Raw genomic sequence first — 498,292 nt, 5'->3', positions numbered from 1 at the left:
CCTAAGGAGCAGTGGAAAGGGAGAGGAATGTGGATTGGTAGGAGTACCCTGAGAGAAAACACAATATTTTGTAAATTAACCAAGAATGTTTATGACTTTAAAAACAGAGAGGGAGAGAGTGTGTGTGTATTTGTCTGTCTGTATGTAAACATTCCTGGTGAAATCCGACAGATATCTCACCATACCCGACTGAAAGCACCTGTACCCAACTGTTTATCAGAAAATACATTTATTAGAGGGTGTAACACCCCAAACACCCCCCAGAAGCTACGCCCCTTGTTGGTGTTAACATCAGTCACTCTCCTTGACATGTATTAGCATGGTGTGTATTCAGTTTAACTTGTGTACTCCTGGTTAAGTGCATCCACTTAGCATTGGGTCTGCCAGGCCTCCTAATTAACATGAGAGTTTACTTTGCATTCTTAGAGTCTACAGAACAAAATAGTTTTTTTCTTTGTGCGCAGTTTGACACATGGCTTCTGCTTCTTGCTATTTTCGCTCATAGTGCTGTATAATCGATGGAGGGAGAGAGAAGCTCTGATCCATTCAGCTTCCAGCCAAAGGTTAGTAATCAAAGAGGGAGTGAATCACTTGTACCTGTAATCCCAGGGTCAGGTGTGGTATCCGATATTAAAGCCCTCAGTCACGTACAGGCGCGAGGGCGGTATATCTTGGTTCTCCGCCTCTAGAAACGTGAAAGCATCTTCATTGGGTGTTATTAATAAATGCTTTCCTGCACCTGGAGGTTGGACCGCTTTTCACTCAATCAAAAAGAACCCCCTATCAAAAGTGGAATTCTTAATTCAGATAAAACACATAGATAAACACATAGATAAACTCAAAAAAGACCTCACTCAAAATATATCAACTCCCGTTCAATCAGGAGAGAATAAAGAGAACGCCTTTGAGGCATACAAATGAATTCAGTGATCTATATAGGTATCTCTCAAATTGAGTTTGATGACGAAGATATGTGAACAGCAATGTAGGCACATTGTGCCATTAGTGGTGTATATGACTCCAGACGAATGGGTTATTTGCAGGAGGGAGAGTGTAATACCGTAGCTGTATTCATTTGTTATACAGAGGGTGACTGTGGAGTTTTTTGGACCCAGAAACTGTACACAAATGTGGGGTAGTTTAAAAAGTGCTTTAGCAAAAAAACGTTTCCCTGTTTCCTTTTTTGAAGGTTGTAAGCTGGAGTAATGTGATGCTCTGAAAGGACAAGCTGTAAATATCCTTATGAAATGCTGATATACAGTGTAGATAATTGGAGAAATATATGTGATGTAAATAACAAGGGCATATTGTATAAGGAGATTAAATTGAGCCGTAACACATGTGAGCATGTACAAAACGAATCATAGAATTATGAGTTGTGCTAGTAGAATGTCATTGTAAAGTTCATGTATAGTAGAATCATTTTAAGGTTTTTAAATGAATATGCCTCTTCACTCCGCATACCATTATCCCGCATGTTGTCACAACGCGGTCGTAACAACCATTACCCCACAAGTCGTTACAATGACTTGCGCAGGGGGGGCACTGGATGTTGGAATAGTAAAATTTACTATTCCAACTCCAGTCTGTGCGGACAGTAGGGAAGGTGTTGGATTTCTCCCCCCTCCGCAAGTCGTTGTAACGACTTGCGGAGTAATGGTATGCGTTGTCACAACCCGGTCGTTCTTACGACCACGTTGTGACAGCATTCAGGGTCACGGATGCAGGGTAAAGGTAGTTTACATTTTTAAATACATATTTCTTTATACACTTGTTTGTATAGGGTATAACAATCAAATATACCACAAACAAAAGTGAACATAATGACTATCTTGATAAAGATGGAATAACCAGATACCCATCGAAACACGTCGACGCATTTCTATACATTATCCCGAGGACAAGTTGGACCTGTAGATACAAAATAAAGTATATGTATCCAGGCTAATCTTGCTAAAATTATTCCCAGGGAATTGTTGAGTTAAAAGACAAAGCATACTGTCTATCATTGTTCGTCCTCCCTAATTTTTTAGGGTTCTCTGTGGTAAAAGTGTCATAAGATGTTATGTTATGTCCTGATTTGATGACTTGTATTGTTTTTAATTATGCTGAAATGATGCATTGTGTTTTATTATAGGTGTTTTTATAATATTTGTGTTTTAATAATATTCACATGTACTAAAGAAATAAATTGACTCGTTTGCACTGCATGCTATAGTAGTATCATTGTTTGAGTGTTTCAGGGATTTTGAGTGAGATCTTTTTTGAGTTTATCTATGTGTTTTATATGAATTAAGAATTCTACTATTGATAGGGGGTTCTTGTTGATTGAGTGAATCAAGGGACAATTTGTTTTTTGTACTGATAGTACTGTACTCCCTTGGTTGCTGACAAGGGCTATCTCTCTGTTTAAACACAACACTTTAGCAGTAGTGACCAGGAAAAGGGTTGAGGAAGTGAGGTGAGAGAGGGAAAACGTGAGTTAAAATTGCTTTGGTCTTCCTCCTGAAACAAACTTTATTCGGAAGGAGTGGTGGCAAGGTTACAACAAGTTGGCGCTTCTATAGAAATGTTAGTATTCTATAGCACCATGCTGTTCTAGTGAAGGTCAACAGTCGACATGTTTCAGCCCCATGTTTTTTGCCCAGGAGGGGACAGAGGGCTTTCTTCAGGACCTACGAGAGAATATTGAGTCACAAAAACTATAAGTACCCATTGAAGGTGGTTTATTGACTCACCCTTCCTCTTGGTCACAGGTCAATGGTACCTGCAACTGACAAAAGTAAACAAAACACAGACTTTCAGATGTATTTTGCAACAAAACAATTAGTTGTAGGATAAAGTGGTGTTAAGTCAGGTGGGAGAAGACAAAGGGACTATCTTTGGCAGAAATCACACAATGGCGATATAGCAAAAAAAATAGAAGATGCGGTACCAGAACAGATAACACTGACAAAGCGAGAGGAAGTTCATTTCTACAATGCGATAGAAGGTGAGTACTGACACACATCAAAGTGCATGAACAATCGCTGTACAGCGTGGAGACATTGACATATTAATGCTGACAAGCTGGCTTGAGAGGCTCCTTCTAGCTAATTATTCTGTGCACATTACTCATGCAGAGTCCCTCACGCGCAGGGTGGTTCTATTAAAACTCCTGGCAGCGTGATGGCGAAATGCGCCCTAGTCTGCTAATTAGCTAAGTTTAACAGCTGGGTGCCCGTCGAAAGTGTAGTCCGAGAAACAAATGTGCATTTAGTGGTATTTACTGTGTGATAAAATGAGGCTCAAGGCTTCGTAAGAGAGTGAAAGAGTAAAGAAATACACAGTTGTATGACCTCAACGCACTGTTTAGTTGTCGGACAAAATGGCCCGTTAGCAGCAAATGTGTGATTATGTAACCCTCTGAGATGGGGCGCGCCGGTGTGTACATGGAGGGCGGCTGCGTATGGTGAGGCCTTCCACGCACCTTAGTGTTGCCGATGTACCAGGGGCGTAACACAGGCCCCCGCAGCCCCTTCAGTGCGGGGGGCCCCCCAAGCTCCAGCCCCCTCAGCACAGCACGCGGGCTGCAGAACTCCTGATTGAGCCCGGAGGGGGCCCCTCCACGTGTCTTGCAGGGAGGCCCCCTCGAGTTTCGTTACGCCAGTGCGATGTGCGGCTTCCTCTGGGGACCGCGGGCGAAGAGTCCTGCAGGCCGGGACTAAGGAGGGAAGCTCGCAGGGTCACTGGAATTATGCAGCTCTGCAGCGCAGCGTTCTCTGCATGAGGATGGATTTGCTGCATTTGCCACATAAACCATCATCTCCCGCATAATTGGCGGACATTTAAGAAAAAAATATTTTCTAGCTGTAATGGATCAAAAGTTACTAAAAACCTGGTGATAGGTGTCCTCCACAGTGGAAAGCCCTGCATAAAGGTTGACGGGGCACCTTTTAGTAGCTTATTGCTGTATTTCGGTTTTAAACTGGTATTCAGGTGAAACCACTGCCTAGACTGTGTTACCATGTGGAAATTTGACAAAATATTGAAGCAAAACTCTCACAAAACTTGACGCATTACACCGTATAAACTGGCTTTTCATGATTTATAATTTAGTTAAACCTTCAGCTTCATGTGGCCCTCCTGTGCCACATAATTCCAATGCCACGCTTACAGGAAACCTACCACTGCTGTATTTTCAGTTATTCAACATCAGGTAGGATGGCAAACAGGCAGCAAAAGAATATAGTGCCACATGGGAATAGGGACTTTCCAAGGGCTCGATTCACAAAACTAACGCAAGACAAAATCCTAAACTTACTACCATTTTGGTATTCACAGAAGGCACTTACTCATTTCGGTATTCACAGAAGTTAGGAGTCCTAACTTTAGGACTCCCAAATGCCTTCTGTGAATACCGAAAGTCTTAAAATTTGGATTTCTCTCAGTTTAGTGGTAGTAAAGTTAGGACTCCTAACTTTAGGACTCCTAAACTGAGAAGAATCCTAATTTTAAGACTTTCAGTATTCACAGAAGGCACATAGTGTCCGGGAACCACCAGACAAGGCGATCAAGTCACCCACTGAAGGCGTTCTCCTCCTCCCTACGACCGAATGCAGCAAGTGCCAGTGCACTCACAGGGGCATAGACGTCAAAGGGAGGCTTGAGGAAAGGTGAGTGAGGAGGCAGACACCCTGGCCTCAGTCACTTTCAGCAGCTGCACTTCCTCTATGTGTTGCACAGTGAGGGGTGTGGCGCTAAAAGTACCAAGGAGCGCCCCCAAAACCCCAGAGAATACCAGCCTCCAGCACTCACAGCAACCTCCCCTGTTTCGTTAAGTGTCAGGGTTCTTGCAGGAGTGCTCACACCAACTTGCAGCATGAGTACTTGACTGTGCTTGCAAGAGTGGGCGCAAGGGCGCTGCTCTAGGCACTTACACTACTTGTAGCACAAGATGCCCTACCAGTCAGTACTTCGCAGCACACTTCATCGGGAAGCTTGGGGCAACCTGCACTTGCAGCGGTGGCACTTAGAGCAGTTTTCACTGCTGCTTTTACGGTACTTGTGTCAGCCGAACTCCTGTTGTGGCACCTGCAGCTGCCCTCTTACACTGTGTAGAGCCCCCACACCCACCCCCAACACAACCCTTCAGGGGTCCTACACCATGGGAGCGTGCAAGCTGGATAACCTTGTAAAACACGTGTGGTGCGTGCTGAGTGAAACAATCCCAAGATAACGAGGTTACTGTGTACCGTTCGCACTGGGATTAAGAGTGCCGATAGAATGGTTTAAACATGAGCAGCGATGATTCGCGTCCAAATTAGCTGATGAGGATCCTGTATGTTCGTCATATAACCTGCATGGCCAGACACACGTAATCACTCATTATGATTACGTCTGCCGAGGATCGTGTAAACAAACCTCCGTGCACTTATTTTGACGTGCACTCACACAAAAGACACTCTTTGTGTTTAACCCCTTCAGTGCCCATGACGAGCTGGACTCGTCATGGGCCGCGGTGGCGCTGTGCCTATGACGAGTCCAGCTCGTCATAGACCCCGCCTGCTAATGCAACGGCCGGCACAGGGCGGGGAAAGGGGCGGGCACTGAAGGGGTTAAGGAGCGAGATTTATTTTTATTGTTTTAACATCTCTGTTTGTAAGAGGGTGACATTTCACATGCCATGCACATTCTGTCGGGTGGGGGGGCACAGCTCATTTGTACGGCCATAAAGACCCCGTAAAAAAGCGCTGCGCACCCTTCTCATGGCCCTCCGTGACTCTCATGTGAGATGCATATTAGTGATAACTAATTGGTGGACGATGGTAGGTGGTGGGCCGGGCCGCTTGGGGGGGGGGCCTTCATTGTTCTTTGCCGGGGGGCGTCCCCCCACTTATTTTACCAGTGCTCGATAACTGGAGCAAATGGAGCCACACATTAACTCTTTGGCCTCTCTGGGGCGAGATCGGAGCTCATTCAGAACGCTGGTCACGAGCTGGCTTCTCTGATGCAATCGATTCTAAGGGGTGAGCGAGGGGAGGCAATGAGTCTGATGGTGCAAGCCACCTTTCGTGACGTCACTTCCTGTCGTGACGTCAGCGTCCCCCCACTTCTTTTTTTAGGACTTGTGCCCTGTGTACCCCGCACCTCGCGCTCACTGCCATATATCCCTCTGTATCCCGCTCCTCACACTCACTGCCTGATCGCTCACTTTACCCTGCCATTCATCTTCTATGGGTTCTCTCCCCTTCCACTCGTTCTACCTCTGTTCACCCCTTACTTCTTTTAGTACCTTACTCCTTTCTCAATACCTCTACTTCTTTTCCTCTTCAGTAACATCTGTGGCACATCTCTGCACTTCCTTTAGATCAACGCACCCCTCTACCTCACCTGTCTACCTCAGTCTTTATTATTCCCTCTTCCTCAGCTGTCTCTACCTGTCTCTGACACACCTCTCCTTCTCTCTACCTGGCCCTCTCACGTTCTACGACTGCGTTATTCTCCCCTCTCCATCTTTGATTTACCTGTGTCTGCTCCTGAATCTTTTTCTTCTACACCTCACTTCTTTGTCTACCCTTCACCCCTCGCTACCCTTCTGTTTGCCTCACTACAGTCTTTACCCGAGCCACCTTTCAGTGCCTCTTCCCATTTCGCCTCAATCCCTCACAGCACTCTGCTAACATGCATCTGTTTCTCCCCTCACCACCATGCTTGGCTCTACCCCTCCTTACCTTTCTAACCAGCCTAACTTTCTACCTTCCTGGTATTCCTGGTAGTGAACCTTTCATTTCACGCCTCCGGTTGTATTACCTACACATTCAAATTGAGTAGGTCATTGCTGTGCTCCCAACCCAACATCGAGACCCAGTCCCCTAGCCTCCCAACATGCCCAGATATAACAACAAGCATTGGCATAGCTAATAGGTCTCACCTTTGGGACCTGCTGCATAACTAAATACTTATAAGGTCCCAAAGACGAGACCTATTGGCTATGCCAATGCTTGTTTTTCTCAGCTTGGCCTGAGCATTATCCGATCCTGATTGTCTGCCATTTTAGCCCCGCCCCTATTGCTCAACATTAGCCACGCCCCTTTATTTGCCAGTTTAGCCCCCCCGGAAAAATTTCTGCGGACGCCCATGGCGTCCCCCCACTTATTTTTACCAGTGCTCAATAACTGGAGCAAATGGAGCCACACATTAACTCTTTGGCCTCTCTGGGGCGAGATCGGAGCTCATTCAGAACGCTGGTCACGAGCTGGCTTCTCTGATGCAATCGCATCTAAGGGGTGAGCGAGGGGAGGCAATGAGTCTGATGGTGCAAGCCACCTTTCGTGACGTCACTTCCTGTCGTGACGTCAGCGTCCCCCCACTTCTTTTTTTAGGACTTGTGCCCTGTGTACCCCGCACCTCGCGCTCACTGCCACATATGCCTCTGTATCCCACTCCTCACACTCACTGCCTGATCGCTCACTTTACCCTGCCATTCATCTTCTATGTGTTCTCTCCCCTTCCACTCGTTCTACCTCTGTTCACCCCTTACTTCTTTTAGTACCTTACTCCTTTCTCAATACCTCTACTTCTTTTCCTCTTCAGTAACATCTGTGGCACATCTCTGCACTTCCTTTATATCAACGCACCCCTCTACCTCACCTGTCTACCTCAGTCTTTATTATTCCCTCTTCCTCAGCTGTCTCTACCTGTCTCTGACACACCTCTCCTTCTCTCTACCTGGCCCTCTCACGTTCTACGACTGCGTTATTCTCCCCGCTCCATCTTTGATTTACCTGTGTCTGCTCCTGAATCTTTTTCTTCTACACCTCACTTCTTTGTCTACCCTTCACCCCTCGCTACCCTTCTGTTTGCCTCACTACAGTCTTTACCCGACCCACCTTCCAGTGCCTCTTCCCATTTCGCCTCAATCCCTCACAGCACTCTGCTAGCATGCATCTGTTTCTCCCCTCACCACCATGCCTGCCTCTACCCCTCCTTACCTTTCTAACCAGCCTAACTTTCTACCTTCCTGTTATTCCTGGTAGTGAACCTTTCATTTCACGCCTCCGGTTGTATTACCTACACATTCAAATTGAGTAGGTCATTGCTGTGCTCCCAACCCGACATCGAGACCCAGTCCCCTAGCCTCCCAACATGCCCATATATAACAACAAGCATTGGCATAGCCAATAGGTCTCACCTTTGGGACCTGCTGCATAACTAAATACTTATAAGGTCCCAAAGACGAGACCTATTGGCTATGCCAATGCTTGTTTTTCTCAGCTTGGCCTGAGCATTATCCGATCCTGATTGTCTGCCATTTTAGCCCCGCCCCTATTGCTCAACATTAGCCACGCCCCTTTATTTGCCAGGTTAGCCCCCCCCTGGAAAAATTTCTGCGGACGCCCATGGTCCCATCCCCAGTGCACTGCAACTCATGGGCACTTCTGTTTGCATGTTGGCTGTCCTCTGGACTTTCTCAGGCTCCCTCCAAGCTGCTCAGCAGTTGACTCTTTTATGCATGTGTTTTCTGTTTCCATTGCACTGGTGTCTATTCGTAAAGGGAGTGGGCAGGTCCGTCGTACGCAGAGCCAACATGGGTGTGTGACTGCTATTTGAGCGCCCCTGCCCGTGGTTCTGTACTGTGAATGTGCAACTGCATGTGTCTCTATGGCTGTGTGGGTCTCCTTAGTGGGGTGTTGGTGGCCCCTGAAGGGTGATGGACACCTACGTATGTGTCCTGGTTCGCATTCCATAGGTTCAGCCCCCACCCACACCTGTTGGGCCACCTCCTTTTGACGCACAGGAACATGGCATTGGGGTGCGATGTGTGGGTGGGTGAAGTGTTGTGAGCCAGCTGTGCTTGTGGGTGCTTCCTCCTGTGTGGTCGGTTGCAGGCTGGGTGTTCTCCTCTGAGTAGCTTGGCTGTCCTGGTCCTGGTAGGGGGTTGCGTGTGATATCCATGTGCTGTTGTAGGGCGTCGGTGTCGACGGTGTGGTGGTTCTCTCCGGCATCACTGATGTGTTGTATTCTGTGCTCTGCTGAAGGTGTTGTGTGCGCCTCTGATGTGAAGGGGAGGTGCGTATTGACTTTGCGTTGACATATATGTTGGCGCATTGTGCAGGTTTGCATGCAGACTGTATGGCAATGTACATTGTGACTGTTTGGCGGGTGCTGGATTGTTTTGCGGGACAGTGTACATTTGGTCTACATGATGGATGGATATCGTATGCGTACATTTCCATTTCACAGTTTCTGGTTCCGTCAGATGTAGTAGGCTTGTTTCTGTGCATGTGTAGAGCCAGTTGTGTCCTCTGTTCTGCAGTGTCTGCTATGCGCGTTGTTCCTTGTTGTCAATGTGTGTGTGCTGTTCATGCTACGTGAGTGTGCTGCAGTGTGCCAAGGGGATCGGGCCCATGGACCTGGGTGATTGTGGGTGTGCAGTGTGCTACACCTCGTTGTGCATTTATGCCATTGTGCCCACTCCCCCTGTCCCCCCCACTCCCTGTTGGTTGCACTCCCTGTTGATGTTGTGTCAGCTTCTCTCGAGCTGTGTCCATACTCCCTAATCCTTGCACCATCTCCACACTGATGACTGTGGCCTGGGTTTCCTTCAGCTCCTCCGGTGACGCTGGACTTGCCACCTCCTGTCGCCGTTGCTGCCTTCCTGTTGGCAGCGGGTTTGTGCCTGGTTTAGGTAGTCAAGTCATGCCGGCGCATATTGGCCTCCTGAATTGGCCTCATTGGCACTGCGACTGCAATCCAGGTGGTCTGCTGGTGGGTCAGTTGCTGGTAGTGTTCTGTCACCTCCGTGACGCTGGTATTGTTTTCCTGTGATCTGCACCCCGTCTTCCTCTTCCTCTTCTCCTTGGCCTTTCCCGACCCCGTTGTTTCTTGCTGGTAGTCTGTGGGGTTTGTGGGGTTCGAGTTGGCCCCTGCGCTGTGTCAGGGTGCATCCATGTTGCTACGTGCTTTGGATTGTTTTTGGTGTATTTTTTCTGTGGTTTTTATGGTGCATTGTTCCGACAGACGCGTCGGATTTGCAGGCCTGTGGCTGGTTTTTGCTACTTTTTGTACCGCGTTTGGCCTCATCGCATGATTTTTTGCGTTCGCGTATCGCATTTATGCGACATGGCATTGATTTTCACGCGGAGATTTGGCGGGTTATCTGGTGACTATTGCATGGTACTGCCTTGTTGTGAATTCCATGTTGGCACAGGGTTATTTTCCCGCGATAGGCTGCGATATTGAAAGTTGCGTTACGCTAGTCTTGCGGTAGTTATCACACGTTCTTGTGAATATCCCCCTGAGACCGATGACTCAAGTGTGTGCAGCCATCGGCTCCCAGAGTATCGTCTGCACTGGTAGCGTCTCTGTGAACAGTAACAGCAGCTCCCTTCCAGCACCAGCGCTGCGTTGAAGCAGACCACTCTTGAAAGCACAGCTCACACGTGCTGTTCCACACCCTCACCCTTTCTAAAGATCTCAATCACACTTTCTTCTATTGCACGTTCAAAGGACGCCCACAGCCCTACAATGCTGGGAGCAAAGGCTGCTCCTACTTACTCATCGGTGGGAGCAGAACCTCTACTGCTCGCTTGATCATGACACACAGGTTCTACGTCATGGCTGTACATGCCCGTTTCCTTCCCCTTATGGACAATGCACCGATGTGTTGGTCCTTTCTAAGCCTCACATTGACAAACACAAACATGACTCAGTGGCGGCCATCTTACTCCTCCCTTCCTGATGCTCAGGAGGCCAGTGGAGTGGAGGTCACCTCCCATGATGGAGAATACTCTGAGGAACAGGAGGCTCCGTCAGGGATGTGTGAGCATCCCTGTTGCATGAAGTGTGAGGCGGTGGGTAAGCCCAGGAGGGGGTCCCTTACTGTCTGTGCCACGAGATCCATGCTATGCCTCAGGGATGAGCAGCTTGGGTGGACTGTTCCTCTGACAGGCAGGGTCTGTCTTGTGTTGCATCAGGCGGCCACTGTCTAGTGTGGTGCAGTGAATGAAAAACGATGGCTTGGAATGCTGCTGTTTCCTGTTTATGGCCACATGGCTACAGAGCCTTTAAGTTGTTGTCTGTGTAGGCCTGTGCCTTAGTTTAAGAGAGTGCCTTTGTATGTTTTGCCTGTATGTGCTATAGGTGCCTATGTGTGAACGAACATGGATCTGCGTGCCTTTTGTAATGTATGTATGGGTGCCTTTTGTTCATGGGTGCAGATGTGTCTGTTGGCCCAGGTACATGGGCACCTGTACATGTGTGCACAGGAGTACCTTCATTATTAAGCACAATATGGTATTGGTTATACCTTGCCAATATGTATGAGTGGGAGGCTGCATGTCTGTGGGTTTGGGTGCCTGTATGGTGTGCTAAAGTGTGTGTATGAGCGTGCATTATCCATGCTTGAATCTGTGCCTCATGTTGTGTGTCCATGTATGATCTACAAACGCCATGCATGTTGGCCAAACATTTTGCAGGATGGGCGTGCTTGATTGGCAGGTTAGTCAACAATTTTGGGAAAGGCATTGTGTGAGGTTCTTCACTATAGGTCTCTGCAGTGCTCCCACACGTTCCATGAAATACAGACTCAGAGGTTTTTAGCTCAGGTTTATTTCCAGCTGGCATCTCTTGCCCTGGGAGAGAAAGTTCACTTTGGTTTCAAACTTTCAGCAGGTGGTCCCAAAGAATTCTGTGCCAGCATATTTGTGGCTGTAGCTGCCAATCAAAAACACCTTTTCAAATGTTAAAAATAAATTGCAACTCAACAATAGTGGCTAATATAATACCCTGGCGCTATATACCAGTGCAACTTAAAAGCAATGCATTAACAGGTTCAAATATAAAGCAACTTAACTGTACTTTGCAAACCTTAGAAGTATGACAAGTCGAATACTGCAGACTGGGAACCATTCTGTGATCCGGCGGCTTCAATCAGATCTCTAGAAGGGTTGCTCTATGTATCAGCTCTCTCTTTATATGTATCTATCATACGCACAGCGCTCTGATACCCTTGGGTCATGTTCGCGCTTTACAAAACACCAAAAATAAATAAAACAAAATAAATGTTATCGTATCTATGTTATTGCTTCATAAGATAGGTCTTTTGTAGCCTTTTGATATGTGAACTTATTCAGCACCAAAGTGTCATATAGCCAGTTGCTTGGCATACACCGAGTACTGCATTGTTTCAGGTTACGGGTAGGGCAACATTCGTTCACCAAATGAAAACACTGTGGTTTTGCCATAACCACATATCATTGCGTAAGGTCAGTCAGACATCATGTCCACCATGATGACTGTATGGAACGCACTTTGGGATTCCACCATACACCATTAAATGCTTCTAGGAAAGTGGGGTCCATAGATACAGTAACCACTGGGGTTTGCTCAGCACCAGGAGACGTTTCCTGTTGTACTTGCCTCAATAAATCATGGCGGCCATGATGGATTGGGAGTCACTGAGACTCCTGCACTCTGTTCAATGACTTGACCTGGAGGCCATTACAGATTGAATTATAGATTGAGAGAAGATGTTAAGAACTGGAGGAATCATCAAGCTGCAAGATGATTATATTCTAGATTGAAAGAGTTTCAGCTCTACCACGCCCCGCCGGAAGCAGTGTACTCAGGATTCATTGCTTAGGTCTCTATTCACAATAAAACATGGTAGCCGCATGAGGTGCAACCGCAGAAGCCAGTACTGAGCACTAGTCTTTTCCTTCCACCTTGAACAACAATCCTTTAAGGGCAGCAAGTAAAGCTTTTGTCACTGCATCGCCTATAACTCAATGGATACACCATGGCTCAGTGGGTTGAACAGTCGTTTGAAGGCAGCAGGAAGTAACGTCACTGCAGCTCCTAGATGGCAGCGGAACAAAACCTATGTGACTGCAATGGTTGGAACTCCTTTGGCAGCACCAGGAAGTGATGTATGTCTGTAGCCTAGATGTATGCAGGTTTCAGCTGGTTGAGTGTTTTAATAAATTATTTGACAATCACAGGAAGTGACATCAATGTGGCTCGTGGACAAAAGTGGAATCAATGCGGCTCCAAGGGATGAAGCACCCATTCAAGCCAGAAGGAACCGATGTGGTGCTGGTTTTGAGGTGAAGGCTGCTTTTGTGGGGGTCAAAGTGTTGACCAGTGCCTCAGAGGCGGTAGCAAGTGCTGCCACTGTAGTTCCTAAGTAACAGCTGTTTGAAGGGTCGACAAGTTGCCTTAGGACTGAACACCTCTGTAACTAGTAGGTGAGCAAGGGCCACACTGTTAAGAGTGATAAGTGATCCGGTTGATTCTGTTGGAAGAATTGTCCGGGTGGCTCCTACACACAAAAAAAACCAACCGCACACGGATGAATAGTCCACTGGACCGTGGCGGTGACGTCACTGTGGCTGCTCATAGGTCTCAGCGCATGCAGCGTGCAGGAAGGTATGCCTCAGTTGCTTCTGAGTGAAGATTTCCATGAGCCCACGAAGATAAGCAATCCCCCGGTGGTCGTAGGAAGTGATGTCATATAGACGCCTGGTCGGTTTAACAATTCCTTGAGGAATACAATAAATGACTTCACAGTGGCCCCGAGTTGGGGGCTGCATATCCCATTGAAGAATATAACAAATTATATCACAGTAGCTCCTCCCTGAGGAAAGAAGGGGGTAACAATCCTTGGAGGCTGCAGGAAGTGATGTCACAGTGGCTCGTTGAAGTGTTTTAAAAAAAACCTTAGACAGTGCACGAAATGTCACATTATGCTCCTCAAAGGGTATAAAAATGCCGTGGACAGTTCCTCCTCGAAGGGTTTAACAATCTCTTGAAGACACCATTAAGTAAAGTCAAAGTGGCTCCTCAGACTGTCAGTCCCTTGACAGCTGCAGGAAGTGATGTCACGTCCCATTCGAGGCGGCGGTAGCATGAAGTGACGTCACCGTGCCTGTCAGATTAAGGTCGCCCCCTTGTGGCTGGTGGGTCGGTAGGCCCGTTTTTCCTGGAGCTGCTTGCACAGAGCTGCTTTCTCCATTTCCAGCTGAGCTATACGTTCGCTCTTCTCCGTCACTTCCTGCCCGTGGGAACAAAGAGAAGAGGGAGAGGCGGATGGGTTAGAGAAGGCCTTCTGCAGACAGTACGATCACATGAATGACAATCAACGGTCAGGGTAACATCAGGTGTACAAAATCAAAATACCGAAAACAAAACACGCCATCATAATCCCATATACTTAGCAGTGAGTTGTATTTATGGTTGTGTAAAATGCCTCTGTTGCATGGTCACCCTCATTGTTTGTGGACTCATGCTGCTGGTTTTTAAACTCTCCACACAGAAGAACAGCTGTCCAGTCTTCAGCGGATGCGATCTGACCAATAAAAGATGTTAAGATTGGGCAATCCCCGATTGGAAGATTTACCTTTCCAATAAGTCCTTAGTATATGGTGCAGGAAATTCACCCATGACCAGGAAGTTAAATGTCACCTGTGGACTGCAGCACATATTGTGCCATTCATAAGGCCTACCAGGGAAACATGGTGTCAGGCCGACACATGTAGAAGGACTGCGGCAGCTTTTAAACATTCAGACAGACCTGTCACAGTAACCTTCTGACCAGAGAGGAACCTACTGCTAAGTATTAAATAAGTCACCAACAAGTAGACCTTGCAGCCCACATGGTAGAGTGCCCAAGTATTTAAAAGTGGGACTTGTAAGTATGCAAGGTTGACATGTTCCTACAACGACTAGTCCACAATGTATACGTGCTGTGGCTTTTTCTATGAGAAAAGCAAAAGTACTGTTAACTAACCATTTTTGTAATTTTGGTTTAGAAAAATCTACAAAGTCCTCTCAACCACTGTTTTTAATATTTAGTATGAATCCAAACCCATGGAAAATTTGGATTTTTGATCAATACACAGGAAAAGTGACACAGGAAGAGCTTGGAAAGGGCATCAACCAACAACTTACCGAACATCTGGAGAGCAACAACCTGCTGGACACCTCCCAAATCGGCTTCAGCACCAAACACAGAACCAAGACTGCCCTGATCACAGCCACAAACGACTCCAGGACCCTCCTCGATTGGGGAGAGACAACGGCTTTGACCCTCCTCGACCTCTCAGCAGCTTTCGATAGTTTATCCCACAACACCCTTACCAAGAGACTCTGGCACATTGGGATCCAGGGAGATGTCCTCAAATGGATCGCATCCTTTCTCACAAGACGAACCCAGAGAATCGGCCTTCTACCCTTCACTTCAGAACCCAAGGGCATCATCTGCGGCGTCCCACAAGGCTCATCCCTCAGCCCCACCCAGTTCAACACCCTGACGAACATCATCATAACCTACGGGCTTAACATCATATTCTACACAGACTGCACCCATATCACCCGCTCGCTCTCAGAAGACAGCTCGACCGCTAGGAACAACGTCCACAGCCGCATGACGAGCCTCGCCGACTGGATGAAGCCCAACTGCCTGAAGCTCAGCATGGACAAGACAGAGGTGCTGATTTTTGGGAATAATATTTCCCTGAGGAGCAACACCTGGTTGCCTTCTAAACTCTGACCTACACCGACAGACCACTCCTGCAACCTCGGCATCATCCTGGACAGCAAACTCAACATGAAATGCCAGATCAACGCAGTCACCTCTGCCTGCTTCCACAGCCTTCACATGCTCTAAAAGCTCTTCAGATGTCTCCCCGTCAACACCAGGAAAGCCGTCACTCAAGCCCTGGTCTCCTGTTGGCTGGACTACGGCAACGTAGTATACACATGATTCACCATCCAACTCCTAAAGACATTTCAGATGATACAGAACTCGCCTGCCAGACTCATCCTCGACATCCTCAAACGGACCCACATCACCCCCCATCTCAGGAACCTCCACTGGCACCACATAAGAAAAGATGCCAATTCAAGATTCTGATACACGCCTACAAGGCCCTACATGACCAAGGACCAGCATACATCAACCACTGCCTGAACGTCCATCAACCCTCCAGACACCTGCGCTCCACCTCCCTCACCCTCGCTCACGTGCCCCACATCTGCTGAAGCAACTGTGGAGAACGTTCCTTCTCTTACCTTGCCACCAAGTCCTGGAACGACCTTACTCTGTACCTCCGAGCACCATCCTCTCTCCCTGAATTCAGAAAGGGACCCAAGACCTGGCTTTTCATATGTCACATCATGTCAGATCACATGATCTTTTGGGAGTGGTATAGGTCTATAGCAAATCGTAGTGTGGTCATAAATATTAAGCTTGCCTCAGCTTGCTTACAAGCTCTTGTGTGTGAACGGTGGGAAGGACAAAAATAGGTTTAGTATTTTGCAGGATATTCACAGCAAAGATCCAGACTCAGCAAGAGTACCTGTCGGAAAATGGGCCTCTCTGAAGGCTAACCCCAAACTTCTGGCCTTCCTTGTCCTCTTTTCCTGACTTTCTTTTTTTTGTCTTTAGGACTCTGAGCACTTTACCACGGCTGACTAGTGCTAAAGTGCATGCGTTTCCCCCCTAAATATGGTAACATTGGTGTATTCACAATTGACTTATTTAGTTTACTTGTAAGTCCCTTCTAAACTGATATGCCATCGACCCAGGGCCAGTAACCTAAACCACTAGTGGGCTTGCAGCACTGATTGTGCCACCCACACAAGTAGCCTTTCAAACTTGTCTCAGGCCTGCCCTTGCAGGGCCTGTGTGTGCAGTTGATTGCCACTTCGACTTGGCATTTAAAACTACTAGCCAAGCCTTTGACTCCCCTTTCATTACACATAAGTCACCCTTGAAACAGGCCCTTGATTGCCCTTTGGGCAGGGTGCTGTGTAAGTAAAAGGTAGGACATGTTCTGTTAAGTTTTGCATGTCCTAGTAGTGACGTTTTTCACTACTGTGAGGCATAGGTTAGTATTAGGAATTCCTTAAAATACTCTAAAGCTGTGATTCCTGATCAGAAAGGAGTAGCTGCATCACGTTTTATATCATTGGGATGTTAATGATAAACCCTCGTTAATGGTAATGTTCGATTTAAGATAACTATTTTAGAAATGCCAATTTTAGAAAGTAGGCATTTCTCTACTATTACTGCTCTGTGTGCCTGCAGTCTGTCTCCATTAAACGTCTGGGTTGGGTGACAGCTACAATTTGTGCATTGCCTGCAGCCACAATCACAGAAAAAGTAGATGTGACAGAGGACTCATCTGCATTCTGATAGCTCTTCCTGGGCAGGAAGAGAGGGGGGGGCTGACATTTAGACATGAATAGGCTGATTACCCCCTACTGATGGTCTGGAGCAGGTCTGGGAAGAAAGGCCTGTGAGCATTTCAAAGACCCTTCTTTGAAGTCACCCCCACTTCAAAGGCACAACTGGGTATAAGTATGGGGTCTCTGACCCTACCAAGACAGACACTACTGAACTTGTAACTGAAGCTCTGCCACAAAGGGAAACAACCTTTACAACGCAGTCATTACATCGCACTAACTTTCCATAGCAGTCATTACATCGCAACATCCTTTACAACGCATGTCACGACAACGCAGCCATTACATCGCATGTCACTGCAACGCATGTCATTACAACGCATGTCACTACAACGCAGGCATTACATCGCAAGTCATTACAATGCATACCATTACAATGCATAGTACCCTTACACTATCCAACACTTACCCTACTGTTGCACTCACTGGAATTAGAATAGTAATTTTTACCCCTACACTATCCAACACTTACCCTACTGTTGCACCCCCTGGAGTTAGAACAGTAATTTTCACCCCTACACTATCCAACACTTACCCCATTGTTTCACTCACTGGAGTTAGAATTGTAATTATTACCCCTACACTATCCAACACTTACCCTACTGTTGCACTCACTGGAGTTAGAATAGTAATTTTTACCCCTACACTTTCCAGCATTTACCCTACTGTTGCATTCACTGGAGTTAGAGCAGTAATTATTACCCCTATACTATCCAACACTTACCTTAAATGCGATGTAATGGTATGCATTGTAATGGTATGCATTGTAAAGGTATAATGCGATGTAATGGAATGCGTTGTAAAGGTAGTTTCTGAAAATGCGATGTAATGGAATGCGATGTAAAAGAATGCGTTGTAAAGGATGTTGCGATGTAAAAACTCGGTGGTAGAGGCATGCATTGTAAATGTATGCGTTGTAACGTCATACATTCGCCACAAGAACTGCTGTTCTACTTAAAGGGCTCAACTGGACTGCTGATCTGGAAGGCCTGTTTTTCTGTTTGTTGCTCTGCTGGTTCCTGCTCTCTGACTTCGCTGAAGGTGTGCTGGACTCTGCCTTTTCTCCAAGTGTGCTCCAAGGGCTAATGGCTTGCTTCCTGTTGCTTGAGACTCAGGCATAGCCAAGTCTCTACCCTTGCTCCTGTGCCTGGTTCACTGGAAGATACTTGCAATATAGACATCGACGCAGCTCCTGCCTGCGTATAGCAGAACTGGTGCATCAACCTGGTTGCAGGAGTAAAATGTGAGCTTTGCTCTCAGAAACAATGCAGCGCCTTGAGAACCCGAGGCATGAGAACCGTACCTCGCCGTTGCAGCAGTTTGGAGAGATCGACACATCCTTCGACTGCATGGACAAACCAGGAGCATTACTCTACTGAACCAATGCATCTCAGCCCAGCATCTCGCCTTCGGAACTGACGCATCACCATCCCTGCTTGGAAAAGAATCAACGCATCCTCGACATCCAGGATCGACATCAACACATCTCCGGACACATCTCGCTGTTACGACAAGGAAAGGTACTTCATTCACAAGGCCTGCGTGGGTCCTGTAGCTGGCAGGCATTCCATAGTGGTTGGCTCAAACTTTGACTTTGCCCCAGTCCAGCGTAACCTCAAATAACCGCTAAAGTGCTATTTGCTTCAAAGTGCTATTTTTCACTTATTCTTTTGAAATATAATTTCTCAACTTCTATACATTTGTCATATTGGTCTCGTTAGTTTCAGAATATAATAATCTATTTTTCTGTGGTGTATTCATTGTGCGATTGTGTGTGTGTGTGTTGCACAAATACTTTACACATTGCCTCTTTAGATACGCCTGCCTGCTCTGTGCCAAGCTCTGCTCTCTTTTAGTGAGTACTTGGCTTACCCTGACTGCAGTGGTGGTTCCTGCCTGTCCTGGGTGCACACCTCAGTCAATCGGGACTCCCAGTTCTAACAGTGCCACACTGAAACAACAGGCAGGCAGAGCGGGCTGCAGGACCCCTTCACCAGCCCACATGTTCTCATCGTCTAGCGCTCCCTCAGCCTCTGGTCCAGTTCCTCTCTGGCTCAATGTCAATCCTAGCATGCTCACTGACATTGTTTGTAATCATTGAGGTCGAGGAGTTTCGTTCTGAGTTTGAGTGTCAGAGTCTGGTGATGAATGTGGTTGTGTGATGTGGAGGAGGTGGAAGGGAGTCTATCTCTCAGTAGCAGAAGTCACTGCAGGGTCCATCGCTGCAGGGCTAGCAGGAACACGTAGAGTACGACATGGCTGAGATCCTGGGGTGTCTCACAAGCAGCAGCCTGTGGCTATGGTGTATGACCAGGCCACTTCATACTTAATGGAAATCCTGTATAAGATCCAACAGTGTGAAGAAAAGCCATATTTCCTTAACGTATAGAGCTTTTGTGTGATCACCCTAAGAAACAATATTCAATGTCTTGCCAAAAATTAACGCACTACCACCACTAAAGCATTTCCACATTGTTAAAAACATACAATCAACAGCCTCAAAGACATATCTTTCCATCGTCATTACATTAACCATTCCCAGGAAAAAGTGAACAGCTGGAAGGCTTTGACTGATTCCTCACCAAACAAAACATCACCTCGTCCATCACTGTGACATGGCCATCCCAGAAACGCGTATGGTAAGGTTGCATACCAATCTACGGTACAAGGGCGTCCCAGAAACGCGTATGGTAAGGTTGCATACCACTCTATTAAAGCTCAACTTTCCACGGTGCACAATGTCATTTTCCCGCTATTACCTCTACTACTGCCTGGCCCAAAGCACCAGTAAATTAATAACTTTCTGCATCTACTGATATCCTTCCGGTCCTATAATCTTTTATAGAATTTGAAATTTATTTTCAATAACTCACAGGCACCACAATGCTCATGGTGAACATGTCAAGGTTTTGAACTTACTGATTTAGCAGGTATACTTCTCATGTGATCTCCCACCCAATGCTATTTCAAAGCTATATCTTGTTCTTAACCAGTCACATCCTACAACCCTCCAGACATACCTTCCCCCAGGTACCTCATCGGAATTTCAGGTATACCTTCCTCCCGGCCAATGACATCGCATTGGACTACAACTATGCCCTCCTCTCATTGAAGAGATTCTCATCAGACTCAGGATAGGTACTCCTCCCAGACACCAACATTTCTTCCTGAAAGCTAATATAATCCCACACAGCTGTGAGTTTTCTCCAACCTAGTATCTTGTGGGAACATCTTCTCAAAGCCCTGGTATACCCGCTTTCTCCCATCTAGTCACATTTTAGGCTCCCAATCATGCTATTTGACTGATGGTGCAGCCACTGTACCTTCATGAGCATGTGGTTCCGCTCCCACAGAGTGCCCAGTGTCTCTGGATGGACGCGTGTCCCTGCCGACGCAGGAGTGCTGAAGCCATTGACCAGGGGATGGTGTGAAGGGTCTTCAACCTGCAAGAGGAATACTCAAAGTTCATACATGGTAAGACAATGTGGTCACTTAAACAACCCAAACCTAAAATACAACATATCCTTCTATCAGGCACAGGTGAACACAAATTGGGCAGTGTTTAATTTGAGCCGGTGGTTGTAGGTGGGGCCCACTGGCATTGAGTTTTGGGGACCAACACTTATTTTCCTCAACCAACTGTTTCAGAGTAAGAAAGAGAAAAACACAAAATGGAGAAAGATGGGAAAGACAGAAAAGCAGTGACAAAGCCAGAGAGCAGGGATGAAAAAGGACCTGCATAGCTGAAATAAAAAGGCATGGTGTGTCTGGTGGGGGAGGAAAGAGGCAAGACGCGGAATCAAGGCTGTTGAGGCTGATGATGTCCTGGGGGGTTTTCACACCCCTTAATGGACATCACTTGCATGCAGCCTCAAAAGATGAGCAGGAAATCAACTTTTTTTGCAGTGGTTTACAGCTCGCCTTGCCTGCCGCCATGTGATTTCAGCTCCTCACCAGGTGACCAGGTGAAAGGAGCCGAAATCGTGTGACACACAGTGGCACCGTGTGAGTTGGCATGTCTGAAACTTACATGTGTGAGGAGGATGTCCACACAGAAAAGAGAGGAGAGGTGGAGATTTACACTCGTAGGTTTGTGAATAGCCATACAAATTTCAGTTAATGAACAGGACCCTACAGTTTGTGGCCAGAGAAGGGTTATATTGGAACAGCTGAAACTAGGCAGGGGTTAAAAAGGGCTGCTTAAGTTTCATCCTTGGCCTACGTGAGCTCAATCCAGGGGTGACAGTGGTGGGGTCACCTTCTGTTCCACAGAAGGGAAAGCATAGGGGCAGGTTGGGATTTCAGGCTGCTGCTGACTGGCATGCTGCCAAATCGATGATGGAGAGCTTAGAATCACTATTTCTCCAAAGTGCAGCATGAGCTCGTTACAGCCTCCTGCTGCCGCTGGGCCAGGAAAAGCACAACAAAATGGACACTGCCTCTACTGGCAATGAGTAGAGCTGATCTTCACTCCTGAGCCCTGTGTCGCAGATGCAACGGGGCATCTTCACAGACATCGCCTCTTCTCTTTTACCGGACGTTAAATGAAGGTTTCAGTGGAAACTGTGATTCTGAGCCCTGAAGAACAACAAACCTTCAACCCTGCCTTAGAGTATTTAAATTTTGTTTAGGACTCACCTAGGCAGCGCTTGCGCTGTCTCTTCGAGACATGCTGTATTCAGGATATGGGCACTCAGCTCCGCCCATGTTCCACCCATCTTTTTAATTGGCTCCTGTTACTGTCTTTTGTAAATGGTGGCTTTTGATTGGTCAATAAGCTTAGTAGTCCCTCCTTAGTAACGCCTTTTCTTTTCCTGTAACCTCTCATGAGGACATGCCCTGTTACACATGTTTTTACTCGAGATCTGTTGTTTGCTGTTTGTGAGCACTAGTTTCTTTTTGAAGCACACTGGCATGCCCTGTTGGAGCTTCAATAATGGAGGCCGTGCTACTTTTTTGTAGCACAGCTTGCCCAAATCCTTTTTTTTTTAGTTACATTTTATTTATGCAGTGCGGCAAGCCAAGCTTGATATTCATGGTGGCTGCATGCCTGTCTTTTTTTTATTCTTTCATATCCCATGCCGCGTTTAAACTTCAATGATGGTAGCTGCGCACTTCCTTATAGAACGGCTCACCCAAATCCTCTTTTTTTAAATAATATTTTATCCAGCGCATATGCCAGCCGCGCAACATTCTTATAGTGCACCAGCAAAATCCTTTTTTTTAATGTAAAGGTTTTTATAAAATGCGGCAAGCTTGTGCATTTTTGACGGCACAGCGCTGATTTCTGAGGGAGTCGGTTCTGTCATTAGTCTCCCATGACTGTTCAGATTTGCGGCTTCACCCCTTCCCACTCGCTTAACCCATGTCGACCTTGTGCCTCCCGTTGTTGCCAGTATGCTTGGTTTATCTTTGATACAGCCCAGACACTGCTGCTTTCCTTCCCTGGTACTTCCACTTCAGACTGTGTGGCTCCTCAGCGTATGCATAAGGTAAGGTAAGATTGTGCTGCTACTGCCTGTGCTGTACTAGTTATGAGCTGGATTCTTTTAGTCCGGCTTCTGTTCACGAGCTGTTCTGGAGATTAAAGCCAACACTATACAGAGTATTGTATTATTGTGTTGTTATTGTGTTTACTGTAAGCACTTAGTGGCCTGAAGTCTCGCCAAAATCTTTTTAAAAAAAAATGAAATTAACCTATATTTGTTTATAAAGTGCGGCACACCAAGATTGTTGTGCATTTTTATCGGCACAATTCTCTTTTTGGAGCGCGCCTGTTCCGTCTTACGTCTACCAACACCCTTCTGCTTTGCAGTTTAACCACTCCCCCCACCACCTCCCTAATTGCTTTACCTATGTCGGCCACGTAACATGTAAATGCTTGTTTTTCAGGAGATGTCTGGCCCACCTCTTTCCAGCTTATTTACTTTCCCCCTTTTCCGTTTTTTCTCCACGGGGTTTCAGGCTCCTTGTGGCATGTTTCACCCTTCACACCTCCCCAATCCTCTTCCTTGGGATGGGGACGGTGTTTCGCTGCGCCTTGTTTGGCTCGTGACGCCCCTGGATCTGAAAGTGTACTTTCAAATGTTCTGTTCAAATGTTTCGGGAGCACGTAAGCTGACAAAAAAAAAAAAAACATTTGCAATGCAATAGGTTTCACATTTGCGAGAGTTTGAGCCATATGCATTGTAAATGACAACGTCTTTCATTTATGTGTTTTGAAAACCTGCAAGCGGTGCGTAAACACGCACTTTGTACTTGTTGTAGTTGTTGCTTACGAGAAGCAAGGCTGCCAGTAATTGCGCCATTTTTACTGCCAGCGTTCCTTTTTGCGGGCAAGGACTATAAGTACAGAGGAGCAGATTTTACAAGAAACTGACGCATCTGTAGAGATGCGTCAGCCTGCGATACCCTTGCGGCACCATGGATGCACCGTATTTACAATATGGCGCACCATGGTGCAAGAATTGACAGATGCGTCAGAAATTCTGACGCATCTGTTGCCCCAAAGGTCACGCATTGCTGAAGTCGTGTCGCAAGCACAACGCAATTCCAGCAATGCATGTTGAGGCCTATACTCATTGTACTGCGTCACTCCTTACGCCGTAAGGTTTTGACGCAGGGGCGTCCTAGAAGTGGCACAGTGAAATCTTATAGATTTCACCGCATCACTTTTACGAGGCTTTCCTGTGTGGAGACGCCCACCCTGCATACATTACACTTGATGCAGGTATAATGTGACGCAGGGCTTTACAAGGTGACATATCTCCCTAGATGTGTCATGTAGTAAATTGGCCTCATTGTTTATGCCGCTGTTGCGTAACAAAATTGACGCAGCGATGGTGCAAAAGTATTGCAAGGGGCTTGTAAATCTGCCTCTAAGTGCGGCTTTATGCACCACTTGCAGGTCTTCAGAACATAAATAAAAGGCATTGTCATTTACAATGCCAATAGCGAATGCAAGACCTACTGCATTGCAAATGCTTGTTTAAATTGGCAACTGAGTTTCCTGTCTGCCCTTATGTTCATGCGGTAGGTTTCAGTGTGGAATTTAAAAGTAAACCTCACTGTTTCCCTTCCTACATGTCGCCGGAGGCCAGATATTCTTAATCCCTTGACAACAGTGAAGACTGTGAAACTTTCATAAAGTTTCTAGACGCGCCTGGGGGAGGGCAGGGCCAGGACTCGTCCTTGACTGGAAAGAGTTACTGAAATGTGTCTTTATTTAGGAAACTGGATCATAGACGCCATTTGACTGCCGGGCATACTCACCACCGCTATAAGGAAGACTTTCGGGATTAATTTGGCCGGAGTCTACTATTACTTCACCCTTACTGTGGGACCGTCTACTAATATTATAATACATTTGGATCCTTTCGCTTACAATATTTTGCCCTGATGAAGTTCCTTTAAAAGGAACGAAAAGCGTTGGCTGTTGTCCTGTCATCTGTTATACAAAAGAAGAATAAAAGATACTGAAAAGACTACATCTAACAGAGTGTGACTTCATTCTTAGTGCTCCGTCCATTTTCTTCAATCTACATTTTGGGATTCCAGTGAGACCCAACTGCAGCGGGTCTCGGCGGTTGACTTTTATTAAGTGGGTATTGTGAATCAGGTGCTGAACCTGTGGTCAGCCTCAGCCAGGAGTATCTTTGTGCAATAGAAGCCAAGTATGCTCGCCCTGTGCCCCTGGACATGTTCTGTCTCACTGGCTCGTTCGTCTTCCGTCTTCAGTGTGGGTGGCGCGATCTCACCCACCGTACAGTGAATATGTTCGTCCTTCAGATTGGGTGATCATTCAGACAAAGGTCTTTCTCAAGAAGGACTCACGCTCTGCCAAAGTTGCTTCTTAAAAACATCAATGAAGATGTTAATTATCCTGGTGATTATTGTGTTATTATTAAATTGTCGTGTCTTTTTATTTTAATGAAAGCCCCAGCAGTCCATTCACTGATAAGTATTATTTCTCCATATTATGTTGATCACTTTTTCCAAATAGTGCAGTATTGAGGCTGTGCCCTGCAGCAGGCCGGTCATGGCATTCACATGTTGGATGACTGCGGCGTCTGTCTGCATGCACGGTTGGATGTCTTGGCAGCCCCGCAGAAGGCGGTCATACTGCATTTCACATGTTGAATGGCTGCGGCATCTGTCTGCATGCATGGTTAGATCTCTTGGCGGCCCGCAGCAGGCGGTCACAGCCTTTACGTGTTGGATAGCAGGGATATATGTCTGCATGCCTGGTTGGATCTGTTGGCGGCCCCGCAGCAGGCAGGCATGGCCTTTACACATTGGATAACAGTGAAATCTATCTGCATGCACAATTGGGTCTCTTGGCGGCCCCGCAGCAGGCGGTCATGGCCTTCACGCATTGGATAGCAGGGATATCTGTCTGCATGCACAGTTGGATCTGTTGGCAGACTTGCAGCAGGCAGGTCATGGCATTCATTCGTTGGATAGCAGTGATATCTCTTTGCGTGCATGGTTGGATCTCTTGCCAGCCCCGCAGCAGGCAGATCATGGCCTTCACGCGTTGGATAGCAGTGATATTTGTCTGCATTTATGGTTGGATCTCTTGGCAGGCTTTCAGCAGACCAGTCATGGCCTTCACGTGTTGGATAGCAGGGATATCTGTCTGCATTTACGGTTGGATCTCTTGGCAGCCTTGCAGCAGACCAGTAATGGCCTTCACGCATTGGATAGCAGGGATATCTGTCTGCATGCACAGTTGGATCTGTTGGCAGACTTGCAGCAGGCAGGTCATGGCATTCATTCGTTGGATAGCAGTGATATCTCTTTGCGTGCATGGTTGGATCTCTTGCCAGCCCCGCAGCAGGCAGATCATGGCCTTCACGCGTTGGATAGCAGTGATATTTGTCTGCATTTATGGTTGGATCTCTTGGCAGGCTTTCAGCAGACCAGTCATGGCCTTCACGTGTTGGATAGCAGGGATATCTGTCTGCATTTACGGTTGGATCTCTTGGCAGCCTTGCAGCAGACCAGTAATGGCCTTCACGCATTGGATAGCAGGGATATCTGTCTGCATGCACAGTTGGATCTGTTGGCAGACTTGCAGCAGGCAGGTCATGGCATTCATTCGTTGGATAGCAGTGATATCTCTTTGCGTGCATGGTTGGATCTCTTGGCAGCCTTGCAGCAGACCAGTCATGGCCTTCACGTGTTGGATAGCAAGGATATCTGTCTGCATTTACGGTTGGATCTCTTGGCAGCCTTGCAGCAGACCATTCATGGCCTTCACGTGTTGGATAGCAGTGATATCTGTCTGCATGCACGATTGGATCTCTTGGCAGCCTTGCAGCAGACCAGTCATGGCCTTCACGTGTTGGATAGCAGTGATATCTGTCTGCATGCACGGTTGGATCTCTTGGCAGCCTTGCAGCAGACCAGTCATGGCCTTCATGTGTTGGATAGCAGTGATATCTGTCTGCATGCACGATTGGATCTCTTGGCAGCCTTGCAGCAGATCAGTCATGGCCTTCACGTGTTGGATAGCAGTGATATCTGTCTGCATGCACGGTTGGATCTCTTGGCAGCCTTGCAGCAGACCAGTCATGGCCTTCACGTGTTGGATAGCAGTGATATCTGTCTGCATGCACGATTGGATCTCTTGGCAGCCTTGCAGCAGATCAGTCATGGCCTTCATGTGTTGGATAGCAGTGATATCTGTCTGCATGCACGGTTGGATCTCTTGGCAGCCTTGCAGCAGACCAGTCATGGCCTTCACGTGTTGGATAGCAGTGATATCTGTCTGCATGCACGGTTGGATCTCTTGGCAGCCTTGCAGCAGACCAGTCATGGCCTTCATGTGTTGGATAGCAGTGATATCTGTCTGCATGCACGATTGGATCTCTTGGCAGCCTTGCAGCAGATCAGTCATGGCCTTCACGTGTTGGATAGCAGTGATATCTGTCTGCATGCACGGTTGGATCTCTTGGCAGCCTTGCAGCAGACCAGTCATGGCCTTCACGTGTTGGATAGCAGTGATATCTGTCTGCATGCACGATTGGATCTCTTGGCAGCCTTGCAGCAGATCAGTCATGGCCTTCATGTGTTGGATAGCAGTGATATCTGTCTGCATGCACGGTTGGATCTCTTGGCAGCCTTGCAGCAGACCAGTCATGGCCTTCATGTGTTGGATAGCAGTGATATCTGTCTGCATGCACGGTTGGATCTCTTGGCAGCCCCGCAGCAGGCAACAGGAATGTAAGCAGATGAATTGACAGCTCGACAGCTTTCACAATTCGTCTGTTTAAATTTCTGGCCTGTGCTTCACACAGGTGAAAGTGCACAAGGCGATGCACAGCGGAGGCCAGAAGATGGACTGCGCATGTGCGGAGGAACGCTCTTCATTTCAGCTCCCGACTCACATTCACAAACCATTAGACATACTGCGCATGCCTAGTGTATTGCAGCATGTCTGAAGATAGCCTCCTGCTTGGGCGGTGACGTGTTTTTGACACAGTCGCATCATGCCCTGTCAAATGCCAGGATACAGCCGAGTAAACAAGGGTCAGCCGCCCCCAGTCGTATCCAGTCTTCTGATTTGGCAGTATCAGCACGTGATCTCGAACCAATGTAAGTAGAATGGTTGCTATGTGGTTTATCTCTGAGCTTGCTTGCATATCTTCCGCGGACCGTGGGGATTGCTTAGTATGAGGTAAAACATTCCTTTAGTACTCAGGTGAATGTAACTCATTGATTAATGTGCTGCTGCTCCGTGGCATGTGAGATACTGAGGCCACAGAATCAAGGGATGGCAGTTGTCATCGCCGCAAGGCACTTAAGCACTGATTATGAGGTGAGCGGAAATACCGGGTGGAATGAGCGCTGTTCAATTAAGAGTACGATACCGCCTGTGCCCACCCGACCCTCTACCAAGACTGGTGGAGAGATGCTGCCCCCTCCCTCAATCACCTTCCTGCCGCCGCTTGGGGTCACTGCACATATATCCGCTTGTGTCATAATCAGGACTTATTGTGTTAATCTTGTGAATGCTCATGCAAGGCACCATAACATTTTTACTGTGCCTTGCATGAGCATGGAACCTACATTATATTATCATACAAAATCTCTATATTGATGCAATTGCTACACTTTCCCAATTACTTTATTAACATTCTTGCTTTCTGAAATGTCCTTGAAAATGCACCATTTGGACACTATTTTTTCAAAATTTTCTCGGGGGAAAATGCCACCAACCCCCCCTTCATACGTTCGAGCTTGCTCGCTATGCTCGCTCGCCACAGTGCGCTGCCCACAACTTTTACGCCGCACCACTTTCAAATGTCACCAGCCGCCACAGCACTCCAGAAGACTTCTGCACCTGCAAACACGGGTCACAGCGGTCCTTGGACATCTACATTGGCGGCCTTTTATTATTATTACATTTATATTGCGCGCGAATCATCCCCCGAGGGATCTCTCGGCGCCTGTGGAGACAGGCCTCGATGGCCCCGGCAGCTCAGTTAAATAGCCAGGTCTTTAAATGCTTCTTAAAGATGGTTAGATCTGTGCAGGAGCGCAGATCTTGAGGCAACAGATTCCAATGCTTGGGTGCCAGATCGGATAAAGCACGCCCACCCATCTTCACTTTCCTGATTCTTGGCATTTGGAGGAGTTTTTGGCCGCTAGATCTTAGGCAACGGACCGGAGAGTACCAAACCAGCTTATTTGTAAGATATGCCGGCCCCTGTCCGACCCGTACCTTGAAGGCTAGGCAGAGAAGTTTAAAAAGAGCCCTCTTTCTGATCAGCAGCCAATGTAAATCTCTCAAAAGCGGGGCAGATGGCGTGAGTGGCGGTTTATTCAGAGCAAAGCGTGCCGCCGTGTTTTGTACGACTTGTAGCCTTGACAATAGATCCTCCCTCACTCCCACTAGGAGAGCATTCCCATAATCCAGTCTACTGACTAGCAATGACTGGATCAGAACCCTTCTAGCAGAGAGAGGGACCCACGGGAAAATCTTCTTTAGAGTGCGCATCAGGCCAAAACATTTCCCTGTTAAAGTTTTAACATGTTGTTCCATGGATAGATTGTTATCTATAGTCACACCCAGGTTTTTTGCCCATTTTTTAGGGGAGGGGGGAGAGCCTAATGCTTCTGGCCACCATTCATCCGTCCATAGTTCCTCTGCCCTACCAAACAGTAAAATCTCCGTCTTGTTGGAATTAAGTTGGAGATAGTTGTCTTTCATCCAGCTGGAGATTTTGATCATGCAGCTCTTAAATCTCTCTCTGGTAAGCAAGTGGTCCTTTTCTATGGGGATTAACACCTGAGTGTCGTCCGCATAGGAGATGGTTTGGAAACCACAGGATTCTATAGTGGCAGCCAACGAGGCCACATAGATGTTAAACAATGTGGGGCTCAAAATAGAACCCTGCGGCACCCCCTTCTCCACCACTGCGGTCTGAGAGGCAAAAGTGTCTATCTGTACACACTGGGATCTGTCTGATAAGAAACTCCGCACCCACTCCCAGGCCCCTCCAGCGACACCTATCTCCCGCAGTCTATTCAAAAGAATTCTGTGGGAGATGGTGTCAAAGGCCGCCGACAGATCAAGTAGGACCAGCACAGTCAGAGTCCCCCCATCCAGTAGGAGCCTGATGGTATCTGTTACCTCTACCAGCGCGGCCTCCGTGCTATAGCCGGCATGGAAGCCCGACTGGGAGGGATCTAACAGGCAGTGCTGATCCAAATGATCCGACAGTTGGCGGTTTATCAGCGTCTCCATGATTTTGGAGCATCCTGGGAGGAGCGAGATGGGTCTATAATTCTGCAGATCGGCACAGTCCAACGATGGTTTCTTATGCAGAGGTTTAATAAAAGCCTTCTTCCAACTGGCCGGAAAAGAGGATGTCGCTAGTGACAGATTACAGACTTCCGTTATTGGGTTTACAAACTCTGTGGCTAAGTCCGACAGCACATACGGGGGGGCTATATCAGACGGAGAGCCTGACTTCAAGCCTTTCAATAATGGTAACACCTGTTCCCTGGTGATGGTTGCAAACGCCTCCAATCTCACCGGCGAAGAACTCACAGTGTTCTGACTTTCTTCCCAGTTTTCTGGTAATGGCTCAAAGGAGTCATAAATACGGTCTATTTTATTTTTAAAATGACTCGCTAGCTTATCGCAGAATTCCTGAGTGGAAGGACAAGAGGAGTTGGTTACACTAGGGGCTGTAAATTCCTTTAAGATCCTAAACAGTTCTTTAGAGGACCCCTTTGCCCCCTCTATGCGGGCGGCCAGAAAAGTTCTTCTTGCCGAATTGCAATTATTAAGATACCTCCTATGGGTAATGTTATATGCCAGTCTATCTGTATCCGTTTTTGTTTTCCTCCACTTTCTTTCTTTTTCCCTGCATGCAGCCTTCTCAGTCTTTAGGGTGTCCGAATACCAAGGGGCTGGGCATTTTTTATTGTGTATTATGATTGATTTGATTTCTGAATTTTATTTTGTTTGAGCCTCTCTGCATCGCCCACCAGGCCTCATGGCACTAGATCGCCCTTCTTTCAGCACAGTCATGCCTACAGGTGAATTCATAGCTTTATAAAACACCCAAATACAAACACATTTCAAATACAAATCCCTGCTGCCAAGGACGGGCCTAGCAATCCATCCTTCTCTCAGAAACTCGTGCATTTCCGGTACTTCATTCCCTCTGCAGAGGCCAAGCTTTAGAAGCTAATTCCACTAACCAGTAAAGGCCTGGCTGCCCCTGGACCCGTGACCAACAGCCACTAATACCTCTCTGCAAGGGGGACCATCGGCAGCGCTTTAAGGGAGCCAGGTCCATCCGGGTTTCCGATCCAGAAGTGATTAAAACCACACACTGAAACGGGTCCCTATCGGGCCCTATGACATTGTCCTTAATCTCACTGTTAAAACACTGATGCATTTCTGAACAATGGGGCAAATTTACAAGCCCCTTACGCCAGATTTGCGCCGCCGTTGCATCACTTTTGTGACGCAGCCGCGGCGCAAAGCCAGCGCCATGCTGTGGGCTATTTACAACGTGACGCATCTAGGGAGATGCGTCACGTATTAAAGCCCTGCGCCACATGTGGGCGTTCCGGCGCAGGAACGTCTCCGAAAAGGGGCTGAGTGAAATCTACAAGATTTCACTCAGTCACTTTTACGGCCATGCTGCATCAAAACCCTGCGCCTGCTTGAAGCAGGCGTAAGGATTGACACAGCATGTTAGGGATAGGGGCACCCCGAGCCTTGCTGGAGCTGCGTCGCGCTTGCGACGCAACTCCAGCAATGTGCCGCCTTTCCGTGGGGGGATGTGACACGCATCTGCCCATCCGTGCGCCACGGTGCAGCGCATCAGTGGTGGCGCACGGGTTTGGCAGATGCGTCGCAACTCTTCTGGCGCATCCCTGCTGATTAGCAGAGATGCACCAGTAGTAGTAAATCTGCCCCAAAGAATGTAAAAAACGTGAAGGTAATTCACGTCAGCGATTAAGTTCCAGTTTATATTTCACATGTTTCATTTAATGTTGCATTCCCTAAAAGTGATAGTTATTCCCTGGATGCTTTTTGTTTTCCTATGTAGCATATCATATTACTCTTGTATAGTGCTTTGTCACAAACAGCTGGCGATCATGGACAAAGTCAATAGTCCTGGTAGGTTTTGGGTGTATGCCATTTGTTGTGTTATTTATTTATGTATTTATTTATTTAGAAAGTTTTATAGAGCGCGAACAAGATCCTTGCGGATATCAGAGCGCTTTACATAACAGCTGGATGTAAGTAGAACAATACAAAATATGCAGGTAAACAATAATAACAAAAAAGCATAGATGGTGCACATAAAGTAGGAGGATTACAGATTGGTGCTGTCTATTATAACGGGAAACAGGAGAACTCGGGTCTGAGGAGAGAGAGCTCATGTAAATTTAGCCATGAGAAACGCTTTGCCTTCTTTTTTGAAAGCGGCGTAGGAGGCGTTCCGTCTGGTTGCGGGGGGCAGAGCGTTCCAAATTCTGGGCGCCATCCCCGAGAAGGATCGATTATAAGTTTTCTTTTTGTTGAACCTTTGGGGTTTCAGTAAAAGATTTTCAGCACTCCTGGAGGACCTTAAACCCCCAGAGATTGTCAGTTTCTGCGCGAGGTAGCTGGGAGAGCTGTGGTGTAAAGCTTTATGGGTCATGCACGCCACTTTTAGGTGGATTCTAGCTTCAAAAGGAAGCCAGTTCAGGGATTTTAAGTCCGGGGTAATGTGTGCAGTTCTTTTCGAGCCAGTGATGAGTCTAGCTGCAGCGTTGATCGACGCTCTTAAGGGTGCTGTTGCAGCTTTTGGGAGGCCACACAGGGAAACACTTCCGTAATCAACACAAGGGATAACTAGTGCTTGTACTGCTAACTTGAGGTCCTCTACTGGCAGGAAGGGTTTCAGTTTCCTTAGGATACTTATCTGGAAGTTAGCTCTCTTAGGGGTGTTACTGATGTGTTTTTGCATCATGAGGTTGTTGTCTAGAGTGATCCCCAAGGATTTTGCTGAGTCCACGATAGTTGGTTGTATGTTGAACGCGGTGAGCTGTTTGATCAAGTCATGCATTAAAGGGATCTTGGCCGGTGGAGCTATGAGGAGGAATTCTGTTTTTGATGCGTTCAGTTTGAGATGGTTTTCTGATAACCAAGACTGGGTGATCGTGAGTGTGGAGTTGAGCATATTAATGTCTTCGATGGAATTGATCTTAAGGTATAGTTGTGTGTCGTCCGCATACATATGAAATTGCACATTGGATGATTGCAGGATTTCAGTGAGAGGTTCCATGAACAAGTTGAATAGGGATGGTGAAAGTGCGGACCCTTGCGGCACCCCCAGAGATACAGGAGAGGAATTGGAGAGCGCGTTGTTAACCTTGAATTTTTGGGTACGGTTATGCAGGAAGGATGCAAACCATTCTAGCACTGTGCCAGACAGACCCATCCTATGCTCCAGGAGATCTAATAGTTTCTGGTGTTTGACCGTATCAAAGGCTAATGAGAGGTCTAGTAAGATGAGTAAGCAAGCACCATTCTGGTCAAGGATTTGTAGCGCATCATCAAGAATGTGTGTCATGGCCGATTCAGTGCTGTGACCCGCTCTGAAGCCTGATTGGTGTTTATTTAGTAGGTTGAAGTGATTTATGTGAGTGGTCAGTTGTCGGAGAACACATTTTTCCAACAATTTGGCCAAGGTGGGGCTATTGGAAATGGGGCGGTAGTTGTTAAGGTCGGTAGGGTCAGCAGTGGGCTTCTTTAGAATAGGTGAGACTTGGCCTACTTTGAGGGAGTCCGGGATACAGCCTTGTTGGAGTGAGCTGTTAATGATTTTGGTCCAGAGTGGAAGAAGCCAAGGGGAGAGGGCTTTGACTGCATTGGCCGGGAGAGGGTCAGTGAAGTGATTGGCCGGTTTCAGGTTGTTGAGAATCTTGCCTAGGGTGTCTTCAGTGTACGTCTCAAAGGAAGACCAGGCTGCCTCGTTTTTAAGGCAGGCCTTGGGGGGGGGAATGACATGTGATGGGTGTAGGTAAGGGGGTGGTTACCGTATGAGGGGCAGTGTGTAGTGCTCTGTCATTAAGGAGATCCTTTCTGATGTTGTCAGTCTTCAGATTGAAGAAAGTGGAGAATTCTTGACAATTAGGATGTGGGCGAGCTAGGTCTCGAGCCCGTTGGGGAGCTTCCTTGGATTGATTTTTGACCAGCTCGAAGAGTTTTTTTGGCCGGTTCTTAGCTTGGTCTAATTGGTGGCTGAAGAAGTAGGCTTTAGTGCGCTTAATTTTTTTGTAGTAAGCATTTCTCTTTTTCCTAAGGAGATTGAGGTGGAGAGCCGATGGGACTGCTCTCCAATTGCGTTCAGCGGACCTGAGGGCTCGTCTGTCCTCATTAAGTAGAGCGTTGAACCAGGGCTTGGAATCTTTAATGGGAGCTCTCTTAAGTTGCAGGGGGGCTGCCTCATTAATTATCGAGGTCATGGCGTTGAGATAGTGATTTGTAAAGATATCCCAGCGTGATTGTTGGGCCATCTGAAGCTCACAGCCCCCCAATCTTACTGACCAAGCTACGCCGCTGGCAACACCCTTATTTACACAGCCCACGCCCCTTTGAGCAACCCCCCTTTTTTCATCTCATTTAAAGCCTTCACCATTGGTGTTAACACTTCTCTGCATCACTTGATGCCTATGAGCGCCTAGAAGTCTGCAGTGACCCCACAGGCACACCCCTTCGAACTTCCCCCTCAGCACCAATGCTTCCCACAGAGGCCACACTATAAGCGTACACATTACTAAGCATGTATAGTTAATTCGTAAAACGATTATCTCACCTCTTAGAATGCACTTCGACAGGGGTATGAAGCGCTATATAAATGCAACAGCACAACACAGTACCTGCACAGGGCTGGAGAACAGGTTACTAAGGCTGAGGTTCACTTCCTGGATCCGGGCCAACAAGACGCAGCCATAGTTGGAGTAGTGATCAGCAAGGAAGTCCTAGGGGTGGAGAAAGTGAGGAGAAAACACTGTTACCATTCACCCAAAAATTGAGTTACTTCTATTATTAATAGTGGCATCAAGGGAGATATAAATTGGCAATAATTTTATGGGATTAGAAGAGAGGTCAGTTACTGGTGGCATAAAAGTACACGTCTTGCACTCCTTATAGTAATCAAACCTGGGAGGCAACTCTTGATCGCGTCAAAAATGTTCAACTCCCTAAGGGGGCTCTACATATTCACACACATGTTCTGTGTTTTACTGCCCTGAAGTCTTCTTCTACTTTAAGCAGTAGCAGGGCACAAGTAGGACGCACAGGTAGGCGGTGCCTACCCACTATTTTCACAAGGTGGACGCCGTCCCCCTTGCCAAGAAGTTGGATCACCGTGAAATATGCGGAACTCGTCCCGGTGTAATTTTCAGACCCCGGGACACATTCAGCAGCTCATGCACGTTGTTTGCTTTCCATTCCAAGCAGAAACGTGCAGTGGGTGGAGGGCTTTCATATTTTAGATCCCAGCTGGGCCCAAAACAAAGGCTGAATTTAAAGGACCATCAGCCCTACTTTTGTTCCAGTATGGTCCTGGCTGGGAGTTATCTAAGCCTCACACCTAGGTGCCAATGCAATAACTGGGAAACACATGCGCACAGCTTGGTATCACTTTATGGGTTCTTAAGAAAAGCTAGGATTTGGATGCAAGCCTTTGACTTCGTTCAACCCCTGCATACAAGAGATATGCATGCACTATAAGAATGCCAAATGCATGGTCTGTACGAGCATTTCCACAAATAATTTAATTCGTTTTTTAGGACGAGCCTAGGCAGCACGCATGAGCTGTCTGCAAGAGCTGCTGTAATCACTATACAGAGTATAATCCCGCCTGCTACTAGCCATTGGTTCACTCCTGCGTGGCTCATCTTTGATTATTGGTTTGTGCACCCGATACATCACTTCTGTTTTTCGATCAGGAGCACCGTCCAACTACAGTTTCTTTACACAATAGGTGTCTATTGTGATGGTTTGGTGGCTACTTGTTTGTGCTGCACGCGGCACGCTCTCTTTGAGTATGGTGGCCGCTCCTTTCTTTTATTCTACACAGCACCACAAACTCACGGGATTACTGCCAGAGGAATCACCAGCCTGTGTGTTACTATACTCGATCTACGCTACCACGGGCACCACGGAACCCAACAGCAAAGTCTCAAGATCAGCGCGAGGTTCCCCACAGCTGACCAACCCATCACCTCCGGTTATTGAAAACGCATAGCAGTTGCCAAGTCTGAGCTGCCAGCCTGTGTACAACCCAATCAGCCAAACAGTCCCCCAAGCCATCATAGAGCCCACCAGCAGGATCACCGGACCAGTGCCCAAATTCACCCACAATGTCTACGTGCCAGAAGGTAGCCCCTTTAAACAGTTCTGCATTATTACTGATAATTATTGCATCGTGCAGTAAAAAGATCAAATTAATATGCAAGAGTAAATATTTAGAAATATTGGTATACACACTTATAAAAATCTATTCAAGCAACAATAAAAATAGTCTAGGCCATGATTATAACTATGTCATCTAGGCAGTGTTGCAGCTGTGTCTCTGTTCCCAGTGGTAATTCCTCATTCTAAGTCCTTTAGCCGGTGCTGCAGCTGCTTATCTGGTCCCAATGGTAATTCCTCATTCTTAGTCCTCTAGGCAGCGCTGGTAGCTGCTTCTGTGGTCCGTCAGTAATTCCTCATTCTTAGTCCTGTAGGCAGCGCTGCAGCTGCGTCTCTGTTCCCAGTGGTAATTCCTCATTCTTAGTCTGCTAGACAGTGCTGAAGCTGCTTCACTGGTCCCAGTGGTAATTCCCCATTATTATTCATGTAGGCAGTGCTGCAGCTGCGTTTCTGTTCTATATTGACTAGAAGTCGGAAGAAATCTCCCTTGGGGTCAAGGAGTGACTCCCCTGCTTGGCAGGCACTAAAGAAGCAACTGTCTGGTCTGCAATTCTGAAGCTCCCGCCGGATGCCGAAGTCTCTGCATCACCAGAGGTGGATTTCCTGACTTCGCCGAGGCTACCCTGAGCCCACAGAAAAGCTGAGGCCCGTGGCTATCGTGGGTGACAAGGAACCGTGACCCCTGGGCCGCGCATACTATTGCTGGTACATCGACTTCTTGTTTTTTCCTGAAGTTTTACTTTGGGCTCCGAGTAGCCCCAACCTTGAGCACTGACTGCTCCAAAGATCTCTGGCCCCCACTCCACGAGTGACCCATGGGCCGGGTTCCAGTGCGACCGCTCGAGGATCCGTCGCAATCGCTAGCCCGTTCTTCTCTTTCCACGACACTTGCCGTTGCCAAGGCTTGTTGGGTCCATTCTGGTCGCCGAGACTGCAGCACTCGACAGACTTCGTGGGACAGCTCGAATCCGGCTCGTGGACTTCGTCGACGCCTCCTGGACCTCGTGGCTGAAGAGTCAAGACATCAACTCGTCCCACTTTGATGTTTATACAATACATGCCCTTTCGAGTTAGCACCCATCAAGAGAAACATTTACAAGGAAGAGGAATGAAGTTCTATTACTCTCATGCAAGGCGGAACATCGTAGTTCACTCAGCAAGTTTATTTTTGGTGTCAGAAAAACGCGAATAACATTGGACTAATCACATGTTCTAGAGACTGCCAGAATTCTTTTAATGCTTAGAGTTGCACTAAATATGTGTCATAACAGAGTACCTGTACCTGTTTGTTTAAATGCATCATGGGAACCGTATTTTTTTCTCAGGGAAACCCGGGAGTTCTTGAAGTGGCACAGGTGTTAATTAAGTGGAAATGCGGAGGAGGGCTTCTGGAGAGGAGGGGCTAAAATGTGTTTAAATACTCGAGGGTAGAAGGGAAAGTAGAAATCACATTTTAAAAAAGGAGGGAGGAGGACGCTTTGCTTCCCAGCAGGTAAGATTAGATGAGTTATGCTATCTTAGACAAAGAAATGCTGTCTTTGAAAAAGAATGGATGTTTACATTGCAGACCGAGAGTAAAGGGAAGCATAACGAAAGATTTAGAAGGGGGATGCTTAGTAAGTTAATGAGCAGATGGTGAACGTAAGAAGTCGGGGTTAAAGCAAGGTAATTTATGACTCAGTGAGAGGATGCTATTTTAACCATGAAAGAGCGGGGTTTCAACAAGGAATAATATGCACTTCAGCCAAATTAACCTTTGAGATTAAGAAAAAAGCGCAACTTTAAGCATGATATACTGTTGTATTAGTCAGTTTATATTAGTAATGAGAAAATTAAAACGTGTGTAATTGTCATTTACAGTTTTCCCTGACGAAGGGCCCTTGAGGCCCGAAATGCATTGGATTTTGAATAAACTGCTATGAATGAATTTGCCTCCAGTCGTGTTCTTGAAGAGAGGTTCGGATGGCCCGGCAGGAACATCAGAAATATGTAAAATGGCTTAACGCTTGCATGAAGATCTAAACCATTCCAAAAGGGAATACATGGAGTATTTATGGAAAATTAACGTTTTGAACAATGGATAAGATGAATATGAGATGAATGATTTATTGCAAATGCAGTTTTGGCTGTGCCAGTGGATTTGGGCAGAAGGTTGTCCCGAAAATGTTGTTGAAGAGTCAAGACACCCATCAACTCACCTGAAGCACCCGACATCTGTGGGCATTGGTCCATCCTGCCCTCGGTCACTGGCAAGTGACCCAGACTCTGTCCCCTCTGCTTTCAGGTTCCTGCCTTCCTAGATCCAGGCTTGGATCTCTTCGGACACTTCTCCTCTTCACGGCAGCAGCAGTTCTTCGCCAGCTTCCATTGTAATCGACGACGCGACCCGACACCAAAAGACACCTATGCACCCGGCTTCCCTGGGTGAGGTAACTCGAGTACTCCGGTGCTCCCGTGGGTGCTAGCCCTAGAACTTCTTAAGTCCAAAAGGGTTTGGTCCTGACTCGATTCTAAGTGTCCCTAATCTTTAAATTTCCAACTGCGACATTGCCCATAGAAGATAACGGGAACCCGCGGTTGTGTTTACACACTGCACACGGCCCCCGTGGGCCCCCTGTGTCACTACCTTGGGTAGTTCCTTGGGGTCCCATCGATTCTACAGGCTCTAGGCCTTGTGTCTAGTTCAGTCGTGGTTCTTATATCACTTTATTGGTATATGGTTTGGTACGCCCCTAGGGCCCAAACGTGTATTTGTGCTATTACTGTAAATTGCTAACTTGTAACTTAAGTACTTCGAACGCCAGCCTCATAAAGAGACTAGAGGGGTGTGTTTTATCTTAAATACATATATTTTAAATATATACCTGGTGTGGTTTTCCTTTCATTTGATCATTCAAGAGATTATAGACTGGTAAAACAAGCTGCTTTACACTCCTTCAAGACTTAGGCTGAAGGCTGCTCTCCATAGCTACGAATAGGATAGCTTTCATATAAAGGTTGTCTTTAACCAATCACCATAAGGGGTTGTTTGGACTGATACAAGGTGCCCACTAGAACTAGTGGACAGCATATATCAGGCCACCTTCTCACATTGGTGTGCAGAGTGCGGGATTCCAGCTTGCTATTGTTTTAGCAGATAATCTCAATTGAATTGATCAACTGAAAACCACTAAAGGTACCTGAGGTACATATAATATCAAGTTTAGCTAAAGTAAGTTCTACTGAATTTAGAGTTGTGTGTTAAGGGATAGCACACCCTTTCTACAACTCAAGAGAGTTTAGTAGGCCACACTAGTGTAGGTAGTGCAATAAACCACACCTCACTAGTAATGTCTAATCACCCAGGAACCAGTGGGTCCCTACCAGGAACCAGTGAGCTCCTTCCCTACAAATATGAGGATCTCTCCTTTGCTCAGCTAAGTGCCTTATGTTCCATTAGGAAGCTGAAGACAGGCAAAAGTCCAACCACCCAGCATCTTATAAAGATACTTAAGCTGGATGATATCTCAGGGCCTAGTGGGCCTAATGGGGTAGGCAGTGTGGGTGGGGCAGCAGGTGAGGAGGATGACAACAATGCTAACTTCTTTATTCCTCCAGGAAGAGTTGAAAGTAGGGCCAGAAGGGATAGATCTCTGTCAAGGGGATCTGTCCAGTCTAACTCCTCTGTAGGGACCTCTGTCTCTCTCTTCTCACAGAGGGAGGGAAACCTCCCAGGAGGGGAGAGAGAGACTGCTGAAGTATGAGCAAGACAAGTTCAACCTCAGAAAGCAGCAGATGGCCTTAGATAGGGAAGCCCTGGAGCTCTACAGAGCTAGAAAAAAGGAGGGACTAGAGTCTCTTGGTGGCAGCAATTTCCCTAGAGATAGGGAGAGGTCACATGACCATAGAAACCTAAGTAAGATTGTCCCTCCCTACCAGAGTGGGGATGACATCCACAAGTGGATAACTGCCTTGGAGAGGGCCTGTAAAGTACAGAAGGTCCCTCAAGGTCAGTGGGCAGCAATCCTATGGCTCTCCTTTGCAGACAAAGGTAGAGACAAGCTCAACACTGTAAGAGAAGAGGATGCTGATGATTACCAGGTCTTGAAAAGTGCTCTGATAGATGGGTTTGGCCTAACCACTAAACAATACAGGTTACAGTTCAGAGACACCCAAAATCAGGACTGGGTTGGCTTTGTTGACTGTGCTGCTAAGGCTCTGGAAGGTTGGATATTGGGCAGTAAAGTGTGTGACTTCATAGGATTGTATAATCTGATAATGAGGGAGCAGATTCTTAATAACTGTCAAAATCAGCTGTTGCACCAGTACCTGATAGACTCTGATCTGCCCTCTCCCCAAGAATTGGGAAAGAAGGCAGACAAATGTGTCAGAACCAGGGTGAGGCAGAAGGTACAGAACCAAGGTGGTGACCCAAAGAAGCAAAACAATAAAAACTCTGACAAGGGTGGGACAAGGGTAAAGACCAGAAGTCTTCTCAAGGGCCCCAAAAATCTTCTTCTAATGGGGAGTCACAGTCAAACAAGGGAAAAGGCCAAAAGAAACCTTGGTGCAAAATCTGTAAACAGAAAACTCACTGGATCAGTGACTACACCAAGTCCAAAGAATCTACTCCAGCCACCATGCCCCTAAGGCAACTGTCACCCCTAGTACAGCTACAATAGGTGGTAGCAATGTTCAGAATAAGGGTGTAGTAGGGTTGACCCTGGGTTCTGAGCTGGACTCTGGCCTAGTCAGAGTACCAACTCAGGCTGTGCTTGTCAGTGATGGGGGCATGGATATGTCCCCCTGTGTGAGTCCCAGTAATCTGGGCAAATACAGACAACAGCCTTTGATTAATGGAGTAGAAGCTTGGGCATTCAGGAACACAGGAGCAAGTGTCACAATGGTGACAAAAGATCTTGTGGATCCTGGGCAGATTATACTTGGTGAAATGTGCCAAGTGACCAATGCTAGCAATGTCAGAACAGACCATTCTCTGGCAGTTGTTAACTTCTCCTGGGGAGGGGTAACTGGCCTAAAGAAGTTTGTGGTGAGTGCAGATCTACCAGTACAGTGCTTGCTTGGCAATGATCTAGAGACTTCAGCTTGGGCATAAGTGGAGCTCAGGACACATGCAGAAATGTTAGGGATCCCTGCACATGTCTTTGCTGTGACTAGGTCACAAGCCAAAATGTCTAAAGCTGGACAGGCACTGGATTCTGGAAAAATGGACCAGGTGCCTCACAAGAGGAGGAGCAGTAGGGTTAAGGCTGAGCCTTCCCACCTGTCTCAGGATGCTGATCAGTCTCCTCAGGGAGATGATCTTGAGCCTGAAGAAGGAACTGTCCCAGAGGAGCTTGAACCTGACCAGGTTGAGTTCTTGGGGACAGGGGGCCCTTCCAGGACTGATCTGAGCCAGGAGCAGAAAACCTGCCCCTCTCTTGAGCCTCTCAGAAAGCAAGCTGCTGATGAGGCTGCTAGGAATGCTAGTGGCACCCATAAAGTTTATTGGGATGATGGACTCCTTTACTCAGAGAGTAGAGACCCCAAGCCTGGTGCATCCAGGAGGTTAGTTATACCTCTGAAATTTAGGGGCTTCCTATTGACACTAGCCCATGAAGTGAGTACCAAACAAGGATGGCCTCAACTTCTTCAGAGCCCACACCACAGCAAAGGCCTCCCGTTCAATGGCTGACCAACGTTTCTCTCTGGGGGTCAGCCTTCTGCTTATGAAAGCTACTGGCTGTTCCTGACCTTCACCATTCAACTGTGACAGTACAGCCCCTACCCCCAACTCAGATGCATCTGTTTGCACAATGAACTTTTTGGAGTAATCAGGACTTTGCAAAATGGGAGCAGTGCACATGGCCTGCTTCAGGACCTCAAATGCCTTTTGACAGCTAACTGTACACTGAAACGTTTTGAGCATTTTCTTAGAGGTTAAGTCATTCAGGGGTGTCACTATTGATCCATACACCTTGACAAATCTTCTGCAATACCCAGTTAGGCCTAAGAAGGCTCTCACCTGAGTCTGGGTAATGGGAGCAACCCAGTCCATTATGGTCTGGATTTTGCTCTGCAATGGTTGAACCTGGCCTCCACCTACAAGGTGGCTCAGGTACACAACCTGACCCTGCCCTATCTGGCACTTAGTAGCCTTGATAGTTAGGCCTGCTTTTTGCAGGGCCTCCAAAACATTCCTCAGGTGGACCAGGTGATCCTCCCAGGTGGAGCTAAAAACAGCAATATCATCAAGATATGCTGCACTGTAGTCTTCCACGCCTGTAAGGACTTGATTCACCAACCTTTGGAAAGTGGCAGGTGCATTCCTCAAACCAAAGGGCATTACCACAGATTGATAGTGCCCACTAGGGGTAGAAAATGCTCTCTTTGGCATTGCATCATCAGCTAGTCTGATTTGCCAGTAGCCAGCTGTCAAGTCAAATATGCTTAGAAACTTGGCTGAGGCCAACGTATCTATTAGCTCATCTGCCCTGGGAATGGGATGGGCATCAGTCCTAGTGACTGCATTGAGACCCCTGTAATCCACACAAAACCTCATCTCTCTCTTGCCATCTCTGGTATGAGGTTTAGGTACCAGGACTACTGGACTAGCCCAAGGGCTATCTAAGGGTTGAATGACTCCCAAATCCAACATCTTTTGGTCTTCTGTCCTTATACAGTCCCTGACATGACCAGGTTGCCTGTAGTTCTTATTCTTCACAGGCAGACTGTCCCCAGTGTCCACTATAGGAGTGCACCAGGTGGTCTGACTTGGAGGCAGAGAAAACATATGTCTAAACTGGCTGAGACGTTTTCTGCAGCCAGTTTGTTGCTGGACAGTGAGGCTGCCTGCCAAGGCTACATAATCTAATGATCCATGATCAGGGTTCTGAGAGAGCAGGTCAGGGAGTGGGTCACTCTCTTCCTCCTGTCCCTCATCTGTAGCCATGAGCAAGCCCATGTCTGCCCTGTCAACATATGGTTTTAGCCTGTTGACATGAAGTACCCTACGGGGACTCCTAGGGGTTCCAAGGTCTACCAAGTAGGTGACCTCCCCTTTCTGTTCAACCATTGTATGGGGCCACTCCATTTGTTCAGGAGCGCTGTTGGGGCCACAGGCTCCAACACCCACACTTTCTGCCCTGGCTGGTAAACAGTCAGCACAGTCTTTTGGTAATGCCAGGCCGTTTGCAATTCCTGGCTAGCCTCAAGGTTTTTAGTTGCCTTTTTCATGTATTCCGCAATCCTGGAGCGGTGACCAAGTACATAGTCCACTATGTCCTGTTTAGGGGGTTTGAGAGGTAATTACCATCCTCCTTCACCAGACACAAAGGACCCCTAACAGGATGGCCAAACAAAAGTTATGGGACAGCTCGAATTCAGCTCCTGGTCATCCTCGATGCCTCCTGGTCCTCGTGGCTGGAGAGTCAAGCTTCACCTTCTTCACCTGAAACACTCGGCATGGATGGGCATTCGCCTATCGTGCCCCTGGTCACTGGCTAGTGACCCAGACTCTGTCCCCTCTGTTTTCAGGTTCTTCTCGACTTCAATCCAGGCTTGGATCTCTTCGGACACTTCACATCTTCCTGGCAGCAGCACTTCTTCGACAGCTCCCATTGAAAACAATGATGCGACCCGACACCATTTGACACCTATGCACCCGGCTTCCCTGGGTGAGGTAACTAAAGTACTCCAGTGCTCCCATGGGTGTTGACCCTAGAACTTCCTAAGTCCTAAAGAGTTTGGTCTTAGTCCACTTCTAAGTGTCCCTAATCTTTAAAAATGTAACCGCAACTTTCCCCATAGAAGCTAACGGGAGCTCGCGGCTGTGTTCTCACACTGCTCACGGTCCCCTGTGTCACTACATTGGGTGTTTCCTTGGGGTCCCAGCGATTCTACAGGCTCTAAGCCTAGTGTCTAGTTAAGTTGTGGTTCTTATACCACTATTTTAGTATATGGTATGGCTGGCCCCTAGGGCCTGACATGTATTTGTGCTATTTTACTGTACTATTTGAAGTGTAACTTATATGTTTGGACCTCTAACCTCGTAAAGAGACTAGTAATAAATACATATATTTTATATATATACCTGGTGTGGTCGCCTTTCTTTTAGCCACTCAAGAGATTATAGACTGGTAAAACAAGCTGCTTTACATTCCTTCAAGACTTAGCCTGAAGGCTGCTCTCCATAGCTACCACTAGGATAGCTTTCAATAAAGGTTGTCTTTAACCTATCATCAATAAGGGGTTGTTTGGACTGGTGCAAGGTGCCCACTATAATTAGGAAGGTATTTGAACCCTCTGAGATTAGTATTGCCTCTGATAAGGGTGGAATGAATTACGTTGTTCCTTGGGTTTCTCTAGGCTGACCACCTTAAGGGTGTCCATTTCGGTTTTTATGCAGGCCATTTTATCAGCCGTGTGTCTATCAAATAGAGTAGAACCAGAGAAAGGCAAATTTATGATACGTTGCTGTGACTCCTGTTTTAAAGATGCGAGTCGGAGCCAAGCATACATACAGAGGGCCACATCATGGCAGTATTCATGAGCTGCTAGAATCAGCTGCTGCACTTATTATCTGGTTTGATACCATCAAGCCCTCGTTTACTACTTCCAGAAAATCCTCCCGCTTGTCTTTGGTCAGATCTTCCGCAAACTTCTGGACCGATTCCCACAACCTATCCTAGCGTCAGAGAAGAGCAGCTGCACTTGCTGTTTTCAGGGAAGTGGCCCACCGAATCCAACTTCTTGCTCTCCTTATCTGGTGGAACTGAGGAGACAGGAGTAGTAGCATGGTGTTTCTTTGCTGCTAACATTACTATGGAGTTTGGGCGAGGGCCTGATCACAGGAAGAGTGCATCCTGCTCGGGTGACCTGTACTTTTTTAACAGTCTCGATGGAGTTGACTTGGCTGATGCAGGAGTCAAGAAGAGTTCTATAGCTGGTTCCAAGAGGCCTGGCACTAGAGAAAGGAGTGGTCTGGACACTGTACGTTGTTGGAGCGTCACAAAGATCACTGATGTGGATGAAGTAGGCACCGACATCTGGATGTTCAATTTTGCTGCTCCTCTCACGAACACCTCATGAAAGGTGTGAATGAGATCTAACAGGGAGACTCCGGGTGGTGAAGAGTCTGTTATGGTAGGCGAGTAGTGTCCTCTAGAGGTGGAGAACGAATACCAGGAACGATGGTGAGATCCTGACCGTGATCTGGGTCAGTGTGACTGATGGCGATGATTTATGTTTTGCTAACTTTATCTGTATTTATCCATATTTATTATGGCTTTTTTGGAAAAAATTAAGCTGAAATTAGTATATTTCCACATTTATTTAACCGATAAATATGCACTCATGCTGGAATCCCTGCCTGGTTTCAGTGATAAGAACACCCGCAGAAGATAAATCGATGTACTGATATGAAAATATGCACATTTCAGTATCAATCTTGTGCACATCTACTGCTGTTAAAGCCTCTTTACTAAAATTCTTTTCTTTTTTAACTCCCATAGTTAGGTTGTCTGTTTGTATTTATCTGTAAAAATCAGTAAAAACAGAAAACAGGGGGCCTTAATTATGCCGTAGAGTCATTCCTATCTCTTGAGATTCCATTTCGTACTAGATGCTACACGGGTGGCCTACAGTAATATTTCTGTATGGGCACATTGCTGTAGCGGAGATTATTGTTTTATTTTTACAGCTGCTCTTCTTGTTGGGTTTTTATGGTTTTCCTGCTTTTTTTCTGTCCCTCTCCAGTTATTCTCACCTGTTTTGCAATGATTTGCCTATAACCAGGGCTTTAAGTTGCCTGGGTCCGGCCCATGCTCAGCTCCGGCATTTCTAAAAAGCAGGTGCTGAGTCGGGTCGCTATCGGGCTCTCCATTTTTGCCCTCACCCTCAGGGTGGAAAACAAATCTTAACTCTGCGGCAGTGCCACCCTTCGCTGCCTTTAATGTAACTCAAAAGAGACTTGTTATAGTTCTTTCACAGTCTCATCATGTTAGAACTGAAGCATTATTAATATTATATACAACGAAACCATAGTTGTTGTTTATTTATCTTATGCAACTAACAACCATTGACAAAGCCAACAGTCCTGACTTGTAGGTGTAATGTTAATATATTGTATATCTGGATGCAATGACAGAAACAGCAAAATACCAGTCGGGCGGCACACTATGCTAAGCACAGATTTTTAGTTTACCTGTTTTAAGCCACGCCCTTAATTACATCGCCCACATACCTTTGCGGGACCCCCTGCCCAGTTTTTTAATCCCTCTTAAAGCCCTGCCTATAACTATAATGCTTATATATCGGATGACGCAGGGCTGTGTCTGGTATGCTCTCACCACCGAAAGCTGTAACCACACAGGCGTTGCTATATGTCACGTGATGGACTTGTGCTGTTTATGCGGGAAGTCTGGGGACTCTGTGCTTATGTGATTTTTATACTGCACTTTGTATCCTGTCTCCTGTTTGCCAAACCTTAAAAAACATAACAATCTTACTCGACGTAAAGCATTTCAGCGCCTTGTCAGGAGTAATAAGTGCTACATAATTACAATAAATGTGTTCATGTAGCTTTTTTTCCTCATACTGCATTTGTTTTACCTGATCCATTTTAATCCTGGAGGGAAAGTTACAGTGCTAATAATAGCAAATTTCCTCTTTTTCATTCGAGACAAAAATCAGTAAATGGTGGTAAATAACAATTTAAACACAAGGAAATATCAGAATTTCTACAGCACGGGGATCCATCTCGTATGTGTGCTACAGAAGTGACAACTGGCGCTGCGGCACCCTCCCTTGTCAGAGCGAGACTTTCAGCCGCTGTATGCAGTGACGAACAGAGCAGCAGCACCCTCCCTTGTCAGAGCGAGACTCTCAGCCGCTGTATGCAGTGACAACCAGCGCTGCAGCACCCTCCCTTGTCAGAGCGAGACTTTCAGCCGCTGTATGCAGTGACAACCAGCGCTGCAGCACCCTCCCTTGTCAGAGCGAGACTTTCAGCCGCTGTATGCAGTGACAACCAGCGCTGCGGCTGCAGCACCCTCCCTTGTCAGAGCGAGACTCTCAGCCGCTGTATGCAGTGACAACCAGCGCTGCAGCACCCTCCCTTGTCAGAGCGAGACTTTCAGCCGCTGTATGCAGTGGCGAACAGACCAGCAGCACCCTCCCTTGTCAGAGCGAGACTCTCAGCCGCTGTATGCAGTGACAACCAGCGCTGCAGCACCCTCCCTTGTCAGAGCGAGACTTTCAGCCGCTGTATGCAGTGACAACCAGCGCTGCAGCACCCTCCCTTGTCAGAGCGAGACTTTCAGCCGCTGTATGCAGTGACAACCAGCGCTGCGGCTGCAGCACCCTCCCTTGTCAGAGCGAGACTCTCAGCCGCTGTATGCAGTGACAACCAGCGCTGCAGCACCCTCCCTTGTCAGAGCGAGACTTTCAGCCGCTGTATGCAGTGATAACCAGCGCTGAGGCTGCAGCACCCTCCCTTGTCAGAGCAAGACTTTCAGCCACTGTATGCAGTGACGAACAGAGCAGCAGCACCCTCCCTTGTCAGACTGAGACTTTCAGCCGCTGTATGCAGTGACAACCAGCGCTGCAGCACCCTCCCTTGTCAGACTGAGGCTTTCAGCCGCTGTATGCAGTGACGAACAGAGCAACAGCACCCTCCCTTGTCAGAGCGAGACTTTCAGCTGCAGTATGCAGTGACAACCAGCGCTGCGGCTGCAGCACCCTCCCTTGTCAGAGTGAGACTTTCAGCCGCTGTATGCAGTGACGAACAGACCAGCAGCACCCTCCCTTGTCAGAGCGAGACTTTCAGCCTCTGTATGCAGTGACAGCCAGCGCTGCAGCACCCTCCCTTGTCAGAGCGAGACTTTCAGCTGCAGTATGCAGTGACAACCAGCGCTGCGGCTGCAGCACCCTCCCTTGTCAGAGTGAGACTTTTAGCCGCTGTATGCATTGACGAACAGAGCAGCAGCACCATCCCTTGTCAGAGCAAGACTTTCAGCCGCTGCATGCAGTGACAACCAGCGCTGCGGCTGCAGCACCCTCCCTTGTCAGAGCGAGACTCTCAGCCGCTGTATGCAGTGACAACCAGCGCTGCAGCACCCTCCCTTGTCAGAGCGAGACTTTCAGACGCTGTATGCAGTGACGAACAGAGCAACAGCACCCTCCCTTGTCAGAGCGAGACTTTCAGCCGCTGTATGCAGTGATAACCAGCGCTGAGGCTGCAGCACCCTCCCTTGTCAGAGCAAGACTTTCAGCCACTGTATGCAGTGACGAACAGAGCAGCAGCACCCTCCCTTGTCAGACTGAGACTTTCAGCCGCTGTATGCAGTGACAACCAGCGCTGCGGCTGCAGCACCCTCCCTTGTCAGAGTGAGACTTTCAGCCGCTGTATGCAGTGACGAACAGAGCAGCAGCACCCTCCCTTGTCAGACTGAGACTTTCAGCCGCTGTATGCAGTGACAACCAGCGCTGCAGCACCCTCCCTTGTCAGACTGAGGCTTTCAGCCGCTGTATGCAGGGACGAACAGACCAGCAGCACCCTCCCTTGTCAGAGTGAGACTCACAGCCGCTGTATGCAGTGACGAACAGAGCAACAGCACCCTCCCTTGTCAGAGCGAGACTTTCAGCTGCAGTATGCAGTGACAACCAGCGCTGCGGCTGCAGCACCCTCCCTTGTCAGAGTGAGACTTTCAGCCGCTGTATGCAGTGACGAACAGACCAGCAGCACCCTCCCTTGTCAGAGCGAGACTTTCAGCCTCTGTATGCAGTGACAACCAGCGCTGCAGCACCCTCCCTTGTCAGAGCGAGACTTTCAGCTGCAGTATGCAGTGACAACCAGCGCTGCGGCTGCAGCACCCTCCCTTGTCAGAGTGAGACTTTTAGCCGCTGTATGCATTGACGAACAGAGCAGCAGCACCATCCCTTGTGAGAGCAAGACTTTCAGCCGCTGCATGCAGTGACAACCAGCGCTGCGGCTGCAGCACCCTCCCTTGTCAGAGCGAGACTCTCAGCCGCTGTATGCAGTGACAACCAGCGCTGCAGCACCCTCCCTTGTCAGAGCGAGACTTTCAGCTGCAGTATGCAGTGACAACCAGCGCTGTGGCTGCAGCACCCTCTCTTGTCAGAGTGAGACTTTTAGCCGCTGTATGCAGTGACAACCAGCGCTGCGGCTGCAGCACCCTCCCTTGTCAGAGTGAGACTTACAGAGCAGCAGCACCATCCCTTGTCAGAGCGAGACTTTCAGCCACTGTATGCAGTGACGAACAAAGCAGCAGCACCCTCCCTTGTCAGACTGAGACTTTCAGCCGCTGTATGCAGTGACAACCAGCGCTGCAGCTGCAGCACCCTCCCTTGTCAGAGCGAGACTTTCAGCCGCTGTATGCAGTGATAACCAGCGCTGAGGCTGCAGCACCCTCCCTTGTCAGAGCAAGACTTTCAGCCACTGTATGCAGTGACGAACAGAGCAGCAGCACCCTCCCTTGTCAGACTGAGACTTTCAGCCGCTGTATGCAGTGACAACCAGCGCTGCAGCACCCTCCCTTGTCAGACTGAGGCTTTCAGCCGCTGTATGCAGTGACGAACAGAGCAACAGCACCCTCCCTTGTCAGAGCGAGACTTTCAGCTGCAGTATGCAGTGACAACCAGCGCTGCGGCTGCAGCACCCTCCCTTGTCAGAGTGAGACTTTCAGCCGCTGTATGCAGTGACGAACAGACCAGCAGCACCCTCCCTTGTCAGAGCGAGACTTTCAGCCTCTGTATGCAGTGACAACCAGCGCTGCAGCACCCTCCCTTGTCAGAGCGAGACTTTCAGCTGCAGTATGCAGTGACAACCAGCGCTGCGGCTGCAGCACCCTCCCTTGTCAGAGTGAGACTTTTAGCCGCTGTATGCATTGACGAACAGAGCAGCAGCACCATCCCTTGTCAGAGCAAGACTTTCAGCCGCTGCATGCAGTGACAACCAGCGCTGCGGCTGCAGCACCCTCCCTTGTCAGAGCGAGACTCTCAGCCGCTGTATGCAGTGACAACCAGCGCTGCAGCACCCTCCCTTGTCAGAGCGAGACTTTCAGACGCTGTATGCAGTGACGAACAGAGCAACAGCACCCTCCCTTGTCAGAGCGAGACTTTCAGCCGCTGTATGCAGTGATAACCAGCGCTGAGGCTGCAGCACCCTCCCTTGTCAGAGCAAGACTTTCAGCCACTGTATGCAGTGACGAACAGAGCAGCAGCACCCTCCCTTGTCAGACTGAGACTTTCAGCCGCTGTATGCAGTGACGAACAGAGCAGCAGCACCCTTCCTTGTCAGACTGAGACTTTCAGCCGCTGTATGCAGTGACAACCAGCGCTGCAGCACCCTCCCTTGTCAGACTGAGGCTTTCAGCCGCTGTATGCAGTGACGAACAGACCAGCAGCACCCTCCCTTGTCAGAGTGAGACTCACAGCCGCTGTATGCAGTGACGAACAGAGCAACAGCACCCTCCCTTGTCAGAGCGAGACTTTCAGCTGCAGTATGCAGTGACAACCAGCGCTGCGGCTGCAGCACCCTCCCTTGTCAGAGTGAGACTTTCAGCCGCTGTATGCAGTGACGAACAGACCAGCAGCACCCTCCCTTGTCAGAGCGAGACTTTCAGCCTCTGTATGCAGTGACAACCAGCGCTGCAGCACCCTCCCTTGTCAGAGCGAGACTTTCAGCTGCAGTATGCAGTGACAACCAGCGCTGCGGCTGCAGCACCCTCCCTTGTCAGAGTGAGACTTTTAGCCGCTGTATGCATTGACGAACAGAGCAGCAGCACCATCCCTTGTCAGAGCAAGACTTTCAGCCGCTGCATGCAGTGACAACCAGCGCTGCGGCTGCAGCACCCTCCCTTGTCAGAGCGAGACTCTCAGCCGCTGTATGCAGTGACAACCAGCGCTGCAGCACCCTCCCATGTCAGAGCGAGACTTTCAGCCGCTGTATTCAGTTACAACCAGCGCTGCAGCTGCAGCACCCTCCCTTGTCAGAGCGTGACTTTCAGCCGCTGTATGCAGTGACGAACAGAGCAGCAGCACCCTCCCTTGTCAGAGCGAGACTTTCAGCCGCTGTATTCAGTGACAACCAGCGCTGCGGCTGCAGCACCCTTCCTTGTCAGAGTGAGACTTTCAGCCGCTGTATGCAGTGACGAACAGAGCAGCAGCACCCTCCCTTGTCAGAGCGAGACTTTCAGCTGCAGTATGCAGTGACAACCAGCGCTGCGGCTGCAGCACCCTCTCTTGTCAGAGTGAGACTTTTAGCCGCTGTATGCAGTGACAACCAGCGCTGCGGCTGCAGCACCCTCCCTTGTCAGAGTGAGACTTACAGAGCAGCAGCACCATCCCTTGTCAGAGCGAGATTTTCAGCCACTGTATGCAGTGACGATCAAAGCAGCAGCACCCTCCCTTGTCAGACTGAGACTTTCAGCCGCTGTATGCAGTGACAACCAGCGCTGCAGCTGCAGCACCCTCCCTTGTCAGAGCGAGACTTTCAGCCGCTGTATGCAGTGATAACCAGCGCTGAGGCTGCAGCACCCTCCCTTGTCAGAGCAAGACTTTCAGCCACTGTATGCAGTGACGAACAGAGCAGCAGCACCCTCCCTTGTCAGACTGAGACTTTCAGCCGCTGTATGCAGTGACAACCAGCGCTGCAGCACCCTCCCTTGTCAGACTGAGGCTTTCAGCCGCTGTATGCAGTGACGAACAGAGCAACAGCACCCTCCCTTGTCAGAGCGAGACTTTCAGCTGCAGTATGCAGTGACAACCAGCGCTGCGGCTGCAGCACCCTCCCTTGTCAGAGTGAGACTTTCAGCCGCTGTATGCAGTGACGAACAGACCAGCAGCACCCTCCCTTGTCAGAGCGAGACTTTCAGCCTCTGTATGCAGTGACAACCAGCGCTGCAGCACCCTCCCTTGTCAGAGCGAGACTTTCAGCTGCAGTATGCAGTGACAACCAGCGCTGCGGCTGCAGCACCCTCCCTTGTCAGAGTGAGACTTTTAGCCGCTGTATGCATTGACGAACAGAGCAGCAGCACCATCCCTTGTCAGAGCAAGACTTTCAGCCGCTGCATGCAGTGACAACCAGCGCTGCGGCTGCAGCACCCTCCCTTGTCAGAGCGAGGCTCTCAGCCGCTGTATGCAGTGACAACCAGCGCTGCAGCACCCTCCCATGTCAGAGCGAGACTTTCAGCCGCTGTATTCAGTTACAACCAGCGCTGCAGCTGCAGCACCCTCCCTTGTCAGAGCGTGACTTTCAGCCGCTGTATGCAGTGACGAACAGAGCAGCAGCACCCTCCCTTGTCAGAGCGAGACTTTCAGCCGCTGTATTCAGTGACAACCAGCGCTGCGGCTGCAGCACCCTTCCTTGTCAGAGTGAGACTTTCAGCCGCTGTATGCAGTGACGAACAGAGCAGCAGCACCCTCCCTTGTCAGAGCGAAACTCACAGCCGCTGTATGCAGTGACGAACAGAGCAATAGCACCCTCCCTTGTCAGAGCGCGACTTTCAGCCACTGTATGCAGTGACGAACAGAGCAGCAGCACCCTCCCTTGTCAGACTGAGACTTTCAGCCGCTGTATGCAGTGATAACCAGCGCTGCAGCACCCTCCCTTGTCAGAGCGAGACTTTCAGCCGCTGTATGCAGTGATAACCAGCGCTGAGGCTGCAGCACCCTCCCTTGTCAGAGCGAGACTTTTAGCCGCTGTATGCAGTTACGAACAAAGCAGCAGCACCCTCCTTGTCAGAGCGCGACTTTCAGACGCTGTATGCAGTGACGAACAGAGCAGCAGCACCCTCCCTTGTCAGAGCGAGAATTTTAGCCGCTGTATGCAGTTACGAACAAAGCAGCAGCACCCTCCCTTGTCAGAGCGAGACTTTCAGCCGCTGTATGCAGTGACAACCAGCGCTGCAGCACCCTCCCTTGTCAGACTGAGACTTTCAGCCGCTGTATGCAGTGACGAACAGAGCAGTAGCAACCTGCCTTGCTCGACGGTGGCATCCTACTGGGCAGTGTCGGCGGACATTTTAGGAAGGGGTGGACGGGGCACACACCACACATACACACTCACTCACACGCATGCATTCACGTGCGCACACACACACATCCATTCACAACACTCATTACCAAATATATAAGTACGCACCAAACATTAATTTTAAAGGTAAGGCAGCAGTCCCAACCACGTCACAGAGTGGGATGGAGTCTGCCGACCCCACCTCATTCTGTGACGAGGTGTCGCTAGGGTGACCAACTGTCTGTAAATTTCACGGATTGTCCGTAATTTGGACCTCACGTCTGTTGTCCACGAGGATCCCTTTAATGGACGCCTTTTGTCCATACTTATGGACATTACAGGGAGCAGCACTCTTCCCCAGCCAGAAGCCTCAGCCCCCTGATAGGGCCACCTTGCACTCATCCTAGGAGCACAAGAGCAGCCCCACCTCACCCATTGTCATTCTGTATGTCGGCTAATTGCCACATACAGAATGACAATGGAGCAGTCTGGGCTGTTAATGCATGTGGTGGCCTCCTCCTGCAGCAGTCTAGGGCAAGGCATTCTGTTGGATGGATAAAAGGTAAAACGCCCATGCTGCAACTTGGGAATACAGGGCCATATGTAAGAAAAACGGATTCTGCGATTCTCAAATAGCGATTTATAGCGAATCGCATTTTGAAAATCGCAATACCCGATGTAGATAAAATATCGCAAAAATGTTGTGATTCTCAAAACTTCGCAGAATATCAATGCGAATACCTAAATAGCGATTCCTTAATAGCGAAATCGCAATTAAGGAATCACAAATTAGAGAATCTGCAATTCAGGTGCAGGATGATGACATCATAACCAGGAAGTGTGACTGCCCATGCTGCAACTGATTGCCAGAAGCTGAGTGAGAGGCTGTGAGGAGAGGTGGAGAATTGTGCTCTGCAACTGAGAGAAGGTGAAATGGAGTCCCAGGGGGCAGAGAAGCAGCAGGAGGAAAATGTCAGAAAGAGGAAACAGATATTCAGTGAGAGGGCGCTGGAGGTCCTCATCCAGGAAATGGCCATCAGTCATGAGCTCTTGTTTGGTTAAAATCCCTACGGGTGCCAGAGGCACGCAAAAGGAAGATATGGAATGACATAGAGGAGAAAGTCAATGCCATAGGCGTGACCCACTGCACTGTTGAAGACCTCAGAAAAAGGTGGTACGACATGCATCAAAGATCCAAGAAGAAGGTGGCAACAAGATTGGTCGTGGTAAAAAGGACTGGTGGTGGGACGTCCACTGCAAGTGATTCTACACCCCTGGAGGAGTTGGTGGAGGGCACCCTTCAGCCCGAGAGTGTGAGTGGCATGACTGACCTGGACAGCTCCAAACACGCACACCAGACAAGGTAAGATGCATGCCATAACCCCCCTGATACATCCCCAACCCACTCACACACTCAGGAAACACCCAGAAACCAAACATGATTGCAACTCCAGCACATGTTAACAAGCACACCCAACAATGCATTATGGGAGATGTAGTCACATGCACCAAAACCTGGAGCAGTGAGTCACAGCAAGGTGGAATAGGGCTGAGTCATCCAGGAAAGGCAAAAAACAGACAGATAGTACTCATGTAACTCAAAATTTGTTAACTGTATTGCATTACCAATGCGAGGCAGGACACAAAATTAATATGTGCATTTACATTCACAGCACCACCTGAAACACAGGAATCCATTGCAGGAGGGGAGGACACATCTACAAATGAGGACGAGGCAGGGCAGGAGGAGCTGGGTGAAGTCAGACCAGCAATCCCTGTGCCAGGCAGAACGCGCCTCAAAGTGCCACCACTACCACTGCTGAAGGCAGGGCCAACAGACATAGCAGGAGAGGCACAGCCAGTCCAGAGCCAGCATGCAGGTCAGCACACATCACAGTTCCCTGTCCATCCGAGTGAAGGGAGTGGGTCGAGACGCAGGGCATGGCCGTCCATCAGCACTGCTTCTGTCAGCGAAGACACTGTGTTCTCCGTCTTGAAGGCAGCGTGCTCAAAGTCCAGCGCCTGCAAGCGAAGGCATTGAAGTCAATCCAGCGCCAGTTATCAGCACACAATCACAATATGACTGAGATGAGGGATGGTGTAATGGGCATGACAGGTGCACTGGAAGGACTGTGCAGAGAGATAAGGAGAGACCAGGCAGCCAAGCGCAGGGAGAGACAGTGTCTCCACAGCCGGCTGGACTTGTACACCAAAGCTGTGAACCGCCTGTCGACTGCCATGTCCCTGCTGGCACGTCGGTGTGTCAGTATGCAGCATGAGATGGCCCACTGCTGCCAGCACGTGGCCAGGGGCCTGGTGCAGGTCACACATGCCGTGGACCAGATGTGGGCATCTGCCACAGGTGGCAAAGGACCTCTGAGCACTTTGGATACTGATAACCAGTCCAGCAGGAGCAGTATCACTCCACCAATTCCACCAGACAGACGCCGGAGTGCGCGGCATGGGAGATTAGCTGATGACTCCATGGAAGGCAGTGGGCAGCCTGAGCGAGGGGCAACGGGCTATGCCCGTAGGAGGTTAAGTGACTTCAGGGGCATATGGCAATGTGTGAAGCAACACATTGCATCTTGACTGATTGGATGACGGACATCCTTGCACTGTGGCACGAACATGTGCAAGCAGTTGTAATAAAGTCAGGTTGTGTGACAGATATATTCCTGCACCCAAGGAAATAAATACCACAGTTTAGCACCAATCTGTAGCATTGTGTCCTCATTACTCCCCTAGAAATAGTTCTGTGTGATCTCATCTCGCCTCTGGTGCCCGGCAGCTGCCCCAGCTCCACTTGCTGTTCTGCGACGTGGAGCTGGTCCCTCCTCATCTGATGGCTCTGAATCTGTGAGCTCCTCTGGGGGGCCTTTCTTGGTAGCGAGGTTGTGTAACATGGCACAGGCAACCACGATTTAGCAGCATGTCTCGGGGCTGTACTGTACTGCTCCTCCACTCTTATGGAGGCAGCGGAAATGGCTCTTAAGAATTCCGAATGTTCTCTCAATGGTACAGCGTGTGGCTCTGTCGGCGCTGTTATACCTCTGCTCCCCTGCAGTGACTGGATTCAGGTACGGAGTCAGGATGTAGTCATGTACAGCATACGCATTGTCACCTGCAGGGTGACGAGAATTATGTTACACACTGTCCAGACACTCCTGGCCTTTACTGATTGTGTGTTTGGAAGCCATGCATTTACCTAGCAGGTAGCCCTCTCCAAACTTGCCAGCTGTGAGTCGGCGGTTTATTCCACTGTGGCGGAACATGAATGAGTTGTGTGTGCTGCCTGGGTATTTCGCAACTATGTCAGCGATGATAAGTTTGGCGTTGCACACTACCTGTATGTTCAGGGAATGATAGGACTTGCGGTTCCTGAACACATACCCATTTTGTGAGGGTGGGGATAGTACGACATGGGTCCCATCTACGCAGCCGATTACGTGGAGGAATTGGGCTATCTGGTAGAATTCCTGTTTGGTCTGATCTAGTGCCTGTTGTGTGCTGGGGAATTGGATGTGGTGATGCAGCCTCTGTACCATTGCATCAAGGAAAGCGTGGAAGAAGCGCGACAGTGCACTCTGTGAGACCCATCACCCCCTGAAAACTCCCTGATGCCAGTAAGTGCAGTGAGCACAGGACCTGTATATGGGTGGGAATGGAGCGGGCCCTGCGTGTGGGGTGTTCTACTATGGGTTTGAGCTCCTTTATGAAGTCCAAGATGCTGTCTGCGTCCAGTCTGTAGTTCACATGAATCTCCTCCTCTGTCTGCTGGAACAGGGTAATGCACGCTCTGAAGATCCTTTCCTGGCGTCTCCTTCTCTGTGCAGCAGCTCTGATTCGTAGCCCCCTGGCTATCACATACAGCCCAGCCATTGTGGAACCCCCTGTAGCATTGTGGGCCTGTTTTTATGGGTTGCACCTGGTTACCACCTGCTCTGAGCTGGTGGTAATTGCGATGAGCAAAATTGCGGTGAGCATAATTGCGAATTTCGCAAAAACCCAATTTGCGATTTTTTCATGCATTTCGTTTTGCGAATTCGCTATTTGCGAGCAGGTTATTAGCAAATATCGCAAATAACGTGCCGCAGATTGCAAGTTTGCATATTTATTTGCAGAATCCTTGACTCGCAAAATTGGTAATCACTAAATTTGCGATTCCCATATTTGCGCAATGGATCCCCTTCTTACATGGGGACACTCTGTTTTGCGATCGTAAAGACTGTTTTTTGCGATTAGCAGTGTTTGCGTTCGCAAAACAGCTTCATACATATGGCCCATAGTTCTTTCACGGTCTCATCATTTCAGAACAAACACATTTTCAATATTATGTTCTAAAAGCCATGGTTACTGCTTTTTTCTTTTAAGCAACTAACAACCATTTGCAAAGCCAATAGTCCTGGCTTTTTGTTGGTGTAATGATACTTGCTGTATTATATATCTGGATGCAAAGACAGAAACAACATAATACCAGTATGTCTAAGCACAGATTTTTAGCCTAGGTGTTTTAAGCCACGCCCTTAATTAGATCGTACACCCTCTTTGGAGAGACCCCCCAGTTTTTTTTACCCCACTTAAAGCCCTGGAAACAACACCATGTCACAGTCACCTCACATCCTGGCACTGTGCATCATGCACGACTCATGACTTCTAAGTTTTCAGATTGCCTATGTGCAGGGGAATAATGAACCCTCTGCACCCCGCCCCACCCCTTGCTTTAGGGACTACAGTGAGGGGAAATTCTTGATGGGCCTCTGCTGTCTGCAACTCTGCAGACAAAGGCTCAGCTCATAATGTGAAAAGGTGGGTGAGTAAATAAGTGAAGGAATGTGTGAATGGCTGGATGGATTAGTGAAAGGATGAATGAAAGGGTGAATGGATATATAATGAAAGGAAGGATGGATGGATGAGTGAGTGAGTGGAATGATGGATGAGAGAAAAGGTAAATAGATGGATGTACGGGTGGAAGGGTAGATGGATGGGAAAAAGGGTGGATGGGTGAGTGAAAGGATGGATGGATGAGTGAAAGGGTAGATGATGGGCGAGTGAATGGGTGGATGGATGAGTGAAAGGATGGATGGATGGATGAATTTATAAGTGAAAGGGTGAATGGATGGATGAGTGAAAGGGTGGATGCAAGGACTGATGAGTGAGTGAAAGGGGTAGATGGAAAAAAGGATGGATAGATGAGTGAAGAAGTGAAGGGGTGAATGGACAAGAGAACGGATGGATGAGTGAAAGGGTGGATGAGTAATAGGGTCAATGGATGGATTGATGAATGGATGAGTAGATGGGTGGGTGGGTGGAAGGATGGATGGATACATGAAAGGGAGGATGAATGACTGAAAAGGTGAATGGGTGGAAGGATAAGTGACTGGGTGGATGGATGAGTAAGTGAAAGGATAGCTGAATGGGCAAAAGGGTAAATGGCTGGATGTATGAGTGAATAGATGGATGGGTGGAAGAGTGGATGGATGGGTGGGTGAAAGCGTCTTTTCCCGCAGTTTTTTCCCCGGGTTTTCCCCCGCTGCTGAGCCCCTGCGGCCCCGCCCCCTTCACTCCCAGTGGCCGCCCCGCTCCCACCTCCCAGCTGCTCCTCCCTCCCTCTGCCCTCATATGGAGGCCGCAAAGCGGCCGCGCAGCTGCCGCCCGCAGCAGGTGCGCCGCTGGCGCGCCGAAGGCGTGCCTAAGGCAAGCCCGTCTGTGCCCGTCCGCACCTGGACCGCACCCAGCGCCAGAACCCCTGGACCCCGCACCCCTCGCAACGCCAGACTGCACTACGACGCAAGCACCCTCCACGCACTCAACACCAGACGAGACCACCCCTGCTACCCGGCCACCCCGAAACGCACCCAGGGGTCATTCACCTGCCGGAACTGCAGATTCACCAGCATCCAACCCTCCACACCACCAGCCAGAGAACCCAACCACCTCCGTTGCATCCTCCTCAACACCCGCTCCACTCGCAAGCACGCCATCGAACTCTGGGACCTCCTAGACTCCACCGCCCCTGACGTCGCCTTCCTGACGGAGACCTGGCTGAACGCCACCTCAGCACCAGACATCGCCATAGCCATCCCACAGGGCTACAAGATCTCCCGCAGAGACTGCACCAACGGAGTGGGAGGAGGAATCACCATCATCCACAAAGACTTCATCAAAATCTCAACGAACACCGATGACACCCTCACCACCGCCGAGCACATGCACTTCCAGATCCACACCGACCCCAACATCACCCTCAGAGGAACTCTCATCTACAGACCTCCCGGACCCCGCCCACAGTTCAGTGACACCATCGCCGACCTCATCAGCACCCACGCCCTCGCTTCCACGGACTACATCCTCCTCGGGGACCTGAACTTCCACCTCGAGAACAACAACGATGCCAATTCCACCGCCCTGATCGACAACCTCGCCAACCTCGGACTCAAACAGCTCATAACGACACCTACTCACGCCGCTGGACACACGCTCGACCCCATCTTCTCCGCAAGCCCCCACGTCTCCTTCAACCACACCACTGAACCACACTGGAATGACCACAGATGCATCCACTTTACCTTCAGAAAACCCACCACACACCACCGCACCCAACAGCTACCACGCCGCTGCTGGGGCAAGGTCACCGAGGACCAACTGACTACCGCCCTCGCCCTGAGACCACCCACCGACCCCACCGACCAAGACACCACCGCGACCAACCTCACACAGTGGATCAACGACTGCGCCAACACCCTCGACCCTCTCAAGACCTCTACAACCCACCACACCAACAAGAAAGCCGCCTGGTTCACCCGAGGACCTCCGGATCTCCAAGCATACCTGTTGGAAGCTGGAGAAGAAATGGCTCCACGACCGAACACCAGACAACCACACAACCCTCAAGAGCGCCACCCGCAGACACCACCAACTCATCAGGACCGCCAAGAAGACCGCCTTCAAGGACCGCCTAGACAACAAAGCACACAACACCAAAGAGCTCTTCAGCATCGTGAAAGAACTCTCCAACCCCGGCTCCAACACCAACGACATCCCGCCATCTCAAGACCTGTGCAACTCCCTGGCCACCTTCTTCCACCGCAAGATCACCGACATCCACAACAGCTTCAACTCCGACCCCCCCGCACCCATCACCGAGTCCACCACCCCTGCGACTACCACTCGCACCAGTCGCCTGACCATCTGGTCCAGCGTCAGCGACGAAGACACCATCAAAACCATGAACTCCATCCACTCCGGATCCCCATCGGACCCCTGCCCTCACCACGTCTTCAACAAAGCCAGCGCAACCATCGCGCCCCGTCTCCGGAAAACAATCAACTGTTCCTTCGAGACAGCAACCTTCCCAGAAAGCTGGAAGCACGCCGAGATCAACGCCCTTCTGAAGAAGCCCAAGGCGGACCCCAAGGACCTCAAGAACTTCCGGCCCATCTCCCTGCTCCCTTTCCCGGCAAAAGTGACCGAGAAGATTGTCAACAAACAGCTGACCCGCTACCTCGAAGTTAACAACATCCTGGACCCTTCCCAATCCGGTTTTCGCAGCAACCACAGCACCGAGACCGCCCTCATCGCCGCCACTGACGATATCCGGACCCTGATGGACAAAGGAGAAACAGCCGCCCTCATCCTCCTGGACCTATCAGCAGCCTTTGACACGGTCTGCCACCACACCCTATCAGCACGCCTCCATGACGCCGGTATCCAAGAGAAGGCCCTGGCCTGGACCACATCCTTCCTCTCCGGCAGAACCCAGAGCGTCCGCCTCCCACCCTTCCGCTCCAAAACCACCGAGATCATCTGTGGCGTCCCACAGGGATCCTCCCTCAGCCCGACGCTGTTCAATATCTACATGGCCCTCTCGCCCACGTCGCACGACAACACAACCTCAACATCATCTCCTATGCCAACGACACCCAGCTGATCATATCCCTCAACGAAGATCCCCACACCGGCAAAGCTAACCTCCACAGAGGAATGAAGGCCGTAGCCGACTGGATGAAGGACAGCAGACTGAAGCTGAACTCCGACAAGACAGAGGTCCTCATTCTCGGACCCACCCCATCAGCCTGGGACAACTCTTGGTGGCCCACGTCACTAGGCAAAGCCCCGGAACCCACGGACCACGCACGCAACCTGGGGGTCATCCTCGACTCCACTCTCTCCATGACCAGGCAAGTCAACGCCGTCTCCGCGTCCTCCTTCAACACCCTCCGTATGCTCCGCAGGATCTTCAAATGGATCCCCCTCGACACGAGAAAAAACGTTACCCTGGCCCTCATCACCAACAGACTCGACTACGGGAATGCCCTCTACTCAGGAACTACAAACAAGCTCCTGAAACGACTCCAACGCATCCAGAACGCCTCGGCCCGACTCATCCTCGACGTCCCCCGCCGCAGCCACATCACACTCCACCTGAGAGGCCTGCACTGGATCCCAGTCAACAAAAGGATCACCTTCAAGCTCCTGATCCACGCACACAAAGCACTGCACAACACCGGACCCACCTACCTCAACAACCGACTCTGCTTCCACACCCCCACCCGAAGCCTCCGCTCAGCCAACCTCGCCCTCGCCACAGTCCCTCGCATCCGAAAAAGCACCGGCGGCGGCAGATCCTTCTCCTACCTCGCCGCCAAGACCTGGAACACTCTCCCCACCATCCTACGACAGACCCAGGACCTGCTGGCCTTCAGAAGACTCCTCAAGACCTGGCTCTTCGACCAGTAGCCCCCCCCATCCCCCCAGCACCTTGAGACCCTCTCGGGTATGTAGCGCGCTTTACAGATGCAGTGATTGATTGATTGATTGATTGAAAGGGTGGATGGATGAATAATGGATGGATGAGTGAAATGGTGGATGGAGGGATGGATGAGTGAAATGATGGATGGAAGGAGACATAGTGGATAGGTTTGCAAATGGTTGAATATATTTGGATATAGATGGGCTCACAGATGGAAGGACAGAATGAATGGTGAAAGACTGAATGATATATAAAAGAATGATTACACCTTGTAGCATCCATTATCGTAAGTACCATTTCCTATACATTGACATTCACGTTTATATGAGTCATTGTCTCTATATAATGTGTGTGTGATGTAACGCACTCCGACACCCTGCCGTTCATACTTGGGATGAGTAACGCTATAAAAGAAATTAAATACACATGAGAGATGGTCTATGTGAAGATGAGGGGCACCATTGGAGGGTGGTAGCAAGGCCAGACTGGCCAGACCAGGCATCGGGTGTTTCCCTGGGAGACAGGAGGGGGGGGGGTTTGTTACTGGGGGCCGGCACTGCAAAGTTCCTTGTATAGCCAGTAGTTTTCAATCAACAATAAAAGCGGCCTCACTTATATTCAGGTGTGGGTCACCATTGTCTGGTGGCGCAATGCACTTGCTGGAGCGAGATGTGAGTTTTGAATCGTCTAAGGTAGCAAGCTGTGGGCATACTGAAAATCTGTGAAGTGCACAATTGTCTCAATCTAAAATAAACCTATTTTGACTTGTACTTAAGTGGTTGTCCATTTACTTACTTATATACTATTGCTCGACCTCCTCTGATGTGTCTGTAGAACTTACCTTTTGTCCCGAAGATTTGTCCTGAATTTTAACCTCTTGTCCTGAAATTTCTAAACTCAACATCCTGAATTTGCACCCATGCCAGTTGGTCACCCTAGGTGTTACTGATTGACCCTGAGCCGTGGGCACTTTAGGGCTCAAAACTGAAGCGCATAGGTCCGAGGCAATCAGTGACGCTCACCCTCGTCATGAGGGGGAGGGCCTTGAGGAGGGCACAAACCAGCAGGATTTGTGACATCTTCAACCCAGCAAAGTCCAGCTCAGGCAGCCAGGAGCCTGCGAGCATGTCTAACTCCTCGCTGCCTGCCTGTGTCTGTCAGGCTGACCTTTGCTCAGCCTGACAGACGCTCTTCTTGAGGGGCAAACGGTGAGGGGCGTGGCCCCTCAGCTGCTATGGATGGGCCGCGGCTGCTGCTGGGATAAAATGGCGAACAGAGCAGGAGCACCGCACCTTCTTGCCGACGTTGGTCCCCAGGCTCCTCTGCCTGTGCTGCGACTCGAGGAGGCGCTGGTGGTACCAGCCCCGGGCCTTCTCCACAAGGTCCAACCCGTGCAGTAAGGAATCCCGTTCCAGTTCCAGCTCTTTCATCCGTCTCAGCTGCAGAGAGAAGAGAAAAGGAGGAGTCAGGAGGACACAAAGCTGCTCGACAGGTTCCAGCAGCTCACGATGGAGGTGCATCAGCAGAACTGTATTTACATTCCTAAGCTGGAAGGGCGTGGATGCTACTCTGCAGGTCAGGACTGAGGTGCATCGGCAACACTGCGAGTACCAAAGCTGGAGCAGTAGGACGTGCTAATCTACAGGTCAACATTAAGGTGCATTGTAAGAGCTGTGTTTGAGTACCAGGGATGGAACAGTGTGGGGTGCTACCCTACAGGTCAAGATTAAGGTGTATTTTAAGAGCTGTGTTTGAGTACCAATCCTGGAATAACAGGGGACGCTACTCTGAAGGTCAGGACTGAGGTGCATCGTAAGAGCTGTATTTGAGGACCAATGCTGGAATAACAGGGGACGCTACCCTACAGGTCAAGATTGAGGTGCATCGTAAGAGCTGTGTTTGAGGACCAATGCTGGAATAACAGGGGACGCTACTCTGCAGGTCAGGACTGAGGTGCATCATAAGAGCTGTGTTTGAGTACCAATGCTGGAATAACAGGGGACGCTACTCTGCAGGTCAGGACTGAGGCGCATCGTAAGAGCTGTGTTTGAGTACCAATCCTGAAATAACAGGGGATGCTACTCTGCAGGTCAGGACGGAGGTGCATCATAAGAGCTGTATTTGAGTACCAATGCTGGAATAACAGGGGACGCTACTCTGCAGGTCAGGACTGAGGCGCATCGTAAGAGCTGTGTTTGAGTACCAATGCAGGAACAGTAGGGGGTGCTACCCTACAGGTCAAGATTGAGGTGCATCGTAAGAGCTGTATTTGAGTACTGGTGCTGGAAAATGAGGGGATGCTACTCCGCAGGTCAGGACTGAGGTGCATCAGCAGAACTGTAAGTGGGTACCAGTGCTGGAACAGCAGGGAATGCTACTCTGCAGGTCAGGACTGAGGTGCATCGTAAGAGCTGTATTTGAGTACCAATGCTGGAATAACAGGGGACGCTACTCTGCAGGTCAAGACTGAGGTGCATCGTAAGAGCTGTGTTTGAGTACCAATGCTGGAATAACAGGGGACGCTACTCTGCAGGTCAGGACTGAGGCGCATCATAAGAGCTGTATTTGAGTACCAATGCTGGAATAACAGGGGACGCTACTCTGCAGGTCAGGACTGAGGTGCATCGTAAGAGCTGTATTTGAGTACCAGTGCTGGAACAGCAGGGAATGCTACTCTGCAGGTCAGGACTGAGGTGCATCGTAAGAGCTGTGTTTGAGTACCAATGCTGGAATAACAGGGGACGCTACTCTGCAGGTCAGGACTGAGGCGCATCATAAGAGCTGTATTTGAGTACCAATGCTGGAATAACAGGGGATGCTACTCTGCAGGTCAGGACTGAGGTGCATCGTAAGAGCTGTATTTGAGTACCAATGCTGGAATAACAGGGGACGCTACTCTGCAGTTCAGGACTGAGGTGCATCGTAAGAGCTGTGTTTGAGTACCAATGCTGGAATAACAGGGGACGCTACTCTGCAGGTCAGGACTGAGGTGCATCGTAAGAGCTGTATTTGAGTACCAATGCTGGAATAACAGGGAATGCTCTTCTGCAGGTCAGGACTGAGGTGCATCGTAAGAGCTGTATTTGAGTACCAATGCTGGAATAACAGGGGACGCTACTCTGCAGGTCAGGACTGAGGTGCATCGTAAGAGCTGTGTTTGAGTTCCAATGCTGGAATAACAGGGGACGCTACTCTGCAGGTCAGGACTGAGGTGCATCGTAAGAGCTGTATTTGAGTACCAATGCTGGAATAACAGGGGACGCTACTCTGCAGGTCAGGACTGAGGTGCATCGTAAGAGCTGTATTTGAGTACCAATGCTGGAATAACAGGGGACGCTACTCTGCAGGTCAGGACTGAGGTGCATCGTAAGAGCTGTGTTTGAGTACCAATGCTGGAATAACAGGGGACGCTACTCTGCAGGTCAGGACTGAGGTGCATCGTAAGAGCTGTATTTGAGTACCAATGCTGGAATAACAGGGAATGCTCTTCTGCAGGTCAGGACTGAGGTGCATCGTAAGAGCTGTATTTGAGTACCAATGCTGGAATAACAGGGGACGCTACTCTGCAGGTCAGGACTGAGGCGCATCATAAGAGCTGTATTTGAGTACCAATGCTGGAATAACAGGGGATGCTACTCTGCAGGTCAGGACTGAGGTGCATCGTAAGAGCTGTATTTGAGTACCAATGCTGGAATAACAGGGGACGCTACTCTGCAGGTCAGGACTGAGGTGCATCGTAAGAGCTGTATTTGAGTACCAGTGCTGGAACAGCAGGGAATGCTACTCTGCAGGTCAGGACTGAGGTGCATCGTAAGAGCTGTGTTTGAGTACCAATGCTGGAATAACAGGGGATGCTACTCTGCAGGTCAGGACTGAGGTGCATCGTAAGAGCTGTATTTGAGTACCAGTGCTGGAACAGCAGGGAATGCTACTCTGCAGGTCAGGACTGAGGTGCATCGTAAGAGCTGTATTTGAGTACCAATGCTGGAATAACAGGGGACGCTACTCTGCAGGTCAGGACGGAGGTGCATCGTAAGAGCTGTATTTGAGTACCAATGCTGGAATAACAGGGGACGCTACTCTGCAGGTCAGGACTGAGGTGCATCGTAAGAGCTGTGTTTGAGGACCAATGCTGGAATAACAGGGGATGCTACTCTGCAGGTCAGGACTGAGGTGCATCGTAAGAGCTGTGTTTGAGTACCAATGCAGGAACAGTAGGGGGTGCTACCCTACAGGTCAAGATTGAGGTGCATCGTAAGAGCTGTATTTGAGTACCAGTGCTGGAACAGCAGGGAATGCTACTCTGCAGGTCAGGACTGAGGTGCATCGTAAGAGCTGTGTTTGAGTACCAATGCTGGAATAACAGGGGACGCTACTCTGCAGGTCAGGACTGAGGTGCATCGTAAGAGCTGTGTTTGAGTACCAATGCTGGAATAACAGGGGATGCTACTCTGCAGGTCAGGACTGAGGTGCATCGTAAGAGCTGTATTTGAGTACCAATGCTGGAATAACAGGGGACGCTACTCTGCAGGTCAGGACTGAGGTGCATCGTAAGAGCTGTGTTTGAGTACCAATGCTGGAATAACAGGGGATGCTACTCTGCAGGTCAGGACTGAGGTGCATCGTAAGAGCTGTATTTGAGTACCAATGCTGGAATAACAGGGGACGCTACTCTGCAGGTCAGGACTGAGGTGCATCGTAAGAGCTGTGTTTGAGTACCAATGCTGGAATAACAGGGGATGCTACTCTGCAGGCCAGGACTGAGGTGCATCGTAAGAGCTGTATTTGAGTACCAATGCTGGAACAGCAGGGAATGCTACTCTGCAGGTCAGGACTGAGGTGCCTCAGCAGACCGCCGTGTCGGTACCAGTGCTGAAATAGCAGGGGTGCTGCTAGCTAAGGTGGCACGCTGGCAGAGGTGTATGCGTGTGTAGGTTCTGGTGTTAGTATAGGTTCTGACTGAGGTGCACTGCCCGCGTGGAATGTTATTAATCATGCAATGGCAGGAAGTGCTGCAGGGCAGGACTGAGGTACTTTGGCAGTTCTGAGTCATCTGTCCCACTGCTGGAGGAGGGCAGGCAGCTGCAAGCGGTTGTGACTGAAGAGCACTGGCAGAGCTCACACAGGCACCACTCTTAGACATGCAGAGCGGCTGCGGTTCAAGATTGAGGCGCATCAACAGAGCTGCGTGTGTGGCTCAGCCATGCAGAAGTAGAACACTGCAGGTCATCAGGACAGGGCTGTGTTGGGACTTCTGTGCTGTATTATCAGGGAATATAGCCGGTGGCTAGCTAGGTTGGCATGGGCCCTAGGGCAAGCAAAGTAACAGGGCGTCCTCACTAGGTTGTCATGGGCCCTAGGGCAAGCCAAGTAACAGGGCGTCCTCACTAGGTTGACATCTCAGTGTGTCAGCTGCCCCCAACTCCCCTCAACCTCCTTTGACGAAGTCTACATCTGCCATTCAAAGCTCACTAGCAGCCCCTGCACTGCATTTCTGCAAGTCCAAACTATCACCATAAAAAGCATTACCGAAGCCAAGAGGTTTGGCCCTTGTAAAGTGCATGCAGACAAAGACATAACATGCGTAGACCCCCACACTCACACTGCTGTCCTAATGTCCGCAGAGCCCTCGTGCTGTACTCACACAGGCCTCACTCTGCACTCCCACAGGCACAACATTCAACTTGTAGCCCACTCACCAAAGACAATATTAATCCTGCATTCAAACAGGCACGTCCCTCACAATGCATTCACAAAACATAGTGGCTATCCTGCACTCACACAAGTACACCGCTCACCAAGAAGGACAGATGATGGCATAGGATGCACAGGTTAAGTAATAGGACACACAGGTTGAGTCATAGGACGCACAGGTTAAATATCTGATGCACTGGCCTGCTTGTGTATTTAAAAACACTTGAAGTAAGCTACACTGAAACGTGAATGCCAGCTGAGGTTATCTGATCTCCCATCAGCCACAGCTGGACCAGCACTGCACTCCAGGTGAGTCTGATATTTGTGGACCTATGGGGAAGAGTCTTGGTATTAAAAAAAAAGCCCCACTTCCCTTCTAAAATCAAGGAGGTGGTTTTCTTTGTAGTGCAAGCATATGCTATGATAAAAAAGAAAGAACCAAACAAAATAAATATAAAAACATGCCAACTAAATGTGCACAGCATGTGCTTCAATAAAACAAATTAAAAAGTAGAGGTTTGCACTGGTCTGCAATCATGGATTACTAAAACATGATAGAGTAGGCAGAATAACATTTCAAGATGGTGGCATGGTTTTGAAGCTTGCACCAGTGATGCCTGGAGCTCCACATAGGAAAGTTGGGGTCCAGTGGCAGAGGCAGCGGGGCTGCTGGAACCCTCATTACTCAATTAGCACTAGTCTGCATTTACAAGTGGATGAACTGGGGGTAACATCTCCTGAGGTCACACTCCTCTGGATGCGGAGTAACATGGAGTAAGCAGGCAAAATACTGTCACTAAGACTACCTGATATCCAAAGACCAGCGATTGCCTGCTAGGCAGAGCCAAACATCGGCAACAAAGCCAAAGGCTGAAGAGGGCTGAACTACTGCTGGATTGTACACATGCTATTCTGATGGGCTGAACTAGTATGAGCATGCCACTCTTGTCTGATGACTGACTGAAGTGGGCTTACCTAACGCCCATTTTCGCTATTCAATTTTATGTATTATTTTTGAGTTAACCTAAGGCTGGGGAGACAGCGAATCCAGTCTTTAGGCCAGACCTAAAACAAAGAGAAATAGATGAAGCAGAGGGGAGCGGAGGCACAGGGAGACCTCTCCTCACATAATACACCACACTGGACATGAGCACCACAATCTTGCTGAAACACATGGAACAAGTGTGATTCTGCAGGGCTAGAGCAAGCTTCCTGTAAAGACATGGCCCAATTGCTGTATTGCAGTGCCACACAGTCCAAGCTTCCCTGAAAGACAAGGAACAACTGTGGCACTGCAGTGCTAGCCAGTTCAAGCTTCCTTCAAAGACTTTGAACAAGTATTCTACTCTAGGGCCAGTCAGTGTCAGCTTCCTCCAAAGACAGAGAATACATGTGGTGCTGCTGTGCCAGCCAGTGCAAGCTTCATTCAGTGTCACAGAATTGCTGTAGTACTGCAGGGCCAGGGCAGGACTCCTTCAAAGAAATGGAACAAGTGATATTCAGGGCCAATGCAAGCTTCCTCCAAAGGCCCGGAACAAGTGTACAAGTGTGGTATTGTAAGGCCACTACAAGCGTCCTTCAAAGACACAGATCAAATGTGGCCCCGGGCAGCACCATTTAACGCCTCCCTTAGATAAAACAAACAAGTAGCATTTCATATTTGGTACAAGTGTAAGGAACAGCACAGGGTCGTATGAGTGCACGCTTGACTCACAAGCGCAGCAAGATTTCTACATACAAAAGAGGTACAGTACCAACCAGGAGCACATGCTTCCCTCACAACCATAGAACACATACCGATCTGGTCCGAAACAAGAGAAGCTTCCCGGACATGCGCTGACCATGGACAGCATCTACAGCAGCAGCCCAAGCCTGTATGTAAACATACTCACAAAGGCCCAGATGTATAAATATTAACAACGCAGCCAGACTGCTTGCTGCGCTGCACTGTATCAAACGGAGAGGGCATGAATGCGCCATATTTACCATTCCTGCTCTCTCACTGCGCCGGCGCACTACGTGATGCCTAGTGGCAACAGAGGCACTCTAGCGCCATGGTGCATGGGTGCCCGCATTGCAGGCGGGATTGTTTTTGTGCAGCAACAATCCTTATAAGCTTTTTCTTCTTTCTAAGGGTGCTGCAAAGGTGGCCTTGCATGCCTAGGTAAGTCTGGCTCAAGGACTGCATTGGCCTGGCGCCACCCTGCGTAACTCAAGGGCAACGCAATCCTTTGAAAAATCTGGGCCAAAATGCACAGCATTTGGCAGCAGTGTACGTTCCGGTTACATGCAGCACATGTAGGAGATGGCCATCAGCAGTACAAGCTAAGATATCCTCACACACAGCACACGTATCGCACTGGCAGCAGCACCGGCACGGAGCACCCAGAGTAAAGCACAGAGGCAGGCGAGCCACTGAAGGCGCGAGCCACCGAAGGCGCGAGCCACTGAAGGCGTGAAGGCGCGAGCCACTGAAGGCGCGAGCCACTGAAGGCGCGAGCCAGCGGCCTGGCTCTGGTTCAGCCTGAGGCCCTCTTGTGCTCTTTATGCTAAAATGTGCTGAGCTTTCGCATGGCGTATCCCTGCTAACCCCACGCACCAAGAATGAACGACAAAGCATTAAACTTCGATGGCAAATTGGAGCGAGAAAGGGATATCAATTTAGCGGATGAATTACAGTGTAAAACCAGAAAATCTGGGATCAATCCTGGCTTGGCCCCTTGACTAACTTTTGTGATTCTAGGCAAAATAATGTATTGTGCGTCCTACTTTGTCAATATTACATATGAGAAAACTTTGAAATTTATGAGGATATGTGCTGTACAAACATCTCTATTGTTTGATTTAATGGCCTATAATGTCGCATTGAATAAAATGGGAATATAACCCTCATCCCAAGCACAGGGCGCACATGACGACTGACGGGCCTTTGAGTTCACTAATGGTATTGTCATCTGGGTGAGGGTTGGAGCCATGAATGTTTCTAAGTTCATGTTTAATCACTTTTAATAAACAACTCTCAATGCAGTAATATAATCTGACGTCCTAAAATGATACGCTTGTCAAAGAATTATACTTTTTTTTTTATTTTGAAGACACTGTACCATATTTTTCAATAACATTTGTTGTCCAAATTCCATGCTGAATGTTCCCTTGGTTCAGCTCGTGCCTGGGCTCTTGATTGTCCCTGTTCATTTGTTGGTTCGCCCATCTCTACTACAGTACTGTATACAACAGTTAATTGAATTCCACTTCTCATTATCTCGCTCTGGGGAGCAAAATCTTGCTTTTCGAGATTCTGGCTGGTTCCCAAGGTTTCAGAAATATATCTTTTTATATGTCTGGTTTTATTAAGGAAGAGTTGTGCATTAGGGACCCCAAGAAGATGTTTAAAATTAGATGAGCATTTGTTTTAGCATACAATTAAATAAACCATGCTCAAATCATACATTTTCCCAGTTCCAGCACTCTGTCCTAGGTCTGTGTTCTTTTACTAACTGCCATCGTCTGCTCTCCTAAACGTAGTGATTACTGTGACTGCCTTGTCTTCAGAAGCCACCCAGAAGCATGCGTATAACGTACAAGTTACTTACCTTCAGTAACATAATATCTCGTAGAGACACAGTCTAGCCGCAGATTCCTTAACTTGTGAATTCTCTCCAGGGGTCAAACTGGATCTGGACATTTTTCAGCAGTACCTTTGCACGCTGGGGGGACGGAGCCGTATGTCTCAGCCGCGACGTCAGCGGTGCCATATAAGTCCCCTCCGGCACACAGACGTAAGTTTCTTCTCAGAGACCTTCCGTGTCAGAACGCGGAGCCACTATAGAAACTATTTGTAGAAACAGTGTGCCAAAAAGATAAAAAATCTTTGAAACATTAATAAAGAATAAACATCAAATGATATCTTAATACCAGACATGGATTTGAAATAAAATCCCCAAAACAATCAACGTAGCACAGCGCTACGTGAAACCCTGCACCCTGGTGAATAACCAGCATGCAAGGGAATTAAAAATCTTATACTCTACAGACCATTCATCAATGGTAATGAATTGCATTGTAATAGCAAAACAAAACCAATAAAAACAACACCAAGCTGTATGTTAAACCACACTATTACGTAACATAGCGACAGAGCTACTACAAAGTATGATGATACTAGACAAAGACTTTCAAAAAAAAAATCAAATGAATCAACACTGCTCACTGGTGTTTAAACCACTGTAAAGAGAAAACACCCCCACTCTACCGATCACCAACCAATGGAAGTGAGTGGTAAAGCAACATCTAAACAAAACCTGTATAGCCAGACCAAGGAGTTTTTTTGAGATTCACCCTTAGTTGAGACAGTGATTACCGGTATATAAAACCAGTACTGAAAAAGGGTATAACTCTTACCTCATAGGTCATTCGCAGAGTAGGGAGGATGGGCAGGGCATTAAGGAATCTGCGGCTAGAATGCGTCTCTACCAGATATTACGTTGCCTAAGGTAAATAACTTGCACATCTGATAAAAACATCTAGCCATAGATTCCTTAACTTGTGAATTAAATACCATAGCTATACCCCCTGGAGGAGGGCCTGCGGACTAACCCTACGCAAAATCTCAAAGAGAACCAGCCGGTCGCAAGTAGAAACCGACCACAAACACGTAGGGATAGCAAAACAAGAGCTTGACTCTTAATGGAATCCATCATCACTGTCACAGAACACATAAATAATAAACAACCCTAAGGCCTGAAGGAATCGGGCCGTGATCAAAAAGGGGGTAGCCCCCTAAACAACCATCTGACAGTTATCAGACATTATCATCTATCCCCCAAGGGGAAAGAGTACTCGTTGACCAAAAGGGCCAAGTGCAAGACAAAAGCCATGCAATTTGCATTTTTCACGAGAGAAATATCAGAAAAAGAACTGTCCCGTTAAAATCCAAAAAGACTCTCAGAACTAATTCCCATTAAACCAAGATGAATGAACATCAAAAGAAAGGTGAAAAATAATACCTCCATGGTAGAAAGAATTTTGTTTGAACAAAATGACCACTCGAAGATTACATATGCACTGTAAAGAAGCTAAAATTACACCAAACAGAATTGCCAGTTGTATGAAATGTTTCTGCAAAAATGTATAAATGGATAAAAAATGTGTCACCAGAGACTCAGAGTGGCCCGACAACTCAAGAAATTTCGCTTGCCGGATTGCAAGGATCTACAAAAGTTGCCCCCGCATGGCCTTCAGTGCCATGGTCCGGCAGTCTGAACATGATTTTGAGCTGTGGACACACTCGAGGCACCAAGGCAAACGAGAAAAGCGAAGCAACCACATCTCACATTAAAAACTCTTTTTCTCTCTTTTTTTCTTTAAATATCGAAGACCAAATATTTGTAACAAATATCCACACAGTCATGTATACTCTGCAAACCTAATAGCTAAAGAGAACTGAAAAAAAACAGTCCAAAAGTGCTTTACAATATTATTAAAAATGGAATCGCACCTATTAGTACAGCGAAACATTAATAAGAAGCCATACATAAAATGAATCCTTGTTAGCAACAACCACATACAACGAAACTTGTGATACAAAACAAACTTTGATCGTAAATCCGACAAGTATATATATATATATATATATATATATATATATATATATTCACTGAAAAAACCATAGGTTTCAGGGGCGTTATAGTTAGCTGGTCTTTTCACTCGTACCCATTGAAATTCCCCCGTTATAGTTATTTCAGCTAACTATAACTCGCGCGCCCGCAATGCACTGCTGATGACGTCACATATTACATCACTCATGACATGGTCAGTGACATCACTCATGACATCACTGATGATGTCTCAAATGACATCACTGATGACATCATCCAGTGACTGTGTGTTTTTCTGAAAATTACATATGTTTTATATATGTATATCTCAAGGTGGATGGAAGAATAAATGGGTATATAAGTGTCTAAATGGATGATTTGTTTTTGAAAAATTGATTGTATAACTGACTGATTAAGTGTATCTTAGTGAATACATGGCTTAGTGAGTAATTTTAAATATGTAAATATCTGTATCAGTCTCTCACTTTGTGTATAAGTGGCTGCATGGGTTGGTGAGTAGCTACATGAGTGTCTATATAGGTTATTAGTTGTTTTTTTGAGTATGAGTATGAGTGTCTGAGTGTCTATATGGTTCAGTGGGGGGTATTACGTAGTGCGTAGGTGCATGAATGAGTGACTCACTGTTTGTATGTGTTGAAGACAGCATGTGTGCAGGACTGTATGGGTGGATGAGTGTGTGCATGGGTGTGTTAGTGAGTGAATGACTGTCTCAATAGTGTCTTTATGAGTAACTACATATGTTTTAAACTAATATATGTGACTATTGGTGTATATAAGTGAGTATATGTGAGAGTGAGAGATTGAAAGAGTTCCTGTATGAATAAGTATGTGTTTCTATAAGTGATTGTTTAAAAGACTAAGTATGTGTAAGTTTCTGTAGAAGTAAGTGTGGTGGTGTGTGTATAACTGTATATGCAAGTAAATGGATGTTTGATTCTTTATTAGCATGAGTAACTATGTGTGTGAGTAACTCTATGGATGAGTGGCGTTGTGTAACAGGATGTATAGGTGTATGAGTACATATGATGAGTGAGTACCTGTATGAGTGACTGTATAGGACTGTTGGTGAATGAGTGGATGTGTATGTGGATCTTAGAATTACTGAATAGGTTGTTGTAACTGGTATTGGTATGTCCATTGTTTTGAAAATTTTAGTTTCTATTTTTGAATGTGTGTACCAAAGGTTATATTAGGGGGAGAGGAGGTCTGCCACTCTATCACAAGGATGATGTCATCAGTGATGTCATCAGTGATGTCATTTGAGATGTCATCAGTGATGTCACTGACCATGTCATGAGTGATGTAATATGTGACGTCATCAGCAGTGCATTGCGGGCGCGCGAGTTATAGTTAGCTGAACTAACTATAACGGGGGAATTTCAATGGTTTTGTACGAGTGAAAAGTCCAGCTAACTATAACACCCCTGAATCCTATGGTTTTTTCAGTGAATTTCTTTGCTTTTTTAAATGCCAATTCCTAACTATAACGTGCCTGAAACCTATGATTTTTTCAGTGAATTTCAAAGGTTTTTTTAAATGCTAATTTCTAACTATGCCTACAGAGATAGGAAATGTGAAGAAAGAAGAAAAAACACACAGAAAGAAAAAAAGAAATGCAGAAAGAAGCAACAGAAGTCCTCAAAGACGAAGAAAAGTGCAGGAAGAAGGATAACGTGCAGAAAGAACAAACAGAAGAGCAGAAAGAAGCCTTGTTGCAAAATCATCATGTACCCTCAACTTTTTCAGACGGATACTGGTGGTAACTGAGTCTGACTAACCAGTCCTAGAGCCAGTGCTATGTTAAAAGACACTCAGAATACAGTGAAAACACCTACATATACTAGGGAACACTATGCGTTGGGGTTCCCCTGTGATTAGCATGACCTCCTCTGTAAACCCCTAGTATATAATAGGCAGGGGATTAAAACTACCTCTTAAAACACACCACAGGGCGTGTTTGCACACGTCACCTTAGGCCCCGTCCCCTCCCTTCCCCACTGTGTAAACACGCCCTGTGGCTGTTTTAAGTTGGGAGATTAAGTCCCCTTGAATCCTGAGGGTCCCTAGGGTCCAACTAGACCACTAGGTACCTCCAGTAAGCGCCACAGAGCTGCGTTGCAGAGAGGTGTAAAAAGTGGCACGGCCTGGACCTCCTCTCTGCAACGCAGCTCAGTGGCGCTTACTGGAAGCACCTGGTGGGCTAGTTAGCCCCTAGGGGCCCTCAGGATTGAAGGGGAATTATTTCCCCAACTTAAAACGCGCCATAGGGCATGTTTGCACACGTCACCTCAGGCCCCGTCCCCTCCCTTCACCACTGTGTAAACGCGCCCTGTGGCCGTTCTAAGTTGAGATATTAAGTCCCCTTGAATCCTAAGGGTCCCTAGGGTCAAACTAGCCCACTAGGTACCTCCAGTAAGCGCCACAGAGCTGCGTTGCATAGAGGTGTAAAAAGGGGCGTGGCCTCAGAACACCTGTCTGCAACGCAGCTCCCTGGCGCATACTGGAGATACCTGTTGGGCTAGTTGGCCCTCAGGGACCCTCAGTATTGAAAGGGAATTAATTCCCCAACTTACAACTGGCTAGGGGGGACGTTTACAGAGTGCTGCAAGGAGGGGGCGTGGCCTCCGGCGCGATGCCGGTCTTTTATTTATTTTATTTTTTTAAGAAGGAGGACTGTGTGGCCCCATCCCCCAGGTCCTGCACCCTAATCTTTTTTGTTGAAAAAAATAAATTTGGAAGGGGGCTGCATGGCCCCCCTCTCAAGGCCTTAATCAGCCCCGGGGGACCCCAACCCCCGGGTCATGTCCTTTTTTATTGTTTTATTCTTTAGGAGGGGGGTTGCGTTGCCCCCCTCCTCAGGCCACTTATGGACCCGGGGACCCCATCCCCCGGGGACGGCCATAGTTTTTTATTATTTTAAAAAATATATATATTTATAGAAACACCTAGGACATGCTGGACAAACCGTATGTACCTATCACCATGACGATTTGCGTGATATTCATTAAAAGGCGACTATGCATACAATGAATCCACGTGGAATGTATTTACACCGCTAGTGAAGCTCTGACGTGTCTAATCCCGGCACCCCCGCCGGTGGGTACTCTCCAAGTAGACACCCTTGTCGTTTATTTATACAAACATGGGTAGCTATTGACGGGCACATTTAATACACACGCACACCAAGCCATTCAAAGGGGATTCGACAAAAATTAGACCAAACTATGCAAGAAACCCCCCTCACGGTTAATAAAAAACACACATCCACCGCCGGATGTGTAATACTTTTTATTTTACTCTCTGGAAAGGAGACGAACCTCACTTGAGAGTCACAGCGTGCTCCTGGTTGAGCCCAATGCTGTGTTACACCCACCAGTGCCCGCCGAGTCCCACACACCTCTGTGTTGTATTCCACCAGCTAGTGCGTATGCTATGACACTCTCTAGCCCATGTGCACTGTAACACCACCCCGTGAATATGTCATGCCAAACTTGCCTTCGCACGGGTTATATTGCCCCATCTAATGTGCCTTCCTCGATGCCTATGTTATAACGTACAGCGCTATGCCATACATATTACAATCTGGGATCCATATCTTTGTCACAGTGCATATGCAACGTTACACTCCCCAGCACATAATTTATATTACAACTTTAGAGACTAGTTAGGTTACACAACACTGCCCTGTGCATATTACACTCCAAGCCGCATATCGCATAGCACGCGCTAGTATCTGTGCTATCTCGCGTTCTCCAATTAATCTGTCATTGCGCACAATGTATTGCATATTATATTTCACGCCCTGGTTCATCTTATATCACACTTTTTGGTGCATAGTTTATACCATATACTATATCTAGTTTTCATTTTCAATCGTGCTCTCAGGACTATGTTCTATATAACACTGCGTCCACCTACCCTTTTCACGGGCATTACATTTTGCGATGGGGGTGGAGGGTCAGGGGGTGTTTCTGCCAAGTGAGCCCGGAGTCACAGTCACAAACGTCCTCTTCTTCCTGAATAAAAGTGAGATTATGCTGCATACTTGTTCATATTTTAAGTAGTTCGCACAGACACACATTTTAAAAACAATAAAGTTCCTAATACCCACCTTCTCTGAACAGTTAGCTTGCTGCCCCATCCACCTCCTCCCTATCCTCTGTTGTCTGAATCCATGGACTAGCCTCCTCCCTCCTGCCATGCATGGTCTGATGTGCTGCCACTGCCCTCCATTTAGCACGATGTACCAGTCCACTCCTCCTGCCCTCCATTGCCCAATTATATGGCCCATCATTGACCTCCTGCTTAGCCTCTGTGCTTAGCTTGCTGCCCCTATTCTCCTTCCCCCTGCCCTCCGATGTCTTTGTGCATGCCCCTGCTCCATCCTTTTTGCCCATCATGTACCATGGACCTGCCACTCCTATCTACTCTGAGTGTTCTGTTGAGCTGCCACTCCCCTCCCACCTGCCTAGCATTGTCAGATGACTGTAAATTGTCCCTGCCACCTCCACCCTGCCTCTCCACATGCCATGCCCCTATCCCCTTCCTCCTGTCCTCCATGGTCCATTTTACTGCCACACCCTTCTGCCCTCCCTGGTCTGTTGTGCTGCAACTGCTCCTCCTGCCTGCTCCGTGCGGTCTGTTGTGAGGCACCTTCCCCTGAACTCTCTTGTCTGTGCCCAGGTCCTGACCCTCCCTTCTATCCTCCATGGTCCTTTGTGCATGCTCCTGCACCCTCCTCCTTGGCCATCATAGCCATTGTGCTGCCACTAACCCTCCTGCTTGCCATGCATGGTCTTATGTGCTGCCATGGCCCCTCCCACCTTCCCTGTGTGGCCAGCTAGCTGCCCCTGACCCCCTCCCACCTTCCCTCCATGGTCTGTGTGTATGCCATCATAGTCTCACTGTTGCTCTCCATGGTGTGTCTTGTTTCTAGTGCCCATCCTGCCTGACTTCCATGGTCATCTTGCTGCTCCTGCCCTGCCCCCTTGCCCCCAGCCCTCTGTTTCCATGTGCAGACCCCTATTCCCTCCCTCCTGGCTTGTCTGTTCCATTGTAATGCCCCTGATCCGTCCCTCCTGCCCTTTATAGTCTGTTATACTGCAGCTTTCTCTCCTGTCTGTCCATTATGGCCAGCTAGCTACCATTGCCTCTTTCCCCTCTGTTCTCTGTTGTCCATGTGCATGGTCCTGTCCCCTCCCTATTGCTTTCTATAGATTGTTGTGCTGCACTCCCGTCCCGCATGCCCTGTGTGGTGTAATGTGCTGCTGCAAACCCTGATGCCTGCCCTGTAGGGTCAGTTTGGTGCACCTCTCCATGTCCCTCCTGTCCTCTGTTATCCGAGTCCATGTCCCTACCCCAATTCCTCCTGCCTACCATGATCCAATGTACCATACTTGCGAACATTTTGAACTTGGTAAGAGGGAGATTTTGAAAAAAAACTGGGGTATTGATTATCCCCTTTGAGTTACATTGAAAAAGAGGAGATTGTAGACAGGAGGCAGATCAAATAAAGCCCATTTGAGCTTAAAAACATTGGACGTTTCCTGGCTGAAACGGGTCTGTTGGCATGTATGGATGTACTACCACTGCCTCTTCCTTCTGCCCACAATGGTCTATTATATTGCCACAGCCTCTCTTGCCAGTCCTGTATTGTTGGTTTGTTGCCCCTGCCCCCCTTTCCATTGCCCTCCATAGTCTGTTGTGCTGCCACTGCCCTTCCTGCCTGCCCAGTGTGGTCAAATTGTTGCCTCTGCACTCTCCTACCTGCCTTCAATTTTCAGAGTCCGTGCCCCTGGCCTCTGCCTCTCAACAGTATCCCAATGAACAACTAGATTGCTAACATTCTATATTTATTACAAAAGTGTGGAACGCCTGACGTCATCTTGATGTAATCAAAACTGTAATACCTAGAGCTTTTCCTTTAGAAATTACATATATGAGAGGGTCTTATTTGCATCAAAATTATGGTTAGTGCTCTAAAAAATTAAAATGAGGACATATTTTCTGAGTTTTCAAATAGCGACAAAGAACTTTTAAATGATTTGTAATCTTTATGTTTTTTTATCCAGTTGACCACTTGATTAAATGTTGCACTTAGGGAAGAGGATGTGGTGTTACTTCCAGAGCTGCAGACTTTGCAACTGGGGAACCAGGTTGGAGTTTCTGCTTCAGCTCAACATTCTGTGATTCTGGTCAAATCACTTAATCTCCCCATGTCTACAACCAAAATGAATTTGATCTTGTGTGATGTAACCAATGCTCATGTAAAGCACTCCAATACCTGACAAGTCTGCACTATATAAAACTGCAAATACACAAAAAATAAGTGTTTTGCACACTTCTGTCATTGGGCTACATGTGGGCTACATCTGGGTGATATTTGTGCTGCATTTGGGCTCTTTTGTCTCTGGTGGCCATCTTGGGAGATTTATTTGTTATGAAGTTTCCTAATTTCCTTATTTACTGCAGTCTCCTCAGTAGGAAATACTTTGAGTTTTTTACTTTGGTTCCATCAAGAAGGCATTCAGATGTGTCACACATTTGCCATAAATTCTAAATGTTAGCACTCTAGTTACTCATTAGATCACTGTAGTAAAGCTACTGCTCACCACGGAAGTCTGCTGCTGGTATTAAAAGTGCATGTTTCAGTCTGCATATCAGAATTTTTTAATGAAATAGAAGAGGATTTGAGAAGTCACTCAAAATGTGCCCTCATTTTTCTTTCTTCAGCACTAATCATAATTTCTATGACAAAATGAACCCCCTCATTGTGTTCCTTTTTAAATTAAATGTTTTAAGTGTTACCAGTTCATTCCAATAAAGATGGCTTCAGGTGTGCCATACTTTTGTCATAAGTAAGACAGTAAGCGCTCTAGTTGTTCTTAAGAACACTCTGGGACATTCTATCATTGGGCTATACTTGGGCTACATCTGGGTGATATTTGGGCTACATTTGGGCTCTTTTGTCTCTGGTGGCCATCTTGGGAGATTTATTTGTTATGAAGTTTCCTAATTTCCTCATTTACTGCAGTCTCCTCAGTAGGAAATGCTTTCAGTTTTTTACTTTGGTTCCATCAAGAAGGCATTCAGATGTGTCACACATTTGCCATAAATTCTGAATGTTAGCACTCTAGTTGCTCATTAGATCACTGCAGTAAAGCTTCTGCTTACCAGGGAAGTCTGCTGCTGGTATTCAAAGTGCATGTTTCAGTCTGCATGTCAGAATTTTTTTATGAAATAGAAGAGGATTTGAGAAGTCAAAATGTGCCCTAATTTTTCTTTCTGCAGCACTAATCATAATTTCTATGGGAAAATGAACCCCCTCATTTTGTTCCTTTGTAAATTAAATGTTTTAAGTGTTACCACTTTATTCCAATCAAGATGGCTTCAGGTGTGCCATACTTTTGTCATAAGTAAGACTGTTAGCGCTCTAGTTGTTCGTTAGAACACTCTGGGACATTCTGTCATTGGGCTATACTTGGGCTACATCTGGGTGATATTTGGGCTACACTTGGGCTCTTTTGTCTCTGGTGGCCATCTTGGGAGATTTATTTGTTATGAAGTTTCCTAATTTCCTCATTTACTATAGTCTCCTCAGTAGGAAATACTTTCAGTTTTTCACTTTGATTCCATCAAGAAGGCATTCAGATGTGTCACACATTTGCCATAAATTCAGAATGTTAGCACTCTAGTTGCTCATTATATCACTGTAGTAAAGCTACTGCTTACCAGGGAAGTCTGCTGCTGGTATTGAAAGAGCACGTTTCAGTCTGCATGTTAGATTTTTTTAATGAAATAGAAGTCACTCAAAATGTGCCCTAATTTTTCTTTCTGCAGCACTAATCATACTTTCTAAGGCAAAATGAACCCCCTCATTTTGTTTCTTTTTAAATTAGATGTTTTAAGATTTACCACTTTATTCCAATCAAGATAGCTTCAGGTGTGCAATACGTTTGTCATAAGTAGGACTGTTAGCGCTCTAGTTGTTCTTTAGAACACTCTGGGAAGCTGCAGTAGAACACAAAGGAATCCACTGACAGTCTCTGCCCTTGTTGGATGTACATGTTTTACTGAGAATGTCAGACTTCATTCTCACATGACTGAGAAAGATAATGTGAATGCACAGAAAATATGCTCTCAGTTTAGCTTATGGATCACCTTCCAAACCTCTGAGGGAAAACGATGAGAAAATGGTTTTCTCTCAAACATGATTCATGATATCACAGCAGAAGGCTTTTTCACATGGTAAAATCACCTTAGAACACACCACAATTCCTAAAATGAGTATGGTACCATCAACAAATGATTTATAATGTAACTAAAGTCTTAAAACCTTCTATTAACTGCAATGCTTTTTAATGAGGTGCTATCATGTATATTGATCCCAAGATGGCTGCCAACACCTCTTGGATGAAGTACTGCCAGCCAATCAGATCTCACGATGAGATGTGTGGTTAGGCTACGCCCAGATATATCTATCTTTTTAACTCTAATTTTCTTAGGAACTACTGAACGGTTTTACACCATTTAAGCAAAAGGTATGAGTCTGAACTGAGGACTACCTCTTTGCCAAATTTGGTGTAATTCCGTTCAGCAGTTCGGGCTGTAGCTGCGTCAACAGGTCCTATGGGAAAATGCATGGGGAAAATGCGTTTTGGGACCCCCTTTTTTCTCAGTCCCCGCTTGACGAATCACCGTGAAATTTTCTGGATAGGAGCGGACCGGAGCTGGCCAAAAGTTTGGAAAATTTCGCGAAGATTCGTCAATCGGCGCCAACGTTATTCCAAATAGAATGTTGCGGATTTCCTATGGAAAATAGGTCCCAACTATAACTAGCTACTGGCGACTGCCAGTAGGTAATATGTATATATATATATATATATATATATATATATATATATATATATATATATATATATATATATATATATATATATATATATATATATATATATATATATATATATATATATATATATATATATATATATTTTTTTTTTTTTTTCACCAAGAAGAAAAGATACTCGCACTCCAGGAGAACAGTTCAAAAGCTTCTTTACTTCCAATTCTTAAAAAAACAGCCTAAACACCATCAGGTTTCCTTAGCTAACCAACGCGTTTTGACCACTCTGGTCTTGATCACGGTCCTAACTATAACTAGCTACTGGTGACTGCCAGTAGGTAATATGTATATATATATATATATATTCACTGAAAAAAACCATAGGTTTCAGGGACGTTATAGTTAGTTGGAATTTGACTCATATAAAACCAGCGAGTTATAGTTAGCTCAACTAACTATAACGGGCGAATTTCTCTGGTTTTATATGAGTCAAATGTCCAACTAACTATAACGTCCCTGAAACCTATGGTTTTTTCAGTGAATTTCTAAGGTTTTTAAATGCTAATTCCTAACTATAAAGTCTGTAAAACCTATGGTTTTTTCAGTGAATTTCAAAAGTTTTTTAAATGTTAATTTCATATTTTAATATTTATAAAACCTATATTTTTTCTATTTTTTTTGTAATATTTTGGAACTCTATTATTCTTTTTTTATTAATTAAAAAAATATGTAATGTTATATATCTTCAAAAAAAAGTATCTATATCTTTTTTTTCGTTTTCTTTTTTTTAGAAAAGTGAAGTCCCGTACGGTAGTGTACCAAGCTCCATGAGCACGCAAATCCTATCCGCCATATTGCTAAACTTGTAAAGGATGCGCATTTCGTATCCGACGGGTTTGTGGCACCATGTTCCGCGTAACATCATATACGTATGTGGTCGTGCCAGCTGCTACTTTGGTATGCGACGGGTACGCAGTACCAAGCCGTGCCTTACGTCATGTACGTATGGGGTCGCGCCCACTGCGCGTTGCGTATTCGACGAGTGCACGCTGCCAGGCCCTGTGTTATGTCATAGACGAATGGTGTCGCGCCGGGTACGCCATTCCCTCATTTTTTTTTTGTCTCAAAACTATATCTAAATAACTTTAAAGTGTATATGAGAACAAGCAATAATCTAAAATATTTTAAACATTTATATATTTCTAACTGTAATAAACTTATATTATGGTAAATATATTTCCTCAAAATCACGTCGGGTGCGGACTCCTTACGCGATTGCCATGTGACCTTAAAGAAAAGCATTTGATTGGTTCATAACATTTCCCATTGTAACAGTTGGAGGACCCCACCCATTTTAGTAATTCTCTCTACAGCGTTTGATGAGAGACTCCTCTTCTGCTTTGAGAGCTTTTTTGAAAACCTTTTGATATGTACACATATCTGACACTACACACAACATGCAACCATCATCTTCATCAATATTCATGCTCTGTAAAGTAGCCTTCCACCTGTGATAGCCATGCATCTAAAAGCTACATAACAGAAGTTTTCCCCACTGCCAGAGGTAACATGGTTGCATACGCTGTCCACAGCACAATGTAATGTGGTACGGCCCAGGGGCAGTATCATGCATAGATAACAGATAGATAGTGGAAGTGGGTATGGGTACGTGCGCTCACACACAGAGATTCAATAATAAAATGGTCAATAGTTTGTGCTGCAATAAGGTAGGGACACTAGATGTGAAATAATACAGAAAAGATTCTATCGTAAAAGAACCATAACTTGTGGTATACTGAGATACAGGCAGCAGATCTGAAATAATACACAAAAAGATTGTATCATAAAGGGTCCATCAGGTCCAGTGCACTCAGATAGCCACATCAAAAGCATTCAGCATGTGCACAGCCAGCGATGATGCGTGCTACGGGCGGGCCGTACTAGGAACAATGTCATTTACCTACAGGACTGCCTCATCTGCAATAGCGACTCGTTCTGAATTGTAAACACTGCTGTCTGCAGTGAAGGCCAGAGAGTGGTCAGCAAGGGCCCACAGCCACGTGCTGTTGACTAGAGCTGCCCAGTTTGTCATACGAGAAGCAACAAAAACCGTGTGCGGACCCTGCGATGATGCGTATGCGTGATGCGGACAGAGCGCACTGGCGCAATGTCTTTTGCCTACAGGACTGCGTCATCTACAATAGCGACTCGATCTGAATTGTGAACACTGCTGTCTGCAGTGTAAATTGAAGGCAGTAGTGAGCACAGTCATCCATGAATACTTTTTCTCACTTCATCTTCACAAAATACAACAACATGAATTACAAAAAACTCTGCAATAAATAAATCAAAACTATTCGAATTGCGATCTCTGCTGTCCACTGTGTACACTGTTATTCAGTGTTCTTTACCCCTACCAAGAAGAATTTGGTCATTGTACTAGATCTATAAGTCATCTAAAAAAAGTTCTTCAAGCAAGTATACTAAAAGGATATTGTGTATATTTCAACAGACGCTGTAGTTAGTTGCCTACTGGATTCTGTAATTAAACAATCACCACTCAATCTGAATTGTGAGCCCTGCTGACCGCAGTGTAGGCCAGAGGCAGTGGTCATTAACGCCTCACAGCTACAGCAGTTGGATTCGAAAGCACAGAGTTGGTTGCACCTGATTGGAGGGGGTACACACAAATCATCACAGACTTTAACTTCTGACATCCTTAATCACAGAGTCAACACCCCGTTTCACTGTTCCAACCTGCTGTAATCATGTGCAGTAGTTAGCTACGGAAGCACAGAGTTTGATGCACCTCAACGGAGGGAGTTCTGTGAAAAACAAGCAGCAGGTAATATCGGACATCGTCCATTTTGGGATCAAGACACCGTTCCACTGTTGGGACCTAGAGTTGGTTGCACCTGGTCGAAGGGAGTACCTTCATCTCCACTTTCAGATGCAGTTTTAACATCGTACGTTGTGGGATCAAGACCCCATTTCACTGTTCGGACCTGCTGTACCGCGGTGTACTCCAGCAACTGTAGTCAGCCAACCCAATAATCATGTGCACCAATTACCTACGGAAGCACATAGTCTGATGCACCTCCACGGAGGGAGTTCTGTAAAAAACAACCAGCAGCAGGCAATATCGGACATCGTCCATTCTGGGATCAAGACACCGTTCCACTATCGGGACCTAGATTTGCTTGCACCTGGTCGAAGGGAGTACCTTCATCTCCACTCTCAGATGCAGTTCTAAGATCGTCCATTGTGGGATCAAGACACCGTTCCACTGTTCGGACCTGCTGTACCGCGGTGTACTCCAGCGACTGCAGTCAGCCAAGCCCAATGACCATGTGCAGCAATTAGCTATGGAAGCACAGAGTCTGATGCACCTCAACGGAGGAAGTTCTGTGAAAACCAAGCAGCAGGTAATATCGGACATCGTCCATTCTGGGATCAAGACACCGTTCCACTGTTGGGACCTAGAGTTGGTTACAGCTGGTCGAAGGGAGTACCTTCATCTGCACTCTCAGATGCAGTTCTAATATCGTCCATTGTGAGATCAAGACACCGTTCCACTGTTGATACCTGTTGGACTGCTGTGTTAGTAGTATACAGAGCACTGAACGGTGCTGGGCCTCAGGCTGGGTGCTGTCTGCCTGTGTCGCGGTAGACAGCATTGATCTCAGGAGCCTTCCCAGCCTGCAGACCTCGGCCCAAAAGATTTCGCCGGCATGTGGTGGGCCCTCTTTTACATACGGCGGTGTCGAAAGTTGAACTGTGGGGCATATGTGCATGTCAGCGGCTATGACGCTTTCTGGGTACCAGCAGGCTGAGAGCATTATTCCCGCAGCCATCTTTGCTCATGGCATCAGCCTCGTGGCGGTGTAAGCTGAGCAGACCTGACAGACATGTTCGCCATTCCAGAAGAGAACCACACACAGAGAAACGTGCCTTTTATTCATACCCCTACGCTAGCTTTCCGTACGCCGAACCAGCCCACCATGCTAAAGATTTGGGGGGGGTGAGGGGGCATGTACGGGCTATGTTTTCGTAATATTCCCTACTGACTGTACTATCATGGTTGCGTCCACTGTCCACTTCACTCAATAGACCATCAGTGTATGTTGACATGTACATGTCTGTGCTCTGCATACTCAAGTCTGTCCGGCACATCCCCACAACACTTTGCATTGTATACTTTTATAATCGAGAATCACTTGCCACCTTCGCACATACTTTGCTCCCATCTCTCCGCACATTCTGCATTGTGTGGCAGAGGTACTATGTTTGGTTTGTGTACATGGCTAGCCACGGTTCCCACAGTACGTAGTGTTGTTGTGTCTGCTAGGTGTACATGCTGTTTGTCATGTTGTATGTGATTATATAAGGTAGCGCGTTTATTTGCAAGCAGTGGCTTCTCCCATTTACATATCGCTGTGTTAAAGAGGATATGAGAACTTTCTCACAGGTGAAAAGTGGGACCACAATGGCAGTCATTCATTACTATGCAAGAATGTCCAACTGCACGACGCTTCTAACCTTACAGCACCCAATCTTGCGTGCTTTCTTAAAAGCATGCCAACTCCCACAATCAGACCAACATTCACACAGCTTTCTAACAGCAGTTATCTGCTTCTTAACAACATGGACTGCTACGCAATGTGAGCTGGCATACTGTATGTCCTTACTGTTTCAAACCGGATAACTTCCTGTGGCAATCTCTATTCCCAACCACACTAAGTAACTCCCAAAGTTCATCTAGTGTCCCTACCTTACTGCAGCACAAACTATTGACCATTTTATTATTGAATGTCTGTGTGTGATCCAATGATTACTGTTGTAGTTGATGCTAGCAGCAACAATTCCCTGAGGGCTGGTTTACACTCTCCCCACACGCATTCAGCACAGACGTCACTCAATATGTGACCCTGGTGATAAAAATGAGTCGAGCGCACGTGCCCGTACCCACTTCCACTATGTATTTGTGTCCGTGTGCTCATTATCTATGCATGATACTGCCCCTGGGCCGTTCCACATTACATTGTGCTGTAGGTCATAGTCGCCCCAGCTCCAGGATAAATTGGGAGACACAGGGTCGACTCTTGTACGACGTCCTTCATTAAAGAACGGGAGGACCCAGCAGAGACCACGTCATGATGCGGTGAAGCCGAAGGCCGCCTCGGCTTCGATCTCTTACGCCAGGATTTTCACAACATGGGTGCGCGACGCTCACAGGAACAGGTCCTTGACCGGCCTGGTCAGGAACCTCAGAGAGGTAAGGAGACTGACATCACCTGGACTCCAACCGGGAGAGCCGCGCCTTCAACAGCTTCATTCGTCTTTCCAGCAAGGCGTTAGGCTTCAGACATTTACAGGTGCCGCACTCCTCTGAGTCACGGTGCTCTCCTAGGCACCACAAGGAGATGGGATGGGAATCCATAGACGACATCTGTCGAACACAAGTCTTGCACAACTTAAACCCCAAAGGCATAGGCTCACTGTTCGTGACGCAAAAAGGTGTCGAAGTAGGCCAAAAATACAAGCAGCCTGAGAGCCGCTTCTCCGCATCCGCACTGCTGCGTGGAAAAGAAGAAACTGACATCCACGCCCCGCAGGGGGCTTATATAGCAGCGCTGATGTCACATCCATAGACGACGTCATTCCGGAGCCGTGCGGCGCCGCCCCTCTGCGCGCAGAGGTACTGCTGAAAAATTTCCAGATCCAGTCTGATACCTGGGTAGGATTCACAAGTTAAGGAATCTGCGGCGAGATGTCTCTTTCAGATTTCTTCTTTAACCTCTTCTGGCGTCAGGCTGGTGTAAAGGGATGGTGTTGCATTTAGGAGTAAATATATTAATCAAGCATGGTGTGGTAGTCATTGTCATTTACAGACGGCACATTTTCTATTAAAATGTCCTCTAAATTCGCACTGACATACAATTTTACTGACAAACTTATATAGCATACAAACAAAAATGTGTGCATATTGGGTTTCAACAAACTTGCCATTTGCACATCGCCAAGTAAAAATTCTTGATTTTGTTTTGACTCTATTAAAATCTTTGTTTCGAATCAGAAAATAATGTGCTCCATTTGTGTTTTTCAGTTTATTTGTTTTCAAATATGTGTACAGTTCATTTATAGGTTTTTAGGTCTCGCTTAGACAGCGCTTGCGCTGTCTCTCAGAGACAGGCAGTATACACTTTAGTGTGGAAGCTTCGTTTAAGCTCCGCCCACTCTCCACCCATCATTTTTATTGGCTTAAGTCAGTGAATGCAGCCTTCCAATTGGCTTAAGGCTTGTTAGTCCCGCCTCATGACGATTATGTCATCATTTGTATCCTTCCAAGGCTACTGGCCCCTTTACTCTCCGCACTGTGTTCTGGCCGGCGCCTAATCTGTCATGATCTGGGGGCCGACGGAGCTGTTCCGAGGAGAGGACTCCAACTCCCAGCGGCCCCTGCGGCCTCCCGACGGAAGAGACGTCACGGCACCCCGGTCAAGCATAAAAGACGCGGCAACCCGAGGGGCGGTGCCAATGATTCCCGTCCGCCCTTGCGGATCCTAACGGCCCCGAACTCGCTCCCGCTTCGTCCAGCCTTCTGCCTTCCGTCCAGCCTGCGCCTCGGCGTGTGTTTTCCCGCAACTGATAGCGCGACGACTCAGAGGAGGTAAGCAGGCGGCGTCTCCTCGATTCACCGCCACAACCAGCGGGACCCTCCCTGGCCCTTACTGATCCCGGTGTTCCGAGCCGGCACAGGAGACCAGTTCTTCCGGTGCGCCACTGCCATCACCTCAGGCGCCAACGGCACTTCTTGACTTCCCGGCGCTCCTCCGCCTCAAGGATTCCCAGGCGTGAGTGGCAGCGCCGTCTACTTCACAGACCTCCGGGCGCTCCTCCGCCTCAAGGATTCCCAGGCGTGAGTGGCAGCGCCGTCTACTTTCACAGACCTCCGGGCGCTCTTCCGCCTCAAGGATTCCTAGGCGGGAGGGGCAGCGCCCCCAGCACCTTCCACGTCAAAACAAACAGCGAAGGCTTCGGCGCTCCTCCGGCGCTCCTCAGCCCCCGGAGTTCCAGGGCGTGAGTAGTAGCGCCTGAGTCTGCGGAACGCCTTGAGCCTGTCCCTTCGCCTCCCCGTGAAGGAACGGGGAGCGCGTCCCGTCCGTGAGGCAACGGATAGGGACCCGAAGAGAGCTGCCACATTGGACTCCGTACACTCCCAAGAAACCCCTCCGGAGTCCCCGAGGGGACCCTAGCCCATCGTCCGCTGTGGGAAGGAAGGAACCCCAGGTAGGGGAAGAAGCTAGTAGGGAGGGTGAAAAGGGGTGTAGGAGAGAGGGGCCGGTGTATAAGTTCGTCTTCTTGTTTCTTTCAGGTTCTCCCTCCGCTGTTCCTTCCCGACCTTCCCTCGCCCACCTCTCTCCTCGTCCGAGGGTATAATACGTACACCGGGCAGGGGTCGGATGGGCGGGGGGCCCATACATCGCACCGACGTAATCCTGAGGAGAGGCATCACTGGGACTACGACATAATCACAACGGTGCGCACGTGATGACGTGCTCTTTTCCTGGTTTTTTACCTCGAGGCAAGCGTGTGATGAGTGGATGCGTGTGTGTGTGCACGAGGCTGCAGGAGTGGACGGATGGCGGATTTCACGATCGCCAGGCAACCCGGGATGTTTTTCTTTTCCGCTGCCCGAGGGTCAGATACCCGAGCCGGGAACCGTGACGTCAGCCAGGAATGAGGGAGATAGGTGGGGAGATGGCAGTAAGCAGGGAACCCGGTTCGAGTCTCGCATCGGCTCGCCATCTTGAAATCCTGGGCAAATCATTTAATATCCCCATGCCTAAAAATACACAAAAATGAATTTGTTCTTGTGTGATGTAAGCAACTAGTGCTCATATAAATCACTTCGCATGCTTCCAGGTCGAGTTCGCGCTACATAGCCTAGTCCTTCCTTTAACCAATAACATTTCTCTTCCCAGAACGAGGCTTGGAACGCACTTCTCCTCCCGTGAGACGTTTCTGCCAGCTAGGTTAGAAAACCCCTGCCCACACAATTTAATCTGCGCTAAAATGAAAAAAATAGTAAAATAATCCCACTGTAAAATGTGCTCCGTCACGCCACATAATGACTTTCGTGCTGCATCGTTTAGTAAATGCTGAAGCACAATTTGCTGCTCCATTGCTGCCTCATTGTAGTGCCTTGAACAGCCTACGGGAGTAAAGAGCGTCTTGCATCGCTACCCTTGGCGATGTGTGCAATGCAGTGTACAGTTGTGTGTGTCCTTCTATCTCGAGCCCGCTGCTCCTAAAGTGTGCCCAGCCTCGGGTGTCACCCTCGTTCTCTCATCTAACTTCTTCTTAGTGCCTACAAAGAGGCTGGGAATTTCACATAAGAACGAGTCACTCGTAAAATACACGAAACAAATATTTAATAACTAGATTATTCAGGCGCTGGCGCATGGTTTACAAAGACCACCCCACACCGGACACTAACAGACTCCTTTGTGCATAGCGTCAATTTGGAAATAATCACCAGCTAGAAAGGCAGCTCCCCCATACCTCACACTGTCCCACCAAGGACGGATTTCACCCTTGGGGACTTGCTATTGGTCCGTGCATGATTATAAAGAGAGGCTGTATCCAAAGCCCACACCAGTGCCCTGGTGTCAGCAGTAGCACACTGAAGCTGGGCTGTGTGGGCGCTGGGCAGTCTCCGAGGTCCTTCATACAACTGCTGGCACTGAGGAGCAGGGCACGAGGATGCTTCAATAAAGTAGGAGCCAATCAGAAGAGATCCCGTGCACTTGAGTAACGTCCGTGAGTTTGCCCAGCCTGTAACAGCCGCTCGAGGTAGGCGACTTTATATGGGTTAAAGGGGGCCGTGCCGAAAGGGTTCCAGGGAGGTCTCTTTGAATTTTGTGCAACTCACTTGATTTTTGTATATATTTATGTAGCAACAGCAGTATTACATCAATAGATGCTGGACAGAGCAGCAGTCACATGGTACCCACAAGTACTAATGGTTGGGGTGTGTGTAAGGCGTGCCATGGTCACTTACGAGAGTTTACCTCCGCCTATGAAGGGAAGAAGTGCAACTGCAAACATGCCCTGCTTCAGAGAAGGTGTCTCATCTCCCTCCCTCTGATTACTAATTGCAAATATGCTTGAAGTAAAACATATATAGTGCACCCAACTCACACTTCAAATCCTGGTTTCTGCCCTGTTGGTATTCCTTTTCTGTTCAGAGCCCCCTTCGGAACATTGGCTATTGCGCTGGCCCTTACCCTTCAGTATGGAACCAGTCTTATGAGAGTTGCTGTCTCCCTTTAGATTACAGCCATGCTGTTAGCTGAGGTTGCCGTTCAGCAGGGGATAGCAATTCTAACAAGAAGAAATGTAATGAACTGAACTGAAAAATGGGCTTCCTGTATGGCAAAAATGTATCCCTCACGAGCGACAGTGTTGTCCCAAATGTCTTAACAATACTTAACAGTATCGTGATGAATAAAGAAATCTCTAGAGGGTCAAACTTGAGTTCATAAAGGTCTATGCGAAATGCAAGTGCAGCATGCATATTATCAAGATCTCAACGTGACTTCTAACGCGATAAAAAGTTCATCACATTTCTTCTTTTTAGATGGCTCATATAGAGCATGTTTCCAAATTGTCTGCAACCAGTGCATTCTGTGATACCTCTCTTATGCTATGTTATGCTATGTGGGATTTGTATAGCTCTCTAATCACCCGTGTGTGTATCCATCTGCTATAATTTCTCATCTTGGATAAAGTGCCGACTTCTGATCTTGTCTGTCCCTTCCTATATGCATGCATAGCCTCTGCCCCCTTTTGTCTCTCTCTCTCTCTCTCTCTCTCTCTCTCTCTCTCTCTCTCTCTCTCTCTCTCTCTCTCTTTCCCTATTGCTTTCTCTATGTCACACACTCTCTCACTATCTCTATTTATCTTTCATTATTGCTTTCTCTATGTCACACACTTTCTCACTTACACACAAACGCGCACCCTTCTTTCTCCTTTCTTCTCTGTCTCTCCATTGTCTCGGTTTTCACTTACACACACACATTCGCAGAGTTTATTTCTCTCCATATATTCCCATACCAGGTGTGTCACGCAGTTTGGTGCTTACTTTCCATCCATATTAAACAATAGTTAATGTTTCAGCACCCAGGCTAATATGCTGCGTTATTAAATATATATAAGGTCCTAAAGACGAGACCGATGCATTGCAAATGCTTGTTAAATGTTGTTGTGTGTTAGAGGAAAATAACATCCTACAGCCTTTCCTTACAAACCAGCAAGATTTTCAAGTAGTTCACTTTACAAAATCCTCACACTTTCCAGTAAGTGAGAGAAAAGTAAACCCGAGTCTGCGTGGGACTGACCTTTGTCAGAAGAATACATTGACATTGACCCCTGTCTCTGAACGCACAGCAACAGGGACAAAACATACAATTGAAATTCATCTTTAATGCTCGGTTCACCTTCGGAATGAAAGCATTGCTGTTGAGGGGCCCTCTCGAGGCCTCCTCCTACCTCTGGGCCCCGGTGCATTGCACCGGCTGCACCACTGCTAGTAGTGCTCCCAAAAACAGCAGACTGGGCTGCATTAGTAGGGGATGCTCCTGCGTGTCAAGAACGAGGTGCACTGGTGGAGCGGTGTGTGAGTGTCAGTGTTGCATTATGGGAGTGCTGATTGTTGGAAAGGCGTTCGCCGGAGGGGGGTTCGATGCCCGTCTTGCCCACCCCTTTGACCCACCTCTCCCACGTAGGCCGAACTAGGCGCACACACCCTGATATACACTACGAACAGAGTGACACCACACGTATTCTTTGTAGGACGATAGGTTCTTTTATCGATGATTTTCAAGGGATCTTTATGATCCAAGATGCAAGTAGTACAGCAGTGGCACAAAGTACCACAACTCGGTCGTGGGGAATGGGGGTAGCGGGACAGTCTTTCAAGATAGTGTCTCTGCGAAATACCCTGCGGATAGCTCACAATCCTCGAGCTGGAGGGTGTCGAGTCTCTGGGCGATCTCTTACCGAGTCGTCCTCAAGGGGGAGCGCCGCGAGTCTCTCAGCAGGCACAGGTGGTCGGAGTTCGGGAGCCGCGATTCCGTCAGCAAGGCTCAGATGGTTCAATAGCTGGGGGCCGCGAGTCACTCAGCAGGCCTAGGTGGTTCAGTGCTCGGGAGCCGCGACCTCGTCAGCAGGGCTCCGATGGTTCAATAGCTGGGGGCCGCGAGTCACTCAGCAGGCCCAGGTGGTTCAGTGCTCGGGAGCCGCGACCTCGTCAGCAGGGCTCCGATGGTTCAATAGCAAGAGGCCGCGAGTCACTCAGCAGGCCCAGGTGATTTCAGCGTTCAGGAGCCGCGACAGCGTCAGCAGGCTCGGATGGTTCCAGGTCTTCTTTTTCTTCGTTTCTCCGGCACCCCTTGTTATACTTCACTTGTTCTTTGAAGTCCGGGGTCCTCGCAGAGGGGGGACTGGGGCGACGGAGGGGGTTCGGCGGGATTTCCTGCCGCTCACTTCTTTGGTCTTTTCAGGTGGGTCTGGGAGGGACCCCAGACGCTCGGCAGGGGAGGCGCCTGCTCCCCAGGGGCCTGGTGGCCGATCGAGTCTTCCCGGGGAAGGCGACCCGAGGTGTGACTGGGCTGGCGCCTTTGGGTCTGGCTCGAGGGTTCCCGCTCCCTCAGTCGGACATGCGTGGTAGGGTGTCGAGTCTGTCAGGGCTCTGGCCGGCCCTCGGATCTGGGTGGCTGGGGCGGCCGGAGTCGGAGATGTCGTGTCTTGAGGGTGGTTGCAGGTTGGCTGGATGATTGGGAGGGCAACGCCGTGAGGCCGGTCTCACACGCGTCCCCCCCAGCTGAAAGGCGTGGAGAACTACCCATCCACTGGGGGATTCTCCTCGCCGAAGCGGAAGAACCGGGACAGGCTGTCGGCGTTGGCATGATCCGCCCCGGGGCGATGTTCGACAGTGAAATCCATCCCTTGGAGAGAGATGGACCATCGTAGTAGCTTGGGGTTCTCCCCCCTCATCTGCATTAGCCACCGCAAGGGCCGGTGGTCCGTCTGTACTCGGAAATGGGTTCCGAACAAGTAGGGCCGTAGTTTCTTGAGGGCCCAGACTACGGCAAAGGTCTCTCGTTCTATAGTACTCCAACGCTGCTCTCGCGGCAGCAGCCTTCGGCTGATGAAGGCTATGGGCTGATCGATGCCCTTGTCGTCGAACTGCGAGAGGACGGCCCCGATGCCGTGTTCGGATGCGTCGGTCTGGACCACAAACTCTTGGGAGTAGTCGGGGGCCTTGAGTACGGGGGCGGTGCACATGGCGGTTTTCAAGGCGTCGAACGCCTGCTGGCACGGGGTGGTCCACTGCACCTTCTTCGGAAGCTTTTTGGAGGTCAACTCAGTGAGGGGCCCCGCGATACTACCATAGTTTTTAATGAACCTCCGGTAGTACCCTGTAAGGCCCAGGAAGGCCCGGACCTCTGTCTGCGTGGTGGGGGGCTCCCAGGACTTGATGGCGTTGATCTTCGGTTGGAGGGGGGCGACCTGGCCGCTGCCCACCTGATGCCCCAGGTAGACCACGGAGCCTTGCCCGAGCTGGCATTTGCTGGCTTTCACTGTTAGGCCGGCTTGGCGCAGGGCCATGAGTACTTGGCGGAGGTGCTGGAGATGCTCGTGCCATTGAGAGCTGAATACGGCGATGTCGTCAAGGTATGCTGCACTGAACTCCTCGAGTCCGGCCAGGACCTTGTTCACCAACCGCTGGAACGTGGCCGGGGCGTTCTTCATCCCGAACGGCATGACCCTGAAGCGGTAGTGGCCATCTGGTGTGGAGAAGGCAGAGCGTTCTTTCGCTCCCTCCGTGAGAGCAATCTGCCAGTATCCGCAGGTCAGGTCGAAAGTGCTGAGGAACCGGGCGGCCCCCAGGCGGTCGATGAGCTCGTCGGCGCGGGGGATAGGGTGAGCGTCTGCTCGGGTGACCGCATTGAGCCCCCGGTAGTCCACACAGAATCTTAGTTCGGGGGCGACCCCCGGGGAAGCCGCCTTCGGGACCAGGACCACCGGGCTGGCCCAGGGGCTGTCGGAGGGTTCGATTACTCCAAGGGTGAGCATCTTCTGTACCTCGGTCTTGATGCAGGTGCGGACCCGGTCAGGCACCCGGTAGGCTCGGTGTCTCACAGGCGGGCTGTCGCCGGTGTCCACGTCGTGGACACACCAGTCGGTGACCCTTGGAATGAGGGAGAAGAGGTCTGCGAATTGTCTGAGCAGCTGGCGGCAGTCGTCGGACTGTTGGGGAGTGAGGGTGGTTGAAAGTCTTACTCCCTCCACGGAGCCATCCAGGTCTTTAGCGCACAGGGGGTCGGGCAGGGGTTCGGTGTCTTCTTCCGCCCCATCATCGGTGGCCAGTAGCAAACTTAATTCCGTTCTCACAAAGTGGGGCTTGAGACGGTTCACGTGGAGGACCCGGAGGGGGTTCCGTGGGGACTGTACATCGACCAGGTACGTGACCTGGCTCTTCCGCTCGATCACCTTGAAGGGACCAGTCCATTTGTCTTGTAGGGCGCAGGGCTTCACCGGGGCCATGACCCAAACCTGCTGGCCCGGCTGGAACTCGACAAGGGTTGCGTTCTGGTCATACCAGCGCTTCATTTCTTCTTGGCTGGCCTCGAGGTTAGCCTCTGCGAGTTCTCTGAACTTCCTCGTCTGGTTGCGGAGCGCCAGGATGTAGCGGAACACATCAGGGGGTGTCCCCCGGGGGCTTGTCTCCCAGCCCTCTTTGACCAGGCTCAGGGGCCCTCGGACGGGATGTCCGTATAGCAGTTCGAAGGGGCTGAACCCCAGAGACTTTTGGGGAACTTCTCGGTATGCGAACAGGAGGCAAGGGAGGAGGACGTCCCATTTCCGGCGCAGGGGCTCTTCGAGGCCCAGGATCATTCCCTTTAGGGTTCGGTTGAAGCGTTCCACTAGGCCGTTGCCCAGGGGGTGGTAGGGGGTCGTGAACTTATACGTGACTCCGCACTGCTGCCACAGGGACTTCATGTAGCGGGATATAAAGTTAGTGCCGCGATCACTCACAACCTCGCGGGGAAATCCGACACGGGAGAAGATCCCCATGAGAGCTCGGCCCACCACGGGAGCCGTCACGGTGCGGAGGGGGATGGCCTCGGGGTAGCGGGTGGCATGGTCCACCAGGACAAGGATGAATCTGTGGCCCTGGGCGGTCTTCGGATCCAGGGGTCCCACGATGTCGATGCCGACCCGCTCGAACGGGGTACTCACAACGGGGAACGGTTGTAAGGGAGCTTTGCGTTTTCCGCCACTCTTCCCACTGCCCTGGCACGTGAGGCAGGATTTGCAGTGTACTTCTACATTCGCTCGCATCTTGGGCCAATAGAAGTGGGTAACCAATCGCTGATATGTCTTGTCTTGGCCTAGGTGTCCTGCCAAGGGTACATCGTGGGCCAGGCCCAGGAGGAGGCTCCGGAAACGCAGGGGTACCACCAGTACCCGGGCTGCGCCTAGCTCGGCGGACTTTTGCTCGCTGTATAGGAGGCCATTGTCCCAATAGATCCAATGGGTTCCAGTTCGGTCACCGGCGGCCTGGGCTTCGGCTTGTTGTCTGAGTCCCACGAGGGAGGGGCAAGTGGCCTGTTCCTGGCAGAACTCTTCCCGGGAGGGCCCCCCCTCACAGCGCCACTGGCCCATCTCGGGCAGTTCTCCGAGCTCAGTCAGGGCCTCCGGGGCGGAAGGTTCTGGCCCTTCTCCCGGGTTAGTGTCTTCTTCTCCCTCCGAAGGAGGGTTGTCCGCTTCTGGTAGAGTGTCCCGGCTCTCGGGGATAGTGTTCGGTAGGAGGGCCTCACTGCCCTCGGAGAGAGGCAATCGCGCGGTCATGGAGCGCGTGGTGGCGCAGACCCATTCTGGTAGGCCCATCATCTCCAGATGGGCTCTTCGTTCTACTTGCCCCCACGGGGAACTCTCCAGGTCGTTGCCCAGGAGGCAGTCTACGGGCTGTGATGTCCGGACCGCTACCTTCAGTTCCCCGGAGACCCCTCCCCACTCAAAGGGCACCAGCGCCATCTGGCAGAGGCTCTCAGAATTGTCGGAGGATACGACCGGACAGAGGGCACCGGTTAGGATCTGGTCTTCTGAAATTAGGCTGCGGTGGACCGCGGTGACACTCGCCCCGGTGTCGCGGAGGCCCTCGACTCGGTGGCCGTTGATGGTCACCTGCTGTCGGTATTTCTTTGAGTTGGCGGGCAAGGGTGTCCCGGGGACCATTTCTCGATCACCAAGGGAGACCAGGGCCATGGCCGCCGGTTCCCATTCTTTGGAGTCCTCCATCTCTTCCCCCAGAGCCACGGAGGCCATCTGCCGGGCCGGGGGGTTGGTCGTTGTGGTTCGCTGATACTGGGGACACTGGGGGTCATTGGCGTAGTGTCCGGGCCGTTGGCAGCGGAAGCAGGTGATCCTAGCTCGTGGACCTAGCCATCCTGTGACTCCGGTGCTTGCTGGAGACGGGGCTGAACCCGCCGCTGGTGGGGCTGGTTGAGGACCCCCCGGGGAAGTCTCTTGGTCGGCCGTGGTTCCCTCCGCCCCTCTGGCGGGGGGGGCCATGACTGTGGCGGCCGTAGTCCCCCACCGGGCCTCGGGTGGCTCGGGTATTCACCCAACGATCAGCCTCAGCGGCCAGCTTCCGAGGGTCGGTGAGTTTACTGTCCAGGAGATGCTGGCGCAGTTCTACAAAGCAATTGGCCGCTAAATGTTCCCAGGCAATCAGATCAAACAGTTCTTCGAAGGTGGAGACCTTGCTGCCCTTGATCCACCCGTCCAAGGCTCGGCTGTAAAAGTTCACGTATTCTACCCACGTGGTGCCCGGTATCTTCTTACAATCTCGGAACCGTTGTCGGTACATTTCGGGGGTGAGTCCATACCGGCCCACGAGAGCTTCCTTCATGTGGCTGTAGGAGTTCATGACCGTGGAGGTCAGATCTAGCAGGATGTCACTTCCTTCGCTTAAGAACCGGCCCCATAGACCAGCCCCCCAATCCTTCTGCGGGACTCGGTGAGAGGTCATGGCGACTTCGTAGGCCTTAAACCACTGCTGGATATCGTCGTTCTTGTAATACTCTTTTACCACATCCTTGGGGATGTGGACTTTGGTTTCCCCGATGGGAGCGGGCGGTGGATTCCCGGGTGGCTGTGACTTTTCGTTTTTAGCCCGCCACTCGATCTCCTTCAGGCTGCGTTCATGTTCTAGCTGGAGCTTCTTTTCGTCGTGCTCTCTTTGGCGTCTCTTCTCTTCGAGTTCCCCTTGTAGCCGTAACTGCTCGACGGCCAGCTTTTTCTCTGCTAGTTTTATTTCTCCCTCGATTTTTAGTTTTGCCAGTTCAAGTTCGTGGTTGCGGCTTCTCTCTCGGTCCGCTAGCTCCTCGGGGGACAGGTTCCCCTCTGGCCCGTTGTTTCTCGCCGGGATGCTTTGTGGTTCATGGGCAGAGTCTCCTTCCGTTTGGGTCGGGGGCGCCCCCGTCTCGACCCAGGTTTTCAATACCTTCTGGAAGTCTTCCTTTGTGCTTAATCCGGTGGTAGCGATGCCAAGGTCTTTGCAAAACTGTTTTAATTCTCTATGTGTGTAATAGTCCAATTGATCCTCTCGGAACGGTGAGCTTATTTCGGTACCTGCGGCACCCAGGGAGGTTTCACCTTCCATCTCTGTTTGGTAGTGTGTCAGTCGTTTACTGCACGCTCTCTTTCGGTGTCGGCTCGGATCCCGTCGTCTGTGTAGGAGAGTAGGATCTGCACTTGTGTTGCCCCCACTTTTTTTTCTGATGTATACACTGGTTTCTGGCTATAGTCTGGCTGGGTCCCTGCTAATCAGGGCCCCAGTCTACCTGATCTCTCTAAACAACTTGATGTGCATACTAGATGCACTAGTGATTGGATACTGTGGTACCTTGTGAGCCCCTAGTATATGGTACCTTAGGTACTTAGGGCATTGGTACTTCACAGGCCTACCAGGGGCTGCAGCATGTATTATGCCACCCCTGGGAAGCATTCTCAATCTGACACCACAGGCCTGCTACTGCAGCCTGTGTGAGGTAGTGTTAGCACTCCTCACTGAGGTATAGGTTTCTATATCTCACCATACACACACATATGAACCTATCAGTCACCCCTATGGTAGGCCCTATCAATCCCAAGGGCAGGGTGCGTGGTTTACTATGTGAGGGGGTGCTTCTGCCTGAGCAGGACCCCTCTGCAGCTGGCAGAGTCTATTCTCTGCTGCTGTTTGTGGATGCGGTTAAACCATATACTCTTAAGTGCATTATAACCTCCCGGTTAATGCTAACTTTGGAATGACTGCATCAAAACATGTCGTGTTTGGTGTCAAACGTTTTGGAATCATACCCCCACACCAGTAACTGGTGTGGGAGTATGATCCCACCCTACTAGAGGGGACGACTGTACCAAACGGTAGAAATCTTCTAAAGCCCTGGCATCACAAAATGGATGCCACCAGCACAGACACCGGGCTGCCCTCCTGCTGCTGACCGAAACCCGCAGTGGAGGGAGCTCAACAAAAGGTTTCCTGTCACAGGGAGGTGTCACAACCTTCCAGACAGGATTTAGTGTATTGGAGCTGGGTGGGTGCACTCTTAGAGTGCCTTTGAAGTCCTGCACTGGGGGAGCAGTAGGCTCCTCTGTGCATATGCCAGCTCAAACCGGTTCAGGGGCCTCTGCCCCTGTCCTGGCGCGAAACTGGACAAAGGGGAGTGGGTGTAACCACCCCTACCCTGGCCCTCCTAGAGGAGTGGCCATAGAGCTAGTCCCTCCCATCTTTACAGTATAAGATACCAAATATTGCCAATGCAATTCAGATTACACCTGGACGATGCTCTACGAAGAAGAATCCGGTCCCTTCAACGTTCTACTACCTTTAGAAGACCGAAGGATCTCCCTTGGAGCCAAGGAGTGGCTCCCCTGCTTTGCAGGCACCTTAAGGACTGAACAACGGTTGCAAACTTTACCGCTCCCGCTGGAGCCCGAAGTCCCTGCGTCCCCTGAAGTCGATTTCCTGACCTCTCTACGGCCATTTTGAGTCCCCAGCGAAGCTGTGGCGTCTGGACCCCACGAGTGACGAGGAACGACAATACCAGGGAACCGTGCACTGATTTCGAGTGCAAGCCCTGAACGATAAACTACAAACCTGTGCTTTGGACCACTTAATGTCCAAGTCCCGAGCAGGTACTGAACCAAAGATCAGCAGCCTACCCCGTCCCGAGTGACCGTGGGCTGTTGCTGAAGTTTTCCTGCAAAGGCGTCTTCGCGGTTGCTTGCCCATTGGCTAGTAGCCCTCCTGAAGACATCCTCAACTATTCCAAGGGCTGGCCTGGTTGCTCTGGGCCTACCCTCACTTACCATCGCTGGGTAAGTCCCTCGGACCTTGCTGGTCTGAGCCATCCACCATCTTCATTCCACCCGAGACTTGCAGTTGCCAAGGGTTGTTGGCTCCAATCCGAGTACCGACACCGCCAACAGCTGCAGACGTCGGGGGACCTTCCAACTCCAGCTGCTGATCATCATCGATCCCTCCTGGACGACGTGGGCGAAGAGATAAAACACCATCAGCGACGAAAGCGACGCGACAGTTGTGGTCATCTATCCTGAAGGCCACCGGTCACTGGCAAGTGACTCTGAACTCTGTCCCCTCAATTTCCAGGTCGCCTGCAACTCCAATCCATCGTTGGAACCGAACGGACACCTCTCTCGACGACACAAGCAGCAAGAACACCTCGATTCCCATTGAAATCAGCATCGCGACCCGACACCAAAGGACACCTGTGCACCCGGACTCCCTGGGTGAGGTAACTCTGGCATTACAGTGCCCAAGTGTGCATTGGCTATCGAAATACTTACCCTGTAAGTTGTGTGCTTGTTGTCCACTCAGAAGTGCCCTAGAACTTTAAAATACAAATCGCGACATTTTTGCATTGAAGTCTATGAGAAACTCGCGTGCGTGTTTAGACACTGCACGCGCCTCCTGTGGGCTGATTACTTACCTGAAAACACTACAGCAGTGAAGCCCCAGCGATTCCCAAGGCCCTAGGCCTCTTCATTTTGCTTGTCGAATTTGTTATACCATTTACTTAGTATATGGTCTGGTACGCCCCTAGGGTTACAGTGATTTATGTGCTTAATTTATTGAGAAATGTTGATCTTTTGAATGTCTACCTGGGACTAATCTCATAAAGAGATTAGTAGAGTATATTTAGTAATAAATACATATATATTTCATATATATACCTGTGTGGTGTCTTTTCATTTGGTAATTCAAGAGATTATAAGGTAAAACAAGCTGCTTTACATTCCTCAGAGACTTAGCCTGAAGGCTGCTCTCCACAGCTACCACTAGGATAGCTTTCTTTTAAAAGGTTGTCTTTAAACCTATCTACCAAGAGTCGAATTGGACTGGTGCAAGGTGGCCACTAGAACTAGTGACCAGCATATGCCAGGCCAACTTCTCACAGTCTGCCACCAAATGTTGGAAAGGCGTTCGCCGGAGGGGGGTTCGATGCCCGTCTTGCCCACCCCTTTGACCCACCTCTCCCACGTAGGCCGAACTAGGCGCGCACACCCTGATATACACTACGAACAGAGTGACACCACACGTATTCTTTGTAGGACGATAGGTTCTTTTATCGATGATTTTCAAGGGATCTTTATGATCCAATATGCAAGTAGTACAGCAGTGGCACAAAGTACCACAACTCGGTCGTGGGGAATGGGGGTAGCGGGACAGTCTTTCAAGATAGTGTCTCTGCGAAATACCCTGCGGATAGCTCACAATCCTCGAGCTGGAGGGTGTTGAGTCTCTGGGCGATCTCTTACCGAGTCGTCCTCAAGGGGGAGCGCCGCGAGTCTCTCAGCAGGCACAGGTGGTCGGAGTTCGGGAGCCGCGATTCCGTCAGCAAGGCTCAGATGGTTCAATAGCTGGGGGCCGCGAGTCACTCAGCAGGCCCAGGTGGTTCAGTGCTCGGGAGCCGCGACCTCGTCAGCAGGGCTCCGATGGTTCAATAGCTGGGGGCCGCGAGTCACTCAGCAGGCCCAGGTGGTTCAGTGCTCGGGAGCCGCGACCTCGTCAGCAGGGCTACGATGGTTCAATAGCAAGAGGCCGCGAGTCACTCAGCAGGCCCAGGTGATTTCAGCGTTCAGGAGCCGCGACAGCGTCAGCAGGCTCGGATGGTTCCAGGTTGTTAGACGGACCGGGAGGGTCGGCCGAGGACAAGGGGAGAGGTCTCCGGGGAGAGCCGTCTCCAGCGATCGTACAGACGAATAACTTCCCCCCCACAGATGTACACCACACAAGGATAAGGTTTAACGTTCTTTATAAGCGATCTCTTAGGTACGATGGAATGGTACAAGGAGGTCTGGACTCAGGGGTCCCCTCGATTCTAGTCTCTTGGTTGGGAAAGGGGGTAGCGGGACAGTCTGGTTACCAATCTGGTAGATGCGATGATGGATAGCTCACAATCCTCGAGCTCGGTGTTCTAGCCGGACGGGCCGCGGCAGCGCCAGCAGGTCCCGGTGAAGGTGGTCGTTACACGGTCCGCGGCAGCACCAGCAGGTCCCGGTGAAGGTGGTCGTTACACGGTCCGCGGCAGCGCCAGCAGGTCCCGACAAAGGTGGTGGTTCCAACGGTCCGCGGCAGCGCCAGCAGGTCCCGACAAGGTGGTAGTTGCAACGGTCCGCGGCAGCGCCAGCAGGTCCCGACGAGGATGGAGGATGTAGAAGGCCGCGGCAGCGCCAGCAGGCAGGACGATAGTTCACAAGGCAGGGCTACGGCAGCGCCAGTAGTCCGTCAAGGATGAGTTCTTCTCGGTGTCTCTCGACTCCAGGATACAACTGCCTTCCTGCTCTGGAGCTGCCCCAGTTATAGGTCTGGCGCCCTTTGATGTCCGGACCCTCGCACTTGGAGGTCGGGAGGTCCGGGATGAGGGAGTCCAGACACCCAGCAGGGGGGTGGAGCCAGTGCCCGGGGGAGCTGGAGGGCGATCGGCACCTGGCGGGGGAGAGCCATCGACACTTCTTTCTCCCATCGACCTGCCAAGTGGTCCGTTCACCTCCTGGGTGGATGGTGGTGCCGGGATGTCGGGGCCTGGCCAGGCCCAGGGTTAGGGTCGAGCTGAGGCCATGCGGCCTCGTGGTGCCGTGTCCAAGATGGCGGCCGGTCCGGCCGAGGGAGCCGGTAGTGGTTCGGCCCCATGATACAGAGATGTCCGGGGGCAGGAGTTCCGTCTGGAGACGGTGTGAGAAGTTGGCCTGATGTATGATGTCACTAGTTCTAGTGTACACCTTATATCAGTCCAAATACCCTTATGGTGATTGGTTGTAAAGTCAACCTTATAGACCAGCTATCCTAGTGGTAGCATGGACAAGAGCAGTCTTAGGCTAAACTCTGAATGGCACGTGAAGCCAGCTGTGATACCATATATAATCCCTTGAATACCAAATGAAAGGACACCACAACAGATATATATATAAAATAAAGTGTATTTATTCTAAGCAAACCCTCAGCACTCTTTATGAGATTAGAGGTAAGTACAACACAGTCTTATTTATGCATACATTAAGTCACACAGGTAAGTAATACAGTTAGGCCCTAGGGGCCACGCAAACCATATACTAAGTAAGTGGTATAAGAACCACTGTCACGGAAATAGAATAGGCCTAGGCCTAGGGAATCGCTGGGGCTACACTACACTAGCGTTAGTTAGGAAGTGGGAGGCCCACGGGATTCGTGTGCAGAGTGGAAACACTCACGCGTAATGCGTAAAAGTCAATAGCAATAGTACTGTTTAGAAAACGGTAGATTTAGGACACTTCCGGAGTAGCTAGGAAGTTGAGACTTGAAAACTAGACACTAGGATCGTCACTATCCTGATGAGCACCGGAGTACCCAAGTTACCTAGCCCACAGGCTGCGGGTGCATAGGGGTGAAGATGCGTCGTTTTCGTCGTCGACTCCTATGGATGCCTGAAGAAAGATGCTGACAGGCAGTCAGTGAAGAGTGTCCGGTGGATCCCAAGGCTGGGATCAAGAAGAGAAGAAACCTGCAAGCAGAAGGGACAGAGTCAAGGTCACTAGCCAGTGACCACGTGGAACCAGGAAGGAACCAGGCGATGTCGTGAAGATTGCAGGTGAAGGTGAAGCTTGTCGCTGCAGCCAGGAGGACCAGGAAGCGTCGAGGACGACCAGGACCAGGAGGCGAGCTGTCCCACGAAGGCTCTTGCTGTCGGCGGCGTCGAAGTTGGACTAGGACTCACCAAGCCTTGGCAAGCGGAACCCACGAAGAACGAAGGACTTGCTTCTGGTGCAGACCAGGAAGGTCTGGGGTGCTTCTTCTTTGCAGAGAAGCGGGAGCCAGTCTGGAGGAGCCAAACCAGCGCAGAAGATTTCAGGGTGCGTCGTCACAAAGGCCACTAGCCAGCAGGCAAGCAACCGGACAGATGCGGCAAGCAGGAAAATGCTGAAGGGCCCCACGCAGGACTCGTGGAGTGTGGGGGGCTGATCTTCGGTGCAGATGGTGCTTGGGGTTGGGGCTTCTCAATCCCCGGTGCACAACTTCGAGGGTACCTCAGAAGCTGCGCTTTAAGTTACTAGCCACTTTTTCCAGGTAGTCGGTCCCACGTCGCTCGTCGCCTCCACGGATCTCAGCTCTGCTGTAGATGTGGATCAGGGTCGGAGAAGTCTGGAAGTCAAGGCTCTGGTCAGGCTCTGCAGTCGGTTCCTCGTAGAACGTGGGCAAAGCAAAGGGTAGTCTCTTGATGGTGCCTGTTTGCACAGGGTAGCCACTCCTTGGCTACAAGGGAGATTCTTCAGTCTTCTTCTTTCGTCGAATGTCGAAGGTCCAGAGTTTCTGTTCAGTTTTGCAGGTTCAGGATAATCTAAAGTCTTGAGGCCCAACTCCCACTCTTATACTAATCTGGGGGGCTGGGATACCTGCTAGGTCACGCCTTATGGGTGGGACCTGGGAGGGGGTGGTTACACCCACTTCCCTTTGTCCAGTTTCGCGCCAGAGCTGGGGCTGGAGTGAACTGGACTATGCAAGGAACACCTTGTGTGCCCCAGGCATGTCTCATTCCTTTCAGCCCACCCTGCCCCAATACACTAAAGGCTGTCTGGGGAGGTGCTAGCACCTCCCCAAGCAGGAAACCTATTGTCCAAGCCTCCCTTGCCAGGATCACTCCCAGCAGCAGGGGGTCAGACTCGTGTCTGTGGCAGCAGCATCCATTTTGTGATGCTGAGGCTTTGGTTAGAGTTAAACAGCAAAGTAGGATTTTAACATGTCTCTCCCTCTAGAAGGGAGGAATAATATCCTCATCACCAGAAATGGTATGGGGGTATTATTCCAAAGTGTTAGACACCTTACACGACATGTTTTGATAAAGCCAAACCATAGTTACCATAACCGTTTAAGATTATAAGGCACTTTAAGAGTATATGGTAGGCTATATCATAGAACAGCTATAAGGACATGGTTCCGAAAGCTGCAGACAGGCTCAGCTTATGCTAGAGCACCATCTCGCATGTTACCAAGCACTCTGCCTCCAGGATTGTTAAGGCCTGCCATAGGAGTGACTGATAGGTACACATGTGTCTATATATAAGGGTAGATATAGGCATACTATATCTAAGCAAGGGGTGATTACACAACCTTGCCCCAGCTGAGTGATCAGCCAGTTGTGTCTGATTGGAAGGCCAGACCAGGGGTGGCATAATACATGCTGCAGCCCCTGGGAGGCCTAGGGTACACCTATGCCCTGGGTACCTAGGGTACACTGTACAGGGTCCAATAAGGTGATCCTTACCAATTGGGAATGTACCTAGGGTACATGGAGTCCATTTTAAAGAGAGAGCAGACAGCCTGAGACCCTGAATGGCAGGATCTCAGGCCAACTAAGTCGAAAAACCAGCTAGACACTAGGAAAAAAGTTGGGGGTAACCATAGTCAGATATCCACCTTCCTACACACACCCCCCCCCAAACGAAAGGAGATAAGGCTGGCCTTGACAAGGTAAGCCTCTATTGCCTGAGTGGCCATATAAGGAAGAACCAGCACTGGCATGGTTACCCCCTGTCTCATGGTCCACTAAGCAATCCCTCATCCTAAAGATATCATAGGGTCTCCACCATAGGGAATCTCTACCTTTGGTGTGTCTTTGCAAAGTAAAAGGCTGGTGTTGAGATGGAGTACTGAAGTGAGTGTCCTCAAAGTGAGGCCTCAGCTTCCTCCAATCATCCTCCACCATGGATGCCTTTCTTTCTCTAACTGAGTTGCACTGTGCTCTCAGGGTCAGCCTCTGGCTACCTAAAGCTGGAGGCTGGGTCCCTTTTGTGGGCTTACTGGAGGGACAGGTCAGGTTTGGGGCCCTAAGGTCCCATGTTTGCCTGTGCCCAACAGAATCCCTCTGGGGGAGGTCCCTAACTACCTGTGAAGGGGATCCCTCAGGAATGTTTTTACCCATCACCTGGCTAGGGCTACTAGCCAGGCAATCCTCATTCTTTTGATGGGGGGGTTCTTGTGGACAGGGGCCCTCTTGGGGTCCACTGGCCTCCCTGACCTCTGCAGCCCTGGGCTGACTGAGGCAGGGTAGAGAGGGGCAGGCTACCTGCACCAGACTGGGTCCCACCTTGGAAGGGGCCACTGACATCAGAGGCCCTGCCAGGCCAGGCCTGGCTACCTCTGGGGCAGTTCCTTCACAAGGGGTGAGGTCAGATCCCTGAGGAGGCTGACCTTTTCCTAATGTCTGGGGAGAGGGAGACTTTTCTTCCTCCCCACTACTCTCTGTTTGTGTGGAGTGATCCATAGTTTCAGGCTTCACTACACCTATATCAGTCTGAGTATGGGCTGAGACCATTACAGCCTTGCCAACCTTTTCAGGAAGGCACTCAGTTTGGGTTTGAGCTGTGACTGTCACAGCTCTGCCAATTTCTACAGGGAAGTCTGTCTGTGCCTGGGCTGTGGCTACCACTGCCCTTCCAACCTTTTCAGGGAGGAAATCTGCTTGGACAGGGGTTGTGACTGGCACAACCCCACTACCCTTTTGGGAAAGGCCTACCATTTTGGAATGGGTGTCTTGTTCAACTCCAGCCCAAGCTGAGAGTTCTAAGTCATTCCCCAGTAAGCAGTCCACAGGTAAGGTTGGAGACACTGCCACCCTTTTAGGGCCAGTGACACCTCCCCAGCTGAGACATACCTCTGCCATGGGATGACTGTTGTGTTTGCCATCAATGTTAGTCACCTGGTATGAGAAACCAGGCAAAAGCTGCTCAGAGGGAACTAGCCTATGGGCCACCATAGTGATGCTAGCTCCAGTGTCTCTGTAGGCCTCAGCTTTTCTACCATTGATGTAGGGTTCCTGTCTGTACCTACCCAAAGTGTTGGGACAGGCAGTGAAGTTGGCAAACCCCATGCCACCATCACAGACAAGAGTAGCTGTTGTAGGGGAATTGGCTAAGCCAGGATCCCCCTGCGTTCCCCAAGAGAACCCAACCAATTTTTTGGGGGCACTCCCACCACCTGGGGGATTACTGCTGACAGTAATAGGTGGTGTGACAGGAGTAGTTGGAGGAACAGTTTTGTTTTTAGCCTGTGGGCAACTGCTGTCAGTTTTCCAATGCCCAGGTGTTTTACACACATGGCAGTAAGGCTTTTTAACTGTGGTAGAGGAGGGAGCTTGGAACCCACCACCCTGTGTGGAGTTTTGGGGCTCTGAGGAAGATTTCTCTTTTGTTTTATCCCCACCCTTCTCTTGAGGCTTGGTGGTATCTTTCTTTTGGTCACCACCCTGATTTTTAGGCCTAATCCTGGTCCTGACCCATTTATCTGCCCTCTTTCCCAATTCTTGGGGAGAGGTCAAATCTGAGTCTACCAGGTGTTGATGGAGAAGCTGGTTCTGACAATTACTAAGGATCTGCTCCCTCATAATCAAGTTGTACAATCCTGTATAGTCCTGCACCTTGCTGCCATTTAACCAACCTTCCAAAGCCTTAGTGGCACAATCCACAAAATCAGACCAGTCCTGTGTCTGTGTCTTCTGGGTGTCTCTGAACAACAACCTATATTGCTCAGTGGTTAAGCCAAACCCATCTATCAGAGCACTCTTCAGGACTTTGTAATTGTTTGCATCCTCATCACTGACTGTGAGGAGCTTGTCTCTACCTTTGTCAGAAAAGGAGAGCCACAAGATAGCTGCCCACTGACTCTGGGGTACCTGCTGTACTTTGCAGGCCCTCTCCAAAGCAGTCATCCACTTGTGGATGTCATCCCCATTCTGATATGGGGGGACTATCTTGCTTAGGTTTCTATGATCATAAGACCTATCCCTATCTCTAGGAATGTTGCTGCCACCAGTGGGTTCTAACCCACTTAACTTTTGTTCTCTAGCCAGAGCAAGCTTCTCTTTGGCAAGGGCAAGTTCTTCCCTCTGAATCCTCAGATTAGCTTCCCTCATTCTGGCTTCATGCTCCTTTCTCTCATGGGAAGTCATTCCCCTGTGAGAGGAAGCATTAGAGATGTTAGAGACATGGGAGTGGATGGATTCCCTTGAAGGGGATCTGTCCCTCCTGCTTCTCTGTGAAAGCCTACTTGTGGGTCTGTATGGGGGTACCCCATGCAAACTCCCATGTAAACTTAGGTTAGCCTGGCTAAGTCTTCCTACTTGGCCCTGGCTGTCTACCTCTTCCTCTGAAGTCCCATCTGACTCATCTGTGGTGGGTAGACCCTTATCTACAGCTATGGCACCATCCCTGGCAGCTCTTTCAGCATCATAGGCCTCCAGAAGCTCCACTAGCTGTCTAAGGGTAGGGTTGGAACCCTGTTTTATTCCTCTGGAGGTACACAAATGTCTCATCTCCTGGAATGTTAAGGTATCATACCTAGAGGGGGTCTTCTGCAGACCTGCCCCTCCTGAGAGAGCATCTACTTGATCTCCTCCCAGAGGCATGATCTAGTGAGGGTGTGGTGTGTGCACCTACCTACACTAGTTGTTTCTACTAAACCTCTCTAGTAGTTGTAGTCAGGGTGTGTTACTCCCTTCAACCTACAACTACAAAGTCCAGTAGGACTTAAGTATTATAATCTATGTTATATGTACCTAGACAATATCTGTGTGATCTTTCAATTTAGTATCTCAAGATTACAATGGTATTACAACAGCAAGCTCAGATCCCAACCGCTGCTCACCAATGTGAGAAGTTGGCCTGATGTATGATGTCACTAGTTCTAGTGTACACCTTATATCAGTCCAAATACCCTTATGGTGATTGGTTGTAAAGTCAACCTTATAGACCAGCTATCCTAGTGGTAGCATGGACAAGAGCAGTCTTAGGCTAAACTCTGAATGGCATGTGAAGCCAGCTGTGATACCATATATAATCCCTTGAATACCAAATGAAAGGACACCACAACAGATATATATATAAAATAAAGTGTATTTATTCTAAGCAAACCCTCAGCACTCTTTATGAGATTAGAGGTAAGTACAACACAGACTTGTTTATGCATACATTAAGTCACACAGGTAAGTAATACAGTTAGGCCCTAGGGGCCACGCAAACCATATACTAAGTAAGTGGTATAAGAACCACTGTCACGGAAATAGAATAGGCCTAGGCCTAGGGAATCGCTGGGGCTACACTACACTAGCGTTAGTTAGGAAGTGGGAGGCCCACGGGATTCGTGTGCAGAGTGGAAACACTCACGCGTAATGCGTAAAAGTCAATAGCAATAGTACTGTTTAGAAAACGGTAGATTTAGGACACTTCCGGAGTAGCTAGGAAGTTGAGACTTGAAAACTAGACACTAGGATAGTCACTATCCTGATGAGCACCGGAGTACCCAAGTTACCTAGCCCACAGGCTGCGGGTGCATAGGGGTGAAGATGCGTCGTTTTCGTCGTCGACTCCTATGGATGCCTGAAGAAAGATGCTGACAGGCAGTCAGTGAAGAGTGTCCGGTGGATCCCAAGGCTGGGATCAAGAAGAGAAGAAACCTGCAAGCAGAAGGGACAGAGTCAAGGTCACTAGCCAGTGACCACGTGGAACCAGGAAGGAACCAGGCGATGTCGTGAAGATTGCAGGTGAAGGTGAAGCTTGTCGCTGCAGCCAGGAGGACCAGGAAGCGTCGAGGACGACCAGGACCAGGAGGCGAGCTGTCCCACGAAGGCTCTTGCTGTCGGCGGCGTCGAAGTTGGACTAGGACTCACCAAGCCTTGGCAAGCGGAACCCACGAAGAACGAAGGACTTGCTTCTGGTGCAGACCAGGAAGGTCTGGGGTGCTTCTTCTTTGCAGAGAAGCGGGAGCCAGTCTGGAGGAGCCAAACCAGCGCAGAAGATTTCAGGGTGCGTCGTCACAAAGGCCACTAGCCAGCGGGCAAGCAACCGGACAGACGCGGCAAGCAGGAAAATGCTGAAGGGCCCCACGCAGGACTCGTGGAGTGTGGGGGGCTGATCTTCGGTGCAGATGGTGCTTGGGGTTGGGGCTTCTCAATCCCCGGTGCACAACTTCGAGGGTACCTCAGAAGCTGCGCTTTAAGTTACTAGCCACTTTTTCCAGGTAGCCGGTCCCACGTCGCTCGTCGCCTCCACGGATCTCAGCTCTGCTGTAGATGTGGATCAGGGTCGGAGAAGTCTGGAAGTCAAGGCTCTGGTCAGGCTCTGCAGTCGGTTCCTCGTAGAACGTGGGCAAAGCAAAGGGTAGTCTCTTGATGGTGCCTGTTTGCACAGGGTAGCCACTCCTTGGCTACAAGGGAGATTCTTCAGTCTTCTTCTTTCGTCGAATGTCGAAGGTCCAGAGTTTCTGTTCAGTTTTGCAGGTTCAGGATAATCTAAAGTCTTGAGGCCCAACTCCCACTCTTATACTAATCTGGGGGGCTGGGATACCTGCTAGGTCACGCCTTATGGGTGGGACCTGGGCGGGGGTGGTTACACCCACTTCCCTTTGTCCAGTTTCGCGCCAGAGCTGGGGCTGGAGTGAACTGGACTATGCAAGGAACACCTTGTGTGCCCCAGGCATGTCTCATTCCTTTCAGCCCACCCTGCCCCAATACACTAAAGGCTGTCTGGGGAGGTGCTAGCACCTCCCCAAGCAGGAAACCTATTGTCCAAGCCTCCCTTGCCAGGATCACTCCCAGCAGCAGGGGGTCAGACTCGTGTCTGTGGCAGCAGCATCCATTTTGTGATGCTGAGGCTTTGGTTAGAGTTAAACAGCAAAGTAGGATTTTAACATGTCTCTCCCTCTAGAAGGGAGGAATAATATCCTCATCACCAGAAATGGTATGGGGGTATTATTCCAAAGTGTTAGACACCTTACACGACATGTTTTGATAAAGCCAAACCATAGTTACCATAACCGTTTAAGATTATAAAGCACTTTAAGAGTATATGGTAGGCTATATCATAGAACAGCTATAAGGACATGGTTCCGAAAGCTGCAGACAGGCTCAGCTCATGCTAGAGCACCATCTCACATGTTACCAATCACTCTGCCTCCAGGATTGTTAAGGCCTGCCATAGGAGTGACTGATAGGTACACATGTGTCTATATATAAGGGTAGATATAGGCATACTATATCTAAGCAAGGGGTGATTACACGACCTTGCCCCAGCTGAGTGATCAGCCAGTTGTGTCTGATTGGAAGGCCAGACCAGGGGTGGCATAATACATGCTGCAGCCCCTGGGAGGCCTAGGGTACACCTATGCCCTGGGTACCTAGGGTACACTGTACAGGGTCCAATAAGGTGATCCTTACCAATTGGGAATGTACCTAGGGTACATGGAGTCCATTTTAAAGAGAGAGCAGACAGCCTGAGACCCTGAATGGCAGGATCTCAGGCCAACTAAGTCGAAAAACCAGCTAGACACTAGGCAAAAAGTTGGGGGTAACCATAGTCAGATATCCACCTTCCTACAGACGGGGTGTGGGTTGTTTCTGTGGGTAACACCTGGAGGGCCGGGGCTTGGGCCCTGTCATGCGGGGAGGGAGCAAGCCCTTCATGTGGCCTGTCCAACACAGGTCTTCTTTTTCTTCGTTTCTCCGGCACCCCTTGTTATACTCCGCTTGTTCTTTGAAGTCCGGGGTCCTCGCAGAGGGGGGACTGGGGCGACGGAGGGGGTTCGGCGGGATTTCCTGCTGCTCACTTCTTTGGTCTTTTCAGGTGGGTCTGGGAGGGACCCCAGACGCTCGGCAGGGGAGGCGCCTGCTCCCCAGGGGCCTGGTGGCCGATCGAGTCTTCCCGGGGAAGGCGACCCGAGGTGTGACTGGGCTGGCGCCTTTGGGTCTGGCTCGAGGGTTCCCGCTCCCTCGGTCAGACTTGCGTGGTAGGGTGTCGAGTCTGTCAGGGCTCTGGCCGGCCCTCGGATCTGGGTGGCTGGGGCGGCCGGAGTCGGAGATGTCGTGTCTTGAGGGTGGTTGCAGGTTGGCTGGATGATTGGGAGGGCAACGCCATGAGGCCGGTCTCACACTGATGCTGGTCAGGACTGAGGTGCACTGGTGGAGCGGTGTGTGAGTTGCAGTGTTGCATTGGGGGGTGCTGCTGCTTGTCAGGTCTGAGGTGCATTGGTGGAGCGGTGTGTGAGTTTTTTTAGTGTTGCATTGGGGGGTGCTGATGCTGGTCAGGACTGAGGTGCACTGGTGGAGCGGTGTGTGGGTTCAGTGTTGCATTGGGGGTGCTGCTGCTTGTGAGGACTGAGGTGCGCTGGTGGAGCGGTGTGTGGGTTCAGTGTTGCATTAAGGGGTGCTGCTGCTTGTGAGGACTCAGGTGCACTGGTGGAGCGGTGTGTGGGTTCAGTGTTGCATTAAGGGGAGCTGCTGCTCGTGAGAACTGTGGTGCACTGGTGGAGCGGTGTGTGGGTTCAGTGTTGCATTATGGGAATGCTGCTGCTTGTGAGGACTGAGGTGCACTGGCGGAGCGGTGTGTGAGTTCAGGGTTGCATTGGGGGTGCTGCTGCTTGTCAGGACTGAGGTGCACTGGCGGAGCGGTGTGTGAGTTCAGTGTTGCATTGGGGGGCACTGATGCTGATCAGACTGAGGTGCACTGGTGGAGCGGTGTGTGAGTTTCAGAGTTACATTAAGGGTTGCTGATGCTGGTCAGGACTGAGGTGCGCTGGTGGAGCGGTGTGTGAGTTCAGTGTTGCATTGGGGGGCGCTGATGCTGATCAGACTGAGGTGCACTGGTGGAGCGGTGAGTGAGTTTCAGAGTTACATTAAGGGTTGCTGATGCTGGTCAGGACTCAGGTGCACTGGTGGAGTGGTGTGTGAGTGTCAGTGTTGCATTGGGGGTGCTGCTGCTCGTGAGGTCCAAGGTGCACTGGTGGAGCGGTGTGTGAGTTCAGTGTTTCATTGGGGGTGCTGCTGCTTGTCAAGACTGAGGTGCACTGGTGGAGGGATGTGTGAGTTCAGTGTTGCATTATGGGGGTGCTGATGCTGGTCAGGACTGAGGTGCACTGGTGGAGCTGTGTGGGTTCAGTGTTGCATTAAGGGGTGCTGCTGCTTGTGAGGACTGAGGTGCACTGGTGGATCGGTGAGTGAGTGTCAGTGTTGCATTATGGGAGTGCTGATGCTGGTCAGGACTGAGGTGCACTGGTGGAGCGGTGTGTGAGTTCAGTGTTTCATTGGGGGTGCTGCTACTTGTCAGGACTGAGGTGCACTGGTGGAGCGGTGTGGGTTCAGTGTTGCATTGGGGGTGCTGATGCTGGTCACGACTGAGGTGCACTGGTGGAGCAGTGTGTGGGTCAGTATTGCATTATGGGGGTGCTGATGCTGGTCAGGACAGAGGTGCACTGGTGGAGCGGTGAGTGAGTGTCAGTGTTGCATTATGGGAGTGCTGATGCTGGTCAGGACTGAGGTGCACTGGTGGAGCGGTGTGTGAGTTCAGTGTTTCATTGGGGGGTGCTGCTGCTTGTCAGGACTGAGGTGCACTGGTGGAGCGGTGTGTGGGTTCAGTGCTGCATTAAGGGGCGCTGCTGCTTGTCAGGACTGAGGTGCGCTGGTGGAGCGGTGTGTGAGTTTCAGTGTTGCATTAAGGGATGCTCCTGCGTGTCAAGAAGGAGGTGCACTGGTGGAGCGGTGTGTGAGTGTCAGTGTTGCATTATGGGAGCGCTGATGCTGGTCAGGACTGAGGTGCACTGGTGGAGCGGTGTGTGAGTTCAGTGTTTCATTGGGGGGTGCTGCTGCTTGTCAGGACTGAGGTGCACTGGTGGAGCGGTGTGTGGGTTCAGTGTTGCATTGGGGGGTGCTGATGCTGGTCAGGACTGAGGTGCACTGGTGGAGCAGTGTGTGGGTTCAGTGTTGCATTATGGGGGTGCTGATGCTGGTCAGGTCAGAGGTGCACTGGTGGAGCGGTGAGTGAGTGTCAGTGTTGCATTATGGGAGTGCTGATGCTGGTCAGGACTGAGGTGCACTGGTGGAGCGGTGTGTGAGTTCAGTGTTTCATTCGGGGGTGCTGCTGCTTGTCAGGACTGAGGTGCGCTGGTGGAGCGGTGTGTGGGTTCAGTGCTGCATTAAGGGGTGCTGCTGCTTGTGAGGACTCAGGTGCACTGGTGGAGCGGTGTGTGGGTTCAGCGTTGCATTAAGGGTTGCTGCTGCTTGTCAGGACTGAGGTGCACTGGTGGAGCGGTGTTTGGGTTCAGTGTTGCATTGGGGGTGCTGCTGCTTGTCAGGACTGAGGTGCACTGGTGGAGCGGTGTGTGGGTTCAGTATTGCATTAAGGGGTGCTGCTGCTTGTGACGACTGGGGTGCACTGACGGAGCGGTGTGTGGGTTCAGTGTTGCATTGGGGGTGCTGCTGCTTGTCAGGACTGAGGTGCGCTGGTGGAGCGGTGTGTGGGTTCAGTATTGCATTAAGGGGTGCTGCTGCTTGTGACGACTGGGGTGCACTGACGGAGCGGTGTGTGGGTTCAGTGTTGCATTGGGGGTGCTGCTGCTTGTCAGGACTGAGGTGCGCTGGTGGAGCGGTGTGTGGGTTCAGTGCTGCATTAAGGGGTGCTGCTGCTTGTCAGGACTGAGGTGCACTGGTGGAGCGGTGTATGAGTTTCAGTGTTACATCAAGGGTTGCTGCTGCTTGTAAGGTCTGAGGTGCACTGGTGGAGCGGTGTGTGGGTTCAGTGTTGCATTAAGGGGTGCTGCTGCTTGTGAGGACTGTGGTGCACTGGTGGAGCGGTGTGTGGGTTCAGTGTTGCATTAAGGGGTGCTGCTGCTTGTGAGGACTCAGGTGCACTGGTGGAGCGGTGTGTGGGTTCAGCGTTGCATTAAGGGTTGCTGCTGCTTGTCAGGACTGAGGTGCACTGGTGGAGCGGTGTTTGGGTTCAGTGTTGCATTGGGGGTGCTGCTGCTTGTCAGGACTGAGGTGCACTGGTGGAGCGGTGTTTGGGTTCAGTGTTGCATTGGGGGTGCTGATGCTTGTCAGGACTAAGGTGCACTGGTGGAGCGGTGTTTGGGTTCAGTGTTGCATTGGGGGTGCTGCTGCTTGTCAGGACTGAGGTGCACTGGTGGGGCAGTGTTGGACAGGCCACATGAAGGGCTTGCTCCCTCCCCGCATGACAGGGCCCGAGCCCCGGCCCTCCAGGTGTTACCCACGGAAACAACCCGCACCCCGTCTCCAGACTGGACTCCTGCCCCCGGACATCTCCGTATCATGGGGCCGAACCACTACCGGCTCCCTCGCCCGGCCCGGCCGCCATCTTGGACACTGCACCACGAGGCCGCGTGGCCTCAGCTCGACCCTAACCCTGGGCCTGGCCAGGCCCCGACATCCCGGCACCACCATCCACCCAGGAGGTGAACGGACCACTTGGCAGGTCGATGGGAGAAAGAAGTGTCGATGGCTCTCCCCCGCCAGGTGCCGATCGCCCCCCAACTCCCCCGGGCGCTGGCTCCACCCCCCTGCTGGATGTCTGGACTCCCTCATCCCGGACCTCCCGACCTCCAAGTGCGAGGGTCCGGACATCAAAGGGCGCCAGACCTATAACTGGGGCAGCTCCAGAGCAGGAAGGCAGTTGTATCCTGGAGTCGAGAGACACCGAGAAGAACTCATCCTTGACGGACTACCGGCGCTGCCGTAGCCCTGCCTTGTGAACTATCATCCTGCCTGCTGGCGCTGCCGCGGCCTTCTGCATCCTCCATCCTCGTCGGGACCTGCTGGCGCTGCCGCGGACCGTTGTAACTACCACCTTCGTTGGGACCTGCTGGCGCTGCCGCGGACCGTTGTAACTACCACCTTCATTGGGACCTGCTGGCGCTGCCGCGGACCGTTGTAACCACCACCTTCATCGGGACCTGCTGGCGCTGCCGCGGACCGTGTAACGACCACCTTCACCGGGACCTGCTGGCGCTGCCGCGGCCCGTCCAGCTAGAACACCGAGCTCGAGGATTGTGAGCTATCCATCATATCATCGCATCCACCAGATTGGTAACAAGACTGTCCCGCTACCCCGTTTCCCAACCAAGAGACTAGAATCGAGGGGACCCCTGAGTCCTGACCTCCTTGTACCATCCTATCGTACCTAAAGATTGCTTATAAGGAACGTTAAACCTTATCTTTGTGTGGTGTACATCTGTGGGGGGGGAAGTTACTCGTCTGTACGATCGCTGGAGACGGCTCTCCCCGGAGACCTCTCCCCTTGTCCTCGGCCGACCCTCCCGGTCCGTCTAACATTGGTGGCCAGCGGCGCGATCCGAATCAACGCGTAATCGTACAGAGAGTAGCTCACCCCACGACGAAACCACAATGTCAACCAAAGAGAGCGGATCCACCGAGAAATTCCAGATGGTGAAATTGGAAGAGTACAGCCATCGTGAATTGAAACAATTCTGCATTGAACTAGGCATTGCTACCACCGGCCTGAGTACCAAAGACGATTTCAAGCACGCCATTGAGTCGTGGGCAGAAACCGGGGCCGCGAGATCCCCGGACCAAAACATTGCAGCATCAGAGAGGAACACCACGGCTCCCGAGGAGCGAAGAACGGGTCTCTCGCAGGAAGAGATCCAAGAGAGAGAAAAAAGCAGACTACATGAGCTAGAAATGGCACGGCTCAAAATGGACGGTGAACTAAAATTAGCCGAACAAAAACTGAACCTAGAACATCTGCGGCTCCGAGAGGAACGGGAGGAAAAACAGAGGCAGAGAGAGCTCGAAGAAAAGAGATTAGCGTACGAACACGAGCGCAAACTGGCAGAAATAGACCTACGGAAGCAGAACAAAGAACTGGAGGTGCCCGAACGACCGCGCACCCCGGGAGCGACAGAAAAGAAAGTCCACATCCCCAAGGATGTCGTTCGAGAGTATGTCCGAGAGGACGACATACAACAGTGGTTCAAGGCCTACGAGATCGCCATGACCTCCCACCGGATCGATCGAAGTGACTGGGGAGCCGGTCTATGGGGGAGGTTCGTCAATGAAGGCCGCGATGCCCTGTTACAGCTCCCAGACCATCTGATGTCATCCTATGACCACATGAAGGCTGCCCTCCTCACCCGATATGGGCTCACACCCGAAATGTACCGCCAGAGGTTCCGAGACTGCACCCGGATCCCGGGTACAACTTGGGTGGAATATGTCAACTATTTCAGCCGAGCCTTCGAGGGTTGGATCAAGGGAAGCCACGTAACGACCTACGAGCAACTTTTTAATCTCATGGTGTGGGAGCACCTCTCTAACAACTGCTTCGTCGAGCTCAGGCAGCACCTCCTCGACAGCAAATTGACTGACCCACGGCAACTCGCCGCCGAAGCTGACCGGTGGGAAAGCACCCGAGTGGGCCGGAGAGGGCCGCACGAACAGAACCGGAACAACCAAGGTCAGCACCGTCCCCGAGGAGGAGGAGGAGGCCAGGGACGAGGAAGAGACACCGTCCCGGCCGCTCCCGCTGCCAGCACCCCGCCCCCGGCCAGCCGGGGCAACCCCCCGATGCGGCCGGGGTTCCGAGCAATGTCACGTGTCACCGACGCCAGCGGGTCGGCCACTACGCCAATGACCCGAACTGTCCACAGAACCAAACTCCGAGACCCCGCCAGGTAGCTGCCGCCGCCCTGGGGGGAGAACAAATCTCCGAAGAACAGGAAGAATACGAGCAGGAACAACAAGAGTGGGAACCGGCCGCCATGGTTCTAGCGTGCCTAGGGGGAAGAGACATGGTCCCGCGGGCTCCCCTACCCGCCAACACCAGAAAATATAGTCAGTGGGTGAACATTAATGGACGCCGGGCCGAAGCACTACGTGACACGGGGGCCAGTGTGACGGCCGTCCGCTGTCACCTGGTAAAACCAGAGCAGATCCTGCCGAACATTCTCTGCCCCGTCCGTTCAGCCGACAATTCGGAGAGTCTATGTCGGATGGCCTGCGTCCCCTTCGAATGGGGAGGAGTCTCCGGCATGTTGAAGGTGACGGTCCGAGATGATGCCCCCGTGGACTGTCTCCTGGGGAATGATCTTGAGAGTTCCCCGTGGGCCGCCGTAGAAAGAAAAGAGCACCTGGGGATGTTGGGCCTCCCGGACTGGGCGTGCGTAACCACCCGGTCCATGGCCGCCCGTGCCATCCCCCGACCAGAAGAACCAGAATGGCCAGAACCTCCTCCCCCGATCGCTCCAGTAGAGGACACCGACCATACCGACCCCCCAGAGCAAACCCCCGAAGGGCTCGCTCAGCCCCAGGACCCTCCCAACCTGGCTCAGTGGCGTCAAGAAGGGGGGCCCACCCAGGAACAGTTCCGTCAAGAACAAAAGACCTGTCCCTCCCTCGAGGGACTCCGCCAGCAAGCCCTCGCCCAGAGCGCAGGGGACACCACCGGAGCCCATTGGATCTATTGGGACAACGACCTATTGTACAGTGAACAGAGAATCGCGGAGTTAGGGGCCAGTCGAGTGCTGGTGGTGCCCCTCCGTTTTAGAGACTTCCTGTTAAATTTGGCCCACGATGTCCCTCTGGCTGGACACCTGGGCCAGGAAAAAACCTACAGTCGCCTGGTGACCCACTTTTTCTGGCCGAAGATGAGAAACGACGTCCTCAACCACTGCCGGTCCTGCCCCACGTGCCAGACCAGTGGGAAGAGCGGCCGCAAACTCAAAGCACCTCTGCAACCCTTCCCAGTTGTCACCACCCCGTTCGAGAGGGTGGGAATAGACATTGTGGGGCTCCTGGACCCCCGTACAGCACAAGGACATCGGTTCATCCTGGTACTGGTGGACCACGCCACCCGCTACCCCGAGGCTGTGCCCCTGCGAACTGTAACAGCCCCGGTGGTCGGCCGGGCCTTAATGGGGATCTTCTCCCGGGTGGGCTTCCCCCGAGAAGTCGTCAGCGACAGAGGCACAAACTTTATTTCGAAGTATATGAAGTCCCTCTGGCAACAGTGCGGGGTCACCTACCGGTTCACGACCCCCTATCACCCTCAAGGAAACGGACTAGTCGAGCGGTTCAACCGCACGCTCAAGGGAATGATTGGGGGATTGGAAGAGCCCCTCCGTCGCCAGTGGGATGTACTACTTCCGTGCCTCCTCTTCTCCTATCGAGAAGTTCCCCAGAAGTCCCTCAGCTTTAGCCCTTTCGAACTCTTGTACGGGCACCCTGTGCGAGGGCCCCTCAGCCTAGTCAAAGAAGGTTGGGAGATGGCCCCCCTAAAGACCCCTCCAGACGTCTTCAAGTACCTCCTGACCCTACGCAATCAGACCAGGCGATTCAGAGAAATGGCGAAAGCGAACCTTGAGGCCAGTCAGGGGGACATGAAAAAATGGTACGATCAAAATGCCTCCTCCATCGAATTCGAACCTGGCCAACAAGTGTGGGTGATGTCCCCCACCGAACCATGTGCCTTACAGGACAAGTGGACGGGGCCCTTCAAAGTGGTCGAACGCAAGAGCCCCGTAACCTATCTCATCGATATGGAATCTCCCCGGAACCCCCTCTGGGTCCTCCACGCCAACAGACTCAAACCCCACTTTGTGCGCTCGGAGCTCAGCCTCCTGATGGCTACAGACAGTGGAGCGGAAGAAGACTCCGAGCCTCTCCCTGATCTCCTGAAGACTCATGAGAAAGATGGTTCCGTGGACGGGGTCCGGCTCTCCGATGCCCTCACCCCGGAACAGCGCCAAGGCTGCCGGGACCTCCTGCTGCAGTTTGCTACCTTGTTTTCCATCACTCCAGGGGTCACCCCCTGGTGCTTGCACGACGTGGACACTGGGGACAGTCCCCCTATCAGACACCGGGCGTACCGCGTACCAGATCGGGTACGGGCCTGCATCCAAGAGGAGGTATTAAAGATGCTCACGCTCGGGGTCATCGAGCCCTCGGACAGCCCCTGGGCCAGCCCGGTCGTGCTGGTCCCCAAAGCTGCTGCCCCCGGCACCACTCCTGAGCTCCGATTCTGCGTCGACTATCGGGGCTTGAATGCTGTCACCAGAACCGACGCTCATCCCATCCCCCGAGCGGATGAACTGATCGACCGCATGGGGGCTGCCCGCTACCTCAGCATCTTTGACCTGACAGCGGGCTACTGGCAGATCGGTCTCACACCCCGGGCCCAAGAACGATCCGCCTTTTCTACCCCCGATGGCCACTACCACTTCAAAGTCATGCCCTTCGGCATGAAGAATGCCCCAGCTACCTTTCAGCGACTGGTGACCCAGGTCTTGGCGGGGCTCGAGGAGTTCAGCGCCGCCTACCTGGACGATATCGCTGTGTACAGCCGCCACTGGTCCGACCACCTACACCACCTCCGAGAGGTCCTGCAGGCCCTCCAACGGGCCGGCCTCACAATCAAGGACAGCAAGTGCCAAATTGGTCAGGGGTCCGTGACCTATCTCGGACACCAGGTGGGAAGCGGTCTGGTGGCCCCTCTGCAACTCAAAATCGCTGCCATCCAGTCCTGGCAGCCTCCAGTCACGCAGACCGAGGTCCGAGCCTTCTTGGGGCTCACCGGCTACTACCGGCGGTTCGTGAGGGACTATGGCAGCATTGTGGGGCCCCTCACGGGACTCACATCCAAAAACCACCCGAAGAAGGTCAACGGGACCCCAGACTGTCAAGCGGCCTTCGAGAAGCTGAAAGCCGCCATGTGCACTGCACCTGTGCTCCAGGCCCCCGACTACAGTCGGGAATTCATCGTACAAACAGATGCCTCCGACCATGGCATCGGGGCGGTCCTCTCCCAGCTGAACTCCGAGGGACTTGACCAACCGGTGGCCTTCATCAGCAGACGCCTCCTGGCCCGAGAACAGCGCTGGAGCACCATCGAGAGGGAGGCCTTCGCAGTGGTGTGGGCCCTCAAAAAGCTCCGGCCCTATCTCTTCGGTACCCACTTCCGGGTGCAAACAGATCATCGACCCCTGCAGTGGCTAATGCAGATGCGGGGGGAAAACCCCAAACTATTGCGTTGGTCCATCTCCCTGCAGGGGATGGACTTCACTGTGGAACATCGACCGGGCCAAGACCACGCCAACGCAGATGGCCTGTCACGCTTTTTCCGCCTCGACGAGGAGAGTCCCCAAGAGGATGGGTGACTCTCCCCGCCTTCAGCTGGGGGGGACGCATGTTGGACAGGCCACATGAAGGGCTTGCTCCCTCCCCGCATGACAGGGCCCGAGCCCCGGCCCTCCAGGTGTTACCCACGGAAACAACCCGCACCCCGTCTCCGGACTGGACTCCTGCCCCCGGACATCTCTGTATCATGGGGCCGAACCACTACCGGCTCCCTCGCCTGGCCCGGCCACCATCTTGGACACTGCACCACGAGGCCGCGTGGCCTCAGCTCGACCCTAACCCTGGGCCTGGCCAGGCCCCGACATCCCGGCACCACCATCCACCCAGGAGGTGAACGGACCACTTGGCAGGTCGATGGGAGAAAGAAGTGTCGATGGCTCTCCCCCGCCAGGTGCCGATCGCCCCCCAACCCCCCCGGGCGCTGGCTCCACCCCCCTGCTGGGTGTCTGGACTCCCTCATCCCGGACCTCCTGACCTCCAAGTGCGAGGGTCCGGACATCAAAGGGCGCCAGACCTATAACTGGGGCAGCTCCAGAGCAGGAAGGCAGTTGTATCCTGGAGTCGAGAGACACCGAGAAGAACTCATCCTTGACGGACTACCGGCGCTGCCGTAGCCCTGCCTTGTGAACTATCATCCTGCCTGCTGGCGCTGCCGCGGCCTTCTGCATCCTCCATCCTCGTCGGGACCTGCTGGCGCTGCCGCGGACCGTTGTAACTACCACCTTCGTTGGGACCTGCTGGCGCTGCCGCGGACCGTTGTAACTACCACCTTCATTGGGACCTGCTGGCGCTGCCGCGGACCGTTGTAACCACCACCTTCATCGGGACCTGCTGGCGCTGCCGCAGACCGTGTAACGACCACCTTCACCGGGACCTGCTGGCGCTGCCGCGGCCCGTCCAGCTAGAACACCGAGATCGAGGATTGTGAGCTATCCATCATATCATCGCATCCACCAGATTGGTAACAAGACTGTCCCGCTACCCCCTTTCCCAACCAAGAGACTAGAATCGAGGGGACCCCTGAGTCCTGACCTCCTTGTACCATCCTATCGTACCTAAAGATTGCTTATAAAGAACGTTAAACCTTATCTTTGTGTGGTGTACATCTGTGGGGGGGAAGTTACTCGTCTGTACGATCGCTGGAGACGGCTCTCCCCGGAGACCTCTCCCCTTGTCCTCGGCTGACCCTCCCGGTCCGTCTAACAGGCAGGGTGTGGGTTTAGTGTTGCATTAAGGGGTGCTGTTGCTCGTGAGGACAGTGGTGCACTGATGGAGCGATGTGTGAGTGTCAGTGTTGCATTGGGGTTGCTGATGCTGGTCAGGACTTAGGTGCACTGGTGGAGCGGTGTGAGTTCAGTGTTGCATTGGGGGGTGCTGCTGCTTGTCAGGACTGAGGTGCACTGGTGGAGCGGTGTGTGGGTTCACTGTTGCATTAAGGGGTGCTGCTGCTCGTGAGGACTGAGGTGCACTAGTGGAGTGGTGTGTGAGTTCAGGGTTTCATTGGGGGTGCTGCTGCTTGTCAGGTCTGAGGTGCACTGGTGGAGCGGTGTGTGAGTTTCAGTGTTGCATTAAGGGATGCTCCTGCGTGTCAAGAAGGAGGTGCACTGGCGGAGCGTGTGTGAGTTCATTGTTGCATTGGGGGTGCTGCTGCTTGGCAGGACTGAGGTGCACTGGTGGAGCGGTGTGAGTTCAGTGTTGCATTATGGGGGTTGTTGGACTTGGCCCTTCTGGCAGGTTCACCCCTAAACTTTTTGCTTTTACTGGTGACCTGTTGGTAGTGATTTTTGGTTTCTGCGCACTTTACCTCTGTGTCCCAGGGTAAAGTGCGTGCGTGTAGTGAGGTTGGCCTGCCCTCCCATAGGAATGCATGGGGGAATGTATGTGTCCCTGGTGGTTCCTGATGCGTGGGGAGTGCAGGGCCGAGTTTGGTATGTGCAGACTCGTGTGATTAAATGCTGCGCAATGATGTGTGCGGTGTCCATGTACCTAGTGTGGAAGTGCCACTTCTAGAAGTGGGCACTTCTGTGTGCAGTGTGAAATGTGTGCCTTGTCTGGCGATTGGCTGGCTGAGGTCATGTGATGGGCTAGGGAATCCCCAGAATCAGGATGAGTCACCCAGGGGTGAACATAGGACCTGAATAGGGCTGGGCTTTCCCCACACAATGCTGGCTCCGCCCCCTGTGGTGCGACTGATGACCCTAGCCTGCTCTGTGAATAGGGAGAGGGGCTGAGCAAAACAAAGTGCTCAAGAACCAGTTGCATCTGGTTCGCCCCTCCGCTGCACCTTGAGACAAAGGTGAACCTGTGTATAAGAAGGGGCTGTGACCCCATGAAAGTTGTTCTTTGCTGATCCTAACTGGGGGGGGCCTGCTGCTGCTGCTGGGCGCCAGGAGAGACCACCACTGGGGACTCCCTCCCTGCTGGAGGGCCCTGTGAGCTGGCCCCTGGGCCCAGTCTTTGCCCCCCTACATCTGAAGACTTTGTTTCTGGACCTTCCCCATCCTAGCGCCTTGAAAGCGCTTCCTTTGTGGTGCGGAGCGCTGTGCTTTTGCCCCAGGAGGACTGCTGGGGGCCTGCAGCGTGAAGCTGCATCGTGGGAGAGCCTTCCCCGCCGCCTGTCGGCTTATTGAAATCACGAGCGGGAGCCCACCCCGCATCGGCACCTTGGAAGCGGGTGCCCACCCCGCCTCCTGCCGCTTCATTGTACTTCCAGTGGGTGCCCACCCCGTGCTATATTTTTAATTTTAAGCGGGAGCCTACCCCGTTACTAACTTTAGTTTTCTGAAGGCGGGAGCCTACCCCGCATCGCTGCCTTCCCGAGAAAGGAAATCCGGAAGTCTCGCCCACGTCATCTCCCTGCCGCGCTGGGATTGGTCCAGTGGGAGGAAGTGTTGCCCACGTGACCAGGGGCTCGACGGAGGAAGCCGTGCTGTGAGTGGAGGAGGCGCGAGCCACCTCCTCCCTCTTCCCCCGAAGCCGTGCTCTGATTGAAGGAAGCGGACGGGAGCCTACCCCGCGCTTCCCTGAGGGAAGAAGAGAGAGCGAGTCTGCGAGCAGCAGCATCGCTGCTGCCCGGCCGGAGTGATGCCGGTCCTGGAGAAGAGAAAGGACGACGCCGCAGAGAGCCGGTAAGTGGGGGAGGGTCCGGCCGGTCTCTCCTCTGCCCCGCACGGGCTGTGCCTGACTCAGAGCCCGGTTGAGGCTCCAACCCCGGGGGCAGTATTGGTTTCGAGTCCCCCGAGCGGGACTCCCACATTACGGGGGCATTTAATCTTGCTGAGTCCTAGCAAGGGACTCCAACGACGGGGGTACACTGTTTTAGAGCCTTGGAGGCTCCAACGACGGGGCACATTGTTTGTTTAGAGCCCACGAGGCTCCAACGTTGCCCCAGGGCATAGGTGTATTCCCGAGCCCACGAGGCTCCCACGCTGTTTTGGGGGCATTGTTCTGTAAGAGCCCAGAGAGGCTCCCACGTGTGACACGTTGGTTTTAAAGGCACCGTGGTGCCCAAGTTCCTTTCCCCAGCTGCCCAGCACTTAGTGGGCAGCTGCAACGTTTAGGCTGTGTCCTTTACGGTTTGGCTTGCGCAGCCTGCGCAGTCTAGCCCTGACTCTGCTGGACAAAGGGCGTTTGAGCCCCTGTAAGGCCAAGTGGGCCTGGGGACAGTTTTCTGGTGTTGTACCCTCACCTAGGGTACCTGGTTATGTGTACCTGTGTACTTTTGCGCAATGTGCTTTCCTTGATGCTATGTTTATTTCTAGCTGTACCTATGCGTAGGAGAGGGTTTTTCCTGGTATAGGTTATGCTGATGTGTTCATGATTCCCTGCGTAATAATTTCCTAAGGTGGTTAGGGTTGCGTAGCTGGTACTTACCTGTTACCAGTGGTTACTGGTTGTGCGCTACATTTTCTAATTGGTGCTACAGTGATTATATGTGCTATGTTCTAAAGTGATATTTCTACAACGTGCTAGTTCCAAAAGTGCTTATTCCTGACAGTGGTCCTTGAGGCCCTGTCCCATGTAAATAACTCCACTGTAAATTCTGCCTGTGCCTGTTGGCACATTGTAAAGTGTGTGTTTTTATCTAATGTGTTTTGGTATAATACAAAGGCTATTTTATATAATACCTTGTGTGGAGTTTCCTTTGTGGTGGGCCTTGGGTGTTGTTGCTGGGTGCGCGCGCAAACGCTTTACACATTGCCTCCGGGATAAGCCTGACTGCTCGTGCCAAGCTACCAAGGGGGTGAGCAGGGGTTATCTTTGGCGTGTAACTCCCCAGCCCTGACTAGAGTGGTGGTTTCTGCCTGGCTTTGGCGCAAGCCCTAGCCAACCAGAAATCCCATTTCTAACAGGGGTGCTGATGCTGATCAGACTGAGGTGCGCTGGTGGAGCGGTGTGTGAGTTTCAGTGTTACATTAAGGGTTGCAGCTGCTTGTCAGGACTGAGGTGCACTGGTGGAGTGGTGTGTGGGTTCCGTGTTGCATTAAGGGGTGCTGCTGGTTGTCAGGACTGAGGTGCACTGGTTGGGCGGTGTGTGAATTTCAGTGGTGCATTGGGGGGTGCTGCTGCTTGTCAGGTCTGAGGTGCATTGGTGGAGCGGTGTGTGAGTTTTAGTGTTGTATTGGGGGTGCTGCTGCTTGTCAGGTCTGAGGTGCATTGGTGGAGCGGTGTGAGTTCAGTGTTGCATTGGGGTGCTGCTGCTCGGGAGGACTGAGGTGCACTGGTGGAGCGGTGTGAGTTCAGTGTTGCATTGGGGGTGCTGCTGCTCGGGAGGACTGAGGTGCACTGGTGGAGCGGTGTGAGTTCAGTGTTGCATTGGGGTGCTGCTGCTTGTGAGGACTCAGGTGCACTGGTGGAGTGGTGTGTGGGTTCAGTGTTGCATTATGGGAGTGCTGCTGCTCATGAGGACTGTGGTGCACTGGTGGAGCGGTGTGTGAGTTCAGTGTTGCATTGGGGGTGCTGCTGCTTGTCAGGACTGAGGTGCACTGGCGGTGCGGTGTGTGAGTTCAGTGTTGCATTGGGGGGTGCTGATGCTGATCAGACTGAGGTGCACTGGTGGAGTGGTGTGTCAGTGTTGCATTGGGGGTGCTGCTGCTCGTGAGGTCCGAGGTGCACTGGTGGAGCGGTGTGTGAGTTCAGTGTTTCATTGGGGGGTGCTGCTGCTTGTCAGGACTGAGGTGCACCGGTGGAGCGATGTGTGAGTTCAGTGTTGCATTATGGGGGTGCTGATGCTGGTCAGGACTGAGGTGCACTGGTGGAGCTGTGTGGGTTCAGTGTTGCATTAAGGGGTGCTGCTGCTTGTGAGGACTGAGGTGGACTGGTGGAGCAGTGAGTGAGTGTCAGTGTTGCATTATGGGAGTGCTGATGCTGGTCAGGACTGAGGTGCACTGGTGGAGTGGTGTCTGAGTTCAGTGTTTCATTGGGGGGTGCTGCTGCTTGTCAGGACTGAGGTGCACTGGTGGAGCGGTGTGTGGGTTCAGTGCTGCATTAAGGGGTGCTGCAGCTTGTCAGGACTGAGGTGCGCTGGTGGAGCGGTGTATGAGTTTCAGTGTTACATCAAGGGTTGCTGCTGCTTGTCAGGTCTGAGGTGCACTGGTGGACCGGTGTGTGAGTTCAGTGTTGCATTAAGGGGTGCTGCTGCTTGTGAGGACTGTGGTGCACTGGTGGAGCGGTGTGTGGTTTCAGTGTTTCATTGGGGGGTGCTGATGCTGGTCAGGACTGAGGTGCACTGGTGGAGCGGTGTGTGAGTTCAGTGCTGCATTGGGGGTGTTGCTGCTAGTCAGGACTGAGGTGCGCTGGCGGATCGGTGTGTGGGTTCAGTGTTACATTGGGGGGTTGTTGGACAGGCCTCACAGACGGCTTGCTCCCTCCCCGCTCGACGGGGCCCGAACCCCGGCCCACCTGGCATATCCCCGCAACAAGCACCTGTACCCCGTCTCCCGACGGACCCTCTGCCCTCGGACCCCTACTCATCACGGGGTCCGGCCCCACCGGCTTCCCGGCCGGGTCAAGCCGCCATCTTGGGCCCTGCACCACGTGGCCGCATGGCCTCCCCTCGACCCTAACCCCGGGCCTGGCCGGCCCCGACATCCCGGCACCACCATCCACCCAGGAGGTGAGCGGACCACTTGGCAGGTCAATGGGAGAACGAAGTGTCAAGGGCTCTCCCCCGCCAGGTGCCGATCGCTCCCAGCTCCCCCAGGCACTGGCTCCACCCCCTGCTGGGTGTCTGGACACCTTCATCCCGGACCCTCCGACCTCCAAGTGCGAGGGTCCGGACATCAAAGGGCACCAGCCCTATAACTGAGGCAGCTCCGGAGCAGGAAGGCAGTTGTATCCTGGAGTCGAGAGACACCGAGTGAACTCAACCCTGACGGTCTACTGGCGCTGCCGTAGCCCGCTCTTGTGAACCATCGCCCTGCCTGCTGGCGCTGCCGCGGCCTTCTGCAACCTTCACCTTCCTGGGACCTGCTGGCGCTGCCGCGGCCCGTTGTAACGACCATCCTCACCGGGACCTGCTGGCGCTGCCGCGGACCGTATATCTTCCGGGGACCTGCTGGCGCTGCCGCGGCCCGTTGTATCGACCATCCACACCGGGACCTGCTGGCGCTGCCGCGGCCCGTACCACCTAACCACCAAGCTCGAGGATTGTGAGCTCATCATCACCTCATCCGAACTACCTGATTGGTAAATAGACTGTCCCGCTACCCCCTTCCCTACCTTGTGAGACTCTAATCGAGGGGACCCCTGAGTCCAGACCTCCTTGTACCATTTAACCGTACCTTAAATAAGTGCTTATAAAGAACACTGAACCTTATCCGTGTGTGGTATCTGTCTGTGGGGGGGAAGTTACTTGTCTGTACGATCGCTGGAGACGGCTCTCCCCGGAGACCTCTCCTCCTGACCCCGGCCGACCCTCCCGGTCCATCTACCTTTTCTAACATTGGTGGCCAGCGGCGCGATCCGAATCAACGCGTAATCGTACAGATAGTAGCTCACCCCACGACAAAGCACGATGACGACCAAAGATAGCAGCTCCACCGAGAAGTTCCAAATGGAGAAATTAGAAGAATACAACCACCGCGAACTGAGACAATTTTGCATAGAACTTGGCATTGCTACCACCGGCCTGAGTACCAAGGATGATCTAAAGCGCGCTCTTGAGTCATGGACAGAAACTGGGGTCACAGGACCCTCCGACCAAAACAGCGTCACACCAGACCAAAACAGCATCACACCAGAGGGGAACGCCACGGCTCCCGAGGAGCGGGGAACGGGCCTCTCACAGGAGGAGATACGAGAAAGAGACAGAGTCAGATTACACGAATTAGAGATGGCACGACTCAAGATGGATGGGGAACTTAAGTTAGCTGAACAGAAAATCAACCTCGAGCATATGCGGCTTCGAGAGGAACGAGAAGAAAAGCAGAGACAAAGAGAGCTGGAAGAGAAAAAAATAACGCTCGAGCACGAGCGCCGACTGGCGGAAATAGAACTGCGCAAACAGAATAAGGAACTGGGGGTGCCTGAGCGACCACACACCCCAGGGCCTATTGAGAAAAAAGTTCACATCCCCAAGGATGTGGTCCGCGAGTATGTCCGAGAAGACGACATACAACAATGGTTTAAAGCCTATGAGATCGCAATGACCTCCCACCGGATCGACCGGAGTGATTGGGGAGCTGGACTTTGGGGGAGATTCATCAACGAGGGTCGCGATGCCCTGCTGCAGCTCCCCGATCACCAAATGTCGTCCTACGACCACATGAAGGCTGCCCTCCTCACCCGCTACGGCCTCACGCCCGAGATGTACCGCCAGAGGTTCAGAGATTGCACCCGGATCCCAGGGACAACTTGGGTGGAATACGTGAACTATTTCAGCCGGGCCTTCGAGGGTTGGATCAAGGGAAATCAGGTCACCACCTACGAACAACTCTTCAACCTTATGGTATGGGAGCACCTATCAAACAACTGTTTCGTCGAGCTCAGGCAGCACCTACTCGACAGTAAGCTGACTGACCCCCGGCAGCTCGCCGCCGAAGCCGACCGGTGGGAAAGCACCCGAGTGGGCCGGAAAGGGCCACACGACCAGAACAGAAGCAACCAAGGCCAGCACCGTCCTCGGGGAGGAGGAGGGGGCCAGGGGCGAGGGAGAGACGCCTTACCGGCAACACCCGTGGCCAGCACCCCACCTCCGGCCGGCCGGGGCAACCCCCCGTTGCGGCCTGGGTACCGAGCCAACGTCACGTGCCACCGGTGCCAGCGACTAGGCCACTACGCCAACGATCCGAACTGCCCGCTAAACCAACCACCCAAGCCCCGCCAGGTAGCTGCCGCTGCCCTGGGGGAAGAGCAATCATCAGAGGGACCCGAGGAGTATGAGCCGGACCAGCAAGGGTGGGAACCGGCCGCCATGGTCCTGGCATGCTTAGGGGGAAGGGACATGGTTCCGCGGGCTCCCCTACCCGCCAACACCAGAAAATATGGTCAGTGGGTGACCATTAATGGACAGAGAGCCGAGGCCTTGCGTGACACCGGCGCCAGTGTGACGGCCGTCCGCTGTCACCTGGTGAAGCCCGAGCAGATCCTGCCGAACATTCTCTGCCCCGTCCGCTCGGCAGATAACTCTGAGAGCATGTGTAAGATGGCCTGCGTCCCGTTTGAATGGGGAGGGGTCTCCGGCCTACTGAAGGTGACGGTCCGGGACGATGCCCCCGTGGACTGCCTCCTGGGGAATGACCTCGAGAGTTCCCCGTGGGCCACCGTCGAGAGAAGAGAGCACTTGGGGATGCTGGGCCTCCCGGACTGGGCCTGCATAACCACCCGATCCATGGCCGCCCGTGCCGCCCCCCGATCAGAAGAAACCGAATGGCCAGCACCTCCGCCCCCGGTTGCCCCCGCAGAGGACAACGGCGAGTCCGACCTCCCGGACCCGACTACCGAGGAAGACGCGCAACACCAGGACCTTCCGGATCTGGCTCAGTGGCGGCAAGAAGGGGGGCCCACCCAAGAACAGTTCCGCCAGGAACAGAAGACCTGTCCCTCCCTCGAGGGACTCCGCCAACAAGCCAGCACCCAAACCGCCGGGGACACCACAGGAACCCACTGGGTCTACTGGGATAACGACCTGCTCTACAGCGAGCAAAGAATCGCCGAGCTGGGGGCCGGTCGAGTTCTGGTGGTACCGCTCCGCTTCCGAGACTTTCTGCTCGACCTAGCCCACGATGTCCCCCTGGCTGGACACCTGGGCCAGGACAAAACGTACAGTCGCCTGGTGACCCACTTTTTTTGGCCGAAAATGAGGAATGACGTCCTGAACCACTGCCGATCGTGCCCCACATGCCAAGCCAGCGGGAAGAGTGGCCGGAAGCTGAAGGCCCCTCTACAACCCTTCCCGGTGGTCACCACCCCGTTCGAGAGGGTGGGGATAGACATTGTGGGACCTCTGGACCCCCGCACGGCACAAGGACACAGGTTCATCTTGGTACTAGTGGACCATGCCACCCGCTACCCCGAGGCGGTGCCTCTACGGACAGTGACCGCTCCAGTGGTTGGCCGGGCCCTGATGGGGATCTTCTCCCGGGTAGGCTTCCCCCGAGAAGTCGTCAGCGACCGAGGCACGAATTTCATATCAAAGTACATGAAGTCCCTCTGGCAACAATGCGGGGTCACCTACAGATTCACGACCCCCTATCACCCCCAAGGGAACGGACTAGTGGAGCGTTTTAACCGCACTCTCAAAGGGATGATTGGGGGATTGGAAGAACCTCTCCGTCGCCAGTGGGATGTACTGCTCCCGTGCCTCCTCTTCGCCTACCGGGAAGTGCCCCAGAAGTCCCTGGGTTTTAGCCCCTTTGAACTCCTATACGGACACCCTGTGCGAGGGCCCCTCAGCCTAGTCAAGGAAGGTTGGGAGATGGCCCCCCTAGCGACCCCTCCAGACGTCTTCAAATACATCCTGGCCTTACGAAACCAGACCCGGCGCTTCAGGGAGATGGCCAAGGCGAACCTCGAGGCCAGCCAGGAGGACATGAAGAGGTGGTATGATCACAATGCCTCCTCCGTTGAATTCGAGCCTGGGCAGCAAGTATGGGTGATGTCCCCCACCGAACCATGTGCCCTGCAAGATAAGTGGACGGGGCCCTTCAAAGTGGTCGAGCGCAAAAGCCCCGTCACTTACCTCATCGACATGGGGTCCTCCCGGAACCCCCTTCGGGTCCTCCACACCAACCGGCTCAAACCGCACTTTGTGCGCTCCGAACTAAGCCTCTTGATGGCTACAGACAGTGGCACAGAAGAAGACTCCGAGCCCCTCCCGGACCTCCTGAAGACTCAGGAGAAGGACGGCTCCGTGGACGGGGTCCGGCTCTCGGACGCCCTCACTTCAGAGCAACGCCAGGACTGCCGGAACCTCCTGCTGCAGTTCGCTGCCCTGTTCTCCCTCACCCCCGGGGTCACCCCCTGGTGTTTGCACGACGTAGACACCGGGGACAGTCCCCCTGTCCGGCACCGGGCCTACCGCGTACCAGATCGGGTACGGGCCTGCATACAGGAGGAAGTGGCCAAGATGCTCACGATCGGGGTCATCGAGCCCTCGGACAGTCCCTGGGCCAGTCCGGTCGTATTAGTTCCCAAGGCCGCTGCCCCCGGCTCCGCCCCTGAACTGAGATTCTGCGTCGACTACCGGGGCTTGAACGCTGTCACCCGGACCGACGCTCATCCCATCCCCCGAGCAGACGAGCTGATCGACCGGCTGGGGGCCGCCCGCTACCTTAGTATCTTCGACCTAACGGCGGGCTACTGGCAGATCGGCCTCACACCCAGGGCTCAGGAACGGTCAGCCTTCTCTACCCCCGATGGCCACTATCAATTTAAGGTCATGCCCTTTGGCATGAAGAATGCCCCCACCACGTTCCAACGCCTTGTGAACCAGGTCTTGGCAGGGCTTGAAGAATTCAGCGCTGCCTACCTGGACGATATCGCTGTATACAGCCGCCACTGGTCCGACCACCTCCGTCACCTCCAAGAGGTCCTGCAAGCCCTCCAGCGGGCCGGCCTCACCATTAAGGCCGGCAAGTGCCAGCTTGGCCAAGGGTCTGTGACCTACCTTGGGCACCAAGTGGGGAGCGGGCTGGTGGCCCCACTACAACTTAAGATTGCTGCCATCCAGTCCTGGCAGCCCCCCGTCACCCAGACCGAGGTCCGAGCCTTCTTGGGGCTCACCGGCTACTACCGGCGGTTCGTGAAGGACTACGGCAGCATCGTGGGGCCCCTCACGGGTCTCACATCCAAGAACCAGCCGAAGCGGGTCAACTGGACTCCTGATTGTCAAGCGGCCTTCGAGGAGCTGAAGGCCGCCCTGTGCACCGCCCCGGTGCTCCAGGCCCCCGATTACAGTCGGGAATTTGTGGTGCAGACCGACGCCTCCGACCACGGCATCGGGGCCGTCCTCTCTCAGCTGAACCCCGAAGGTCATGACCAGCCGGTGGCCTTCATCAGCCGACGTCTCCTGGCCCGAGAACAGCGTTGGAGCACCATCGAGAGGGAGGCATTTGCAGTAGTGTGGGCCCTCAAAAAGCTCCGACCCTATCTCTTCGGTACCCACTTCCGGGTACAAACCGACCATCGACCCCTGCAATGGCTGATGCAGATGCGGGGGGAGAACCCAAAACTCTTGCGCTGGTCCATTTCCCTGCAGGGAATGGACTTCACCGTGGAGCACCGACCAGGCCAAGACCACGCCAACGCAGATGGCCTGTCCCGCCTTTTCCGCCTCGACGAAGAGAGTCCCCAAGGAGATGGGTGACTCTCCCCGCCTTCAGCTGGGGGGGACGCATGTTGGACAGGCCTCACAGACGGCTTGCTCCCTCCCCGCTCGACGGGGCCCGAACCCCGGCCCACCTGGCATATCCCCGCAACAAGCACCTGTACCCCGTCTCCCGACGGACCCTCTGCCCTCGGACCCCTACTCATCACGGGGTCCGGCCGCACCGGCTTCCCGGCCGGGTCAAGCCGCCATCTTGGGCCCTGCACCACGTGGCCGCATGGCCTCCCCTCGACCCTAACCCCGGGCCTGGCCGGCCCCGACATCCCGGCACCACCATCCACCCAGGAGGTGAGCGGACCACTTGGCAGGTCAATGGGAGAACGAAGTGTCAAGGGCTCTCCCCCGCCAGGTGCCGATCGCTCCCAGCTCCCCCAGGCACTGGCTCCACCCCCTGCTGGGTGTCTGGACACCTTCATCCCGGACCCTCCGACCTCCAAGTGCGAGGGTCCGGACATCAAAGGGCACCAGCCCTATAACTGAGGCAGCTCCGGAGCAGGAAGGCAGTTGTATCCTGGAGTCGAGAGACACCGAGTGAACTCAACCCTGACGGTCTACTGGCGCTGCCGTAGCCCGCTCTTGTGAACCATCGCCCTGCCTGCTGGCGCTGCCGCGGCCTTCTGCAACCTTCACCTTCCTGGGACCTGCTGGCGCTGCCGCGGCCCGTTGTAACGACCATCCTCACCGGGACCTGCTGGCGCTGCCGCGGACCGTATATCTTCCGGGGACCTGCTGGCGCTGCCGCGGCCCGTTGTATCGACCATCCACACCGGGACCTGCTGGCGCTGCCGCGGCCCGTACCACCTAACCACCAAGCTCGAGGATTGTGAGCTCATCATCACCTCATCCGAACTACCTGATTGGTAAATAGACTGTCCCGCTACCCCCTTCCCTACCTTGTGAGACTCTAATCGAGGGGACCCCTGAGTCCAGACCTCCTTGTACCATTTAACCGTACCTTAAATAAGTGCTTATAAAGAACACTGAACCTTATCCGTGTGTGGTATCTGTCTGTGGGGGGGAAGTTACTTGTCTGTACGATCGCTGGAGACGGCTCTCCCCGGAGACCTCTCCTCCTGACCCCGGCCGACCCTCCCGGTCCATCTACCTTTTCTAACAGGGGTGCTGCTGCTTGTGATGACTGGGGTGCACTGGTGGAGCACTGTGTGGGTTCAGTGTTGCATTAAGGGGTGCTGCTGCTTGTCAGGACTGAGGTGCACTGGTGGAGCGGTGAGTGAGTGTCAGTGTTGCATTATGGGGGTGCTGATGCTGGTCAGGACTGAGGTAAGCTGGTGGAGCGGTGAGTGAGTTCAGTGTTGCATTGGGGGTGCAGCTGCTAGTCAGGACTGAGGTGCACTGGTGGAGCGGTGTTTGGGTTCAGTGTTGCATTGGGGGGTGCTGCTGCTTGTCAGGACTGAGGTGCACTGGTGGAGCGGTGTTTGGGTTCAGTGTTGCATTGGGGGTGCTGCTGCTTGTCAGGACTGAGGTGCACTGGTGGGGCAGGGTGTGGGTTCAGTGTTGCATTAAGGGGTGCTGCTGCTCGTGAGGACTGAGGTGCACTGGTGGAGCGGTGTGAGTTCAGGGTTTCATTGGGGGTGCTGCTGCTTGTCAGGTCTGAGGTGCATTGGTGAAATGGTTTGTGAGTTACAGTGTTGCATTAAGGGATGCTCCTGCATGTCAAGAATGAGGTGCACTGGTGGAGCGGTGTGAGTTCAGTGTTGCATTGGGGGTGCTACTGCTTGGCAGGACTGAGGTGCACTGGTGGAGCGGTGTGAGTTCTGTGTTTGTTGGACAGGCCACACAGAGGGCTTGCTCCCCCCCCGCACGACAGGGCCCGAGCTCCGGCCCACCCGGCATACCCCCGTGACAAGCCCCTGTACTCCGTCTCCCGACGGACCCTCTGCCCGCGGACCCCTACTCATCACGGGGTCCAGCCCCACCGGCTTCCCCGGCCGGGTCAAGCCGCCATCTTGGGCCCTGCACCACGCGGCCGCGTGGCCTCACCTCGACCCTAACCCCGGGCCTGGCCGGCCCCGACATTCCGGCACCACCATCCACCCAGGAGGTGAGCGGACCACTTGGCAGGTCAATGGGGGAACGAAGCGTCAAGAGCTCTTCCCCCCGCCAGGTGCCGATCGCCTCCAGCTCCCCCAGGCGCTGGCTCCACCCCCTGCTGGGTGTCTGGACACCTTCATCCCGGACCCTCCGACCTCCAAGTGCGAGGGTCCGGACATCAAAGGGCACCAGCCCTATAACTAAGACAGCTCCGGAGCAGGAAGGCAGTTGTATCCTGGAGTCGAGAGACACCGAGTGAACTCAACCCTGACGGTCTACTGGCGCTGCCGTAGCCCGCTCTTGTGAACCATCGTCCTGCCTGCTGGCGCTGCCGCGGCCTTCTGCTACCTTCATCTTCCTGGGTCCTGCTGGCGCTGCCGCGGCCCGTTGTAACGACCATCCTCACCGGGACCTGCTGGCGCTGCCGCGGACCGTCATCTTCCTGGGACCTGCTGGCGCTGCCGCGGCCCGTTGTAACGACCATCTTCCTGGGACCTGCTGGCGCTGCCGCGGCCCGTTGTAACGACCATCTTCACCGGGACCTGCTGGCGCTGCCGCGGACCGTCATCTTCCTGGGACCTGCTGGCGCTGCCGCGGCCCGTTGTAACAACCATCCTTACCGGGACCTGCTGGCGCTGCCGCGGACCGTACCACCTAAACACCAAGCTCGAGGATTGTGAGCTCATCATCATCTCATCCGAACTACCTGATTGGTAAATAGACTGACCCGCTACCCCCTTCCCTACCTTACGAGACTCTAATCGAGGGGACCCCGGCGTCCAGACCTCCCTGTACCATTCCACCGTATCATAACTAAGTACCTATAAAGAACACTGAACCTTATCCGTGTGTGATTCCTGTCTGTGGGGGGGAAGTTACTTGTCTGTACGATCGCTGGAGACGGCTCTCCCCGGAGACCTCTCCCCCTGACCCCGGCCGGCCCTCCCGGTCCGTCTACCTTTTCTAACATTGGTGGCCAGCGGCGCGATCCGAATCAACGCGTAAGCGTACAGAGAGTAGCTCACCCCACGACAAAAACACGATGTCGACCAAAGATAGCAGCTCCACCGAGAAATTCCAAATGGAGAAATTAGAAGAATACAACCACCGCGAACTGAGACAATTTTGCATAGAACTTGGCATTGCTACCACCGGCCTGAGTACCAAGGATGATCTAAAGCGCGCTCTGGAGTCATGGACAGAAACGGGGGTCACAGGACCCGCCGACCAAAGCAGCGTCACCCCAGACCAAACCAGCATCACACCAGAGGGGAACGCCACGGCTCCCGAGGAGCGGGGAACGGGCCTTCCGCAAGAGGAGATCCGAGAAAGAGACAGAGTCAGATTACACGAGTTGGAGATGGCACGACTCAAGATGGATGGGGAACTCAAGTTAGCTGAACAGAAACTTAACCTCGAGCATATGCGGCTTCGAGAGGAACGAGAAGAAAAGCAGAGACAGAGAGAGCTGGAAGAGAAAAAAATAACGCTCGAGCACGAGCGCCGACTAGCGGAAATAGAACTGCGCAAACAGAATAAGGAACTGGGGGTGCCTGAGCGACCACACACCCCGGGGCCAAGTGAGAAAAAAGTTCACATCCCCAAGGATGTTGTCCGCGAATATGTCCGAGAAGACGACATACAACAGTGGTTTAAAGCCTATGAGATCGCAATGACCTCCCACCGAATCGACCGGAGTGATTGGGGAGCCGGACTTTGGGGGAGATTTATCAACGAGGGTCGCGATGCCCTGCTGCAGCTCCCCGATCACCAAATGTCGTCCTACGACCACATGAAGGCTGCCCTCCTCACCCGCTACGGCCTCTCGCCCGAGATGTACCGCCAGAGGTTCAGAGATTGCACCAGGATCCCAGGTACAACGTGGGTAGAATACGTGAACTATTTCAGCCGGGCATTCGAAGGGTGGATCAAGGGAAGTCAGGTCACCACTTACGAACAACTCTTCAACCTTATGGTATGGGAGCACCTGTCAAACAACTGTTTCGTCGAGCTCCGGCAGCACCTACTCGACAGTAAGCTGACCGACCCCCGGCAGCTCGCCGCCGAAGCTGACCGGTGGGAAAGCACCCGAGTGGGCCGGAGAGGGCCCCACGACCAGAACAGAGGCAACCAAGGCCAGCACCGTCCTCGGGGAGGAGGAGGGGGCCAGGGGCGAGGGAGAGACGCCTTACCAACAACACCCGTGGCCAGCACCCCGCCCCCGGCCGGCCGGGGCAACCCCCCGTTGCGGCCTGGGTACCGAGCCAACGTCACGTGCCACCGGTGCCAGCGACTAGGCCACTACGCCAATGACCCGAACTGCCCGCTAAATCAAACACCCAAGCCCCGCCAGGTAGCGGCCGCTGCCCTAGGGGAAGAGCAATCCTCGGAGGGACCCGAAGAGTACGAGCCGGCCCAGCAAGGGTGGGAACCGGCCGCCATGGTCCTGGCATGCCTAGGGGGAAGAGACATGGTTCCGCGGGCTTCCCTACCCGCCAACACCAGAAAATACGGTCAGTGGGTGACCATTAATGGACAGAGAGCCGAGGCCTTGCGTGACACCGGCGCCAGCGTGACGGCCGTCCGCTGTCATCTGGTGAAGCCCGAGCAGATCCTGCCGAACATTCTCTGCCCCGTCCGCTCGGCGGATAACTCTGAGAGTATGTGTAAGATGGCCTGCGTCCCGTTTGAATGGGGAGGGGTCTCCGGCCTACTGAAGGTGACGGTCCGGGACGATGCCCCCGTGGACTGCCTCCTGGGGAATGACCTCGAGAGTTCCCCGTGGGCCACCGTCGAGAAAAGAGAGCACCTGGGGATGCTGGGCCTCCCGGACTGGGCCTGCATAACCACCCGATCCATGGCCGCCCGGGCCACCCCCCGATCAGAAGAAACCGAATGGCCGGCACCTCCGCCCCCGGTTGCCCCCGTCGAGGACAACAGCGAGGCCGACCTCCCGGACCCGACTATCGAAGCAGACGCACAACACCAGGACCTTCCGGATCTGGCTCAGTGGCGTCAAGAGGGGGGGCCCACCCAAGAACAGTTCCACCAGGAACAAAAGACCTGTCCCTCCCTCGAGGGACTCCGCCAACAAGCCGATACCCAAAACGCAGGGGACACCACCGGAACCCACTGGGTCTACTGGGACAACGACCTGCTCTACAGCGAGCAAAGAATCGCCGAGCTGGGGGCCGGTCGAGTTCTGGTGGTACCGCTCCGCTTCCGAGACTTTCTGCTCAACCTGGCCCACGATGTCCCCCTGGCTGGACACCTGGGCCAGGACAAAACATACAGTCGCCTGGTGACCCACTTTTTCTGGCCAAAAATGAGGAATGACGTCCTGAACCACTGCCGATCTTGCCCCACGTGCCAAGCCAGCGGGAAGAGTGGTCGGAAGCTGAAGGCCCCTCTGCAACCCTTCCCGGTGGTCACCACCCCGTTCGAGAGGGTGGGGATAGACATTGTGGGGCCTCTGGACCCCCGCACGGCACAAGGACACAGGTTCATCTTGGTACTAGTGGACCATGCCACCCGCTACCCCGAGGCGGTGCCCCTACGGACAGTGACAGCTCCGGTGGTTGGCCGGGCCCTGATGGGGATCTTCTCCAGGGTAGGCTTCCCCCGAGAAGTCGTCAGCGACCGAGGTACGAATTTCATATCTAAATACATGAAGTCCCTCTGGCAACAATGCGGGGTCACCTACAGATTCACGACCCCCTATCACCCCCAAGGGAACGGACTAGTGGAGCGTTTTAACCGCACTCTCAAGGGGATGATTGGGGGATTGGAAGAGCCTCTCCGTCGCCAGTGGGATGTGCTGCTCCCGTGCCTCCTCTTCACCTACCGAGAAGTCCCCCAGAAGTCCCTCGGCTTTAGCCCTTTCGAACTCTTGTACGGGCACCCTGTGCGAGGGCCCCTCAGCCTAGTCAAGGAAGGTTGGGAGATGGCCCCCTTAACGACCCCTCCCGACGTCTTCAAATACATCCTGGCCCTACGAAACCAGACCCGGCGCTTCAGGGAGATGGCCAAGGCGAACCTCGAGGCCAGTCAGGAGGACATGAAAAGGTGGTATGATCACAATGCCTCCTCCGTTGAGTTCGGGCCTGGGCAGCAAGTATGGGTGATGTCCCCCACCGAACCATGTGCCCTGCAAGACAAGTGGACGGGGCCCTTCAAAGTGGTCGAGCGTAAAAGCCCCGTCACTTACCTCATCGACATGGGGTCCACCCGGAACCCCCTGCGGGTCCTCCACACCAACCGGCTCAAACCACACTTTGTGCGCTCCGAACTAAGCCTCCTGATGGCGACCGACAGTGGTACAGAAGAAGACTCCGAGCCCCTCCCGGATCTCTTAAAGACTCAGGAGAAGGACGGCTCCGTGGATGGGGTCCGGCTCTCCGACGCCCTCACTTCGGAGCAACGCCAGGACTGCCGGGACCTCCTGCTGCAGTTCGCTGCCCTGTTCTCCCTCACCCCCGGGGTCACCCCTTGGTGTTTGCACGACGTAGACACCGGGGACAGTCCCCCTGTCCGGCACCGGGCCTACCGCGTACCAGATCGGGTACGGGCCTGCATACAGGAGGAAGTGGCCAAGATGCTCACGATCGGGGTCATCGAGCCCTCGGACAGTCCCTGGGCCAGTCCGGTTGTATTAGTTCCCAAGGCCGCTGCCCCCGGCACCGCCCCTGAACTGAGATTCTGCGTCGACTACCGGGGCTTGAACGCTGTCACCCGGACCGACGCTCATCCCATCCCCCGAGCAGACGAGCTGATCGACCGGCTGGGGGCCGCCCGCTACCTTAGTATCTTCGACCTAACGGCGGGCTACTGGCAGATCGGCCTCACACCCAGGGCTCAGGAACGGTCAGCCTTCTCCACCCCCGATGGCCACTATCAATTTAAGGTCATGCCCTTTGGCATGAAGAATGCCCCCGCCACATTCCAACGTCTTGTGAACCAGGTCTTGGCAGGGCTCGAAGAATTCAGCGCTGCCTACCTGGACGATATCGCTGTATACAGCCGCCACTGGTCCGACCACCTCCGTCACCTCCAAGAGGTCCTCCAAGCCCTCCAGCGGGCCGGCCTCACCATTAAAGCCGGCAAGTGCCAAATTGGCCAAGGGTCTGTGACCTACCTTGGGCACCAAGTGGGAAGCGGGCTGGTGGCCCCACTACAACTTAAGATTGCTGCCATCCAGTCCTGGCAGCCCCCCGTCACCCAGACCGAGGTCCGAGCCTTCTTGGGGCTCACCGGCTACTACCGGCGGTTCGTGAAGGACTACGGCAGCATCGTGGGGCCCCTCACGGGACTCACATCCAAGAATCAACCGAAGCGGGTCCACTGGACTCCTGATTGTCAAGCGGCCTTCGAGGAGCTGAAGGCCGCCCTGTGCACCGCCCCGGTGCTCCAGGCCCCCGATTACAGTCGGGAATTTGTAGTGCAGACCGACGCCTCCGACCACGGCATCGGGGCCGTCCTCTCTCAGCTGAACCCCGAAGGTCATGACCAGCCGGTGGCCTTCATCAGTCGACGTCTCCTGGCCCGAGAACAGCGTTGGAGCACAATCGAGAGGGAGGCATTTGCAGTAGTGTGGGCCCTCAAAAAGCTCCGACCCTATCTCTTCGGTACCCACTTCCGGGTACCAACCGACCATCGACCCCTGCAATGGCTGATGCAGATGCGGGGGGAGAACCCAAAACTCTTGCGCTGGTCCATTTCCCTGCAGGGAATGGACTTCACCGTGGAGCACCGGCCAGGCCAAGACCACGCCAACGCGGACGGCCTGTCCCGCTTTTTCCGCCTCGACGAAGAGAGTCCCCAAGGAGATGGGTGACTCTCCCCGCCTTCAGCTGGGGGGGACGCATGTTGGACAGGCCACACAGAGGGCTTGCTCCCCCCCCGCACGACAGGGCCCGAGCTCCGGCCCACCCGGCATACCCCCGTGACAAGCCCCTGTACTCCGTCTCCCGACGGACCCTCTGCCCGCGGACCCCTACTCATCACGGGGTCCAGCCCCACCGGCTTCCCCGGCCGGGTCAAGCCGCCATCTTGGGCCCTGCACCACGCGGCCGCGTGGCCTCACCTCGACCCTAACCCCGGGCCTGGCCGGCCCCGACATTCCGGCACCACCATCCACCCAGGAGGTGAGCGGACCACTTGGCAGGTCAATGGGGGAACGAAGCGTCAAGAGCTCTTCCCCCCGCCAGGTGCCGATCGCCTCCAGCTCCCCCAGGCGCTGGCTCCACCCCCTGCTGGGTCTCTGGACACCTTCATCCCGGACCCTCCGACCTCCAAGTGCGAGGGTCCGGACATCAAAGGGCACCAGCCCTATAACTAAGACAGCTCCGGAGCAGGAAGGCAGTTGTATCCTGGAGTCGAGAGACACCGAGTGAACTCAACCCTGACGGTCTACTGGCGCTGCCGTAGCCCGCTCTTGTGAACCATCGTCCTGCCTGCTGGCGCTGCCGCGGCCTTCTGCTACCTTCATCTTCCTGGGTCCTGCTGGCGCTGCCGCGGCCCGTTGTAACGACCATCCTCACCGGGACCTGCTGGCGCTGCCGCGGACCGTCATCTTCCTGGGACCTGCTGGCGCTGCCGCGGCCCGTTGTAACGACCATCTTCCTGGGACCTGCTGGCGCTGCCGCGGCCCGTTGTAACGACCATCTTCACCGGGACCTGCTGGCGCTGCCGCGGACCGTCATCTTCCTGGGACCTGCTGGCGCTGCCGCGGCCCGTTGTAACAACCATCCTTACCGGGACCTGCTGGCGCTGCCGCGGACCGTACCACCTAAACACCAAGCTCGAGGATTGTGAGCTCATCATCATCTCATCCGAACTACCTGATTGGTAAATAGACTGACCCGCTACCCCCTTCCCTACCTTACGAGACTCTAATCGAGGGGACCCCGGCGTCCAGACCTCCCTGTACCATTCCACCGTATCATAACTAAGTACCTATAAAGAACACTGAACCTTATCCGTGTGTGATTCCTGTCTGTGGGGGGGAAGTTACTTGTCTGTACGATCGCTGGAGACGGCTCTCCCCGGAGACCTCTCCCCCTGACCCCGGCCGGCCCTCCCGGTCCGTCTACCTTTTCTAACAGTGTTGCATTATGGTGCTGATGCTGATCAGACTTAGGTGCACTGGTGGAGCGGTGTGTGAGTTTCAGAGTTACATTAAGGGTTACTGATGCTTGTCAGGTCTGAGGTGCACTGGTGGAGCGGTGTGTGGGTTCAGTGTTGCATTGGGGGTGCTGCTGCTTGTGAGGACTCGGGTGCACTGGTGGAGCAGTGTGTGGGTTCAGTGTTACATTAAGGGTTGCTGATGCTTGTGAGGTCTGAGGTGCACTGGTGGAGCGGTGTGTGGGTTCAGTGTTGCATTAAGGGGTGCTGCTGCTCGTGAGGTCCGAGGTGCACTGGTGGAGCGGTGTGTGGGTTCAGTGTTGCATTAAGGGTTGCTGCTGCTTGTGAGGACTGAGTTGCACTGGTGGAGCGGTGTGTGGGTTCAGTGTTGCATTAGGGGTGCTGTTGCTCGTGAGGACTGTGGTGCACTGATGGAGCGGTGTGTGAGTGTCAGTGTTGCATTGTGGGGTGCTGCTGCTTGTCAGGACTGAGGTGCGCTGGCAGAGCGGTGTGTGGGTTCAGTGTTGCATTGGGGGTGCTGCTGTTTGTTAGGACTGAGGTGCGCTGGTGGAGCGGTGTGTGGGTTCAGTGTTGCATTAAGGGGTGCTGCTGCTTGTGAAGACTGGGGTGCACTGGTGGAGCGCTGTGTGGGTTCAGTGTTGCATTAAGGGGTGCTGCTGCTTGTCAGGACTGAGGTGCACTGGTGGAGCGGTGAGTGAGTGTCAGCGTTGCATTATGGGGGTTGTTGGACAGGCCTCACAGACGGCTCGCGCCCTCCCCGCTCGACAAGGCCAGGACTCCGGGCCACCTGGCATAACCCCGCGACCAGCACCTGTACCCTGTCCCCCGACGGACCCTCTGCCCTCGGACCCCTACTCATCACGGGGTCCAGCCCCACCGGCTTTCCCGGCCAGGTCAAGCCGCCATCTTGGACCCTGTACCACGCGGCCGCCTGGCCTCCCCTCGACCCTAACCCCGGGCCTGGCCGGCCCCGACATCCCGGCACCACTATCCACCCAGGAGGTGAGCGGATCACTTGGCAGGTCAATGGGAGACCGAAGTGTCAAGGGCTCTCCCCCGCCAGGTGCCGATCGCTCCCAGCTCCCCCGGGCACTGGCTCCACCCCCTGCTGGGTGTCTGGACACCTTCATCCCGGACCCTCCGACCTCCAAGTGCGAGGGTCCGGACATCAAAGGGCACCAGCCCTATAACTGAGGCAGCTCCGGAGCAGGAAGGCAGTTGTATCCTGGAGTCGAGAGACACCGAGTGAACTCAACCCTGACGGTCTACTGGCGCTGCCGTAGCCCGCTCTTGTGAACCATCGTCCTGCCTGCTGGCGCTGCCGCGGCCTTCTGCAACCTTCATCTTCCGGGGACCTGCTGGCGCTGCCGCGGCCCGTTGTACCGACCATCCTCACCGGGACCTGCTGGCGCTGCCGCGGCCCTCTGCAACCTTCATCTTCCTGGGACCTGCTGGCGCTGCCGCGGCCCGTTGTACCGACCATCCTCACCGGGACCTGCTGGCGCTGCCGCGGCCCTCTGCAACCTTCATCTTCCTGGGACCTGCTGGCGCTGCCGCGGCCCGTTGTAACGACCATCCTCACCGGGACCTGCTGGCGCTGCCGCGGACCGTTCATCTTCCAGGGACCTGCTGGCGCTGCCGCGGCCCACACCACCTAACCACCAAGCTCGAGGATTGTGAGCTCATCACCATCTCATCCGAATTACCTGATTGGTAAATAGACTGTCCCGCTACCCCCTTCCCTACCTTACGAGACTCTAATCGAGGGGACCCCTGAGTCCAGACCTCCTTGTACCATTTTACCGTACCTTAAATAAGTGCCTATAAAGATCACTGAACCTTATCCGTGTGTGATATCTGTCTGTGGGGGGGGAAGTTACTTGTCTGTACGATCGCTGGAGACGGCTCTCCCCGGAGACCTCTCCTCCTGACCCCGGCCGACCCTCCCGGTCCATCTACCTTTTCTAACATTGGTGGCCAGCGGCGCGATCCGAATCAACGCGTAATCGTACAGAGAGTAGCTCACCCCACGACAAAGCACGATGTCGACCAAAGATAGCAGCTCCACCGAGAAGTTCCAAATGGAGAAACTAGAGGAGTACAACCACCGCGAACTGAGACAATTTTGCATAGAACTTGGCATTGCTACCACTGGCCTGAGTACCAAGGATGACCTAAAGCACGCCCTTGAGTCGTGGACAGAAACGGGGGTCGCAAGACCCTCCGACCAAAACAGTGTTACACCAGAGGGGAACGGCACGACTCCCGAGGAACGGGGAACGGGCCTCTCACCGGAGGAGATACGAGAAAGAGACAGAGTCAGACTGCACGAATTAGAGATGGCACGACTCAAGATGGATGGGGAGCTCAAGTTAGCTGAACAGAAACTCAACCTCGAGCATATGCGGATTCGAGAGGAGCGAGAAGAAAAACAGAGACAGAGAGAGATGGAAGAGAAAAAGATAACGCTCGAGCACGAGCGCCAATTGGCAGAGATAGAACTGCGCAAACAGCATAAGGACTTGGGGGTGCCTGAAAGACCACACACCCCGGGACCAACTGAGAAAAAAGTTCACATCCCCAAGGATGTGGTCCGCGAGTATGTCCGAGAAGACGACATACAACAATGGTTTAAGGCCTATGAGATCGCAATGACCTCCCACCGGATCGACCGGAGTGATTGGGGAGCCGGACTTTGGGGGAGATTTATCAACGAGGGTCGCGATGCCCTGCTGCAGCTCCCCGATCACCAAATGTCGTCCTACGACCACATGAAGGCTGCCCTCCTCAACCGCTACGGCCTCACGCCCGAGATGTACCGCCAGAGGTTCAGGGATTGCACCCGGATCCCAGGTACCACTTGGGTGGAATACGTGAACTATTTCAGCCGGGCCTTCGAGGGTTGGATCAAGGGAAGTCAGGTCACCACCTACGAACAGCTCTTCAACCTCATGGTATGGGAACACCTGTCAAACAACTGCTTCGTCGAGCTCCGGCAGCACCTACTCGACAGTAAGCTGACTGACCCCCGGCAGCTCGCCGCCGAAGCTGACCGGTGGGAGAGCACCCGAGTGGGCCGGAAAGGGCCACACGACCAGAACAGAAGCAACCAAGGCCAGCACCGTCCTCGGGGAGGAGGAGGAGGCCAGGGGCGGGGGAGAGACGCCTTGCCAGCAACAACCGTGGCCAGCACCCCGCCGCCGGCCGGCCGGGGCAACCCCCCGTTGCGGCCTGGGTACCGAGCCAACGTCACGTGCCACAGATGCCAGCGACTAGGCCACTACGCCAACGATCCGAACTGCCCGCTGAACCAAACGCCCAAACCCCGCCAGGTAGCTGCCGCTGCCCTGGGGGAGGAGCAGTCGTGGGAGGGTCCCGAGGAGTGTGAGCCGGACCAGCAAGGGTGGGAACCGGCCGCCATGGTCCTGGCATGCTTAGGGGGAAGAGACATGGTTCCGCGGGCTCCCCTACCCGCCAACACCAGGAAATACGGTCAGTGGGTGACCATTAATGGACAGAGAGCTGAGGCCTTGCGCGACACCGGCGCCAGCGTGACGGCCGTCCGCTGTCACCTGGTGAAGCCCGAGCAGATCTTGCCGAACATTCTCTGCCCCGTCCGCTCGGCAGATAACTCTGAAAGCATGTGCAAGATGGCCTGCGTCCCGTTTGAAAGGGGAGGGGTCTCCGGCCTACTGAAAGTGACGGTCCGGGACGATGCCCCCGTGGACTGCCTCCTGGGGAATGACCTCGAGAGTTCCCCGTGGGCCACCGTCGAGAGAAGAGAGCACTTGGGGATGCTGGGCCTCCCGGACTGGGCCTGCATGACCACCCGATCCATGGCCGGCCGGGCCGCCCCCCGATCAGAAGAAACCGAATGGCCGGCACCTCCGCCCCCGGTTGCCCCCGTAGAGGACAACGGCGAGGCCGACCTCCCAGACCCGGCCCCCGAAGAAAGCGCGCAACCCCAGGACCTTCCGGATCTGGCTCAGTGGCGGCAAGAAGGGGGGCCCACCCAAGAACAGTTCCGCCAGGAGCAAAAGACCTGTCCCTCCCTCGAGGGACTTCGCCAACAAGCCAGCACCCAAGCCGCCGGGGACACCACCGGAACCCACTGGGTCTACTGGGATAACGACCTGCTCTACAGCGAGCAAAGAATCGCCGAGCTGGGGGCCAGTCGAGTTCTGGTGGTACCGCTCCGCTTCCGAGACTTTCTACTCAACCTAGCCCACGATGTCCCCCTGGCCGGGCACCTGGGCCAAGATAAAACGTACAGTCGACTGGTGACCCACTTTTTCTGGCCAAAAATGAGGAATGACGTCCTGAACCACTGCCGATCGTGCCCCACATGCCAAGCAAGCGGGAAGAGTGGCCGGAAGCTTAAGGCTCCTCTACAACCCTTCCCGGTGGTCACCACCCCGTTCGAGAGGGTGGGGATAGACATTGTGGGGCCGCTGGACCCTCGCACGGCACAAGGACACAGGTTCATCTTGGTACTAGTGGACCATGCCACCCGCTATCCCGAGGCGGTGCCCCTACGGACCGTGACCGCTCCAGTGGTTGGCCGGGCCCTGATGGGGATCTTCTCCCGGGTAGGCTTCCCCCGAGAAGTCGTCAGCGACCGAGGTACGAACTTCATATCGAAGTACATGAAGTCCCTCTGGCAACAATGCGGGGTCACATACAGATTCACGACCCCCTATCACCCCCAAGGAAACGGACTAGTGGAACGGTTCAACCGCACTCTCAAAGGGATGATTGGGGGATTGGAAGAGCCTCTCCGTCGCCAGTGGGATGTACTGCTCCCGTGCCTCCTCTTCGCCTACCGAGAAGTACCCCAGAAGTCCCTCGGCTTTAGCCCCTTTGAACTCCTATACGGACACCCTGTGCGAGGGCCCCTCAGCCTCGTGAAGGAGGGCTGGGAGTTGGCCCCCCTAACGACCCCTCCAGACGTCTTCAAATACCTCCTGGCCTTACGAAACCAGACCCGGCGCTTCAGGGAGATTGCCAAGGCGAACCTCGAGGCCAGCCAGGAAGACATGAAGAGGTGGTATGACCACAATGCCTCCTCCGTGGAATTCGAGCCGGGGCAGCAAGTATGGGTAATGTTCCCCACCGAACCGTGTGCCCTGCAAGATAAGTGGGCGGGGCCCTTCAAAGTGGTCGAGCGCAAAAGCCCCGTCACTTATCTCATCGACCTGGGGACCTCCCGGAACCCCCTTCGGGTCCTCCACACCAACCGGCTCAAACCGCACTTTGTGCGCTCCGAACTAAGCCTCTTGATGGCTACGGACAGTGGCACCGAAGAAGACTCCGAACCCCTCCCGGATCTCCTGAAGACTCAAGAGAAGGACGGGTCCGTGGATGGGGTCCGGCTCTCTGACGCCCTCACTACGGAGCAACGACAGGACTGCCGGGACCTCCTGCTGCAGTACGCTGCCCTGTTCTCCCTCACCCCCGGGGTCACCCCCTGGTGTTTGCACGACGTAGACACCGGGGACAGTCCCCCTGTCCGGCACCGGGCCTACCGCGTACCAGATCGGGTACGGGCCTGCATACAGGAGGAAGTAGCCAAGATGCTCACGATCGGGGTCATCGAGCCCTCGGACAGTCCCTGGGCCAGCCCGGTCGTACTAGTCCCCAAAGCCGCTGCCCCCGGCACCGCACCTGAACTGAGATTCTGCGTCGACTACCGGGGCTTGAACGCTGTCACCCGGACCGACGCTCATCCCATCCCCCGAGCAGACGAGCTGATCGACCGGCTGGGGGCCGCCCGCTACCTTAGTATCTTCGACCTAACGGCGGGCTACTGGCAAATCGGCCTCACACCCAGGGCTCAGGAACGATCGGCCTTCTCCACCCCCGATGGCCACTATCAATTTAAGGTCATGCCCTTTGGCATGAAGAATGCCCCCGCCACGTTCCAACGCCTTGTGAACCAGGTCTTGGCGGGGCTTGAAGAATTCAGCGCTGCCTACCTGGACGATATCGCTGTGTACAGCCGCCACTGGTCCGACCACCTCCGTCACCTCCAAGAGGTCCTACAAGCCCTCCAGCGGGCCGGCCTCACCATTAAGGCCGGCAAGTGCCAGATTGGCCAAGGGTCTGTGACCTACCTTGGGCACCAAGTGGGGAGCGGGCTGGTGGCCCCCCTACAACTTAAGATTGCTGCCATCCAGTCCTGGCAGCCCCCCGTCACCCAGACCGAGGTCCGAGCCTTCTTGGGGCTCACCGGCTACTACCGGCGGTTCGTGAAGGAATACGGCAGCATCGTGGGGCCCCTCACGGGTCTCACATCCAAGAACCAGCCAAAGCGGGTCAATTGGACTCCTGACTGTCAAGCGGCCTTCGAGGAGCTGAAGGCCGCCCTGTGCACCGCCCCGGTGCTCCAGGCCCCCGATTACAGTCGGGAGTTTGTGGTGCAGACCGACGCCTCCGACCACGGCATCGGAGCCGTCCTCTCTCAGTTGAACCCCGAAGGTCAGGACCAGCCGGTGGCCTTCATCAGTCGACGTCTCCTGGCCCGAGAACAGCGTTGGAGCACCATCGAGAGGGAAGCCTTCGCAGTGGTGTGGGCCCTCAAAAAGCTCCGGCCCTATCTCTTCGGTACCCACTTCCGGGTACAGACCGACCATCGACCCCTGCAATGGCTGATGCAGATGCGGGGGGAGAACCCAAAACTCTTGCGCTGGTCCATTTCCCTGCAGGGAATGGACTTCACTGTGGAGCACCGACCGGGCCGAGACCACGCCAACGCGGATGGCCTGTCCCGCTTTTTCCGCCTCGACGAAGAGAGTCCCCAAGGGGATGGGTGACTCTCCCCGCCTTCAGCTGGGGGGGACGCATGTTGGACAGGCCTCACAGACGGCTCGCGCCCTCCCCGCTCGACAAGGCCAGGACTCCGGGCCACCTGGCATAACCCCGCGACCAGCACCTGTACCCTGTCCCCCGACGGACCCTCTGCCCTCGGACCCCTACTCATCACGGGGTCCAGCCCCACCGGCTTTCCCGGCCAGGTCAAGCCGCCATCTTGGACCCTGTACCACGCGGCCGCCTGGCCTCCCCTCGACCCTAACCCCGGGCCTGGCCGGCCCCGACATCCCGGCACCACTATCCACCCAGGAGGTGAGCGGATCACTTGGCAGGTCAATGGGAGACCGAAGTGTCAAGGGCTCTCCCCCGCCAGGTGCCGATCGCTCCCAGCTCCCCCGGGCACTGGCTCCACCCCCTGCTGGGTGTCTGGACACCTTCATCCCGGACCCTCCGACCTCCAAGTGCGAGGGTCCGGACATCAAAGGGCACCAGCCCTATAACTGAGGCAGCTCCGGAGCAGGAAGGCAGTTGTATCCTGGAGTCGAGAGACACCGAGTGAACTCAACCCTGACGGTCTACTGGCGCTGCCGTAGCCCGCTCTTGTGAACCATCGTCCTGCCTGCTGGCGCTGCCGCGGCCTTCTGCAACCTTCATCTTCCGGGGACCTGCTGGCGCTGCCGCGGCCCGTTGTACCGACCATCCTCACCGGGACCTGCTGGCGCTGCCGCGGCCCTCTGCAACCTTCATCTTCCTGGGACCTGCTGGCGCTGCCGCGGCCCGTTGTACCGACCATCCTCACCGGGACCTGCTGGCGCTGCCGCGGCCCTCTGCAACCTTCATCTTCCTGGGACCTGCTGGCGCTGCCGCGGCCCGTTGTAACGACCATCCTCACCGGGACCTGCTGGCGCTGCCGCGGACCGTTCATCTTCCAGGGACCTGCTGGCGCTGCCGCGGCCCACACCACCTAACCACCAAGCTCGAGGATTGTGAGCTCATCACCATCTCATCCGAATTACCTGATTGGTAAATAGACTGTCCCGCTACCCCCTTCCCTACCTTACGAGACTCTAATCGAGGGGACCCCTGAGTCCAGACCTCCTTGTACCATTTTACCGTACCTTAAATAAGTGCCTATAAAGATCACTGAACCTTATCCGTGTGTGATATCTGTCTGTGGGGGGGGAAGTTACTTGTCTGTACGATCGCTGGAGACGGCTCTCCCCGGAGACCTCTCCTCCTGACCCCGGCCGACCCTCCCGGTCCATCTACCTTTTCTAACAGGGGTGCTGATGCTGGTCAGGACTGAGGTGAGCTGGTGGAGCGGTGAGTGAGTTCAGTGTTGCATTGGGGGGTGCAGCTGCTAGTCAGGACTAAGGTGCACTGGTGGAGCGGTGTGGGGGTTCAGTGTTGCATTAAGGGGTGCTGCTGCTTGTGAGGACTCAGGTGCACTGGTGGAGTGGTGTGTGGGTTCAGTGTTGCATTGGGGAGTGCTGCTGCTTGTCAGGACTGAGGTGCACTGGTGGAGCGGTGTTTGGGTTCAGTGTTGCATTGGGGGGTGCTGCTGCTTGTCAGGACTGAGGTGCACTGGTGGAGCGGTGTTTGGGTTCAGGTTTGCATTGGGGGTGCTGCTGCTTGTCAGGACTAAGGTGCACTGGTGGAGCGGTGTGTGGGTTCAGTGTTGCATTAAGGGGTGCTGTTGCTCGTGAGGACTGTGGTGCACTGATGGAGCGGTGTGTGAGTGTCAATGTTGCATTGGGGTTGGTGATGCTGGTCAGGACTGAGGTGCACTGGTGGAGCGGTGTGTGAGTTCAGCGTTGCATTGGGGGTGCTGCTGCTTGTGAGGACTGAGTTGCGCTGGCGGAGCTGTGTGTGGGTTCAGTGTTGCATTGGGGATGCTGCTGCTTGTGAGGACTGAGGTGCGCTGGTGGAGCGGTATGTGAGTTTCAGTGTTACATCAAGGGTTGCTGATGCTGGTCAGGACTGAGGTGCACTGGTGGAGCGGTGTGTGGGTTCACTGTTGCATTAAGCGGTGCTGCTGCTTGTCAGGACTGAGATGCGCTGACTGAGCCGTGAGTGCGTTCAGTGTTGCATTATGGGGGTGCTGATGCTGGTCAGGACTGAGGTGCACTGGTGGAGCGGTGTGTGGGTTCAGTGTTGCATTGGGGGGTGCTGCTGCTTGTCATGTCTGAGGTGCACTGGTGGAGCGGTGTGTGAGTTTCACTGTTGCATTGGGGGTGCTCCTGCGTGTCAAGAAGAAGGTGCACTGACAGAGCGGTGTGTGAGTTTCAGTGTTGCATTATCGGGATGATTGTGCTGGTCAGGACTGAGGTGCACTGGTGGAGCAGTGTGTTGGTTCAGTATTGTATTGGGGGTGCTGCTGCTTGTCAGGACTGAGGTGCACTGGTGGAGCGGTGTGTGAGTTCACTGTTGCATTAAGGGGTGCTGCTGCTTGTCAGGACTGAGGTGCACTGGTGGAGCGGTGTGTGGGTTCACTGTTGCATTAATGGGTGCTGCTGCTTGTCAGGACTGAGGTGCACTGGTGGAGCGGTGTGTGAGTTCACTGTTGCATTATGGGGTGCTGCTGCTTGTCAGGACTGAGGTGCACTGGCGGAGCAGTGTGTGGGTTCACTGTTGCAATAAGGGGTGCTGCTGCTTGTCGGGACTGAGGTGCACTAGTGGAGCAGTGTATGAGTTTCAGTGTTGCATTATGGGGGTGCTGATGCTGGGCAGGACTGATGTGCGCTGCTGGAGCGGTGTGTGGGTTCAGTGTTGCATTGGGGGTTGTTGGAAAGGGCGTTCTCCGGGGGCTTCGGAATACGTTCCTGACCACCCGTTGACCCACCTCTCCCAGAGTTAGGCCGAGCACTGGCAGGGAGGCCCTTCCGGTAAGGGTCTCGTTCCTAGGATCGTACACACTGAACTTACACTCTCTGACAGAGGGACACCACACAGTAGTTCTTAGTATACTTTATCGAATAGGTCAAGGGATCTTTATGATCCGTGATACAGCCGTTGGGTCAATGCTGCGAGCGATGGGGGTATTGGGGTAGCAGGACAGTCTTTAAGTTCAGTGTCTCTGCAGAGTATCCTTGTTGGACAGGCCACACGAAGGGCTTGCTCCCTCCCCGCACGACGGGGCCCGAGCTCCGGCCCACCAGGTATAACCCACGAAAAGCACCCGTACCCCGTCTCCCGACGGATCTTCTGCCCTCGGACCTCTACTCATCACGAGGCCCAGCCCCACCGGCTTCCCCGGCCGGTTCAAGCCGCCATCTTGGGCCCTGCACCACGAGGCCGCGTGGCCTCACCCCGACCCTAACCCCGGGCCTGACCGGCCCCGACATCCCGGCACCACCATCCACCCAGGAGGTGAGCGGACCACTTGGCAGGTCAATGGGAGGACGCAGTGTCAAGAGCTCTTCCCCCGCCAGGTGTCGATCGCCCCCAGCTCCCCCAGGCGCTGGCTCCACCCCCTGCTGGGTGTCTGGACACCTTCATCCCGGGCCCTCCGACCTCCAAGTGCGAGGGTCCGGACATCAAAGAGCGCCTGCCCTATAACTGGGGCAACTCCGGAGCAGGAAGGCAGTTGTATCCTGGAGTCGAGAGACACCGAGAGAACTCAGCCTTGACGGACTACTGGCGCTGCCGTAGCCCACTCTTGTGAACCATCGTCCTGCCTGCTGGCGCTGCCGCGGCCTTCTACAACATCCATCCTCGTCGGGACCTGCTGGCGCTGCCGCGGCCCGTTGTAACGACCATCCTCGTCGGGACCTGCTGGCGCTGCCGCGGCCCGTTGTAACGACCACCCTCACCGGGACCTGCTGGCGCCGCCGCGGACCGTACATCGACCATCGTTCCGGGACCTGCTGGCGCTGCCGCGGCCCGCACCAACTAAGCTCGAGGATTGTGAGCTAATCATCATCTCATCCAAACTACCTGACTGGTAGACAGACTGTCCCGCTACCCCTTACCCTGCTTTGAGAGACTTGAATCGAGGGGACCCCGGAGTCCAGACCTCCTTGTACCATTCGACCGTACCATAAGAAGTGCTTATAAAGAACACTGAACCTTATCCTTGTGTGGTATCTGTCTGTGGGGGGGGGGAAGTTACTTATCTGTACGATCGCTGGAGACGGCTCTCCCCGGAGACCTCTCCTCCTGACCCCGGCCGACCCTCCAGGTCCGTCTATCCTTTCTAACATTGGTGGCCAGCGGCGCGATCCGAATCAACGCGTAATCGTACAGAGAGTAGCTCACCCCACGACAACAACACGATGTCAGCCAAAGATAGCAACTCCACCGAGAAATTCCAAATGGAGAAATTAGAAGAATACAACCACCGCGAACTGAGACAATTCTGCATAGAACTTGGCATTGCTACCACCGGCCTGAGTACCAAAGAGGATCTAAAGCACGCACTAGAGTCGTGGGCAGAAACTGGGGTCGCCGGACCCTCCGACCAAAGCAGCATCACACCAGAGGGGAACGCCACGGCTCCCGAGGAGCGGGGAACGGGCCTCTCGCAGGAGGAGATCCGAGAAAGAGAAAGAACCAGATTGCACGAGTTGGAAATGGCACGACTCAAGATGGATGGGGAACTCAAGTTAGCTGAACAGAAACTCAACCTCGAGCACATGCGGCTCCGAGATGAACGAGAAGAGAAGCAGAGACAGAGAGAGCTGGAGGAGAAAAAAATAACGCTCGAGCACGAGCGCAAACTGGCGGAAATAGAACTTCGGAAACAGAATAAAGAACTGGGGGTGCCTGAGCGACCACACACCCCGGGGCCAATCGAGAAAAAAGTCCACATCCCCAAGGATGTTGTCCGCGAGTATGTCCGAGAAGACGACATACAACAGTGGTTTAAAGCCTACGAGATCGCCATGACCTCCCACCGGATCGACCGGAGTGATTGGGGAGCCGGACTCTGGGGGAGGTTTATCAACGAGGGGCGCGATGCCCTACTGCAGCTCCCAGATCACCAAATGTCGTCCTACGACCACATGAAGGCTGCCCTCCTCACCCGCTACGGCCTCACACCCGAGATGTACCGCCAGAGGTTCAGAGATTGCACCCGGATCCCAGGTACAACTTGGGTAGAATACGTGAACTATTTCAGCCGTGCCTTCGAGGGTTGGATAAAGGGGAGCCAGGTCACCACCTACGAACAACTCTTTAACCTGATGGTATGGGAGCACCTGTCAAACAACTGCTTCGTCGAGCTCAGGCAACACCTCCTCGACAGTAAGCTGACTGACCCCCGGCAGCTCGCCGCCGAAGCTGACCGATGGGAAAGCACCCGAGTGGGCCGGAGGGGGCCACACGAACAGAACAGAAACAACCAAGGCCAGCACCGTCCTCGGGGAGGAGGAGGGGGCCAGGGGCGAGGGAGAGACGCCTTGCCCGCAACACCCGTGGCCAGCACCCCGGCTCCGGCCGGTCGGGGCAACCCCCCGTGGCGTCCTGGGGTCCGAGCCAACGTCACGTGCCACCGATGCCAGCGAGTCGGCCACTACGCCAATGACCCGAGCTGCCCGCAGAACCAAACACCCAAGCCCCGCCAGGTAGCTGCCGCCGCCCTGGGGGAAGAGCGATCATTGGAGGAACCAGAGGAGTATGAGCCGGCCCAGCAAGAGTGGGAACCGGCCGCCATGGTCCTGGCGTGCTTAGGGGGAAGAGACATGGTCCCGCGGGCTCCCCTACCCGCTAACACCAGGAAATATGGGCAGTGGGTGACCATTAATGGACAGCGAGCCGAGGCCTTGCGTGACACAGGCGCCAGTGTGACGGCCGTCCGCTGTCACCTGGTGAGGCCCGAGCAGATCCTGCCGAACATTCTCTGCCCCGTCCGCTCGGCAGACAACTCTGAAAGTCTGTGCCAAATGGCCTGCGTTCCATTCGAATGGGGAGGGGTCTCCGGCCTGTTGAAGGTGACGGTCCGGGACGATGCCCCCGTGGACTGCCTCCTGGGAAATGACCTCGAGAGTTCCCCGTGGGCCACCGTTGAGAGAAGAGAGCACCTGGGGATGCTGGGCCTCCCGGACTGGGCCTGCATAACCACCCGGTCCATGGCCGCCCGTGCCGTCCCTCGATCAGAAGAACCAGAATGGCCAGCACCTCCGCCCCCAGTCGCCCCAGTAGAAGACACCGACGAGGCCAGCCTCCCAGACCCGACGGCCGAAGGGGACGCGCAACCCCAGGACCTTCCTGACCTGGCTCAGTGGCGTCAAGAGGGGGGGCCCACCCAAGCACAGTTCCGCCAGGAACAAAAGACCTGTCCCTCCCTCGAGGGACTCCGCCAACAAGCCAGCGCCCAGAACGCAGGGGACTCCACCGGAACTCACTGGGTCTACTGGGATAACGACCTGCTATACAGCGAGCAAAGAATCGCCGAGCTGGGGGCCGGTCGAGTACTGGTGGTACCTCTCCGCTTCAGAGACTTTCTGCTCAACCTGGCCCACGATGTCCCCCTGGCTGGACACCTGGGCCAAGATAAAACGTACAACCGCCTAGTGACCCACTTTTTCTGGCCGAAGATGAGGAATGACATCCTGAACCACTGCCGATCTTGCCCCACATGCCAAGCCAGCGGGAAGAGTGGTCGGAAGCTGAAAGCCCCTCTGCAACCCTTCCCTGTGGTCACCACCCCGTTCGAGAGGGTGGGGATAGACATCGTGGGGCCTCTGGACCCCCGCACGGCACAAGGACACAGGTTCATCTTAGTACTGGTGGACCATGCCACCCGCTACCCCGAGGCGGTGCCCCTACGGACCGTGACAGCTCCGGTGGTTGGCCGGGCCCTAATGGGGATCTTCTCCCGGGTAGGCTTCCCCCGAGAAGTCGTCAGCGACCGAGGCACGAACTTTATATCCAAATACATGAAGTCCCTCTGGCAACAATGCGGGGTCACCTACAGATTCACGACCCCCTATCACCCCCAAGGGAACGGACTAGTGGAGCGTTTTAACCGCACCCTCAAGGGGATGATTGGGGGATTGGAAGAGCCCCTCCGTCGCCAGTGGGATGTACTACTCCCGTGCCTCCTCTTCGCCTACCGCGAAGTTCCCCAGAAGTCCCTCGGTTTTAGCCCTTTCGAACTCCTGTACGGGCACCCTGTGCGAGGGCCCCTCAGCCTAGTAAAAGAAGGTTGGGAGATGGCCCCCCTAAAGACCCCTCCAGACGTCTTCAAATACCTCCTGGCCCTACGCAATCAGACCCCGCGCTTCAGAGAGATGGCCAAGGCGAACCTCGAGGCCAGCCAGGAGGACATGAAGAGGTGGTATGATCACAATGCCTCCTCCGTTGAGTTCGAGCCTGGACAACAAGTATGGGTGATGTCCCCCACCGAACCATGTGCCTTGCAGGATAAGTGGACGGGGCCCTTCAAAGTGGTCGAGCGCAAAAGCCCCGTCACTTACCTCATCGACCTGGGGACCTCCCGGAACCCCCTTCGGGTCCTCCACACCAACCGACTCAAACCACACTTTGTGCGCTCAGAACTCAGCCTCCTGATGGCTACGGACAGTGGGGCAGAGGAAGACTCCGAACCCCTCCCGGATCTTCTGAAGACTCAGGAGAATGACGGCTCCGTGGACGGGGTCCGGCTCTCTGACACCCTCACTTCGGAGCAACGCCAGGGCTGCCGGAACCTCCTACTGCAGTTCGCTACCCTGTTCTCCCTCACCCCCGGGGTCACCCCTTGGTGTTCGCACGACGTGGACACCGGGGACAGTCCCCCTGTCCGACACCGGGCCTACCGCGTACCAGATCGGGTACGGGCCTGCATACAGGAGGAGGTGGCCAAGATGCTCACAATCGGGGTCATCGAGCCCTCGGACAGTCCCTGGGCCAGTCCGGTTGTATTGGTCCCCAAAGCCGCTGCCCCCGGCACCGCACCTGAACTGAGATTCTGCGTCGACTACCGGGGCTTGAACGCTGTCACCCGGACCGACGCTCATCCGATCCCCCGAGCAGACGAGCTGATCGACCGGCTGGGGGCCGCCCGCTACCTCAGTATCTTCGACCTAACAGCGGGCTACTGGCAGATCGGCCTCACACCCAGGGCTCAGGAACGGTCAGCCTTCTCTACCCCCGATGGCCACTACCAATTCAAGGTCATGCCCTTCGGCATGAAGAATGCCCCCGCCACGTTTCAACGCCTCGTGAACCAGGTCTTGGCGGGGCTCGAAGAGTTCGGCGCTGCCTACCTGGACGATATCGCTGTGTACAGCCACCACTGGCCCGACCACCTCCGTCACCTCCAAGAGGTCCTACGGGCCCTCCAGCGGGCCGGCCTCACAATTAAGGCCGGCAAGTGCCAAATTGGCCAAGGGTCTGTGACCTACCTTGGGCACCAAGTGGGAAGCGGGCTGGTGGCCCCGCTACAACTTAAGATTGCTGCCATCCAGTCCTGGCAGCCCCCCGTCACCCAGACCGAGGTCCGAGCCTTCTTGGGGATCACCGGCTACTACCGGCGGTTCGTGAAAGACTACGGCAGCATCGTGGGGCCCCTCACGGGTCTCACGTCCAAGAACCAGCCGAAGCGGATTAACTGGACCCCCGATTGTCAAGCGGCCTTCGAGAAGCTGAAGGCCGCTCTATGCACCGCCCCTGTGCTCCAGGCCCCCGATTACAGTCGGGAATTCATGGTACAGACCGACGCCTCCGACCACGGCATCGGAGCCGTCCTTTCTCAGTTAAACCCCGAAGGTCATGACCAGCCGGTGGCCTTCATCAGTCGACGTCTCCTGGCCCGAGAACAGCGCTGGAGCACCATCGAGAGGGAGGCCTTCGCAGTGGTGTGGGCCCTCAAAAAGCTCCGGCCCTATCTCTTCGGTACCCACTTCCGGGTACAAACCGACCATCGACCCCTGCAGTGGCTGATGCAGATGCGGGGGGAGAACCCAAAGCTCTTGCGCTGGTCCATTTCCCTGCAGGGAATGGACTTCACTGTGGAGCACCGACCAGGCCAAGACCACGCCAACGCGGATGGCCTGTCCCGCTTTTTCCGCCTCGACGAAGAGAGTCCCCAAGGAGATGGGTGACTCTCCCCGTCTTCAGCTGGGGGGGACGCATGTTGGACAGGCCACACGAAGGGCTTGCTCCCTCCCCGCACGACAGGGCCCGAGCTCCGGCCCACCAGGTATAACCCACGAAAAGCACCCGTACCCCGTCTCCCGACGGATCTTCTGCCCTCGGACCTCTACTCATCACGAGGCCCAGCCCCACCGGCTTCCCCGGCCGGTTCAAGCCGCCATCTTGGGCCCTGCACCACGAGGCCGCGTGGCCTCACCCCGACCCTAACCCCGGGCCTGACCGGCCCCGACATCCCGGCACCACCATCCACCCAGGAGGTGAGCGGACCACTTGGCAGGTCAATGGGAGGACGCAGTGTCAAGAGCTCTTCCCCCGCCAGGTGTCGATCGCCCCCAGCTCCCCCAGGCGCTGGCTCCACCCCCTGCTGGGTGTCTGGACACCTTCATCCCGGGCCCTCCGACCTCCAAGTGCGAGGGTCCGGACATCAAAGAGCGCCTGCCCTATAACTGGGGCAACTCCGGAGCAGGAAGGCAGTTGTATCCTGGAGTCGAGAGACACCGAGAGAACTCAGCCTTGACGGACTACTGGCGCTGCCGTAGCCCACTCTTGTGAACCATCGTCCTGCCTGCTGGCGCTGCCGCGGCCTTCTACAACATCCATCCTCGTCGGGACCTGCTGGCGCTGCCGCGGCCCGTTGTAACGACCATCCTCGTCGGGACCTGCTGGCGCTGCCGCGGCCCGTTGTAACGACCACCCTCACCGGGACCTGCTGGCGCCGCCGCGGACCGTACATCGACCATCGTTCCGGGACCTGCTGGCGCTGCCGCGGCCCGCACCAACTAAGCTCGAGGATTGTGAGCTAATCATCATCTCATCCAAACTACCTGACTGGTAGACAGACTGTCCCGCTACCCCTTGCCCTGCTTTGAGAGACTTGAATCGAGGGGACCCCGGAGTCCAGACCTCCTTGTACCATTCGACCGTACCATAAGAAGTGCTTATAAAGAACACTGAACCTTATCCTTGTGTGGTATCTGTCTGTGGGGGGGGGGAAGTTACTTATCTGTACGATCGCTGGAGACGGCTCTCCCCGGAGACCTCTCCTCCTGACCCCGGCCGACCCTCCAGGTCCGTCTATCCTTTCTAACAATCCTACGCACAGCTCTCAATCCTCGAGCCGGGGGATTTGGGTCCACTCGGCAACCTCCGCCGATCTTTCTGGGCAGGAGTGCCGCGAGTCTCTCAGCAGGCGTAGGTGGTTTCGGGTTCTTGGGAGCCGCGACGTCGTCAGCAGGGCTCAGATGGTTCAGAGTTTGGGGAGCCGCGACAGCGTCAGCAGGGCTCAGATGGTTCAGAGTTCGGGGAGCCGCGACAGCGTCAGCAGGGCTCAGATGGTTCAGAGTTTGGGGAGCCGCGACAGCGTCAGCAGGGCTCAGAGGGTTTCAGTGGTCGGGGAGCCGCGACAGCGTCAGCAGGGCTCAGATGGTTCAGAGTTCGGGGAGCCGCGACAGCGTCAGCAGGGCTCAGAGGGTTTCAGTGGTCGGGGAGCCGCGACAGCGTCAGCAGGGCTCAGATGGTTCAGAGTTCGGGGAGCCGCAACAGCGTCAGCAGGGCTCATGTAGGTCCAGGTCTTTCTGCCTCCTGTCCCTTCAGCACCCCTTGTTATACTCCCCCTCCTCTTTGAAGTTCGGAGTCCTCGCGGAGAGGGGTCTTGGTGCCTGGGGGCAGTGTGTCGGGATTTGCGGCCGCTCGGCCCTTTGATCTATTCAGGTTAGTCTGGGAGGGACTCCAGACGCCCAGCATGCGAGGCGCCCGCTCACCGGGGGCCTGGTGGTCGATCGAAACCCTCCTTGGGGAGGAGATCAGAGGTGTGACCGAGACTGGTCTTGCTTGGGGGTTCCCCGCTCCCTCAGCCGGGCATGCGTGGTAGTGTTGTGAGTTCGGCCGGCCATTGGGTTTGTTGGGTCATGGTGGCCGGAAGTCTGTGACAGCGGGGATCAGGTGCGGTTGCAGGGTTGTTTGCTGGTCGGGAGGGCCCACGCCACAAGGCCGGTCTCACACGTGCCCCCCCCAGCTGAAAGGCGGGGAGAACTACCCATCCACTTGGGGGTTTTCCCCGCAAAGGCGGAAGAATCGGGACAGGCCGTCAGCGTTGGCGTGGTCCGTCCTGGGGCGATGCTCCCCTGGAGGGAGATGGACCATCGTAGCAGCTTGGGGTTTTCTCTTCTCATTTGCATCAGCCACCGTAGGGGTCGATGATCCGTCTGAACTCGGAAGTGGGTTCCGAACAAGTAGGGCCGCAGTTTTTTGAGGGCCCAGACTACTGCGAAGGTCTCTCTTTCAATGGTGCTCCACCATTGTTCCCGAGGTAGTAACCTTCGGCTGATGAAGGCAATGGGCTGATCTATGCCCTTGTCGTTGGACTGCCCCGATGCCATGTTCCGAAGCGTCCGTCTGGACCACAAACTCCTGAGAGTAGTCGGGGGCTTTGAGTACCGGAGCAGTACATATAGCGGCTTTCAAGGCGTCGAACGCTTTTTGGCACGGGGGAGTCCACTGTATTTTCTTCGGGTGCTTTTTGGAGGTTAACTCTGTGAGGGGGCCGGCGAGGCTGCCATAGTTCTTAATAAACCTCCGGTAGTAACCGGTGAGGCCCAGGAAGGCCCGGACTTCCGTTTGGGTCGTGGGAGGTTCCCAGGACAAGATGGCGTCGATCTTCGGCTGGAGGGGGGTGACCTGCCCGCTCCCCACCTTGTGGAAATGTGGATTTTCCTGATCAGTTATGTCCCCTATCTTGGACCCCAACGGTTCTATGTGCATGTCACAAGTACATGTATGATCCCTCCAGTTCCAGTTTCCAAAACGCAAACATATGTGCGTCCACCGTCAACATGTTCTCTGTCAGATCCGCCATCAATGGGCTGGATATTCGATTCCTAAGTATGACAGGCCACCGACTTTATATGGCTAAGTTACTCCATTTTTACAGTTCAGGCAAGTAGGCCCGATTCTGTCCTCAAAGCCTTTCCCTGCTCTCTGTCTCTGACAGCTTCAGCTTGAGCTCGCATCTGTATCCATGAACTTTGTCCTACTCCCTGTGCAGCTAACGGTGCCTGCCTCGGCCAGTTTTGCCTGCCTGCCAAGAAGCTGTATTTCACCTTCGAATTATCTACTTTGCTCTTCAGCCGATGCATTCCTGTCTAGTGATTTAGGTAAACATTTCCTTTAGCTCACAAGCAAAGGACTCGGCCTTTCCGTCCTCCTGCAAGTAATTCATAGCCCTGTTGCCATGGAAAGTTTTCTGTCCCTCGCATCTCATATAGACACTTAGACGCTTGTACACGCACACAGTCAGTATAGAATAGATTCCTGTCCGAGAGTCTTTCCTTGTGGATAACATAGTTCTCTAAACATAGGATGTTAGATATGATTTGGGATTAGGTTGACTTGACCCCCCAGACTTCCCGTCTCCACATGTAGAGCTAAAAGTCAAGTCCCCTTCACCCCCTAGTTGCACGTCAATCACACGTCATGCTGCTGCGCACGCATCTATGTTAAGTATTATCTTATAGATCCACCTATGCATGATAATCAGAGCCAATCATGTTTCTTTCTGCTCCTTATTACGCCTAGTTTCGATTACGTACCACTATGTCATTTCTCTTATCAATTGTTACGCCTTTTGCATTCGTTTCATTGTAATGTATGACCTATAAAAGTTACTTCTTGTCAATAAAGTATTGTACTTCACTTCCTGAACCCTCGTGGTGACGGAACCTGAAGGCCGCCACTCGAGTCGGCCATTTTGGAATAAAGCCCATTCAGAAAATCTCTTATACCACGGATTCTGCCTCTTGTTATTCTGAGCTATTTTACTTTATTTTAGATTCCGTATGAAATTCAGTCAAGGTAAAAAGAATATTTACCACATAATGGCGCCCGAATAGGGACACTTTCTCATCTCACGCGCCGGCGGTGCGTTGCAGGCCCGGTCTCCTGCCACAGCTGGACGGACCATAAACGCGTACCAGCAGGATTTCCTGTAAGCTCCCTCCGGTCAAGCGGGGGCGACTGAGGCTGCGATCAACCCAGACGAGGCGGTGAGAAGTGCGAAGTATCCCGACCAGAGCCTAGCTGAGAGAGCAAGATCCGAGGTATACAGAGGCCCACCAGGTTTTCGAAATCCCGATGTCCAGAGGGTCCGCTGTCCGCAGTCATCGAGTCCCGTCCATTCTCTGAGGCCTTCCGTTTCAAGGAGCTACTCGGTGAGTACCGTCGCCAGGGAGGCGTGTTGACGCGCACATAGGTTGTGCCGGTCAAGACGGATTTGGGTACACAAATCCGGTCTGCACTGTTTAGCAGTGTATATGTACTGTTTAGCAGTATATCAAGTATTCCGAAGTATTCAGTTATTGTCAAGAATTCAGCTTGGTGATTAGTTATGCAGACTGTCATCATTGTCGGTCATTTTTAAATGTTTAATGTTTAATGTTTAAAGTGTTCAAATGTCTTGCATATTGTGGTATGAATGATTGTTCATTGTTCACCGTTCATTATTGTGTTTGTCGTATTAAGTGAATTCAAGAGTAAGTATCAGATCAGTTGTCAAGATGCCGCTCTTCTCGAAGTTAAGACAGATCACTACCAGAAAAGGGGTGCTTGAAGAAGCAGTTCCTATTCCTCCTAGGGACACTCCAGGGCATTTTATGTATCACAAACATGGCTTAGATGCCATATTGTTTCTTGATCTATGGGTAGATTATACCAAGGGATTGCCGGAAAGTCAAAGGTGGCCCGCAGCGGGAACCTGGGATGCAGAGTGCATCATGAAAGTGGAGGAAGAGTTATGGAAAAGAAAAGTCAGACAGTCACAGAAAGACGCTGTTGAGTTATGGCGTAAAGAATCTCATAGACGTACAGAAAAAGCACGTAGACAAGAAGAGAGGAGTAAAGAGAGTTCAAAGGAAGTTCAAGAAAATATATTAATTGAGGAAGGTATCCGAGTGAAATCAGAACAAGTGGATAGACAAAGAAACGCTCTTATGAGTGGTATGTATCCCCTCCTAGCCGAAGGACTACCTAAGGCTGTTCCAGAGATGCCAAAAGACTTGCCGCCCCCATTATTTCCAATTAAGGTACATCCAAAAGGGCATCCCAGAACCGCAGAAGATGTTTTTCTTTCCTCATATCTAGATGACGCAGCTCCCGAGTATGCTAACCCCACACCACATAGACCGTCTGGCGGAGGGGTTCAACGTCAGGATCAGGTATCTGTCCCCGTGCAACAGCAAGTCCCGACACGAGCTCCGGCAAGCACATCTGTTTCCGCATCTGTCCCCGCAATCGATTCTACAGTGGTATCGACACCTATAGTTGCTGTATCACGTTCGACGAATCCATTCACACCTGACGCCCCTGAAGGGGCCACGGGAGGTGCAAGCAATACTTTTACGCCACCTAGAATAAATAAACTTGTTTTTCAAGAATCAGCGCATTCACGTACACCCAAATTCGTAAGTGAACGTACGCTTAAGGAACTCCTTATAGATTGTAGATATGACCCGGTGGTCGGTAAAGAGGACGAAATGGTCCTGGCATCATTACGTATCAGACGAGCCGCAGAGTATTTAGCGAGGTTACCAGGAATGATTACGCATCTAGATAAAATATATCATTTTGTCCAAACAGGGCGAGACCCAGAATGTATTAACAGAGCTATGGAATTCCAGAAAGTAGAGATACAGGGGGAACTGTTACGTTTCCTCATAAACTGTGTGATCAGAAATCAAGACCGTCCGGGGGTAGACCCGAATACAATGCTTATTCTTACAAGATGGAGCCAGAATATATCAGAAGGGAGACACGATAAGAAAAACTGTATAATAACCATGTGCCGAAAAATCCGTAGAGAAATAGAACGTATTCACGAAGAAAGATTGGAAACAGACGAGTTCGAGCAAGATGAAGTATCCGAATCAGGGAATTCCGCAAGACAGTCAGAAACCATAGCCTACGTAGGCAGAGGAAGATCCTGTGATAATACTAGATGCTTTTCCGATCCCACACACTCTGTATGTCCAAATAATAGCAGAACGTATCCGACGCCTGTAATAAATTTAAAGTCTCCTGAACATTTGTTCCAAGCCGCAGATAAACTACTACGAGAACGAAGGGGTTACCACCTCCTCGATTCCATGGATGAGCAAGAATTAGCCAGATCAGCCGTTCACTGGATTGACAGTCCTGAAAAATACGGTGATGAGACCGTAGCACACACGTTTTTTAACCTTAGTGCAGATGAACAACGTTTAGCTGGAATCTATATGATTCAGCAACTCCTTATACTATATAAGAGCCAACATGCTGACCCTGGTCCTTTACCTGATATATTAACGGAACTACTCACGAACAGGTGGAGAGGTTCAAGTAACAAGTTAATTAAAGAAATATTAGTGTCACGTAAACAGTATGTCCTTTTTGTAAAGCCGGATTCTTTCTCGCTGCACCGCAGAGAAAGAACACCGTATTATATGGATAGACAAAATCCCTTACGAGAAGTGCACCCAATAAAAGGCGAAGACAATCAGTTTCACCGTGTATTTGTATACACACCCATATCAAAAATTGAATTGTTAGAAATGAAGAAAGTAGTACCAAGTCATGACAAAGACCCAGCGGGTTTCCACCGAGAAATTAAGGACATGTTACTGATGGGAGAGTATACCTATCCTGATATTATGACGATATTAAAGGTGCTATTACCTGCTGGCATTTATGAAAAACTGAAAGAAAAAGAGTGGGAAGTGGGAGACCAAAAGATAGATTGGACAGCATTAGAAACGGAAGAAAAGGCCCGAGCTGCAGGTTCAGGGCTCGGGGATAAAGTCAAAGCATTACCAGGTTTACTAGTACAAGTACTGCCACGTTTATTAACTACGAAAAAGGAAGATTGGGGTGCAATCACGGCCTGTAAACAAAAGCATGATGAAGACACAAGTGATTATTATGCCCGATTTGAAAAATGTTTTGGAATAAATAGTGGTATAAAAACAAGTAGTGAGTCGTATCCACACTTATTTGTGACAAAATTAGTAGAAAATGCATTACCTCCAGTAAAGAATAGAATATTGAAATTCGAGAGTACCTGGCAAAGTAACACTCCGTCACAAATGCTACAAATGTTACAGTATCATCACAATAGAATTAGAGATGAACAAGAACACGAACAAAGACGTATGAAAGATACAAAAATGAAAATGCTAGTGTCTCAGACAGTACCGGCTGAAGGACATAAAAAGGGTATGACACAGTCCGATTCAACAGGACCGGTAAAAGGAACATGCAATTATTGCAAAAAGCCAGGTCATTACGTACACGATTGTCCAGTTTTAAAACATAATATCGCCATAGGTAAAACACAAGAAAGATCACGGCCACTCAGACAAGATCAGAATGAACAAGGAGCTATGCCGCATCCCCAGGCCATGCCAGCCGCACAACAGCCAATACAGTTTGTGCCAGCTGCACCACCGTTGCCTGCTACTGCCACACAAACCACAACACGACAAATGTATCAGACTGCACAGTATGAATATCCTGAGTATCAGCGTTACGCATGAACAAGCCTAGAGAGGGAAGTTGACTTACCGCTTATCGAGATTCCTGTAGATCAAGAAGGACCTTATGTACATAGTAAATTATTAGGTCAAGATAGAAAATTCTTACTCGATACAGGGGCAAGTCGAACAACTATAAAACGTAGTGAAGTTCCAGGGGCACCCCTCTCAGGCTCTCAAAATGTTTCCCTTGGTTTTTCAGGAAAACCTATTGTTAATGAAGTATCGCAGCCTCTTCCACTTACGATAGGACCTTTGACACGAACTACAGATTTATTGCTTACTAAATCATGCCCAGAAAATCTGTTAGGAATTAAAACTCTGAAAGCCCTAGGAGCCATAATATGTTGTTCTCCGGGAGGAATAAGGTTGTTTTTACGTGATTTTAAAGGTCACTATGTGTCTAGAGACATGGATCCCCGACTACAGACTTTACCAGCGCATCTATGGGCACAAGGCCCTACTGATGTTGGTTACATGAACATTACACCATACCGAGTTACACTCAAGGCAGGAGTGGTATTACCACGAATGCGACAATACAAGTTACCGCAAGATGCTGTAGTGGCTTTGCTGAAAATCATTGATGAGTTAATTGCCCAAGGAGTAGTTGTAGAAACAGACTCCAATATATGTAATTCGCCGATAATTCCGATTCTTAAACGAACTGACCCTACTGCTCCGCCAGTATACCGATTGGTTATTGATTTGCGTGAACTAAACAAGTGCATTGTGCCACAATTTCCTGTGGTCCCCGATATATCATCATTATTGACAGCAATTGATTCCGAAGCAACATTCTTTACTGTAATTGATCTCAAGAATGCCTTTTTCAGCGTCCCAATAGATCCGGAAAGCCAATATTTGTTCGGATTCAGTTTAAATGGGCGCAGCTTTAAATTCTCACGCGCTCCCCAAGGATTCACAGAAAGCCCCAGCATCTACAGCCAAGCACTGAAACGAGAACTTGACAGTATCCACATGCCAGTCAACACTGCACTGCTTCAATATGTCGATGATCTGCTGATCACCGCGAGAAGCGAACCTGAATGTGAAAAGGCTTCTCTGGCAGTTTTACATTTTCTAGCCGACAAGGGGCACAAGGTGTCTCCTTCTAAGCTGCAATTCTGTGTCCAGCGAGTTATTTATCTTGGTCACTCGCTGTCCAAGGAGGGAAGGCAGCTTACACCAGATCGCATCCAGTTAATTGCTAACATGTCAATACCCCAGACACAAAAGGAGGTGCGGGCTTTCATAGGCCTCACTTCATATTGTAGGCAGTGGATCCCTCAGTACGCATTTCTAGCAAAACCACTCATTCAGTTAACCACACAGGAGGCAGCCACATCGACTGTTCTCCCTTGGACTCAGGAACATACACAAGCTTTTGAAAGCCTAAAGGAAGCTTTATGCCAAGCACCTGTTTTAGCAACACCATGTTATAGCAAACATTTTACACTCTTTGTTACAGAACGTGAAGGTACTGCCTTGTCAGTACTCACTCAGGATCAAGCAGGATCACGCAAGCCATGTGCTTATTTTTCCAGTACATTAGATCCCGTAGCTCAGGCTTTGCCCGCGTGCCTGAAATCAGTGGCGGCAACAGCTTTAGCAATCAGACAAAGCGATGCCATAGTGTTAGGACATCCATTGACAGTACAAGTACCACATGCAGTAGAAGTTCTTGTGAACCGAACACAAACACAACACTTGACCATAGCAAGACTTACCGGTTATGAACTGACATTGTTTCAGCCACACATAGAGATCCGACGGTGTAATACATTGAATCCTGCTACACTTTTACCTGTAATTGGAACAGACCCACTAGCTCATGATTGTGTTGAAATTATTGAAATAAAGACGAAACCTAGACAAGACTTGACAGACGTTCCATTGTTAGATCCAGACCTGACGTTGTATGTAGACGGATCGTGCATGAGAACAAGTACAGGAGATTTAGTGGCCGCGTATGCAGTCACAACAGACACTGAAGTTATTGAGACAAACTGTATAGATACTTTGTCAGCTCAAGCAGCAGAACTTATTGCTCTAACACAAGCCTGTATTCAAGCTACAAACAAGAAAGTTAATGTATACACTGACTCACGTTATGCATTCGGAGTTGTACACGACTTCGGCGTGCTGTGGCGAGAGAGAGGTTATTTAACCTCCCATGGTGCCCACATTCAGCACGGACCCCTCATTCATGCCTTGTTAGACGCAATACATCTACCCACTGCTATATCGATTATGAAATGTAAAGCACACACGAAGGTTACTGATATCATTTCTCAAGGCAATGATTTAGCTGACAGAACAGCTAAACAGACTGCTCAGAATCGCACATTAGACATGACAAAGCCAATAGTTCAGACACCAACACAATGTATGACAATTAAGGATCCCGCACTTGACGTAATTGATATACAGACACATGCTACTGCAGAAGAATTAAAGAAATGGACTGAACTAGGAGGGATCCAGACAGATCAGGGATGGATGACGAAGGAGAAATCTGTATGGTTTCTTCCTGACTCCATGGTCCAAGCCATTATAGCTACAATTCACAGCCCAGCGCATTTAGGAGAGAAAGCTATGCTAGATAGCATTCAACACATTTGGTTCAATAAACATTTACGAGCAGCAGCTAAACAAAAAGTCCGTACCTGTATGATATGTTGTCAGTTCAACCCAGGAAAAAGTGTTCCCGTAGAACAGGGTGGATTCCAGACTCCTAATCATCCTTTTGAAGTGCTCCAAATGGATTATATCCAGATGGAACGATGTCGAGGATTCAAATATGTTCTTGTAGTTGTCTGCGCTCTCTCCCGATGGACTGAGGCGTACCCAGTATCAGATTACACGGCCCCGACTACTGCCAAACAGTTAGTTCGAGAATTCTTCCCACGGTACGGTTTACCACGTGTTGTATATTCAGATAACGGCCAGCCTTTCTCATCCGAATTAATGAAACATGTCTCACTTTTGTTGGGATATCAGTGGAAATTCCACTGTGTCCGACACCCCGAGGCAGCAGGTCTCGTGGAACGACATAATCAAATTTTGAAAATCAGATTGTCTAAAATATGTAAGGAGAAAGGTGTTGACTGGATAGTAGCCTTACCAGTTGCACTATTTTACATAAGAATGGTAGCACACTCTCGAACAGGGCTATCCCCGTATGAGGTGATCTTCGGAAGGCCACCAAATATGTGGGGGACGCCTATACCACGTAAAATAACTGATGTTAATTGTAATATGCTGACAGATTACTTGGCTTCCTTGATGTCTGCACTACAATCTTGTCGTTCACAGGTAGCTGCAGCTTTTCCTGACAACACTGAGGTGAAACCCCATGACGTTGCTCCGGGAGATCTGGTGCTTGTGAGAAATTTTGATCGGAAGACCCAGTTGGAGCCCAGGTGGAAAGCACCGAAGCTAGTCCTGCTGACCACAAGAACAGCCGTGAAAGTTGAGGGCCGCAAGGGATGGATACATTCCAGCCACATTAAGAAATTTCATGGACTATCCTCGGATATGGACACTGTGCCCTGCACTCCCTCACAGACTGATTCAAAACTTCCCTTTGTTGAACAGAATGACTCTCAGTGCTATAAATTAAAGCTTAGGCCCAAACAGTCGAGCAATTTGATTGTTTAAGTCCTCTCCAAGGTGAAGCGGTTGAATTGTCTCCGACATGTATCCCTTGGACCTGAGTAGAGAAAATACCCGAGAAATGTTGAAACGACAGGCGTATTGTAAATCACTGCGTAGCTACTGTATGAGGACATTATTAATTCTGTTTTTATTGAGTGTTTTAATAATTATTACGAGTGTGATTTTGCACATATATCATCCTATTTCTAGACATGTTTATAGTGTTGCGGCTGAACATTCTTTTAGTGACCTACCGCCACATGAATTATCTTATAGACTTGCGCTGCGCAATAACACCTTCATTAGTATGTTACATCATTCCCATCAGACTAGTAATGCCACCAATTGTTGGGTGTGTGGCCGACTCCCTCCCTATCAGAATAACAAAGGAGTTCTGCCTTTCTTTCCACATCCGTTCACACACAATGGCTCCTGTGGGGCATGGTTTAGTTTACTAAATTCCATAGACCCAGACACAGCCGTTTATCAACAACATTGGATATGGGGAAATCTGAATCTAGTTTTATTCAAAGTCTGTCATCCTAATAAGGAGGGTCGCCCCAGTAGAACAGGAACTGATCTAGAAAATGAAGTGTATAAATTAGGTAATTTTACACCTAATCTTATGATTCTGAATGTCAAATCCGAAGTTGAACTAATTCTGCCCACTATGTCAGTATTTCCAGTTAAGGGTGAATTATGTGTAAGAAAAGTTGGTTCCATACATGTGGGCCACAGCCAATGCATTACTACAGTAGAATATAGTGATCAAGGTAAATCTTCATTTAGAGCTTCTCGCCATTCTTACTTTATATGTGGTCAGACGGCATATATGCGTCTGCCTCTAGATTGGGATGGTACCTGTTACATAGCATTCCTTCTGCCACCTGTTTTCCTAGCTCCCCCTGATTATTATCGGAATGTTCATTTAGTACACAATAGAGAGCGAAGAGATCTCCCAGTTGTCGATTATACTGAGACGGCATGGGACAAGTATGTAGATTTCAATAAAGGTATCTTTCCCTATATAGGTACAATATCAAATAGTAAGCTGATACGTAGACTAACCAAGACTCTCGAAGCTGTAGTAAACGAGACTATAGCTGCCCTAGGCAATCTGACAGAGGAACAATCAGTGATGAGAATTGTTGTTCTCCAGAATCGTCTTGTCCTTGACGTCATCCTGGCCGATAGGGGCGGAGCTTGCAGGGTCATCGGATCCAGCTGCTGCATATTCATACCAGAAAATTCGCCATCTGTATATAAAGCTATAACACGCCTTCATAAGATTGTGAGCCAGATACACGAGAATCCAGGCACTTGGACGTGGTCCGGGTGGTTTTGGAGTGTGATATCAGCCTGGGGATGGAGAGTTCTATCCTTCCTAGGTATTGGCCTTCTTATGCTCTTCAGTTGTTGTTTATGCCTGCAATGTGGACCAGCGATTTGTGGTCTGTGTGCCACATCATGCATTCCATATCAAGGTTCTCGTTCAAAATGCCGGAAGAAGAAGGAAGAAGAAATGATGCTCCATGAGCAAATCGATGGAATGATGAAGATTGATATCTCTTGAAGGGCAAGTAGGGGACAAGGAGGGAATGTGGAAATGTGGATTTTCCTGATCAGTTATGTCCCCTATCTTGGACCCCAACGGTTCTATGTGCATGTCACAAGTACATGTATGATCCCTCCAGTTCCAGTTTCCAAAACGCAAACATATGTGCGTCCACCGTCAACATGTTCTCTGTCAGATCCGCCATCAATGGGCTGGATATTCGATTCCTAAGTATGACAGGCCACCGACTTTATATGGCTAAGTTACTCCATTTTTACAGTTCAGGCAAGTAGGCCCGATTCTGTCCTCAAAGCCTTTCCCTGCTCTCTGTCTCTGACAGCTTCAGCTTGAGCTCGCATCTGTATCCATGAACTTTGTCCTACTCCCTGTGCAGCTAACGGTGCCTGCCTCGGCCAGTTTTGCCTGCCTGCCAAGAAGCTGTATTTCACCTTCGAATTATCTACTTTGCTCTTCAGCCGATGCATTCCTGTCTAGTGATTTAGGTAAACATTTCCTTTAGCTCACAAGCAAAGGACTCGGCCTTTCCGTCCTCCTGCAAGTAATTCATAGCCCTGTTGCCATGGAAAGTTTTCTGTCCCTCGCATCTCATATAGACACTTAGACGCTTGTACACGCACACAGTCAGTATAGAATAGATTCCTGTCCGAGAGTCTTTCCTTGTGGATAACATAGTTCTCTAAACATAGGATGTTAGATATGATTTGGGATTAGGTTGACTTGACCCCCCAGACTTCCCGTCTCCACATGTAGAGCTAAAAGTCAAGTCCCCTTCACCCCCTAGTTGCACGTCAATCACACGTCATGCTGCTGCGCACGCATCTATGTTAAGTATTATCTTATAGATCCACCTATGCATGATAATCAGAGCCAATCATGTTTCTTTCTGCTCCTTATTACGCCTAGTTTCGATTACGTACCACTATGTCATTTCTCTTATCAATTGTTACGCCTTTTGCATTCGTTTCATTGTAATGTATGACCTATAAAAGTTACTTCTTGTCAATAAAGTATTGTACTTCACTTCCTGAACCCTCGTGGTGACGGAACCTGAAGGCCGCCACTCGAGTCGGCCATTTTGGAATAAAGCCCATTCAGAAAATCTCTTATACCACGGATTCTGCCTCTTGTTATTCTGAGCTATTTTACTTTATTTTTGATTCCGTATGAAATTCAGTCAAGGTAAAAAGAATATTTACCACAACCTGGTGCCCCAGATAGATTACTGAGCCTTGTCCAATCTGACATTTGCTGGCTTTGATGGTTAGGCGGCCTGGCGCAGGGCCAGCAGTACTTGTCGGAGGTGCTGGAGGTGTTCGGTCCATTGGGAGCTGAATACTGCTATGTCGTCTAGGTACGCTGCGCTGAACCCCTCTAGTCCGACCAGGACCCTGTTCACCAGTCGCTGGAAGGTGGCCGGGGCATTCTTCATTCCAAACGGCATGACCCTGAAGCGGTAGTGCCCATCCGGGGTGGAGAAGGCGGAGCGCTCCTTGGCTCCCTCAGTGAGCGCAATCTGCCAGTATCCGCAGGTTAGGTCGAAGGTGCTGAGGTAGCGAGCGGCCCCGAGGCGGTCGATGAGCTCGTCTGCGCGGGGGATCGGGTGAGCATCGCTCGGGTGACCGCATTGAGTCCCCGGTAGTCCACACAGAATCTCAGCTCGGGGGCGACACCAGGGGCGGCTGCTTTCGGAACCAGGACTACCAGGCTGGCCCAGGGGCTGTCGGAGGGTTCAATCACCCCTACGGCCAACATCTTGGTTACTTCGGTCTGGATGCAGGTCCGGACCCGGTCAGGGACTCGGTAGGCTCGGTGTCTCAACGGTGGGCTGTCGCCGGTGTCTACGTCGTGGACACACCAGTCGGTGACCCTAGGGGTGAGGGAGAATAGGTCTGTGAATTGTCTCAATAGCTGGCGGCAGTCGTCGGACTGTTGGGGGGTGAGGTTGGATGACAGTCTCACCCCCTCTATGGAGCCATCTTTCTCTTTAGCACAAAGGGGATCCGGAAGGGGCTCTGTGTCTTCTTCCGTCCCATCATCGGTGGCCAGAAGCAAACTCAACTCCGTCCTCACGATGTGGGGTTTGAGGCGGTTTACGTGGAGGACCCGGAGGGGGTTCCGAGGAGACTGAACATCCACCAGATACGTGACTTGACTCTTCCGCTCGACCACCTTGAAGGGTCCAGTCCATCTGTCTTGGAGGGCGCAGGGTTTCACCGGGGCCATTACCCAGACCTGTTGGCCCGGCTGAAACTCGACCAGCGTGGCATTCTGGTCATACCAGTGCTTCATCTCTTCTTGGCTAGCCTCGAGGTTTGCCTCGGCGAGCTCCAGGAACTTCCGGGTCTGGTTGCGGAGCGTCAGGATATAACGGAATACATCGGGAGAGGTTCCTCGGGGAGCCGTTTCCCAGCCTTCTTTGACCAGGCTCAGGGGTCCCCGGACGGGGTGTCCGTAGAGTAATTCGAACGGGCTGAACCCCAGAGATTTTTGGGGAAACTCCCGGTAGGCGAACAGGAGGCAAGGGAGGAGGACATCCCATCTCCGGTGAAGGGGTTCTTCGAGGCCCATGATCATCCCTTTCAGGGTCCGGTTAAATCGTTCGACTAGGCCATTGCCTTGGGGGTGGTAGGGGGTGGTGAATTTGTACGACACCCCGCATTGTTGCCATAGGGACCTCATGTACTTGGAGATAAAGTTTGTGCCATGATCACTCACAACTTCGCGAGGGAACCCCACGCGGGAGAAGATCCCCATCAAGGCCCGGCCCACCACGGGGGCCGTCACGGTGCGGAGGGGAATGGCCTCTGGGTAGCGGGTGGCATGGTCCACCAGGACGAGGATGAACCGGTGGCCCTGGGCGGTCCTGGGATCCAGGGGTCCCACGATGTCAATCCCTACCCGCTGAAAAGGGGTACTAACAACGGGGAAGGGTTGTAGCGGAGCCTTGCGCTTCCCACCACTTTTTCCGCTGGCCTGGCACGTGAGACATGACTTGCAGTGGGCCTCTACATTCGCTCGCATCTTGGGCCAATAGAAGTGGGTCACCAATCGATGATAGGTTTTGTCTTGGCCTAAGTGTCCTGCCAGGGGTACATCATGGGCTAGGCCTAGGAGGAAACTTCGGAAGCGCAGGGGTACCACCAGTACCCGGGCTGATCCCAGCTCGGCCGACTTCTGTTCGCTGTACAGGAGGCCGTTTTCCCAATATACCCAGTGGGTTCCGGACTGGTCGCCTGCTGCCTGGGCTTCGGCCTGCTGTCGGGGTCCAATGAGGGATGGGCAGGTGGCTTGTTCCCTGCAGAATTCTTCTCGGGAGGGACCTCCCTCGCAGTGCCAGTGAGCCATCTCGGGTAGGTCCCCGAGCTCGGTTGGTTGTTCGGGGTCTGGATGCACTGACCCATTATTGAGAACGGGTTCTTCTTCCGGCAGAGGGTCGTCGGGTTCGGGTAGCGCGTCCCGGTCCTCGGGGACGGCGACTGGGTTCAGGGGTAAGGCTTCAACTCCCTCGGGGGACGGCGAGCGGGCCGCCATGGAGCGCGTGGTGGCGCATACCCACTCGGGTAGGCCCATCATCTCCAGATGGGCTCTTCTTTCCACTTGTCCCCACAGGGAGCTCTCGAGGTCGTTGCCCAGGAGGCAGTCTACTGGTTGGGAGGTTCGGACTGCCACTCTTAATTTACCGGTGACTCCCCCCCACTCGAAGGGTACCAAGGCCATTCGGCAGAGGCTCTCGGAGTTGTACGAAGATATGACGGGACAGAAGGCGTCGGGCAGGATCTGGTCTTCGGATACCAGGTGGCAGTGGACCACCGTGACACTCGCCCCGGTGTCGCGGAGGGCCTCCACTCGGTGGCCGTTGACCGTCACCTGTTGTCGGTATTTCTCCGTGTTGGCGGGTAGGGGTGTTCTGGGAACCATCTCTCGGTCACCGAGGGAGACCAGGGCCATGGCCGCCGGTTCCCACTCTTCGGAGTCTTCCACCTCTTCTCCTAGGGCTACGGAGGCCATTTGTCGTGCTGGAGGGGCCGTCGCTGCGGGTCGTTGGTACATGGGACACTGGGGGTCACTGGCATAGTGTCCGGTCTGTTGGCAGCGGAAACAGGTGATCTTGACTCGGGGTCCCTGCCTCCCCGGGGGCCCTGTGCTGGCCGGCGGCGGGGCCGGAAAGTTCGGGGGTTGGCCTCTGGGGGGACTGTGCTGGGAACCCGTCGGGAATTCCCTTGGTCGGCCTTGGTTCCCTCCGCCCCTCTGGTGGGGGGGTCCCTGGCTGTGGCGATCGTAGTCCACCACGGGACCCCGGGAGGCCCGGGTGTTCACCCATCAGTCAGCTTCGACCGCCAGTTTCCGAGGGTCAGTGAGTTTGCTGTCCAGGAGGTGCTGGCGTAACTCCACAAAGCAATTTGTGGACAAGTGTTCCCATGCTATTAGGTCGAACAGTTCCTCAAAGGTGGAGACCTTGCTGCCCTTGATCCACCCGTCCAAGGCCCGGCTGTAAAAGTTCACGTACTCCACCCACGTAGTACCGGGTATCTTTTTGCAGTCTCGAAACCGTTGCCGGTACATCTCGGGGGTGAGTCCATATCTGGCTAGTAGGGCCTCTTTCATGTGGCTGTAGGAATTCAGCACCGTGGAAGGTAGGTCCAGCAGGGTATCTCTCCCCTCGCTCAGGAACCGACCCCACAAGCCAGTCCCCAATCCTTCTGCGGAACTCGGTGGGAGGTCATGGCGACTTCGTAGGCCTTGAACCACTGCTGGATGTCGTCGTTTTTAGGTCTCGCTGAGCCAAAGGCTCGAAGAGACATTTTATATGTGGGATTTTCAAAGTGCTACCCACAGTCTTTTGGCTGGCCTAAACCTTGAGTGCACGATCACATGCACGTGCACAGCTGCTCCTCTGCTCATTGCATTCCCCCCTCCCTTCTCACCCAGCCCTTTGATGCTCTGCTCGATTACTTTCACCGCTTTGACCCTTGCATTCCTCCCTCCCTTCTCACCCAGCCCTTTGATGCTCTGCTCGCATCTCCCTCCTCCCTGGGCGTGAAGGGAGACAGAGCCATCCTGCTTGGTTAATGGCTTTGCATTCCCATGTGTTCCCGTAGTAAACATGCCCGAGGCGCCAGCCGAGCACAAGGCTCACGGAGACATTCTCTTTACCCTCGTTAGTCCCTGTATCTCTATTTCCTTCAGAAGCTCCTGCTTTTCCTACCTTTCTGCCCAGCGATTTGCTTATCGCTTTATTCACTGACCCTGCATCCTGTGGTGCCATCGGGTGGATAGTAGCGCTTTCCAAAAACACGAAACAAAATAAAACAAGTCAAGAGATTTCCTGTCTTTGAACCGCGTATTTCCCTATCTAACGACTAGGACATGTGAAGAGAATTAAAAACACTCAGTGACTCCAGGGACAATAAAGAAATGCGTTTTTTCTGTCTAAAGAAGAGAAGCTCTGCGGAGGCCGTCCTTTCAGGCGCTACAGGCATGTCCTGTCAAGGATGAGTACTCTACGGACTGTTTTAGGCGCCTCTACAACGCATACACCTTACTGCTCGAGGCGAGCGGATTCGTAATGCTAGGCGGGAGCAAAGAGGTGCTTATGTTTGTCTCCCATCACTCACTTACTCACTTTCTATCTCCCTGGGTCTTTTCTCTCTCTCTTCCACCCCTCGCTTTATCCTACTGACATTCACTACTTCTCCCTTTACTTCTCTTCGCTCCTTACCTTCTGTGTTCCTCCACCAACTTTACAACAACCCCACCCACTCTGCACAGCCCCGCCTGTCTCCACCTCCCTTCCCTCCACTCTGCCCCCTATTTCTCTCCTTCCAGGTCTCCTCGTTTCCCTCGGCCCCTTCCCACATTTTGGGAATAAATCTTGCTGGTTGTTCTGCCGCGGGATGTGATGGGATTGCGTTTCCTCGGACAGCGCCGCGCCGAGTCCTCGGCCACTTCAGATTGCTTTAGACAAAACAAGAGGGGGTAAAAGAAACTACCAGTGTGTGTACATATGACTATCGAGAGAGGGATCCATGTTTGTTATCCGTTGCTTATTTGTGCGTGTCTTCTATTTATATTGTAAATAGAATAAATAAAAAAGTTAGTACGGTATGAGGAGAAGCTTAATAAATCTATTTTGCAGAATACCATTCGCATATATAGAAAATTACCGGTTTTACCAGTAAGAACGTGCACAAGTAACTACGGTTCGTGTGCCTCACCATCCATTCCCCATGCTGACGGAATAGTTGCTAAAGATTATGTATGTGCTACAGATGTCACTCTGCCTTATTACAATAACTTCCTTTTTATATAGCGCTTGCTACAGTTTTGTCTTTTCATAGCACGCAAATAAAATGCATTCATATTACAGGACACAATACCACTACATATATCGATTTCCGATGGATTTAAGGTGAGTGAGGCCTGTCGGAATAAAACGCATTCTGCTCTGATTCTTCGGGTATGGGGGTATTAAAGTAAAAACACATCGATCGGACTCCGATCCCTCGGATCTTATGTTGTAACACTATAAACCTTCTTTCGTACGGGGACATATTTTGAAGATTTTGTGCGAGTGCGCCAAGAGGCCCTCTCTGCTGTGAGCGGCTCTAGAAATAAAGGATAACAATACATAGTTGGTTGGTAAACTTGACTCGAATTGTCTGATAGTACAGCCCCTCCCAGCATGTCACCCCACAGTCACATGCTAAGCTTAGGCCCCCTTCATCTTTCCATCAGTTGCTGAAATATATTGAGTCAAATCAATAACATTTGGAGATGGCGCTATAAGGCACCCTGAAGCGGCACGGGCGGCAGATAGTGCTTTCTAACATTGCTTATACATACCTGATATTTCTGCCGTATTCAGGACCAACACACTCACTGCGTGCACACAGACCCAACACACTCATTGCCCTCACACTGACCCAACACACTCACTGCGTGCACACAGACCCAACACACTCACTGCCAGCACACAGACCCAACACACTCACTGCTCACACACAGATCCAACACACTCACTTCTCGCACACAGATCCAACACACTCACTGCTCGCACACAGACCCAACACACTCACTGCTCGCACAAAGACCCAACACACTCACTGCTCGCACACAGACCCAACACACTCACTGCTCGCATGCAGACCCAACACACTCACTGCTCGTACACAGATCCAACACACTCACTGCTCGCACACAGACCCAACACACTCACTGCTCGCACACAGATCCAACACACTCACTGCTCGCACACAGACCCAACACACTCACTGCCCGCACACAGACCCAACACACTCACTGCTCGCACACAGGGGGTCAAGACCTGCTCTCCTTGAGGTGCGAACACCCATTGATTCTACTCTGCCATGTATTTTATGTCAAGTCATGGGACCCCTGGCGAAGGGAAGCCCGTGGAATATGCAGATCAGTGAACGGAGAGGTATGCTTCCGTTGAGCACCCCGCCTGAACCCGCACCCTCAAGGCACTTCTTAGTCCGCGTCAACAAAACAACAACCGCCGATATGAATTTCTTTTATCCGCTTGCCTCGTCTCCGCTCCTGGCTTCGGGGTGGAAGTAGGTACCCCCACGTCCCCCTCTAATCTGCAGGTGTAGATATGAGCCCTAGATCCAGTGTACGAGTTCGGGCAAATGTCTGTCCCCACCCAAGAAGACCTCTGCAAGGGGGGGTGCTCTTCTAAGCGTATTGTTGTTTAATTTGTGAAACAGCGACTGCGCCTTCCCCTTCTACACCCTCTCCACCCCTACAAGAAATACAAGCATTGGCATAGCCATTAGGCCTCGCTTTTGGGACCTTATAAGTGTTTAGTTATGCAGCACAATATCCTTGGGTGCAACAACATCAACTGTTGCATGGCTAAACACTTATAAGGTCCCAAAGGCGAGACCTATTGGCTATGCCAATGCTTGTTGTAGTATTCCTTCACCACATCCTTGGGGATGTGGACCTTTGGTTCCACGGCGGAGGAGGTCGGTTGGTTTCCCGTGGTTCTAGACTCCTCGCTGCGTTCGTGTTCTAGTTGAAGTTTCCTTTCTTCGTGTTCTCGCTGGCGTTTCTTTCCCTCGAGATCCCCTTGTGAGCGTAATTGTTCTACGGCTAACTTCTTTTCGGCCAATTTTAGCTCTCCCTCTATTTTTAGTTTGGGTAGTTCTAGTTCGTGGTTGCGGCCCCTCTCTCGGTCCGCTAGCTCTTCCGGGGATAGGCCCCCCTCTGGGGCAGGGCTCCTTACCGGGATGCTTCGTGGTTCGGTTGGTGGTTCTTTTTCTTGGCCGTCCCCTTCGGTCTGGGGCAGGGAGGCTCCTGCCTCGACCCAGGTTTTCAATGCTTCCTGGAAATCTTCTTTCGTGCTTAACCCGGTGGTAGCGATTCCAAGGTCTTTGCAGAACTGTTTTAGTTCTCGATGCGTATAATATTCCAACCGGTCCTCTCGGAACGTCGGGCTTGTGTTGGTTCCTGCGGTACTCATGGTGATTTCTCCTTCCATCTCCTTTCGGTAGCGCGTCAGCCGTTTACTGTACGATCTCTAGGTGTCGGCTCGGATCCCGTCGCCTGCCACCAAATGTTGGAAAGGGCGTTCTCCGGGGGCTTCGGAATACGTTCCTGACCACCCGTTGACCCACCTCTCCCAGAGTTAGGCCGAGCATTGGCGGGGACGCCCTTCCGGTAAGGGTCTCGTTCCTAGGATCGTACACGCTGAACTTACACTCTCTGACAGAGGGACACCACACAGTAGTTCTTAGTATACTTTATCGAATAGGTCAAGGGATCTTTATGATCCGTGATACAGCCGTTGGGTCAATGCTGCAAGCGATGGGGGTATTGGGGTAGCGGGACAGTCTTTAAGTTCAGTGTCTCTACAGAGTATCCTACGCACAGCTCTCAATCCTCGAGCCGGGGGATTTGGGTCCACTCGGCAACCTTCGCCGATCTTTCTGGGCAGGAGTGCCGCGAGTCTCTCAGCAGGCGTAGGTGGTTTCGGGTTCTTGGGAGCCGCGACGTCGTCAGCAGGGCTCAGATGGTTCAGAGTTCGGGGAGCCGCGACAGCGTCAGCAGGGCTCAGATGGTTCAGAGTTCAGGGATCCGCGACAGCGTCAGCAGGGCTCAGAGGGTTTCAGTGGTCGGGGAGCCGCGACAGCGTCAGCAGGGCTCAGATGGTTTCAGTGGTCGGGGAGCCGCAACAGCGTCAGCAGGGCTCAGATGGTTCAGAGTTCGGGGAGCCACGACAGCATCAGCAGGGCTCATGTAGGTCCAGGTCTTTCTGCCTCCCGTCCCTTCAGCACCCCTTGTTATACTCCCCCTCCTCTTTGAAGTCCGGAGTCCTCGCGGAGAGGGGTCTTGGTGCCTGGGGGCGGTGTGTCGGGATTTCCGGCCGCTCGCCCCTTTGATCTATTCAGGTTAGTCTGGGAGGGAGTCCAGACGCCCAGCATGCGAGGCTCCCGCTCACCGGGGGCCTGGTGGTCGATTGGGGAGGAGATCAGAGGTGTGACCGAGACGGCGTCTCCTGGTCTTGCTTGGGGGTTCCCCGCTCCCTCGGCCGGGCATGCGTGGTAGTGTTGTGAGATCGGCCGGCCGCTGGTCGGGAGGGCCCACGCCACGAGGCCGGTCTCACAGGGGTGCTGCTGCTTGTGAGGACTGAGGTGCGCTGGTGGAGCGGTGTGTGGGTTCAGAATTGCATTAAGCGGTGCTGCTGCTTGTGACGACTGGGGTGCACTGACGGAGCGGTGTGTGGGTTCAGTGTTGCATTGGGGGGTGCTGATGCTGGTCAGGACTGAGGTGCACTGGTGGAGCAGTGTGTGGGTTCAGTGTTGCATTATGGGGGTGCTGATGCTGGTCAGGACAGAGGTGCACTGGTGGAGCGGTGTGTGAGTTCAGTGTTTCATTATGGGGGTGCTGATGCTGGTCAGGACAGAGGTGCACTGGTGGAGCGGTGTGTGAGTTCAGTGTTTCATTATGGGGGTGCTGATGCTGGTCAGGACTGACGTGCGCTGCTGGAGCGGTGTGTGAGTGTCAATGTTACATTGCGGGTCTGCTGCTTGGGGTTCAGCCCCACATCCCCGCCCTGCGCTCGAGGCAGTACTGAGAAGCACTGGCGGAGCTGCCCCTCCCATCTGTTTTTTAGGATTTCCTCACACCCGCTGCTCACATTCCGCACCCCCCAAGCCCTCCCCCCCCTCACCCCCCCCCCCCCCCCCCCCGCTCCACTGGTGACCTCACCCCATGGGACTGCTGAGTAGACAGGCGCGTGCCCGCATTGTCCGTCCGTCTGCACAGACTATCCCCACTCAAAGCAGCTGCAGTGCCCTACCCCACAACCTATGCTCGAATGGATGTCAGGGCTGGGAAGAGAGCGAGTTAAGGATATCTCGGTGGGTTCATGTGCCTGCCGCGGCAGAGGTGATGTGTAACCTGCAGGCTCTGAAATCTGGGCGTGTAAAGACGTGTCCAGCTCTCAGAGACAGCTCGAACGCTTCACACTCACTCTTCCCTCCATGTTCCAATATCTTTAGCATTGATCGTGGGCAGGCGTTACTACAAAACCAACGGTACTAGTACATGTCAATGATGAGAAGACAGGTTACGCTCGCTACAGCAGCGGGTGCAGTGATGCACTGAGCTATCTCACTGGAAGAAGAGCGGGCGATCTACAGGTTCCCTGCGTGCAGCACGTGCATTAGCCCAAAGGTCTCTTTTAAAAGGGGCGGGGCTAGACAAATAGGTGACACGCACATCTCGGCAGCAGGTACATGACCCCCGGATCTGCCTCCGCAGCCCAGACTCACCCAGAAGAAGAAGTTGAGGGCCTCCCAGCTGTGCAGGCCGCTCCCCAGCGGGAGGATGAGGATGGTGTAGCCTGGCCGCACGGCCATGGGGGCGTCCGGGGGTGCAGCCGGCCCCGGGGTGCCGTCAGCATGGCGCTGGGTGTGTGACTGAACGGGAGAGGAGGGCGGTGCGAGGGAGACGCCTGCCTCCGCCTCTATGCAACCAAGCAGCAGGGCCGAGGGTGGGTGTGTGGAGGGGAGGGAGGGATGCGATGCACGTGCAGGGAAGGTGCGGTCAGAGGGGGGCAGGCAGCCGGGCTTCCTAACCCGTGCTTCTGCTGTGTCCCCGGGCAGAGGGTGGCCTGTATCTCCCTGCTAGACCGGATAATGAGAATTAATGCATGCATGCATGAATGAATGAGCGAGGTATTTATTTAATGATAGCGCGCTGTTTCGCCATTGGGCATCTTGGCGCTAGCATTCCAAGGAGGCACCAAGCCCTGTCACAGTAGACACCCTCCCAAGGTAAAACTCTCCACTCTCAGCCCTGGGCAGTCAGTCCGCTGTCTCATCTCCAGCCAGAGACCGCTGTCCAGATGGCGAATGCAGAATAAATCCCAGGGGCAGCTTGGCCGTCGCGGTCAGGAATGAAGAATTATTTATTCATAATTGCTAGCCGCTGTCTGCCAGCTGGGGGCGATGAGGAGCAGGCGCGCAACACCCATTGGGCTCACCGGGCTTCAGCCCCCCCCGTCGTATGTGTCAGCCCGGCTGAGACAGCCTCGCGGGCTGGCGTCCGTCTAATTGCAGCCGCACCAGAGTACTTCACGGGTCTTTAAAAGACCATTTACTCGTTAATGAGGCTTTTGTTGTGTTTTCGCCCCTTCTTACAGCCACTCTGCCTATGGCTGGAAGACTTAGCCCCCCCCGAAATCTTTTTCAGCCCCCCCCGAAATTTGGCTCTAGTTGCCCGCCTGATGAGGAGTGTCTATGTGACCCCCCCCCCCCCCTGCAGGGATGGCCGTGGGCTCTCCCAGTGATGACTGGGGCTCTCCCCACTACTGCCAGCTGTGGTGATGAGGAGTGGGCTATGTGACACTCCCCACCCCCATGCAGGGATGGCCGGGGGCTCTCCCAGGGATGACTGGGGCTCTCCCCACTTCTGCCAGCTGTGGTGATGAGGAGTGGGCCATGTGACACCCCCCATGCAGGGATGGCCGGGGGATTTTCCAGGGATGGCCAGGGCTCTCCCCACTTCTACCAGCTGGGGTGAAGAGGAGTGGGCTATGTGACACTCCCCCCATGCAGGGATGGCCAGGGGCTCTCCCAGGGATGACTGGGGCTCTCCTCACTACTGCCAGCTGGGGTGAAGAGGAGTGGGCTATGTGACACTCCCCCCATGCAGGGATGGCTGGGGGCTGTCCCAGCGACGGCCGGGGGCTCTCCCAGGGATGACTGGGGCTCTCCACACGTCTGCCAGCTGGGGTGATGAGGAGTGGGCTATGTGACACTCCCCCATGCAGGGATGACCGGGGGCTCTCCCAGGGATGGCCGGGGCTCTCCCCACTTCTGCCAGCTGTGGTGATGAGGGGTGGGCTATGTGACACTCCCCCATGCAGGGATGGCTGGGGTCTCTCCCAGGGATGGCCGGGGCTCTCCCAGGGATGGCCGGGGCTCTCCCCACTTCTGCCAGCTGTGGTGATGAGGAGTGAGCTATGTGACACTCCCCCCATGCAGGGATGGCCGTGGGCTCTCTCAGGGATGACTGGGGCTCTCCCCACTTCTGCCAGCTGTGGTGATGAGGGGTGGGCTATGTGACACTCCCCCCATGCAGGGATGGCCGTGGGCTCTCTCAGGGATGACTGGGGCTCTCCCCACTTCTGCCAGCTGTGGTGATGAGGGGTGGGCTATGTGACACTCCCCCCCATGCAGGGATGGCCGGGGGCTCTCCCAGGGATGGCCGGGGCTCTCCCCACTTCTGCCAGCAGTGGTGATGAGGAGTGGGCTATGTGACACTCCCCCCATGCAGGGATGGCCGTGGGCTCTCTCAGGGATGACTGAGGCTCTCCCCACTACTGCCAGCTGTGGTGATGAGGAGTGGGCTATGTGACACTCCCCACCCCCATGCAGGGATGGCCGGGGGCTCTCCCAGGGATGACTGGGGCTCTCCCCACTTCTGCCAGCTGTGGTGATGAGGAGTGGGCCATGTGACACCCCCCATGCAGGGATGGCCGGGGGATTTTCCAGGGATGGCCGGGGCTCTCCCCACTTCTACCAGCTGGGGTGAAGAGGAGTGGGCTATGTGACACTCCCCCCATGCAGGGATGGCCAGGGGCTCTCCCAGGGATGACTGGGGCTCTCCTCACTACTGCCAGCTGGGGTGAAGAGGAGTGGGCTATGTGACACTCCCCCCATGCAGGGATGGCTGGGGGCTGTCCCAGCGACGGCCGGGGGCTCTCCCAGGGATGACTGGGGCTCTCCACACGTCTGCCAGCTGTGGTGATGAGGGGTGGGCTATGTGACACTCCCCCATGCAGGGATGGCTGGGGTCTCTCCCAGGGATGGCCGGGGCTCTCCCAGGGATGGCCGGGGCTCTCCCCACTTCTGCCAGCTGTGGTGATGAGGAGTGAGCTATGTGACACTCCCCCCATGCAGGGATGGCCGTGGGCTCTCTCAGGGATGACTGGGGCTCTCCCCACTTCTGCCAGCTGTGGTGATGAGGGGTGGGCTATGTGACACTCCCCCCATGCAGGGATGGCCGTGGGCTCTCTCAGGGATGACTGGGGCTCTCCCCACTTCTGCCAGCTGTGGTGATGAGGGGTGGGCTATGTGACACTCCCCCCCATGCAGGGATGGCCGGGGGCTCTCCCAGGGATGGCCGGGGCTCTCCCCACTTCTGCCAGCAGTGGTGATGAGGAGTGGGCTATGTGACACTCCCCCCATGCAGGGATGGCCGTGGGCTCTCTCAGGGATGACTGGGGCTCTCCCCACTACTGCCAGCTGTGGTGATGAGGAGTGGGCTATGTGACACTCCCCACCCCCATGCAGGGATGGCCGGGGGCTCTCCCAGGGATGACTGGGGCTCTCCCCACTTCTGCCAGCTGTGGTGATGAGGAGTGGGCCATGTGACACCCCCCATGCAGGGATGGCCGGGGGATTTTCCAGGGATGGCCGGGGCTCTCCCATCTTCTACCAGCTGTGGTGATGAGGAGTGCGCCATGTGACCCCCCCCCCATGCAGGGATGGCCAGGGGCTCTCCCAGGGATGACTGGGGCTCTCCTCACTACTGCCAGCTGGGGTGAAGAGGAGTGGGCTATGTGACACTCCCCCCATGCAGGGATGGCTGGGGGCTGTCCCAGCGACGGCCGGGGGCTCTCCCAGGGATGACTGGGGCTCTCCACACGTCTGCCAGCTGGGGTGATGAGGAGTGGGCTATGTGACACTCCCCCATGCAGGGATGACCGGGGGCTCTCCCAGGGATGGCCGGGGCTCTCCCCACTTCTGCCAGCTGTGGTGATGAGGAGTGAGCTATGTGACACTCCCCCATGCAGGGATGGCTGGGGTCTCTCCCAGGGATGGCCGGGGCTCTCCCAGGGATGGCCGGGGCTCTCCCCACTTCTGCCAGCTGTGGTGATGAGGAGTGAGCTATGTGACACTCCCCCCATGCAGGGATGGCCGTGGGCTCTCTCAGGGATGACTGGGGCTCTCCCCACTTCTGCCAGCTGTGGTGATGAGGGGTGGGCTATGTGACACTCCCCCCATGCAGGGATGGCCGTGGGCTCTCTCAGGGATGACTGGGGCTCTCCCCACTTCTGCCAGCTGTGGTGATGAGGGGTGGGCTATGTGACACTCCCCCCCATGCAGGGATGGCCGGGGGCTCTCCCAGGGATGGCCGGGGCTCTCCCCACTTCTGCCAGCAGTGGTGATGAGGAGTGGGCTATGTGACACTCCCCCCATGCAGGGATGGCCGTGGGCTCTCCCAGGGATGACTGGGGCTCTCCCCACTTCTGCCAGCTGTGGTGATGAGGGGTGGGCTATGTGACACTCCCCCCCATGCAGGGATGGCCGGGGGCTCTCCCAGGGATGGCCGGGGCTCTCCCCACTTCTGCCAGCTGTGGTGATGAGGGGTGGGCTATGTGACACTCCCCCATGCAGGGATGGCCGGGGGCTCTCCCAGGGATGGCCGGGGCTCTCCCGGGGATGGGCGGGGCTCTCCCCACTTCTGCCAGCTGTGGTGATAAGGAGTGGGCTATGTGACACTCCCCCATGCAGGGATGGCCGGGGGCTCTCCCAGGGATGGCCGGGGGCTCTCCCAGGGATGACTGGGGCTCTCCCCACTTCTGCCAGCTGTGGTGATAAGGAGTGGCTATGTGGCACTCCCCCATGCAGGGATGGCCGGGGGCTCTCCCAGGGATGACTGGGGCTCTCCCCACTTCTGCCAGCTGTGGTGATGAGGGGTGGGCTATGTGACACTCCCCCATGCATGGATGGCCGGGGGCTCTCCCAGGGATGACTGGGGCTCTCCCCACTTCTGCCAGCTGTGGTGATGAGGAGTGGGCCATGTGACACTACCCCCATGCAGGGATGGCCGGGGTCTCTCCCAGGGATGGCCGGGGCTCTCCCCACTTCTGCCAGTTGTGGTGATAAGGAGTGGCTATGTGGCACTCCCCCCATGCAGGGATGGCCAGGGGCTCTCCCAGGGATGGCCGGGGGCTCTTCCAGGGATGGCCGGGGCTCTTCCCCCTTCTGCCAGCTGTGGTGATGAGGAGTGGGCCATGTGACACTCCCCCATGCAGGGATGGCCGGGGGCTCTCCCAGGGATGACTGGGGCTCTCCTGGGGATGGCCGAGGGCTCTCCCAGGGATGACTGGGGCTCTCCCCACTTCTGCCAGCTGTGGTGATGAGGGGTGGGCTATGTGACACTACCCCCATGCAGGGATGGCCGGGGTCTCTCCCAGGGATGGCCGGGGCTCTCCCAGGGATGGCCGGGGCTCTCCCCACTTCTGCCAGCTGGGGTGATGAGGAGTGAGCCATGTGACACTCCCCCATGCAGGGATGGCCGGGGCTCTCCCCACTTCTGCCAGCTGTGGCGATGAGGGGTGGGCTATGTGACACTCCCCCATGCAGGGATGGCCGGGGGCTCTCCCGGGGATGGCCGGGGCTCTCCCCACTTCTGCCAGCTGTGGTGATGAGGGGTGGGCTATGTGACACTCCCCCATGCAGGGATGGCCGGGGGCTCTCCCAGGGATGGCCGGGGGCTCTCCCAGGGATGACTGGGGCTCTCCCCACTTCTGCCAGCTGTGGTGATGAGGAGTGGGCCATGTGACACTCCCCCCATGCAGGGATGGCCGGGGGCTTTTCCAGGGATGACCAGGGCTCTCCCCACTTCTGCCAGCTGGGGTGATGAGGAGTGGCCTCTTTGACTTGTGGGGTTTGCCGATACTCCCCAAGGAACGAACAAATGGCCCGCTCTAGGGCAGGGAACTGGCACTGTCTATGCGCAGTGCTTTAAATGGGCCGGTACTCACCGGTACTGAGTACCGACACTTTTCCGTTTTCTCCCCCTGAGTACTGGAACTTATTTTCGGGCAAGGAGAGTACCGGTCCTCCATGAAGCAGCAGGGCTCAGGCCCCGAACTACGGGTACGTGCAACATAGATGGTGCGTGTTGAGGTGCTGCTCTGGCTGGCAGCAGCCTGTGTATTTCTGCGCTGGGGGGCTCCTGCAGTGATAGGTTCTCAACCAGCGAGCAAGCCCGTTGGCATCATAGGGCTTCACACCCCCCCTCCTCCCCCATCCCCCCTCCACTGTCGGGCTGAGACAGCTTCCTGGCGCGCAAACAACCGCACCGAGTACTTCACAGGTCTTTAAAAGACCAATTGCTTTTTAATGGGGCTTTGTTGTTTCTCACCCCTTCTTAGAGCCCCTGCATCTCTGCTGCCTATTGCTGAAAGAATTACCCCCCCCCCCTGAAATTTGACTCTAGTTGCGGCTCTGGTTCTCATTGGCATTGCAACAAGAATGAGGACATGGTCAGAGGTGCCGAGAGTGGAACTAAAGAACCAGGGGGCATATTATCAAGACAGGCGATAAAATTATCGCCGCTTTAGCGGCAGAAAACTGCCGCTAAAACGGCGATAATGGGCTTGATAATATGCCGCAGAGAATTCCAATTGGAGCTCAGGGTAGACGCCCTTCACATCTAACCTGGGCTTCAATTGGAATTCTCTAGTGCATATTATCAAGCCCATTATCGCCGTTTTAGCGGCAGTTTTCTGCTATAATTGTATCGCCTGGCTTGATAATATGCCCCCAGGGTCGAATCCCAACGTCCGCTCATCATCCTGTGGTTCTGGACAACTCCCTTAACCAGGGGTCTTAAAGGAAGCTTAAATGCAGATGTTCTGATTGTATGTAAATCCCTTAAATGCCCATGGCCCAAATTTGCGCAATATCAAACTGCCAAAAAGGAGGCTCTGCACGTAGACATAGAAGCTGATTGTGATAAGTTGGCCTGGTATATGATGTTCACTAGTTAAAGTGACCACCTTGTACCATGCCAAGCAACCCTTATGGTGTGGTTGTAAGTCAACCTTTTCGGACTAGCTGCCCTAGTGGTAGCGTAGGCTAAGCAGTCTTTGAGGGTAAACTCGTTCAAGCGTGTTAAGCAAGCTGTTTTACCATATGTAACCCCCCTTTATACCAATGAAAGGACACCACACAGATATATATTCAAAATATATATGTATTTATTTCTCAAAGTAACCCCTAGTCTCTTTATGAGCACAGGAGCACAAATCGTCAAACAAGATTACAGTAGAATACACAGAAGTTGCACTTTATATGGATAGGCCCTGGTGGCCACTCGAACCATATACTAAAATAGTGGTATAAGTACCACGAACAGAAAAGGGAAAAGGCCTAGGGCCTCTAGAATCGCTGGGCCTACAAGGAGCTAACTTCAGTTAGTGACCAGGAGGTCCACAGGTGGCGTGTGCAGAGCAAATAGTCACACGCGTGCTCCCATAGGTTTCAATGGGTGCGTAAAAGTTCAAAAGTTACTGCTAGAAGGGTCTTCTGGATGGACTACGGACTTAAGACTTTAAACACAGACACTAGAGATGTTTCTCTACACTTGGGCACCGGGGCACCAGCTTTACCTCACCCACAGGAAGCGGGTGCATAGGTCTCCAAGTGCGTCGGGTTTCGTCTATCTGTTCAATGGAGCCTGATGACAAAGATGCTGCAGGCGGTCGGTCCAGAAGAGATGCGGTGGATCCAAGGGGGGATCGGAGTTGTAGAAGACCTGAAAGCAGACGGGACAGTGTTCACAGTCACTAGCCAGTGACCGGCGTGACACCAGGTAGGTACCAGGCGATGTCGGATGCAAACAGGTGAAGAGTTGTAGCTTGTCTCCGCAGCCACGCGGTCCCTGAAGGTCGACGACGTCCAGGAGTCGGGTCACGAGCTGTCCCACGCAGGCTCTCACTGTCGGCGGTGTCGGCGACTCGAAGGAAGCAAACAAGCCTTGGAAAAAGCAGAAGTCGTGAAGAATGAAGAAAGCTGATTACTCTGACCATCAAGGTCAGAGGGGCTGCTCCTTTGGAGGTAAGCAGGAGCCAGTCTGGGGCAACCAGACCAGCGTCGTAGTTTTCAAGGTTCGTTGCCAAAATGGCCACTAGCCAACGGGCCAGGGACCGGGCAGGCGCGTCGAGATACAAAGTGCAGAGGGGCCCCACGCAGATCGTGGAGATGCTTGAGGGCTCACCTTTGGTGCAGATGCTGCTCGGGTGTTGGGCTTCTCAGGACCCAAAGCACAACTTGGAGGGAGCCTCTGTTGTCGCGCTTGCAGCTTGTCGTGGGTCTTTCAAGATGGCTGGCTCCACGTGTCTCGGTGCCTCCACGGGTTCCTTCTTTTCAGGGACTGTGGATCGGGCGGTGAGAGGTCTGGAGGTCCAGGTCTTGTCGGGCTCTGGGCTCGGGCTCCGGCAGGAGGCGGCGGCAAAGCAGACATCGAGTAGCTGGTTGGTGCTTGCGTTAGCAAGATGGTCACTCCCTGACCATAGGGGAGATTTCCTTCTGTCCTCTGTGCAGCAGAGCGTCGAAGTTCCCGTCTTCTTCTTTGTAGTAAGTTGATTCCAGGTTGTCTGAAGTCTTAGGACACAGCTCCTACCTTTAAGCGGATTCTAGGGGCCGGACTACCTGCTAGGTCCCTCCCTAAGGGTGGGACCAGGAAGGGGGGTGGTTACACCCCCAATCCTTTGTCCAGCTCGCCCCAGGTCTGGGGCTGGTGTGCCCCAAGACCGGTTTGAACTGGCATATGCACCGAGGCTCCTTGTGAGCCTCAGGCATGTCTGATTCCATTCAAGCCCTACCTGACCAATACACAAAATCCTGTCTGGGGTGGTGCACGCACCTCTCCTGGCAGGAAACCCTTTGTCCACGTCTCCCAAGCTGGAAGGACTCCCAGCAGCAGGAGGGCAGACTTGTGTCTGTGGTGGCAGCATCCATGTTGTGGAGCTGAGGCTACGTCTGATTTTACCCGGGTTTCAGGTACTGTACATGTCGTGTCCCTCTAGAAGGGTGGAATGCTAACCCTGTCGCCAGAACTGGCGAGGGGTTAGTATTCCAATTCGTATGACACCTTACTCGACATGTTTTGATAAAGCCAAACCAAAGATAGCATTTAACCGCGAGGTTCATAATGCACTTAAGAGTATATGGTATGGCGATATCTGGAAACGGTAGAAGGAAGTTGTTCCGACCACTGCAGACAGGCTCAGCTCATGCCAGAGCACCATCTCACATGGAACCAAGCACTCTGCCTTCAGGATTGTTAAGGCCTGCCATAGGAGTGACTTATAGGTTAACATGTGTCCCATTTAAGGTTAGATATAGGTATTGTTAGAAGGCGACCTCAGAGGAGCCCGGAGGGGGGCCCTGACTATCCTGAGACCAACCCTCGGGGTATCGTAGCCGGGCACTGGCGGGAGACTCCTCAGGGGAGGAATCTCGTATCTAGGATCGTACACTCGACACCACACGACAAAGAGACGCCACACCGTGAGTTCTTAAGAACAAATCTTTATCACATCGGAGTCGTAGGATCTTTATGATCAGCAAGGCAAATATATACAAGTAGAGCACGGGCTCACAGAGTCTCGGGGAGGGTAGGAGGTAGCGGGACAGTCTTTGGGGATATGGATCAAATGCAGGGGCGTACCCGGCGCACAGCTCACAATCCTTGAGCTGGGGGATACGCTTGTCGTCGTCGGGGTCCGGTGGGCCCGGGAGAGTCTGTGGGAGCCGCGAGTCACTCAGCAGGGCTCAAGCACAAGTTCGGAGGTCTTACGATCTTCAGGGAGCCGCGAGTCACTCAGCAGGGCTCAAGCACAAGTTCGAAGGTCTTACGATCTTCAGGGAGCCGCGAGTCACTCAGCAGGGCTCAAGCACAAGTTCGGAGGCCTTACGAACTTCAGGGAGCCGCGAGTCACTCAGCAGGGCTCAGGTGTTTCCAAAGGCGAATCTGCCGGATAGTCCCAGAGCACCCCTTGTTATAGGTCGACCCCTCTTTGATGTCCGGAGTCTGTGCAGGCAGGGGTCTTGTCACCTGGGGGTCGCTTGTCGGGGTTTCCTGCCAGTGTCTTTTGATCCTTTCAGGGCCGGGTTGGGAGGAGTCCCAGACACCCAGCAGGTGTGGAGCCAGCCCTCGGGGAGGCCGGAGGGCCGATCGAAACCCACCTTCCCAGGGGAGCTCAGAGGTGCGATGGAAACTGCTCCTCCCTCTCTCATCCCAATGGGAGCGTGATATCCTCCAGCCGGAGTGGCGCCTCTAGGCCAGGGTCGCGCTGGGGCCGGGCGGCCATCTTGGTGCATGAAGTGGGCACGCGGGCCCGGTGTGGCCGAAAGGAGGAAGGCCACGGACGGGGAAGTCCGGGTCGGGTGTGTGTGTGTTCTGGTGGGAAGGATCGGCTAGGCCGTGTGCTCGGGGGCTGCATGAGGTGCATGGGTCAGGATATGTGGTGCGGGTACAGGGATGGCCATGCCACGAGGCCGGGTCTAACAGGTATACTACACCTAAGTAAGAGGTGGTTACACCAACTTACCCCAGCTGAGTGATCAGCCAGTTGTGTCAAATTGCTAGGCCAGACCAGTGGTGGCACAATACATGCTTCAGCCCCTGGTGGCCTTAGATACACCAATGCCCTGGGTACCTAGTGTACACTGGTACAGGGGCTCACAGGGTGATCTAATTCCAATTGGTTATGCACCTATAGTGCATAGTGTCAATTTAGTAGAGAGAACAGCAGGCTGGGGGTCTGATTAGCAGGCCCACAGCCTCAATATGTCAAAAACCAGTGAAGCAAAAAGCAAAAATTTGGGGTGACCATAGGATAGCAGACCCTACTCTCATACACTGATGCTTGCCATGTCTCTTATGTAAGGAGGCAGTTTGATTTTGTGCGACTTTGGCCCATGTGCGTTCGAGCGCTCTACATGACAATCAGAGCATTTGCGTTCAAGCTTACGTATGTGCCTATTATTAAATTCCTGGCTCACAGACACGCCCCCAGACACGCCCCTAGACACGCCCATAAATACCTACCCAGTCTAATTAGTGAGTACCGACACTTCTAATTACCCAATTTAAGCACTGTCTTTGAGGAGGACTTGATGAAATATTCGCATACACCTCTCCACTGCCCCATTGGCATGTGGTCACCAGAGTGTCACTTTTCGATGTGTGATGATTCGAGGTACTCTCAGGGCTTTAAGTGGGATGAAAAAAATAGGGGGTCTCTCAAAGGGGCCTGGCCAGTGTAATTAAGGGCGTGGCTTAAAACACGTAAACTAAAAATCTGTGCTTAGCATAGTGCGCCGCCCCACTTGTATTTTGCTGTTTCTGTCATTGCATCCAGATATATGATACAACAATTAACATCATACCTACAAGTCATGACTATTGGCTTTGTCAATGGTTGTTAGTTGCATAAGATAAATAAGCATCAACTATGGCTTGTATATAATATTGAAAAAGCTTCCACTTAAAGCCCTTGTGACACCAAGACAATGTTGCTGATCCTGAGTTTCACAAAGAGAAGGCAAATCCAGAGAGTAAATAACTCTCTTTAAGGGATTTTCCTTCCCCTACAAGGCTCACCTGGCATGAAGTCATGCCATAACTTCACCACTAGTGAGAAGTGAGCAGTGTGAGCACGTGGACATCAATGTGCCTGCTGTCACTGCAGTGTGAAAAAAACGGACCACCAGTGCCAGGGCACAAAAGAGAGCCCGATAGAGACCCGCTTCGAGACCGCCCTTAAAAAACTGCCGGTGCTCAGACCCATTGAGACCCGGCCCACTTAAAGCCCTGGGTACTCTTCCGTTTCCTGACTTTGACATTTCCGCAGTTTGTAGAGTAAACCATGGATGGGCATCATTTTTTCCAAATTTCGATAAGACTTCATTAGCTGTTTGGGTCACCACCAGTTCTACCTCGGGGCATTTGGACTCGTCATCGATAAAGACCACCATATGCCATCTGTCCGACAGGCTGCTTAAGTCCAGACCAGCACATTGCCATGGTTGCCGCGGGCCCCATTCCATGAGGACCAGGGCGGCGGGTCAGGTGCACGATCTGAGAAGCTGCTCGTCCAGTTTAGGGATCCACACCTCGGTGCAAAAGGGGTTCTTTGTCTCTCTCAATCCCTGGTGCACTGCATGAGTTGGCTGAATGACGCGGGTAGTCAGGCTGCAGTCAGGCTGCTGGGGTCCACCAGTTGATGATATGTTCTCGAAGGAGGCAACCCCCTGGATCAGCTGCCAGCTTGTGCTGGACATAGTACAAGGTGTCCAGGCTCATCAGGGCCTACGGGGTTCGTTGGGGTCAGTCAGACTTGAGAAATTCCCGCTCTGCTCTCTCAATCGCTTGGGGGATCATTTGAAAGCAATCATCACTTCGGGTGGTTTCTTGGATGGTGCCCAAAGTGCATTGGGGTGAAATGGCAGAGGCCGGAAGCATTCAAGGTGCTGAACTTATTTCTCCATTTCTTGGACATCCACTTCTTCCTTGCTTGTGGCAAGTCTAGAATATCTTGATAAGTCAGGATTGTCGGACTCTGGTGTGTACACCACATGGAATGAATGCTCCTGTAACTGTAGTATCCTTTTTTATGAACCAAACAAAAGAAGCTCTGTTAGGATGTGTGAGAAATTGGCCTGGTATATACTGTCCACTAGTTCTAATGGGCATCCTGTACCAGTCCAAACAACCCCTTATTGATGATAGGTTAAAGACAACTTTATATGAAAGCTATCCTAGTGGTAGCTATGGAGAGCAGCCTTCAGGCTAAGTCTTGAAGGAATGTAAAGCAGCTTGTTTTACCAGTCTATAATCTCTTGAATGATCAAATGAAAGGACAGCCACACCAGGTATATATTTAAAATATATGTATTTAAGATAAAACACACCACTCTAGTCTCTTTATGAGGCTGGAGTTCGAAGTACTTAATTTACAAGTTAGCAATCAACAGTAATAGCACAAATACACATTTGGGCCCAAGGTGCGTACCAAACCATATACCAAAAAAATGGTATAAGAACCACGACTGAACTAGACACGACGCCTAGAGCCTGTAGAATTGCTGGGACCCCAAGGAACCACCCAAAGTAGTGACACAGGGGACCCACGGGGGCCATGTGCACTGTGAGAACACAGCCGCGGGTTCCCGTTAGCTTCTATGGGCAATGTCGCGGTTGGAAATTTAAGGATTAGAGACACTTAGAATCGAGTCAGGACCAAACCCTTTCAGGCTTACGAAGTTCTAGGGCTAGCACCCACGGGAGCACCGAAGGTGAATGGTGGTACCAGTATGATGACACCTTGTGTGAGAAGGTGGCCTGATATATGCTGTCCACTAGTTCTAGTGGGCACCTTGTATCAGTTCAAACAATCCCTTATTGATACTAGGTTAAAGACAATCTTTATTGAAAGCTATCCTAGTGGTAGTTATGGAGCGCAGCCTTCAGGCTAAGTCTTGAAGGAATGTAAAGCAGCTTGTTTTACCAGTCTATAATCTCCTGAATGATCAAATGAAAGGACAACCACACCAGGTATATATATCCAATATATGTAATTATTAATTAACACACCCTGCTAGTCTCTTTATGAGGCTAGAGGTCAAAACACATAAGTTACACATCAAATATTTCAGTAAAATATCACAAATACACATTAGGCCTTAGGGGTGAGCCAAACCATATACTAAAATAGTGGTATAGGAACCACGACTTAACTAGACACAAGACCTAGAGCCTGTAGAATCGCTGGGACCCCAAGGAATCACCCAAGGTAGTGACACACAGGACCCACAGGGGTCGTGTGCAGTGTGAGAACACAGCCGCAAGCTCCCGTTAGCTTCTATGGGGAAAGTCGCGGTTAGATTTTTAAAGATTTTTAAAGATTAGGGACACTTAGAGCTGTGCTAGGACCAAACCCTGAACCGGTTTGAGCTGGACTATGCACAGGGACACCAAATGTGCCCCCAGTGCAGGACTTCAAAGCACTCTGAGAGTGCTCCCACCCGGTATAAAGATAGAATATCGACGGGAAAATATCGACTAGCAATAATATCGTGGTAAGAATATCGACTGTGAAAAATATCGTAATAGAAAATATCTTTGTTAAAAATATCGTTTCTTGAGAATGACAAAAATATCGTCAAGAAAAAATATTGATGAACAGAATATCGTTGATCAAAATGTCGTTTCATATAATATCGACAGAAAAATATAAGTTGTTATAAAATTTATAACAAAATATGTATTATGTTTTTAAAAAACTTACAAAACTCCTACTAGTAATAATATGTGTTAAAAAATATTTTCTACAAAAGAATTGTTAAAATTTTAGTAGCGGGTTATTGGTATTATAGGGGATAAGGGTGGGTAGTAATTTAAAATTTGGTTTTTACAAAATTTCTAAAATATAAAATGAGTAGAAAATAATTAAGAAATCGAAATTTTAATTAGAAATTTCGATTTGTTCACGAAATTAAATTTGTAATTAAATTTTAAAATTACAAAAAAATTTTTAGGAGCGGGTTATTGGTATTATAGGGTATAAGGGTGGGTAGTAATTTAAAATTTGGTTTTTACAAAATTTCTAAACTATAAAAATATTAGAAAATAAATAAGAAATCGAAATTTTAATTAGAAATTTCGATTTGTTCACGAAATTAAATTTGTAATTAAATTTTAAAATTCCCCCAAAAAATTTTAGGAGCGGGTTATTGGTATTATAGGGGATAAGGGTGGGTAGTAATTTAAAATTTGGTTTTTACAAAATTGCTAAAATATAAAAATATTAGAAAATAATTAAGAAATCCAAATTTTAATTAGAAATTTCGAATTGTTCACCAAATTAAATTTGTAATTAAATTTTAAACTTCCAACAAAAAATTGTAGGAGCGGGTTTTTGGTATTGTAGGGGATTAGGGTGGGTAGTAATTTAAAAATGTCGTTTTTTAAAAGTGTAGAAAATATTAATAAATTAGAAATTTATCATGAAATCAAAATTTAACTTCGAAATTTAAAATTTTACATGAAATTTATTTTGTTATATTAATAAAAAATATTAAATTAATATTGAATAAGCGTTATTTTGGTATTATAGGGTAATAGGGTATAAAAAATAATTTAGATAGAAAAATTTATATTGTTTACTAACCTGCACATTTCCTGACTTATGTTGGATTGGAGTTAGAATAGTAATTTTTTATGGTTTACTATCCAGCACTTTCCCTGACTTATGTTGGATTGGAGTTAGAATAGTAATTTATTATGGTTTACTATCCAGCACTCTCTCTGACTTATGTTGGATTGGAGTTTGAATAGTAATTTATTATGGTTTACTATCCAGCACTTTCCCTGAGTTATGTTATGTTTGGAGTTAGAATAGTAATTTATTATGGTTTACTATCCAGCACTTTCCCTGACTTATGTTATGTTTGGAGTTAGAATAGTAATTTATTATGGTTTACTATCCAGCACTTTCCCTGACTTATGTTGGATTGGAGTTTGAATAGTAATTTATTATGGTTTACTATCCAGCACTCTCTCTGACTTATGTTGGATTGGAGTTTGAATAGTAATTTATTATGGTTTACTATCCAGCACTTTCCCTGAGTTATGTTATGTTTGGAGTTAGAATAGTAATTTATTACGGTTTACTATCCAGCAGTTTCCCTGACTTATGTTATGTTTGGAGTTAGAATAGTAATTTATTATGGTTTACTATCCAGCAGTTTCCCTGACTTATGTTATGTTTGGAGTTAGAATAGTAATTTATTATGGTTTACTATCCAGCACTTTCCCTGACTTATGTTGGATTGGATTTAGAATAGTAAATTATTATGGTTTACAATCCAGCACTTTCCCTGATTTATGTTGGATTGGAGTTAGAATAGTAATTTATTATGGTTTACTATTCAGCACTATCCCTGACTTATGTTATGTTTGGAGTTAGAATAGTAATTTATTATGGTTTACTATCCAGCACTTTCCCTGACTTATGTTGGATTGGAGTTAGAATAGTAATTTATTATGGTTTACTATCCAGCACTTTCCCTGAGTTATGTTATGTTTGGAGTTAGAATAGTAATTTATTATGGTTTACTATCCAGCATTTTCTCTGACTTATGTTGGATTGGAGTTAGAATAGTAAATTATTATGGTTTACAATCCAGCACTTTCCCTGACTTATGTTGGATTGGAATTAGATTAGTAAATTATTATGGTTTACAATCCAGCACTTTCCTTGACTTATGTTTTGTTTGGAGTTAGAATAGTTAATTATAATGGTTTACTATCCACCATTTACCCTGACTTACGTAGGATTGGAGTTAGAATAGTTAATTATTATGGTTTATTATCCAGCATTATCTATTTACTATTTTTAATAAGAATAATATATGTCATGTTGTAATATTCATTTCAACAATATAAATTAAAAACATTTTTATAACATTTTTACATACATATGACAAGTTTCTAAATTAAGAAATAACAATTTTTAGATTTTTTTTTTATTTATATTTTAATTTGTTACTGCAAAGATTTTGAACATTTTATAAAACATTTAACATAATTTTTGTTAACAAATTATATTGCAGTTTTGTACATAAATACAGTTTCAATTATGCATACTTTAGTATATTAAATTTTTATATTTTTAATAAAAATTTAATATATTACATATTTTTTATGACATTGATTTTATCACGATATGTACATAACATAAATTTACATTTTTTAACATCTGAGAAAAATATTTAACAATGAAAAACATATTTTAATATACAATAAACAATTAATATATAATTCTATTGAACATATTAATGTATATTTTACAATATTCATTTGTTTTTTAAGAATAAAAAGTAAATTATTACTAAACATGGTAAATTTATATTTAAAGGATGGATTTAGCTATTAGGTCTAAGTATGCTAGACCTTCTATACTTGGGTACAGTCTAGTTTTTTGCTGGAGATATTCGTACATATTTAATGTTTGTTTACTTAGTTTAGGGCCAATTTTAGAAAGGGATTGCTCTATTCTGAGTTCTTGGTAGCTTTGTTCTTTTTTAATGCTTTGGATTAGTTTGTGAAGTGTTGGTTGACTTCTACCTAAAGTGGCTTGGAAGGCATTATGCCATCCTTCAACTGCGTTGTTAGTTTTAGCTTTCTGTGCTATTGTACTAGCATACACATTCCACCATGGAATTTGAAATTTAGGTTGTCTACGTTGGCCTGAACGATGTAATCTTCCAACCCAGGTATCTTCAAAATAGTCCAAGAAGGGAGTTAGTATTTTCTCATTGGTGCGGTAGAAAGGGCTGTCAATTAATAAATTGTAGTAGTTAGCTACTTCTGTTGTTGGTACATATGCCAATGCAATCAACTTTTTTATTTGATAAGCAAAGTGACTGTTTGTACAATATTCAATGCTTAAGGTAGATTTTTGTAAGTGCCTCCATATACTTTGGTTGTAGTTATAATAACAACCTTGTATTGAGGTATGGGGATATATCTTAAGGATAGCTTGAATCATGGCTATTTCAAAGTCAATTATAATTCTTTGAGGATAGTAATTATCTGTTAATTCTTTGATCTTTGTTAAAAGTTCAACGTAGGTAGTATTTGTTTTGTTTGGCAGCAGAGTATAAACTAGAGGGATATTTGTATCTTGGTTTTCCCCATGGATGGTGTAAAGTTGATAGAATGGTTTGGGACAAACTTTAAAAGTCCCGTCCATCATCCATGTTTCACATGATTTAAGTTTTTGCAAATTACTATTAGTAGCAAAAAGTAAAACTCGTTTGTCATGACTCTGGTTGTCGTACATTAGGAATTTATCCTCATTATGTGTAATGGTATATTCAGGATATATTTTTATATCCTTAAAACTTTCTGGCGTTGGTGGAGTTGGATCTGAAGCACGTTTAGTTTTTGAAATTAATCTTTTTAAGTTGGGAATAGAAGGTAGCTGTCCTGTCACATGTTCTGGCACTTTGCTTAAAACATTTTTCAAAATACTAGTGCTTGTTTCTTGTGATCCTTTACTAGCATCTTTCAATGTTTCCAGTGCTTCTCTAACTTCCACTTCTGTTACATTTGGTGGGTGGTTATGCTCACGTACATTTACCACATTGTTATCAACAGTTGTTGCTCTACCATAGCATGCACTTGAGTAATATTTGCTACATTTCCAATGGGTCTCATTCGCTTTTACTCTTTCTTGGGTGTAGGTGTAACCCATGTAGTTCAGCATTAGTTTCCCTTTTTGTGAAGTAATGAAAGTAGCTCCAGTTGCCATGTCTAAGGTAGATCTGTGGAAAATATATATATGTATTTTTAAGAACATTGAAGACGATTTACAGAGATGTGTATAAGAGCAGGAAAAAGCGTGAACATATACTTACTATGTGGCTTCACTGGTAATTCTTTTATTCGTATTTCTCTTTCTGAATTTTCTTCTTTTTAAGTTCTGTAGTAGTGTTAAAGAATAATTGAAAGACATGATTTAGTGTTATAGGTGTTTGATTTTACTTTCAGAATTGTTATACATACAGTGACTATACTTACTTGATGTAGTAGAAGATGTTGGTAGTGTAGTTGTAGATAGGTAAATAATTTTGTAGAGTCTGTGGAAAAAATAATCATTGGGTTACTTATAGTATTTGGATGATAGTAGCTGTTAACATATGAAGTAAATAGTACATTTACTTAGCAAGTTTAAATAATTTTTATCAGCTATCTAAGTAGACATGGATAAGGTAGTTTATAAATGTTTTTACATCTAATTTTTTGGTCGTTGTTGATAAGTTCAACATGTTTTGTTTTCACTCTAAAGAAGAACAGTTTTTAAATTAGGGAGTTTATCTACTTTTTGCTAAGTTCGAATGAAAAAAGCAATGGGATTTTACTTACTTGAAGTGTAGTATGACGTTTTGTAGTTGTAGTCGTAGGTTTGTATTCTCTTCTCTCAGCAAGGTAACCGTTTTTCTCCAAGTTTGCGCCAAAAATGGTAAATTACGTTAAGTGTATAATTGTTTTTATATTAGTGAGTTAATTAATGGTCGCTTTTGATTGGTTCAATTAGTGAAATTTCAAAATCATTGGTCGAGAACGTAATTTCGAATTAGAAAACCGTTATTTTCGTAAGAGTTTGTTGCATCACTATTTGTTTGTTAAAGTACATTGTAAAAAGGTTTATATGTGTTTTTTTGTTTGATATGTAAATAGTTTATATGTAGAAAATAATGAAATGTGTTTCACATTTAGGCCATCGGGGTGTATGATAGTATCAGTAAATGTAATTTTTTTTAACATATATTATATATTTTTATATCAATAAGTATTAGGAAAACTAAATAATTATATGTGTGAATAGTTTTGTAAAGTAAAATAGTAAAAACAAGTGAGTAAAATAAAAGAATCGTGCATATCGAGTTGGTAAAAAAAAGACGATATTTTTTGTATATTTCTATAAGTAGATAGGTCGTCGATGTTAGTGTAGTCGATATAAATGTCTAAGGTAATGATATTTAAAATAAAGTCGATAATGTAGTAGTCGATATTTATGTTGTAGATATTAGTGTGAACGATATTAGGGTTGTCGATAAAAAAAAATCGATATTTGTGTGAATTCTTGTTTAAGTATAGGATGACGATATTAATGTAAGCGATATTTTAGTGACGATATTTATTTCTGACGATATTTATGTTAACGATATTCCATCATGGAACCCTCCCACCCAGCCCCAATACACATCAGCCTGTCTGGGAGGTGGTTACACCTCCCTGTGACAGGAAACCTATTGTCCAGGCCTCCCCTGCTGGAGTTTCGGTCCGCAGCAGGAGGCCAGACCTGTGTCTGTGGCTGCAGCATCCATTTTGTGAAGCGAGGGCTCTGTTAAGTTGGCACCGGGTATACCAATGCTGTCATGTCTCCCCCTCTAGAAGGCTGGGATCATACTCCCATACCAGGTACTGGTGTGGTGGTATGATTCCGAGGTGTTTTGACACCAAACACGACCTATTTCCGTGCAGCCAGTCCAAAGCATTAACCGTTTGGTTATAATGCACTTAAGAGTATATGGTCAGGCTGCACTACTGACAACCCTGGAGGGTGGATTCCGAAGGCAGCAGAGGGGCTCAGCTCATGCCTGGGCATCCTCTCACATATAACCAAGCACCCTGCCTTCAGGATTGATAAGGCCTGCCATAGGGGTGAGTGATAGATTTCTATGTGCAGCGATAGGAGAGATATAGTGAACCTATATCTCAGTAAGGGGTGCATGCACCACCTTACCCAGGCTTCAGTAGCAGACCTGTGGTGTCATTTTGGAGGGCTTTCCAGGGGTTGCATAATACATGCTTCAGCCCCTGGTAGGCCTCTGGGGTACCTATGCCCTGGGTACATAGTATACATATACTAGGGACTCACAAGTGTACCCCAGGATCCAAACTGGAGTGGACCTAAAGTACATGGAATCAATTTAGAGAGGAAGCAGCTAGGCTGGGGTCCTGGATAGCAGGGCCCCAACCAGACAAAAGTCTAAAAACAGTGAAACACCAGCAAAAGGTGGGGTAGCCATAAGAGGCAGATCTTACTCTCCTACAAGCGGATACCACCATGGTCTATTTGGACCCAGCAAAGGCCACTGACTGATCAGTAGATGCTGTGTTGTCTCAGCGAAAACCCTGTGGGGAATAGGCCACAGTAACCTATACCAGCAGATCTCTCTCTCCCCTACAGAACATAGGTACTCCCAAATCAAGAGGGAAACCATAGCCATCCATTGGGAGTGCTGCCACTTTCAATGTCAAGGATCATCTTCCAAGCTTGTGCCCATTCCCCACAGGGCTTCCACGGAGACAACACAACTCCTTAACCTGTAGGGCTAGCGTCCACCAATACCCTGGCTGTGTTAAAATAGACCACGGTGGTATCCTCTGACAGAACTTCTTTTGCTAAGTGGAATGCTTCCTCTTGTGCCATGCCCCACACCCATGATGCTGAAGAATTGGTGAGCTCCCTCAGTGTATGGGTGAGGTGACATCTCTAATAAAACGACCACAGTAGTTCACCATGCCGAGGAAGCTCCTTACCTTAGATACAGTGAACGGCGGAGGAGTTTCTTTTATGTCCTCACTGTGGCTGGATCCAGAACCACACATTCACAGAATGTGTAGTCAAAGGAACTGATTTCAGCTTTCATAAATTCACACTTTTCTTGGTGGAGTGTAAGCCCACAACTCTGGAATCTCTTCAACACAGTATGGAGCCGGACATGATGTTCATCTACCGAGGCGGTGTGTACTAGGATGTAATTGTCACACTGAACACGCCTGGCTGGCCGGATAGTACTTCCTGTATCACATTCTGAAAAACCTCGGCAGCACTTGAAATGCTAAAGTTAAGTCTTTTGTATCGAAAAAGGCACAGTTGTGTGGAGAAAGTTGTGATGCACTGTGATTTAGGGTCAAAGTTTATTAAGTGGTAGCTTGACCATAAATCCATCTTCGAGAACCACCTTCCCCACCGAGCTCACTAACAATATCATCAACGGTTGGCGTGAGGTGTCTTTTCCTTTTTATTCCTTCATTTGAGAGCCGCATGTCCACACATATCCTCACCACCCTGGGCTGCTTAGGTCTTCTTGTGATGACTATGGGAGACATACACGGGGTGTGGCCGTCCACCTTTTCAATAACGTCAGCATCCTCAGGATTCCTGAGCTCTTCCTCTACCTTAGGCCGCATGTGGTGTCACAGGCTTCACTGATTTGTCAATGTGTAGGGTAACAGTCCTATCATTCAGCTGCCCAATGCCCTTGAAGAGGTCCTGAAAACCTTCCAGGACCTCTTCCCCCACCCAAGAAGACCTCTGCAAGGGGGGGTGCTCTTCTAAGCGTATTGTTGTTTAATTTGTGAAACAGCGACTGCGCCTTCCCCTTCTACACCCTCTCCACCCCTACAAGAAATACAAGCATTGGCATAGCCATTAGGCCTCGCTTTTGGGACCTTATAAGTGTTTAGTTATGCAGCACAATATCCTTGGGTGCAACAACATCAACTGTTGCATGGCTAAACACTTATAAGGTCCCAAAGGCGAGACCTATTGGCTATGCCAATGCTTGTTGTAGTATTCCTTCACCACATCCTTGGGGATGTGGACCTTTGGTTCCACGGCGGAGGAGGTCGGTTGGTTTCCCGTGGTTCTAGACTCCTCGCTGCGTTCGTGTTCTAGTTGAAGTTTCCTTTCTTCGTGTTCTCGCTGGCGTTTCTTTCCCTCGAGATCCCCTTGTAAGCGTAATTGTTCTACGGCTAACTTCTTTTCGGCCAATTTTAGCTCTCCCTCTATTTTTAGTTTGGGTAGTTCTAGTTCGTGGTTGCGGCTCCTCTCTCGGTCCGCTAGCTCTTCCGGGGATAGGCCCCCCTCTGGGGCAGGGCTCCTTACCGGGATGCTTCGTGGTTCGGTTGGTGGTTCTTTTTCTTGGCCGTCCCCTTCGGTCTGGGGCAGGGAGGCTCCTGCCTCGACCCAGGTTTTCAATGCTTCCTGGAAATCTTCTTTCGTGCTTAACCCGGTGGTAGCGATTCCAAGGTCTTTGCAGAACTGTTTTAGTTCTCGATGCGTATAATATTCCAACCGGTCCTCTCGGAACGTCGGGCTTGTGTTGGTTCCTGCGGTACTCATGGTGATTTCTCCTTCCATCTCCTTTCGGTAGCGCGTCAGCCGTTTACTGTACGATCTCTAGGTGTCGGCTCGGATCCCGTCGCCTGCCACCAAATGTTGGAAAGGGCGTTCTCCGGGGGCTTCGGAATACGTTCCTGACCACCCGTTGACCCACCTCTCCCAGAGTTAGGCCGAGCATTGGCGGGGACGCCCTTCCGGTAAGGGTCTCGTTCCTAGGATCGTACACGCTGAACTTACACTCTCTGACAGAGGGACACCACACAGTAGTTCTTAGTATACTTTATCGAATAGGTCAAGGGATCTTTATGATCCGTGATACAGCCGTTGGGTCAATGCTGCAAGCGATGGGGGTATTGGGGTAGCGGGACAGTCTTTAAGTTCAGTGTCTCTACAGAGTATCCTACGCACAGCTCTCAATCCTCGAGCCGGGGGATTTGGGTCCACTCGGCAACCTTCGCCGATCTTTCTGGGCAGGAGTGCCGCGAGTCTCTCAGCAGGCGTAGGTGGTTTCGGGTTCTTGGGAGCCGCGACGTCGTCAGCAGGGCTCAGATGGTTCAGAGTTCGGGGAGCCGCGACAGCGTCAGCAGCGCTCAGATGGTTCAGAGTTCGGGGAGCCGCGACAGCGTCAGCAGGGCTCAGAGGGTTTCAGTGGTCGGGGAGCCGCGACAGCGTCAGCAGGGCTCAGATGGTTTCAGTGGTCGGGGAGCCGCAACAGCGTCAGCAGGGCTCAGATGGTTCAGAGTTCGGGGAGCCACGACAGCATCAGCAGGGCTCATGTAGGTCCAGGTCTTTCTGCCTCCCGTCCCTTCAGCACCCCTTGTTATACTCCCCCTCCTCTTTGAAGTCCGGAGTCCTCGCGGAGAGGGGTCTTGGTGCCTGGGGGCGGTGTGTCGGGATTTCCGGCCGCTCGCCCCTTTGATCTATTCAGGTTAGTCTGGGAGGGAGTCCAGACGCCCAGCATGCGAGGCTCCCGCTCACCGGGGGCCTGGTGGTCGATTGGGGAGGAGATCAGAGGTGTGACCGAGACGGCGTCTCCTGGTCTTGCTTGGGGGTTCCCTGCTCCCTCGGCCGGGCATGCGTGGTAGTGTTGTGAGATCGGCCGGCCGCTGGTCACACCCGCTGCTCACATTCCGCACCCCCCAAGCCCTCCCCCCCCTCACCCCCCCCCCCCCCGCTCCACTGGTGACCTCACCCCATGGGACTGCTGAGTAGACAGGCGCGTGCCCGCATTGTCCGTCCGTCTGCACAGACTATCCCCACTCAAAGCAGCTGCAGTGCCCTACCCCACAACCTATGCTCGAATGGATGTCAGGGCTGGGAAGAGAGCGAGTTAAGGATATCTCGGTGGGTTCATGTGCCTGCCGCGGCAGAGGTGATGTGTAACCTGCAGGCTCTGAAATCTGGGCGTGTAAAGACGTGTCCAGCTCTCAGAGACAGCTCGAACGCTTCACACTCACTCTTCCCTCCATGTTCCAATATCTTTAGCATTGATCGTGGGCAGGCGTTACTACAAAACCAACGGTACTAGTACATGTCAATGATGAGAAGACAGGTTACGCTCGCTACAGCAGCGGGTGCAGTGATGCACTGAGCTATCTCACTGGAAGAAGAGCGGGCGATCTACAGGTTCCCTGCGTGCAGCACGTGCATTAGCCCAAAGGTCTCTTTTAAAAGGGGCGGGGCTAGACAAATAGGTGACACGCACATCTCGGCAGCAGGTACATGACCCCCGGATCTGCCTCCGCAGCCCAGACTCACCCAGAAGAAGAAGTTGAGGGCCTCCCAGCTGTGCAGGCCGCTCCCCAGCGGGAGGATGAGGATGGTGTAGCCTGGCCGCACGGCCATGGGGGCGTCCGGGGGTGCAGCCGGCCCCGGGGTGCCGTCAGCATGGCGCTGGGTGTGTGACTGAACGGGAGAGGAGGGCGGTGCGAGGGAGACGCCTGCCTCCGCCTCTATGCAACCAAGCAGCAGGGCCGAGGGTGGGTGTGTGGAGGGGAGGGAGGGATGCGATGCACGTGCAGGGAAGGTGCGGTCAGAGGGGGGCAGGCAGCCGGGCTTCCTAACCCGTGCTTCTGCTGTGTCCCCGGGCAGAGGGTGGCCTGTATCTCCCTGCTAGACCGGATAATGAGAATTAATGCATGCATGAATGAATGAGCGAGGTATTTATTTAATGATAGCGCGCTGTTTCGCCATTGGGCATCTTGGCGCTAGCATTCCAAGGAGGCACCAAGCCCTGTCACAGTAGACACCCTCCCAAGGTAAAACTCTCCACTCTCAGCCCTGGGCAGTCAGTCCGCTGTCTCATCTCCAGCCAGAGACCGCTGTCCAGATGGCGAATGCAGAATAAATCCCAGGGGCAGCTTGGCCGTCGCGGTCAGGAATGAAGAATTATTTATTCATAATTGCTAGCCGCTGTCTGTCAGCTGGGGGCGATGAGGAGCAGGCGCGCAACACCCATTGGGCTCACCGGGCTTCAGCCCCCCCCGTCGTATGTGTCAGCCCGGCTGAGACAGCCTCGCGGGCTGGCGTCCGTCTAATTGCAGCCGCACCAGAGTACTTCACGGGTCTTTAAAAGACCATTTACTCGTTAATGAGGCTTTTGTTGTGTTTTCGCCCCTTCTTACAGCCACTCTGCCTATGGCTGGAAGACTTAGCCCCCCCCGAAATCTTTTTCAGCCCCCCCCGAAATTTGGCTCTAGTTGCCCGCCTGATGAGGAGTGTCTATGTGACCCCCCCCCCCCCCCCCCCCTGCAGGGATGGCCGTGGGCTCTCCCAGTGATGACTGGGGCTCTCCCCACTACTGCCAGCTGTGGTGATGAGGAGTGGGCTATGTGACACTCCCCACCCCCATGCAGGGATGGCCGGGGGCTCTCCCAGGGATGACTGGGGCTCTCCCCACTTCTGCCAGCTGTGGTGATGAGGAGTGGGCCATGTGACACCCCCCATGCAGGGATGGCCGGGGGATTTTCCAGGGATGGCCGGGGCTCTCCCCACTTCTACCAGCTGGGGTGAAGAGGAGTGGGCTATGTGACACTCCCCCCATGCAGGGATGGCCAGGGGCTCTCCCAGGGATGACTGGGGCTCTCCTCACTACTGCCAGCTGGGGTGAAGAGGAGTGGGCTATGTGACACTCCCCCCATGCAGGGATGGCTGGGGGCTGTCCCAGCGACGGCCGGGGGCTCTCCCAGGGATGACTGGGGCTCTCCACACGTCTGCCAGCTGGGGTGATGAGGAGTGGGCTATGTGACACTCCCCCATGCAGGGATGACCGGGGGCTCTCCCAGGGATGGCCGGGGCTCTCCCCACTTCTGCCAGCTGTGGTGATGAGGGGTGGGCTATGTGACACTCCCCCATGCAGGGATGGCTGGGGTCTCTCCCAGGGATGGCCGGGGCTCTCCCAGGGATGGCCGGGGCTCTCCCCACTTCTGCCAGCTGTGGTGATGAGGAGTGAGCTATGTGACACTCCCCCCATGCAGGGATGGCCGTGGGCTCTCTCAGGGATGACTGGGGCTCTCCCCACTTCTGCCAGCTGTGGTGATGAGGGGTGGGCTATGTGACACTCCCCCCATGCAGGGATGGCCGTGGGCTCTCTCAGGGATGACTGGGGCTCTCCCCACTTCTGCCAGCTGTGGTGATGAGGGGTGGGCTATGTGACACTCCCCCCCATGCAGGGATGGCCGGGGGCTCTCCCAGGGATGGCCGGGGCTCTCCCCACTTCTGCCAGCAGTGGTGATGAGGAGTGGGCTATGTGACACTCCCCCCATGCAGGGATGGCCGTGGGCTCTCTCAGGGATGACTGGGGCTCTCCCCACTACTGCCAGCTGTGGTGATGAGGAGTGGGCTATGTGACACTCCCCACCCCCATGCAGGGATGGCCGGGGGCTCTCCCAGGGATGACTGGGGCTCTCCCCACTTCTGCCAGCTGTGGTGATGAGGAGTGGGCCATGTGACACTCCCCACCCCCATGCAGGGATGGCCGGGGGCTCTCCCAGGGATGACTGGGGCTCTCCCCACTTCTGCCAGCTGTGGTGATGAGGAGTGGGCCATGTGACACCCCCATGCAGGGATGGCCGGGGGATTTTCCAGGGATGGCCGGGGCTCTCCCCACTTCTACCAGCTGGGGTGAAGAGGAGTGGGCTATGTGACACTCCCCCCATGCAGGGATGGCCAGGGGCTCTCCCAGGGATGACTGGGGCTCTCCTCACTACTGCCAGCTGGGGTGAAGAGGAGTGGGCTATGTGACACTCCCCCCATGCAGGGATGGCTGGGGGCTGTCCCAGCGACGGCCGGGGGCTCTCCCAGGGATGACTGGGGCTCTCCACACGTCTGCCAGCTGGGGTGATGAGGAGTGGGCTATGTGACACTCCCCCATGCAGGGATGACCGGGGGCTCTCCCAGGGATGGCCGGGGCTCTCCCCACTTCTGCCAGCTGTGGTGATGAGGGGTGGGCTATGTGACACTCCCCCATGCAGGGATGGCTGGGGTCTCTCCCAGGGATGGCCGGGGCTCTCCCAGGGATGGCCGGGGCTCTCCCCACTTCTGCCAGCTGTGGTGATGAGGAGTGAGCTATGTGACACTCCCCCCATGCAGGGATGGCCGTGGGCTCTCTCAGGGATGACTGGGGCTCTCCCCACTTCTGCCAGCTGTGGTGATGAGGGGTGGGCTATGTGACACTCCCCCCATGCAGGGATGGCCGTGGGCTCTCTCAGGGATGACTGGGGCTCTCCCCACTTCTGCCAGCTGTGGTGATGAGGGGTGGGCTATGTGACACTCCCCCCCATGCAGGGATGGCCGGGGGCTCTCCCAGGGATGGCCGGGGCTCTCCCCACTTCTGCCAGCAGTGGTGATGAGGAGTGGGCTATGTGACACTCCCCCCATGCAGGGATGGCCGTGGGCTCTCTCAGGGATGACTGGGGCTCTCCCCACTACTGCCAGCTGTGGTGATGAGGAGTGGGCTATGTGACACTCCCCACCCCCATGCAGGGATGGCCGGGGGCTCTCCCAGGGATGACTGGGGCTCTCCCCACTTCTGCCAGCTGTGGTGATGAGGAGTGGGCCATGTGACACCCCCCATGCAGGGATGGCCGGGGGATTTTCCAGGGATGGCCGGGGCTCTCCCCACTTCTACCAGCTGTGGTGATGAGGAGTGCGCCATGTGACCCCCCCCCCCCCATGCAGGGATGGCCAGGGGCTCTCCCAGGGATGACTGGGGCTCTCCTCACTACTGCCAGCTGGGGTGAAGAGGAGTGGGCTATGTGACACTCCCCCCATGCAGGGATGGCTGGGGGCTGTCCCAGCGACGGCCGGGGGCTCTCCCAGGGATGACTGGGGCTCTCCACACGTCTGCCAGCTGGGGTGATGAGGAGTGGGCTATGTGACACTCCCCCATGCAGGGATGACCGGGGGCTCTCCCAGGGATGGCCGGGGCTCTCCCCACTTCTGCCAGCTGTGGTGATGAGGGGTGGGCTATGTGACACTCCCCCATGCAGGGATGGCTGGGGTCTCTCCCAGGGATGGCCGGGGCTCTCCCAGGGATGGCCGGGGCTCTCCCCACTTCTGCCAGCTGTGGTGATGAGGAGTGAGCTATGTGACACTCCCCCCATGCAGGGATGGCTGTGGGCTCTCTCAGGGATGACTGGGGCTCTCCCCACTTCTGCCAGCTGTGGTGATGAGGGGTGGGCTATGTGACACTCCCCCCATGCAGGGATGGCCGTGGGCTCTCTCAGGGATGACTGGGGCTCTCCCCACTTCTGCCAGCTGTGGTGATGAGGGGTGGGCTATGTGACACTCCCCCCCATGCAGGGATGGCCGGGGGCTCTCCCAGGGATGGCCGGGGCTCTCCCCACTTCTGCCAGCAGTGGTGATGAGGAGTGGGCTATGTGACACTCCCCCCATGCAGGGATGGCCGTGGGCTCTCCCAGGGATGACTGGGGCTCTCCCAACTTCTGCCAGCTGTGGTGATGAGGGGTGGGCTATGTGACACTCCCCCCCCATGCAGGGATGGCCGGGGGCTCTCCCAGGGATGGCCGGGGCTCTCCCCACTTCTGCCAGCTGTGGTGATGAGGGGTGGGCTATGTGACACTCCCCCATGCAGGGATGGCCGGGGGCTCTCCCAGGGATGGCCGGGGCTCTCCCGGGGATGGGCGGGGCTCTCCCCACTTCTGCCAGCTGTGGTGATAAGGAGTGGGCTATGTGACACTCCCCCATGCAGGGATGGCCGGGGGCTCTCCCAGGGATGGCCGGGGGCTCTCCCAGGGATGACTGGGGCTCTCCCCACTTCTGCCAGCTGTGGTGATAAGGAGTGGCTATGTGACACTCCCCCATGCATGGATGGCCGGGGGCTCTCCCAGGGATGACTGGGGCTCTCCCCACTTCTGCCAGCTGTGGTGATGAGGAGTGGGCCATGTGACACTACCCCCATGCAGGGATGGCCGGGGTCTCTCCCAGGGATGGCCGGGGCTCTCCCCACTTCTGCCAGTTGTGGTGATAAGGAGTGGCTATGTGGCACTCCCCCCATGCAGGGATGGCCAGGGGCTCTCCCAGGGATGGCCGGGGGCTCTTCCAGGGATGGCCGGGGCTCTCCCCCCTTCTGCCAGCTGTGGTGATGAGGAGTGGGCCATGTGACACTCCCCCATGCAGGGATGGCCGGGGGCTCTCCCAGGGATGACTGGGGCTCTCCCGGGGATGGCCGAGGGCTCTCCCAGGGATGACTGGGGCTCTCCCCACTTCTGCCAGCTGTGGTGATGAGGGGTGGGCTATGTGACACTACCCCCATGCAGGGATGGCCGGGGTCTCTCCCAGGGATGGCCGGGGCTCTCCCAGGGATGGCCGGGGCTCTCCCCACTTCTGCCAGCTGGGGTGATGAGGAGTGAGCCATGTGACACTCCCCCATGCAGGGATGGCCGGGGCTCTCCCCACTTCTGCCAGCTGTGGCGATGAGGGGTGGGCTATGTGACACTCCCCCATGCAGGGATGGCCGGGGGCTCTCCCAGGGATGGCCGGGGGCTCTCCCGGGGATGGCCGGGGCTCTCCCCACTTCTGCCAGCTGTGGTGATGAGGGGTGGGCTATGTGACACTCCCCCATGCAGGGATGGCCGGGGGCTCTCCCAGGGATGGCCGGGGGCTCTCCCAGGGATGACTGGGGCTCTCCCCACTTCTGCCAGCTGTGGTGATGATGTGGAAATGTGGATTTTCCTGATCAGTTATGTCCCCTATCTTGGACCCCAACGGTTCTATATGCATGTTACAAGTACATGTATGTTCCCTCCAGTTCCAGTTTCTAAGACGCAAACATATGTGTGTCTACCGTCAACATGTTCTCTGTCAGATCCGCCATCAATGGGCTGGATATTTGGTTCCTAAGTATGAAAGGCCACCGACTTTATATGGCTAAGTTACTTCATTTTTACAGTTCAGGCAAGTAGGCCCGATTCTGTCCTCAAGCCTTTCCCTGCTTTCTGTCTCTGACAGCTTCAGCTTAAGCTCGCATCTGTATCCATGAACTTTGTCCTACTCCCTGTGCAGCTAACGGTGCCTGCCTCGGCCAGTTTTCGCCTGTCTGCCAAGAAGTTGTATTTCACCTTCGAATTATCTATTTTGCTCTCCAGCCGATGCATTCCTGTCCAGTGATTTAGGTAAACATTTCCTTTAGCTCACAAGCAAGGGACTCAGCCTTTCCGTCCTCCTGCAAGTGATTCATAGCCCTGTTGCCATGGAAAGTTTTCTGCCCCTCGCATCTCATATAGACACTTAGACGCTTGTACACGCACGCAGTCAGTATAGAATAGATTCTGTCCGAGAGTCTCTTCCTTGTGGATAACATAGTTCTTTAAACATAGGATGTTAGATATGATTTGGGATTAGGTTGACTTGACCCCCAGACTTCTCGTCTCCACATGTAGAGCTAAATGTCAAGTCCCCTTCACCCCCTAGTTGCACGTCAATTACACGTCATGCTGCCGCGCGCGCATCTATGCCAAGTATTATCTTATAGATCCACCTATGTCTGATAATTCTAACCAATCATGTTTCTTTTATTCCTTATTACGCCTAGTTTCGATTATGTCACTGTTTTGTCACTTTTCTTATCAAATGTTACGCCTTCTACATTCGTTTCATTGTAATGTACTTATTATAAAAATACATGTCTGTTAATAAATTATTGTACTTCACTTCCTGAACCCTCGTGGTGACGGAACCTGAGGGCCGCGACTCGAGTCGGCCATTTTGAATGGAATAAAGCCCATTAGAAAACCTCTTATACCACGGATTCTGCCTCTTGTTATTTTGAGCTATTTACTTTATTTTAAGATTCCGTATGAAATTCAGTCCGGTAATATTTATTTTATTTACCACATAATGGCGCCCGAATAGGGACACTTTCTCATCTCACGCGCCGGCGGTGCGTTGCAGGCCCGGTCTCCTGCCACAGCTGGACGGACCATAAACGCGTACCAGCAGGATTTCCTGTAAGCTCCCTCCGGTCAAGCGGGGGCGACTGAGGCTGCGATCAACCCAGACGAGGCGGTGAGAAGTGCGAAGTATCCCGACCAGAGCCTAGCTGAGAGAGCAAGATCCGAGGTATACAGAGGCCCACCAGGTTTTCCGAAATCCCGACGTCCAGAGGGTCCGATGTCCGCAGTTATCGAGTCCTGTCCATTCTCTGAGGCCTTCCGTTTCAAGGAGCTACTCGGTGAGTACCATCGCCGGGGAGGCGTGTTGACGCGCACATAGGTTGTGCCGGTCAAGACGGATTTGGGTACACAAATCCGGTCTGCACTGTTTAGCAGTGTATATGTACTGTTTAGCAGTATATCAAGTATTCCGAAGTATTCAGTTATTGTCAAGAATTCATATCAAGTATTCCGAAGTATTCAGTTATTGTCAAGAATTCAGCGTGGTGATTAGTTAGGCAGACTGTCATCATTGTCGATCATTGTTATAATGTTTAATGTTTAATGTTTAAAGTATTCAGAAATGTCTTGCATATTGTGGTATGAATGATTGTTCATTGTTCACTGTTCATTATTGTGTTTCTCGTATTAAGCAAGTTCAAGAGTAAGTATCAGATCAGTTGTCAATATGCCGTTCTTCTCGAAGTTAAGACAGATTACTACCAGAAAAGGGGTGCTTGAAGAAGCAGTTCCTATTCCTCCTAGAGACACTCCAGGACATTTCATGTACCATAAGCATGGCTTAGATGCCATATTGTTTCTTGATCTATGGGTAGATTATACCAAAGGATTACCGGAAAGTCAAAGGTGGCCCATAGCGGGAACCTGGGATGCAGAGTGCATCATGAAAGTGGAGGAAGAGTTATGGAAAAGAAAGGTCAGACAGTCACAGAAAGACGCTGTTGAGTTATGGCGTAAAGAATCTCATAGACGAACAGAAAAAGCACGTAGACAAGAAGAGAGGAGTAAAGAAAGTTCAAATAAAGTTCAAGAAAATCTATTAATTGAGGAAGGTATCCGAGTGAAATCAGAACAAGTGAATAGACAAAGAAATGCTCTTATGAATGGTATGTATCCCCTTCTAACCGAAGGACTACCTAAGGCTGTTACGGAGGTGCCAAAAGACTTGCCACCCCCATTATTTCCAATTAAGGTACATCCAAAGGGGCATCCCAGAACCGCAGAAGATGTTTTTCTTTCCTCATATCTAGACGATGCAGCCCCCGAGTATGCTAACGCCACACCACATAGACCGTCTGGCGGAGGGGTTCAACGTCAGGATCAGGTATCTGTCCCCGTGCAACAGCAAGTTCCGACACAAGCGTCGGCAAGCACATCTGTTTCCGCATCTGTCTCCGCAGTCGACTCTACAGGGGTATCGACACCCATAGTTGCTGTGTCACGTTCAACGAATCCTTTCACACCCGACGCCCCAGATAGGGCCACGGGAGGTGCTAGCAGAACTTTCACACCACCTAGAATAAATAAACTTGTCTTTCAAGAGTCAACACATTCACGTACACCAAAATTCGTAAATGAACGTACGCTTAAGGAACTCCTTGTAAATTGTAGATATGACCCCGTGGTCGGTAAAGAGGACGAAATGGTCCTGGCATCATTACGTATCAGGCGAGCCGCAGAGTATTTAGCAAAGTTACCAGGGATGACTACGCATCTAGATAACATATATCATTTTGTTCAAACAGGACGAGATCCAGGATGTATTAACAGAGCTATGGAATTCCAGAAAGTAGAAATACAGGGGGAACTGTTACGTTTCCTCATAAACTGTGTAATCAGAAATCAAGATCGTCCGGGGGTAGACCCGAATGCAATGCTTATTCTTACAAGATGGAGTCAGAATATATCAGAAGGGAGACACGATAAGCAAAATTGTATAATAGCCATGTGCCGAAAAATCCGTAAAGAAATAGAGCGTATTCATGAAGAAAGATTGGGAACAGACGAGTTTGAGCAAGATGAAGTGTCCGAATCAGGGAATTCCGCAAGACAGTCAGAGACCATAGCCTATGTAGGCAAAGGAAGATACTGTGAAAATACTAGATGTTTTTCTGATCCCATACACTCTGTATGTCCAAATAATAGCAGAACGTATCCGACGCCTGTAATAAATCTGAAATCTCCTGAATATTCGTTTCAAGCCGCAGATAAAATACTACGAGAACGAAGAGGTTACCACCTCCTCGATTCCATGGATGAGCAAGAATTAGCCAGATCAGCCGTTCACTGGATTGTTAGTCCTGAAAAATACGGTGATGAGACCGTAGCACACACGTTTCTCAACCTCAGTACAGATGAACAACGTTTAGCTGGAATCTATATGATTCAGCAACTCCTCATATTATATAAGAGCCAACATGCTGACCCTGGTCCTTTACCTGATATATTAACGGAACTACTCACGAACAGATGGAGAGGTTCTAGTAACAAGCTAATTAAAGAGATATTAGTGTCACGTAAACAGTATGTCCTTTTTGTAAGTCCAGATTCTCTCTCCTTGCCCCCCAGAGAAAGAGCACCGTACTACATGGATAGACAAAATCCTTTACGGGAAGTGCACCCAATAAAAGGCGAAGACAATGAGTTTCACCGTGTATTTGTTTATACACCCATATCAAAAATGGAATTATTAGAAATGAAGAAAGTAGTACCTAGTCATGACAAAGACCCAGCGGGTTTCCACCGAGAAATTAAAGACATGTTACTGATGGGAGAGTACACCTTTCCTGATATTATGACGATATTAAAGGTGCTTTTGCCTGCTGGCATTTATGAAAAACTGAAAGAAAAAGAGTGGGAAGTGGGAGACCAAAAGATAGACTGGACAGCATTAGCAGAGGAAGAAAGGGGCCGAGCTGCAGGTTCGGGGCTCGGGGATAAAGTTAAACTATTACCAGGTTTACTAGTACAGGTACTGCCACGTTTATTAACTACAAAAAAGGAAGATTGGGGTGCAATCACAGCCTGTAAACAAAAGCAAGATGAAGACACAAGCGATTATTATGCTCGATTTGAAAAATGTTTTGGTATAAATAGTGGTATAAAAGCAAGTAGTGACTCATATCCACATTTATTTGTGACAAAATTAGTGGAAAATGCATTGCCTCCAGTGAAGAATAGAATATTGAAATTCGAGAGTACCTGGCAAAGTAACACTCCGTCGCAAATGCTACAAATGTTACAGTATCATCACAATAGAATTAGGGATGAACAAGAACACGAGCATAAACGCATGAAGGATACAAAAATGAAAATGCTAGTTTCTCAGACAGTACCAGCAGATGGTCACAAAAAGGGTGTGACCCATTCTGGTGATTCTGCAGTTCCTGTAAAAGGAACCTGCAATTACTGTAAACAACTAGGCCATTATGTACACGATTGTCAAGTCCTGAAACGTAATATAGCTACAGGTATTGCAAAGGAGAGACCACGATTAGTTAGACAAGATCAGAATGAACAAGGAGCTATGCAGCATGGACAGTCCATGCCAGTTCAGCAACAGTCCATGCCAGCCTCACAGCAACCCATACAGTTTGTGCCAGCTGCACCACCGTTGCCTGCTACTGCCACACAAACCACAACACGACAAATGTATCAGACTGCACAGTATGAATACCCTGAGTATCAGCGTTACGCATGAACCAGCCTAGAGAGGGAAGTTGACTTACCGCTTATCGAGATTCCGGTAGATCAAGAAGGACCTTATGTACATAGTGAATTATTAGGTCAAGATAGAAAATTCTTACTCGATACAGGGGCAAGTCGAACAACCATAAAACGTAGTGAAGTTCCAGGGGCACCCCTCTCAGGCTCTCAAAATGTTTCCCTTGGTTTTTCGGGAAAACCTATTGTTAATGAAGTATCACAGCCTCTACCACTTACGATAGGACCTTTGACACGAACTACAGATTTATTGCTTACTAAATCATGCCCAGAAAATCTGTTAGGAATTAAAACTCTGAAAGCACTGGGAGCCATAATATGTTGTTCTCCGGAAGGAGTAAGGTTGTTTTTGCGTGATTTTAAAGGTCACTATGTGTCTAGAGACATGGATCCCCGACTACAGATTTTACCAGTACATCTATGGGCACAAGGCCCTACGGATGTTGGCTGCATGAACATTACACCCTATCGAGTTACATTGAAAGCAGGAGTGGTACTACCACGAATGCGACAATACAAGTTACCGCATGATGCTGTAGTGGCTTTGTTGAAAATCATTGATGAGCTAATTGCCCAGGGAGTAGTTGTAGAAACAGACTCCAATGTATGTAATTCACCGATAATTCCGATTCTTAAACGAACTGATCCTACTGCTCCGCCAGTATACCGATTGGTTATTGATTTGCGTGAACTAAACAAGTGTATTGTACCACAATTCCCTGTGGTCCCTGATATATCATCATTGTTGACAGCAATTGATTCCGAAGCAACATTCTTTACTGTAATTGATCTCAAGAATGCCTTTTTCAGCGTCCCAATAGATCCGGAAAGCCAATACTTGTTCGGATTCAGTTTAAATGGGCGCAGCTTTAAATTCTCACGCGCTCCTCAAGGATTTACAGAAAGCCCCAGCATCTACAGCCAAGCACTGAAACGAGAACTTGACAGTATCCACATGCCAGTCAATACTGCACTGCTTCAATATGTCGATGATCTGCTGATCACCGCGAGAAGCGAGCCAGAATGTGAAAAAGCTTCTCTGACAGTTTTACATTTCCTAGCCGACAAGGGGCACAAGGTGTCCCCTTCTAAGCTGCAATTCTGTGTTCAGCGAGTTATTTATCTTGGTCACTCGCTGTCCAAGGAGGGAAGGCAGCTTACACCAGATCGCATCCAGTTAATTGCTAACATGTCAATACCCCAGACACAAAAGGAGGTGCGGGCTTTCATAGGCCTCACTTCATATTGTAGGCAGTGGATCCCTCAGTACGCATTTCTAGCAAAACCACTCATTCAGTTAACCACACAGGAGGCAGCCACATCGACTGTTCTCCCTTGGACTCAGGAACATACACAAGCTTTTGAAAGTCTAAAGGAAGCTTTATGTCAAGCACCTGTTTTAGCAACACCATGTTATAGCAAACCTTTTACACTCTTTGTTACAGAACGCGAAGGTACTGCCTTGTCAGTACTCACTCAGGATCAAGCAGGATCATGCAAGCCATGTGCTTATTTTTCCAGTACATTAGATCCCGTAGCTCAGGCTTTGCCTGCGTGCCTGAAATCAGTGGCAGCGACAGCTTTAGCAATCAGACAAAGCGATGCCATAGTATTAGGACACCCATTGACAGTTCAAGTACCACATGCAGTAGAGGTTCTTGTGAACCGAACACAAACACAACACTTGACCATAGCAAGACTTACCGGTTATGAACTGACATTGTTTCAACCACACATAGAGATCCGACGGTGTAATACATTGAATCCTGCTACACTATTACCTGTAATTGGAACAGACCCACTAGCTCATGATTGTGTTGAAATCATTGACATAAAGACGAAACCTAGACAAGACTTGACAGACGTTCCATTGTTAGATCCAGACCTGACGTTGTATGTAGACGGATCATGCATGAGAGCAAGTACAGGAGATTTAGTGGCCGCGTATGCAGTCACAACAGACACTGAAGTTATTGAGACACATTGTATAGATACTCTGTCAGCCCAAGCAGCAGAACTTATTGCTCTAACGCAAGCCTGTATTCAAGCCACAAATAAGAAAGTTAATGTATACACTGACTCACGTTATGCATTCGGAGTTGTACACGACTTCGGCGTGCTATGGCGAGAGAGAGGTTATTTAACGTCCCATGGTGCCCACATTCAGCACGGACCCCTCATTCATGCTTTGTTAGACGCAATACATCTACCCACTGCTATATCGATTATGAAATGTAAAGCACACACGAAGGTTACTGATACCATTTCTCAAGGCAATGATTTAGCTGACAGAACAGCTAAACAGACTGCTCAGAATCGCACATTAGACATGACAAAGCCAATAGTTCAGACACCAACACAGTGTATGACAATTAAGGATCCCGCACTTGACGTAATTGACATACAGACACATGCCACAGCAGAAGAAATAAAGAAGTGGACTGAACTAGGAGGGATCCAGACAGATCAAGGGTGGATGACGAAGGAGAAATCTGTATGGTTTCTCCCTGATTCCATGGTTCAAGCCATTATAGCTACAGTTCACAGTCCAGCACATTTAGGAGAGAAGGCTATGCTAGACAGCATTCAGCACATTTGGTTCAACAAACATTTACGAGCAGCAGCTAAACAAAAAGTTCGTACCTGTATGATATGTTGTCAGTTTAATCCAGGAAAGAGTGTTCCCGTAGAGCAGGGTGGATTTCAGCCTCCTGACCATCCTTTTGAAGTCCTCCAGATGGATTATATTCAGATGGAACGTTGTCGAGGATTCAAATATGTCCTCGTAGTTGTCTGCGCTCTCTCCCGTTGGACAGAGGCGTATCCCGTATCAGATTACACTGCCCCGACTACTGCCAAGCAGCTAGTTCGAGAATTCTTCCCACGGTACGGTTTACCACGTGTTGTATATTCAGATAATGGTCAGCCTTTCTCATCCGAATTAATGAAACATGTCTCACTCTTGTTGGGATATCAGTGGAAATTCCACTGTGTCCGACACCCCGAGGCAGCAGGTCTCGTAGAAAGACATAACCAGACACTGAAAATCAGACTGTCCAAAATATGTAGAGAGAAAGGTGTCGACTGGATAGTAGCATTACCAGTTGCACTCTTTTACATGAGAATGGTAGCACACTCTAGAACAGGGCTATCCCCGTATGAGGTGATCTTTGGTAGACCACCGAATATGTGGGGGACGCCTATACCACGTAAAATAACTGATGTTGACTGTAACATGCTGACAGATTACTTGGCTTCCTTGATGTCTGCACTACAATCTTCTCGTTCACAGGTAGCTGCAGCCTTTCCCGACAACACTGAGGCGAAACCCCATGACGTTGTTCCGGGTAATCTTGTCTTTGTGAGAAACTTCGACAGGAAAAGTCAATTGGAGCCCAGGTGGAAAGCACCCAAGTTGGTCCTGTTGACCACAAGAACAGCCGTGAAGATCGAGGGACGAAAAGGGTGGATTCATTCAAGTCACGTCAAAAAATTTCATGGACTTCCTCCTGACACAGACAGTACTGCCCGTGTGTCTTCCCCCATTGACTCAAAGCTACCTTTGGCTGAGGCCAGTAGCACCGAACTCTATAAACAGAAACTCAGGTCCAGATCTAAACTGTCGGACGATTTGATTGTTTAAGTCCTCTCCAAGGTGAAGCGGTTGAATCTGTCCCGACATGTACCCCTTAGGTCTGAATCACGTAGAGTCCAGAATCATAATGAAACGACATGCTTATTGTAAATTACTGCGTAACCACTGTATTGTGACTTTATTAATTTTGTCTTCCTTGAGTTTTTTAATAGTTACTGCAAGTATATTGTTGCATATGTATTATCCTGTTTCTAAACGTGTTTTCAATATAACTGATGAACATTCTTTTAGTGACCTACCGCCACATGAATTATCCTATAGACTTGCGCTGCGCAATAACACCTTCATTAGTATGTTACATCATTCCCATCAGACTAGTAATGCGACCAATTGTTGGGTGTGTGGCCGACTTCCTCCCTATCAGAATAACAAAGGAGTTCTGCCTTTCTTTCCACATCCATTCACACACAATGGCTCCTGTGGAGCATGGTTTAGTTTATTAAATTCCATAGACCCAGACACAGCAGTTTATCAACAACATTGGATATGGGGAAATCTGAATCTAGTTTTATTCAAAGTCTGTCACCCTAATAAGGAGGGTCACCCCAGTAGAACAGGAACTGATTTAGAAAATGAAGTGTATAAATTAGGTAATTTTACGCCTAATCTTATGATTCTGAATGTCAAATCCGAAGTTGAACTAATTCTGCCCACTATGTCTGTATTTCCAGTAAAGGGTGAATTATGTGTAAGAAAAGTTGGTTCCATACATATGGGCCATAGCCAATGCGTTACTACAGTAGAATATAGTGATCAAGGTAAATCTTCATTTAGAGCTTCTCGCCATTCTTACTTCATATGTGGTCAGACGGCATATATGCGTCTGCCTCTAGATTGGGATGGTACTTGTTACATAGCATTCCTTTTGCCACCTGTTTTCCTAGCTCCCCCTGATTATTATCGAAATGTTCATTTAGTACACAATAGAGAGCAAAGAGATCTCCCAGTTGTCGATTATACTGAGACGGCATGGGACAAGTATGTAGATTTCAATAAAGGTATCTTTCCCTATATAGGTACAATATCAAATAGTAAGCTGATACGCAGACTCACCAAGACTCTTGAAGCTGTAGTAAACGAGACTATAGCCGCCCTAGGCAATCTGACAGAGGAACAATCAGTGATGAGAATTGTTGTTCTCCAGAATCGTCTTGTCCTTGACGTCATCCTGGCCGATAGGGGCGGAGCTTGCAGGGTCATCGGATCCAGCTGCTGTATATTCATACCAGAAAATTCGCCATCTGTATATAAAGCTATAACACGCCTTCATAAGATTGTAAGCCAGATACACGAGAATCCAGGCACTTGGACATGGTCCGGGTGGTTTTGGAGTGTGATATCAGCCTGGGGATGGAGAGTTCTATCCTTCCTAGGTATTGGCCTTCTTATGCTCTTCAGTTGTTGTTTATGCCTACAATGTGGACCAGCGATTTGTGGTCTGTGTGCCACATCATGCATTCCACATCACAGGTCCCGTTCAGAATGCCGGAAGGAAGAAGAAATGATGCTCCATGAGCAAATCGATGGAATGATGAAGATTGATGTCTCGTGAAGGGCAAGAAGGGGACAAGGAGGGAATGTGGAAATGTGGATTTTCCTGATCAGTTATGTCCCCTATCTTGGACCCCAACGGTTCTATATGCATGTTACAAGTACATGTATGTTCCCTCCAGTTCCAGTTTCTAAGACGCAAACATATGTGTGTCTACCGTCAACATGTTCTCTGTCAGATCCGCCATCAATGGGCTGGATATTTGGTTCCTAAGTATGAAAGGCCACCGACTTTATATGGCTAAGTTACTTCATTTTTACAGTTCAGGCAAGTAGGCCCGATTCTGTCCTCAAGCCTTTCCCTGCTTTCTGTCTCTGACAGCTTCAGCTTAAGCTCGCATCTGTATCCATGAACTTTGTCCTACTCCCTGTGCAGCTAACGGTGCCTGCCTCGGCCAGTTTTCGCCTGTCTGCCAAGAAGTTGTATTTCACCTTCGAATTATCTATTTTGCTCTCCAGCTGATGCATTCCTGTCCAGTGATTTAGGTAAACATTTCCTTTAGCTCACAAGCAAGGGACTCAGCCTTTCCGTCCTCCTGCAAGTGATTCATAGCCCTGTTGCCATGGAAAGTTTTCTGCCCCTCGCATCTCATATAGACACTTAGACGCTTGTACACGCACGCAGTCAGTATAGAATAGATTCTGTCCGAGAGTCTCTTCCTTGTGGATAACATAGTTCTTTAAACATAGGATGTTAGATATGATTTGGGATTAGGTTGACTTGACCCCCAGACTTCTCGTCTCCACATGTAGAGCTAAATGTCAAGTCCCCTTCACCCCCTAGTTGCACGTCAATTACACGTCATGCTGCCGCGCGCGCATCTATGCCAAGTATTATCTTATAGATCCACCTATGTCTGATAATTCTAACCAATCATGTTTCTTTTATTCCTTATTACGCCTAGTTTCGATTATGTCACTGTTTTGTCACTTTTCTTATCAAATGTTACGCCTTCTACATTCGTTTCATTGTAATGTACTTATTATAAAAATACATGTCTGTTAATAAATTATTGTACTTTACTTCCTGAACCCTCGTGGTGACGGAACCTGAGGGCCGCGACTCGAGTCGGCCATTTTGAATGGAATAAAGCCCATTAGAAAACCTCTTATACCACGGATTCTGCCTCTTGTTATTTTGAGCTATTTACTTTATTTTAAGATTCCGTATGAAATTCAGTCCGGTAATATTTATTTTATTTACCACAATGAGGAGTGGGCCATGTGACACTCCCCCCATGCAGGGATGGCCGGGGGCTTTTCCAGGGATGACCAGGGCTCTCCCCACTTCTGCCAGCTGGGGTGATGAGGAGTGGCCTCTTTGACTTGTGGGGTTTGCCGATACTCCCCAAGGAACGAACAAATGGCCCGCTCTAGGGCAGGGAACTGGCACTGTCTATGCGCAGTGCTTTAAATGGGCCGGTACTCACCGGTACTGAGTACCGACACTTTTCCGTTTTCTCCCCCTGAGTACTGGAACTTATTTTCGGGCAAGGAGAGTACCGGTCCTCCATGAAGCAGCAGGGCTCAGGCCCCGAACTACGGGTACGTGCAACATAGATGGTGCGTGTTGAGGTGCTGCTCTGGCTGGCAGCAGCCTGTGTATTTCTGCGCTGGGGGGCTCCTGCAGTGATAGGTTCTCAACCAGCGAGCAAGCCCGTTGGCATCATAGGGCTTCACACCCCCCCTCCTCCCCCATCCCCCCTCCACTGTCGGGCTGAGACAGCTTCCTGGCGCGCAAACAACCGCACCGAGTACTTCACAGGTCTTTAAAAGACCAATTGCTTTTTAATGGGGCTTTGTTGTTTCTCACCCCTTCTTAGAGCCCCTGCATCTCTGCTGCCTATTGCTGAAAGAATTACCCCCCCCCCCTGAAATTTGACTCTAGTTGCGGCTCTGGTTCTCATTGGCATTGCAACAAGAATGAGGACATGGTCAGAGGTGCCGAGAGTGGAACTAAAGAACCAGGGGGCATATTATCAAGACAGGCGATAAAATTATCGCCGCTTTAGCGGCAGAAAACTGCCGCTAAAACGGCGATAATGGGCTTGATAATATGCCGCAGAGAATTCCAATTGGAGCTCAGGGTAGACGCCCTTCACATCTAACCTGGGCTTCAATTGGAATTCTCTAGTGCATATTATCAAGCCCATTATCGCCGTTTTAGCGGCAGTTTTCTGCTATAATTGTATCGCCTGGCTTGATAATATGCCCCCAGGGTCGAATCCCAACGTCCGCTCATCATCCTGTGGTTCTGGACAACTCCCTTAACCAGGGGTCTTAAAGGAAGCTTAAATGCAGATCTTCTGATTGTATGTAAATCCCTTAAATGCCCATGGCCCAAATTCGCGCAATATCAAACTGCCAAAAAGGAGGCTCTGCACGTAGACATAGAAGCTGATTGTGAGAAGTTGGCCTGGTATATGATGTTCACTAGTTAAAGTGACCACCTTGTACCATGCCAAGCAACCCTTATGGTGTGGTTGTAAGTCAACCTTTTCGGACTAGCTGCCCTAGTGGTAGCGTAGGCTAAGCAGTCTTTGAGGGTAAACTCGTTCAAGCGTGTTAAGCAAGCTGTTTTACCATATGTAACCCCCCTTTATACCAATGAAAGGACACCACACAGATATATATTCAAAATATATATGTATTTATTTCTCAAAGTAACCCCTAGTCTCTTTATGAGCACAGGAGCACAAATCGTCAAACAAGATTACAGTAGAATACACAGAAGTTGCACTTTATATGGATAGGCCCTGGTGGCCACTCGAACCATATACTAAAATAGTGGTATAAGTACCACGAACAGAAAAGGGAAAAGGCCTAGGGCCTCTAGAATCGCTGGGCCTACAAGGAGCTAACTTCAGTTAGTGACCAGGAGGTCCACGGGTGGCGTGTGCAGAGCAAATAGTCACACGCGTGCTCCCATAGGTTTCAATGGGTGCGTAAAAGTTCAAAAGTTACTGCTAGAAGGGTCTTCTGGATGGACTACGGACTTAAGACTTTAAACACAGACACTAGAGATGTTTCTCTACACTTGGGCACCGGGGCACCAGCTTTACCTCACCCACAGGAAGCGGGTGCATAGGTCTCCAAGTGCGTCGGGTTTCGTCTATCTGTTCAATGGAGCCTGATGACAAAGATGCTGCAGGCGGTCGGTCCAGAAGAGATGCGGTGGATCCAAGGGGGGATCGGAGTTGTAGAAGACCTGAAAGCAGACGGGACAGTGTTCACAGTCACTAGCCAGTGACCGGCGTGACACCAGGTAGGTACCAGGCGATGTCGGATGCAAACAGGTGAAGAGTTGTAGCTTGTCTCCGCAGCCACGCGGTCCCTGAAGGTCGACGACGTCCAGGAGTTGGGTCACGAGCTGTCCCACGCAGGCTCTCACTGTCGGCGGTGTCGGCGACTCGAAGGAAGCAAACAAGCCTTGGAAAAAGCAGAAGTCGTGAAGAATGAAGAAAGCTGATTACTCTGACCATCAAGGTCAGAGGGGCTGCTCCTTTGGAGGTAAGCAGGAGCCAGTCTGGGGCAACCAGACCAGCGTCGTAGTTTTCAAGGTTCGTTGCCAAAATGGCCACTAGCCAACGGGCCAGGGACCGGGCAGGCGCGTCGAGATACAAAGTGCAGAGGGGCCCCACGCAGATCGTGGAGATGCTTGAGGGCTCACCTTTGGTGCAGATGCTGCTCGGGTGTTGGGCTTCTCAGGACCCAAAGCACAACTTGGAGGGAGCCTCTGTTGTCGCGCTTGCAGCTTGTCGTGGGTCTTTCAAGATGGCTGGCTCCACGTGTCTCGGTGCCTCCACGGGTTCCTTCTTTTCAGGGACTGTGGATCGGGCGGTGAGAGGTCTGGAGGTCCAGGTCTTGTCGGGCTCTGGGCTCGGGCTCCGGCAGGAGGCGGCGGCAAAGCAGACATCGAGTAGCTGGTTGGTGCTTGCGTTAGCAAGATGGTCACTCCCTGACCATAGGGGAGATTTCCTTCTGTCCTCTGTGCAGCAGAGCGTCGAAGTTCCCGTCTTCTTCTTTGTAGTAAGTTGATTCCAGGTTGTCTGAAGTCTTAGGACACAGCTCCTACCTTTAAGCGGATTCTAGGGGCCGGACTACCTGCTAGGTCCCTCCCTAAGGGTGGGACCAGGAAGGGGGGTGGTTACACCCCCAATCCTTTGTCCAGCTCGCCCCAGGTCTGGGGCTGGTGTGCCCCAAGACCGGTTTGAACTGGCATATGCACCGAGGCTCCTTGTGAGCCTCAGGCATGTCTGATTCCATTCAAGCCCTACCTGACCAATACACAAAATCCTGTCTGGGGTGGTGCACGCACCTCTCCTGGCAGGAAACCCTTTGTCCACGTCTCCCAAGCTGGAAGGACTCCCAGCAGCAGGAGGGCAGACTTGTGTCTGTGGTGGCAGCATCCATGTTGTGGAGCTGAGGCTACGTCTGATTTTACCCGGGTTTCAGGTACTGTACATGTCGTGTCCCTCTAGAAGGGTGGAATGCTAACCCTGTCGCCAGAACTGGCGAGGGGTTAGTATTCCAATTCGTATGACACCTTACTCGACATGTTTTGATAAAGCCAAACCAAAGATAGCATTTAACCGCGAGGTTCATAATGCACTTAAGAGTATATGGTATGGCGATATCTGGAAACGGTAGAAGGAAGTTGTTCCGACCACTGCAGACAGGCTCAGCTCATGCCAGAGCACCATCTCACATGGAACCAAGCACTCTGCCTTCAGGATTGTTAAGGCCTGCCATAGGAGTGACTTATAGGTTAACATGTGTCCCATTTAAGGTTAGATATAGGTATTGTTAGAAGGCGACCTCAGAGGAGCCCGGAGGGGGGCCCTGACTATCCTGAGACCAACCCTCGGGGTATCGTAGCCGGGCACTGGCGGGAGACTCCTCAGGGGAGGAATCTCGTATCTAGGATCGTACACTCGACACCACACTGTGGAAATGTGGATTTTCCTGATCAGTTATGTCCCCTATCTTGGACCCCAACGGTTCTATATGCATGTTACAAGTACATGTATGTTCCCTCCAGTTCCAGTTTCTAAGACGCAAACATATGTGTGTCTACCGTCAACATGTTCTCTGTCAGATCCGCCATCAATGGGCTGGATATTCGATTCCTAAGTATGAAAGGCCACCGACTTTATATGGCTAAGTTACTTCATTTTTACAGTTCAGGCGAGTAGGCCCGATTCTGTCCTCAAGCCTTTCCCTGCTCTCTGTCTCTGACAGCTTCAGCTTGAGCTCGCATCTGTATCCATGAACTTTGTCCTACTCCCTGTGCAGCTAACGGTGCCTGCCTCGGCCAGTTTTCGCCTGTCTGCCAAGAAGTTGTATTTCACCTTCGAATTATCTATTTTGCTCTCCAGCCGATGCATTCCTGTCCAGTGATTTAGGTAAACATTTCCTTTAGCTCACAAGCAAAGGACTCAGCCTTTCCGTCCTCCTGCAAGTGATTCATAGCCCTGTTGCCATGGAAAGTTTTCTGCCCCTCGCATCTCATATAGACACTTAGACGCTTGTACACGCACACAGTCAGTATAGAATAGATTCTGTCCGAGAGTCTCTTCCCTTGTGGATAACACAGTTCTTTAAACATAGGATGTTAGATATGATTTGGGATTAGGATGACTTGACCCCAGACTTCTCGTCTCCACATGTAGAGCTAAATGTCAAGTCCCCTTCACCCCCTAGTTGCACGTCAATTACACGTCATGCTGCCGCGCGCGCATCTATGCCAAGTATTATCTTATAGATCCACCTATGTCTGATAATTCTAACCAATCATGTTTCTTTTATTCCTTATTACGCCTAGTTTCGATTATGTCACTGTCACGTCATTTTTCTTATCAAATGTTACGCCTTCTACATTCGTTTCATTGTAATGTACTTATTATAAAAATACATGTCTGTTAATGAATTATTGTACTTCACTTCCTGAACCTTCGTGGTGACGGAACCTGAGGGCCGCGACTCGAGTCGGCCATTTTGAATGGAATAAAGCCCATTAGAAACCTCTTATACCACGGATTCTGCCTCTTGTTATTTTGAGCTATTTTACTTTATTTTAAGATTCCGCATGAAATTCAGTCCGGTAATATTTATTTTATTTACCACATAATGGCGCCCGAACAGGGACACTTTCTCATCTCACGCGCCGGCGGTGCGTTGCAGGCCCGGTCTCCTGCCACAGCTGGACGGACCATAAACGCGTACCAGCAGGATTTCCTGTAAGCTCCCTCCGGTCAAGCGGGGGCGACTGAGGCTGCGATCAACCCAGACGAGGCGGTGAGAAGTGCGAAGTATCCCGACCAGAGCCTAGCTGAGAGAGCAAGATCCGAGGTATACAGAGGCCCACCAGGTTTTCCGAAATTCCGACGTCCAGAGGGTCCGATGTCCGCAGTTATCGAGTCCTGTCCATTCTCTGAGGCCTTCCGTTTCAAGGAGCTACTCGGTGAGTACCATCGCCGGGGAGGCATGTTGACGCGCACATAGGTTGTGCCGGTCAAGACGGATTTGGGTACACAAATCCGGTCTGCACTGTTTTGCAGTGTATATGTACTGTTTAGCAGTATATCAAGTATTCCGAAGTATTCAGTTATTGTCAAGAATTCAGCGTGGTGATTAGTTAGGCAGACTGTCATCATTGTCGATCATTGTTATAATGTTTAATGTTTAATGTTTAAAGTATTCAGAAAATGTCTTGCATATTGTGGTATGAATGACTGTTCATTGTTCACTGTTCATTATTGTGTTTCTCGTATTAAGCAAGTTCAAGAGTAAGTACCAGATCAGTTGTCAATATGCCGCTCTTCTCGAAGTTAAGACAGATTACTACCAGAAAAGGGGTGCTTGAAGAAGCAGTTCCTATTCCTCCTAGAGACACTCCAGGACATTTCATGTACCATAAACATGGCTTAGATGCCATATTGTTTCTTGATCTATGGGTAGATTATACCAAAGGATTACCGGAAAGTCAAAGGTGGCCCATAGCGGGAACCTGGGATGCAGAGTGCATCATGAAAGTGGAGGAAGAGTTATGGAAAAGAAAGGTCAGACAGTCACAGAAAGACGCTGTTGAGTTATGGCGTAAAGAATCTCATAGACGAACAGAAAAAGCACGTAGACAAGAAGAGAGGAGTAAAGAGAGTTCAAATAAAGTTCAAGAAAATCTATTAATTGAGGAAGGTATCCGAGTGAAATCAGAACAAGTGAATAGACAAAGAAATGCTCTTATGAATGGTATGTATCCCCTTCTAGCCGAAGGACTACCTAAGGCTGTTACGGAGGTGCCAAAAGACTTGCCACCCCCATTATTTCCAATTAAGGTACATCCAAAGGGGCATCCCAGAACCGCAGAAGATGTTTTTCTTTCCTCATATCTAGACGATGCAGCTCCCGAGTATGCTAACGCTGCACCACATAGACCGTCTGGCGGAGGGGTTCAACGTCAGGATCAGGTATCTGTCCCCGTGCAACAGCAAGTTCCGACGCAAGCTTCGGCAAGCACATCTGTTTCCGCATCTGTCTCCGCAGTCGACTCTACAGGGGTATCGACACCCATAGTTGCTGTGTCACGTTCAACGAACCCTTTCACACCCGACGCCCCAGATGGGGCCACGGGAGGTGCTAGCAGTACCTTTACACCACCTAGAATAAATAAACTTGTTTTTCAAGAGTCAGCACATTCACGTACACCTAAGTTCGTAAATGAACGTACGCTTAAGGAACTCCTTGTAAATTGTAGATATGACCCAGTGGTTGGTAAAGAGGACGAAATGGTCCTGGCATCATTACGTATCAGGCGAGCCGCAGAGTATTTAGCAAGGTTACCAGGGATGACTACGCATCTAGATAACATATATCATTTTGTTCAAACAGGACGAGATCCAGGATGTATTAACAGAGCTATGGAATTCCAGAAAGTAGAAATACAAGGGGAACTGTTACGTTTCCTCATAAACTGTGTGATCAGAAATCAAGATCGTCCGGGGGTAGACCGGAATGCAATGCTTATTCTTACAAGATGGAGTCAGAATATATCAGAAGGGAGACACGATAAGCAAAATTGTATAATAGCCATGTGCCGGAAAATACGTAAAGAAATAGAGCGTATTCATGAAGAGAGATTGGGAACAGACGAGTTTGAGCAAGACGAAGTGTCCGAATCAGGGAATTCTGCAAGACAGTCAGAGACCATAGCCTATGTAGGCAGAGGAAGATCTTGTGAAAATACTAGATGTTTTTCTGATCCAATACACTCTGTATGTCCAAATAATAGCAGAACGTATCCGACGCCTGTAATAAATCTGAAATCTCCTGAACATTCGTTTCAAGCCGCAGATAAAATACTACGAGAACGAAGAGGTTACCACCTCCTCGATTCCATGGATGAGCAAGAATTAGCCAGATCAGCCGTTCACTGGATTGTTAGTCCTGAAAAATACGGTGATGAGACCGTAGCACACACGTTTTTTAACCTCAGTACAGATGAACAACGTTTGGCTGGAATATATATGATTCAGCAACTCCTCATATTATATAAGAGCCAACATGCTGACCCTGGTCCTTTACCTGATATATTAACGGAACTACTCACGTACAGATGGAGAGGTTCTAGTAACAAGCTAATTAAAGAGATATTAGTGTCACGTAAACAGTACGTCCTTTTTGTAAATCCAGATTCGCTCTCCTTGCCCCCCAGAGAAAGAGCACCGTACTACATGGATAGACAAAATCCTTTACGGGAAGTGCACCCAATAAAAGGCGAAGACAATGAGTTTCACCGTGTATTTGTTTACACACCCATATCAAAAATGGAATTATTAGAAATGAAGAAAGTAGTACCTAGTCATGACAAAGACCCAGCGGGTTTCCACCGAGAAATTAAAGACATGTTACTGATGGGAGAGTACACCTTTCCTGATATTATGACGATATTAAAGGTGCTTTTGCCTGCTGGCATATATGAAAAACTGAAAGAAAAAGAGTGGGAAGTGGGAGACCAAAAGATAGACTGGACAGCATTAGCAGAGGAAGAAAGGGGCCGAGCTGCAGGTTCAGGGCTCGGGGATAAAGTTAAACTATTACCAGGTTTACTAGTACAGGTACTGCCACGTTTATTAACTACAAAGAAGGAAGATTGGGGTGCAATCACAGCCTGTAAACAAAAGCAAGATGAAGACACAAGCGATTATTATGCTCGATTTGAAAAATGTTTTGGTATAAATAGTGGTATAAAAGCAAGTAGTGATTCATATCCACATTTATTTGTGACAAAATTAGTGGAAAATGCATTGCCTCCAGTGAAGAATAGAATATTGAAATTCGAGAGTACCTGGCAAAGTAACACTCCGTCGCAAATGCTACAAATGTTACAGTATCATCATAATAGAATTAGGGATGAACAAGAACACGAGCATAGACGCATGAAGGATACAAAAATGAAAATGCTAGTTTCTCAGACAGTACCAGCAGATGGTCACAAAAAGGGTGTGACACATTCTGGTGATTCTGCAGTTCCTGTAAAAGGAACCTGCAATTACTGTAAACAACTAGGCCATTATGTACATGATTGTCAAGTCCTGAAACGTAATATAGCTACAGGTATTGCAAAAGAGAGACCACGATTAGTTAGACAAGATCAGAATGAAAAAGGAGCTATGCAGCATGGACAGTCCGTGCCAGTTCAGCAACAGTCTATGCCAGCCTCACAGCAACCCATACAGTTTGTGCCGGCTGCACCACCGTTGCCTGCTACTGCCACACAAACCACAACACAACAAATGTATCAGACTGCACAGTATGAATACCCTGAGTATCAGCGTTACGCATGAACCAGCCTAGAGAGGGAAGTTGACTTACCGCTTATCGAGATTCCGGTAGATCAAGAAGGACCTTATGTACATAGTGAATTATTAGGTCAAGATAGAAAATTCTTACTCGATACAGGGGCAAGTCGAACAACCATAAAACGTAGTGAAGTTCCAGGGGCACCCCTCTCAGGCTCTCAAAATGTTTCCCTTGGTTTTTCAGGAAAACCTATTGTTAATGAAGTATCACAGCCTCTACCACTTACGATAGGACCTTTGACACGAACTACAGATTTATTGCTTACTAAATCATGCCCAGAAAATTTGTTAGGAATTAAAACTCTGAAAGCACTAGGAGCCATAATATGTTGTTCTCCGGAAGGAGTAAGGTTGTTTTTGCGTGATTTTAAAGGTCACTATGTGTCTAGAGACATGGATCCCCGACTACAGACTTTACCAGTACATCTATGGGCACAAGGCCCTACGGATGTTGGCTGCATGAACATTACACCCTATCGAGTTACATTGAAAGCAGGAGTGGTACTACCCCGAATGCGACAATACAAGTTACCGCATGATGCTGTAGTGGCTTTGTTGAAAATCATTGATGAGCTAATTGCCCAGGGAGTAGTTGTAGAAACAGACTCCAATGTATGTAATTCACCGATAATTCCGATTCTTAAACGAACTGATCCTACTGCTCCACCAGTGTACCGATTGGTTATTGATTTGCGTGAACTAAACAAGTGTATTGTGCCACAATTCCCTGTGGTCCCTGATATATCATCATTGTTGACAGCAATTGATTCCGAAGCAACATTTTTTACTGTAATTGATCTCAAGAATGCCTTTTTCAGCGTCCCAATAGATCCGGAAAGCCAATACTTGTTCGGATTCAGTTTAAATGGGCGCAGCTTTAAATTCTCACGCGCTCCTCAAGGATTTACAGAAAGCCCCAGCATCTACAGCCAAGCACTGAAACGAGAACTTGACAGTATCCACATGCCAGTCAATACTGCACTGCTTCAATATGTCGATGATCTGCTGATCACCGCGAGAAGCGAGCCAGAATGTGAAAAAGCTTCCCTGACAGTTTTACATTTCCTAGCCGACAAGGGGCACAAGGTGTCCCCTTCTAAGCTGCAATTCTGTGTTCAGCGAGTTATTTATCTTGGTCACTCGCTGTCCAAGGAGGGAAGGCAGCTTACACCAGATCGCATCCAGTTAATTGCTAACATGTCAATACCCCAGACACAAAAGGAAGTGCGGGCTTTCATAGGCCTCACTTCATATTGTAGGCAGTGGATCCCTCAGTACGCATTTCTAGCAAAACCACTCATTCAGTTAACCACACAGGAGGCAGCCACATCGACTGTTCTCCCTTGGACTCAGGAACATACACAAGCTTTTGAAAGCCTAAAGGAAGCTTTATGTCAAGCACCTGTTTTAGCAACACCATGTTATAGCAAACCTTTTACACTCTTTGTTACAGAACGCGAAGGTACTGCCTTGTCAGTACTCACTCAGGATCAAGCAGGATCACGCAAGCCATGTGCTTATTTTTCCAGTACATTAGATCCCGTAGCTCAGGCTTTGCCTGCATGCCTGAAATCAGTGGCAGCGACAGCTTTAGCAATCAGACAAAGCGATGCCATAGTATTAGGACACCCATTGACAGTACAAGTACCACATGCAGTAGAGGTTCTTGTGAACCGAACACAAACACAACACTTGACCATAGCAAGACTTACCGGTTATGAACTGACATTGTTTCAACCACACATAGAGATCCGACGGTGTAATACATTGAATCCTGCTACACTATTACCTGTAATTGGAACAGACCCACTAGCTCATGATTGTGTTGAAATCATTGAAATAAAGACGAAACCTAGACAAGACTTGACAGACGTTCCATTGTTAGATCCAGACCTGACGTTGTATGTAGACGGATCATGCATGAGAGCAAGTACAGGAGATTTAGTGGCCGCGTATGCAGTCACAACAGACACTGAAGTTATTGAGACACATTGTATAGATATTCTGTCAGCCCAAGCAGCAGAACTTATTGCTCTAACGCAAGCCTGTATTCAAGCCACAAATAAGAAAGTTAATGTATACACTGACTCACGTTATGCATTCGGAGTTGTACACGACTTCGGCGTGCTGTGGCGAGAGAGAGGTTATCTAACGTCCCATGGTGCCCACATTCAGCACGGACCCCTCATTCATGCCTTGTTAGACGCAATACATCTACCCACTGCTATATCGATTATGAAATGTAAAGCACACACGAAGGTTACTGATACCATTTCTCAAGGCAATGATTTAGCTGACCGAACAGCTAAACAGACTGCTCAGAATCGCACATTAGACATGACAAAGCCAATAGTTCAGACCCCAACACAGTGTATGACAATTAAGGATCCCACACTTGACGTAATTGACATACAGACACATGCCACAGCAGAAGAAATAAAGAAGTGGACTGAACTAGGAGGGATCCAGACAGATCAAGGATGGATGACGAAGGAGAAATCTGTATGGTTTCTCCCTGATTCCATGGTTCAAGCCATTATAGCTACAGTTCACAGTCCAGCACATTTAGGAGAGAAGGCTATGCTAGACAGCATTCAGCACATTTGGTTCAACAAACATTTACGAGCAGCAGCTAAACAAAAAGTTCGTACCTGTATGATATGTTGCCAGTTTAATCCAGGAAAGAGTGTTCCCGTAGAGCAGGGTGGATTTCAGCCTCCTGACCATCCTTTTGAAGTCCTCCAGATGGATTATATTCAGATGGAACGTTGTCGAGGATTCAAATATGTCCTCGTAGTTGTCTGCGCTCTCTCCCGTTGGACAGAGGCGTATCCCGTATCAGATTACACTGCCCCGACTACTGCCAAGCAGCTAGTTCGAGAATTCTTCCCACGGTACGGTTTACCACGTGTTGTATATTCAGATAACGGTCAGCCTTTCTCATCCGAATTAATGAAACATGTCTCACTCTTGTTGGGATATCAGTGGAAATTCCACTGTGTCCGACATCCCGAGGCAGCAGGTCTCGTAGAAAGACATAACCAGACACTGAAAATCAGACTGTCCAAAATATGTAGAGAGAAAGGTGTCGACTGGATAGTAGCATTACCAGTTGCACTCTTTTACATGAGAATGGTAGCACACTCTAGAACAGGGCTATCCCCGTATGAGGTGATCTTTGGTAGACCACCGAATATGTGGGGGACGCCTATACCACGTAAAATAACTGATGTTGACTGTAATATGCTGACAGATTACCTGGCTTCCTTGATGTCTGCACTACAATCTTCTCGTTCACAGGTAGCTGCAGCCTTTCCCGACAACACTGAGGCGAAACCCCATGACGTTGTTCCGGGTAATCTTGTCTTTGTGAGAAACTTCGACAGGAAAAGTCAATTGGAGCCCAGGTGGAAAGCACCCAAGTTGGTCCTGTTGACCACAAGAACAGCCGTGAAGATCGAGGGACGAAAAGGGTGGATTCATTCCAGTCACGTCAAAAAATTTCATGGACTACCTTCAGATATAGACACTGTGCCCTGCACTCCCTCACAGACTGATTCAAAACTTCCTTTTGTTGAACAGAATGACTCTCAGTGCTATAAACAGAAACTCAGGTCCAGATCTAAACTGTCGGACGATTTGATTGTTTAAGTCCTCTCCAAGGTGAAGCGGTTGAATCTGTCCCGACATGTACCCCTTAGGTCTGAATCACGTAGAGTCCAGAATCATAATGAAACGACATGCTTATTGTAAATTACTGCGTAACCACTGTATTGTGACTTTATTAATTTTGTTTTTATTGAGTTTTTAATAGTTACTGCAAGTATATTGTTGCATATGTATTACCCTGTTTCTAAACGTGTTTTCAATATAACTGATGAACATTCTTTTAGTGACCTACCGCCACATGAATTATCTTATAGACTTGCGCTGCGCAATAACACATTCATTAGTATGTTACATCATTCCCATCAGACTAGTAATGCGACCAATTGTTGGGTGTGTGGCCGACTCCCTCCCTATCAGAATAACAAAGGAGTTCTACCTTTCTTTCCACATCCATTCACACACAATGGCTCCTGTGGAGCATGGTTTAGTTTATTAAATTCCATAGACCCAGACACAGCAGTTTATCAACAACATTGGATATGGGGAAATCTGAATCTAGTTTTATTCAAAGTCTGTCACCCTAATAAGGAGGGTCACCCCAGTAGAACAGGAACTGATTTAGAAAATGAAGTGTATAAATTAGGTAATTTTACGCCTAATCTTATGATTTTGAATGTCAAATCCGAAGTCGAACTAATTCTGCCCACTATGTCAGTATTTCCAGTTAAGGGTGAATTATGTGTAAGAAAAGTTGGTTCCATACATATGGGCCATAGCCAATGCGTTACTACAGTAGAATATAGTGATCAAGGTAAATCTTCATTTAGAGCTTCTCGCCATTCCTACTTCATATGTGGTCAGACTGCATATATGCGTCTACCTCTAGATTGGGATGGTACCTGTTACATCGCATTCCTTTTGCCACCTGTTTTCCTAGCTCCCCCTGATTATTATCGAAATTTTCATTTAGTACACAATAGAGAGCGGAGAGATCTCCCAGTTGTCGATTATACTGAGACAGCATGGGACAAGTATGTAGATTTCAATAAAGGTATCTTTCCCTATATAGGTACTATATCAAATAGTAAGCTGATACGCAGACTCACCAAGACTCTTGAAGCTGTAGTAAACGAAACTATAGCCGCCCTAGGCAATCTGACAGAGGAACAATCAGTGATGAGAATTGTTGTTCTCCAGAATCGTCTTGTCCTTGACGTCATCCTGGCCGATAGGGGCGGAGCTTGTAGGGTCATCGGATCCAGCTGCTGTATATTCATACCAGAAAATTCGCCATCCGTATATAAAGCTATAACACGCCTTCATAAGATTGTAAGCCAGATACACGAGAATCCAGGCACTTGGACGTGGTCCGGGTGGTTTTGGAGTGTGATATCAGCCTGGGGATGGAGAGTTCTATCCTTCCTAGGTATTGGCCTTCTTATGCTCTTCAGTTGTTGTTTATGCCTACAATGTGGACCAGCGATTTGTGGTCTGTGTGCCACATCATGCATTCCATATCAAGGTTTTCGTTCAAGATCCCGGAAGAAGAAAGAAGAAGAAATGATGCTCCATGAGCAAATCGAAGGAATGATGAAGATTGATGTCTCGTGAAGGGCAAGAAGGGGACAAGGAGGGAATGTGGAAATGTGGATTTTCCTGATCAGTTATGTCCCCTATCTTGGACCCCAACGGTTCTATATGCATGTTACAAGTACATGTATGTTCCCTCCAGTTCCAGTTTCTAAGACGCAAACATATGTGTGTCTACCGTCAACATGTTCTCTGTCAGATCCGCCATCAATGGGCTGGATATTCGATTCCTAAGTATGAAAGGCCACCGACTTTATATGGCTAAGTTACTTCATTTTTACAGTTCAGGCGAGTAGGCCCGATTCTGTCCTCAAGCCTTTCCCTGCTCTCTGTCTCTGACAGCTTCAGCTTGAGCTCGCATCTGTATCCATGAACTTTGTCCTACTCCCTGTGCAGCTAACGGTGCCTGCCTCGGCCAGTTTTCGCCTGTCTGCCAAGAAGTTGTATTTCACCTTCGAATTATCTATTTTGCTCTCCAGCCGATGCATTCCTGTCCAGTGATTTAGGTAAACATTTCCTTTAGCTCACAAGCAAAGGACTCAGCCTTTCCGTCCTCCTGCAAGTGATTCATAGCCCTGTTGCCATGGAAAGTTTTCTGCCCCTCGCATCTCATATAGACACTTAGACGCTTGTACACGCACACAGTCAGTATAGAATAGATTCTGTCCGAGAGTCTCTTCCCTTGTGGATAACACAGTTCTTTAAACATAGGATGTTAGATATGATTTGGGATTAGGATGACTTGACCCCAGACTTCTCGTCTCCACATGTAGAGCTAAATGTCAAGTCCCCTTCACCCCCTAGTTGCACGTCAATTACACGTCATGCTGCCGCGCGCGCATCTATGCCAAGTATTATCTTATAGATCCACCTATGTCTGATAATTCTAACCAATCATGTTTCTTTTATTCCTTATTACGCCTAGTTTCGATTATGTCACTGTCACGTCATTTTTCTTATCAAATGTTACGCCTTCTACATTCGTTTCATTGTAATGTACTTATTATAAAAATACATGTCTGTTAATGAATTATTGTACTTCACTTCCTGAACCTTCGTGGTGACGGAACCTGAGGGCCGCGACTCGAGTCGGCCATTTTGAATGGAATAAAGCCCATTAGAAACCTCTTATACCACGGATTCTGCCTCTTGTTATTTTGAGCTATTTTACTTTATTTTAAGATTCCGCATGAAATTCAGTCCGGTAATATTTATTTTATTTACCACAACACGACAAAGAGACGCCACACCGTGAGTTCTTAAGAACAAATCTTTATCACATCGGAGTCGTAGGATCTTTATGATCAGCAAGGCAAATATATACAAGTAGAGCACGGGCTCACAGAGTCTCGGGGAGGGTAGGAGGTAGCGGGACAGTCTTTGGGGATATGGATCAAATGCAGGGGCGTACCCGGCGCACAGCTCACAATCCTCGAGCTGGGGGATACGCTTGTCGTCATCGGGGTCCGGTGGGCCCGGGAGAGTCTGTGGGAGCCGCGAGTCACTCAGCAGGGCTCAAGCACAAGTTCGGAGGTCTTACGATCTTCAGGGAGCCGCGAGTCACTCAGCAGGGCTCAAGCACAAGTTCGAAGGTCTTACGATCTTCAGGGAGCCGCGAGTCACTCAGCAGGGCTCAAGCACAAGTTCGGAGGCCTTACGAACTTCAGGGAGCCGCGAGTCACTCAGCAGGGCTCAGGTGTTTCCAAAGGCGAATCTGCCGGATAGTCCCAGAGCACCCCTTGTTATAGGTCGACCCCTCTTTGATGTCCGGAGTCTGTGCAGGCAGGGGTCTTGTCACCTGGGGGTCGCTTGTCGGGGTTTCCTGCCAGTGTCTTTTGATCCTTTCAGGGCCGGGTTGGGAGGAGTCCCAGACACCCAGCAGGTGTGGAGCCAGCCCTCGGGGAGGCCGGAGGGCCGATCGAAACCCACCTTCCCAGGGGAGCTCAGAGGTGCGATGGAAACTGCTCCTCCCTCTCTCATCCCAATGGGAGCGTGATATCCTCCAGCCGGAGTGGCGCCTCTAGGCCAGGGTCGCGCTGGGGCCGGGCGGCCATCTTGGTGCATGAAGTGGGCACGCGGGCCCGGTGTGGCCGAAAGGAGGAAGGCCACGGACGGGGAAGTCCGGGTCGGGTGTGTGTGTGTTCTGGTGGGAAGGATCGGCTAGGCTGTGTGCTCGGGGGCTGCATGAGGTGCATGGGTCAGGATATGTGGTGCGGGTACAGGGATGGCCATGCCACGAGGCCGGGTCTAACAGGTATACTACACCTAAGTAAGAGGTGGTTACACCAACTTACCCCAGCTGAGTGATCAGCCAGTTGTGTCAAATTGCTAGGCCAGACCAGTGGTGGCACAATACATGCTTCAGCCCCTGGTGGCCTTAGATACACCAATGCCCTGGGTACCTAGTGTACACTGGTACAGGGGCTCACAGGGTGATCTAATTCCAATTGGTTATGCACCTATAGTGCATAGTGTCAATTTAGTAGAGAGAACAGCAGGCTGGGGGTCTGATTAGCAGGCCCACAGCCTCAATATGTCAAAAACCAGTGAAGCAAAAAGCAAAAATTTGGGGTGACCATAGGATAGCAGACCCTACTCTCCTACACTGATGCTTGCCATGTCTCTTATGTAAGGAGGCAGTTTGATTTTGTGCGACTTTGGCCCATGTGCGTTCGAGCGCTCTACATGACAATCAGAGCATTTGCGTTCAAGCTTACGTATGTGCCTATTATTAAATTCCTGGCTCACAGACACGCCCCCAGACACGCCCCTAGACACGCCCATAAATACCTACCCAGTCTAATTAGTGAGTACCGACACTTCTAATTACCCAATTTAAGCACTGTCTTTGAGGAGGACTTGATGAAATATTCGCATACACCTCTCCACCGCCCCATTGGCATGTGGTCACCAGAGTGTCACTTTTCGATGTGTGATGATTCGAGGTACTCTCAGGGCTTTAAGTGGGATGAAAAAAATAGGGGGTCTCTCAAAGGGGCCTGGCCAGTGTAATTAAGGGCGTGGCTTAAAACACGTAAACTAAAAATCTGTGCTTAGCATAGTGCGCCGCCCCACTTGTATTTTGCTGTTTCTGTCATTGCATCCAGATATATGATACAACAATTAACATCATACCTACAAGTCATGACTATTGGCTTTGTCAATGGTTGTTAGTTGCATAAGATAAATAAGCATCAACTATGGCTTGTATATAATATTGAAAAAGCTTCCACTTAAAGCCCTTGTGACACCAAGACAATGTTGCTGATCCTGAGTTTCACAAAGAGAAGGCAAATCCAGAGAGTAAATAACTCTCTTTAAGGGATTTTCCTTCCCCTACAAGGCTCACCTGGCATGAAGTCATGCCATAACTTCACCACTAGTGAGAAGTGAGCAGTGTGAGCACGTGGACATCAATGTGCCTGCTGTCACTGCAGTGTGAAAAAAACGGACCACCAGTGCCAGGGCACAAAAGAGAGCCCGATAGAGACCCGCTTCGAGACCGCCCTTAAAAAACTGCCGGTGCTCAGACCCATTGAGACCCGGCCCACTTAAAGCCCTGGGTACTCTTCCGTTTCCTGACTTTGACATTTCCGCAGTTTGTAGAGTAAACCATGGATGGGCATCATTTTTTCCAAATTTCGATAAGACTTCATTAGCTGTTTGGGTCACCACCAGTTCTACCTCGGGGCATTTGGACTCGTCATCGATAAAGACCACCATATGCCATCTGTCCGACAGGCTGCTTAAGTCCAGACCAGCACATTGCCATGGTTGCCGCGGGCCCCATTCCATGAGGACCAGGGCGGCGGGTCAGGTGCACGATCTGAGAAGCTGCTCGTCCAGTTTAGGGATCCACACCTCGGTGCAAAAGGGGTTCTTTGTCTCTCTCAATCCCTGGTGCACTGCATGAGTTGGCTGAATGACGCGGGTAGTCAGGCTGCAGTCAGGCTGCTGGGGTCCACCAGTTGATGATATGTTCTCGAAGGAGGCAACCCCCTGGATCAGCTGCCAGCTTGTGCTGGACATAGTACAAGGTGTCCAGGCTCATCAGGGCCTACGGGGTTCGTTGGGGTCAGTCAGACTTGAGAAATTCCCGCTCTGCTCTCTCAATCGCTTGGGGGATCATTTGAAAGCAATCATCACTTCGGGTGGTTTCTTGGATGGTGCCCAAAGTGCATTGGGGTGAAATGGCAGAGGCCGGAAGCATTCAAGGTGCTGAACTTATTTCTCCATTTCTTGGACATCCACTTCTTCCTTGCTTGTGGCAAGTCTAGAATATCTTGATAAGTCAGGATTGTCGGACTCTGGTGTGTACACCACATGGAATGAATGCTCCTGTAACTGTAGTATCCTTTTTTATGAACCAAACAAAAGAAGCTCTGTTAGGATGTGTGAGAAATTGGCCTGGTATATACTGTCCACTAGTTCTAATGGGCATCCTGTACCAGTCCAAACAACCCCTTATTGATGATAGGTTAAAGACAACTTTATATGAAAGCTATCCTAGTGGTAGCTATGGAGAGCAGCCTTCAGGCTAAGTCTTGAAGGAATGTAAAGCAGCTTGTTTTACCAGTCTATAATCTCTTGAATGATCAAATGAAAGGACAGCCACACCACCGACCTAAAAATTGGTCAAGCCCTGGTCACCATCACTGGCCAAACCTTGCCCAATTCACGTTTTTATTGGTTTTTGATTTGCCAAGAATAAACTTGTCATTGGTTAAAATCATTCACCTTTTAATCTCACTTCCCTTCACAACCAGAAACCCGCTCCGCTGTAACACAGGCGTCGCAGCACACCAGAGAGGCATTCGGCCTCTCTGGTGGGAACCCGATGATGAAGCATGTCACCAACTAGGTTGGTGAGTGAGGGTTCTTTTAACAAATATTTTTGGTTTTTGCCCGTGCCTCTTTCTCTTTTTTGCTCCCTTCGTCACTCTTTTGTTGTTTAATTGATTTAATCTGGGGGAACAAGAGTGATAGTCCCTCACCCTCTCTTTGTTTTTGAGATATTTTGCAGCGCACAGCTGCGAGGGTCAACTCCCTTTCTACTTGCCTTACTTTAGCAACTCTATTTATAGCAGCATGGATAACCTTGGCCTCTCTTACTCGAATGAAGAGGTGGATGCCCTTTTGGCAGACCCCTCACTTTTTTCTGACCCCTCGATCGCCCAAACAATCTCACAAACCACAGAGTGGGATAAATTGAGCGAACAAAAAAGAGGGCGAATACGTACCATTCTCCATGGCACAATTCTCACTGAGTACTTAAGAAACAACATAGCACCCAAAGGTCTGTTGGTTACAAACGCCCCTCGCATTTTTCTGGATGATGCACAATTCAGAAAAGAATGGGCACAGATCGCCTGGCACTGTACCAGGGATTGGTTAGTGCTTATAATAAAAACAGCACTAAGGCTCTCGGAGGCTATTATGGTAGAGATCCAACTTACGGAAACCCACTTCAGAACTACTTTAACTGGCTACAAAAAACGACTGGACGAACTGAACAAAGAGATTAATGAATACAAGGACTCTCTCACGCAGTCTAAAGCACAAAAATTCCAGAAGGATTTAACAAGATGGTCCTACACAAAGGCTTACCCATACACCAGCCCAGACTACACCCCACCTTCAAAAAATGACTACAATACGGACAGTTCTTTTGATGGTTCGACAACTAGTGATTCTAGTGGTGATAGCTATAAAGCACGCCAACGGGGAAGAGGAAGGAATAGGCGACAATATAACAACCAGACCTGGCATCCCTTCCAGCAATCATCTTTCCAACCCCCACCATTCCACCCTATGATGGGTTGGAACCCTGGTTTCCTACCACATCCCCAATACCAACAGAATCAATACCGCCCCCCTTTTTTAGAGAGGGGCAGAAGAGGCCGCGGACGGAGAAGAGGACAAACCCAAGTCCAATGGCAACAGAACGAAACAGTGGGAGACAACACGCGGAGCAAAGCACCACTAGCAGGCCCCAGCAACCAAAGAGTTTGATTACGAATCTCTCCTCAGTGGTACTGACACCAGATGAGACATCAGTCTTGGAAAAGGGACTAGGTTTTGTACCTACAGCCCGCTTCGACAAATTCAAACTGAAATGTGAACTTTCGAGTTTCTTCAGGAAACTGAAACTAAAGAGTTTCTTTGAAAAACAGCCTCTGGATAACACTCAGCCGCTACAAAGTGATACAGGGTTGAAGGTAAAATCCACCTTCACCCCGCCTCCTTATGCTATTCCACCGGAGATTACAGCTTTTGAACAGGCGGTATCCAACGATATTGATGCCTTTGTAGAACCGAATCGCTTCAAGAACATGAAAACTGGTGAATTCCAAGCCTTACATTCTTTACAAGCCAATCCAAACATCGTGATAAAATCGGCTGATAAAGGAGGCGGAGTAGTAATACAAGACACTACTGCCTATGACTCGGAGTGCAGACGCCTCCTCAATGACCCTATCAGCTATACTCCTCTTGCTACTGATCCTACCGATGAACTCCGCGATACTATTCACCAACTGGTAGAAAACGCGGAAACACAGGGTTTTATCACCAAACAAGAAGCAACTTACCTCACTACCAGTGAGGGAATTATACCTTACTTTTACACTCTCCCTAAAACCCACAAGAACAGGATACCTCCTCCCGGACGTCCCATAGTATCTGGGATTGGCTCTCTTTTGGAACCTTTGTCACGTTATTGCGACTTTTTCCTGAAACCATTGATACAGGCTACTAGCACCTACCTGAAAGACACGAAAAGTCTACTGGCTCTCCTCCAAGAAATCACTCTTCCGGATGGAGTAATTTTTCTGGTAACTATGGACATTGAAAGCCTATACACCTGTATTCCCCAGGATGACACCATCAATGTAATCAGAAGTACCCTTGATCCCAGCCCGTGGAATTATACAACTCCGCGCGATTTTGTGATCGCATGTGCCACACTTGCATTAAAAAGAAATTTCTTCGAATACAAGGGCAATCTGTTTTTACAATCATCGGGCACATCGATGGGCAGCACTTTTGCGCCTTCGGTAGCAGGACTGTATGTATTTGATTTTGAGAGCAAATTCATCCTTACGCCACAAAACCCCTTTTCGTCCAATATTTTCTTTTGGAAAAGATATATTGATGACGTCTTGATCATCTGGCAGGGATCTGAGGATTCCCTCCTTGATTTCTACAACTGGGTGAACGAATGCGATCCTCACCTAAATTTCACACATTCTCACAATAAAGAGGAAATGATCTTCTTGGATGTGGTAATCAACAGGGTGGGCGATACTCTGCATACTAAAACCCACCACAAACCAACTGCTAAAAACAATTTACTGCATTTTACCAGCTACCACCCTCGTCCATTGAGGGAAAACCTGCCGTTTGGGCAATACCTCCGGCTCCGTCGTAACTGCAGCGAGGTCTTAATGTACAAAAAACAAGCCAAAGACCTCACTGCCAAATTGAAAGATCGTGGATACCCTACTAAAATACTGGCAAAAAGTAACAAACGAGCTCGCAACCAGAACAGAGAAGCTCTTCTGGAAGTTTACGAGAAAGGTGATCAGGACACTACACCTCTCACCTGCGTCACAACTTACAACGCAGCTTCCAACGCAGTGAGCAAATCCATAAAGAAAAATTGGCATATACTGACAAGTAATAAACATGACTGGGAGAAGCCATTATTCTCTTACAAGAGAGCAAGAAGTATTAAGGACTCCCTTGTACATACCCGTCCGAAAGTTCAAGAAAGAAATCAAGATCAATCCATTACCAGTACATGGGGCCTTGCGCCCATTGTGGGCCACTACCCCTGTGGGTCATGCAGTGTTTGCCATTTGACTTCCCCATCTAAATACCTTCTACTGGAACAAGGCAAACAATGGATACAGAGAATGCACACCAATTGCAACTCTACCGATGTGGTCTACATGATCACTTGCCCATGTGGACTGAGGTACGTCGGAATGACGAGCAGAAAGATAAAACAGCGAATTTGCGAACATCGCAGCACCATCCGATGTCGCAAACTGAGCACTAAATTGGCGGAACATTACCTACAGTTGAACCATACTACAAATGACATGAGATGGACAATCATCGAGAAACTCAGGCCTGGAGCAAACAACCAACAACTGCTATTTGAAAAAGAACAACGCTGGGTTTACCGTTTATCTACTCATCTCCAAGGACTGAATGATAATATTCCATGGGGTTCCATACTGAAAAACTGACATCAACTCCTTAGTAGCCTCCGTGGAGTTCTTTAATGCACACACTGCATTCTGTGTGTTGTGTCAGCATAGTTGACCAACTCCTCCAATTATGCTGCCCGTAGCTTTTGCGCATAATGCGATACATACCGACTTGGGTATTTTAACATCTAGATAAGAGTGCTTATCTGCATCATAGATACATGCACATTACAATTCTCAACCGGGGTGCAGACTTCGATATCATATGCTTCGAATGGCAGCATATGACAGATCAAACGCATCTACTCAAAAGAACCTCCTACTCTTGGGGTGAGCCAATAGGATTCCAACATTTACACTGGTCATGACCCTATTCTTGGGGAGAGCCAATAGGATTCCAACGTTTACACTGGTCATGACCCGCCCCTCCTTCAACACTAATCACGGGGACGCAACCAATGGGAAGGCTCTTTTCCGGATTCTTCCGCCCCATTGGACCACACGTACTTAGAAACGATCACGTGATCAGAACCAGGAAGTATTTACTTCCGTGTTCTCCGCTCCATTACCAAGATCCGGGCCGAGGAGGACTGATCGAGGTTGATCGCGGGAGTGTGCGAGCATGGAAGTAAGTTGATGAACCGCTAAAAACTCCGCAGCAGGTCCCTTCCCATTTCCATTCCAAAAGCAGATGATAACAGTTACGATCTGCTTTCTTTGTCTCGCCAGATACTATAGCTCACTACCCCCCTCCCGGACCCATGATGCTAGTAACACCAACAGCATAAGTAAGAGGGCTATTTGGGTTTTTTCATGCAGCTATTTTTAATGTGAAACATGCTTTGGAGCAACGGCGCCTGGCAAACACCACAGACGCTTGTTTTTAGCATGCCTGTCACTTCACGAGTTCGCTATATGTTTGACATTCACTCCGGCCAACTAGCCACTACGATTGCACTTTGCCAATAGTGCAGACATCACTAAGTAATCGTAATTAGACACTAAACAGTGCTTTTTAGTCTTGTGAATACCAGTCCACACTTTCACAAGTTAAGATAATACGAATAATCACTCGTACTGCGGTCTTGTTAGCTAATATTGCTACCAAGAGACCAACCCCCGCTGTACAGCACGGCTCCATAAAATGTTTGTTCACTCAAGCACGTTTTTTACAGCAATGAAACAAATGTTGTGTCTTTGTATGTTTCTTTATATGTGGTTTGTCTGTCCTATTTCTTTTTCAGACATACTGAGCCCCGGATAATAGGAGGCTCCCGGGTAAAACCGTGAGTTTTACCTTTTGATCTCCACAGGTTAGGGTGCGCCTTAGAGTGTGCATACCGCCGTGGAGACTCCCTTGGTCCTGATGAAAGCTTAGCCGATTAGGCACTGTAAGCAGAAACATGTCGACCTAAAAATTGGTCAAGCCCTGGTCACCATCACTGGCCAAACCTTGCCCAATTCACGTTTTTATTGGTTTTTGATTTGCCAAGAATAAACTTGTCATTGGTTAAAATCATTCACCTTTTAATCTCACTTCCCTTCACAACCAGAAACCCGCTCCGCTGTAACACAGGCGTCGCAGCACACCAGAGAGGCATTCGGCCTCTCTGGTGGGAACCCGATGATGAAGCATGTCACCAACTAGGTTGGTGAGTGAGGGTTCTTTTAACAAATATTTTTGGTTTTTGCCCGTGCCTCTTTCTCTTTTTTGCTCCCTTCGTCACTCTTTTGTTGTTTAATTGATTTAATCTGGGGGAACAAGAGTGATAGTCCCTCACCCTCTCTTTGTTTTTGAGATATTTTGCAGCGCACAGCTGCGAGGGTCAACTCCCTTTCTACTTGCCTTACTTTAGCAACTCTATTTATAGCAGCATGGATAACCTTGGCCTCTCTTACTCGAATGAAGAGGTGGATGCCCTTTTGGCAGACCCCTCACTTTTTTCTGACCCCTCGATCGCCCAAACAATCTCACAAACCACAGAGTGGGATAAATTGAGCGAACAAAAAAGAGGGCGAATACGTACCATTCTCCATGGCACAATTCTCACTGAGTACTTAAGAAACAACATAGCACCCAAAGGTCTGTTGGTTACAAACGCCCCTCGCATTTTTCTGGATGATGCACAATTCAGAAAAGAATGGGCACAGATCGCCTGGCACTGTACCAGGGATTGGTTAGTGCTTATAATAAAAACAGCACTAAGGCTCTCGGAGGCTATTATGGTAGAGATCCAACTTACGGAAACCCACTTCAGAACTACTTTAACTGGCTACAAAAAACGACTGGACGAACTGAACAAAGAGATTAATGAATACAAGGACTCTCTCACGCAGTCTAAAGCACAAAAATTCCAGAAGGATTTAACAAGATGGTCCTACACAAAGGCTTACCCATACACCAGCCCAGACTACACCCCACCTTCAAAAAATGACTACAATACGGACAGTTCTTTTGATGGTTCGACAACTAGTGATTCTAGTGGTGATAGCTATAAAGCACGCCAACGGGGAAGAGGAAGGAATAGGCGACAATATAACAACCAGACCTGGCATCCCTTCCAGCAATCATCTTTCCAACCCCCACCATTCCACCCTATGATGGGTTGGAACCCTGGTTTCCTACCACATCCCCAATACCAACAGAATCAATACCGCCCCCCTTTTTTAGAGAGGGGCAGAAGAGGCCGCGGACGGAGAAGAGGACAAACCCAAGTCCAATGGCAACAGAACGAAACAGTGGGAGACAACACGCGGAGCAAAGCACCACTAGCAGGCCCCAGCAACCAAAGAGTTTGATTACGAATCTCTCCTCAGTGGTACTGACACCAGATGAGACATCAGTCTTGGAAAAGGGACTAGGTTTTGTACCTACAGCCCGCTTCGACAAATTCAAACTGAAATGTGAACTTTCGAGTTTCTTCAGGAAACTGAAACTAAAGAGTTTCTTTGAAAAACAGCCTCTGGATAACACTCAGCCGCTACAAAGTGATACAGGGTTGAAGGTAAAATCCACCTTCACCCCGCCTCCTTATGCTATTCCACCGGAGATTACAGCTTTTGAACAGGCGGTATCCAACGATATTGATGCCTTTGTAGAACCGAATCGCTTCAAGAACATGAAAACTGGTGAATTCCAAGCCTTACATTCTTTACAAGCCAATCCAAACATCGTGATAAAATCGGCTGATAAAGGAGGCGGAGTAGTAATACAAGACACTACTGCCTATGACTCGGAGTGCAGACGCCTCCTCAATGACCCTATCAGCTATACTCCTCTTGCTACTGATCCTACCGATGAACTCCGCGATACTATTCACCAACTGGTAGAAAACGCGGAAACACAGGGTTTTATCACCAAACAAGAAGCAACTTACCTCACTACCAGTGAGGGAATTATACCTTACTTTTACACTCTCCCTAAAACCCACAAGAACAGGATACCTCCTCCCGGACGTCCCATAGTATCTGGGATTGGCTCTCTTTTGGAACCTTTGTCACGTTATTGCGACTTTTTCCTGAAACCATTGATACAGGCTACTAGCACCTACCTGAAAGACACGAAAAGTCTACTGGCTCTCCTCCAAGAAATCACTCTTCCGGATGGAGTAATTTTTCTGGTAACTATGGACATTGAAAGCCTATACACCTGTATTCCCCAGGATGACACCATCAATGTAATCAGAAGTACCCTTGATTCCAGCCCGTGGAATTATACAACTCCGCGCGATTTTGTGATCGCATGTGCCACACTTGCATTAAAAAGAAATTTCTTCGAATACAAGGGCAATCTGTTTTTACAATCATCGGGCACATCGATGGGCAGCACTTTTGCGCCTTCGGTAGCAGGACTGTATGTATTTGATTTTGAGAGCAAATTCATCCTTACGCCACAAAACCCCTTTTCGTCCAATATTTTCTTTTGGAAAAGATATATTGATGACGTCTTGATCATCTGGCAGGGATCTGAGGATTCCCTCCTTGATTTCTACAACTGGGTGAACGAATGCGATCCTCACCTAAATTTCACACATTCTCACAATAAAGAGGAAATGATCTTCTTGGATGTGGTAATCAACAGGGTGGGCGATACTCTGCATACTAAAACCCACCACAAACCAACTGCTAAAAACAATTTACTGCATTTTACCAGCTACCACCCTCGTCCATTGAGGGAAAACCTGCCGTTTGGGCAATACCTCCGGCTCCGTCGTAACTGCAGCGAGGTCTTAATGTACAAAAAACAAGCCAAAGACCTCACTGCCAAATTGAAAGATCGTGGATACCCTACTAAAATACTGGCAAAAAGTAACAAACGAGCTCGCAACCAGAACAGAGAAGCTCTTCTGGAAGTTTACGAGAAAGGTGATCAGGACACTACACCTCTCACCTGCGTCACAACTTACAACGCAGCTTCCAACGCAGTGAGCAAATCCATAAAGAAAAATTGGCATATACTGACAAGTAATAAACATGACTGGGAGAAGCCATTATTCTCTTACAAGAGAGCAAGAAGTATTAAGGACTCCCTTGTACATACCCGTCCGAAAGTTCAAGAAAGAAATCAAGATCAATCCATTACCAGTACATGGGGCCTTGCGCCCATTGTGGGCCACTACCCCTGTGGGTCATGCAGTGTTTGCCATTTGACTTCCCCATCTAAATACCTTCTACTGGAACAAGGCAAACAATGGATACAGAGAATGCACACCAATTGCAACTCTACCGATGTGGTCTACATGATCACTTGCCCATGTGGACTGAGGTACGTCGGAATGACGAGCAGAAAGATAAAACAGCGAATTTGCGAACATCGCAGCACCATCCGATGTCGCAAACTGAGCACTAAATTGGCGGAACATTACCTACAGTTGAACCATACTACAAATGACATGAGATGGACAATCATCGAGAAACTCAGGCCTGGAGCAAACAACCAACAACTGCTATTTGAAAAAGAACAACGCTGGGTTTACCGTTTATCTACTCATCTCCAAGGACTGAATGATAATATTCCATGGGGTTCCATACTGAAAAACTGACATCAACTCCTTAGTAGCCTCCGTGGAGTTCTTTAATGCACACACTGCATTCTGTGTGTTGTGTCAGCATAGTTGACCAACTCCTCCAATTATGCTGCCCGTAGCTTTTGCGCATAATGCGATACATACCGACTTGGGTATTTTAACATCTAGATAAGAGTGCTTATCTGCATCATAGATACATGCACATTACAATTCTCAACCGGGGTGCAGACTTCGATATCATATGCTTCGAATGGCAGCATATGACAGATCAAACGCATCTACTCAAAAGAACCTCCTACTCTTGGGGTGAGCCAATAGGATTCCAACATTTACACTGGTCATGACCCTATTCTTGGGGAGAGCCAATAGGATTCCAACGTTTACACTGGTCATGACCCGCCCCTCCTTCAACACTAATCACGGGGACGCAACCAATGGGAAGGCTCTTTTCCGGATTCTTCCGCCCCATTGGACCACACGTACTTAGAAACGATCACGTGATCAGAACCAGGAAGTATTTACTTCCGTGTTCTCCGCTCCATTACCAAGATCCGGGCCGAGGAGGACTGATCGAGGTTGATCGCGGGAGTGTGCGAGCATGGAAGTAAGTTGATGAACCGCTAAAAACTCCGCAGCAGGTCCCTTCCCATTTCCATTCCAAAAGCAGATGATAACAGTTACGATCTGCTTTCTTTGTCTCGCCAGATACTATAGCTCACTACCCCCCTCCCGGACCCATGATGCTAGTAACACCAACAGCATAAGTAAGAGGGCTATTTGGGTTTTTTCATGCAGCTATTTTTAATGTGAAACATGCTTTGGAGCAACGGCGCCTGGCAAACACCACAGACGCTTGTTTTTAGCATGCCTGTCACTTCACGAGTTCGCTATATGTTTGACATTCACTCCGGCCAACTAGCCACTACGATTGCACTTTGCCAATAGTGCAGACATCACTAAGTAATCGTAATTAGACACTAAACAGTGCTTTTTAGTCTTGTGAATACCAGTCCACACTTTCACAAGTTAAGATAATACGAATAATCACTCGTACTGCGGTCTTGTTAGCTAATATTGCTACCAAGAGACCAACCCCCGCTGTACAGCACGGCTCCATAAAATGTTTGTTCACTCAAGCACGTTTTTTACAGCAATGAAACAAATGTTGTGTCTTTGTATGTTTCTTTATATGTGGTTTGTCTGTCCTATTTCTTTTTCAGACATACTGAGCCCCGGATAATAGGAGGCTCCCGGGTAAAACCGTGAGTTTTACCTTTTGATCTCCACAGGTTAGGGTGCGCCTTAGAGTGTGCATACCGCCGTGGAGACTCCCTTGGTCCTGATGAAAGCTTAGCCGATTAGGCACTGTAAGCAGAAACATGTCGACCTAAAAATTGGTCAAGCCCTGGTCACCATCACTGGCCAAACCTTGCCCAATTCACGTTTTTATTGGTTTTTGATTTGCCAAGAATAAACTTGTCATTGGTTAAAATCATTCACCTTTTAATCTCACTTCCCTTCACAACCAGAAACCCGCTCCGCTGTAACACAGGCGTCGCAGCACACCAGAGAGGCATTCGGCCTCTCTGGTGGGAACCCGATGATGAAGCATGTCACCAACTAGGTTGGTGAGTGAGGGTTCTTTTAACAAATATTTTTGGTTTTTGCCCGTGCCTCTTTCTCTTTTTTGCTCCCTTCGTCACTCTTTTGTTGTTTAATTGATTTAATCTGGGGGAACAAGAGTGATAGTCCCTCACCCTCTCTTTGTTTTTGAGATATTTTGCAGCGCACAGCTGCGAGGGTCAACTCCCTTTCTACTTGCCTTACTTTAGCAACTCTATTTATAGCAGCATGGATAACCTTGGCCTCTCTTACTCGAATGAAGAGGTGGATGCCCTTTTGGCAGACCCCTCACTTTTTTCTGACCCCTCGATCGCCCAAACAATCTCACAAACCACAGAGTGGGATAAATTGAGCGAACAAAAAAGAGGGCGAATACGTACCATTCTCCATGGCACAATTCTCACTGAGTACTTAAGAAACAACATAGCACCCAAAGGTCTGTTGGTTACAAACGCCCCTCGCATTTTTCTGGATGATGCACAATTCAGAAAAGAATGGGCACAGATCGCCTGGCACTGTACCAGGGATTGGTTAGTGCTTATAATAAAAACAGCACTAAGGCTCTCGGAGGCTATTATGGTAGAGATCCAACTTACGGAAACCCACTTCAGAACTACTTTAACTGGCTACAAAAAACGACTGGACGAACTGAACAAAGAGATTAATGAATACAAGGACTCTCTCACGCAGTCTAAAGCACAAAAATTCCAGAAGGATTTAACAAGATGGTCCTACACAAAGGCTTACCCATACACCAGCCCAGACTACACCCCACCTTCAAAAAATGACTACAATACGGACAGTTCTTTTGATGGTTCGACAACTAGTGATTCTAGTGGTGATAGCTATAAAGCACGCCAACGGGGAAGAGGAAGGAATAGGCGACAATATAACAACCAGACCTGGCATCCCTTCCAGCAATCATCTTTCCAACCCCCACCATTCCACCCTATGATGGGTTGGAACCCTGGTTTCCTACCACATCCCCAATACCAACAGAATCAATACCGCCCCCCTTTTTTAGAGAGGGGCAGAAGAGGCCGCGGACGGAGAAGAGGACAAACCCAAGTCCAATGGCAACAGAACGAAACAGTGGGAGACAACACGCGGAGCAAAGCACCACTAGCAGGCCCCAGCAACCAAAGAGTTTGATTACGAATCTCTCCTCAGTGGTACTGACACCAGATGAGACATCAGTCTTGGAAAAGGGACTAGGTTTTGTACCTACAGCCCGCTTCGACAAATTCAAACTGAAATGTGAACTTTCGAGTTTCTTCAGGAAACTGAAACTAAAGAGTTTCTTTGAAAAACAGCCTCTGGATAACACTCAGCCGCTACAAAGTGATACAGGGTTGAAGGTAAAATCCACCTTCACCCCGCCTCCTTATGCTATTCCACCGGAGATTACAGCTTTTGAACAGGCGGTATCCAACGATATTGATGCCTTTGTAGAACCGAATCGCTTCAAGAACATGAAAACTGGTGAATTCCAAGCCTTACATTCTTTACAAGCCAATCCAAACATCGTGATAAAATCGGCTGATAAAGGAGGCGGAGTAGTAATACAAGACACTACTGCCTATGACTCGGAGTGCAGACGCCTCCTCAATGACCCTATCAGCTATACTCCTCTTGCTACTGATCCTACCGATGAACTCCGCGATACTATTCACCAACTGGTAGAAAACGCGGAAACACAGGGTTTTATCACCAAACAAGAAGCAACTTACCTCACTACCAGTGAGGGAATTATACCTTACTTTTACACTCTCCCTAAAACCCACAAGAACAGGATACCTCCTCCCGGACGTCCCATAGTATCTGGGATTGGCTCTCTTTTGGAACCTTTGTCACGTTATTGCGACTTTTTCCTGAAACCATTGATACAGGCTACTAGCACCTACCTGAAAGACACGAAAAGTCTACTGGCTCTCCTCCAAGAAATCACTCTTCCGGATGGAGTAATTTTTCTGGTAACTATGGACATTGAAAGCCTATACACCTGTATTCCCCAGGATGACACCATCAATGTAATCAGAAGTACCCTTGATTCCAGCCCGTGGAATTATACAACTCCGCGCGATTTTGTGATCGCATGTGCCACACTTGCATTAAAAAGAAATTTCTTCGAATACAAGGGCAATCTGTTTTTACAATCATCGGGCACATCGATGGGCAGCACTTTTGCGCCTTCGGTAGCAGGACTGTATGTATTTGATTTTGAGAGCAAATTCATCCTTACGCCACAAAACCCCTTTTCGTCCAATATTTTCTTTTGGAAAAGATATATTGATGACGTCTTGATCATCTGGCAGGGATCTGAGGATTCCCTCCTTGATTTCTACAACTGGGTGAACGAATGCGATCCTCACCTAAATTTCACACATTCTCACAATAAAGAGGAAATGATCTTCTTGGATGTGGTAATCAACAGGGTGGGCGATACTCTGCATACTAAAACCCACCACAAACCAACTGCTAAAAACAATTTACTGCATTTTACCAGCTACCACCCTCGTCCATTGAGGGAAAACCTGCCGTTTGGGCAATACCTCCGGCTCCGTCGTAACTGCAGCGAGGTCTTAATGTACAAAAAACAAGCCAAAGACCTCACTGCCAAATTGAAAGATCGTGGATACCCTACTAAAATACTGGCAAAAAGTAACAAACGAGCTCGCAACCAGAACAGAGAAGCTCTTCTGGAAGTTTACGAGAAAGGTGATCAGGACACTACACCTCTCACCTGCGTCACAACTTACAACGCAGCTTCCAACGCAGTGAGCAAATCCATAAAGAAAAATTGGCATATACTGACAAGTAATAAACATGACTGGGAGAAGCCATTATTCTCTTACAAGAGAGCAAGAAGTATTAAGGACTCCCTTGTACATACCCGTCCGAAAGTTCAAGAAAGAAATCAAGATCAATCCATTACCAGTACATGGGGCCTTGCGCCCATTGTGGGCCACTACCCCTGTGGGTCATGCAGTGTTTGCCATTTGACTTCCCCATCTAAATACCTTCTACTGGAACAAGGCAAACAATGGATACAGAGAATGCACACCAATTGCAACTCTACCGATGTGGTCTACATGATCACTTGCCCATGTGGACTGAGGTACGTCGGAATGACGAGCAGAAAGATAAAACAGCGAATTTGCGAACATCGCAGCACCATCCGATGTCGCAAACTGAGCACTAAATTGGCGGAACATTACCTACAGTTGAACCATACTACAAATGACATGAGATGGACAATCATCGAGAAACTCAGGCCTGGAGCAAACAACCAACAACTGCTATTTGAAAAAGAACAACGCTGGGTTTACCGTTTATCTACTCATCTCCAAGGACTGAATGATAATATTCCATGGGGTTCCATACTGAAAAACTGACATCAACTCCTTAGTAGCCTCCGTGGAGTTCTTTAATGCACACACTGCATTCTGTGTGTTGTGTCAGCATAGTTGACCAACTCCTCCAATTATGCTGCCCGTAGCTTTTGCGCATAATGCGATACATACCGACTTGGGTATTTTAACATCTAGATAAGAGTGCTTATCTGCATCATAGATACATGCACATTACAATTCTCAACCGGGGTGCAGACTTCGATATCATATGCTTCGAATGGCAGCATATGACAGATCAAACGCATCTACTCAAAAGAACCTCCTACTCTTGGGGTGAGCCAATAGGATTCCAACATTTACACTGGTCATGACCCTATTCTTGGGGAGAGCCAATAGGATTCCAACGTTTACACTGGTCATGACCCGCCCCTCCTTCAACACTAATCACGGGGACGCAACCAATGGGAAGGCTCTTTTCCGGATTCTTCCGCCCCATTGGACCACACGTACTTAGAAACGATCACGTGATCAGAACCAGGAAGTATTTACTTCCGTGTTCTCCGCTCCATTACCAAGATCCGGGCCGAGGAGGACTGATCGAGGTTGATCGCGGGAGTGTGCGAGCATGGAAGTAAGTTGATGAACCGCTAAAAACTCCGCAGCAGGTCCCTTCCCATTTCCATTCCAAAAGCAGATGATAACAGTTACGATCTGCTTTCTTTGTCTCGCCAGATACTATAGCTCACTACCCCCCTCCCGGACCCATGATGCTAGTAACACCAACAGCATAAGTAAGAGGGCTATTTGGGTTTTTTCATGCAGCTATTTTTAATGTGAAACATGCTTTGGAGCAACGGCGCCTGGCAAACACCACAGACGCTTGTTTTTAGCATGCCTGTCACTTCACGAGTTCGCTATATGTTTGACATTCACTCCGGCCAACTAGCCACTACGATTGCACTTTGCCAATAGTGCAGACATCACTAAGTAATCGTAATTAGACACTAAACAGTGCTTTTTAGTCTTGTGAATACCAGTCCACACTTTCACAAGTTAAGATAATACGAATAATCACTCGTACTGCGGTCTTGTTAGCTAATATTGCTACCAAGAGACCAACCCCCGCTGTACAGCACGGCTCCATAAAATGTTTGTTCACTCAAGCACGTTTTTTACAGCAATGAAACAAATGTTGTGTCTTTGTATGTTTCTTTATATGTGGTTTGTCTGTCCTATTTCTTTTTCAGACATACTGAGCCCCGGATAATAGGAGGCTCCCGGGTAAAACCGTGAGTTTTACCTTTTGATCTCCACAGGTTAGGGTGCGCCTTAGAGTGTGCATACCGCCGTGGAGACTCCCTTGGTCCTGATGAAAGCTTAGCCGATTAGGCACTGTAAGCAGAAACATGTCGACCTAAAAATTGGTCAAGCCCTGGTCACCATCACTGGCCAAACCTTGCCCAATTCACGTTTTTATTGGTTTTTGATTTGCCAAGAATAAACTTGTCATTGGTTAAAATCATTCACCTTTTAATCTCACTTCCCTTCACAACCAGAAACCCGCTCCGCTGTAACACAGGCGTCGCAGCACACCAGAGAGGCATTCGGCCTCTCTGGTGGGAACCCGATGATGAAGCATGTCACCAACTAGGTTGGTGAGTGAGGGTTCTTTTAACAAATATTTTTGGTTTTTGCCCGTGCCTCTTTCTCTTTTTTGCTCCCTTCGTCACTCTTTTGTTGTTTAATTGATTTAATCTGGGGGAACAAGAGTGATAGTCCCTCACCCTCTCTTTGTTTTTGAGATATTTTGCAGCGCACAGCTGCGAGGGTCAACTCCCTTTCTACTTGCCTTACTTTAGCAACTCTATTTATAGCAGCATGGATAACCTTGGCCTCTCTTACTCGAATGAAGAGGTGGATGCCCTTTTGGCAGACCCCTCACTTTTTTCTGACCCCTCGATCGCCCAAACAATCTCACAAACCACAGAGTGGGATAAATTGAGCGAACAAAAAAGAGGGCGAATACGTACCATTCTCCATGGCACAATTCTCACTGAGTACTTAAGAAACAACATAGCACCCAAAGGTCTGTTGGTTACAAACGCCCCTCGCATTTTTCTGGATGATGCACAATTCAGAAAAGAATGGGCACAGATCGCCTGGCACTGTACCAGGGATTGGTTAGTGCTTATAATAAAAACAGCACTAAGGCTCTCGGAGGCTATTATGGTAGAGATCCAACTTACGGAAACCCACTTCAGAACTACTTTAACTGGCTACAAAAAACGACTGGACGAACTGAACAAAGAGATTAATGAATACAAGGACTCTCTCACGCAGTCTAAAGCACAAAAATTCCAGAAGGATTTAACAAGATGGTCCTACACAAAGGCTTACCCATACACCAGCCCAGACTACACCCCACCTTCAAAAAATGACTACAATACGGACAGTTCTTTTGATGGTTCGACAACTAGTGATTCTAGTGGTGATAGCTATAAAGCACGCCAACGGGGAAGAGGAAGGAATAGGCGACAATATAACAACCAGACCTGGCATCCCTTCCAGCAATCATCTTTCCAACCCCCACCATTCCACCCTATGATGGGTTGGAACCCTGGTTTCCTACCACATCCCCAATACCAACAGAATCAATACCGCCCCCCTTTTTTAGAGAGGGGCAGAAGAGGCCGCGGACGGAGAAGAGGACAAACCCAAGTCCAATGGCAACAGAACGAAACAGTGGGAGACAACACGCGGAGCAAAGCACCACTAGCAGGCCCCAGCAACCAAAGAGTTTGATTACGAATCTCTCCTCAGTGGTACTGACACCAGATGAGACATCAGTCTTGGAAAAGGGACTAGGTTTTGTACCTACAGCCCGCTTCGACAAATTCAAACTGAAATGTGAACTTTCGAGTTTCTTCAGGAAACTGAAACTAAAGAGTTTCTTTGAAAAACAGCCTCTGGATAACACTCAGCCGCTACAAAGTGATACAGGGTTGAAGGTAAAATCCACCTTCACCCCGCCTCCTTATGCTATTCCACCGGAGATTACAGCTTTTGAACAGGCGGTATCCAACGATATTGATGCCTTTGTAGAACCGAATCGCTTCAAGAACATGAAAACTGGTGAATTCCAAGCCTTACATTCTTTACAAGCCAATCCAAACATCGTGATAAAATCGGCTGATAAAGGAGGCGGAGTAGTAATACAAGACACTACTGCCTATGACTCGGAGTGCAGACGCCTCCTCAATGACCCTATCAGCTATACTCCTCTTGCTACTGATCCTACCGATGAACTCCGCGATACTATTCACCAACTGGTAGAAAACGCGGAAACACAGGGTTTTATCACCAAACAAGAAGCAACTTACCTCACTACCAGTGAGGGAATTATACCTTACTTTTACACTCTCCCTAAAACCCACAAGAACAGGATACCTCCTCCCGGACGTCCCATAGTATCTGGGATTGGCTCTCTTTTGGAACCTTTGTCACGTTATTGCGACTTTTTCCTGAAACCATTGATACAGGCTACTAGCACCTACCTGAAAGACACGAAAAGTCTACTGGCTCTCCTCCAAGAAATCACTCTTCCGGATGGAGTAATTTTTCTGGTAACTATGGACATTGAAAGCCTATACACCTGTATTCCCCAGGATGACACCATCAATGTAATCAGAAGTACCCTTGATTCCAGCCCGTGGAATTATACAACTCCGCGCGATTTTGTGATCGCATGTGCCACACTTGCATTAAAAAGAAATTTCTTCGAATACAAGGGCAATCTGTTTTTACAATCATCGGGCACATCGATGGGCAGCACTTTTGCGCCTTCGGTAGCAGGACTGTATGTATTTGATTTTGAGAGCAAATTCATCCTTACGCCACAAAACCCCTTTTCGTCCAATATTTTCTTTTGGAAAAGATATATTGATGACGTCTTGATCATCTGGCAGGGATCTGAGGATTCCCTCCTTGATTTCTACAACTGGGTGAACGAATGCGATCCTCACCTAAATTTCACACATTCTCACAATAAAGAGGAAATGATCTTCTTGGATGTGGTAATCAACAGGGTGGGCGATACTCTGCATACTAAAACCCACCACAAACCAACTGCTAAAAACAATTTACTGCATTTTACCAGCTACCACCCTCGTCCATTGAGGGAAAACCTGCCGTTTGGGCAATACCTCCGGCTCCGTCGTAACTGCAGCGAGGTCTTAATGTACAAAAAACAAGCCAAATACCTCACTGCCAAATTGAAAGATCGTGGATACCCTACTAAAATACTGGCAAAAAGTAACAAACGAGCTCGCAACCAGAACAGAGAAGCTCTTCTGGAAGTTTACGAGAAAGGTGATCAGGACACTACACCTCTCACCTGCGTCACAACTTACAACGCAGCTTCCAACGCAGTGAGCAAATCCATAAAGAAAAATTGGCATATACTGACAAGTAATAAACATGACTGGGAGAAGCCATTATTCTCTTACAAGAGAGCAAGAAGTATTAAGGACTCCCTTGTACATACCCGTCCGAAAGTTCAAGAAAGAAATCAAGATCAATCCATTACCAGTACATGGGGCCTTGCGCCCATTGTGGGCCACTACCCCTGTGGGTCATGCAGTGTTTGCCATTTGACTTCCCCATCTAAATACCTTCTACTGGAACAAGGCAAACAATGGATACAGAGAATGCACACCAATTGCAACTCTACCGATGTGGTCTACATGATCACTTGCCCATGTGGACTGAGGTACGTCGGAATGACGAGCAGAAAGATAAAACAGCGAATTTGCGAACATCGCAGCACCATCCGATGTCGCAAACTGAGCACTAAATTGGCGGAACATTACCTACAGTTGAACCATACTACAAATGACATGAGATGGACAATCATCGAGAAACTCAGGCCTGGAGCAAACAACCAACAACTGCTATTTGAAAAAGAACAACGCTGGGTTTACCGTTTATCTACTCATCTCCAAGGACTGAATGATAATATTCCATGGGGTTCCATACTGAAAAACTGACATCAACTCCTTAGTAGCCTCCGTGGAGTTCTTTAATGCACACACTGCATTCTGTGTGTTGTGTCAGCATAGTTGACCAACTCCTCCAATTATGCTGCCCGTAGCTTTTGCGCATAATGCGATACATACCGACTTGGGTATTTTAACATCTAGATAAGAGTGCTTATCTGCATCATAGATACATGCACATTACAATTCTCAACCGGGGTGCAGACTTCGATATCATATGCTTCGAATGGCAGCATATGACAGATCAAACGCATCTACTCAAAAGAACCTCCTACTCTTGGGGTGAGCCAATAGGATTCCAACATTTACACTGGTCATGACCCTATTCTTGGGGAGAGCCAATAGGATTCCAACGTTTACACTGGTCATGACCCGCCCCTCCTTCAACACTAATCACGGGGACGCAACCAATGGGAAGGCTCTTTTCCGGATTCTTCCGCCCCATTGGACCACACGTACTTAGAAACGATCACGTGATCAGAACCAGGAAGTATTTACTTCCGTGTTCTCCGCTCCATTACCAAGATCCGGGCCGAGGAGGACTGATCGAGGTTGATCGCGGGAGTGTGCGAGCATGGAAGTAAGTTGATGAACCGCTAAAAACTCCGCAGCAGGTCCCTTCCCATTTCCATTCCAAAAGCAGATGATAACAGTTACGATCTGCTTTCTTTGTCTCGCCAGATACTATAGCTCACTACCCCCCTCCCGGACCCATGATGCTAGTAACACCAACAGCATAAGTAAGAGGGCTATTTGGGTTTTTTCATGCAGCTATTTTTAATGTGAAACATGCTTTGGAGCAACGGCGCCTGGCAAACACCACAGACGCTTGTTTTTAGCATGCCTGTCACTTCACGAGTTCGCTATATGTTTGACATTCACTCCGGCCAACTAGCCACTACGATTGCACTTTGCCAATAGTGCAGACATCACTAAGTAATCGTAATTAGACACTAAACAGTGCTTTTTAGTCTTGTGAATACCAGTCCACACTTTCACAAGTTAAGATAATACGAATAATCACTCGTACTGCGGTCTTGTTAGCTAATATTGCTACCAAGAGACCAACCCCCGCTGTACAGCACGGCTCCATAAAATGTTTGTTCACTCAAGCACGTTTTTTACAGCAATGAAACAAATGTTGTGTCTTTGTATGTTTCTTTATATGTGGTTTGTCTGTCCTATTTCTTTTTCAGACATACTGAGCCCCGGATAATAGGAGGCTCCCGGGTAAAACCGTGAGTTTTACCTTTTGATCTCCACAGGTTAGGGTGCGCCTTAGAGTGTGCATACCGCCGTGGAGACTCCCTTGGTCCTGATGAAAGCTTAGCCGATTAGGCACTGTAAGCAGAAACATGTCGACCTAAAAATTGGTCAAGCCCTGGTCACCATCACTGGCCAAACCTTGCCCAATTCACGTTTTTATTGGTTTTTGATTTGCCAAGAATAAACTTGTCATTGGTTAAAATCATTCACCTTTTAATCTCACTTCCCTTCACAACCAGAAACCCGCTCCGCTGTAACACAGGCGTCGCAGCACACCAGAGAGGCATTCGGCCTCTCTGGTGGGAACCCGATGATGAAGCATGTCACCAACTAGGTTGGTGAGTGAGGGTTCTTTTAACAAATATTTTTGGTTTTTGCCCGTGCCTCTTTCTCTTTTTTGCTCCCTTCGTCACTCTTTTGTTGTTTAATTGATTTAATCTGGGGGAACAAGAGTGATAGTCCCTCACCCTCTCTTTGTTTTTGAGAATTGCTGGGACCCCAAGGAACCACCCAAAGTAGTGACACAGGGGACCCACGGGGGCCATGTGCACTGTGAGAACACAGCCGCGGGTTCCCGTTAGCTTCTATGGGCAATGTCGCGGTTGGAAATTTAAGGATTAGAGACACTTAGAATCGAGTCAGGACCAAACCCTTTTAGGCTTACGAAGTTCTAGGGCTAGCACCCACGGGAGCACCGAAGGTGAATGGTGGTACCAGTATGATGACACCTTGTGTGAGAAGGTGGCCTGATATATGCTGTCCACTAGTTCTAGTGGGCACCTTGTATCAGTTCAAACAATCCCTTATTGATACTAGGTTAAAGACAATCTTTATTGAAAGCTATCCTAGTGGTAGTTATGGAGCGCAGCCTTCAGGCTAAGTCTTGAAGGAATGTAAAGCAGCTTGTTTTACCAGTCTATAATCTCCTGAATGATCAAATGAAAGGACAACCACACCAGGTATATATATCCAATATATGTAATTATTAATTAACACACCCTGCTAGTCTCTTTATGAGGCTAGAGGTCAAAACACATAAGTTACACATCAAATATTTCAGTAAAATATCACAAATACACATTAGGCCTTAGGGGTGAGCCAAACCATATACTAAAATAGTGGTATAGGAACCACGACTTAACTAGACACAAGACCTAGAGCCTGTAGAATCGCTGGGACCCCAAGGAATCACCCAAGGTAGTGACACACAGGACCCACAGGGGTCGTGTGCAGTGTGAGAACACAGCCGCAAGCTCCCGTTAGCTTCTATGGGGAAAGTCGCGGTTAGATTTTTAAAGATTTTTAAAGATTAGGGACACTTAGAGCTGTGCTAGGACCAAACCCTGAACCGGTTTGAGCTGGACTATGCACAGGGACACCAAATGTGCCCCCAGTGCAGGACTTCAAAGCACTCTGAGAGTGCTCCCACCCGGTATAAAGATAGAATATCGACGGGAAAATATCGACTAGCAATAATATCGTGGTAAGAATATCGACTGTGAAAAATATCGTAATAGAAAATATCTTTGTTAAAAATATCGTTTCTTGAGAATGACAAAAATATCGTCAAGAAAAAATATTGATGAACAGAATATCGTTGATCAAAATGTCGTTTCATATAATATCGACAGAAAAATATAAGTTGTTATAAAATTTATAACAAAATATGTATTATGTTTTTAAAAAACTTACAAAACTCCTACTAGTAATAATATGTGTTAAAAAATATTTTCTACAAAAGAATTGTTAAAATTTTAGTAGCGGGTTATTGGTATTATAGGGGATAAGGGTGGGTAGTAATTTAAAATTTGGTTTTTTACAAAATTTCCTTGGGGTAAGACAGGTTTAGTCAAGGACTAGTAATGGAGGGGGTTTAAGATCGAGTCATATAGTCTGCACTAGATTAGGCATTCCTTTTTAATAAAACCTTTTAAAATTTATGCCAAGGGATAAAGTGCTGAAGTATGAGGTCCCCCAGGGCTTATCTCTCAAACCTACTCTGTTTAATGTCTCTATGTCCCCGCTGATCACCCTCATCAAATCATATAGAACCTCAACTGTTTTATATGCTGATGATATCCAATTGGTTCTGTCACTGACTCCTCTGGTTCCAAATTAAACTTTAAGAACTGTCTCACTCAAGTCATTAGATGGATGAAGTGCAGTTGCCTCACCGAAACTCTCCTTCTTGGGAACAATAGCAAGCTCTCTGCTACAGGCCGGTGGCCGGATGGGCTTGCTAGTCCTCCAACTCCCATGGAAAATGCAAAGAGCCAAGGAGTTAAATTTTATAGTGACCTTGCATGTCGTCATCAAGTTGTTGCAGTGTTGGAAATCTGTTTTTCTCTTGTCAAATCACTCAAAAAGTTATTTCAATTGTCTCTGTTTATTGGCCAGGAAAATGTGGTGCAAGCCTTGATTACTTCTTGGATTGATTACTGCAACAGTCTTTATCTGGGTATTCCCAAATTCAATCAACAAATTACAGGTGATGCAAAATGCTGCGGCTCGACGGGTTCTTAAACTTCCAAGCAGGGTCTCCACATCCAAGTGGTTAAGGGTACTCCATTGGCTTCCAGTGGAAAAACAGATCTTGTTATAATCACTTACTATTGTCTTGAGAGTGTGTCAACAATACCTTTCTAATCGTTTCACACATTACTATACCCACAGAATCCTAAGATCTACTAAGGCTAAATATTTACGCATTCCTAACTTTAGACTGAAGACCAGAGGTGGTAGATCCATTTCCGTTCTTGGAGCGAAAGCCTAGATTCAGCTTTCTCCCTCTTTGAGGCAAGTTGGTAATTAAATGATTTTCAGAAAGTGTCCTAAGACTTAGCTCATTCACAGTCCTTGATGTCTTTACTCTGTTTAAGCAGCGGGGTATTAATAGTACAAGTACTTACGGACTCAGCACAAGGAGGCCCTGGTGGGGGTAACAGTGCGCTCTACAAATAACCCCTTTTATTTCATTTCAGTTACATTTGTAGTGTTGTTTTCTTGCTTGTGTTCATCCATTGGAAAAAGAGATTCAGCAACTCACTAATAAGATAATCCTATAGCATTGTAGGACTGATCATTGCCCTACAAAGACCATGCTGAATCTATGCTATGCCGTGGAAGGTAGGTGGACTACAGATCTCCTGATTTCATGGCTCCAGTTGGTAAACTGGCTTCAGCCTGTGCTTTACAGATGGTTGTCTAAAACCAGCCCATATTTGCTGATAAAACAGTAAAAATGTATCATGTTGACTTCTGGAAAGGAGTTCGTAGTGGGCGCAATGTGTGAACGAGAGGAGCTTGGTGATGCTGAGAGGAAGCAATGTTGTGGGGAGGCATTGTTCTGTGGGGATATCATGTGTGGTGAGGCAAAGCGCATAAGAAACTATACGTACACATGCTGACACGATGAGTTGGGACTGCAACCAGGAGCTGTTGCTGACCTAATGATATTGTCGCCTCTACTATCAATGATGAGAAATTAAAGGGAAGAAACTTAACAGTAGAAAAAACATTACCTGTGCTCTGTCGAAGAACATCACTTTCATAGCTAGTCAATAATGCACTATGAATAAGCATGGGAAATTTTAATCATTTAGCATATGGAGTCTTTAAAGAATCTTAAATGCAAAAGATTTGGTTTAAATAGGTACCAAGTTTGTGACATCCTTAGGTTTAGGAACCTGGAGTATATCAGTAAAGTGACCCGTGTAAGCACCCAGTCGAAGATTGCTTGTTGTCTCAATGCACAATGAAGCACGTGGAGCCACTGTAGTACTTGGAAGCTAGACTTCTGGGCTCATGGGCCTCCCTGCTCCCTCAGCTGACAGGCGATGTGAATTGCTGACAGCTCTAAGGGCTGGGGTGGGAACACACACACTAGAGGAAGGAGAGCAAAGCATTCTATGTGCACATCAAAGGTCTCGGATTCCTGGAAGAGTTACTGGTCAGTTGGGCCAGGGCTCATGGTAAAGCGAGATGGTGGGTCTGATAGTGTTGGCACTGTAGGACCAGGGAATCATGATAAAGAAGAAGGCGTAGATCTTTGAACCTTTGTGAGGCATATCTCAGCAAAGACTGACAGCGTGGTGTGATCCCTGATTATTCCCTTGGCCTGTGTTGTGGGTCAGTCAAAATTGGAACTGCTCCAGCTGTGACAGGCCCCATTGAAAAAGGACAGGAAAGGGATATAGCACGTAAAACAAGTTGACACCCACAACAGGAATATCAAAGGACGAGACAATAAATCACAAAACTGGCTGGATCTGGACTATAAAGGTGGGAGTCTGAGTCCTACAAGTTGTTCAACAGCACTGTTGAAAAGCAGAGAAGACCACTGTGGGAGGGCGGGTCGGATAATCAGACGAGGAGGCTGTATATAGTGAGATGCTCTGCGAGTTTTATTAGAAATGACAGGTATTGGGCCACTCGAGGGTTGTATGGGTGTCTCAACAGTCCCCTGTAGTTCTTCTGCCGTTACTGGTCCTTCGACTGATGGTTCTCCGCCTCTTCTGACCGCTCCTAGTTCTTTGGGAGATTCTTCCTCTCCTAGTTGTACATCCGGACCCACATTCGTCCCAGGGAGGCTCATAGGAGAGAGGAAAAGACGGGCTGTCAGTAACTTATACTGTATGTGCCAAGGGTGTAAACCATCACCGCAACACCACGTGTGAATTGTGCTTTCCTCTTTTCTTAGGATGGTGTTTGTTTTTACAAGTGAACTCGGTCGAGAACGGTGAAGAGGTTTTAAGGGGGGGGGAAGTGATAGGAATAAGGTTTAGATCAGGAGTGCCTATTGCACGTTAAGAAAGGGCCTCGTGCTCTCTTCTTTGACAGTGTATACGCCCCCTAGGCAACCCAAAACGACAAACATAAAAGGGGGGAGGGGTTTTCAGGTGAGTGCAGACCTAGGGGTGACTAATCATCACTATCGACAAACCAAGGTTACGTAGGCACTTGCGGACTTTTACTATAAACAGTTCTCCCTATCGTTAGCCAATCCCTCCCCTCTTGTACCCGGTCCCAATCTCCACCCGCTCCCCTTTCGCCCTCGCTCAGGGTTACTCACAGGCTCCGCCGCAACTCTCCTTGAGTTGCGGCCGCTCTCCAGCCTCCTCCGGTGGGGACCACCACTCCTCGCACCACGTCTCGTCGTCTTCGGTATATCCGTCGTCTTCGGTCTTTCTCCCGACTCGATCTCTGTCCTCGCGTCCTTCTTCTCCGTTGCTTCCGCCTTTCGCTTCTCCTAGTCCTTCGACCGCTTCCTCTCCGATCCTGTGTCCATCGTCTCTTTTCACTGCCTGGTCCGTAGTGCTTCCGGGGTTAGCCCCTCCTCCTACCACGCTCTCCACGTCGCTGACTCGTCCCTGCGAAGGGGAAGGACAAGGGGGGGCGGTTATCTTTTCCGTCATCTGTTCGACGGACCTGTGACGTCTAGTGTCGACTCTCCGGGCTCCCCGAGACCTGGGGATACGGGGGCCCCCGGAAGGTAAGTGACGGGGGGAACCTGCTCCCTTCTCACATCCCCTTTCCCTTGCTGTCCTTCTCGTAGGGGTTTGTGTTTGAGGAAATCGAGAAAGAAAGTCTACGTTGGCTTGTTCACTTCCTTTACGATGTTTGGTATGAAAGCGATATGGTTGGAGGGTTAAAAACCACCGTAGCACTCTATCGTTGTTCCCCTTGTTCCGCGCCAACCATTCTAACGGCGCATGATCGGTATACAGGGTGAAGTCCCTTCCTTCTAGATAATACTTCAGGGCGTCGATGGTCCATTTGATGGCCAGGGCTTCCTTTTCGATGACTGCATAGTTCTGTTCCCTGGGGAACAATTTTCTACTGATATACAGTATGGGTTTCTCCTCCCCTTGTTGGGTTACTTGAGACAGGACAGCCCCCAGCCCTTGATCGGAGGCGTCAGTTTGGAGTATAAACGGCAAGCTATAATCAGGGCTAGCCAATACAGCGTCTGAGGTTAGGGTGGTTTTCAGGGTGTGAAATGCTTGAACTACTGTGGGGCTGGGATTCCTTAGCATGACTTCTGTTTTTACTGATTTATGTAATAGATCTGTCAAGGGGGCAGCTATCTGGGAGAACCGGGGTATGAATCTCCTATAATACCCCAGGAGCCCCAGGAAGGCCCGGAGTTCTTTTGCGGTACGTGGGAAGGGAATTTGTGTAATAGGCGCTAGTTTATTGTCTTGTGGCCGTATAACTCCTTCTCCTAACAGATACCCCAGGTATCTTACGGTTTGGGCGGCTAGATGGCTTTTGGCCGGGTTGATTTTGAGACCCTGACTGCCCAAGGCCTGAATTACCTCATAGAGATGAGTCAAATGTTGTTCCCAGGTTTCACTGTAGATGACAATGTCATCAATGTATGCCCCGGCGTACCTTTCATGTGGTTGTAGTATACGGTTCATAGCCCTCTGAAAGGTGGCCGGAGCCCCGTGTAACCCGAAAGGGAGTACTACAAATTGGAACAACCCATCGGGAGTGGAAAAGGCTGTCTTTTCTCGATCTTGGGGTCGAAGGGGTATTTGCCAGTACCCCTTACACAGATCCAGGGTACTGATGTATTTAGCCTTCCCGATCCGCTCTATCATCTCATCTACTCGGGGCAAGGGGTAGGTGTCAAACTCCGAGATTTTATTGACCTCCCTGAAATCAATACAAAAGCGTACCGAACCGTCTGGTTTCGGTACTAGCACTATTGGGGAGTTCCATTCACTGGTGGAAGGTTCTATAATACCCATCTGTAACATCTGCTGAACCTCCTCGCGTATGGTATTCCTACGGGCCTCCGGTATCCGATACGGACGAAGGCGTACCGTTTTCCCTGCCTGTGTTTTTATCGAGTGTTCCACCAAAGTGGTTCGTCCAGGGGTTAAGGAGAAGATGGGCTGGAGGGGCAAGAGAGAGTTTACTAATTCCGATCGTAAGTCGGAGGGTAACTCCGCATCAATGCATTGGACATATAAAGGAAGATCCTTCACAATCCCTACTAAAGAGGGAAGAGGCCCTTCCCATCGTTTCAAAAGGTTCACATGATACACCTGGGTGGTTCCGCGTTTCTTATCTAATTCGATCTTGTAGGTAACGGGAGTCACTCTCTCTAACACTATATAGGGACCCTGCCATTGTCCTAATAATTTGTGGTCAGAGGAGGCCAACATGAGCAGAACGGCATCTCCCACAGCAAAGGTTCTACTCTTCGCCTTTTTATCATACTGTACTTTTTGGGCTTCCTGTGCTTTTTCCATATTGTTTCTTACTATAGTTCTTATTTGTCCCAGATGGGTCCGCAGTTGGGATACGTATTCTACTAGCGGTTTAGAGTGGTCGGGTTCTGCCTCCCAGGTCTCCCGCATCATGTCCATTAAGGACCTAGGTTGGTGACCATACAGGAGCTCAAATGGGGAGTAACCCGTGCTTTTCTGGGTTTTGCAGCGGATCGCATATAGGGCTAAGGGTAACATATCCTCCCATTTCCTTGTTTCTAGTTCCAAGAGTTTTTTTAGGGTGATCTTGAGGGTGGCGTTGTATCGCTCCACCAGACCGTCGGTCTGTGGGTGATACGCTGCTGTTCTTATTTGCTTTATCCCCAATTGGGCACATACTTGTCTCATTAATTTGGACACAAACGGTGTTCCCTGGTCAGTTAATATTTCCTTCGGGAACCCAACCCTAGAAAATATAGCGATCATCGCTTTGGCGATACTGGTGGCATCAGGATGTTTTAAGGCAACGGCCTCCGGGAACCTGGTCGCATAATCCACCAGTACCAGCACATAGCGACACCCACTCCGGGAAGGAAGTAAGGGTCCTATGATATCCATTCCGATTCTACAAAACGGCTCATCGATTATTGGTAGAGGTTGTAATGGGGCTTTTGGGGGTCTATACCTACAGTTTTTTTGGCAGATAGGACACTCACGACAGTAGGTTTCTACATGTTTATATATGCCTGGCCAATAAAACTGTTCTAAGATTAATTGTTCGGTTTTCTCATCTCCAAAATGTCCTCCCAGTAAATGACTATGGGCTAAGTAGAGCACTTTGTCCCTAAACGGGGTGGGAACTAACAACTGGGGATTGGCTGTGGCTTTGGCCTGTCTATACAACAGACCGTTCTTGATGAAGAATTGAGGTCCTACATGAAGGGGGTCTACCTGGTCCTTGGCTTGGTTCCATGCTTCCTGTAGTACAGGGTCCTCTCTCTGGGCAGCTCGAAAGTCTCGGTTGGTTTCCCAGGGACCCTCTTCCGTCCTGACGGGAAAAACGGACGCTGGGTGACCCTTTTCTTTCCTTCTTTGATTCTTGGTTTTTCTGCTCTTGGAGGGTGGCCATTCGTGATTCTCGTCCTGAGAGAAGGGAGCTATCTTCCACCAATCCTTCTCTTCAGGAACGGCTTTCGTGAGTAGCTCGGGTAGGTATTTATAGTCGCTCCCCAGTATAATTGGTTCCGGGAGACGGGGAATCAGACCCACTTTGAGATCTGAGCCGGAATCTGAGGCATGTTGTATGTGAACATGAGTGGTGGGGTACGATTTAGTGTCTCCGTGTACGCACTGGATGTGCACGGTGCCATCTGGATCCCCACACGCTGGACCTAGATCCTGGGGTCGTACGACACTCTGTCGGCAGCCTGTATCGGCCAATGCGATCAGGGGTTGTCCATTTACGTAGACCCCGCAGTGATATGGTGGGGTTTGTCGGGTCGAGGTGTGACAACTGAAATTCCGTGCTACTCCGATCTCCATGGGTTCTTCCTTTTGGGGACAAAACCGGGCTATGTGTCCTAGCCCTCCACAGTTAAAACATTGGGGCCCAGGGTGGGGAGGTCTGAACACCGGTGGACCCTGAGGCCTGAAGGGAGGAGGTCCTGGGATGATAATAGCAGGGTCGGGTTTTCGACTTAACGTAGGACGAGAGGGTCGAGGGGTCCCACTTATTCCTGTTCTCCAAGGAGGCTCTTCTCGTCCCTTTTGTGCTTCTTGGGCTTGGCTATAGGCACTAGCGATCTCTACCGCTGTTTCCAGGGTCAGGTGAGCGTGCTGTCTCACCCATTTCTGTATGGGAGGATGAAGGGAGGACAAATATTGTTCCAAATAGACTTTGGCCATAATATCCTCCTTGGTGGCTGTGGCAGGTTTTAGCCACCGGTCGGCCATGTCTTTTACTCTAAAGTATAGGGCTTGGGGTGTTTCTTGGGGCCCTTCGTACAGGATGGCAGAGTTGTCTGTGGTCTTTAACGTTGCATGCACCAGATCCTGCTCTGAAGCCTCATGCCCAGAATCGAGCTCTGGCTCCAGGTCTGCCTTTTGATCCAATCGTGGCTTTCCTACTCGTTCCACTTCATCATCTGTCTCTTTGGTTAGCACACACAGTGCATTATGCTCTGTCTTTGTGTGCATGTATTCCATGCTGTCAGTCGGCTCTCCGTGTCTCCTCGGGATCCCACTTCTGACACCACTTGTGGGAGGGCGGGTCGGATAATCAGACGAGGAGGCTGTATATAGTGAGATGCTCTGCGAGTTTTATTAGAAATGACAGGTATTGGGCCACTCGAGGGTTGTATGGGTGTCTCAACAGTCCCCTGTGGTTCTTCTGCCGTTACTGGTCCTTCGACTGATGGTTCTCCGCCTCTTCTGACCGCTCCTAGTTCTTTGGGAGATTCTTCCTCTCCTAGTTGTACATCCGGACCCACATTCGTCCCAGGGAGGCTCATAGGAGAGAGGAAAAGACGGGCTGTCAGTAACTTATACTGTATGTGCCAAGGGTGTAAACCATCACCGCAACACCACGTGTGAATTGTGCTTTCCTCTTTTCTTAGGAGGGTGTTTGTTTTTACAAGTGAACTCGGTCGAGAACGGTGAAGAGGTTTTAAGGGGGGGGGGGAAGTGATAGGAATAAGGTTTAGATCAGGAGTGCCTATTGCACGTTAAGAAAGGGCCTCGTACTCTCTTCTTTGACAGTGTATACGCCCCCTAGGCAACCCAAAACGACAAACATAAAAGGGGGGAGGGGTTTTCAGGTGAGTGCAGTCCTAGGGGTGACTAATCATCACTATCGACAAACCAAGGTTACGTAGGCACTTGCGGACTTTTACTATAAACAGTTCTCCCTATCGTTAGCCAATCCCTCCCCTCTTGTACCCGGTCCCAATCTCCACCCGCTCCTCTTTCGCCCTCGCTCAGGTTTACTCACAGGCTCCGCCGCAACTCTCCTTGAGTTGCGGCCGCTCTCCAGCCTCCTCCGGTGAGGACCACCACTCCTCGCACCACGTCTCGTCGTCTTCGGTATATCCGTCGTCTTCGGTCTTTCTCCCGACTCGATCTCTGTCCTCGCGTCCTTCTTCTCCGTTGCTTCCGCCTTTCGCTTCTCCTAGTCCTTCGACCGCTTCCTCTCCGATCCTGTGTCCATCGTCTCTTTTCACTGCCTGGTCCGTAGTGCTTCCGGGGTTAGCCCCTCCTACCACGCTCTCCACGTCGCTGACTCGTCCCTGCGAAGGGGAAGGACAAGGGGGGGCGGTTATCTTTTCCGTCATCTGTTCGACGGACCTGTGACGTCGGGTGTCGACTCTCCGGGCTCCCCGAGACCTGGGGATACGGGGGCCCCCGGAAGGTAAGTGACGGGGGGAACCTGCTCCCTTCTCACAACCACAAAGACTTCTAGTTGCTGGGACCAGGACTAGGGACTAAGGTCTGCTAGCCTTTCTGCTTGGTGAGGGGCCATCCCCCAGGAAGAGAAGACCACTTGCCTTGAGCCTGAAGCACCAGCCTTCTACCTGCCTGCAAAGACCAGCGTACACTGCCAGGAGGAGGAGAGCGCCCTGAGGGAGCAAAGAACAGCAGCCATCCTGCCCAATGGATCCTGGTGAGTGAAGTGCGGGGTGCCCAGTGCGGTTGGGCTGCTGCGAGGGTACGGCCAACCCTCTCGTCCTTGAGAAGCCAGTGACCCCCATGTGCCAGTAGGAAGCCACCATGAAACTAAGGCCATCTCTCTTGTGCCAGCAAAGTCAGTGACTCCCATATGCAAGGCGGGGGTCACCCTGAAACCAGGGTTGTTGCAATTGTGCAAGCAAAATTGACAACCCATTGTGTATCAGGAGGGGGCCACCATAAAGGCAAGTTCGTTGAAGATAGAGTAGGGCCATCGCCCTGTCCTGTCATACACAGACGATTCCGTACTGATTGCAGAAGTGGCTATGGAGAGAACGTCTGTCACCAATGTGGAACATCCAAATACTGAGGAGGCCCGACGTGTCATTGAGCAAAGACTGCAAGACGTCATGGACCCTCAGCATTGGGAGGCCAGAGCCTGCACACACAAACCCTGGTTATGCACTAGCCGGCAACTATCAGATCAGGTGAGGCTACTGGAGCCTGCCCGGCCTGCTGAGGAGTTGCACAATCTTTGCGCATAGTGCTGCTCAAGTCGACTCTTAAGGCTAAACTTAGATTTTGTTTTAGGACCAGCTTGGCCGCATCTGAAAGTTACCTCATTACTGGATGGGAAAAAACCTTGTCTGACTAGAAGGGGGCGAGCGACTCCGGGATAGTGCCCAGAACAATGGTAGTGCACAGACCTTAAGAGTCCATGGATATTATTTAGTGTGTTGCCTCCATGCTTTGTGTTCGTATATTAAAATACTTAATGTTTCATAAAAGCAAGTATTTGTCTGGACAATCAACTTACTGCGGTTACCGTTTGTACCTAGTCTTGCACCTGTGTATGCCTCACACCTATCCATCTTAGAAGAGCTTTAGACTGCTTGACCCGTGCTACAGCTGAGAGACAAGTACTGAAAGAAGTAGTACTTGGCCCAGTTGTTTAGTGGGTTGGACCCTGGAACAGCTGGAGTAAAAGACCACAACCCCCAAGTTCGGGCTCAGTGACACTCGCGTACCCTGTGGTCCTCTGAAAGAGGTTTTGACACCATCCGTGGTGGAGGGAAAACAGAGTATTATGGCCTCTCCTGAAGCAACCAGACTTGCACACTAGTGGGGAATACTAGAATATCTCTCTTTTTACTGACTCTCACCAAGATTTGAGAAAATGTCTTAGCTTATTGAGTCTCGAGCCACGTAGGACTCACTGACTTTCTGGGCTTTACACAGAATGGCTTTTATCCATTGATAGTCTCTGAAATGACCCTATATTGGTGTATGCGTGGGCTAAGACTTAGCCTCAATGCCAGTCATCCTGCTGGGCTGATTACTTGACACCTTTTTGCATCTTTTATACTTCCCTCTTGATCCGCTGTTTGGACAGGGTACTGCAATGTCCTGGGTGCTCCACCAGAATGTTGACTCAACAATATCACTGATAAATAATATTGTGGAAATAAACAACAAAGCAGAAAAGACGGTAGACTGCCAATCCTGCACCTCTATACCATTTTCACCGTCTGTATTGGTCTCACACAACTATCCCAGACACCAACCGTCCTATGATGCCGCTGTGCTCCAGATCCTTAACAGATAATGGAGGGGCCTGAAAATCAGGACTTTCAGGCCCCATTTGGCCGTGGGATAATTCCATCATTACTCCAGAGTTACTGCCTGGAGCTTCTACCTTATTGTGTGTTTTGCGTCTTTATTGTTCAGACTTACTACACGTCTATGTTGAACTTAGCCCTTTTGGCAGTTTCACCCCTAAACTTTTTGCCTTTCCTGTGACCTGGTATTGGTGGTCCAGAGTAAAGTGCGTGCGCTCTCTGAGTGCATGTGATGAGATTGGCCTGCCCTCCCATAGGAATGCATGGGGGATATATGTGTCCATGGTAACTCCTGGTGTGAGAGGAGTGCAGGGGCGAGTTTGGTATGTGCAAACTCGTGAGAATAAATGCTGCGCAACGGTGTGCGCAGATTTATTGTGACTGGTGGAGAAGTGCCACTTTTAGAAGTTGGCATTTCTGTGTGCTGTGTGTCTGCCTGCCTGATGTGGAGTGCATGTCTGGCTTGTGATTGACAGGGGCTGGATGGTGTGCTTGGCTCCAGGAGCCAGGATGAGTCTGACCAGTGGTGAATAGGGGGATCTGCATCTAGATGGCAGGGAGGAGTTGCACCTGGGACCTGAATAGGACTGTGCCTTCCCTCCACAATGCTGGCTCCGCCCCCTGTGGTGCGTCTGAGCACCTACCCCCCCCCTGACAATGGAGAGAGGAGCTGAGCACAACAAAGTGCTCCAAAGCTCCCCCAAACCAGTTGCATCTGGTTTTACCCCCAGCCCTGTGCTGTGTCACAAAGGAAAGAAGTAGGATAAATGAAGGGGCTGTGTCCCCATAAAAATGATGTGTTGTGCTTGAGTTCTTAAGGGGACACTCTGCCAGGAGGAACCGCTGCGGGACCCAGCTGCTGTTTCCTGTGGGTCCCTGCATGCCGGCCTGCCTGGCTGCGCCTTGCTGGGGTCCCCCCAGCACCAATGATCCTCTGGTTCTGCCTTCCTGGAGACTTTGTGCTACAGCGCCTGGGAGCACTTTATTTTTGCAGTTGGAGGAGAGCTTTACTTATTTTTTGGGCAGAGCGCTGGACTGATGCCCTGGTGAGCGCTCTATTTCTGCCCCAGAGGAGCAGCGCTTCTGTTTTTTAACTGCAGCACAAAGCTGCGATCATTTTGAAAGGGGAATCCCCGGTGTGGAGATTCCCCCGCAATTCCACATATTTACGGCGCGGGAGCCCACCCCGCATTGCCTGCAGCGTTTGGAAGAATACGGGTGCCACCCTGCTTTCTGCTAATTTTTATGGTGGGTGCCCACCGCGCTTCTTGCGTTACTTAAGGGCGGGTGCCCACCCCGCATCACCGCCGCCAGCCCGGGGGCTTCATCGGATTCGCTGTGCCCCGAAGAAATCACCGCCACGCTGCCAGCGGTAACCCGGAAGTGGAGCAGGAGCAGCCTGGCGGTGGGTGGGCCTCGTGCCCTCATTAGTGGAAGCTGCAGCGGGGCTCTCATGTAGAAGAGAGGGCCCCGTGCGTGTTGCAGTTTTTGTCGGCAAAAAAAAGCAGGAAGCTGACGGAAGCCTACCCCGCACTCCTGTGACCACAGCAGTAAGGAAGCAGACGGGAGCCTACTCCGCGCTTCTGCGAACTGAAGGAGACCGGGAGATTGAGGACGGTGGCGGCTTCCCGAGCAGGGCTCCCGTATGTGGAGGGAGCCCTGCAGGTTCCCAAGGAGAGAGAGGACCCAACCAGAGGAGCAGCCAAGGCAGCCCGGTGAGTGGGGTTAGCAAGGGAGCCTGCACTTGGTGACTAAGCCCCATGGAATGAATGAAATGAAAAAAGATTTCTAAAGCGCATGGCTGCCCTAGAGCGTCCCAGCGCTAGCAATGTACTGAACCACTACCCCAAGATACAGGGGGGCCTGCACACACATGGTTGGTGCCTGCTTCGGGGCACATTGTCGGTGTTTGCAGCTGCCCCGCTTGTCAGAGAGCAGCTGCAACACGGGGGCAAAGTTTGGGTTTCCTTTTGCGTCCCAGAGCGGGACTCCAACGTACCTTGCACCGTGGTGCCCGCACTCTCTTGGGCCTTTCCTTTTTAGAAGTCCCGGAGGGGGATTTGGGGGCCATTTCAGTTTAAAAGTCCCAGTGTGGACGCCTAAAGCCCTAGCAAGGCCCAGAGGCACTGTGGGGCCAGAGCTTGTTTGTTTGCCTAATTTCCCCAGCTGCCCTGCGAGGGTGCAGGCAGCTGCAACACTTGGGGCCATTCCAGTTTCAGAGTCCCAGAGAGGGGCTCAGGGGGCACGCTGGTGCCCGTGCTCATTATTTCTTCACAGCCGTCCAGCAAGTAGTGGGCAGCTGCCACGTTTAGGCCTGATCTTTTGCTGTGCTGCTTCTGCCCTGACATTCTGGACGTTGGGCATTTGAGCCCCTGGAAGAGGCCAGTTGGCCTAGGGCCAGTTTTAGGGTGTGTGCCCCCAATTGGGGTACACTGTGTCTATGCTAATGATTACCTAAGGTGATTCATGTGGTTTATGCCTGATGAGATTCCTGCGTAATATGATTTGTGCATTCTATGGTTTCTATTGCAGGATCTCATGCTAAGTCCCTAACTTAACCAGTAATTACTGGTTGTGTGCTGCATATACTATTTGTGCTACATTTACAATTGGTGATTTGTGATGGTTTTGACTGTGGCCCCATTGGCCCTGTCGTGTGTAAATAGTCCCCTGTGAATATTGCCTAGTGCCATTTGGCACAGTGTATATTATGAGATTATGTTTCTAATGTATTTATGACAATGCAAAGGCTATTTTTATATATAACCTTGTGTGGAGTTCCCTTTGTGGTGTACCTGGGGGGTTTTTGCTGTGCCCGTGTGCAAACGCTTTACACATTGCCTCCAGGATAGGCCGTACTGCTCGTGCCAAGCTACCAAGAGGGTGAGCAGGGGTTATTTTGGGCGTGTACCTCCCTTGCCTTGACTAGAGTGGTGGTCTCTGCCTGGCTTTGGCGCAAGCCTTAGCCAACCAGAGATCCCATTTCTAACAGTCTGCATCTTTGAAGAAGCACCACTGGATGTCATTTATTTGAGAGTGGGACCGTGACCTCCAAATGAACTATGCCGCATAGAGAACACTAAGCGGTCACCTGGCTCCCACTCATTTCAGGTTTTATGTGGTTTTATACAACGCTTGCCAAGCTATTCCATTGCCCCTTCGGGAAGATAATTGCCCTTAGAAGAACATCAAGTTTATGCGTCCATATTGAACGCTTGGTAAACCATCGTATTCCCCCTTCGGAAGGGTTATTGCCCTCAAAAGCCCTGACGAAGTTCTCTATGAGAACGAAACGCCTTGGCTGAACTTTCTGTTTTTAACCTACTTACAAATTTGAATAAGAAAGAACTTTGAAAATTCTACTGTCAACCCTTGGACTCTTTTCATCCTACGCACACCCTTCAATTATAAATATTGTGGAAATATAATATAGTAATCTTAAAAATATCAGTGGACCCATTTTGCAGGTGAAACTATAATTTTTTAATGTTTAGTATAGAAACTGAAGTGGCAAGGGCTGCTTCGAATACCCTCAGGGGATCTGGACCGTTTTGGTTTCAATATGGTCAAAGGGTGTGAGATAACAAGGAGACACTTCAACTATTATTGCATTTAATCGAATCATAACAATATCATTTCACAATGATTAAGCTGACAAAGATCAAATTAATTATGAGGATCCACAATACTACAAGACCATGTATTTCATTCTTGTATGAAAAGTAGGAAACTACAGTTACTAAGATCCTTGTTTGGAATATCTTTAATATTTAATAATTTGTAAATTATGTAATTATCTTAGTTTCTTAGGACCTGAATCACAAAGGGCCTCCACACAAATGGCAGATGCCACGCAGTCGTGGGGGGAGACTCTGCATTTGGGGCAAAATCTTCGCAATGAGAATTCTCATTGCGGGGATTCCGTCTGGAATGCGGAGACTCCCCACGACTGCGGGGCCTCCACCACAAGTGAATCCGGCCCTTGGTGTTCATTTTTTAATTTTATAATTATAATTTCTTTTTAAAAATGTTCTTCATTTTGTTCTTAATGTTAATAAGAATTTTTTTATTGGCAAAATGGATTGTTTTGTACATTTATTTCATGTATATTTTTTGCTATTTTTCTTTACACTTTAATACTAAAATTAATTATATTTAATTTAATACATTTATAATTATGTATTTACTAATTTCAATATTTATTTATTTTCAATTTTAATAAATATCATTTTTGGGAGGGAATCCAACATTTTCCCCATTGTGTGTAAATTGGGAGTGGAATAGTAATTCTGACCCTTTTAGCACCCAGCACTTTCCTCAATATGGTTGAGTTTGGGATGGGAATAGTAAATCTCACCCCATTTTAATAAATATCCTTTTTGGGAGTCCAACACTTTCCCTATTGTGTGTAAATAAGAAGTGATATAGTAAGGAGTGTGATAGTAAAATCTGACCCTTTTAACGTCCAACACTTTCCTGGATGAGACTTTGGGCCTGATTACAATCTTGGCGAGTGGGATACTCCACCACAAACGTGACGGATATTCCGTCCTCCGTATTGCAAATCCCATAGGATATAATGGAACTGTAATTTGGCAGACAGGATATTCATTACATTTGTGATGGAGTAGCCCTTTCTGTCAAGATCGTGATCAGGCCCTTAGTTTGGAATAGGAATAAGTACATCTAATCTTTGTGGTGTTCAACACTTTCCACAAAGTGGCTTAGTTTGGAGTGGAAATAGTAAATCTGACCCCTTTCGATTTTTCTAAAACCTTTATTTATGCATTTGAATACATACAAAAAAACAAAAAAAACAATACAACAGGTAGTGCATGTTAGCAAGTGCGAGCACCATGTCACGTTTCATACTGGAGGAATTGCCAGGCTTATCACAGAGTAAATAACATCACATGTACCAATTTGGCATACAAACTGTGGACACTAATATCCCATAAAACCCAATTGGTTATGTCAACTCTCTTACTTAATAATGCTTTGTGTATCATCAGGTCTCCGGATTTCCCGGGTATGAGTCTTTATCTGGGTCTACATTGAAAGCATCCAGCATTGCCCCCTAGGCTGCCACGTCCTCTGCAGCCCTATCATGCGTGCAAGAAAGTCTCATGTGTTGCTCCCCTGCAACTCCCAACTCCAGAACGTCCTTAACCCACAAGGCCTCACTTGGGATCCGGGACCCCATCCACCCAAGAGGACCCCATCCACCCAATAGCTATTCTTCGTTTTACAAGAAGCAGTGCTAACTGCAGAAGTTTGTTTGGGATCTTACATGCCATGGGCTTTACCACCATACCCAAGAGGCAAGCTACGTACATCATAGGGAAGGGGGTTCCCATCACTTTCTCAATGCAGGGCACGACCTCCTCAACCCCTTTAGATTTTAAAACTTTCCCTAATGTAGTTCAGTTTGGAGTGGGAATAGTAAATCTAAACCCTTCAAAGTCCAACACTTTTGCCAATGTTGCTTAGTTTTTAATGGGAATGGTACAGTTGACACGTTTAGAGTCCAAAACGTTTCCCAAGGGGCTAAGTTTTGAGTGGGATTGTAAATGTGATCCCTCCATAATGTAGCTTAGTGTGGACTGGGAATAGAAAACCTAACTTTTTTAAATCGAACACTTTTCGCCAATATAATTGCATTTGGAGTTCGAATAGTTCATTTGACCCTTTTAGAGTCCACCACTTTCCCCAGTGTGGCATAGTTTGGAGTGGGAATAGTAGAGTTGATCCCTATAATATCCAGCATTTTGAAGATGTGGATGAGTTTGTAGTGGCAGTAGTAAGTCAGACACCTCTAAAGTATAACACTTTCCCAAATGTGGTTTAGCTTGGGGTGGGGAACCATAAATTTGACCCATTCAGAGTCCAACACATTCCTTAATGTGGGAAAGATTGGAGTGGAAAAAGTAAATAGGATTCTGTTAGAGTACCATGCTTTTAATAGTGTGTTAAGTTTTCAGTGCAAATATTTGAAGAGCTTCTTTGGAGTGCAAATGTTTTACATAATTTTTTATATTGTAATTACATACTCATTTAATATATTTTTAAATATTTATAAAATGTAATTTTCATACATAGTTCATTCATATACATTGTATGTATTTATATTGTGAAACACGTTTCAACTAACTATAAAACAGTGTTTAGTTTCAATTATTTTTCTTTCTGCAAAATATATATTGTGTTATGTACAATACATCGACAAAGAAATGCATAGAAATAATATAAAATTACGTTATAACCTTTTAACGTAGTAATACATCTTCTTACATTTTCCAGCAATTTATTACACATGTAAATACCTTTTAGTCTATGTATATTTTAATATAGAAATATTTTATTCAATTAATTTTCAGTAATTATTAATATATTTTTACAATGCCATTTGTCAAATTAGTTTATATATTATTTGTATTTTATATAATTGATTTACAATTTAGATACATTTTCACAATATAGTACATTTTTAATGTGTATTTTTTATTTGTTGTAGTACAAAAAAAGTATTTACTTTATTTCCATTATGTCATCATTTTATCTACCAGTAAATATAGTTTGTAACCGATCTTTGCCATTAGTGTTCAGTGGCAGTTCTCTAGGATGGCGGTTCCTCTCTTTGGCTGTCCCATGCACATATTCTAATTAACTTTTAAAGTACATTTGTGGGCATTTAGAAATGGGCCTGGTGAGTACATTTGTACTGGGCCTAGCGGCTATTCTACGGTAGGGTTTTCGGTTGATACATTCCTACAATACCTCTTTAAGGATACGACTGTGAAAAGAGGTCTTTATTGAGCAGAGGCATGCCAGTACCTTAGGAAAGAACTTTAACACTGTTGTAGCCTACTTTAAAATTAATCCAGGGGAACTGGAATCTATATTAGTGTCAGAAATCAAGTTTGTTTTTTCTTAAAAATTCTAGCCCTGCGTTGAGACTAAAATTAGATAAGGTTTCCTCTCTATTAAATCCTAGTAGTACGTGGGTACGTATCTCTTGTAGTATTAAGAGAATGCAGTCCTATCTGAGTTTAAATATTTCTTATATTGTGCGATGATTGATTCTTCAAATTAGATTGCAAATGTTACCATTAAGAAACATAACCGGAGCTGTGTAGGGATTTAAGAAAAACAATCAAGTTTGTAGCTTGTGTTCATATGGAATCCAGTTTTTTGATCATGTGCTGTTTGTGTGCCCTGCCCCTCGTAAGCCCCGGATTACATTTTTAAAGCTTTTGTTTAAACATAATGGTACTTTTACTGTTGATAATTAACATGCACTTTTATACAATCCTGATAATGAAATGACCTGTTTTGAGATATTCCATTTTTTTTTGCATTTTTTAAATAGTGTATTATTCTTGTGCTAGCTTGTCCTTACGTGTTGATTGTAATTTATCTGAGCAGAAGCGATCCAAGAAAATACATTTAGATACCATTATGGGGGCGTGGTGTAAGGAGTAATGAGTATTACAATGATCTTTCTTCTGTTATTATATGTTACTGTAAGTAGCGAGAAAAATGCTTAGGAAATGCTGTAATTGATTATAGTATTAAGTTAATGAGCTATGAACTGATGGTGAGATGTTTGTTTCAATAAAATGTTTTATCAAATATTGTTCTCCCTAAAATGGGGCAAAAACAATAAAGGTTTTTGTCCGACTGTATATTTGTGGGTTGTTAGATAAGTTAGGTTGTTTATGTTAGAATACTAATACTAATTTTTAGCAAGTAAAGATTGGGAAATGTAGTTAGTTTTGTGCCTGTGGAAGGCCCTAATGTGTAGTGTAAGTTACATTTGTGAAGCAGAAGATCATATCTTAAAGTTTACTATATTTTCAAAATGATGTTTGATATTTTTTGTATTAGTATTGTTATTAGGGTAGGCTTGAATGTTTTTCTTCATTACGTGTTTTTTTTATCATTGCGGACTTATGGTTTTTGAATGCAGCTAATATTTTTTCGTTCACTCAAGATAAAAAAAATTGGGATTTTTTCCAACTTTTAAAAACTTTTCCTTGATTTGTGAGCGTTTATTGGAGCATTTATTGTATTTTACATTTCTCTAGGTTTGTGGGATATTGAAGGATTTAATATGACTTTTTTTTACATCATCTGTTTTTTGGATAAATTATGGGCCCTATTACTAGTTCGGCGGTCCATAGGACCCCCAAACCCATGGTGGCGGTCTGACCACCACCACACTGCGAGCCGCCTGCAGTATTAACAGCATGGTGGCTGGAACACCACTGGACCACTGCGGATCAAGGATTCTGTGGCGGTCTCACATTGGTCTAAGGCTGAAATAAGCTGGTGGTGCTGCAGCTGCACGGCAGAGTACATTTTGAGTTGCCTCACCACCACCCTTTTCATGGTGGTGAGTGCTGCAGCTGCACCGCCGCGTATGTTTTGAGTTGCCTCACTGCCACCCTTTTCATGGCGGTGAGACCACCATGAAAAAGGTGGCCCTAACAGGGCGCCTTTGCACCTCTGGGCCTTGGGGTGCATGGGGGAACATGTTGTGCCCCCTCGATTTGCACCCCTGGTCCTGCATGTTGTGGCATGTATACCACACTGTGCAGGAAGGTGCAGGCGGCTCTCTGAGAGCAGTGGTCTGCCTGTTAAGCTCTACTATGAGCCTGACAGACCGCTGCTGTCAGACCACCTTAAGACCACCCACTAGATCAGGAATAAACTCCTGATCTGGCGGGCGGTCGCACCACGGGTTTGGCAACCCTACAGTGTAAGGCACATTGCACAGTTCTCAGTAGGACCACCAAACTCAAAAAAGAACCCTATGTTTGTATTTGTTTGGGATATTCTTTTCATTTCCAATTTTTCATTGGATTTATGTTTTTGAGTTAGTATGTTAGATTATTTATCAAGGACCTCCACAACTCAACGGCAAGTAATATAAATGTTTTATTTGTTTGGAAATATGGGGTGGGATTTCTGTGTATTTGTTATAATTATATGTATGCTTTATTAGCTAATGGTATCTGTTTTTTCCTAAGTTTGTGTAGTTTGTTTTCCTAAATTTGCGTAGTATTTGTATTTTGTTGTGAAAGTGTGGTTATTTTAAGCCGAAGTAAGTATTAAGTGGTGTATAAATGACGTTTCAGGATATTTGTTTAGGTTATTTAATTTTGATGGATTATGATTGTATTGATTTATTGTAATCATTCTGAATTGTTATTGTTTTTATTTGAAATGTATTATTTGTTTCAGAATGATAAAAATAATGTAATGTTAATATGATTCCTAAAAGTATTTTTGGGATGTTATATTGTTTTATTTGGTTTCAGTGTTGTTAGTATATTTTATAGGTTTTTCAGGTTTTGTGTTGTTTATAGTAGAGTATGCTCTATTGAAGGTAGTGTATTTCTTGAATAACCACTTTGCTAGCTAGTATTCTGTGCATTTATCTAGCTTGTTTTAAGATTTTCGGTTTTAATTGTGCTAGAGATTTCATTATTATGAGGTCTTGATAAATTTGCATTATTTTTTGTTTTTGTTCATGTTTCTGATATAAGGACACTTGTATTAGAAAACCATAGTGTTTTGTTACTCTGTAGTTGGAACATATGCTTATTTTGTTTCAAATGCTTTGCAACATTGTGATTGGTCAGGGGAGCTTAGGTGCTTACCAATCACAACACTGCATTGCAGCGTTGTGATTGATCGGGGAAGCTTGGCTGTGCTTCCTGGTCCCGGAGTCCGTTGGAGAAGAGACGTGACCCAGTGGCAAGGTAAGTGTTTTATTTTTTTTAAATGTTTTATATTGCACCCCCGCCTACTCTCCCTCGCCAAGCCCACACCACCACCTGCGAACCATGCCGGCCGCCACGGCAATTAATAACTATAGCAGGTAGCATAATGACAGGCCATGACTAAGACCGAAAAGGGCTGAAATCATCACAGCCAATAATGGAGGCCAGATGTTAGATTGATCAGAGAAAAAAAATTAAAGTCTAAACCATCCCTAGAACCGGCTAGGAGTGAGCTCACATAAGTGCAGGACTATTAAAGTTTACAGCAAATAAAGGCAAAGTGTGGAGATCACTGAACAGGAGAAAGACATTTAATTCCAGGCCAACAGTGTGACTAACCAGAAGTGAGACCACACAGTTGTGAGACATTAAAGTGTGTAACACACAGAAAGAGGGCAGCAGGCAGACTAAACAGCCTAGGCCACCAGTGTTACTGAAGGGATAAAACGCAACTAGTGACTGTGAGCCAGATGTACGACCCTACAAATTTGCAAGTCGCAATTTGTGTCGTTTTGGTACTTGCAATTTGCGACTCTCAAATAGGAATGTACAACAGTGTCTCAGACACTGTTTGCGATTCCTAATGGGGTCGCAAATTGCCTGTCTCATTAATATTCATGAGGTAGGTGAAATTTGCAACCCCATTAGGAATGGCTAACACTCCTAGGAATGGTGGCCTGCTGGAGTCAGCAGGCCACCATGTCTGTGACTGCTCTTTAAACAATATGTAAAGCTACAATTGGTTCTGTTGGGTAACCGCTGAAGAATACCTTTTCGAACCTAGAAATTCCTTTACAAGACCAATAAACATCAAATGCGAACATTCAGAATATTTAACAAAACTAGATACAGCACACCTACAACAATTTACCAAATTACCGATTACCAGTTTGTGACCACAAAAATCTGGCCCTATGTGAATGTATTTGATGCGCTGAGAGGAGTTGGCCTGACGGCTAGGGCAGTCGACCTCAGAGCTGGGGAACCTGGTTTGAGTCTCGGCAGGGACGCGCAATATCCTGTAATTCTGGGGAAATCACTTAATCTCCCCGTGTCTAACAAAAATGTATCATTTAAAACAACTGGTGCTCGTGTAAAGCGCTCTGAAACCCGATACCTTCGGGTCAAGTCCGCGCTATATAAAACTCTGTTAAAAAAAATTGCACAAAAATAGGCTTTAGCAAAATTTCTGCAACACTGAAATGTATAAACACTGATAACCAGGGATTTTCATGGAACACTAAAATGTATAAACACTGATAATCACTGACTTTCAGAATTTTTTAAAACACTGGAAAATACCCACTGAAATTCGTAAAAAATAAACACTGGAAACAGGAATCCATACACACATGCCATTGTTGTTACTTCTGTGCCAGTATTCTAGTGTCAAAGATTTGCCTGTGTCAAGTGGCCTAGTGGCAGGGTCCATGTGCCAGCGCCCCTTGTTAATGTTGTAGTATCACTACCCCAGTGTTAGTCTTCTAGTGACAGTGTCTTTTTCCAGTGCCTCTGTCAGTGCCATTTGTTAGCTGACGATGCTTTTGAGCAGCGCAATGAACAAGTCACAGGCGGGGACGTGGCCTTTAGTCCCCCGCACCAGGCCTCAATGATCGTATAGGAAAGGTACAGGGGAAGGGGGCTCGGGCCAGCATTCGTGGTTTAAAAACTGTGCAGTGACACCAGATTGAGATCAGAAGCTTCATTCTAATGAAATTCCATCCATTTGCAGATTGGGGAGGGAGCTGTGCACAGCTAAGAGCGATGGAACTTCAGAAAAAACCCTAAGGACTGAAGTAACTTTATATTTAAAGACAAGCCTTTGCAATGCAATAGGTCTCGCATTTGCCCGAGTGTGAGCGATTGACATTGTAAATGACACCGCCTTTTATTTATGTGTTTTGCAAACCTGCAAGCAGTGCGTAAACACACACTTTGTACTTTGCAGGTTTTCTTAACACATAACTAAATAAAAGGCATTGTCATCTACAACGCCGCATTGCATTGATAATGCTTTTCGCAGTGTAGTTTTGTCTATAAACTCTCCCTTCTGTGCCTCCCCTCTCGCGCCGTTTCCCGCCATTTTCTCCTTTTCCCCTTTCCTCCCTGAACCTCGCTCCCTGCATTACTTATACAGTTTAAACAGCAATGAAGTTCAAATGAAGCGAATCAATGCAGCTGCGCACGCGCTTCTTGGCGTTTTGGTATTTCAAAGAAACAACAGGCTGCGGCGAGTGAATAAATAAGTCATGGTCCTGAAAAGCACGTCTGAGTGTGACATCGCAAGTATCATCCCGGATAATGGTTCCCATGACAGGCTAGGCTGCGTGAGCGATGCTCCTGGAAATACAGTAACGCTGGTGAAAATCACAGGCGGCTCTGCCCACAGGGAAATGAAAGAATAACTGAGGCTTAGTCCTATGATACATTCAAGGGGCAGAGGCCTGGTGTGCGGAATGGGCGCTGTCGCAAAGCACAGTGAAAGTGGCTGGTCGGTGTTGGCACTAAAAACACTCTATTACGTCACCAATTTTCTTACTGCCATTAACATGGTAGTCCCAACACCTCCATAGAAGGAAGACTGCTGTGCATGGCGATAGCTTAGAGTTGTATAGCAGCTAAGAATAGTGGGTGTGGCGAATGGGTCCTGCAGGAAGAATAACCTCGGACTGATGAAGATGCGTTCGATTTCAAATAAGCTGTCCTCAGTTTGGGAACCATGGGAGCTACGGACAGGTGAGGGGTAGGGATACACACGGGAGATCGCAGTGTAAGGGGAAGGAAAAGATAAAGATGAGAGTGGGAGAAAATATAAGTCCAGAGGCAGTGACAATCGAGGGGTATTAAATTCATAACTAGATGAGGTTCTAACCGTGGACTGCACTTGAGAACTTAAACTGGGGTTGTAGAGAAAGCCAGTGACAGATATTGGCATGCTAAGGTGGCACGAAGGGTGACCTATTAGAGGGACAGGGTGGCTAATAGATTAACAGATCTGTAGGAAGGTGGACGCACCTGGGTGCCATGCTGCTTAAAAAGCAAGCAGTTGCAGGTCAGCATGTCGCCATGCTATAAGAGAAAGTGATTTAAGAAAGTAGTGCTCACAGACTGTAAATAAAATGTACAGAGCAACTACACATATAACAGGGGGTGTCCTCATGGGAGGTAACAACAGAAGAATGGACGGTACTAAGGAGGGACTAATAAGCCTATTGACCAATGAAAAGCCACCATTTACAAATGTCAGTGACAGGAGCCAATTACAAAGATGGGCGGAAAATGGACTGAGTTTCTACTCCATACTTGAATACAGTATGCCTTGCAGAACAGCGCATGCACTTCCCAGGTCGACCTAGAAATATGACTAGATATAGGTAAAAGGAAAATGTGATTTTGACAATGTTGCACTGAAAAAAATTATTCACCCTCTATGTTGGGGCAAAAGGAGTGGTAAGAGCAGAGGAGGGACAAAGAAAGAGACTGAGACAAAAGGAAATAGGAGATGGAGTGGGGAGTAGAGACAAACGGAGAGGGGGGAAGGTAAGAGGGAGAAATCATTTACTAGAGAAGAAAGGAAAAGAGGCTTGAGGGGAGGGAGATAACTATAGATAAGCACAATGAGGGTGTGAGAGGAGGGAAACGAGAGAGGGAAACAGCCAAGGAAAAGATGAAATGAGGACAGGCTAAGTGGAGAGAAGGATAGAACAAGTGATTGGTAAAGGTAGGTGGGAAACAAAAGTGGAGAGAAGGGCGACGGCAAAGGGAGAAAAAGAATAGTAAATAAAACAAGCAGATGATTGATGCAGAAGAGTGTTAGCAGTTTCCTGGTCAGTAATAAGGAAATGATGAATCAAAGCCTCACACACACTTCTTAGTTCTGATGTTCCTACAGTCTACAGCTTGATTTAGAGGATGTCGGCACCTAGAGGAAGGGCCAAATCAGGAGTAGAACCCAAGAAAAGGCTAATATGATACTATTCCTCCAAGAAAGACATTGAGGTCCATTAGGATGGGCAAACCGGCGGCCAAAGTAGCATTAACCGCCCAAACAATCCGACCGCGGCAGTACGAGGCCAAGAATAACCGCCCGTAACGGGCGGAGATGGCCATAATCCTTCCGCGGCAGTTGGAATCGTGGTGGAAAAACAACAACCCATCACAAGTATAGCGGAGACACCGCACCAGAAATAAGTATATCCCCGACGGTCCCACGGTACGTACCGCCGTCTCCGACCGCCGCAGTCGCACAATGGGATGAATGGGAGAGCCAGTGGAAGAGCTGAAGCACAGCCACCGCGGCGGACGAACCGTCAAAAATATGGCGGACGAAGCCAAAACCCCACAAGAAGGCCAAAAAGTGCACACAGAAAACTAGACATGCCTCCCAAATACACAAAACACACCCCAATGACACAACCACATGGCAAAACGAAAAAAACAAATCCCAGGACAACACACCTGGCAGCAACACCCCAATTGGACACACCCACATAGCTGAGTATAAAACCAGCTCCTTCCCTGACCACAATCCCTTGCAAAATTCCAGGCGAGAAGGGACACATACCCCAGCTGACAGGACAGGCAAAGGACACATCACCAGCCACACCACACACAGCACCACCACCACCTCCACGCCAGCACAACTAACCCCCCTGTACAACACACACCGTACACACCACAACCACCACTCACACTCCTGCACCCACAATTACTTTGCACACCACACACCATGGCCACACAGAAAATGCCCAAATTTACTGAGAGTGAGTTGAAGGTCATGGTAGATGAGATAGTCAGAGTGGAACAACAGCTTTTTGGTACCCTGGTCCAACAGACACCATTAGCCACAAGGACACAAATGTGGGCTAGGATAGTCCAAAGAGTCAATGCAGTAGGGACCACCCCAAGATCAAAAAGGAGATCATGAAGCGGTGGCATGATCTGAAGAGGGTGGTCAAGGAGAGGAGGAGCAAGAACCGTGAGCTGGGGCAGAGGACTGGCGGTGGCCCTCCCATTCCACTAAAACCATTCACACAATAGTAGGAGAAGGTGCTTGCCATACTGCATCCAGAGAGTCTCACAGGAGTAGCCGGGTGAGTGGAGGCTGGTAAGTACAAACAAATTACTACCGCCACTCTGCAATGTACTGCCTTGCACAACCACAAAGCTACACCACCTAGGACACATATCATCCATCTGCACCACACACTCACAAAAACATGGCTCACAGATCCAACATTCACCCACTCCCATTCACCCCAAACATAGCTAACAACATAACGATGGGGGCATGTCGACAGGCAGACAGCACTACAACAACCACCAGGTCCCCTGGCCCACACCTGAGCAGGATTGACCCCTCCCCCCCACCCAGCAGCATGTGTCAGCCATTACACAACCCTCATCAAACTTACAGGTAGGTAGCCATCTTCCCTGGGAGGGTGTTTGTGTCTGGGAGGGCTGCACTACTACTCCCAACATTCCCTCTGTCCCACACCTCAGCAGTAAGGAGCCCTCCCCCACCCCACCCAGGAGCAGTTGGAAGCTATTGCAGTACACCAAGCAAACTTACAGGTAGGTAGCCATCTTCACAATGAGGGTATCTGGGGGTGGGGGGCCTGCACCACTACTCCCACCATGCCCCCTGTCCCACACCTGAGCAGGATGGAGCTCTCCCACCACCCCACCCAGAAGCACGTGTCAGCCATTACACAACCCTCACCAAACTTACAGGTAGGTAGCCATCTTCCCTGGGAGGGTGTTTGTGTCTGGGAGGGCTGCACTACGACTCCCAACATTCCCTCTGTCCCACACCTCAGCAGAATGGAGCCGTCCCCCACCCCACCCAGGAGCAGTTGGAAGCCAGTGCAGTACACCAAAAACACTCACAGGTAGGTAGCCAGTATGTGCACCCACACTTTTTTTCACAAATTAAATGGTGCCATATGACAACACCAGCCCTCTCATTGCACAAAGAGGCATACCTACCCCATTGCCAAGCACAGTGTGCACACAGGTAAGCTAAGGAAACTGTCACAACCACCAAAGTGTGACACACCAATGCACAAGTAGAAGAAAGCCTGGGCACATTCATGCACAGCAACTAGTTACATGTGCATCAACATGGGGCAAGTGCAACAAGGACCATTCTAAAAATATGAAAGCATGTGTGGCGGCACAAATCAAGATATGCACATGACAGGACAAAGGGATGCAGGAGATGAAAATGGCCATTCCATGGCCAGATGTGACGTCTGCTAGGTCAGACAAATAAACTATGATTCCTCAATTAAACACATGTTGTGCCAGGCCCTAGATGACAACAAGTCCCTGTAAACCTCAATTGTGCACGGTTCGCATGGTATGCCTTGACACCTTCCACCATGAACAAGTAATGCTTGTACCACTGCATCATGTCAGGAAGCACAGTACTGCACATAGTCAACAATGTGATTATATGTCAATTGTGCAGTGTACAAAAAGTGAATGACACACAGCTAACACAAAGCTTGCCAGGTGTACTGCAATGACCATTTCACATCTGACCCACAGATGACCAAGAACTCACTGCCGAGGACAACACCAGCAACCTGCAGAGCCAGTCTCCACCCCTGGTACAAGGACTCTGGGATGTTGACTCCCAGGATTCCCTGGACGATGAGCTTGAGGCCGGCCCATCTGGTGTGCCAGGGAGCAAAAGGTCCCAGGACCCCATCGCCCCCCCCACCACATCTGTGCCAACAACAACTCCACACCAGACCCCTGCTGTCGCGGTCTGTGCGGCCACCGCCACCGCCACCAGTGCTGCCTGCAACACCCTCCCTGCCCCAGAGGATGCCCAGCACACACCACCCATGGAGGAGGGCAGGGAGAGGATGCGGGTGCCCACAGTGGTGAGGCAAAAGTTCCATGGCAGCAGGGCAGGTGGGAGGGGCAGGGTCACCCAGGGACACCAGGAGGCTGGGACCCACTCCCTGGAACACACCACCAGAGTCCTGGGTGCATACGAACAGGCCCAAGGACGAACCGGCCGGTCAGACAATCTGTTGCACGAGCTCATCCTGCTGATGAGTTCCATCGACACCCGCATGGGACAAATCGTGGACCTCTTGGGCCAGCAAGTGACGGTACTGAGGGACAGGCATGCACCACAGACTACACCTCCACCTCCCTCTGGTGGGCTGCACAATGACAGTTCACCATCCTCCCCTGCGCCCACAGAGAAGGGTGAGTCCTCAGACCCCACTGGCCCTGCAGCAGGGCCCCCCTGCAAAACGACAAAGGGGCCGTCCCAAGAGGACCCTGGGAGTATCTGGGGGCCAAGCACCTGCCAGACGCCAGTCATGGATCCAGCCATGATGGCAACCCTCTCCACCACTGCATTGACTCTTTGAACTGTCCTTCCCCACACTGCCTTGTGAATGGCATCTGTCTGTTGGACTGGGTCACCACAGCAATGTGGTGACTGCTAGACTATCTCATCTACCACGACTGTCAACTCACTGCTCCCCCCAATGGAAATGTACACCCCCCCTCGCATCTCACCATAGTAAATAAAATATCCTCACACACATGTTGTGTCTACTCCGTCTTTATTGCAGGGTGTACAGTCTTCAACATGATCACAATGTACCAGGAGCATGGACCGTATGGAGGCAAGGAGAAGTCGAAGGCACCTAGAGAAACACAACAGCGCTACTGTCACTGGTCTGGGTGTGGCATCACAGACATCACACAAGCCCTAACACCAGCTTAACCCAAAATGCACATGTCACAATGGCCACGAAGTGTCAACATACACGTCCCGTTGATGATCCCAAATGACATGTCCTAGAAACATTTCCAACCACCACTGAGTCTACAACTGGCTGATGCTGCAATTCTCAATTGCCCTTTCACGACAACAGCAATATCATCAGACAATGGGTATGTTGAACATTGACACCCATCGTCAAGTGAAGTAGCGGGTGATGAGCTGTTCACGCAGGTCAACACCTTCCTCCTCTCCACTGTCCTCATCACTGGACACGGCTTGGTTTGCAGGCGGGGGCCTTGGGTCCTCACCATCATCCAGGAGCAGGGGAATCTCCTTGCGAATGGCTAAGTTGTGGAGCATCCAGCATGCCACAAGAATCTGACACACCTTCCCGGGCGAGTATGCCAGTGCACCTCTGGTCTTGTCCAGGCACCGGAAACGTGACTTGAGCAGGCCAAAAGTACGCTCCACCACACGACGTGTCCTCCCATGGGCCTCATTGTAGCGGACTTCATCCGGGGACTTGGGATTCCGCAGTGGGCTCAGCAACCAGGGACGGTTGGGATATGCAGAGTCACCTTGGTATGAAAAACACAAATAGACATTGCAACGTCGCAGAGTCACAGGGCAGCAGGTCACACACACAGCACGCCACACGACTAGGCATACTCACCCACAATCCATGCACGCTCTGGAAGAAGATTAGCCATCAGCTGGGGCACTATGCTGTTCCGCAGGATGTAGGAGTCGTGGGCCAAGCCTGGGAATTTGGCACACACCTGCGCATTGTTGCCCACTGACTGTGTTGCTGACCATGGAAAGGAACAGTCACACACATTCCCTGTGCAGCTTCTCATGGACTCAGTCTGCAGTTTGTCATGCCCGCTGGCCTTGTTGTTCACTGCTGTGTTGGACCCTTGCCTGTGCAGCTTCTCATGAACATGCTCTGCACTCTGCCCTGGCCACTGGCCTTGTCGTTCACTGCTGTTTTGCCCTTGCCTGTGCTGCTTCTCATGGGCATGCTCTGCACTCTGCCCTGGCCACTGGCCTTGTTGTTCACTGCTGTTTTGCCCTTGCCTGTGCAGCTTCTCATGGACATGCTCTGCATTTTGTGCCTTACTCTTCTCTTCTCATGGTGCCTATCTGTGCAATTTGTGAATAAAGAAAGATGCTCCACTTGTCTATTTTGTCAGTGTCCTTACTGAATAATGTTCATTTGCTGTGTGTAAATGGTTTACTGTGCCACATGGTCTGTGTGGTACTTCAACATTGTCAATGTCTAGGCTCACTTGCTCTCTTTTTTTCAGGGGTGACAGGGTCTTCAGTTCTTCTTGGCCCAGATACTTGTGGTGGTAAAGGTGTCAATTTTGAATGGTTTGCAGTTGTCATTTACTTGATTAGTTCATGTTGGCTCTATTGTACACATGAACAACAAAAGCGTATCCTGAGGGTAGGAGACGTCCCCCTGCGCACAGCTCGAAGCCCCTGGAACAGGGGTTGATGAGATTTCAACAATCAGTGTTCATAATTTTGAAAGAATAATATACGACAAACTTTGATTGGATGTTTAAGTCGATATTTAGTGAATCATATCAGTAAACGATCATCCATCTGTATCCAAATGTTAATCACTGAGGAGATTGACCCAATGCATTTCGGTCCCGAACGGACCTTCGTCAGGGGACGTATCTATAAAGTATAGTAAAGCGCAAGAGTCAGGAAGTCAACTGACAAAAATATTACTATCTATGCATCAATAGACTGAAAATGATGATGTGCTCAGAAGAATAGCTTTGTTATATTAGTCCAACGTGCAAGGTGAGAAATAACAAAGCGTCTACTAGTCAAAACTGCAATGTCCGGTTAATCCGTGAATGTAACGGTGTGAGAGGCAAACCGAAATTAACAACGTGACCGTAAAAAATCATCATAATAGTGAGTTCGTTAGTGATAATGGGTAAAAACAATGTTCTAAGCAAAAAGAAAATCATGCGCAAACGGTTGTGCCGGTTCAAATATCTTAATGTTGAAAATGTGGTGCTCGAGAACAGAATGTTCAAGTGCGGTGATGCATTAAAAATAACGTGAATTTGAACACCAAAGCGTGTGATAAATATGGTCGGAAGTGAAAACAGAATATAACGGCTGAAATGAGTAAGTGAAAAGAAACTTACGAAACGCGGTGTGCTTCCATAGTGCTCCGACTGTCTCGTGGTTAACGTTAAAACGAACGCAGAAACGCGCTTCCGGGGTGGCTTTAGTAACGTGACAAGTAAACATAAAAAAAGGGCTGATGTCAACAAATAAATACGGGCGCCATATTGTAATGACAGAAGTAGCAAAAAGAGTGACGAGAAAGGTATGGTTAAAATGGTGATGAATATGATTAAATGAAAATGATGAGAGAAGAGCGGTGAGAAGTATAAAACAGATGTAGAAAATGGAAGGAATAAGTTGATGAATAACAGTAAAAGTAAAGTGAAAGTAAATGAACCAAGTGTGAAACGTAACTGTGAGCAAAGGACATCAGACAATGTAGTGACATGAGAAGCTAAGAGTGAATAAATCACAAATAACACAAAAATTCCATGCGATCATTGAGTCCATTCGGCTTCATGGAGTTCAACAGTTTGATCCAATGGTTTTCCCTTTGGAAAAGCAGATTGTGGATGTCTCTTCCTTCTTTGGGTTCCACGGTTTCAAGTACCATGAATTTGAGTTGACTGATGTTGTGATGGAATTCGGTAAAATGTGTGGCTATGGTAGATTTTGTGTTGTTGGTACGGATGTTGCTCTTGTGTTCTAGAATTCTAGTCTTCACTTTTCTTTCAGTCATTCATTACAATATGGCGCCCGTATTTATTTGTTGACATCAGCCCTCTTTTTATGTTTACTTGTCACGTTACTAAAGCCACCCCGGAAGCGCGTTTCTGCGTTTGTTTTAACGTTAACCACGAGACAGTCGGAGCACTATGGAAGCACACCGCGTTTCGTAAGTTTCTTTTCACTTACTCATTTCAGCCGTTATATTCTGTTTTCACTTCCGACCATATTTATCACACGCTTTGGTGTTCAAATTCACGTTATTTTTAATGCATCACCGTACTTGAACATTCTGTTCTCGAGCACCACATTTTCAACATTAAGATATTTGAACCGGCACAACCGTTTGCGCATGATTTTCTTTTTGCTTAGAACATTGTTTTTACACATTATCACTAACGAACTCACTATTATGATGATTTTTTCCGGTCACGTTGTTAATTTCGGTTTACCTCTCACACCGTTACATTCACGGATTAACCGGACATTGCAGTTTTGACTAGTAGACGCTTTGCTATTTCCCACCTTGCACGTTGGACTAATATAACAAAGCTATTCTTCTGAGCACATCATCATTTTCAGTCTATTGATGCATAGATAGTAATATTTTTGTCAGTTGACTTCCTGACTCTTGCGCTTTACTATACTTTATAGATACGTCCCCTGACGAAGGTCCGTTCGGGACCGAAATGCATTGGGTCAATCTCCTCAGTGATAAACATTTGGATACAGATGGATGATCGTTTACTGATATGATTCACTAAATATCGACTTAAACATCCAATCAAAGTTTGTCGTATATTATTCTTTCAAAATTATGAACACTGATTGTTGAAATCTCATCAACCCCTGTTCCAGGGGCTTCGAGCTGTGCGCAGGGGGACGTCTCCTACCCTCAGGATACGCTTTTGTTGTTCATTTGCTTTGACACTCTGGATCAGAGAGTTATACCCCAGCAGCACGCCACAACCTCACAAACTGTTCCAATTCTGTGTTGTGCGCTTATCTATATCTTGCTTCTATTGTACACATGTCAGGTTGGGGGGCACAGCCAGCACAGGGTGGGTTTCTGCACACAGTATTGCAGGCAGGCTGTCCAGGGTCATCATGTGTGTGTTCTTCCTATATGTGTGCCTAGTGGTGTATGTGTGTGGTCATCTTGTGATGGCCAGTCACCCTAGTCCCATGGCTTACTTTCCATTTGTGCTCTTGGATGTCCAGGTATTGTGCAGTGTTAAGGGGGTGAGTTTGTGGGGAGTGTTGATGTGTGCATGCCTATGCAATGTCAACTACACACGTGTCACCCAGGAGTTTTGTGCCTGTTGTTTTGATTGTTCATCCCTGTGGATGTGGTTGTATGCCCATGTGTGAGTTGTATGTTGTGCACTGTGCAGTGTGTTGCTGTGTCCTTGCAGTTCTGTCTGACTCCTACTTGTTTTTTTTGTCACTTGTGAGTATGCAGAGGGTGTTACTGGTAATTCAGTGTTGTGGTTTTTTGCATATACATGTGTCTGGTGGCTGTTTGTGGGGTCTGTGCAGACCTGCTGCTCCACACTGCCATTGTGGTTGTGTTTTCTCATGCCTTGCTGTCCCATGGTGCCTTCTAGCCAGGCATGTTGTGTGTGTTCTCATGCCATCCCCTATCTGTGCTTCAGCTGCCTTCCCATTGTGGGTCTGCATTCCCTCTCTTTGTGTATGGTACACTCCTGCCATGTCCCCTACTGACATGCAGCACACTTGTATGTGTGTGTGCCTCCCCATGACTTCATTTGTGCCACTGTGCTTTGTGGTGCAGTTCTTTGTGAAGGGTCAATGTGTCACTCAGTGCATTTCCCCAATGGGTCATGTGTGATGTTCTGGTGCTGTTTGTCAGTCATGGTTGCTGCTATGCAGTTCAACTGTGTGTGCTGCCCAGTCCTGTGGTCAAGTTGTTTCCACCTTTATGTCCCAGACTTGTGCATCTATTGGGTGTTGTGTTGGATGTATGTGTGTTGTTTGTGTTATTGCTTCACTTCCTGGGTGTGTTGTTGTCTTTGTGCTGTGCTGTATGGTGTTGTGTGGGTTGCTGTTCTGTCACTGATATCTGTGTGTGCCTGGTATGCATGGTGTGCACACACAGCTTGTTGTGCATGCAGTGCTGTGAGTGTATGTTGCCTTGTGATTGCCTGGTGTGCATCCCCTGATGTTGTGCTATGTTTGCTATGTGATTCTTCTGCCAGTGCATCTGTTGTTTGTTTGCTGTGGCTATGTTGTTCTGTGATGGTGCACTTCTTGTGTGTGTGCTGTGGTATGTTGTCGGTGCATTGTTCCTGAGTGATGAGGTCGTGCACTCCTGTTGTGTCTGTGCTCCCATTGCCTGTCCCCAGTTTAGCTGCACAGGGCATGTCTGTATGTTGTTGTTGTGGCTCTGTGTGTGTTTCAGTTGGGATATGTGTTTGTCTGTTGGATTTGTTTCCACATTTGTGGTGGCATCCCTGTGTGTGTGTGTGATGTTTGTGGCTGAGCCCAGGGTGTGTGGTTGTTTGTGTATGTATTGCCTGTCAAGTATTGCCAGCCTTCAGTGTGTTTGGCACTGGTGTTGTGTACTGCTGGTGCGAGGGGGTATGTGTGTAGTGCTGCTGGTGTACTCCTGTGAAGTAGTTGTATGGATGTGTGGCTGTTCCCAGTTTGACTTCAGGGTCTTCCTTTCATCCTTTCATTCTTGTGCCTATACATGGTTTACCTTGCTGTCTCCCTGTGTGGTTGCGCTGAGCTGTCTGTGGTTTGATTTCACTGACTGTGCCAGCCATGTGTGCTTTGATGGTGTGAGGGTGTTGTGCTCTGTTCCTTGTGTTGATGTGATGTACACATGCTTGTTGTGTATCTCCATGGCCTTCCATCTGTGTGCAGCCCACTTTGGTTTCCCTATTTGTTGTGCTCCATTGCTGTTGGCATGTGGGGTGTGTATGTGTGTGTGTCAGCCTGTGATATGTATGTGTGACTATGCAGGCTGTGTGTCCATTTGGATGTTGATTCCTTGTGTGTGTTCATTTGTTGCTTTGTTGCTTGTCCTCATTGCTTTTTCCCTGAGTGTGGTGTAGTGTGTGTTTCCCTGGCCCTGTGTTACTGTGCTGTGTGTTGTGTGTTCCTGTGCAGCCACTCCTGCATTGTGTGTCTCCAAGATGTGTAGGGCTGGGTCCATTGCTGTCGTGTCCGGGTGGTGTCGACCGGGACTCTGGTTTCATGCTCCGCTGTCGAGTTTCCGCCGTCTCTGGTTGGGCGGTGTCTCCGCTGCAGTGCGTCTGCTTGCTTGAGTCATCCTAATTTGTGGAGCGGAGCGGACGTCATTCCGCATGGCGGTGGGTCTCCATTGGCTCCCACCGCCGCGGTGGCGGGCGCACCCTGATGGCGGTGCGGTCGGAAATTGGCCTATGTTTGACCATACTAATATGGCGGGCGTGATGTCCGCTGCTAGCGGGAGGAAAATGGCATTTTTCCGCACCGCCAGTTCAGCGATGGTCCCACCGCCCTACATCCTAATGGACCCCATAGTATGGTGAAAGAAATGCCATCTGTAGATTCTCCACTGTATCTAACAATTCCTCCAGAAATAGGGGAATTTCCCCTTACCACTCACCAATAAAACATACTTTTGGTCTAATCTCTACTAAAGGGAGAACAAGGTCCCTCGACTTTCCTGAATAACCTTTGAAAGCATGCAGAACTGAAAGCACTTACAAGGACAGGAATCTATTTAATGTCAACAGAGAATGGTCTTCTGCAAATGTCAAGGTTTGATAAAGCAGGTAGCTACTGACAGCAGCAACTCAGTAGAGTGGACACAACAAAATATAACATTTGGTGTAGGACACAAAAAGTCCAATGGCTAGAGGGAAATTAGAGTGACTGACATGAGAAAACACAATTGAAGAAAATAACAAGTTTCAAGACAGGAATAGACCTGAAGTAAAACTCAAAGAGGCAATAGGAATTGAGAGAGTGGGGAATCAGGACATGGGAGGTAGAAAAGAACAACCTATATAGTGTATGTGAGAGATAGAGGAGTGAGAAAGAGGGGGAATTATATACTAAGCAAGAGGGAGGTAAATAGTACAGGGGCAATGGAAATGTGGAAAATCAGGGCAGCTACAGAAAGAGAGAGATAGACAGAGACAGGAAAAAAGAGATGGATAACAAGAGAGACGGAAAAATAATAGGGACAATGATAAAGAAGGGTATTAAAATAGACAGGGTATTAAAAAGACAGAGGAAGGGAGACAGAATGAAAACTTGGTATGAACTATGGACAGATATAAACATAGAAAATCTAATAGATGTGGTCAGTGAGAACGCGAGAGTGCAGGTGAAGTGAGAGAGCAAAGAAGGGGGAAAAGGGATACATCCTATCAGGAGCAGTGATGATATGTTCATACTTGTGGGAAAACGAAAGAGAGAGCAAGGACACAGGTACTACATAAAAAATGAAAAGAATGTCTGTGGTTGAAATTATTTTCTCCAGCATGTCAAGCAGATTCAGGTCATGTCTCTTCCCACAGTATAGATGTCACCAAGTACCAAGCTGTGTTATACCCCCAAGACATCACACTCAGAGAGAGAGAGACGTCTGTGTGGCAACCAAAAGGGTCCATGAAAGACTTGGGTGTGTGCCGCCACTGAAGCCTGAAGTTTAGCAGTGAGTTTTCTGACTTATGAAGGGTGGGCAAAGATATCAGGAGACCTCAGGGTGGCCCGGAAAGTCAGTGATCTGAAGGTAAACAATATCTTCTGATAGGTGAAATTGAGAAGAAGATTCAGCAACTCGAGGATGCCATGTGCACCAAGGGACTAAGGTGGACCGCATATTCAATGATTAATGTCCCCGAGTAGGAACCTCTAGGCACTGCGGCAGGGCCAGAAGTAAATGACACTGAACAGGAACTCTGGCACCTCTGGTGAGCCAGAGCAATTAGGACAAGCAGGAGCCTTGAAGGCCTTGGAGAGAGCAGGGTTTCGGGACACTTGGAGTGAGCGTAAACCTCAGGACCCTGAGGGTGAGCTTGAGGCTCAGGTACCTAAACTCAGCTACGCTTCTGAAGCATATGCTCATCCCCTAATACCTACTGCGAGGATTGAGGGTGAGCAGAATCTTCAGCCATCTGGTGTTGACAATACACCTCATGCCCGTAGGGTGAGCAAAACATCAAGGAAGCTGTACGGATATATACATTTTACGGAATCTCATGGAAATCGTGATCCTCAGGGAAAAGAGGATGTCCTAGAGCTTCCAAGTAGGAGTGAGCAAGCGCTACAGGGTCTGACGGTGAACAGGCAAATCAGGTGACCGGATGATGAGCTGGAATCCAAAGGCACCTGATGAGCTGGAACCTGAAGGACCTGAGAGTGAGCTGGAATCCAAAGGCACCTGAGAGTGAACTGGAATCCAAAGACACCTGTGAGCTGGAATCCAAAGGCACCTGAGAGTGAGCTGGAACGTTAAGGATCTGAGAGTGAGCTGGAACGTTAAGGATCTGAGAGTGAGCTGGAACCTGAAGGACCTGAGAGTGAGCTGAAATCCAAAGGAACCTGAGAGTGAACTGGAACCTTAAGGATCTGAGAGTGAGCTGGAATCCAAAGGCACCTGAGAGTGAGCTGGAACCTGAAGGACCTGAGAGTGAGATCGAATCCAAAGGCACCTGAGAATGAGCTGGAATCCAAAGACACCTGTGAGCTGGAATCCAAAGGCACCTGAGAGTGAGCTGGAACGTTAAGGATCTGAGAGTGACCTGGAATCAAAAGGCACCTGAGAGTGAGCTGGAACCTGAAGGACCTGAGAGTGAGCTGAAATCCAAAGGCACCTGAGAGTGAACTGGAACCTTAAGGATCTGAGAGTGAGCTGGAATCCAAAGGCACCTGAGAGTGAGCTGGAACCTGAAGGACCTGAGAGTGAGCTGAAATCCAAAGGCACCTGAGAGTGAACTGGGACCTTAAGGATCTGAGAGTGAGCTGGAATCCAAAGGCACCTGAGAGTGAACTGGAATCCAAAGGCACCTGAGAGTGAGCTGGAACCTGAAGGACCTGAGAGTGAGATGGAATCCAAAGGCACCTGAGAGTGAGCTGGAACCTAAAGGACCTGAGAGTGAGCTGGAATCCAAAGGCACCTGAGAGTGAGCTGGAACCTGAAGGACCTGAGAGTGAGATCGAATCCAAAGGCACCTGAGAGTGAGCTGGAACGTTAAGGATCTGAGAGTGAGCTGGAATCAAAAGGCACCTGAGAGTGAGCTGGAACCTGAAGGACCTGAGAGTGAGCTGAAATCCAAAGGCACCTGAGAGTGAACTGGAACCTTAAGGATCTGAGAGTGAGCTGGAATCCAAAGGCACCTGAGAGTGAGCTGGAACCTGAAGGACCTGAGAGTGAGCTGAAATCCAAAGGCACCTGAGAGTGAACTGGGACCTTAAGGATCTGAGAGTGAGCTGGAATCCAAAGGCACCTGAGAGTGAACTGGAATCCAAAGGCACCTGAGAGTGAGCTGGAACCTGAAGGACCTGAGAGTGAGATGGAATCCAAAGGCACCTGAGAGTGAGCTGGAATACAAAGGCACCTGAGAGTGAGCTGGAACCTGAAGGACCTGAGAGTGAGATGGAATCCAAAGGCACCTGAGAGTGAGCTGGAACCTAAAGGACCTGAGAGTGAGCTGGAATCCAAAGGCACCTGAGAGTGAGCTGGAACCTGAAGGACCTGAGAGTGAGATCGAATCCAAAGGCACCTGAGAGTGAGCTGGAACGTTAAGGATCTGAGAGTGAGCTGGAATCAAAAGGCACCTGAGAGTGAGCTGGAACCTGAAGGACCTGAGAGTGAGCTGAAATCCAATGGCACCTGAGAGTGAACTGGAACCTTAAGGATCTGAGAGTGAGCTGGAATCCAAAGGCACCTGAGAGTGAGCTGGAACCTGAAGGACCTGAGAGTGAGCTGAAATCCAAAGGCACCTGAGAGTGAACTGGAACCTTAAGGATCTGAGAGTGAGCTGGAATCCAAAGGCACCTGAGAATGAGCTGGAATCCAAAGGCACCTGAGAGTGAGCTGGAACCTGAAGGACCTGAGAGTGAGATGGAATCCAAAGGCACCTGAGAGTGAGCTGGAATACAAAGGCACCTGAGAGTGAGCTGGAATACAAAGGCACCTGAGGGTGAGCTGGAACCTGAAGGACCTGAGAGTGAGCTGAAATCCAAAGGCACCTGAGAGTGAACTGGAACCTTAAGGACCTGAGAGTGAGCTGGAATCCAAAGGCACCTGAGAGTGAGCTGGAATACAAAGGCACCCGAGAGTGAGCTGGAACCTGAAGGACCTGAGAGTGAGCTGAAATCCAAAGGCACCTGAGAGTGAGCTGGAACCTTAAGGATCTGAGAGTGAGCTGGAATCCAAAGGCACCTGAGAGTGAGGTGGAACCTGAAGGACCTGAGAGTGAGATGGAATCCAAAGGCACCTGAGAGTGAGCTGAAATCCAAAGGCATCTGAGAGTGAACTGGAACCTTAAGGATCTGAGAGTGAGCTGGAATCCAAAGGCACCTGAGAGTGAGCTGGAACCTGAAGGACCTGAGAGTGAGATGGAATCCAAAGGCACCTGAGAGTGAGCTGGAATACAAAGGCACCTGAGAGTGAGCTGGAATACAAAGGCACCTGAGAGTGAGCTGGAACCTGAAGGACCTGAGAGTGAGCTGAAATCCAAAGGCACCTGAGAGTGAACTGGAACCTTAAGGATCTGAGAGTGAGCTGGAATCCAAAGGCACCTGAGAGTGAGCTGGAACCTGAAGGACCTGAGAGTGAGATGGAATCCAAAGGCACCTGAGAGTGAGCTGGAATCCAAAGACACCTGTGAGCTGGAATCCAAAGGCACCTGAGAGTGAGCTGGAACGTTAAGGATCTGAGAGTGAGCTGGAACGTTAAGGATCTGAGAGTGAGCTGGAACCTGAAGGACCTGAGAGTGAGCTGAAATCCAAAGGAACCTGAGAGTGAACTGGAACCTTAAGGATCTGAGAGTGAGCTGGAATCCAAAGGCACCTGAGAGTGAGCTGGAACCTGAAGGACCTGAGAGTGAGATCGAATCCAAAGGCACCTGAGAATGAGCTGGAATCCAAAGACACCTGTGAGCTGGAATCCAAAGGCACCTGAGAGTGAGGTGGAACGTTAAGGATCTGAGAGTGAGCTGGAATCAAAAGGCACCTGAGAGTGAGCTGGAACCTGAAGGACCTGAGAGTGAGCTGAAATCCAAAGGCACCTGAGAGTGAACTGGAACCTTAAGGATCTGAGAGTGAGCTGGAATCCAAAGGCACCTGAGAGTGAGCTGGAACCTGAAGGACCTGAGAGTGAGCTGAAATCCAAAGGCACCTGAGAGTGAACTGGAACCTTAAGGATCTGAGAGTGAGCTGGAATCCAAAGGCACCTGAGAGTGAACTGGAATCCAAAGGCACCTGAGAGTGAGCTGGAACCTGAAGGACCTGAGAGTGAGATGGAATCCAAAGGCACCTGAGAGTGAGCTGGAATACAAAGGCACCTGAGAGTGAGCTGGAACCTGAAGGACCTGAGAGTGAGATGGAATCCAAAGGCACCTGAGAGTGAGCTGGAACCTAAAGGACCTGAGAGTGAGCTGGAATCCAAAGGCACCTGAGAGTGAGCTGGAACCTGAAGGACCTGAGAGTGAGATCGAATCCAAAGGCACCTGAGAGTGAGCTGGAATCCAAAGGCACCTGAGAGTGAGCTGGAACGTTAAGGATCTGAGAGTGAGCTGGAATCAAAAGGCACCTGAGAGTGAGCTGGAACCTGAAGGACCTGAGAGTGAGCTGAAATCCAATGGCACCTGAGAGTGAACTGGAACCTTAAGGATCTGAGAGTGAGCTGGAATCCAAAGGCACCTGAGAGTGAGCTGGAACCTGAAGGACCTGAGAGTGAGCTGAAATCCAAAGGCACCTGAGAGTGAACTGGAACCTTAAGGATCTGAGAGTGAGCTGGAATCCAAAGGCACCTGAGAGTGAGCTGGAATCCAAAGGCACCTGAGAGTGAGCTGGAACCTGAAGGACCTGAGAGTGAGATCGAATCCAAAGGCACCTGAGAGTGAGCTGGAATACAAAGGCACCTGAGAGTGAGCTGGAATACAAAGGCACCTGAGGGTGAGCTGGAACCTGAAGGACCTGAGAGTGAGCTGAAATCCAAAGGCACCTGAGAGTGAACTGGAACCTTAAGGACCTGAGAGTGAGCTGGAATCCAAAGGCACCTGAGAGTGAGCTGGAATACAAAGGCACCCGAGAGTGAGCTGGAACCTGAAGGACCTGAGAGTGAGCTGAAATCCAAAGGCACCTGAGAGTGAGCTGGAACCTTAAGGATCTGAGAGTGAGCTGGAATCCAAAGGCACCTGAGAGTGAGGTGGAACCTGAAGGACCTGAGATTGAGATGGAATCCAAAGGCACCTGAGAGTGAGCTGAAATCCAAAGGCATCTGAGAGTGAACTGGAACCTTAAGGATCTGAGAGTGAGCTGGAATCCAAAGGCACCTGAGAGTGAGCTGGAACCTGAAGGACCTGAGAGTGAGATGGAATCCAAAGGCACCTGAGAGTGAGCTGGAATAGAAAGGCACCTGAGAGTGAGCTGGAATACAAAGGCACCTGAGAGTGAGCTGGAACCTGAAGGACCTGAGAGTGAGCTGAAATCCAAAGGCACCTGAGAGTGAACTGGAACCTTAAGGATCTGAGAGTGAGCTGGAATCCAAAGGCACCTGAGAGTGAGCTGGAACCTGAAGGACCTGAGAGTGAGATGGAATCCAAAGGCACCTGAGAGTGAGCTGGAATACAAAGGCACCTGAGAGTGAGCTGGAATACAAAGGCACCTGAGAGTGAGCTGGAACCTTAAGGATCTGAGAGTGAGCTGGAATCAAAAGGCACCTGAGAGTGAGCTGGAATACAACGGCACCTGAGAGTGAGCTGGAATCAAAAGGCACCTGAGAGTGAACTAGAATCCAAAGGCACCTGAGAGTGAGCTGGAACCTTAAGGATCTGAGAGTGAGCTGGAATCAAAAGGCACCTGATGAGCTGGAACCTGAAGGACCTGAGAGTGAGCTGAAATCCAAAGGCACCTGAGAGTGACCTGGAATCCAAAGGCACCTGAGAGTGAGCTGGAATACAAAGGCACCTGAGAGTGAGCTGGAATCAAAAGGCACCTGAGAGTGAACTGGAATCCAAAGGCACATGAGAGTGAGCTGAAATCCAAAGGCACCTGAGAGTGAGCTGGAATCCAAAGGCACCTGAGTGTGAGCTGGAATCAAAAGGCACCTGAGAGTGAGCTGGAATCCAAAGGCACCTGAGAGTGAGCTGGAACCTGAAGGACCTGAGAGTGAGATGGAATCCAAAGGCACCTGAGAGTGAGCTGGAATACAAAGGCACCTGAGAGTGAGGTGGAACCTTAAGGATCTGAGAGTGAGCTGGAATCCAAAGGCACCTGAGAGTGAGCTGGAATACAAAGGCACCTGAGAGTGAGCCTGAACCGTACGGATCTGAGCCTGAGCTGGAGTCTCAGAGGACAGGAGAGTGGAGATGAGCTTCAGGGTCCTTTAATAAGTGGGCCGTGTAGAGACCAACTGATGGAGAGCAAGAGACTCAAGTCCTCAGGATCAGCAGCACCTATGGATTCTTAAGTGTGAACAGAAGCCTAAAGACAAGAGGATACGCATGAGCTTCTTGGAACACTTTGGTCAGAGCCAAGGAAGGAATTATAAGAATGACCAGGAGGTTTAGGACCTGACTGCAGAGAGGAGATTCAGAGATCGGAGGGCGAATTAGGGCTTAGAGGATCGAACCGTCAGCAACTGTTTTAGGGATAGATTCGTTTAAAGATGTGTGAGTGAGCTGCAGAGAAATTATAGTGTTTCCAGCGTGGAGAACGCTAATGGTCCTAGAACATTTGAAAAGTTTAATTTATTGCAAATGTCTCCCCAGATTTGCTCCCTGATACTATCCAAGCAATGTTTCATGAGCGGCTGTGGCCTGCAAAGGTGGGACGCTTGCTCTGGGGGCCCGGGCCATTATTTGGTCCTGATTAAACCCAGGACATAGGCTACTTCCAGGCCTGGCGACAAGTGTGATGTCAGCAGGGACGAGAGCTGCTGCATGCACAGATGAACAGCACAGACTTCCTGAACACTCTCCCTCACTCTCCCAGATGGGGCCGAAGACTCAATTTGCGACCATTTTGCGTCATCATACTGATTTTTTTCAAATGCGCCTCACCCGGTGTATTTCAGTGCCTTAAAGATAGGTGTTTTAAGGTTTATAGTGCACACCCATTGTACCCTTAACTGCTGTGGAAGCCTGTTTTTATTACATGAGTGGCTAAGCAGACAATGTTGAGCACAGTATTGTGCTGTCTGTTCTGGGCATGTTTGCTTAGCACAGGGCACTGCAGTATTGTTTTCATGAATAAAGCTTCTTTTATTACTTGGCACACGTTAATTACTATTTACACATTGCAAACCAAATACACTCTACAAAACAACCTGACAGCTCAATACTAGCAGTTCAAGCATGCTGTTACTTCTTCCATTAAAGGGGAGATGTGAATGCTGGAAGTAGTACCATTAAAGGGAAGACTGCCAGAGGCTAGACTGGCCAAATAGAAATATCTCAGAAAAAGCTTGGATGGCCTCAAAACAGCTGGGAGGAAACCCCAGGCCTGGTGACAATGGGTTTTGAGCATGACGGGCAACGTGAGATATGGCCTGTATTGTGTGCGTTGGTTAGCACAACTGGTGGGTTTCCTTGGTTTTGCACTTTTGTCAAAACCATAACTCAGTTTTTAACTATGTTTTGTAATGAAAATATGCATAGAAAGGGAGAATGAATCATTGTAAAGTCTGCGTTCTTTTATTAGGCGGGGTGTGCAAAGTTGTCAGAGGGCTTACTGCGTTGCATTTTTAAATTTCAGTGCTTTGCAAACTGTAAAGTTGACACTTTTGTTTTTAAAAAAGAGCGAAAAGCTGCAAAGAGATGTGTGCGGCAGCAGGAATGTTTCTGCTGCTGCACATGACCAGAAGCAGGCTAGGCCAATCTATATGCTACGTCGCTTCCCTTCCACAAAGCCAGAAGCGAAGCAGGGAAAGCGAAGTAGGTACCTCGCTGGCTGGTGTTTATGGTGTTAAAATAGCAAAAGTTGACAATGTCAGTACCTAAAATCTTAGATTTCTGCAATACTTTGTACCACTGCCCATTCATCTTTGTGGCCCACCCATCCTTGTTCATGGCTCTCCCTGAGCAAGAATCCTAGAGCCGGGCCTGCTTGTTAGTGTCTTAGTGTCGGTGCCCTTGTGTAGTATTCTACTGGCAGTGTTTTTAGCCAGTGCCCCTCTGTCAGTGCCCCTTGCTAGTGTCTTAGTGTTGGTGCCCCTGTGTAGTATTCTACTGGAAGTGTTTTTAGCCAGTGCCACTCTGTCAGTGCCCCTTGTTAGTGTCTTAGTGTCGGTGCCCCTGTGTACTATTCTACTGGCAGTGTTTTTAGCCAGTGCTCCTCTGTCAGTGCCCCTTGTTAGTGTCTTAGTATTGGTGCCCCTGTGTAGTATTCTACTGGCAGTGTTTTTAGCCAGTGCCCCTCTGTCAATTCCCCTTGTTAGTGTCTTAGTGTCGGTGCCCCTGTGTAGTATTCTACAGGCAGTGTTTTAGCCAGTGCCCTTCTGTCAGTGCCCCTTGTTAGTGTCTTAGTGTCGGTGCCCCATGTGTTGTATTCTACAGGCATTGTTTTTAGCCAGTGCCTCTCCGTCAGTACCCCTTGTTAGGGTCTTAGTGTCGGTGCCCCTGTGTAGTATTCTACAGGCAGTGTTTTAGCCAGTGCCTCTGTCAGTGCCTCTTGTTAGTGTCTTAGTGTTGGTGCCCCTGTGTAGTATTCTACTGGCAGTGTTTTTAGCCAGTGCCCCTCTGTCAGTGCCTCTTGTTAGTGTCTTAGTGTTGGTGCCCCTGTGTAGTATTCTACTGGCAGTGTTTTAGCCAGTGCCTCTGTCAGTGCCCCTTGTTAGTGTCTTAGTGTTAGTGCCCCTGTGTAGTATTCTAATGGGAGTGTTTTTAGCCAGTGCCTCTCCGTCAGTGCCCCTTGTTAGTGTCTTAGTGTCGGTGCCCCTGTGTAGTATTCTACAGGCAGTGTTTTAGCCAGTGCCTCTGTCAGTGCCCCTTGTTAGTGTCTTAGTGTCTGTGCCCCTGTGTAGTATTCTACTGGCAGTGTTTTTAGCCAGTGCCCCTCTGTCAGTGCCCCTTGTTAGTGTCTTAGTGTCGGTGCCCCTGTGTAGTATTCTACTGGCAGTGTTTATAGCCAGTGCCTCTCTGTCTGTGCCCCTTGTTAGTGTCTTAGTGTCGGTGCCCCTGTGTAGTATTCTACTGGCAGTGTTTTTAGCCAGTGCCCCTTGTTAGTGTCTCAGTGTCGGTGCCCCTGTGTAGTATTCCACTGGCAGTGTTTTTAGCCAGTGCCTCTCCGTCAGTGCCCCTTGTTAGTGTCTTATTCCGCCTTAGACAATGTATCATTGTCAGTGACCCTGTGTCGGAGTGGGTGCTGGTGCCATAACTGATGCCAATGTGCCAGTTTCCTAATGTCATTGTGGGGTCCTCTGTCCCCATGTCCCAGGGGCTGTCACTGTTTGTTTATGTACTTCTCATTCGAGTCAAAGCCAACCTTGAAACCCTAAAGGAATGGAAGAGGCCAGAGGGTAAAAATCTTAAAGTGGTTTAGGGGTAATAGGTGTTTTTTTTGTAAAGGACAACGTGAAAAAAAGTTATGTCATATTTTTCTAAAGAGAGGGAGCGTAGACAGGTAAAGCACGTGCAAGGTACAAACCCAGGCAACATTACGGTTCACCGTTCTTCCGCACACCACGCTAACTGCTGTAGAGTCCCACGCGTATCAAAATAAAGAAATGGTTTGAAGTTTGTTCCCCAGTGCAGTGCATGGCATGGGTTTAATTGAGCTTGCATGGTGACGGATACAAAGAAGATGGAAGCTCGAACAGGAGCTAAGCTTTTGTTCTGAAAGCATCCTCTCGAGCTGTCCGCCTATTGGCTGCACTTAGTGAGGGTGAAGCACTAATATAGGGGCGTCAGCCCCTGTGGTCTCGCGCATCTCCCACCTCTTGCCCCGATCCCAGAATCCCCTGCACACTCACGGTTTCATAGTCCATGCCATTGGTGATGCTGTGGCGCCGTGGCCGGTTCAGGCAGCGGCGGCTGTGCCAGCGGCCCCCTGGTGCCAGGGTACTGTTGATGCTTTGAGAGCGACTCACCCCCTTGCCGTCTGCCGCTCCTGCACGGAAGGAAATGGGAAAGGTGAGAACATACTGCAGAAAGAAGATGAGTGTGTACTCTCACCGCTAGTATTATGGTGTATTTCTCTTTTTTAGTAGCATTATTGTTTAAACAAAGTAAACATTTCCTTGCCCAGCTGTAATAACAACAATACATTTCGGGATTGCACAATAAGAAGCTTATCCAGTTGTGCTAATTCTCGTTGACCACCCAGTACATTAGATAGGACAGCAAGGAACGGAAATTCAACTTAAAATGAATCCCTTCCCCCTCCGAAACTCACTCGATTTTCTCAAAAAAGGATTAAGGAGTGGGGACCATGGCCGATCGCAATTAGGGCGTAGACGCGTCAGGTGACCCACACGTGGGACCCTTGCTCACTTTGCCACTGGATTCAAGCTAGCCTGGCTGATGAAGGGTGTTAGCCAGAAACCGGTCCCAGGATGCTTGTTTCCAGTCCAGGGAGGACCTGGCTTGGCAGTTCGGGCTGGACTGTTCACATGAGGCACAGGGTCAAGACTGATTTTCATATGGCCAAACAAAGGTTCAAATGGGCTGTAGCCAACCCCCTTTTGCGGCACCTCCCTGTAGGCAAACAAAAGGCAGGGCAAAAGGATGTCCCATCTCTGCCTAAGCTTCTCTGGGAGACCTTTGATCATGCCCTTTAAAGTTTTGTTGAATATCTCAACTAAACCATTGCATTGTGGGTGATAGGGTGGGGTGAATTTGTAATTCACTCCACACTCGTTCCACATTGCAGTTAAGTAACTTGACATAAAGTTTGCATCTCTGTCAGATACTACCTCCTTAGGAAAGCCTAGTTTTGAGAATACACCCAAGAGAGCTCTTGCCACCAGAGTTGCTGTAGTGGTTCTAAGTGGGATTGCCTCTGGGTACCTAGTGGCATGGTCCACCACCACCAGGAAAAATCTGTGCCCAGATGCAGTTTGAGGATCCTTGGGACCAACAATGTCAATCCCTGCCCTCTCAAAGGGAACCCCACCACAGTTAGTGGTATCAGGGGGGCCTTTGTGGTTCCACCTGCCTTGCCACTGGCTTGGCAGGTCACACAGGAGCGACAAAACTCCTTAGTGTCTTCAGATATGTGGGGCCAGTGAAAGTGACGGACAATTCTGTCCCAAGTCTTATTCTGGTCCAGTTGTCCTGCTAGGGGAATATCATGGGCTGGTGTGAATAGGAGGCCTGTAAACTTCACCGGTAGGGGCTGTACTGTCACAGTTGAATGGTGAAGGTCAGGAACAGCCAGTAGCTTTCATAAGCAGAAGGCTGACCCCCAGAGAGAAACGTTGGTCAGCCATTGAGCGGGAGGCCTTTGCTGTGGTTTGGGCTCTGAAGAAGTTGAGGCCATCCTTGTTTGGTATTCACTTCATGGGCTAGTGTCAATAGGATGCCCCTAAACTTCAGAGGTATAACCAACCTCCTGGAAGCACCAGGCTTGGGGTCTCTATTCTCTGAGTAAAGGAGTCCATTATTCCAATAAATCTTATGGGTGTCACTAGCATTCCCAGCAGCCTCATCAGCAGCTTGCTTTCTGAGGGGTTCAAGAGAGGGGCAGGTTTCCTGTTCCTGGCTCAGATCTTCCCTGGAAGGGCCCCCTGTCCCCAGGAACTCAACCTGGTCAGGTTCAAGCTCCTCTGGGACAGTTCCTTCTTCAGGCTCAAGATAATCTCCCTCAGGAGACTGATCTGCATTCTGAGTCAGGTGGAAGGCACTGCCTTAACCCTACTGCTCCTCCTCTTGGGAGACACCTGGCCCATTTTTCTAGAATCCAGGGCCTGTCCAGTGTTACACATGTTGGCCTGTGACCTAGTCACAGCAAAGACATGAGCAGGGATCCCTAACATTTCTGCATGTGTCCTGAGCTCCACTTCAGCACAAGCTGAAGTTTCTAGATCATTGCCAAGCAAGCACTGTACTGGTAGGTCTGCACTTACTACAACCTTCTTAAGGCCAGTTACCCCTCCCCAGGAGAAGGTAACAACTGTCTGTTCTGAAATTGCTAGCATTGGTCACTTAGTACATTTCACCGAGTATAATCTGCGAAGGATCCACAAGATCTTGTGTCACCATTGCGACACTTGCTCCTGTGTCCCTGAATGCCAAAGCCTCTTTTCCATTAATTAAAGGCTGCTGTCTGTATTTACCCAAATTACTGGGACTCACAAAGGGGAACATGTCCTTGCCCCCATCACAGATCAGGACAGCCTGAGTTGGAACTCTGACTAGGCCAGAGTCCATCTCAGAACCCAGGGTCAACCCTACTACACCCTTATTCTGAACATTACCACCACCAATTGTAGCTGTACGGGGGGAACAGTTGCCTTAGGGGCAATGGTGGCTGGAGTTGAGTCTTTCGACTTGGTGCAATCACTTGTCCAGTGAGTCTTCTGTTTACAGATTTTGCACCATGGTTTCTTTTGGCCTTTTCCCTTGTTAGACTGTGAATCCCCACCCGAAGAAGATTTTTGGGGACCTTGAGAAGACTTCTGGTCATTACCTTTCTCCCCACCCTTGTCAGAGTTTATAGGATCTTGCGTCTTGGGTTCACCACCTTGGTTCTGTACCTTCTGCCTCACCCTGGTTCTGACCCACTTGTCTGCCTTCTTTCCCAATTCTTGGGGAGAGGTCAGATCTGAGTCCACCAGGTACTGGTGCAACAGCTGATTTTGACAGTCATTAAGGATCTGCTCCCTCATAATCACATTGTACAATTCTTGGAAGCCATGCACTTTGCTGCCAAGTAACCAGCCCTCCAGAGAATTAGTAGCACAATCTACAAAGTCTACCCAGTCTTGAGTATGTGCCTTTTGGGTATCTCTGAACTGTAACCTGTATTGCTCAGTGGTTAGGCCAAACCCTTCAATCAATAAACTTTTCAGACTATAATCATCTGCCTCCTCCTCTCTAGCAGTGAGGAGCTTATCTCTACCTTTGTCTGCAATGGAGAGTCATAAGATTGCTGCCCACTGCTCCTGGGGGACCCCTTTGAACTTTACAGGCCCTTTCCAGTGCAGTTATCCATTTCTGGATGTCATCCCCACTCTGGTATGGAGGGACAATCCTATTCAGGTTTCTATGCTCATGAGATCTCTAGGGATGTTGCTGCCACCATAGGACTCTAGTTCCACCTTTTTTCTAGCTCTGTTTAGCTCTAGGGCCTCCCTGTCTAGGGCTACCTGCTGCTTTCTGATTTCAAGCTGAGCTTCCTCATACTTCAGCAGTCTCTCCCTCCTCTCCTGAGAGGGTTCCCTCCTATGAGAAGAAATAGAGGTCCCTATAGATGAACCAGAATGGTTAGACTCCAATGAGGGAGACCTAGACCTTCTAGGCCCACCACCAACTCTTCCTGGAGCGACAAAGAGGGGGCCATTGTGGCCCTCCCCCTCATCTTCCAGGGGAGTTGGGTATTCCAGGTCAAGATCATTGTCATCTTCCTGGCCAGCATTAGAGGTCAGGTCATGGAGAATTTCACCCCTAGGCCCTTCCTCATTTGCTGCACCACCCACTCTGCCTACCCCTTCAGACCATATAGGTCTTCTGAGATTCCAGCCTGAGTACCTCTATGAGATGCTGGGTGGTTGGGCTTTTGCCTGTCTTCAGTTTCCTAGTAGTGCATAATGCTCTCAATTCCATGAATGGGAGTCTATCATACTGGGAATTTAGAAGCCCATTGGCTTCTGGCAAGGACCCACTGGTTCCTGGCCTTGAAGACATTACTAGTGAGGTGTGGTGTAATGCACTATCTACTTTAGTGTGGCCAACTAAACTCTCTTGAGTTGTAGAAAGGGTGTGCTAAGCCCTTAACACACAACTCTAAGTTCAGTAGAACTTACTGTATTCTAAAGATTGTATTATATGTACCTAGGGTACCTTTAGTGGTTTTTCAGTTAGTCACTCAATTGAGATTATCTGGTTAAACAATAGCAAGCTGGAATCCCACATGCTACACACCACTGTGAGAAATTGGCCTGGTATATGCTGTCCACTACTTATAGTCGGCACCCTGTACCAGTCCACACAACCACTTATTGATGCTAGGTTAAAGACAACCTTTATTGAAAGCTATCCTAGTGGTAGCTATGGAGAGCAGCCTTCAGGCTAAGTCTTGAAGGAATGTAAAGCAGCTTGTTTTGCGAGTCTATTAGCTCTTGAATGGCTAAATGAAAGACAACCACACCAGGTATATATATAAAATATATGTATTTATTTCTAAACACACCCTCCTAGTCCCTTTATGAGGCTAGAGGTCAAAACACATAAGTTACACTTCAAATATTACAGTAAAATAGCACAAATACACGTCAGGCCCTAGGGGCGAGCCAAACCATATACTAAAATAGTGGTATAAGAACCACGACTTTACTAGACACAAGGACTAGAGCCTGTAGAATCGCTGGGACCCCAAGGAACCACCCAAGGTAGTGACACAAGGGACCCACGGGGGCCGTGTGCAGTCTGAGAAGAAAGCAGCGAGCTTCCGTTAGCTTCTACGGGGAAAGTCGCGGTTAGATTTTTAAAGATTAGGGACACTTAGAAATGAGTCAGGACCAACACCTTTGGGACTTAGGAAGTTCTGGGGTCAACACCCATAGGAGCACCGGAGTACTCGTGCTACCTCATCCAGGGAAGCCGGGTGCATAGGTGTCAAATGGTGTCGGGTCGTGTCGTCGTTTTCAATGGGAGCTGGCAAAGAAGTGCTGTTGCCGGGAAGATGAGAAGTGTCCGAAGAGATCCAAGCCTGGATCGAAGATGTGAAAAACCTGAAAGCAGAGGGGACAGAGTTGGGGTCACTTGCCAGTGACCAGGGGCACGATAGACGAATGCCCACCAATGTCAAGTGTTTCTGGTGAAGAAGGTGAAGCTTGACTCTTGAGCCACGAGGACCAGGAGGGATCGAGGCTGACCAGGAGCTGGATTCGAGCTGTCCCAGGAAGGATGTCAAGAGCTGCAGCATTGGTGCCCGGATTGGGCACAACAAGCCTTGGCAACAGCAACCCACGCAGAAAGGAGAAAAATGCTTCGGTGCAGACCAGCAAGGTCTGTGGGACACACCACTTGGTAGGGAGTCAGGGCATGTCTGGAGCAACCTGGGAAGCCCAAGGAAAATCAAAGATGCCTTCTCAGGGGCCCACCAGTCAACGGACCTGGGATCGCGAAGGAGCCTCTAGAGGAAACACAAAATGGCGGCCCACAGATTACTCGGGGTGACTAAGCTGACAATTTTCGGTGGATTCTCTGCTAGAGGTAGAGGCTACAAATAACCCTAAGCACGACTTCAAGAGACATCGAGAAGTCAATGCACTTGTAAAAGTACACGGTGAACAGGAGTTCCGGTTCCACGCTACTCACGAGGGCTGCGGGTATCAGCTTTGCTGGGGACTCGGGTCAGCCTCTGAGATGTCTGGAAATCCCCTTCTTGGGCTGCAAATACTTCGGAGTCCGGCGGGAGCTTCAGAGATGAAGACCAGCAAAATGCTTCATTGGTGCCTGCCAAGCAGGGGAGTCACTCCTTGACCCCAAGGGAGATTTCTTCAGTCCTCTAGTCTTCAGTAGAACGTCGAAGTTCCAGGATTCAACTTCAGAGTTTCATCCAGGGATAACTAAAGTTCTGGTTACAGAGGTTCCTTACTTATACTTAAGGAAGGGGTTGGACTAACTCTGGGGACCCTCCTATGGGAGAGTTTGGAAAGAGGGGTGTTTCACACCAGAGCAGTGGCTGGAAGCTCCTGAACCGGTTTGAGCTGGACTATGCACAGGGACACAAAATGTACCCCCACTGCAGGACTTCAAAGCACTCAGAGAGTGCTCCCACCCAGCCCCAAGCCACATCATCCTGTCTGGGAGGTGGGTACACCTCCCTGTGACAGGAAACCTATTGTCCAGGCCTCCCCTGCCGGTGTTTCGGTCAGCAGCAGGAGGCCAGACCCGTGTCTGTGGCTGCAGCATCCATTTTGTGATGCCAGGGCGCTGTTAAGTTTCTACCGGGTATACCAGTACTGCCATGTCTCTCCCTCTAGAAGGGTGAGATCATATCCTCACATCAAGAACTGATGTGGGGGTATGATTCCAACGTGTTTAACACCAAACACGACATTTTTCCTTGCAGCCAGTCCAAAGTTAGCATCAACCGTTTTAGATATAATGCACTTAAGAGTATTTGGTCAGGCTGGACCACTGACAACCCCGGAGAAGAGATTCTGAAGGCTGCAGAGGGGCTCAGTTCATGCCAGGGCACCCTCTCACATATAGCCAAGCACCCTGCTTCAGGGTTGTTAAGGCGTGCCATAGGGGTGACTGATAGGTTTCGATGTGCAGTGATAGGTGAGGTATAGTGAACCTATACCTCAGTGAGGGGTGCATGCACCACCTTACCCAAGCTGCAGTAGCAGACCTGTGGTGTCATTTTGGAGGGCTTTCTAGGGGTGGCATAATACATGATTCAGACTCTGGTAGGCCTCTGGGGTACCTATGCCCTGGGTACATAGTATAGCATAGACTAGGGACTCACAAGGGTACCTCAGGATCCAATCTGTGGTGTACCTAAAGTACATGGAATCAATTTAGAGAGGAAGCAGCTAGGCTGGGGCCCTGAATAGCAGGGTCCCAGCCAGACTAAAGTCGAAAAACAGTGAAACACCAGCAAAAAGTGGGGGTAACCATGTGAAGCAGATCCTACTCTTCTTCACCTTCATCTTGGCTTTCTTGAATGCATCTCTCTCTCTTAACTCTTCATGATCTCAGTCCTGATGAGTACAGGGAGTTGAGTCTTCCCATGCCAGTATTCTTGGGTGCACTGTGCAGCCCAAAATCAAGGTTGCTGGACATCTATCCGTGGTATTGTGTGGTGTGGTTCGATATGCTCGTAACACTTCATTTAGGCCATTTGAACATCTCGCCTGGACAATTCAGCCAGCTTTATGGCTTTTTCAGTGTAGCCATAAATCTTTCTACGTTGGAAGTTAAGATGGTTGGCAAATGCAGCAAACTCTTGTCCGTTGAATGGTGGACCATTGTCTGTTTTTACTACCTTCGGTATACCCCGCGCTGCAAAGACTTCATCCAACACAGGTATAGTGATGGCGGCTTTGATTGACGATATGAGGTGAGCAATTGAAAAGCGTGAATATTCATCCATTATGGCAAGAATGTATTTGCTTGACTGCAACGGGACGAAGAAGTCTACTGCGACATGTTGCCAGACACCCTCCGGTAGTTCTGACATTTGTAGTGGTGAAGGTGGCTCTTCTTGACTAACTAATTGACACTGAGGACAGTCTTTCAAAGTTGATTCAACAAACTGATCAAGAGAAGGGAACCAGACCCGTTTGCGCAATGCTCTCTTGGTGGCTATGACACCACGGTGCCCTTCATGTGCCAAGTTGACGACTCCTTGACGTAGCTGCTTTGGAATGATAATCTGTTTCTCTCTTAGTAGGAGACCATCTGAAGTAATGGACAATTCATCCTTTACATGTCGAAAAGAGGTCAGTTCATGGCTATCAAAATGTTTGTTATGTTCAGACTCTTCTAGATGTCTCCAGCTGTTTGTCTGAATGCGATGTTTCACATTTTGCAGGGTGGCATCCACTGCGGTGGCTTCAAGGATTGTTTCAAGAGGAACTGCAGGTTGTTTTGCTTGAGCCACGACAAAGTGTATGTACTCTTCCGCTAGCAACGGGTTTGATCTTGAGAATGTCTTAGGATGTTGAGACATGTAGTCAGCTGGATTCGCTTCTTTTCCCGGTTTGTGGACAATTGTGTATGTGTACTCTTGAAGACGGATACCCCAAAGCTCTATTCTGGGCGGCATTTTGGCCCGGGGATTTCCGAATATGGTTATCAAAGCCTGAAGGTCCGCGATGAGTATAAACGGTTTCCCATATATGAATATGTGAAAGTGCTCACAAGCCCAGACCACAGCCAGGCTTTCCTTCTCAGGCTGGAAGTACGCTTTCTTGGTGTCAGTTAGGCTACGGCTGGCATATGCTACGATGGGACGTTGATCACTGTCTTTGTCATATTGAGCCAATATAGCTCCAAGACCCACAGAGCTGGCATCCACAGTGATTTCGGTTTTCCGACGAGGGTTGAAATAAGCCATGTTATCGGCCGACTCAACAGCTGCTTGGATTGAGTGAAAGGCTTGATCGCATCTGGTTGTCCATGGGAATGTGTGACCTTGTTTAGTTCGTTTTCGCATGGGGTAGCTGATAGTGGCATAATCCTTGATATAACGTGCGCAATAACTTGCCATCCCTAGAAACAAGCGCACATCCCCAGCATCTCGACGTCGAGAGGTATCATTCAAAGCTGCAATTTTGTCAGGATCTGATCTCATACCTGTGCCTGAGAAGATGTGTCCATAGAACTTCAATGTTGATTTGTGAAATTCGCATTTATCTTTATTGAGGGTTAGGTTTGCTTCCAGGAGGGCGTGACATACTTGGTCTAATGCCTTATCATGTTCTTGTACCGTTGTTCTGTACTCGAGAATGTCATCACTGTAGTTGAGAGTGTTGAGAATATGGTGAATGACCCTTCTGATCGCTTCTTGGAAGATTTCAGCCGCAGAAGAAATTCCGAAGTTGAGCCATTTGTATGTAAACAGGCATTGAAGAGTCAAGAAAGTGGTGATATATCTCTGTTTTTCAAGAAGTTCAAGCTGGTGATAACCCATATTCAGATCTAGTTTGGAGAATATTTGTGCCCCATTCAATGACGAGATCAAGTTGCTGATGTGTGGTCCAGGTTGCATTTCCCTTTCGATGGCGGTATTTGGTGCTCTCATGTCTACACATAGACGTACTTTGCCATCTGATCCTTTTTTGGGTACTATGACCACTGGCGACACCCAGGGAGTCGGTCCCAAAGTTCTTTCAATTATATCTGCCCGGAGAAGATCTTGCAGTTCCTACTCCACAGCCTGTTGAAGATGGAACAGTATTTTCCTGTGATGCTGGGCTATGGGTGTCACACGTTCATTGATGTGCAGTCGAACCTGAGAGTGAGCCATCTTCCCAAGTCCTGTGAATAGTTTTGAGGACCTTGTGGATTATGTCTGGTTCATCGTCCACTCGATATAGTATTTCCACTAGTTGAAGCCGTTCCGCAGTGGGCAGGCTAAGGAGAAAGTCCGCTTCAGGCCCTTCAATAACATGAATGCGAGCCGGAATAGTTCTATCTTTGTATGTGAGATCAGTCTGGAATTGTCCTAGACAAGGAAGAGGTTCTTTCGACATCCACATGTAGACTCGTACAGCAGCTTTGTGTAAGTGAGATTGTGGATTCATTTTGTTGTACTCCGCAACCGAAATGTAGTTGAGAGATGCTCCACTGTCCAGCACAAACTTGGCCAGGTGCTTGCCCATTTGAAGATGTAGGTGCGGATATTTCTTTAGTCTATCAGGATCCGCAACCATGCAGACATATTCTTCACTGTCCTGCGACATGGGCGAGAGTGACCTCGACTCCCGAGATTCTGAACGTCGTGACCTGTAGGTGACTTAAGAATGGAGACTCGATCGTGACGAGCTGGTAGAAGTGTCCCTTTGGTCCCATACCGCCTTGGCACGATGACGAGAGTTGGAGTGTCTCGACTGTCTGTGAGTGTCTTTGCGTGGTGCTCTGCATACTTTCTCAAAATGATTGTCCCTGCCACACTTCTTACATCTTTGACCTAATGTGTGAGGAAAGTCTTGTCCACAGCGATAACAATTAAGTTGGCACTCTTGTCTCTTATTGGTCCGGCTGGGACTGCGACAACAACTTGGATGTGAAGTATAATCCTTGGACCTCAAAGGTCTTTGACTTGCAGAGAACGGTCTGTCCATGTAGCGGGATTGGAGCCGGAAAGCTTGTTCTCGTTTTTCAACTTTTCCTGCTTCCATTTGTTTGCATGTTCTTCTGCCTGATCATTGACTCTAGTCATGTCTTCAATTTCATTGAGGGAGTAACTTTTCTTTAGAAGACGTCTGCGCAAGGACTCTGGTTGACATCCTTCAATGATTCGCAAACGAAGAGCATCTTTGGTCGTGAATAAGTCGAACGCACAGTAGCGTGCTAAACATTTGAGGAGCAAAATGAATTCTCCCATGGACTCACCTTTCTCTTGGGATGCCAAATTGAAGGTGTAATGTTCATAATCAATGTTTCTTTTGTGAGGAAATTTTCTGTTAAGCGCTTCAAGCACATCAGGATAGGAAGACGCGACATCAGCCGGGAGTTCCTTGATAATCTGGCTAACATCCTTTCAAATTAAATTGCGTAGTGCAATGAGTTGTTGATCTTCGTCAGAGACTTGCGAGCCTTTCATGAAGTCATCAGCATCTTCCAGCCACTCTTGCCAGTGAAGACCCATACCTCCACCAGATACGAGAGCCAAGGGTTCCAGCGGGCGCAAAAAATGGCCAGTCTGTGTCCTCCTATCTGTGACAATGAAGTAGGGGACCCTGACCGGGCTCCTCTGCTCTGGGAATCAGGGTGTTGTCCCGGCGTTGGCGAATTAGATATGCTTAATACAGTACTCATAAGTAATAGTTACATGATGTAAAAGTTGTAGACAATATCATATATGTATAGGATTGGTGTATGACTGTTTTCCTGTGTTTTCCACACTTGTTTGTAGGTTTCTCAGAAAATGCCTGACTTCAAGATGGTCGCCCTCAAATTCTGGCAGGCGATTGGAGGACCCGCCTGACCTCAAAATGGCCGCAGAGCGGGGCTCACTCCTCGCGATGATACAGGGCCTAAAGCAGAGTCAGCGAGGCAGCAACAGGAAACGGGCTGCTCAGTCAATAGCGCGCTGCTGCAGACAGCGCACAGGGCCCCACAAGTAAGGAGGAAAGCAAAGAGACCTGGTGATGAAGTCCAGCCTCCGGGTCAGCAACAGGCATCCACCTCACAGCATGGCACGTAGCCAGTGTGGGCTCCTGGCAGCGTGTCACCACACGGGGTCCAAAAGACGGCAGCACTCCTACATGACCAGGGCAGGCTCCCGGGATCGCGTCTCACACTGGCACAGCTCCAGGACAGCAGGTACGCGCGTCCGCGACAGACCCCAACACAGTTGCAGACGCGGCGGGAGAGCGAGCAGGTATAGAGATAGCTCTCCCGATTTCACTGTAGTGTCTGGACGAGGGTAGGCGTTACAACAAACAATTGATGGACGGAATGCTGACAATGCAGACATTCTCCCCCAGTCAAGAGATCTGGGTTAAATCCATCGTTCTTTTGCCCACTACACCACCCCAGTTTAGACATGGCCATATGCAAATCAGTCTTGACCCTGTGCCTCATGGGAACAGTCCAGCCCGAACTGCCAAGCCATGTCTTCCCTGGACCGGAATCAAGCATCCTAGGACCGGTTTCTGGCTATCAGCCGTCATCAGCCAGGATAGCTTGACTCCAGTGGCGTAGTGAGCACGGGTCCCACGTCTGGGAATACCCATGCCACTTAGGGCGAAAAGCGTTACAACAAACAATTGATGGACGGAATGCTGACAATGCAGACATTCTCCCCCAGTAAAGAGATCTGGGTTAAATCCATCGTTCTTTTGCCCACTACACCACCCCAGTTTAGACATGGCCATATGCAAATCAGTCTTGACCCTGTGCCTCATGGGAACAGTCCAGCCCGAACTGCCAAGCCATGTCTTCCCTGGACCGGAATCAAGCATCCTAGGACCGGTTTCTGGCTATCAGCCGTCATCAGCCAGGATAGCTTGACTCCAGTGGCGTAGTGAGCACGGGTCCCACGTCTGGGAATACCCATGCCACTTAGGGCGAAAAGCGTTACAACAAACAATTGATGGACGGAATGCTGACAATGCAGACATTCTCCCCCAGTAAAGAGATCTGGGTTAAATCCATCGTTCTTTTGCCCACTACACCACCCCAGTTTAGACATGGCCATATGCAAATCAGTCTTGACCCTGTGCCTCATGGGAACAGTCCAGCCCGAACTGCCAAGCCATGTCTTCCCTGGACCGGAATCAAGCATCCTAGGACCGGTTTCTGGCTATCAGCCGTCATCAGCCAGGATAGCTTGACTCCAGTGGCGTAGTGAGCACGGGTCCCACGTCTGGGAATACCCATGCCACTTAGGGCGAAAAGCGTTACAACAAACAATTGATGGACGGAATGCTGACAATGCAGACATTCTCCCCCAGTAAAGAGATCTGGGTTAAATCCATCGTTCTTTTGCCCACTACACCACCCCAGTTTAGACAAGAGGGTAGGCAGCAATGTTCCAACAGCTACCCACGTTGCCAGTTGTAGTGTCATTGGGCAATACACATGACAATGACTCAAAGCATAATAATAGATTAGAGCTTTATTACTTGTGTCTCTCTCATAACTCTCACACCCCCTGAACTGCTTCCCCGTTCCTCACTCCTCCTCTTCTGCTTTTCGCCTCCCAGCTCTGTTCCATCCGCAGGTCCTAACGCCCCTGCGTGTGTTTCTACAATATTACATACCCCACAACCAGCCTTCACGCATGTTAATGTCTGTACACAAGAAAGACAGTCACCAAAGGTTAAAAGGAGTACCACCACTAGGGACGGACTGCACCTGTCCAGCAGAGTTGAATGCTTAGTATGTGAACAAATCAGCTGAAATCATTTTAATGAAACAAAGCATTTTCATGACAAAGAAGGAATGCATAAGTTACTTACCTTTGGTAACAATATATAATGTAAGAAACATAAGTTAGTTATAGATTCCTTACCTTAGAATTACCCCCAGGCGTCAGACTGGATCCGGACAGTTTTTTCGTCAGCAGTACCTCTGCACATCGGAAGGTGGCGTCGGAGGGCTTCACGTCCGTCGTCGGCGTTGTGGTTGCCGGGATAACGTAGCGGCAGCTACTTAGATGCCGCCCTCGCACCATGACGTTAGTTCTGGGCACGACTTTCTGCGCCAGAAATGCAGAGCCATGCAAGACACTGACCACTGGTACACAAGACTAGGGCCCAGAAAGGAAGTCCTTAACCCTAGAAATCAGTAGTTTGCAGAACGGGGAGGATGGGTAAGGTGGTGAAGAATCTATAACTAATGTTTCTTACAGAAATAATGTTACCGAAGGTAAGTAACTGGTGCGTCTGAAAGAAACACGTTAGTTATAGATTCCTTACCTTAGAATAGATACCCCAGCAATACCAACCCCGGTGGTGGGTCTGCGAACCAAGATCACACCAGAAAGCCCTGGAGAACAGAACGGCCAAAGAAGCCGTCTCTCCGGACTTGGATGTTCAGGCAGTAGTGTTTGGTGAACGTGTGCAGCGATGCCCATGTGGCCACCTGAAAGATGTAATTCAGAGGAACTCCTCTTCTCAAGGCAGTAGTGGCTGCCGTCGCCCTGGTGGAATGTGCGCCTATCCCGACTGGAGGCTCCTTTTTAGTCAAAGAGTAAAAAGCCTTAATGCACAACACGACCCATTGAGAAATGGTGCATTTGTGTACGGCCATCTTTTTTTGCACCCACATAGCCAACAAAAAGTAGATCATCCACCCGGAACTGTTTTGTGCGATCCATATAGAAGGAGAGCGCAAGTTTTGGGTCCAGACTGTGGAGCCTCTCTTCCTCCGTCAAAGGATGTGGAGGCGGAAAGAAGGTGGTCAAAGTAATGGTCTGCCCGATGTGGAAGGCAGTGACCACCTTAGGAAGGAAGGATGGACGGGTCCAGATGAAGAGACAGGAAAGGAGGTTTGGAAGAAAGGGCCTGGAGCTCACTCACCCTCCAAGCAGAAGTGAGGGCTACCAGGAAAGCAGTCTTGAGGGTCAAGAGACGTAAGAGGACAGTTATGAAGCTGCTCAAAGGGAGTAAAAAGATATGTTAAGCCTTTTAAGAAACGGTTAACTACCGGGGACTTGAAAAGAGAAGGCTGATCTGGCAGCCGAAGGAAGGCAGAGATGGCTGAAAGATAGCCCTTGATAGTGCCCAGAGCAGAGCCCTGCTGGGCTAAAGAGAGAAAGAACAAAAGAACGTCAGAAAGAGGAGCAGAAAGGGGATCCACAGCCTTTGCTATGCACCATGCCACAAATTTGTTCGACCAGCAGGCATATATCCTCTTAGTGAAGGGACGCCTGGCTGGCAAGATTACAAACACAGACTTTGGGAGGCAGGTCCAAAGATGTCAACTGCCACTGCTCAATCTCCATGCAAGGAGGTGGAGACTGGACAGGTTCGGGTGGAGGACCATCCCCTGCTGCTGCGAAAGAAGATTCTCCAGAAGAAGCAGTCTGATCAGAGGATCGATAGCCATGTTGAGCAGCTCGGGATACCAGACTCTTTGTGCCCAATCCGGAGCCACAAGAATGACTTGGGCTCGGTCGCGCCTGATCTTCTTCAGCACTCTGGGCAGAAGTAGTATAGGCGGAATGGCATACATCAGACTGCAACTCCACTCGCGACGAAAAGCGTCGTCTAGCGAGTGCCGCCTTGGAAATTCCAACGTACCTAATTGCTGACATTGTGCATTCTCTTAGGTGGTAAATAGATCTTACCAAGGCTCGCCATACTATCAAAAGAGATCTTGTTCCACCTCTGAGTGAAGATGCCATTCGTGATCCATCATGCACCTGAGGCTGAGTTTGTCTGCCCTGGCATTCAGGGAAACTGCCAGGTGTTGAACCACCAGGGATATGACCTGATGTTCCAGCCATGTCCAGAGGTGGACGGCCTCCTGACATAGGGTCCCTAACCCACCCCCCCTTGTTTGTTGCAGTACCACATGGCGGTGGTGTCCATGAACACCTGCACTACTCTTCCCTGGACAGAGGGAAGGAATGCTTGGAGTGCCAGACGAATCCCCCGAAGCTCCAGAAAGTTGATGTGGAGCCTGGAATCCACCGGAGACCAGAGGCCTCTGATCTTTGCTTCCCCTATGTGGCCACACCATCCCATAAGTGATGCATTGGTCACACTGTGAACTCTGGCTGGGGAAGGGAGAGGGATCTGCCGTCGAACCAATCCTGGTTTGTTAGCCGCCACTGCAATTGGTGTGCAGTGCCCTCCGAGATCTGGACGCAATCGGACAGATTCCCCTGATGTGCACACTGGAACTTCAGGTCCCACTCCAGAGCCCACAGGCCCAGTAGCCTGAGGGTCATCCTGACTGAAACCTGGGATAGAGGCTGAAAGATCGGAATCATAGCCTGAATATCCAGGACTCGCTGTTCAGGAGGATAGACCTGAAACTGCGTCATGTCCAGACCAGCTCCGATAAAGAGGAGCTTCTGAGAGGGAGTCAGGTGTGACTTTGGCACGTTGATGGAGAACCCCAGCGAATGCAGGAGGTCAGCCACAGTCTGGAGGTGGGAGCTGACAGCCTGGGGCGAGCCCGCCTTCAAAAGCCAGTCGTCGAGATAGGGGAAGACTAGAACCCCTGATCTGCGTAGATGAGCTGCAACCACCGCCTTCATTTTCGTGAACACCCGAGGGGCGCTGGTAAGGCCAAAGGGGAGCACAGTAAACTGAAAGTGCTCGTGGCCTACCGTGAGCCGCAGGTAAAGCCGGTGGGCCGGCAGGACGGGAATGTGAAAATAAGCATCCTGCAAGTCCAACGCTACCAGGGTCGAGGGCAGACAGGACCTGAGCTAGTGTCAACATTTTGAACTTCTCCTTCCAGAGGAAGAGGTTGACGCTCCTGAGACCCAAGATAGGACGCAGGCCTTTGTCCTTCTTGGGCATCAGAAAGTAGTGGGAATAGCAATCACGACCTACGTCTGGGACAGGAACTCGCTCTATGGCCCCCTTGGCAAAGAGTGGCGAAACTTCCTGTTGGGGAAGGGCCAGATGATACTCCAAAATGCGATGGTACTGAGGTGGCATGGACGGAGGGGTAGTCTCAAAGGTAAGGGTTCAGCCCCTTTGGACTATTTGCAAAACCCACCTGTCCAATGAGATGGTGTGCCAGTGGGGGAGGTGATGGTGAATCCTGCCACCAACTGGCGATTGAAGGCCCTGAAAGGTCAGACTAGGAGGGTTTGGAGATGTAAAGAAAAACAGTGGTTCTGTCGGGTGTAAAAACTATTTCTTAAACAACAGAACAATTCAGCGAGTTATTCGTCAAAATACTCCACTCTAAATTGAAGGAACACATATAAAAAGCACGAAAGCAACACAAATTGGTGGGTATCGAGTTATTTTATATAATTACGTCATTTATAAATACCCAAAACTATTTTGAACAAGCTGTCAAACACAAGGTGAAATATAATGTGATATGTGACCAAGTGACATATTGTGCTCAGTGATACAGAAGTGGTGCGTATTATGTACAAAGTGACTAAAATATGTACAAAGGAAGCAAAAGGCCAGAAATTATTGATTCTGCAGCTTAAATGAATAAGTCTTTTTTCGTGCAAAGCCTTAATCTGGACCAGAGAATATCATTGACGTTTCAACCCAAGATCTGCACTACTAGGTAGTCAACGCGGGTCTTCATCAGGACAAGTGGGAGGGATGACAGCCTACAGATGCCTAGAGGGGCAACTGTAATATGCACAATGTGATATATTGCGTCATATGCCCATGCCAGAAAGCATATGTCGGAAAAACGACCCAAGCCATTAAAAAGCGAATTACACAACACCGCTCAAGAATACGCTGTAAAATCATAAGTGCACCTATGGTAACCCACTGCATAGAACATCAGCATGGCCCAAACGACATAAAGTGGACAATATTAAAGCAAGTGTCCGGAATAAACATCGACAGTATATTGCCCAAATTTGAAGCCAAAACGATCATGTACTTAAATACCATTGAAAACGGACTGAATGAAATGAGTGAAATAAACCATTGGGTTTGACCAAATTACCACAATGGCTCTTCGTTCCTTTCCCTATTCTGAGTCTTAGAGAGATGCTTTTTAAAAATGCGGGAACTCTTGAAATCTAAAACAAACATAAGGTGGCACTGTGGTGAGACCTTGTATACTACATTGTCCTCATACAGGGAACGAGGCCACAATGCGCCTGTAATCTTTAACATTTACTGACGCCTCGATCCTAGGTAAAAGCAATATCGTAAGCGTTTCCCCTTTAAGAGAACCCAGGTACACGGCAACCAACCGGAACTAGGGACACAGTCAGGCATAACAAGTCCCGCCCTAACCTGCGGAAGTAGCCCTACGCACGCCGTATTATATTCTATGGGTATAAGCATCACCGCTATATAGCACGAGTAATGCTCCCGATTAATCCCTACGGCTGCCGTGATAAGATACGCTGCCGCATGAGAACACAAGCATACTGAGTACAAGTGCCCAGGATTAATTTCCCCGTTTGGGCCGACAAACAGCGCGGAAGTACGAGAACGCACTTGTTGACACTAGAAGCACCGCGGGTCGAGTACAACTACCTCCCGAAGTAGCGGTCCCATTTGTCCAAACTGACTCAGTCTGCACCAGCACACAGAGGATGTGAGTGCGCCCAGGTACATTTGCGTTTTTTTCTATCCTTGCCTCACGTTTCTTCACCGAGGTAGCACTTGTTGTATGCATGCTGGTTTGTATGTACTCTGTTGGATCTAGAAAACATCATGCCGCCAGGCATTCTAACCCACTTGTATAAGATAAACTACCCTCACGCTATATCAGGAACCACCCCCTTTAGATAAAGAGTTTTTATCCACCACGCCACCAAGGCACTTTAACCCGCTGTATAATATAAAACCACCCTAGCACTAAGCCATGAACTACGCTCTTTAGATAAAGGGTTTTTATTCACCACTTCACCACCCTCACACTTGCGTGTTTGTAATACTTTTCAATATTGTGATACAAACATTAGTAAATAAGACACATACATTATTTCTTCTAGGCTATGTGCCATTCCGAGTGTGCCATAAAGAAGTTTCAAGTCGCCCACAAAAATCGGATGTGGTATGTAGTGCTCACCTTGTGAGTTACATGTGTCTGTAAATAGCACATATAAATAGAGAGTTTTCACTAGCCTACCCTCCTTTTTAATTACACAGGTACTACAAGTCCTCCTTGATAAATATCCACTTCGACAAAAGTCTACCCTGATGAAGACCTTTGTTACAAGAAGTGCCAGTTAGAAGGTAGAAACGCGTTGGTATTATCTCTCAGAGAGGATTGCAAAAAGAACCTAGTTAAAAATAGTTTTGGTCTTGGATTCGGACATAATAGCGCCTACGATGTATGGCCCTAAACTAGGTTTAAGACCGCGGTGCGTCCTCCTATTGGCATACAATAATAACGCACTGTAAGAACATCAATGAGAAGAGTCCCTGCATTTTTTACTTAGAAAGGAGTATGACGACTACTTTTTTGTTGAAACGCACAATCCCAGTTTCTCAATAGCACTAATATGTTTTATGACTGAGAATTGTATAAATGTTTGTTGAAACGCACAATCCTAGTTTCTCGACAGCACTAAGATGTTCTATGTCTGAGAATTGTATAAATGTTTGTTTGTTTGTAAATATGTTATTCATGTGTTGATTATGTTTGATGTATACACTTTTATATAAGAACTTAGGCAAGAAGGTAATTGTCTAATTAGGCCTGTATAGGGCTAACATGTCTTGGAGAAGAATGTTTTCAGAAAACGCTTTAATGTATTAAGTTAAAATCCAGGGATAATTAAAAAATCCTCTTGGAGTTAAAACAAATTTGGATCTATGGTGTCAGAGGTAACATGTTTTGTATAGATTTTTGGATTCCTACCTCTGTACTCTGGAACAGAATCATTCCCCTGTTTTTTATCATCTAGATGGGCATTAGGAGCGCATAAGCATGTGTGCCACCTTATACCCGTCGTGGTAATTTGGAGTCCATATGGACGCCGGTTGAAGCACCTCTGTCAGGAGGTGAGTCCTGACTGCCACCGTACATAGCTGAAGGCTGAGAGCCTCGGCTGCCCTACACAATACCACTGCATAAGTAGCTCCCTCCTCTGTAGCAACGGTAGGAGGAGACAACATGCCAAGGTCTGGTGAGGTATCCAGACCACTGGCTTCCTCCAGTTCCTCTCTCCAGTTAGGTCCATAGCCTAACTGGTCAGTTAAAGGGTCTCCAGACCCCTCCCAGTCCTCCTCACCCTCCTCTGGCTGCCAATCTGGTCTCAAAGAGCCAGGGTAGAACAAGGGACCGTCGGTGCCGGATCCGGCATCAGTCGATGCCGGTCCGGCTCCGTGTCTACATTAGGATGGATGCCGGGGTCGACGCCGGCAGGAGACACAACCGGCGTCGGCTGCGGACGTGGTGCTGGTGGAAGTGGCACTGGGGGACGTATAACTAGGTTGACCGGTACCGATCCGGATCCAGGCCTGGTTCCAAGGGGACTCAGCGGTGCCGAGGCCAAAGCTGCCGGTGTCGGAGGCCCAGGGCCCCCAGCCGAAGGCGAGCTGGCGAAGTCGGGCTGCTCAAAGATGGCGTGCATTGCCTCCTAAAATTGACAAAGCTGGGCAGGGGTCGCTCCAGGTCCCAGAAAGGGAGGGAAACCCGGAGTCGACCCTTCGGGTTCCACACGCGGAGCTGTGGGAGGGGCACCATCCGCATCCCTCGTTGCGTCGGCCGACGGACGGGGAGAAGTCGAAGAGCGACGATGCTTCTTCGACTTCTTCTTGTGCTTCGACTTACCTGACCCCGAGTGCGAAGACTTGGATGAAGAATGATGGTGGCTCCATGACCGGTCCCTCGACCTCCTATGCGACCGGGACCTCCAGCGGCACAGAGACGACTGCTAGGCCTCGAGAAGCTTTCGGGACCGCTCCCGCAAAGACTTCGGATTCATGGTCTGGCAGTCGGAGCATGACTAGGAATTTGGTCGCGCTCCAGGCAGAATAGGCACACGTGGTGCGGATCCGTTTCCAACATCAGTTGGCTACAGGAACCACAAGCCTTGAAGCCGGGCATCCCTGACGTACACCAGGAGTCGAAGACTCAAAAACGATGTCGACAAAAGTCACCGAAAAGTCAGTCATAAAGTGACTGGGGGTACCATTCTCTCCGGATCTGCGCTGGCTGGCGCGGAAAGAGAAAGAACTGATATCAGCGTGAGAGGGCGGCATCTATGTAGCTACCGCAACGTCATCTCGGCCACCACCACACCAATGACGTACGCGGAGTTGAAGGGCGTCCCCTTCCGACTCGCAGGGGTACTGCTGATGAAAAACTCCATCTTGAGATGCCTGGACTCTGTCGGTTGGGCCACCCAAGGCCCTGGGGCATCTGGTGCAGGGGTGTTTTCTGGCGTCAGGTTTGTTTTACCAGCTCTGCTCGCGGTCGGGGGGGACCCTTCAGATTGAGGCTAAAAGTGTTGTTGGAAGTCTTGAGGGTAGTCAGGGATCACTAAATCCCAGGCCAGGATCGCTGGGTAAACCTCCTTGGGGTGTTGGGCCACTCAAACTCGAGCCGTGGGTGTCAGGTGCAGAGTGGTACAGAATGCTGGAGTTGATAGAGTCTGGATTCTGGAGGTGAGTCTTTGGTTGAGTAAATCCGGTGCTCACAGGAGACAGAGTCTGTGGGAAGGTTACAGGGCAGGTCCCCCGGGCTCTAGGGGTTGCTGGCTGCTGGACTCGCCAGGGTTCTTGCTGTAGGCAGGTCGTAGATGAGACAGGCCGGTAGAGCTGGGGCCAAGGGAGTTAGTGTCCTTTTCTTCCTGGGTCAGCACGGCTCTTCAGTCCTTCTTCTTTCTTCCTTAAATCTGAGGAGGCAAGGTTCAGGGTCGCCCTTAAATACAAGATTTAGGGGTGTCAAAGGGGTGTGCAGATCGGGACCAATGGGCTGTAGTAAGGACTCCCTTAATACGTACATACATTGTTAAGTTAGCATAACCACGTTAGATGTTAGAAAGCCATCTTGCTGCTTTTGCGCACGACACTGCGTTCACATGTTATTGCTTAAACAAACTGCTGACTCGAGCTTTGCCTCACACGAGAGCAATCTGTTGTTACAATCCAGAGCTCTGCGCGGCGACCTTGGTCTGTACATGATGTGACAAACAGTCTGGGTTGTTAGACAATGCATGTTTTCCACTCTAGGTTGATCGACCCACTATTTAGCCATAACACACAGGCAGCTGCAAAATACCTGAAAGTTGGTGCTTTTAATATTGCAGCCCTCATGTTTAATATTCAGACCGAAGACGAGCCTTCCTGCGAGAAGACTCCTGATGCTCCTGGGATGTGATTTCACTAAGCTGATCGTTGAGGTATGGGGTCCCCGATTCAAGCCTAAGAGACCTTCTATTAGCATAATAATAATATTAGCTTCTTAGTAAAGGGAAGGTGGTAGTATCCACTGTCATTATAACATGATCACCCCTTTTATATTCTATGGCATTGTAACGATGCTGATGGTTTTGATTTTAATCATTTGTCTGCTTGTATTAGCCAAAGTACTGCATCTTAGGACACGTGGTCTATAAAAATAAACTCTTTTTATTTTCACTGTGTCTCATTTGATTCTTGTTGTGGACTGATGTGAGAATAATATACGAACAGGTATTTCCGATTCCCACCATTCCTGAGAGTACACTGAGTAGCTTGTTCTGGGTTGTCTTTTCATTGGGATCTCTGAGCCAAATCTCGGATAACGAATGGGACACTTATGCTAGCCGGATACTGGGTTCTGGGTTCTGAGGTGAGTTTCTGGTACACCACAATTCACTGAGGTCCTGGGGTTCTACGCATAGTTCTGTGTATAAGCAGAATCCCTGCAACATGGCGCACCTAACGTTTGGTCTATGAGTTGAAACGCCTTAGTAGTGCTTATATTAGTCCACGACACCCTCATTCTTGTTTCCGGATAACAAGTCTGACGGATTTAAACCTACCTATTTCTGTTGATATAGGTTTCTTCAAGCTTGATCATTAAAAAGGTTATTGAACCCTTGTGCTACTGAATACTTCAAGTGTAGCTTGTCCTTATGGCGGTAGATATTGCGGCGCATAGCCGTGCAGCTCTGAAACGTCATTTGACGCAGTATGGGGTGCCGGACACTGGCATGAACGTCATCTTTGTGGTGGGAGCCGATGCGGCTCATCCCTATGAGTTGTTCTACTCTTGGGTGACGATTCCGGCGGTGAGTGAGGATGATAATACCTTTCATTCTTACACTGCCACTGCCGTGCCAGCGAACTATACACCGTACAGGACAGAAGAAATACCAATATCTGCTTGGCAGCATCTTATTTGGTTTAATGGCGCCCTTCCCCATGTGGTTATACCGCCAAGAATGGGCCCTTTATCAATTGCAGGGGCCACTTGGCCGGTACTAGCTGGATTTACGCCTCATCCCCGTTACCTCACGGTGACGGTGGCTGAGTTGCGTGTACTACACACTGCCCTTATTACGGTATATAGGGCGTTAGTGCAGTACGTGTCGCGCAATATGCAGGCGGGGGCACCTGCTGTTGCGGGGCTGCCTACTGACCACCACGCGGTGGTCATTAGTCCTGTTATGGTTAATTCTGTTATGGGCAAGCGCCCCCAAACTAGGGATGATTTCCCCTTTTGGCTTGCTGAAAAATTTGACCAAATAGAAGCGGTATACCCGAATACATCTCCTGTGGAGAAACACAGGATCCTCACCATTAGTTTGCCTAAAGACTTGGTCCCCCACATAGATGATTGTGTTACCTGGGGTAAGGTTTTTGCAGCAACGTACGCGCAGTGCTTTGGCACTCGGTCTATGTTGCAGCTGCCCTCCGTTATTAAACGTGTTCAAGAGAACCACGGTGCGGAGTCTGCGATAGAATTAGGGATGCGGCTCCTCGGAGAGTTTGACCTGGTGGCTACCATGATAATGGGTAACCTTAAGGGTGATGCTTTGCAATTCCAGGTTCGTAATGAACTGAAGAAGGTTGCTGAGGAGGATAAGCCGCGGGAATTTGCGAAAATAATCTCAGGTGCATACAGAGATTTAGGTCGTAGCTCTTTAGGAGTTAAACCTGTGATCAAAACTCCCGATTTTAAGCAGCAGGGTAAGGCAGAAGCCTCTGGTAAGGATCACCGGCCAAGCTTTCCAAAACAAAATTGGCGGTCTAAACAACAGGGAAAGCAGCAGCAGAAACAGGGCTCTCGGCCTGCCTCTCCCGTTCAGTCAAGTAGTGAACGCACTTATGATCTGCGAGATCGTGCTACTATTAAGTCTCCTGATAGATTTCAGGTTACTGAACAACGTTCTCCTCGTTCTTCACAGGAAACATCGGCTTCACAGTCCGGTGGCGGAGGCGGTGGCAAAGGTCGGGGTGCACCACAAACACGTGACCAGCCCCGACAGACTGAGGGTAAAGGCAAGCAGGACGAATTTGCACGACAAAGACCCCCGTTTCAGAAGAAGAAAGTGGCGGCTCTGACGGCAAGGTATGCCTCAGATAGTGCGGACACAGCTTCGGAACCGGACATGGGCGCTGACGCTACTGGACAGCGCGGCGGAAATTACCATAGTCCGTCAAGCTCTGCGTCCATTTCTGGCGGCGACAGCAACTGATATAATGGTTACTGTTGAAACAGCTGACACCAGAGTGGCTCCCCCTGACAGACTTTATGAAATAGTCTTACTAATTGAGGGTGACATACAACGTACAATTAAGGGGATTTTTTGGGATAATCTGACTACCACCTATGATATCCTCCTAGCGGAGGCAGATTGGCCCCCAGCTTTCATTTTAGAAGCTCCTAGAGGGGAGGAGGTAATCCTCCCGTCCTTTGCGCACACAGTGCCTAAGGACCAGGCTGAAGTGTACGCTGAGGAGTGGGCGCTGGCGCTTGCGCCGGCGGTATATCGTACTCAGGTGGGTTGGGACCGGTTGTCCCCCTGCCATGAGATTCCATTGCGGTCTATGCCCCAGCCTCAACCCCAATATCCCATGCGTCGTGAAGCTAGGCCACACGTCGCGGCGATCCTTGAACAATTGGAATATCAGGGTGTTATTGAAACTTGTGTGTCCCCTATGAATAACCCTTTATTCACTGTAACGAAGCCTGACGGCTCGTACCGTTTAGTTTTGGATTACCGGCACCTAAACTCCCATTGCCGGACCTGCGCGGTACAAAATACACATAGCTCGGCTCTTGTCGACAGTCTCGTGCGTAAAAGATTTAAAACGACACTTGACATTTCCAATGGCTTTTTTAGCCACAACCTGTCCACACTGAGTAGCCAGTGGACGGCGTTTACTTCGGGCGGCAAACAAAAACAGTTTACGAGATTGGCCATGGGCTACAAAAATAGCCCTGGCGTCTTTTCCGCTCGCGTGGTCTCTCTCTCAGAGAGAATAGACCCCGACGCATACTCCTATGTTAACGATATCTACCTCACGGATGATGAGCTGATGCCGCATCTGTCTCGAGTCGACAATATTATAGTGAGTTTTGCTGACTATGGCTACAAATTTAATTTTGCGAAGTCTCACATCGCGGAATATACAGTGTTGTTTTTGGGCTACGAGCTCAACAATGAAGGTAAGGGGTTAGCTCCTCACTTTCTGGAGAAGTGCGCATGCTTGCGCGCTCCTACAACGCAGAAAAAATTACAATCTCTGCTGGGCTTTCTGAATTTCGGACGTACGTACATTCCTGATTATGCCCAGCGTATCAAGCCGCTTTACGCCTTGGTACAACCTTCTTTTTCGAAGTCTAGCTGGAAGCTAGAACACTCTGCTATTCTACAGTCTTTACAGGCTGATCTTCTTGCTTCACAATACTTGCTGACGCGTGATAACCACACTAACCTGGTAATAAGAATAGTACCGGGCGCCGTGGGGTTCACGTATTTAACGTTTAATGAGGGCGATACAGTCCCCATTGCGTATAAATCACACTTGTACACCTCTGCTGAATTACGTATTTCCACGGTCGAGAAAGTTCTGACTGCTGTACAGATGGCGATCCTTAAAGAACGCGCACTGTCGCATGGGAAACAGATTCTGGTTGTAACACCGTATCAATCAATCAATCAATCAATGACACTTGTAGAGCGCGCTACATACCCGTAGGGTCTCAAGGCGCTGGGGGGGGGGGGGGGGGGTGCCGCTACTGCTCGAACAGCCAGGTCTTCAGCTTCTTCCTGAAGGAGAGGTGGTCTTGGGTCAGGCGCAGGTCGGGGGGGAGGGAGTTCCAGGTCTTGGCGGCCAGGTAGGAGAAGGACCTTCCTCCTGTAGTTGCTCTTCGGATGCGGGGGACGGCGGCGAGGGCGTGGTTGGCTGAGCGGAGGTGGCGTTTGGGAGCGTAGAAGTTGACTCGGCTGTTGAGGTAACTCGGGCCTCGGTCGTGTAGAGCTTTGTGTGCGTGGGTGAGGAGGCGGAAGGTGATTCTTTTGTTGACGGGGAGCCAGTGAAGGTCTCTCAGAGGTCCGGAGATGTGGCTGGTTCGTGGGATGTCGAGGATGAGTCTGGCTGAGGCGTTCTGGATCCGCTGGAGTCTCTTCTGGAGCTTGGCGGTGGTACCGGCGTAGAGGGCGTTGCCGTAGTCCAGACGGCTGGTGACGAGGGCCTGGGTGACGGTCTTCCTGGTCTCGGTGGGGATCCACCAGAAGATCTTCCGTAGCATGCGTAGGATGTTGAAGCACGTCGAGGAGACTTTGTTAACTTGCCTGGTCATGGAGAGGGAGGAGTCCAGGACGAAGCCCAGGTTGCGTGCGTGGTCTGTCGGTTTGGGTGCGGTGCCCAGGGCGGGAGGCCACCAGGTGTCGTCCCAGGCGGAGGGTGAGGAGCCCAGGATGAGGATCTCCGTCTTGTCCGAGTTCAGTTTCAGGCGGCTGATCGTCATCCACTCGGCTACCTCTTTCATCCCGTCGTGCAGGTTGGCTCTGGCGGCGGCGGGGTTGTTGGTCAGGGAGAGGATCAGCTGGGTGTCGTCGGCGTAGGAGATTATGCTGAGGTTGTGTTTGCGTACGATGGCCGCGAGGGGGCTCATGTAGACGTTGAAGAGGGTGGGACTCAGAGATGATCCTTGGGGGACGCCGCAGATGACTTCGGAGGCCTCTGACTTGTACGGTGGTAGGCGGACTCTCTGTGTTCTTCCGTCGAGGAAGGAGATGATCCATTCCAGCGCCTTGTCCTGGATTCCGACGTTGCTGAGGCGCTGTACTAGGGTGCGGTGGCAGACAGTGTTGAATGCCGCGGAGAGGTCCAGGAGGATGAGGGCCGCTGTTTCTCCATTGTCCATCAGGGCTCGGATGTCATCGGTGGCGGCGATGAGGGCGGTCTCGGTGCTGTGGTTGGCTCGGAAGCCGGACTGTGAGGGGTCGAGGGATCCGTTCGTCTCGAGGAAGGCGGCCATCTGCTTGTTGACGGTCTTCTCGATGACTTTGGCTGGAAACGGGAGAAGCGAGATGGGGCGGTAATTCTTGAGGTCGGTGGGGTCCGCTGTTGGTTTCTTGAGTAGAGCGCTGAGTTCGGCGTGCTTCCAGCTCTCCGGGAAGATGGTGGTGTCGAAGGATGTGTTGATGATGTCTCGCAGGTGGGGTGCGATGACAGCGTCGGCCTTGTTGAAGACGTGGTGAGGGCAAGGGTCGGTCGGTGATCCGGAGTGGATGGAGTTCATTGTGCGGATGGTGTCTTCGGTGCTGATCGGGGTCCAGGCGTGAAGGATGGTGGTGGGGGGTGGTTGTTCGGTCACGGTGTGCGTTGGTTGGTTGTTGAAGCTGCTGTGTATGTCCGTGATCTTGTTGTGGAAGTATGAAGCGAGGGAGTTGCAGAGGTCTTGCGATGGGGTGACGTCGTTGTTTCCTGCGCTGGGGTTGGAAAGTTCTTTCACGATGTTAAAGAGTTCCTTGCAGTTGTGTGCGTTGTTGTCCAACCGGTCCTTAAATGCTGTTTTCTTGGCGGCGCGGATCAGCTGGTGGTGTTTCCGGGTGGCCAGTTTGTAGGAGGTCCTGTTGTCCGGTGTCGGTTCCCTTCTCCAGACTTTCTCGAGGGCTCGGCAGTTCTTCTTGGAGCTCTTGAGTTCGTCGGTGAACCATGGGGCCTTCTTGCTGCCGGGTCTGCTAGGCGGGGTCCTCAGAGGGGCGAGTTCGTCCGCGCAGTTGCTGATCCACTTCGTGAGGTTGTCGGCGGCCTGGCTGGGGTTCGCTGAGCTGGCAGGGGGGTGCTGACTCAGGGAGGTGGCGAGCTGGTCTGCTGTGATCTTGTTCCAGCTTCTGCGGGCGGCCTGTTGCTGGTGGTGGTGGGTCGTCGTTCTCTTGAAAGTGAAGTGGACGCAGCTGTGGTCCGTCCATTGAAGCTCTGTGGCGTGGCTGAACTCGATGTCTGTGCTGGAAGAGAAGACTGCGTCGAGTGTGTGTCCGGCGAGGTGGGTGGGGGTGGACACCAGTTGCTTGAGTCCAAGGTTGGCGAGGTTGTCGAGCAGGGTGGTGGTGTTGCGGTCGTTGTTGTTTTCCAGATGGAAGTTGAGGTCTCCCAGGAGGATGTAGTCAGCGGAGGGGAGGGCATGCGAGCTGACGAAGTCGGCGATGTCCTCGCTGAATTGTGTGCGTGGTCCCGGGGGTCGGTAGATCAGGGTGCCTCTGAGGGTGGTGTTTGGGTTGGTGTGGATCTGGAAATGCAGGTGTTCGGCGGTTGTCAGGGTGTCGTCGGTGCTGGTCGTGAGACGGATGGTGTTCCTGTGGATGATGGCGATGCCTCCTCCCATCTGGTTGGCGTTTCGGTCCCTCCGGACGATCTTGTAGCCCTCTGGGATGGCGATGGCGATGTCGGGAGCTGAGGATGCGTTCATCCAGGTCTCCGTGAGGAAGGCAACGTCAGGGGCTGTGGCGTCTAGGAGGTTCCAGAGTTCGATGGCGTGTCTGTGGACGGAGCGGGTGTTGATCAGGATGCACTTGAGGTGGGTGCTGCTGGCGTTCGACTTGGTGGGTGCTGGTGCGAGGCAGGTCCGGGTGCAGGTGAACTTGCAGGCGTGGCAGCTGAAAGGTCCGTGGGTACGTCGTGGAGTGGCTTGGTGGCAGTCTGGAAGTCGGCCGGTGTTGAGAGCGGTGAGGGTGGCGGCGGCGTACGTCCGGCGGGTCGGTCGGGATCGTCGAGGTCCAGGGTTCCGGGCACTGGGCGCGGTCCAGGCGCGGACGGGCGCAGACGGGCTTACCTTTGGCGCGCCTTCGGCGCACAATCGGCGCGCCCGCTGCGCGTCAACGCTGCGCGTTCGCACGGTCGCCATTTAAGGCGAAGTGCGCGGGTGGGCGGAGCAGCTGGGAGGCGGGAGCGGGGAGGGTACAGAATACAAAAAAGGGCGGGGAAAAGCGGCGTTTGGCGGGAAGGGAGGGCGGAGGGCGGCGGGCAACAAGGAAGGAAGGCGAAACACGGGGAAAACGAAATTCAGACAAAACAGGCACAAAGATTCGTCAAAACAAGGGAAAAATCAGGTTTATGACAAGCAGGCACAAATTCACGTGAAACAAAGGGCAAAACAACCGCAGCGGCGGCAATCAGGAACGAGGCAGCAGCGAGGCACAGGGATGCAAGGGGCACACGCAGCAGCTGGTGGCCGTGCGGCGCGGGGGTGTCCCACAAGTGGGTCACACTCACCTGCGTCGCACGGTCGCCATTTAAGGCCAAGTGCGCGGGTGGGCGGAGCAGCTGGGAGGCGGGAGCGGGGAGGGTACAGAATACAAAAAAGGGCGGGGAAAAGCGGCGTTTGGCGGGAAGGGAGGGCGGAGGGCGGCGGGCAACAAGGAGGAAGGCGAAACACGGGGAAAACGAAATTCAGACAAAACAGGCACAAAGATTCGTCAAAACAAGGGAAAAATCGGGTTTATGACAAGCAGGCACAAATTTTACAGGCTGATCTTCTTGCTTCACAATACTTGCTGACGCGTGATAACCACACTAACCTGTCCTAGAGGCAGTGACTAAAGCAAGTGTACCAAATTCTAAAGCTTTGCATCCACGGTGGATACAATGGGCAACAACTCTGACGTCGCCAGATGTCACTTATATCTTTGACGCCTCATTACAGACTCAAGAGTACTTGCAGTATGAATTCGTTCATCCGGCTCCTCTGTCTTTGCGCCCGCTCGAGGATTACCATTGTGTCATATACACTGACGGCTCGGCGCAGCCCGCGATTGGATCAAATCACGCTTATTCTGCGGCTTGCGCAATTGTCGTAGGTACATTCGTAAATGGTGAATTCCAATCTGATGCAGTGCATACGCAGTCATTGGGTGATTGTACCGCGCAATTGGCGGAGCTTCGGGCTCTGGTGCTTGCACTGGAGTTTGCTGATCCCCGTGTCACGACTTTAATAGTTAGTGACTCTTTTTATTGTGTCCAGTCATACAATGACAACTTACACTTCTGGTCTCAAAATGATTATCGAGACACCAAAGGTAGCACAATTAAGCATAAATTGCTTTGGGTTCGAGTGGCAGACTTTAAAGAACGTCTCCCTCTCGTGAATGTTATTCACACTCTTGGTCACCAACGACTTGGTGTCCATGCCGTCGGTAACAGCTTGGCTGACGAGGCGGCAAAAACCGCAGTGGCTACATACTTAGTGGCAGCAGTTACAAGATCCAAAAGTAAGATTGATGATGACATCTTGGCAGCTATTGCTGCTACAGAGAAGGGAAGTGATTACCCGAAGGGTTTTCCTTCTCGTTATTTTTATCATTTAAGTCCTGATAACGTCCCGTTAGTGAGGATTAACGACGTTGGTGACAGAATTATTCCCAACGCGGACTGCAGACCAGCACTGATTCTAGCTGCACACGAGGGGTTGGCGTCAGCCCACGCCGGTGTGTCCGCTACTATATCTCTGTTACAACAACGTTACTGGTGGTTTGGTTTATATAAACAAGCACGCGCTTATGTTCTTGATTGTGACATTTGCCAACAGATTAAACCTTCTACTGTTGCGCGTCCACCACAAACACAGTTGTATATATCTAATAAGCCATTTGGTTGTGTTTATTTAGATCACTGCGGTCCTTTTTCTTCTGATACTGCGTACAAGTATATCTTGGTTGCAGTGGATTCGTGCACACGTTTTCTCTGGGTATGGCCACAAAGGAGTGCTGACTCACGGACTGTCATCAGGGATTTGCGTGTCTTTGTGGGAACTTTTGCGTGTGGTACCTTCCATTCTGATCAGGGCCCTGCGTTCGCCTCTAAGGCTTACAAGGAGGCTATGAGAAATTTGGGGGTCCTAGTCAAATTTTCGTCCCCCTACCGACCTGAGGGTAATAGTGTGGTGGAGCGAATGAACCGTGACTTAAAGCAATCATTGACAGCACGTGTTTTAGGCACAGGCCGGAACTGGCTAGCCCATTTGTATAATGTCCAACGTGCACTTAATAATCTCCCTAGAAGGTCTCTGGGTGGGCGGACCCCATACATGATGCTCTTCGGAATCAGAATGTTTGTTCCAGACCTTGATGGTCTAGACATGGCGGCGTCGACCGCACCCTTTGACATAGATGATCACTGTGCTGTTTTGCAGACTCTACATGAAGCCAGAGACTCTCTTTCGAAAGAACACTTGCCCTCCACGTCTGAAGCTGAGGTTCAGATTCCGGTAGTCGGCTGGCTACCCCGAGTTGGAGACCTGGTCCGTGAGAAGGTGGAGAACAAGAAGGAGTTCGGCCCCTCTTATCGTGCACCAGTTCCAGTGCTTGGAGTGCAGGGTACAAGAACAGTCATTTTACCTCCACTTCCTGGTCGAAAAGAAAACAGGTACATCTCTATTGACCATGTCAAACTTCAGCGAGTGGCCGATACTTCTTAGTCTGACTCCAGCAGTTTCATGCCAGACGATGCAAAGAAATTCAACGTTGGTTCCTGCTTCTACCACCTTGTCTGATGTTGCCATCGAGATGCAGTCAGTTAATGAACCCCTGTTAATACCACCGGCTGGTGGTCTGCCCGATGAGACTGAGTATGCTTATCCTACAAATGGTCATTCGCCTGTTTTACAATCTACGGCGCTTGACCAGTCCAGATTCTCCTTTGACACTAATTCATAGCCCTCCACCCCCCCTTCGAACATTGCTGTTTTTGCTAGTTGGTTTAAAAGACATTTTTTGGTGACCCCTTGGACATACATCTGGCTATTGCTTTTCAGTATTTTTTTGTTTATGTCCATTGGATTTGTAATAGTGTTTTTCCGTCTGGTGGATGGCCACTATCTCAAAGAGAGATCAACAATTAGACTTATCAATGGAACTTTGGCCCCCCACTCCTCGTCCCACATCATGAAAAGGGACCAGACTTTTGTGAATATTACTGCCTGGCCCGTCATGGATGGAATCGCATGGGATGCTGTTAAATTTCAAATTCATGGGCCTACAGAGGTCATTAATGTACCTAATGTATTTCGTGTTTCTATGGGTGATGTAGTTAAACAGAACATACGTTCTGATGATTGGGATGTACACGCCATTGAGGCACTGTTTTCAGATTTGAAATATTATGCCGCTTTTGATGCTGAGGATTTGTATGAAAATGCGGCTAATTATGCAGAGCAGTATTGTTTTCAGCATTATGGCAATCACTTCCTGCATAAAGCGAATACATTTAGAAATTTTGTAAATTTTACCCAATGGGAACACTGTCCCACCCCCTCTTTTGGCAGTTCACATACATTAGTTGATAAGTATACTTATTTTACTGATTTCAGTGTTTCAGACCCGGCATCCTTTTATTTTAAAGTTAGGCCTGAGTCTGCCTCAAAGGTTAGACTGACACACACCAAATTGCTTTATTCTAAGTCCTTTATGGATGAGTTGTCAATCAAAGGTTATGATCTATGGAAGGCTACTATTGATCTTAAGTCGGTTTGGGGTTCCAAGCCGTGGCAGGTTCAGGGAACTGAAGCTTTACACCGTGCCTGTCTAGTACCAAATCATATGTTGTTTTTAAATTCAACCATCTTCCAAACCACCTGTTTCGGATTGGCCACTTCTAAAAAACTAAATTCACCTTCTGTGCCGGATCTGGGCGCTTACCCCAATTGGGATAACCACACGGATCTGTCCCTTCCTGCTTAGCAGTCATTAGTTTCTAATACATCTTTCAATATTTCGAAATTTGGTAGTGAAGGATGGTTAGTTTGGCAAAGCAGTTCTGATGCCTGTCAACGTCGTTTTCTAGGGCTGAAACCGGGGTATACTCAGGAACGCGTGGACCCTCGGTTTGAGTCGTCACATACAGTAACTACATACTCTGTAGGGAAATTATGTCAGTCCTGGCTGCGACATTCCACCTTGGCATCTGTCAAAGTTCATTTATCAAAATTACATGACAAAATAGATTTGAATGATTTTGTTAAAGGTCCTGTGGGTGGCAGATCCAAAAGGTGGGCGTATGCTATTTACAACGAAGTATGGAAATTGTCGCAAATTGAGGCAGCTTCACGATTGAGAGCTATTGATCAGGCTAATATGGAAAAAGTATTAGCAGTTATTGATAACAGCATTAGCACTCTTTCTTCTCGAATTTATACATTAGATAATATTGTTTCTTCAATTGTTGATATTGTGCATGATGATATGTCGGTATTGTATCATGGTCAAAACCAGTTGCGTTCTGTTATGCAGTTTGCATGGACATTACAAACGTTAAAGGCAGGGAAGGTTCCCTGGGACTATCTGAATACAACATCATTATTTCTTCCCTTTAACCTTACTGACAAACAACAGTTCATGTCCATGAAAGATGCTTCATATTCCTTGTTACATATTGAAAAGTTGGAGCCGTTACCTTTCTCTGTGGCGGAATTGGATTCAGCAGTATGGTTATTACATGGGTTGATAACTCTCCCGTTCGCGCTTTTTAAGTTTACATCTTGTATGAAACACTATGCTCTGGGTAGATATGAACAGCTGGGTACCGCTTTCATACATGAGGTCTGGTCCCTCCCTTTTACGTATAGATGTACTAGAGACGGTACTGAGGTTTATCTAAAAGGTGAGGAGTGTACGACGACACCTGATCATTCTGTAGTATGTAGGCACATTCAGTTGCACGGTGCTTGTAATGTGAACGCCCCGAATTTGGCCTGCGTCCTCAAAGGTATCCCAGTACCAGTAATTACACCATCTTTCACGCTGCTTGCAAACGGTAGTTATTTAGTTTTAAATAATGAAGCTTGCTGCAGGATGTTAGTCGGAATCCCATATATAGTAACTGTATCGCAGAGGGTTGTCTGCTGCAATAATGTTCTGTTTCCTCCCCCGCATGGGCGGGTGGATGTTTCCATCTGGCCTTCGATTCCAACCTTGAAAGCAGAGTTCAACAAGATGAGCAGAATAAGAGCGCTATTGTCCCAAAAGGAGGTGCCATTGACTTCCTCCCGAGAAACATTTGTCCTTCACGTAGCAAATACGCGCACTGAGGTACAGGCGCTTTTAAATACTGACCTCCCCCTGCATTTTGGAGCTTTGATCCAAACAATTTTCAATGCCTCGTCCACGACCGGCCTGGCTCATTTTTTTAAGCTTGTGGGCTCAGGCCTCGTGACCTCTTTCCAAACTATTTTTGGTGTGTGTGAGAAGTTGGCCTGATATGTAGTGCTCACTATTCTAGTGATCACTGTGTATCATTCCAAACGACCCTTATTGATGATTGGTTGTAAGTCAACATTTTAGACCAGCTATCCTAGTAGCGTGGATACGAGCAGTCTTAGGCTAAACTCTAGAGGGCGTGTTAAGCCAGCTGTTTACCATCACATATACCCCTTGAACACCAAGTGAAAGGACACCACACAAGTTGTTATGAAAATAAAAGGATATTTATTTATAACAAGACTACCCTGGCTCTTTATGAGTCAGGGAGCTAAGCACACTACAAAACTCTTAGGAAAATACTTCAGTTGCACAATTTACACAAATGCCCGAGGGGCACGAGAAACCATCTACACTAACAGTGAAATGCGAATGGTTAGAGTCTGGAGGTACTGATTCCGGAGTGATCCGATCAGTGGGACTAAACGAAAAAGGAACTGGACACTTGTAGAGCGAACCTGCGATGGAGCACCGAGATGCTCGAGTTACCTAGCCCGGAGGCTGCGGCTGCGTGAAGTTCGGCAAGATGTCGGGAGTCCTCGTGTAGTCTCAGGAGCCTGAAAGAAGAAGTTGCTGGCAGGCGACCAGTGACGATGTTCAGAGCGATCCAAGCCTGGATCGGTGATGAAGGAAACCTGAAAGCAGAGGGGACTCAGTTCTCAACCGCTAGCCAGCGATCGTGTGGGTACCAGGAGGGTACCGGCTGAAGTCACCTCGACCAGGTGAGTGGGTGACGTCGGACTCGGCTGTTCCTCGGACCAGGAGGCGCGGCGGCGACCAGGATGGAGGGCGAGCTGTCCCACGAAGGTGTCTGCTGTCGATGGTGCTGGGCCCAGGAGGGGGCAGCGGATCTTGGCAGTGGCAACCCAAGCGGGGGAGTCAAGATGGCGTCGGGAGTGGACCAGGAGGGTCCGTGGTACTCCTCTGTTGAAGGGGAGCAAGAGCCAGTCTGGAGCAACCAGACTAGTGATGAAACAAAACGTGGTGCGTCGTGAAGAGGGCCACAAGCCGGTCGGCAAGTGGTCGGACAACGCGGTGAACAGCAAGGAGCGGAAGGGCCCCCACGCAGATCTCGTGGATGCTGGGGAGACAGACTTCGATGCTGGAGCTGCTCAGGGTTTAGGGCTTCTCAAACCCTAGGTGCACTCACTCGAGGGTCCCTCGGTGGGCGTGCTAGATAAGCGTCGTGCAGGTTCTGAAGATAGCCGGTCCCGCAGGTCTCGTCACACCTACGACTCTCAGCTGGGCTGATGAGGTAGGTAAGAGGTCAGAGATGGCAGGGAACTCGGGTCTCGTCGAGCTGGGCAGTCTTGATCTGTAGGAGAGACTTACAGCAAACCGCAAGCGCTTAGGTGGTGCCTGCTGGTGCAGGGTGGCTACTCCTTAGCCACAAGGGAGAGTCTTCAGAAATAGTCAAGAGTTCCTTTCGTGGAAAGTGGTTCGTGATTCGGAGTTATCCGATTATCTGATTATCCAATTTGGGAAGGGGACTCGCTCCTACCTTTATTCTAAGAAAAGGGGCTGGCCCGTGACTAGGTTCTACCTATGGGTGGAGCCAGGAGGGGGGTGGTTACACCCCTATCCTTTGTCCGGCTTCGCGCCAGCTCAGGGGCTGGTGTGCCCCCGAAACTGGTTTGAGCCGGGCTATGCACAGTGAGCACCGGGGTGCCACTGGCAATCACCTTCCTTTCAGCCCTGCCTACCAGGGATACACAAACCCTGTCTGGGATGGTGCTAACACCGCCCTCGACAGGAAACCCTTTGTCCAAGCTCCCTTTGCTGGAAGGTCCCCCAGCAGCAGGAGGTCAGACTTGTGTCGGGTGGCAGCATCCATTTTGTGATGCTGAGGCTTGAGTCAACTTTAACCGGGGTTCAAGGTTACTTCCATGTCGTGTCCCTCTAAAAGGGGGGAATGCTAACCCCGTCGCCAGGACTGGCGAGGGGTTCGTATTCCCATTCGTATGACACCTTACTCGACATGTGTAGGTGATGCGATGCCAAAGTTAGCAAATAACCGCAAGGATTATAATGCATTAAAAGTAGTTGGCCCGCGTCACCATGGAACGGCTATTAGGACTTGGTTCCGCAAGCCGTCGACGGGCTCAGCTCGCGCCAGAGCACCGTCCCACATGATTCCCTGCACTCTGCCTTCAGGATTGATAAGGCCTGCTATAGGAGTGACTGATAGGAATCCATGTGTCCATTTTTAGGGTTTAGGTGTAGGAATACTACACCTACAGCAACGGGTGATTACACCACGTGGCCCCAGCTGTCGTGCAGCCAGTTGTGTCCGATTTGGGCGGCCATTCCAGGGGTGGCATAATACATGCTTCAGCCCCGGGTAGGCCCTGGGTACACCGATGCCCTGGATACCTGTGGTATACTGGGACAGGGACTGACAAGGCGGCCCAGTTCCAATTAGTGGATGCACCTAATGTACATGTGTGTTAATTTCGAGAGAGAACAGCTAGGCTGTGGGTCTGATTGGCAGGCCCACAGCCGGGGAAAGTCGTAAACCAATGAAGCAAAAGCAAAAAATCTGGGTGATCATAGGATTGCAGACCCTACTCTCCTACATGACCCCCCCCCAAACTTTGGGACAATAAGCTAACCTTGACCAGGTGAGTCTTCTTGCTCTAAGTGGAAATACCTGGAGAGCCCATCTGCATTGCCATGATCAGTGCCAGGTCTATGCTCCACTGTGAAGTCCATCCCCTGTAGGGAAATGGACCACCTAAGTAGTTTGGGGTTTTCACCCTTCATTTGATTTAGCCACAAGAGGGGCTTATGGTCGGTCTGAATCTTGAAGTGAGTGCCAAACAAGTATGGCCTCAACTTCTTCAGGGCCCAAACCACAGCAAAGGCCTCCCTCTCAATAGCTGACCAATTCTTCTCTCTGGGGGTCAGCCTCCTGCTAATAAAAGCTATGGGCTGGTCATGACCATCAAAATTCAGTTGCGATAGAACAGCTCCCACACCCAGCTCCGAAGCGTCTGTTTGGACAATGAATGGTTTGGAGTAGTCTGGACTCTTTAGGATAGGTGCTGTGCACATGGCCTGCTTCAGGTCATCGAATGCCTTCTGACAGCTTGCTGTCCACTGAACTTTTTTTGGCATCTTTTTACTTGTCAGGTCGTTTAGCGGGGTCACAATGGATCCATAATTTCTGACAAATTTCCGGTAATAACCAGTCAGGCCCAAGAAAGCTCGAACCTGAGTCTGGGTGGTTGGAGGAGCCCAGTCCTGGATGGCCTGTATTTTGCTCTCCAATGGTTGAACCTGGCCTCCACCCACAAGGTGGCCCAGGTATACAACCTGTGTCTGCCCTATCTGGCACTTGGTGGCCTTGATAGTGAGGCCTGCCTTCTGCAGGGCCTCTAACACTTTCCTCAGGTGGACCAGGTGATCCTCCCAGGTGGAGCTAAAGACAGCGATATCGTCCAGATACGCCGCACAGAAGTCGTCCAACCCAGTGAGAACTCGATTCACCAGCCTTTGGAAGGTGGCAGGTGCATTTTTCAAACCAAAGGGCATTACCACGAACTGATAATGCCCACCCGGGGTAGAAAATGCTGTTTTGGGCTTGGCCTCCTCAGCTAACCTGATTTGCCAATACCCAGCTGTCAGGTCAAACGTACTTAAGTAGTTGGCCGAGGCCAACCGGTCGATAAGTTCGTCTGCTCTTGGTATCGGGTGGGCGTCGGTCTTAGTGACCGCATTGAGACCTCTGTAGTCCACGCAAAACCTCATCTCTTTCTTACCGCCCTGGGTGTGAGGTTTCGGCACGAGCACTACGGGACTAGCCCAGGGGCTGTCCGAGGGTTCAATGACTCCCAGCTCCAACATTTTCTGCACCTCTGTCTTGATGCAGTCTCTGACATGATCAGGTTGCCGATAGATTTTACTCTTTACGGGCAGACTGTCCCCAGTGTTGACCTCGTGGGTACACCACTTGGTCTGACTGGGTGTCAGAGAGAACATATGTCGAAAGGATTGAAGAACCTGTTTACAATCCTCTTGTTGATGTCCAGAGAGGCTGCCACAAAAGACAACACCATCTACGGATCCATCGTCAGGGTTCTGAGAGAGCAGGTCTGGGAGAGGGTCACTCTCCTCCTCCTGTCCCTCATCTGTGGCCATGAGCAAGCCCATGCCCTCCCTGTCGACATATGCCTTGAGCCTGTTTACATGGAGCACCCTGTGGGGGCTCCGGGGAGTTCCCAGGTCTACCAAGTAGGTGACCTCTCCCTTTTGCTCAATGATCGTGTGGGGCCCAGACCATTTGTCTTTGAGTGCTGCTGGGGCCACTGGCTCCAGCACCCACACCTTCTGTCCAGGCTGGTACACAGTCAGGACAGCCTTTTGGTCGTGCCAAGCTTTCTGTAATTCTTGGCTCGCCTCCAGGTTTTTAGACGCCTTTTCCATGTACTCCGCCATCCGCGAGCGGAGACCGAGCACATAGTCCACAATGTTTGATGCCGGTTTTCTGAGGGGTCTCTCCCATCCTTCCTTTACCAAACAAAGGGGTCCCCTTACAGGATGTCCGAACAGAAGCTCAAAAGGGCTGTAGCCAACCCCCTTCTGCGGGACCTCTCTGTAGGCGAACAAGAGGCAGGGTATCAGGACATCCCATCTCCGCCGAAGCTTTTCAGGTAGTCCGTGAATCATCCCTTTTAGGGTCCTGTTGAATCTCTCAACAAGCCCATTGCATTGTGGGTGATAGGGTGTGGTGAACTTGTAGTTGACACCACATTCCTTCCACATAGCAGTCAGATATCCCGACATGAAGTTTGCACCTCTGTCTGAGACGACCTCCTTAGGGAAGCCCACTCTGGAGAACACTCCAAGTAGGGCCCGTGCCACCACAGGTGCTGTAGTGGTCCTAAGGGGAATAGCTTCAGGATACCTGGTGGCGTGGTCCACCACCACCAGTATAAACTTGTGCCCTGATGCTGTCTGGGGTTCCATTGGTCCGACAATGTCGATCCCCACTCGTTCAAAGGGTACCCCCACCACTGGTAGTGGTATGAGGGGGGCCTTTGTCGTGCCACCTGACTTACCACTGGCTTGGCAAGTGACACAGGAGCGGCAAAACTCCTTCGTATCTTCGGACATGTGGGGCCAGTGAAAGTGTGGAACAATTCTGTCCCAAGTCTTATTCTGGCCTAAGTGACCTGCAAGGGGAATCTCGTGGGCCAAGGTGAGAAGGAAACCTCTCAGAGACAAGGGGATGACCAGCCTCCTGGTCGCACCAGGTTTGGGGTCTCTTGCCTCGGAGTACAGGAGTCCATCGTCCCAGTACACTTTGTGGGTACCTGTGGCGTTCCCTGCAGCCTCAGCAGCGGCCTGCTGTCTGAGGGGTTCAAGTGAGGGGCAGTCTAACTGTGCCTTCCCCAGGTCTTCCCTGGAGGGTCCCCCTGAGCCCAGAAACTCAACCTGACCAGGTTCAAGCTCTTGCGGCTCAGTTTCCCTCAGTTCTTTAAGGTCAGCCTCCTCGGAGACTTGATCCACGACCTGGGGCAAGGGGGAAGGCGAAGCCTTACCCTTACTGCTCCTTTTCTTGGAAGGTGTCTGGTCCGTTCTTCCAGGATCCAGCACCTGTTCAGTGGGGCATCTTTTGGCCTGTGACCTGGTCACAGCAAGGACATGTGCTGGCAAGCCTAACATCTCCATGTGAGTCCTCTGCTCCACTTCTGACCATTGTGACGTTTCCAAATCATTGCCCAACAGACATTCTACGGGGAGGTCTGAACTAACCACAACCTTTTTCGGGCAACTTACCCCTCCCCAGGAGAAATCAACAACTGCCATACTGTGATTGGTAGTGACGTTGCTGGCATTGGTCACTAGGTAACTGGTACCTAGCATGATCTGTCCAGGGTCCACGAAGTTAGGCGTCACCATGGTGACACTGGCACACGTGTCCCTGTAGGCCTGAGCCACTTTTCCATTTATCAAAGGTGTCTGTCTGTATTTGCCCAAAGTATTGGGACTGGCATCAGGGGACATATCCATATCCCCTGTACAGACAAGGACGGCCTGAGTGAGCGTGCCGACTAAGTCGTCACTCCCCTCGGTTCCCAAGGTTAACCCAACTAATGCCTTGGGAGGCGCACTACCACTGCTGACTGTACTAGGGGGCGCAGGTGCCTTAGGGGCTGCAGTGGCAGGAGTTTGCCCTCCTTTCTTGGTGCACTCACTAAACCAGTGAGTCTTACTTTTACAGTATTGGCACCACCTTTTTGACTGGCCTTCTTGAGTCTTCTTCTTCTGTGAAGCCTGACCCCCACCCTCTTTGGTTTGTTGGGGACCTGTCGAAGACTTCTGGTCATTTTGTTCGTTCTTGTTACCCTTTTGGTCTGCTTTCTTCTGACCACCCTGGTTCTGATTCTGGTTCTGCTTGACCCTTGTTCTGACCCATCTGTCTGCCTTCTTTCCCAATTCTTGGGGAGAGGTCAGATCCGAGTCGACAAGGTGCTGATGCAACAATTGGTTCTGACAGTTGTTTAAAATCTGTTCTCGCATGATAAGATTGTACAATCCTGTGTAATCAGTAACCTTGCTACCCAGCAACCAGCCTTCCAAAGCCTTAGTGGCACAATCGACAAAGTCAGCCCAATCCTGAGACTGAATTTTTTGGGTGTCCCGGAACAGCACCCGGTACTGTTCCGTGGTTAAGCCGAACCCATCAATCAGTGTGTTCTTCAGGACTTGGTAGTTGTTAGCATCCTCAGCTCTTGTAGTGAGGAGCTTGTCCCTTCCTTTACCTTCAAAGGAAAGCCACAGTATAGCTGCCCACTGACTTGGGGGGACGCACTGGACAGTGCAGGCCCTCTCCAAGGCAGTTATCCACTTGTGGATGTCGTCCCCTTGTTTAAAGGGGGGCACTATTTTACTCAGGTGTCTAGTGTCTATACCCCTGTCTTTCTCTCTATTGAGAATGCTGCCACCAGTGGGATCTAACCCACTTAATTTCTGCTCTCGGGCTAAGGCAAGTCTTTCTTTGGCGAGGGCAAGTTCTTCCCGCTCGATCCTCAGATTGACCTCCCGCATCTTCGCTTCATGCTCCCTCCTCTGAGGGGAAGTCATTCCTCTCTGAGAAGGTGCCTGAGAGACATGTGTATGAACAGATCTGCCAGAGCCTCTGGAGAGAGACCTAGCTCGTCCGTTCCCAAGGTTAAGCCTGCTTGAGCGTGGGCCCGGGGCTCCCCCAGTTCCATTCTCATGCCTGCTTAAGTTGGTCCTTGTAAGCCTGCCGACTACCACTGGACCTTTGTCTGCCTCGTCTCCCGATAACTCGTCCTCGTCCTCCTCCTCTGTGTGGAGGTCGAGGTCGGGGTCACCGAGGGTTCCCTCTAAGGGAGGCATGTTCCCATCTGCACTGGGGGGACCTGGGTTAGAGGACCTCCTAGCATCGTACGCCTCTAAGAGACCTATCAGTATTGCGATGGGAGGGTTAGAACCCTGGTTTAGCTTCCTGGAGGCACACAGTTGTCTCATCTCCTTGAAGCTAAGAGTTGCATATCGTGACACGACCTGTGGAGGGTCACTGACCACTAAGGGAGTCCCTGCAGACTCTCCGTGGACCGACATGCTTTTCTAGTGAGGTGTAAGTGTTGCACCTACCTACACTATGGGTTTACCTACTGATCCCTTGCTAAGAGTTGTAGTCAGGGTGTGCTAAGCCCTGTTACACTACAACAGCCGGTTCAGTAGAACTCGGAGTATTCTAAGTTAAGTTATATGTACCTGGGTACTTATGTGATCTTTCACTGCGATATTCTTAGGATACGTGTGTGGTAAAACAACAGCAAGCTCAAATCCCAACCGCTGCTCACCAATGTGAGAAGTTGGCCTGATATGTAGTGCTCACTATTCTAGTGATCACTGTGTATCATTCCAAACGACCCTTATTGATGATTGGTTGTAAGTCAACCTTTTAGACCAGCTATCCTAGTAGCGTGGATACGAGCAGTCTTAGGCTAAACTCTAGAGGGCGTGTTAAGCCAGCTGTTTACCATCACATATACCCCTTCAACACCAAGTGAAAGGACACCACACAAGTTGTTATGAAAATAAAAGGATATTTATTTATAACAAGACTACCCTGGCTCTTTATGAGTCAGGGAGCTAAGCACACTACAAAACTCTTAGGAAAATACTTCAGTTGCACAATTTACACAAATGCCCGAGGGGCACGAGAAACCATCTACACTAACAGTGAAATGCGAATGGTTAGAGTCTGGAGGTACTGATTCCGGAGTGATCCGATCAGTGGGACTAAACGAAAAAGGAACTGGACACTTGTAGAGCGAACCTGCGATGGAGCACCGAGATGCTCGAGTTACCTAGCCCGGAGGCTGCGGCTGCGTGAAGTTCGGCAAGATGTCGGGAGTCCTCGTGTAGTCTCAGGAGCCTGAAAGAAGAAGTTGCTGGCAGGCGACCAGTGACGATGTTCAGAGCGATCCAAGCCTGGATCGGTGATGAAGGAAACCTGAAAGCAGAGGGGACTCAGTTCTCAACCGCTAGCCAGCGATCGTGTGGGTACCAGGAGGGTACCGGCTGAAGTCACCTCGACCAGGTGAGTGGGTGACGTCGGACTCGGCTGTTCCTCGGACCAGGAGGCGCGGCGGCGACCAGGATGGAGGGCGAGCTGTCCCACGAAGGTGTCTGCTGTCGATGGTGCTGGGCCCAGGAGGGGGCAGCGGATCTTGGCAGTGGCAACCCAAGCGGGGGAGTCAAGATGGCGTCGGGAGTGGACCAGGAGGGTCCGTGGTACTCCTCTGTTGAAGGGGAGCAAGAGCCAGTCTGGAGCAACCAGACTAGTGATGAAACAAAACGTGGTGCGTCGTGAAGAGGGCCACAAGCCGGTCGGCAAGTGGTCGGACAACGCGGTGAACAGCAAGGAGCGGAAGGGCCCCCACGCAGATCTCGTGGATGCTGGGGAGACAGACTTCGATGCTGGAGCTGCTCAGGGTTTAGGGCTTCTCAAACCCTAGGTGCACTCACTCGAGGGTCCCTCGGTGGGCGTGCTAGATAAGCGTCGTGCAGGTTCTGAAGATAGCCGGTCCCGCAGGTCTCGTCACACCTACGACTCTCAGCTGGGCTGATGAGGTAGGTAAGAGGTCAGAGATGGCAGGGAACTCGGGTCTCGTCGAGCTGGGCAGTCTTGATCCGTAGGAGAGACTTACAGCAAACCCAAGCGCTTAGGTGGTGCCTGCTGGTGCAGGGTGGCTACTCCTTAGCCACAAGGGAGAGTCTTCAGAAATAGTCAAGAGTTCCTTTCGTGGAAAGTGGTTCGTGATTCGGAGTTATCCGATTATCTGATTATCCAATTTGGGAAGGGGACTCGCTCCTACCTTTATTCTAAGAAAAGGGGCTGGCCCGTGACTAGGTTCTACCTATGGGTGGAGCCAGGAGGGGGGTGGTTACACCCCTATCCTTTGTCCGGCTTCGCGCCAGCTCAGGGGCTGGTGTGCCCCCGAAACTGGTTTGAGCCGGGCTATGCACAGTGAGCACCGGGGTGCCACTGGCAATCACCTTCCTTTCAGCCCTGCCTACCTGGGATACACAAACCCTGTCTGGGATGGTGCTAACACCGCCCTCGACAGGAAACCCTTTGTCCAAGCTCCCTTTGCTGGAAGGTCCCCCAGCAGCAGGAGGTCAGACTTGTGTCGGGTGGCAGCATCCATTTTGTGATGCTGAGGCTTGAGTCAACTTTAACCGGGGTTCAAGGTTACTTCCATGTCGTGTCCCTCTAAAAGGGGGGAATGCTAACCCCGTCGCCAGGACTGGCGAGGGGTTCGTATTCCCATTCGTATGACACCTTACTCGACATGTGTAGGTGATGCGATGCCAAAGTTAGCAAATAACCGCAAGGATTATAATGCATTAAAAGTAGTTGGCCCGCGTCACCATGGAACGGCTATTAGGACTTGGTTCCGCAAGCCGTCGACGGGCTCAGCTCGCGCCAGAGCACCGTCCCACATGATTCCCTGCACTCTGCCTTCAGGATTGATAAGGCCTGCTATAGGAGTGACTGATAGGAATCCATGTGTCCATTTTTAGGGTTTAGGTGTAGGAATACTACACCTACAGCAACGGGTGATTACACCACGTGGCCCCAGCTGTCGTGCAGCCAGTTGTGTCCGATTTGGGCGGCCATTCCAGGGGTGGCATAATACATGCTTCAGCCCCGGGTAGGCCCTGGGTACACCGATGCCCTGGATACCTGTGGTATGCTGGGACAGGGACTGACAAGGCGGCCCAGTTCCAATTAGTGGATGCACCTAATGTACATGTGTGTTAATTTCGAGAGAGAACAGCTAGGCTGTGGGTCTGATTGGCAGGCCCACAGCCGGGGAAAGTCGTAAACCAATGAAGCAAAAGCAAAAAATCTGGGTGATCATAGGATTGCAGACCCTACTCTCCTACAGTGTGATTCCGGCATTTTTTCATTCTATTTTCTCGAGCGTCTTTGGAGGTGTCCCGTTGATTCTGGCGCTAGTGGCAGGTGTGCTACTTTTACTTTTCATACTACGGAATGGCTGCTCTTTCTGTGCCACACGACAGCCTGTCCCGTCTGCAGCTTCTTCGTAACAGGATGCTTGAATACTATGGCTTCCTGCCATTGGCGACTCTGAGCCTGGCATATGGATTATCCTTCCGGTATTCCTACTTCACCTGCGTGCAACCTGTCTTTCACTGCCTAGATTGTCCCTTTGAATGGCCTCTGGATTTGTGCTTAACCAACATGGTGTCTCCGGACCCGGATTATGATCGACTGATGAGGCCCTTAGTGTCTCACGAGTTCGCCTGTTCTGGTGTTCGGATTATGGCCTGCGGTGCAGCGCATGGTATCCTGGGTAATTGGGACATCGCGAGGGCGGCATATGACTTCTTGGATATGAGTTATTTGGAAGTACACGCTGGTTGCCCTCTGATGGTGCTAGAGGCTCCGCTAATGGAAGAACATGTATGTTCCTTTTCTTTGATTAACTGGATGGCTGAAACCTTCAGTGGCCGTGCCAACGATTTTCTGCTGGAAGCAGTGGCCACGTATGCTGCATATACGTTCATGGATTGAGTGAACTGTCGTCCACTGTGTTTTTCCTCACGTGTCTTGAACAGTACCTGTGCCTCTGCACTTCTGCCCGGTGGGGCGTTTTTTCATTTTTTTCTCACCCCCCGCTGCACGTTTGAGGTTTTTTGTTTTTTCTTTCCACCTTTGCTTTTTTCATTCTCGGACTTTGCCTGAACTGAAACTTGTTTTTTGAATTGGATACGCCTTGTTCTGCACTGTCGCACTTGAACTCTGCGTTCTCTCTTTTCTTGCATACTAAGTAGTGCTTCGATCAAGGGGGCATGTAGTGAGGACTCCCTTAATACGTACATACATTGTTAAGTTAGCATAACCACGTTAGATGTTAGAAAGCCATCTTGCTGCTTTTGCGCACGACACTGCGTTCACATGTTATTGCTTAAACAAACTGCTGACTCGAGCTTTGCCTCACACGAGAGCAATCTGTTGTTACAATCCAGAGCTCTGCGCGGTGACCTTGGTCTGTACATGATGTGACAAACAGTCTGGGTTGTTAGACAATGCATGTTTTCCACTCTAGGTTGATCGACCCACTATTTAGCCATAACACACAGGCAGCTGCAAAATACCTGAAAGTTGGTGCTTTTAATATTGCAGACATCATGTTTAATATGCAGACCGAAGACGAGCCTTCCTGCGAGAAGACTCCTGATGCTCCTGTGATGTGATTTCACTAAGCTGATCTTTGAGGTATGGGGTCCCCTATTCAAGCCTAAGAGACCTTCTATTAGCATAATAATAATATTAGCTTCTTAGTAAAGGGAAGGTGGTAGTATCCACTGTCATTATAACATGATCACCCCTTTTATATTCTATGGTATTGTAACGATGCTGATGGTTTTGATTTTAATCATTTGTCTGCTTGTATTAGCCAAAGTACTGCATCTTAGGACACGTGGTCTATAAAAATAAACTCTTTTTATTTTCACCGTGTCTCTGTTGATTCTTGTTGTGGACTGATGTGAGAATAATATACGAACAGGTATTTTCGATTCCCACCATTCCTGAGAGTACACTGAGTCGCTTGTTCTGGGTTGTCTTTTCATTGGGATCGCCGAGCTAAACCTCGGATAACGAATGGGACACTTATGCTAGCCGGATACTGGGTTCTGGGTTCTGAGGTGAGTTTCTGGTACACCACAATTCACTGAGGTCCTGGGGTTCTACGCATAGTTCTGTGTATAAGCAGAATCCCTGCCTTGGGTTGGGTACACCCCCTATTATGCCACCCTTCAGTGGGAGGGGGCATGTGACTGTCCCTGGTTGACTGAGTCCCCTCATCTTCAAGATGGAGGGGACTGAGATGTGTGCTTCACCTCGCCTCCCCCAACTGAGGGGTGGGGTTGGCAAAGGTGGGCACTTCTCTCCTCCTAGCTTGGGTTTCCCTCCGATTCTGCCACCCAAAGTGGGGGCCAGAACAGGTGGCAGCCAGTTGCTGGGGGCAGGGCACCAAAAGGTAGGGACCGTGTCCAAAGGTGGCAGGCATTTGAAGCTTTTCCTTCATGGACCCAGCCCATCCTGGGGGCAGAGGAATAACACCTCTGCCCAGGATGGGCTTTGTTTCTGGACCCAGAGAGTGGAGGCTCTCTACCCAGGGGTCCAGAAAACTGTATGGTGGTGGCAAATGGCAGACAGCCATTCAGGAACACCACCAGGGCTGGTCGATATTCAGGGGGCCTCTCTAAGATGCCCTTTGAGTGCTTTTACATTAAATCCACCACAGGCATCAGTGTGGGTTTCATGTGCTGAGAAGTTTGCTACCAAACTTCCTAGTTTTATTAAAGCCATTATGGAGCTATGGAGTTCTTAATGACCAGCTCCCAGACCATATACTCTTTATGGCTTTACTACACTTACAATGTCTAAGAATGGACTTAGACACTGTAGGGGTACAGGGCTCATGCCTCTGCACCTTCACCTTAGGACTAGTGCACCCTGCTAGAGGGGTGACTTACCTAGGCCACAGGCAGTTGATTGCTGACATGGCACACAGGGATGTGTGCCATGTTGACTCTTCACTTTTCTCTGCACTCAAACACGCAGCCTGCAATGGCAGTGTGTGGGTTTAGGTGCAGGGCTTCTAAGGGTGGCGCAATAGGTGCTGCAGCCGTAGAGGCCTTCCCTGGTCACAGTGCAATTGGTACCCATGATACCTTTTACAAAGGGCTTAGCTGAGGCCAGAGATGTGCCAATTGTGGATACCAAGGTACAGTCTTGGGAAAGAACACAGACCCTGGGAACCTGGTTGGAAGGTACCCAGGGCACACCAAGTCAGGGTGCATCAGATGTCAGGAGAAAAGTATGGGGTAACCATGTAAAAAAGAGGCACTTTCCTACACAAGTTCTAGGATTCGCTTGTCATCTATACTAGTAGGCAGGATATTTTAAGAGTGTTTGATCTGGAGAAGCACAAACTCAGGATTTAAAATGTACCACAGCGGTTGGGCGTTGCCTTTCTAAGAAGAATGTATTTCTAGCCAAACAAACCATTTTTAGCAACATTAGGATAATGAAAAACTGGGGTGAAACATAACGTTCTAACCTGTAACCTGCAGTTTGCAGGCAGCTCTTTTATGACAGTTCATAGGTCACTGTGCTATATTCGGGTTGTACTTATGTACTGCAAGTAACAAAAGGATCTCTATGACAACGCAGTAATCCACTGATCTATCCACAGAAAATACAGATGTGTGATCTGCAGTTGTGTGATCTGCAGATGTGCGATCTGCAGTTGTGTGATTAACCGTTTATGCTACTTTATGATGAGTCAAAACATCCAATAGACAAAACTCCAATCTCTCTCCAGCAGTGACATTAATCAACAGAGTTATCCAGACATTTTTATTGTTGCCTGAAAACTGCTGTGCACAGAAAGAGCTCTGAAGCAGGTGCTTTTAAACTCAGCACCAGGTGCAGCTGCACCGGTCGCACAGTCCTAAAGACGGCTCAGATTTAGACTAAGGATCCGATGATATATGAAAGGGCTCTGCAGTTGCAAAACCGGCAATTCACAAAATCAGAGGCTTTGTGACCTCAACACCCTAAGCAGATATGTACAGAAGATAAACAAATGGCTTTGCGAATCGCACTGTGTTCATTGCATCTTTTTACAGAAAGCGAAGGAGGTGTGAAAGGGGTATCCCACCTAACGATTCACAATGAAATCTATCAAACCTGCAGACCATTGATGACCAGGGCCGGACTGGGAACGCAAACCGGCACTGGCAATTGAGTCCGACCGGCCACGGGGTGTGGGGTGCGTGTGGAAAACACTGCAGCTGCTTTTGTTACAAGGGGGCCGATATTGCAGCTATGCCCGGTTCCTGCTACAGCCAGTCAGGCCACATTGATGACACACCGAGCCCCCAGAGGGTTGTGTGGCATTTACAAGGTGGAAGCTTCCCCATTGCAAACGTAGGCTCGGGTACATTGGGAGTAAACGCATACGGCAGTCCAGCGGACAGCAGCATGTTCCGCTCAATGCACGTACATCATGTCGATTCATTTTGAATGCAGTCCCTGTCAGAGACAGGGGCTGTAGTCATAAAACAAATGTATTTGGTAATGTAAATGCAGGCCTTTTGCCTCTCGCGTTCTTCTGTCTTTTCATTTCCCATAATTCTCCATGGGATTTGCATGCAGGCTCCTGCCTCACTAATAATAAAGGGACAGGAGTCAGAGAATCCTCCCAGCTGGCCCTTTTTGTGCGCTGATAGATTAGAACATCAGTCATAGAACAAAAATATTCTCAGGTTGCAAAATAGTCACAAAACAGGCATGGGCAGGGCCACCAGAGCTCACCTGTGCCAGAGCTACTGGCGTTGCCAATGTGTTTGAGCCATGTTGTGCACCAGCATGGCTGCTCTTATGCATGGATAAACGTTAGTGGGGTAAAGGAGAGTGGCATGGAGTGTCGTAGAGTGGAGTGGAGAAAAGTGAAGTAGAGTGTCATGCGGTGGAGTGGAGCGGGGTGGAGTGAAGTGTCAAGGAGTGGAGTGTTGTGGAGGGAGATGTCAGGAGTGGAGTGTTGTGGAGGGAGATGTCAGGAGTGGAATGTTGTGGAGTGTTGTGGTGTGGAGTGAAGTAAAGTAGAGTGGCGAGGCTTAGATTGCAGGGGCGTAGAGTGAAGTAAAGTGTCACAGATTGGAGTGGAGTGTCGTAGAGTGGAGTGTAGTACAGTGGCGTACTGTAGAGTGTTGTGGAGTGGCATAGAGTGGGGTAGAGTTGTAGAGTGGTGTTGAGTATAGTAGAGTGGCATGGAGTTGCATAGAGTGTCATAGAGTAGAGTGGCTTAGTGTGTTGTAGAGTGAAGCGGCGTAGAGTGGAGTAAAGTAGAGTGTCAGAGTGAGGGGTGTGTGGTGGAGTAAAGTGTTGTAGAGTGGAGTAAAGTGCATTAGAGTGGAGTAGAGAGGAGTGGAGTGGTGCAGAATGGCATGGCACAGCGAAGAGTGGGGTAAAGTGTCATAGAGTGGAGTGGCAGAGTGTGGAGTGGCATACAGTGGAGTAAGGTGATATGGAGTGTTGTAAAGTTGTAAAGAGTGGAGTGATGTGAAGTGTCTTAGAGAGAAGTGTCGTAGAGTGGACTAGAGTGGTCCAGAGTGAAGTGGCATTGTGTAGTGGAGATTGGTGGAATGTAGTGTTGTGTCATAGAGGTGTGTGTCATGGAGTAGAGTGGAGTGGCGTAGAGTTGAGTAGCTTAGCGTGGAGTATGCAGGGTGTGTTAGCACACTGCCAGTACAGACAACACATTTTCAATTGAAATGACCATTACATTTGCACATACAGTTTTACAGCTAAAACTACAATGCACAAACAATAATGTGTGGGAATGATGTCACTTAGAGTTCTGATTTGTTTTGATCAAATTTAAATATTTGTGTCTTTGGACGCACTTCAGAATTACAAAAATATCTTCTTCGTTTGTTGTTTCCAAATTCTGATATACTCTGAAATATTTGCACAGTTCATTTACAGATATTTAAATGTTGTTGAGTGCTAGTTAAAACATTTTCTTTCCCAGTACCCAGCAGGTGTGTCACATTAATGCTCTCACTTTGAAATCAGGAAAAGAAAATACCAAGCTCCTGTGGAAGACAGAGCCTGCCATTGCACCTCTGTCTCTGAACGCACAGCAAATGAGACACGATAAGAATGAACTTTAAAGGCCTTTTCACAGAAAGAGAGCCCTTGTGGAAGAATACGATAAACAGGTGATGCTCCACAGGAGGGACAAAGGCATGCTGGACAGCAAATAGAAAGTCAGAAAATGTGAGTTACAAACCACAAAAGTAATAGTAAGCATTGGGTGGAATTCATTCCCAGGGAAGCTTTCAGAATGCCCATAAAAAGTGTTTTCACAACCAGGCAGCTGTCTGGTAGGCTTCGACCTAAAAAGACCAAAAAATGATTCATCGGAGCCTTAGTGAGAAGTATCGCATAGTGGTCATGTCCAGAGTTGATTGATCTCCTGACGCACTACAACCCTGCCACTATACGAGAAGACACGATCTGCCCGTATACTAGCGATCATATAACATATGTAATGTACAATGGTTCAACTGGAGTTCATTTCTACTCCATTGACACTTTAGCAGGAGGAAATTGTTCCTGCATACACCTGATGTACACAAAACATAAGTACATTCTAGCCTTTTGCAAATGCAGGAACAATGTCCTCCTGCTAAAGTGTGAATGAGGCACAAATGAACTTCAGCTGAGCCATTGTATATTACATACAGTGTAATCCTGGACTTACATTTCAAACTGTACGTTGCTCCCAAGTAGCAGTGAGGTTACGTGTCACACTATAAAATACCCCCACGGTAATAAATAATACGCAGGTTCAACCGCTCCGTGTGACTATAAACTGAAGGATCTGAAGATCCTGGTGGGGGATGTATGACGTTACAACGCATGCTATTACAACGCATACCTTTACAACGCATTTTTTACAACGCAAAATCCATTACAACGCATTCCATTACATCGCAGGACACTACAACACATTTTTAGAAACTACCTTTACAACGCATTCCATTACAACGCCTACTACCTTTACAACGCATACCATTACAACGCATTATATTAAATTGCATTTAAGGTAAGTATTAGATAGTATAGGTGTAAAAATTACTTTTCTAACTCCAGGGGGTGCAACAGTAGGGTAAGTGTTGGATAGTATAGGGATAAAAATTACTATTCTAACTCTAGGGGGTGCAACAGTAGGGTAAGTGTTGGATAGTATAGGGGTAAAAATTACTATTCTAACTCCAAGGGGTGCAACAGTAGGGTAAGTGTTGGATAGTATAGGGGTAAAAATTACTATTCTAACTCCAGGGGGTGCAACAGTAGGGTAAGTGTTGGATAGTATAGGGGTAAAAATTACTATTCTAACTCCAGGGGGTGGATCAGTAGGGTAAGTGTTGGACAGTATAGGGGTAAAAATTACTATTCTAACTCCAGGGGGTGCAACAGTAGAGTAATTGTTGGATAGTATAGGGGTAAAAATTACTAGTCTAACTTAAGGGGGTGCAACAGTAGGGAAAGTGTTGGATAGTATAGGGGTAAAAATTACTATTCTAACTCCAGGGGGTGCAAGAGTAGGGTAAGTATTGGATAGTATAGGGGTAAAAATTACTATTCTAACTCCAGGGGGTGCAACAGTAGGGTAAGTGTTGGATAGTATAGGGGTAAAAATTACTATTCTAACTCCAGGGGGTGCAACAGTAGGGAAAGTGTTGGATAGTATAGGGGTAAAAATTACTATTCTAACTCCAGGGGGTGCAACAGTAGGGTAAGTGTTGGATAGTATAGGGGTAAAAATTACTATTCTAACTCCAGGGGGTGCAACAGTAGGGTAAGTGTTGGATAGTATAGGGGTAAAAATTACCATTCTAACTCCAGGGGGTGCAACAGTAGGGTAAGTGTTGGATAGTGTCGTGTAATATTATGCGTTGTAATGGTATGCGTTGTAAAGGTAGTATGCGTTGTAATGGAATGCGTTGTAAAGGTAGTTTTTTAAAATGCGTTGTAGTGTCCTGCGATGTAATGGAATGCGTTGTAATGGATTTTGCTTTGTAAAAAATGTGTTGTAAGTGTAGTGCGTTGTAAAAGTTGCGTTGTAAAGGTTGTTCCCCCCTGGTGGGAGCTATGATGACAGAACTACCTATCTGCCAAGTTGACCATAGCAAACCAAAGATGAGGGTGAAGGGCAAATAGCTCCACCATAATGTCTTCACCGACTGCCACCAAAATAATCAATTTGTTTCATGTCTTTTGTAAAGAAAGCTCAAGGTTCCTTTATCTATGAGCGCCAAATCGCCATGCGTATCAATCATGTATGCGTGGAGGCGTGGTATATCCTCACTATATCACGATATGAGAAAAATAACGCATGAACGACACTGATCTAACCACTACGTTGGAATGTTTATAATGATGCACTCGCATATACGAGCGAAATCGAATCACTATTAACAAACTCGCCTGTCAAGAACTCTCCATTAACCCCGACACAGAGATATATGGTCGGGCAGCAGGCATTTTTATTTGGGTGGGCCAAGGGTGCATTTGGGTGGGCCATTGCGGGATCGATTTTTCGTTTATATGTCTACCCAGGCCTGCTTCAGGGCCCTCCTTTATCTCTTAGTCTTACAAGGCCCAGTAAAACGCACTCTTTGCCAAATCTCTTTCTAAATATTATCACTCTCAAAAAGTGTTTTTTCTATGTAAAGTTCCTTTGATGGGAAGAGGAGGTTTCTGAGGTGGGAGTATCAGGCAACTGACACTTCTCAGGCTCCCTCTGTGCGATCCTTCGGGAGAGTCCCTCTTCATTACTACCTCCACCTGACCCCGGACTCTGCAACGCACTCCCTTCTCGGACTCCCTCTGTGCGATCCTTCGGGAGAATCCCTCTTCATTACTACCTCCACCTGACCCCTGACTCTGCAACGCACTCCCTTACAGGCTCCCTCTGTGCGAGCCTTCAGGGAGAATCCCTCTTCATTACTACCTCCACCTGACCCCTGACTCTGCAACGCACTCCCTTACAGGCTCCCTCTGTGCGAGCCTTCAGGGAGAATCCCTCTTCATTACTACCTCCACCTGACCCCTGACTCTGCAACGCACTCCCTTACAGGCTCCCTCTGTGCGAGCCTTCAGGGAGAATCCCTCTTCATTACTACCTCCACCTGACCCCAGACTCTGCAACGCACTCCCTTACAGGCTCCCTCTGTGCGAGCCTTCAGGGGGAATCCCTCTTCATTACTACCTCCACCTGACCCCAGACTCTGCAACGCACTCCCTTACAGGCTCCCTCTGTGCAAGCCTTCAGGGGGAATCCCTCTTCATTACTACCTCCACCTGACCTCGGACTCTGCAACGCTCTCCCTTACAGGCTTCCTCTGTGCAAGCCTTCAGGGGGAATCCCTCTTCATTACTACCTCCACCTGACCCCGGACTCTGCAACGCTCTCCCTTACAGGCTACCTCTGTGCCAGCCTTCAGGGGGAATCCCTCTTCATTACTACCTCCACCTGACCCCGGACTCTGCAACACTCTCCCTTACAGGCTCCCTCTGTGCCAGCCTTCAGGTAGAATCCCTCTTCATTACTACCTCCACCTGACCCCGGACTCTGCAACACTCTCCCTTACAGGCTCCCTCTCTGCGAGCCTTCAGGGGGAATCCCTCTTCATTACTACCTCCACCTGACCCCAGACTCTGCAACGCACTCCCTTACAGGCTCCCTCTGTGCGAGCCTTCAGGGGGAATCCCTCTTCATTACTACCTCCACCTGACCCCGGACTCTGCAACGCACTCCCTTACAGGCTCCCTCTGTGCCAGCCTTCAGGGGGAATCCCTCTTCATTACTACCTCCACCTGACCCCGGACTCTGCAACGCACTCCCTTACAGGCTCCCTCTGTGCCAGCCTTCAGGTAGAATCCCTCTTCATTGCTACCTCCACCTGACCCCGGACTCTGCAACACTCTCCCTTACAGGCTCCCTCTCTGCGAGCCTTCAGGGGGAATCCCTCTTCATTACTACCTCCACCTGACCCCTGACTCTGCAACGCACTCCCTTACAGGCTCCCTCTGTGCGAGCCTTCAGGGAGAATCCCTCTTCATTACTACCTCCACCTGACCCCAGACTCTGCAACGCACTCCCTTACAGGCTCCCTCTGTGCGATCCTTCAGGGAGAATCCCTCTTCATTACTACCTCCACCTGACCCCGGACTCTGCAGCGCACTCCCTTACAGGCTCCCTCTGTGCGAGCCTTCAGGGAGAATCCCTCTTCATTACTACCTCCACCTGACCCCGGACTCTGCAGCGCACTCCCTTACAGGCTCCCTCTGTGCGAGCCTTCCCTCTTCATTACTACCTCCACCTGACCCCGGACTCTGCAACGCACTCCCTTACAGGCTCCCTCTGTGCGAGCCTTCAGGGGGAATCCCTCTTCATTACTACCTCCACCTGACCCCGGACTCTGCAACACTCTCCCTTACAGGCTCCCTCTCTGCGAGCCTTCAGGGGGAATCCCTCTTCATTACTACCTCCACCTGACCCCTGACTCTGCAACGCACTCCCTTACAGGCTCCCTCTGTGCCAGCCTTCAGGGAGAATCCCTCTTCATTACTACCTCCACCTGACCCCGGACTCTGCAACACTCTCCCTTACAGGCTCCCTCTCTGCGAGCCTTCAGGGGGAATCCCTCTTCATTACTACCTCCACCTGACCCCGGACTCTGCAACGCACTCCCTTATAGGCTCCCTCTCTGCGAGCCTTCAGGGGGAATCCCTCTTCATTACTACCTCCACCTGACCCCAGACTCTGCAACGCACTCCCTTACAGGCTCCCTCTGTGCGAGCCTTCAGGGGGAATCCCTCTTCATTACTACCTCCACCTGACCCTGGACTCTGCAACGCACTCCCTTCCAGGCTTGATTATCCACTACTCCTCTCCAGTGCACCTTATCTCACAGCTGACCTTGGGCCCCAGCCCCATATCAGGCACCATCGGGCTCCACTTTCATTTTTCCCGGTAAAAACATTAGTAAAATCACCTTCAAACTTAAAACATTGAATATAGCAGTAAATATAATTAGCACGCACTTTAAAGTATGTTCCACAGTAGCCCTTATGACCCGACTGCTAATTCAATAAACAAAAACAGAAAGGCCATGTCCAGGCCGGCTTCAGCGCTGATGCGAAAGTCTTTTTTGGCGCCACACCAATAACCTCTTTCTCCGTAAATACCTTTACAACCACCTTCCAACAGTGCCCCTCATCCCTTCATGGCCCCCCTATTGACCTCCTCCTCGGATTCCCTCACTGCCACACGCCACAAGTGCCCTTCATCTCCCCATAGCCCCTCCCCCTCATGACCTTCTCTTCAGACTCTCTCACTACCACACGCCACAAGTGTCCCTCATCTCCCATAGCCCCTCCCCCTCATGACCTCCTCCTCGGATTCCCTCACTACCACCCTCCACCAGTGCCCCTCATCTCTCTGTTGCCCCTCCCCCTCATGACCTTCTCCTCGGATTCCCTCACTACCACCCTCCACCAGTGCCCCTCATCTCTCTGTTGCCCCTCCCCCTCATGACCTCCTCCTCGGATTCCCTCACTACCACCCTCCACCAGTGCCCCTCATGTCTCCCTGGCTCCCCCCTGCACCCCATGACCTCTTCCTCGGATTCCCTCACTGCCACCCTCCAACAGTGCCCCTCATCTTTGTGTAGCCCCTCTCTCGTATGCATTTCATTTGTTGTATAGTGCTACTCATATCAGTGTAGTGTGTGTCAGTACTTTACACCACGCACACATTATACAGAGACAATGAGTCATGCAAGTATGTAAATCAGTCTATAGGGAATGTCACATAAACCAATGAGGATTACAAGGTGTATGAATCACATGTCATCCATACTGGTGGGCCGGATATTTCAAGAGGGTTTGGTCTGGGGAAACACAACCTTAGGATTTAAAGAGTATTCCACGGGGGTCAGCTTTACTGATAAAAATGTATATCTGCCCAAACATACTCATTTTAGCAACATTAGAATAATGAAAGACTGGGAAAGTTCTAACTATATCACAAAACAAAAAAAGTGAAGTTCTAACTATACGCTTCATGTTTGTCTGTAGCGCTTTGATGACAGTTCATTGGTCACTGTCCTATGTTAGGATTGTAACTTCTGAACTGCAAGTAACACAAGGAGCTCTGTGACAAAGGCAGTAACCCACTGAGCTTCCACATAAAACACAGTTCATCTGCATTTAAAAACTACTAACAGACAAAGGATTGCTCTCCAGCAGGATCATTAATCACCAGCGTTATCCGGGCATCTTTTATTGTCTTAATGTTGTCCTGCATCGGCCATGATAAGGATAAAAACTGTTTAAATGAAGCGCACACGAGGTATGTGTCCTGCTGGGCCTGGGCAGATTTTAACAAGAAAAACTAATAGTAACACATTATCTTACCTACTCCATTAGTCAAAGTTTGTGTCACAGCCTGGTGTGATAAGCAGCTGCTGAAGGGGTCAGGAAAGTGAATAGGAATAAACAACTAATTTTTTCCTGCGCTGCAGAGAAAAAGAAATATCCAGGCAGCAGGACAGTAGGCAAAGGGTACAGTAGGCAAAGGTTATAGGTGGGGTGGCACATAGCCGGCAGACGAACACGCAAACAGGAAACCCAGGTCCATCCCCCAGATAAGCGCAGCGACACCACAATGGTCCAGGGAGATTGGCCCCAATAAAGCACACATGCCACAGAAATGTAGGAACACATAACCAATCAGGACACAACACACACAATACACCCAGTGATCCCGTGTCCCTCATGCCAGGCATCTGGCCACGTTACCCCCAGCCCCCACTGTATCCATGCAAGGTCGAGGCCCACCTGCCTTTGTTATCAGGGGCCCTATTTATGACTCTGCACACAAGGCACACATTCTTTTACCAAACAAGGATGGCAGGAAGTATTTTTATGATGCCCAGAAACTTATAAAGACTCGCTGAGATGTATTGTGCCTTGAGACAGTCCTCAGACCCGCTTCTGTACCTGTGCCCCTGCATCTGTGCCCCTGTACCTGTGCCCCTGTACCTGTGCCCCTGCATCTGTGCCCCTGTACCTGTGCCCCTGTACCTGTGCCCCTGCATCTGTGCCCCTGCACCTGTGCCCCTGTACCTGTGCCCCTGTACCTGTGCCCCTGCACCTGTGCCCCTGTACCTGTGCCCCTGCATCTGTGCCCCTGTACCTGTGCCCCTGCATCTGTGCCCCTGTACCTGTGCCCCTGTACCTGTGCCCCTGGCCGAAGGGTTGAATCAAACCAACTGTTCGTCTTTTGCCAAACGCCGCTTGTCTTTCGTTTTTTCAGGGTCATTCAAGCAAGCACTGTTCAAAGAGGTCCAATGGGCTCTGAATGTGATATCGGGTTTTGGGATGTCTGAAAGGACCAGATTAGAACAGCAACGACAGCAGGGGTTGGATCCAGACTCCTGGTCGCCCCGGTGACTCTAGGTGTCCGTAGGACACTTATGTGAGTTTATTAGGAGAATAATACCCAAGGTGGGGTGTCTGGATGCTGGGGGGCAAGACACAAAGAAAGACAGCAGCCAGGGCTTTGCCCTCGCACACACTGAATGAATGTGCGAGGGTACCGTGGTATCAGCTGATGTACTGAGTGAATGTGCGAGGGTACCGTCGTATCAGCTGATGGACTGAGTGAATGTGCGAGGGTACCGTGGTATCAGCTGATGTACTGAGTGAATGTGCGAGGGTACCGTCGTATCAACTGATGGACTGAGTGAATGTGCGAGGGTACCGTCGTATCAGCTGATGGACTGAGTGAATGTGCGAGGGTACCGTCGTATCAGCTGATGGACTGAGTGAATGTGCGAGGGTACCGTGGTATCAGCTGATGGACTGAGTGAATGTGCGAGGGTTCCGTTTTATCAACTGATGGACTGAGTGAATGTGCGAGGGTTCTGTTTTATCAACTGATGGACGGTTCCGTTTTATCAACTGATGGACTGAGTGAATGTGCGAGGGTACCGTGGTATCAGCTGATGGACTGAGTGAATGTGCGAGGGTACCGTGGTATCAGCTGATGGACTGAGTGAATGTGCTTGGGTACCGTGGTATCAGCTGATGGACTGAGTGAATGTGCGAGGGTACCGTTTTATCAACTGATGGACTGAGTGAATGTGCGAGGGTACCGTTTTATCAACTGTTGTACTGATTTTCAGATCCAACCAATTCTGTCTTGTTGAAAAAAAAAAAACTACAAATAGAACATTTTCCGGACGAGCGAAGTCCTTGCTGTGAGATATGGGGTCAAGGTGGGGTTTAGGACGCCAATGTACCGCATTTTACCCGGGTCACTGGGGTTCAGCGCTCGGGCCCCCACTCTCCCTGCCGGATGTGTCTCTTGCCGCAGACACTCGAGCTGACGCACGGATCCCCGGATTATCCCGGCCCCCCTGGGCCTGGACTAGCAGCGGCCCAGGGCAGCGGCCCAGGGCGGCGGCCACGGGCGCCGGATTAGCGGACAATGAGCCAGCCGATCCCGGGCACGGCGGGGACAGAGGCAGGGTGGCGCGGGGGCGGAGATGAACAGGGCGGGGATCAACGGGGGGCTTAGGAGAGCCACCGGGAGGGCAGGGTGAGGCAGGGGTCAGAGGGCAGGGACAGGAAGAGGCAGGGCGAAGACATGATTATTGGATATTAAGGACTGTGTCCGAGCTTTCGAGGAGGCAGGCCGGGGGCCAGACTCCTGCCCCCACTCCTTTTCTCTCTGCTCTTTACTCTTTCTTCACCTTCTGCCTTTCCACCCCTTTTCTTATCTTTCGCTTTCATTCCATCTCTTTTCTCCTCTCCTCTCCTTTCTTCTCTTTTAACTTCCTCCTATCTCCTAGGTTTCCAGTCCATTCCTTCCCTCTCTTTCCCTTCCGTCTCCATTATTCTCTTTCATTTTGTCCAGCTTTGCTGTGTCAACTCTTACAGCCTGCTCTTTTCTGACTTGCCCTTGACTATCTTCATATTTGTATCTCTCTTCAGTTCCTCATACCTACACCCTCTCTGAAGTCCTTACATCTCCCAACTTCCTCTCTCTCTGCCCTTTGTATTTATTTAGGAAAAGAAAGAAAAAAAACGGGGGGGGGGGCGTGGGCAGAAGACAGAGAGGGGTGGGCAAGAAAGAGAAAGAAAGGGGGCGCAGGCAGTAGACAGAAAGAGAGTGCGGAGAGAGAGAGTGGGTGAATGTAGTGAGTGAATGGATGACTGCAAAGTGAGTGCAGTGAGTGACTCAATGAATGAGTGCTAACGTGTTTAGGGTGGGGCATGTCTTGGCCTCCCCTCACCCCACACCATGAGATTATTACACACTTCCAATCCGTTCGGATTATCTGAAGCGAAATCCTTTTGGGAATCCAGTCCGCCCATGCTGGTTGAGACACCTTCCTGTTGTAGGGCTCAGCTCAGTCTGTGATAGGGATACAGCTCCACCCACACCCCACCTATCCTAAAATGTGGGAAATACACTGAGGATGTTAGAGGCTGCAATAATTTGGTGAGGCCGAAGAGGCGCAAGGGAGAGAGCTAAAACAGGAGCTACAAACAATGGAAGGAGTGGAGAGCGAGCACTCGAAGAGAGAGGTACTATGAACTGAGAGAGATGAAAGAAAGACAGAGAGACCAACAGAGGGAGAGAGAGAGAGAGAGATACGAAGAAAGATTGGAGAGAGACATAGAGAGAGAATAGTCCGACAGAGGGTGTGATAAGCATTTAAGGATGAAAGACAGAAAAGTAGAGAGATCAAGTAAGTAATATTGCGAGAGAGTAAGGAAAAGAGAGAAAGAGCAGCGAGAGACTGAGATACAGAGAGACAGAGTGCGAGAGAGAATCAATCTGTCAAAGAGAGGGAGAGAGACAAAGAGTCACAGAGACCGAGAGAGGCCGACTGAAATAGACTTAGAGAGAGCAGGGGAAAAGAGAGAAAAACAAGATAGACATACATAGAGATGGAGACACACAGCAGCAGTACAAAATGGAGACGATGGGGAAGAGAAGTCATTATATTTACAGAAAGAGTGAGCGAAAGAGATACAACAAGACAGAGTGAAAGAATGGGATATAAAGAGCAAAAAAAAGACGGAGAAGATGGAATGAGACAGAAGAAGAAGAGGTGAGCCAACTGGAGGGATAGAGGAGGGAGAGACATGCTCAAGAGGTACCACAGGAAGAACTGAGAAAGAAAGATACTGAGAAGGAAGGAGATAAAAATACAGGAAGCACTGAGAGACAAGAGTAGGAATTAGAGATAAATAACCTGTCGGGTAGACCAGAGAAGAGGCGAGTGACTTTGAATGAGGTAAATGGATCCGCATTACATGCAGACCACCAGTTGTTTATGTTTGTGCACAGATGGAATTTATTTCACTATCCTAATCACCACTAAAGCCTCAATATTTACCTTGTTCCCCACCTTTCATCCCACTACCACATCAGTGCCACACCTTATGTGCTTTACCGTCACATCTTCACCATTACACTGTCAATGACTCGTTGTTATTAGCTCCTTAACCACTAATCCCTACTCCAACTCACAGACCTAACTCCTAACACTTAAACTAACCATTAACCTAACTCTTACTTCTAAGTCCTAACACTAGCTATATCCCTAAGCACTAACCCCAACTCCAAGACCTAACTCTAACCTAAACCGCAATCCCTACCCCAAACTCTAACTCCTAACCCTTACTCTACTCACTAACTCTTACACCTACCTCCTAATCAAAATATTGCTGGCTGAGTCCTTAAGCCCTAACCCAAACTCCTGGATATGCTAACTCTAATCTCAACCTTAACCATGACCTTAGCTCCTAGACCTACCTCCCGTCCTAACCCTTACAGTAACTACCTACCCAACACTTAACCGCAAACCCTTAACCAACATCTTATCCCGAACCACCTACCTCTAACGCCTAATTATGACAAACCAACACAGAACACAACTTCCAGACCTAACTCCTATCCCCAACCACTAACCCAACAGCTACTTCGATTTCTATACATAATACCTACTTCAATTTCTATACCTAGCAGTTAACCCTAACCACTAACCCAACACCTACTCCGATTTCTATACCTAGCAGCTAACCCTAACCACTAACCCAACACCTACTCCGAATTCTATACCTAGCAGCTGACCCTAACCACTAACCCAACACCTACTCCGATTTCTATACCTAGCAGCTAACCCTAACCACTAACCCAACGCCTACTCCGATTTCTATACCTAGCAGCTGACCCTAACCACTAACCCAACAGCTACTCCGATTTCTATACCTAGCAGCTGACCCTAACCACTAACCCAGCACCTACTCCGATTTCTATACCTAGCAGCTAACCCTAACCACCAACCCAACACCTACTCCGATTTCTATACCTAGCAGCTAACCCTAACCACTAACCCAACACCTACTCCGATTTCTATACCTAGCGGCTGACCCTAACCACTAACCCAACACCTACTACGATTTCTATACCTAGCAGCTAACCCTAACCACTAACCCAACACCTACTCCGATTTCTATACCTAGCAGCTGACCCTAACCACTAACCCAACAGCTACTCCGATTTCTATACCTAGCAGCTAACCCTAACCACTAACCCAGTACCTACTCCGATTTCTATACCTAGCAGCTAACCCTAACCACCAACCCAACACCTACTCTGATTTCTATACCTAGCAGCTAACCCTAACCACCAACCCAACACCTACTCCGATTTCTATACCTAGCAGCTAACCCTAACCACTAACCCAACACCTACTCCGATTTCTATACATAGCAGCTAACCCTAACAACTAACCCAACACCTACTCCGATTTCTATACCTAGCAGCTGACCCTAACCACTAACCCAACACCTACTCCGATTTCTATACCTAGCAGCTGACCCTAACCACTAACCCAACACCTACTCCGATTTCTATACCTAGCGGCTGACCCTAACCACTAACCCAACACCTACTACGATTTCTATACCTAGCAGCTAACCCTAACCACTAACCCAACACCTACTCCGATTTCTATACCTAGCGGCTGACCCTAACCACTAACCCAACACCTACTACGATTTCTATACCTAGCGGCTGACCCTAACCACTAACCCAACACCTACTACGATTTCTATACCTAGCAGCTAACCCTAACCACTAACCCAACACCTACTCCGATTTCTATACCTAGCAGCTGACCCTAACCACTAACCCAACAGCTACTCCGATTTCTATACCTAGCAGCTAACCCTAACCACTAACCCAGTACCTACTCCGATTTCTATACCTAGCAGCTAACCCTAACCACCAACCCAACACCTACTCTGATTTCTATACCTAGCAGCTAACCCTAACCACCAACCCAACACCTACTCCGATTTCTATACCTAGCAGCTAACCCTAACCACTAACCCAACACCTACTCCGATTTCTATACATAGCAGCTAACCCTAACAACTAACCCAACACCTACTCCGATTTCTATACCTAGCAGCTGACCCTAACCACTAACCCAACACCTACTCCGATTTCTATACCTAGCAGCTGACCCTAACCACTAACCCAACACCTACTCCGATTTCTTTACCTAGCAGCTAACCCTAACCACTAACCCAACACCTACTCCGATTTCTATACCTAGCAGCTGACCCTAACCACTAACCCAACAGCTACTCCGATTTCTATACCTAGCAGCTGACCCTAACCACTAACCCAGTACCTACTCCGATTTCTATACCTAGCAGCTAACCCTAACCACCAACCCAACACCTACTCCGATTTCTATACCTAGCAGCTAACCCTAACCACTAACCCAACACCTACTCCGATTTCTATACCTAGCGGCTGACCCTAACCACTAACCCAACACCTACTACGATTTCTATACCTAGCAGCTAACCCTAACCACTAACCCAACACCTACTGCGATTTCTATACCTAGCAGCTGACCCTAACCACTAACCCAACAGCTACTCCGATTTCTATACCTAGCAGCTAACCCTAACCACTAACCCAGTACCTACTCCGATTTCTATACCTAGCAGCTAACCCTAACCACCAACCCAACACCTACTCCGATTTCTATACCTAGCAGCTAACCCTAACCACCAACCCAACACCTACTCCGATTTCTATACCTAGCAGCTAACCCTAACCACTAACCCAACACCTACTCCGATTTCTATACATAGCAGCTAACCCTATCAACTAACCCAACACCTACTCCGATTTCTATACATAGCAGCTAACCCTAACCACTAACCCAACACCTACTCCGATTTCTATACCTAGCAGCTAACCCTAACCACTAACCCAACACCTACTCCGATTTCTATACCTAGCAGCTGACCCTAACCACTAACCCAACACCTACTCCGATTTCTATACCTAGCAGCTGACCCTAACCACCAACCCAACACCTACTCCGATTTCTTTACCTAGCAGCTGACCCTAACCACTAACCCAACACCTACTCCGATTTCTATACCTAGCAGCTGACCCTAACCACTAACCCAACACCTAGCAGCTAACCCTAACCACCAACCCAACACCTACTCCGATTTCTATACATAGCAGCTAACCCTAACCACTAACCCAACACCTACTCTGATTTCTATACATAGCAGCTAACCCTAACCACTAACCCAACACCTACTCCGATTTCTATACCTAGCAGCTAACCCTAACCACCAACCCAACACCTACTCCGATTTCTATACCTAGCAGCTAACCCTAACCACTAACCCAACACCTACTCCGATTTCTATACCTAGCAGCTGACCCTAACCACTAACCCAACACCTACTCTGATTTCTATACCTAGCAGCTGACCCTAACCACTAACCCAACACCTACTCCGATTTCTATATATAGCAGCTAACCCTAACCACTAACCCAACACCTACTCCGATTTCTATACCTAGCAGCTAACCCTAACCACTAACCCAACACCTACTCCGATTTCTATACCTAGCAGCTGACCCTAACCACTAACCTTAACTCCAGCTCTTTCCCTTATGACTAACTCTAACACCAGTCACTAACTCTCACCGTGAATGTTAAATGGCAGTGTAAATTATTTACACTGTAAACGATGGTGATGATGAAACTGAGACAGTAGAAATATGAAGCTGTAAAGGGGACATTTAAGGTATGCACTATCGTATACATCCAATAGCTAGCTAGCCACTGTCCTACAACTCTTCAAACATCTGACTTCCTATTAATGCCTATATCTTTAAATAATCAAAATCAAATGCCTGGCACTGGTGTTCGTCACATGCTTATTTCAATAAAACAATTGCTTAAAAAATAAGTAATTTACCACCTTGATAATGTGTTATGTAATTGCACTGCCGTAATCCCATTTGTAGTATGAATAACGAGGAGGCATTACGTCATGAAGTCCCCTTAATCCTGACCCTTTCCCTCCGTTAAGAATCAGTCCCATCCCCCTTTTTATGTCAGCCCCTCTCGCTACCAGGTATCTATGCATTTAAAACCTATCTCTTCGGTACGCACTTATAACATCACACTTGTAATACTTTGCTTGTAAAAATACCTCTGCAATACAGTTTAAGTTTCTTTAAACACTACACTTGTAATGATTTACTTGTAATACTACACTTACAAAACCTACTCTTGTAATACTTCACTTATTACTCCTACGCTTGTAATACTTCACTTATTACACCTACGCTTGTAATACTTCACGTACACACTTATAATACTACACTTATAACACCACACTTGTAATGTTTCACTTGTAATACTACACTTATAACACCACACTTGTAATGTTTCACTTGTAATACTTCACTTATAACACCACACTTGTAATGTTTCACTTGTAATACTACACTTATAAAACCTACTCTTGTAATACTTCACTTATAACACCACACTTGTAATACTTTGCTTGTAATAATACCTCTGCAATACAGTTTAACTTTCTTTCAACACTACAGTTATAACACCATGCTTGTAATGCTTCACTTGTAATACTACACTTATAAAACCTACTCTTGTAATGCTTCACTTATTACACCTACGCTTGTAATACTTCACGTGTAACACCACACTTATAATACTTCACTTATAACAGCACACTTGTAATGTTTCACTTATAATACTACACTTATAACACCACACTTGTAATGTTTCACTTGTAATACTTCACTTATAACACCACACTTGTAATGTTTCACTTGTAATACTACACTTATAAAACCTACACTTGTAATACTTCACTTATAACACCACACTTGTAATACTTTGCTTGTAATAATACCTCTGCAAAAGTTTAAGTTTCTTTAAACACTACTTTTATAAAACCACACTTGTAATGCTTCACTTGTAATACTAGTTACAACACCTACTCTTCTATTACTTTACTTCTAATGCGTCACTTGTAATACTACACTTATAATACCTACTCTTGTAATACTTCACTTATAACACCACACTTGTAATGCTTCACTTGTAATACTTCACTTATAACACCACGCTTGTAATGCTTCACTTGTAATACTAGTTATAACACCTACTCTTCTAATACTGCACTTGTAATGCTTCACTTGTAATACTACACTTCTAAAACCTACTCTTGTAATACTTCACTTATAACACCACACTTGTAATGCTTCACTTGTAATACTTCACTTATAACACCACGCTTGTAATGCTTCACTTGTAATACTAGTTATAACACCTACTCTTCTAATACTGCACTTGTAATGCTTCACTTGTAATACTACACTTCTAAAACCTACTCTTGTAATACTTCACTTATAACACCACACTTGTAATGCTTCACTTGTAATACTTCACTTATAACACCACACTTGTAATGCTTCACTTGTAATACTACACTTCTAAAACCTACTCTTGTAATACTTCACTTGTAACACCACACTTGTAATACTTTGCTTGTAATAATACCTCTGCAATACAGTTTAAGTTTCTTTAAACACTACAGTTATAAAACCACTCTTGTAATGCTTCACTTGTAATACTAGTTACAGCACCTACTCTTCTATTACTTCACTTGGAATGCTTCACTTGTAATACTACACTTATAATACCTACTCTTGTAATACTTCACATATAACACCACACTTGTAATGCTTCACTTGTAATACTTCACTTATAACACCACGCTTGTAATGCTTCACTTGTAATACTTCACTTATAACACCACGCTTGTAATACTTCACTTGTAATACTAGTTATAACACCTACTCTTCTAATACTTCACTTGTAATGCTTCACTTGTAATACTACACTTCTAAAACCTACTCTTGTAATACTTCACTTATAACACCACACTTGTAATGCTTCACTTGTAATACTTCACTTATAACACTACACTTGTAATGCTTCACTTGTAATACTTCACTTATAACACCACACTTATAATGCTTCACTTGTAATACTTCCCTTATAACACCACACTTGTAATGCTTCACTTGTAATACTAGTTATAACACCTACTCTTCTAATACTTCACTTGTAATGCTTCACTTGTAATACTACACTTATAAAACCTACTCTTGTAATACTTCACTTATAACACCACACTTATAATGCTTCACTTGTAATACTATAACGCCACCCTTGCAATACTACACTTTTCATTCATACTAGTCTCAGCTCAGACCCACCTATGCTCCACTCTAACTACCAGTCTAAAACTGCCCTCTATCAGCAGCCCCGACCCCCCTCATCCCTTCCACACCCCACCCACAATGCCTCTCACACTCCTCTCATCCCCCACGCCCATCATCTCATCTCTCGGACTCACACCCCTGCAGCACTTAGAGCCCCCTCTCTGCGGATGCCCGCTCAGCTGGCAGATCTTTCAGTGCCAGAGACTCCCTCCCCACCACCCCTGGTGGCACACACTCTCCGCCTCTCGAGCCTGAGCCTGGCTGCTGGCATGAAGCAAAGCAGTTCATTGGCCCCTGTGACCTCATGGGAGGGACTTACTCAGACAGAGCTTTGCTGAGCGCCGCATGTCTCTGTGCAGCTGCTTCAGAGCACTACATGATTCGTTGTTTATTGCATTGCTCTAAAGTCATGTGCGGTTCTTTGAATGACCATGACATTCAGTGGGAAGCACTCACTAATAGCGTTCAAGAAGTCATTCAGCTCGAGAGCTCAGTTACAGTTCAATGGCACGCACGAGTCTGTCTAAATATGCCTGTACTAACAGATAACCGGTGAACAAGAGGCTGCCAGAAGAGAGTTTCAAAGACAGGATGCACACACTCAGAGTGGTAGATGTGTTTTCTGGTCGCTGGCTACCCAGCACTGACTTCTTTCTTGGGTTCCCACTCTCTGCTTCGAGCCACCCTAGCGGTGAAATTCCCAGAGTGAACTATTTCTATTACTACCCCTGGGCACAGCCTAAACTGGAATCCATCTATTATTTAAATACTCAGCGTGTTGTTACTCAACGGTACTTATTTTGCCAACATAGGGTGAAAGAATCATTTAAACCACTCCTCGATCTGGGACCTGCAGATCCCACACAAGCACATATATGAGTGAACCAGACTTGAGAATTATCTTCAACAACAAACAACAGAAGAGGCTTACGGTGTGGGCTGTCGGTCTCATGGTGAACTTCCCCCTCTCTGTTCTCCAGCCCGCGGGCACTTCCCTGGATGTTTGGGGGGCAGGATGGAGAGCAGGCCTGGCTCCCCCTCTCTTCATCATGGAGAAGGGCAATCCTGAGCCCTGCCACTAGGCGGGGAAAGCTCAGGTACCCCCCACAAGGAGCAGCCACTTGCCTCAAGGAGTCCAGGACCACAGGTAGAAGCACAGCCTCACCACCACCTTCTTTGTCTCGAGGCCCCTCGGTGCCATCCCGCCACCCCCAGCGGCTCTCGATCTCTGACAGGTGCACTGACCCCGTCCTCTGGTCATCCAGGATGTTGAAGAGAGTGCGCAGGCTGCGGACAAAGGCCCGGGACATAGTGGAAGCCCGGTGGCCTGGGTTAAGGTCCTCGCGCTTAGGAGAGAGTCTTACAGCGGTCATGGTTGTGGTCTTTTGCTGTCCAGTCAAGCTTCTCTTCTCTGATGTGAAGCTGGGCTCTGAGAAGCATCAGGAAAAGCAACCAACTTGTGCGTTTTCTTTGTTGTTGGGGAGGTATTGTTAGGAGGTTGTTGCACCCCTATTCCTTTGGGGTTATAGGTGCTGCAGAGCAACAGATGTCCAGTTGAGTCCAATTCGACAGTGGTGGATGCTATAGAAAATGGGATATTCTATTGGCCATGTCATGTACAAGCGCCTTAGAAGACGGGCTGTCCTAGTCACTCCCCATTGGGTGGGAGCGGTAGAGATACAAAGTCCTATTGGCTCCACTTTGCTGAATGTTTAAGATGATGAGATTTCTTGTTGGTCCAACTGACTGAGTGCTATGAAAGACAAAATGTCCCACTGCCTTTGTGACCTCTTGATGTTGTAGGAGATAGGCTGTCCCACTGGCTTTCCCTTGGGTGGCTGCACCGGAACATGTAGCGTCCTGTTGAGTCTTCAGTAGCGAGCACACTAAAAGGCAAGATGTCCCACTGGTTCTGTCATGGACCAGTACTTTAGAAGATCAAATGACCTGACTATTCTTCCGTCACAGGGTGTGGCAGAAGACATAATGCCCTATGGACTCCTTAGTGCCTCATCCCCTAGAAGACGTAATGATCCCATGTGCTCTGTGATGGATCAGTGCTTAAGAAGACACGATGTCCTAGCCATCCTTCCTTGGCAGGTGCAATAGAAGAAGTGACGTCCTTGTGGCTCTTGGCCCTCAGTGCTCAAGAAGGCGAATGTATTGTTGGCCCCTCCTTCACTGGGTTTGAGGGAAGTTGAAATGCTCGGTAGAGAGTGAATACCCCGGTAGTCAGTGCATCGCCTGGGTGCGGTAGGGAGTGAATGCCCCGGTAGTCAGTGCATCGCCTGGGTGCGGTAGAGAGTGAATCCCTCGGTAGTCAGTGCATCGCCTGGGTGTGCGGTAGAGTGAATGCCCCGGTAGTCAGTGCATCGCCTGGGTGCGGTAGGGAGTGAATGCCCCGGTAGTCAGTGCATCGCCTGGGTGCGGTAGAGAGTGAATCCCTCGGTAGTCAGTGCATCGCCTGGGTGCGGTAGAGTGAATGCCCCGGTAGTCAGTGCATCGCCTGGGTGCGGTAGGGAGTGAATGCCCCGGTAGTCAGTGCATCGCCTGGGTGCGGTAGAGAGTGAATCCCTCGGTAGTCAGTGCATCGCCTGGGTGCGGTAGAGTGAATGCCCCGGTAGTCAGTGCATCACCTGGGTGCGGTAGGGAGTGAATGCCCCGGTAGTCAGTGCATCGCCTGGGTGCGGTAGAGAGTGAATCCCTTGGTAGTCAGTGCATCGCCTGGGTGCGGTAGAGAGTGAATACCCCGGTAGTCAGTGCATCGCCTGGGTGCGGTAGGGAGTGAATGCCCCGGTAGTCAGTGCATCGCCCGGGTGCGGTAGAGAGTGAATGCCCCGGTAGTCAGTGCATCGCCCGGGTGCGGTAGGGAGTGAATGCCCCGGTAGTCAGTGCATCGCCCGGGTGCGGTAGAGAGTGAATGCCCCGGTAGTCAGTGCATCGCCCGGGTGCGGTAGAGAGTGAATCCCCCGGTAGTCAGTGCATCGCCTGGTTGCGGTAGAGAGTGAATGCCCTGGTAGTCAGTGCATCGCCTGGTTGCGGTAGAGAGTGAATGCCCTGGTAGTCAGTGCATCGCCCGGGTGCGGTAGAGAGTGAATGCCCCGGTAGTCAGTGCATCGCCCGGGTGCGGTAGAGAGTGAATCCCCCGGTAGTCAGTGCATCGCCTGGGTGCGGTAGAGAGTGAATCCCTTGGTAGTCAGTGCATCGCCTGGTTGCGGTAGAGAGTGAATGCCCTGGTAGTCAGTGCATCGCCTGGTTGCGGTAGAGAGTGAATGCCCCTGTAGTCAGTGCATCGCCTGGGTGCGGTAGAGAGTGAATCCCCCGGTAGTCAGTGCATCGCCTGGGTGCGGTAGAGAGTGAATGCTCCGGTAGTCAGTGCATCGCCTGGGTGCGGTAGAGAGTGAATGCCCCGGTAGTCAGTGCACCGCCCGGGTGCGGTAGAGAGTGAATCCCCCGGTAGTCAGTGCATCGCCTGGTTGCGGTAGAGAGTGAATGCCCTGGTAGTCAGTGCATCGCCTGGTTGCGGTAGAGAGTGAATGCCCTGGTAGTCAGTGCATCGCCCGGGTGCGGTAGAGAGTGAATGCCCCGGTAGTCAGTGCATCGCCCGGGTGCGGTAGAGAGTGAATCCCCCGGTAGTCAGTGCATCGCCTGGGTGCGGTAGAGAGTGAATCCCCCGGTAGTCAGTGCATCGCCTGGGTGCGGTAGAGAGTGAATCCCCCGGTAGTCAGTGCATCGCCTGGGTGCGGTAGAGAGTGAATCCCCGGGTAGTCAGTGCATCGCCTGGGTGCGGTAGAGAGTGAATCCCTCGGTAGTCAGTGCATCGCCCGGGTGTGGTAGAGAGTGAATCCCCGGGTAGTCAGTGCATCGCCCGGGTGCGGTAGAGAGTGAATGCCCCGGTAGTCAGTGCATCGCCCGGGTGCGGTAGAGAGTGAATCCCCCGGTAGTCAGTGCATTGCCTGGGTGCGGTAGAGAGTGAATCCCTCGGTAGTCAGTGCATCGCCTGGGTGCGGTAGAGAGTGAATCCCCGGGTAGTCAGTGCATCGCCTGGGTGCGGTAGAGAGTGAATCCCTCGGTAGTCAGTGCATCGCCCGGGTGTGGTAGAGAGTGAATCCCCGGGTAGTCAGTGCATCGCCCGGGTGCGGTAGAGAGTGAATGCCCCGGTAGTCAGTGCATCGCCCGGGTGTGGTAGAGAGTGAATCCCCGGGTAGTCAGTGCATCGCCCGGGTGCGGTAGAGAGTGAATGCCCCGGTAGTCAGTGCATCGCCCGGGTGCGGTAGAGAGTGAATGCCCCGGTAGTCAGTGCATCGCCTGGGTGCGGTAGAGAGTGAATCCCCCGGTAGTCAGTGCATCGCCTGGGTGCGGTAGAGAGTGAATCCCTCGGTAGTCAGTGCATCGCCTGGGTGCGGTAGAGAGTGAATCCCCGGGTAGTTAGTGCATCGCCTGGGTGCGGTAGAGAGTGAATCCCTCGGTAGTCAGTGCATCGCCCGGGTGTGGTAGAGAGTGAATGCCCCGGTAGTCAGTGCATCGCCCGGGTGCGGTAGAGAGTGAATCCCCCGGTAGTCAGTGCATCGCGTGGGTGTGGTAGAGAGTGAATCCCCGGGTAGTCAGTGCTTCGCCTGGGTGCGGTAGAGTGAATCCCCCGGTAGTCAGTGCATCGCCTGGGCGTGGTAGAGTGAATCCCCCGGTAGTCAGTGCATCGCCTGGGTGCGTTAGAGAGTGAATCCCCGGGTAGTCAGTGCATCGCGTGGGTGTGGTAGAGAGTGAATCCCCGGGTAGTCAGTGCATCGCCCGGGTGTGGTAGAGAGTGAATCTCCGGGTAGTCAGTGCATCGCCCGGGTGCGGTAGAGAGTGAATCCCCCGGTAGTCAGTGCATCGCCTGGGCGTGGTAGAGTGAATCCCCCGGTAGTCAGTGCATCGCCTGGGTGCGGTAGAGAGTGAATCCCCCGGTAGTCAGAGCCTCGCCTGGGCGCGGTAAAGAGTGAATCCCCCGGTAGTCAGTGCATCGCCTGGGTGCGGTAGAGTGAATGCCCCGGTAGTCAGTGCATCGCCTGGGTGTGGTAGAGAGTGAATCCCCGGGTAGTCAGTGCATCGCCTGGGTGCGGTAGAGAGTGAATCCCCCGGTAGTCAGTGCATCGCCTGGGTGTGGTAGAGAGTGAATCCCCGGGTAGTCAGTGCATCGCCTGGGTGCGGTAGAGAGTGAATCCCCCGGTAGTCAGTGCTTCGCCTGGGTGCGGTAGAGAGTGAATCCCCCGGTAGTCAGTGCATCGCCTGGGCGCGGTAGAGAGTGAATCCCCCGGTAGTCAGGGCATCGCCCGGGTGCGGTAGAGAGTGAATCCCTCGGTAGTCAGGGCATCGCCTGGGCGCCTCGTCGGTGCCGTAGTAGGATGGGTGTCGGCCGAGCAGCTCCCACGAGTGACCGCCCGGAGGGCTCTGCATCGGCGCCGGCCGGCCTGACTGCTCTGGAGACCAAGGGACCCGTTCCGCCGATGTTCCGCCCTCCCTCCCGCACCGGCGCCAGCCGAGGCCGTGATGGGTTAAGGGGCTCGGAGAGGATTTAATCCCCCTGGAGAGTAATCCCAGGGGCGGCCTCCGGGGGCTGCTGTGTGTAAAGACCTTTCCGTGGGTGGCGATGGGATAAAATAACTTTGCCTTACCTCGCTGCCCCGACCCTGCACAGCCCACGAGAGATGTGCCCAGAAATGAAATATCTGTAGACACCAGTGTCAAGCGCTGCTGGTCCCCTGCGTCGCCCGCTCAACCCTCCTCTTATCGCCTGTGTTCGTCGCTGGTTTTTAGACTCTTAATTGCGTTCGTCGTTCGACCCCCTCCGTTCTCCGGACACTGTGTGCAAAGTGTACACAAACATACCCACGTGTGGCGGCCGCCCGCGGGCCACGGGGGGCATCTGTGCGCGCGCCCTTTGTTCTCCCTTCCCTGATTTATTACACCCCCCCCCCACACCCCCACGCACAAATGTTTCCTTTTTCACCTTCAACGCCGAAATCTTGGTTCCAACAGACATTGGTGATTGCGGCCTCTGCGCTTCCAAAGCCGGACTTGTTTTACAGACTAGAGGCGGAGTTTGCATCACTCACAATCTCACAGGGACTAAGGGCAATAAATAATATGTCTCCTTCCCATCTCACACGGGTACAGTGTTTGTGTTCCACTCCAGAGTAACCACGGATTAGTGCCGCAGGGGTATTAACCAATCTAGCTTTCTTGTTTTTCAAGCCGGCGAGCAAGGGTTGCACACGCATCTCTGCAGAAGGCACACTAACACTTTAAGCCATCTAAGCGGGGCCTGACACTTTGACTTGCGGATTAGAAGTACATCTGTCCAAATCCGCATTAACAAACTGAGTTTGTGACATGCAAATTCTGCACTAGTCTCCGAGGAAGGCGATTTAACCCTTAGCATCCTTGTCAGCTTTCAATCCCGTGTCCGCAATGTACACGCCCACACGCAGATACATCACGGCAGAACAGGGCACAAGTCCTAAACAAGCATTGGCATAGCCAATAGGTCTCGCCTTTGGGACCTTCTCCGTGTTTGGTTACCCAGCACAATATCCTTGGTGCAACAACATCAACTGTTGCATGGCTAAACACTTATAAGGTCCCAAAGGATAGACCTATTGGCTATGCCAATGCTTATTTAATGTTGTCATTTTGGGAATCAACATGAATCTGAAAAACAAGATACTGAACACATTAATAGAATTTTGTGAAATTTGAATGTCTGAACTGTGAGAAGGTGGCCTGATATATGCTGTCCACTAGTTCTGGTGGGCACCTTGTATCAGTCCAAACAACCCCTTATGGTGATAGGTTAAAGACAACCTTTATTGAAAGCTGTCCTAGTGGCAGCTATGGAGAGCAGCCTTCAGGCTAAGTCTTGAAGGAATGTAAAGCAGCTTGTTTTACAAGATTATAACCTTCTGAATGACCAATCGGAAGGAGAACCACACAAGGTATATATTCAAAATATATGTATTTAAGATAAAACACACCCCTCTAGTCTCTTTATGAGACCGGAGTTTGAAGTACTTAATTTACAAGTTAGCAATCAACAGTAATAGTACAAATACAAGTTTGGGCCCTAGGGGCGTACCAAACCATATACCAAAAAAGTGGTATAAGAACCACGACTGAACTAGACACAAGGCCTAGAGCCTGTAGAATCGCTGAGACCCCAAGGAACCACCCAAGGTAGGGACACAGGGAACCCACGGGGACTGTATGCAGTGTGTAAACACAACCACGGGTTCTCTTTATCTTCTATGGGCAATGTCGCGGTTGGAAATTTAAAGATTAGGGACACTTAGAATCGAGTCAGGACCAAACCCTTTTGGACTTAAGAAGTTCTAGGGCTAGCACCCACGGGAGCACCAGAGCACTCGAGTTACCTCACCCACGGAAGCCGGGTGCATAGGTGTCTTTTGGTGTCGGGTCGCGTCGTCGATTTCAATGGAAGCCTGCAAAGAACTGCTGCTGCAGTGAAGAGGAGAAGTGTCCGAAGAGATCCGAGCCTGGATCTACGATGTAAGGAACCTGAAAGCACAGGGGACAGAGTCTGGGTCACTTGCCAGTGACCTAGGGCAGGATGGACCAATGCCCACAGATGTCGGTTGCTTCAGGTGAGTTGACGGGTGTCTTGACTCTTCAGCCACGAGGTCCAGGAGGCGTCGACGAAGTCCACGAGCTGGATTCGAGCTGTCCCACAAAGTCTGTCGAGTGCTGAGGTGTCGGCGACCAGAATGGTCCCAACAAACCTTGGCAACGGCAAGTTTCGTGGAAAGAGAAGAAGGACGTCGGTGCAGACCAGCAAGGTCTGAGGGACTCACCCAGCGAGAGTAAGCTGGGGCACGTCTGGAGCAACCAGCAAAGCCCAAGCAGAAGAGGAGTTGCCTTCGTGGGGACCCACTAGCCAATGGGCTAGCGATCGCGAAGGAGCCTCGAGCGGTCGCACTGGAACCCGGCCCAGGGATCACTCATGGAGTGGAGGCCTGAGATCTTCAGTGCAATCAGTGCTCAAGGCTGGGGCTACTCTGAGCCCAAAGCAGAACTTCAAGGATAAACAGGAAGTCGATGTACCAGCAATAGTACGCTGTGCCCAGGGGTCTCGCTTCCTCATCACCCACGATAGCCACGGCCCTTAGTTATGCTGTGGACTCAGGGTAGCCTCGGGGAAGTCAGGAAATCCACCTCAGGTGATGCAGAGACTTCGGCGTCCAACGGGAGCTTCGGAATTGCAAACCGGTCAGTTGCTTCTTTGGTGCCTGCCAAGCAGGGGAGTCACTCCTTGACCCCAAGGGAGATTTCCTCCGTCTTCTAGTCAAAATAGAAAGTCGAAGGTCCAGGATATATGTTTCAGAGTTTCGTCCAGGGTAATCTAAAGTCGCAAGGACTGGGTTCCCCTACTTATACTAAGTTTGGGGGTTGAACATACTCTTGGGACCCACCTATGGGAGGATTTGGTAAGAGGGGTGGTTACACCCATTTCCTTTGTCCAGTTTCACGCCAGAGCAGGGGCAGGTAGCCCCTGCAACCGGTTTGAACTGGACGATGCACAGGGACACCGAGTGTGTCCCCAGTGCAGGACTTCAAAGCACCAGAGAGTGCTCCCGCCCAGCCCCAATACACATCTGCCTGTCTGGGGAGGTGGTTACACCTCCCTGAGACAGGAAACCTATTGTCCAGGCCTCCCCTGCCGGAGTTTCAGTTAGCAGCAGGAGGCCAGACCCGTGTCTGTGGCAGAGGCATCCATTTTGTGATGGCAGGGCTGTAGAAAGTCCTACTGGGTAAGACCAGTGTGAACATGTCTCTCCCTCTAGAAGGGTGGAATGCTGCCCCCGCCGCCAGAACTGGTGGGGGGGGCTAGTATTCCCAAGCGTTTGACACCAAACACGACATGTTTCCGTACAGCCATCCAAAAGTTAGCATTTACCGCGAGGTTATAATGCACTTAAGAGGATATGGTCAGGCTGCACCACAAACAGCATCAGAGGAGGTACTCCGAACGCTGCAGAGGGGCTCTGCTGATGCAGGGGCACCCTCTCACATAAAAACCAAGCACTCTGCCTTCAGGATTGTTAAGGCCTGCCATAGGAGTGACTTATAGGTTTTATGTGTGTGCAATGATAGTGATATAGGTAGCCTATACCACTGTAAGGGGTGCAAGCACACCCTTACCCAGGCTGCAGTAGCAGACCTGTGGTGCCATTTTGGAGTGCTTCCCAGGGGTGGCATAATACATGCTTCAGCCCCTGGTAGGCCTCTGAGGTACCTATGCCCTAGGTACATAGTATACCATATACTAGGTGTTAGAAATGGGATTTCTGGTTGGCTAGGGCTTGCGCCAAAGCCAGACAGAAACCACCACTCTAGTCAGGGCAAGGAAGGTACACGCCAAAGATAACCCCTGCTCACCCCCTTGGTAGCTTGGCACGAGCAGACAGGCTTATCCCTGAGGCGATGTGTAAAGCGTTTGCGCGCGCACCCAGCAACAACACCCAAGGCCCACCACAAAGCAGTCCCTAGGAAGGTGGGCAGGGGGCAAGGCTGGGCCAGGGGCCAGCTCACTGGGCCCTCCAGGCAGGAAGGCAGTCCAAAGTGGCGGTTCCTCCTGGCCTCCAGCAGCAGCAGCCCCCCCTCAGGATCCTGGAAGAGAGCAGTTTCTGTGGGGACACAGCCCCATTTTTATACAGTCAAACCCTTTGTTCTGGGTTCAGGGTGAGGGGGAAAACCAGTCGCAGCTGGTTGGGGAGCACCCTTGATGTGCTCAGCCCCTCACTCTATTCACTGGCAGGGCTAGGGTCGTCAGTCGCACCACAGGGGGCGGGGCCAGCATTGTGTGTGGAAAACCCTGGCCTATTCAGGACCCAGGTGTACTCCTCCGACCCATCTAGCTGCTGATCTCCCCATTCACCACTGGGTGACTCATCCTGACTCTGGGGAATCCCTAGCCCGTCACATGACATGACCAGCCAATCACGCGACAGACACACTGCACACAGAAGTGCCCACTTCTAGAAGTGGCACTTCCACACTAGGTACATGCACGCCGCACACATCATCACGCAGCATTCACTCCCACGAGTCCGCACATACCAAACTCGGGCCTGCACACCCCACGCATCAGGAACTACTAGGGACACATACATTCCCCATGCATTCCTATGGGAGGGCAGGCCTATCTCACCACATGCACTCAGAGCACGCACGCACTTTACCCTGGGACACAGGGAAAGTGCGCAGAGACCAAACAATTACCACACCAAGTCACCAATAAAAAGCCAAAAAGTCCAGGGGTGAACCTGCCAGAAGGGCCAAGTCCAACACAACCCCCTTCCAGCCAAAACGCAGGGCAGACCAATCACCACCGTGATGGACTTCCCTGCTTGGGGCGATAGAACACGGACGTGGGCCCGCAACTGCAGGGACACCCTCCGGTTCTACGCCACGGTGAACCCATGGAATTCTTTCTAACACCACTGTCTGGACCAACTGGGCTACCCCACTGGTACTCCCAAGCTGTCCGCGGCCAAGACCAGGCCCTAGGCCACCCAGGTGCCACCGGTCTTTGCCTAACCATAGAGTGGGGGGTAGTAACCCCTGGCACATAGCGGCCATTCTCCACTCTACCCCTCATCAGGGCAGTTCTAAACTGCCACTGATCCTCCAGCCTAGGGTCTGTACCCTCAAGCTGACCAAAAGTCACGGGTGAGGCTCTCCTCCCCCTACCTCTTCTTCTGGGGTTCCGCCCTCTCTTCCTCTGAGAGGCGACCCCGTAACGCAATTCACCTACCAGCTCAGGACCCCTCCCTGAGAACTGGTCTCCCAACCTAGGGTTTAACCCCTCAGGTTGCACTGGGGTCAGAGGTGGGCTCTCCCACCCTCTGCACCCCCTTCCAGAGTCCTGCTCCCTACCAACTGGGGCGGTACCTCTGGAAGAAGAACCGGTCAGGACACTGGTTACAGTCGTCCTACCCTTCAGGTCAGGCTGATCCTGAACCTGGCCTCCCAACCTCGGGTCTAGAACCTTTGGTGGAATACTTGCCTGGCACTCCAGGACTTCGGGGGACTTACACACCATCCCCCCAAGAGGAACATATGCCTCATATGTTGCATGACAGTCTGCCTGGCGCAGATCTCCCGTCCCCTGTCCACCTGACAGTGCGCGAAGATCCCCCAGGACAGACGTGTGGTCACCATGGTCACCTCGAGGAGACTCAGCCCTCCCGGCTGGTCCCTGACCCACTGGCTCCTCCACCAGGGAACACCGCCCCATGCCACTCCTCTCGCTGGACTTCTGTACCCTACCTACTGGAGCGGTACTGCCAGACATCAGAACCACTGGAGCTTTATTTACAGACGCTCCAGGTCCTCCATACACTAGGTGATCCTCCTCAAATGGACTAACAGGACAGCCTAGGTCCCAGACTTGGTGTTCCCTCATGAAACCATCCAAGTCAGGAGGTAGGGTTTCGTGCGTCTGGGGACCCTCGGTCACCCACTTACTCCTGCTCCACTGAGCCAGGCCGTAAGCCCCTACACCCTCCTCGCTATCCGGGGACCTAGCTGGGCTACACTGAGCCTCCTCCACCACGCTGGGCTGGAGGATCTCTGAACCACTACTGTTGGAATCACTCTCCCATTCCTCATCAGAACTTGGGACCCCTTCCCATCGGTCTGCTCTTTTTGCAAGGTCCCAAGCATCTAAATCGTAATATCCCAACAGGTGTTGGCGCAACCCGGGGTAAAAACTACTGAGTAGCTGCTCTTTGATAACCAGAGCATACAGTCCTTCAAAATCCCGTTTCGTGTTTACTCTTACCCAATCATCCAGTGCATCCTCGCATTCACCCACAAACGTGTCCCAAGACTGGTGAGACAGCTTCCTACTGCCCCTGAATTTCAACCTATACTCCTCTTCTTGGGAAACAGGTACCAGACTGGGTAAGCTGGGAATGGGACTTCCTGCACTGGACTTTATCTCGCTGTCATTACTGGACTCAACCCTCCCTGGGGAGCCCAGACAACTACAACTGCGCTCAGGGGACAACTTACCCTCCAGAGCTAATTTCTCTGTGGCAAAGGCCCTCTCAGCCTCCGCCATCTGTTTCTGAGCTAAGACCCTCTCGGTCTCCAGCTTGGCATGCTCTATCCTGAGCTTCTCCATGGCCAGCTGATGCTCCCTTTCTTCCCTCCTATCTACCCACTCCTCTGGGGACAGGGAAAGGGATGGGGTGCTGCTCCTGACACTGGACCCAGCAAGGGACTCCCTATCTATGGGGTCTCCACTATCTACTGGCGTCCCTGTCAGGTTACTTTCTTCCTCCTCTTCTAAATCTTCAGGGCTCCCTACAGACCCACCACCCTCCTGGTGTGAGGCCCGGGCCCTTATCCTACTGCGCTCAAGACCCCATTGACCCTTTTGCCATAGGATCAGGCTGCTTCTAAGTTCGGACTGAGAGTCTGACTCATCCACCCCTATGTCTCTCTCTTCACAGAACCTTACCAACTCCAACATACTGTACCCAAACAGATCACCGAAATCAAAAGCTGGCTCCATTTTGGCGGACGTTCTTGAGAAAAGATCACACAGGGAACCTAGGGGTCTGAGCTTAACACAGCAGTACACAATTCGCAAAAAGATTCAGCAAGCTCTCTAACCCAGAGAACTCACACTCACTTGCCTAGTGCCACACACCATTCATCCACACACACAACCCTCCCCTCGGACTGGTAAGGCAGTTTCTACCACCCCTGATTCCTCAACCTGACCACCACGTGACACAGGTACCAACTCTGGGCGCAGGGCGGGGGACAAATGTACTGGACACTATTACGCTGCCACCACTGGATCCCACCCTACTGGTGAATCCAGAAACACACTGCACTAAGGGGGATGATCTACCCTCCCGAGCTAGGGACACCTAACTCACAGTGCACAAAACCACATTTCCAAAGAAATGACAATTAAAAACAAACTTAGAACAATAATCCCTATACCATGTGATTTATCTAAATGCAGAGTTTTGTAGTGCGGCCAGTTGCCGCTGCGGTACAGCGCAAACGCAAGTCCAAATCCCACCGCTGATCACCAATGTTAGAAATGGGATTTCTGGTTGGCTAGGGCTTGCGCCAAAGCCAGACAGAAACCACCACTCTAGTCAGGGCAAGGAAGGTACACGCCAAAGATAACCCCTGCTCACCCCCTTGGTAGCTTGGCACGAGCAGACAGGCTTATCCCTGAGGCGATGTGTAAAGCGTTTGCGCGCGCACCCAGCAACAACACCCAAGGCCCACCACAAAGGAAACTCCACACAAGGTATTATATAAAAATAACCTTTGTATTATACCACAACACATTAGATAAAACACACACTCTACAATGTGCCAACAGGCACGGGCAGAATTTACAAGGGATTATATGTACAGGGGACCGGGCCACATGGACCGCTGTCAGGAATTAGCACTCTTTAGAACATAGGAATAATACTGTAGTACAAAATAACATATGTAGCACACAACCAGTAACTACTGGTATCAGGTAAGTACCACCTACGCAACCCTAACCACTTTAAGAAAATATTGCGCAGGGAATCAGGACCTCACTAGCACCACCTGTACTAGGGAGAAAACAACCACCTAAGTATCACAATACCTGTAGGGGTCTAAGCACATAAACACATGATGCATAACATTCAGAGGTGTAAAGCAAAGCACATGACGCATAACCACATTCAGAGGTGCAGGAAAGGTACAATGGCGCAAAAACTCACATTAGCCACTATCTGTGGCAGTCCCTAGGCCAACTGGCCTTGAAGGGGCAAGACGCCCTATGTCCCAATGTCAGTGGGGGGGGGCCTACACGTGGCAGCTGCCCACTAAGTGCTGGGCAGCTGTAGGGACTGAGGCCTGGGCACCTCTGGGCCCTAAAACAAGTATGGCCTCCGTTGGAGCCTCGCTGGGCTCTGAGCAAACACTCGTGGCCCCCTGAGCCCCTCTGGGCTCCACACGAGAAATGCCCCCTGAGCCTCGCAGGCTCTATAACAAGAATGCGCCCCTGAGCCTTGCAGGCTCTAAACCAAGAAATGCCCTCTGTACGTGGGAGCGGCCCGCTGCCTTCCGGGGCCGCTCCGCTGGTCAGAAAATGCCCCCGCAATCTGAGTCCCTCTGGACTCTTGGATAAATAAACCCCCAAGTTGGAGCGCCTCGCGCTCAAAAGACAAACGCGGCCTCAGTCGTTGGAGCTTTCTCGGGCTCTGCACGGAGAACAGTGCTGAGCGGGACCGGGGAGACCTGCGGGGACGCCCTCACTCTTACCGGCTCTCTCCGCGTTGTCTTGGCACTCGTGATCTCCCGGGCTGACGCTGCTCCGATTCTCGGAAGCTCCCCAGGGTCAAGGTGCAGGGTTGCTGGCCAGCCAATGGCAGCACGGCCCTTCGTGGTGAGCCCCCAGGCTCAGGAACGCCTCCTCCAATGGCAGCGCGGCCCCGGCGACGAGCCTCCAGGCTCAGGAGCACATCAACCAATGGCAGCGCGGCCCTTTACACGGAAGCTCCCGGGCCGGCGGCGGTGATTATTTCGGGACCCAGACTTTCGCCAGCATAACACGGGGTAGGCTCCCGTTATCCCTGCATAAAAGTCCCTGGCGGGGTGGGCACCCGCTAGGGATATGAACACAGCACACAATGCGGGGTAGGCTCTCGGGTCGCTCTCCCTGCTCGGGGGAATCCAATGCGCGGCTCGGGCCGCGGCGGTGATTTTAACTTCACAAGAGGGGTGAGCTCCCTCGCAATAAGCAATCTACGGCGGGGTGGGCACCCGCCGTAGGAAATTAATTAAATAAGCGGGGTAGGCACCCGCAAGCGCCACAATGCGGGGTGGGCACCCGCTTTAGAACAGGGCTGAAAAGCGGGGAAACCCACGCCGGGGTTCCCTCGCTAAATATTGCAGCTCGGCGCTGCTGGGGCCACAGAGAGAGCGCTCCTAGCGCTATAAGGCAGAGAAAAGCGCTCCCAGGCGCTTAGGGGTGAAATAACCACAAAGTCCAGCAAAAAGTCCCTAGGAAGGTGGGCAGGGGGCAAGGCTGGGCCAGGGGCCAGCTCACTGGGCCCTCCAGGCAGGAAGGCAGTCCAAAGTGGCGGTTCCTCCTGGCCTCCAGCAGCAGCAGCCCCCCCTCAGGATCCTGGAAGAGAGCAGTTTCTGTGGGGACACAGCCCCATTTTTATACAGTCAAACCCTTTGTTCTGGGTTCAGGGTGAGGGGGAAAACCAGTCGCAGCTGGTTGGGGAGCACCCTTGATGTGCTCAGCCCCTCACTCTATTCACTGGCAGGGCTAGGGTCGTCAGTCGCACCACAGGGGGCGGGGCCAGCATTGTGTGTGGAAAACCCTGGCCTATTCAGGACCCAGGTGTACTCCTCCGACCCATCTAGCTGCTGATCTCCCCATTCACCACTGGGTGACTCATCCTGACTCTGGGGAATCCCTAGCCCGTCACATGACATGACCAGCCAATCACGCGACAGACACACTGCACACAGAAGTGCCCACTTCTAGAAGTGGCACTTCCACACTAGGTACATGCACGCCGCACACATCATCACGCAGCATTCACTCCCACGAGTCCGCACATACCAAACTCGGGCCTGCACACCCCACGCATCAGGAACTACTAGGGACACATACATTCCCCATGCATTCCTATGGGAGGGCAGGCCTATCTCACCACATGCACTCAGAGCACGCACGCACTTTACCCTGGGACACAGGGAAAGTGCGCAGAGACCAAACAATTACCACACCAAGTCACCAATAAAAAGCCAAAAAGTCCAGGGGTGAACCTGCCAGAAGGGCCAAGTCCAACACTAGGGGCTTATAAGGCACTCCAGAATCCAATTGTGAATGTACCTAATGTACATGGAAACCATTTTAGAGAGGAAGCAGCTAGGCTGGGGTCCTGATTAGAAGGCCACAGCCAGACTACGGTTGAAAAACAGTGAAACACCAGCAAAAAGTGGGGGTACCCATGTGAAGCAGATCCTACTCTCCTACATGAACGTTCACATTTTCTTAATGGTGCCTCGGCCAAAAAAAACTTGACTTGTGAAGAAAATAATGATATCAGAAATATTTGTAAGATCCTGTCATTGGGTTACAAAAATGATATATAAATCAGAAAGCCCTTGATTTGTGATGATAAAGTAGCTGAGTTGGTTAATGCCCTGTCTTTAGGTGACTAAGCTGAACGTAGTTGATGATCGGCTCAGTCTTCGCATCGATTGAAGGCGAAAAGCATGAGTAAAGTATGGTATTATTGGCACCAGGTGAGGTGGTAATTGTTGTACACAGTATCCAGATGTGACAGAAACACTTAGCTATAATGTAAGCCCGATTCTAAAAGAAAGTTGTTAGTCTGCAAGTTCAGGTTGACGAACTTCCATGTCCTATAAAATGTTAAAAGCTTATACAATACATGGAGGGAACGTAACAATTTAGAAATATCTATTCCAGCAGGTATGTGAATAGTGAATAGCTCTTAGGGGCGGGGGAAGCATGTCAAGGAAAGAAGGGTGAAGGGGTTGGTGCTGAGATGGTGGGAAGTGCATGACATTGGAAGCACTTTATGTACATTGTGACGATGCTTACGATGCTGCAGCCGGCGCCAATCACCTTGAGCTGTTTCACACGAGTGGAGATGGTCTGCCCCCAGAAGAAGAAATCTAACATTACAGTGCTCGCTCTCTCTCTCCCCCCTCCCCCCACACACCACTAGAAGTTTCTTTCTAAGCAACGCCATAATTACATTTTCTAAAATTCTCCAGTAAAAGTGTAGAAAACAAACTTGGACAGCCACTGTGATCTTGGCAAACCGGCCAAACCCCTTTAGCTTCCAGTGCTTGCTTCCCTTATCGGCTAAAGGGAGAGTGCTTAAAAACAAGTTGAAGGTTTAAGCTCTATGTGCACAACAGGAGGCTCGTGTCTGCATCCAGACCGATCCGCAAAATCATTTATGAGCACAGGGGGCACAGTAGTACAGACAGGAGGACGCTTACGTTCTCGTTCATGCCTTTATGAATAGGCGAATGCCCTATTAGTAAAAGTGCAAGAGGGCCCAGTCCTTTTAAATTGTACGAACAGCAAATAGATATTTCAATTTCATTCCCATTTTAGACGTTTTAGGAGCAATTTACAATGACCGGGCTGTAGGAGCTCTCTTGTACGTATGTTTACACACTTGTGACCAGCCCTCCTACCAGCGGGCCTATTGCATCGGCGGGTGAACATTCTGACAGCGGTAAGACTGTAGACTAAGGAGCCATTTCTCAAAGTGTGTGACCATTGCAAATTCAGTAGATCGTCTCCTCCTATTCCCGGAGCGTACAAAATCGGGAGTGCCAAGAGGCAATTTCGTGAGCAGAACTAAAAGAAACTACAGTGGAAACCAACTTAGATACGGCAAGGTGAATAAATGCTTTTTCAAGCACACATGGTGCATTTAAAAGGCATTTAGATGCTACCGTGCCAGTTACCTTGACGTTGGCGACCTCTGTTCTTCCTCCAAGAGGGCGTTTGTGAATGGGTGGCACTGGCCCAGCTGCTCCTGCTTAGTGTGGGGGGCGGGGAGACGAGGTATCCAGCGAGTCTGGGACAGCGTGCCTACTTCTATGAAAGTGAAAGCGGATACGGCACGCGATAATTAAAAACATATGGCCCCTGCGCGCCTGTGCCTGTAGACGCTGAGGGCATGTCTGGCGTTTCCCTTGTGGGAGCGAGCAGCAAGGCGCGATAATTGCTAACAAATGGTGCCCATGCTCGCTCCCGCAAGGGAAACGCCAAACGTGCACGCGTTGCAATAGAAAGCAATGCAAAATGTGCACGCTTTTAGCTAAAAATGCTGATCGATTCCAAAAGGTCCCCTCCTAGTCAACGCATGCGCGCTGCGTAGGCGAGACCTAAAAAGAAGTGGGGGGACTAACGTAGTTAATCAAAATGCAAGTGGCATCATGGCGCGTGACATCATGGTGTGTGAAATCGCGGTGTGACATTACAGCGTGACATCACGGCGTGTGACATCACAGAAAGTGGCATCATAAGAAGTGACATCAGATCTTGAATCCTCACATATATGTTTAGCAGATCTATCATGAGTACATTGGAGCACATTTCGAGTACACAAGGAAATCCTCCAGATTTAGGCAGAAGATTCACACTTTTGAAAACTACACATAAAACAATGGTGCCTTTTGTCAGCGTAAACTTCCTCTCCCCATAGTGCTTTACAAGAAAAAATAGTGGTACTTCAATTATTTGAACGCCTCCTCAGGGGTAGTAAGCACTATATAAATTACAATTATTTTGTTTAAAAAGAGGGAAAGACCAACACATTTGACATTCTTACAGTGCATGCATATCTCCTAAACAGGGACTGAACAAAGTGAAAAGCTGCCTCTCTTAGTATGTGTGAAGCGCTTAACAAGGTGTGAGCCTTTGTTTCCCATCTGCTTCATTTGCATCAGGTGTGAGGCTCCTGACTGTCCCCAGCCAGGAGACTCGAACAAAAGGAGGCCTGATGACCCCTCAGATTCGGCCTTTGTGATGGGGCCAGCAGGAGTCTGAACTGAGAAAGCCCTGTACGCGACTGCACGTTGGTGCTTAATGTGTCCCAGTGTTTGCAAATTACACCTGGACGAATTCAGCATATTTTTCAGTGGGGCCCAACTTCTTGGCAGGGTGGGCAGCGTCCACCCTTTGAAAATAGTGGGCAGACGCCATCCACCCGCGTGTAACCCTGACTCGTGCCCTGCGGCAGCACTTGTATTAACCTGCTGAGCTACTAAAACCCATAACCTGGGTGTAGGAGAGTAGGGTCTGCTATCCTATGGTCACCCCAAATTTTTGCTTTTTGCTTCACTGGTTTTTGACATATTGAGGCTGTGGGCCTGCTAATCAGACCACCAGCCTGCTGTTCTCTCTACTAAATTGACACTATGCACTATAGGTGCATAACCAATTGGAATTGGATCACCCTGTGAGCCCCTGTACCAGTGTACACTAGGTATCCAGGGCATTGGTGTATCTAAGGCCTACCAGGGGCTGAAGCATGTATTGTGCCACCCCTGGCCTGGCCTAGCAATTTGACACAACTGGCTGATCACTCAGCTGGGGTAAGTTGGTGTAACCACTTCTTACTTAGGTGTAGTATACCTCTACCTAACCTTAAATGGGACACATGTTAACCTATAAGTCACTCCTATGGCAGGCCTTAACAATCCTGAAGGCAGAGTGCTTGGTTCCATGTGAGATGGTGCTCTGGCATGAGCTGAGCCTGTCTGCAGTGGTCGGAACAACTTCCTTCTACCGTTTCCAGATATCGTTATACCATATACTCTTAAGTGCATTATGAACCTCGCGGTTAAATGCTATCTTTGGTTTGGCTTTATCAAAACATGTCGAGTAAGGTGTCATACGAATTGGAATACTAACCCCTCGCCAATTCTGGCGACGGGGTTAGCATTCCACCCTTCTAGAGGGACACGACATGTACAGTACCTGAAACCCGGGTAAAATCAGACATAGCCTCAGCTCCACAAAATGGATGCTGCCACCACATACACAAGTCTGCCCTCCTGCTGCTGGGAGTCCTTCCAGCTTGGGAGACGTGGACAAAGGGTTTCCTGCCAGGGGAGGTGCGAGCACCACCCCAGACAGGATTTTGTGTATTGGTCAGGTAGGGCTTTAAAGAAACCAGACATGCCTGAGGCTCACAAGGAGCCTCGGTGCATATGCCAGTTCAAACCGGTCCTGGGGCACACCAGCCCAGGACCTGGGGCGAGCTGGACAAAGGATTGGGGGTGTAACCACCCCCCTTCCTGGTCCCGCCCTTAGGGAGGGACCTAGCAGGTAGTCCGGCCCCTAGAATCCGCTTAAAGGTAGGAGCTGTGTCCTAAGACTTCAGACATCCTGGAATCAACTTAACTACAAGAAGAAGACGGGAACTTCGACGCTCTGCTGCACAGAGGACTGAAGGAAATCTCCCCTATGGTCAGGGAGTGACCATCTTGCTAACGCAAGCACCAACCAGCTACTCGACGTCTGCTTTGCCGCCGCCTCCTGCCAGAGCCCGAGCCCAGAGCCCAACAAGACCTGAACCTCCAGACCTCTCACCGCCCGATCCACAGTCCCTGCAAAGAAGGAACCCGTGGAGGCACCGAGACACGTGGAGCCAGCCATCTTGAAAGACCCACGACAAGCTGCAAGCGCGACAACAGAGGCTCCCTCCAAGTTGTGCTTTGGGTCCTGAGAAGTCCAACATCCGAGCAGCATGTGCACCAAAGGTGAGCCCTCCAGCATCTCTACGATCTGCGTGGGGCCCCTCTGCACTTTGCATCTTGACGCGCCTGCCCGGTGCCTGGCCCGTTGGCGAGTGGCCATTTTGGCAACGAACTTTGAAAACTACGATGCTGGTCTGGTTGCTCCAGACTGGCCCCTGCTGCCCTCCAAAGGAGCAGCCCCTCTGACCTTGCTGGTCAGAACAATCAGCTTTCTTCATTTTCCATGACTCCTGCCTTTGCCAAGGCTTGTTTGCTTCCTTCGAGTCGCCGACACCGCCGACAGCGAGAGCCTGCATGGGACAGCTTGTGAACCGACTTCTGGACGTCGTCGACCTTCAGGGACCACGTGGCTGCGGAGACAAGCTACGCTTTATCACCTGTTTGCACCCGACATCGCCTGGTACCTACCTGGTGCCACGCCGGTCACTGGCTAGTGACTGTGAACACTGTCCCCTCTGCTTTCAGGTCTTCTACAACTCCGATCCACCCTTGGATTCACCGTATCTCTTCTGGACCGACCGCCTGCAGCATCTTTGTCATCAGGCTCCATTGAACAGATAGACGAAACCCGACGCACTTCGAGACCTATGCACCCGCTTCCTGTGGGTGAGGTAAAGCTGGCACTCCAGTGCCCAAGTGTAGAGAAACATCTCTAGTGTCTGTGTTTTAAGTCTTAAGTTCGTAGTCCATCCAGAAGATCCTTCTAGCAGTAACTTTTGAACTTTTACGCACCCATTGAAAACCTATGGGAGCCCGCGTGTAACTTTCCTCACTGCACACGCGACCCGTGGACCTCCTGGTCACTACCTGAAGTTAGCTCCTTGTAGGCCCAGCGATTCTTGAGGCCCTAGGCCTTTTCCCTTTCCTAGACGTGGTACTTATACCACTATTTTAGTATATGGTTTGATCGGCCACCAGGGCCTATCCATATAAAGTGCAACTTCTGTATATTGTAATACTTTCTTGTTTAACGATTTGTGCTCCTGTGCTCATAAAGAGTCTAAGGGATACTTTGAGTAATAAATACATATATATTTTGAATATATAGCTGTGTGGTGTCCTTTCATTGGTATAAAGGGGGGTTACATATGGTAAAACAGCTGGCTTAACATGCTTTAACGAGTTTAGCCTCAAAGACTGCTTAGCCTACGCTACCACTAGGGCAGCTAGTCCGAAAAGGTTGACTTACAACCACACCATAAGGGTTGCTTGGCATGGTACAAGGTGGTCACTTTAACTAGTGAACATCATATACCAGGCCAACTTCTCACATTGGTGAGCAGCGGTTGGATTTGAGCTTGCTGTGTTTTACCTCTGTAATCTCTTTGTTACCAATTGAAAGATCATACAGGTACCTTTAGGTACATATAAAACAGGAATAGTTATATACTTAAGTTCTACTGAACTTAGTTGTTGTAGAGCAAAGGGAGTAGCACACCCTGACTACAACTACTAGATAGGTTTAGTAGGAAAACCCAAGTGTAGGTAGTTGCAACACATCCACCCACACTTAAGAGCAATGGCTGCGGCAGAGGGGTCCAATGTACCCATCTCTGTCGAGAGTGACCCCCAGAGGGCACCAACCATCTATGCTACCCTAAACCAAAATGAGCTCAGGCAGTTGGCAAATATCAGGGGCCTTAAACAGCCCAGGAACCCTACCTCTGCTGAACTCAGAGAACTCTTACAAGCTGATGAAGATCAGAGTGCTCTCAAGAAAGCCTCCCAGTTAGGCCCCTCAGGGACTGGAACAGGAGGCCCCCCCTTCTGAAGATGCTACTGAAGTACCCCTTTCCAATAGTCACCCCTTAGATGAGAATCACACTACAGAGGATGAAAGTGATAAGGGTACTGATACAGATGGTAGTGGGGATGAAGGGAGAACTAGCCCAGTGCCAAGTGTTACACTTGGCCCAGCTAACTTAAGGCTACTTGGGACTGACAATGGGGTCACCCCATTGGATCTCCCTAGTGGACTTAACCAGGGGTTTGGGAGGCAGAAGAATCACTCAGGTGACTCTAATGCTTCTCATGCCTCTAGAGGCTCTCAAGGTCACTCCAGGAGAAGGATGACCAGCCCTCAGAGGAGGGAGCATGAGGCCAGAATGAAGGAAGCTCAGCTGAGGATCAGGAGACAGGAGCTAGAAGTAGCCCTGATGGAAGAGAAACTGAACAAGGCTAGGCAACCTAGAGAGAGTGGGTCTATACCCACTGGTGGCAGCATTGTCCCTAAGGACAAAGATAGGGTCTTTGACAATAGGAACCTGTCCAAGGTTGTGCCCCCCTACAAAAGTGGGGATGATATCCACAAGTGGATGACTGCTCTTGAGAGAGCCTGCAAAGTGCAGCAGGTTCCTGAAGACCAGTGGGCAGCAATCCTCTGGCTCTCCTTTGAAGGTAGAGGCAGAGATAGACTCCTCACTGTTAGAGAGGAGGATGTCAGAAACTACAGAGCCCTGAATAGTGTCCTAGTTGATGGGTTAGGCTTAACCACTGAACAGTACAGGTTAATGTTCAGAGATACCCAGAAGACACAGACTCAGGACTGGTCTGAATATATTGAATGTGCCTGTTGGAAGGCGGACCTCTGGGGAGTCGGCGGGACCACCCAGTGGGCCTCCTTTCTGCAAGGAAGTAGCCGAGCGCCGCTGAGAAGCCTCCTAGGAGAGGTCCTTCCCCTATAATCGTACTAGCCCAGTAACACCACCACACAGGACTCGACACTGGTATCAGTTCTCATATATTTTTATCGGTAATTATAGTAGGTTTCTTTGGTAATATGTACAGGTGGATCGAGGGATCCGAAAAGAGTCTCAATGTCTTTGTGGGGAAGGGGTAGCGGGACAGTCTCAGTATCAGCCTGGTACGGGGGTACCCTGCGCCCAGGTATTAAGCCTCAAGCTGGGAGGGACTCCGGGAGTCGGAGCGTCGGGTGCCGGACACAAGGGCGGCTTGAAGAGGTCGAGCCGCGACGGAGTCAGCAGGGCTCGGAGGGTCAGTTCAGCTAGCTCGAGCCGCGACGAAGTCAGCAGGGCTCCGATGGTAGTTCCGCTAGGTCGAGCCGCGACGAGGTCAGCAGGGCTCCGATGGTAGTTCAGCTAGGTCGAGCCGCGACGAGGTCAGCAGGGCTCCGATGGTAGTTCAGCGAGGTTGGGCCGCGACGGCGTCAGCAGGGCCCCGAGGTTTCCGTCAGGATCTTATTCTCAGCAAGGTGGAGCCGCGACGCAGTCAGCAGGGCTCGAGGTACCGTTCCAGGCAAGAGTCTTTTCTCTGTAGGGTCAGCCGCGATCCGAACAGCAGGGCTCTCGACTCCAGGATACAACTACTGTCCTGGTGCGGGTTCGCCCCAGATATATGTCTGGAGCCCTTTGATGTCCGGACCCTTGCGTCCGGGGGGTGGAGAGGCCGGGCTGGGAGAGGCCAGACGCCCAGCGGGAGAGGCGCCAGTGCCCAGGGAGGCCGGAGAGCGATCGCACCCAGGCGTTGGGGGACGGTTGGGGGTCCCATCGAAACTCCCCTCCTCCAGGATCGGGGGATTGGCCACGTGGTGCCCCCTGGCCGGAACTTGGTGCCTCGATGTCGGGGTTTCGCTGGGGCCGCGGCCGGGGGGAGCCGGGTCACGTTGGCTGGTGCGGGTAGATGTGTACAATCCAGGGGGGACCCCGAAGGGTGAAGAGGTCCCCGGTCGGCCTGAAAAGGGGGCCAGGACCACGCCACGAGGCCAGGTCCAACAGGCGTCCCCCCCAGCCGAAGGCAAGGAGAGTCACCCATCTCCTTGGGGGTTGTCCTCGCCAAGGCGGAAGAAACGGGACAGGCCGTCGGCATTGGCGTGGTCGTTGCCGGGCCGGTGTTCCACTGTGAAGTCCATCCCTTGCAGAGAGATGGACCATCGCAACAACTTCAGGTTCTCTCCTCTCATTTGCATTAACCACCGCAAGGGCCGGTGGTCGGTTTGGACCCGGAAGTGGGTGCCGAAGAGGTAGGGCCGGAGCTTTTTGAGGGCCCATACCACGGCGAAGGCCTCTCGCTCGATGGTGCTCCATCTCTGCTCTCGGGGCAGCAGTCGCCGGCTGATGAAGGCCACTGGTCTGTCAAGGCCTTCCGAATTTACTTGGGACAGGACCGCCCCAACTCCGTACTCCGAGGCATCGGTCTGTACTATGAATTCCTTGCTGTAGTCGGGGGCTTGCAGCACAGGAGCGGTACAAATTGCTGTCTTGAGGGTCTCGAAGGCCGCCTGGCAGCGGGGCGTCCAGTTCACCTTTTTGGGTTGCTTCTTGGACGTAATCTCCGTGAGGGGTCCCACAATGCTCCCATAGTTTTGGATGAACCGCCGGTAATAGCCCGTGAGGCCCAGGAAGGCCCGGACAGCGGTTTGGGTGGCTGGGGGCTCCCAGGCCTTGATGGCGTCAACTTTTGGCTGGAGGGGAGCCATCTGGCCGCTCCCCACTTGATGACCCAGATAGGTCACGGATCCCTGGCCTATCTGGCATTTGCTGGCCTATATCGTGAGTCTGGCTCTCTGGAGGGCGGCCAGAACCTCCCCGAGGTGCCCCAGGTGCTCGGCCCAGTGGCTGCTGAATACGGCAATATCGTCCAGGTAGGCGGCGCTGAACGCTTCCAGCCCGGCCAGGACCTTGTTCACTAGTCTTTGGAAGGTCGCCGGGGCATTCTTCATGCCGAAGGGCATCACCCGAAAGTGGTAGTGCCCATCGGGAGTGGAGAAGGCGGATCGCTCACGGGTGCCGGGGGTGAGCCTGATCTGCCAGTATCCGGCAGTGAGGTCGAAGGTGCTTAGGTAGCGGGCTGCTCCTAGGCGGTCGATTAGTTCGTCTGCCCGAGGAATGGGATGGGCATCGGTCTTGGTGACGGCATTCAACCCTCAGTAGTCCACGCAAAATCTGAGTTCCGGGGTGGTGCCTGGGGCGGCGGCCTTCGGCACCAGGACCACTGGGCTGGCCCAGGGACTGTCGGAAGGTTAGATGACCCCGAGGGCTAGCATCTTGGCGACCTCGGCTTGGATGCAGGCACGCACTCAGTCGGGCACCCTGTAGGCTCGGTGTCGCACGGGGGGGCTGTCCCCGGTGTCGACGTCGTGGACGCACCAGGGAGTGACCCCGGGAGTGAGGGAGAAGAGGGCAGCGAAGGGTTGCAGCAGCTGTTGACAGTCGTGGCGCTGTTCCGAGGTCAGGGTGGTGGAGAGTGTGACGCCTTCTATGGAGCCGTCTTGGTCGGAGGTCCTCAGGAGGTCGGGTAGGGGCTCAGAGTCGCCTTCGCCCCCATCGTCGGTAGCTAGCAGCAGTCTTAGTTCCGTTCGGGCAAAGTGGGGTTTGAGCCGATTTGCGTGTAGAACCCGGAGGGGGTTCCTGGGGGACTCCAGGTCGACTAAGTAGGTGACGGGGCTCTTCTTCTCCACCACCTTGAAGGGCCCGGTCCATTTGTCCTGGAGGGCACAGGGGTCCACGTCCTTCCGCATTCGGGGCCAGTAGAAGTGGGTCACCTGGCGGCTGTATGTTTTGTCTTGCCCCAGGTGCCCGGCGAGGGGCACATCATGTGCCAGACTGAGGAGGAAACCTCGGAATCGGAGGGGGACCACCAGCACTCGACCGGCCCCAAGTTCTGCGATCTTCTGCTCGCTGTAGAGCAGGTCATTGTCCCAATAGACCCAGTGAGTTCCCGTTTGGTCACCGGTGGCCTGGGCGGCCGCCTGCTGTCGGGCCCCCTCGAGGGAGGGGCAGGTTTTCTGTTCTTGCTGGAACTGTTCCCTTGTGGGGCCCCCGTCGTGGCGCCATTGTGCAAGTTCAGGGAGTTCGCCGAGGGAGGCGATCTCGTTCTGGGGAAGTTCGGATGGCCCGGCATCTGCGTCGGGTTCCTCCTCGACAGAGGGAGGTGGTGGTTCGGGCCCCTCGGGCACGTCGGGGGCCACCGCTACGGTTGGTCAGTGGCCCTGAGCGGTCATGGACCGGGTGGTGGCGCAGGCCCATTCGGGCAGTCCCAGCATCCCTAGATGCTCCCGGCGCTCAACCTGGGCCCAGGGGGAACTTTCCAGGTCGTTCCCCAGGAGGCAGTCCACTGGGGCGTCGTCGCGGACGGTCACTTTCAGCAGGCCTGACACTCCTCCCCACTCGAATGGAATCCGGGCCATCCGGCACATGCTCTCGGTGTTGTCGGCCGTCCGGACGGGGCACAGTACATGAGGCAGGATCTGTTCGGAGGTCACCAGGTGGCAGCGGACAGCGGTCACGCTGGCTCCAGTGTCACGGAGGGCTTCGCCCGGCGTCCATTAATGGTGACCCACTGCTGGTATTTCTGGGTGTTGCTCGGGATGGGGGTTTGGGGCACCATTTCTCGGCTGCCCAGGCATACGAGGGACATGGCGGCCGGCTCCCACTTGGTGGATCCGGCGTCGGTGTTCTCTTCCTCCTCCTCCCCTTGCCCCAGGGCGGCGGCCGCCAGCTGTCGGGGCGGGGGCCCGGTGGTCCCGCTTCGTCGGATCATGGGGCAGGTTGGGTCACTGGCATAGTGCCCTGGTTGTTGGCAGCTGTAGCAGGTTACCGTTGGCCGAGGTCCTGGTCGGGCTGGGGTTGTCCCCCTTCGTGCTAGGGTCGGGGACGTGCAGTTCGAGGGCGGACCCCGAGGAGGACTCCGGGGCGGACCTGCTGTAAAGTCTCGGTTCCGGTTTGACCCTCCTCCTCCGCCGCACTGGCGGGGGGGTCCTGTGGCGTTCTGCTGGTACTCCCCCATCGAGTTCCGGGGGACCCGGGTGTTCACCCACCGATCGGCCTCGGCGGCGAGCTTCCGCGGCTCGGTCAGTTTGCTGTTGAGGAGGTGCTGTCTTAGCTCGACGAAACAGTTTTTGGAGAGATGCTCCCAGAAAATGAGGTCGAACAGCTGCTCGTAGGAGGTGACTTTGCTGCCCTTGACCCACCCTTCCAGGGCTCTGCTAAAAAAGTGGACGTACTCCACCCAAGTGGTACCGGGGAGTTTCTTGCAGTCTCGGAAGTGCTGGCGGTACATTTCTGCGGTGAGGCCATAGCGGGTGAGCAGGGCCTCCTTCATGTGATCGTACGAGGTCATCACGTCGTCCGGGAGCTGTAGCAGGGTGTCTCGACCCTCGCTGAGGAATCGTCCCCATAGGCCGGCCCCCCAATCCTTCCGGGGTACCCGATGGGAGGTCATGGCCACTTTGTAGGCTTTGAACCATTGTTAGATGTCGTCGTACTTGTAGTATTCTTTGACCACATCCTTGGGGATATGTACCTTCGCCTCTGTCGGCGGAGGAGTGTCCTTGTTTCCGGGGGTGCCGGTCTCCCCCTTTTTGGACTTAAGTTCAAGCTCCTTGAGGCTCCGCTCGTGCTCGAGGGTTAGCCTTTTCTCCTCCAGTTCTCTGTGCCGTTTTTTTTCCTCAATCTCTTCTTGCAACCGTAGTTGCTCTAGGGCCAACTTCTTTTCTGCCAGCAGGAGTTCTCCGTCCAGCCGGAGTCGTGCGAGTTCTAACTCATGGGTCCGGACCCTCTCCCGCTCCCGTATCTCTTCTGGGGATAGGCCGGCTTCCATGCTGTTTCTTCCCCCATTTGCCGGGGCTGTGGTTGGCTGTAAGGCTACGTTTAGTTCTGACGTTCCTTCGCTTAGGGGCGACGCTACTTCGGACTCTACCCAGGCTCTTAGGGCTTTTTGCATGTCCTCTTTTGAGCCTAATCCGGTCGTCGAAATGCCTTTGTCTTTACAGAACTGTTTGAGTTCTTTGTGGGTATATTCCTCCAACCGTTCTTGTTGGAACCCCGCGGTCGTGGTGGTCTCCTGGCTGCTCATGGTTATTCTGCGTCTGATTAGGTAGCGGGTGAGTTACTTGCTGTACGATTTGCGTCCGGCTCGGATCCCGTCGCTGGCCACCAAATGTTGGAAGGCGGACCTCTGGGGAGTCGGCGGGACCACCCAGTGGGCCTCCTTACTGCAAGGAAGTAGCCGAGCGCCGCTGAGAAGCCTCCTAGGAGAGGTCCTTCCCCTATAATCATACTAGCCCAGTAACACCACCACACAGGACTCGACACTGGTATCAGTTCTCATATATTTTTATCGGTAATTATTGTAGGTTTCTTTGGTAATATGTACAGGTGGATCGAGGGATCCGAAAAGAGTCTCAATGTCTTTGTGGGGAAGGGGTAGCGGGACAGTCTCAGTATCAGCCTGGTACGGGGGTACCCTGCGCCCAGGTATTAAGCCTCAAGCTGGGAGGGACTCCGGGAGTCGGAGCGTCGGGTGCCGGACACAAGGGCGGCTCGAAGAGGTCGAGCCGCGACGGAGTAGGCAGGGCTCGGAGGGTCAGTACAGCTAGCTCGAGCCGCGACGAAGTCAGCAGGGCTCCGATGGTAGTTCCGCTAGGTCGAGCCGCGACGAGGTCAGCAGGGCTCCGATGGTAGTTCAGCTAGGTCGAGCCGCGACGAGGTCAGCAGGGCTCCAATGGTAGTTCAGCGAGGTTGGGCCGCGACGGCGTCAGCAGGGCCCCGATGTTTCCGTGAGGATCTTATTCTCAGCAAGGTGGAGCCGCGACGCAGTCAGCAGGGCTCGAGGTACCGTTCCAGGCAAGAGTCTTTTCTCCGTAGGGTCAGCCGCGATCCGATCAGCAGGGCTCTCGACTCCAGGATACAACTACTGTCCTGGTGCGGGTTCGCCCCAGATATATGTCTGGAGCCCTTTGATGTCCGGACCCTTGCGTCCGGGGGGTGGAGAGACCGGGCTGGGAGAGGCCAGACGCCCAGCGGGAGAGGCGCCAGTGCCCAGGGAGGCCGGAGAGCGATCGCACCCAGGCGTTGGGGGACGGTTGGGGGTCCCATCGAAACTCCCCTCCTCCGGGATCGGGGGATTGGCCACGTGGTGCCCCCTGGCCGGATCTTGGTGCCTCGATGTCGGGGTTTCGCTGGTGCCGCGGCCGGGGGGAGCCGGGTCACGTTGGCTGGTGCGGGTAGATGTGTACAATCCAGGGTGAAGAGGTCCCCGGTCGGCCTGAAAAGGGGGCCAGGACCACGCCACGAGGCCGGGTCCAACAGTGCCACTAAGGCTTTGGAGGGTTGGTTGCTGGGAAGTAAGGTATCTGATTATACAGGATTGTACAATTTGATGATGAGAGAACAGATTTTAAATTACTGTCAGAACCAGCAACTGCATCAACACTTGGTTGACTCAGAGCTGACCTCTCCCCAAGAATTGGGAAAGAAGGCAGACAAATGGGTCAGAACCAGGGTTAAGCAAAAGAACCAGAACCAGGGCCAAGGGGGTGATCAGAAGAAAACAGACCAAAAGGGTGATCAGAAATCCAAAGACCAGAAGTCTTCAACAGGGCCCCAAACTAGTACTAACGAGGGTGGGTCCCAACAACCTAAAGGGAAGAAGAAAGAAGGTCCAAAGAAACCCTGGTGCAAATCTTGCAAGAATACAACTCACTGGACTAGTGATTGTAAGAAGGGTGGAGCCCCCAACACTGTTGCCCCTAAGGCACCTGCTCCCAGTACTACTGTTAGCAGTGTTGGTCCCCAGACAAAGGGTGTAGTGGGAATCACTATGGGAACTGATGGAGATTCTGACTTAGACAGAACCCTGACACAGGCAGTCTTGATCTGTGATGGGGACATGGATTTGTCCCTGACTGTGAGCCCCAGTAACCTGGGCAAGTACAGACAGACTCCTTTAATAAATGCAAAAGTGGCTCAAGCCTACAGGGACACATGTGCCAGTGTCACTATGGTGACACCAGGCTTTGTGGACCCTGGACAGTACATACCAGGTGAGAATTACCTGGTGACCAATGCCAGCAATGCCACTACTTCACATAGTGTGGCTATTGTTAACTTCTCATGGGGAGGGGTAACTGGCCTCAAAAGGGTTGTGGTTAGTGCAGACCTCCCAGTAGAATGTTTGTTGGGCAATGACCTAGAGAGTTCTCTATGGTCAGAAGTGGAGTACAGGACACATGCAGAGATGTTAGGTATATCACCACATGTCCTTGCTGTGACCAGGTCACAGGCCAAAAAGTGCCTCCCTGAACCACAGGTCTTGGATCCTGGAACAATGGACCAAGCACCTACCAAGAAGAACAGGAGGGTTAAGGCTGTGCCTTCCCCCCTGCCTCCAAGTGATGATCAGCCTTCCCAGGAAGATGATCTAGAGAACCCTGAAGGAACTGTCCCTGAAGAGCTTGAACCTGATCAGGTTGAGTTTCTGGGGACAGGGGGACCTTCCAGGGCTGACTTGGGGCAGGCTCAGTTATCCTGTCCATCTCTTGAACCCCTCAGACAGCTGGCTGCTGCTGAGGCTGCTGGGAATGCTCAAGGTACCCATAAAGTGTATTGGGATGATGGGCTCCTTTATTCAGAGGCTAGAGACCCAAAACCTGGTGCAACCAGGAGGTTGGTTATACCTCTGCAATTTAGGGGCTTCCTTCTTACCTTGGCCCATGATATTCCTCTAGCAGGACTGAAGTACTGGGTATTTTAGACCCAGCGGTGCAGGGGCACACACCCTATGACTTCTGGGTTCACCCTGTTCCAGACCTACAGAAACACAGAGTCTTCTGGGTGAAGTCAAAGATTCGTTTATTGGCTGCAGACCAATTACAGGTATCCTAGAAGTACAACAGCGTGTATGTTCTCAGGAGACTGCTAAAAATCATAGAAACGGACTTCTCCTTAAATACGCTTTTTCCTGCTTCAGGCATGCATTCCTAGGTTTTATGATACGGCAATATACAAGTGTACATTTCAAACGAAAGAGCAGAGTCATGATGACCATCCCACATTCCAGTTAGGTTAGCCCACAATTATTTACCCAGCAAGGTTCAGATCCCACATTAGATATCGATAGGCCCCAATAAACATGAGCATCTCCTGTTTTGGGAAACAAGCCATAAAGCAGGAACAGTCAGGTGTGAAAGAGATTAGCTGGAGGCTCGTGTAGGATGAAAAGACTTTATGGTGTGTCAAGCCCTGATGCTAATCACAGGTGGCCAGGGGACGGGGAACTCGTGAGACCAGTTTGACCTGGGGCAGCAGAGCCGAGCTGCCCAGGTCACAGAAAAGTCAAGGAAAGGCACATGTGCTCTAAAAGACCCGTTTTTACTTCGTGCAGTATAGTCTATGTGAGGGCAACTATAAGATGGCCACTGATGCAAAATGGAACCCGCGTAGTGATGCAAAATAGCGTGTACATAGTGCATAAATAGCTAGAACGTTATATAAAGCACTTGTACATACCGCATTAACCATTTGCGGTTCGCCAATACCGGAATAGACAGGGGTAGGGCCCTGTCCCCTACGCGGTCTTGAATATTAAAGTACGACAGACCCTCCTTTTGCCCTTACATAGGCAATAACTATGCTCATCTCAATCAGAGTCTAGGTCAATGTTCACGAAGTCATGGAGATGTTGCTGTAGCATCATCCTATTACTTAGTTCGTCCCTCGACACAGGTTTCCTTATACATAATGTAGCACAGAGGCCACATATCGCAGGAGCACACTGTATACACAGACAGAACAGGAAAAGAATGGCTAAGATCATTCCAATGACCATCAGAACTTTCCAACCCCAGGCAGATATCAGTTCCCAGAACCACCCCACCAGTGACCAATCTCCCTTAACCACGTGTATGGATTCAGATATTTTGTGGAGTTTGGAGATGGCTTGATAGACTGTTGGAGCGTTATCTGGTATGAAAATGCAACAACTGGATTGGATGACCTTACATACCCCACCGCGGTCTGCAAGAATAACGTCTAGAACCATGCGGTTCTGCAAAGTCATAAGGCGATCCGCTTGGAGCTCAGCTGTCAAATTACCGAGGGCACCAGCCGTTACATTGACAGTGGATTCAACCACACGAGTCAGTTGTCTCAGGTTCCTACTATTTACCATAGGTCCCCAAAACGGCAGGAAACCCAAGAAGAAGTCTCCTGCTTCCTGACCGGCAGTATCATCCCTACTAATCACGCCTCTCACAACTCTGGTCTTGTGATAGTCAGAGGCAGCAGTAAATGTTGGCGGTAGCAAGTTCGCAATATAACATGTGCCCGAGAAATCAGGGGGCAACCATGTATATGCTCGATCTTTGCAGATGAAATATGTGCCCTTGGCAGCCAAAAACGCAGGAGAAAACTGTGATGGGAAAGTGTATGTTTCAGTACAGTCACTTTCCCCCAGTTGAGCCCTAGGATTCTGACCATTACCTTGTAAGCAGAACCGACCTATGTGGGGTACGACCCAGATTGGAGATGAGATTTTTCGCTGTCTTTCACCCAGACTAATACTATACCCTGTTGTGTTCCATCCTACATAAGGTCTCAATTCTTCCTTGGGTATGGATGAGTATGCATCGATATCTCTGCTCATATCGGCAACTCCTTTCACCAAAGCCTTATTATTGGTGATAGGTGTGATGGAACGCGGTTGTCGAGGGGAGTAAGTATCTAGAGCATAGAGGAACATTGTCTGGAATGCCCATGACGATCCATTGTAACTGAATGGCAGCACCAAGTAGGGAATACCCTTATTAATGGTATGTGGCATTAACCCACACACCCAGCAATTGGTTGTATTCATTACTAGTTGGTGCTGGTGCAAGAGCTGAATAAACGAGTTATTTACGAACTCTGATCGTCTGGTTTGTTCGTGCTCAGGCAGAGGGTAAAAAGAGTGAGAGGAGGCAGTAGAAAGGGGTATAGGCTGTACTGTGGGTGCAATGGGCTTTTGAGAGGAGAAAAATACAAATCCTACGATAAACATTATTATACTACATAGTATAAATAGGCACAAAAATACAAAACATTTACTCTTTATAATTTTACACATTCTTGCTTTAAAGTTCATTTCCTCAACGGGTCTCTCCATCTTAAAAAACTCCATCCTCTAATCGGGCCGCTCGCGGCGGATGAGTTTCTTCTGCTAAGGAGTACGCCTGTCAGTCCAGGGAAACGCCCTAGACCAACCAGAACCGTTGACCTAACGTCTTCGGCCTGTACCCCAAAGTCTTGGCACCGCGACCCTGCGGCTGAACCCGGATGGTGGTTCGAAAAACAAAAATCAAGAAAGTCCTTCAGATGGGAGAGATATAATGTCGAAAAGGAAATAGTAAGGAAATCTTTATTTGTCCATAGGTCTTGGTCTCAAATTATAGCGGAGACGGCCAGGTGCTGTTTGATCCTGGAACAAAAGTTCAGGCTCTGTGGTGTCCAATCGATTTGATGGTGGCACAGCTTCTTGTAAAATATCGTTACTCTCTTGGTCTGAAGCTGTGTCTCTTATGCGTGCGTCACTGAATGGTACAAAACGAGGTACAGTATCTGTCTCAGAGTCTGTGATACCCTCCTGGACCCACCGGTCATATGGCAGAGGCAAGGGGACTACCTTGCAGTGGGTACCATGGATCCAGTGTTTCTTCCCCTTTACTCGTACCGCTGATCTTGTTGATAAAAGTACAAGGTGAGTGCCGATCCAGCGAGGCTCGTCGTTGCTCTTGCGCTGGAAATTTCGGACCAGGACCCACGAGCCAGGGTTGATAGGGTGTCCAGGAGTTTCAGAAGCTTGGGGAAGAGTATCATGCACCTGTTGATGTAAAACACGCAGTTTAACAGTCAAATCATACAAGTAATCGAGTAGTACTGGATGCTCGATCTCACTGAATTTCGTAGGCCTTGGTACACCCCATATGTTGGCCGGGCGGCCAAAAACCACTTCATAAGGACTAAGTCCCACTCGTGAGTGTACGGTCATTCTGGTGGACAGGAGTGCTAAAGGCAGAGCGTCAGGCCATTTAAGGCCGGTGCTCGCCTGGATTTTGGCCAGTTTAAGTTTTAGAGCGCCGTTGTAGCGCTCTACTAATCCAGCTGATTGGGGGTGATTTGCAGCGTGAAACTTCTGCTTAATACCTAGCCCCTCACACACATTCTTCATTACTTTACCCACAAACTCACTTCCATTATCACACCACACCATTCTTGGCATTCCAAACCTAGGGAAGAATTCTTTCACAAGGGCTTTAGCTGTGGATAGGGCAGTGTTATCTTTCAGAGGATAAGCCTCTATCCATTTCGAGAAAGCACAAACAACCACCAATACATATTTCAGGTTGTTACATCTTTCCATGTGGATAAAATCTAGCTGCAGGACTTCAAATGGACATGATGGAGGCGCAAAATGACCAGCTGGAGTTGGGGTTCCCCTACCAGGGTTATATTTCAAGCATACCATGCAATTCTTGACCACATTCTCTGCGCACTTGGGAATCCCAGCATTCTGCCATACTGGAGCCAACAACTTACAAATTCCTTTCGTACTGATGTGTGCCATCCCATGTGCCATAGTAACCACTGGAAGCACATATGCATCAGGCAACAACCATCGCCTATGTTCTGTCAGATCAATCCAACAACCATTCTCATCCAACCTACCCATACTTTCTCTCCACTTGCTTAATTCTTTCTCTGTGGCTTCAGCTTGAAGGGACTTAACACTCTCTATCGTGTTCTCACACATTCCAACATCATCAACCCATCTTGCGGGGCCTGCAACATACATTCTAGTCTTCACATTCTGTGCTGTTTCTTTCGCAATCTCATCAGCGAACGCATTCCCACGTCCGACATCATCGGTGACTTTCCTGTGCGCACTGCATTTCATGATCGCAACTTGCAACGGTAGGGTCAGTGACTCAAGGAGATCATTCACCAACTTGCCATTCTGAATTTTAGCTCCATGCGACGTCAGGAACCCATGTTCTTTCCACAATCGCCCAAAACTATGAGCCACGCCAAAGGCGTACTGGCTATCGGTGTATATATTCACTCTCATTCCTTCAGACAATACACATGCTCTTGTGAGGGCGATTAATTCTGCTGCTTGGGCCGAATTATGTGGCACTCGTGCAGTTTCCACGACCGTGTGTAAAGTCGTGATAGCATATGCAGCAGTCGTGTCACCATTAGGGAGCTTAAAACACGAACCATCCACCCATAAAGTACCATCACACTCAGTCAGGGGAGTATCTTTTAGATCTACTCTCCCTTTCGTCTCTTCCTCTGTTCTGAACAGACAGTCATGTTGCTCAATCTCATCTAGGTCTGCTGGATTTGGCAATAACGTAGCTGGGTTCAGCGTGTTGCATCTCTTTATGTGTATGTGATTGGCTAACAGTGTGAGCTCATAGCCTGATAATCGCGCACTAGTCAAGTGTTGTGTCTTGGTCCTATTTAATAATGTGTCTACAGCATGTGGCACCATAACGATCAATGTGTTGTCCATTACCAGACCAGCAGATTGTCGGATAGACATAGCTGCAGCAGCTGTCGCTCTCAGACAGCTTGGCAATGCCCTCGCTACAGGGTCCAAGGTTGATGAAAAATATGCGCATGGGCGCGGTCTGTCGCCAAAAGGCTGTGTCAACACTGATAACGCACAACCATCTTTCTCGTGAACATACAATGTAAAAGGCTTGCTGTAGTCAGGGGTACCCAACACAGGAGCTGAACACAATGCATTGCGCAATTCCACAAAACTTTTCTGGCACTCTTCAGACCATGGGATAGGATTCGGTGTGTCTTTGCATGTTAATGCTAACAAAGGTTTTGCCAACAAGGAAAAATTTGGGATCCAGTGCCTACAGTATGAGGTAATGCCCAGAAAAGCACGCACTTCTCTCTGTGTTCTTGGCACACTCAACTGTGCAATGGCTTGAATTCTTTCTGGGGTCAGTTTTCTTCCCTCCTTCGATAAGAGATGACCTAAGTAGGTCACCTCTTGTCGACAATATTGCAGCTTTGAGAGAGACACTTTGTGGTGGAAAGCAGATAAATGACGCAACAATGATAATGTGGCTTCTTTGCAGATCTTCTCAGTATCCGCGGCAATTAGTAAATCGTCAACGTACTGAATCAGGATAGCGCCACTAGGTAAAACAAGTGCATCAAGCTGTGCTTTTAAAGCCTGGCTGTATATTGATGGACTTTCACAGTAGCCCTGGGGAGCGCGTTTGAAGCGGAAGCTTCGGCCTCCCAGACTGAAGCCAAAAATGTCTCTGCTCTCCTCAGCAATTGGGATGCTAAAGAAGGCATTCTTTAAATCGATCACTCAGAACCATGCAGCAGAGGCTGGAATCATCGTTAACAAGGCAGTTATATCAGGGACAACTGGAAACTGTGGCACAACAATCTTATTAACCTCTCTAAGATCAATCACGAATCTGTAAACAGGTGGCTGTGAAGAGTCCGTTCGTTTTAAGACAGGCAAAATCAGACTGTTGCAAACGTTGCCTCTTGTCTCTTCAATCACACCCTTTTTAATCAAGTCGCTGACAATGTCTAACAATGCTTTCTGGCCTTCATTAGAGATCTTGTACTGGGGAATACGTGGCAGTCTGACATTAGCCTTTAAAGTTACCACGTATGGCGGTATTTCCAAGAGGCCCACATCATTGGGACCAGTAGCCCAAAGGACATCCGGAAGGGATGACAATTCAGGCGGCATTGTATTTTTAGACAAGTACATCGGGGAAATCACTTTCCTACCTAATGTAAGTTGTACTCCTGACGGTGAACAATACAGTGTAGCATGCAATCTTTTTAACAAATCTAACCCTAGCAAATTTTCACCACAACCTGTTGTTAGAATTAGGGGTGCTTTCAGCTCGCAAGGTCCAATAGAAAGTGACATGGGACTAGAAATCGGGTTCCTAACTGGGGCGCCAGAAAAACCTACTGAAACATTTATATCGCCAGACAAAGGTGCGCCAGGGAGTTTTGAATGCATGATTGAACTCTTTGCAGCACCAGTGTCTAGCAGAAAGGGCTCCGTTACATTTGCTGTAGTCACCTCAACATACGGTCCGCTCTGATCCACTGGCACTGAAACAACTCCCTCTCTCTGCCTATGGCTGTCCTAGTAATCATTATTTTCTGCATCGCCGTCCTCTGCATAATAATCATTATTGTAATACTGAGCTGTCTAATAGTCGCGTTGGCTTGCTGATCAAAGCTATTGATGGTATTTTGGGGCGGAAGAGGACGCGCGTTCTGGGGAACACTTCCACGCCCTCTGCCTCTAGGAGCTTGCTGACCACCCCTCCCTCTGGCGCCATACATATTGCCGTTACGCTGCATCAATTTAGGGCAACTATATTTAAAATGACCTTCCTCTTTACAGTATGAGCATTGGTTGGGACCTACAGGGACACGTGGTTGATAATACCCATTCATTTGCTGATTGTTCTGAAACTGTTGGGGTTGGTGATAGACACCTTGGGGTTGCCTATAATTATTCTGACCTCCACGTGGCGGATAGGCCTGCTGTAAAAGGACCTTTGTTTTTAGTTCTTTCGTTTTCTTTTCTGTTCTATCTTTCTCGTCTTTATCCCTGTTTTCATAATACTGTGCAGTAGCCAGTATTTGCGCTGAAGAGGAAACAGCCCAAGAACTTTCTGAATCTTTTAACTTTTTACACAGGTCAGGAAGTAAATTCTGCACAAATTTATCCACAAATAACCGTTGGCCACCCTCAGTACTCATATCTTGCCCACTGTGGTCAATAAACGTTTCTTCAAACCTGGTAAAGAAGTCTGACACTGTCTCATCTTTCTTCTGCTTGCATGCAGATAGCTTATCCCAATTTACGCGCATCACGGGCATTATTGTCTTCATATACGTGATGATTCTACCAGGGAGTTCTGCTATTAAAGGTTCTGGTTTCGCGCCACCAGTCTGTCTAGCGTCAGCGGCAATGATGTCAGCCCATGTAGCACCTAGTTCTGCGTCGTGATCTGCATTACGAATTGATCCCCATAGGGGCTGTGGAACAACATTACCAAACAACATGTCTATGTCTGCCAGATTCATAACGCATGATCCTGCCGTCTGCGACAACTCTTTATAATATCCTGCAGGGTTTTTACGGGGATCAGGCAATGTCTGTTTAAGCGCTAACACCTCAGAGCGCTTCCATGGAACATGCACCCAAACACGCTGAAAATGTGCTGGCATTGCAGCAATACCGTTAGCGGCATCAGCTGCAACTGCTTCCTTCCACACCGGGGGGACTTCTCTCATGGGGTATTGTCGCGCTTTTACCTTTTTTCCCACAAGGACATCTTGTTCAAACAATGACTGTTGACAATCATCATTCCTGAAGGACAATACAACCGGAACTGCTTTATCTACATCGCGATCCACTATGGTACCAGTTCCAAAATCAAATCTCACTCGACACAACTCCTGCGGGCTTGGGTCTTTACCACTATCATCCAATTCCTCACAAAGAATTTCGCACATTTTCTCAAAGACATACCTCTGTTTTGGGGCATCCCATTGATGGAAAACGTTGACAACTGATTCCACATCATATAGTGAAGGGAAAACAATCCATCTACGCGCCATGCGATCTATTACCTTTTTCACATCGGGGTTAGGCAATTGAGTGCGCAATTGCTTACGCTGTAAGCCAGGAGTCGCACCGGATGACTCAAAGAGAGGCGACATTAACGTAGTAACCACATTAGCTAAACGCTGTCGCACTGAAGGAGAATTTGAGGCGAAAACAGGGGGATAAACAGAGGGGAGAAAAGAGGATGTAGAAACAGGTACTGGAGTAGTGCAAAGAAGAGTGTCAGGGGAAGCAGCTGCTGAATTAGACAAAGTCGCAGGAAACGCGGGGGCAGTTGGAAACACAACTGGCGGCCCTTGAGAGGGCTGCGCTATAGGGATAGGAGCCGGCTGCAGAGCAGCTGGCAGCTGCGGTAAGACTTGTGGTACATTAACTGGAGGTGGCATATTCACAAGCTGGGGAGGCGCCGTGGCATTTTGGGCATACGGGGGTGGCGAACTCAGTAAATGCGACATCAGGGGATCTTTCTCCTTTTCTTCTAGCTCATTCTGCTTAGAGTGCGGTAAAGCTGGGTAACATTTGTCGATCCCTAGCTTACGCTGCCTGTGCAATTGCTCATTCATCTGTTCCTCCTCATTATCTTTGAATTGTACAGCTGCCTGCATTACTGTCATACCTTTTTCTCTCTTATTCTTTTTCGCTAGCTTAATTTCCTTCTGTTTGGCTTCCTTTCGCCATAAGCGGAAAGAGTCAAACATCGCCGGCCGGGCTTTCTTCTTAAACAATTTAATTTCCAAATTATCTAAAATATCGGTATCGAAACTACCATTTTGGGGCCATTTTAAAACACCGTCTTTTCTGGTGTAGTGGATCCATACTTCGTTATATGCAATGGGGCCTACGCCATGCTTTACATAGAGCTCATAAGTTGGAGTTCCAACCGGAGGAACCGGACATGATTCCTCCAGCTGGAAATCTCTTCCACAACCCAAACAGAACAATCTACCAAATATTCTAGAACCAGGCATCTTCGCTCACTAGCCTAGATCCAAACCTCAAAGGATTATCGATTACGATAGTCTCGTGAATACACAAGTCCTCTGGCTTTGGCGTTTGCAAACTCCAAATTACCAAATCAAAAACGATCCTGAAGGATACTAAACAAATTGGGAGACGCTCCACTTATACTTAACTGAATATTGATGATCGATGGCGTCACCAGAAGACTCTCTCGATTGTTTCGCTCTATCAAAACTCGACTAGGGTCCAAAACAGGTCGATTAATCAGGGCAGCAGTCCTTCGTAGCCGTCGGGACGCGGAGAACCTCGCAGAAAAGACTTTCGGACCACGTCGACATGCAGGGGTCGATGAAGTGGCGGCCTTCCTCCGGAATTTCCACACGAAGCTCCTCACGAACCTCTGGCTTGGACTGGTACCGCTGAAATCGTCCCGAGTTGGGCGCCAAACTGAAGTACTGGGTATTTTAGACCCAGCGGTGCAGGGGCACACACCCTATGACTTCTGGGTTCACCCTGTTCCAGACCTACAGAAACACAGAGTCTTCTGGGTGAAGTCAAAGATTCGTTTATTGGCTGCAGACCAATTACAGGTATCCTAGAAGTACAACAGCGTGTATGTTCTCAGGAGACTGCTAAAAATCATAGAAACGGACTTCTCCTTAAATACGCTTTTTCCTGCTTCAGGCATGCATTCCTAGGTTTTATGATACGGCAATATACAAGTGTACATTTCAAACGAAAGAGCAGAGTCATGATGACCATCCCACATTCCAGTTAGGCCAGCCCACAATTATTTACCCAGCAAGGTTCAGATCCCACATTAGATATCGATAGGCCCCAATAAACATGAGCATCTCCTGTTTTGGGAAACAAGCCATAAAGCAGGAACAGTCAGGTGTGAAAGAGATTAGCTGGAGGCTCGTGTAGGATGAAAAGACTTTATGGTGTGTCAAGCCCTGATGCTAATCACAGGTGGCCAGGGGACGGGGAACTCGTGAGACCAGTTTGACCTGGGGCAGCAGAGCCGAGCTGCCCAGGTCACAGAAAAGTCAAGGAAAGGCACATGTGCTCTAAAAGACCCGTTTTTACTTCGTGCAGTATAGTCTATGTGAGGGCAACTATAAGATGGCCACTGATGCAAAATGGAACCCGCGTAGTGATGCAAAATAGCGTGTACATAGTGCATAAATAGCTAGAACGTTATATAAAGCACTTGTACATACCGCATTAACCATTTGCGGTTCGCCAATACCGGAATAGACAGGGGTAGGGCCCTGTCCCCTACGCGGTCTTGAATATTAAAGTACGACAGGACACTTAGGCCAGAACAAGACTTGGGACTGGCTTGTCCCTCACTTTCACTGGCCTCACATGAATGAAGATACCAAGGAGTTTTGTCGCTCCTGTGTGACCTGCCAAGCCAGTGGCAAATCAGGTGGCACAACAAAGGCCCCCCTAATACCACTACCTGTGGTGGGGGTCCCCTTTGAAAGAGTGGGAATAGATATAGTGGGTCCCATGGATCCTCCCACTGCATCTGGGCACAGATTTATACTGGTGGTAGTGGATCATGCCACCAGGTATCCAGAGGCAATTCCCCTTAGGACCACTACAGCTCCTGTTGTGGCCAGGGCCCTGCTGGGAGTATTCTCCAGAGTGGGGTTTCCTAAGGAGGTGGTTTCTGACAGAGGTACCAACTTCATGTCAGGATACTTGACAGCTATGTGGAAGGAATGTGGTGTCAACTACAAGTTCACCACCCCTTATCACCCACAATGCAATGGGCTTGTTGAGAGATTCAACAAGACCCTAAAGGGTATGATCAAAGGATTACCTGAAAAGCGCAGGCGAAGATGTGACATCCTTCTACCCTGCCTTCTGTTTGCTTACAGAGAGGTCCCACAAAAAGGAGTTGGCTACAGCCCCTTTGAATTGTTGTTTGGGCACCCTGTAAGAGGCCCACTGTGTTTAGTGAAGGAAGGATGGGAGTTACCTCTCAAAAAGCCTAAACAAGACATAGTGGACTATGTACTTGGTCTCCGCTCCAGGATGGCTGAGTATATGGAGAAGGCATCCAAAAACCTTGAGGCAAGCCAGGCCTTACAGAAAGCTTGGCATGACCAAAAGGCTGTCTTGGTTGAGTTTCAGCCAGGACAGAAGGTATGGGTGTTGGAGCCAGTGCCCCCAGCAGCACTCCAAGACAAATGGTCTGGACCCCATACAATCCTGGAAAAGAAGGGAGAGGTTACCTACTTGGTGGACCTAGGATCTCCCAGGAGTCCCCACAGGGTACTCCATGTTAACAGGTTAAACGCATATGTTGAAAGGGCAGACATGGGCTTGCTCATGGCTACAGATGAGGGACAGGAGGAAGAGAGTGACCCTCTCCCAGACTTGTTGTCTCAGAACCCTGAAGATGGTTCAGTTGAAGGAGTGACCCTTGGAGGCAACCTCACTGAGCATCAGCAGATTGAATGTAGACAGGTTCTACAATCATTTCAACATATGTTCTCACTGATACCTAGCCAAACTGACTGGTGTACCCATGTGGTGGACACTGGTGACAGTCTTCCTGTGAAGAACAAACTTTACAGACAACCTGACCACGTCAGGGACTGTATAAAGGCTGAGATAAACAAAATGGTGGAACTGGTTGTCATTGAGCCCTCAGAGAGCCCCTGGGCTAGCCCAGTGGTTCTGGTCCCCAAACCTCACACCAAAGATGGCAAGAGAGAGATGAGGTTCTGTGTGGATTACAGAGGACTCAATGCTGTCACTAGGACAGATGCACATCCTATTCCAAGGGCAGATGAGCTCATAGATAAATTGGCTTCTGCTAAGTTTTTGAGCACATTTGATTTGACAGCTGGCTATTGGCAAATCAGATTAGCTGAGGAGTCTAAGGCCAAAACAGCATTTTCAACCCCAGGTGGGCATTATCAATTTTTGGTGATGCCCTTTGGTTTGAAGAATGCACCTGCCACCTTCCAAAGGTTGGTGAATCAAGTCCTTACTGGGTTGGATGACTTTTGTGCAGCATATCTTGATGACATTGCTGTCTTCAGCTCCACCTGGGAGGATCACCTGATCCACCTGAAGAAGGTACTTGAGGCTCTGCAAAAGGCAGGCCTCACTATCAAGGCTACTAAGTGCCAGATAGGGCAGAGTAAGGTTGTGTACTTGGGCCACCTTGTAGGTGGAGGCCAAGTTCAACCACTGGAGAGTAAGATACAATCCATCAAGGACTGGTCCCCTCCAACCACCCAGACTCAAGTTCGAGCTTTCTTGGGCTTGACTGGGTACTACAGGAAGTTTAAGAACTATGGGTCCATTGTGACTCCTCTTAATGATCTGACATCCAAGAAGATGCCCAAAAAGGTTCAGTGGACAGTAAGCTGTCAAAAGGCATTTGATGACCTGAAGAAGGCCATGTGCTCTGCACCTATCCTGAAAAGTCCTGACTACTCCAAAGAGTTTATTGTCCAAACAGATGCTTCTGAGTTGGGTGTGGGAGCTGTGCTGTCACAACTTAATGTAGATGGTCAAGACCAACCCATTGCTTTTATTAGCAGAAGGTTGACCCCCAGAGAGAAGAATTGGTCAGCTATTGAGAGGGAGGCCTTTGCTGTGGTGTGGGCCCTGAAGAAGCTGAGGCCATACTTGTTTGGCACTCACTTCAAGATTCAGACCGACCATAAGCCCCTCTTGTGGCTAAATCAGATGAAGGGTGAAAACCCCAAACTGCTTAGGTGGTCCATTTCCCTACAGGGGATGGACTTTACAGTGGAGCACCGGCCAGGTACAGACCATGGGAATGCAGATGGTCTCTCCAGGTACTTCCACTTAGGACATGAAGACGAGACTGGTCAAGGCTAGTTTAATGTCCCTGCATTTGGGGGGGGGGGGTTGTGTAGGAGAGTAGGGTCTGCTATCCTATGGTCACCCCAAATTTTTGCTTTTTGCTTTTTGCTTCACTGGTTTTTGACATATTGAGGCTGTGACCCCCAGCCTGCTGTTCTCTCTACTAAATTGACACTATGCACTATAGGTGCATAACCAATTGGAATTGGATCACCCTGTGAGCCCCTGTACCAGTGTACACTAGGTACCCAGGGCATTGGTGTATCTAAGGCCTACCAGGGGCTGAAGCATGTATTGTGCCACCCCTGGCCTGGCCTAGCAATTTGACACAACTGGCTGATCACTCAGCTGGGGTAAGTTGGTGTAACCACCTCTTACTTAGGTGTAGTATACCTATACCTAACCTTAAATGGGACACATGTTAACCTATAAGTCACTCCTATGGCAGGCCTTAACAATCCTGAAGGCAGAGTGCTTGGTTCCATGTGAGATGGTGCTCTGGCATGAGCTGAGCCTGTCTGCAGTGGTCGGAACAACTTCCTTCTACCGTTTCCAGATATCGTCATACCATATACTCTTAAGTGCATTATGAACCTCGCGGTTAAATGCTATCTTTGGTTTGGCTTTATCAAAACATGTCGAGTAAGGTGTCATACGAATTGGAATACTAACCCCTCGCCAATTTTGGTGACGGGGTTAGCATTCCACCCTTCTAGAGGGACACGACATGTACAGTACCTGAAACCCGGGTAAAATCAGACATAGCCTCAGCTCCAGAAAATGGATGCTGCCACCACAGACACAAGTCTGCCCTCCTGCTGCTGGGAGTCCTTCCAGCTTGGGAGACGTGGACAAAGGGTTTCCTGCCAGGGGAGGTGCGTGCACCACCCCAGACAGGATTTTGTGTATTGGTCAGGTAGGGCTTGAATAGAATCGGACATGCCTGAGGCTCACAAGGAGCCTCGGTGCATATGCCAGTTCAAACCGGTCTTGGGGCACACCAGCCCCAGACCTGGGGCGAGCTGGACAAAGGATTGGGGGTGTAACCACCCCCTTCCTGGTCCCACCCTTAGGGAGGGACCTAGCAGGTAGTCCGGCCCCTAGAATCCGCTTAAAAGTAGGAGCTGTGTCCTAAGACTTCAGACATCCTGGAATCAACTTACTACAAAGAAGAAGACGGGAACTTCGATGCTCTGCTGCACAGAGGACAGAAGGAAATCTCCCCTATGGTCAGGGAGTGACCATCTTGCTAACGCAAGCACCAACCAGCTACTCGACGTCTGCTTTGCCGCCGCCTCCTGCCGGAGCCCGAGCCCAGAGTCTGACAAGACCTGGACCTCCAGACCTCTCACCGCCCGATCCACAGTCCCTGCAAAGAAGGAACCCGTGGAGGCACCGAGACACGTGGAGCCAGCCATCTTGAAAGACCCACGGCAAGCTGCAAGCGCGACAACAGAGGCTCCCTCCAAGTTGTGCTTTGGGTCCTGAGAAGCCCAACATCCGAGCAGCATCTGCACCAAAGGTGAGCCCTCCAGCATCTCCACGATCTGCGTGAGGCCCCTCTGCACTTTGTATCTCGACGCGCCTGCCCGGTCCCTGGCCCGTTGGCTAGTGGCCATTTTGGCGATGAACTTTGAAAACTACGATGCTGGTCTGGTTGCTCCAGACTGGCCACTGCTGCCCTCCAAAGGAGCAGCCCCTCTGACCTTGCTGGTCAGAACAATTAGCTTTCTTCATTTTCCACGACTCCTGCCTTTGCCAAGGCTTGTTTGCTTCCTTCGAGTCGCCGACACCGCCGACAGCGAGAGCTTGTGTGGGACAGCTTGTGAACCGACTCCTGGACGTCGTCGACCTTCAGGGACCACGTAGCTGCGGAGAAAAGCTACGCTTCATCACCTGTTTGCACCCGACATCGCCTGGTACCTACCTGGTGCCACGCCGGTCACTGGCTAGTGACTGTGAACACTGTCCCCTCTGCTTTCAGGTCTTCTACAACTCTGATCCACCCTTGGATCCACCGCATCTCTTCTGGACCGACCGCCTGCAGCATCTTTGTCATCAGGCTCCATTGAACAGATAGATGAAACCCGACGCACTTCGAGACCTATGCACCCGCTTCCTGTGGGTGAGGTAAAGCTGGCACTCCGGTGCCCAAGTGTAGAGAAACATCTCTAGTGTCTGTGTTTTAAGTCTTAAGTTCGTAGTTCATCCAGAAGACCCTTCTAGCAGTAACTTTTGAACTTTTACGCACCCATTGAAATCCTATGGGAGCCCGCGTGTAACTTTCCTCACTGCACACGCGACCCGTGGACCTCCTGGTCACTACCTGAAGTTAGCTCCTTGTAGGCCCAGCGATTCTAGAGGCCCTAGGCCTTTTCCCTTTCCTAGACGTGGTACTTATACCACTATTTTAGTATATGGTTTGATCGGCCACCAGGGCCTATCCATATAAAGTGCAACTTCTGTATATTGGAATACTTTCTTGTTTAACGATTTGTGCTCCTGTGCTCATAAAGAGTCTAGGGGATACTTTGAGTAATAAATACATATATATTTTGAATATATATCTGTGTGGTGTCCTTTCATTGGTATAAAGGGGGGTTTCATATGGTAAAACAGCTGGCTTAACACGCTTTAACGAGTTTAGCCTCAAAGACTGCTTAGCCTACGCTACCACTAGGGCAGCTAGTCCGAAAAGGTTGACTTACAACCACACCATAAGGGTTGCTTGGCATGGTACAAGGTGGTCACTTTAACTAGTGAACATCATATACCAGGCCAACTTCTCACACTGGAGGTTAACACATACGTCTCTGCAGAAGGCACAGTAATCCACTGATCTGTTTTACCACCAGCACGGATATCTCTGTTGCACAAACTCCAACTCAATTTTGGAAGGGTTTTATCATGTGACTAGTGTAGTGTCCTGCTGGACACGTTCTCGTGTTCCACCCACACTGTACACCCACCCATCACAGTCAGGTCCCGCGTGTGTGTTGGCGGATGTTACTGGTGGGGAGAAAAATGGCCTGGTCATAAGACACCTTGTAGGAGAGTGGCATCGACTTCATAGTTGCCCCCAACTTTTTGCTGATGTTTTGACTGTTCTATGACTCTAGCCAGGCTGTGGCCCTGCTATCCAGACCCCAGCCTATCTGCTTCCTCTCTAAGCCGATGTGAGTACCCTAGGTACAACCCAATTGGATACTAAAGATACCCTGTCAGCCCTTGTAGATGGTACCCTAGGTACCTAGGGCATGGGTCCCTCAGAGGCATACCAGGGCTGCAGCACTTATTGTGCCACCCTGGGACAGCCATACCAAATGACACCACCAGACCACTACTGTAGTATGGGTAAGGTGGTGCTTGCACCCACTTACAGGGATACAGGTACCCTGTATCCCACCTATGTACAACACATGTATTCTCATTGGTCACCCCTCAAGCAGGCCTTGCTAATCCTACAAGGCAGGGTGCTGAGATATGTGTGAGGGGGGACCCCTACCTGAGTAGGGCCCCTCTGCAACCCTCTTAAAGCCATTGCTGGGTTGTGTGTTGTGTAGTCATACCATATACTCTTAACCGCATTATAAGTACATCGCGATAGCGTGATAACTTGAGAATGGCTACACAGAACCATATCGTGTTTGGTGTCAAACATGTAGGAATCATACCCCCAGTCCAGTCGTGGGCATGAGGGCATGATTCCTCCCTGCTAGAGGGGCGATATGGGAAAAGCAGCAGAATTGAGACACCAATTTAAAAGTGCACACGTATCACAAAATGGATGCTACTCTCCACCCACACGACTCTGGCTGCCTGTTGCTGGGGAAACCCCAGCCTCGGCAGCTGGACAATAGGGATCCTGTTGCAGGAGGTGCCAGCACCTTCCCAGACAGGCTATGTGGATTGGAACTGGGTGGGTGCACCATAGGATGCCTTTCAGAGATGCACATAGGCTGCTACAGCGCCTACATTCTGCATACACCGCCTGGAACCGGTTCAGGGGCCTCCTGCCCCTCGCCCAGGTGGGAAACACACAAAGGAGAGAGGGTGTAGCCACCCTTTCCCGCCTCAACTTCCATTGGTGGACACTGATCTGGACACTCCTCTAATCTTGTGGATAAAGGTGAATAACGTGTCCCCGGAGAATCAGATTAATCTTGGACTTCACAGACTTGGCCTTCGACGAGCTGCTGCCCAGCTGACTGAAGAAATCTCCCTTGGGGTAAAGGAGCTACCCCCCTGCTTGGCAGGCACCTGAAACACTGCAAGTGGCCCGGTTGGAACTTTGCTGCTCCTTCGGACATCAACGACTCCTCTCAACCTTGAGGTAGGTTTCCTAGCATCCCAGAGGTCAGTGAGCGTTCCCAGCAAGTCTGAGCACCGTGGACCGTGTGGGTGCCGAGATCCCTGATACCCCAGGACACCAGCCACCTCTTGTGTAGCACACGACCCTGACAAGTGGGGAAGTTGTGCTTTGGCCCAATATTGAGCCAACCTCTCAGCAGCAACTGTGCCAAAGATCAGCGCCCTAGCTCACTCCGGTGGCCCGTGGGCACCCTTAACGCACTCCAAATTGCTGCCTTCCATGGTCCCTTGTCTCTCAACTTGTGGGCCCTGGCGGAGGACAATCTTTACTTTTAAGAGTTCCCCTAGTTGCTCCAGACCTGCTCTACAGTCTGCTCGAAGGAGACCTCTCACAGACCTCGTGGGTCTGCACAAGTAGCTGATTTGTTCATCTGGCGTGGGTTGCGGTTGCCAAGGCTTAGTGGATCCAATCCGGACACTAACACCGCAGCAACCCTCATCGTTTGTGGGACAGTCGCCCTCCAGAAGCTGGCCTTCCTTGAAGCCTCCCGGAGCCCGTGGCTGCAGATCCAAGCTACACCTTTTCCACTTGAAGCACCCGACATTGAAGGGCTCTTTTCCTGGAGCTCCCTGGTCACTGTGCCGTGACCCAGACTCTGTCCCCTCTGCTTTCAGGTTCTTCTCTACAAGATCTACAACTTCATTCTTCACGGCATCATCAACGCTTTTGGCTAGCAGCAGTTTTGTACATTTTCCCATTGAAAATCAGCCCGCGACCCGACATCGAAAACGACCTATGCACCCGGCTTCCCTGGGGCAGGTAACAGTGGTACCTCGGTACTCTCGTGGTAGTGGGCTCCTCAAAAGCTTAACTCTAAGTTTTTAACTTTGAACTCCTGCTAGAAGTGTCTTTAATCTGTTTAAATCAAACCGCCACATTCTCCATGGGCTTTAATAGAGATCCCGATAACAGCTATTTCCACTGCACGCGCCTCCCGTGGGTCCCCTTCCTCATCACTTGGGGTGGATTCTCAAGGGGCCAGCGATCCTAAATGCCCTAGGCATTGTCTGTAGAATTGTCGTGGTTCTTATACCACTTTTTAAATATTTGGTTTGGCCCCCCCCTGGGGCCCTATGATTCCAGTGCTATTTATTGTATCTATAAATACTTGTTTGAATTGTAACTTTACCTCTAGCCTCATAAAGAGACTTGTGGGATTCTGTTTAGAGTAAATACATATATTTTATATATATACCTGTGTGGACTACTCTTTCATTTGGTCATTCAAGAGGTTATCTATGGTAAAACAATAAGCTTAACACTCCTTCAAGACTTAGCCTGAAGGCTGCTCTCCACAGCTACCACTAGGATAGCTTTCTTTAAAGGTTGTCTTTTAAACCTATCACCTTAAGAGTCGAATTGGACTGGTGCAAGGTGGCCACTATAACTAGTGACCAGCATATGCCAGGCCAACTTCTCACATTGGTGTGCAGCGGTTGGATTCAAGCTTGCCATTGTTTTACCAGATAACAAATTGAATTTCTAAAGTGAAAGACACTTGGTACTAAAGGTACATATAAATTCAAGCTTAGAATATAATACGTTCTACTGAACTTAGGAGTTGTGTGTAGAGGGTTTAGCACACCTTGACTACAACTCAAGAAAGGGTTCAGTAGGCCACACCTAGTGTAGGTAGATACACCAGTACCACTACACTAGAAATGTCTTTAAGTTCAGGTGCCCATAAGGCTCTGGAAGGACCCCATAGAGTTCCAGTCGACAAATATGATCATCTCTCCTTTGCTGAGCTTAGGGAGATGTGCACCACTAGGCAACTTAAGACAAACAAAGGTGCCAATACTCAACGTCTCAGGGAAATCCTGCTCATAGCAGACTTTAGGCAGACTTTAGTGTGTGATGGGGTAGACAGGTTGGGTGGGCATCCCCCAGAAGAGGACACCCCTGGGGTGGACTCTGATGAGGACCAGGAAGAGGAAGATGAACTTGACCTGGATAAACAAAACTATTCACAACATGGAGGTGATGGCCCAATAGGCACTCTCTCCATCCCTAAAGGGAGAATGGTGGATCCAAACAAAAGGAACAGATCCCCCTCAGAGGGGTCCAACCATTCTGGGAGATCCAAAGGGACCTCTGCCTCTTCTCAGAGAAGAGAATACTCCCAAGAGAGGAAATGCAGACTGATCCAGTTTGAGCAGGCTAAGCTACAGCTCAGGAGAGAACAGTTAGCATTGGACAGGGAATCCCTGGAGCTTCAGAAAGCTTCAAGAAAGTGGGGTCTAGAGACCCCCGGTGGCAGTAATACCCCTAGAATTTGAGAGAAAGCTCCTGACAATAGGAACCTACATAAGATTGTGCCCCCTATCAGTCAGGGGATGATATCCACAAATGGATCACTGCACTTGAGAGGGCCTGTAAAGTTCAGAGGGTCCCAGTAGAGCAGTGGGCCGCAATCTTATGGCTCTCCTTTGCAGACAAAGGTAGAGAAAAGCTCTTCTCTGTCAGAGAAGAGGATGCAGATGATTATTATATCTTGAGAGATGCTTTGATAGATGGGTTTGGCTTAACCACTGATCAGTATATACTAAAGTTCAGAGACACCCAGAAAGCACAGAATCAAGATTGGGTAGACTTTGTGGATTGTGCTACCAAGGCACTGGAAGGTTGGTTAACTGGCAGTAAAGTAAATGATTACCAAGGATTGTATAATCTCATAATGAGGGAGCAGATCCTTAATAATTGTCAGAACCAGCTCTTACATCAGTACCTGGTGGACTCAGATCTGACCTCTCCCCAAGAATTGGGAAAGAAGGCAGACAAATGGGTCAGAACCAGGTTTAAGCAGAAGGTCCAGCCCTTGGGGAGTGCAACTAAAAAGGAAGATGCCAAGAACTCTGAGAAGGGTGAGGAAAAGGGAAAAGACCAGCAGTCTTCAACAGGCCCCCAAAAATCTGCATCGGATATTACCCAAGCTACTAAAGCTAAACAACCAAGGAAGCCATGGTGTAAAGTCTGTAAACAGAAAACCCATTGGACTTCAGATTGTAACAAGGCCAAAGACTCCACAAGTACCACACCTGCCCCTAAGGCACCTGTTCCCCCTAGTCCAGTTATAGGTGGTGGTACACAGAACAAGGGCATAGTAGGGTTGACCCTGGGATCTGGAGAGGATTCTGGCCTAGTCAGAACTTCTACTCAGGCTGTCTTAGTTTGTGATGGGGACTTGTCCCTATTTGTGAGTCCCAGTGGTCTGGGCAAATACAAACAACAGCCTAAAATAAATGGAAGGGAGTCATTAGCTTACAGGGACACAGGAGCCAGTGTCACCGTGGTGACTAAGGACCTTGTGGACCCTAGCCAGATCATACTTGGGGAAACTTACGAAGTGACCAATGCAAGCAAAGTTAGTACTAACCATGCTCTAGCAGTTGTAAACTTCTCCTCGGGAGGGGTAACTGGCATGAAGAAGGTTGTGGTGAGTGCAGACCTACCTGTTGAATGTTTGCTAGGGAATGATTTGGAGGCCTCAGCATGAGGTGGAGCTAACTACCCATGCAGCAATGTTGGGTATACCAGCAGAAGTATTTGCCCTGACAAGGTCAAAAGCAAGGCTGACAGGAACTGAACAGGCCTTGGATCCTGGAAGAACGGACCAAGGACCTTCCAAGAGGAGGAGTAGCAGGGGTAAGGCAGAGCCTTCCCCCCAGGAACAGTCTGTAGAGACTCTTTTAGCAGGAGAGGATCTATCTCCTGAAGAAGGAACTGCCCCAGATGAACTGGAACCTGATCAGGTTGAGTTCTTGGGGGCAGGGGGACCTTCTAGGGCAGACTTGAGCCTGGAGCAGCAGAGCTGCCCCACTCTTGAACCCCTCAGACAGGAGGCTGCTGCTGAGGCTGCAGGGAATGCCAGTGGGACCCATAAGATTTATTGGGATGATGAGCTCCTATACTCTGAGGGTCGAGACCCCAAGCCTGGTGCAGCCAGGAGGTTGGTCATACCTCAGAAGTTTAGGGGCTTCCAACTCACACTGGCCCATGATATTCCCTTAGCAGGACACCTAGGCCAAAACAAGACTTGGGACAGAATTGTCCCTCACTTTCATTGGCCACAGATGAGTGAGGACTGTAAGAGCTTTTGCAGCTCTTGCATTACCTGTCAAGCCAGTGGCAAGGCAGGCAAGTCCACAAAGCCCCCCCTGATACCATTGCCTGTGGTGGGGGTGCCCTTTGAACAGGTGGGGATTGATATAGTTGTTCCCCTGGACCCACCAACAGCATCTGGGCACAGGTTCATTCTGATGGTAGTGGATCATGCCATCAGATACCCAGAAGCTATTCCACTTAGGACCATCACAGCACCTGTGGTGGCAAGGGCCCTCCTGGGAATCTTTTCCAGGGTGGGTTTTCCTAAGGAGGTATTGTCTGACAGAGGTACAACCTTTGAGTAGCTACCTCAAGGCAATGTGGAAGGAGTGTGGTGTCAACTATAGGTTCACCACCGCTTACCACCCTCAATGCAATGGTCTTGTTGAGAGATTCAACAAGACCTTAAAGGGTATGATTAAATGGCTCCCAGAAAAGCTTAAGCGAAAATTGGATCTTCTTCTGCCCTGCCTTCTCTTTGCATACAGGGAGGTGCCACAAAAGGGGGTTGGTTATAGCCCCTTTGAACTTTTGTTTGGCAATCCTGTTAGAGGGCCACTCTGTCTAGTGAAGGAGGGATGGGAGCAACCTCTCAAACCCCCTAAACAGGATATTGTGGACTATGTACTTGGTCTCGGCTCCCGGATTGCTGAGTACATGAAGAAGGCAACTAAAAACCTGGAGGCAAGTCAGGAATTACAGAAAGCCTGGCTTGACCAAAAGGCTGTACTGGTGGTGTACCAGCCAGGACAGAAGGTATGGGTGCTGGAGCCAGTAGCCCCAGCAGCTCTCCAAGACAAATGGAGTGGACCCCATACCATTTTGGAAAAGAAGGGAGCCCGAACAGGGACACTTTCTCATCTCACGCGCCGGCGGTGCGTTGCAGGCCCGGTCTCCTGCCACAGCTGGACGGACCATAAACGCGTACCAGCAGGATTTCCTGTAAGCTCCCTCCGGTCAAGCGGGGGCGACTGAGGCTGCGATCAACCCAGACGAGGCGGTGAGAAGTGCGAAGTATCCCGACCAGAGCCTAGCTGAGAGAGCAAGATCCGAGGTATACAGAGGCCCACCAGGTTTTCCGAAATTCCGACGTCCAGAGGGTCCGATGTCCGCAGTTATCGAGTCCTGTCCATTCTCTGAGGCCTTCCGTTTCAAGGAGCTACTCGGTGAGTACCATCGCCGGGGAGGCGTGTTGACGCGCACATAGGTTGTGCCGGTCAAGACGGATTTGGGTACACAAATCCGGTCTGCACTGTTTAGCAGTGTATATGTACTGTTTAGCAGTATATCAAGTATTCCGAAGTATTCAGTTATTGTCAAGAATTCAGCGTGGTGATTAGTTAGGCAGACTGTCATCATTGTCGATCATTGTTATAATGTTTAATGTTTAATGTTTAAAGTATTCAGAAAATGTCTTGCATATTGTGGTATGAATGACTGTTCATTGTTCACTGTTCATTATTGTGTTTCTCGTATTAAGTAAGTTCAAGAGTAAGTATCAGATCAGTTGTCAATATGCCGCTCTTCTCGAAGTTAAGACAGATTACTACCAGAAAAGGGGTGCTTGAAGAAGCAGTTCCTATTCCTCCTAGAGACACTCCAGGACATTTCATGTACCATAAACATGGCTTAGATGCCATATTGTTTCTTGATCTATGGGTAGATTATACCAAAGGATTACCGGAAAGTCAAAGGTGGCCCATAGCGGGAACCTGGGATGCAGAGTGCATCATGAAAGTGGAGGAAGAGTTATGGAAAAGAAAGGTCAGACAGTCACAGAAAGACGCCGTTGAGTTATGGCGTAAAGAATCTCATAGACGAACAGAAAAAGCACGTAGACAAGAAGAGAGGAGTAAAGAAAGTTCAAATAAAGTTCAAGAAAATCTATTAATTGAGGAAGGTATCCGAGTGAAATCAGAACAAGTAAATAGACAAAGAAATGCTCTTATGAATGGTATGTATCCCCTTCTAGCCGAAGGACTACCTAAGGCTGTTACGGAGGTGCCAAAAGACTTGCCACCCCCGTTATTTCCAATTAAGGTACATCCAAAAGGGCATCCCAGAACCGCAGAAGACGTTTTCCTTTCCTCATATCTAGATGATGCAGCCCCCGAGTATGCTAACGCCACACCACATAGACCGTCTGGCGGAGGGGTTCAACGTCAGGATCAGGTATCTGTCCCCGTGCAACAGCAAGTCCCGATGCAAGCTCCGGCAAGCACATCTGTTTCCGCATCTGTCTCCGCAGTCGACTCTACAGGGGTATCGACACCTATAGTTGCTGTGTCACGTTCAACGAACCCATTCACACCCGACGCCCCAGATGGGGCCACGGGAGGTGCTAGCAGTATTTTTACACCACCTAGAATAAATAAACTTGTTTTTCAAGAGTCAGCACATTCACGTACACCTAAGTTCGTAAATGAACGTACGCTTAAGGAACTTCTTGTAAATTGTAGATATGACCCGGTGGTTGGTAAAGAGGACGAAATGGTCCTGGCATCATTACGTATCAGACGAGCCGCAGAGTATTTAGCAAGGTTACCAGGGATGGCTACGCATCTAGATAACATATATCATTTTGTTCAAACAGGACGAGATCCAGGATGTATTAACAGAGCTATGGAATTCCAGAAAGTAGAGATACAGGGGGAACTGTTACGTTTCCTCATAAACTGTGTGATCAGAAATCAAGATCGTCCGGGGGTAGACCGGAATGCAATGCTTATTCTTACAAGATGGAGTCAGAATATATCAGAAGGGAGACACGATAAGCAAAATTGTATAATAGCCATGTGCCGAAAAATACGTAAAGAAATAGAGCGTATTCATGAAGAGAGATTGGGAACAGACGAGTTTGAGCAAGATGAAGTGTCCGAATCAGGGGACTCTGCAAGACAGTCAGAGACCATAGCCTATGTAGGCAGAGGAAGATCTTGTGAAAATACTAGATGTTTTTCTGATCCAATACACTCTGTATGTCCAAATAATAGCAGAACGTATCCGACGCCTGTAATAAATCTGAAGTCTCCTGAACATTCGTTTCAAGCCGCAGATAAAATACTACGAGAACGAAGAGGTTACCACCTCCTCGATTCCATGGATGAGCAAGAATTAGCCAGATCAGCCGTTCATTGGATTGTTAGTCCTGAAAAATACGGTGATGAGACCGTAGCACACACGTTTCTCAACCTCAGTACAGATGAACAACGTTTAGCTGGAATCTATATGATTCAGCAACTCCTCATATTATATAAGAGCCAACATGCTGATCCTGGTCCTTTACCTGATATATTAACGGAACTACTCACGAACAGATGGAGAGGTTCTAATAACAAGTTAATTAAAGAGATATTAGTGTCACGTAAACAGTATGTCCTTTTTGTAAGTCCGGATTCTCTCTCGCTGCCCCATAGAGAAAGAACGCCGTACTATATGGATAGACAAAATCCTTTACGAGAAGTGCACCCAATAAAAGGCGAAGACAATGAGTTTCACCGTGTATTTGTTTACACACCTATATCAAAAATGGAATTATTAGAAATGAAGAAAGTAGTACCTAGTCATGACAAAGACCCAGCGGGTTTCCACCGAGAAATTAAAGACATGTTACTGATGGGAGAGTACACCTTTCCTGATATTATGACAATATTAAAGGTGCTTTTGCCTGCTGGCATTTAAGAAAAACTGAAAGAAAAAGAGTGGGAAGTGGGAGACCAAAGGATAGACTGGACAGCATTAGCAGAGGAAGAAAGGGGCCGAACCGCAGGTTCAGGGCTCGGGGATAAAGTTAAACTGTTACCAGGTTTACTAGTACAGGTACTGCCACGTTTATTAACTACAAAAAAGGAAGATTGGGGTGCAATCACAGCCTGCAAACAAAAGCAAGATGAAGACACAAGCGATTATTATGCTCGATTTGAAAAATGTTTTGGTATAAATAGTGGTATAAAAGCAAGTAGTGACTCATATCCACATTTATTTGTGACAAAATTAGTGGAAAATGCATTGCCTCCAGTGAAGAATAGAATATTGAAATTCGAGAGTACCTGGCAAAGTAACACTCCGTCGCAAATGCTACAAATGTTACAGTATCATCACAATAGAATTAGGGATGAACAAGAACACGAGCATAAACGCATGAAGGATACAAAAATGAAAATGCTAGTTTCTCAGACAGTACCAGCAGATGGTCACAAAAAGGGTGTGACACATTCTGGTGATTCTGCAGTTCCTGTAAAGGGAACCTGCAATTACTGTAAACAACTAGGCCATTATGTACATGATTGTCAAGTCCTGAAACGAAATATAGCTACAGGTATTGCAAAAGAGAGACCACGATTAGTTAGACAAGATCAGAATGAAAAAGGAGCTATGCAGCATGGACAGTCCGTGCCAGTTCAGCAACAGTCTATGCCAGCCTCACAGCAACCCATACAGTTTGTGCCAGCTGCACCACCGTTGCCTACTACTGCCACACAAACCACAACACAACAAATGTATCAGACTGCACAGTATGAATACCCTGAGTATCAGCGTTACGCATGAACCAGCCTAGAGAGGGAAGTTGACTTACCGCTTATCGAGATTCCGGTAGATCAAGAAGGACCTTATGTACATAGTGAATTATTAGGTCAAGATAGAAAATTCTTACTCGATACAGGGGCAAGTCGAACAACTATAAAACGTAGTGAAGTTCCAGGGGCACCCCTCTCAGGCTCTAAAAATGTTTCCCTTGGTTTTTCAGGAAAACCTATTGTTAATGAAGTATCACAGCCTCTACCACTTACGATAGGACCTTTGACACGAACTACAGATTTATTGCTTACTAAATCATGCCCAGAAAATTTGTTAGGAATTAAAACTCTGAAAGCACTAGGAGCCATAATATGTTGTTCTCCGGAAGGAGTAAGGTTGTTTTTACGTGATTTTAAAGGTCACTATGTGTCTAGAGACATGGATCCCCGACTACAGACTTTACCAGTACATCTATGGGCACAAGGCCCTACGGATGTTGGCTGCATGAACATTACACCCTATCGAGTTACATTGAAAGCAGGAGTGGTACTACCACGAATGCGACAATACAAGTTACCGCATGATGCTGTAGTGGCTTTGTTGAAAATCATTGATGAACTAATTGCCCAGGGAGTAGTTGTAGAAACAGACTCCAATGTATGTAATTCACCGATAATTCCGATTCTTAAACGAACTGATCCTACTGCTCCACCAGTGTACCGATTGGTTATTGATTTGCGTGAACTAAACAAGTGTATTGTACCACAATTCCCTGTGGTCCCTGATATATCATCATTATTGACAGCAATTGATTCCGAAGCAACATTCTTTACTGTAATTGATCTCAAGAATGCTTTTTTCAGCGTCCCAATAGATCCGGAAAGCCAATACTTGTTCGGATTCAGTTTAAATGGGCGCAGCTTTAAATTCTCACGCGCTCCCCAAGGATTTACAGAAAGCCCCAGCATCTACAGCCAAGCACTGAAACGAGAACTTGACAGTATCCACATGCCAGTCAATACTGCACTGCTTCAATATGTCGATGATCTGCTGATCACCGCGAGAAGCGAGCCAGAATGTGAAAAAGCTTCTCTGACAGTTTTACATTTCCTAGCCGACAAGGGGCACAAGGTGTCCCCTTCTAAGCTGCAATTCTGTGTTCAGCGAGTTATTTATCTTGGTCACTCGCTGTCCAAGGAGGGAAGGCAGCTTACACCAGATCGCATCCAGTTAATTGCTAACATGTCAATACCCCAGACACAAAAGGAGGTGCGGGCTTTCATAGGCCTCACTTCATATTGTAGGCAGTGGATCCCTCAGTACGCATTTCTAGCAAAACCACTCATTCAGTTAACCACACAGGAGGCAGCCACATCGACTGTTCTCCCTTGGACTCAGGAACATACACAAGCTTTTGAGAGCTTAAAGAAAGCTCTATGTCAAGCACCAGTTTTAGCAACACCATGTTATAGCAAACCTTTTACACTCTTTGTTACAGAACGCGAAGGTACTGCCTTGTCAGTACTCACTCAGGATCAAGCAGGATCACGCAAGCCATGTGCTTATTTTTCCAGTACATTAGATCCCGTAGCTCAGGCTTTGCCTGCATGCCTGAAATCAGTGGCAGCGACAGCTTTAGCAATCAGACAAAGCGATGCCATAGTATTAGGACACCCATTGACAGTTCAAGTACCACATGCAGTAGAGGTTCTTGTGAACCGAACACAAACGCAACACTTGACCATAGCAAGACTTACCGGTTATGAACTGACATTGTTTCAACCACACATAGAGATCCGACGGTGTAATACATTGAATCCTGCTACACTATTACCTGTAATTGGAACAGACCCACTAGCTCATGATTGTGTTGAAATCATTGAAATAAAGACGAAACCTAGACAAGACTTGACAGACGTTCCATTGTTAGATCCAGACCTGACGTTGTATGTAGACGGATCATGCATGAGAGCAAGTACAGGAGATTTAGTGGCCGCGTATGCAGTCACAACAGACACTGAAGTTATTGAGACACATTGTATAGATATTCTGTCAGCCCAAGCAGCAGAACTTGTTGCTCTAACACAAGCCTGTATTCAAGCCACGGACAAGAAAGTCAACATATATACTGATTCACGTTATGCATTTGGAGTCGTACATGACTTCGGAGTGCTTTGGCGGGAGAGGGGTTATTTAACTTCTCATGGAACACATATTCAACACGGGTCCCTCATTCATGCTCTGTTAGACGCGATTCATTTACCGACTGCAATATCGATTATGAAATGCAAAGCACACACGAAGGTTACTGATACCATTTCTCAAGGCAATGATTTAGCTGACAGAACAGCTAAACAGACTGCTCAGAATCGCACATTAGACATGACAAAGCCAATAGTTCAGACACCAACACAATGTATGACAATTAAGGATCCCGCACTTGACGTAATTGACATACAGACACATGCCACAGCAGAAGAAATAAAGAAGTGGACTGAACTAGGAGGGATCCAGACAGATCAAGGATGGATGACGAAGGAGAAATCTGTATGGTTTCTCCCTGATTCCATGGTTCAAGCCATTATAGCTACAGTTCACAGTCCAGCACATTTAGGAGAGAAGGCTATGCTAGACAGCATTCAGCACATTTGGTTCAACAAACATTTACGAGCAGCAGCTAAACAAAAAGTTCGTACCTGTATGATATGTTGTCAGTTTAATCCAGGAAAGAGTGTTCCCGTAGAGCAGGGTGGATTTCAGCCTCCTGACCATCCTTTTGAAGTCCTCCAGATGGATTATATTCAGATGGAACGTTGTCGAGGATTCAAATATGTCCTCGTAGTTGTCTGCGCTCTCTCCCGTTGGACAGAGGCGTATCCCGTATCAGATTACACTGCCCCGACTACTGCCAAGCAGCTAGTTCGAGAATTCTTCCCACGGTACGGTTTACCACGTGTTGTATATTCAGATAACGGTCAGCCTTTCTCATCCGAATTAATGAAACATGTCTCACTCCTGTTGGGATATCAGTGGAAATTCCACTGTGTCCGACACCCCGAAGCAGCAGGTCTCGTAGAAAGACATAACCAGACACTGAAAATCAGACTGTCCAAAATATGTAGAGAGAAAGGTGTCGACTGGATAGTAGCATTACCAGTTGCACTCTTTTACATGAGAATGGTAGCACACTCTAGAACAGGGCTATCCCCGTATGAGGTGATCTTTGGTAGACCGCCGAATATGTGGGGGACGCCTATACCACGTAAAATAACTGATGTTGACTGTAATATGCTGACAGATTACCTGGCTTCCTTGATGTCTGCACTACAATCTTCTCGTTCACAGGTAGCTGCAGCCTTTCCCGACAACACTGAGGCGAAACCCCATGACGTTGTTCCGGGTAATCTTGTCTTTGTGAGAAATTTCGACAGGAAGAGTCAATTGGAGCCCAGGTGGAAAGCACCCAAGTTGGTCCTGTTGACCACAAGAACAGCCGTGAAGATCGAGGGACGAAAAGGGTGGATTCATTCCAGTCACGTAAAAAAATTTCATGGACTACCTTCAGATATAGACACTGTGCCCTGCACTCCCTCACAGACTGATTCAAAACTTCCTTTTGTTGAACAAAATGACTCTCAGTGCTATAAACAGAAACTCAGGTCCAGATCTAAACTGTCGGACGATTTGATTGTTTAAGTCCTCTCCAAGGTGAAGCGGTTGAATCTGTCCCGACATGTATCCCTTAGGTCTGAATCATGTAGAGTCCAGAATCATAATGAAACGACATGCTTATTGTAAATTACTGCGTAACCACTGTATTGTGACTTTATTAATTTTGTTTTCCTTGAGTTTTTTAATAGTTATTGCAAGTATATTGTTGCATATGTATTATCCTGTTTCTAAACGTGTTTTCAATATAACTGATGAACATTCTTTTAGTGACCTACCGCCACATGAATTATCCTATAGACTTGCGCTGCGCAATAACACATTCATTAGTATGTTACATCATTCCCATCAGACTAGTAATGCCACCAATTGTTGGGTGTGTGGCCGACTCCCTCCCTATCAGAATAACAAAGGAGTTCTGCCTTTCTTTCCACATCCATTTACACGCAATGGCTCCTGTGGAGCATGGTTTAGTTTATTAAATTCCATAGACCCAGACACAGCAGTTTATCAACAACATTGGATATGGGGAAATCTGAATCTAGTTTTATTCAAAGTCTGTCACCCTAATAAGGAGGGTCACCTCAGTAGAACAGGAACTGATCTAGAAAATGAAGTGTATAAATTAGGTAATTTTACACCTAATCTTATGATTTTGAATGTCAAATCCGAAGTTGAACTAATTCTGCCCACTATGTCAGTATTTCCAGTTAAGGGTGAATTATGTGTGAGAAAAGTTGGTTCCATACATATGGGCCATAGCCAATGCGTTACTACAGTAGAATATAGTGATCAAGGCAAATCTTCATTTAGAGCTTCTCGCCATTCCTACTTCATATGTGGTCAGACGGCATATATGCGTCTGCCTCTAGATTGGGATGGTACCTGTTACATAGCATTCCTTTTGCCACCTGTTTTCCTAGCTCCCCCTGATTATTATCGAAATGTTCATTTAGTACACAATAGAGAGCGAAGAGATCTCCCAGTTGTCGATTATACTGAGACGGCATGGGACAAGTATGTAGATTTCAATAAAGGTATCTTTCCCTATATAGGTACTATATCAAATAGTAAGCTGATACGCAGACTCACCAAGACTCTTGAAGCTGTAGTAAACGAGACTATAGCCGCCCTAGGCAATCTGACAGAGGAACAATCAGTGATGAGAATTGTTGTTCTCCAGAATCGTCTTGTCCTTGACGTCATCCTGGCCGATAGGGGCGGAGCTTGTAGGGTCATCGGATCCAGCTGCTGTATATTCATACCAGAAAATTCGCCATCTGTATATAAAGCTATAACACGCCTTCATAAGATTGTAAGCCAGATACACGAGAATCCAGGCACTTGGACGTGGTCCGGGTGGTTTTGGAGTGTGATATCAGCCTGGGGATGGAGAGTTCTATCCTTCCTAGGTATTGGCCTTCTTATGCTCTTCAGTTGTTGTCTATGCCTGCAATGTGGACCAGCGATTTGTGGTCTGTGTGCCACATCGTGTATTCCACATCAAGGTTTTCGCTCAAGATCCCGGAAGAAGAAAGAAGAAGAAATGATGCTCCATGAGCAAATCAATGGAATGATGAAGATTGATGTCTCGTGAAGGGCAAGAAGGGGACAAGGAGGGAATGTGGAAATGTGGATTTTCCTGATCAGTTATGTCCCCTATCTTGGACCCCAACGGTTTTATATGCATGTTACAAGTACATGTATGTTCCCTCCAGTTCCAGTTTCTAAGACGCAAATACATGTGTGTCTACCGTCAACATGTTCTCTGTCAGATCCGCCATCAATGGGCTGGATATTCGATTCCTAAGTATGAAAGGCCACCGACTTTATATGGCTAAGTTACTCCATTTTTACAGTTCAGGCGAGTAGGCCCGATTCTGTCCTCAAAGCCTTTCCCTGCTCTCTGTCTCTGACAGCTTCAGCTTGAGCTCGCATCTGTATCCATGAACTTTGTCCTACTCCCTGTGCAGCTAACGGTGCCTGCCTCGGCTAGTTTTCGCCTGTCTGCCAAGAAGTTGTATTTCACCTTCGAATTATCTATTTTGCTCTTCAGCCGATGCATTCCTGTCCAGTGATTTAGGTAAACATTTCCTTTAGCTCACAAGCAAAGGACTCAGCCTTTCCGTCCTCCTGCAAGTGATTCATAGCCCTGTTGCCATGGAAAGTTTTCTGCCCCTCGCATCTCATATAGACACTTAGACGCTTGTACACGCACACAGTCAGTATAGAATAGATTCTGTCCGAGAGTCTCTTCCTTGTGGATAACATAGTTCTTTAAACATAGGATGTTAGATATGATTTGGGATTAGGATGACTTGACCCCAGACTTCTCGTCTCCACATGTAGAGCTAAATGTCAAGTCCCCTTCACCCCCTAGTTACACGTCAATTACACGTCATGCTGCCGCGCGCGCATCTATGCCAAGTATTATCTTATAGATCCACCTATGCCTGATAATTCTAACCAATCATGTTTCTCTTATTCCTTATTACGCCTAGTTTCGATTATGTCACTGTCACGTCATTTTTCTTATCAAATGTTACGCCTTCTACATTCGTTTCATTGTAATGTACTTATTATAAAAATACATGTCTGTTAATAAATTATTGTACTTCACTTCCTGAACCCTCGTGGTGACGGAACCTGAAGGCCGCCACTCGAGTCGGCCATTTTGAATGGAATAAAGCCCATTAGAAAACCTCTTATACCACGGATTCTGCCTCTCGTTATTTTGAGCTATTTTACTTTAATTTAAGATTCCGCATGAAATTCAGTCCGGTAATATTTATTTTATTTACCACAATAGCCCCTTTGAACTTTTGTTTGGCAATCCTGTTAGAGGGCCACTCTGTCTAGTGAAGGAGGGATGGGAGCAACCTCTCAAACCCCCTAAACAGGATATTGTGGACTATGTACTTGGTCTCGGCTCCCGGATTGCTGAGTACATGAAGAAGGCAACTAAAAACCTGGAGGCAAGTCAGGAATTACAGAAAGCCTGGCTTGACCAAAAGGCTGTACTGGTGGTGTACCAGCCAGGACAGAAGGTATGGGTGCTGGAGCCAGTAGCCCCAGCAGCTCTCCAAGACAAATGGAGTGGACCCCATACCATTTTGGAAAAGAAGGGAGCCCGAACAGGGACACTTTCTCATCTCACGCGCCGGCGGTGCGTTGCAGGCCCGGTCTCCTGCCACAGCTGGACGGACCATAAACGCGTACCAGCAGGATTTCCTGTAAGCTCCCTCCGGTCAAGCGGGGGCGACTGAGGCTGCGATCAACCCAGACGAGGCGGTGAGAAGTGCGAAGTATCCCGACCAGAGCCTAGCTGAGAGAGCAAGATCCGAGGTATACAGAGGCCCACCAGGTTTTCCGAAATTCCGACGTCCAGAGGGTCCGATGTCCGCAGTTATCGAGTCCTGTCCATTCTCTGAGGCCTTCCGTTTCAAGGAGCTACTCGGTGAGTACCATCGCCGGGGAGGCGTGTTGACGCGCACATAGGTTGTGCCGGTCAAGACGGATTTGGGTACACAAATCCGGTCTGCACTGTTTAGCAGTGTATATGTACTGTTTAGCAGTATATCAAGTATTCCGAAGTATTCAGTTATTGTCAAGAATTCAGCGTGGTGATTAGTTAGGCAGACTGTCATCATTGTCGATCATTGTTATAATGTTTAATGTTTAATGTTTAAAGTATTCAGAAAATGTCTTGCATATTGTGGTATGAATGACTGTTCATTGTTCACTGTTCATTATTGTGTTTCTCGTATTAAGTAAGTTCAAGAGTAAGTATCAGATCAGTTGTCAATATGCCGCTCTTCTCGAAGTTAAGACAGATTACTACCAGAAAAGGGGTGCTTGAAGAAGCAGTTCCTATTCCTCCTAGAGACACTCCAGGACATTTCATGTACCATAAACATGGCTTAGATGCCATATTGTTTCTTGATCTATGGGTAGATTATACCAAAGGATTACCGGAAAGTCAAAGGTGGCCCATAGCGGGAACCTGGGATGCAGAGTGCATCATGAAAGTGGAGGAAGAGTTATGGAAAAGAAAGGTCAGACAGTCACAGAAAGACGCCGTTGAGTTATGGCGTAAAGAATCTCATAGACGAACAGAAAAAGCACGTAGACAAGAAGAGAGGAGTAAAGAAAGTTCAAATAAAGTTCAAGAAAATCTATTAATTGAGGAAGGTATCCGAGTGAAATCAGAACAAGTAAATAGACAAAGAAATGCTCTTATGAATGGTATGTATCCCCTTCTAGCCGAAGGACTACCTAAGGCTGTTACGGAGGTGCCAAAAGACTTGCCACCCCCGTTATTTCCAATTAAGGTACATCCAAAAGGGCATCCCAGAACCGCAGAAGACGTTTTCCTTTCCTCATATCTAGATGATGCAGCCCCCGAGTATGCTAACGCCACACCACATAGACCGTCTGGCGGAGGGGTTCAACGTCAGGATCAGGTATCTGTCCCCGTGCAACAGCAAGTCCCGATGCAAGCTCCGGCAAGCACATCTGTTTCCGCATCTGTCTCCGCAGTCGACTCTACAGGGGTATCGACACCTATAGTTGCTGTGTCACGTTCAACGAACCCATTCACACCCGACGCCCCAGATGGGGCCACGGGAGGTGCTAGCAGTATTTTTACACCACCTAGAATAAATAAACTTGTTTTTCAAGAGTCAGCACATTCACGTACACCTAAGTTCGTAAATGAACGTACGCTTAAGGAACTTCTTGTAAATTGTAGATATGACCCGGTGGTTGGTAAAGAGGACGAAATGGTCCTGGCATCATTACGTATCAGACGAGCCGCAGAGTATTTAGCAAGGTTACCAGGGATGGCTACGCATCTAGATAACATATATCATTTTGTTCAAACAGGACGAGATCCAGGATGTATTAACAGAGCTATGGAATTCCAGAAAGTAGAGATACAGGGGGAACTGTTACGTTTCCTCATAAACTGTGTGATCAGAAATCAAGATCGTCCGGGGGTAGACCGGAATGCAATGCTTATTCTTACAAGATGGAGTCAGAATATATCAGAAGGGAGACACGATAAGCAAAATTGTATAATAGCCATGTGCCGAAAAATACGTAAAGAAATAGAGCGTATTCATGAAGAGAGATTGGGAACAGACGAGTTTGAGCAAGATGAAGTGTCCGAATCAGGGGACTCTGCAAGACAGTCAGAGACCATAGCCTATGTAGGCAGAGGAAGATCTTGTGAAAATACTAGATGTTTTTCTGATCCAATACACTCTGTATGTCCAAATAATAGCAGAACGTATCCGACGCCTGTAATAAATCTGAAGTCTCCTGAACATTCGTTTCAAGCCGCAGATAAAATACTACGAGAACGAAGAGGTTACCACCTCCTCGATTCCATGGATGAGCAAGAATTAGCCAGATCAGCCGTTCATTGGATTGTTAGTCCTGAAAAATACGGTGATGAGACCGTAGCACACACGTTTCTCAACCTCAGTACAGATGAACAACGTTTAGCTGGAATCTATATGATTCAGCAACTCCTCATATTATATAAGAGCCAACATGCTGATCCTGGTCCTTTACCTGATATATTAACGGAACTACTCACGAACAGATGGAGAGGTTCTAATAACAAGTTAATTAAAGAGATATTAGTGTCACGTAAACAGTATGTCCTTTTTGTAAGTCCGGATTCTCTCTCGCTGCCCCATAGAGAAAGAACGCCGTACTATATGGATAGACAAAATCCTTTACGAGAAGTGCACCCAATAAAAGGCGAAGACAATGAGTTTCACCGTGTATTTGTTTACACACCTATATCAAAAATGGAATTATTAGAAATGAAGAAAGTAGTACCTAGTCATGACAAAGACCCAGCGGGTTTCCACCGAGAAATTAAAGACATGTTACTGATGGGAGAGTACACCTTTCCTGATATTATGACAATATTAAAGGTGCTTTTGCCTGCTGGCATTTAAGAAAAACTGAAAGAAAAAGAGTGGGAAGTGGGAGACCAAAGGATAGACTGGACAGCATTAGCAGAGGAAGAAAGGGGCCGAACCGCAGGTTCAGGGCTCGGGGATAAAGTTAAACTGTTACCAGGTTTACTAGTACAGGTACTGCCACGTTTATTAACTACAAAAAAGGAAGATTGGGGTGCAATCACAGCCTGCAAACAAAAGCAAGATGAAGACACAAGCGATTATTATGCTCGATTTGAAAAATGTTTTGGTATAAATAGTGGTATAAAAGCAAGTAGTGACTCATATCCACATTTATTTGTGACAAAATTAGTGGAAAATGCATTGCCTCCAGTGAAGAATAGAATATTGAAATTCGAGAGTACCTGGCAAAGTAACACTCCGTCGCAAATGCTACAAATGTTACAGTATCATCACAATAGAATTAGGGATGAACAAGAACACGAGCATAAACGCATGAAGGATACAAAAATGAAAATGCTAGTTTCTCAGACAGTACCAGCAGATGGTCACAAAAAGGGTGTGACACATTCTGGTGATTCTGCAGTTCCTGTAAAGGGAACCTGCAATTACTGTAAACAACTAGGCCATTATGTACATGATTGTCAAGTCCTGAAACGAAATATAGCTACAGGTATTGCAAAAGAGAGACCACGATTAGTTAGACAAGATCAGAATGAAAAAGGAGCTATGCAGCATGGACAGTCCGTGCCAGTTCAGCAACAGTCTATGCCAGCCTCACAGCAACCCATACAGTTTGTGCCAGCTGCACCACCGTTGCCTACTACTGCCACACAAACCACAACACAACAAATGTATCAGACTGCACAGTATGAATACCCTGAGTATCAGCGTTACGCATGAACCAGCCTAGAGAGGGAAGTTGACTTACCGCTTATCGAGATTCCGGTAGATCAAGAAGGACCTTATGTACATAGTGAATTATTAGGTCAAGATAGAAAATTCTTACTCGATACAGGGGCAAGTCGAACAACTATAAAACGTAGTGAAGTTCCAGGGGCACCCCTCTCAGGCTCTAAAAATGTTTCCCTTGGTTTTTCAGGAAAACCTATTGTTAATGAAGTATCACAGCCTCTACCACTTACGATAGGACCTTTGACACGAACTACAGATTTATTGCTTACTAAATCATGCCCAGAAAATTTGTTAGGAATTAAAACTCTGAAAGCACTAGGAGCCATAATATGTTGTTCTCCGGAAGGAGTAAGGTTGTTTTTACGTGATTTTAAAGGTCACTATGTGTCTAGAGACATGGATCCCCGACTACAGACTTTACCAGTACATCTATGGGCACAAGGCCCTACGGATGTTGGCTGCATGAACATTACACCCTATCGAGTTACATTGAAAGCAGGAGTGGTACTACCACGAATGCGACAATACAAGTTACCGCATGATGCTGTAGTGGCTTTGTTGAAAATCATTGATGAACTAATTGCCCAGGGAGTAGTTGTAGAAACAGACTCCAATGTATGTAATTCACCGATAATTCCGATTCTTAAACGAACTGATCCTACTGCTCCACCAGTGTACCGATTGGTTATTGATTTGCGTGAACTAAACAAGTGTATTGTACCACAATTCCCTGTGGTCCCTGATATATCATCATTATTGACAGCAATTGATTCCGAAGCAACATTCTTTACTGTAATTGATCTCAAGAATGCTTTTTTCAGCGTCCCAATAGATCCGGAAAGCCAATACTTGTTCGGATTCAGTTTAAATGGGCGCAGCTTTAAATTCTCACGCGCTCCCCAAGGATTTACAGAAAGCCCCAGCATCTACAGCCAAGCACTGAAACGAGAACTTGACAGTATCCACATGCCAGTCAATACTGCACTGCTTCAATATGTCGATGATCTGCTGATCACCGCGAGAAGCGAGCCAGAATGTGAAAAAGCTTCTCTGACAGTTTTACATTTCCTAGCCGACAAGGGGCACAAGGTGTCCCCTTCTAAGCTGCAATTCTGTGTTCAGCGAGTTATTTATCTTGGTCACTCGCTGTCCAAGGAGGGAAGGCAGCTTACACCAGATCGCATCCAGTTAATTGCTAACATGTCAATACCCCAGACACAAAAGGAGGTGCGGGCTTTCATAGGCCTCACTTCATATTGTAGGCAGTGGATCCCTCAGTACGCATTTCTAGCAAAACCACTCATTCAGTTAACCACACAGGAGGCAGCCACATCGACTGTTCTCCCTTGGACTCAGGAACATACACAAGCTTTTGAGAGCTTAAAGAAAGCTCTATGTCAAGCACCAGTTTTAGCAACACCATGTTATAGCAAACCTTTTACACTCTTTGTTACAGAACGCGAAGGTACTGCCTTGTCAGTACTCACTCAGGATCAAGCAGGATCACGCAAGCCATGTGCTTATTTTTCCAGTACATTAGATCCCGTAGCTCAGGCTTTGCCTGCATGCCTGAAATCAGTGGCAGCGACAGCTTTAGCAATCAGACAAAGCGATGCCATAGTATTAGGACACCCATTGACAGTTCAAGTACCACATGCAGTAGAGGTTCTTGTGAACCGAACACAAACGCAACACTTGACCATAGCAAGACTTACCGGTTATGAACTGACATTGTTTCAACCACACATAGAGATCCGACGGTGTAATACATTGAATCCTGCTACACTATTACCTGTAATTGGAACAGACCCACTAGCTCATGATTGTGTTGAAATCATTGAAATAAAGACGAAACCTAGACAAGACTTGACAGACGTTCCATTGTTAGATCCAGACCTGACGTTGTATGTAGACGGATCATGCATGAGAGCAAGTACAGGAGATTTAGTGGCCGCGTATGCAGTCACAACAGACACTGAAGTTATTGAGACACATTGTATAGATATTCTGTCAGCCCAAGCAGCAGAACTTGTTGCTCTAACACAAGCCTGTATTCAAGCCACGGACAAGAAAGTCAACATATATACTGATTCACGTTATGCATTTGGAGTCGTACATGACTTCGGAGTGCTTTGGCGGGAGAGGGGTTATTTAACTTCTCATGGAACACATATTCAACACGGGTCCCTCATTCATGCTCTGTTAGACGCGATTCATTTACCGACTGCAATATCGATTATGAAATGCAAAGCACACACGAAGGTTACTGATACCATTTCTCAAGGCAATGATTTAGCTGACAGAACAGCTAAACAGACTGCTCAGAATCGCACATTAGACATGACAAAGCCAATAGTTCAGACACCAACACAATGTATGACAATTAAGGATCCCGCACTTGACGTAATTGACATACAGACACATGCCACAGCAGAAGAAATAAAGAAGTGGACTGAACTAGGAGGGATCCAGACAGATCAAGGATGGATGACGAAGGAGAAATCTGTATGGTTTCTCCCTGATTCCATGGTTCAAGCCATTATAGCTACAGTTCACAGTCCAGCACATTTAGGAGAGAAGGCTATGCTAGACAGCATTCAGCACATTTGGTTCAACAAACATTTACGAGCAGCAGCTAAACAAAAAGTTCGTACCTGTATGATATGTTGTCAGTTTAATCCAGGAAAGAGTGTTCCCGTAGAGCAGGGTGGATTTCAGCCTCCTGACCATCCTTTTGAAGTCCTCCAGATGGATTATATTCAGATGGAACGTTGTCGAGGATTCAAATATGTCCTCGTAGTTGTCTGCGCTCTCTCCCGTTGGACAGAGGCGTATCCCGTATCAGATTACACTGCCCCGACTACTGCCAAGCAGCTAGTTCGAGAATTCTTCCCACGGTACGGTTTACCACGTGTTGTATATTCAGATAACGGTCAGCCTTTCTCATCCGAATTAATGAAACATGTCTCACTCCTGTTGGGATATCAGTGGAAATTCCACTGTGTCCGACACCCCGAAGCAGCAGGTCTCGTAGAAAGACATAACCAGACACTGAAAATCAGACTGTCCAAAATATGTAGAGAGAAAGGTGTCGACTGGATAGTAGCATTACCAGTTGCACTCTTTTACATGAGAATGGTAGCACACTCTAGAACAGGGCTATCCCCGTATGAGGTGATCTTTGGTAGACCGCCGAATATGTGGGGGACGCCTATACCACGTAAAATAACTGATGTTGACTGTAATATGCTGACAGATTACCTGGCTTCCTTGATGTCTGCACTACAATCTTCTCGTTCACAGGTAGCTGCAGCCTTTCCCGACAACACTGAGGCGAAACCCCATGACGTTGTTCCGGGTAATCTTGTCTTTGTGAGAAATTTCGACAGGAAGAGTCAATTGGAGCCCAGGTGGAAAGCACCCAAGTTGGTCCTGTTGACCACAAGAACAGCCGTGAAGATCGAGGGACGAAAAGGGTGGATTCATTCCAGTCACGTAAAAAAATTTCATGGACTACCTTCAGATATAGACACTGTGCCCTGCACTCCCTCACAGACTGATTCAAAACTTCCTTTTGTTGAACAAAATGACTCTCAGTGCTATAAACAGAAACTCAGGTCCAGATCTAAACTGTCGGACGATTTGATTGTTTAAGTCCTCTCCAAGGTGAAGCGGTTGAATCTGTCCCGACATGTATCCCTTAGGTCTGAATCATGTAGAGTCCAGAATCATAATGAAACGACATGCTTATTGTAAATTACTGCGTAACCACTGTATTGTGACTTTATTAATTTTGTTTTCCTTGAGTTTTTTAATAGTTATTGCAAGTATATTGTTGCATATGTATTATCCTGTTTCTAAACGTGTTTTCAATATAACTGATGAACATTCTTTTAGTGACCTACCGCCACATGAATTATCCTATAGACTTGCGCTGCGCAATAACACATTCATTAGTATGTTACATCATTCCCATCAGACTAGTAATGCCACCAATTGTTGGGTGTGTGGCCGACTCCCTCCCTATCAGAATAACAAAGGAGTTCTGCCTTTCTTTCCACATCCATTTACACGCAATGGCTCCTGTGGAGCATGGTTTAGTTTATTAAATTCCATAGACCCAGACACAGCAGTTTATCAACAACATTGGATATGGGGAAATCTGAATCTAGTTTTATTCAAAGTCTGTCACCCTAATAAGGAGGGTCACCTCAGTAGAACAGGAACTGATCTAGAAAATGAAGTGTATAAATTAGGTAATTTTACACCTAATCTTATGATTTTGAATGTCAAATCCGAAGTTGAACTAATTCTGCCCACTATGTCAGTATTTCCAGTTAAGGGTGAATTATGTGTGAGAAAAGTTGGTTCCATACATATGGGCCATAGCCAATGCGTTACTACAGTAGAATATAGTGATCAAGGCAAATCTTCATTTAGAGCTTCTCGCCATTCCTACTTCATATGTGGTCAGACGGCATATATGCGTCTGCCTCTAGATTGGGATGGTACCTGTTACATAGCATTCCTTTTGCCACCTGTTTTCCTAGCTCCCCCTGATTATTATCGAAATGTTCATTTAGTACACAATAGAGAGCGAAGAGATCTCCCAGTTGTCGATTATACTGAGACGGCATGGGACAAGTATGTAGATTTCAATAAAGGTATCTTTCCCTATATAGGTACTATATCAAATAGTAAGCTGATACGCAGACTCACCAAGACTCTTGAAGCTGTAGTAAACGAGACTATAGCCGCCCTAGGCAATCTGACAGAGGAACAATCAGTGATGAGAATTGTTGTTCTCCAGAATCGTCTTGTCCTTGACGTCATCCTGGCCGATAGGGGCGGAGCTTGTAGGGTCATCGGATCCAGCTGCTGTATATTCATACCAGAAAATTCGCCATCTGTATATAAAGCTATAACACGCCTTCATAAGATTGTAAGCCAGATACACGAGAATCCAGGCACTTGGACGTGGTCCGGGTGGTTTTGGAGTGTGATATCAGCCTGGGGATGGAGAGTTCTATCCTTCCTAGGTATTGGCCTTCTTATGCTCTTCAGTTGTTGTCTATGCCTGCAATGTGGACCAGCGATTTGTGGTCTGTGTGCCACATCGTGTATTCCACATCAAGGTTTTCGCTCAAGATCCCGGAAGAAGAAAGAAGAAGAAATGATGCTCCATGAGCAAATCAATGGAATGATGAAGATTGATGTCTCGTGAAGGGCAAGAAGGGGACAAGGAGGGAATGTGGAAATGTGGATTTTCCTGATCAGTTATGTCCCCTATCTTGGACCCCAACGGTTTTATATGCATGTTACAAGTACATGTATGTTCCCTCCAGTTCCAGTTTCTAAGACGCAAATACATGTGTGTCTACCGTCAACATGTTCTCTGTCAGATCCGCCATCAATGGGCTGGATATTCGATTCCTAAGTATGAAAGGCCACCGACTTTATATGGCTAAGTTACTCCATTTTTACAGTTCAGGCGAGTAGGCCCGATTCTGTCCTCAAAGCCTTTCCCTGCTCTCTGTCTCTGACAGCTTCAGCTTGAGCTCGCATCTGTATCCATGAACTTTGTCCTACTCCCTGTGCAGCTAACGGTGCCTGCCTCGGCTAGTTTTCGCCTGTCTGCCAAGAAGTTGTATTTCACCTTCGAATTATCTATTTTGCTCTTCAGCCGATGCATTCCTGTCCAGTGATTTAGGTAAACATTTCCTTTAGCTCACAAGCAAAGGACTCAGCCTTTCCGTCCTCCTGCAAGTGATTCATAGCCCTGTTGCCATGGAAAGTTTTCTGCCCCTCGCATCTCATATAGACACTTAGACGCTTGTACACGCACACAGTCAGTATAGAATAGATTCTGTCCGAGAGTCTCTTCCTTGTGGATAACATAGTTCTTTAAACATAGGATGTTAGATATGATTTGGGATTAGGATGACTTGACCCCAGACTTCTCGTCTCCACATGTAGAGCTAAATGTCAAGTCCCCTTCACCCCCTAGTTACACGTCAATTACACGTCATGCTGCCGCGCGCGCATCTATGCCAAGTATTATCTTATAGATCCACCTATGCCTGATAATTCTAACCAATCATGTTTCTCTTATTCCTTATTACGCCTAGTTTCGATTATGTCACTGTCACGTCATTTTTCTTATCAAATGTTACGCCTTCTACATTCGTTTCATTGTAATGTACTTATTATAAAAATACATGTCTGTTAATAAATTATTGTACTTCACTTCCTGAACCCTCGTGGTGACGGAACCTGAAGGCCGCCACTCGAGTCGGCCATTTTGAATGGAATAAAGCCCATTAGAAAACCTCTTATACCACGGATTCTGCCTCTCGTTATTTTGAGCTATTTTACTTTAATTTAAGATTCCGCATGAAATTCAGTCCGGTAATATTTATTTTATTTACCACAATAGCCCCTTTGAACTTTTGTTTGGCAATCCTGTTAGAGGGCCACTCTGTCTAGTGAAGGAGGGATGGGAGCAACCTCTCAAACCCCCTAAACAGGATATTGTGGACTATGTACTTGGTCTCGGCTCCCGGATTGCTGAGTACATGAAGAAGGCAACTAAAAACCTGGAGGCAAGTCAGGAATTACAGAAAGCCTGGCTTGACCAAAAGGCTGTACTGGTGGTGTACCAGCCAGGACAGAAGGTATGGGTGCTGGAGCCAGTAGCCCCAGCAGCTCTCCAAGACAAATGGAGTGGACCCCATACCATTTTGGAAAAGAAGGGAGAGGTCACCTATCTGGTGGACCTTGGCACTCCCAGAAGTCCCCACAGGGTACTTCATGTTAATAGACTGAAAGCATAGTGGACAGGGCTGACATGGGCTTGCTCATGGCAACAGATGAGGGACAGGAGGAAGAGAGTGACCCTCTCCCAGACCTGCTCTCTCACAACCCTGACGATGGGTCAGTTGATGGAGTAGCCTTGGCAAGCAGCCTCACTGACCAGCAGCAAGCAGACTGTAGACAAGTTCTTCAGTCTTACAGACATATGTTTTCTCTGACTCCAAGTCAGACCCCCTGGTGCACTCACGAAGTGGACACTGGGGACAGTCTGCCTGTCAAGAATAAAATCTACAGGCAACCTGACCATGTCAGGGACTGCATAAGGAACGAAGTCCAAAAGATGTTGGAATTAGGAGTGATTGAGCCCTCAGAGAGCCCTTGGGCTAGCCCAGTAGTCCTTGTACCAAAACCTCACACCCAGGATGGTAAGAGAGAGATGAGTTTCTGTGTTGACTACAGGGGACTCAATGCAGTCACTAAGACTGATGCTCACCCAATTCCCAGAGCAGATGAGCTCATAGATAGATTGGCCTCAGCCAAGTATCTGAGTACATTTGATCTGACAGCTGGCTCCTGGCAGATAAGGTTAGCTGAATCTGCAAAAGCCAAAACTGCATTTTCTACCCCTGGTGGGCATTATCAATTTGTGGTAATGCCCTTTGGTTTGAAAAATGCACCTGCCACTTTTCAAAGGTTGGTGAACCAAGTCCTCTCAGGCCTGGACGACTTTAGTGCAGCATATCTAGATGATATTGCTGTCTTCAGCTCCACCTGGGAGGATCACCTGATCCACCTGAGGAAAGTTTTGGAAGCCCTGCAAAAGGCAGGGCTCACTATCAAGGCTACTAAGTGCCAGATAAGGCAGTGTCAGGTTGTGTACCTGGGTCACCTTGTAGGTGGAGGCCAGGTTCAACCACTTCAGAGCAAAATCCAGACCATCATGGACTGGGTTGCTCCAACCACCCAGACTCAGGTCAGAGCTTTCTTGGGCCTGACTGGTTATTATAGAAGGTTTGTAAAGGGATATGGATCCATTGTGACCCCCTTGAATGACCTAACCTCAAAGAGGATGCCCAAAAAGGTTCATTGGACTGTCAGCTGTCAGAAAGCTTTTGATGACCTAAAACAGGCTATGTGCTCTGCTCCAGTGCTCCACAGCCCCAACTACTCCAAAGAATTCATAGTTCAAACTGATGCTTCTGAGGTGGGGGTAGGTGCTGTATTATCACAACTGAATGAAGAGGGCCAGGATCAACCAGTAGCTTTTATTAGCAGAAGGTTGACCCCCAGAGAGAAACGTTGGTCAGCTATAGAGAGGGAGGCCTTTGCTGTGGTCTGGGCCTTGAAGAAGCTGAGGCCATACTTGTTTGGCACTCACTTCCTTGTTCAAACAGACCATAAGCCCCTCCTATGGCTAAAACAGATGAAGGGTGAAAACCCAAACTACTCAGGTGGTGCATTTCCCTACAGGGGATGGACTTTACAGTGGAACATAGACCTGGGAGCAACCATGCCAATGCAGATGACCTCTCCAGATATTTCCACTTAGAACATGAAGACTCCAACTGGTCAAGGTTAGTTTAATGTCCCTGCGTTTGGGGGGGGGGGGGGGTTATGTAGGAGAGTGGCATCGACTGCATAGTTGCCCCCAACTTTTTGCTGATGTTTTGACTGTTTTATGACTCTAGCCAGGCTGTGGCCCTGCTATCCAGGACCCCAGCCTATCTGCTTCTTCTCTAAACTGATGTGAGTACCCTAGGTACAACCCAATTGGATACTAAGGATACCCTGTCAGCCCTTGTAGATGGTACCCTAGGTACCCAGGGCATGGGTCCCTCAGAGGCCTACCAGTGCTGCAGCACTTATTGTGCCACCCTGGGACAGCCATACCAAATGACACCACCAGACCACTACTGTAGTCTGGGTAAGGTGGTGCTTGCACCCCCTTACAGGGATACAGGTACCCTGTATCCTACCTATGTACAACACATGTATTCTCATTGGGCACCCCTCAAGCAGGCCTTGCTAATCCTACAAGGCAGGGTACTGAGATATGTGTGAGGGGGGACCCCTACCTGAGTAGGGCCCCTCTGCAACCCTCGTAAAGCCATTGCTGGGTTGTTTGTAGTGTAGTCATACCATATACTCTTAACCGCATTATAAGTATATCGCGATAGCGTGATAACTTGAGAATGGCTACAAAGAACCATATCGTGTTTGATGTCAAACATGTAGGAATCATACCCCCAGTCCAGCCACGGGCATGAGGGCATGATTCCCCCCTGCTAGAGGGGCGATATGGGAAAAGCAGCAGAATTGACACACCAATTTAAAAGTTCACACATATCACAAAATGGATGCTACTCGCCACCCACACGACTCTGGCTGCCTGTTGCTGGGCAAAACCCCAGCCTCGGCAGCTGGACAATAGGGATCCTGTTGCAGGAGGTGCCAGCACCTTCCCAGACAGGCTATGTGGATTGGAACTGGGTGGGTGCACCATAGGATGCCTTTCAGAGTTGCACGTAGGCTGCTACAGCGCCTACATTCTGCATACACCGCCTGGAACCGGTTCAGGGGCATCCTGCCCCTCGCCCAGGTGGGAAACACACAAAGGGGAGAGGGTGTAGCCACCCTTTCCCGCCTCAACTCCCATTGGTGGACACTGATCTGGACACTCCCCTAATCTTGTGGATAAAGGTTAATAACGTGTCCCCGGAGAATCAGATTAATCTTGGACTTCACAGACTTGACCTTCGACGAGCTTCTGCCCAGCTGACTGAAGAAATCTCCCTTGGGGTAAAGGAGTTACCCCCCTGCTTGGCAGGCACCTGAAACACTGCAAGTGACCCGGTTGGAACTTTGCTGCTCCTTCGGACATCGACGACTCCTCTCAACCTTGAGGTGGGTTTCCTAGCATCCTAGAGGCCAGTGAGTGTGCACAGCAAGTCTGAGCACCGTGGACCGCGTGGGTGCCGAGATCCCCGATACCCCAGAACACCGGCCACCTCTTGCGTAGCACACGACCCTGACGAGTGGGGAAGTTGTGCTTTGGCCCCATATTGAGCCAACCTCTCAGCAGCAACTGTGCCAAAGATCAGCACCCTAGCTCACTCCGGTGGCCCGTGGGCACCCTTTTACGCACTCCAAATTGCTGCCTTCTGCGGTCCCTTGTCTCTCGACTTGTGGGCCCTAGCGGAGGACAATCTTTACTTTTTAGAGTTTCCCTGGTTGCTCCAGGCCTGCTCTACAGTCTCCTCAATGGAGACCTCTCATAGACCTCGTGGGTCTGCACCAGTAGCTGATTTGTTCATCTTGCGTGGGTTGTGGTTGCCAAGGCTTAGTGGATCCAATCTGGACACTAACACCGCAGCGACCCTCATCCTTTGTAGGCAGTTGCCCTCCAGATGCTGGCCTTCCTTGAAGCCTCCCGGAGCCCGTGGCTGCAGATCCAATCTACACCTTTTCCACTTGAAGCACCCCACATTGAAGGGCTCTTTTCCTTGAGCTTCCTGGTCACTGTGCCGTGACCCAGACTCTGTCCCCTCTGCTTTCAGGTTCTTCTCTACAAGACCTACAACTTCATTCTTCACGGCATCATCGACGCTTTTGGCTAGCAGCAGTTTTGTACATTTTCCCATTGAAAATCAGCCCGCGACCCGACATCGAAAACGACCTATGCACCCGGCTTCCCTGGGGCAGGTAACAGTGGTACCTCGGTAGTCTCATGGTAGTGGGCTCCTCAAAAGCTTAACTCTAAGTTTTTAACTTTGAACTCCTGCTAGAAGTGTCTTTAATCTGTTTAAATCAAACCGCAACATTCTCTATAGGCTTTAATAGAGATCCCGATAGCAGCTATTTCCACTGCCCGCGCCTTTTGTGGGTCCCCTTCCTCATCACCTGGGGTGGATTCTCAAGGGGCCAGCGATCCTAAATGCCCTAGGCATTGTCTGTAGAATTGTCGTGGTTCTTATACCACTTTTTTAATATATGGTTTGGTCCCCCCCTGGGGCCCTGTGATTCCAGTGCTATTTATTGTATCTATAAATGCTTGTTTAGAATAAATACATATATTTTATATATATATCTGTGTGGACTACTCTTTCATTTGGTCATTCAAGAGGTTATCTATGGTAAAACAATAAGCTTAACACTCCTTCAAGACTTAGCCTGAAGGCTGCTCTCCACAGCTACCACTAGGATAGCTTTCTTTAAAGGTTGTCTTTTAAACCTATCACCTTAAGAGTCAAATTGGACTGGTGCAAGGTGGGCACTATAACTAGTGACCAGCATATGCCAGGCCAACTTCTCACACACCTCCTGCCAGCATCACAGCGATCGACGTAGAGAGGGTGTAAAGCCTCCCGGAGAGTTAACACGCCGGTGCCCACCGGCAAGGTCTTGTAACCCCCACCTGCATGTCCTGCAGCCTCCGCCGTGCCGACCAACCTGGGGACAGAAAGTAAGAGAAACAAAGTGCCTCTGGTAGCGCCATGGGGCCTCAATGCCCGAGGCGCGTACATGGCCTACAGGTCCAAGCGCGAGAGAAGCGACCGGCACCAGAATACGTGAACCACCACCCACACCAAGAACACTCATACAGGGCGAGAAGCTTGAGAACAAGTTCTAGGGACCACGAAAAGTGAGAAAATAGCCCAAGCCAAGCTACAGGACAAGAGGCATGTCGGCTGCCTGCTGAGGCCTCAACCGGAGCAAAGGTGAGAAGTAGACGAATCGCCCGGCCGATCCTGCATCTTGTAACCCCCACAGCTACTTCCCGCATCTCCAACCAGCATGACTGTACCAGCGCAGGGCACAATCAAAGCCAGGAGATTAGGACGAGTCCCTGCCTGCACTTAGTGAGCACTCAACCTGTAGCTCACACAGAAAGCCTGCAATACCCCAGTGATGCTGCCTGTAGAAGCGGGAGGCATAGAGACTGCAGAGGCCCTCTGCACCTCTGCAGTCTTGACCCTGTGCCTCCTGGCTCACTTTGCCACTGATTTCAAGTTAGCCTGGCCCAGAAATTGGTCCCAGGATGCTTGTTTCCAGTCCAGTGTTTCAACCCAGATCTGTGAGGCACAGGGTCAAGACTGATTTGCATATAGCTGTGTCTGAACTGGGGTGGTGAAGTGAGCTAAAGAATGATGATGGATTCACAACTGATCTGTGACTTAGGGTGAGTGCCTGAAAAGTTTCAGCCCTCCATCCATCATCTACTTGTGTTTGCTTTGTTCGCTTTGTTGCTTTGTTGCTTTGTTTGCCCTTAGTTGGCAGGGTATGCCCAGACGTGGGTCCCTTGCTCATGTTCCCACTGGATTCAAGCTAGCCTGGCTGATGAAGAGTGTTACCCAGAAACCGGTCCCAGGATGCTTGTTTCCGGTCCAATGAAGACATTGTTTGGCAGTTCCGGCTGGACAGTTCCCATGAGGCACAGGGTCAAGACTGATTTGCATATAGCTGTGTCCAGGGCTTTAAGTGGGATGGAAAAACTGGAGGGTTTCTCAAAGGGGCGTGGCCAATGTAATTAAGGGCATGGCTTAAAAACACTTAAGCTAAAATATCTGTGCTTAGCATAGTGTGCCGCCCGACTTGTGTTTTTCTGTTTCTGTCATTGCATCTAGATATATAATACAACAAGTAACATCATACAAGTCAGGACTATTGGCTTTGTCAATGGTTGTTAGTGTCATTAGATGAATAAGCAGCAACTGTGGCTTGCACATAATATTGAAAAAGCTTCCACTTAAAGCCCTTGTGACACCACGACAATCTTGCTGCTCCCGAGTTTCAAAAAGAGAAGGGAAATCCAGAGAGAAAATGACTCTCTTTGAAGGATTTTCCTTCCCCAGCAATGCTCACCTGGCATGACGTCACGCTGTAACTTCTTCACTAGTGAGAAGTGAGCAGTGTGAGCACGCGCACATGATGTACCTGCTGTCAGTGCAGTCGGGAAAAAAACGGACCGCCTGTGCCAGGGCACAAAACAGAGCCCGATAGAGACCCATTTCGAGGCCCACTTTAAAAAACTGCTGGTGCTCAGACCTGGTGCGACGCGGCCTACTTAAAGCCCTGGCTGTGTCTGAACTGGAGTGGCATAGTGAGCTAAAGAATGATGATGGATTCAACCCAGATCTGTGACTGGGGGTGAGTGTCTGAAAAGTTTCAGCACTCTGTCCATCATCTCATTGTGTTTGCTTTGTTCGCCCTAAATTGGCAGGGTATGCCCAGACGTGGGTCCATTGCTCACTTTGCCACTGGTTTCAAGCTAGTCTGGCTGATGAAGGGTGTTACCCAGAAACTAGTGCCAGGATGCTTGAGTCCGGTCCAGTGAAGACATGGCTTGGCAGTTCGGGCTGGACTGTTCCCATGAGGCACAGGGTCAAGACTGATTTGCATGTCGCTATGTCTGAACTGGGGTGGCGAAGTGAGCTAAAGAATGATGATGGATTTAACCCAGATCTGTGACTGGGGGTGAGTGTCTGAAAAGTTTCAGCACTCCGTCCATCATCTCCTTGTGTTTGTTTTGTTCGTCCTTAGTTGGCAGGGTATGCCCAGTCCCTTGCTCACTTTGCCACTGGATTCAAGCTAGCGTGGCTGTTGAAGGCAGTTACCCAGAAACCGGTCCTAGGATGCTTGTTTCCAGTCCAGTGAAGACATGGCTTGGCAGTTCGAGCTGGACTGTTCCCATGAGGCACAGGGTCAAGACTGATTTGTATATCGCTGTGTCTGAACTGGGGTGTCGAAATGAGCTAAAGAATGATGGATTGAACCTAGATCTGTGACTGGCGAGTAAGTGTCTGAAAAGTTTCAGCGCTCTGTCCATAATCTCCTTGTGTTTGCTTTGTTTGAATAATGCTTCCAGCACCTGCAACAAAATAGAGAAGCCTGCTTGTGTGTCACCCCCATTGTAGCAGCGAGATCAGACAGAGCCCCCTGAACGTTTCCAGCCCCTGCAACGCCTGAACACGAACCTCACTGACCTGCAGACTGAGCTAGGAACAGCTGGGCAAAAGGTGAGCTCTCCGTGGCCCACACTTATGCTGCTTATCCCACTATTTTTGTATATGGTTTGGCTCGCCCCTAGGGGCTGACGTGTATTTGTGCTATTGTACTCTAATATTTGAAGTGTAGCTTATGTGTTTGGACCTCTAGCCTCATAAAGAGACTAGTAGGGTGTGTTTAGAAATAAATACATATATTTTATATATATACCTGTTGTGGTTGTCTTTCATTTAGCCATTCAAGAGATTATAGACTGGAAAACCTGCTGCTTTACATTCCTTCAAGACTTAGCCTGAAGGCTGCGCTCCATAGCTACCACTAGGATAGCTTTCAATAAAGGTTGTCTTTAACCTATCATCAATAAGGGGTTGTTTGGACTGGCACAGGGTGCCCATTATAATTAGTGGACAGCATATACCAGGCCAACTTCTCACATAGCCCTGCCAAGGAAGCTGCCAAAAGTCCAGTGATGCTAAAAGCAGCAAAGCCCCAAGCCTCAGAGAAAGAAATGCGCTGAGCGTGCAACCACCATTGGCTGTCTAACGACACCGCAAGTGAGGAAACCGCCACTCACCCCACTGGAGAGCAGGCACGCCAAATGCCAGAAGAGGGCGCCCTGGAAAAAGACCAAGAGCGCGAAGACTGAGGTGTGCCAACGCATGCATCCAGAAGCTTGACTGCATGGGCAGGCGCCCAGGAGAGTAAGACCTCCCTGAAGAGAAGGACCAATGCTGAAGGCATCAGAGAATCTCCACCGCACATAGAAGAACCTCCATGGGCCAAAGACAGCCAATTGTCATCCCTCAAACTGCCTCAAGATGGAGTCGCCAGTGGCCCCAGACAGGCAAGAGGAGACTCACACACTACAAGTGGCAAGCAGGCACCACTGCATGTGCACTGAAGACCTGCAACACGTCACCGGACGCCACAACACTCCTCAAGCAAGAAGGAGCACTTCACTTGAAGTGACCAACCCCGCCAAGCATGCCTGAACGGAGCCAGGATCAAACGCCACGACGGCGCAGCCTCGAGGCTCAAGCACGATGCCCTCAAGTGAAGAAAAGAAGGAGCATCGCAGAAATACCTGAGGAGGGGATGGTGCCCATGAAAGGTCCTCAAGAGGAAGAAGCAAATCCTACCGACAGGGCAGACCTGCGACAGTTCCGCAGAAAAGAAAAGACCGTCCCAAAAACCGGACACGACCAGCGAAATGTCCATGTGGCGCAAACATGAGACATGTGACAGGCCACCACATCCGAGTGATGAACCTGGTTGGAAGAAGCAGAAGAGCATGGCATGACGCCACTCTGCGAAGAAAGGAAGGAGAGTGGCACAACACCACAGGGCAAACAACCACCACAGGCGCGCAAGAAGGAAAGGAGAAGAGCGACAAGACAGGAGACTCATGCCAGCACTGGAGAAGGTGTTCCTCAGCACAAGCCAGCCACCGGGGTGCAGAGACGTCACTGGAGATAGCTCCGCAGGTGGACCAACCGTAAGCCGCTAGTAAGCGCGATCTGCGTCCAGGCCCCACGAGTCACAGTTTGACCGTCCTCTCACCTGTTACCGGCTGCTTGACATTGATAGCCCCACGCCTAGCAAGTGCACCCACTGGAAGACAACTGCAAGTGGCTACAAAGTCCCTCCAGTCCTCCTTAATCCAAGAGGTCACCGAAAACGAGAGATCACCGCCTGTTTGCCCAACTGAGGGAAAGTTGCCATGTTCATCATCGAAAGTGCTTCATCCCCAAGAGCATCAAAAGACCATCGCACCACCAGAGTGGATCCAACCACTCGAGACAGCCGGAGCTCAACGAGGAATTCCTATCGCTGTGGGACGCTGCCACCCAGGAACCTTCTGTGTGTCCCCGTGAACTGGAAGCCTGCCAAAGAAGAGCGTTTCCGACCATTGAACCATCCACCCTTGGGGTTACACGAGGCTCGGCCATGGCCTTGTTGGGAGTTCTGCAGTGACCCCTCGGTGCGGCCTACGAAAGGCCCGCACAGCCCACGTGATCACACAGCAATCCAGGGGCAAGATCCTCAACGGAATTCCTGTGAGAAGGGAATCCGGATCGGAGAGATGCGTTGGCAGCAGCTCCACGACAGGCACCGGGAAGCACAGACGAAGACTGGTCACCCAAAGACCATCTGAGGAAGGCACAGAAACCTGAGCCCTGATGGCGAGAACACCCAGACTGAGACACCACCCCCTACGATAACATGAGCGTCTTGGCTGTGGTCCTGTTGTCAGTTCCTCAGCGACGCCTTTGCGCGGCCTACACAAAGCCCACACAGTCCACACGGTCCCATGGCAGCCCGGCAGTTAGGCCCTCCTGAAAACTCCTGTGAGAGGGGAGTCCAAGCAGGCGAGGCAAGTCTGAAGCTGCTCGACTATCAGAAACTGGAAAGATCATCAAGTATGTCGCCTCCAAGGAAGGGTCTCATCCACCAAGGTCACCCTCAATAGGTGTAGGTTTGTCGTCCACCGGAACCTGAGTGCCTGCAAGGTCTCCAAAGTGGACTCCACCACCGCTCCAGATGAACTGCCAGTAGAACTATGTAAATAGACTTCCACACCGTGACACCAGGCCAGTCTGAACTACATTGCCAAGGTGGACTAAAGCATCCTGACCATGAGGTCCAAAGCTCCAGCACTGCCTGGCAGACGGCCTAAAGAGACTCATTGATGCTGTGTGTTGTTGTTTGCTTTTTCTTCGTAGGTTGGACTTTTGTTTGTTTCTTTTTCATTAAAGTTTGGGAGGGATTTAGTGTCCTGCTGGACACGTTCTAGTGTTCCACCCACACTGTACACGCACCCATCACAGGCGTCACCAGTCGGGTGACCCTGTTGATAAAAGGGGCAGGGCTCACGTGCCCTGGGCCAGTTCCCAGTACCATACGACGGTGTCCGTGTGATTATATGTCCAGCATGTGGGCCTAGGGCCCAAAACACCACAACTAGCAGGATGCACACAAATGTATCTCTGCATCAGTCATTTTAACCCACAGAGCTATGTCGCCAGGATTCACCAATAAATACATAATACATCCTGTGGAAAGTATTTTAAGTAGACATTTATCTTCAGCCCTTTACACCTGCTGTTTCTGCCTTTCCTTCCTTCATTCCCAGACAAGAAGTGTAACAGACTACCACAGGCACATACTAGCCGAGAGCAGGTGCCCACTGCAGCCCTAATGAGAAATACCTCCATGACAGACATTGGCAGAGCGGCAACCTCAAAGTCAGTTTGTACATTTGCCAACTGGCCCTGAGGCCTGCTGACAGCTTAGATAACTTGGTGGGCCAGACATCATTATACAATTTATTTTGTTGGGAATTATTGTATTCATGTGCCTAAAGCCTCTGGAACCCTCCTTCGGGGCTATTCTACTATGTATAGATGTCAGAGAGAATCCCATGCCAGAGAAGGAAAAGCTGCTTACATGTAATCTTAGTTCTCTGTCATCAGTGGCATCTTTGAATCCCTAAACAACCCTCCTACCTCTCCGTTTTCCACATGCATTGGTGGAAAGGCTGCTAAAGTAGTGATATAACCTTCTGCAAGATGTGGCTATGGTAGTCATCCAATCGCCCTGGTAGAGGTGAGGGAAGAGGTGATGAAGGGCAGCAAGAAAAAAGTCTTTTTCTTGACCCATTTGTTGGCAAATTTCAAATCCATGATGCAACAGAATTCAGAATTTCGGCACCAAAAAAAAGTACAGTCGATCCCTTTGTTCCTTTGCAACTTGAGAACCTTCTCAGTAACTTTCTTGCGTAGCAAAGCCATGACGTCCTGAGCCAGCCAAACCAGATGCAATGATCTCTGTAATTTTGGAGAAATGGATGGTGGAGAAGAATGGGATTTGATTTTATATCCAGACTCGACAATATTCGAAGCCCAAACAACTCTTTTGATGCTCTGGAAAGTGGTATTACCACCCCTCCACCGGGGTGTTGGACACTGCAAGCAGAGAAGGGGATTCATTGCCAGCTAAGACTTTCCCACTAATGCGCAAGGCGGCTGTGTATATTTGCCTTTTTGAAATGTCTGTTTCTGAAAAAAACCTGCTTGTTCTGGGATTGTTGTTCTGGGCGCTATAGTTCTTGCTGTTTTTTCAAAAGAGAATATGTGCCCATTACTAACCGTAACTATATCTCTTTGTTAGACCTGGCACCATTGGCGTGGGTCTCCCTTCCATTTTTTCTGCTGTTGCCTCCTGTGTTTTTAGTGGTCTAGATGTTTTGGGCATTACAAATTTAGAAGACTAAAATAGCACTCCCACACTATGTGAGGGTTAAGTACCCAGCTGATACAGGTTATCAGTTCACGTTTATGAACTGTAATACTAAGTTCATAGTTTATTGCATCATTTGCCAATGCAAACTGATTTATGTAGGTAGCACTATCAGGCCACTTAAGGAGCGGATCCAGGAACACATCAGAGCCATCCGAAATAACAACAGAGACTATCCATTAGCAGCACATTTTAACACCATACACAAGCATTCTGAAGTTCTAGGAATTAGATTCCATGGGATTGCGACACTTAAAAATGACCCCAGGGGTGGTGATAAAACCCTGGCTTTGAGAAAATTGGAAGCCACATGGTTAATAAAATTACGATCGGTTGACTTGGGTTTAAATACAGATAGAGAACTCCATGTATTTTTGAAAGAATAAAGGAGGACAAGAGAGATGTTTCTCCCACAATTTGGTGACATCTGTTTAAATTGTTTAATGATTGTTTAACTGGGGTTGTTTATACCCAAGTCATGTCATTTCATTTACAGTTTGGTAGGTACTCTCCAGCAATGACGTTTGACTAATTACAAATGTGTTTATATCTGATGTTACAAATATATTGTGATCTGTTGTCAAACTGTTCAAGAGCTATACTCACATTTAACTGTATGCATAAACTGTGCCCATTTCTTGTTAATTCTTTATATGGTCACCTTTGGTGATAAGTCTGGTCAACTCGGTGATGTATCCTCATTTGCAACGTTTGTAGAAACCCATTATGTTATATACTCCTTAACATGTGCATTACTCATGCTTAACATTCAAAATTTTCATGATGACCACTTAAACTAACCACTATGATACTGGACATAGGCATCTTTGCTTTCATTTTTCTTTCTTTTCTCTTTCATGACATCTTCATCTTACTTCGATTTCATATGAATAGGATGAGGTCAATATGTATTTTCCGTGGTTACTTCATGTTTACCGTTGATCGCGAAGCGTATTTAATTACAATATTCTTATTAATGATGTATCGGTATGCACACACATTTAACTGTGCTTTACCATTTTCAATACAATATTGTATTTTTACGTGGTATTTTTAGCATATAACACGTCAGAAGTGCTTACCACTCCAATATGGCGGTGATGGCTTTATGCAGTCCTTTGTCCATTTTGCACTTTTCCCTGTGAAATGCGTATACACGTGACACTATTCAATTACAATATTCTTATTAATGATGTTTCGGTATGCACACATATTTAACTGTGCTTTACCGTTTTCATAACAATACTGTAATTTTACGTGGTATTTTTAGCATATAACACGTCGGAAGTGCTTACCACTCCAATATGGCGGTGATAGCTTTATGCAGTCCTTTGTCCATTTCGCACTTTGCCCTGTGATATGCGTATACACGTGACACTACTTTTTATCACGTGATACTGGCATCTCCACCTCTTAACGGATGTGCTTTCGGCGTTCGGATTAGTTGAACGGTGGGAGAGGTGCTCGGACTTTCATTCAGGTGGTGACAAGTAAGAATCGTGGACATAGATGTTAAATCTTAATGATAATGTTCTATTATTAATCTATTATGTTACGTGATGATTCTGTTTTTATATACCTTATTTTATTTTATTTTAGGTAGTGAGTGCATTCTTATCACGGAGTTAGCACGTCACTTACACCAAGCAACGCATTGGAGAAAATAATTATTTTTTACTTATTCCCCACTTGGAAATACGACAGCCTATACTCCTATTGGGTATGTTTATTTATACAATCCCATATAGGGGAGGACTTTGTTTTTGTCCGTGTCTTGTATTTCATTTTGCGAGTGCACTATTATTGAGGAGATAGGACGTCTTAGAGATTGATTATTGTACATGAGAGAATAAACCACTACGGTTTTACTTACTTCTCCCTCGTAGACACGCAAACTTACATTGTTTTCGGGGCTTGTTGGGTTTGATAACTTTTCGTAACGGGTCAACTGTACCGCTATATTTTATGTCGGCACTACTGACTCATGAACTAAGTCCAATCTTCAGTGAGTAGACGGGATAATTTGTATTTGTTAGAAGTCACTACGTTGGTTGTTTATCCATGGATGCGAGATGGCGACTCAACACGCACAATGTTTATGCTTGTCGCGTAGAGTTACATTTACTCATTCTGTGACACCAATGTGTTTATACACATTTGGGCCTTTTTTGATCTTTTACTTAAAGTGATTAACTTTTATTGATTGTTTTGTCCATTTTCTAGATGTTGTGACCACATGTATAATGTCTTTACTTGGGATTCTTAATTTATGAACCACAGAGCTGGATATACCATCAACTACCGTATTGAATTCATTGGTGGGTTGATATATCAAACCTTTAATATTTGTCCTGTAAACGTCCGATTGGAAAAGACGCATGTCTATTATTTTTGGCTTTTATCATTAATTACCCACTGGATTTATTGGCTTTGGGTGCTATTAGTGGTGCACTTGTTCATTTTTTGACTAAATTTTCTTCATCTTCTGTTGGATTCTAACATCAAATAATGGACTTTTGGGAAGTTTGGTTCTCTTCTTATTCACGTCTCTTTTTCGGACTATCACCAAATTGGGTGAACATTTTAGGATATTTTGTACAAGTGATCTGTTTAATTAATTTTTAAATTTTGTACAAGAATTGGATGTATTTAGTCTTTGTATTTACTTTTTCCAGCCTTGAAAAAGTCTTTTGTAAGACGAAACACGTGTCGGCTGGTCCGTGTATTTGGAACTTACCACTTTGCATCAATAAAGAAAAGATGAAAAACATCTAATATCCAAAGGGTCCTGGATTTATCACGTGACAGCTTAACTACCTGAAGGAATTGAGAAAATCCTTTTTCTTTTCATGTTTTTGGCAATAGGACAGGCATATATGACCTAAACGTGAACTGATAACCTGTATCAGCTGGGTACTTAACCCTCACATAGTGTGGGAGTGCTATTTTAGTCTTCTAAATTTGTAATAATTAGTATTTGTATGTCTTGCACATATGGATGATGTCCCCAGGTAGTGGACATTAATTGAAGCCTTGAGCACCCCACTATTACAACTCACTTTTACATATTGTTAACGCCTCAAATTGATTTGCCTTAGCTACTACGTATAAGCAGTTTGGTGTGCCGTTCTTCCCTATTTTTAGGGACGCTACTACCTATTTTTTCATTGTATGCATTAAAGTGTTACGTGCACCCGAAGTTCTTCTGTAGGCGTGTTCTGACTTTACACTGAAATCAGGATAGTGACTTTGCAACAATAATAATCACAATGGCGAGTTTTGAAGATGATCGAGATAAGATGTTTAATGAAATTTTTCTTGGACAGGGATTACAGTCTAAAAAAGTACCTAATGTGGATCAGAAACCCCTTGGATTAAAACAATTGTTTAACAAACTAGAGAGATTGCGTAAATCCGAACTCTCGCGTTGGTGGGACTATACCACATTAAAGAAATACATTGAGATTAAACAAGTCCCCAGGGGACTAAGAGTTATCATTTTTCCCACATTTGAGGACTTAGATCCAGACCTTCTCTCTGAATGGGAGAATTTGATTTCTTCATCCTCATTTGGTATGATGGATCTGTTAATCAGACATGCTGAAAGAAAAAGAACCAAACTATTAGAAGAAATTGAATTGGTGGAAGATGAAATAAAAAAACTTAATTTGACAGAAGCAACTGAAAAAAACTTTAAAATACTGAAGGAAGTGCTTAACTCGCACCAGGCATATATCAGAGATAAGAAAGTACGCAAACTAAAGCGAGATGCAAATGACTACAGTAGTGGTAGGATATTCACTTTTGCCGAAAAATTTGATGAGGTCAAACCCCGGGGTGGTGTGAATGTCTTAAAGAAAAGAACGGAAAGAGATGCATCGATCAGTGGGTCAGATATTTCAAGCTTCACAAGTGAAACCAGTGAAGTGAGAAGTGAAAATGCCTCAGATAGAGAGTTGGTAGAGAGCAATCCCTCAGGTTCATCTTTTTTATCGGAATTGGAGAGATACCGAAAAGGAACAAGATTGGGTTACAACAAACAGAACCCGGCAGAAAGAGAACAAGGAGGGGTGGCAGGAAAAACAGATACAGAATCAAGCAAAAGAGTCACCAGGTCAGTAACACGTGTACAGAAGAACTGAGGGGTCTTAACTGTGTGGATCCTAGCAACTTACCTGTAACAAATGTCAATCATGCTGATGATTTGAGTGTTATCAATCTATCCAATAAGGTACTTACTGATGCTGAAAATAATGTTTTGAAAAGGGGATTGGGTTTTTGCCCTACGGCAAAACCAAATTTCACACAAATTCATGTGGATCTTTTTCGATTCACGCGCAAATTGAAATTAAAAAAATTCTTTGAGAACAATGAAAGAATGTGTCCGATTCCTATATATACAACTGGTCCTAGTGGACAAACAATTAAGGACATTGAAAATATAAGAATGTTATTGTCAATGGACGACAGCATTGAGTTTGTACCCAGTATGAATGATATATTAGAGGATTTGAATATTGATACCAATACAGCGACAGATAGTGGGTTGAGACCAAAGTCCACGTTTACTCCAGTCTTGTCACCTAACAACATGATTGATTGCTTTTATAAAGCTGTCACTAAAGATCTATATAAACTGGAAGACAGGATGTACACTAAACCACACAAGTTCAAAGATAATCTGAGTAAGATTGAAAGGAAAGCTCTACGGGAACTGTCTGATTGCCCAAACCTTGTCATAAAAGAAGCAGATAAGGGGGGCAATATTGTTGTTATGACACAGGAGTACTACCTTGGGGAAATTGATAAACAATTATCTGATATCAATTCGTACACTAAGATATCCACTAACCCAATTAAGGATGTTAATGAACTCATCCAGAAAACGCTTGGGTATTGGCAAAATGCTGGCATCTTATCAGATGCTGAGGTTAAATACCTATACAATCCTGCACCTAAGGCAGCATATATGTATACACTGCCCAAAATTCATAAGAACTCCAACACTCCTCCTGGTAGGCCCATCATATCTGGGATAGGTGGGCCCACCAAATGCATTTCTGAATTCATTGATCTTTACCTTCAGCCAATTGTGAGGAATCTTCCAGCTTTCATTGAAGACACCAGGGACCTCCTTAATAAATTAGAGGATGTATCATGGTCTAGTGATTTGACCTTTGTCACGTTGGATGTGAGTGCTTTATACACGAGTATCCCGTTCACTAAAGGCATGGAAGCTCTCACCTATTTTTTATCGAAACGAGATGCCACTTTGTATGAACACACTACTATGCTCCTTGAACTAACTCGTCTCACATTAGATAACAACTATTTCATGCACAACAACCACTGGTACAAACAACACTCTGGGGTGGCAATGGGGGCAAAATTTTCGCCGTCATTCGCTAATATCTATATGGGCTTCTATGAAGAACATAAATAGATAAATAGCCTGAATCTTCAGGTTATGAGAACCTAACCTAGGGGTGTCAGGAAGGCACTTGTTTCCCGAAAGAACACCCAAGGAAAAGAAAGGGGCAGAACAATTCCTTTCTTGAGTCCCCTCACTCACCGGGGTTTCCCCACGGTGACATGCTTCATCATTGGGGTCCTCTCAGTCCTCTACGGGCTGAGGCGTGCTGCGACTTGCGGATTACGTAGGAGCACTTAACAAGACTATGTGTGGTGCAGGTGTAGTGGTATGGAGTGGTTTAAAGTGAATTAAAATAATCAACTAGTGGGCCAAATATATTTTATTCTTGCTCCTAGCTAATTGGTTAAAAAAGTGGGTAATATGCTAGAATAAACTACTTTAATGGGTAAGTGTACCTAGCATATGGTCGACTAGTTTCGAGCTTCCCTAGCTCTTCCTCAGGACTACACTGGGACCAGCCCAGTGCAAGTACCACTCCTAGAAGACCTGATTTGGTGCAAAAATAAGTGAAAAAACACACAAACGCTGCGCCTAATAAGCATGCGTTAAGAAAAATACATACGTAATGCACGTCTAGTGAAAATCTGTAGGATGAAAAACAGACGTTAAGGGAGAAAAGGCAGAATATGCTTATTGTCATAGGGTAAAAATGGTGGTTACACTATACACCTGTGTCGCAATACTCAATAGTCACGTATTCTTATTGTGCCACTATGTTGCTCTCCAGACAGTACATCTTTCATGCTGGCGTCTAGGTATATCGTGAATAAAAGTGTTCGTGAATGCACGAAGTGCACATTTAATAAAACACACAAAAAACTAAAAACATGCGTCTGACAAGACAAACTACACACAGGACTGACAATAGTACTATAATACATACATGTTAAAAGGCAAAACTGTGCCTCATGATCGACTGAGGGGGGGTTGGACACTCGTACACCTAGAATAAAGGTACAGGCGATATGGTAAAATGGCTGGAGCGCCGTCTTGTTGGTAGACCTAGCACGAGTGAGAAAAAAGTACGATGGAAATCCATCTCAGTTAGTGATGGAAACGGGGCTTCACGCCGCGATGTAGTTACTCACTTGTACTCTTCAAGCCACCCACCGGAAACACCTACTGGAGACCTGCCTCGCCGACCGCATACTGTGGTTGCGAGTCGGGTGCCGAAATATCTACCTGGGTGGGGGTTTGAAAGAAAGGAAGGACTTGCCGATTGCGGTCCTCTTTCGTGGCCGCCATCTTTGCCTGCTCCAAGATGGCGGCCACGAAAGAGGACCGCAATCGGCAAGTCCTTCCTTTCTTTCAAACCCCCACCCAGGTAGATATTTCGGCACCCGACTCGCAACCACACAGTATGCGGTCGGCGAGGCAGGTCTCCAGTAGGTGTTTCCGGTGGGTGGCTTGAAGAGTACAAGTGAGTAACTACATCGCGGCGTGAAGCCCCGTTTCCATCACTAACTGAGATGGATTTCCATCGTACTTTTTTCTCACTCGTGCTAGGTCTACCAACAAGACGGCGCTCCAGCCATTTTACCATATCGCCTGTACCTTTATTCTAGGTGTACGAGTGTCCAACCCCCCCTCAGTCGATCATGAGGCACAGTTTTGCCTTTTAACATGTATGTATTATCGTACTACTGTCAGTCCTGTGTGTAGTTTGTCTTGTCAGACGCATGTTTTTTGTTTTTTGTGTGTTTTATTAAATGTGCACTTCGTGCATTCACGAACACTTTTATTCACGATATACCTCGACGCCAGCATGAAAGATGTACTGTCTGGAGAGCAACATAGTGGCACAATAAGAATACGTGACTATTGAGTATTGCGACACAGGTGTATAGTGTAACCACTATTTTTACCCTATGACAATAAGCATATTCTGCCTTTTCTCCCTTAACGTCTGTTTTTCATCCTACAGATTTTCACTAGACGTACATTACGTATGTATTTTTCTTAACGCATGCTTATTAGGCGCAGCGTTTGTGTGTTTTTCCACTTATTTTTGCACCAAATCAGGTCTTCTAGGAGTGGTACTTGCACTGGGCTGGTCCCAGTGTAGTCCTGAGGAAGAGCTAGGGAAGCTCGAAACTAGTCGACCATATGCTAGGTACACTTACCCATTAAAGTAGTTTATTCTAGCATATTACCCACTTTTTTAACCAATTAGCTAGGAGCAAGAATAAAATATATTTGGCCCACTAGTTGATTATTTTAATTCACTTTAAACCACTCCATACCACTACACCTGCACCACACATAGTCTTGTTAAGTGCTCCTACGTAATCCGCAAGTCGCAGCACGCCTCAGCCCGTAGAGGACTGAGAGGACCCCAATGATGAAGCATGTCACCGTGGGGAAACCCCGGTGAGTGAGGGGACTCAAGAAAGGAATTGTTCTGCCCCTTTCTTTTCCTTGGGTGTTCTTTCGGGAAACAAGTGCCTTCCTGACACCCCTAGGTTAGGTTCTCATAACCTGAAGATTCAGGCTATTTATCTATTTATGTATACAATTGGAGGGTGAACCTAACCTTTAAAAACCTCTCCTTCCCTCTTTTTTGATATATCTTCTATGAAGAACATCACATCTGGAAACATTGTCCCAATGAATTTACTGATTGCATTGTCTATTGGGGAAGATTCATTGATGACGTTATCATGATTTGGGGTGGTAACGCAACAACATTGGACCACTTTATCGATCACTTGAATATCAATGAATATAATCTAAGTTTCACACATGAGATTGACACCAAGCAGATTAACTTTTTAGATGTCACACTCTATATTGAGGATGGCAAACTAGAAAGTAGACTATTTCGTAAAAATACTGCATGTAATTCCGTACTTCATGCGAAAAGTGCACATCCGAAATGTCAAATCTGTGCAATACCGTTTGGTGAGATGACCCGTATTAAACGCAATTGTAGCAAGGAGGATACATTACAGAGAGAGGTAGAGAATCTTAAAAATCGTTTCATAAGTCGTGGTTATGACCTTGATCTTCTTGAAAAAGCTCATACCAGAATTAATCATATTGAACGTAAGAAACTGCTTAAAGTTCAACACAAGGTTAAAAATAAGAAAGGTGAGACACGCTCCAAACAATTGACACTCATAACAGAGTATAACTCACATAGTGACATGATTTTCAAACTAATGTCCAAACATTGGCACATACTCAAGTTAGATTCAGATATAGTGCCCTACATTGCTGATAAACCCAGAATCACCTATAAGAGGGGCAGAACTTTACGCAACTGGCTTAGTCCTTCCGTTATCAAGGATAATAAGGTGGATTCAAGACACACTTGGCTACCAGAACAACCAAAGGGTTTCTACAAATGCACTATGTGCAATGTGTGCCAGTTTGCGGAGAACAAACTCAAGAGCTTCAGTTATAACAATGGGCAGACACATACACTTTATCAGTTTATGAACTATAATACTAAGTTCATAGTTTATTGCATCATTTGCCAATGCAAACTGATTTATGTAGGTAGCACTATCAGGCCACTTAAGGAGCGGATCCAGGAACACATCAGAGCCATCCGAAATAACAACAGAGACTATCCATTAGCAGCACATTTTAACACCATACACAAGGATTCTGAAGTTCTAGGAATTAGATTCCATGGGATTGCGACACTTAAAAATGACCCCAGGGGTGGTGATAAAACCCTGGCTTTGAGAAAATTGGAAGCCACATGGTTAATAAAATTACAATCGGTTGACTTGGGTTTAAATACAGATAGAGAATTCCATGTATTTTTGAAAGAATAAAGGAGGACAAGAGAGATGTTTCTCCCACAATTTGGTGACATCTGTTTAAATTGTTTAATGATTGTTTAACTGGGGTTGTTTATACCCAAGTCATGTCATTTCATTTACAGTTTGGTAGGTCCTCTCCAGCAATGACGTTTGACTAATTACAAATGTGTTTATATCTGATGTTACAAATATATTGTGATCTGTTGTCAAACTGTTCAAGAGCTATACTCACATTTAACTGTATGCATAAACTGTGCCCATTTCTTGTTAATTCTTTATATGGTCACCTTTGGTGATAAGTCTGGTCAACTCGGTGATGTATCCTCATTTGCAACGTTTGTAGAAACCCATTATGTTATATACTCCTTAACATGTGCATTACTCATGCTTAACATTCAAAATTTTCATGATGACCACTTAAACTAACCACTATGATACTGGACATAGGCATCTTTGCTTTCATTTTTCTTTCTTTTCTCTTTCATGACTTCTTCATCTTACTTCGATTTCATATGAATAGGATGAGGTCAATATGTATTTTCCGTGGTTACTTCATGTTTACCGTTGATCGCGAAGCGTATTTAATTACAATATTCTTATTAATGATGTATCGGTATGCACACACATTTAACTGTGCTTTACCATTTTCAATACAATATTGTATTTTTACGTGGTATTTTTAGCATATAACACGTCCGAAGTGCTTACCACTCCAATATGGCGGTGATGGCTTTATGCAGTCCTTTGTCCATTTTGCACTTTGCCCTGTGAAATGCGTATACACGTGACACTATTCAATTACAATATTCTTATTAATGATGTTTCGGTATGCACACATATTTAACTGTGCTTTACCGTTTTCATAACAATACTGTAATTTTACGTGGTATTTTTAGCATATAACACGTCGGAAGTGCTTACCACTCCAATATGGCGGTGATAGCTTTATGCAGTCCTTTGTCCATTTCGCACTTTGCCCTGTGATATGCGTATACACGTGACACTACTTTTTATCACGTGATACTGGCATCTCCACCTCTTAACGGATGTGCTTTCGGCGTTCGGATTAGTTGAACGGTGGGAGAGGTGCTCGGACTTTCATTCAGGTGGTGACAAGTAAGAATCGTGGACATAGATGTTAAATCTTAATGATAATGTTCTATTATTAATCTATTATGTTACGTGATGATTCTGTTTTTATATACCTTATTTTATTTTAGGTAGTGAGTGCATTCTTATCACGGAGTTAGCACGTCACTTACACCAAGCAACGCATTGGAGAAAATAATTATTTTTTACTTATTCCCCACTTGGAAATACGACAGCCTATACTCCTATTGGGTATGTTTATTTATACAGTCCCATATAGGGGAGGACTTTGTTTTTGTCCGTGTCTTGTATTTCATTTTGCGAGTGCACTATTATTGAGGAGATAGGACGTCTTAGAGATTGATTATTGTACATGAGAGAATAAACCACTACGGTTTTACTTACTTCTCCCTCGTAGACACGCAAACTTACATTGTTTTCGGGGCTTGTTGGGTTTGATAACTTTTCGTAACGGGTCAACTGTACCGCTATATTTTATGTCGGCACTACTGACTCATGAACTAAGTCCAATCTTCAGTGAGTAGACGGGATAATTTGTATTTGTTAGAAGTCACTACGTTGGTTGTTTATCCATGGATGCGAGATGGCGACTCAACACGCACAATGTTTATGCTTGTCGCGTAGAGTTACATTTACTCATTCTGTGACACCAATGTGTTTATACACATTTGGGCCTTTTTTGATCTTTTACTTAAAGTGATTAACTTTTATTGATTGTTTTGTCCATTTTCTAGATGTTGTGACCACATGTATAATGTCTTTACTTGGGATTCTTAATTTATGAACCACAGAGCTGGATATACCATCAACTACCGTATTGAATTCATTGGTGGGTTGATATATCAAACCTTTAATATTTGTCCTGTAAACTTCTGATTGGAAAAGACGCATGTCTATTATTTTTGGCTTTTATCATTAATTACCCACTGGATTTATTGGCTTTGGGTGCTATTAGTGGTGCACTTGTTCATTTTTTTACTAAATTTTCTTCATCTTCTGTTGGATTCTAACATCAAATAATGGACTTTTGGGAAGTTTGGTTCTCTTCTTATTCACATCTCTTTTTCGGACTATCACCAAATTGGGTGAACATTTTAGGATATTTTGTACAAGTGATCTGTTTAATTAATTTTTAAATTTTGTACAAGAATTGGATGTATTTAGTCTTTGTATTTACTTTTTCCAGCCTTGAAAAAGTCTTTTGTAAGACGAAACACGTGTCGGCTGGTCCGTGTATTTGGAACTTACCACTTTGCATCAATAAAGAAAAGATGAAAAACATCTAATATCCAAAGGGTCCTGGATTTATCATGTGACAGCTTAACTACCTGAAGGAATTGAGAAAATCCTTTTTCTTTTCATGTTTTTGGCAATAGGACAGGCATATATGACCTAAACGTGAACTGATAACCTGTATCAGCTGGGTACTTAACCCTCACATAGTGTGGGAGTGCTATTTTAGTCTTCTAAATTTGTAATAATTAGTATTTGTATGTCTTGCACATATGGATGATGTCCCCAGGTAGTGGACATTAATTGAAGCCTTGAGCACCCCACTATTACAACTCACTTTTACATATTGTTAACGCCTCAAATTGATTTGCCTTAGCTACTACGTATAAGCAGTTTGGTGTGCCGTTCTTTCCTATTTTTAGGGACGCTACTACCTATTTTTTCATTGTATAGATGTTTTGGGCACTTTGCCACTGCTGTTCAGTGCCAAAGTGCAAGTGCTGCCTTTGTAAATTGATGTGCTGGATTAGTGATTCCATGATTAGCTGATTTGATTTACTTGTCAGACCCTAGTACAGTGCACCATGTGTGCCCAAGGCCTGTAAATCAAATTCTGCTGGTGGGCTTGCAGCACTGATTGTGCCACCCACAGAAGCAGCTTGTAAAATGTGTCTCAGGCCTGCCATTGCAGAGCCTGTGTGCAGTCTGGGACTGCCATGTCGACTTGGCAAGTGCACACACTTGCCAGTCCCAAAACCTTCCCTTTTCTGCATGTTATTCACCCCTAAGGTAGGCCGAAGGTAGCCCTGTGGGCAGGGTGCATTGTATGTGAAAGGTAGAACATGCCCGATATGTGTGGCATGTCCTGATAGTGAAATACTGCCAATTTAGTTTTTCACTATTGCAAGGCTATCTGTTCCCATAGGCCAGAATGGGGAGTTAGTTTATAACATCTTATAAACATAACTGATCCCAGGAACAAGATAGAAAATAAAGCTTAGTATGCCTGAACTGAGAATGTTAAAGTGCATCTTTCAGTGAGGGTGATTTTTACATTCTGTGTTTGAAAATACCACTTTTAGAAAGTGGGTATTTTCTTGCCTAACCATCCAGTGTGCCTCTGCTAGGTTTGTGTATTGCATGTCTGACGTTTGGATGACAGGAGGCTGGAGAGGGCTGTGGCTCCAGAAGTCTGATGAGTCAGGGCTGGTCTGAATAGACCTGGGTTGCATTTGGAATAGGGGGAAGAGATTTCCTTTTCACCAGAATGGGCCTGGTCTGCCTTCAACAATGCTGTCTTCACCTCCTGACAGGAAGCTGCAACAGTGAGGACAGAAGTGGTTTTGAAGGGGGTACAGACACTGTCTACCTTCAGAGAGCAAAGGATTTTGTAGTATAAAGATTGGGGCCCAGACCCCCGAACTTTAGATCACTTCTGGGAAATCAAGAGGAAACCTTTGCCAAGGAGAAGAGCCGGAGAAGCTGAGGAGGAATACTGCCCCTTTGCTGTTTGCTGTCTGGGGTTGTCCTGCAGTGAATGCTTGCTGCCAAGGAAAGGAGTATAAGGACTTTTCTGTTTGCTTTGTCACCTGCTTGAAGAAAAGATCTCCAAGGGCTTGCAGCTGAGATTGCCTCCTATTCTGAAATCTCAGGAACACAAAGATTTCCCCCCTTCTGTCTGCCTGCATCTAGAACTGCTGTTTTAACTGCTACAGAAGGAAACTGCAACACCGACGCCAGTGAGCGATGCCATAATCTGCACCGAAGCCGTGAGCGCTGCTCCGACTTGCGAAGTAGACCCGCTGCCGGCTGCCATGCCACATCGACGCCAGCGAGCGACGCCGTAACCGGCTTGAAGCTGTGAGACCTGCTCCGACTTGCGACGTGAGCCCGACGCCTGCTGCTGTGCCACATCGACTTCGAAGCCGAATTCATTATCGCGGAGCCGATCCTCGACGTGGGTGACCCTGAATCGTAAGGAACAGTGGTTTCGGCACCATCGTGACCTCACCTCCCCTGTGCTGCAGTAAGGAACAGAGTCTACACCTCCCCTGGGGTCGTAAGGAACCGACGCCGCCTGATGGATTTGAAATCCCTTTCCTCTAGTTGTATTTGTCATATTGTGTTGTGTTAGCATTGTGTGGCTAAACAAAATGTATTGCTGTTCATGTTTACGGCCTACTCAAACCGCACCTGCAGCATAAAGGCCTGCTTGACTAATGTGCCTCCATATTGGATTTCGTAATCATTGCTTGTCTGTATTTGTGCTCACGTTAGGCCTGGAAACGAAATCGCTTGCTTCAGCAGAACATTGCAATTTGTTATATTTTCTGTACATGCCCAAGGTTGCAGCTGCACTTTCTAATGAGAAGTATAATTGTTTTATATTCCATTGGCCACACTTCATGATGTTCTCATGTTGTGAGACGCTGATATTCGGCACAGCGGCCTTGGGCCGCTGATAACACAACCCACTGGCAGGTGGGAGCTCATCTCTCTGTGCCTCCTTTGTTCATGTCCGGCTCTGGCTGGTAGTTTTCCATTGTGGGCGTGGCCGAAGTCACCAGAAAGGTTTATCATCTATTAGCAAGTGTTGGTTTGCTAGTCCTCTCGACGCACTCCTTTGGGTGAGGCTCTGACGGTGCTCCTCTATAGGGATTTATGATAATAAATACCTGTTGTATATTCTCCACTGTCTGACTGACTCTTCATTTTGGGAAGGCATAGCAAGTGGTTGTCGGTACAACCAGCGTGGAAATTACAGCCACGTCCTTCACGTGCAGCGCCTACGAAGCCGCACCTTCCTGATGCCGTGAGCCGTCTTTGTTTTTTATCGCTTTTCCAAGGTACTGTACTTTATGGGTCTGTTTGACTCCGGGCCTGACGCCGCGCACCTCTCGGCGTACTTTGGGATTTCTTCTATCACGACGTCGTAATAACTCAAAGTGGAGTTATTGGTTGCTAGTGACTGCATTTAAGTGAATAACATATTTTTAAGGATATTTTGATTACTGTATTGTGTATTTTTGTCGTTTGGTCTTGTTTTAAGTTTACATAAAGATTATTTATGTTTATAAACTGGTGACGTGTCCATTTTTTGTGTTTCCACAGTATTACTGCATGTTTTCACAAATGCTTTACACACTGCCTCTGAGATAAGCCTGCCTGCTCGTGCCAAGCTACCAAGGGAGTGTATCCCCCTTACCCTGACTAGAAGCAAGGGCCCCTACATGGACAAAGGTACCCACCTCTGCCAACTAGAGACCGCCATTTCTAACATTCTTGATCTGCACTTCATGACGGTCCTTCCTTTTTTTTCAAGCCAACAGACTGCGAAGCCTCCTATTCTGCCTTTATCTTCTGGGGTTTTCTCTCTGCATGTGGACTAAAGCAAGAGGATCCAGAGAATGACCCATTATAGAGTTTTTTTCTCACTTGAGATGCCAACGAGGTAAGTCCTAGTTAATTGAGAGTCAACAGCAAATATCACTAGCGGCACAATTAGCATAGTTTTTTTCTTTATGGTATTAAAAAAGAACAAGGGGGCAGATTTACAAGGCCCTTGCGCCTCTTTTACGCCTCTGTTGCGTCACTTTTGTGACGCAGCAGTGGCGGAAAGCCAGTGCCATGGTGCGGGGTACTTACAACGTGACGCATCTGGGTGATGCGTCACGTTGTAAAGCCCTGCGCCACATTTAGGCGTTCCGGCGCAGGGGGGAGCGTTCCGACGCAGGAACACCTCCAAAAAGTGGCTGAGTGAAATCTACAAGATTTCACTCAGCCACTTTTAAGGCCATGCTGCGTCAAAACCCTGCGCCTGCTTGAAGCAGGCGTAACGATCGATGCAGCAATTGAAAAATAGGGTACCCCCGAGCCTTGCTGGAGCTGCGTCGCGTTTGCCACGCAACTCCAGCAATGCGCCCCCTTTGCGACAGCAGATGCGTCACGCATCTGTCCATTTTTGCCCCATGGTGCACCGCATTGTAAATGCGGCGCATCGATGGTGGCGGAGCCGTGACACACAATAACTGGCGCATCCCTGCTGATATGCAGGGATGCAAAACCAAAGGAAATGATGGACGGAGTGTTGAACATTGCAAGCAGGGATGCGCCAGTTATTGTAAATCTGTCCCAAGATATTTACCTTCAGTAACCCTACGAATCAGAATGGATCCAGAAACGTTTCAGCTGTACCTCTGTGCCCTGGAAGGTGGCGCCTTGCTGCTGTGCACTAACTCTGTTCCGCTCTGGCAATGATATGTGGGGTCTATAATGGCGCCACTCCCGTGCACTGTCTGTTGCTTCCGAGACTGCCCGCACCTAGATCCCAAAAGCAAACTGGTAGACAGTGTGCAGATTCCTAAACTTGGGATCTTATTAATGGATAAACTCCAATCACAGAATGGGGAGGATGAGTAGGTTGGTGAGGAATCTGCAGCTAGATAGAATATCTACCACAAAGAGCCCTAATGAAGGTAAGTAACTTGTTCTTCTGATAGAGACTTTTAGCCACAGATTCCCCACCTTTTGAATAGATACCAAAGTACTGCCTATTCTGAGGCGGGTCTGTGAATAGACTCAAACCAGAAAGTCCTACAGGACTGAGTGGGCAAAATACCCTTCCAGGCAAACCTGACTGTTCAGGCAATAATGCTTTGTGAACGTATGGAGGGACGCCCATTGAGCCACGTGGCAAATGTCTGAGACTGTGGCTCTGTGTGCCAATGCAGTAGTAGCAGCTTTGGCCCTGGTAGAATGAGTACTTGGAACTTGAAGAGGCTGCTTTTTGGTCAATGCCTAGCAGATTATAATGCAGAGCATGATCCAGCAAGAGCTGGTTCCCTTGTGCACCGCCTTGCTCTTTTTCGCTCCAGAGAACCCCACAAAACGCTGAATGCCCAGCGGTGATCTGTGCAGAAGCTCAGTGCTCTCCTAGGGTCCAAGCAATGAAGGAATTGATGCAGAGTATAGGACGCCGGCAGGCTGGTGCTTTGACCGATATGGAATAGTAGTACAACTTTCAGAAGGACAGATGCCCAAGTCTGCAGAACCAGATTGTCTGGAAAGAAGGAAGTGTATGGTGCATTGACACAAAGAGCCTGAAGCTCACTTATATGCCGTGCCAAGGTGACGGCATTGAGGAACACAGTCTTGAGAGGAAGGAACCCCAGAGAACAGCTGTGAAGAGGCTTGAACGGAGCGCCCATCAGATAAGCCAGGATCATATTAAGGTACCTATGGGGCTATGATAAAGGGTGACTTAAACAACAAGGCTGATCTGACAAATGTAAAAAGGCTGAAAGGGCCAAAAGATAACCTTAACTGTGCACAAAGAAAAGGTTTTCAGGGAAATAGCTTGAACAAATAACAGAATATCAGATAACTAGGCCTGGAGGGGGTCAATCTGGTGTGTGACACAACAAGCCACAAGTGTTTCCCAAGGACAGGCGTGTATAGTTTAGTTGAGGGACGCCTGGCTGCAAAGAAGACATTAACTCCTTCCTGAGGAAGGTCGAAGGAATTCAGCTTTCGAAGTTTCGACGCTAAATCGCTAGGCATGAAGGCGGACACTGCAGTGGACCAGTGCAGATCCCTGCCCTGTTGCTGCAACAGGCTGCCCTCCCAGAGGGCAGGCTGATTGGAGGATATATGCTCAAGGCCAGGAGTTTTGGATAACATACTCTCCATGCCCAACCTGGAGCCACTAGGATGACTTGGGGCCAGTCTTTCCTCATATTCTTGAGTACTTGGGGCAAAATTATATCTCAAAAACTACTGAAAAGATTTATACCAAATCACAAAAAGCATGTTTTCAGGACCAAGATGTAGGACTCTGCCAAATTTTGTGTAATTTTGTTCAGCAGTTTCTGTGGTATCGCTGTTCCATTTTCCCATAGCAAAAAGAATGGGGAAAGCGGGTTTTGGGACCCCCCCTTCTTTTTGAGTTCCTGCATGACGGATTACCCCAAAACTTTCCAGGAAGGAGCTGAGGTGGAGATTTATTTTTGAAAAGTAATGTGTGTGTGTGAGAGAGAGAGAGAGAGAGAGAGAGAGAGAGAGAACAAGACTGTGGATACAGCCGAAACGCATCACAGCAGACTGTGAAAATAAAGCTTTAACCACAACTCGTAGTGTCTGCACGTTTTTTGAGAAGTGTTGGGAGGATCTGTCCATGTTAAGAGAAGTGGGCTGACCCCTACGCTGCTGACACCTGCTTCGATCAGGAGCATATCAGTGGTTCAGCCACAACAAGGATTAGCGATATAAGAGCAAGTTATTTACCTTCGGTAAAGCCTTATCTAGTAGACTCTATCTAGCCGCAGATTCCTTACCTGAAAATTATCCCTAGGCATCAGACTGGAACTGGAATTTTTTGCGAGCAGTATCCCTCAGCGCCGATAGGTAAGGTCATCCGGCTCTGCGTGGCGCTGGTTGCGCCAATAGTGATGTGCACACTGCCTATATAGGTGCAACGCCAGCATGATGACTTTAGTTTCATTTCATGACTTTCCACACCAGTAGCACTGAACCCAGAAGAACACTGACCACTGGCGTGTGAAACGGAGGTCCTTAAAAGAGGAACAGTCCTGTATCTAAAATGCCGTTAACAGAGCAGAGAGATCGGTGAGTCAGTAAGGAATCTGTATCTAGATAGATTCTCTACCAGATAAGGCGTTACCACAGGTAAGTAACTTGTTCTTCTGATAGAGACTCCTAGTCGCAGGTTCCTTAACTTAGAATAGATACCCAAGCAATTCCTACCCAGAGGAGGGTTTGTGATTCAAGACAGAAAGTCCTGCAGGAACAAACGGGCAAAGTGATCATTCTGATGGACCTCACTGTCAAGGTAGTAGTGCTGGGTGCACATGTGCAGCGAGGCACGCGTGTAGGAACCTGGCTCTCTATATAGTGTACTAAATTGAAGGACACTGTGCAGAGAGTCCAGTGGGTCCCCAATTGGTTTACAGAGGCTAAATTAGAAAATACTAATGCTCTCTTCTGTGGTAGTGTGGGTGAGCAGATAGGTTTATCAGAGCCTCAGAGGGTAGTGCTAAGCATTTGTTGTACTCACAGAGCCAATAAGTGAGACCCACACTCAAAGAATAAATCTGAGACCATATTAGAAAAATAACACATCTTTTTATGTATGTTTCAAACTCAAGAACTTTACTCAAAAGTAAATACAGTTTTCAAAGGAGATATTCACAGGTAAATAAAGTGTTCAAACCTGTGCACTTTTACCCACAATTCAATCGGAAGGAAGGAAAAGTCAAAGTTGCATAAAGGTAGATACTGCCGGTTTCAGGGGTTCACTTTCTGGGATCGGAGTAGTAGTGAGCCAAGGTCCAAAGTGCTACCAATAGTTCTTAGGGAACCGCCCGGGTTCTACCGGGAGCAGGGTGCTGGTGAGGCTGGTAGCTGGCGCTTAGGAGAAGCAGAGTTCTTCAGCCACCATTGCAGATCTTTTGCAGCACCCTCCGAGATCTGGATTTGTCGGAGCCATTCCCCATATGCTGTGCCCACTGGAACGTTAGGTCCCACAGCACAGCCCACATATGCCAGCAGGCATGCATCCAGGCAGGATGCAGGAGGCCATGAGGCCCAGCCAGAAGCCTTAGAGTCAGTCTCACCAAAATCCAGGATAGAGACTGAAACATCAGTATAGTATCCTAAATATCCTGCACTCATTCTTTGGGAGGATAAGCCTGAAGCTGCTTTGTGTCCAATGAAAGGGAGCAGGTGATAAGGGACCAGGTGTGACTGCAGCACACTGATAGTGAACCCCTGTGAGTGCACGAGGTCTGTCATAGTGCAGAGGTGAGAGACGAATGCCTGAGGCGAGCCTGCCTTCAACAGCAGGTCATCGAGATAGGCGAAGACTGGCACCCTGAATCTCCCCAGGTGAGCTGCAACTACCTTCCTAAACACCTGAGGGGTGCTGGTAAGGCCAAAGGAGAGCATGGTAAACTGAAAGTGCTCCTAGCCCACCATGAACCGCAAGTAATATCTGTGGACAGGCAGGACGGGTATGTGGAAGTATGAATACTGCAAGTTCAACACTACCATCCAATCCTCCGGGTCCAGGGCAGATAGGACTTGACCGAGCCGGAGCATCTGGATTTTCTCCTTTTTCAGGAAGAAATTGAGAGGGTTCAGGTCTAGGATAGACCTTCGTCTTTCCGGGGCACCAGAAAGTAGACGGAATGACAACATAACATACTTCTGATGCTGGCACTCTCTCTATGGCTCCCTTAGACAAGAGAGCTGCCACACTCCTGGCAGAGTAATGAGATGTGGTCCTTGTTCAGCCTGTCGCAAGTACGTAGCATGGGTGGAGGTGTAGTCACAAAGTGACCTCCAGTGGTGCAGGTCATGGTGCATCCTGCCCCCACTGGACGCCCATGATGGTCAGAGGACAAACTAAAGACGCTTGTAGGCTGCGGCTGCCAGAGGGGTGATGGACTGTCTCGAACTTTGGCTACCTAACCCTCGAGGTCTTTGGGTACTGCGTCCTTAGCCACGCAGGACTGGGAAGCCTGCTAGCCATCGTGGCTGGGTGGCTAGAGGTGTGGCTGGAAGTCCTTTCCGTGGCCACAAAATCAGCAAAAGGTGGAATGGGGTTGGTAAGGGGCCATGGAAAGGCCCAAAGACCTTGCCATAACCTACTTTCCTTGAAGCGCTCTAGGGCTGAGACCACCTTGTCTCCGAAGAGATGGGAACCATCGAAAGGAATGTCCATGATCGAGGCCTGGACAGCGCCTCGCTCATGGACATGCCGTAGCGCCTCAGGACCACCAACGATGAAACTGCCCTGCCTAGTGAGCCGGTCATATCCAGCCCACAGTGAAAGTGCACTTATCTGCATCTCTCCCATCAGCAATAGCTTGGGAGGGTGTGGCTCAGGCCTCATCCGAGACAATAGGCAGCACTGCCGCACTCAAGTCCCACAGCGAGTGAGAGTGTTGGCCCCAAAGGCATGCAGTGTTCACTGCAGCAGTGCCAGGCTGGTGGAAGAAAACATCTTCTTTCCTAAGGTATACATCCTCTTGCATTCCCTGTCCAGGAGGTGGTAGGGAATGTGCCAGGATTTACTCTGGCAGTGGAGGCTTGGATCACCAAGCTCTCCAGGGCTGGGCAAGGAAACTGGGGTCACCTGGGGCGGAACGATGGCGGCAGGCAATTGACCTCTTCACAGGTGCCCCTGTGCAGGGCTTGCACCAGGTCCCGAGTAGGACATCAGTGAGGGCTTCTTTTAACAGGAGAAGCTGTTCCGATGAGACTATCGGCTGAAGCACCTCCGTCAAGGCTGAAGGTCCAGGACCTCAGCCACCCTCCTCACCACCATAGCAAATGAGGCTCCATCGACTGTAGCCACGGTAGGAAGAGAGACTAAACAAGTATCTGATCTGGGGAGGTGCCCACACCTGGTGAACTCGGTGACAACTAGGTACTGGTATTCATCAGGGTCCTATCCCAAAGGGATAGGGCACAGACTCCAAGCTGGATCAGATGCATCCAATCGGCGCTGGAGTCGGACGACACTCATCTGAATCTGTATCGGAATCAGTGATGATTATGGCAACTGTGGGCACTGGAGGACGTCGGCAATGGAGCCAGTGCTGGGAAAGGTCAGGTTGCCTGAGCGGAGCCACTCCGGATCCATCCATGGATCCTAGGGGCCCGACTGGCGCTGGGTGTGAACTTACCAGCCGAAGGCCACTTGGAGCCGCTACTAACCTGCGGGTCCCTAGGGCATGCAGGCAGGAACGGGCTACCCAAATATGAGGTGCATGGCCTCATAAAACTCACAGCGCCTTGAGACCCTTGCGGGTGAGTAGTCGCGCTTAATAAACCTGTGATTGATTGAGTTGAGTATGGGTCGCTCCGGTTCCAGGAAATTCGGGGAGGTCTGGAGACGGCCCTGGCGCAGACTCAACTACAGAACCAGTCCTTGAATGCTGCCGTTCCCTTGTCTCATTGGATGACTTACCCGAATGCCCAGATGACTTAGACTGCAACAGTGAGCACTTGGAGTCGCTCCACGACCGATCCCTGGGCCTTCCTCCCAACTGGGATCCAGACTGTCACAGGTCGAGCAGCAAGGAGCTTGAGAGACTGCTCCATTAAGGCCTTAGGCTGCATGGCATGACAATCGATGCAAGTCTTGGCATCACATTTGCGCTCGAGGTGCCAGAGACAGAAGAGGTGTGTGTCTGTCACTGACACATGCTGATGACAGGCATTACAGGGCTTGAAACAGGCATTCTTTGTGGACATCCCTGCTACATCTGGAGACAAAGTCTCAAAAGTATTCGACAAAAGGGTCGAAAAAGGTCAGTCAAAAGTTGGTTGGGGTAACTCTTCCTCGGATCTGCACAGACCGGCGTGGAAAGAAAAGAACTGAAGGAACCGTGCTGGGGTGGCACCTATATAGGCACCTCACATGTCCTTTCCAGTGCAGATGATGAGTCGAGGAGTCAAATGAGTTCACCTACTGGCACACAGTGGCACTGCTTATAAAAAATGTCCAGATCCAGTCTGACGCCGGGGGGTGGGGGGATAATTCTAAGGTTAGAAATATAGGGAACAAAACAGAATCCCTACTACTAAACCAACAACCAACAAAATTAAACTTGATAAAAAATTAACAAACACAATCACGTTCCCAAATAAAATAGAGTTTAAAAATGAAACGAAAGAGAGCAACTAACTGCTGCAGAAAAAGCCACCACTGTGAAGCCACCACTGCTGCACAGCAGCACCCTGCCCGACTGCAGCTACAACCTGAAAGGATGGAAACATTATCCAGAATAAAAGTCCTAATATTTACCAAACAAGCACCAACTTAAACATAACTTAATCATAATAGATTTAAAAACACACACAAATAAAACAATTATTTAGAAATTACATCTCCAAAACACAGGTACAGAGACTGGCAAAAACAACATCAAACCACCCAAAGACAATCAAGAAACAAAACTATTTCAAAATAATATCACAAGAAGTACAAAACAAACTCTGGGTATAAGCTTAAAAAATGAAACGTACCCAGTAAAAAATTATAAACTTTCCTTTAATTTAGGAACACCTACAAAAAACGTTACAAACAAAAAACATTAAACAAACAACAATAGGGGGAGGAGCCTAGCGCGCAACCAAGATGACCGCTTAGGCACAGGGCTCCCGAGGGCCTCCGCAACCTCTCACGTCTATCCTGAATAAATCCTGATTCTATCGACGGGCTTCTACAGGCGACCATAAGCGGAGGTGATACCCGTTGTCCAAACTTAAATCGGACTTCAGGAACCGGGATAGCATCGACTTCAAGTTGGTGGCCTACTCCTGGCCTTGCCCCGGACTCGAGTTGGCGTGGTGCCCGGGCAGAAAGTGAACAACAACGGCATGCAGGACCCGGGTTGGTGCGTACCCCGCACTTTCACTTTCAGTTTCGGGTCTCCTCTCTGAAACTGGCTGAGGGACCCTGGCTTGTCAGCACATGTCGATAGTGGGAAGACTGGTAATCCTGACTGGATCTTGGACACTAGTCTGGCCTACAATTCGTGATCGCCGAGGCTCATTAGATCGGATGTCCGGGGATTACTAATCGTGTAGTGGACGACAACCTTGGTGGCCTTCAGACAATGGCAGCTAGATCGGACGGAGATAAACAAAAATCCAAGACGACTAGGCGGGGAGGCTATACCCAAGTTAACAACATGGACCGCTATGCTCAGTCAAAAGGATCCCCTAGTGGACTGCATAAGTCACCGGAGAGATCCAAGGATGGCCCGGGATCGTCCACGGAATTAACATTGCAGGACGTCATGGGTGCCATCGACGAGATGAAAGCTGCGGTTGGTCAGCAATTCGACACCTTGGCCCATAAATTGGACGCGGTTTTGATCGACGTTAATCTAGTCAGAGCGGATCTTTCAAAAACGAATGAAAAGGTCAAATCCTTGGATCTGAAAACGTCGAGCCTGGCAACGGACGTGTCCGATCTGCAGACCGAGGTCCGTAATCAGCGGACATCCAATGACTTATTTGTCCGTCGGCTGGAGGACTTTGAAAGTAGGGCTCGGCGGAAAAATGTGCGCATAATAGGGGTGCCGGAGAAATCGGAGGTTCCTGCGGCCGACCTTTTCGTGGAAGACCTCGTGATCAACCATCTTGCGCCCAAAGGGTTGAGTAAATTTTTTGCGGTCGAGCGGGCCCATAGAGTTCCAGGTGGTAAGCCGAAAACGGGCGCTCCCCCACGGCCTATCATTGCCAGAATTTTCAATTTTAGGGACAGGGACGCTATCCTACAGGCCTCGAGGGTGAGTGGGCCGACGAAGTTTGAGAACACTAATATAAGCTTCTACCCGGACTTCACACAATCGGTCCAAAAGCAGAGACAGGGGTTCATGGGTGTTAAACGGCGACTGAGAGACATGGAGCTGAAATATGCGATGCTCTTTCCGGCCAGGTTGCGTTTTGAGTTTGAGGATCGGACACATTTCTTCGATCGGCCGGAGGTGGTTGGAGATTGGCTTGATACTTTGCCCCAGCGACGAAGTCGAGAGGGACAGACTGAGGAGAACGGAGACGGCTTGGCGGGGCAGAAGTAGACTCTTGGTTCCCGGTGACTGAACATTGCGATGACACCTCAATACTTTGGTTCGATGTTTCTATTCAGTGTCTTATTCTTAAATGCCCGGGGGTTGTGGGGTGCTTAGTGAGGCTCTTTCCTCCTCTGGGGTTTCTTTTTGTAGATCAGTTAATGCTAGGGCGACAGGCACACTGCAAGTTTGGGGGGCTACATGGGCTCACGCAGGGGTGCAGGGAGGGGGGAGTTGTAACGGGAATGTTGGTGGGGAGGGGGGGTTGGGGAATGTTTCACAAGGCAACGTAACGCTATACGACTGGTGGTTGGGGTCGTGTTCTCTGGGGGGAGGGGGTTGTGCGTGAGGTTGGGATGGGGGTAGGGGATTGAGAGTACTCTCATGGAATGTGAATGGATTGGGGGACAGGATTAAACGTGGGGTGGTGCTGCAGTTTTTGAAACGACTTTCTGCAGGATACGCATCTAATTGGGAATTCTTGCCATGCTATGAATAGGCGGGGATATCGTCTCGCTGTTCACTCTGGTTTCACTTCTGGCTCGAGGGGGGTGGGCATCTTGGTTAGAGCCTCTCTCCCGCTGGAGGTGGACGATATAATTCATGACGACAGAGGGCGGTATGCTGCACTCGTAGGACGATGGGAGGGCAGAACTGTCTCGCTGGTTTCTGTGTATGTCTCACCAGGATTGCAGACTGTAACATTTGCTGATTTGGGGCGAATGGTATTGGGACTCCCGGGGGGGGGGGTTCTGGTGATAGGGGGCGATTTTAATTCTGTCGTATCCGGTAGAGCGGATCGTCACCCTCCCAGGGATCTCCCTGGGGCACAGACCTGGCTGAGTGGGTTTATAGATACCCTCGGACTGATAGACTGCTGGAGATTAATGCACCCGGGACAGGCGCAATACACTTTCCACTCAGGGGCTCATGGAAGTCTATCGAGACTTGATTATGTCCTTATGCCGGCGGCCCAAGCTGTGATGGTTAGGGAAGTAGGACATCTGGCCCGGGGTATTTCTGACCACTCCCCACTACTGTTGCACATGGAGGTCACCCCCGGGGCTGAGGGGAGGGTAGCACCGATTAACCCTTGGTACCTGCGTAATCCTAAAATCCGGGCGGACCTGGTCAAGTCTCTTGAACACTATTTCAATGAAAATGTGGGGTCAGTATCATCTGCTGTCTCGTTGTGGGAAGCCTTCAAAACAGTGATCCGTGGGCAAGCCCTCTCTCTAATTTCCCACACCAAGAAAAGCAAGATTGAGGAGGTGGTTCGCCTTGAAAATGAAATAGCCGAGTTGGAAGGGGACCTGGAGCTGGGTGTTACGAATGATAAGTTGCACGTTCTCAGTCTCAAGCAGCTTGACTATAGAGCGTTGGTCACTGATGCCGCCAAAGTGATGAGTAGAGAGCAACAAGGGCGCTTATACGATGTGGGGGGTAAGGCTGGAAAGTTGATTGCATGGTTGGACAAGAAAGAGAGAGCGAGTCGAGTGGTACCGGTCATTGAGAGAGCGGATGGTGTGCGTGTGACTGACCCTGTGGAAATTGTCGAATGTTTCGTGGATTATTTCCGCGAAGTATATTCTCCAGTCTCGGATCGCCCTGAGGATGACTCTCATTTACTGCTGAGAGATAGTGCGTTGCTGTCTTTGTCGGAGGAGGATAGGATGCTGATGGATGCGACGTTGTCGCCCGATGAGATTGCTTTGGCCATTCGCTCGGTCGCTTCCGGCAAGGCCATGGGTCCTAATGGCCTTCCCATCGAACTGTATAAACTGCGCCCGGACAAGATGGCGCCTCATCTACGCGAAATGTTTCTTGAAGCACGAGAAGTGAGCTCCCTCCCCTATGATCAGCGTCTTGCTACAATAGTCGTGATTCACAAGGAGGGGAAGTCACGGGATCGATGTATCTCTTATAGACCCATTTCACTGTTAAACGCTGAGCCCAAAGTTCAGGCTAAGATTTTAGCTAATCATTTGGTTAAGGTCGTTGGCGACTTGATCCATCCGGATCAGTCTGGTTTCATACCTCACCGTAACACGGCTCTGAACCTGAGGCGTCTTCATGGAGTGCTCGCCAGAGCGGCGTACATACGTGAGCCGGCCATTTTGGCGTCTCTGGATGCAACAATGGCGTTTGATACTCTAGAATGGCCGTATCTTTGGGCGGCGCTCGCGAAATTTGGTTTTGGCCCCGGGTTTATCGGTTGGGTAAAGTTGTTGTATGATGAACCATTGGCTCAGGTGGTAGTGAATGGCAGAGTGTCGACACCCTTTGTGTTGGGAAGAGGCACGCGGCACGGTTGTCCGTTGTCGCCCCTTCTCTTCGCACTTGCCTTGGAACCTCTGGCTGCCTGGCTACGATGGGAGCCCTCATTGCGGGGCATCAGGTGGACGCCTGAATTTGAGGACCGCATCTCTCTCTATGCGGATGACATTCTCCTGTACCTCACATCTCCCCGGCAGTCTTTACTTGTATTAGTTGATGTTCTAAACTCATTTGGTCGTAACTCCGGCTTGGTCATTAACTGGACTAAGTCATGCGTCTATGTTCTCTCAGGTGATGCTCCTCTCCTTCCGCGTGGCTGCCCTATCCAGATTTCGCAGTCGGGTTTAAATACTTGGGAGTCTTCATAACATTAGACCCTGTGGCCCGTTATGAGCGGAACTTACTCCCCCCACTTCAACGACTAAAGGCCAACGTTTCGGGTTGGCGACGGCTTCCGCTTTCGCCGCTCGGACGTGCGGCGTTGTTTAAAATGATGTCGCTACCACGATTCCTGTATGCACTTCAAAACACGCTTGATGTTATACCGGCCCGCTATTTCCGTGAGGTGGAGAGTTTGCAGAGGCAATTGTTTTGGGACGGGCGGTCGCGAATCGCTCTCACAAAATTGACACTCCCTTGGTATGATGGGGGTATTGCACTCCCCTGGTATGATGGGGGTATTGCACTCCCCGATATCAAGCGATATTATTGGGCGTCCCAATTGGCGGCGGTGAATCACGGGATGTACGGACCGGCCCTGAACCCGGCGTTTGAGATGGATAAATTGCTATTGCCTGGTGGGGATTACAATAGGGCACTTTATTCAAAGTCTCCCGGTGTGCAGTTGACAGGCCCAACAAAGATAGCAGTACGTGTGTGGCATGCCGCGAATGCTGCGATGGGATGGAAGGACCGCCTGACTCGAGCGACTCCACTGTATGGTTCAGAAAGGCTGGGTTGTTTGTGGAAAACAAAAGGATTTGAGAAATGGGATATGCTTGGCATATGTAAGGTGAGTGATTTTTGGGTGAAAGGGAAGTTTAAAACGTTTGAAATGCTGAAAGTGGAATATAAGCTGAACGATAGGGAATACTTCCGGTATGCTCAGGTCCGCCATGCGTTGCGTTCGGTTTTCCCTGATGTTACTACTATCCCGGAATATTCCCCACTGGAGGACAGGGTGCTAGATGGTTATGTGCCTGACAGCACAATCTCCTTGATTTGCCGGCTGCCGCCGCTGCAAGTGTTTTTTGCCTTGTTTTGACGGTATATTGTGTTTGCTTAGTTTAACCTTCTTTTTCCCCTGTTGTAACGTTTATTTGTGCCTGTTTTATTGTATTCTCCGTGTTTGCTCTCCTTCCTTGTTGTCCGCCTACCTCGTCGCCCCCCGCCCTCCCTTCCCGCCACCGCCGCTTGTCCCCGCCCCTTTTTGACTTCTGTAACCCTCCCCGCTCCCGCCTCCCAGCTGCCCCGCCCACCCGCGCACTTGGCCTTAAATGGCGACCGTGCGACGCAGGTGAGTGTGACCCACTTGTGGGACACCCCCGCGCCGCACGGCCACCAGCTGCTGCGTGTGCCCCCTGCCTGCCCTCTGCCTCGCTGCTGCCTCGTTTGCCGGCTGCCGCCGCTGCGAGTGTTTTTTGCCTTGTTTTGACGGTATATTGTGCTTGCTTAGTTTAACCTTCTTTTTCCCCTGTTGTAACGTTTATTTGTGCCTGTTTTATTGTATTCTCCGTGTTTGCTCTCCTTCCTTGTTGTCCGCCTACCTCGTCGCCCCCCGCCCTCCCTTCCCGCCACCGCCGCTTGTCCCCGCCCCTTTTTGACTTCTGTAACCCTCCCCGCTCCCGCCTCCCAGCTGCCCCGCCCACCCGCGCACTTGGCCTTAAATGGCGACCGTGCGACGCAGGTGAGTGTGACCCACTTGTGGGACACCCCCGCGCCGCACGGCCACCAGCTGCTGCGTGTGCCCCCTGCCTGCCCTCTGCCTCGCTGCTGCCTCGTTTGCCGGCTGCCGCCGCTGCGAGTGTTTTTTGCCTTGTTTTGACGGTATATTGTGCTTGCTTAGTTTAACCTTCTTTTTCCCCTGTTGTAACGTTTATTTGTGCCTGTTTTATTGTATTCTCCGTGTTTGCTCTCCTTCCTTGTTGTCCGCCTACCTCGTCGCCCCCCGCCCTCCCTTCCCGCCACCGCCGCTTGTCCCCGCCCCTTTTTGACTTCTGTAACCCTCCCCGCTCCCGCCTCCCAGCTGCCCCGCCCACCCGCGCACTTGGCCTTAAATGGCGACCGTGCGACGCAGGTGAGTGTGACCCACTTGTGGGACACCCCCGCGCCGCACGGCCACCAGCTGCTGCGTGTGCCCCCTGCCTGCCCTCTGCCTCGCTGCTGCCTCGTTTGCCGGCTGCCGCCGCTGCGAGTGTTTTTTGCCTTGTTTTGACGGTATATTGTGCTTGCTTAGTTTAACCTTCTTTTTCCCCTGTTGTAACGTTTATTTGTGCCTGTTTTATTGTATTCTCCGTGTTTGCTCTCCTTCCTTGTTGTCCGCCTACCTCGTCGCCCCCCGCCCTCCCTTCCCGCCACCGCCGCTTGTCCCCGCCCCTTTTTGACTTCTGTAACCCTCCCCGCTCCCGCCTCCCAGCTGCCCCGCCCACCCGCGCACTTCGCCTTAAATGGCGACCGTGCGAACGCGCAGCGGTAACGCGCAGCAGGCGCGCCGATTGTGCGCCGAAGGCGCGCCAAAGGTAAGCCCGTCTGCGCCCGTCCGCGACCGAACCGCGCCCAGCGCCAGGACCCCTGGACCTCGACCTCGAAGACCCCGACCTACCCGCCTGACGTACTCTGCCGCCACCCTCTTCGCTCTCAACACCGGCCGACTCCCAGAATGCCACCAAGCCACCCCAAGACGCACCCACGGACCCTTCAGCTGCCACGCCTGCAAGTTCACCTGCATCCGGACCTGCCTCGCACCAGCACCCGCCAAGCCGAACACCAGCAGCACCCACCTCAAGTGCATCCTGATCAACACCCGCTCCGTCCACAGACATGCCATCGAACTCTGGAACCTCCTTGACACCACAGCTCCAGACGTTGCCTTCCTCACGGAGACCTGGATGAACGCCTCTTCAGCTCCCGACATCGCCATCGCCATCCCAGAGGGCTACAAGATCGTCCGGAGGGACCGAAACGCCAACCAGATGGGAGGAGGCATCGCCATCATCCACAGGAGCACCATCCGTCTCACGACCAGCACCGACAACACCCTGACCAGCGCCGAACACCTACATTTCCAGATCCACACCAACCCGAACACCACCCTCAGAGGCACCCGGATCTACCGACCCCCTGGACCACGCACGCAATTCAGCGAGGACATCGCCGACTTTATCAGCCCGCATGCCCTCCCCTCCGCCGACTACATCCTCCTGGGAGACCTCAACTTCCATCTGGAGAACAACAACGACCACAACACCAGCACCCTGCTCGACAACCTCGCCAACCTGGGACTCAAGCAACTGGTGTCCACCCCCACCCACCTCGCCGGACACACACTCGACGCCGTCTTCTCATCCAGCACAGACATCGACTTCAGCCACGCCACAGAGCTTCAATGGACGGACCACAGCTGCGTCCACTTCACCTTCAAGAGAACGACGTCCCACCATCACCAGCAACAGACCGCCCGCAGAAGCTGGAACAAGATCACAGCAGACCAGCTCACCACCTCCCTGAGCCAGCACCCTCCTGCCAGCTCAGCGAACCCCAGCCAGGCCGCCGACAACCTCACGAAGTGGATCAGCAACTGCGCGGACGAACTCGCCCCGCTGAGGACCCCGCCTATCAGACCCGGCAGCAAGAAGGCCCCATGGTTCACCGACGAACTCAAGAGCTCCAAGAAGAACTGCCGAGCCCTCGAGAAAGTCTGGAGAAGGGAACCTACACCGGACAACAGGACCTCCTACAAACTTGCCACCCGGAAACACCACCAGCTGATCCGCGCCGCCAAGAAAACAGCATTCAAGGACCGGTTGGACAACAACGCACACAACTGCAAGGAACTCTTCAACATCGTGAAAGAGCTTTCCAACCCCAGCGCAGGAAACAACGACATCACCCCATCGCAAGACCTCTGCAACTCCCTCGCCTCATACTTCCACAACAAGATCACGGACATACACAGCAGTTTCAACATCCAACCAACGCACACCATGACCGACCAACCACCCCCCCCCCACCACCACCCTCCACGCCTGGACCCCGATCAGCACCGAAGACACCATCCGCACGATGAACTCCATCCACTCCGGATCACCGACCGACCCCTGCCCTCACCACGTCTTCAACAGGGCCGACGCTGTCATCGCACCCCACCTGCAAGACATCATCAACACCTCCTTCGACACCGCCATCTTCCCTGAGAGCTGGAAACACGCCGAACTCAGCGCTCTACTCAAGAAACCAACAGCGGACCCCACCGACCTCAAGAATTACCGCCCCATCTCGCTTCTCCCGTTTCCAGCCAAAGTCATCGAGAAGACCGTCAACAAGCAGATGGCCGCCTTCCTCGAGACGAACGGATCCCTCGACCCCTCACAGTCCGGCTTCCGAGCCAAACACAGCACCGAGACCGCCCTCATCGCCGCCACCGATGACATCCGAGCCCTGATGGACAATGGAGAAACAGCGGCCCTCATCCTCCTAGACCTCTCCGCGGCTTTCGACACGGTCTGCCACCGCACCCTAGTACGGCGCCTCAGCAACATCGGAATCCAGGACAAGGCGCTGGAATGGATCATCTCCTTCCTCGACGGAAGAACACAGAGAGTCCGCCTACCACCGTACATGTCAGAGGCCTCCAAAGTCATCTGCGGCGTCCCCCAAGGATCATCCCTGAGCCCCACCCTCTTCAACGTCTACATGAGCCCCCTCGCGGCCATCGTACGCAAACACCACCTCAGCATAATCTCCTACGCCGACGACACCCAGCTGATCCTCTCCCTGACCAACGACCCCACCGCCGCCAGAGCCAACCTGCACGAAGGGATGAAAAAGGTAGCTGAGTGGATGACGACCAGCCGCCTGAAACTGAACTCGGACAAGACGGAGGTCCTCATCCTGGGCTCCTCACCCTCCGCCTGGGACGACTCCTGGTGGCCTCCCGCCCTGGGCACCGCACCCAAACCGACAGACCATGCACGAAACCTGGGCTTCATCCTGGACTCCTCCCTCTCCATGACCAGGCAAGTCAACACCGTCTCCTCGGCGTGCTTCAACATCCTACGCATGCTACGGAAGATCTTCTGGTGGATCCCCACAGAGACCAGGAAGACCGTCACCCAGGCCCTCGTCACCAGCCGACTGGACTACGGTAACGCCCTCTACGCCGGTACCACCGCCAAGCTCCAGAAGAGACTCCAGCGGATCCAGAACGCCTCAGCCAGACTCATCCTCGACATCCCACGATCCAGCCACATCTCCGGACACCTGAGAGACCTTCACTGGCTCCCCGTCAACAAGAGAATCACCTTCCGCCTCCTCACCCACGCACACAAAGCCCTGCACGACCAAGGCCCGAGCTACCTCAACAGCCGAGTCAACTTCTACGCTCCCAGACGCCACCTCCGATCAGCCAACCACGCCCTCGCCGCCGTCCCCCGCATCCGAAGAGCGACTACAGGAGGAAGGTCCTTCTCCTACCTGGCCGCCAAGACCTGGAACTCCCTCCCGTCCGACCTGCGCCTGACCCAAGACCACCTCTCCTTCAGAAAGAAGCTGAAGACCTGGCTGTTCGAGCAGTAGCGGCACCCCCCCCCCAGCGCCTTGAGACCCTACGGGTATGTAGCGCGCTTTATAAGTGTCACTGATTGATTGATTGATTGATAAAAAGCTTATAAACGACCGGGCGGACCTGTTGACCCACCTGAGGGAGGTCTGGGTAGCTGACGGTTTGGAATTGGATGATGAGGACTGGGTATCCACAGTAACCTCCCCGAGGGAGGTGGCAATTCCGGCCCGCCTTCGGCTCGTACTATTGAAGATACTCCATAGAGTGTATGTCACTGGACCCCGCCTGATGCGCATGGGTTTTTCCGTGGATGGACTGTGTAAGCGTGGCTGTGGTTTGCTGGGTACTTTCCTTCACGTCATATGGGAATGTCCTGAGGTGGCTCGCTTCTGGAATCGGGTGCATGCGGTAATGGAAGAGGTAATACATGTCGCTTTGTTACCAGAAGCTCGAAGGTGTCTGCTGAACGTGTGGGAGCCAAATGATTATGATGTGGCACAGACGCAGTGGGTGACTTTGGGGAATATGGTGGCTAAACGCGACATTGCACAGTTATGGGGTTCTCAGAGGTCACCCACGGTCTCGGTATGGAAGGAGAATATGGACCGGTGCATGTTTAGAGAAAAGACGGTGTATGTGGCGAGAGGCAAGCCTAGGAAATGGACTAAGGTGTGGGGTCCGTGGAATTCTTATCGCGGAGACATCTGCGCCCCTCCTCTGGCGTTAGTATTGGATGTTCCTTTGTCCCCCTAGCTGCACATTCCTAATTTTCTATGTTATGAGTATGATGCAGTTTGACTTTTTCTCTGCTCCCGGGCCCCCCCCCCCTCCTCTGTCACAGACCATTCATGATTATTATATAAAGTGGACTTTCCTACCCCGGAGAGTGCGTACCGATACTTACAATTCTTATTGCCTTGTTTGTGTGAAATGTTTATAAGTTTTAAATTGAAAGATGAAACCGTCTTAACACTGTTATTCGCATACAACCGCTGCCTTCACTCAGAGTGCGGATGGACTAACGGGATCCTTTGATTGACATGTCTGTATAATGGTGAACTAACCCGTCTCGTATTAATTAGCGGCCGGCCCAAGTGGTTGTAGGCCCATGTCTGTAACTCTTTGAAGTCAAATAAAGGTTTCTTTAAAAAAAAACAAAAAAAAAAACAAACAACAATAACTAAAATATTTCTCTCTCAACAGTAAAACAAAAAAGTAAGAATAACAAAAAGAAAAAATATTCCTCCAAACAACAGAGAACCAACTATCTGAAAATAGGTAATTTCAAAAATTTAAGTTAATAATGTAAAACACGATGCCAAAATGTAACCATTATTTTTACCTAACAAAAAATACCATATTTAAATTATTCTGTAATACCCAGATATGTAGCAAACTGCAACACATCCAATCACAAAAGGGGAAACTGCTATTCAGTTGTATTTGGGATACCGATAGCAAAGAAAGCACTTCTAGTGAAAGGACACATTGGAAATGCACTTAATATAATTCAAATGCTTGGTATGGCAGAGACCCCATCAAAGAAGACATTATTGAAAGACTAAGGGAACACAGCACTGACATTCAAGTTAGGAATGTTCTACAGGACTTAAGATAAGTGAACATATCTATCCTAAAAATATAAATTGTGCAAGTTCCTGAAGAAATAGCTGGACAACTCTCTCCATAGAAAACCTAAAAAGACCAGTAAGTGGAACAAGGAGACTTACTAGAGAAACACAAAGAGTACTCCCCCATCTCCAGGGACCACGCCCGGAACCTTAGCATTATACTCGACTCCTCCCTTACCATTACCTGAAAGATCAACGCCGTCGCCTCCAACTGCTTCAACACCCTCCCCATCCTTCGCAAGACCTCCAAGTGGATCCCCCCCGAAGCCAGAAAGACTGTCACCCACGCACTCATAACAAGCAGACTGGATTATGGAAACGCCGTCCACGCTGGAATCAACAAATACCTGCTACGCAGACTCCAGACCTTCCAGAACACCGCGGCCAGACTCCTCCTTGGCATCCCACGACATGAGCACATCACCCAAAACCTGTGAGACCTCCACTGGCTCCCCGTCCCGGAGAGAGTAACCTTCAAGCTACTCACCCATGCCTACTAACTCCTCCACAACAACGGACACAAATACCACAATGAAAGAGTCTCCTTCCAAGTACCCAAAAGAAACCTCTGCTCCGCCGACCTCGCCCTAGCAGAAACCCACGCATCCGCAGAACCAGAGCGGGTGGAAGAGCCTTCTCCTACATCGCAGCCAAAGCCTGGAACAAGCTCCTCGTCAACGTCAGATGCTCTCCTACTCTGCACACCTTCAGGAAGAGCCTCAAAACCTGGCTTTTCGGTTGACTCAGAGCTGCATCCGCCCCCGCCCCACCACCCTGAGACCCTCTCGGGTGAGTAGCGCACTTTAAACCCCCTGATTGATTGATTGGTTGATTGATTGTCCTAGCAGATATCTGCCTCCAGCTCAGAATCTGTGTGGGTAGACTTACTGTCACCCTCATAGGTGAAAAGTAAACAGATGTTAAATTCATTGTTGATGGTATCGTTGTTGAGGTTGTTGTTAGAAGTGAAGAGGTGGTAGACATCAATCAAAGACTGGCTGTCGAAAGATGGGTTGTTGCTGACAGTAGAAGAGACAGATATTTATGTGAGAATTGTTTGTTTGTTTGAACCTGTTTCATGTACTTTGAATATAAATCATTTTTTTTGTGATACACCCGGTTGTTGCTCTTTATGTTCTGATTGTATTGTACACATTTTCTTCGGTGTCATATTCTGTCACTATATTTAAGATAAAGTGATGTGAAGAAAGCACTTTTTTTTTTAATTAGACCCTTGTAGGCACCTTTATCTGTTTATCTTTCTAAAAGCGGCATTTTCAGGCCTGCAATTCAAAAACTAACTTCACTAAAAGAAGTGTTTTAGATTGTGAGTCCAAAGACGCCAAACTCACTTTTCCCAATTGAAAGTTACACTTGTAAAATGTTACAACGCAGCTCTAATGTTACCCTATGGGAGAGATAGGCCCTGCAGTAGTGAAATACACATTCAACAGTATTTCACTACCAGGACATGTACAACTTAAAAGTGCATTCGAGGGCAGCGCACCCTGCCCATTCGCTGTCCAGGGCCTGCTCTAGGACTGACCTATATGAAATAAAGGGGAAAGTTTGGGACTGGCAAATAGGTGCTACTTACGAGGTCGAAATGGCAGCCTAAAAATGCATACACAGGCTCTGCAGTGGCAGGCCTGAGCCATGGTTAAATGGCGACTTAGATGGGTGAAACAAATAGTGCTGCAGGCCCACTAATAGCATTTGATTTATAGGCCCTGGGCCCAGGTAGGGCACTTTATTAGGGACGTATAAGTAGAACAATTATGCCAGATCTTTCAGATGCTCATCTCACCACAAGGTGGATGCGTGCGTGCTGTGGCCACTGCTGGTGATGGGCAAAAAGGCTTTCCTTGCAGCACCAGGTTCTCCTTTACTGAAGCAAGTTCATCGCAGCGTCCGCTGGAATTATCACAACATCAGATAGATCACCCCTGTGTTGAAACCACTGTGTACTGAGCACCACCGGACTTCCTCCTGTGCCAACATGCATGTGTGACCAGACGTATGCAGGAGCAGACCTAGCAGGCTAAGAACAGTTAGCGCTGGAACTAGAGATCACCCCACTAATGGTAGCACTTTGCTGACCTGGTTCGTTATAACTGGCACTCTTAGTACCATTACAGTAACATCCCTCTCCCCTCCATGTCTCACACCTCAACAGTAGGATCATCGTCGTTTCATCCATTCACCCCCTATGTCCCTCTCTCCCCAGTGGGATGCAAATGACACAACTGGTCGGGATGCGGCGTCCACGTTCTTCAGCTCTTTCCGCGCCACTTCGGTTAGAAAGTCAGAGAGGCCATCAGCTTCCGCTTCCCTGGGGGAGATAAAAAAGCAAATGAAACAGCAGCTTCAACACATTTCCAGCCTGATTCGTAAAGGTAGATTACATCTTTGAGTAAGTTTAAACTTTAGAGTAAGTTTACTACTATCTATATTCACAAACTCCAAGTGTAAACTTACTACAAAGTGTAGGTTACATATCTCCACCCCCAGAGCAAAGCAGTTGGCTTAATCCTGTGTGGGAGGGTGACTTCCCTCCCTACACCTCTTCGTGCCCCTCCTTGAACCCCTCTTACTCCTCCATAATCCAATCCGCTTTAGGAGTAACTGCAGTGGCGGTCCGTCCATTGGGGGCGTTGGGGCGTTGCCCCCCCGCCCCCACGCCTCGCGCCTCGCTCCCGCAGCTTCCTCTGTGAGGGAGAACTGTCAGTCAGTATGACGTTGGACCGCCCACCCCCTTCAGAGTCTGAAGGGGGTGGGTGGTCTGGCGTCATGTTGACTGACAGGCAGCCAGCAGCACACAAGTGCGCATGAGTGGGTACGGAGGGCGATTTTTGCACCGTGCCCAGTCATGCGCACTAGTGTTTTCAAAGGCTGGCGCATGCCCATTAGGAGAGCGAGGTTGAGCCAAGGCTCAAACCTCGGTCTCGTAATGGGTAGGCGGGCGGAGCGTAAGCCTGCTCCAACCCAATCCCGGTGCTGCTCCAGCACCAGGATTGGCTGAGAGGCGTCTTGCAAGCCAGCACTGATGGGCTGTTCGTTCCAGTGAGTGAGTTGGCGTCAGAAGTAACGGACCCGAGGTGGCGCGGACCCGGACCTGCTCAGGACAGGTAGGATTTTATTTAAACCCCCCCCGCGCGACACCACCCCCCCCCCCCCCTGCGCGACACCCCCCCACGACACTGGCCCTTGATGTCTACAGGTGTCTCCAAGATAAAACTAAGGATATTTGAAAGGGTTCATCACATCCTTCTCTAGGCCCTGACCATCTCTGAATGCCAAGGCAACAGCTTCAGCCTACTGGCTTTAGTTACTTTCCTTTAAAGCACCCCTACTTAAAAACGAAATATTACGTAACTCCAGGGGTGGGGTGTGTGGGGGTGAGCTGGAGGGTCACAGGCGTTCATTCAGTGAAGCGGAAAGGTTTCCTATTATTTCCCTCTGGGTTTTTTGGCCATTTTCGTCTGAGTGCCAATGCTGCTGCAAACTCCATCCGGAGTGTTTTACTTTTCTGAATGCTGCTCCTTCACAGCATGCCAGATGGGATCCATTTAAAACTGTCTTTCTTTCTTACTTTCTTCCTTCTTCCTTTCATTTTTCCTCTTTCCTTCTTTTTTTTTTCTCTCTCTCTCATTCTTCCTCTCTTTCTTTAAGGCAACAGACTTGCATCTCAATGCCAGACAAATTGACTTTTTTGATTACATGCATGGCGTAGTTACTTAAAGAGGTTTCATCCAAAGCTCATCCATTACTCTACGGTAGGCGACGTTCACACTTTCCTTCCGCCCACTCCAGTGTACATTAATGGGTAGTTGCATTCAGTGCCAAGAGGTTCTATGGTAATGCGTGTGTTTTTCCCAACCCAAAAACGTTTCTACGTGTAGCAAATGATTGTTTGGATCGATCAGGGCCTGGGTTATTCTCAAACAAAAAAACAAGAGTTGTAATTTTTTTAAAGCTAGTTGGTGCTTACGGAAGAAGATCTGGTAAGGTCACATTAGAAATAGGTAAACTTTTTACTAACAGATAAGTTCAATTTTGTTTTATGAATTAGTTACTGAGGACACAGAAACGAAGGCCAATTGCCTTAGGTAAAATCAATTAATTGAATGTACAATTTGAGAAGGGCATTTACAACTAACTATTTTGCTGCGTAATGATGTATACGATTGTCTTCACATCACGTTTATGTGCAAAAGGGTGAATGTTATATGTATGTGTTATTAATTTGTATACTTTTGGTAGTAGTAAAATAATTGTCGCTTTATATTCTATAATCCGAATAACCGGAATACATCCGATACATTTTTTGTGACCTGCACTGATTTGGACAGAATGTGAACCTCAGTTGAACACAGAA

General features: G+C 49.6%; 2 protein-coding genes across 5 annotated transcripts in view; one reads left to right on the top strand and one right to left on the bottom strand.

Moving 5' to 3' along the window:
- Positions 1-11,574: 11,574 nt before the first annotated feature.
- On the bottom strand, positions 11,575-377,384 carry LOC146808696 (suppressor APC domain-containing protein 2-like). Of its 4 annotated transcripts, XR_014966223.1 has the most exons (7): positions 375,789-377,384; positions 308,387-308,523; positions 63,228-63,374; positions 34,630-34,731; positions 20,553-20,672; positions 18,533-18,731; positions 13,908-14,035 (listed from the first exon to the last, which is right to left on the bottom strand). XR_014966223.1 is itself a non-coding variant. In XM_085615505.1 (6 exons), exons 1-6 carry the CDS (start codon positions 376,228-376,230, stop codon positions 13,913-13,915), a joined length of 1,071 nt encoding a protein of 356 aa, XP_085471631.1. In that variant the 5' UTR covers positions 376,231-377,384; the 3' UTR covers positions 11,575-13,912. The 4 variants fall into 4 exon arrangements, 3 of the variants coding, with proteins under 3 accessions (XP_085471631.1, XP_085471633.1, XP_085471632.1); XM_085615505.1 differs by lacking the exon at positions 18,533-18,731 and having other exon boundaries at positions 11,575-14,035; XM_085615507.1 differs by lacking the exons at positions 13,908-14,035; positions 18,533-18,731 and having other exon boundaries at positions 20,606-20,672; positions 34,566-34,731.
- Positions 377,385-496,123: 118,739 nt separating this feature from the next.
- LOC146808695 (uncharacterized) overlaps positions 496,124-498,292 on the top strand; it is a 388,468-nt gene continuing 386,299 nt past the window's right edge. The window contains exons 1-2 of the mRNA XM_085614782.1: positions 496,124-496,310; positions 496,987-497,042. Coding sequence (XP_085470908.1) covers positions 496,124-496,310; positions 496,987-497,042 — 243 coding nt within the window. The remainder of the gene's footprint in view (positions 496,311-496,986; positions 497,043-498,292) is intronic.

Source organism: Triturus cristatus, chromosome 7, assembly GCF_964204655.1.
Source record: "Triturus cristatus chromosome 7, aTriCri1.1, whole genome shotgun sequence".
NCBI lineage: Eukaryota > Metazoa > Chordata > Amphibia > Caudata > Salamandridae > Triturus > Triturus cristatus.
This window is presented reverse-complemented; position numbering and strand designations above follow the sequence as displayed.

Excerpts from the sequence above, each read along its gene's own strand:
- LOC146808696 (XM_085615505.1), bottom strand. The coding sequence starts at position 376,230 with ATGACCGCTGTAAGACTCTCTCCTAAGCGCGAGGACCTTAACCCAGGC. Across the intron at positions 308,524-375,788 it reads TGAGACCGACAGCCCACACC|GAGCGGCAGACGGCAAGGGG; the intron begins GTAAGCCTCTTC and ends CCTTCCGTGCAG. Across the intron at positions 14,036-20,552 it reads GGAACCACATGCTCATGAAG|GAAGTGACGGAGAAGAGCGA; the intron begins GTACAGTGGCTG and ends TCCCACGGGCAG.